Here is a 521,975-nt window from a genome sequence, read left to right on the forward strand (position 1 = left end):
TGAGGTTGTGCTGGCGTGCGATGGCTGCGAGGGGGCTCATGTAGACGTTGAAGAGTGTTGGGTTGAGCGAGGAGCCTTGAGGAACGCCGCAGATGACTTCGGTGGCCTCCGATCTGAACGGGGGGAGGCGGACTCTCTGTGTCCTTCCGGCGAGGAAGGAGATGATCCACTCCAGTGCCTTCTCCTGGATTCCGACGTTGCTGAGGCGCTGTACTAGGGTACGGTGGCAGACAGTGTCGAAGGCCGCGGAGAGGTCCAGGAGGATGAGGGCCGCTGTTTCTCCGTTGTCGAGCAGGGCTCGGATGTCATCGGTAGCTGCGATCAGGGCGGTCTTGGTGCTGTGGTTGGCCCGGAAGCCAGACTGCGAGAGGTCGAGGGAACCGTTCGTCTCGAGGAAGGCGGCCAGTTGCTTGTTGACGGTCTTCTCGATGACTTTTGCCGGGAATGGGAGCAGCGAGATGGGGCGGTAGTTCTTGAGGTCGGTGGGGTCGGCTGATGGTTTCTTGAGTAGAGCGCTGAGTTCGGCGTGCTTCCAGCTCTCCGGGAAGGTGGCGATGTCGAAGGAGGTGTTGATGATGTCCCGCAGGTGGGGTGCGATGACAGTGTCGGCCTTGTTGAAGACGTGGTGAGGGCAGGGGTCTGTCGGAGATCCGGAGTGGATGGAGTTCATCGTGCGGATGGTGTCTTCGGTGCTGATCGGGGTCCAGGCGCGGAGGGTGGTGGTGGGGGGCGGTGGTTCGGTCGTGGTGTGGGTCGGTTGAGTGCTGAAGCTGTTGTGGATGTCCGCGATCTTGTTGTGGAAGTAGGAGGCGAGGGAGTTGCAGAGGTCTTGCGAAGGGGTGATGTCGTTGTTACCGGCGTTGGGGTTGGAGAGCTCTTTCACGATGTTGAAGAGTTCCTTGCTGTTGTGTGCGTTGTTGTCCAGTCGTTCCTTGAATGCGGTTTTCTTGGTGGCGTGGATCAGTTGGTGGTGTTTTCGGGTGGCGAGCTTGAGGGCAGTCATGTTGTCCGGTGTTGGGTCTCTGCGCCAGGTTTTCTCGAGTGCTCTGCAGTTCTTCTTGGAGCTCTTGAGTTCGTCGTTAAACCATGGGGCTTTCTTGCTGCCGGGTCTGCCCGGCGGGGTCTTCAGAGGGGCGAGGTCGTCTGCGCAGTCGCTGATCCATTTCGTGAGGTTGGTGGCCGCTTGGCTGGGGTTCGTTGTGCTGGTGGGAGGGTTCTTGCTCAGGGAAGTAGCGAGCTGGTCTGCAGTGATCTTGTTCCAGCTTCTGAGGGGAACCTGTTGCTGGTGATGGTGGAGCGTGGTCCTTCTGAAGCTGAAGTGGACGCAGCTGTGGTCCGTCCAGTGGAGTCTCGTGGCGTGGCTGAAGGCGATGTCCTTGCTGGAAGAGAAAACCAGGTCGAGTGTGTGTCCGGCGTAGTGGGTGGGGGAGGTCACCAGTTGCTTGAGTCCGAGGTTGGCGAGGTTGTCCAGCAGGGTGGTGGTGTTGCGGTCGTTGTTGTTCTCCAGGTGGAAGTTGAGGTCCCCGAGGAGGATGTAGTCAGCGGAGAGGAGGGCGTGCAGGCTGATGAAGTCGGCGATGTCCTCGCTGAATTGTGTGCGTGGTCCCGGGGGTCTGTAGATGAGGGTGCCTCTGAGGGTGGTCTTGGGGTTGATGTGGATCTGGCAGTGCAGGTGTTCGGTGGGTGCGAGGGTGTCGTCGGCGTTGGTCGTGATGCGGATGGTGTTCCTGTGGATGATGGCGATGCCTCCTCCTGTCTGGTTGACGCGGTCCCTCCGGATGATCTTGTAGCCGTCCGAATGGCGATGGCGATGTCGGGCGCTGAGGAGGCGTTCATCCAGGTTTCCGTGAGGAAGGCGACGTCTGGGGCTGTGGTGTCGCGCAGGTTCCAGAGCTCGACGGCGTGTCTGTGGACGGAGCGGGTGTTGAGCAGGATGCACTTCAGGTGGGTGCTGTTGGTGTTCGGCTTGGTGGGTCCGGCTGCTGGTGTGGCGTGGGTCCGGTTGCAGGTGAACTTGCAGGAGTGGCAGCTGAAGGGTCCGTGGGTGCGTCTCGGTGTGGCTCGGTAGCAACCCGGGGTACGGCCGGTGTTGAGTGCGTTGAGTTCGGCGGCGTCGTAGGTCCGTCGGGTCGGCTTTCGTTGGTGGGGGCCAGGGGTCCTGGCACTGGGCGCGGGCCAGGCGCGGACGGGCGCAGACGGGCTTACCTTTGGCACACCTTCGGCGCTCAATCGGTGCTCCCGCTGCGCGCGCCCGCTGCGCGGTCGCTCTGGGGGCGTCATAAATCTGGAGCCGGGAGGGCGGGTCAGCTGGGAGGCGGGAGCGGGGCGTCCTATGGGCTGGTGGTGGGCGGGGCCGCAGGGAGGCAGCGGCGGGAAATCGGCTCAGCGGCGGCTGGGTCGCTCGGTACAGCGGCAGCAGGCAGGAAGGTGACGGCAGCAGGAGGGGTGACCCAGCCTAGTTAAAGGCACAGTGGTCACTCATTACATCGTGCACTGCTGTATTCTGAAACAAGAAGGTGCGACGGGACACATTATGCTTAGTTTCACTTGCAACATGCACTGGCAAGCCATAGGCATGCTGCAGCTCCCGATTTATGTAACTGCTGCTTTCAAGCTTGTGAACAGAAGCTGCTCGGTTGCAAGTTAAATGATAATCCAACCCCACACACACACAACCCTCCCCCCCACACACAACCCCTCCTACACACACAATTCCACACACACCACCCCACCACCCCCCCACACCCCACACACACCCCACACATACACAACCCCGCACACACAACCCCGCACACACAACCCCCCCACAGACACACCACACACACACCCCCCCACCCCACACACCCCCCCACACCCCACACACACACCCCACACATACACAACCCCCCCACGCACAACCCCCCCACACACAACCCCACCACACACAACCCCCCCCACACACACAACCACACAAACAACCCCACACCCACACTCTCTATTGCCCTCACTCTCTCTATCGCCCTCACTCTCTATCGCCCTCACTCTCTCGCTCGCCCTCACTGTCTCGCTCGCCCTCACTCTCTCTATCGCCCTCACTCTCCCTATCGCCCTCACTCTCCCTATCGCCCTCACTCTCTCTATCGCCCTCACTCCCTCTATCGCCCTCACTCTCTCTATCGCCCTCACTCTCTCTATCGCCCTCACTCTCTCTATCGCCCTCACTCTCTCTATCGCCCCTCACTCTCTCTATCGCCCCTCACTCTCTCTATCGCCCCTCACTCTCTCTATCGCCCCTCACTCTCTCTATCGCCCCTCACTCTCTCTATCGCCCCTCACTCTCTCTATCGCCCCTCACTCTCTCGACCGACCCTCACTCTATCGACCGACCCTCACTCTCTCTATCGACCGACCCTCACTCTCTCTATCGATCGACCCTCACTCTCTCTATCGATCGACCCTCACTCTCTCAATCTATCGACCACTCTATCGACCCTCACTCTATTACTCTCACAGCATCACTCTGTGCAACCATTCAACAACTGGTTCAAATATGTTCTCTCAATGTTTCAAGCTTTATTACAAATGTCACAAAAATAAGTTAATATTTCACCTCTGTTCTTGGATTTTCGTCACAATAAAATACACTGAACATATTCTTCACAAAAGTTATTTACAATAGTTTAAGCTATTGCTATTATAAATTACAAGAACTTTTATTTAAGTATTAATTATTTAAAAAAATTAAAAGCCATTTGTATTAGTAATATGAATGCATCTAAGTCACGTACATACAAAACATGTTGCATTACAAATGCTATAGGTGTCACATTTGCAAAAGTTACAAGTATTGGCATTGTAAATGACAAAGCTATTAATTTTGCTATTTTCAAGACCAACACATTAAAAAATGTGTCATTTACAAAGCCAATAGCTCCAACTTTTCTAATGCGAGACCTATTGCATTTCCAATGCTTGTGGTATTAAGCAATGAATTTACCGTGGATATGATTCCTTAATTAAAAATATGTCCACCAATCATACATGTGATTTCTTTTATAGAGGATTTGAGCAGGGGGGGGGTATTTGTTAAGGCTGCAAGGGTCTTTGTGGAAATGGTCCTATAACTTATAAACTTCTGAAATTTCATTTAATCCTGAATTTCACTACAAGTAAGTTCAACTTCAAGTTCAAGTTCAGTAATTTGTATAGCGCACTACTCACCCAGAGGGTCTCAAGGCGCTTGAGGGAGGGTGGGTGCATTACTTATCGAATAGCCAGGTTTTTAGCTGCTTTCTGAAGGAGAGGTGGTTCTGTGTAAGGCGGAGGTGAGTGGGGAGAGAATTCCAGGTCTTGGCCGCTAAGTAGGAGAAAGATCTTCTTCCCATGGTGGATCTATTGATGCGCGGAATTGCGGCGAGGGCTTGATTGGATGAACATAGTTGGCGGGTGGGTGTGTAGAAGGACAGTCGTTTGTTGAGGCATTCGGGTCCTAGGTCGTAGAGGGCCTTGTGTGCGTGGGTGAGGAGACGGAACGTTATTCTCTTGTTGACGGGAAGCCAGTGGAGATCTGTCAGGTGACCGGAGATGTGAGCTTGACGGGGGATGTCCAGTATGAGTCTGGCTGAGGCGTTTTGGATGCGTTGGAGTTTTTTCTGTAGTTTGGCTGTGGTTCCGGCGTAAAGGGTGTTTCCATAGTCTAGTCGGCTAGTGACTAGTGCGTGGGTGACTGTCTTTCTTGTTTCGGTGAGGAGCCAGCGGAAGATTTTTTTGAGCATGCGTAGGATGTTGAAGCATGATGATGAGACGGCGTTGACTTGTCTGGTCATCGAGAGGGAGGAGCCTAGGATGAAGCCCAGGTTACATGCGTGATCTGTAGGTGTGGGTGCTGTGCCCAGAGCCGGTGGCCACCATGAGTCGTCCCATGCAGAGGGGGATGATCCTAAGATGAGGACTTTCGTTTTGTCCGAGTTTAGTTTTAAACGGCTGTTCTTCATCCATTCGGCTACTTCTTTCATTCCTTCGTGTAGATTGGTTTTGGCGGTGTTAGGGTCTTTGGTGAGGGAGAGGATTAGCTGGGTGTCGTCCGCGTAGGAGATGATGTTGAGGTTGTGTTGTCGCGCGATGGATGCGAGGGGACTCATGTACACGTTGAAGAGGGTGGGACTGAGTGATGATCCTTGTGGTACGCCGCAGATGACTTTGGTGGCCTCTGATTTGAATGGGGGGAGGCGGACTCTCTGGGTTCTTCCGGCAAGGAACGATATGATCCAGTCCAACGCTTTTCCTTGTATTCCGACGTTGCTGTGGCGTTGTATGAGGGTGCTGTGACAGACTGTGTCGAAGGCTGCGGAGAGGTCAAGTACGATGAGGGCAACCGTTTCTCCGTTGTCCAGTAGTGTTCGAATGTCGTCTGTTGCAGCGATGAGGGCGGTTTCGGTGCTGTGTTTGGCTCGGAAGCCGGACTGTGAGGGGTCGAGGGAGTTGTTGGATTCAAGGAAGGCGGCGAGCTGACTATTGACAGCTTTCTCAATGACTTTGGCAGGAAATGGGGTTTCTTCAGAAGGGCGCTGAGTTCGGCATGTTTCCAACTTTCTGGGAAGGTAGCGGAGTTGAAGGAGCAGTTGATGACATCGCAGAGATGGGGTGCGATGATGGAGTCTGCTTTGTTGAAGATGTGGTGGGGGCATGGGTCAGTTGGTGAACCTGAGTGGATGGAGTTCATCAGACGGATGGTGTCTTCAGTAGTGATTGGGTTCCAGACGCAAAGGTTGTGAGAGTGCTGTTTTGGTTCGGAGGTGGATGGAGTGGGTTGTTCTTCGGACAGGTTTTCAAAGCTGTTATGAATGTCGCAGAGGTCTTGGGAGGGAGTGATGTCGTTGGTGCCGGCGGTGGGGTTGGTAAATTCTTTGACGATGTTGAATAGTTCCTTGCTGTTGTTGGCGTTATTGTCGAGTCGATCCTTGAATGCTGATTTCTTGGTGGATCGGATCAATTGGTGGTGTTTGCGGGTGGCGTCCTTGAAGGTGGTCAGGTTGTAAGTGGTTGGGTTTTTTCTCCAGGTTTTCTCGAGGGTACGACACAACTTCTTGGATTTCTTAAGGTCATCGTTGAACCAGGGGGCCTTTTTGCTACCTTGTTTGATCTGGTGATTTTTCAAGGGTGCTAATTCGTCAGCGCTGTGGGTGAGCCATTGTGTGAGTTTGGTGGCAGCTTGGTTTGGGTCCGATGATATGGCGGGGGGGTTTTGGTTGTGCGATGTGAAGAGTTGGTCGGTGGTGATATTGTTCCACTTTCTTTGAGGAATAGGTTGTGGTGGGATGTGGGTCGTGGTCTTTTTGTAGCTGAAGTGAACGCAGTTGTGGTCCGTCCAATGGAGAGCTGAGGTGTGATCGAAGGAGATGTGTTTGCTGGAGGTGAAGATAAGTTCGAGCGTGTGACCGGCTAGGTGGGTGGGGGTGTCGACAAGTTGTTTGAGTCCGAGATTGGCCAGGTTGTCCAGAGGGTGGTGGTGTTGTTGTCGTTATTTTTTTCCAGGTGGAAGTTGAGGTCTCCCAGTAGAATGTAGTTCTCGGAGGTGAGGGCATGTGGGCTGATGAAGTCAGTGATGTCTTCGTTGAATTGTGTGCGGGTTCCTGGTGGTCTGTAGATGAGGGTGCCTCTAAGTGTGGTCCTGGGGTCGGTGTGGATCTGGAAGTGAAGGTGTTCGGCGGTCGCAAGGTTATCGTCGGAGCTGGTCGTGATTCGGATGGTGTTCTTATGGACGATGGCGATGCCTCCTCCTGTTTGGTTGGTGCGGTCTTTTCGGATGATCTTGTAAGCGTCCGGGATGGCTATGGCGATGTCGGGCGCTGATGAGGCGTTCATCCAAGTTTCTGTAAGGAAGGCGACGTCCGGCGATGTAGTGTCGAGTAGGTCCCAGAGTTCAGTGGCGTGTTTGTGGACCGAGCGGGTGTTCAGCAGGATGCACTTCAGGTGGTTGGAGTCGGAGCTGTGTTTGGAGGAGGAGGATTTGGTGTGGGTCCTGATGCAGGCGAACTTGCAGGAGTGGCAGGCGAAGGGTCCATGGGTGTGTCCTGGGGCAGCTTCGCAGCATTTTGGAATGCGTCCGGGGTTAAGGGCAAGGAGGGTAGCGGCGTTATACGTTATGCGGGTGGAGTGGGTTTTGCGAGGACCAGGGGGTCTGGCGCTGGGCGCGGTCCAGGCGTAGACGGGCTTACCTTTGGCGCGCCTTTGGCGCGCATGGGGCGTGAACGCTGCGCGCAAATGCATCTGACATAAGTGGATAGTGGAGGGGCGAGGGAGGGTCAGCTGGGAGGCGGGAGCGGGGTGGAGGGGCGGGCTGGAAGGCACAACAACAACAAGATGGCAGCAATAACGAAAGGAGACCGGACGAGGTTGGGGTGGGCAGAGGCGCAGGCACAATCAGGCACAGTCAAATCAGAGGGACACAATGCGACCTGTAAAAGCGCTACGCTGGCACACAAGCGCTACAATATGCAAAGACAATAGCGTTACGCTATAATTAGGCAATGCAGCAATTTTAGATGGTCAGGTCGGAGCGCAGTCAAAATTAAAAGCACCAGTCAATGTTTAGAAATGAAGCGCTACGATACCAGCACCAGTCAATGCTAGAGATGAAGCGCTACGATATCAGCAGGAGCCGGGGAGCGAGGGGAGCGACCGCTACTGACGGAGTCAGGACGGTCACAACGCTGTGGTCAACGAGATCGACCTAACCTTTCCTGTGGGAGGGAGGGTCAGCTGGGAGGCGGGAGCGGGGTGGAGGGGCGGGCTGGAAGGCACAACAACAACAAGATGGCAGCAATAACGAAAGGAGACCGGACGAGGTTGGGGTGGGCAGAGGCGCAGGCACAATCAGGCACAGTCAAATCAGAGGGACACAATGCGACCTGTAAAAGCGCTACGCTGGCACACAAGCGCTACAATATGCAAAGACAATAGCGTTACGCTATAATTAGGCAATGCAGCAATTTTAGATGGTCAGGTCGGAGCGCAGTCAAAATTAAAAGCACCAGTCAATGTTTAGAAATGAAGCGCTACGATACCAGCACCAGTCAATGCTAGAGATGAAGCGCTACGATATCAGCAGGAGCCGGGGAGCGAGGGGAGCGACCGCTACTGACGGAGTCAGGACGGTCACAACGCTGTGGTCAACGAGATCGACCTAACCTTTCCTGTGGGAGGGAGGGTCAGCTGGGAGGCGGGAGCGGGGTGGAGGGGCGGGCTGGAAGGCACAACAACAACAAGATGGCAGCAATAACGAATGGAGACCAGACGAGGTTGGGGTGGGCAGAGGCGCAGGCACAACCAGGCACAGTCAAATCAGAGGGACACAATGCGACCTGTAAAAGCGCTACGCTGGCACACAAGCGCTACAATATGCAAAGACAATAGCGTTACGCTATAATTAGGCAATGCGCCAATTTTAGATGGTCAGGTCGGAGCGCAGTCAAAATTAAAAGCACCAGTCAATGTTTAGAAATGAAGCGCTACGATACCAGCACCAGTCAATGTTAGAGATGAAGCGCTACGATATCAGCAGGAGCCAGGGAGCGAGGGGAGCGAGGGGAGCGACCGCTACTGACGGAGTCAGTTTCTGTTCCCTATCACCTCCACGGGGATCAATCTCCACATTTGAAATTACTGTCCACCGTAGGTCTTTTTCCGTGTGTAATTTGCTGATCCAATGATTTACAAGAGGTGCTGTTTCCACTTTTTTTCTAATACGTGATTTGTGTTGACTTATCCTCTGGCGTATTTCTTGGCTTGTTTTTCCAATATATAGCAACCCACAGGGGCAGGTTATCCCATATATCACAAATTTTGTTTTGCAATTGGAAAAGGTTTCATGCTTCCAGTGTATTCCTCTGTGAGTGAATAATGCGCTTTCAACTGTTGTCGCACAGCAAATACATGTGCCACATTTATGGTGGCCCTTAACCGGTTCCAATCTCATAAGTTGTCTTAATGTAGGTTTTGGTTCCCTTTTCAATGCCGCCCTTACAATGTAGTTTGAAATACTACTCTCTTTTTTGAAGGCAAATAAAGGGGTTGTCTTAAAATCATCATCCAGTTTTTAGAGAAGGTGCCAGTTTTGGCTGATTACTTTTTCATTCTATTAGAATATGGGCAAAAAGTGGTTACACAAACTTGACTTTGTGTTGATGGCTTCCTTTTTCTTTCTAGGAGCGTCTCCCGTGGAGTCCACCAAGCACACTTCATGGCTGCTTTTACCAGTTTTCTTGGATATCCACGTTCTTTCAGTTTGTTCACCAAATTGTTGGCATGTAGTATATACTCGTCTTTATGAGAACAATTGCGGCGGATCCTTAAAAATTGCCCATAAGGCAAATTTTGACATAGGCTCCTGGCATGATTGCTCGTATATAGAAGGGCTTTATTTCTATCTGTTGGCTTTTTGAAAAGGGTAGTCGCTAGACCTTCTCTGTCTATGTATACTTCTACATCAACAAAAGCTATTCTGTGAGCTGATTGAGATATACTAAATTGTATATCATGCGTCCTAGAATTCAGCCAATTGTGGAAACTGCACATTGTTCTTCTCCTCCGGTCCAGACCATAAAAATATCGTCGATGAACCGGAGCCAAGTGGTCACATATTCTGCAAATGGGTTGTTATTATGTATAAATGTCTCCTCGTACATGGACATAAAGAGCACCGCTAACTCCGGTGCAAAGGGGCAGCCCATTGCCACGCCTTTTGTTTGATAAAAGAAATCGTTTCCAAATGAAAAATAATTCCTTTTTAATGCAAATGAAGCCAGGTCAACAATAAATTGTGTTGGTACTCTAAAAGGTCTTTCTCTTCCATCCAAGATTTGGGTAAGCACTGCCACTGCTTCATCTTGGGGAATCTGCGTGCTCAAAATTAAGGTCTATAGATCAGATAGAACCTCGGCCTGAATGTGAGCCTGATAGCGATAGCGATAGCGATAGCAATATAATAGCTATTGATGTAAGTCCTGTCACAGCCACTAGTCTGCCTTTGTCCCCTGTTGCTGCAATCTTAACTACAGACCCTATGCATCTGAATGAGGCTCAAGAACGAATAAGTGAGGCTCAAGAACGGCCATCAGATTCAGAACGTGTTACCTCCCCTTTTGACCTTATCATAAAGACTCTAAGGGATCATCGACAGGGGGCACTCCAGCACTTTCTGCAGCTGAGGAAGGATAATAACACATTGCAGAATTCTTTATTGGATGTGTCCAGTAAATTAGGGGGGTCACTCAAGAGATTGAAGAACTACAGGAAAGAGTGGTTGATGTAGAAGAACTGACTGCACGTACGGAGAGTCTCACTAATCAACACAATGTGCAGATAATGAATCTTGAAGCGAAGCTGGAGGACATGGAAAATCGCCAGAGGAGGCAAAACCTCTGACTTTTCGGCATACCCGAAGGAGCAGAAGGGGCAGATCCAAGGACATACGTTGTCAAACTGTTCCAGAAGGCTTTCCTAGATCTCTCAAACTGGGACTAGGACTTGCAACTTCAAAGAGTTCATAGACTACCCACAACACAAAGAAACAAAGAAAGCAAGTTCCCACGCCCCCTTTTGATCTATTTTGGAATTGTTTTACTGAGACAAGCAGTTTCATTAAAAGCTAGACCCAATACCCCGGTCACAATAGAAAATGTAACCTTTTTTGTTAGATCCGATTTAAGTAAAGCCACAATGGAGAAGCGATGGAAATTGCGTCAGCTGATAGATCCCTTTAAATCTTTGGGTGGGGAGGCCTACTTACAGGAACCGGCGTGCCTTAAAGTTATTAAGGGTGGCCATACGTATTTTTTTACTGAAATAAAAGAGGCAGAGCTGGCACTTTCTAAGTTTAATACATGAATACTAATGCAGACTCGTTGGTATTGGTGTTAGCGGGCAGAATGTGTAGGTCCTCCCTAGCATTATTAGTATAGGACTAAAAAGTGTATAATGAAGGAATTATATAGAGAGGCTATTAGAATAGCTTACTGATAATTAGGGGATATTAGGGGGTACTTAATAACTAGTACTTTCATGTGAAATTCACTGCTATAAGGGTTTTTTTTCTCTCAGAACTAAATAAACTTAATGATGATAATCATGAGGGTGATTTTTTCTGCAGTTCTACTCTTTCTTTGTATTTCCTCTTTAACTCTATTTTTGCCATTTTTGCCACTTTTTTACCATTCCTTTTATAATAGTTCATCTTCTCCCTTTTTCTTTTCTTTTTTTTTAGTTCCTATTTCTCCTTTTCTTTTCTTTATTTTTGTGGCAGGGCTTGTCGGATATAGCCTCCTTCCTGCTGCTCTGCAGGGCTGCCTTACCAGCGGCAGCAGGGTATAGAGGGGTGTTCTCCCCTATGGGACTAAGTGGAAGAGGGAGGGGGAAGGGGTCGGAGGGTACGGGGGGAAAAAATGAAAAAAAGGTTCATCGCAAGATCTAGAATGGTTAAAAAAGATTACGACAGATTATTCTTAACATGGCATTTAACAATACAGAGAAAAAGAATCTATTCAAGAAATGTATTGTTTCAGATGTCTTGCTTGGAATGTCGCTGGTCTTAACAGCAAGAACAAGAAGAACTTAATATGTATAAACCCCATACGGCTATACTTTCAGAAACACATATCGGTTACCAAGATAGGAAACTTTTAAGACAACTGGGGTACGATTTAGTAGTTTGTTCTACTTTAAGCGCTTCTTTTAGGGGGGTTGCTATACTGAAACAGAAACAACTAAGTATTGAAATCACTCGAACAACAACTGACAAAGGAGGGAGGTGGGCAATAGCCCAAATAGAGTTTGAACAATGCAAATATGTATTTTGTGTGGTATACGGTCCTAATATCGATGATCCATCCATGTATGATCGGTTAAATATTGAACTACTGGATTGGGAAGGGGAGCTGGTAATAATGGGCGACTTTAATTGCGTAATGAATTACGATTTGGATTCCACTAGGCAGGGGGCATTCCAACGATTGCGTAAAACTCGTGCGGCTATACTAGAATTAAGCCGCTTGCATAACTTAAAAGATGTCTGGCGCTCAGTACATCCTAATTTGGCTGGATTCACTTACTATTCTGCACCTCATAAATTATGTTCACGAATAGATATGGTCTGGGCTACAGACAGAATTCTGGACTGTTGTACTATAGAACTATGTCCAAGGGTTACATCCGGCCACAATCCTATTTTCTTAGAATTCAATATCACTACGAAAAAAACAAGATTTCAGGCCATTCACGTATCTTTTCTCCAAAGCAGATTTTATTTTGCAGATTAAAGAACACATCAATGAATTTATTGAGTTTATCTTGCATTCCACAACAGTTATAACATCAATTAAGGCTATTAAAGGGATGAACAACATTACTTATAACCAGCCAGAACAGATATTACACCAATTTGTCAATTATTATAGCAGATTATATACCCCTGAAAATGTTCCTACTAAACACCAAATATCTTCATATATTAATATTAATATGACAAACTTACGAGATAGATAAATGTCTGAAAATATTACTCCTTCAGAGATTAGAGTAGCATCTGCCTCCCTCCCCTCCGGCAAAGCTGCCGGGGAAGACTCGTTACCTATTGAACTCTATAAAATATGTATCCAGGAATTGCTCCCTCTTATTAGTTTAGTTATAAATTCGATCGGGAAAAGGGGTATCGCTCCTACCTCTTGGAAAACGGCCAAGATTGTATTTTTTCTTTAAAAGCGCAAACCCGCTGACGACTGCGGGTCATACAGACCCATTTCGTTAATTAGCGCGGACGTCAAGGCGTTTGCAAACATTTTTGCTACCCAACTCGCTCCTCTCATGCCGGAGTTAGTCAACATACAACAACACGGATTTTTTATGGGGAGAGACACCACCGCCCATGTAAATATGGCAATAACGGCCTTTGATGTAGCAGCTATCAGCTCCACCCCACTCGGAATGGTTATGCTAGACGCTGAGAAAGTATTTGACCGAGTGGGGTGGGACTATCTTTGGGCGGTGATGACGGCATTTGGATTTCAGGGTCAATATTTAAGGTGGACACGGTCGCTATATGACCACCCCATTGCCAAAATAAGTTACGCAGGTATGAGCTCTCTGGATGTTCCAATAGCTAGGGACACTCGGCAGGGGTGCCCTCTTTCACCCTTGCAGTTTGCTCTTTCCTTGGAACCATTCTTAAATGCGCTGCAGGCCCAATCTGATATTATTCCCATCCAACATGGCATAAATACCTTAAAAATAACCGCATACGCGGACGACATTGCGAATTTTACTACTGATGTGACTAAAGCATTACCGGGGATAATACAAGCAGCAAATAGCTTTGGGATATTTTCTGGATACAAACTAAATTTAAATAAAGCCCAGGTTATAGTAATTTATACACCATTGGTACGGGTCCAGGGTACATGTAAACCCGCCACATATTTAGGAGTAAAACTTTCTTCAAATATTAATAAACTGATTGCGCTCAATTATGACTCTTTATTAAAGGAAGTAGGACTCTCACTGAAAAAATGGCACAAAATCCCACTTAGCTTAGCAGGACGGATTAATCTAATTAAAATGAAAATACTACCAAAATGTCTTTATTTATTCAGATCAATCCCGCTACGCCTCAACAACTCTTTTTTTAAAAAATTGGATGGGATATGTAGCAGCTTCATATGGGGCTACAAAAAAGCTCGTAGATCAATCGCTTTGCTGAAATTACCAACCGAAAAAGGAGGATTAAACTTCCCTCATTTTAAATTATATTTTTTCGCAACTTTCTTTGGCCGTCTCCGGGGTTTGCTTAAAAATGAAAAATCGCTATATTTTATCAGTTTATGTTGGGCATTGATTGTAACCAATTCCAGAGTCCATGACCCTAATTACTTCAAACGGGTCAAGTTTAAGACTGCCAGGGAGATTGTAAGTATATGGAATTTGATCTTGATTTTTAGTAAAACTACTTTTTTTCACTCAAAATTACAGATATGGGGCAACCCAGGGCTCCCCGGAATTTTTAGCGACGGTGCAGGGAATATTTGGTCCAGCTATGGTATTAATACTTTAGGAGATTTTTATGGTCCAGATGGACTACTAGATTTTGCATCGCTTAAACTTTTTTATGAATGATGTATTTTAATACATGCAAATTCGGGACTTCTTAATACGTAAAATGAAAATTAATGAAGTCTCTGACTCAGACATCTGGACCTGTCTTTACTCTAACAAGACAAAGGCATTAACTAGTGATGGTTATAAATGTCTAAATCAGATGAAAGCTGATGACTGTATAAAGCAAGCGGCAAAGTGGACCAATAGAATTGGTATTAATATAACACCAAATCAGATTTCCACTATATTTAGCCATATTAACCGGGTGGTGCAGTCTTCTAGTTTGAGACTTCAGCTTTATAGAACTGTATGCGATCTGTATTATACCCCACAAAGAATCTCAAAATGGTCACCAAACAGCTTATATAATGACCGATCCAAATGCCCCAAATGTGACCTTGCTGCAGCTGACCTGGAGCACATGCTTTTTTCTTGCCCTGCTCTAACGTATTTTTGGACTGAAATGGAAGGAGTTTTACAACAGAAACAAATTCTTTTTTCTCCACTATCAGTAGAAATGGTTTTGTTAGATATGCAGGAATTAAATAGCCCACATAAAGATGTAAACACTATTTTATTTGCATGTGCAAGATTGACCATTGGAAGGGCATGGATATCTCGGAAACTTTCACATGTTATGGAATGGTGGACACTTGTTAACCACATCGCTGCGGTAGCTATTCCGCCGCAGCGCTAAGGGGGCGAGGGGGCCACGCGGCGGGCCCATGCTGGTGACGAAACCGCTCCGTCACCAGCCGCGGTTGAGCTGTGCTCATGACGGAGCGGTTCCGCCATGGCCCCGCCCGCTTAACAGAACGCGCCGCTCAGGCGCGTCGGGCGGGCCATGACGGAACCGCTCCGTCATCAGCACAGCGCCACCGCGGCTCATGACGGAGCGGTTCTGTCATCAGCACGGAAAGAGTTAATGAAATTTATACTATGGAACTAGCACTAGCTAAAATAAGGGGACTTCGGTCAATGAGGAAATGGGATAGAATCCGGGGAAGGTTCATATGATTCAGAGCATAGAACTTCCTTTGTATATAACGGATAATAAGGTTAAAAATACTGTTAAGACCTTAAATATAATGCATTTATTAGATCTCTTTTTTTTTTACATCATATGAATTCTTTGATATGATTTATTTCTCTGTATTGACAACTTATATTAATTTGTTGGATTGTATGTTTAAACTGAATGATTTTTGTTTGCCTTTGTCTATGTTTCTTGCGATGTCAATAAAGATGTATAAAAAAAAGATACACCACCCCTTCACTCAGCCCTACCCCTCACGCCCCCCTCATTCTTGCGATAACGTTTTTGAAACACTGACTTCAAAACATTTTATGTTCTTGGGTTGAGAGCAAAAATGTTTGAAAACGTCTGTCCTAGACCATGTTTTCAAACTTGTTTTACCAGTCAGCTGCAATACACAAATACTGACAGCGAGTGGTGCTGCTGTCTTTCTGATTACCCACATGCCATGTGTCCCTTCCTGCGCCGTAGTGACGCCATCCGCTCATTACTGGCAACATTTGTGACGCTTTCTGGGTAACAAATTCTGACCTGTCCGGGGGTGCTGCGATGATCGGTTGGTAAGGGGGGTGGGGGAGGGGGCTCAAATCACAGCACCAGAAGCCCCTCTTTTTGGGGAGCAACGTTAGAAGCGTCTATTCCTAAAATCTGGGATTCAGGAATTTGTGCAGTTAGGAGTTGCAATGGTTCGAGCTATTGAAAATGGGTTTAACAGGACATGTGCATGAAAACTGACCCAGTCACCTGCAAAGGAAACAGTGAGGCAGCAGCTGGACCCCTGCTTCATTTCGGTCTCCGTTGTGCTGGTAAGAACTGAAACTGCTATTCGGAATTTTGGTAACATGGAGAGGGGCGATGGCATCTCTGCTGCAGAGGAGCAGCAGCAGCTCGAGGACAGGCTTCTGTGCAGCACCTCCATGGAATCCGGGAACCCCTGGAACTTCATCCACAGCGACATGGAAGGGGTCGACATGCACTCTCTGCCCAGCGCCACCATCGCCTGCAACCTGAACGGGAGGCTCTTCCTGGACAGTCGCTGCAGGGTGAGCACTGCAGGGGCTTCTCTCTGCCTTTCTTTCAGGGTTGGGACGGGCGGGGATTGTTGTTTTCAGGCGAGGGTCATTTGCATTTTGGTCGCTGTGTGGAGTTAACATTTATTTCCACAGTTTGTAATGCAGGTTTGATATTCAAAATCTCACCCACTTTTGTTTTCCCCTGTTGTCTCCTAAAAGCACACAACCCTATTTGGCAGGTAGGCTTGCTACAATGCACCTACATGTACTGTACCTTCTAATGACAGGCCTGCCTGCAGAAGACACAGTCGTGTCCATTTAGAAAACCCTGTGATTATCTAATCTAGTTGTTTTCCTCAATGAGGGACAGTGTTTTAAATTCCAACCACGTCCGTATACGGTGTACCAGGCTACTCATGAATACAAGCGCTTCAGCGACACCCATACGGGTAGTAAACGCTATATTGAATGTTGCAATGCAATAGACAACCCGGTCTGCAGGTTAAAGCTCTCTGAACGATTATGACGACGCGTAACTGCGTCTTTGTGCTCCATTCTGCAGTGTTTTATGCACAGAGGCGTCAGAGCAGAATGACACTGCAGCATTACGCTGTGCCCCTCTTTTGACTGGCAGTTTGGTGTTGGGTATTACTTAGGTCTTCTAGCAAAGCTTTGTAGCAGTTGCTTTCAAGGTAAAGTGCGCATGTGCAGACCGTGGAGGCGAGTCTGAGATTTTTAAACGTCATTGGCTTGATATTGATATAGAAAAGGGACAACAGAGTTATTCCTCGGCAGCTTGAGTGGGTCCACGTTCACCATATCGTTGAATCGAGTGGTATAGTTTAGAGTTGTAGTCCAGTATTTTATGTAGTGACACATGATGAAAAAAGGGGCACTACAAAATATTGAACATGTCGGTTTCTTGCTTATTTTATTTTTTACTTTTGGTACACAGCATTGACTTTTTCTTAGTAAGCTGGTATTTCTTTACAGATGTGTAACATGCTAATTGTACTCCGGAATGAAAAAAACATTTTCGTTTCTTTCCAGTAATGTTTTTTGATGAAAAGTACTGTTTTAAAACTCGTCCAGGTAAAGATCCAGGTAAAATTCCCACTTCAAGATGGCAGCTGTGTTAGTGCTCTTCTGATTTATTTTTTCGTGTGAGCGCGACAGGGCTAGACCGACAACTGCCTCTTTACAGACGTCAGCCGTGGCGCGATTGTAGTGTAATAATCAGATCAAGTGACGCATTTAGGATGAGGGGACTCCTAAAGCTTTTCAGAGCCAATAGGACGCAGAGTGCTGTTTCGAGGGCGTTTTGTTTACTTTAAAGGCTGTCGCATTTCTGATTGCTCGTGAACATTCTGTACCAGGCTTCATATTTCATAATGTGGGTGGGTGGTGTCCGATAACTGCCCAATTACGACCATCAAGCACCCTTTGTTAAAAGAATACGGTGCAGGGTAATGCCATTGTTGTCCATTCAGATTTAAAAGCCAGCACTAGGTAGGGGCCCTTCTACGTTCGAAGACTGAATCACTCATGATTTCTCATTTCTTTTGATCTTTTGAGCCTGTTTCGCCCATCCACGCATTTGTACTTTTTGGGGAAAGGGGGGTAGCTACAGGGTTAGGACAAATGATACCTGGTATGTGACACCGTATTTTATTTATGCGTTTTTATATAGCGCGGACTTTACCCGAAGGCGTCAGAGCGCTTCACAATAGGAACATGCAATTACAAATGAACACAATTACAAAAGCAGATGATAAGTTACATGAGGTAAAAGTGACAATTGTGAGCAAACAAAATACATGAGGTAGCAAACAGTGTAATACAGGAGGAAATAGTGACAAGTGTGCAAGTTACAAGAGAAAACCAAGTACAATTAGAGGTATAATACTGCAATATATGCTAGACACTGGGACACAAGAACAAACGTTACGTAGGCAATGGTGGCACTTGTGCAAGTATCAAAAGCAAACAAACTGTGAGAGGTAGCAAACAGTGTGTTACAAGAGAAAAGTGACGAGTGCAAGTTACAGAAGGTACAAGGATAATACTGCAATAAATCGTAAACACTCAAACTACCAGAACACACTGGGAAGGCACTTCCATAGTCATGGAGAATAGTTTTCAGTAATGGGAGGTCTTCCTTCAAATAATAGAGAGGGCATGAATTACATTTAGAAGTGTCTTTGAAGGAGGAGAACTTTGAGGTCCCTTTTGAATGCCTGGAGGAGGCGGTGGTCCGGAGCTGAGGCGGAAGTGAGTTCCAGATTCTCACTGCGTTGCCTGAAAAGGATTGGGCCATCGATCTTTCCTTTTTGAAAGTGGGACGTTCAAGCAGTAGATTTTCCGCATTACGTGATGGTCTCGAGCCTCCAGAGAGTTTCAGCTTGTACGCCAGGTAGCGAGGAGAGGAGGAGTGCAAGGCTTTGTGAGTAATACAGGCAGTCTTGTAGATAGCTCTAGCCTCGATGGGAAGCCAGCGGAGGGTGGATAACATCGGTGTGATGTGGTCGCTTCCTTTGGCCCCATAGATGAAACGAGCTGCTGAATGGAGAACCGATCTAAGGTGGGACAAGTGGGATTTGGGGAGGCCAGTAAGAAGAGAATTGTAGTAGTCCAGTCTAGAGAGGACCAGCGATTGCACCAGGGTTTTAAGGTCCTGCTCCGGGAAAAGCGTCAAATTCCCCAAAGAAGGCGCAATTGGTATCGAGCAGACTTTGCAATGGAATTGATATGGGAGATTAGATTGAGTTTTTTGTCGAGTATGACACCAAGGGATTTTGCGCTGTCGACAATGATGGGTTTATTGTTAAGTAGATTCATCTGATCCATCCAAGATTGAACCGGGGGAGGAGAGAGTGAGGAGGAGAGGAGGAGGAATTCAGTTTTGGAGGGATTCAGAATCAGTTGATGAGTTGAAATCCAGTTTTGAATGGAATCAAGAGTGGAGCTTAGGATGGAGAGATCATGAGTGGAGGCGACCTTGAGGTAGATTTAGTGTCATCTGCATAGAGATGATAGTGGATCTCGGATTTACTTAGGAGATTTCCCAGTGGTTCTAGATAGATATTGAACAAGGTGGGTGCACCGTACAATTTTTGGCTTCAAATTGTTTTTATTAATTAGCTATTCTAAAACACAAAGGGCCGAATCCGTGCTTTTAAGGGCAAAGCCGGTTTCCGAGTACCTTTACGTCTTTAATTTGCAATAGGAAGTAGTGACTACTTCCTATTGCAAATCTCTTATACAGTTTCAGTTTAAAATGCTTTATTCGGTTTATAAGACATAACCATATAAGCAAAACAAGTACATAAACATTTCAATGAATTAAAATATTAAATATCATCAGTTAGCCTAAAATGGATATTTCATTTATAAATCCTTTTAACACGACAATTCATGAGCATAATTTTCTTCTGATAATCAATACAAAAACAATATTTATATCGCGTTAAAACCCTGGAATACATTAGAAATTGTGTCATACAAATGTAATGCTTCTTCTCATAAAAAGTCCCAAAAATTACCAGAGAATATACCCTAAATCAAAGTATACATACAATTTAGAATGTACAAACAGGTCAAATTTCTTATAACACAGTCAAATAATATCAGATGACTATGGATTTCCTGGCAGCTGTACATTTCAATATATATGTCACAACAAAAAAGCAAATATCTGGGCTTTCCAAAGAACATAACAGGTTCATGGAACGAATGTGGAACATGTGGAACGAACATGCTTTTTTAAGAAGATAGGTTTTAGATAAAATTTCCTGTATGAAGAGTAAAATTTACAAAATAATAAAAAGTGGCAGCAACTCTGTCTTGAAATGTTATCACATGGGCATACAGAGTCTGATCGGGATTTCATTTTAGGAAAAGCTACTAGATGGTGTGCGATACCCAATCTTAAGCGCTTTAAAACAAAGCGGTGAGAATTTCGAGTCACAATGGAGAGATAAGATTGAAAACCAATATTCAATTGTAGGTCCCGGTAAAAGGCCACACTCAATAACTTTCCAGACATCTTTTCACGGTTCTCCTTTTTATATGTGAGAAACCTTGATTTTATTTATTTTTTGGAGAATAGAACTACATTCTCCGGTTCAAGAAAAATATTACAGTTAAACAGGAGATTATACCAGTAGTAAATATATTTGAGCCAAGAAATACGGGATACATGATCAAGCCTCAGGCAGTCGCGAATAATCTCTTTTGTAAACTGAGTTTCTGTTTTGGCCCAGATGGAGCGCCATAGCATCAGGGGGCGTAGTGCAGCTATGTCAGAGATATATTCGATTCCTACCTCCTTATGTACTAATTCAGTGTATGCCGAGGTAGGTACACAGAGTAGCTTTTTAAGAAATGTATTTTCATCTCCCTGAAGAATCGGATTGTGTTAGTGCCCCCATACACCAGCACCATATAAAGCCGATGAGGTGCATCGTACGTTATAGATTGCCATCATGTCTTTTATACTTCTGACCCCCAGTTTTGAGGAAAATCTAAAAATATTACTGGTATTCCTGCTCATCTTTAAACTTATATTATCGAACTCATGTTGCCATTTGCCATCCCCTGAGAATGTAATCCCAAGATAACAAAAAGTTTTAACTTGTTGCATTTTAGCCTTGTCAATAAAGAAACTCGAGCTTGCTGACTTGGCCTTATTCCCACATGTCATCACAAAAGTCTTAGTTTTGTTCACCTTGAGTCTCCTACTTTCAATAAATATCATGAAATTGTCAATAAGTCGTTGTAGACCAATCTGTGTACGTGATATTAAAACAGCGTCGTCCGCATATAATGATATAGGGACCGCCTTCCCTCCTATGTGTGGTGCAACCGCAGGGATCCGACTCAAAGTGAGTCGACCTGATTAATAAATAATGAAAATAAAAAAGGAGCTAAAACACAACCCTGTCGAATGCCTCTTGAGACTTTAAGGGAGGGGGTACATTCACCAAAGGGTCCATAACGTACTTTACATGATAGTTTCTCATAGAGCCTAGCTAAAAAGTGTATAATTTCATTGGGTGCACCTAAGTCGATTAAAATGTGCCATAATATAGAATGGTCCACGAGATCAAAGGCACTGCTCAGATCCGCAAAGCAGAGAAACAGTGAACCATCCTTAGCAGTGGTATATTTGTTAATAAGGAGATGTTATGTTATGTTATGTTATGCACTTTTATTAGGCGCACAGCTGCTCCAGCGAAGGAGCGTCCTGGCGCCGCGACAAGGTAGCAGCACAACACAACAAATAAAAACAGTAGTGGAAGTGGACTAAGGGAACAGGAAAGTTTTCACAGCTCGGCGGAAGGAGAGCAAGTCCCTAGAGGCACGAATCGCCGGGGGGAGAGAGTTCCACAACATAGCAGCGCGGACTTGAAAAGAACGTCCGCCGGCTCTGCTGCGCTTAACACGGGGGACAACCGCGAGTTCCAAATCAGCGGATCTTAAAGCTCGAGCAGGGGTGTAATGAACCAGAAGCTTGGATAGGATCCTGGCCGGGGATCCCTTAAGTATTTTGTAGGCGACACAGAGGACCTTAAGTTGGATCCGCTGAGCCACCGGTAGCCAATGCAACGATCGCAGGGTGCTAGAGGTAGGACAAGATCTAGGTAGTCCTACTACCGCTCTCGCAGCGGCATTCTGAATCCGATGCAAACGACCAATTTCTGCTTGGTTTAAGCCAGCGAATAAAGAACTCGCGTAATCCAGCCTAGAGATGACAGTGGCTTGGATCACGAGTTGCCGGGTGGCGGCATAAAAAAACTTAAGCACTGGGCGAAGGCCTCGTAGGATGCTGAAACAACAGGCCGCCGTACGTTTAGTATGACATACAAACGTAAGGGAGGGATCCAACCATACTCCGAGGTTTTTAAGCTCTGAGACTGGGATAGGTGTAGGACCCAAATCCCCTGGCCACCATCTGCTACCCCAAAGTTCCGGTTGCTTCCCAAAAATCATGACCTCGGTCTTACTGGCGTTCAGCTGGAGACAGTTGGACGTCATCCAGCCAGCGACCGCCCTCAGTCCTTGTTGGAATCTAGGTGCATCCAGATTAACACACTGCTCTAATGTCCCCAAGCCTTTTCTAAAACCATATTGTACTTTAGTTAAAATTACATTTTCAGCGGCCCAGGTTTCTAGCCTTTTTCAACATTATCCTACTCATGGTTTTGATTGATGCATCTAAAAGGGAGATCGGGCGGTAGTTACACGCTTCAGATTTTGATCCCTTCTTAAAAAGGGGTATGACTACCGACTGACTCCATGAGGATGGTAGGCTTCCTTCCGCTGCCGCATTAAAAAGCCTTACTAAAAGTGGTGCCCAGAGGTTTATTTCGATTTTAAACAAGTCTACCGGGACCCCATCTGGGCCCGGCGCTTTCCCTCCTTTGCTATCAATTAAACCCTCATATACCTCCTCAAGGCTTATTCCAAGGGACATGGGCTGCCATGCAGGATCCTCCTGAAGAACTGTTTCTAGAATAATCCTATCTGGATTAAAAATGTTGGTAAAATGTTCGATCCACGCATTGCAATCGACAAATGATGGTATTTCTGGTATATTATCTTTCTTTAAAAAGGGACTATTTATAATCTTCCAATAAAGTTTGCTATTCTTCGTTTCGGAAGCTAAATTAAGGTTTTGCCATGCCTCTTCTTGGAGCTCCTTTTTCCTTTTGATCAAGGATATTTTGTACTTATTACGTAGCATTTGAATATTTATGTTATTCCGGGGCTTTGTGCTCAATGCTTGTTTTAACTCATGTAGTGCCCTTGTACAACTTTTGTCAAACCAGCCCCTCCTAACATCTCTTTTCCCCCTATTTTTTTTAGTGAAAATGCCCTCTATAGTTTCATGGATCCTGAGGAAATTTGAAAGCAAAATTTCTGGGTTAACTTCGTCGCAAAGGCAATACTCTATCTCAGTTCTACATTTGTCCACTACCTCTTTGTGTATTTTGGAAGGATCAATGCCAGCCCATTTGATCCTCATACCATTTGGTCTTGAGGCTACTATATCCTTAGAGCAGACATTAGTATCAAGGGGTTTATAACCCCAACAAAGTAATAGTATAGATATGCTATTATGATCACTCAAAGCTTCTTCATTAACCCCTTCCACGCTCATGACGAGCTGGGCTCGTCATGCAGTAGCCTGCTCACACGCTCATGACGAGCCCAGCTCGTCATGAATAATGGGTTTTTGAAAATCCCAGCGCATGGTTGTAAATCTGCGAGCATCGATGCGGTTAACCCATAAATTAGAATATTCACTATTACAGGAGATTAGGATGTGGTCTATATTAGTGTGCGCATTCCTGCCTGTGAACCTAGGGCAACCGATGTTATTCTTATTCCTATTACAGGCTAGTAGTTCCAGATCAAACTTAACTATCAATTTATTTCATGATGAACCATAGTTACAATGGGGGAAGTGTAGATGGTCTAAACCTTCCCCATCGTAATTATCCATTTCTTTCCTAAATCCACATGGGTTCCCCAGTGCCAGTGGGCATGGTTGAATATTAAAACCTCCTACCTATTATTATTATTATTATTATTATTATTATTAATATTATTATTATTATATTTACGTTTATAGAGCGCACAGCTACCCAGAGGTTTCCCGGCGCTAGGGACCAGATGAAGGGAGTGTGCCAGCTGAGGAAGAATCCGAAGAAGCGATTATTGGTTAAATAACCAAGTTTTAACCTCTCTGCGAAACTTGAGATAGCAAGGTTCAGTACGCAAGGATAAGGGAAGAGAGTTCCAAGGGGAGGGGGCCAGACAGGAGAAGGAGCGACCACCCATTCTGGCTCTTTTGAACCTAGGAACCTGGAACCTATGCTGGTTGGATGAACGAAGGGTGCGGGGTGGACAGTACTGGTGAACTAAAGTGCTAAGATAGAGTGGAGCCCGACCTGCATTCATTCTGTGCATAAAGCAGAGGGCCTTAAATTTAGTGCGGCTTTCAATACGGAGCCAATGCAGGCTACGTAGAGAAGTAGAAGTGGAGGATTTATTAGGGAGTTTACAGAGCAGTCGGACCACCATGTTCTGGACTGTCTGTAGTTTGCGAGTCACCTCCTTGCATGCCCCCAGGAGAAGAACATTGCCGTAGTCCAGTCTAGAAGTAATTAAGGCCTGGACTACGATTTTCTGTGTCTCCTGAGGAAGCATCCAAATTATCTTTCTAAGCCACTTAATGATAGTGATGCAAGTAGAGGAGGTTTTGACCACGTGTTGCCATAAAAGAGTAATGAGCCTATTGGGTACTGGCAAAACTCTTTCAATTTCCTTCTCTAAAGGTAACAGAATTTTTTCCCTATACAAAATAAAATTAAGCATGCATTGATACAAACTAATATAAATTATACTGGGCTGTTGCCCGGATGGTACCATGTAAACTCAATAAAATATAATAAAAAAAACAAGTGTCACCCCTAGAAATACATTTTTTATCAGATGCATCCCCTTCAACAACACTTTTAGAAATAATTTGTGGAATTTTGCTGTCTAACTCCCAAGTACTACAGTCACGAACATCAACATATTTTTTTTTCTTTTCATTTATTTATTTCTGATATGGTTTAATACCAACAATAGTGCACTTATTCCACCACCCACGATTTTTCAATAAAACAGCGATGCGTTACTCTCACAATTTGTGCCGGTCTTGAAAAATTGAATTCACCTTTATTTGCCTTTTTGTGCTTTTTAACAAGAGTCAAGCCTCCAGTTGCAAAATCTTTTTTTGGTCATAACTGGTGTATCCACTGCACTTTTATACCTGCGTCCAAAGATCTCTCCAACACAATCAACCACTTTCCTATGGTTCTGCAAACCTCTCTCCACTGAATGTAGAATGTTTGACTTATCAAAACATGGCTTCAGAACTGTTTTCACATCCCTACCTTTCAATAAATAAAAGGGGAAAAACCAGTGATCGAATGAGGAGCATTAAGGTATCCCCACACTTTCCCCCCCTAATGCTTACGTACATCCAAATGGAATGCCAATGCTGTCTGTATTCCTTACTTAAAAAACGTATTGGACCTTTCTACTAAGCCATTGGCAGCAAGAAGATACAATGATATTTTCTCATGCTTACTTAAAATTCCACCATTTTCTTTGAATTGAAATGTGTTCTATTGTCAGACACAATAATGGCCTCCAAGAGGGCGAACTCAGCAAGGAGCTGTCTTCACTGGCTCCCTGTGCCAGACTTTCATCTGGCTCTCCTTCTGGACCTCTCCTCTCCTTGAGCAAAAGCCCAGGCTTCCTCTCATTGGTCCTGGACTCCCTTAGAGGCACAGTCCAGAGTCCTGGGGCAGTCAGGGGGTTCCTCCTTCCAACTGCCCATGGCACCAGTCTCGAGCACGAGTCTTCCTAAGTAAGACCATGCCCCAGAGACCTCCTTTTCCTCTGCAAAACTTTTAAAGAGAAAATGGAGGCGGCTGGCAGGAAGGCACTTCTGCCCTATCTTGCAGATCACCTCTCTGTCCCTGATCCCTCCTTCCTGCACAGGCCGGCCTCTGGGATACTTCAAGATGGTGTCATCCAGGGGACTCATGCCACATGGTCTCTGAAAAGCCCCCTTCCCCCACTTGCTTACAACATGGCCGGGGGCATGCCTGGTACCTGGCACCCGTTGACAGCTCCTGATTGATGCCCTGCCGCTTGACCCCATCTCTCCCTCTTGAAGAAAACACCTCTGCCCTGGGGAATGCTTTTAGTGAAGGACTAGGCCTCTGATGCTACAGCTTGGGGAGGAAGGTAATTAATCCAACCTGACAGGATCACACCAGGCCTGGGCTCTGGTTCTGAGCTGAGTCAGAGTAATATGACATTTGTGGATAACCCATAAGCAGTACAGACATGGCTTTAGACATAGCAGGATGGTTCTTTTCACACAGCGTACAGTGTACTTTGGTGTGTGTCTGGAGTTTGTAAGCTGCAGGGAACTGAAAGTACCCCATGTGGTCTCCTTCTCCATAGGAGTATAATAGAGTGTTCCTACAGTGAAACAGTAAAGCACACTGACTATCCCTTACACGTGTCTCCCCACATTAAAAGGCCTATTTCATGTCACCACCCCACTTTGCATAGTCCCTTCCACACCATTCTATATGTACCCAGCTCCTGGGCTGCGCACTCCAGAAATCTCCACTGCACAGCCCTTGCATGGGTGCACACACATGTCCACATGTAACCAGTCCAGTGCCCCTTACCTTGGCTGCAGCACAGAGGCCTTATCTCACAAGGCGGACACCGGTGGAACCCCCATGCATTCCATTTTATCATAAGTTTACTGTTGATGAGTCCCAGATTACAAGGCTCTCCCACAGTTAAAGCTAAAAAATCAGGTGTTCAAAAAGTGAAAAATCCGGGTCAGAACCACCTTCTCAGACAGACATACCTGGATGTCCGTTATGTGTTGATTTCACAAGTTTCTCAATTAATGTACATGGTACAAAAAATTGTATTGTTGCACATACCACAACTTACAGTGAGGTCTGAGCCAGCCAACTTCTTTCCATTGGTTTACTTTCTTCTCAGTCACTTTCATTTGCTTGCTTATTCAATGGCTTTCCGTCCTCTTCGTGAGTTTGTTCCTCCCATTGAGCACAGCTTCTTTACCATCCTTTGTATGGATGACTTGTATCATTTAACTTCTCGTATTCAGTGTAGTACTTTTTTCTTTCAGCACTTCATAAGAATGCATGTGTTTGCTTGCTCTCTCATGTGCTGTTTCCCATCATGCTCTTTCTATTTGCCTATTCTATTTCTATAGAAAGCCTTTAACTCCTCCACATTGTACAGCAACAGGTCTTCGAGATCAATGGTTGACCGTATTTTGGCTAGGTAACTGTACTACTGATGCAAATATGAAAAGACCCAGGTGTAGATGAAGCAGGAGTAAGTTAAAAAAATGACAAATGGGAAAGAAGAGGAGAAAAACACACAATAGCCTTGGTGCAGAGTTGTAGTGAAACAGTGAGTTACTATGGTAGTGCACAAATGCAAGTCCTATCCTCACCGCTTATCACCAATGTTACAAATGGGGTGTCCAGTTGGCTAAGGTAGACACCCCAGCCTGGCAGAACCCACCACTCTAGTGAGGGGAAGTCAGATAACACACCAAGATAACCTGTGCTCACCCTCTGGTAACTTGGCACAGAGCAGGCGGATTTATTTACAGAGGCATTGTGTAAAGTATTTACTAACCTTTTATTTACTTGCTGAAGCCCTGACGGAAGGAGACGCGCTGGATTCTGCTGTCCTGAAACACGAGCAAACGCCTGAACGTAACGAACATCCGGCAAAGCGCAATTGGTATTTCGGCGGGTACTCTGTACCGCGATAAAATACAGGAAAGCAGATAAGGAGAAAAACGCCCCCGTCTCCGTTTTCTACCAATCGGATTGAACCCGACAGAATGGCTTTAGGAGATTATAGCAAACAGCAGTTTTAATTTTGACCACGACTAATCATACGGAGCTGAACCTCGCCCCCTAAGATCACAGCCTTTGATGGATACTGAGCCTTCAGACACACACTATCCGAGTTAAAAGAATTATATCTAAAGAACAAGGAACTTTCCCACTGGTAACGAAAAAGTGGATGGTCCCTTTGCCCACATTTTAAAAAAATCGACTCTTGGAGATCTTTTTGCTGAAGACTAATGAGAAGCTAACAGAGGGGGAGTGAGAAGTTTGCAGTGAATACTGTTTTATCAGATATCACATACCGACCATACCTTATATAGAGGAGGTGCCTCACTCCTAACTCCTGTTTTCTGAATAGCTGCAACAAAACATGAAGAAAAAAGTGGCTGCATATACTAATAAGTCCTGATGAAGACAAGAAATTGTCGAAACGCGTTGACACAGCCCGAGTCTACCAAAAAAATTTTGACGAAATAACCTTGAAACTGAGTTTTATTTATTTCCATTCTGTTCTAATTTTATCAGTATATTATGGAATTGTCATTCATGATCAATGTATCAGATTCATAAATATATGCACTATATATAATCAAGGGATATTCACCAACCCTTTATTTTATAATGTTTTAAAAGAGATTGAAATTAAAAGTATATTTTTTGATATCATTACAGTCTATTGTTCTATTTGTTCTTGTTGTGTATTTATCAAAATGTGTTTTACACTAACATGTTGGGATTTAGCCAGTTCTTTGTAGCCTAAGTCTGCCTGGGTGTGTACTTTTTTCAAAATTGTTGTTTCCCTGACCCAGGAGTCGATCCTTAACAGGGGGTCCCTGATATTTACCTAAGTAAAGTATTTGTGCAACACACTTGCACAGTAACACAATGAATACACTACAAAAGAGACTCCATGCAGGGTTATGTAAAAATAGATTTCTATATTGTGCATAAAAACAAGAAGACCAAAACGATATGTAACAAATACTTTGTAAGTGATGCAGGTTGTTAGGGTAAATAACGTTAATTGCAGTGAAATTGTGCCTGCTACATCAGGAAACCTTAGGGCACAGGAGCACCTGCATTCCTATTATCTTCTTTAAAGTCACTTCAGTGTAATCCTAATGATAGAATCCACATAAGACAGTTTTAGTTTCTGGAGACGGTCCCATGCCTCTTTCCTGGTCCTCCACCGAGGTGTCACCCCTCAAATGCGGAATAACCAATCTGGCAGGTCTGGGGCCACTCGAATCAGAACTCCTCTACCACAAAACAGAGCAGCGAGCAAAGGAGCGCTGGGTGGCTACTGCAGGCATTAGGCAAGCCAACAATCCCTTGGAGAGCACTGGTGGGCACAAAGAAGGTAGCAGGCAGCAGGCCAGCACACCCAGACAAGTTGCAAAAGGGGTTGTCCCTCCTGCAGCCCAGCAGGCAGCCAGCCAACAAAGCAATGCAGTCATCAAAATGGAAATTCCTCCTGGCAGCACAGCAGTCCTCTTGCAATGTGCACATTTAGAGCCGCCAGCATCAGGTTACATGGTTAAAAGTCCCACACAGAGTCTAAAGGGTCTAAAGGTATGGGGTCAGAGCCCCAGTAGTTGTATTCAAAAATGCTTCGGATGTAGGGGGTGACTTCAAAAGAACCCTTAGAAGTGCACAAGGATCCCTTACAGTCCCGGCCTGTCTCCAGATGATCAGTAAGGGGCAATTCAGCACTTTGTGTGAGGGCAGAACACGACCTATTCAAATGTAAGTGCGAACCACTTGTCCCTCTCTCTGCCCAGGAAGGCTATCAGTATGCAGAATAATGCTGATGTATCCCCTGTCCCACTAAGTCCTTCCTGTGTTTTTGCTATCTAGAGGGAATGTACAATGTGTAGCTGTCACCCAAACCAGGCGTGCATTGGAGACAGGCTGCAAAGCAAAAAGAGCTATAAGCACAGAGAAATGCCAACTTTCTAAAAGTGGAATTTCTAAAACAGTAATGTAAAATCCAACTTCACCAGTAAGTAGGTTTATCACTGCCATTCTAAACGTACCAAACATGGCAACACCAATCCTTTCTGATCAGGAATTACACTTATAAGAAAGGGAATTCCCAATGCTAGCCTATGAGAGGAGTAGGCATCACAGTAGTAAAAAATTAAAAAGGCTGTTTCTCACTACCAGGACATGCAAAACATAAAGGTACATGCCCTACCTTTTATGTACACAGCACCCTGCCCAAAGGGCTACCTAGGGCCTACCTTAGGGGCGACCTCTGTGCATTAGGATGTAGCGGATATACCCTTACGGCTAGAGCGGATGACCTCGAAGTTAGGGAACCGGGTCCGAGTCTTTGCAACAACGCTAAACATCCTGTGATTCTAGGTAAATCACTTAATCTTCCTGTGCCTAACAAAAATGAATGTGTCCTTCTGTAATGAAACTGGTGCTCATGTAAAGTGCTCTGATACCCAATTTCTCGGGTCCAGTTCGCACTATATTAAAAAAAAAGGGAGTTTACGGCGTGGCCAGTAGTTATAAATGCCAAGTGAAAGTGACAGTAAACTGTGTACACAGACCCTGTGATGTCAGGCCTGAGACAGGTTTGAAAGGCTACTTCTGTGGGTGGCACAGTCAGTGTTGATGGCCCACTGGTAGCATTTAACTTACAATCTCTGGCTATATGGTATACCACTTTACAGAGGACTTAAAAGTAAATCAGATATGGCACACAGGTGTAAACCAATTATACCATGTTTAGAGGAAAGAGCACATGCACTTTAGCTCTGGTTAGCAGTGGTAAAGTGCCCAGAGTGCTAAAGTGAGCAAAAACGAGGTCAGAAAAAGTACATAGCGGATAGCAACAAGTTTGGGGTATCCCTGCAAAAGGGCCATTTCCAACAATCACCCTCTGCCTTGCCATGCTTTTTAAATGGATGCTTTTACCAATCTTGGTCAGTTATCTTAAATGGTTTGGCCTGAAAAAGCTGTGCTAGTTTAATCACTACCATATTCTAGTTATGTGTGGCACTTTCGTTCATTTCTTTGCTTAAACATACCATTCATATTTTCTTTTCACTTCAGTTAGTAAATCTCTCTCCTATTTCAGCAGGTAGATGGCGCAATGGTATTTATTGTTAGTACTTCTTTTTTAACTGGCAATCAAGGCCAAAGAACAGGGTTTTCCATTTTTCTTGCTATCATCACATTTTAAATTTTTTTTGCGAATCCACATTTTTCCCGATTATACTTGACAACAATTTTAATATTTTTATATTGGACCCTTATTCTAGGTTGATTCTACCTTTTTATGTCTCTCTCGACAGGAAAGCAGTCACCTGACTTTATGTGATCTACAAAATAAGAGCTTTTAGTACTATTGAGATTCGGGCATAGGCTCCATTTTGTTCCCATCAGTGCAGGAGTTGATATGGGCCAGGTTGTGTGCTTCCACTAAAAAGAATGCTTTTTGGCTTGTGTGAAAGCTTATAGTCAATACAGCAGGACTGATTTAGTTACAGTGGCAAAGCGGTGGTCATTGCTACAGGTCTGGTCTGTTTATTGGAAAATGTTACGATAAATGTAGCTTTTATTGTGAAAAGCATGTGTTAACATTGATCCATTAAGGGTGGATTGTTATTATGTGTAATGACAGCCTGCGGAGAAGCATTTTGTAACATAGAATCTCGCAGATTACTGTAGTATTGAAGTGGTTTGATGTGACCACCCATAATACAAACCCTGGGGGGTTTCACTGTGATGATTTGTGTTAATCCCTTTAAAAAATGTTTTTTAGGGAGAGCTTTATATAGCGCAAACTAGACCTGAAGATATAGGGTATCAGAGCGCTTTACATAGCACAGGTTTCGTTACACTTTTGATATTTATAGTAAGCTCTATAGCTTCATTATAATCTATTCCTGTAGGCATGATGGTTACCAGTTTGTGGGCGCTTGAATGGGCCTGTGTTGGTTAGTGTATTAAGCCAATGATAAAGGCCCTAGACCTTATTGCTTGAAGGAGAAATGTTATGCCAGATTTGATATGCTATTATTTAATGTTATGACAAAGCAAGTAGGCCTGACTAACTTGATTGTGAAAAGCCTGTGTTAACGACAGTAAGGCTTTGAGGACAGATTATTATTACACTGTTAAAGCTTGTAGGCAGGTATTTTGTCATATGGAATCTCACAGGTTGCCATAGCAGGCAAGGGGTTTGATTTTAGTGACCCACCTAAACAAGCCGTGGGGATAGAAGGTGTACAGTGATCCTGATGAGGGATTTTATATTGGTTAGACCACTGTGATTTTTGTATATATTTGTAATTAAATTGAGGTCGATCTGATGGTTGACTTGTAGAAATCTTATGCCCCTAACACAATAGGTCTGAGTTGGTTATGGTGATAAACCCTTGATAAAATCTTTAGACTTGATCTGTTTATTATGAAAAGTTGTGTGAAAGCTTATCCTAAAATCTGAGGGCCTGAGTTGCTTGTGGTTACAAGCTGTTGATCATGTTAGTGCCCTGATAAATGTTATGTCCGATGCTATAGGTATGATCTGCTTAATATGGAAAGTTACGACAAAGGCAGCAGGCCTGACTAACGTATAGTGAAAATCATGCCTTAAAGGTAGTAGGCTTGTAGGTGTAGATTGTTATACTAAACCCTGTAGGCAGTACAGTAGTAAGCAAGGATTTTGTTATTAGTTAACTCGTCTGACAAATTGTGGGTGTTGGAAATTGGGTTACATGTTGAGGGGGGCGAAACCCTACTCAAGCAGCAACCACAATTCTGGTCAGGGTGAAACACAAGTAAACCCCAAATTAACCTGTGCTTAACCCTCTGGTAGCTTGGCACAAAAGCAGTCTGGCTTAACTTAGAGGCAATGTGTTAAGTATTTATGCAGCACTTCAATCAGTAATACAGTTAAAACACAACACAAGAAAAATCCCTCACCAATTTAGAACAGTAGATTAAAATTTAATAAATTATTTGAGACCAAAACAACAAAAATCCGTTTTGTAGAACCGGAGATATGCAATTTTAAAGATTTAAGTGAAAACAGTGCATAGAAGTACAAAGCGCCAACTGTGGTAATCTGGGCATGCCGATCCGGGACAAAGACCCAAGAAGTCAGTTTATATATTAACTACTTTGTTACAATGGAGATGGCTATATTTGTCATTGGGATGCACTGCCAGCAAACCAACCTTTACGCTTTCAAGTGTGGGGCATTTTACTCCACTTTAATTGGTACTGGTCAAAGATAAGTATTCTTTAAGGCAATTTTCGTTCAGTTACCTTAGCAGCCCTACAGTGTTTATATTTTATCTTTAATTAATCTTTATATAAGTAACTGTTCATTTGAACTGCTATCCAAATAAAATAACCAACCTTCCTTTTGCTCTCCCTCTTCTTGACTGGGATGCTAGTGTGTTGACATCTTCAGAACTTTCCATTAATAGTTCTTTTGTCATGTTTCTTTAGGAAAAGCAAATCCTGGTCATCAAACTTTATGGCTCATTGTTTTCAGACTTTAAAGCTACCCCTATTGCTTTCCTCTGTCCACATGGGCACAGAGCCTTACTTGGACTGCATGGGATTAAAAGATTACACTCATCTTTTCCCTCCTGTTATGGTTCTTGTCCTCTTGTAGCTCAAACATTCTGTGTCTTCAGACCTGCTGTTATGTAGGTAAAGACTTTGTCTTGGCAAGTATAGAATATTTCCTCTATTAAGTATCAATACATCCTCAACATTACGTAAATGATTACCAGATATATACAGGAAAGTAATACTTCGGTCCTTAGTGCAGTTTATCCATCTACTCTGGTCATTTAGATACTTTAGATCCGTCCACTTTCTCAGATGGCTAATGGGCCCAGTCCACCTTCTGAGGCCCACTATTTGCATTCAATTTTGTGAGTAGCTCAGGAACTTTAATGTATCTCAGTCTCCCCCAACCATGTACCAATTCTTGCATATCCAGGCTTCAGGAAATCTACTCGCCCACTCGCCATGGCCAGTCAGATGTCTTCAGCGCAAGCTGTTTTTACGGACAACTGGCCTGGTCTGGTAGAGACTCCAGCTGTCAAAGAACAGGTGTTCTTACAATTAGGAAATTAAAAGAACGATAAAGGTGCCTTTACATTTTGTTCCATTGGCTTTGTGTTGAAAGACAGAGGTCAGATGTCAGTTTATGCCTTCTTACAGGTTGTTTCTTATTTCATCATGAAGATCGTGTTTAAAATATCCTTTAACTTTTTAGTCAGAAAAAGAAAAGTAAAGTGAACTGTCTGACAATCATGCTGTGTACAATGAAAGGCTCTATATTGTCAGTATCCTTAAAAAAAACATTTAAATACCTTTTAAATAAACTGTACAAATATTTTAAAATATATTTCCGTAGTTAGGAAAGCACTGTTTTAAAATAGTGATGTGTGATGGGAACAAACATTTTAATAGGACCAAAACAAATCAGAACACTTTACTTGGTGATGAGTCAATTAAAAATATTTGCTGAAACCCAATTTCCCCATTAGCATTTGTGCGCTGTATAGTTTGTCAGTAAAACTGCATGTTAGTGGGAAAGTTTGTGGTCATTTCAATGGAAATGTGCTGTCTATAATTGCATCATCATGCTTTAGTAATGTAAATGTGAGAGTTTTTATACATTAATTCAGAAACATTCCTGCCTGAGGCCTGATGCCAATGCTGTTGATGAACAAAGAGGCGAGGATTTCATGTGTACCTTTTACGTGGGCTAGATTTTTGTTATACATGGTGCAAAAGTTAAGTCTATTAAATCAAACATACAAGTTTTTGTAAAGGAGACATTCTGACCTCATGTATTTGAAGGTGCTCTCATATTTAATAATGAAGAAAAAGGCGCCTCGATGAAATAAAATATTTGCCCAAGATCATACAATGTGAACCAGTTCATGGGTCAAGTGCATTACATTTAGGTCGAATAGATTATTCAAGTCACTAGACCTGCACGTCTCATAACATTTTTATGATTTTTCAAGGCCTGATCAGTGGAAGGACGTGCCTATTTTTGGGATTCTATGTCTGTTTAGTAGGTTTTCCCTTGCCATTATAGCTTCTACTTGATTCACATCCTTCGTTTTCATGATCCTCTTAGATAAAATGTTGCTTGCAATTTGTTTGTCCAGAGAGTACTCTGGCCTTTCCTTGGGCAGTCCTTATTCATGTGTTCTTTCTGGTTGCTACTGAAACAAGCATTTGCAATCAGTGGCGGCTCCTCTATAGGGGGTAATAACTACCATTTGTTTCTGCCTTCTCGCACTGCGAGAAAGCAGAAGTGCCTTGTTGGGGGTGGGCGGTCCTGCTCGAGGGCAGGGGGGAGTGGCTTGCCCACTGTTGTTCATACTGACTGTTTGGGCAGCCTGAGGCCGCCCAAACAGTCAGTATGAACAACAGTGGACAAGCCACTCCCCCCCTGCCCTCGAACCACACCGCCCACACTCCCTGTTCTCTATACACAGAGAAAATGACCCGGGTGGGGCGTGGCCTCACCAATCACAACGCTGCGGTGGAGGGGAGGGAGGCTGACTGCAGCCTTCCTGATGACGAGCCCAGAGGAATTCAAAACGCAGGACGACGGGAGTCGGGAGTCTCGGGACTTAACTAAAAGCGGGACGGTAAGTTTTACTTTTATTTTTATTTTTTCCTTAAACCCCTCCCGCCTCTCCCCTCCATCCCCTCTGCGGCGCGACAACCCCAATTTCACCCTCCCTCCCCCACCCGCCCGTAATGCCGGCCGCGACTGCAAACGATTATAGTATATCACTCCTAAAAGCCGTTCCACAGCACCTTCTGGGCGCCAGCCTTTGCTATGATGTGCCAAAGATACACGAAACACACATGCACTGATAAACCCCTCCTGCATCCCCCTGCGACGACCCCATTTCCACCCCTTACCCCCCCTGTCATGCCGGCTGTGACTGTCTCTCAGTGAAATAGAATCTCACCCATTGTCAATGTATAACTTTAAGTCTACTATTCCTTGCCTTATTCATCAACCAAATTGACTATTATAAGGCCACAAAGCTGTGAGCCACACACCTCTCCTTCCAACTTAAATACCTAATCAGACAGCATCAATAGGCTGAGGTGTCCTTGTTTTGAGGCAAAATTTGTTAAATAAGCAGCCTTTCCAAATAGGTAGTCGATTTTTGTTAGAAGCAAGTAATATAATATTACATCTAGCCATTACTTGTATTGCTGAGAGAGGGACGGCCACGAATTAGTGGTTATGTGTAGAAGGGCAAAACTTTTTTCTTTTCACATTTGAATCCTGTCTCATAATGGCTCAAACTCTTTAGAGCATGACATGCCTGACTGCCCAAAAATAAAATTTCAAAAAATTCTTCCTAACACAGTGTTTTATAAAATCACAACCTCTTGCTCATATCTGGCTCATAGTATTCTGATATTATTGTTGTGGTTAGTTGTTTCTTGTGACCTAGAGAGTGTGGCTGTAGCAACTCAATTCTGGAAGAAACTTGGTAAAGCGGCATCTAGGATCTATAAAGGCGGGTTCCGTCCACGTGTTCTACAAATACCTAATCAAATAAGATAATAAGAATGTTTTTATCTGTATTGTCTTAATTAGGCAATATCATCTCCTTACTTTAAATGTGACTTTATGCTGGGGAATGCAGAATCCCTCTCAAGTACTCTGGAAAAGAATCATTCATAGCCTTAAGCTGCAATTGGTTTTATATCAGTATCGCGTCTAGTTCTAGTTGCTCTATTGTGTCAGTCAGTTGCCTGTATGCGTAAAGCATCTCTCCATTCATGCACAGTGATCAGACACAGACCAGGGCCTGAATAAAATAATTGTGCCAGTTTTCTTTCCCAGTTCCTTCTTAAGAGAAGATCCCTGTGAGTGGGTAACATAGGAGCACATTGAGGATTGAATTGCATATTATTTGCTGTGTCACTGGCGGTGGCAGGACCTCGCCTGACACCCGATGGCTTTGTTGTGTAATCCTCCTGGGTTGTTCCTTCGCCTGCGGTGAATGAAATGGAAGAACAGGAGCAATGGAAAAAGCCTAGCCGACGGCTAACCTTTGCAAAGGCATGGCAGGTGTAGGCGAGTCTCTGAGGGAGTCTGATGTCATTGCCAGAGTCTGCTACAGACACAGTTTGTTTCATTGCAGTGTTGTCAGTGACTGAGTGTGTACCAGAGAGGGAGTTCTCCAGCCAGGCATACATGTGATCATGTCATTCTGCAATGCTTGCCCTAGTGTGCCATCAGCAGCCACATAAAAGTGATGTTGTCACTACATTTCATCACAAATTGATCGCAAATTATTAGTAATCTAATCACATGCTTCATGTGCTACTGAAAGGCAATTATGTATTTAAATTAAGTTTGCAATGTATTTATGATTAAATCAGTAGTGAGAAAAAAGACTCAAAATTAACGTGGGCAACATTTGTATCGAAACAACTAAAAACTTGGAAACAAGCTAAAGTTTTTTGGGAAACCTTATGATTTGAACCTTGTACTTTGAAAGTTGTCTTGGTGCATTTCATGTCCCCTGCACTTGGTCATTGTGGGCACCAGAGGGTGTCACGGTCTCCCCTGTGCTGCTGCACATGCGCACTGCCCTGTTGCTGGCTCGACCCTCTACTTCGGTCCTGTCAGTGTTCTGAGTGCACAAATATTTACAGAATAAGTGGCCCTCAAATGATAGGAAGTGTACAAGGCTATACAGTGAACAATTATGCTAAACAAATTTAGTAGTAGAACCAGGCCCCTGGCTAAGCATAGTAAGTAATGTTTGTGAGAATGTAATGAAGTAAATGGTGATAAAATCCTGCAACCAAACGCACAATACAACTACAATGCAGTTATGAGCATTAGTACAGTTAAGCATTGTTCAACAACTGTAAAATAATTGTGTCCATTAGCTGAGCACAACCAGTCCACTACAAACTGGACATTATAGTCACCACTCCAAAATGAAGTATCGAGTTGGGAACGTTTACTGTCCATGAACCAAGACTTCACAAAACCTAAAGGGATACAGACACAAAGCTAAAGCAATAACAAATGACAGTCAGTGTACCTAATAACCTGCAAAGCAAAGGGTACAGTGTCTTGGAGCTTAGAAAAGGCATTCACAGGGCCCAGTGCAGCTAGCCTACCACCTGGAAGGCTCTCTGTCTGGCTAGCTGGCAAGTCAACCAGTTATAGGACCACTGCAACAACAACGGTGTCGAGTGGAGAACAGAAAATAAAAGATGGTGTAGTGAGGAGAATGCTCATTAGGCAGTCGCTCACTACTCGGCTCACCTGCACTTGTGGCAGTAGTTTTCTTGGGCACTCTGTAGTCTCTGGTGAGTGGTAGTGAGGGCTTCAAGATGACCTCTGGACTCCTTAGGCTGACTGGGGACTTCCATACAAGCAAAGTCCCCCGCAGAGCTTCAGCAGGGGCCCTCACTATTTTTCTCAACCAGGGGGGGGAGGAGGAACAGGCTGCACTCGGCTCCAGATTTTGAAAGTACCATTGGTAGGATGCATACGGGAAAAACCAGGTACAACGAATGTATTAGTTCGCGCTGCAATCGCAACGTATCATCATACATCCAAAAAAGAGCTACACGGGCTGGGCCTACATGCACCAACATACGGCTGATGCACAATCATAAATAGAAATAGCAGTGGAACAGGATGTCTAAATCCTGGTGAATGGGTTAGGAAGAACCCAAAAGTGGTTTGTCCAACCACTTATTACAACTAAATTCTTAGAAAATAGAATTCCTGTACGCTTTGCCCAGTTTGAACAAGACACAGGCACAACTCTGGATTGTAAATGTCAGTCCACTCAGATTAGTGGATCAAGCAAAATTGTTATTATACAACACTTACTACCCCGACGAGGCATTGAAGCGCCTTTTTGTCGAGTAGCTCTCATGCAAGACATGGCGATGATATTGTAGGAGGTGTTTGCCCACCGTTTAAAGGGCCCTCCACAAGAAAATGTGTGAGTTTCTTATCACGTGTGTGGAGGTGAAATCCAGATATTTTTTTGGAAAATATTTTTGAATGGGGTATCTGGAGCAGATGAGAAGTGAATTGTAAGTGTTTCTATAAATGACACTGTTGAGTGTAGAGATTATATGTTCAAATGCAGGTGAGGGTTGTGCTTTATTAATAATTAGTCTCTGCTCTCCTTGGCCTGTTCCTCACTCTTTTAGGATGGATCGGTTTTTCACCCACGTGTACAGTCAGAATGGTGTTTGTTTTGGGTAACAAAAGTTTTCTATTGTAAATAAACCTTCTGTGTGGTGCTTTGTGATGGTCACGTACTCCTTAGTGGTATCTATCTTCCAACATGCGTTGGTTCTTAATCATTAAAGTTATAATTATTTTTTAGTTAATGGAGTGGTTGTCTATTGGTGGGTGAAGTTTGTGTAGACGGAGTTGTGAGTATCTGAATGACAGTTTTGACTGTGCTAATCAACAGCTTTATGCATGGGATTTCTAGAGTAATGCCATAAGTAGGTGCTGGTCGGAGGTGTAGTGATTTGCTAGTTTTAGTGGGTTGTTAGTGCCATTGAGGTGAGTTTGTATGAAGTTTAATGGATGGGTGTGGAGGTGGATTCGTATCTGGAGGAGAGGAGTTGAGTGGGTGCTAAGCAGACAAGCATGTCTGAGTTGTGAGTAGTAGTGTGAGGTAGGTGTGAGTGCATATGGAGACTGAATTTTGGCCTAGCGGTTTCATGAGCAGCTGTGTGTGAAGGCCTTGTTCATTGAGTCAGTGGAGTTGGGAGAGGTTGTGAGTGGAGTTTTGAAAATGAGGCCACAATGGAATTGGTCAGGTTTCACCCCAGAGGCTAGACGTGATAATTGTGTCCCTGAGCACAGCTCTTTGTGTGGGCTTAGGTTTACAATTGTAATACAGTAATAAACCAAAAGATGGCCTTCTACCCTAGTGATGGGTGATCTTTCTGAAAGTGGTCGTCTGTTGCTCTAGTCTTCAATATGAGTTGCTAGTTCCATTTAAGAAAAGAAAGCTTTTAAAGCCTCACAGCAGACCTTTGTTCTGCACATTTATATAGGATTCTGTTAAAAAGAGCGTGCTGTATATTGCCATTTTCCAGAGGTGGCATTATTCTTAGAATGGAATCTGTATTCGACTAGTATGTGCTGAGCCATGTTACTAATGCTGAGAGGAAATGCCTGCATTCGGAGCCCTCCCCCTCTTTGTCTCAGGCACACATGAGACTCAAATATAGAACACGCTAATGTAAAAGTTACTCTGCCGCTCTTCTCATGGTCGCAGCCATTTCGAATTTTGTCTCTTTCCTGTTCCCTGTCTACCCCTGCCAAGCCCCAAGTTTATTTTAAGGAAGAATATTTTTTTTAAACTTTCCTGCAGGTGTTTGGCAGGAACCTTTTAGAGTTCTATTTAAAGGTCTGCTGGCCTGCCCTCCATTTGGGGGCCTCTCAAGGATAGATTCACAGCTCACTTGGGGGTCGCATTCCACACTTTGAGTGCTTTAGATAATGGAGAGACAGTGCATCTGTTTCCAGACAAACGAAGACACAACACAAGCAATCTTTTCAAGTTCACAGTGACCTCTTAGGTAGGCAGCAGAGTGGCTGAACCGGTCTTTTTCCCATGCTGGGCCTCCAGCACACTTCCTATAACTCGGTTTCACATTGACAATGAATGTGCCTATGGCTGTTCTGTGTCTGTGAATACGGTTTACATATTCATAGACTATGGGCCATCATTTTTTGCCACTTGCAAATTATTACCCTGTGCCACACTACCAGTGCACCCACAGAGAATCTATGTGTAAGTTTAAGATCAGAGGTTCGAGTCCCTTTGACTTTAATTTCAGCCTTTTATTCTACTTTGTCCTGGCGCCGGGAAACCCTTTTTGGGTAGCTGAGCGCCTTATAAACGTAATAATAAAATAAAAAATAAATCATTACGTTTTATAACAGCAACATCTGCTATTGTTATGCTTTAAGCAAAAGACACACAATTGATAGACGGGATGCAGAACAAATCAAAATATTCACCCCCAGTCAAGATATCTGGGTTAAATCCATCATTCTTTTGCTCACCATGCCACCCCAGATTAGACCTGGCTATATGCAAATCAGTCTTGACCCTGTGCCTCATAGGAACAGTCCAGCCCGAACTGCCAAGCCAGGTCCTCCCTGGACCAGAAACAGGCATCCTAAGACCGGTTTTGGGGTTTCACCCCTCATCAGCCAGGATAGCTTGAATCTAGTGGCACAGTGAGCCCGGGTGATGTCTAAAAAGTTTCAGCAGGGGTGAGTGTCTGAAAAGTTTCAGCAAGGGTGAGTGTCAGAAAAGTTTCAGCGCTCCGTTCATCATCTCCTTGTGTTTGCATTGTTATGCGTTTAGGCTTAGGTAATACAGTACAATGTAACACAAGCTATTAGCATTAATGTTTTTATTTTTATATCACTTTTTTTCAGTTGCTGAAACACTAAATTTTGTGGGAATTAAGGATGCATGATTAGAACAGCCCTGCTGTTCAGATAGGTGGGACTAGATCGGTTCCATTCACACAAAAGCAAGTGAAATGGTGGTTGAGTCAAGCCTCATTTATTCTAGCTGTCTGGCTGTCGGACTGTCCTTGTGTTTCTACCAGCAGTTTGTGAAGTTTCTAAGTCTTGGACAAAGTCACATCAATGCTAAAAGTCGTGAGTTCTGAAGGAACTTCGTATTTTTCTGGATAGCCGCTGCCTGCAGAGGAGGTATGATGAGCGGTGCAAATATTGAAACATCAAAGTTTTAAATAATAGTGCACTACTTTGATTCAGGGATAAGAGCTTTGTTGTGAGCTTCAACAAGAAGGGGTTCCAGTAGCGGCTACCTGTTAAAAAATATAATGGGGCGTGATGGCGCCAAACTCACCATAAATGCTGCCCTTCCATGAGCCGGAATTAAAGGACTTCCTTCCTGTTCAGTGGAACACAAATCCAACAAATGGCACGAGAGCAGCTCCAAGATTGGTGGGAGCAGGCTAACCCAGCGCTCGTTTTGAGGTTGGGGGCCTGTACCAGCAATTCCCCAGCTGTTTCACAGCAGAGGGATTGCTGTGTCTACAGTGCGCATGACGGGCTGGCGGTGGGTAGCCAGTCGGCCAATCTGACAAGCTCTCTGAAAGGGGCAACAGTAATCCTACAATAGCAGGATTCAGCCCCTCCCCCTGCTTCATAACAGGTGGCAAAATAAAATGGCATTATTATGGCATTTTATGCATGTGTGTTTGCCTGCTGCGCTCGCAGCAGGCGGGCTGATGCTCCTTGTGGAGGAGCCAACGCTGAGGGGTTCTGATAGGAAATTTGACGTTCAAGATGAAATGATAAATATTTGAAGCAAGAAGTTCATGTTAGAGAGGTCACTTTTTTCTTTTAAATTGGAGGTTTATGGTGGGAACCTTAAGCCCCCACAGGCCCTGCCAGCACCCCAGCCAGCAGTGGGGGATGGCAGGAACTGGCTTTTTTTATTTTTAAGTCGGTGCCCACCCGGACAACCACGACAGCCCAAATCGTTAGGGGCTGTGGCGGGAGCTCCAATGCCTCCGTTTCCCTAGCCGACTCCCCAACCAGCACCCTTATTGGATGCCAGTGTGAGCTGGCTCAGTTCCTTTGCTCCCGCTGGGCGGGAGCAGGTTTTTTCTTTGCTCTCCTCACTTGGGCTGGAGCAAAGTCATGTTCCCTGCTTGAGAGAGTGCAGCAGGGATTAAAGTTGATTTTTCCTGCCCGCACTCTGCCGGACAGAGTACACAGCAGTGTCTCAGGTCCTCATGACACTGCACCTATCAGACCCCAGGGGTCGATCGTTGGCTCGGGAAGTGAGGGGGGAATCACACCCCCCAAACTTTAAACCTGGTGCCTGTGCGAGAGGGCCCCAGAACCTCAATGAGGATAGTGGAGAGGGTGGTTGCATGCCCCCATCACCTAAAAAAACGATCAGTCCTTAGGGATGTGAGCTCTACGCCTAAATAGGTCTCTGGGTGAGGGAGGGCAATGCACCTGCTCCACATTTAATGAAAAATGGTCCGAGGGGAGGGGGTCAGAGGACCTAAATAATGGCTCTGGGATCACACACCTCACTCTCCGAAACGTTTTTATGAGCCGAGCCCTTGGACCCTGGATTTAAAAAGGAAGGATCTGCCGAGCCAATTATTATTATTATTATTATTATATTTGGGTTTGTATAGCGCACAGATACCCAGGGGTTTCCCGGCGCTGATAGAGGAACAAGAAGCAGGGAGACACAAGATGGAAGAAGATCAAACAGAGAAAAGCCAAGTTTTCAGGCCTTTCCTGAATTTCAGGTGGCAAGTTTCAAAACGCAAAGAGATGGGGAGTGTGTTCCAGAGTGATGGCGCCAGATTGGAGAAGGAGCGACCACCAACTCTGGTGCGTTTGAAACGGGGCACGGAGAAGGTGCCGAGAGAGGAGGATCTAAGGGTGCGCACTTGACAGTACGGTTGAACCAGAGTGGAGAGATAGGAGGGGGAATTGCCTGTTTTAATCCGATGCATATAACAAAGGGCTTTGAATTTTGCTCTTGATTCAATGCGCAGCCAATGAAGGCTGCGCAGGGAAGCGCTGACAGAGGCAGTTCTGGGCAGATTACAGAGCAGACGAGCTGCCATATTTTGCACCACCTGTAATTTACGTGTTACCTCCTTGCTAGCCCCAAGGAGGAGCACGTTACCGTAGTCCAACCTGGAGGTTATTAAAGCCTGGACCACAGTTTTTTGGGTGTCTGGCGGAAGCATCCATGCAATTTTTCTCAGCCACCGCAAGATATTGGTGCAGGTGGCTGAGACTTTCACAACATGCTGTTTCATGGACAGTTGGTTATCAAATGTAACTCCCAGGTTGCGAGCCTTGGTGGATGGAACTGGCAGAGGACCCATTTGCTGAGGCCAGTGCTTAGGGCCCCAGAGAGAGGTGTCAGGACCGAATAGAAGAAGTTCGGTTTTATCGCCGTTTAATTTTAATTTATTGGTCTGCATCCAATTGGCGATATTAGTGAGTCCAGATTGGAGAGATGAGTTGGGGTCGTGTTTATTAGAGGAGAGAGAAAAAATGATTTGGGTGTCGTCCGCATATGAAAATATAGAAAGACCAGATTGTTCTGCCAGAGAGGCGAGAGGGCTAACATAGATATTAAAGAAAAGGGGACTTAAGATAGAACCTTGGGGTACACCGTGTGGGGACGGAAGGGCAGTGGAGGCAGAAGTGGAGGAAAAAACCTGAAAAGTGCGTGCGGACAGAAAGCTAGCGATCCAGGCTAGAGCAGTGCCATGGATACCAGCGGCCTTTAGGGTGGAGAGGAGGATGTCATGGGAGACGGTATCGAACGCAGCGCTTAAGTCCAGCAGGATAAGCGCCACCGTCTCCCCTCTGTCCACCTGCTGTCTGATAGCCTCTGTGACACCTAAAAAAAAAGACAAATTACTTTTTTGTCCCCATAGAGGGTCTCTCTAGTGTGAGGTATGGTTACAGTAGAGCACGAGTTATAGCTACTTGAGATAACTATACCTGATAAATTTCACTGGTTCTGTTTGTTTAAAACAGACATATCTATGTTCGTGTGCTCCCCTTACTTCTGTTACATTGCACAGTTTATCTATTTTTAGTATTGTTTACTGATACTGAGTCAATTCAATTCAGTTAATCTTTATTTCGGTTTGAAAAACCATAAAAGATATACAGTCACATCACAATAAAAACATATCCTATAATAATAACCTTTGAAAAGGTACCGCTAGACCAATGCATACTTATTAGGAATCATAATCCCACTACAATACGTTTCTTAGCCGTTAATAAAATATAAATATGATTTAAGATTACAAGATTTAACATTTTTAAAAGACATTGAGGAGTTACATCAAATCTCTTTGTAGATTACCAAGACTAAGATTTCATTTCCGGCATCCGTAATGTTAACTTCCCGGTTTACAACTCTAAAAATCAATCAATCAATCAGAGTACTGGTAAAGCGCACTACTTACCCGTGAGGGTCTCAAGGCACTGAGGGGAGGGGGTGCCGCTACTGCTCGAAGAGCCAGGTCTTGAGGAGTCTTCTGAACGCGAGTAGATCTTGGGTCTGCTGTAGGTGGGTAGGGAGGGTGTTCCACGTCTTGGCGGTGAGGTAGGAGAAGGATCTGCCGCTGGAGGTTGTTCGTTGGATGTGGGGGACAGCGGCGAGGGCGAGGCTGGCGGAGGTGAGCTGGCGTGTTGGGGTGGTAGAAGCTGAGTCTGCTTTACAGGTAGGCTGGAGTGCTTTGTGTGCGTGGGTGAGGAGCTTGAAGGTGATCCTCTTGTCGACGGGGAGCCAGTGTAGATCTCTCAGGTGGGGGGGTGATGTGGCTGTGGCAGGGGATGTTGACGATCAGTCGGGCAGAGGCGTTTTGGATGCGTTGTAGTCGTCGTAGGTGTTTGGCTGGGATTCCTGCTTAGAGTGCGTTGCCGTAGTCCAGTCTGCTGCTGACGAGCCCCTGTGTCACCGTTCTTCTAGTTTCGGTTGGGATCCACTTGTAGATCCTCCGGAGAATGCGGAGGGTGTTGTAGCAGGAGGAGGAGACGCCGTTGACCTGTTTAGACATAGAGAGGGAGGAGTCGAGGATGAATCCTAGCTTGTGTGCATGGTCGGTGGGTGTCGGTGCTGTTTCCAGTGTGGCCGGCCACCAGGAGTCGTCCCAGGCTGAAGGGGTGGGTCTGAGGATGAGGACCTCGATCTTGTCCGAGTTCAGTTTCAGGCAACTGGTCTGTATCCAGTCGGCGATGGCCTTATTTCCCTCGTGGAGGTTGGTTTTGGCGGTGTGCGGGTCCTTGGTGAGGGAGAGGATGAGCTGGGTGCCGTCGGCGTAGGAGATGATGTTGAGGTCGTGTTTGGCGGGCCACTTGTGCGAGGGGTGCCATGTAGACGTCAAACAGCGTCGGGCTGAGGGATGAGCCCTGGGGGACGCCGCAGATCATGTCTGTGGCCTTGGATCAGAAGGGCAGGAGGTGGACGCTCTGGGTTCTGCCGGAGAGGAAGGACGTGGTCCAGCCAAGGGCCTTCTCTTGGATTCTGGCTTCTAGAAGGTGTGTCTTTAGAGTGCGATGGCAGACCGTGTAAAAGGCAGCTGACAGGTCCAGGAGGATGAGGGCTGATGTTTCGCCGTAGTCTAGTTGGCGCCTGATGTCGTCTGTGGCGGCGATGAGGGCTGTCTCGGTGCTGTGGTTTTGTCTGAACCCGGACTGGGACGGGTCGAAGATGTTGTTGTCTTCCAGGTGGCGGGCCAGTTGCATGTTGACGATTTTCTCGATGACCTTCGCCGGGAACGGGGGCAGGGAGATGGGTCGGAAGTTCCTGAGGTACTTGGGGTCCGTCTTGGGCTTCTTGAGGAGGGCGTTGATTTCGGCGTGTTTCCAGCTTTCAGGGAATGTCGCTGTTTCGAAGGAGATGTTGATGACCTTCCGTAGTTGGGTTGCGATGGCAGCGTCTGCTTTGTTGAATACGTGGTGTGGGCACGGGTCTGACGGAGATCCTGAGTGGATGGAGATCATGACCTTGCATGTCTCGTCGTCGTTGACGTTGGACCAGGAGGTCAGGCGGTTGGCGCTGGTGATGTTCACAGGGGGGTGGGGTCTGGTGTAGTCGGGGCGGTCATGATGTTGAAGCTGTCATGGATGTCAGCGATCTTGCGGTGGAAGAAGATGGCTAGTGAGTTGCACAGTTCTTGTGAGGGCGTTATGTCGTTGGCGTTGACGCTGGGGTTGGAGAGTTCCTTTACGATGCTGAAGAGCGCTTTGTTGTTGTGTGCATTGTTATCCAGGCGGTCTTTGAAGGAGGATCTCTTGGCTAATCTGATGAGGTGGTGATGTCTGCGAGTGGCGTGCTTGTGGGCTGCGTGGTTGTCCGGAGTGTGTCCGTGGAGCCATCTCTTCTCCAGTTTCTGGCAGGCACGTTTGGAGGTCTGCAGCTCGCCGGTGAACCAGGTGGCTCTCTTGTTGGCGTGGTTGTTGGAGGGTTTCTTGAGTGGGGTGAGGGTGTTGGCGCAGTCGTCGATCCACTGTCTGAGATTGCGGCGTCTGGTTTGGTGGGGTCGGTGGGTGGGTTCTGGGTGAGGGTGGTGGTTAGCTGGTCTTCGGTGACTTTGCTCCAGCAGCGGCGAGGCAGCTGTTGGGTGCAGTGGTGCGTGGTTGGTTTGTTGAAGGTGAAATGGATGCAGCGATGGTCGGTCCAGTGGAGTTCGGTGGTGTGGTCGAAGGCGACGTGGGTGCCTGTGGAGAAGATGGGGTCCAGTGAGTGGCCAGCGGCGTGGATGGGTACGGTGACGAGTTGTCTGAGGCCGAGGTTGGCGAGGTTGTCGATCAGGGTGGCTGCGTTGGCATCATTGTTGTTGTCAAGGTGGAAATTCAGGTCCCCGAGGAGGATGTAGTCCGTAGAGGCGAGTGCGTGGGTGCTGGCAAGGTCGGCGATGGAGTCACTGAATTGAGTCCGGAGGGTCTGTAGATGAGCGTTCCTCTGAGGGTGTTGTTGGGGTCGGTGTGGATCCGGAAGTGCAGGTGTTCGGCGGTGTTGAGGGTGTTGTCTGCGTTTTAAAAAAGGATTTTAAAATAGTCATAATACAAGATATAACAAGGTACAATATACAGAAGGAAACACATTTTCTTTAGTACAATACAGGACTAATATGGTATTAATAATAGGTTCCATAAGTACCAAAATAAAGTGCAAATGCAAAAACCGGTATACTTCAAATGTACTACGCTAAAATTCCAAGCCTTACTTTTTTCTTATTAAACTTACACCAAACAGGTACCTACCAACACTGAAAACCACTGCTAGAGATGTATCTGTTCTCAGTATTCTTTCTGCCTCATAGCAGGATCTTATACCATTTTGTTAATGTACCTATAGCTGAGCTATGGGACAAACTATCTTGAATGTAAGCCCAAAAAGTTAGCTTTAATATCTTTTTTGAAGCCATAGACACTTCAGCAGGGTCCTCCCAAAAGTGCTTAGTTGCTTAAGTCCTAATTTATGGAACCAACCATAGACATGTTTCAACCACGGCAAACCTATACCATTTTTGAACCTTAGGATTTCCTCTAATCCTTCTTTATAGTGGACGAGTTCAGCTATGGACTAAAGACGCACCCAGAACAACAGTGGTCGTAAAATTGCCTGGTAGACTGTACGGCATATATTTAGGTCCATTACAATAGGTATTAGCGGTGTGCGCATTGGAAGGCTTAATAACTTTCTAAAAAACGTATTTTCACCCACCATAAAAGTATTATTGCATGAGGGTCCCCACAATTCTACACCATATAAGGATGCCGATTGTGCCCCGTATTTGTATACCTCAAGGGCAGCGGATACCGCTTTAGACATACTACTCTCATATTTTTTTACTATTGGTAGAGAGTTTTGTTGTAAAATAGTCTTACTTTTCTCCAATTGCGGTTTCCAAGTCATTTTGGTATCCAAAGTAATACGTAAATAGTTTAAATTATGGACATATTCTAGCTTCTGATTTTTGACAGTTACATTCTTTAAAAAAATTTATGTGGATTAACTGCCATGTATTTTGTTTTGCTAGAATTTATTTCCAGACCCTTAACCTCGCAATATACCCCGAAAGTATCTATTAAGCTTTGTAAGCATTTAGGGGTTTGGGATATTAAGATGGTGTCGTCTGCAAATAAAAGCAACGGTACTGCCCCCCCCCCCCCTAGTTTGGGAGAATCATGTTTGCAACCCAAAAAATATTCAGGGATGTCATTTACATATAATGAAAATATGGTGGGTGCCAGCACACATCCCTGCCTTATGCCCCTGTTTACCTTAATAGGTTTACTAAGCTCACCCCCCGGATCCCGTCTAACCCTTGCAAAGTTATCCTCATGCAAGAGTATTTACTGAGTCATTTAGATGCCTACTTAGAAAGTACCTTAAATGGAAAATGCCCCTTTTACTCTGAATATGGTAGTTTTTAGTGAACAATTAAGCATGTGTGTGTTTTTTTTAATTACAGTATTTGACTTGGTAATACTTGGGTTTTTATTACATTTTGTGATTTCCGTTTGAACATCATAAAGATACAATGTTCTTTCCAAGGTTAGGAGCTAAAATTATCTCACTAAGTAGTGAAATGTATCTCACAAGTGGCCGAAAAAACTGCATACGCATATCTAAGACCCAGAAATCTATGCAGAGAGCATGTTTTCTAGATTACGGGGCTTTTTGACATGTTATTGTTATTGTGAAAGAAACAATGATGTGCAGACACAGAGAGTCTCAAGAATTTATCTGTGTTCAAGGTGGGAGTTAACATGTTTGAGATGAATGACAAATAATGAGTGACAATGCATGTTGATTATTGGTTTTAGGAAGGTTTCTTGATAATTTTTTACGAGTGTAGAGTATTTTATGTTTTTAAAACATGTTAAATTGTTCTATGTAAAATTTATTTGAATTCTTCTAAGGCTGATAGCAGACTAACTTGACATGTATATACAATTATAATCCGGAATAAGAAAATGCATAGGGTATAATAAGAGAAGAGCTTCCTCCTAATTATTGTTTTTGAACACACTCCACTCAACCCAGCCCATGCAATGGTTTATTTTAACGCCTCTATTTTAAGACTCGCCTCAACTTTCCATTTGAAGCTTCGAGACAGTATTATAAACTCTAGACTTTCCGTAAGAGGTGTTACAAAATTAGGGTTTCGTAATATACGACTAGAACAAATTTGTTTACGAACAAGGCTTTTGGTGAGGGTGAAGTTATGAAATATCAGTTAAGAACTAATACGGATATCCATGAGAATACAGACAGATACTGGCAAAAGATATGCTCTCAAGTGATGAGAAAATAGGTTTTCAGCAAAAACTGATGTTCAAAAAGGATTGACAAAATCTAGTTGCATGTTGTTTAATTTCACCAATTTGTTGGCATTTACAATCTCTGTTCATGTAATGTTCTACTGATAGAAGAATCTTTATGTTTCAACATCAGATCCAAATATCCTTAGCCAGAAAAATAGACCCTTTTGTTGCCTCTTACTTCTTTGCTGTACCATGCAAATGAGCTATTATCCATTCTCAAGATGACACTTAAATATAGCTTTATTAGACAAGGAGCTCCAATTCATTTGCAATGCTTTCTCTTGGTATAACCACATAATCCTCGTATCTCTTTCATTCACATCTTCCTCTAGCCATTTAGCAACTGCCTCTGTAAATGTGGCTGACAGTGAGTTTTGCTCTTACAACCCACATATTATACGGCCACCATGCAATATCGCCTCTGATATCTGGGAAAGTGGTAGCAAATTGACAAGTTCCTCAAAAGAATGGTTTGTAATAAAAAAAATGTCCGATTTAAAATTCCCAACACATATTTACGTAATGGGCATAAAATAAATGAGTTTAAATGCATTCAAAAGTTGGAATTGAACCTGACAATGGGAAATAAAAGAAGTCAATCTACATTGAGAGAATTTGTAAAGTCTTGTTGACTTTTTCCTCAAATTGTCTCATTGGATTGATAAGCTCCCGTAGGCTCCCCATTCTTTCTGGTGTTAGCTCCTCCCTAGAGTGTGAACCAAGTACATGCGCACTTCCTCGTCTTTTTATGTATGGTAATTTCACCATATCTGCTTTCTCTATGATGCTTTAGTTACTTACACCCACTACTCTACACAATTCCATTCTATGGTATGGTACGGTACTCCATTCAATGCCACTCCACTCTGTACCAATCTACTCTATACCACTCTAGTCTACACCACTCAAAGCCACGCTCCTCCACTCACTCTATACAATGGCACTTTACACCACTCCACGCTGCGTCACTCTACTCTACGCCACTCCACTCTACACCATTACATTGAACTCTAAGCCCCTGCACTCTACTACACACCACTCAACTCTACGCCACTCCATTCTACGCCACTCCACTCTACACCACTCCACTCTATGCTATGCTACTCTATGGCTATGCCACACCACACCGCGTCACTCTCCTTTATGCTACACTACACTACACTATGCCACACCACTAACTTTGAGCTATTTGTGGTCAAAGACCTATTCTGAACAATGTTAATACTTAAAGTCGGCTTTAGTCTAGCCCGTAGCTCAACATTGGTTGGCATTCTTGCCAGCCTCATTTGCTTGCTTCTTAGTCAGTGGCTTTCCTCCCTTCTCTTGTGTTTTTCCCTCCCTTGTGGCATAGTTTCTTTACCATCCTTTTGATTCAATTACTTGTATCCGAACAATGCTTACATTCAGGGAATAACTCTCTTCCTTTTAGGACTCCATAGGAGTACATGTACTTTCTTGTTCTTTCTACAGTGTGCTACTCTCAAATCCCACCCCCCAAATACTCAAGCCCCTGCACGCTTTGTGTTTCTGTCTCCTTGCCCTGTCCCTAGCTTGCCTGTTACTTCCCCTAACCCTCCCTGACTTCTTTATCCATTTTGTTCGATGCAGACATAACCCGTGCATATTGCGACTTCTACGCTAAACTTTACACAGCGCAACACCTCACGGATCAGGCTTCCCTAAACTATCTGCAAGGGATAACTCACTCTAAATTGACTCCGGAACAGGCGTCGAGTCTGGACAGCCCAATCCATATCGAGTAAGTGATCTCGGCCATTGCTCGACTTAAACATCTTAAATCCCCCGGTCAAGACAGGTTCTCCACTATTTTCTACAAAACCTTTTGCACAATACTAGCGCTCATTTTAACCAGACTTTTCAACACAATAGGCGTCACCTCTGAAATCCCCCCTACAATGCTCCTGGCATCGGTTGTCTTACTCCCAAAACCAGGCAAGGATGGCGGATTCTGTGCTTCTTATAGACCGATATCCCTCCTGAACATTGACCTAATGCTTTTTACGGGGATCCAGGCAGCTACACTTGTGCCAATGATGCCGGGCCTGGTGGATCAAGATCAGTTGGGGTTTGTGGCTACAGGGCAATGCAGTGACAACACGCGGAGACCACTCCATCTCATTAGCAAGGCTCAACGTCAAGGGGTGGAGTGGGTAGTGTTGTCGGTCGCCGCTGAAAAAGCATTCTACCGGCTGCATTGGATCGTACCTGGAGGCCACACTTGCACAAATCAGAATTGTGTCTCGCTTACGCAAATGGATATTCAGCAGTTACAGTCGCACCACTGCCACGATATGGGTGAACTGGCACACCTAGGATCCCTTCCCCATTGTTCACTGCACGAGACAGGGATGCCCGCTCTCCCCGCTGCTATTCGCTCTGTATATGGAGCCCATGGCCCAGAGAGTGCGGGAGAACCCACTGATCTCAGGGGTACGGTGGGAGGGGGAGCGCCACACCATAATCCTTTACTCGGATGACGTCGTCGCCACTCAGGAGGACCCCTGGACCTCCATCCTGGTGTTTTTTGCCGAGCTCTGGAGCTTCTCAGAAGCCACATGCTTCCAGGTCAACGTTTCCAAGTCACAAGCCCTTGGGATTTCCCTCCAGCCATCCACCAAGGAAGCCCTTAGACAGCTATGCCCGATTCAATGGGAGATGGAATCGATCCCATACCTTGGCATTAGATTGGCAACATCAACCCGAGCCACTGTCACTCTAAATTATAATCACCTCCTTTCCCAAACTCGACGAGACCTGCATTGCTGGCGGCCATTCGGCCTCTCATGGCTGGGTCGCATCTCAGCACTTAAAATGAACATGCTCCCGAAAATACTGTACCTCTTCCAGACACTCCCATGGAACTCCCCCTTCTGCCCCCCCAGTATCCTGAATTCGCTCAAGCAGGAAATCTTCTCCTTTGTCTGGGCAGACAAGAAACCTAGGGTGAATACGGACCTGAGCTACAGGCCCCCAGGGGAGGGTGGCCTGAGAATCCCTAATATAAGCCGTTACTACCAGGCTGCCCAGCTTCGGGTCTTGAGGGAATGGTCCCGTAGTGAATCGGAATAGCACTGGCTTTTCATGGAGAGAGCCATTTCCGGCCAGTCTCTATGGAGGAACCCCTTCCTCCATAAAACCCTATTCCCTGCAGAGCTATATAGATCGCCGGTCACTCACGCATCACTAAAGACCTGGGACTCAACTGCTATGCGATGTGGCCTCACCTCCTTCCCATCACCCCATACACCTATAGTTAACAATCCAGATTTTACCCCGGGTCTCGACCTGGAGGCCTTCAAACACTGGGACAAAGGGGGGTGCAGATCAGTGGTCATCTCTTTGACGTGGAGGGCCCTTTTACTTTTGAAGATCTTCGCTCTGATTTTGCGCTGCCAGAGACCGAGCGCTACCACTTTCAGCAGGTACGCCACTGAGTCATGCACCCCTTGATACGCCCGGGGGCTCAAAGACCCCTTAGCCCATACGAAAAGAGCTTACACACCAAATCAACGAACTCTACCACCTCCTGCGCCCTCCAGAACAGATGGTCAAACCCGCAGGGCAGAGGTGCTGGGAGGTAGAATTGGGGCGCACACTATCGCAGAAGGAATGGGGCGACACCTTCTATCGGGCACGCCACACAGCACAAAAGGTCTCTAGCATAGAAACAGCTACCAAAATCGCTACATATTGGTATCTCACACCTCCTAGACTACACCCGCAAATCAGACTGCTGGAGAAACTGTAGGTCTGAAGGCATGCTGACAATTTTGCTATGGGAGTGCCCCATGCTTGCCTCATAATGGGAACAGATCCTAGACTATATAGACAAACACTTTGACACACAGATTTTGCGCTTTCCGGCATGTGTCGTCCTAAGCCTGCCCAACGCTCTTACATTTCCCCTCAGATTGCGCAAAGGCAGACAAATGGGGATAGCTCTAGGCGCGGTCATGCAAAATATACTATCTCACTGGGGCATAGCCTGGTCCACTACATTTCAGGGGTGGCTACATAGACTGTGGCACGTACTGGGTATGGAGCGTATATCCCTCTTGTTCCAGGGAGATTGTGCCTCCTTCGCAGACTTGTGCCACCCATTCCTTGCCCTGCTGAGCTCCGAAATACAGGAGCTTACCTGTCCCAAAAACCTACGCCTTTTGCGCCTTACAACACCTCCACAAGATATGGCTTAATCTGCACTACTAGGCAACACACCTCTGGAGCCCTGATTCTATCTTATTGACCACATCAAGCGGGCCCAGGGAGGGATTGAGATGGGGGTTGGGTGGGGGCCCGGGGAGGGAAAAAAGCGGAAGGCAAATTGGGGTTTTGTTTTCGTTATGTGCCCTGTTGTACTTGTATGATCTACTTGCCTAATTTCTGATAGCACTGTTTTGATGCATAAACTAAACATATCAATAAAAAAGATTTAAACCGAAAAAGCATTGTCAAAGCCACACGGTCTATATTTGCAGCCAAAAAGAGAGACATATTGACTTTGCTTTGCGTTGCTATTGCCTGTTAAAATGAAGTCAAGAATTTGACAGGATGTTTTTGAAAATCCAATTCTACCTTGGTTTTGAGTAAATAAGACATGCTCTCCTGAATCATAATGTCACAACAAGCCTGTCAAACGTGGTTATTATCCAAATATTGACTATTGAAAAAGGAAGAACCACAACATTGAATTGTCTTGAGACACTTAAATAATGGGTGTTATTATTTTACATCCCTGTAGGCCATGCTGTTATTCAAACTTGTGATTTGCAGGTCTCTGGTGAGCACTCAGTCCATTGAGCTATTTTATTAGGGAGATGAGCTCAATCAGTGTGGAAGGCGATGAAGCAAATATTGATAATCCACAGACGTGTTATTGGGAGGGAGAGAGGGAGGCAAGCACGGACCAACTACCATTTTGTGTGTGTAAAAGGCCGCTTTATTGAAACAGGTGCACATCACATTTTTTACCAACTGGCTAACCGCCTTACAAAACTAAACCTCTCTAAACATCGAGTTACCTGACCCCCTTTTTTGTCTTTCTCCCTCCACCCCTACGATCCCACATTATAATATCCCTCCACCCCGCAACATAACAATATATAAACAGCATTGTATCCCATGAATAACCACATTTCTCCCCTACGTCTTAAATCCAATGCCTCTTAATACCTACATTCCTATTTGTCCTATTGCAACTGTAACCAAACTACCCTCTAATGTAACCCCCAACTGTTTACCCCTTTCCCCGCTCCCATTCCCCAAGTCCCCAAACTTAACACCAAAATACCGACCTCCAGCCAAACTTGGCCAACATTCCAACCAAACTCCACATGCACCTGCTTCCAGCGACGACATACAACTTAACCTTGCCCTGAGAACCTGTCCCAATGCCACGGCCTTCATCAACTTAATCACCTGCCCTTAAAAAGGAAAGAGGAGACCCCAAAAAGGTAAAAAACCACCCCATAAAAACCATTGAAACAGGGAGGGAGGGTGGGACAAAAAACCTCGCTCCGCACCCAGCCACCAGGTTTCAATACCTAAAATGGTGGCTGGGAAACGCGGGAAGCCCCTTTTATCGTTGGGCTGGAAATCGTACTTTTGGGCTGCCTTTGGGCTCTAACCAAAAGCATCCCAAAACGGCAAAATGGCCGCGCCCATTGCTCGCTCCCTCCCCCTCCCAAAACAGCCCGGGGGGCAGACCTCGTGGCTCGGCTGCCCCCCAAATCCCTCTTGACAGCAAAAAAGACAAGCAGACTATTCTAGTCTGCCGATTTCTTTTCTTCCAGCTGTTGTACTTTCATGCTACTATTACTTCTGTGTGTCTGTGACTGGTCCATTTGAACTCATCCAGTTTAATTGTTAAGGAAAAGTAGGAAAATCTTAGAATGAAAACTGGCCATAAGAGTTATTAAACAGGAGTATGTCAGAAAGATTGCTTCATTGCAGACCTTGTGTAAACAATGAACTCTTTAAAGGTTTGGGGATTGTCAACTGGTTGAGTGTCTTCGTACATAGTTGATTAAAATGAACCCATTTAGAAATCATTTGAATGGAGAAATCTTGATCAAGCATATATTGTTCATTGGAGTTAGGGCATGAAGTTTCTAATATCCAGTGACATTGGGCTTTTCTGATAAGCCAATCTTTGCTCCTCGTTTGAACAGAAAGTTCAGCGGTTAGCGGAAACAAGGGGTTTGGGTAATCTGCAATAACCCTTTGAGGCTGTAAACTGCAAAAACAAGTTGTTTGTGTCCAAGTTACCTTAATCTGGAAGAAGCCCCCTGTGAAAGCCATGTTTATCCGCCTGACTGTCCCTTTAAAGCACAAGCTCACTTCCCTTACTTTCCTTATTGAAGATTAGTTAGTGGTATTTCCCCTATTGATGCAACTGTAACACAATATATGTACCATCCTGCTACCATAGATGTGGAGCGCAGTACACTAATTTTGTAACATTCATTGTGGAAAATCTCGAAGCTTCAAATGAGAAAATTGACGCGAGTCTTGAAATAAAGGTCTTAAAATAAATCATTGCATGAACTGGGTTGAGCGGAATGTGCTCAGAGCAATTAGCAGGATACACCCATCTTGTTAGACGGTACACCCATTAAGATAATAGGGAAATCGCCTAGTCCTTGACTTTATAAGGATAAAAAACCCAGTGACCTGCTGCCAAATGATTGCTTTTAGATAGATAAAGTGACATTAAATGTAGTTATCATATTTTAGTTCGTAAATGTAGCAATTTTTTAGGAAATTCGATTAGTAAAATCTATCTATTTCACAATTTATTGATTTGAGGACCATTGATCGGCTTTTTACTGAAGCCTTTGCCACAATCCATGCCAATTGTATCTTTGAAGTGGGATTAGTGATGAGCAGGAGACTGCAGGACACTGATTTTGCAATGTTTGGTGTTTTTATTGTGGCTTGGGGAAAGGGGGGTTCTTTTAGTTATTAGAAGGCAACAGTAGAACTGAAACTGAGGCAGAGTTTGTTTTATGTTTTTTAAGTAAACGTGATAGCGATATTTGTGTCCCATGGACCTAAGGGATTTGCTTTTTAGAAACAAATGGATGTGTCACAAGCAACTGTGCTTCTTGTGGAATTTATTTTTGTTGACATATTTCCAACCTTAGGGGAGGGTTGGAATTACAGTTTTGTGAGCCGATGACTCCCCAGAGGCAGGTCGGATGGAATTCCAGCAAGGCAGACCTAGCCGTTCATCCTTCAGACTTTGCCCACCATTTATTTGGTAAGTTACACCTATCCAGTGAATGCCTAAAGACAATAAAGTTTTTGGTGTGTGCAATATAAACAGTCAAAATTATCATCGTGAAATAAGCTGCACAAGCATTAGAATATGTGGCCTTCTGTACGGGAATATGTGCAGAAATGTGAAAAATTCCCATGATAAAAAAGTTCCCATCCTCTAATGTGGAGCTAGAAGTTTTGTGCAATGTGGGCATTTCAACATTTGTGTAAAGGTGGTGTGGCAGCAGCATATTGTCGCATCCACTATCCTATTAGAGGCAGGTTAGAGTTCTTCAAGTCTGCTGAAAAGATTTTCCATTTGTAAATTATGTTTTATAGGCAGTGTAAAAATACCAAAGATTACTTTCAACTAGGGAATAATTGGGGTAGCAGACCTTTCTCTCTCCATTCTGTAACAGACAAAGTTCCAGGACCTAACCTTAAATCAAAGGTGGCCCTGGCAAAAACAGTGTAGCAAATAAGATCCACTCAGAGGGTGTAGAGGGGTTTTGAATTAGAAGAAAAATGGAAACCGAAGTTTGCATTTTAGAGCACAATCATCCAAATTCATGCGCTAGAATGTCATAGGTTTAAATGTATTGATTTCTGCCCTCCAGTACCTAGGACCTCTATTTCTCTGAGTACTTAATACAAAACACCGATACACAGCAGGCAAATCTATCCGTGGCATAGGAGGAGAAGTGTCTGTCTTCTATACTGTCCCGGACTTTAAAAAAGTAGCAGTCGAAAATCCCAAAGCAGCACTTTACCTTGCCAGGGTGTTCAGCCCTCCACATTTGCATTTAATAGCTCACCAAATGTTGTCAGAAAATAAAATCATCAGAATTTAGGCCATTTTATACCAGGGTGTTGCCATCATATTTCTAAGTCTATCCTACTTCAAGAATAGCAAAATCCATGTCAATGTCTACCCTTCATGTTACCTGTCAATGTTCCCCACTGTGGATGCATTGAATGCTATCCTTCAGGTATCCCATCACTGTTCCCTACTGTGGATGCACTGAGCGCTATCCTTCAGGTATCCCATCAATGTTCGGTACTGCGGATACATTGAGCTCTATACTTCAGATATCCCATCACTGTTCCCCACTGCGGATGCATTGAGTGCTATCCTTCAGTTATCCCGTCACTGTTTCTCGATGTGAATGCATTGATCGCTTCCCTACACGTATCCCATCACTGTTCCCCGCTGTGGATGAATTGTGATATACCCGTCAGGTATCCAATCACTGTTCCCCACTGCGGATGCATTGAGTGCTATCCTTCAGTTATCCCGTCACTGTTTCTCGATGTGAATGCATTGATCGCTTCCCTACACGTATCCCATCACTGTTCCCCGCTGTGGATGAATTGTGATATACCCGTCAGGTATCCAATCACTGTTCCCTACTGTGGATGCATTGAGTGCTATCCTTCAGTTATCAATCACTTTTCACTGTGGATGCATTTAGTACTATTCTTCTAGTAACCCTTCACTGTTCCCCGCTGTGGATGCATTGAGCGCTACACTTCAGGTAGTCCATTACTGTTCCCCTATGTGGATGCATTGAACTCTTCCCTTCAAGTTTGCTCTCTCTGTTCCACGTTGTGGATGCATTGAGTACTATTCTTCAGGTATCCCATCACTGTTCCCGACTGTGGATGCACTGAGCGCTGTCCTCCAGGTATCCCGTCACTGTTCCCCACTGTGGATGGATTGAGAGCTACCTTTCAGGTATGCTGTGTCTATTCCCTGTTGCTCAAATTACTTCATATTTTTTTACTATACTAATTTTCAACAGTAATCCTTTATGGGTTCCGGAGTGGCGTGTTACTCGCCAGAAAAGCGATTCAACACCCAACAGGGGTAACAAGTGCTATATGAATGCAAATCTTTATTCCCCTTTTATCCCTCCGCTATCATTCTCACTCCAAGTAACTGACTAATATCCACCACGGAAATAACTTCATATTTCACCATATTAATTAACCACTAATCCTTTGTAGGCTTCCTGAATAGCGTGCGTTAACTAGCGCTATATAAATACAAACCTTTGTCCTCCTCTATCCTTCTGCTATCATTCCAAATCCAAATACCTGAGTAACCTATCCACCACTTAAAATGTACTTGCATGTTTCACTATACTAATTCAACACTATTCCTCTATCGGTCCCGGAGTAGCATGCTACTCGACGAAAAAGCGCTTTGACGCCTCGTCAGGGGTAGTAAGCGCTATATAAATACAATACAATACAATTTACGTATCCTGTTGCTGTTCCCCACTGTGCATGCTTTGAGAGCTACCTCTCTGGTATCCAGTCACTGTTTACTACTGCGGATGCATTGAGCGCTATCCTTAAGGTATACCGTCACTGTTCCCTGCTGTGGATGCATTAGTGATATACCCGTCAGGTATCCAATCACTGTTCCCTGCGGTGGATGCATTGAGTGCTCGCCCTTTACATATCCTGTTGCTGTTCCCCACTGTGCATGCTTTGAGAGCTACCTCTCAGGTATCAAGTCACTGTTCACTACTGTTGGTGCATTTAGAGCTACCCTTCAAGTATCCAGTCAACTACCCTACACGTATGCCATCACTGTTCCCCACTGCGAATGCATTGAGTGCTATCCTTCAGTTATCCCATCACTTTTCACTGTGGATGCATCCGGTACCATTCTTCAAGTAGCCCTTCACTGTTCCCCACTGTGGATGCATTGAGCGCTACCCTTCGGGAAGTCCATTACTGTTCCCCCATGTGGATGCATTGAGCTCTTCCCTTCAAGTATGCTCTCACTGTTCCACGTTATGGATGCATTGAGTACTATCCTCAGGTATCAAATCACTGTTCTCCCCTGAGGATGTATTGAGTGCTATCCTCCAGGTATCCCATCACTGTTCTCCCCTGAGGATGTATTGAGTGCTATCCTCCAGGTATCCCATCACTGTTCCCCTCTGTGGATGCATTGAGAGCTACCTTTCAGGTATGCTGTGTCTATTCCCCGTTGTGGATGCAGCACTACCTTCCAGGTATCTAGTCAGTGCTCTGTGGATGTTTTGAGAGCTTCCCTTCAAGTATCCTGTCACTGTTCCTCACTCTGGATGCATTGAGTGCTCGCCCTTTACGTATCCTGTTGCTGTTCCCCACTGGGCATGCTTTGAGAGCTACCTCTCAGGTATCGCGTCACTGTTCACTACTGTGGGTGCATTGAGAGCTACCCTTCAAGTATCCAGTCAATATTCACTACTGTGGGTGCATTGAGAGCTACCCTTCAAGTATCCAGTCAATATTCACTACTGTGGGTGCATTGAGAGCTACCCTTCAAGTATCCTGTCACTGTTCACTACTGTGGGTGCATCGAGAGTTACTCTTCAAGTATCCAGCCACTGTTCACTACTCTGGGTGTATTGAGAGCTACCCTTCAAGTGTCCTGTCAATGTTCACTACCGTGGGTGCATTGAGAGTTACCCTTCAAGTATCCAGCCACTGTTCACTACTGTGGTTTCCTTGAGAGCTACCTCTCAGGTATCCAGTCACTGTTCAATACTGTGGGTGCATTAAGAGCTACCTTTCAACAATCACATCACTGTTCCCCACTATGGATGCGTTGAGAGACAGAACTCTTAACACAATGTGTGGATACAAATGCAACTTAAAGATAGATAGATACATATCTTTATTCAGTTTAAAACCATACAAGCAAACAGTACAGTACATCATATACAGCATTAGAGATCAATTTCCCAAAAATAATTACATCCAAAACACATCTGTATATTAAAAAGATCAATTAGCCAACCCATATTCGGGTTCCACGTACATTACAAACATATGGGCAGGAACAAGCACGTTCTTTTATGGGTATTGCCAAGACCCAGAGTAACGGGACAATAGCAGCAGAAGTGTAAAGTGCAAATAAATATAGTACAATTATTGACTCCGGCTGTACATTGCTGTGGCAGTCGCTTCGGGCCTATGCCCTATGTCATACAGTAACTATCAGTTCATCGGTCCTATACGAAATCCACAGGGTTTGCAATCTTTTTGAATCAGGCATGGGTACTTTTAGAGCCTGGCAGAATAAAGGTAATAAGAATAGCAGCAGGAAATAAGATGCTATAGTTACGGTACAGTTGGCATCTGTCCCTAATAAAGGAGAATAAAACCTATCTATGCATATAGATCAAATCAGAGCTCAGGTTTAGGTTCCGCTGCATGTATAATCAATTATGCGGCAATGATAAACATTCTTTAATAAACACTGCCAGGAACCTAGGATGTCGCAAGTGACACACTGGCAGCAGTGAAATAAAGTGCATCAGTGCATCAGTTCACAGCAGTCACAAACATTTGCGAGCCAAACGTAACATACTTTGGTTTCAAAAACGCCATCAAGGGCCCGGCACGATTAAAGAATCAGGATAGCAGCAGTGGTATAGAGAGCAGTTGTTACAATACAATTATTTCCCCACCACTTTGCACAGTCTTACAGAAGCTGCTATGAACCTATATACTATGTGACATACTATTTCTGTTTGTAATAATTGAAGATAGTATAAAACAGGTCTACAGGCTCTGATTTTGAGAGTTCTAAGCAGCAGAACCAAAAGGTTTTTCCAGGGGCCCATTATAAACGTAAAAGAAAGCAAAGTGCAGGTGTGAGTGGATAGATTTTGAGGTACTTGGGCAAGCTGCAAGTCTTTATCGCAGTATGCCTGTGATGGATATGAGACCAACAGATGGGCCATGTTAAGTCGAAATCCTACCAAGTAATATCTCTGTGTACTGGGTTTGATAAGTAAATATGGGTCCATGCAGTTAGTCGTTATCAATGGTGCATACACCCCACCCATCCTTTCACCGTGCTACAACAATCTCTTTTACTTGACATGAGGGTCAAAAGTTCACTTTTCAAGTACTTTGGTGTGCCTTTCTAAGTTTTGCTGGCGATCAAAATATTTGTGATGACCAATTGTATACAGTTGGGTCTTCATGTACTGTAGCTTCTGAATATTACACGCTTTTCTAGCTTCAAGCAGTCTAAAATCACTTCATGTTTAAGTGTTGGGTTGCACGATGGTACGACGCTGGTAAATACATTGCATGCCTTTGCCTTGCATTTTTTAGCTCGCATGTTTTTACCACCATTATGCATTTGCATTGCATGCCAATACCACGCATTGTTTTTAGATTAAAAAAATTTATTTGTGTGGGGGAGACCCCCCACTTCTCCTAACTTACCTTAAATACATGGTATTGGCATGCGTTGTAAATGCATATTCACTGTAAAAATATGCACGCTATGAAATGCGAGGCAAAGGCATGCGATGCATTGTAAAGGCTGTTTCCCAAGTGTTGCCTCTGGCTGTCTCCAAACTGATATAAATAACCGTGCCAGGGCTATCTTAATAGTGTCCCCCAGATGTCTTAAACCTAGCTCATCATTGCATATGGTGTTGGGTACACTCCCAGGTAATCGGAGGATTTTGCTCAAAAACTGTTTTCACCAATCTGTAACTTTGCCAGATCGCAAGGGCCTGCTCCATATGATAAGGCCAAAATACAATCAACTTTATATATGTTAGATATTGCTTCAAGAATGGTGGATCCCAGTTTCTTAGCAAACTTGAATATGGATGTCCTATTCTGATGGAAGAGTGTACACCTCACTTTAATCAGGTGTTTTCAAGTGCTCCCGTTGTCAGATGGTATCCCTAGGTATGTGAAGGTTAGGGCAGTATGCAGTTTAGTGCCACTTATCTGAAATGTTCTCACCTTGCTCTTGGGTCACCCACATATCATTGTGAAGGATTTGGACTTGTTCGTTTGTAGCCTCCAAGCTGTCCATATACTCCACACATCTGTCCAACAATTTCTCTAAACCAACCTGTTCTGGACATGAGTACACAGTCATCAGCATACATGAGGACTAACAAATATCATTCTTGCTAGAAGTGGAGACTAATCCACTTAATCCATTTAGGGGATTAGTCTCCACTTCTAGCAAGAATGTCTCTAGATCATTGATATAGAGGCTAAACAAGAATGGGGCAAGTACACAGCCTTGTCTTACGCTCCTCTCGGTGTTAATAGACACTGTGTACTCTCCTTTGGACCGGTATCTAACTCTTCCCACTACATCCTCATGTAGTTTAGAGAGAAGGTGTACAAACCCTAGATTGGCGCCCATAGTCAGTAACTTGGTCCATAATCAGCCTTTATTAATGTTGTCAAATGCTGAGCTAAGTTCCATAATGGCAAGGTAAAAAAAAAAACATCCTTGGTCTGAACATACTTGCTAATCATGAGGTGGAGATTCTGGCACTCGTCTATATCCATATTGTGCTGGTGTTAAGATGTCGTCCTCAGCCTTAACATCTTAAGGGACCGATCACAGTGTCTGCAGTGATTGTTGAAGGACCAGATGCCCTATGTCTCATCACAGGTTCCTTATTTTCACTGACTTCAAAGGAGCCGAGCAGTAAGAAATAGAGACATTACAGAATTCTTTCGGACCAGCTCTTCTGTTTTTTATATTTTTGCATTATCTTAGTAGTGTACACCTCACATTGTTAGCCAACAGAAAATCTGCCTTAATAGAGGTAGGAGTTGGAGGTGAACACAATAAAATACATTTGCATGGTGGATTTGCCTTCTATTTATTTTTGGCAACGCATTCCTTGGAAGATGAAAGACATATAATTTGAGTACTCCTTGCCTATTAAGGCGGGGTTATGGTATGTACAAAATATAAGTGTTGTAGCTGGTCAAATATTCCATGGTGCTTAGAGGGCTATTTTAGGGTTCTGCTAAATTGTTCCAGGGTGTTGATAATAATATGATGCTTAATGTGTCAGCCTGCCGAGGGTGCTGTTGAAATACAGCCGTCGCAGAGTTATGCTGCATGTCAAAGCCTCTCAATGTATGACAGGCCAAGCCGTCTAACTATGTCAATATGCCAGGGGTCTGCCATCTGTGCAGAGATGAGGGGGGGCGTGTTCGAGATGCACAATGTTTGCTCAGGGTGCAATGGCAGATTTCGAAGGACGATGCAGAGGGAACATTAAATTAATAATTAATTTCCCTAGGCTTGTACCTCGAAATCCCCCCATGCGGCCCCTCCGCGCCACTGTTGTTACCTGCATGGACCACGGCTGTGATCATTACCCCCTGTAGGGGTTGTTTCTGCATTCCTTGTAAAGCGCTTTGATGCCCTCGGGCCAAGTTTGCGCTGTATAAAACTTGAAAAATAAATATATAAATATTTATAATTGGCTAGTTTTGACTCTTCTCTGAAATTCTCAGCATAGATATGTTTAAACTGAGTGCCAGAACGTCTCAGCAGAGATGATCTATTTATAGTGTGATACTTCTCTGGTGAGCTTTTAAACTTTCAGGAGTGCAGTTAGTGCATCACTGATAGTTATTTGTTGTCTGTTAAATGATGCCAGTGTTTGAATGGGCATTGAGTCTGAACACAGATTGAAAAGATGTGGTGCAGGCAAAAGCAGAACAGGCACACCATGGGTGGCAGCCCCACAAACGATTCCATCCTGTCCTAATGGCTTCTTTGCGTATCGGCACTTACTGTATTATTTTTGCCATTCCAAGTATAATAATTATTCAGTATAAAAAGCCAAATATATTGACTAGAGCTCTAGCATTGCATTGAGGAGGAACACAAAGTCTCCACGTTCGCCCGGGCTCTCTTTCACTGCATGCTTCTCACGGTTGGACTCCGGCAGCATGGGCCTGACATGTGGTGCATTACATGGACACAAATGTGGGATAGCTCTGCAGTCTGCGACAACAGGGCTAGCTAGCATTGCAGTCTGAAGCATGCTCGGGATAGCTTTGCTAGCTGCTCTGAGTGAGTTATCTTCCAGCAGAGCGAGAAGCAGACCTGCCAAAGGTGAGAGGTCCCTCAGCTGTCTTTGAGAGAAAGCTGTGTTGGCTGGCATGTTTCGGGGCAGTTCTGCTATGTGTGACAGGTGAGCGATAGATGTGTTGTGTGAGGTGTCAGTTAGCTGAGGAAGTTAGGGCTCTGCTGTTAGTGGTAGCTGGACAGGTGTGCTACTTCACCCATCTTTGGATATGTGGCAGTCCACTCACTGCCCTGGTGGTGATGTGTGCCCAGCCCTCTCTGCTCAGGACTCGGAGACAGAGCAGCCTAAGGAGGCTCCCTCACACTAACCGATCCATTTACCTGCAGGCATTGTCAGGCCTCTTTCTTCCCTCCCACTAATCAATACATTTACCTGCGGGCATTGACAGGCCTCCCTGCTCCCTTCCTCTAATCGATACATTTACCTGCGGGCATCGGCAGGCCTCCCTGCTCCCTTCCTCTAATCGATACATTTACCTGCGGGCATCAGCAGGCCTCCTTGCTCCCTTCCTCTAATCGATACATTTCCCTGCGGGCATCGGCAGGCCTCCCTGCTCCCTTCCTCTAATCGATACATTTACCTGCGGGCATTGACAGGCCTCCCTGCTCCCTTCCTCTAATCGATACATTTACCTGCGGGCATCGGCAGGCCTCCCTGCTCCCTTCCTCTAATCGATACATTTACCTGCGGGCATTGACAGGCCTCCCTGCTCCCTTCCTCTAATCGATAAATGTACTTGCGGGCATCGGCAGGCCTCCCTGCCTCTAATTGATACATTTACCTTCGGGCATCAGCAGACCTCCCTCCCACTAATCAATACATTTACCTGCTGGCATCTGCTGGCCTCCCTCCCAGTAACAATACATTTACCAGCGGACATCGACAATTCTCCCTGCTCTTGCACTAATCAATTAATTTACCATTGGGCATCGGCAGACCTCCCTCCCACTACTCAATACATTTACCTGGGGGCATCAGCAGGCCTTCCTCCCAGTAATCGATACATGTACCTGCGGGCATCGGCAGGCCTCCCTCTTCTCTCCCATTAATCATATATTTCTACCTGCGGGCATCAGCTGGTCTCACTGCTCTTTCACTGATCAATTCCTTTACCTGCAGGCATTGGCAGGCCTCTTTCCTCCCTCCCACTAATCAATGCATTTACCTGCGGGCATGGGCAGGCCTACCTCCCACTAATTGATACATTTACCTGGAGGCATTGGCAAGCTTCCCTCCGCCCTCCTACTGATTGATACATTTATCTACAGCATTGGCAGGCCTCTTTCCTCCCTCCAACTAGTCAAAACATTTACCTGCGTGCATGGACAGGCCTCCCTCCCACTAATTGATACATTTACCTGCAGGCATTGGCAGGCCTCTTTCCTTCCTCCCACTAATCAATACATTTACCTGTGGGCTTCAACAGGCCTCCCTTCCAGTAATCGATACATTTACCTGCGGGCATCATCAGGTCTCCCTGCTCTTTCCCTGATCAATACATTTACCTGCGAGCAGCGGCAGGCCTACCTCCTCCCTCCTGCTAATCGATACCTTTACCTCTGGGTATCGGTAGGTCTCCCTGCGCTTTCACTGATCAATTGATTTTCCTGCGGGCATCGCCAGGCTTCCCTCCTGCCTCCCGCTGATTGATTATATGTACCTGCAGGCATTCGCAGGCTTATTTCCTCCGTCCCACTAATCGATACATTAACCTGCGAGTATCGTCAGGCCTCCATCCTCCCTCCCACTAATCGATATGTTTACCTGCAGGCCTCCCTGCTCTTTTTCACTAATCGAGGCATTTATTGGCTGAGCTCGGAGTTGCAGAGAAAGTTGAAGGGTGTCTGAACCAGGAGAGAGATCTTACTTCTGGAAAGAGAGTGATGCCAGGGTTTGAGGCAAGGAATGTCATTGAGATGTTAAGAGAGCAGTCATGCCACTCTCTGATACCCGGGCAGGATGCCGTAGGATATCCAATAACGATACCTTATTATTTAGCAGTTTACCAAGCTGGGCGTCAGAAACCTTTTCCCTTTTAGTAACTGCCAATGGTTAGGTTGAAATCAAAATGGAAATAAGACCCAATAAAATATAATTTGAAACTCATGCTGTATCTTTTCCACTCATACAGTGATTTAGGAATGTAAGTGGCACATGAGCAGTGCTCATCAGGAGACTTAGATAGCATATATGTGGAACGCTACTGTTAAGAAGTTTCCAGCGCTTTCACAATTGGAATTTCCAAAGCTTTGTTTCAGGGACTGTTCTTTTTCTGGAAATCTGTGTCCCTTTTTTTCAGACCTATGAACTCATTTGTGTCAAATGTTCAGCAAGGATTTCCTGCCTTATTTGCAAGATTTCCGTTGACTCAGAGTTGTTTTCCTGCTGTGTCAGAGAATAGGCAGGTCAGCTGTCTCTTGTGGTTTGGGTGTCCATGCGGGTACTCTTTAAACCCTTTGCAGCACATGGAGCTCAGCTTAGCTATTTTAACCCTTTTCCAATGGCCTTTTTTAATACTGTGAAAAATACACAGGTGCAAAATACAGTTCAAGAAATATTCAAACTCTTTTTCCTGAATTTGTACAAGCTCAGTTGCACCAAGAATGCTCACACGTTGCCACACGACGACAACCCTGTGAGCACATAATGCATAAACATGGCTGTGCAGGAGAGGGGACAGATGGAAAGTGTTCTTGACGTGATTTTGTATAAGGGCTTCAATTCTGGTCCATCAAACCTGTTGTGCTCCCTCCTTGTCAATCATGATCCTTTACAGGTCATTGGTTAAGAGTGAATGCCCTCTTTCATTTGGATAGAGAACATTATACAAGTTTGCCCCTCAGTAGGCAGGCAATGTCAATATATCTAGTCCTGACTCTTCTCTCCTGATTTAAAAATATGACCTCCATCTCTGTGACTACTCCAGTTTAACTTACTGTGAAGGTCCCCTGGAGCTGTGATGAATTCGAGATATGCGGTGATCCTTCAGCAGCTTGGGGGCGTGGGGTGTGGGGGGGAGGGCTCCCAGTATTTCTTTCTTAACGGACACCTCCTGCCATTATTATTTAGGGCAGTAACATTGTACTATAGAAAACATACACAGAAGCTTGTGGGGGCTTCTTTACCTTCTTGACTCTTCATCCTTTAAGCACCTCTGTTTGCACAAGCCCCAGTATTGTCTTCCAAGATGAATTGCGTCAAAAGCAATATTTAGCTAAGTACTTACTCTTTCTTCACAACACTTCCAAACCTAACAGTCATTAAAATAGAGAGGTTGTTCTTTCCAGCGGAAATGAATTGAGCACGCTGAGGTTTTTAAACAGAACAGTGGTGCATGTAAATAAATTTTTGTATTGCAAAAATGAAAATGTATTTGAAATATGTGTCCTGCTTTCAATTTAAAATAGTTACCACAATACTTCGACAGGTTCACTTAAGATAGTTCAGATACAAATGAATACACATTTACATAACTTCTTCCGAATTGAGTGGAAAAGATTTAGCAATTACATGTCGATATAGACATAAGTGTTTTCTATCAATACATAATTCCAATTTACAACCAAGCCATAATGCTTAATACATTCGCAAAACAACCATCGACCGATAAAATGCATTTAATAGTTTCTACCATACTCTGTTAATCTTTTATAAACTTCCTATTCTAGACTTCTTTTATCGTGGCCCATTAAATCCTGGACTCATTCTACCAACCATTTCCTTCGTGTTATCAATCAGTTCACCGACTCTAGCATACACTGTTCATTAATACCCAATTGCCATATCCACTACATTCCTTATTCCTGTTATGTCCCAGTAAATGATATTAATGGTAAAATCTGTTGTCTATGAAAAAATCCTCACTCCTATCGCTTGCATCCCACATCAGGTCAGCCTGTGTTATGGATAGCTACAAAATATGTTTTTCACGTTAATGAACAATGTGTGTGTAAGGGTAGATTTTGATTCTTCTTTATTGGTAAATCAGTGAATCAATGCAGGTTGGCTTAGTGAATCAAAGCCTCACTGCTCACAAATGCTGTGGTCTGACCTATCATCCTCCGAGAGTTAGTACATTGACAATCCAAAATTAAGTAACAGTAATATCTGTCACTTGACAGAATTCCAGTATGAAGTGCCTAATATATAGCAGTTGTGCTAATATTATTATCATACACATTTCTTAAAATAGATCTAGCACTCCAACGCCCTTTAACATGCTCCATATCTAATCTGATTTCACTAATCTTGCAGCCACTTTTTACCTATGATTTACTTATTTGTAATCACCCGCTTAACATGAGACTGAATGTCTTAGAAATGATAAAGAATAGGCTTTTTTTTAACCTTTTTCTGCTCTGTATGTGGGACATTCTCCAGTTTTCTAGATGTTTACTAATATTCCATACTCTGTTAACCGTAGGCCATATATTGGTCACCCTGATTTCTTTATAAAGCAAACACAACAGTTCTTATTAAAGAGAAACTTTTTTAAAGGGGAAGTTTATTGTCCTTGTTAAATGCCTTTTTCTGTGGTGTTCTGTTCTCTTCCTAGGCATGCTAATCACCATCTCAGGGCAAAGCACACCTTTTGCTTCATATACAGTGCATTCAGATTTATTTGCTAACACGTGAAACTAGACTTTAACATCAGTCTTACTAAAAAAATCAATCTTGCACTAGATCTCCATTCTCTAGAGACCACACCTTAGAGAGTAGCAGCCTTCTTGTGGTTGTCTGTTGGAGTAACAAAGTGTAAAGATAATCTGTTTCTAGGACTGTTGCTTTACATCCCGCTACATCTTTCCTTTACGTTTCCATTGATCCACTGCCACTTTCCAGGGTATGGCTCTAAAGTCCAAGTTGTGCTCAATCTTCGAAATAGGATGTCACATGCTGTCTGCATATGTAAAGGAAGCTACACCTATTGACGACACCTTAACCCCTTCAGTGCTGCGCGAATTCCACTGTGGTGCTGAAGGTTCTAAAGAACCTATGGACCCATGACGGAACGGTTCCGTCATGAGCACAGGCCAACCGACGCTCATGACGGAACAGTTCCGTCATGAGCACCGAAGGGGTTAATAGAGACCTGGTTTCCAGTTCCATGCTAGAATGGTTTCTACCCTTAAATCTTGGAGCAAATCTTGATCTGCTGATAGCATACAGTACTGGAATAATTAATTCCTCCAGCACTTCCATCGAAAAGTCCAAGAAAATAGCACACAACTGTTCCTTGGGCTCCACTGAAACCAAGTGAAATAGGATGCAGGATAGCTTGAGGTGGGGAAAGTCAGTCCAGAGATCCTGCCTTATTCTGTTGAAATGATATGTTTGGCTCAAAAATGATTGCATACCCTGACTTTTAGCTCTGCAACACATCTTTACTCACACATACTACTATGCAGCTGGGGATTACAGTAAGAGATAAGAGCCATCCAGTTTTAATGATCTCAACTAGGTAATCATTTTTTCAAAGTTTGTTCATGTAACCAAGGATATTTTATTTGTTTATCTGTCCAGTCTTTGCATACACAAAATATTGAGTAAACAAATGTATGGAGAAGGATTGTAGAATAAGGAGGCACTGGAAACAGGTAGTGGGAGAAATTGTGAGGGGAGCAGGCGTGGGAAGAAAATACAAAGGGTTGGAAATTTGTTTAATATCCTATTTATTTATCTTTTATTTGTGGTTGAGTTGTGGGTGAGAAAGCAGGTGGTGGCAGCTCCTGTTCCTCACTGGGGGCACAGCAATAGCGTGAGGCTGTAGTGACTACTATTACAGTTTCAAACGGACGTTAAGCGGTGTTCCTGCATGATTTGGATGCGGGCACCGAACTTTTCCTTTTCTTTTAATTCACTGCCAATTTGTTTATTTTAACTTCGTTTTTAAAAATCATTGCACTGTGCACTTCCTACCTCGTGTGTGGCCTCCCCGCCCCGGTCCATCACGGCTCTTCGTGCCGATTGTGTGGAGGGCGGGCGCCATTTTGGGTGTCGCCTGAAGGCTGCCTAGACCGCAGTTAGCGGTCCAGTTGCTCGGGGGTGATCTGCATAAATTGACAAGATTCTCAGGGCTCGCTGTGAGAAAGCAGGTGGTGGCAGCTCCTATTCCTCGCTGGGGGCACAGCAATAGCGTGAGGCTGTAGTGACTACTATTACAGTTTTAAACGGACGTTAAGCGGTGTTCCTGCATGATTTGGATGCGGGCACCCAACTTTTCCTTTTCTTTTAATTCACTGCCAATTTGTTTATTTTAACTTCGTTTTTAAAAATCATTGCACTGTGCACTTCCTACCTCGTGTGTGGCCTCCCCGCCCCGGTCCATCACGGCTCTTCGTGCCGATTGTGTGGAGGGCCGGCGCCATTTTGGGTGTAGCCTGAAGGCTGCCTAGACCGCAGTTAGCGGTCCAGTTGCTCGGGGGTGATCTGCATAAATTGACAAGATTCTCAGGGCTCGCTGTGAGAAAGCAGGTGGTGGCAGCTCCTATTCCTCGCTGGGGGCACAGCAATAGCGTGAGGCTGTAGTGACTACTATTACAGTTTTAAACGGACGTTAAGCGGTGTTCCTGCATGATTTGGATGCGGACACCCAACTTTTCCTTTTCTTTTAATTCACTGCCAATTTGTTTATTTTAACTTCGTTTTTAAAAATCATTGCACTGTGCACTTCCTACCTCGTGTGTGGCCTCCCCGCCCCGGTCCATCACGGCTCTTCGTGCCGATTGTGTGGAGGGCGGGCGCCATTTTGGGTGTAGCCTGAAGGCTGCCTAGACCGCAGTTAGCGGTCCAGTTGCTCGGGGGTGATCTGCATAAATTGCGATGTGTCCCAGTGCGCGCAGCGGACGAGCGCCGCGGGCGCGACGAATGCGCGCCGAAGTCGCACCTAAGTCAAGCCCGTCTGCGCCCGTCCGCGGCCGGACGGGGCTAGGGGCATGTCCTTATGCCCCTTCCATCTCCTACTCCTCTGAGGTTCTGAAATCTCTACAGGGTAATTGGCCGCTACCGAACTCCACCCACGGTATCATATCCTCCCTCGGGCTCGCACCCTCATTACCCTTGTTCCCCCCTCCCCCACAGGCACCCTTGTTGCTGCCTCCCTCTGGCGCCAGCTCTTCTTCCTCTTCCCCTTCCCTGTCTATTATTTTGCTCAACACCAGGTCAGCGGTAAAACACCATCAAGAACTGTTTGTGTTACTGGATTCCCATAAGCCCGACATACTATGCCTAACCGAAACCTGGTTCTGTGAGTCCTCTCTACCTCTCCTTTTGGCTGCCCTTCCCCCTGCTTATGTGGCCCTTCGTGCCGACCGCCCGGCTGGTAAGATAGGGGGTGGTGTGGTGCTAATTGCCCGGTCTGTGTACAATTTCCAACTTCTCCCTTCCCCCCCATGGCCTCCGCCGAGCATTTAGTGGTGCGCTCATCTACCTTCTCACCCCCGCTTACTTGCTTGTTAATGTATCGCCCGCCTCAGTATACTCCATTGTTTTTACCAGCCTTTCAGGACATATTGGCCACGCTAGCGGTCAACCATGCCTCAGTCTTAGTCTTAGGCGATTTTAACTATTGGCCCACTGATCCCCATGAATGCACATCCTCCAAGCAGTTCACAGAGTCACTTCAATCCTTGAACTTTATCCCTCACATTCAAGTCCCAACACACAGACACGGACATGTGTTAGACCAAGTTTGGTCTCTTAATTATTCCATTTCATCCATATCTGTGTCTCCATGCCCATGGTCTGACCATGCTCTTATCTCTTTTTGTCTTCACCTTAACCCTGTCACTAAGGTTCCGCTTGCAAAAAACATCTGGGCACGGAACTGGAATCGTGTTGACCTCCCCTCATTATCTTCTTCTCTCCTGAATTCTTCACCTAACCTGGGGGGCTTATCTTCTTCACTGCAAGCCACTGCCATCGATACCTGGCTCGCCGGAGGTTGTGATTTAGTAGCTCCTCTACGTCGGATCTCAACCAAAAGACCTAAGGAGTCTAATCGGTGGTTCAGCGAAGACTTAAAGGATAAAAAGCTGATCCTCCGGCGAGCCGAGAGGCAATGGAGAAGGGACTATTGTACCCTATTGAAAACCCAGTACCTTTCACTATTACAGGACTATAAAAAAGCTATTCTAGGAGCCAAAACGGCCTATTTTTCATTAAAAATCCTGGCGGCAGAGAACAAATCTAGGGAGATTTTTACCATCGTACATGATTTAGCCTTCTCTGAGAGGACCACCCCCAAACTCCCTCCTACCCAGCCCTTATGCGACTTACTGAATTATTATTTTCTGAAAAAAATCACCAATATTAAGACTAATATCCCTCCCCCTTCTTCTACTTTTATCGATCCCTCTCCTCCCATAGTCCAGAGTCACCTGTCCTCAATCCCCCCCTCACTGAAGAAGCATTCTTGGAAATTCTTCCTAAAGTAAAGTCAGGCTCCCCGGCCGATATCTGCCCAGCCCTCATTCTCCAACAGATTTATTCTGTTTGCACTCAGCCCCCGATTACTTTTCTTAATAGCTCCCTTGCGCAAGGGGTTGTGATTCCAGTTTTTAAAGCGGCTACAATAGTGCCTATCCTGAAGAAGCCAGGCGCAGATCCATCCGCCCCAGTCAATTATCGCCCCATCTCCCTGTTGCCCTACTTGGGTAAAGTGCTCGAGCGCCATGTTGCTTCGATACTCAGTGCCCACGTGGAAGCAGCGGGGGGCCTGGCGTCCTGTCAAGCGGGCTTCCGGCCTAGGCACTCTACTGAGTCCGTAGTGGTGTCGGTCCTGGACAACCTCAGGGAGGGCATGGACCAAAACAATCACCAGGCCCTGGTGCTCCTCGATCTCTCCGCCGCTTTTGATACGGTGGACCACTCCATCCTCCTCTCACGTATCAGAGCGGCGGGAATCGGGGGCACAGCCCTGGTTTGGCTATCGTCCTTCCTGAGGGATCGCACCCGGGCTGTCAGGTTGGGGGATTTTACGGCAACTCCACTTAAGATTACTTGCGGTGTTCCCCAGGGCTCCTCTCTTTCCCCTCTTTTGTTCAATCTTTATATCTATCCTCTGATTTTCGCACTCCAGCAGCTGGAGGTCACCGTATACAATTACGCGGATGACCTCCAGCTTGTCTTTAACCTTTCTTCTTCTCCCCATTCTATTTCCAACTTTCAGACTATTATGATTTTCATCAGCGACTGGATGAGCCACAACCATCTGAAGTTGAACCCGGATAAAACCGAGTTGGTTCTCACTGGTGGCTCTTCCAGTCCCTGGAACTCTTCATTTTGGCCTTTTTCTTTGGGTTCCCCTCCCACCCCCTCCCTTACAGTTAAGACTTTAGGCATCAAAATGAATAATCACCTCACCCTTCACTCACAAATTAGTTCTGTTGTTTCTTCTTGCTTCTTTTCTCTTCGTACTATTCGCACAGTTTCCCGCTTTTTTTCCCCCCTGGCACTTAAGTTGATTATGTCTGCCTTAGTGATCTCCCGGCTGGATTATGCCAATGCCCTATACAACGGCATTCCAGCCTACAGTTTACGTAAGCTCCAGCTGGTGCAAAACCAGGCAGCCCGGCTAGTGTACGGCCTCCCCCGATCCCACCACTCAACTCCGCTATTGAAGGCGCTCCACTGGTTGCCTGTCAGGGAACGTTCCCTTTTTAAAACTGGCTGCATGGCGTTTCAGGCACGCCAGGGAACAGCCCCTGCCTTTATCATCTCTTTGTAAAAGGAATATGTTCCTGCTAGAGAGCTTCGCTCTTCTTCTCAATCCCTGTTATAGGTACCACGCTATAAGCGGAAAAAGTGGGGAGGGGCCAATTTTTCTTTTTTGGCACCCACCTTCTGGAATTCCCTCCCCGACCACCTGCGGTCGACCGAACACTACTCCCTCTTCCGTAAAGGCTTGAAAACTCTCTTGTTCAATCAGGCCTTCCCGCACTAATCCACTCTATGCTTCGCTCCTGCCTACTCGCTCCTGTTTACTGTGCCTCTAAAGCGCCAAGAAACCGTCTGGTGAACGCTGCGCTCTATAAATATTTTAAATTCAAATTCTAAATTCAAATTCAAATTGAGTTCACCTGTGGATTTCACCAGTCTCATTCCAATGCCAGCTGATTTTTCTCTTGTTTTCAGTAGAATGCAATTTTGTATTGCCTTTTCAAAATGAATGGTCTCATAGAAAGAAGACATTGATCGTTCCTTAATTTTTTTAGAATTGATTTTATTGGTTTATATGTCTTCATAAAGCATCAGGTCAAATAACATTGCCACATATCTTATAAACAGTACATATTCATGTGCGACCTCACCTTGATCTCATTCACAACTTCCCCAAACTCCCTCCACCCACCCGGAGTGGCACTCTCACTTCAATATAAAAAGTCTGTTCTTCCCAGAAACAAATGTTTAATGTAGCAAGGTATAGGAAGGGGCTCGGCAATAGGAAATGCCAGGAAGCCATGTGTGTGGGGCATCGTTCAGTGTGCAGGCCCTGAGGTATAGCAGCTGCTCCCAATTGGGGCTCGGAGCTCTCAAGTCACCGGGGAATGCCGCCTGGGACAGTGTCCGTGTCCTTCAAACAATCTACCAGCACCTCCCAGGCCTTGGCCACATACAATGGACCTTGCCCTCTCCTGGCCTCTCCAAGCAGGACCTCGCCCTCGTATCCCACCAACCTCTCAAGCTCTCCACGCCACATCATGACCGAGGTTCCCTAGCAGCCTTCCAATTCTTCATAAATTTCCTCTATGAAAGAAAAGTCCTGGAACCTACTAGTGACCTTAGTCTCAGCGGTATGTGGGATCCAACTTAATTTGCAGTGCCCTGGGGACTGGGGAACCCTTTTCTGTGTAATGTCCATGACCATGGGTGTAACTCCCTCCTAGGAGGGCTCTAGCTGTGAGCATTCCCAGAACATATGAAAAAATGTCACTCCTACCAACCCTTATTGCGGACATGTTGCTGCAGCCGTGTTAAAATACTTATTCACTCTTCCTGGGGTAAGGTACGATCTATGGAGAATATACTTGATTAGCTAAAAGCGGGTGTTTCTCGATTATCTTGGGTACCTGGCCCAGTAAAGTCACCCAGTTGCCCTCAGGTAGCAGAAACCGCAGGGCCTCCTCCCAGCAAGTGTGTAATGTTTCCAATGGTTTCAGGATGTCGTTCCTTATCACCCTATACAAACAGGTGACATCTTTAAAAGTGCACGAGGACGTGACTATGTATTGGCAGCACCTAAGGTTGAGGGTTCCTTCATTACTCTGTTCTTAGATTTTACCTGTGAGCTGTTGTGGCTTTTACAGAAGTACACAATATGTTTCATTTGTTTGCTTGTTTTAACAATCCTTTTTATTATGACTTTATGTGTTAGTTTCCTGTTTTCTCTTGATCATAACAATATTTTCATAAACCTGCCATGAAAGCGGGGTGGTGCCATGATTAGTATTAACAGGTAATCTAAGGTACAGTTTTGAAAAAGTGTAATGATTTAAGCAAAACTCTTGTTAGCTAAAAGAAGAATTAATGGTACAAGCATCTCATTAAAGTTGTGACTTTTATTGTGTGAAGGAGACATCGGAAGCACTCTTCCCCTTACTCAAAACGACTTTGCATGCAAGTGTGAGCATGAGGTCCAGAAGGTGTCTGTCATGATCCCTAGCTATTTTCGGGTCAATCGCCCCCAGCAGGATATATGTGAAGTCTCTGGGCGGTCGAAAGTGGAAGGCACGTTGGATATAGTTAAAAATCTTATCCCAAAACGTTTGAAGTAGCGGGCAGTGAAAGAGCATATGTGCCATGTCACCCACGTGGGATTTGCAGCTCCAGCAAAGGGGGTTATCAAGGAGTTTGAGCTTGAATAGTTTTTCTGGCATCCAGTACGATCTGTTTATCAGCATAAATTTGGTCTGAGAGAGAATCGGGGATATTTTATTGTAGAAAGGAGTGAGGTGGATCTTATCCCAACCAAAAACCAGATTAGAGGAGCACCGTAAACTTTTTAAAATCCTTTTACATTTTACCCTCAGATGGATGTGTTTACGACAGGTATTTTAAGGGAGTTTAAATTTAGACCCGAAATATATTTAATTTTGGTAATATTTCGTAGCAAGAGCATTGTAGATGTTTTGTATTCCATGTCATGTCTGCGTTCATTTGAATTTAAATAGCATTTTCCGTTTTCTGAAAATGTAATGGATTTTATTGCTGATGGTTATGACATGTGGCTTGATAGTTAAATGCAAGTGCTCTGAGTAAAAGTCGAAGGGCACATTAATGTTTGCCCTTATGTAACATCACTGGCTTTTGGTTCTGTTATTCCTGGTCTGTGGCAGTGATTCTTAACCTGTGGTCCGGGAACCCCTGTGTGAACCTGAATCCTACTCGGGGAGTCCACGACTGCTTAGAAAATGAAATACTAATATAGTAAATGTAAAATGTCCTGTAAATGTTGAAGAATTTGAAATTGGAGTCTAACAATTAAGGTTGTTTCCTCAGATTGATTTGTGGGAGCAGTGCCAGTGTATCAAACTGAATATAGTATGGATAATGAGTGGCCTCAATTGAATTTAGAAATGCTCCAGCATTCCCATTAAAATTACAATTTGGATTTTTTTTATATATTCTTGAATTAAATAAAATATTTCATAATGTGTATTTTTTTACAAGAAGAGCAGGGCTTGGTCTGGTGGCTTAGTGGACTAATGTGTCCACTGTAGGGGCCTGTGTTGACCTCATAGTCACAGGTTCAAATTCGGGTGGGTCCACTCAGACTTTCATTCTTCTGAGGTCAATAACATGAGTACCATTGAGTTGGGTAACAATAAACATGTTATTCAGCGCCAAAAGGCCCTTCTGGGTCATCGTGCACTTTACAGATACATGTTATGTTATGTTACTTGATGAATGCTTGTTCTGTATTGTTTTTGTATTTTTGCAGTTAAAACTATCAAAAATGACTAGGCCGGCGTCCACAGCTTCCAGTAATGAATCAGTGAGGTCCGTATCTGAATTCCAATAAAGATTCAATGGGGTCCCCAGGTTCCAATAATGATTAATAGGGGTTTATATGAAGTGATAAGGTTAAGAAACACTGGTCTATGGACTATACCTGCAACCAGCAGTGTATAATCTTTTGGGGATCCTTTCCATCCCTTGAAGTCATCGAGTGGTTAGCAAATTTACAATTCTCACTGTGGTTGTCAAAAACTATCAATTGTCTGTGAAAGTTTGGCCAAGATCAAGCTAAATAGTAAAATAAATGTATCTTTAAATAAGTGTGTTTCAAAATAGCAGTTGTTTTTTTAAAGATGGGACTTAAGCATCAGACCCAAATGTGACTTTCTCACCGCGCTGATCATTTACTATTTAATAGTTGTTATGGTCTCCCTTTGTTTATAATTAGAGAGTGGCCTAATGTTCCCTTTAAAATTAGAATGGAAAATCTGAGGCACAGTTTATGATTACACCTTCCTCTGTTCATTCCCTGAGGAGGAGGTGAATGATATGCATGTTGACTGAATCACAAAATAGGTACACCTTGACGTGGCTGCACGAGAGTCGTCTTATTAAGATCGGGTGTGGATAGGCTGGTTGCTTTGTGTGAATTTTAGAAACCATTTGTTTTCTTGAACATTTTTTAGATGTTGATTTTTGCAATCCTTATTTATGTCCATTTGTTAGTCATGTGTCCTACTTGAAGACAAAAATAGTATGTTCTGTGCAAATCCCATGGGACACCCGTTCAAATCGCATACGAATCTAGGCACATCACTTGTGCATCACAGCAGATCACTTCACCGCCAGGTGCCTGAATTTGTAAATATGTGTACTTGTGTGATGTAAAATGATGTATAATGTAAAATATTAAACTGTGTGCTGTCTAGTCATGTTCTCACCCCAGTCTCCACCACATATTGTTTGCTGCATTTTACTGTCCGCCTGACCCCAAATAACAAATTGCAGTGTTTGAAGTTAATAATACACTTCGAGCCCTCAGCATCTTTTTTTGAAGTTAGACTCCCTGCTTTACTTCACTAGGTAGCCCTGCAGGCTCTAGTCTTATTCTTTTACTACAGCTCCCTGGAGGTGTATATACTACTTCACCTTTTCTGTGATTTTGTGGCTTTGTGCTGCTGACCAACTCCTGCATTACTTTTTGGATCATTGTGTAGGGGGAGGAGTTGCTGAAAGTGTTAAGCAGCCGGTATCCCAAGCTCTGTCAAGACACTGCCTGGGAGCTTCAAAATAGAAGGACCCAAAATTGATCATCTGTCCATTTTCCAACCTCCTAATATCCGTCATTAGAATCTTCATCTAAGCACATCCAGCTGCTTTTGTGATGGCCTCCCTGCCCCACAGACCGTCAACCTACTCTCCAATACTTCCAGAACAAGTAGACCAGCATGGCTGAGGCTTTGGACTGCATGTATGAGTGGGAGCAGAACAACTGTTGTTGAGGGTATGCAGAGCCTGGGCAGTCTCGGAGCCCAATTTTTGGTAGGGGCATATGAGAGGTTCCTCAATGTCGATATGGTCTTCTAGAAATATAGGCACCAAACCCCCACTGGTGTAAGACCAAAAGAGCTTAATTAATCTGAATTTGCAGAATAAACTGTATGTATTACATTTTTCCATAGAGAGCTCCCTATTTTTTTTAAATAGGGGGCCACCCTGATTATATTAAATAAAAATATATTATTTCATACCTGTTTCATACTGTGGAGGTTTGCAGTCTAGTAATTTAAACGGACTGCTGATGCCCACTTGGTGTGACTAGCAAGCCTGCCCATTACTCCTGTGCAGGTGTTCTCAGATCCAGTTGCTTTACGCAAAGGTAAAGTTCTATATTTGCTACTCAATTGGATTGCATTGTGCTATGTTAAATGTCTGCTCCTCACAAGATTAAGAAAAAGTTTTAGGCCCATGTTATTCATGTTAAACTTCTCCTCAGCATTGAACCCCAATCCAAGGACGTTAATTACGGGGAGCCAGGTGTCGCTTCCTGTTTGATAGCTCTGAATCTGCCTTTTCTAACCCATATCTTAGTGGTCATGAAAGAATCGTCTGGAAGTAAAAGTAAATAAGGATGTAAGGACTTTCTAGTTTTTTTTTCACTCTTTGCTTTTCTCTTGCAGTCCCTCAGGAGCAAATGGGACACTGTTGAGAGACTAAGGATGGGTCAATGAGTTGACCCAGTGATATCATGGAAAGACATCAACACATGCATTCTTTCCACGGGAACACCCTCCTCCTTCACTCTTTATTATCTCTAATTATGTCAACAGGAGTAGAAACGCCTTCAAGCTATAATTGAGTGCTTAGTAAGACACAGAAATAGGTGGTTTTCCAAACATGTTTTATAAACATTGAAGGTTACGATGGCCTGGCTGTCTCTCTAATGCTTGCAGTCGGACCGCCCTTTCATATTACATAAGGCATTCATTTTAAAGTCAGGAAATGTTCCATTAGCCTTAAAAAATCCTAGGATTATGCCTAAAGTAAAGACCACTTTACAGGCAAAAGTACATTTCTAGGCGAGGTCGCCATGCAATGATGTTTGTTATCCTCACTGCATGTGCCTCTTTATATGCCATGCAATTACAAGGTCGAGAGTTGGATGGGCATTTTATCATTTGTGCCCAGGCCATTGAATCATGCTAGCTTCAGTTAACCCTGACAGTTCTCCCATGCCTCAGCTCTGGGAATGAATTGATGAGTGGAGTCAGCATCACAAAATACTTGAGCCCTGTATACTACTGGATGCATGAAAACAAAATAAACGTTCTGTTTGGCATGACATTGAGGAGCAGATCCCTTTTCGCATGGCGGCCAACCAACCACGTGAAAAGCTCCAGCTGCTGTGGTGGAACCTGAGCATCAGCTTCAACGCCGACCCACCTTCTCCACTAAAATATATTCTGTGTGTCAAGGACAACAGCATCAGTGAAACAAGCTCATATAGATCTTTTCTTTTGCACAAATCCACCAATGGGTGGAATTTATGAGAAACCTGGTTATCTCTTATATTGTTTTTGGAGTACTGGGCCGAAATGTACACTGGTCTTCCAAAATATACTGCAGCGAGGATAAAAATTCATCAACCGGACTATTCTTTTGCCTTAGAAGCACAAATATATGAAACGTACATTGAAAGCATTCCATTGGCTCCTGGTAGTGAGTTTTCATAAATATCTTACATGCACCATGGAATAGTTATTTTACAACACAGGTGGAGATAAACTAGAGCACTGATCTGATCTATGTAATATACTCTCGTTATGTAATCCTTCCAGATGCAGTGTTACTTATTTATTAGTCTCATATCTCAGCAAATATCATCAAGATACAAACTCCACTTACTTTAAGTAACCAGGTTCTTTTTGAGTACTGTTCCTCATTTTACTATGTACAGTACAACTAACAGTACCGCTGAACAACGAAATACAGGTGCACTGATCAGGAATACCCAATGGTCAACATGCATATAACCTGACAACCAGTGTTCAGGTGGTAAAAACATAGGCGCAGGCCTGCTGGAGTACAAGGAACTAGGCACTGGAATGCACCCAGTCAACCCCTGAGCAGAAGTAAACAACGCTGAATACTGAAGTGTTCGAGCCTGTCTTTCTCTAAAGAGTGGAATAACTGGACCGTGAGGCGAAGTAATGGAAAATGCCCATGCAGTCCCATAAAAACCAACCTAGGAAACATGATGGAAAAACCATCTTTTCAAGTCTGTCGGAAAAAATACAGTGCGAGTTTACCAAAAATCAAGGCGTTTAGATTTTAAGAGAAAACCCTATACTGGAAATAATGTCCATGTATGTTTTGCTATACTTCTCATTTAAGAGAATCAGCAGAACTAATGCACGTATTTTTCTGAAATCACAGGAACTCTTTTTTAATGTGGCATTACTAAATACAGATACATGCATACTTTTAACAATTGTTTGAGTGCACATTTTTTGAGTGGACGTATAAAAATACACTCAAAAGAGTGTGATAAAGGTTTTATGCATTTTTCCAGATGTGGATAGTATTTTACCAATTACCTTAATTGTTGTCATGTTTCCAGGTGTTTTTTGCTTTTTGTTTTTGGTTCTTTTTAATGTCTTTTTCGGATTTCATAACTGCACAAGCCCTATTCCTGTCTTGTCTGTATCTTTGTCTTTCCGATTAGCATCTTGTGACGATGAAGGCGGAACATATGTGAAGTATTAAACTGTGGCCCTGGCATTTTAGTTGTGCTGTCATTACCCTTCATTTGGATCATTTCAATTAAAAGGAAAGGTCAAAATTGGCTAGTTAAAATTGTTTACTGCTCCTTCACCCAAGAAACAAGTAACACTCTCTCACTGAACTATCCCCGAGACCGTTGCCATTTAACCATAGAGCGTATCGTAATCAAGCTGCTCTTGCTCTCTAACCATAGAGCGCATCGTAACCAAGCCGCGCTTGCTCTCTAACCATAGAGCGTGTCGTAACCAAGCTGCTTTTGCTCTCTAACCATAGCACGTGTCGTAACCAAGCTGCGCTTGCTCTCTAGCCATAGAGCGTGTCGTAACCAAGCTGCTCTTGCTCTCTAACCATAGAGCGTGTCGTAACCAAGCTGCTATTGCTTTTGCTCTCTAACCATAGAGCGTATCGCAACCAAGCTGCTCTTGCTCTCTAACCCTAGAGTGTATTGCAAACAAGCTGCTCTTGCTCTCTAACCATAGAGCGTATCGTAACCAAGCCGCGCTTGCTCTCTAACCATAGAGCGTGTCGTAACCAAGCTGCTCTTGCTCTCTAACCATAGAGCGTGTCGTAACCAAGCTGCTATTGCTTTTGCTCTCTAACCATAGAGCGTATCGCAACCAAGCTGCTCTTGCTCTCTAACCCTAGAGTGTATTGCAAACAAGCTGCTCTTGCTCTCTAACCATAGAGTGTGTTGTAACCAAGCCGCTCTTGCTCTCTAACCATAGAGCGTATCACTACTAACCTGCACTTGCTCTCTAACCATAGAGGGCGTAACCAAGCTGCTCTTGCTCTCTTTAGTAAATAACAACTTGAAGAGTTCTGTTGAGGAATATTTCAAAGAAATGTGAGAAGAAAGAACGAACCTCCGGACGGCTTTTCGTGGCTCTTCGCATTTCTATCTTCAATACTTATTACTTCTAATTTCAGTTTATTTAAAAATGATAACACAATGATACTGACCCATTGTTTACCCATGCAAGAGCTAACCGTGCCTACAAGACCCTGCAACTGTATTGCAGTTACTTATGCCTATTACCTGGCTAACAGTCTCATTTACTCACATATCAAGTGGAAAATACGCATTATTACAAACCCATGAATTAACCGTGATAATAATAGGTATCTAATTTGGAGAATATATCCTTAGAACAAATGTACACAGAAAACCATATAGAGCATTATACATATTCTGATTAGTTGTTTCTTGTGGCTAAAAGTTCACCTTATGGTATGTTGTTTATCTGGTAAACATGGTGTGTGTTAGTAGCCAGTATAAAGGCTTCAGCTCAATATTCTTAAAGCAGGTGAAGCACGCATGCATGTGTCACTACGCATGCATGTGCATGTCATGACACATCAGCCTTTTTGATTTTCAAATTTACTGCTGATGGTGGATCACATGTTGAGCATTCCTCTGCCATTTGGCTGTGTTCGTGTATAGAAATACCACATACATACATGCATACATTTGGCAACATATAGCTAAAGCTGTCTGTAGGCGAGATCTTAAAATAGGCCTTTGGAAAGGGGAAGAAAGAATACGAGTAAGAATGGGGAAAGAAAAAAACACCATTCAGAACATTAGAACCGCCTACTAAATGAGGCTTTAAAACTAGATCTTTTGTGCCCACTCTTGTAAGCCTGTGCCTCAACCGCTAGGCTTCATCTGCTCCCAGAGAAACATTTATAAACACAGTGAGGGAGTCAAGAATGCTATAATTCACTACTTCTATTTTCCATCTTTTATATGATATGTCTGTAACATTCCAGGCGGGTGATCTTTTTTGGGACCATTAAAAGGTCCCCTCTGGTTGCTGTTGAGTAGTGAACTATTTTCTCATTGACTCTAAACATCCCCCTGTTATAATCCACTGTAGCTTTGAAAGTCTCTGCTGTGTAACTATTGCCAGATGCCAGCGTTGTGGTTACTTTGGTCAAATTGCTCTGCTGCTCATTCTTGCTATTTCCAAATATTCCAAGCGTTGCATGCTGGTGTTTTCTTAAGTTCTGTTTTCTCTGTGGGGCACTTTTTCTGAAACCGGACAATTATTTTCACATTTTAACTTTATCATGCAGTTCACAATCTATACCATGTTGAATGACAAAGTTCAATTTATTCACTCATTAAACAACCTCTTCTCCTGCACACATATCCCGAGAATGGCCTAACACCTATGCCTACTTCCGGGTCTGGCACGCGTGCTGACCACTTCACTCTCCCTACCCCTTGTCATTCTCTCCTCCACTTATATCTACCCCTCCGCTGTGTTGCACCCTTTGTTTGTCTCCCTCCTAGCCCTCCAGCAATGATCCTATGTTGCTTCCTGCCCTTCCAGTTTGTATCACTCCTGCAGATGTACAGCACTCTGTTGCTCTGCGGCTATATATGCGGCTTACGTCTCCACACATGCAAACATCCATTCCAGGGTATGATTAGATGTACCGTACATTCACAAAAGCAAGCAAAGCCACGTTCCTTGCTCTCTAATGGATTTTAAAATGTTTAGCAAACAAGCACTTTGTGTGTCTCTCTTTCTTCAGTAATAACCAGTAGAGTGCATTGCAGGTCAGCAGAGAACCTAGTATTGTTACGGTCTCTTGTAGAAATCATCATTCCTTGCACGTCAAACTAGAGTCACCCTTTACAACCTCTCATAAAATTGGAGAAAGCTGTATTTTAAAGGTGACTCATAGAATCATGTGTAGCAGTTTCTTTGCTGTAGAAATCATGTATAGAAATCATCAATATAGTGCAAGTTATAAGAGAATATTTTGATGCAATCTATAGTTCTCAAAAGAGCACAGCAGTTCAAGTTATAGAAAACATTGATGGAGTGCAGATCAACGGAGACCAAGTTTTGTTCAAGAAGATAGGGCCTGATTCACAGAATCAATTGTGAGTATAGGAAGCAGCCATCCTGTAGTACCTTTTACTTACTCCTACATGCCTTTTGGAACCTGCTTAAGATGTTTTGAGCCAATTCTCAAAGACATGCAAGAGTATCTCAAAATATTATAAATGAGCTCTTTTTACGTATGTATTTTAAAGTTTTCTATAGCGCGAACCAGACCCAATGTAGGGTAACAGAGCGCTTTACAAGGTGAGCAAGGAATGAAAAGCACATTTGATACCAATAAAACAAACAGAAACAACGCAAATAAGGCATCAAAAACATCATAAAGTTCGGGGGATAAAGGTAGGGTAGAGAACAGCTCCGCGATAAGCGGGTCAATTGGAGTTTGTGCAAGTCTTATCTTCGAGATATCATAGGAGGAAGAGTATAGACGAGTTAGAAGTTGAAGCTGGCATGGTGTTTATGCGGATTTTACGGGAGGAATTTGCTCATCAGGCATGCTTTTGCTTCCTTTTTGAAGAAGGGCGTTGAGGCGATTTTTCTGATGAATTGCGGAAGAGAGTTCCAAATTCTTGGCGCCGGTCCCGAAAATGCTCTGTAGGAGGTTTTATTCTTGTTGAACCTTGCGGGTTTCAGGAGTAGATTATCTGTGCTCCTAGAATGTCTCTGTTATCTCCAGATAGTGTAAATGTGTGGGCTAGGAACTGCGGGGTGTTGTGGTGTAGCTCCTTGTGAGTAATGCAAGCAATCTTTAAGTGAATACGAGCTTAATAGGGTAACCAGTTGAGTGCCTTCAGGTGTGGCGATATGTGGTCAAATTTCCTTGATCCTGTAATGAGTCTTGCTGCGGCGTTGAGACAGGCTTTTAGGGGTGCGGTAGAGATTTTGGGAAGCCCTGAGAGGGTGGAACAACCGTACTCCAGCCTTGAAATGACCAAGGCCTGAACTGCAGATTTGAGGTCAGGAATCTCGATAAATGGCTTAATTTTTCTGAGATAGTTGAGGTGAAAGTGGGCAATTTTAGCCATCAAGTTAATGTGAGCTTGCATGTTAAGGGTCTTATCCAGTGTGATTCCAAGTGATATTGTGGAATCTACCAACGTTGGCATGCAAGTCATAGCAGTGATCATTTTGGTCCATTCCTTTATTTCTTGTGAGTTATTGGGGGGGGGTATTAAAAGAAATTCAGTTGTTTGTGAATTTAGCTTGAGGAAGTTGGTCGTTAGCCATTGTACGATTTTTTCGAGAGCTAGATTCATTAACTTTATCTCTTCAATGGAGGTGATTTTAATGTAAAGTTGGGTGTCGTCCGCGTACATGTGGTAGGAGATGCTCGATCAGTGAGTGGTCCGACATATAAGTTGAATAGTGTGGGTGACAAGGTAGAACCTTGTGGTACTCCTAGTAGGTTAGGTGAAGAAAGAGTAAGGATCTTGTCGGTCATGAATGAGTATGATCTGTAAGAGTTCAGTGAAGTGTGTGTGGTCCTGGGATGTCATATTGTTGTGTTGCTGCAAAAGTGGCACTGCTGATATTTGTACTCATTGCTAAAGGTAATCTGAAAAGAGATGGGTCATGATTCATGCACCTTCATTTTACCTGGTTGTAGTTGAGTTCTTATCTGTGAGATGTACTATCTTGTTTTGCATTGTGGCTAACTATGTTTTTAGGTCAAGTTTAGACAGCGATTGTGCTGTCTCTTTTAGACATGTTGTATATACTTTGTAGGCTTACAATCTGCCATTGCTTTTCATTTGTTTCCAAATGGTTGATCTTTCCTATTTGTCCCTTCTTTTCATCGGTTGTTCACTCCCATGGAGCAGCGCCTCAGTACTGAAGCCTTCCACTTGTCCCATTTTAGCAACTGTAAAAGTGATTACTTTTTCCTTTGTCCAAGATCACTGCACATGTGTGGTCGATCTTTTCAGTCACTCAGAGCTCTAACTTTTGTTTCTCTAAACAGGGGTGTCATTTTTGTTTCTCTTTTAATTTTTTTTTTTTTAAAGAAATCGTGCTTGCATTATATTTCACAAATGTGCTTAAAGGAGTGCATGTATGCACTTTGAAGAGAGGTGAGCTACCCGACAAGAAGCATTTTCTGTTGAAAAATGGTGCTGGTGTAGTATTCTCTACCAAATTTAAATGAATACGCCAGTCCTGGATCACACCCCTTTAAGTTAAACATGCCTTTTCACATTTAAGCATGCACAGAACTCTGAGGAATTCCCTATTTTGTCAGGAAAACCCCTAGCTGACAGAGGCTGTGTAGAGTAGAGCATCAAAATGGAGAGCGCCTGGATTTAGGGTGCTCTCTCAGGGCATGGCAGCTAGCAGCTGAGGTGGAATGCGCAGCTTGTGGAGCGGGCAGTCTGCGTCATACACTGTACAGACACTCTGAAAGTTAAAGCCACCAGAAGCTGCATTTGTCATGGCTGAACCACAAAGGGGCACTAGGTAAGAAAGGTTACCTCTGTAATGTTATGTGAGTGGTATTGCACAGGTCACAGTCCTCGGCCTTGGCCACCTTTCCATGAGGATTTGAAGTTTTCTGCCACTAATGGAATGGTCACAGTTTAATTCCGTCTTCGGTGTGAGCTCATCGTTGGACGACGGAGGCCTCCTCTCCTGTTCATTTACATCACCCTGACAAGTGATGGGAAAGACAAACAAAATTGCTGGGAATCCACAAATTTAGTTCTGGTGAGCGTGATACACTGGGTGGCATCAGAACGGGGCAGAGTCAGTGAAAGCCATCCAATCGCAACTGCTAAACATGAATACTTTTTGTTGGGTTTTCAGATAAGACAATGTAGACTTAAAATCTTGACCACAAAAGAACATTTGGATTTTTTAAAATACATTTTAGCCGCAGGGACTCTGTAGGAGAGATGAGTCTGTAAACATAGAGACTCGGTGTATTATAGTTACTGGTAAGAAACTTGCAGTGATTAATGCACCTGCTGCAAAGATCTGCATACTATTGTTCTGTTGGCTTACATCACCACAAAATACTTTTCAGAAGTGCTTTAAATGTGCAGGTGCTGTCCGGAACTGAGAAGCAGCACTTCTTGAATTTGAAAGTATCCGCGCTTCTTTATTTCCATTGAAATCACTGCCCTACAGTTTTAAATGCCTCTCGCTGAGTGTAACCTGGTTACAAATTTCTTTTAATTACAAAAAGTTAGCTCAGTAGGTTCATGGGGTTGCTGTGGGGACCCCTGTGTTGTAGTGTAGTTCCTATATTCCCAATAGACTCTGCGCATTGGAATAATATATCCTATAGATTAGACGTAGGACTGATGTCTACTAGGTCTCTATCGAATATACTAGACTTAATTGTGAGTGCCAGCTAGCTCAGAGGTCACTAGAAACTTTCTCGAATACACAAGAAGGGATTAGTTTCTGACAGCCGCATAAATATGACAACTTTTTTTCCCAAGATAAAACTGATCTTCAGAGTCGTGGAAACAATAGATAAATATTTCACACAGTCAATCGTGCATGCTTCGTTTCACCAGAGTGCCGAGAAAGTAGATAGACGGGCGTTTTCAATAAAAAGATTTATTGAACAGTCTACTTTCTCAGGCATAAGAAATGAACTGTTACAATCGTTAAACTGGTAGCAAAATATAATGCATACAGTAGAAAGAGTAGAGTAAAATAATACTGTAAGAGCATGGTATGGTTCCTAAACCATAAATCAATACATAAATAACAAAGGCTAAAAGTACTCAACTGGTGCTTCTAAAATACGCCTACCCCGATGTACCTAACCTAAGCCTAGTACGAGGGAAGAAGTAAGTGAGGTGTAGCATAAATGTACTATTCTTTTGCCAAGAATCTGTCCAAGATTTCTCTTAGGGTCTAATCAGCTCCGTACCTTGGTTAGAATGAAGAAGGTCAGGCTCAGGACTCGATTTCCCAACAACCCGCAAGGGTAGCTTGGAAACACTGGAGCTGGATTTCTTGGCAAGAGAAAAGACAGCGTCTTTCTCAGTGTGTCTGCTGGAGGGTCGGCTTCCTTCGGCACTTGCTGCAGCGAGATGTGTCGGGCAAGTAGATAGTCGAACTGCTCCAAACCACCGTGTGTTCGCTAAAGTCCCTAGCTGGTGAAGCCGAATTTTCCAAGCAATCGTTGTAGATTTTTGGAACTAGTGGAAGTATCCCTGCCGTATTTGGACTTCATGAGCTAAGGCCAAATATGGTTATGATTTCTATGCCTATATAAGGATATGGTGTTTTATACATATATAAGGGCATGAATCGGGAAAATTACAATAGGGTCCCAAAATGGTACACAACAGTGTACTCTGCAGGCTTCAAGTGTCAATACAGGTATTATAGGTGGGGGATTATGTGTTTAATGAAAACACCTGCAAGTAATTTGCAGAGCCACTCTGATGTTTGAACCTTTTCTGGTTTAAGTCAATCTTTCTTTTTTACAAGGTTGATAGATTGCTTACCATTAAGTAGAGTAGTAATTAACACCCATTATTATGAATCAAAAATAATTCTGATTAAATTGTGTGCTATGTAAGTGGTTATTATCAGTGAAGTTTCTCTTTGACCTGCATTCTGTGCATTAATTAAAAGTACTCATAGACGTAAATACCGTGCATACATTGAGCATATTAAAGTAAATTCTACTCATGTAAGGTGGCAAGCCAGCTTAGTGAGTGAGAAATGTTAAAGGTGATGGGGCACAGTCTAGACAGTCAGCCAGGCCTTATATATACCAGAACGATCTAACAGTTACATATTGAGCATGACCAGAGAGGAAAGAGGAGCACTGATCAAGGGCTATATTGTTGTCAATAGCTTTATGCTCCTGTCAAGAGCTTCACACCCTTGAAGTCTCTTATGCCCTCCAGGGTCTGTATTACAAATAGGGCACTCTACCCCGGTCTGTGCCCAACCCTTCTTTAAATGGCTACAACAGACGAAGATTGGATAATGTGCCCTATGTACACTGATTGTGCTTTCCCCAGTTCAGGCACATGAAAGAATATAGGAGAATGAATATATATGTTTTGTTCTGTTATAACTCATACATTTTTAGCTTGATGCCTACAAGACAGCACAGCTGTCTGGTTTGATAACGACATCTTGGGGACATTCGGAAAGCTTCCATGGGAATGCATTTGCCTGTTGTTTTACCATTGGTTTTGTGGTTTGTAACTCGCAGTTACTTGCTTTCTATTTACTGGCTGTATTTATTTCAGGCTCTCAAGCTCGAGTTTGTCCCTTCCCAAGCCCAACCCTATTTACTATATTCGTCCACCAGTGCTTGATTTCTGTAAACAAGCCTTTAAATTGTGTTCTTATCTAATCACATTTGCTGTGCATTCAAATACAGAGGTCAAATGTCAGGCTGTATCTTCCTGGGAGCTTAGTGTTTACTATTCTTTTTCCGACGTCAAAGTGAGAGGATTTATATGACAATCATGCTGGCTCCGGGGGAGTGCTTGAGGAAGGCTGTACAATGTTATTTTTTTTCTAGCACACATTGAAATTCAAATGTCTGTAAATTAACTGTGCAGATTTTCAGAATTGGTAAACCCAAATGAAGGACGTTTTTTGGTTTGCATTGTCTGTCTTCTAAATGGAGCAATATTGTGGAATATTTGCTGCTTTTTAGGTCGATTACATGTGCCTATTTTCTTACAAGGCCAAACTTAAACGTGGGTTGAGATCACTTTAAGTTTCATAGGCTGGATGAAAGCTAGAAGAAAGTTTTTGGGGAGAAATCTTGAAGGTCGTTTTAGGCATAAGGATTGGCAGTATAATGTAGTGGTAATCGTAACGCGCATGTCCAGCTCAACAAGATGGTATACATCAAATATGGTTTTAAGATTTAAATTGCACTATATGTTATAATTACATCACCTACTTACAGTTTTTGGCACAGTGATGTAAAATGATTTGCCACAATTTCACGCTTTTAATTCAAATGCCAAACCATAATTTGAACCCTGGATCGGAGTGGCCAAAGTCATCAGGTGAGTGCATGACCGCACTCTTCCATAGAATCCATCAATCAATCAGGGGTGTGTAAAGCGTGCTACTCACCCGTGAGGGTCTCAAGGCGCTGGGGGAGGGGGGTGCGGGGGGGGGGGAGTGGCTCCGGATCAGTCGAAGAGCCAGGTCTTGATGTCCTTCCTGAACATGTGCAGGGTCGGGGAGCATCTAATGTTCACCGGGAGACTATTCCAGGTCTTGGCAGCGATGTAGGAGAAAGCTCTTCCACCGGTTTTGGTTCTGCGGATGCGGGGGACATCGGCCAGGGTGAGGTCGGCAGAGCGGAGGTTCCTCTTGGGTAGGTGGAAGGAAACTCGTTGAGGTATTTGGGTCCGATGTTGTTAAGGGATTTGTAGGCGTGGGTGAGGAGTTTGAAGGTGACCCTCTTCTCGACGGGAAGCCAGTGGAATGGCTTATGTGCTTGTGACGAGGAGTCCCGAGGACAAGTCTGGCTGCAGCATTCTGGATGGTTTGTAGTTTGTGTAGGAGAATTCTGCTGATTCCGTCGTAGAGGGCATTGCCATAGTACAGTCTGCTGGGTATGAGTGCATGGGAGACTGTCTTTCTGCAGTCAGGGGGGACCCATTTGAAGGTCTTACGGAGGCAGTTGAAGCTACTGGAAGCGACGGCGTTGATCTGGCGGTTCATGGAGAGGGAGGAGTCAAGGATGATGCCGAGGTTCCGAGCGTGGTCTGTCGGGGTGGGTGGGTTCCCGAGTGCGGAGGGCCACCAGGTGCAGTCCCAGGCGGAGGTGCGGGGTCCGAGCATGAGGACCTCAGTATTCTCTGAGTTGAGCTTCAAACAGCTGTATTGCATCCATGCTGCCACGTTTTTCATTCCTTCCTGGAAGCAGAATCTGGTACCTTCGGGATTCTTCATGAGTGAGAGGATGAGCTGGGTGTTGTCGGCATAGGATACGATGCTGATCCCATGCTGTCTGACAATGGCGGTGAGGGGGGCCATGTAGATGTTGAAGAGCATGGGGCTGAGTGATGATCCCTGGGGTACTCCGCAGTTGATTTCAATGAGTTCGGTGAGGAAGGGAGGGAGTCGAATCCTCTGGGTTCTGCTGGAGAGTAAGGATTGGATAGAAGGCCTTTATGATTCTGTAGATTTCTTTTAAAAGACATTCATTAGTGTTATTCAAATTAATGCCATTTCCATTTTGTATGGTGGGTGTGGCGTGGAGTAAAATTCCTAAAATTGAAGGAGTTTGCAGACGTTCTAATGTGTTACTTTAATTGCCTTTTTATAGCTCTGATCACCTTTGTTATGGCACTTTTTAGGGTGGACCTACCAGATAGCGCAAGATGTCTGGTTGCAAAAGACCTATTGTGAACTCACAGCCTGCCCAATGCTTACCATTGGTTGATTTTATTGTCACTCTCATTTGCTTGCTTCTTATTCGATGACTTGCCTTCCTCGTCTTGTGTTTATTCCCCACTTGGAGCAGAGTCCCTGGGCTACTACAGATGGCCGAATAACTGATGCCTGTGGAAAGTAAATTAGGCCTTGGCAGTATTTCCATTTACATTCCTACACTGCCTTATCCTTTATACATTCTGCTCAGAGATTCCCGAGTAAAAAGTATTTGAAAAGTAAACCATGCAATTTATAAATTCAATGTAGTTTAGAACCATAAGATATGTGTTTAAATTTCCTCCATTATTTTTAATGTTTTTTTTGTTTTTTTAAACAATACTTTACGGACAAACCCAAGCAAAGCCAACAGCTCACTCACATTATAAGGAAGACCTAAAGACTTTGCCAATGCTTTTTTTGGGTACAGGTTGAATTTATATCAGGGACACATTTATGTTGGGTCGAGAATTTGTTAGTCTGTGTTTTGGAATATGTTTATGCAAAGGATGTTTCTTGCTGTTTGTTTGAAATGCTATCTTGGAAGAGGGTGGTGCAACTTAGGGGGTTTCATCTTAGTTGCTTTCCCTCTAATGCTATTCCCCAGTTTTAAATTCAAATAATTGATAAGCAATCGTTAGTTAGTGAAATGGAAGTATGCCCACACCAACATAGGTAGAATTTCTTTGACCTAGTAAGAAAAGCATGAGACTTAATCTCATAATTTGAAAGATAATATTGCAATAAAGAAATTGAAATCATAATGGAGTAGCTAAAATCATGTTTTGTGTATCTCACAAGTAATCAAGGGTCATTATGTAAATTATACTAATAAGAATAGACAGGTTTGAGCACTGTCATGAGCCAATGACATAGTGGGATTGAAGGAACACAATAGAGTGATTGAGTTCTAGTATGCAGACTTTCTTTTGTTAAATGTGCGTTGATATATGTGTTGGGGCAAGGATTTAGGAAGGGACCAGAGCTTTCTGTATATTTGACCACAAAGGCCATCATGAAACGGCAAGGCTCCATGTAAGACTTCATGAGGTTTGCCAGAATGTGTTTTTTTTTTTTTAAGATTTCAAGATTTTTATTTTTGGTGATCGGTCTTTTTAAAAACAAAAACCATTACACCAAATAACAGTTTCTAAATAATACTACTACATATATACACATAGAATAGCTTGCCGAATCATACAAAAATAATCAATAAGTTACTTTTATGCATCTAATGTTTAAAATTTCATTTTTAGAGAATCTTTTTTTCTCTCTTTGTAGTTTCAACCGATTTCCTTTAAATACACGTTTAAAAATGTCACCCCTCTACATGCTAGTGGGATTGAGGTTCCGCTTAGCCAAGTGATTACCGCTTCTCTGCATGGTCGTATAATCAAATTGTTCAGTGGAGATTTTAAAAGTGCTTTCCGTTCTTTTAGTAAGACAGGGCATACACAAAAAATGTGTTGAATGGATTCATCTTTGTAACAGCATAGTCTGCAGTCTCGATTTTCCCTTTTATCCTTCCATGCTGGGATTAAGTCTTTTGTTTCCCACATGCCCAGCCGCAACCTCATAAATTGATGTTTTAGAGTACGTGAGAAATATGCTGATAAATATTCCTGGGGATTCTTTTTCCCATATGAGTTAATGACTGTCCAGGCATGCCGTCTCTGTAGTAGGGTGTTCTCGTCCTTTGAATGAGACAAACATTTTATTGTGATGTTAATTAGTTTGTTGCCAGAATGTGTTCTTCATGGTCACATAAAATCTCATCCATACTAGGTCATTTCCTCTACAAGGCAGGCTTTCTCCTCTTTCCGTTCCTTCGCCCCATACTTTCTTCCTTCATGTTTGGTATTCGTGTTGATCCTTTCTGTTCAGCATGTTGTTGACCATATTAATTTGCCACTCATGCCTTTTTTCCAGCACAGGTGAGTAATGCACAAATCTGTCTCCATTAAGTTACGATGGAAGGATGGATGAATGGAACACAGTGATAATAGCATTTATATGGCTCTGTGAATCATTTCTCCAGGATCCATTCTAGGCTTTTTTTCCATACAACTGACCCGGTTTTATGAGTGATAATTCTCAATGTGTAGGGAATGTATTGTGCATGTTAATAATCGCCTATTACAAGCTTTGCCCTTAAAATGTAACATAACCTGTACATTTTGGTGCTTAGGCACCAAAACTCACAAATTCTCGTATTTACTTGACATTTTTGTCCCCCAATCAACTACAACAGTTTTACCACCTTAATGTATCCAGAGGATGCAATTTTTATTGCACACAGTATGTACCAGAAGTCATAATTCCGATATGTGTGGTAACAAAAGTTACTTCACGTATCGGAAGCTATAAAGCCACTAGTAATGCGGGCATTGGGCTATATTGTTTTTGAGAGCGCAGCGAAGTGGCTGTTAGAACACAGCACTACAAGAATTTGAAGCAAAAATACAGAAACATATACATACAGGAACTCCACACATACAGTTAAATTAGATACTAGCTCCTAGTTACAGTTCTTAGAAATAACAATAACCTGTACTATTAAGTACCATAAGCAAATGTTTTTTTTATACATAGTTTTGATACATTGACATAAGTAGATCAGACGAAATCGGTTGTAAGTTGTAGAGATCCTTGTACTTATATTACAAGGTTGTCAATTTGACAATTGTATAGTTATTATTTGAGGTGCATCCTGACTTCTGCTTTTTTTCTGGTTGAATATATCAATGTAATTCTGCAGTATGTTCCAAGTGTAACCATGCTCTCTGAGGCAGTCCTTGCTCTCCCTCTCACACAGCATGCATGGTCGCTTCACCTCAGTTCATCTCTTAGAAAAATGTGCTACTCTTCAGTACGGACTGGGCTGGGCAGGGAAGGAGGGGATGAATGAGTTTAGAAATGGAAAGCATGACTGTTGCGAGTTTCTTAAGATGTTCCATTAATTTTGGCCATGTTCACAGCTGTTTGATTTATTCCATGTTTCCTGGTCTTCTCTGCTCATGTCAGCATTTTCCACATATTTTCCCCTTACTACATTTTTATTTTTGGCGCTCACTGGAAAACTTAAGCTGGTGGGAGGAATCAATTATATGAATCTGCCACAGAGTATTCTGTTATTGCATTTCTACATTGATGTGGTTATTGGGATTGTCACTGGACTGTGGCTCAGCCTGCTGTCTGCACAGCTGTACATCAACTAAATAAGGAACTGAGAGAAAGCACTTGTTAACCACTTCTCCCCATACTGAGTGTCTTTTGTATCAATATGTCCACTTCTTTTTGGGGGGAAACCTTTACTGAAATTTTACAAAAATGAACAGAAATGTACAATTCTTTTAAAATACTTCTTTAAAAGTGTAAATCTGTATATAAGTCTACCTTAAATATCCTGTTTTAAATGCTTTTCTTACACATGAAATAACATCTACTCTGTAATCCAGTGCAGAAGGCAGGAGAGAGGCAAATAAGTCTACAATTTTCCCAGAATACATTTTTTCTACGTGCTTTTTTCTGACTGTAAGGTGGCGGGGGGTTCAGAAGTAATATTAAGCCAAACTAATCTCTGTATTGCTGCATCCACTTTATGCCTAAGAATGAAACATTGTTCATGTAGCTTATATTTACCTTCTCCAGCTAATTTAGCTAGGACTGCTATGCTGCTTGTAATCAAACCACAGAATAACATCATTTTTTAAAGTATATTGATTGTGTTGTCCAAACCTCACCGAAGCAACGTATCACGTTTCCATTTTTTTGGGAAACATGTTTTCCATTTGGTCTCAAAAGGAATTTAGACTTTCAGACAACCATCCCAGTCCTTGTCCACCCCATCTTGTCAGATCCAGTGCTGTACTTCCAAGTCTATGCAAGGCATCCCTACCCCACCTAAAGCAGTCCGCCAGAGGGCAGTGCAAGTCCGACCATGCTATCTCCATCCTGGTGGCTAGATTGGGCTTTGTCAAAATCTTACTGGGGCAAATACAAACAGCAGAGACTGGGAAGCTTGCCTGTGTCACTAAGAAGCTGGCACTCGTTACAAGGCCTGCTCCACCGAAGCATCTAAAGATAAGCTGTAGCCAAGCTGGGTATCCAAAGTTGCTGGAAGGGAATACTCAGAAACAAGCTTCTTTTATTTACATTCCCAGGCTGTGGAAATACATCCCACTCAACCCAAGCTAACTCTTTTCAGTTCAGGGAGGAACTAAAGATCACTTCTTTAAGAAATGTTTATACCCTTGTATCAGACTTACCCACCCTGAATGTTAATGACCCTCCAGCTACCTACTTTTGTAGACAGTCTTCGGATCATACACAAGGTTGTGGAATTTTATAAAATATTGACTCACCTAAGAGACTAGGTGCTTCAAATATCTCCTTGTCCTGTAAACAATCCAGTTCTCCCATTTGCTGTCAATTGAGCACAAGTCACCTGGTGAGCTCGATTTTATAAGTGATAATGCACCATGAACGTCCTAAGGCGAAGAGGGGACAAATTGATGCCAGTTACAAGCAGTAGGTGTTTGTAGTATGGAAGATTTTCGTCTAGGAAAACGCACTTCCAGGGTCTTGATCTCAGTATATTGCCTCTGAGTTTGCCCCAGATTGCCTGTGACAGAGCTCTATTGACTGTTCAGCAAGCATGGAGAGTGACATTTATAACAGATGTAAATACATTCTGCAGAATTTATTTCGTTTGCTGAATTTAAGAGCATAGGAATTCTTATTCTGCTTTGAATAGTTTCTTTTTTCAGACCCTTAGCTGGGATTTGTAGATGTTCTTTTGACAATAGTGGTGATTTCATTTATTTTCTGTTTGGTGAAATTTAAGCTGACAGTTTTTTTTTTTTTTTTTTTTTTTGTAACCCCCCTCCCCCAAACTGAAGAGAAACACCCCCCACCCTGCACCCCTGCAAAAAGCTAAAGAGCCACCCCAACCTGCAGTGTGCCTGTCGCCCAAGAACCCCTATTCTACACAAAGACCCCGGAGGAGGAAAGGTCTCCGTTCCACCCTCCCCCCGACCTCAGCAAGAACAAAAATAACAAACGAAAGACAAAATAATCACAATGTAGAGGGACGTCGGCCAACACTCCTGATAGTGTATTCAAAGTAAGACATAAGAGCCGAACAGTTAGATCTCCGCACCACCTTCGGCACCACCCGGGTGAGCGGCGGAGTCAGTCTCAGGAGGACGATCGGGCAATGAGTCCAGCCAGTCATTAACAGCATCTGGCCGATCAAAGAAAAGGGTACGTTCATTGTATTCGACCCGAAGTCTGGTGGGAAAGAGCATGGCGTAACGTAGGCCCCGATCCCGAAGACGTTTCTTGGCACCACGAAACTCCATACGTTGTCTCTGAACCTGTTGAGAAAAGTCCGGGTAAAAGTTCACCATAGCATTCTCAAAGGCCACCGGGCCCTTCACCCGCGAGGCCTGCAGGATAGCGTCCCGGTCTCTATAATGAAAAAGCTTTGCTACAATGGGTCTCGGCGGGGCTCCCGGCTTGACTTTGCCCCCTGGAACACGATGTGCGCGTTCCACCGTGAAAAATTTTGTAAGACCAGATGGGGCCAGATGGTTCAAGACCAGATCCTCAACCAGGAGATCCACCGAGTGGGGTTCAGGGTTCTCCGGTACACCAACCAGGCGAACATTGCAGCGACGCGCCCTATTTTCAAAATCCTCCAGGCGACGGGTCATGAAGTCGTTCCCCCGACGGAGATTTCCGATCTCTGTCTGGAGCTCTGAGACGTCATTCGTAAGGCTAGATGATTTAATATCCAATGATTGTACCCTCTCGTTCGTCTTGCCGAGATCAGCACGAATTAGATTCACCTCAATAGCCACGGTGTCAAGTTTATGGGCCAAGGCCTCGTACTGTAGGCCGATGGATTCCCTCACACCCGAGATGGCGCCCATGATATCCTGTAGGGAGGGCTCCGCCGACTCTTCCAAAACTCGTTCGGTCGCTATACTGGAACCAGGCAGGGCAGCTCCGGGGGACCCCTTAGAATGGGTATAACGGTCCATGACATTCGATTGAACTGGAGCCCCGCGCAGAGGTGTTTTCGTCTTGCGCGTCTCTCTGTCCCCTCTGCCCGCCATTTTGAAGATGCGTCACAGGACAAGCCACCAGAGTCGACGGACCCGACACCCAAAGTACAGGATCAAAAGTACACTGAAGAGGGGGCACAACTCGGGCAGAGGTCGCCAGGCCAGCAAATAGGTCGCATGAAAGCCCAACAGCCGATGTGCCTCCAAGTCTCAGCAGCAACACGACATCCACACCCGTGGCCCAAGTCGGAGCAGAATCGAAACCGAAACTTAGGAAGGGGGGACCCACAAGGCCAGATCTCCTGCCGTTGTTGTTCAATTGCAGGACGGCTACAGAACCGCACCCCGTCCCGGGCGCACCTCAAGGGCGGAGCCCAAAAGTTCAGAGCATCATATCTCAGGATTACGAGATCCAAATCAATTTCCGAAAAGTGCCAGGGTAATCAGCCAAACGTCCCCCACACGAATTCTTGCAAGAAATCAGGATTCAGCCAGGATAATATGCCGGGAGCAGCGAGGGTCCGGAGAGCGCTGTGCTCACGCGGCCATCTCGGATGCCCGCCAAGCTCCTCCCCAAGCTGACAGTTTTTAAAGACTTCCATGAATCACGGGTGCCAAGGCTTACGAAATGTTTGCCAAGCTGGCCTTTATGGGCAATCTTGTCCAAGTATAATTCTGACCATACAGTGTGCCAATTCCCCGGCTCCCTCCATTGTCCTCAGTTCACCCGCATGCTACATTTGGCTCTTGAAATCCTAGAATGTCGGTGAAGTCTGCTTAAAACTGAGAACATATTCTTCCATTAGTCAGTCCTGTCAGGCTCATTTAAGTTGACTTTGCATATTCCTTCTATAATGTTTATGTAATCCCATTCCTTCATGGTCGTGTGCATACATGTCCAACTATAACAGATTTTATTGAGTTTTTGCAAAGAATATTAAACAAGACACACATACAGCATATCAAAGAAACTATAACAGTCTATGGCCACATTCAATTGCGCGAAATCACGGCACAAGTCAGCACCAGCACGTCAATCTCCCAGCGCGACCCTAGGGTAGTTGGTCAAGCCATTTTCCACACACTTGATCATATTATAGGCGATAATCCCTGGCTTCATATACCGGTTTCTCTTGTTGTGCACATCAGTCCACCCCCTGTCACCATTGCGAGAGGGTAGGCGTTGCAGGATTCTTCCAATGAGTGGCAATGTCCTGTTTAGCGTTCATAAGAACCGTACCCAAGAACGCACAATCAGCTCTGGTTCCCCAGAGCCCTCAAGAACCCTTAACAAGAGCAGCAAGGGGGAAAGGGGGAACTTAGATGTGTTTTATCACTATTCTCTCATTTACACATTTCCACTCGACTTATCTTCCTTCTTCATGGTGCTGTGTTTACTTGTGTTCTCTTTTCTTTCTTTTGATCCCCACTTAATCTCCTTCACCAATGTTATCACTGGTGCACTGTTTCCTTTTCTGCAGTTATCTCCATAGTTTTATCTTTCTGGCTTTATTGCTTATCACTCCCATTCTTCCCACAGCCTTGCTGCTGCTTTATGCCCTTATTGCTTCCAGCATCCCATATACACTATCATTCACTCCTCCAAAAGATTTAGTGTATTCAGCTTCTTACCTCTTTTCCTGGTGACTTTGAGGTGCTATAGCCCATTCTACCAGTGTTTCCATTGCACCCTTTCAACATGTTCATGTTATCAGCTTGATGTCTCCTGATGTCTTCTTCACCCATAAAGTCTCATAATGGTGAATTTACAGTGTCCCTCCTATCAGCAAAGCAATGAAAGCTAGAAGCTTATTTCCCTTCACCCTGAATAGCTTTTACTTGCCCACACCCATAGTGACCTATTACCACTTCCTATCAGTTTTCCCACACACCCCTTTCCCGTACATGCTACTTCTTTTCCGCTCTCCGGACTTAGAGCTTTAATCTTGGCTGGATCCATGCTCTCCTTGCCAAGCCATTGCTCCTTCTGTTTCATAGCCAGGTCTATGGTTCCTTTATTTCCATCTAACGCTTGACTTCCTGAAAAATGTTTTTCAACTTTCCAATATTTCAAGTACATCTGGAGCAGCTATTTTCCTTGGAATAATCCCTACCCCTTTTTAATGACACATTTTGTGAGACGATCCCTATATTTCCCAATTTTGCATTTCATGCCTTATTGCCAACTCCCTTCCCACTCTGGCTCATCCATATTTGATTCCTTTTTCTCTCTTTCTCATAAGGTCTGGCTTGACACCACTGTTGTTTGTAAACGTATTGTTACAAATTGTTCAAAATATACATCGAATGACCTTTGGCCCCACCCAAAGGAGTATTACCATGCTGGAAGTGTTTCTATTTGAAAGGGTCTATTTTACAGCAGAAAAGTACATACAGTCATCACACTGTTCGTCATGTTTAACCCCTTCGACGCTCATGACGAGCTGGGCTCGTCATGAGGTAGCCTCCTCGCACGCTCATGACGAGCCCAGCTCGTCATGTAAAGTGCGATATGAAAAATCTCAGCACAGGAGCGGAAATCATGCCGCACGCATGCGCTTAATTACTTAATTCCTGTAGCATTCTATACAGGTCATCTTTTTCTCCTGCTTTCCTCGGCACTGACAAAGCCAATAGGTCAGACTTTAATGTGATTAATAGCATTTGTGAATGTATTTAAATGCGTGGCCACGCTGTTGGCTTTGCCGAACCGTATACGTGAAGAGTTTCCCAGTCTCTACTTTTTCTCATGCACCTGCTTTTTCAGTCTTAATACTCTAAAATATAGATCTTCCTTTGATACATTTCCTCTCCATATTTGTCAAACCTTGTTGTATTATATTCCTTCCTCTTAAGTATTCTTTGTTTCTCACTCTTCCATGATCATCGTTCTGCTAATGTTTCCCATCATTTCTTCTGGGCTGTTTTTGCATCCTCCATACTCAAACAGTGCTTTGCTTTTTTTGGTGCTTCTCATCCATCCACCCACTGGAACCCATATGCAGGCTCACAGCCAACATTTTTTGACCTGCCCCCCTCTGAAACTACTTAATTATCACATTATCTAAAGCAAGGAACTCTATCATTCATTAACCTTCTTTAGCAAAATGGAAAGTTAGGTAGTTCCTAGTCTCACATTTCAGAGAAATCCATGCTTAATGATGATTTACATCAAAGGGGTTTTCTTTTATGAAGAACAAAAGATGAACCTTACACAATATTATGTTTTGCGTCTGTTTTGGAACCACAGATGGATACATAAAGGCTGGCCCTAAATGCCTTAAATGTGTTCTTTTCTTTAAGTTCCTGCCCTAGTGAATTTGAAGCCTTGTATGTATTAGAATTTAGGTACCGCAGGCGTTTTCTTTGAGATCAGAAGAGAACTTCAGTGTGGTTTTTGGAGATGATCCTCGTATAGCACGTTGGGTTTCCCACGTTTGCACGATACATTTTCAGTTCGTGGGACAGGAAGATCAGGGTCCCCATTTAGTTTGGTGGCTACTAAAAACTCTCCAATTTTTGGTCTCGCCTAGCGATGCAGCGCATGCGTTGCTTGCTTGGCGAGATCTATTGTCGTCGATTTTTCTTCCACAGGGGGACAGGAGATGTGCATGTGTACGGACAGGAGATGTGCACGCGTGCGGGACTCGACCCTTGTCCCTTCCTCTCGCACTCACTGACAGACACTGAAAAACTCCCACTACCTTCACACCAAGTTTACAGGTCTCAAGTGCTCCCTGTCATAAACACTCCCCTCCTCCACCCCACCAAACTTGAATTCACTTAGAGGTGACTAAGTCTAAAGTATGAACAATATAAGTGTCATATGAAAAAAACTACAGAAAGCAAGGATTGCATGGTTGATATGGCATATCGTAAGGGTTTTTACAGTCGTTGTAAAATCAATCAGTGTTTTAGTCAGTAACATCAAAGACAAAAAAATAGAGCACCAAAAGTTAGCTTAGTTACTCGGCCAGGCCCGTCCCCTTGAAAGTCCTACTTGCGGCACAAATATGTGTACTTGTGCACAGTGCTTGTTTTCCTGTTCAGAGGGAGCGTGGCATGGCGTTTCATGCCAGGCTGTTCTTATTTGCAGGAGAACTAAGGCTAATTTATAACAAGCATTTGCAATTCAATAGGTCTTGCAGTTACACGAGTTTAAGCTATTGACATTGTAAATGACAATGTCTCTTATTTATGTTTTTAAAACGAAAACAAAAATAAAAGGCATTGTTATTTTCAACGCCAATAGCTCGAACTCACGTAAATGCAAGACCTATTGCATTGCAAATGCTTGTTTAGGAAATATTAAATAAGGAGTAGACTCCATCATTATTTTTCCCACAGTACTTACTACCCCAATGACAGGAAAAGTTCAGCAGGTAGATCATTTTCCTAATATGGCATTTTCTCCAAAAACATAAATATTTTTAGTGACCACCTAAACCAGGCCCTAAGTGATTTGGCCAGAATCGCGACTTTTATCAAGTCCTAAAGCCAACATTAAAACCCAGGGCTGAGGGTTCTTAGGGCAAGAGTTTAGATGCAAGACCGCATATCCTGTGCTTGATTTGCATTAGAATGAGTACCGTGCCCAAACCTCTGCTCAGAAACAGATGGCCGGTACTGTTAAGTGCCGGCGCACTGAATACCAAGGCTGCGTAGTCTTATATACTCCCTGTTCCTTTATCTCACTTGAGCAGGTCCTTGCTTTCTCCCTTTGCGACGGTTTTCCATCTTTCTCTTCCCGCTTGTGTGTTTGTCAATGTCTGATGACCAGAAATGAGTGGCGGTGTGCCCCTCTGGCTCAAATTAAGCACTACGGATATCCTCCCAGCAGGAAATACACAGAGCCAAGAGAAAATGCTTGTGGAATCTTGGCATTATGGTAAACGGTGCAACCAAAAAGTTAGATTCAGAAATGTAAGTGTTGGACCCGGTCCTTTGGGCAGGTTCACCCCGTGACTTTTTGCTTTTTCCTAGCCTGTTTTTGGAACCTGGATTGGTGATTTTAGGCCTCTGCGCACTTTTTCACTGTGGTACAGTGTAAAGTGCGTGTGCTCTCTGTGTATATGTGGTGAGCGACCTGCCCTCCCATAGGAATGAATGGGGAATATGTATGCCCATGGTAGATTCCTGATGCGTGGGGAGTGCAGGGTTGAGTTTGATATGTGTGAACTCGTGAGAGTGAATGCTGCATAATGGTATATGCGGCATGGCTGTGTCTAGTCCAGAAGCGCCACTTTTAGAAGTTGGCATATTTGTGTCGTGAGTCTGCTGGCACGTGATTGGCTGATGGGCCTGGCCCAGGAATGCCTGGGTCTGCTGGTGGATGGACTGTCTGGTGAGTAGGACGGGGTCTGCAGGGCCTTGGAGGAGGGGGTCTGAGTCAGCCGTAGATGAAAGGCCCCCATCTGCTGTTAGGGAGGGGAGGAAAGAGCGTCTGGTGGAACCAGGCTGTGCCTGTCGGCCCACCCCTGATGGCTCTCCCTCCTGATAACCCACTGTCACCTCTGACCTGAGGCTGACAGGAGAGGGAAACCAGATACACCCAGGGCTTAGGGCTCGTTTACACAAAGACTTCAAAAGACTTCAAAGCCTTTTCTGTGTATAAGAAGGGGCTGTGTTCCCTTCCAATTTGATCTTGTTTTCAACTTGAATCTGCCAGGGGCTGCTGCTTCTTGGGCTCAGGGGAATCCCTGGGCTCTGCCCAGCCCCTGGGCACCTGATGGACCTTTCCCTGGGTCTTAGGAGCTGCTTGCTCCATCTCTGGATGATCCTGGACTTTGAGAGGGGCTTTAGCGCTGGGGAGCGCTTATTCTGGCCATTAGCGCTGGGAGCGCTTTATTTGCCCTAGCGAGTGCCCACCTCGCTTATTTCTTTTAGTTTTACTTAACTTCGGCTGCTCACGCCGTGATTGCCGCGACCCGGGGCTTGCATCTGCCTGGGAAATCACCGCCGCAGCTCCAAAGCCACGAAGATTGCACCGAAGGGACTGCCTGCTGATTGGCGGCTGATCCGGGAAAGCCGCGCACGGATTGGGCCTTAGCGGAGGGCTCGACGAGGAAGTCGCGTCCTGATTGGACCAGGAAGCGCTGACGTCAGCGGAGGCGCCGCAGGGCCGTGCTGGGATTGGCCCAGCCCCCGAAGCAAGGGTCCGCTCCTGAGAAGCCGTGGCGGGAGCTGGGAGGCATCTGACCGTGCCCCGGTGAGTGGAGGAGCCGCCGAGAGCCGTGATGGAGGTGCACCTCGGCAGGGAGCCCCGGGAGAAGTGAGGAGGACGTCGTTCTCGCCTCCCCCGGCTGGGGGGAAGCCATGGTGGGCCCGTCCGGTCTCCCGTGAGGAGAGGGAGACCGGAGCTGCTGCGCTTGGAAGGCGGGCCGAGGAATGGCTGCTGGGGCTCCCGTGTGCTGAGGGAGCCCCGAGTGAGCAGGGCGGAGGGGGCGCGAGGCACATGGTCGGTGCTGGCCCCCACCGCAGGCGGCGAGAGTGAGCCGCCGCCCAGCAGAGAAGCCGCCGCCCGGAGGAGCCCGCCCAAGAGAGCCCGGTGAGTCGGAAGGGCTGGGGAGGGCTCCGTGCAGCTGCTGTTGGTGCCGGAGAGCGGCACCTGGGCGGGAGTGGAGGTAGGGCGGCCCCAGCTGACAGTGGGCCGCCCCCAGGTTTCAACGGAGCCTGAGGCTCCAAAGCCCATATTTATTTTGAGCGCCCCGGGAGGCGCAGGGGGCATGTCGTAATCCTGAGTCCCCCGAGTGGGACTCCAACGGAGTGGGTGATGCCCCTACGAGCCCTGAGAGGCTCCAACGCAGGCCATATTTGTTTAAGGAGTCTAGATGGCTCCTGGGACACCTCGGGGCATAATGTCGATGCCCGTCCCCTCCTGGGCTTGTGTAGTTCTGGTGCCAGTGAAAGCACCATGGTTGTTTAAGAGCCCCAGAAGGCTCCCGCGTTCGGCGCAGCGTGGTGGCAGAGCCTGGGTGGCTCCAACGTTGCGCAGTGGCATGCCAGAGCCTGGGTGGCTCCAACGTGGACCTAGCTGGTTGTAGAGCCTGTGAGAGCTCCAGCGTGGCGCAGTTTGCGCCTGAGGGCCAGTGAGGGCCCTGGCGCAGTGTTGATGATTCTCCAGCTGCCCAGCAATTAGTGGGCAGCTGCACCGTTTAGGCGCAATTTCAGGAGAGAGTCCCTGTGTGGGACAGCGAGGGCACAGTGGTGCCCGGCCTTCCCAGCTGCGCAGCACTTAGTGCCAGCTGCAGCGTTTAGGCCCTTGTGAGTGTTCCCAGGGGCCCAGCAAGTAGTGGGCCCCTGCATCGTTTAGGCCCCTGACATTGAGACTCAGGGCGTTCTAGCCCCAACAAGGCCAGTTGGCCTAGGGACTGCCACAGGTGGTGGCGTATGTAGGTTTTGCGCAATTGTATGGTTCTTGCACCTCTGAATGTGATTTCTTGCATCATGTCTTATTCCTGCACCTCTGAATGTTTTTAGACATCATGTGACTATTGCGCTACTGTATTATTCTGGTACCTCTGAATGTAATTTTATTGCATCATGGGCTTTATTCTTAACACCGCTGAATGTGTAGGTTTATACATTATGTGTTTCTCTTTACTACTCCTCTGAATGTATATTTATGCATCATGGGTAATGTGTTCTTTCTTAGACCCCTAAATGCTGTGTGATACTTAGGTGGAACTTTTTAGTACAGGTGGTCCTAGTGTGGTCCTGGTCCCCTGCGTGACAGTCTCCTAAGGGGTTTAGGGTTGCGTAGGAGGTACTTACCTGTTCCCAGTAGTTACTGGGCGTGATCTATAACTGTTACTTTGTGTTACAGTGATTTTATATACTTTTATTCTAATTTCTGACAAGTACTTCTATATCTACAAAGTGTTGATTCCGACAGTGGCCCATGTGGCCCTGTCTTGTAAATAATCCCTTGTGAATATTGCCGTGCCAGTTGGCACAATGTACATGTGTGATTTCTATCTGATATGTTTTGACAATACAAAAGTTATTTTAATATAACCTTGTGTGGAGTCTCTTTTGTGGTGTACCTAGTATGTTGTTGCTGTTGTGCGCTGGCGCAAATGCTTTACACATCGCCTCCGAGTTTAGCCTAGACTGCTCGTGCCAAGCTACCTAGAGGGTGAGCAGGGGTTATCTTGGCGTGTGACTTCCTTGCCCTGACTGGAATGGTGGTTTCTGCCTGGCTTTGGCATCAGCCTTAGCCTACCAGAAATAGCCGGTTCCAACAGTAAGAATATGAAAATCTGACACTTCTAAAATACAAAAGATGTCAGCTTCTTTCTTTTCAAAGTTCCAGTAGTGACAGGCACTAGCTGCAAAGTGTTTGCTCACACTGCACTCTCTGCTCAGATTGCATCCACACTGCCCTACTCTGCTGTTTTTATGCTTACTGTATACGCTGTACTGCCGAGAAAGATCTAACTCTTTTGAGTTGCTCTGATTGGTCACCTAAAACTAAGCTTACTCTAACGGGCCTAACTCTGGACTGCAGTGACCCCGTTACGCTGTCCAGAGTGGTCGCTGTGTGTGTGTTGCAATGAGACTGGCACTAATACTACACTTGCACAGCAGGGCACACCTGACAGTCAGATTGAATGTTCAAACTTTAATCACACTTCATGCATCTACTGCACTCACGACAACTTCTCACACAGTAGGGGTAACACAGCATGTCTCAAAGTGCACTCTGGCTGTTCTCTTACTGACTTTCTGACGGACACAGACTGCTCGTGCTAGCCCAGTACCACCCTTTATGTGCTGCACTCACTGCAACACTTGCTCTGCTCACCCACCCCCCTAGTCACAATGCGACTGTCACCACACAGATCACATTGCAGTTTTCGCACAGCACTCTCACAGCAATGCACACACCGCGCTTAATATCAGGTCAGTCTATATAATCTTTATTGCTTGATTAATTAATCTCATTACAATCTTACAACTCCAAGAAAAACGCATTTACATTACAAGCAAAACATCTTCTCATCACGTACTAATAAAAAAAACTGTCCGATAAATACAATTTAGAAACTTATCAATAAACCCAAATCGAACCACTTTACATCCTTAAATACAGGATATTATTGCACATTTTACATTTTAAAGTTACAGCGTGCCATGTATACTTTTTCCATATACATGACAGAAAAATATTCTAACAAATAACCATTCATTTCCACTATGAAACACTACACATGTTATATTTCAAAGTGCTAATGGTAAAGTGCAGAAGTGACTAAAGCGGAGACGTTTCTATTATGCATTTCTTGCACAAATTACCTTTCAAAGTGCTAATGTGCAATAATTGCAAAGACCATCATATCAAAACAATAAAAGTGCATCAATTTACTGTGATGGTAACCCAGCTATTGTTACATTTCAAATTAACACCCTTGCAACAAAAGTTATTAGGTGATAACATTTATGAGCAGATTGAAACTGTTAGTCACCTAAGCCATAAAAATAGAGGAGATCTGCCTAATTGTGTTAAACATTTTTCAACTGCCATAACATTTTTACCAGTTGACATAATAATGAAACCGATTCACCAGACAATAACATGATTAAGGCCTGTCGAGCAGATCTCACGGCACTCATCAAAATGTAAGGTCTCAAAAGTAAACGTCTAAGATTAATCAGCTTGTGGCCATCCACAAAATCTATAGTTAGAATCTGGCCACTGCTTGATCCAAGATTGAGTGCCCTTTTTTGTTGGGTGTATTCCCAAATGTAACCTTAAAAACTTTTTTTTAAACTTCGCAGAAAAGAAAACATTCCGCTACGGCTGAACACGCAGGGATTGGTATGAATTAATCACATACCATGCATAATTTTTCTCAGCTAATGCATTTTTATCCAATTTAAACGATTCAACTTTGATATGCTTTTTTAAAATGTACTTATTATCAATTGGGCATTTTCAAATCTCGCAGTGCACTTTGCAGGCCGATATCTTGTAGGGAAGTTAAATTATAAGATCTCCATTTAGCCGCATAGACAAACTTGTCTATTTCTTGCCAGCAAATATTCCCTAAAAAGGCAGGGGCTGTTATTGACAATGCAACCATACATTTAAAAAAAGCTCCCTTTGATACCAGACTCTGTCTCTGGAGACCAAATTCCATTCTTATTGCTGCTTGTCACACTGACCTGGCAATCCCAAAAGTTGCTTTGAAGACCTTGACAATGAATAGGTCAAGCACCTTCACATCTTTCCCTCTAGTATGGGGGAACCATAAATGAGGGTTGGTTGTAATTTGGCTTTGATTACTTTAAGAATAAACTCATATGATTTGACAGTTCAGTGATTTTTTAAAACATTTAAAAGCATGGATCAAGGTCATAGGCTTGGTCCTTAAATCCTTAAAGTGAAATTTAAAAGACAAGCGGGTGTCAAACATCACCCCTAAGTATCTATACGTTTTAACAATATCAATTGTACCTGCTCTGGCTTTCCAGGGATTAAACTTCTGTTTAACCATACCAATTTTCATCACTTTGTTTTTTTAAAGATTCAGTTCAAGGCCATTCTGTTGTGTATAGTCATCAAAGACAGCAATAAGTCTTTGTAGGCCGAAAGGAGTATGACTCGCAAGGATTGTGTCATCGGCATACTGGAGGTACCTAATTTGCACCCCCACCATCCTAGGAACATGCCCATTATTAACATCCAAATGCCTAGAAATATCTGATAAGAATAAATTAAATTAGCAGGGGGCAAGGACTCAACCCTGCTTTAGTCCAATATATGTTCTAATCTTCATTGATAAGGAAATACCCTTCCCCAGCTTAACTTGAACTCAAGTGTCGGTATACAGAAGAATAAGAGCTTTCAACAATTTCTTTGATATGCCCTGATCTGACAGTTTTTCCATAACAGGTTTCGTGGCACAGAGTCGAAGGCTGCCTTAAGGTCCATAAAAGCAATATATACATTTTGTTTATTCAAGACAGCCCTCTCCGCAAGTAAGGTTAGAGCAAACAAATTTGTAGTAGGGATTGTCCTTTCCTGAAACCAGTCTTATTAAATGGAATTACACCCTCCAATCTTCCAATTCTATCACAAGAGTAGCAGCAAACACCTTTGCATCGACATCAGTCAACGAGATTAGTCGATAATTAGCAGGATTTGCCACCAGGCCGCTTTTATAAATAGGTTGAACTATGCTGCCTTGCCATAATTCTGGGACAACCCCCAGTGTCAAAACTTCCCTAAATAAATTGTGCATAATGCCGGCCCACATGTCACTATTAGCATGAAACAGGGCATTAGGTAGCCCATTAGGTCCAGGGGCTCCAATTGCTCGAAGCCCACGTTATAAGGTCAATAGTTGATTACAACTTGGAATTTCTAAGTCAAAATTTGAATCAAAACAAGTCAATAACAGGATTTAAGGAATTCAGTTCCCGACACTCACCATTCCCCACATTGGTAATTGATATATTATTTACCTCACATACAACAAACATGTCTGGTTGATTTCCCATCTGAACCGGTATACCATACAAATTGGCTATAAACGTTACCCAACTGGAATCAGATATATGTACAGAAAAATCTCTACAGACTCCCCTTTCAAGCTTATTAACAACTGCCCAAAATGTTATTTTGCATTATTTTGCTTAGAGGCGGATAATAAACTATTCCATAGCCCAGTCTGATGTTTTAGCTTGGCTTCCCATAATTCTTGTTTGTAGGTCTCTTAAGTTCCTTCAGATTTTCTTTATACACTAAATGGGTCCGACAAAATCTACGGGCCATGGCCACTGTCCCCTTGTCCTCCTGTATAGCACATACCAGGTCACTGGACTACCCTGGCTGAATACACCCTACATGTGCCTTATTACGGTGAGGAAATTTCTGAATTGTGCTAGGTAGCTGTGAGAGAGATCTTGACTGTCCTGTGGTTCTCAGGTTTAAAATACACCATGTATTTAACGGTGGTAATCGGCATAAAATTCACATTTTTTCTGGTCCTTTTTTTACTACCAGTGCAATCACTAAAACCACTTTGTGTTATCACCACGACATTTTAAATAAATCTTTCAGTCTTTTTGATGCAACCCCTTCTCAGCTGCAGCCAGCTGTCAGTCCCCTTTGTTGGTACTTTATTGCTGTGCTTTGTTATCCTGCAGGATTTTTGCTGTGTGCAGTGATGAACAAATGCTCTTCATAGCATTTGGACTGAGGACCACATGTACAAGATTGCAATTACGTGAAATCTACTGAAAAGGAAATTCTCCTTATGCACCTTCAGCGGTCAAGATATTAGGACTTCCATAAGGTATGCACCATTGGTGGAGCCTGCTCTCGCTGCTGTCTACATCATCAAGGTTCAGAGGTAGCGTGACCGTGAATGGTTGAGAATCAGCCACTTCATCTAAAGATTTCACTAAGTTAGCAGGTGATACCCAAGTCAGTGGATCCAGTATCCTGATGTAGTTGAACTTCAGTTGTTAGAAGATGGATTTGGATTCCTATTAGAAGTTTTGAATAGTAAATGTTAATCCTTATTTGGAGTATCTGGATATTGTTGTGTAGTGTTCTGTGTTTAGGTCTGAGCCCACATGTATTGCATCCTCTATGTCAAATAGTGCCGAGGGTTATATTAAGACAGTGAACAAAGTGTATCATTCAGTTAGGATCTAATTAAAAAAACAACAAGCATTGGCAGTGCCAGTAGGTCTGGCTTAAAACCGTAGGTGCCTCTTTAGTCAATGGTGAGTTTTGGCACACAATATCTAATCAGACATGCACTCGGTCACTCATCCTTGCAGTCGTGCATCCATTCATCCACCCACTAACTCATTATTACATTTAACCACTCACCCATCCACGGTAAAACATGAACATTTACTCAACAATCATATTCAAAATAAATAAAAAGAATGAAAGTAGATACAAAATATATATGTATATTGCACACAATGCTGGCAGGCATAAGTTTGCAATAAATAATAAGAAAAAAAATTAAACCCAGCACTGTCCAGCCAACTTGGAAATGTATTCATTGCTGTACTGGTCCAAGATGGCTGACATTTTGGTTATGAACATGGTGCCCACCTTTGAATGGTAAAATAAATGATGCACAATAAAAAATACCAATCCAAGATAGCTGCCTGGTTTAAAAGCAGTAGCTGTGAGGAATGCAGTGGACTGCAGATAAACTGAGCTGCAAGTGAGTGGCCCACTAGTACTGCCTCACAAGTTGCCAGAAGCTGAAAAAAAGAGAGAGAAAGAAAACAAGAGGACCTATAAAAAGGGAAAAGCGAAAATGAAAGGAATGACACAGATCCTGGCACTGAAGCACTTTCAATGTCAGATGGCTGTGCACGTGATCAGGAAGAATGCAGTCACTCAAAGGACAATAGAGCCAAAGACTAAAGTGGACTCACCCATTTTTCCATGGGTGGAAACAGAATGTGAATGACACTCGGAGAGACCAAGCGTGAATAGGGCTGACTTGCAACCTTTTATTGTATATATGTGTATATATATATATATATATATATATATATATATGTGTGTGTGTGTGTGTGTGTGTATATATATATATATATATATATATATATATATGGTAATAAAACAAGCATAAAAATACACACATACCTTTTGTATATATGTGTGTGTGTGTGTGTGTGTGTGTGTGTGTATATATATATATATATACACACACACGCACACACACACACACACACACACACACATATATACAAAAGGTATGTGTGTATTTTTATGCTTGTTTTATTACCAAGAATACCATAGAGCAAATCTACTACACCCAGGTTTTGTTTGTCAGGGGGTAACCAACAGCAAAGGCCTTGCTTGCTACAGTAATCTATGAAAGCCATTGTGTCTTTGTTGTACCTTTTTGTAATAAACAGATCAGACATGTGACACCTGGCATAACCTCCTCCATGCAACAAATCAGGTCTTTGATTGTCACCATAACCAACTGAGGTGTAACACAGTCTCTGCCACATTAAACCCAGTCCTCCTGTCGTTGCCAGTGCTTGTCTTGTGTAGAGAGCAGCCCACAATCCAATTAAAAGTTTCACTCCCAGTCCATCTACGTCAGGTTCTCCTTTGAAATGCATAAGACACAATATGAAGTACATAAAATGTCCCTATGTAGTTGTGAAAGGATGCTTTACCTCAAAGACGGGGTTATTTGAGAGGCAGGATGTTTTCCACTCTTTGAATTCTCACAACAGTCCCATGCATTAGCAAGTTGTATGTAGTGCGTGCAAGAGCCTGAAAGATCTTTTAATTCAACCACAGTGCAACAACACGACTTCTCATATTTTGAAAAGATCATTTCTTTGCTTCTGGAGTATTTACAAAAACGTGTCAGAACCTCATCAGGGGTGTCACCACAAAGGCGAGTTGCCCTAGTTATGAATAACAAATTAAAAACATGTTGGAGCATGCCTGTTCAAAACACATCAATACACAGTGGTGATAGGCGGACCGGCTACTGAGCTCCCGTACATTTGTTTCTACTTATTTCAAAGTAATCTGGCAGGATGTCTCAGGGCCAGATGTAGGGTGGCGTTTACCGGGTGGAAACGGCCGAATTCGGCCGTTACCGACCGGTAAAAGCAATTTGACATGTAGGTCCCTGTATTTTACAGACTCGGTAAATTTACCGATAGGTAAATTTACCGAGTATGTAAAATACCGAGTTGGTATCATTACGGATTCCGGAAAATTGGTATGTAGGTGGGACTCTTCTGAGTCCCACAAGCATTACAAAATCGGTATTTTACCATCAAATACTATTTGATGGTAAAATACCGGTTCTGGTGTGCATGCACATGTGTGCATGCACACCTATGCCATATGACAGGCAGACCTGCCCTTAGGGCAGGTATGCCTGCCACATGGCACCCGAGCCTCTTTTGGGGGTGCCAGAGGGTGTCAAAGTGACACCCCCTGCACCCTTGTGACAGTCGGTATTTTCCGATGCGGTAAATACCGACCGGTAAATGCTCAATCAATCCTATGGGCTTCAAAGCCCATAGGAATGAATGGGCATTAACTGGTCGGTATTTACCGCATCGGAAAATACCGACAGTTTCCGATTCGGTAATTGCACATCTGCATTTACCTACATCTCGGTACTTTTATTTTACCACCTCTGAAATACCGAGTCGGTATGATGCGGTATTTAAGAGGTGGTAAAATAAAATTTACCTACATCTGGCCCTCAGTGAGTTAAACGCAGATATGCAGAGATATTTTAACTTGAATCTCAGCAGGGCAGACTCAACTGTGCGTCCATCTTAGACTGATAAATTGATTACCTTGAACATGGGTAATAAGCACACCAGCTATTTAAATCGGTTTGAAACGTGTGCTGTATAAATAACTCATTATTTTTTCTCACATACCATTAGTCCTGATTTTATATATTTCTCAAGGATGGACTACAGAGAAGATCTTGTTTGTGTGACACTTTGCTTCTATCTGGAATTTCACTACTGTAGAACTGTCATTTAGCAAGTTGTGTTCTTTTTGTCTCAAAAAACAGGCACAGGCTTGTCATTATCTTGACTGCTCTATTGACTACCTGTGTGCAAGTTTATTGCAGACATAATCCATCATTAAGTATAACTTATGGAATTTTCTGCCTGTACTTTATCTAGCTGAGGCCAAAATTATGTCTCTCTACCGTGTAATTTGCTGGAGACCATAATTGATGTTAAATTTAAAATGATTATATTTAGGTGAACCTTAGAAAATGTTAATTCTACTTGAGTCGGTAAAAGACGTTTAGAAAATGTTAATTCTACTTGAGTCGGTAAAAGACATGCAGCGGATAGGAACTCCCGCTATGCTTACCCTATGTTACTGTGCCTGGTTCTACAGTGATGCGGTTATTGATGTTACCTTGTGCACTGTGTCTGTGTCTTTCCTAATGACGTAGCATTGTGATAAGAGATGTAGATTTTATTATGGAGACTGAATGCCAATGTGTTAGGCAAATTTAGCATTTTTTATTTGCATAGCAGTTTTGTATTTTTTACTTGCATGGCACTGCTAATACACACATTACGTCTGATGGCATTTTGATAAGAGATTATGTTACAGACGACAAGAGGGTTCAATGAGTCATGAGACATTCAATATCCCTTTAGCACACACAGTGACTCAGCTCGATGCTTTGTTCTTTGCAGGCATGTTCTTTTCAGGTCTTGATAGTGCTCTTACTTACAGAATAAAATAGCAGCACAAGTGGTAGTAATACAAATGTTACAGCAAAGAAAGGGCAGGGTCTCCTGGTTTTGCAGGAGAATTGATTAACTGGTCTTTGGACAGCGTATCTGGTGCCATTATCTAGTGTGTGATCTGCGGATCCAGATTTCAGTGCCAGAAGGTTGAATCAGCCTTCAAATATTTCCATAGTCAAATCCATTTCTGAGCACCCCAACTTATCTGCCCTCAATAAACGCCTCCCATTTTCGGTCCGGGCTGACGTTTCTCAAATCTCTCTGGCTGAAGACCCGGCTGACAAATGTGTTTCCACCGTCACCCACATCACCAACTATGCCCTTTACTGTTTGTGTGCGGTGATGTCTCCATAGCTATCAAAATTACCATATTATCACTGTCCTTGATTATCTCTTTACTCGGTAGCACCAGAGTGTGTTGCCTTTTTGTCTGATACATGATATGCCTGTGGTCCTGCAGCTCTAAAAATTACTTAAAGTCAACAACAACTTGATTCCCTTATAGCTCGCCCATCTCTCCAAAGCACTGAAATGGCACAGGTTCTACCTGCTACAAAGCTTATCCCTCAAGGATGTAGGATCTTTCACATCCTCCCAGACTTGCCAGTCATTGAACACCTTCACCAAGTTTCGTTGGCCATCCTGCTCAAGCCACAGGTACCATCTTAGATTGCTTAATCTTTTTCCTTAATAACAGAGAGTTCCAGTTTTGTTTTACTCCTTACTCTGACTTTCTACTGACCTATATTTCATCCAGTGGTCCTACTTTCCCAGTTTTTTTTCAACTTCCACAGTGCTCTCACATATGTTCCTTTGAAGATATTTCAGTCTTACTTAGACAACACCCAGACCTAACTCTGTTGGGGTCTTCAAACACCTTCAGTCAGCTATAGAAAAATCTTAATTTCCCTGAGGAATGGATGAAAAGTGAACTAAAACCCAGTGGCTCCAAAACCATGTACACAACACCTCTGTGTGTGTGAATGTAGAACGCAAAGAAGGAGGCTGTAAACCCCCATTCTTTGATTCCTTCACTGGCTTTCACCTCTTTGCCAACATTTAAATAAAACTATTCTGACTGTCCGCTAAGTCTCAGAGTGGTGTAGCCCCTCACTACCTGCAGGAAATCACTGCCGCCTCCATCCTTTTCAAGGATACAAGAGGTTGCATTTGGCTGCTGTAAGATTTTACAATATGAAACAATTAAACAAATGTTATTGGAAATAATCCTTTAAAAGAACGATACATTTAAAGTCATTTGAACCTATAGTACAATTGAGCTTTGGGGAAATGCATTGTTTAAGCTCTTACCAACACCCACAAGCGCTAGCTGGCACCACAGTTTGAGATACAATAATAGCGTACAAACAACTTGGAGGCGCAGTTTTGGAGTTTTTTGGGAGAGATGTATCTTTCTGCCCCCTCAAGTACTTGCACTGAATGACATGATGGACTGTCTTGCACTATAACTCTATCTGTCGCCGTTCTGCTGGCTTCATCTGTGTGTCTTGCCATAATGTGCCAACACTGCATTAAACCCAGACCAATTGGCTTTGCCAGTGCTTGTTATATTTTGTAGTGGAATGAAAATTGCTTCCTATCCATTTATAGTTCACATAGTGAAATAAGTAAGTAGTACCTGGTTTTGTGACTAGGTTATTTGTGCTTTATGGTATGTACGGCATCAGATTACTTGATTTCTTAGGCTTGTACAATGCAGGCAGTCTTAATAATTTAGGTGAGCCCTCATTTGAATATTAATTGAGCTGCACAACCCCAGGCAAGACGTGTTCAGACTTTCCACTGGCTGCAACAGCTGCTGTTTTAAGTGTCACCCTTGAGCTGCAACAAAACGCGAACCCATATGTAATCACTGTTTCCATTCGAAATGACCCACTCGCTATCTCACTGAAACGACATGGTCTACATGCCAGGAAGTCCTAAGTGGACAAAATAAAATATGAGAACGTGCTGCATGCATGCTTCGTATCTGAACACACTTGAGGCTGAGATTAGATTGTCGAAAGACTCTGAGTATCTGCACGTCAGACAAGTATAAGGTCTCTGAGATCATCTTGTGCACTCAGAAAGGCTGAAAATAATATAGTGAAGTGAAACTATTCCTTTGCTTTCTACCCCGCTATTTAAGGTAAGCGGGGCTCAGTTGAAATTTATTACAAAGATGATTTGCTTGATTGTGGAATACCGGTTTTTGTATATTGGCATGTTTGTCCATTTTTGTTAGAAAAACACTAAGAGTTGTTTTTAATTAATCTGAGTCCAATAAAAGTAGTATCGAGAGAAATGAGGGAGACGAGGAAAATAATCTAGTACATTTAATTTACATAGGTCATGGACAGATCATTGTCTGTTTAAAATAAACACGCCTTCACTAACTGTGTATGGTTCCTCATACAACATGTGCCTCTCACACGCCAGGGTGGTATAAGTTAATTTTATGCACTCGGGGACAGATTTACAAGCCCCTTGCGCCTCTTTTACGCCGCCATTGCGTCACTTTTGTGAGGCAGTGGCAGCGCAAAAGAGGCACCATGGTGCGGGGTATTTACAACTTGACGCATCTGGGAGATATGTCACGTTGTAAAGCCCTGCACCAGAAGTATGCGTTCCGGCGCAGGGGGGAGCGTTCCGGCGCAGGAACACCTCCTAAAAGTGGCTGAGTGAAATCTGAAAGATTTCACTCAGTCACTTTTGAGCCCACGCTGCGTCAAAACCCTGAGCCTGCTTGAAGCAGGCGTAAGGATTGACGCAGCATTGCAAAGATAGAGCCCCCCAGAACATTGCTGGAGTTGCATCGCGCTTGCAACGCAACTCCAGCAATGCGCCGCCTTTACGACACAGATGCGTCACGTATCTATGCCGTTTTTGCCCCATGGTGCGCCGCATTTACAATGCGGCGCATCCATTGTGGCGGAGCTGTGGCGCACAATAACTGGCGCATCCCTGCTGATATGCAGGGATGCGCCAGTTATTGTAAATCTGCCCCACAGAGTTTAACTTTGGTGGATATATAGTTCTGACACCACCAAATAAGCAGCCAGAATTGGCTCTATTCGTTAATAAATCATAAGAAGGCCAACAGAGTGTTCATATGTTTGTGGAATTGCATATGAATTTTACCCTCACTTTCCAAGGCTTCTGCATTGTCTTTCACCAGTTCAAATATCGAAGATATAATCCATTGCATTTACTCGGTTATCATTAATCTTCAACATGTGGTATGTGTGAATCCTCATGCATTGTCTAGTTCTGCATTTAATCCAGTCAGTTTGCTCACCTCTTTCACACTTACCTTGTCTTCCCAGTCTTTGTTTTTCTTTCTCTCCCTTCCCTTTATCAGCGCATATTGCACACACTCTGATCCTGCTGATCAAATATATTTTACCTACAGCCCCCTGCCAAAAGATGGATGTCACAATTCCAATAGTTTTATGTGGATAACATTTCTATTATAATTTCCATCCAGTTACGCCTACAAAACTCTGTCTCAAATTATGGGATGAGCAATAGAAAAATCTTATTTGACATAAGCAAACCAGACATATTTGAGTATAAAATCGAAGTGAGAGTTACTCAGTGAGTGGAGCCCATTTTTTTGTTGTTTATTTAGCTTGAGCATTACTGCTGTGTCAGAGCGCACACCCTCCAGGTGGATATTGTAAGGATAAACGTTTGTATCTCGATGATTGTCCTACCGGAAGTCAGTTCAGTTTAAAAAGCTTTATTCGGTTTGTATTACACAACCATATAAGCTGAACAATATAAAAGAAAATACAAGGTTTAAAATGTTATTACTCCTCTTTCTAGATAATCGTCATGAACACAAGTGTATTATGCTCCTCATCCTATACAATTGTTAGAAAATTAGTTCACAGACCGAACTTCATGGTAACATAGTACTAAAATAAAAACATACTGTTAAAAATTCAACTAATTGGTACTTCAAAAATAAACAATTTTGACAAAAATTCAATAGTAACCTAAATGAACCATACTAATACTTTATATTAAAGTGCGCTGTGCTAAAATTTATCATGTGCTAAAGTCCAGATGTGCAAAATCACTATCGCTATATCATACTTCCCTTATACAATACTCAAAGGACTATGCAGATTTTCTTTAAAGTGACGTATGCATGAATGCAAAATTACCGTTTAAATTAAAATGACACAATACTATCTGTTATCTAGCTGCTCTGTATTTCATTATAGTTTTTACAGCATGATAAATAGTAGACTTTACAGTACATAAGGGTGCCCATTCTACTATAAAGTGACATATGCATAAGTGCAAATAGGCCATATAAAAAGAGAGTTTCACAGTATTATTGATTTCCTAGCAGCTCTGCATTTCATTATAAAATGTGCAACATAAAAACAGATATCGGGGCTCTCAAATGAACATATTAATTTCATTGCAGTTACTGTTGATCAAATTTTATATTTTAAAAGGATGGGCTTTAAATAAGGTTTTCTTAAAAATACATAAAATTTACAAAATAGTAAAAAATGGCAACAGCTCTGTTAAGAAATATTATCACAAGGGCACTTCTCGGTAGTGCTTTCCCCCATTACGGTGAAGGCTACGAGATGGTGGGCAATTCCCAACCTAAGGTGTGTTAATACAAATCGATGTGAAGATCTTGACACATCTTCCAAGTATGCCTGGAGCCCACTTCTAAGTTCAAGTTACCTATAAAAGACAAATGTCTTTTGAGTCCTAATTATTTTGACTCGCTCCTCCCTCTTGTAAAACAGAAACAAATCTTTTATCTCTTTTTTAGAAAAAGGTATTATATTTTCAGACTCCTTGGAAATATTAAAATCAAATAATAAGCTATACCAACAAATAATATAACTTAGCCATGGTATGCGGGAACAGTAATCCAGCTTTAAGCAATCTCTAATTATGGACTGTGTGAACTCAGTTTCGCTCTTAGACCAAATGGAGCGCCATAAAAGTAGGGGACGTAAAGCAGCCAAATCTGATATATAATTGAGACCAGTTTCTTGATGAATTAAATCAGTGGAAGCTGAGGCCGGAGCACTCAGCAGCCGTTTAAGGAAGCTGTTTTCATCTGTTTGAAGTTGGACTGCTGAGGAGTGGCCCCATAGTCCAGCTCCATAGAGAGCTGGGAAACACATCTTGCATTGTATATGGTCACCATGTCCTTTATTCTACGGTCCCCCAATTTGGCAGCAAAACGAAATATACCATTAGTGTTCCTGGTCACCTTATATCTAATATTTTCTTGCTCACCAGTCCATTTGCCATTTCCTTCAAAGGTGATACCTAAATAACAGAAGGTTTTAACAGCTTGTATTTTAGAGCCATCCAGGAAAAAGGGCCTTAATGACTTCGTTTTCTTCCCGCATATCATGGAATATGTTTTAGATTTATTAATTAAAAGTTTCCTGCCCTTAATAAAATCAGTAAATTCATCAATGAGCCGTTGAAGGCCTAACGGGGTACGGGAAATTAAAAACAGTGTCGTCGGCATATAACAATACCGACACAACCTTATTATCCTTTACTGGTGCATCTGCAGGAATAATATTTAATACCGTGGCTATTTGGTTGATAAAAAGGGAAAATAAAAGAGGGGCCAAAACGCACCCTTGCCTAATACCTCTTCTCACAGCAAAAAAGGGGGTTCGTTCGCCAGTTGGCCCATATCGAACACTGCAGGATAGTCTCTCATATACCCGTGCTAGAAAGAACACTATCTCTTTTGGGGCCCCAAATTCAAGCAGTACTGTCCAGAGAAGAGAGTGATCCACCAGATCAAACGCGCTGCTCAAATCGGCGAAACATAAAAACAAGTTACCCCCTTTCGCTACTGTGTATTTATTAATGAGTAGATCCAAATTCACACATTGTTCGAGGGTGCCGAGGCCCTTCCTAAATCCATACTGGACTGGAGTTAAAATGTTATAGTCTGAGGCCCATGTTTCCAATCTTTTTAGAAGCACCCTGCTCATCACCTTTATGGATGAGTCCAATAGCGATATTGGTCGGTAATTATGGGCTTCGGAACGAGAACCCTTTTTATAAAGTGGGACAATTATTGATTGGGCCCATGAAGTTGGGAAATTCCCCAAGGCTGCAATATTAAAAATCCTTGTAAGAATCGGGCCCATAAATCCATTGCATCCTTGTATAAATCAATTGGGACACCCTCCGGTCCCGGTGCCTTGCCCCCTTTGCTATTTACTAACCCTTCCTGCACCTCTTCAACATCAATTAACATTGGTAATGTGGGCCATGTAAAATCATCATTTAAAAACGAAGTTAAAAACACCCTATCCGGATAAAAAATATTAGAAAAGTGTTCGATTCTTTCTGTACAGTTTACATAGGACGTCAGTTCAGGAGTACAATTATATTTAAAAAAAGGACTATTGGAGGAGGAGCCTAGCCAGCAACCGTGATGGCCGCCTGAGCCCTCGGCTCCGCCGACCCTTCCGCTTCCCTCCCGTACCGCTTCTTCTCCTGCGTGCTATCTTGTTACTGTGGTGCGGTATCGGGTTTGGGAAGTGACGCTGTTTCCAACGAAATGCTCCCCGTTGGTTTCCCTGCGATGGAAGTGATAGGACGCCCTTCTATCCTGCTGGTGTTCGAAGAAGGGGACCGGTCCTTTGTTCTCGGCTGCGCCCGGCCGGACAACAACAACGTCGGCCATTGAAGGCGGGGCGGCATCGGCTGGCGAGACACGGCGGCGGTCCTGGGTCTTTTGCTGCGGCGCAACAATATTCCCTTTGGTTTCCGCGCTCTCAAGGCTCCTTCGCTGGCGCTGCAACACTTGTATCCCTCTCCCCTGATGGTTCCGTGAATCTTCTTGTTTTTGAGCGGAGTGGTGGGGGCCATTTTGGGCGGAGTGATTAGCGCCGGCATTGCCGAACTGGTCTTTGCCGTGGATGCCTGCTACAACTGACATTGTATTGCCATCATACGCGGGCTGAAATGGAAGGTGCTGCCCTGGTCCCCACGCCCTGGCTGTGCTTGTCGGGGAGCCGAATTGATGACCGACGGCTGGGAGGTTGCGCCGGCGATCGAGACCGGGGGTTGCCACGCGTCTGTGAGCCCCATGTGCAGGGGGCTGTAGTATCATCCTTTTTCGAGGCGCCCTTGAATATCGGCGATGTTCTGAGTGCTCTGGCAGACTTGCGCGATGCCCTGTGTTATAACGCCCGTGATCTGAAGGGCCGACTGCGTGACATTTTGCCCCCACTCTCCTCGCCTGACCGAGCTGGCGCTCGCGTGCGGAGCGTTTTGCCACATCCTGGGCTCGACTGTTGCGAGCCGCCTCTTCAGAGACGCGTGGAGATTCTGAGGTTGAGGGAGCCAAACGACATCGCGACTCTGCCGGTCACAGCAATGGTGGATGGTTCGCGCCCCGCGCTTTTACGGATGCTGGGGGATCGCCGTTGGAAGCCATGTCTGATGCCTCCTTCGAGATCTATTGGCGAGACTGACACTCTTCTTCTGGACATGTTGCCTGCGCCTGGGTTGACTCGCTTTGGTGGACTGCTGCTGTGTGCTGGCCCGTGCTGTGCCTTTATGGATCGCATTGCCCGGAGTCGGATGGATATAGGTGGATGGTGCCTTGTCTTGCTGTGGTCATTCTGGCTGCCCCCCTTGTTCCGTAGGGCTACTTCGCTACTGTACTTCATTGGCACACTGTATCGCAAGGGACAAGGTTGACTCTGTTTTTCCCCTTCTTACTTACCGATGATGGATAGACAGGGGAGCTGGACGTTGGCTATGTTTTGATTAGGGGTCGGGGGTGGGGTGGCCGATAGTATTCCTGCTGGCTGTTCTGGGTGCACGTGAATGGCCCTCCTCCGGTAATACATGTTTCCTTTTTCTTTCTTCTCTTTTCTTTCTTCTTCATTTCGGGTACTCTTTTGGGGCGACAGGCACACTGCGAGGGTGGGGTAGGCCGTAGCCTCTGCATGCGTGTAGGGTGGGGGGATGTTATTTTGTCCTTTTTGGTTTCTATGGGCCTTTATTTCTCTTTATTTTATATTCCTTTTTCTCTCCCCTTTTTCTTGGGTCACTGGTGTTAGTTATCAGTGGGTGGGTAGCAACTGGCACACAACGTGTTCTGCGATTGTCTATCCTTATGTACTGTTTTAGTGCCGCCATTTTGATGATGTCTCCATGCTTGCTGGATTTCTTGCTGTGCGTTGCCCACTTCCATTTTGTTTGATATGTTCGGTCTTTGATCCTTTCTAGTCTTTTCCAGCTTAATATTCTTCATTTATAGCATTAAAAAAGAAAAACCTTTAACAATGACTCTTCTCCTGCTCCCCAGTAGTGCGTATCTTTCCAGTGTAACTCGAATCGACTATATTTTGTTTGAAGTACTACTGCGATGCCGTATTGTTTGCTGATGTGCTCCAAAATGTTGTTGAGGCCGGCCGGATGGTTGTAGGCCCGTATTTGTTTCATGATATTGCGCAATAAAGGTTTAAAAAAAAAAAAAAAAAAGACTATTTACAGTTTCCCAAAAAAGTTTGCTATTGTTAGTATTGGCTGCCATACTTAGTTTGTCCCAGGCATCTACTCGCAACTCATTTTTGTATGCCAATACTGCTTGCTTATAATCAATTTGCAGCTCGTGGACATGCAATTGGTTACGGGGCTTAGCCCCCAGTGCCAATTTTAACTTATGCAATGCCCGGGTACATTTAGAATCAAACCACCTCGTACCAGCCTTTTGCTGCCCTTTGGTATTTCTGGTTATTACACTCTTAATTATACTATTTATGTCAGAAAATGTAGTTAGCAGGGTGTCGGGAAGGACCTCTTCGCTAAGGCAGTAGTCAATAGCTTTTCTACATTTAATGACCACTTCCATTTGAACCTTTGGTGGGTCTACTCCATCCCATTTAATTCTCATCCCTTTGGGCCTGACAGGCAGGATATCGGAAATACGGTCCTCGGTATTAGTTAATTTGGTACCCCATTCTAATAGTACTATGGAGATACTATTGTGGTAGCTGACCACCTGTTCGATATCCAAAGGTCAGTATAGAAACTGTTTTTTGAAATTAAAATATGATCTATATTACTGTTCCCATTTCTCCCAGTAAAAGTTGGACATTTAATATGACCCTTTTTCATGGAACAGTCTAACAAGTCAAGATCAAACTTTGCCATTAACCTATTTAGGGTCATACTGTATCTACAATGTGGAAAGTGTAACAAATCATCATCATTCCCAACTGTAATGTTGTGGGCCTTCAAAAATCCGCATGAATTGGATTGTATGGCTGGACAAACTTGAATATTAAAATCCCCAGCCCACAAAATAATGGCGAGTTTACTGGAGAGTGTCAGTGCCCTATCTATCTCCTTTTCCAGTGGATCTAATAGTGCTCCCCTGTCATTGGTGAAATTATTGTTGTAATGATTGATTAAAACCAAATCCTTGCCCTTTGGGAGCTCAAGTCTCAGCACTTGGCTATGGCTGCCAATAGATGAGTAACTAATAATGTTTAATTTGTTTGATATGAGCAGCAGCAGTCAACCCTTAGCTCTTCCTAGTAGGGAGGGTATAGCATTTAAACAATGGGATGTATAACCTTCCACTAAAACATGGTCTATGCTCCAGGTTTCTTGTATACAAATAATATCGTTGCCACAAATGATAAAATCCTGCTAAAATGGCGTATCTAATTTTTTACCAAGACCTGCAATATTCCATGTTGTAAGTGTATACCCCTCCTGTATTACAGTTTGTATACTTTGGCTAGCATTTAATTTGTAGTCACAGCCACATTCTCTGAAAACTCGGCAGGATTTATGATGATATGATTTCCACTCCCACTATTATCAATACATATATGCTCCATATTGGGATCTATATATAAGGGTTGAGTACTACTTGTTTCATTTCCCCTTCTAGTTAGTCTATGAGTTAACCTCTGCCCGGGCTCATCTTCGGGGGGTATCCCTTTGAATTTTTATGTCAATCATTATCCTCCATCCGGCTCAGAGACTGAAATCTGTTATACAATGGAATAGAGAATCGCACGGGGCGGGCCACTGATGGGGGCAACGGGTTAATATTAGAATGATAGGCCATGTGGTTAGAGCCCAAATCATTTACCAACAAATGTCTATAGAAATAGCCCAATGGCAATAATGTTGTATTAAAATCCCAACATGAGGGGGGGGGGGGCATTTAATAAAGTTTTGTGTGCCCAGCTTGGCGACCTAAAATTAATTATTACACAGTCGCCATCAAATATTTTTGGAGTAGGGCCTATCCATCCCACTCTATGTGCGAGTATTATCTGTTCTGCACCTAGTATAGGGAAACCACAATTTTTTGTTAACCAATAAAGGGTTTTATTTTCGAGGGTTTCGTATGTTTCTAATTGAACTTCCCGCAGTTTAGGTATATTGCAAAGAACTGCGACATATGCTCCACATTCTGGCGGTAAGTTTATAACTGGTGGTTTATCATTACCCAAAGGGTTTTCTGAAATAAGTGGACCTTTCATCTGCTCAGTGGAAATCTCCCTTGGTTTCCCATTGCCTATCGATGGAGTTACACTATTCTTCTTTAGTGATTTTTCTTGTCTTTCCAAACTTTCACCATCGATATAACAGCTAGTATTACCATTTATGTTAATTTGATTATTTAAGGCTGTTTGGTCTGCTTGGCTAATTGCAGCATTACCCCCCGAGCGTATAGGTTCTGGTTTGTCCTTGGCCCCCCTAGTTTTATATTGTACAGGGTTGGTCACAACCCCACTTAAGGTGGGTACAGACGTAGGCGCCAGTTTCTTAGCGTAAGTTGTCTGAATCGGATAGGTGATTTTAGTCATCTGTTCCTCAATAATGCCAACCCTAGTTTCAATGTTAGTAATTTTCTGACAGATAGGCCCCAGTAATGTTGATAACAGAGTCTCCATTCTTCCCCAGAAACCCTCGTCACCAACCTCAATCTTACCCGCACTAGGCTGGGCATCAACAACAATTGTCTGGCCCTCACCCTTTTTCTCCTTTCGACCGTTTAAATTTGGTACCCCTGTGTGATGGATACGGCTACCCTTCCCCCTATATTTATTTGCAGATGGGGGGGCTCTGCACTTACATTCGGCGGCAGCATTGTGGGTGTTAAAGAAAGTCTGCTAGGCAAGGGTGAAGTTTCAGGAAGCAAATTATGCTGTATGGAGGAAATCTCATGATTCTTGGCACCTGGAAGCCCGGTATACGATGTCATAAGCACTGAATCAAGAGAATTTGCCAAAGCTGAAGATGTATTTACCGATTGTAAGGGTGGGGGCATACCAATAGGGAGAGAGAGACGCCGCTCTGTGTTTTCTATAGCTGTAACAACGACCTCTATGGTCTTCTGCAACATTTTATCTATGGCGGTCAAACTTGGAAGAGGTGTAGTTGTAGCTACTTTCTGCCTGGTACTGGCACATGACTGCGCAGGGATATTTTTACCCATATTTCTCAATACGGAGGTCAATTACCAAGATATTCAATTTAACTTGAACGTGCCCACAATAGTAAAGAGTAAAAAGTGCGATTAGTGTCAAAAACAATGTATCACTATACACCGGGAAGCAGGTATCCAAGCAGGGAGTCACTTGAACGGCATCCTCAGGGCCCAGAGAAATTACCACGTATTCAGAACTCTCAATTGTCAAAGTCCCAGCATCCAGCCAAGGGGGGTGGCCCTGCCCTGCCTCCTCCTGCCCCGGACGGCCACACACGGCCCGCCCTTTGCCCGGGCTTAGCCCGCGCGCGGTCCAGCGACGCGGGGACTCTGCTCAGCTTTTAGCGCCTCCGGGCGTGGGATGGGCGGTGGCGGCTTCCTGCCGCAAGGAATCCCGGTTAGTGTAGCCCCCCCCCCTCTCTGCGGCCGCGCTACGGTGAAGGAGAGCTGCGGCGGCGGGAGGGGGACCCACACTAGACCAGGAGCTGTGAAGGTGAGAATGGGAGCAGCACGAAACAGGTAGGGCAGTAGCTCCAGCAGCATGAGTTTTAATAATAATGCCCCCAAGAGTAGAAGGAGCACCCCTACCGGAAGTCATTCTGCCAATACAGTGAGTAACATAATGTTCTCCATTTGAGGGGAGTTGTTTCTCGAGCAGTTGCTCTTGCTTTGGTCAGGTAGGTGATGAAGGCTGTTCGAGTGCTCCCTTATATGGAAAAGCTAGAAGGTTTTAGAAACAGGCTAATGTAAAGTGATATATGAAAACCCAATTATCTCATAAAGCAGCTCTCCGTTGGAGACCCGGAGATCAAATGGCGATGTTGGAATTGAAATTGGGTGGGTCTGAAAGGAATCCGACCCTAACATTTAATTAGAAACCTTATTTTGACAGTAAGGGAAAATGGAAACCACAGCAAGTTTAGACCTCAGGAAGAAAGATTTTTGGAGGTCAGAAGGAGGGGAGAGGAGCCAGTTCAGCACAAAAATTGCCTGCAAAGTCTGTGAAGTATGGTGATATCACTCACATGATAAGCAGAACTTAACAGTAGCCAAATGAAAACGAAATATCTTTTAATACTGTTTAGTCAGTAAGCAAGCGATTTTTTCAGTAAACAAGCAACATTGACATAGAGCCATTCTAATGCAAATCTCTGTTATGTGCATTATATAATTTATGAAGGAGACATTCAATTAAAATGATGCTGTCAGGAAATGGATGTGTTCTGATTAGAGCAAAAAAAATGTTTTTAATCTGTGACAGGTTAAAAGATTGTGTGCTGACATCCCTTATCTTCCTAGCCGCCTGAAGCAAGTTCTTGTGTAGGCACTCAATACAAAATATATTTGTGCTCGTACCAAAGTCAACTTCGCATGTATACCGTAAGCTGCACATGTGTGTGTAAGCAGTGACCATATTTGAGTGAGGGTGAACAGCACACAGGCTCGTGATTCTCTCATTCTTAAAGGGATGGGTTCTGTCCCTTCCCGCACTCTGATCTTCCCTTCCCATGCCAAATGTTTCTGTGTTGTGCAATGGCTAAGGTGGGCCGACCCGTTGTTCCATGCTGTATGCTGTGGTGGGTGGAAGCAAAATGTGAATGACCATCCTGATTCAGAAAACAAAAAACCTACAAACGCTCCTTTTCAGGATCGTCTCCAAGAATATGGAATTCCCAACCACCCAAGATTCGGTCAACCATATCAACACTCGTTTTCAAAAGAGAGGTGAACAGGATCCTAATGAATAGATTCCTCACACAAAGTCTTAATTAGCCTGTTTCCATGGGTGCCTCAACAACACTAATACTAATACAGAGCAGAAGCACATCTGTCCCAGTAGAACTGCACAAAACACTATTGTCCCTGTTCCTGAATCTGAACCAATGCAGGACCCAGAATGACATCTTGAAGAATTTATCCCATAGCTTCATAACTGAATGGCGGATGTTTAATGATAGTGCTGATGTTACATACCATATCGTGCTCTAGTTTTAAGTGTTTTGTTCTGTTTTATGTTAGGAGTTCATTTTTAACTTTCAGGTCTTTGATTTTGTTTCCATATGTTTGTACAGCACTCTGATACTCTTGGTTAATGTTCGCGCTTTATAAAACACTTTAAATAAATAACATTTAACAGACCAATTGATAAAGCCTACTGACCAAAAGGCTCTATATGTATTTATGTCCTGTATGATTTAAAACAATTTGAAAAAGCGGTCTCAACCGATATAAAGCAACAGGAAGCCTTGATGCTTTCCATGGCCTCATTTCCTTCAAAACTTCCACCGGAGGTCTTTTCTTGTGCGTTTTATTGCAGAGACTTCCTTTCAGACACTTCCTCGGACCAGAGAAATTGGAAAAAAGATTATGCCATTGCGTCACGCAAACCGATTTTGGTACTTCATTAGATTATTATATTTGTTATTGTCCTTGTAATTAATATGATCACTGTTAAAACATCCTTGATGCAGTCATCGTTCTGAGTGAACTTACTAGGCTCATGTTCCTATTTTTAATATAAATCAGAATAATAACAATACTCCTGAATGCTTTCTTGTGGAAATATATTCTATGGCTCATTTAAAACATTGTACGTACCTTTTAAAGGGGTGATACTCACACAAGGTAAAACAGGCAGTGAACTAAATTACTGTACATACATTGTTTGATTCTTCTGGATCTATATAGTATTTTTCATCCTCACTGTTAGTACATGTTTAAAAAGCATATCAGTGATGACACCTATACTGATAATCAGAGTGAACGCATGGCTCTTGAGCGTTTTGTAGACCGACCTGCCAATGGACACGTTTCGTTTGTCTTTAACGTTTTCTATTTTTTTTTTTATGAATGTTGATTTGTTCTCTTTGATTGTTTAGGGACAATGTTTCAGCGAAAATGGCAGTTTGGGGACCCAAGTGGAAGTCTGAATGGACTTCAGCTCCTGCGAGTGAAATCATTTAGTTTACAATCTTTTTCCATTCCGAATGTTCTTGTCCAAATAGTTGTCATGGGGACGTCATACAGACTCGGCTTCTGCCCTTTTGGGTTGCTTGTGTTGGGCTTAAAAGCAGGTGCTTTCATCATTTTACGAAGCGATGTTCCTGCTTTTGCTCCCACCCAGTGCTCCATTTCTCTTGGGCCTGACCAGACATGAAGTTGATGAACTAAGAATCTTTTTTCCAAATATCCATACTGGTTCTTTTACAGCTGAATTGAAGGGATCTGTACATTTACTTTTGTTTTGAACAGAACTCAATATTTGTATCCTCCTCTGTAACAACGTAGTGTCAGTGCACATCTTTAGTTTAGACTTAAATTAGCAAGTGCTCAGGGATCTGAAGCCTAGACAGAATTCCCTGGCAGAAATAATCATTATAAATTCAAGTGTTCACACTGAAAAAACTAGGGAAACACATAGGATCTTCTGAATTAGTGTCAGTATAATTAGTTGAATGATATTGCCTCATGATTAAAAGAAGCCCTTTAATCGTAAGAGTGGAGGCTTTTAAGAGTGGATGGCTTTCTAATGAAGGACTTCTTAAGGATGATTATAGTTTAACATTGTACCCGGTTTAAGGATCATATTTGATTTAATTTTTTTGTGTATTGACTTCATGACTTTCTCTATCATGGGTTTTCTCATTTGACACAATTATTTAATTTGTAATATTGTATTCTATGTTTTTAAAAACAAAGTGGAATTCCCAGTGCAGAGCAATACAGAAATCGTTGTTGCTTTAGATTAAGAGAGACAGAATTTCACTAATACCATGGGTGGAATATGGCTGACAGATGGTAATTTCAATCTTTGGTCAAAAGAGCTGTCCATTTTCTTTATAGTGAGTTGCTTTTGAACTTAGTACAACGCATCTGGACAATTACCTTTTTCACAGATGTGAGCAAATAAAGTGATATTGAGAACGGCTAGAACACGGGAAAGTAATTTTTAGGCTTTGCCTGCACAGCACTTGCACTGTGCGTGCAAATTCTCTTGTAAACAAAACAAAGCTTAAAACAGGCCTTTTACTTACCATTGGTTGCCTCTGACGTCACACACGCTTCTGTGCTTCTTGTTGGTCATCGCTCCCTACTTGCCTCAGCTTCCTCCTGGGGCTTTTCGGTGGGTCCCTGCCATGGAGCATGGACCAAGTACAGTTTCCTGTCTGCGACCAGTGTCCTTCCACTGGCCACAGGTTCCTGCAAGTACTTTTTTTCATTCTTACACATACACTCTTAAATAGTGCATGTGCCTGCAGTTCCTATCCCCTATCCAGCCCTCCTCCCACTGTCTGTTGTTTCCCCACCCCTACACCCTCCTTCCGCTGTCCATTGTTTCACCATGCTGCCTTCCCGCTGTCCGTTGTTTCACCACCGCTCGCCGCCCTCCCGCTGTCTGTTTTTTGTTGTCGCCCAACCCCATGTCCATTGTCCCCCACCCGGTCCTCCTCCCTCCGTCCGTTGCCTTACCCCCTCCCCACCTTCTCCCTTGTGTTGCTTAGGCCCCTCCCAACCTCCCCACGCTGTTGGGTTGTTTTTTAGGCAAAACCTGTTGGCTTTGCCAATGCTTGTTTGTCATATTTCCCCCTTCTGGCATTTGACTTTTAACCTTTGTCGTGTATCCTATCTAGACAGGCCCAGCTGCAAAATAGGGGAGGTGGAGTGAAAGAAATATGTTCTGTCCTGCTCCTGGACTGAAGGACATGTTCCTACTTCGTAAAATCTGTTTACTCTTTAAATCTGTAATTGCCACAAACCCACATTCTGAGTTTACACTTCTACTGGGGCAGAAAGTTCCAGTCTTGAGGTTGAATTCTTTTTATCTATTTCCTTTATACAAACTTGTTAATATGAAAAATATTTTATCTGGATTCAACTGATGTACATTATAAAAAGCATAAATATTTCTGTAAATGGTCACACCGTAGCCATGCCTTTTCTGACTTCTGCTTGCCATTTTCGAATTACAGAACTAGCCACACAATAGTCTGGGTGGCAGAGAGAACGTCCCTGTAGCCTGACGGATACACCTTCCATGTTTGAAAGGGTTTTGATAGATGGATCCATTCCATAAATTGAAAAGATGCTAACATCATTGGAGCTGGGCACTGCAGCAGGCCTCAGCCAAGTGTTGACTCAAAGGTGAAGAGTTGAATGAGGTAAGGAACCGCCATCTTGGGTTTGCGTGCATGGAGCTCTTGGATAGTTTTATTCCACAAAGCATGTTCTGAACTTCCTGTGAACAAATATTCATTGCTTTGATAAAAATATAGGATTGAGAAGCCTGAAATATTTATTAGGATTGGCTAGTGCATGATAATGAATAGCTGACTGACTAAACGACCCATCCCACGGAAAGGACCTGCTTGTAGCTGAAGAAGGAAAAAAAAAAAGACGTTCCTGCTTGCTGCCTAGAAGAATTCCTGACTGCCTACTTCGGTAGTGGGGATAGTTGTTTCTAGCTCAGTTTTTGCCTTTAGCTTTCATCATCGGAAATGAGAATGTCAATTAAAAAGAAGGCGGCCTTTAGTCCCATCTTGAGAGAAAAGCTGTCTGTTGGATGAACTTGTTCGAAGAAGCCTGGATGCTGAGGAGCTAAGAAGAGGCTGCCTGTACGAGTTTGGGCTTCCTTCTTGCGTGGGAGGAACTTGAGGATCCTGAGTAGTGAAGGGGCGCAGATGCGCATGTTCCTAGAGCACACTGCTCAGAAAGCCTGCTAAATATAGCAATGTTCACTGGAACTAGCCCCGTAGAACCCTTTATTCATACAGAATGTATGTAAGTTACCTTGAGGAATTCAAAGTTTGGTGCCAAAGAAAAACACTGTTCCATTCATTCACATTGAGACTTCTAAACTATATTGCCTAGATTCCCTGAGTCTTTAAGCTACCTACACCTGCTTTGATCCAGCCTCGATCAGACCTCCCTATCAAGAACGCCTCTCTGGAGCGTCACTAAAGAGCAACCTCTTCAAGTTGGGATGCTGGATAGTCATTCATTGCCTTCATAGTCACATTCCGCTCAAGCAGTTTGGTTCATTTGAACCTCCATTTGACTTCTTCTAGTCAGATGTGTGACTGCATTTTGCATCTTCAAGTTGTAACTTAAGCACTCTTGCATCTCATCAGACATCTTGGTGTAGTCCATCGACTGATATGATCTGTCGTTTTGAGCACCTATACATTAAGTTTAAATTACATTAACATAGACTGTTTTTGGTCCCAAATGTACTTACAATATCCCTTATGCATAATGTTTATCTATTTTCCGTAGTGTGTGATTTGACCTCTTTTAATTACATTTTTATATTTGTATCCAACTTGTCTTCGTACTTTAAGCTCTTCATTTATTACCTGTATGCTTGTTTGACCAGTTCCTGCTCTCAAACCACACACTTTCCCTCACAAAAGCCTAGCTGCTCAAGCCAAGCGATCATGTGTGAAATCGGGCATGAAGTCCTTGCAGAAACAGGTTCACTCGGTAGGTCAGATTGTTTTGGGCTTGTAGGAGCTTTGCCACAGCACACATCACGTATGTACATGGTCAGCGACTAGCTGCCGCCTCCCCCCCAATCCGGCACCCAACACCCAGGAACGTGGACACGAGACGTCTTTACTTTTTGGAAGGCGGGCGCTAGTCGCCCGGCCGTATTTATTAAAGTATGAAATTAAAAAGGTTTTAATTGCATAATCAACAATGAATACAAAATCAGCAGGACATTTAGTTACACAATTCTTATCAACAAGTTTGAGAGCCTGACCTTAACAAAACTCTAATACATGTTGTTTCCTAGCTTAGACTAAACATCCTAATCTTGATTTTTGTACATTTCTGGCCATATGGCAGGGTCACTACCGGTGTCAGGTCCTACAAGCTGCGCCTCCCCCATAGATGTGCGCATGCGCAGTGTTACCCCGGGAATTGCCCGGTCTACGCCCTAAACTCCATTTACCCACTAAAGGAGGGCCCTTACTCTGCGCCGGTGGCGTCATGAGTCCACGCGCGCGGGGTGGCTACCAGCCTAAGGAAAGCGTGAACTACTCCTACCCGCGCTCCTTTGCCTATTACCTTGCCCCTGGAGTTCTGGGAGTGGCCCGCAGGCCCCTCCCCCTGGGCGGGAACCTCCATAGGATGATGCCCGCCCCCTCAGACCTCAAATATGTGCTCACCGATAATGACCTTACCGCATGCCCCATACCTAATAAATACGACGACCTATGGGAAAAAATTCTAAAGGACAGCTACACTGGCTAATAAATAACAGTATCAACGTATCGCTACAAAGGGAAAAAGGGCCTAAAGACACATGGCATCAAATACAATTCACTTCACACATGTTTTGCTAAAAAGGGGAAAAAATTCCTAAACAAAAGCATCACAAAATATACCAACAGATCCATCTCTACTACCCTGGGAGACCTGTGGACCGTACCTTCAAAACTTACCATTCAACCAGACATAAGAACTGCTACAAGACTTTTGTTCCAAGGGATGGTGGGTGGGAAAACTAAGAAGCCCCGAACGCGGGGCACAACGTTCAGCGAGGGAGCGTCCAGGGACAAGGGGGTCTCCTGGGCGCTCCCCACCTCTTATTCCCGAGGGGCCGGGCGGCCCCTCCTATCGCCCGCCCCCCCTGACCCGGACCCACTACCTTGGATCCGGGTCAGGAAGGCCGCCGGCCAATCGGCGGTGGGCCGCGCCCCCAGGGCACGCCCCCACCGCCGAATGACAACAAAGGGGAAAGGGGGGGCGACGGTCGCCGCGCCGCCATGCATGCGGGGGGGCCGAGGGCCCCCCCTTTTCACATGGTCAGCGACTAGCTGCCGCCTCCCCCCCAATCCGGCACCCAACACCCAGGAACGTGGACACGAGACGTCTTTACTTTTTGGAAGGCGGGCGCTAGTCGCCCGGCCGTATTTATTAAAGTATGAAATTTAAAAGGTTTTAATTGCATAATCAACAATGAATACAAAATCAGCAGGACATTTAGTTACACAATTCTTATCAACAAGTTTGAGAGCCTGACCTTAACAAAACTCTAATACATGTTGTTTCCTAGCTTAGACTAAACATCCTAATCTTGATTTTTGTACATTTCTGGCCATATGGCAGGGTCACTACCGGTGTCAGGTCCTACAAGCTGCGCCTCCCCCATAGATGTGCGCATGCGCAGTGTTACCCCGGGAATTGCCCGGTCTACGCCCTAAACTCCATTTACCCACTAAAGGAGGGCCTTTACTCTGCGCCGGTGGCGTCATGAGTCCACGCGCGCGGGGTGGCTACCAGCCTAAGGAAAGCGTGAACTACTCCTACCCGCGCTCCTTTGCCTATTACCTTGCCCCTGGAGTTCTGGGAGTGGCCCGCAGGCCCCTCCCCCTGGGCGGGAACCTCCATAGGATGATGCCCGCCCCCTCAGACCTCAAATATGTGCTCACCGATAATGACCTTACCGCCACAGGCCAGCATTGTTAACCGACGATCTGGCCTCCCCCCTCTAGCCCCTACCTAAGGACACCCTCCTACTTTCAAAACCCTCTAGCCAGGCCCAGATATTGTCAGACCATAAGACATTACCCTCCTCTGTTAAATGAACTCCGTCCTTCAAGTAATACTTGTCGCCCCAGATGCACCCATGAGGTATTGACTGTAACAAGGGGGCTCGAAACAACCTATCCAACCGTGTGTTGATCCTCTTTACCGAGTGATTCAACGCCCTGACCGAATGTCCCCCCCGCCACTGTAGTCGAGGTATGAGTTGTGACCATACTAGTGTGCAACCGGGGCAGGTCCTAGCCATCCAACCCGCCGTTGAGATAATCTCCTCAATCAGAATGCGCCTACCCAGTGATGCCAGATCATTCTCCCCAAGGTGAAGTATCACCACTGACGGTGGAGATTGCCGGCGTGCTAAAAGCCCCTGGAAGAATCCCCTAAACTCGTGCAGACACAACCCCCCTCTGCCAAAGAACGTGATGTCCAACCCTAGTTGTGCCGCCCTTTTCCTCCTGTCACCTGACATAAAGACACATTCTGCTCGTTTTACATATGAGTGACCCACAATCCAAACACTGGTCTTCATCGTTTCCTGGGTGCCGCTCCGTGCTGATGTATGTTGCCGGTGCCCGACGACAAATTCCTCCCCTGCGTAACAGGTCTGAGAAACTGTAAGAGAGCGGAAACAAACCAAGCGTGAGCGACATGTAATCATAGCATGTCAATCCGTACATAACGTTTGTAGCATTCTGAAGACCATCTCCCAATTGTCTTCACTCTCTCCACTGGGAGGCCCCCCGCCTCCGCCTCAGTTGCTGCCCCAATCCTAAAGGAATGAGAGCCAAACTCTTTAGGGTCAAGACCTGCTTTCCTAACCCCCATCTCTAATACCTTCCTGAATTGATATCTGGTCAAGGGGCTCCCATCGGCGTGACAGAGCAATGGCCTGCCCGCTGAGCCCACCAGCAGTCCGTGCAATAATTCCACGTGCCTCACTGGGCAGCAAGGGTTGGCGGGGGCCCGTTGGAGAACTATGGTGTGGCCCCTAGACTCCTGGTCGGTCTTTGACTTTGGAATAGTTACCCACATGGTGTCCTCCCTTATCGTCACACTAGCCCTTTGCAAGCCGCCCAGTAGGTCTGACTTAGAGCCTGCCACAAGTTCGCTAATTCTCAGCGCCCCATAGAATGCCAAAGAGAATGCTGCCCTAAAAAGAAACACCTCCCACTCCGAGCTACAAACAGTGTCCAGCGTGGCCAGTAGAGCTGTCAGCCGGGCTAATCCTATGGGCTTTCTCTTATCCTTATGATGGCCCTGTATACGGCGCCATCCCCTCAAAGCCTTACGTACCATAAAGGTATTAGTGGGATCCCGGAAGCCCCTAGCCTGAGCGAAGAATGACACCGCTGCCCTATGTCTGTTTGCCGCTGCCACCGAGCGTCCTTCCTTATGCATCCATTCTAAATAGGCTGCAAAGCCATCCTCCTGTGCCCAAAGTACTTCCCATTGTTGTCCCAAAAAAGAACGATAAGACAAAAACGCCCCTTCGTAAGCCGTCTTGGTCCTGGGGGCTAGGCTAGCGACCACGAGGTCCTGTAATCTGGGGCACCAATCTGCCAAAGTACTGCTGGGAAGTGCGCTGGCGAGGGGTCTGCTGTAGGAAGATGCTCCCTGAAAACCTGCATTTTGAAGCGAGAGAGGGAGTCAGCTGCATTGTTCAGAACACCTGGGACATGTTTGGCCTTAAAGTTGACATTCAATTTAAGGCACTGCAACACAATTTCTTTGATCAGACGAAGTATGAAAGGACACCGTGCCCCCTGCTGGTTGATACATTCCACCACCGTCATGTTGTCTGACCAAAACACCACTGATTGATTACATAGGTGTTCGGGCCAGACCATCAGTGCCACCCATATTGGGAAGAGTTCCAGGAAGCCAATGTTGCTGGTCAGGCCCCATGTCCCCCATATTCCCGGCCACTGTTGAGCGACCCATCTGTTTCCTAGAATGGCGCCGAAGCCCACACTCCCGGCAGCGTCCGTCCACAGGCCCAACTCTGCTGATGTTGTCAGCGGGCCGGGCCAGACTACCCTGCCGTTAAAATCCTCTAGGAATGCCATCCATATAAGCATATCCTGGCGAATTTCAACCGACAGTCGAGTGCGGTGGTGCTTCTCCCTCAGCCCCTTCATTGCCTGCGCAATAGAGCGAGAGAATGGGCGAGCCATGGGGATGATCCTCAGTGCAAAGTTCAATTGCCCTACCACCTCCTGTAATTGCTGCAAAGTGACCTTCTCCTTCCGGAGGCATAACTGTAGCGCTGTCTTGAATTTGTCCACCTTGTCCCTAGGTAATCTAAAACATCCCTCCATTGAGTCAATCTCAATGCCAAGGAATTCTAGGCAGGTGGTCGGGCCAACCGTCTTCCCGGGCGCAAGAGGGACTCCAAAAGCCCGCATGAGCACGCAAAATTCCTGCAATGCCAATGCACACTCCTGAGATCCCGCTGTACCCAGGAAGAGGAAATCATCTAAATAATGCATGACCCGCTGATGGCCCGTCACCTGTCTCATGGCCCATTCAAGAAAGGAGCTAAACATCTCAAAGTAAGCGCAAGATATAGAACAACCCATAGGCATGCATTTGTCCATGTAGAACATATCCCCAAAAGTGAAACCTAAAAGATGCTGAACCGCTGGGTGGACCGGGAGGAGGCGAAAGGCTGATTCTATGTCTGATTTCGCCATCAGCGCCCCGGGTCCCGTGGCCTGTAATAAGTGAACAGCCTGGTCAAAAGAGGCGTATTTAACACTACAGATACCCTCGTCAATGGCATCATTCAGTGACGTCCCCTTAGGTGCTGACAGGTTATGGATCAATCTGAATTGCCCTTTCTCTTTTTTGGGGACAACTCCTAGTGGGGAACACACAAAATTGGGTACTGGCACTTCAGAAAAAGGGCCAGCTATCCTGCCTAACGATAGCTCTTTGTCAATTTTGGCGGCCACCACAGCCGGATTGTGCTTGACTGACAATTGGTTTCTACAGTGCGCGCTACCTGCGTATCCCGCGGCCGGGATCCTAAAGCCTTTAGAAAAACCTTCCTGGAGTAGGGTGGCCGATGTGTGGTCCGGGTATCTGTTCAACCATGGAATCATTGCCACCACATCCACTGGAGTGGGGGGGCCTAACCTGTCTATCTTATAGTGGCTTTCCCCTACCCCTCTGACCTGTGTTTCCCTGCTTGGACCTACAGGCAGTTTCTGGATGAGAGGGGTGCCCACAGGAGGAACATGCATGTCTAAACTTACACGCGGCCCTTGTGCAGGTGCGCCTATTAAAATCCCAACACACCCCTTTTTTCTCTGGCCCACTGGCCCTAAACTTCCCAGGCACCTCACTCGTTTGGGGGGGCCGAAAGGGCTGTTGAGGTCTAGAGAACACTTTGACCGAACCGAACTGGGGGGGGGGTGCAGTATCTGAGAACTGTTTGTGCCAAGCCATGGAATCTACCGTGTCCCATGCCAATGTTCTGTTAAATTCCAATGCCTTCCTGAAATTGACATCATACCCTTTCCATGCCTCCCCAGAATACTGTTCACTCCACCCCACAATCCTGCTCGAGTAGCATGCCAATGCTGCCTGTAAGTCTGGAGGACGCTCAGCTTTAATAGCAGTGAATACAGCCCATGCTTTCATCCAGTTGTTGAGAGTTTCCTCAACCCTAAATCTAGCACACTGCACCCTCCATTCGCTTGGGAGCATCCACTCTTTCAGTGTTTTTACCTGCTCCATTTCCCTATTATCTAACAACAAAGAATAAATATAAACGTATTTGTCCGCCCAAATCATCTCTTTCACAGCTAATGACACATGCTGAGCCAAATTCTCGCCCCTGGAAGGTAGAACCCCATCCCCCAAGAGCGGCAATGCCACTTCCTTACCAATTGCGGGCACCGTGGGCGGCTGCCCTCTAACTCCGTCCGGCTGTGGAACACTTGTACCTGCAAGGGGAGAAGATACTGGCAGTGCAACACTGTCGGCGACAGTCGCCGATCTGATTTTTTCCACAAACCTCGCCGCCTCTGCTGCATGGTCTGCAGAATTCGGGAAAGCACCCCCTTTTTGGAGCCATGGCATCAAGGCCGTTATCTGGGATACCAATTCAGGGGGCATTGAATCCAGATTACCCCCCGGGACAACCGGTACCACTGGGGTTATGCCCTGTGGTACTGGCGCAGCTGGCAGGGCGGGAGCCGGGTGTGGCACGCCTGTACCCGGGATTGTGGGCACCGGTGGGGGAGCAGGCCCAGCGTCTACTGGTTGACCTACAGGCACCGGCACCACGGGGGCAAGGGGTGTAGGCATAGGTACATGCGGGGGTGGGACGACCGCCGGCGGCACGGCAGGTACCGGCTCTACCGGCCCTGGGGTAGGGGGAGCATCCCTGGGTCTCTTAGACTTAGACTTCCCAGGTGGGGTGACAAAATCCCCCCTTGGCACTGGTGCCACCCTCTTGCGGATAGGCCTACCCGATGGGCCAGGGGCATCATCCTGCCTTGCATTAATACGTGCTTCCAGCTCATCTACCTTTCCTAGCTGCTGTTTAATTTCACACATGTCACGCATCATGGCCCGCATCATAGCCTCCATATTGGACCCTCCTTTACCACCCCGCGGTCTTGGCATGACAATAACCCAACCACCAGCTGCCTACTCTCCTAATATCTCCACAGGCCAACCTATGTACCTTGCAGATGGAGGGTCACCAGGGGGCTTTCGGCACCATGCAACGGCGACCGCAACACTAGCGGCTTGTCCGCTTATGTAAGGGGTGAGTAAACCTAATGTAGACACACCCGGCGGCCACCAGGAGCGATGAATGCCAGCCCCCCGTACCCCTCGTACCGACCAGTCCTGCGTCCTCGCCGGCGATAATGATCAGCGGTCCTGGTCCACACCACGTTGCGTGCTGAATGCCCTTTGGTCCTTTCCGCTAAAGAATCGCACCAAAAATGTCGTTGAATTGCCTGCAATTGAGACTTGTATTAGCACAATGTAATGAAACAGGGACGGATTTAGGGAAACCAAGTTTGGATACAATTGAACCCCCCTGTCCACCTCCCTGGTGCTGTGCACCACAAAACAAGTAATATCAGCTCACTTCCCCACAATATTCCTCATAAACAAGACCAGGCAAACAATGCACCCCGTAACCGCACTGTACTGAACACTTGTGTAATGATTATGAGCAACAGGGTCACTCAATTACTAACACCCCCTTTTCCTGTACAATTGTACTTTGTTTCTAATCATGAACCTCTATTATTTGTTCATAAATACAGGGCAGCCGTGTAAATCGTAATTGTTCCTACCAATTGTGCAATATTCACCTAGGGACTCGCATCCAGGCGCTGCCCTGGTGGACCCTGCTTAACTTCCTTTTAGGCGCGAGTGAGAATGCGCGCCAAAACAACTGCCTATTCAAAATTACCCCGCTGTCTCTCCACTACATGGACGGCCACAGAATGCGCGCGAATGCCAAACAATTAAGAAAGGGGGCGTCCGAGTACTTTGTTAAACCATCCCGCTTTCTAAATCAACAGAGCCACAGAATGCATCCGCAATTCCCCGCTCTTTATCTCTCCTTTCCGAACAGCGCGCTCACCGCTTGTGCAGTCCGCGCCCCTACCCCCTGTCCCCACACGATACCTCTTCCGCCTCCGCAACGGGCCGCACCGCTTGTGGAGTCCGCGCCTCTACCCCCTGTCCCCACACGATACCTCTCCGACCTCTGTAACGGGCCGCACCACGCCTCGTCAGCCCGCGGCTTGGATTCCTCGATGAGTCGCCGCCTCCGCAACCCGCGATGCGATGTTCCTCGCCTCGCCCTAGCTCCACAACGCTGAAAATAAACGGAAATAATTAAAACAGACAGCCCGCTCCTCTATGACCCCGAACGCGGGGCACAACGTTCAGCGAGGGAGCGTCCAGGGACAAGGGGGTCTCCTGGGCGCTCCCCACCTCTTATTCCCGAGGGGCCGGGCGGCCCCTCCTATCGCCCGCCCCCCCTGACCCGGACCCACTACCTTGGATCCGGGTCAGGAAGGCCGCCGGCCAATCGGCGGTGGGCCGCGCCCCCAGGGCACGCCCCCACCGCCGAATGACAACAAAGGGGAAAGGGGGGGCGACGGTCGCCGCGCCGCCATGCGTGCGGGGGGGCCGAGGGCCCCCCCTTTTCAGTCTCTCTCTACTGTAGTGCAATATGCTGGTTTTTCACGGTAGCTCACTTTTTTCCAAACCTTTCAGCAAGTCTCTCTCTTTGCTTGCACTATATTTCATTTATTTCAGAGACTTCCTGTTACAGCAGAGACCTTTTCCCCTCTCGGGAGAAAATATGTCTTTGCCTTGCATAAGCCAATGCGGGTTTTACATTATGATAATTATTTTTGTTACTACTATTATCCCCGCTATAATATTGTAGTTTAATACTAATACTAATATCATTGTTAAATTATCATTGCTTCTGTCATGATTTTTAACATTACTGTATTAACCGCTACCGCGTTTTCCCGCTGTGCGCTGGAATTTGAAAAATGCGCGGTTTGTGACAAAGCCAGCTCGTCATCCGCGTAGCAGGGGTAACGCCCATGACGAGCTGGCTTTGTCATCAGCGCTGAAGGGGTTAATATTCTCATTTTATACTGATAACAGTAACAGTTCTGCTTAAATCTTGTGGAAATATGATGAAAGATCACAGCGTACAGTTCATGGGGATGTTGGCACACTGGCAGTGATCTAAGTAAAAAACACATATTGCGTAACCCTTCTGGAACTGTAGAGTCATACTTTCCATTCTCAGGTGTGGCATAGTCTTAAACACATAACTCTTTTATGATAAGAAGTGCACAAACACATTTCTGGGCATCATCAGGACAGACCAGTAAGGTTGCTTCATATATATTTGTTTTCCTACGGTGGATTTTTTTTTAATCGTGTACCATGCTCATAGTGACTTCAAAACGTCACTCTTGGGGCCTTACTTCGGTCTTAACTTCAGTCCCACAATACTGACCACCCTCAGCAGGGGCATAAGCTTGATTCTGATCTCTTCAGTGTCTTCTCCAATAGGCTCTTAGGAACTCTTCTTCCTTAGAAAACACTTCCGGACTCACTTAAGAATAGGATCTCTACCCTGGATGCAATCTTCATCACCCATTTGGGCCCACTAATTCAACATTCATGAGCTTTCTGTCTGATGTAGCTGCAAGTTAAAATGTTTTGCATTGTATAAAACATCATTAATACAAAATGATCTTCCCAGCATCAAAAAGGCCTGAGCCGAAGGCTAGGGCTTTTAACAAGGGAGCAGGCCTTTAATGGATGGTAGAGCTCGCTATGCAGGGCTCCAAGGCTATTAGAACATTTCTAATTTGTAAAACAAAGTCCTAAAGGAGACCGAGGGGGTTGAAATCCTCTTGGGCTCCGTGAGGTCTTTGTTCACAGCAAACATTGAATTGTTGCTGCTCTGGGCTTCTACTATTGCCTTATAGCCCGCATATAGGGCTATACCGGCTATTAAAGGCCCTCTCCAGCGTTAAAGGCCCAGAGCACTCCATTGTTTTCAATGGAGCTCCCAACTTACCAGGGTTCTAATACCGTTTAAAGACAGTAACCTGAAAACTAAAGTATAGATGGCTTTTTGAAAATGATTTGCTCGAAATCTAAAATTTCATTCACGTCCTACAAATTATGTTATGTTTACTGTTTGTTTTGGGCTTTATACCACACTATAGTTTTCTCGAGTGTTTGCATGGTAACAGGACAGAAGGGCTAGGTGCTAGTTATTATAGAGCAAGCTAAGTAGGAAAAAGTAAGGGACATGGTGAATGATTGTTCTTCCCAAGAACACTATTGTCTTGCTGGACAGAAAAATACGGATATCAAATACAGGGGAGTGATTCATTTGAGGAAGTCAGAGGCCGGAATCAAAATCAAGTAGTTATATCAAAAGTTTTACCTCTGACACCATAGATCAAACAAGATTGTTTTTAAGTCCGAAGTCCTTTTAATTGACTCTGTAAATCTTATTGCTTTTTTTCTATTTTTTGTTTACTTTTTTATGAAAGGGTTAGTTGTGCTCACAATCTATACAGAGTGATTTCTCAAATTTTCATGCATCCATTATTGCACGGTATATACAACAAATAATATTTACAAAATGTGAAATCAAATTAATCCAGTGAACTCATCAATAGTGCATCAAAACATTTACAAAACACATTTATATATACATTTATGTACTTCAAATCAAGTCCTACTCGTTTGCTAGAATAGTGTTATTCTTTTCTTAGCACTTCTTGTTAGTTGGTCCTATTAGAGTTCTGAGTCTATTATTTGAAACAATATACTGGAGAGCTCATACAGTCCGGCTCCTATGAATTACTATAGATATTATCTTCCTAGTGTATTGTGCTCTGATCCTCTATGAAGAAAAATACAGAAATACAGATACAGAAATACAGAAAAATACAGCGTTGTTAGAAGCTGGCCTTAAGTGTCTGACTGGCAGGTGAGGGTACAGGAAGCAAGAAAATAGATGAAAAGTACCGTAAAGTGATGAAATGGACCGTGAAATGTGGGAGGTGGAGATGCTCGGATACAACAGGTTAGATGTGGAGTTAGCGGTCTTTTTTAAATTCTATTTTACTTGCTTGATCATTACTTTCAAGTGCATGGAAGTCATATTTTGTGATGCACTCACACTAACATTGATTTTTCTTGGCGTCAAGGCGGCACAGCAGCGAAAGTCGACAAACAGGTGGCGGACAGGCTGCCCTCTCCCATCTGGATGCAAGTGGCACCAGTTGATTTGGTTGCAGCACCTTGGGCACGCGCTCACCTCCAACGTCCTCTTTTGTGGCAATTAATTTCACTTTCAGACAAAAAACAGGGGTTCTCAAGTAAACTTTTTCTTTTCTGGTGTTCCACACATTCTCTTTCTGAATTGATGACCAAACTTTAGTGTTGTTATCTCGATGTTTTTTCATCAGGTTCTTCCATCTCACACTCTGCTGCCACCCTCTCTTACACAAGTACATATGTATGTTTTCATTTGGTACGTGTATATTGCAAACCTAGCTAATAAGGCCGCAGAGTGCTGTACAAGGGCTGAGGCAAGCATAGTCAACGACTGTTAGGAGAAAGGATGTAGTGTTCTTTAAAGAAGTGTGTCTTCACCTCTTTCCTAAACTTGAGTAGTGTTAGGCAGTCCTGGTGGATACGGGGATTTTGTTCCAGATCTGACCCCTCAACTATGAATATTGTGTTGCAGGCACTGCTTGTACAAGAATGGGCCACAGGGCTTTTTCATTGTACCAGCCCAGCCACCTGGGCAAAATACTATCAGGGTCTGCAAGACAAATTTACAGGACCCACTAAGTTAGCAAAACATTTAGCAGGCCACCGGCTGACATTTAACTGGCAAAGTGCAAATCGATGTAAATCGCCATCATGCCCCAAAACACACACCTGCTCCCCTCCGCTGTATTTACACTCAAATACAGCTTGCGCTATGCACTTCCAATAATCTTCCTGTACAATGCCACTGTTTGATGTGGGTCGTTTTTTGTCGCCAAACAGGAGGGTATTGTAGCATGGCATAGAAAAAAGTCGAGGAAGTCCGACCTGGATTGCGCTTTTCCTACTGGTATTAATAAGAATGTGTCGGCTGGTAGCCAACTCGCTTCATAAAGCGCTTCATTTTACTGCTCTGAGAGTGGAATGGAGTTACTGACGGTAGAAGGATAAAGGTCGCCTTTGAATTTGAAGAGTTCTGTTTGTGTAAGACACTCCTACCTGCATTTCTCAAATCACCAAGGACACCCTTTAGAAATGTGGGATTTTACCGACACCACTGTGATTTGGTCTGTGGTGTAAATATTCCATTGTACTTTGCTCATGCAGCAATGAGTCGCTTATTGTTTGCTTTACCGAATAAACACTTTGTCATTGGGAAACTTTTCCATCCGGCTTCGTTGTTTGGAAAGCAGTTAGTGAACTAACGTTGTCATTCTGTCACTGGTCTTTGTGGGATTAGTGAATTGCTCCTTTGTTCTTGCAGTGGAACGGAACCTGTCCATGGTGTTGTCATGCGCTTTTTGTGTTAAGTCATATATTTTTTCCAGTTAGCCAGTATATTTAATAGCAGCAAACTACATCTTATTTTTTATTGTGAAGGTTTGTGGAAGTTAACATTCTGATTGGTAGTCCTTTAACGCCACTTCCCCTTCTCTTACGGAGTGCAGAGGTGTTTTTTGTGCTAGGTTTCCATAATGTTTAGGTTATTTTTGTCCATGGCCCTGCCAATTGTATTTAAAATATTTTTATTGCAGAATTTTCAAATATAAATACAAGAGGAGATTCACCAATAAAAGTGTAACAAAAAAAAGATCATCCCTATAGCAGATACAATCAAATGGTCATAATGCCAGATAAGCTCATAGAGTTGTATCAGATATTTTAGCAAAATTACACAGTGTGCAAAAAAGAAGCCACTCTCCCATCGTATCTCACACAGTTCGATTCAACATAATATAACATCTCTCCTTCCACCATATCGTGGTGGAGAATCCAAATGACATCAAAGCACTATATCCCAGCTTGTTTACAGTTGCTTCATGAATATGACCGAAGCCATGATAATCCAATAGGAACATAGCAACACCCTTCAGCAAATAGAGTGCAGTAACAGTGCATTACAACTCAGAGCAAATAAATTCGACAAAACAAACCGTGATATAATTCAAATTTAATCTGAGAGGTATCCACAGATACATGCCCAGCAGGATCATACCATGCTGGTCACTACTAACCACAATAATTCATTCAATACACCTAAGCAGTCACCCTTAATAACTAAACTAAGCTAATCTGAGTGACCTGTCTGCAGGTCCCCTTTTCACAGCTGAATTGGTGCCCAAATACAGTTTCCCATTTTCCTAGCTCTCCGTCCTTAACACGCAAAAATTGCATTTTGAAGATTAAGGGCCAGATGTAGGTGGGCCAATACCGGTCGGTAACGGCCGAAAATCGGTCATTTCGGCTGTTACCGACCGGTATACATGAAATGAGATGTAGGAGCCCAATTTTCACCGAATCGGAAAACATGAGTCGGTATAATACCGACTCGGTAAATATGAGTCGGTATAATTCCGACTCGGTAAATATGAGTCATTTTTTTACCGAAGCGGAATTTTCCGAATTCATATTTACCGAATTCTTATTTACCGATTCGGTGAATAAGAAACGGTAAAACAATGGGCTTGGAGATGTAGGAAACCCGAAAAATACCGAATTTCGGTATTTATGAGTCGGTATTTACCATGGATTGAATGCAGGTGGTAACCAGGTGAAGGCCACAAAATGAGTCCCAAAATGCAACAGTGTGAGCAGAATGGCGGTTTTCTACGTCATTGCAAGGCGGCAAAGACTACAGGCAGCAGGAGAGAGGGAATGGCTAAGGGAGGAACAAGTGTACAGGCAGAGGATAACACTTTTCCAACTGACAGAGCCAGAAATACTGCAGAGGTACAAGCTACATCCCCAAACCATCCAGGACCTGATCAGGGACCTACACCCACTCCTGGAGCACCCAACACCCAGGGCCCACGCCATCCCACCCCATGTGCAGGTGCTGTGTAGCTTACACCTGCTTGCCTCTGGGAGCTACCAGAGTGTGATAGCTGCAGTGGGTGGTGTGTCCCAGAGCTGCCTGTCCCGCTTCTTCAGGAGGTTTCTTGACGCCATGATGCAGAGGATGGAGCATTATATTTCATTCCCTGACACACCTGCGGAACTTGCAAAGACCAAGACTGATTTCTATCAACTGGCACACTTCCCACACGTGATAGGCTGCATAGATGGCACCCACGTACCACTCTGTCCACCTGCAGCCACAGAACACATATACAGGAACCGGAAGTCAACGCACTCCATCAATGTACAGGTCATATGCAACGCTGGCAACATCATCACAGACATCGTTGCAAAATTCCCAGGAAGTACCCATGATTCGTACATATTTCAGAATAGTGGGATATACACACGTCTAGTTGCCGGAGAATTTGGAAACGGATACCTGCTAGGTAAAGGACATTGACACACCCTGACACTCACAGTAGATAAATGTATCATGTACATGCAACTAATGTCAATCTTACTCCCCCCTAGGCGACAGTGCATATGCCCTGCGGTCCTTTGTGCTCACCCCCTACCTCAACCCATCCAACAGGAGTGAAAGGCGGTACAATGTGGCTCACAGATCTACATGCAACGTTGTGGAGCGCACATTTGGACTCCTCAAGAGCAGGTTTTGCTGCCTCCACAAGAGTGGAGGGGCACGCCAGTACACTCCAATCCTGTGCTGCAAAATCATTGCAACCTGTGCCATGTTACACAATCTCGCCACCAAGGAAGGCACAGAGGTGGAGATCACACATCATGAGGACATTGCTGATGACACAGAACAGGCAGAGCCCCATGCTACAGTAGCAGCACCAGCTACAGATGGGAGACTGAGAAGGGCAGAGATCACACAGCAATATTTCTGAGTAAGTAATGAGACACAGACAGGCTGTGATTATGATGTACGTAGTTTTATTTTCACTACGCAAGTGCAATGATACCACGCAATGGTTAGACGAAATAGCAATGTCCATGACTGGGTAGTCACAGTTAACACCACTGTGACCTGTCCTTTGGGTGGAGGGCATAGTCAATGTTTACATCCACGGATTACAGGGTGGGACTGATGTGGCTGTGTGTCATGGCCTTCGGTGTGGCCTGTCTCTGTTGAATGACGCCTGCCGCTCCTGCGTATTTCTGGGACAGGAGTGCTTGCGCCACTCCTGCTGGTGGATTCCTCACTGTCAGCCACACATGTGTCGCCTCGGGTGGCTGTCTGTTGTGCGAGCATGAGCTCCATGGCAGAGGTCACTCTGGCCATCCCCACAGATAGATTGGTGCAGCACTGAACAATAGCATCCTGCATCGCCACTGACCGTCTGCACAGCAGGGAGGTTGCAGTGGCAAATCTGTTTAAGGCTTTTGTCTGCTGCCGCACATCCACACGAGCCTTGCGCCTCTCCAAGTGGTCCCTGTCCAACTTGTCGCACAGGACAGTCATGCACTGTGTCATGTCTGTAATGCCAGATGCCAGCGACTGCATGCTCTCAGAAATGTCTCCTATGCCCTTGCCTATGTCATCCAGGTTGTTGTTGGTGCTGCGTGCCTGCCTCTGAACACCCATCATTGCCCTTGCCTGCAGGCGCTGGACCTTGACCATGGTGGCCTCCAGACCGCAGAAGACACCCTGACCGTGATGCCCTTCAGCTGCCTCCCGTGACCTTCGTCCTCGGACACTGGCCCGCACAGCTCTAGGAGTGGGCTGCTGTTCAGCGTTGGCTGACTCTAGTGGATTGATGGCCATGTCACCCTCATCCTCTTCCTCCTCAGATGTTTCCAGTATGCGGGGAGGGGTCACATCAAGCCGACTTGCCCTTTCCAGCACAGGGGACGGAGTTGTCGGGGTGGGGGACTGTGTAGCTGCTCCTGACTCCTGACTCCCAAACAAAAGAGGAGACTGAGGCTGTGGTGTGGTTGTCTCCTCAGATGACTTTGCTGCCTGCTCTGCGTCCTTCCCTCCTTGTACAGTGCTGGGACCAGCTTCATCTCTCCTTTTCTCCCTATCCTTTTCTGTGCTGCGCGATGACTCTCCTGTGGACAGACATGGACATTGTGTCAGTGGAGTAGTTCACCTGTATCTCTTGATTAAATCACACTACTATCACACATTTGCCTGTCCCTCATTTGCTTATGCTAGTAGTGTGTCGCATCCCTTGCTGTATGGTATGCTAACTGCATAGAGGTATCTACCTATGACTACGTCTCCCATTATGCATTGCTGGGCATTAGTAATACCTGTTCTGGAATATGATGTAGGCACACAGAGTGTGGAGGGGGAATAGGTAAATGGGTTCATGACAATGCACATGCATCTTACCTTGTTTCTTTGCAGCTCTTGCGGAGCTGTCAGCATCCCCAATGCCATGGATGGATTCAGGCTCAAGGGTGGATTCCACCAGCTCCTCAATGTCGGTGAGTCGTGGTGCTCGGTTTCTGCCTCCCCCTGTTGCTGCAGCTTCTTTTCGGTGTGCAGCTAGTTTCCTTTTTGGTAATGATGCGAAGGTCATACCACCTTTTTTTTAAATCGTCTATTTCACGGTGGGTGACACCAATGGCATTTACCTTTGCTTGAATGTCAATCCAGGTAGTGCGCTTGATGGACTCCGCAACATGCAGTGATTGTTTTCCAAATATCTTGCTGTAATGTTTGACAACCTCTGCAACAAGCACCTGCAGTTCTTCAGGGCTGAATTTCAATTTTCTTCTGCGCTCTGCAGCATCCCTCTGTCCATCCTGACTCTCCATGGTGCTGTACAGGTAAGCTCAGGGAAGCCTGCTCCTCAGTCTGTCCTCCTGCTCTCCTGACTGTTGGTTTCTGCACCTGCATGGGTGTGGCCACTCCCAGGTACTGGGGAGGGGTGCTTGATTCTGATTGGTTGATTCCACTGTACCTTTGGTTTTGTGTGTGATTGTACCTTTGGTTTTGGGTGTGGTTGGTGTTCCTGATTGGTTCACAGGCTCACATGTTTGTCAGTTTCAAATTTCCAAATCGGTATTTACCGAATCGGTATTTTCCGATTCGGTAAATTCCGATTCGGTAAAACACATTCATTCCTATGGGCCATGAGGCCCATTGGAATGTATGGGTTTTACCGATTCGGAATTTACCGAGTCGGAGAATACCGATTCGGTATATACCGATTTCAGATTCCGAGTGAATCCGAATCGGTAATTTTTACTGATTTTTTTTAATCTACATCTCATTTTCCGATTCAGAAATACCGATTCGGTATGAGTCGGTATTTTAGAATCGGTAAAATAAATTTACCTACATCTGGCCCTAAATATTGATAATAGCCGAACAAGCCATTGCTGAAATGAGTGGGCAAGCTGGTCAAGCCAGACGGATGAGATACAAATTCGAGCCACTACCATGGCCACAACCAAAAAACTAATTATCAAATCTAATAGTTGCCACTCTTTGAACACCCAGCAACATTCGCTATGGCGTCAACGCAACCTTTATATTCAGCGATATCTCTATTAACTTTGTGATAGCCCTCTCAAGAATATATAAAACTGGTCAAGAACAAACCATATGAATGATGTCAGCTTCCTGGCTTTGAGTGCGAGCACAGCGGGCACCCACAGTGCCCCACCACATACCAATTTTTTCCCGTGCGTAGTAGAGATCAAAAATTGTTTTATACTGTTATGCATGCAAGCCAGCCGAGCACAACAGAGTACGACCTAGCTATAGAGATTCGTAAAAGCCACCATTGGCTACACCAACCTTCTTCTACCACTCATCACTATGTTTCTCAAGATTATCTTGCGATACAAAATCCAAGCCCCTATATATATCTGACTGATTGAACATGCCTCCTTACTCATGACAACCTCCATGAGAGCATTTTAGGAAAAACCTCTTGGCCCCCCCGACTTTCTTATAGAGAACATCACATATCTGTACATATTACAATTCCTTCTAGTTAATCCCGTAATTCTCTTGTAGATCCACAAATGAAATGGTAGTCTCCCCTTCATAGAAAATCCCCCAGCCTTATTAATCCTAAACCCTCCCAGAACGACAATAGTGAGTCATGAAAAATTCCAGGAAGCACTAGGTTCCTCTGTAGCAGGGTATAATAATTAAGCCTCTCCATTCCAATCTTTTCCTCAAAGAGGACTGGATCCCATACGTCGCCCGAAGAGTCTTCAAACTAACCTTCTTATAATAAATCGGTACAATATGCCTAAGAAAGCAATTTTTGGCCTCTTCCCAAAGTAAGAGCTTGTAAATGGAGGGAAGACACATATTGAAGCTCTGCGGCCCATTGATAAAGTTTCAAATTTGAGACAGCCCACCCCTCTCTATCCCTCGGAAGCCTCATAAATTTCAGTGCTCTTCTTGTTTTGGCATATGCCCAGATAAACCTACGGATCATATCATCCATCGCTTTAAACCAGCTGTTATCAAATTCCAGGGAAATCGATCTAAAAAGTATAAAACTTTGGGCAAAAGCATCATTTTAACTATATTAAAGCGGCCAACAATAGATAAATGCCGCTTATCCTTCTTTCTGAAATCTTATTTATTTATTTATTTATTCAAAGTTTTATATAGCGCGAACAGGATCCTTACAGATATCAGAGCGCTTCACAAAGACAGGGTAGGGGCAGTAGGAGTCAACAGAGATAATAGGAACAGTATAATAGTCAATAACATGGTAATAACATGGATAATAAAAACATACATAAAACCAATCCATATACAATCAGGTAAGGAAGTAATATAGGACAGCACAAGTCATTGATCCCACTACAGAGGTGTTCAGGTGGATCAGTAAACCAACGTGTATCATATCTTGGTCGGTAGTAAGAGAGTAGCGTAGTAGTGCCCCCAACGAGTATAGTGCCAAGGGATAGGGTGAGCAGTGATACAAAGCAATGCAGAGTCTCTGAACCAACATCTATAACGATCAGGAGATCTTGGCCAGAAGGATTGTTTTCACCTCTTTCTTGAAGAGTGCAGTGGAGGAGATCAGCCTGGTTTCAGGAGGGAGCGCATTCCAGATCCTGGGTGCCATTCCTGAGAAGGAGCGCTTGTAAGTTTTCACTTTCCGGAATCTACGAGGTTTCAGGAGTAGATTTTTTGTACTCCTATTGGATCTCGAACCTCCTGATATAGACAGCTTTTGAGCGAGGTAGTTGGGTGCCTTGTGGTGCACGGCCGCGTGTGTCATAACTGCAATTTTTAGCTGTATTCTGGCTTCAAAAGGCAGCCATTTTAGAGACTTTAAGTCTGGGGATATGTGCGAATGCTTTCTAGAGCCAGTAATGAGTCTCGCGGCAGCGTTCAGGGAGGCTCTTAAGGGTGCTGTTGTGGATAGCGGGAGACCGCTGAGGGCCGCAATTCCGTAGTCTATTCGAGGGATGACTAAAGCTTGTACAGCAGTTTGGAAGTCTTTGGCCGGGAGGAAGGGTTTAATTTTCCTCAGCGTGTTAGTTTGGAAATTAGCTGCTTTTGTGGCTTTGCTGACGTGCTGCTGCATGTTGAGCTTGGCGTCGAGTGTGATGCCTAGGGATTTCGCCGAGTCCACGATGGTAGGTTGGACATTGAGTGCTGTTAGGTTGTTGAGCCAGGTTTGGGTGGTGGAGATTTTCGCCGGGGGTGTGATGAGTAGGAACTCAGTTTTCAGAGCATTTAGTTTGAGGTGATTATCGGCCAGCCAAGATTGGGTGTTAATAAGCGTGGAATTCAGATGTTTGATATCTTCCGGGGATTGTAACTTTAGATAGAGTTGTGTGTCATCGGCGTACATATGGAATTGAACATTGGATGCTTGAAGCAAGGTGGCGAGCGGTTCCATAACGAGGTTGAACAGTGTAGGGGAGAGGGTGGATCCTTGTGGGACACCTAGATCTGCAGGCACAGGTGTAGATAGCACATTGTCGATCTTGAACCTCTGAGACCGATTGTGAAGGAAGGACGAAAACCACTTGAGAACAGTTCCCGATAGCCCCATTCTAGTGCTTAGCAGCTCCAGCAAGTTCTCATGTTTGACCGTGTCAAATGCTGACGAGAGGTCAAGAAGGATGAGGAGGCAGGACTCATTGCGATCCAGAATTTGGAGGGCGTCATCAATTATGTGTGTCATAGCTGTTTCCGTGCTATGTTTCGCTCTGAAGCCTGATTGATGAGGGTTGAGGAGGTCAAATTGATCGATGTGTTTTGTTAGTTGGAGTTGGACACATTTCTCCAGCAGTTTGGCCAGGGTGGGGATATTGGTGATGGGCCGATAGTTGTTTAGGTCAGACGGATCAGCTGTAGGTTTCTTGAGTATAGGCGTGACTTGCCCCACCTTAAGGGAGTCTGGAATGTGGCCTTGTTGCAAAGAGCTGTTGATGATCTTGGTCCAGAGAGGGAGGAGCAAGGGGATAAAGTCTTTTACAGCATTAGCAGGTAGAGGGTCTGTGAGGTGATTAGAGGGCTTCAAGGTGCAGAGCAGTTTGTGTATTGCTTCTTCCGAATAGGTATCGAAGTACTGCCAGGATGCCTTGTTTTTAGGTTGAGTGTCTGCCATTCTGGTGTGGTTGGGGTATCGGCTTACATCCATGATGAGGTCATTTCTTATGTTGTCAGTCTTTAGTTTAAAGAAAGCAGAGAAGGCTTCACAGTGTGGGGTGTCGTTTGTTGTGCTGTTTGATTGTGTGGGTTGTGCCTTTGTTTGGGTCTTGATTAGCTCGAACAGCTTTCTTGGCCTGTTCTTCGCTTGGTCCAACTGGCGGCTGAAGAAGTCCGACTTTGTGCGCTTTATTTTCCTAAAGTAGGCATTTCTCTTGTTCTTAAGCTTTTTGAGATGCAGTGCTGAAGGGTCCGATCTCCAGGTGCGCTCTGCCATTCGCATATTATGCCTTTCGTCATTGAGTCTGTCATCATACCAGGGGTTAGAGATTTTGGTGGAGACTCTCTTCAGTTGCAGAGGGGCGACTTCATTGACTATTGTATTCATAGAGTCAAGGTAGTGGTCAGTCAGTGATTCAACATCTGAGGCCCCTGAAGGGGGAAGGAGGAGGTTGCCGATGTGGGGAGGTAGGGTAGAGGGGTTGAGATTCTTCAAATCCCTTTTCCATGTTTTGGTTTTGATTGGTTGAGTAGGGTTAGGTTTAACTTTTTCGTTGATAAAGAAGGTGATAATGTGGTGATCTGACCAATCGCAGGGTAGAATCGCCTCCAGTTGAATAGCGTTCTCTTTGGCAATGATGAGATCGAGTATCGCGCCTTTGTCGTGTGTTGGTTTATCGCATAATTGGGTGAGGTCAAGCGCATTGAGGAAAGTTTTGAGACTATTCACCACGGTGTCTTTCTGATCGTTCCAGTGGATCGTTCCATCTTGTCTTGCTTTCTGAATAACTGGGGCCAGATTGTTTTCCACAGTTTGGTCCACATCTGCTTCAATATTCACTCCCAAATATACAGCCAAATCCACTACTCGTATGTCAACTAGCTGTACCGGTCTGTTAACTACTACTTGTGTTTTATACCTATTTAAAGAATAGCCGGAGAATTTCCCAAATACCAGGGATTCCTTTTCGATCTCACCTAAGGCCAAGCCCGGATTGGGATCGGGGCTTACAACTGCTAGGTCGTCCGCAGGCCCTGCCAAGTCTAGTGAGCATGTGAGGGTTTTGTTTGCTTGCGCATTCAGCTGGCATGGTTTAGACTCAGTGTTTGACAAGACTACACCAAGGACACACGAAAATAAACTTTCCCCGTGCATTTGAAGACTGCAGTTAGAAAAGTACATTTTCCTGCCCTTGAATATTTGGGCAAATTTCCTGAGGGGATATATGGTCATACAGCTGCTGGAAATATGGGAAAGCTGAAACAGCTGACAGCAGAATATGCTGGCCTTCCTCTTTTTATGTGAAAGGGTCACATGAAGTTCTTTCTCGGGCTCAGGGAGAGAGGGGGCCCAGTTCGCAGAAAGTCAAGAGAGGTTCAGGTCACACACACTTCTACTCAGTGACAGCCACAGATTCTCACTACCACCTAGCAGGTTGGGCTGGGTCCAGTGGGCATGTAAATGGGGCAGTGCAGGTAAATATCTGTGTTTCTATAGCATGTATTTGGCCTCTAGTGATGCAGATGGTCGTCCAGTTCAGGTGTGCTGCAGATCCTTTTAGGTTCCGGATTGGTTCCCTCCTAGAATCATCTTCCACACAGGTAAAATAGAGCAACACAGTCTATGACGGGTCAGTAGATACTTTCTATACACTTTGGGTGCACCCCCAGTCGAGCAGAGCCTTGTGTTCAGTCCAGAAGTAAAGTAGACGTAATGCACCTCCAGTAGGCTTGGAAAGTAAGACCACTGGAGGAAATGCCCGATCAGGCAGAAAACCTCACAGAGGGTCAGGCTTGTACCCTTTTCCATACAGCGCGGGGGTGCTGCCTCGCACTCAACAGCAACTGTTTTAAATTGTTCAGATTAGCAGATAAACATGTAATTATAGAGGCCCCGCATGGATACGTTATTGGCAAGCACTATTATTAATGGAAGGCATCTGACAGAATCAAAACATGTAATTTACCTGGCTGCTATGGTACCCAACGCACCAGCTTCTTTCCATGCCTGCACATTCGTTGGTGAGTGGGCACGTGCACAGTAAGAAGTGATGCTTAAGATGTTTGGTACAGCCTTCTGGTGTCACTAAAGACACGGTACTTGCACTCAAATCCTGTTAAAGCTGCAACAGAGGTACAGTCCCAATCACTAGACTCACTGCACATCTCCACAAGTTAAATCACACACCGTTCTACAGTGGAAACCTCGAAAATGTTTGGCTAGCCAGTGGATGTAGAACATAGACACTATAATTCTGCAGTAGGGGGAAGGGGGTAGACCGGGACAACCTTGATACATTCGTGCCAACACATCCCATCTTGCATGTTATCTTGCTACTCAAACCCTCAAGTCCCTATAAACACACATAGAAATGTGCCAAATAGTACTAGTTTCCAGAATAGATTTAAATGTCTTCCCTGACTGAGAAGGTGTTGCTGGGGAAAGCTAATACTACCTGGCATCTAAGATGATATTCCTAGGCATCAAGAGGGCGTTAGGGGAGGAAAGTCACTAGGAGGATGCCCCTTAACAACGAAAAGACACTGGAAAAGACCCCACACTGTAAGAGATTTCAATCACCAAGAAGGTATTGCTGGAGCAAACCGACAATACCTTGGATCAAAAACTCCAATGAGACAGCACTTCTAGATGAAGTTTTCACAATTGGGATCCTAGCAATACTAAGAAGATATCGCTGGAAAAAGCTCAAATTGCGTGATTTCTCGAGGGCTGAGTAGCCGCTGCTGGGTAAATGTCTCACACTGATGAGGTCCTCTAGTAATGAGAAGATACTGTTGCACTTACCACAGAGTTTTGCTTTCACCCTCTAAGCTGCTGTGGATGAGCTGATACCGTAGCTGTGTGTCATACAGGTTCAGGATTCTGCTAGCTCAGATCATCCCCTAGGTTTTTGGGGGGAACTCTGCAGGGCCCTTTCAGTGCTTCCTGATGCTGTTGGGTCTGGCGGAGGAAGTGGAAGAGCTGCCGACTTTGGAACTGGGGAAGCCAGGTTTGAGTTCCGGTATCAGCTCGAAATTCTGTGATTCTGGGAAAATCACTTAATCTTCCTTTGCCTACAAAAATCATTAAAAATAATGACTGACCATGTGTATTGTAATTTGGCACTCATGTAAGCGCTCCATGCTTTTTAGCCAAGTTTCCACTATATGACGCTGCCAAAATAATTACATAAAACACACTCCATTCTCTAGAGGATCACAATGCTGTAACCTAAGTGTGTCTCGCACTGTTGAATGCCTGGTTTGCTACTGTTGTGGCTCGCCAACCTGATTCTTTACCATAGAACACTGTTGCTAGACTGGTGACCTTACATCCGATGTATCGTATCACAAGGTATGTATCGTAGGCAGTGCCATTCCGTTTTTCACAGCTTAAAGTGATGCTTTGATTAATAATACCACCTCCCACGGTTGTCACACGAACACTGCTAACAAATAGCAAGTTGCTGTCAGGTGTTAGTTTTTGTCTTTCATCCTGTTTCCTCCTACAAAGCCCTGTTCCCTCAAACGTTGTACCAATATAAACCATCCACTGCCAACAAATTCTTGCGTCACTTCTGACCAAGATGCAAACTATTAGTATTAACCAGTGTGAAATTGAATTGATGTGAACTGCACAATTTCTCTGAACGTGCAATACTGCCACCGCTGAAATCGGTCTTATTTTCTTGAGGGTTCGATTTACTTTGCTGACAACCAATAATCCTTTGGTATATTTCCCACTTTTGTTCTTTCATGCAATTATTGCGCCACGGCGCTTCAAGGTCATTTAAATGGCAATATAGCACTTTACAAATGTCTGTTAACATAAAAGGTAGTCTGTGAAAGTGATGACTCTTGGCCCGGTTCCTTGACTGTCCCAGGTAAGGACGATTCCTTTGTGAAGCTATAAAGCATTTCCAGTATTGTTAAACGTATGAAGCACAGTTGTCCTTAGGAAGGGTTGCAGTGTACTGTAGTAAAATCGGGGGCACAAACACCTCCAGGACAGTGGATGAAGTCTGAGATTCCTGGAGATGGAAAAAGAAAGAAGACAGCTGAGGGGAAACTTAAGGAGAGGAAGAGTTCTGGACTGCAAGCTGCATCCAACGAAGACTCTAGAAGGGTAAAAATCGAGACAAAAATAGATTCGAAGGGGGCATAAAACTGGCTGAATATGCTATGGTTCATTTGCGACATTGAGAATAGATGCTGCTCTAAAATAGTAGAGAGACTGGTAAAGGAAATGACAGAAATCATAACATGACTGCTGCCATGTTTGATTGTAAAAAAAGAAAAAAGAAAAGAGAATACTCCCTTATGCTGCAATTAGTAACGAGAGAAATTAAAGCCCTGGACTGGAATTAATCCTAGAAACCTTTTAAAAGATTCCAACAAGCTCTTAGACAAGAGATAACCCTCCAGTTCCAGGAAGTCCATTAGGTTGCTGCTCTGTCTCTGCCCTGCCCCTCCAGTACCCAGCAGCCCTGCCAAGTACCATGTATCAGGCGTTAGACTAATGCATTTCAGTGTGGTGGTCCGCGTCACCACACTGAAATGGAAAGGCACGCATTATAGCGCCTCTCACAGCTGTCAAGCAGAGCGCATACAATGTATGCACCATGCTGAAAGCTGTTAGAGTGGTGCGCAATGCTCCTGGCATGCTTAGGGGCTGGCTGGGATCATCTGCGCTTGTGCTAGTAACTGTGCTACAATCTAACACAACCCGACACTACAGCGGCACAATAATGTCAGGAGTCGCTGTCAGTGCACCCAATGGCTATTGTGGAGACAGAGTGTGAGTCTCTTACAGTTGTTAGGCTCATTTTAATAGGTGCGCCGCCCTGCTGCCTGCGTAGCGGGTGGCATTTACAAGTTTATCAACCTGCAGCACTCTGCAATAGCTTCTGCGGTCGGAACACTCTCCTCGGTGTCATGAGGGGGTAAGCAAGGTAGAGAGAAGAGAATCCGCGCAGGCTGCGGCCTTGATAGACCCTGCCTGGTGAGTGCGCTGGGTGGTTGAAGCTAGACGTGGCCAGGACTGCCAGCCCTTGCGGGCTTCCCGGAGACCCCCTGAAGACCACAACACGAATAGAGACGCATGGGGACCAGTCATCAGCGAAATATGGGTACCCCTATTATTATTGTGACTTAGCAAAATAGTTGCACTTCTATTTATGTAAATGTGCAACTCAGCATATGGGGAATGGATTAGTATTTGGTACATGTAACAGAGTGGGGTCAATTAATAGTTGGGTATATTGATGAATATTATATGTGTGCAACTGCACAAACATTGTACCTACGTGTATTTTGTCTACAAGGAAAAGTGTAACGTGTGTTCAGTGTGTGTGTTGAGTGTTTGTGAATGTGACGATGCTATATGGGTGCGCATTTAGGTCTGCATTACTGCGAATTGTGTTGGATTTAGTGAGGGCTTTGCATGTACTGGCTTCTAAATCTCTTATGAATGTGTAATATTTGAGTAGAGTTTGTGATGGGTGCCCACTCCGCCCATTTGTTTATATATATACATGTGTATGTACGCTAAATAGGGCTGATGGAACATCCACCATTGTATGCAATAATGCCCCGGCTGCCCTTTTTATATCGTATACACTTTAACCAAGGTGGACAGGAGACATCCGACAAACTCTAAACAACCCCTTCAGGGTCTGATTACGCGTGTCCCAGAAGAATAGTTGGAATTTATCCCACCCAATAAAATTAAAATTTGTCAAGTTATTTCGTATATTATAAGTTACAATAATTACACTATTCCATTGTGTGTGGGGGGGGGGGGGTGGAAGACGTGAGGATTTTGGTGCTTGATGCACCAGAATCTACATGTCCCAGTTAATACCGGCCCTTTGTCTCTTGTCATAGTCTGGCAGATATAACTTGCCAAAATTTTACAGAAGACACAAACATTATCTCACCCGGTAATTACTGCGTGCGATAAACATTGCACCACTTATAATTGTGATTCTTGCGCAAACAGATGTTTGTACAGAGATCGCAGTTTTACTGGCCAGTTGTAATCACTCCCTAAATATGCTTGTTGTAGGTCCTGCAGTTGGACTGGTGTGCTGCTTTGTACCAGAAGTGCATTGTTCGGTTCATGGGATTTGATTAATATACATATAAGATCAAATTTCCACAAACTGATAATTCGTTTAATGGGTTCTAATAATCCTAAAAAGATGTTAACTATATTTAATACATTTCCGTCAAGTGCCTGATAAAAAGTGTTTTTCCTTTATTTTCTCAGTTTCACATTTTTTTTGGGGGGTAAGACAGTCATTTAATTTACGCATCCACCTTATCTCTTGTGGATAGTCTGAGGAGAAAAAACATTGCTATCGGTTGAAGGTCATAGAAGGTGCAGAAACAATATTTTGGTATTTTACCTTCTGCAAATATTTTAGCAGAAGTAAAATACAATTCGAGGTTTTGATTCCTGCAGTCTTAACTAATAATTGTGTCAGATGTAAGGATACTTTTTAACACTCTTTCTCCAGAAGGCACGCAAAGCCCCACCTTTTTCACTTCTTCTTGCATCAACTTCCTACATCCTTCATATAATCTGCAAACAAATGGTTTTAATCCTGTTAGTTGTACACTTCACTCCTCTCATGCGTAATCAATTTTAATTTGAGTCTTTTGTTCTATGTTAATTTATCTAAAAATATGAGTTATAGTTAAAGTGGCCAAAGCTGCTTGAGTGCTATAAAAGAAAGTTGAAGAAATAAAAATAAATTACATGGATACTTCATCTTTCCAGACACATGTTGACGAAAATCTGTTGGGAGAGGTATGTTTATTTTATTTTTATAAAGGTACCAGAAATGTTCACGATCTGGATCATGATCTTAAACAAATACAGGTTGCCTCATCTGGCAGGGTCCTGGGTTCTACTCTGTTAGGTAAGTGCTGACAAGTTTTCAAAGGATTTTGAGTATCTGTCATGAAATGCCATAGACAGCCGAGTGGCATGTAGGGATTGTACAGATTTGATGCTTTAGTAGTAAATGCACTGCTCCAAAAACACAGAATCCTCTGCAGGCTTAGCTCTAATATGCTTTACTGCACCTTGTAGCTTTGGGGACAATTGTCTCAACGTATCTCAACATGAGCAAGTTAATGACTGGATGTTCATTGGTTTGTGTTGATGGCAAACGCTTTGTTAGCTGAAGGGAGGTATCTTTTGAAAAGTTGTCCTACTGTCTCAGTATTTGATGTTATAGATCTTGTTGAGGTTGCTGCCATTACCTGTGGGGTTCTGAACCGAGTTTGGTACTGAGCCAGGGCATGTTGTTGCTGTGGGATTGTAGACAAGATGGAGTGGTTGGGTCAATTAAATCACTACCAGGATCTTGGTGCTTGCATTGTGCAGCAGCTCATCCCACCTCTGTTGGATAATTTACATTTCACTGCCACTCCTAATTTAACCTGTCCAACACCGTGGACTGATATTTATATGTGGACAATGCAAAAGAAAAACAATGTATGAGAGATTGGCATGCTACCTCTGCTCTTCATCCAAATAGTCTCAATCTTTAACTGAAACTTCTGAAAGATTTTCCTTAACTGAAGCGTCTGAAAGATTTTCATAAGTGGCATGCATGATACAAATGTGGGTGATTGCCAATTGGTTAGCGCCTCATGTAAAATGCTTCTTTGCAAATAGATATATCACCCACATTTTCTTCATCTACCAGCAGAGGTGTTTGACCTACAGCAAGTTATTGTCTGCAAGTTAGACCATGCAATGACAGAACTGAACACCATGCCCGAGTAGGGGGCCAGGTAGGATTCACTTCCACAGAACATTACTCACATTACTAACATCTTTCACTCTTTGGTTGTCCAAGCTCAATTTTCACAAGGTTAATGTTGTTGCATGATTACATAAATTCTGTTCTGTGGAATGATAGTGCTATGTCATCGCCATGTGAGTAGTGGGTGGCCTCTGCACTATGGTGAAATTGAATGTAAGTGTAGTAGAGTCAAATTAGCAGCCACTGCATCCTGTCTGCATTATGAAGTGCTATCGAGTGTGTTGCTATAAATTCCACTGTACTACAGGGCATCTAAGTTAATGAGTGACTTGTAAAAACAGCAAATTGATCTAGCGAAGCCGCTCTTTTGTTTGTAATCCTGCCTTGTTGCTATGGAATTAGTGAGCTCCTTCGGGCATTTGCTGGCTGTCCACGTTACTGGGTGCTGCTGCACTTTGTCCCTAATATTTCAGTACTTTTATGCTATATTGTACGTAGACGTTTTCACTTTAAGTGGTTGTAAAATAGCATCACTGGAAAACAGGTCTACTTTAGAGACGGGCATTCGATTAGAAAACCAGTCGTTTGAGTTCCAGCAGCTCAGATCCATCCTTTCTGGTTTTCGAGGTCGATAACATGAGTACTGATTACTTCGATAATTCCAATAACCATTGGGTTTAAATACCAGCGTATTAAAAGAAAGAAGTCTGCGGTTGGAGTGGAAAAAATGATGATCAAACTGTTTCCTCTCCTTATTCCAGCATTTTATTCCAAGGCACCTGAAATGCTCGAGAAGTTGAAATGAAATGAAAAATTATATTTACATAGCTCATACATACCCGGAGGCCTCGCAGCGCTTGTGTAAGCTCATTTAATATGGTTATGCGGCTATCAGACATCTCTTTTGGTTTGGTTGCCATTTGTCTGTCCTTTGCTTCTCATTTTGGATTCATAAACTATTGCTTTTTTTATCTCTTTCTGTTGCCAGGTAGTGTGTATTGTTGAACACTGTTATGGTATGTGCAGGTGTGTGTTAGAGGGAGCAAGGGTTCAAGAGTAAAAGGAGACGAAATAACGTGGAGAAAGGGTCGAGGTAAGTCATAGCTCAAGAGGAGGCAATACAGCACACTGTTGTCACTACATAAGGGAGGGTAGCAAGGCGCTGCAGAAGCTGTCAATGTAAGAGCAGCACTTGATGATTTGGAAGGTAGGAAAATGTGGTGGGGCTCCTGGAAAGCCAAATGGAAATTAACTGGTTGGTGTCTAGATGTGTGCAGGTTTACATTAACTAATTTGCTATACAGATACAAAGCATTCTTGAATTAGTGGTGTGTTACTTTGGACCCTGAGGCCCCCAGGAGAGCCACGGCTTTCTGCAAGCAACACAAGTGAGTCATACGAAACCAATATATCTTCACCTCTTGGACAGACACACAGTGTGGAGTTTAGAGTCAATATCTGATTTTAAAAACATCATGGACGTAAGGGCACATGCACTGGCTTACCAGTGGTGCGAGTGGAAGTGTTGCTTATATGTGCCTGCACTTCCACTGAGGCACTGCCCCTCTGACAGCTGGTGGGACTGGTAAAGTCTAGGTGAGCACTACTATGTTGGCCTCATTTGCACCACTCACAAAGCCCCTGGGTTTCCTGGTTGTACAATCTTTAGGTCTCAGCAGGACAGAAGTAAATGAATATCATGTACAGGGGTCACTTGTATACATTGTACAGTGATTGTTATTTTCTTCCTTTTCCTTGCTGTTTATGAACGAGGGTGTGATTGCTGTCCTGTCTGTTTTCGTATGCCTTGAGACACGGACCGGAGTGTGCAATGGTTGTGTCTGATGTAAAATATAGTTGGGGAGATCCAGAGAGGGGGGTGGGAGGGGCTGGTTGAGATTTACTGCTTAGTTTCTGCACGTCGAGTGTATAAATTAACCCCTTCGATGCTCATGACGAGCTCAGCTCATCATGTAACGTGGCTTTTAGAAAAACGCAAAAGATGTTTAATGCCGTGATAGATATCACATAATAATTTACAAGAACGTGTGTGACATGAACTCCATTTGTGAAAGGGGGAGAACCTATTTTGTTTCTTAGATGTGTTTATTTAATGGGGGCTGTGCTTTGCATAGAACTTCAAAAACATACAGCGATACCTGGTCTGTAGTGGTATTTGTCAAGGTTCATATGGCTCAGGAGGGGCACCTGTATTACGAGGTAGTTACAGCAGTGGGAGGTACGGGGGGTGGGGGTGTTGAAGGTGATGAGCCAGGGCATCAGAAGTGAGGGTGGTTGGTTGGCAGAGGCCAGGTCAAAGTCAACCTGCTGACATCAGATATCAGGTGAGGCGGTAGATATTAAGTTTGTTTCTTAATTTTACTATAGAAAGGTCGGTGGTCTGACAGTAGTTGAGTTTATTCCTGGACCTTGTTACTTAAAATGAATAAAACCACGAGTTTGGTTTAATGCATCATAAGTTTTTAGATTTTCGCGTTGTTCCTTTTACTTAACTTAATTTCCTATTTGCTTAATTTCGTCACTTTTCTTATTGCGAACAGGTGGGTCAGGAGTGGGCAGGATTCGGTATCGTTTTGACTTGGCCCTCCCTGTTTGTTGCTGGCACATTTACCCTCATGGCTATAGATGATTTTAGGACACACCCCCAAGCACATGGTAGACGTTTTGGGCAGAGATGCTGTGCATCCTCTTGGGACCGGTTTAACGCAACAAACCTATTCTGGTCTTTGCTTTTTAGTGGATTGTGGATATTAGAGTTCTGACAGTGAATATTTATTGCTATTGTGGACAATGTGGAGGTGTCTGACTCCATTAGCACCTCTACTATGTCCCGCTATTGTAACGAATACAGGACCACACACTCCTTTGAAGACCATTAGAGGCACATGAGCATTTCAAGGATCAATACAGCTGAGCACTCTTTCGAGATTCGTATAAGAGTACTAGGCTGTAACCGTGATGCATAAATGTTACCATTAAAGTCCTTTGGATACAACTCTTTAAAAGAGTCAGACTACAAATACAGTTATCATTGAAGAATGCCAATGTGTAAGATTTCTGCTAATATGAGCATCAGAATTGTGTTATACCTGCAGGAAGTGGTAAGCGGGCGTACATTTACTGTAAATGTGTCGCCCCAATCAAAACACTCCATCAGAGACTGACAGAAATTTTAAATTCAAGGCTTGGTGTGATTTTTTGTTTCTTTTCCAACACAAAAATAAAATAAATGGAAATAAGCTGTTAGCAGTGGTAATTTCATGCCAATGCAGACTCTCGTATCTCCTAAAATGGAAACGGCACCCTTCATGAACTGCAGATAATTGCTACTTCTGTATGTGGCTGTGTGACACTACAGTGAGGGTTGTACACTACCACCATTGAATTATGGACTATTAAATCATCTCGTATGGGAAACTCCGACCCCTCCCCTTTGCTAAATGTATTAAGCTACATTTATGGTTAATAATTTATGATTAACACCTTATATTACTATTAACAATGTAAAGGCTCATGATATAGTAGTGGTGATGCAATGAATTTGAATTAGGGTGGGTATACCTTGTGTATTTAAGGGATTTGATAGAGCAGCTAATACAATTTTCTGTCATAAATGGTGCTTTATGCTGAATTTTAGGGCCTTGTTACATATTGCAGTTATCAAAGGTAGTACCATCCAGAATGTTGATAAAAATGTATTTGGTATCACAGGCGGGACTCTAGCTGATGTAAATCCCTCGCCTACATGTTGAAATATAGATGTTGCCACACTTCGAAAGGAGGTGAGGAATCATTCCCTAGATCAACATGTCCTTTTACAGGAAATGCAGTCAGAGTGTCAGAGAGTGAAGGTCTCCTCTGTGGTCTATATCTTAGAACCTATCCAGAGAGCCTTTGCTGTGGGTCAAGGACAAGTGGTTCCGTTGGGTAAGTACCTCGGGGTACTGGTTCAGAACCTGATTATTTCTTTCACAATCAATAGTGATTTTGTACTAGACTTTTATAAATGTACCACACCTCAGTAAGTTTTTATCAAAAATATATATATTGATTAAATGATTTGTTTTGTTTCTCTATTTTTCTTACCGATTTTGTAAACAATGTTATACAAATAGGGGTCACGACCCCCCAGTATTTCAATTTGAAAGGCCATCCATTTGCACTATATATCACTACAGTCACTCGTTGAATTGTCTGTGTAATTGTTATTGTGTTTTGTCAGACCGCCCCCATTGGTATTAATTATCTGTTTGTATAAAATTCTTTACACAATTGGCAAGAAAAGTAGAGAAACAAAATAAATAATTTAATAAATATATATATTTTTGATAAAAACTTACTGAGGTGTGGTACATTTATAAAAGTCTGGTACAAAATCACGATTGATAGTCATTATACCTGGCAAAAGCAGCGAATACCTCCTGCCAAATGTCAATTATCAGTGTGTTCAGAAAGGGAATGTATCAGGAATGTTGGCTTCAGGTCACACAGTCCTGCTAGTGCTATTAGCTCAGTGAAATGCTGAAGTCATTCGCTTATCCTGTTGGTAAAGCTACATAATGGAATGAATTAGTCAGGAGACTCTGCAGTGCCCATGCAGTTAAGCCTTTTGGTTCCAGGAAGCTGTTTGCCTTTCCATGAGTTCAGCGACTGTGGGACAGTGCACGTTCACGTTCAGAGAGAGGCCTGAAAGGGAACTGGCTCAGGGTCATATGGGTGCACAGGCTGAGAGGATACAAATCAGCTTACCGTAGTACAGTATTGCACATGTAAAGAGTAACCCCGGTCGCCCAGGCAGCCTGCAGTGCGTAGCCCTCTTGTATTGTAATAGTCACCCTGGTATTTTCAGAAATACGCAGGCAGCTTATCTGACGGGAAGCCATGCTGCCAGCAGTGATTCAAGATGGCGTCACACTGCGCATCACAGCGTTTCGTGCGTGAGCACGTAGCTGTGACACACCGCACCGCGTCCACGTGGATTTCTGCTCTGTTAGCCTTATCGCCATAAATACACAGAGCCACCATGAAAATAAACATAAAAACACCACCGAAGAACGTACATAAAAGGCTCAAAAGAGAGTCGAATTTACCCGCACACCTACCACCTAAAATTAGTACTACACATAAACACAAGACAACCAAGCATGCATTTCACAACCCTCCAAAAATAGAAGTTCAGTTTTTCTGAGACAGTTTTTGAGGTTTATTGGTTATGGGTTAATTGGTAATGGGGTTAGAGATAAAGCCTTCTGAAAGAGTTTCCCAAGGATTTTTTCTCACTTGCATTAAGGATCCATAGCAGCTATTTTGTGCTTATACTTATTGTGCAATTTCCTGTCCTAATGTCCTACTGTCCAACCGTCAAAAGGTACTTTGTTGTGTTCCTGTGCTTTTTTGGGCCAGATCCAGTATGTGATCCTATAAGAGACCAATTGCATAACAAAAAAATTGCATTTTTTATTTTTGATGAGCTGTGATGAACATTGTAACAAAAATAGTCTCACATAATTGTTGAAACAATTGATCACCTTGAGATGAGTTCTGCAAACACTTTACTTCCACCCTCGCATGTGCTTTGTGGTAGCGCAGTGGCTGCCTGTCTCAATACTCTTGCCTTCACAGGACTGCTGCCTGGGCTTTAGACAGACTTCGACACATGCTGTTCTCTTCTGCTGCTAAATTTGTGTGCATTGGCCATGTATAAATGTACTTAAAAATAAATGCCGTGAGTCACTTCAGCTCTTTGTATTTTTGTGAAATCCATAACACGATTTGAGCCGCTTAGCTTAACCTTTATTTACATTAACTATACATCAGCTGCAAAAAGCTGCACATTAGCACCCTGGAACCAAGGAACAATAAGGACGAAACAGAACATTCGGTTCAAGGAAATATAAGTATGCACGAAAAACCGCCACAATGTTTGTAATTCCGAATGAAATGTCATGCAGTCCGAACATTGTGCCTTAGTGACAGAAAAAGACTTTGTTTTAGTGATAGAAGAAGACTCAGCCTTATTGACAGAACAGTACTGTGCCTTATCGACAGTCTACTGCGCTATTTGCAGAAAATACCGTACCTTATCAACAGAAGAATACTGTGCCTTATTGAAGGAACAATACTGAGTATTATCAATAGAAGAATATTGTACTTTACCGACAGAAGAATACTGTGCCTTGTTGACAGAAGTTGTGCACCATATAGTTGTTCCGCGTGGCTCATTGGGCATAATGATCAGCCCTTCTTCTGTGTTGAGTTGTTTTATGACAAAAAGAGACCTGCACAGTTTATAACAGATAGCTGCTCAAAACTAACATTGAATGTACTGTGCTCCCCAAATACGAACAAATAAGTGAGTAAATAAATGTATTAGTTGCTTATCGGTGATTTTCATTACCCTTAGGAAGTCCTCTTCGTCATAGCTGTGAATGTTCGTGAACTGGTACGTGGAGGTTTGTGTCCTGTAACTCCAGAGTCATGAGAAAGTCCCTCTGAGATACTAGAGGAATAATCCTCAGCAGAGTCACAATCTTGAATGTACGTTTCCTCACATATATTTTGAGAGACTTCAGATCTAGAACTGGATGGAAACTTCTGTCTGTCTCTGGAACCAAAATGAGACGGAATAAAATCTAGTTCCCCTTTCTGATTCGGGAACTGGCTGAATCACTCCCTTCTGAAGAAGCGATTGGACATCCAAAATCAAAGTCTGCCTCCTCACATGATCCTTGGGCATCGAAGTTTGTAGAACAAAATGAATCTGCTGGCTAAGAAAGAAACTCTATCCCTGATCCACCACTGACTTCACCCACCTGTTGGACACTACACTTCGCCAGTGATCGAAAATGAGGCTTATTCTTCCTCACACTATAAGCAAGTAATTATCATTGCGTTGACTGTGATTGTTGAGGGCTCTGTGCCTGTTGCGGCTGGGATTTTCCAGCAGCTGCAGCTCCCAGACCTCGAGCTCGGCCCGAAAGAGCTTGATTAAAACGTTTGTTCACCAAAGGTTTAAAAGGCTGAAGCATTTTTTACTCCTCCGCTGCTTTTTTTACCAGGTCATCTAGTTGGGGAGAAAAAAGCTTGTTCCCTGAACATGGAAGTTTCCAAAGGAGAGGTTTTTTAGCTTGCTCCAACTTCCACATCTTCAGACGCCGAGCTGCAATAGATGCCATTGCCGACGTTGAAGATGACCAAAGGAAAGCAAATGAAACATCAGGAATTACTTTGCACATAGGAAGATTATCAGACGGAGAGGCAGTATATTGAGCAACAAACTCTACTTGAGAAAAATAGCACTTTGGGCTCAAAACCCAACATTTCTCTGACGTGTTTCAATAATTCTGAAATTGTGTCCCTTGTATATATCTGCCCTTGGAAGCAGAATCTGCCTTCTCATCATCCTCAGGCAGTCTTTTGTTTTTTGGAAGCAGACTGAGCAATTGCAGTTGCACTGCCTTGCCAATCACTGCTTGGAGGTCCAACCTGGAGGCTGTCAAATTCTCCTCACCAGATAACAGAGCTGTGGCCAGCATCATGCTAGAAACAGGGTCCATATTAGAAATTAGATTGCGCTACAAGCTGCAGCCTAAAATATATAGAGTGCCTTGTTTCAGACAATTAGTTAATTAATCAACCCTGATTGGTGGCTCTTTAAAAACTTCACTGGTCAGCCTGTGCATGCCTTTCTGAACCGTGCACAAGGCTGGCTTTATGGTGGAGCTACTGGTGGGGTAGCACCGGCCGCTGTTCTGCATGGGAGGCACTGACCTTAAAGAGGGGGCGCTGTGTTTAGCAATAACTTACTATTTAAAAACACCTGCTGTAGAGTTCCTTGTGGTCCAGCTTCCAGGCAGCTATAAAAAAGTGAAGATAACTCGTGAATAATGTTTCTGCTAGAGAGAGAGAGATCAAAGTTTTCCATAAAGTAGCACAGAGGGTTAATATGCCTGCTGCAGATAACAGATCTGTATTTAATGTAGATAGCTGAGTAGATTAGTAAAGCCAGGCTTTACCAGTGCTTTAAAACCAATGACATTTTTGTGAGAGAGGGGCTATGGAGATATGATGGCCACTTTTGCTGGGTCGTAGTGAGGGAATCCGAAGGAGGAGGTAAAGACGGGGTGGGTGGGTGCCATAAATGATTGTTGCACCAGGCACCACCAGTGCTAAAGCCATCCCTGACCGCAAGCTCACATGAGTGACAACAGAACAGCAAGCTATGTGAACCTTGCAAGCTCCTTGGCGCGACCCAGACCGTAAACATTCCTCCCCACTCCAGCTTCTGCTGAAGCACGAAACGAGTCGCAAGCACATATAAGAGGACCGATACTGCAGGTCCCACAAGTAAGTCACCTTCCCCACCTCCACCTACCTGTAGTCCAGCGGCGAACCGTCTCATCCAGCTGACAGAAACAGTAATATCATCAGGAATATCAGTCACCAGTGACCTACTTGAAATCTGGGAAACTGAAGGGGCTGGGTACGTGGTGCCACATGAAACCAATATCAATGTGTCAATTGGAGGGCAAACTATAACTCAACTTCCAGTCACCACACCTTTCAAGCCAGTGTCTACGTTTAACCCCATCATGCCTCGGGACACAGTAGATGTATTCCATGACAACGTAACGCATCAATTGAAACAGCTTCAGAGAAAGGTACAAAACCAAAAGCGAAAGTACAATAAACAAACTCAACAATACGAAGCCCTTATCACGAAATTAAGTCAAAAGGAGGACCTGATAATAAGGGCAAGTGACAAAGGAGGAAACATCGTATTCCTTACACGATCTGATTATGACAAGGAGGCATACTCCCAATTGAATGATAGACATTGTTATGAGCGTACCTCTGCAACTAACATGAAGTTGGCACATAAAGAGTTTCATTCCAAGTTAGCAAAATGGTGTTCTAGAAAAATGCCCACGGAGAATGAGTTCAAGTACCTCAAAAATGAGAATCCGATAACTCCCACAATATATTTTATTCCCAAAGTGCATAAGAACAAGGATATGCCACCTGGCAGGCCCATTATATCAGCAAGGGGAGGGAATTTTAGAAAGGACATCAATATATATTTACTATTTTTTGCAACCACATATCAAAGCATTGGAATCCTATGTTCAGGACACAGTAGACTTTCTTTGGAAAATACAACAGGTTACATGGGAAGACGGTCTTTGCATGTTAACGTTAGATGTCTCTGCACTTTATACAAGTATTAAACATGAGGACGGTTTGAAGGCAGTAAGACATTACCTCTCACAGAGTTCTGAACAACACATGGAACACAATGAAATGATTATCCAAATGTTGGAACATTGCTTAACCATCAACTTTTTCATGTACAACAATTTACTATATCGCCAACTACAGGGTGTGGCAATGGGGGCCAGTTTTTCGCCAAGCTACGCCTGCCTTCACATGGGTAGCCGGGAAGAACTGGTCCTCAAAGTCAAGTACAAGAAAATTTAGGATGAAAATATTGTGAAATGGTTACGATACATCGATGACCTGTTTGTTGTGTGGAGGGGGACAAGGGAACAAGCTGAGACCTTTATGAAAGATATTAACAACAATGAGGTCAACTTACAATTTACTGTTAACATGAGCCAATCAGCATCCCGTTCCTTGATACAGAGGTTTACACCAGTAATGACAAGATAGATACAAGGTTGTATCGTTAAAGTACTGTGGGCAACACGATTCTTCATGCCACCAGTGCACACCCAGCCCATTTAATAGCTAGCATCCCCTATGGGGAGATGCTTCGTTTGAGGAGGGTGTGCAGCAATCTGAATGATCTTAAGACAGCACAGAGTGAAAGCAAATTCAGATTTCTGGAGAGAGGATATTCAGAAAAAACTAAAGATAATGCCATCACTAAATCTATGCGGTACAAAAGGGGGTGGTGATGGACGGAGCATCTGAACCAATCAAACACTCGCACCCAGTCAACAGATCTGGGTTGTTATGTTATGTTATTTACTTCTTCTATAGCGCATGACTCACCCAGGGGCATCTCAGCGCTGTACCAATAGAAATCCGGCAGACAAGAACAGAACGCGTTATATCATGACCTAATTAAAATAAAAATGTTTTTAATTGTTTCCTGAAGATCAAGTAGGTACTAGATTGCCGCAAAGCAATCGGTAAAGAATTCCAAAATTTAGGGGCAATATAGGAAAAGGCTCTGCCGCCTGTACGGGTTAGCCTAATCCGTGGAATCTTCAGGAGAACTAGATCATTAGATCTTTGGTTTCGTTCATGAACTTGTTTAAAACGTTTATTATGGAGGTATGCTGGTCCCTCTCCTCTGAATGCTTTAAAGGCAAGACAGCATATCTTAAAGACAGATCTTTTTTGGCCAGGGAACCAATGTAACTGCCTGAGCAGGGGGAGGGAAGGGGATCCAGGCGGCGCATTCAGAACGATTCTGGCAGCGGTATTCTGTATAACCTGCAGTTTAGCTAAAGTGGTAGTACCTATTCCTGCCAGCAAGGCATTGCCGTAGTCTAACCTGCTCCCTACCATGGCCTGAACCACGGTACGGCGATGATCTAGAGGAAGATAGGGAATGATTCTACGTAACAGGCGTAGGTTATAGTAGCACGTCCCTGCTATATGTTTAACATTATTTTTCATGTTTAGTGAATTATCCAGCTGAATTCCCAAACTTTTCACTGAGGTGGCGGGAGTAGGCGCTTCTCCTAACTCTGGGGGCCACCATTCCGACGTCCAGGATCGAGCATCCTTCCCTAAAAGCATAAGCTCTGTGTTCCCAGGGTTCAGTTGTAGGCACCGATCATTCATCCAATTAGCAACCGCTAGCATGCCAGCCGAGAAACGCAGTTTTTCGTCCCTGATGTTTTTTCCTATGGGAAATAGTAGCTGCGTGTCATCGGCATACGAGATTATCTCGAAGCCGAAAGATTGGACAATTTTTGCTAATGGGGCTACATATATATTGAAGAGGGTTGGGTTCAAGCAAGAGCCCTGTGGAACCCCCTTGTCCAATAAGAATTTGCCTTTAGACACAAATGCTGCAAGTGAGGTGGTCTGCCGTCTATCTACTAAGAAGTTGGTCAGCCACTGAAAAGCTTTACCCTCAATGCCACATTCAGCCAGTCTCTCCGCTAAGCGTTGATGAGATATCGTATCAAACGCAGCGGAGAGATCTAAAAGAATCAGGACCGCGGAACCTCCAGCATCGAGGGTGCACCTCAATGAGTCAGTAACCGCTAGGATAGCTGTTTCTGTACTGAAACCAGTACCGAATCCTGATTGGGAGGGATCCAATATGTTATTGGTCTCGGGATATTGACTAAGCTGGGTGTTGATTGAGGATTCCAGTAGTTTTCCTAAAAGAGGCAGCAGAGATATTGGTCTGTAATTATTCAACTCATTAGGATCTGCTGATTGTTTTTTCAGAATGGGGCGGACAGTGGCTTCCTTCCAGGCAGTTGGAATAAGGCCTGTAGCAATGGAGGAATTAAAAATCTTTTGGATGATGGGGGCACAAATTGGAGCTAAGAGAGCCATAACTCTCGGAGGACAAATGTCCCTTGGTGAACCCGATTTTGCAGTTAGCAGTAGGTTGTCTATTTCTTCAAGGGAAATGGGCTTGAACTGGTTTAAAGTAGCCTTGGTGGGGATGGGGGGGTTTACCCCGTTCAGGTTTAAGCAGGAGAAGTTAGAGTGACTAGTGGGGAAATTATCATATATTTTGGCAATTTTATCGTGAAAAAAAAAAGCTATGGAATCACATAATGATTGGGATTCAAGTGGCGCTTGTTTACATGCTAGAGGGGAGGAGAAATCTTTAACAATGTCGAACAGAGCCTTGGTGGAGTTCCTGGATTGTTCGATTTGTAAGTGAAGGTATGCACAACGAGCTGTTTTTATTGCTTTATGATAATGGGCTAAGGAAGCCTTATAGGTTTCCCTATCTTCAGATCGCTTGTCCTTCCTCCACATTCTTTCCTGTACTTTACACTTAGATTTCAGGGTTTTTAATTCACCCGAATACCACGGTGTTGTAAGCCGTCTGTGTGGAAGATGTTCCCTTTTTAATGGAATCACTGTGTCAAATGTTCCTGTTAGTGCCGCATTAAAGCTGGCCAGCATGGCTGCGGGATCTTGATCATTCAACTTAATATTAGATGGGAAAGTTTCCTTGAACCTATCCAGAGTGAGATTGTGCCATGGCCGTTTGATTTTGCCAATTTTAGATTTAGGATTAGGCCTATGCTCGAGTTCTAATTGCATTAGGATGGAAAATTGGATCATATGGTGATCCGACCAGACAAGAGGAAGTGGCTGTAAAACTTCCAACTGTTCTGCACTAGTAAAAATAAGATCAAGAGTGTGGCCGGCCCTATGCGTCGGTCCAGAGACCCTCTGTTTGAGCCCAATATCGCTCAAGTTGGAGAAAAGCCTCATTACATCAGGATTTTCCACTTCCTCTCCGTGGAAATGAAAATCTCCTAGGAGAGTAAAGTTATTGGAGGTTACTGCCTGCATGGCAATATACTCCATGAAAGTGGTAACAAAGTTAAGTTTAGAGTTAGGCCCCGGTGGTCTGTAGAGCAGGGCCCCGTCCCAGGAAGTTGTTGGGGACACAGATGCTTTAAAGATACCCAGCTCCATTGCGTCATTGCTGATAGAGGAGGTCCATGATACAGTGATGTGGGCTTTAAAGGCTATTCCAATGCCTCCTCCCAGCTTCCCTTGCCTGTCAAGTTGTATAAACTTATACTCTGAGGGTATAGCAAGGTTAATGGCTGTGATATTAGTAGTATTAAGCCAAGTCTCGGTTAAAAAGCATATATCTGGGGAGAGGGTAGAAATCATATCCCAGATTTCAATGGAATGTTTCACCAAGGAGCGTACATTACATAAGATGAGTTTAAGTGGCAAATGCTTTTGATTGGGCTTGGTAGGTGCATTACTTGTAGCAGGAACCTCCTGAAGGTTTGAAATTTACAGATAATACAAGATACCGGCCCATCCAAAATGGCTGGGTAAATGTGTTTACACTGACCTCCTGCGTAGGATCTGCTAGATGTGCTAAGTTCTATGTCCCGCAGTTCCAGACCAGAATAGATGTAAGTCTTAGCGGGTAGAGCATTAGTAATAGATTGGTCTGTATTTTCAGCCTCCTGTTGCGAACTGGCGCGGACGGGCGCAGACGGGCTCGCCTTTGGCGCACCCGCTGCGCGCGTCCGCTGCGCGACCGCATGGGTAGGCTCATCATATAGGGAAGTTGTAGGTCAGGTGGTGCTCCCACAACTAGCCCGCCGACCCTTCTCCCACCCAAGATGGCGGCTCCAAAAGTACCTGGTCCATCCCCACGTTCCAGCAGCCCAAATCGGCTGTGTGGAGGATCGGGAGGGTCGGGAGTGGAGGCAAACACAGTGGGGCTTCTAGCAGTGCAAAATCAACCAGGAAGATTATCAGACGGAGAGGCAGTATATTGAGCAACAAACTATACTTGAGAAAAATAGCACTTTGGGCTCAAAACCCAACATTTCTCTGACGTGTTTCAATAATTCTGAAATTGTGTCCCTTGTATATATCTGCCCTTGGAAGCAGAATCTGCCTTCTCATCATCCTCAGGCAGTCTTTTGTTTTTTGGAAGCAGACTGAGCAATTGCAGTTGCACTGCCTTGCCAATCACTGCTTGGAGGTCCAACCTGGAGGCTGTCAAATTCTCCTCACCAGATAACAGAGCTGTAGCCAGCATCATGCTAGAAACAGGGTCCATATTAGAAATTAGATTGCGCTACAAGCTGCAGCCTAAAATATATAGAGTGCCTTGTTTCAGACAATTAGTTAATTAATCAACCCTGATTGGTGGCTCTTTAAAAACTTCACTGGTCAGCCTGTGCATGCCTTTCTGAACCGTGCACAAGGCTGGCTTTATGGTGGAGCTACTGGTGGGGTAGCACCGGCCGCTGTTCTGCATGGGAGGCACTGACCTTAAAGAGGGGGCGCTGTGTTTAGCAATAACTTACTATTTAAAAACACCTGCTGTAGAGTTCCTTGTGGTCCAGCTTCCAGGCAGCTATAAAAAAGTGAAGATAACTCGTGAATAATGTTTCTGCTAGAGAGAGAGAGATCAAAGTTTTCCATAAAGTAGCACAGAGGGTTAATATGCCTGCTGCAGATAACAGATCTGTATTTAATGTGGATAGCTGAGTAGATTAGTAAAGCCAGGCTTTACCAGTGCTTTAAAACCAATGACATTTTTGTGAGAGAGGGGCTATGGAGATATGATGGCCACTTTTGCTGGGTCGTAGTGAGGGAATCCGAAGGAGGAGGTAAAGACGGGGTGGGTGGGTGCCATAAATGATTGTTGCACCAGGCACCACCAGTGCTAAAGCCATCCCTGACCGCAAGCTCACATGAGTGACAACAGAACAGCAAGCTATGTGAACCTTGCAAGCTCCTTGGCGCGACCCAGACCGTAAACATTCCTCCCCACTCCAGCTTCTGCTGAAGCACGAAACGAGTCGCAAGCACATATAAGAGGACCGATACTGCAGGTCCCACAAGTAAGTCACCTTCCCCACCTCCACCTACCTGTAGTCCAGCGGCGAACCGTCTCATCCAGCTGACAGAAACAGTAATATCATCAGGAATATCAGTCACCAGTGACCTACTTGAAATCTGGGAAACTGAAGGGGCTGGGTACGTGGTGCCACATGAAACCAATATCAATGTGTCAATTGGAGGGCAAACTATAACTCAACTTCCAGTCACCACACCTTTCAAGCCAGTGTCTACGTTTAACCCCATCATGCCTCGGGACACAGTAGATGTATTCCATGACAACGTAACGCATCAATTGAAACAGCTTCAGAGAAAGGTACAAAACCAAAAGCGAAAGTACAATAAACAAATTCAACAATACGAAGCCCTTATCACGAAATTAAGTCAAAAGGAGGACCTGATAATAAGGGCAAGTGACAAAGGAGGAAACATCGTATTCCTTACACGATCTGATTATGACAAGGAGGCATACTCCCAATTGAATGATAGACATTGTTATGAGCGTACCTCTGCAACTAACATGAAGTTGGCACATAAAGAGTTTCATTCCAAGTTAGCAAAATGGTGTTCTAGAAAAATGCCCACGGAGAATGAGTTCAAGTACCTCAAAAATGAGAATCCGATAACTCCCACAATATATTTTATTCCCAAAGTGCATAAGAACAAGGATATGCCACCTGGCAGGCCCATTATATCAGCCAGGGGAGGGAATTTTAGAAAGGACATCAATATATATTTACTATTTTTTGCAACCACATATCAAAGCATTGGAATCCTATGTTCAGGACACAGTAGACTTTCTTTGGAAAATACAACAGGTTACATGGGAAGACGGTCTTTGCATGTTAACGTTAGATGTCTCTGCACTTTATACAAGTATTAAACATGAGGACGGTTTGAAGGCAGTAAGACATTACCTCTCACAGAGTTCTGAACAACACATGGAACACAATGAAATGATTAGCCAAATGTTGGAACATTGCTTAACCATCAACTTTTTCATGTACAACAATTTACTATATCGCCAACTACAGGGTGTGGCAATGGGGGCCAGTTTTTCGCCAAGCTACGCCTGCCTTCACATGGGTAGCCGGGAAGAACTGGTCCTCAAAGTCAAGTACAAGAAAATTTGGGATGAAAATATTGTGAAATGGTTACGATACATCGATGACCTGTTTGTTGTGTGGAGGGGGACAAGGGAACAAGCTGAGACCTTTATGAAAGATATTAACAACAATGAGGTCAACTTACAATTTACTGTTAACATGAGCCAATCAGCATCCCGTTCCTTGATACAGAGGTTTACACCAGTAATGACAAGATAGATACAAGGTTGTATCGTTAAAGTACTGTGGGCAACACGATTCTTCATGCCACCAGTGCACACCCAGCCCATTTAATAGCTAGCATCCCCTATGGAGAGATGCTTCGTTTGAGGAGGGTGTGCAGCAATCTGAATGATCTTAAGACAGCACAGAGTGAAAGCAAATTCAGATTTCTGGAGAGAGGATATTCAGAAAAAACTAAAGATAATGCCATCACTAAATCTATGCGGTACAAAAGGGGGTGGTGATGGACGGAGCATCTGAACCAATCAAACACTCGCACCCAGTCAACAGATCTGGGTTGTTATGTTATGTTATTTACTTCTTCTATAGCGCATGACTCACCCAGGGGCATCTCAGCGCTGTACCAATAGAAATCCGGCAGACAAGAACAGAACGCGTTATATCATGACCTAATTAAAATAAAAATGTTTTTAATTGTTTCCTGAAGATCAAGTAGGTACTAGATTGCCGCAAAGCAATCGGTAAAGAATTCCAAAATTTAGGGGCAATATAGGAAAAGGCTCTGCCGCCTGTACGGGTTAGCCTAATCCGTGGAATCTTCAGGAGAACTAGATCATTAGATCTTTGGTTTCGTTCATGAACTTGTTTAAAAAGTTTATTATGGAGGTATGCTGGTCCCTCTCCTCTGAATGCTTTAAAGGCAAGACAGCATATCTTAAAGACAGATCTTTTTTGGCCAGGGAACCAATGTAACTGCCTGAGCAGGGGGAGGGAGGGGGATCCAGGCGGCGCATTCAGAACCATTCTGGCAGCGGTATTCTGTATAACCTGCAGTTTAGCTAAAGTGGTAGTACCTATTCCTGCCAGCAAGGCATTGCCGTAGTCTAACCTGCTCCCTACCATGGCCTGAACCACGGTACGGCGATGATCTAGAGGAAGATAGGGAATGATTCTACATAACAGGCGTAGGTTATAGTAGCACGTCCCTGCTATATGTTTAACATTATTTTTCATGTTTAGTGAATTATCCAGCTGAATTCCCAAACTTTTCACTGAGGTGGCGGGAGTAGGCGCTTCTCCTAACTCTGGGGGCCACCATTCCGACGTCCAGGATCGAGCATCCTTCCCTAAAAGCATAAGCTCTGTGTTCCCAGGGTTCAGTTGTAGGCACCGATCATTCATCCAATTAGCAACCGCTAGCATGCCAGCCGAGAAACGCAGTTTTTCATCCCTGATGTTTTTTCCTATGGGAAATAGTAGCTGCGTGTCATCGGCATACGAGATTATCTCGAAGCCGAAAGATTGGACAATTTTTGCTAATGGGGCTACATATATATTGAAGAGGGTTGGGTTCAAGCAAGAGCCCTGTGGAACCCCCTTGTCCAATAAGAATTTGCCTTTAGACACAAATGCTGCAAGTGAGGTGGTCTGCCGTCTATCTACTAAGAAGTTGGTCAGCCACTGAAAAGCTTTACCCTCAATGCCACATTCAGCCAGTCTCTCCGCTAAGCGTTGATGAGATATCGTATCAAACGCAGCGGAGAGATCTAAAAGAATCAGGACCGCGGAACCTCCAGCATCGAGGGTGCACCTCAATGAGTCAGTAACCGCTAGGATAGCTGTTTCTGTACTGAAACCAGTACCGAATCCTGATTGGGAGGGATCCAATATGTTATTGGTCTCGGGATATTGACTAAGCTGGGTGTTGATTGAGGATTCCAGTAGTTTTCCTAAAAGAGGCAGCAGAGATATTGGTCTGTAATTATTCAACTCATTAGGATCTGCTGATTGTTTTTTCAGAATGGGGCGGACAGTGGCTTCCTTCCAGGCAGTTGGAATAAGGCCTGTAGCAATGGAGGAATTAAAAATCTTTTGGATGATGGGGGCACAAATTGGAGCTAAGAGAGCCATAACTCTCGGAGGACAAATGTCCCTTGGTGAACCCGATTTTGCAGTTAGCAGTAGGTTGTCTATTTCTTCAAGGGAAATGGGCTTGAACTGGTTTAAAGTAGCCTTGGTGGGGATGGGGGGGTTTACCCCGTTCAGGTTTAAGCAGGAGAAGTTAGAGTGACTAGTGGGGAAATTATCATATATTTTGGCAATTTTATCGTGAAAAAAAAAAGCTATGGAATCACATAATGATTGGGATTCAAGTGGCGCTTGTTTACATGCTAGAGGGGAGGAGAAATCTTTAACAATGTCGAACAGAGCCTTGGTGGAGTTCCTGGATTGTTCGATTTGTAAGTGAAGGTATGCACAACGAGCTGTTTTTATCGCTTTATGATAATGGGCTAAGGAAGCCTTATAGGTTTCCCTATCTTCAGATCGCTTGTCCTTCCTCCACCTTCTTTCCTGTACTTTACACTTAGATTTCAGGGTTTTTAATTCACCCGAATACCACGGTGTTGTAAGCCGTCTGTGTGGAAGATGTCCACTTTTTAATGGAATCACTGTGTCAAATGTTCCTGTTAGTGCCGCATTAAAGCTGGCCAGCATGGCTGCGGGATCTTGATCATTCAACTTAATATTAGATGGGAAAGTTTCCTTGAACCTATCCAGAGTGAGATTGTGCCATGGCCGTTTGATTTTGCCAATTTTAGATTTAGGATTAGGCCTATGCTCGAGTTCTAATTGCATTAGGATGGAAAATTGGATCATATGGTGATCCGACCAGACAAGAGGAAGTGGCTGTAAAACTTCCAACTGTTCTGCACTAGTAAAAATAAGATCAAGAGTGTGGCCGGCCCTATGCGTCGGTCCAGAGACCCTCTGTTTGAGCCCAATATCGCTCAAGTTGGAGAAAAGCCTCATTACATCAGGATTTTCCACTTCCTCTCCGTGGAAATGAAAATCTCCTAGGAGAGTAAAGTTATTGGAGGTTACTGCCTGCATGGCAATATACTCCATGAAAGTGGTAACAAAGTTAAGTTTAGAGTTAGGCCCAGGTGGTCTGTAGAGCAGGGCCCCGTCCCAGGAAGTTGTTGGGGACACAGATGCTTTAAAGATACCCAGCTCCATTGCGTCATTGCTGATAGAGGAGGTCCATGATACAGTGATGTGGGCTTTAAAGGCTATTCCAATGCCTCCTCCCAGCTTCCCTTGCCTGTCAAGTTGTATAAACTTATACTCTGAGGGTATAGCAAGGTTAATGGCTGGGATATTAGTAGTATTAAGCCAAGTCTCGGTTAAAAAGCATATATCTGGGGAGAGGGTAGAAATCATATCCCAGATTTCAATGGAATGTTTCACCAAGGAGCGTACATTACATAAGATGAGTTTAAGTGGCAAATGCTTTTGATTGGGCTTGGTAGGTGCATTACTTGTAGCAGGAACCTCCTGAAGGCTTTGAAATTTACAGATAATACAAGATACCGGCCCATCCAAAATGGCTGGGTAAATGTGTTTACACTGACCTCCTGCGTAGGATCTGCTAGATGTGCTAAGTTCTATGTCCCGCAGTTCCAGACCAGAATAGATGTAAGTCTTAGCGGGTAGAGCATTAGTAATAGATTGGTCTGTATTTTCAGCCTCCTGTTGCGAACTGGCGCGGACGGGCGCAGACGGGCTCGCCTTTGGCGCACCCGCTGCGCGCGTCCGCTGCGCGACCGCATGGGTAGGCTCATCATATAGGGAAGTTGTAGGTCAGGTGGTGCTCCCACAACTAGCCCGCCGACCCTTCTCCCACCCAAGATGGCGGCTCCAAAAGTACCTGGTCCATCCCCACGTTCCAGCAGCCCAAATCGGCTGTGTGGAGGATCGGGAGGGTCGGGAGTGGAGGCAAACACAGTGGGGCTTCTAGCAGTGCAAAATCAATTTAAAAACAATTTATGAACAGTTAAAACAGATTGCGGGCAAAGAACGTATCTTAAAAGATAAAGGTCAGTAATTACTGTGTAGTTGGACTAGGTCCCGGCTTTCCGCCTCAGGACTTTCAAAGGTGCTGGCGAGTGCGGCGACGCTCTATTTATGCCCTTCCAGCTCAAATGGTGCTCCCACAACTAGCCCGCCGACCCTGCACCCACCCAAGATGGCGGCTCCAAAAGTACCCGGTCCTTCCCCACGTTCCAGCAGCCCAAATCGGCTGTGTGGAGGATCGGGAGGGTCGGGAGTGGAGGCAAACACAGTGGGGCTTCTAGCAGTGCAAAAGCAATTTAAAAACAATTTATAAACAATTAAAACAGATTGCGGGCAAAGAACGTTTTTTAAAAGATAAAGGTCAGTAATTACAGTGTAGTTGGACTAGGTCCCGGCTTTCCGCCTCAGGACTTTCAAAGGTGCTGGCGAGTGCGGCGACGCTCTATTCATGCCCTTCCAGCTCAGATGGTGCTCCCACAACTAGCCCGCCGACCCTGCACCCACCCAAGATGGCGGCTCCAAAAGTACCCGGTCCTTCCCCACGTTCCAGCAGCCCAAATCGGCTGTGTGGAGGATCGGGAGGGTCGGGAGTGGAGGCAAACACAGTGGGGCTTCTAGCAGTGCAAAAGCAATTTAAAAACAATTTATAAACAATTAAAACAGATTGCGGGAAAAGAACGTTTTTTAAAAGATAAAGGTCAGTAATTACAGTGTAGTTGGACTAGGTCCGGCTTTCCGCCTCAGGACTTTCAAAGGGTTTAATCCATCACTGTTCTTTAGCCCACTCTGCCACCCCAGTTCAGACATGGCCATATGCAAATCAGTCTGACCCTGTGCCTCATGGGAACAGTCCAGCCCGAACTGCAAAGCCATGCCTTCCCTGGACCGGAAACAAGCTTCCTAGGACCGGTTTCTGGCGTTTCAGCCGTCTTCAGCCAGGCTTGCTTGAATCCAGTGGCAAAGTGAGAAAGGGACTCACGTCTGAGCGTCTGAGCATACCCTGCCAACTTATGGCGAACAAAGCGGTACAAAAGGGGGTGGTGATGGACAGAGCATCTGAACCAATCAAACACTCACACCCAGTCAAAAGATCTAGGTTTAATCCATCACCGTTCTTTAGCCCACTCTGCCACCCCAGTTCAGAAATGGCCATATGCAAATCAGTCTGACCCTGTGCCTCATGGGAACAGTCCAGCCCGAACTGCAAAGCCATGCCTTCCCTGGACCGGAAACAAGCTTCCTAGGACCGGTTTCTGGCATTTCAGCCGTCTTCAGCCAGGCTTGCTTGAATCCAGTGGCAATGTGAGCAAGGGACTCACGTCTGAGCATACCCTGCCACTAAATCTATAACATCTGATAGACACAAGCTCCTCAGCAAATACAGTCATGAAGAAGAGAGGGTCAGTGACAATGAGGTGACATTAGCCAATCCAATTAAGATACAACCAGGTCCTTTTAGGTTTATCACTGGTTATAACAAACAGCATTCTGACCTCTACAGGATCATAAATCGCAACTGGTCGATAGTCCTGAATGACCCTGTAATATGTCCCACATTGCCCCGCACAGCATCGCTTACCTATAGCTGAGCACCGTCTATGAAAGACCGCTTAGTTAACACTAGCCCTGAGCTCATCGAGAAAACTTCCTGGTTGCACACAAACAGGGGTTTTTATAGATGCAAGACATGCAAATCCTGCACTCATGGCATTAACATCAGAACGTACAAAGATGCATCCAGCAACAAGGAACATCAGATTAACAAAGTGCTGACATGTAAAACTGAATTTGCTGTGTATATTCTTATTTGTCCATGTGGATTGAAATACGTAGACAGCACCAAATTAGCAGTGCACAAACGCATACTCCAACATCTCAGGGCCATAGCGAACCACGACAACACGTATCCTGTGGCGAGACATTTTAAAGAAAAGCACAACAACGACAATTCAGATTTGAAATACTTTGTTATTGATGCAGTCAGTGCCAGTAGAAAGGGCGGGGACAGGTAGTCCCATCTACGGAAACTGCAAACAAGATATTTCCTCCAGCTGGACGCTAAAAGCCCCGGAGGCCTAAACATCACAGAGGATTTGCACACATGTCTAATATAATCTCAGCAAATTACAATGTGTTGCAGTATAGTATTCCCCTATTTTTAAGATATCACAGCAACCCTGAAAGTATAACCACATAGGAGGTTGCCTTCCCTTTACAGTCAGAAGAGTAATACCGCTGTATCATCCTTCACCTATGAAATTTCCTTAATTGTACGTTATACAGAAGAAATTCATAAAAACATAGTGTTAAAAAATATACATAGAACTATACCCAAAAAGCTACAGGAGACCCTATTGCACAATCCTATATAGATTATTACATCAACTGAATCAAATTCAATACTCAATACTCAAAAGGAACAACTGGTAGAATATCCTATGTTCTTTCCAGAAATTCTAGTGAATGAATTCAGAAACATTAAGGCGTCAACGCTTTTCGGTGGTTGCTGTTACTGTTTAAATGACCACCTTCTTCAGGACTTATAATCAGGGATTTATTCCTACCCCAAGTATTTTATTAAAACTATATATCAAAAAGATTAACATATAGGCTTATCTCTAGCAGCTCTGATAATCTTGCTTTTACAAGATAGCCTCATACATGTGGATTATTCAATTACCACAATGGTGTGTTTAAATTTGTGCATACAGTCTGGGCCACCTGATTCTTTTAAACTAAAAGCGTGAAGTCAATAGGATCTCCTGTAGCTTTTTGTGTATAGTTCTATGTATATTTTTTAACACTGTATGTTTTTATGAATTTCTTCTGTTTAACGTAGAAGGATGTACTGTGTATGAACTGCTACAAATGATGTTTGAATAGTACATTGGATTTTAAATTGTTTTTTAATAAACTTTTATGAATTATACGTAAGAAATAAATCACTCTTTAAATGGTACATCTTGACTTTGGGGTACATGTATGCCACCCTGTGTGGGGACGGTTTTGATTGAGCTACTGTTTGAGAGCGGTTGTGTGACTGGTATGAAAGAGTTTTGAATTAAAGTTCCATTTAGATTTAACCAAGGGGAGCCTTTATACTCGACTAAGGTGATGTAACACTAGAACTTGTTTCCGTCTGCTAGTCTAGCTCTGGTGGCCTAGACGCTTTTAAGTGGTGGATTTGTGTATTGAATAAATAGGCTGATGGACATTTTACCCCTTTGGCAGTAAAGGCAAGTGCCTGGCAGAGCAGGATTAATAAACAGAATTCCTTTCAATCAGCATGAAAGAGCAGTGTTTTGTTCTTCCCATAGAAAGGGCGCAATTTTCCTCTTAAGCAGCTCCCTTAACCCTCAATGACTCCTCATGTGATAAACTTCGTAAACTTGCTAGTGTGCTCAAACAAAGGGACATATTTCCCTCTCCCAGCTAGTGAAAATTATATTCCAACATCATTGATTTCAGACGGTGGTGCTTGAGAACCGTGGGTGAGTTAGGAACCCAGGAGTGTCGCCTCCTGGTGGTATTAACTGCTTTGTTCCTACCATATCTCAATGGTGCTAAATTACAGGCACTCTGGGTCTACTTACTTTTTGTCTGCAGATTTTGATTGACAGCACAGATGTATTGTATTTGTGGCAGGGTCAACATTAGCTGCTCTAGCCCAACACTGTCCTCATGGAGCCTGGTCTTGCATGTCCCTCTAATCATAAACTAAGCTTCTCTGGCAGTGGTTCTGGTATTTGAGGCGCACCACTGGTTCACATTCCCACCTTCTTTATTGTTAGGAACGACTTGGTTCCGTAGACCACAGACATTATCATTAAAAGACTAGTTAGTTGGAGAAATCAGGTTTGTTATGGTTGAGGTGAAATCCTGGTATAAGCTGTACTGCACTTTAATGTCAGGGTTGATACCTCGTTCTGTATCAGAAGGGGGCCGAATTGCCAGTCCTGGGCTTTCTTTTGACTACCTAAAGCATTCATTTCCATTCAAGCGATTGACACGGATTTGTAACAGAAAACCCCAGGACTTGACATATTGTGCCATGTTCTGCTGATATGGAATGTGGAGGTAACCTTACCTGTACAGGGTTTCCAGATCTTTCACATGTTGACATTTACTAAGCCAACATATTTGCCACCTAGCCAGTATTCTATGACTGGTATTTTTATCTCAAAGCAAGAAAAAAACAGTTGGGAAAATGAACAAAATCAGTATTTTTCGCCATTTGAAATATAAACTTAAAAGAATAGGTAGAAGAAAAAATCACTGAAAGAGTTTTTCATTACAATATTTGAAACAAATCGCATTCGAAGTGGCATGTTAAAAATAAGACTACAGATGATTTTACACACATTCCTATTCAAGTACCATTTACTGGCCCTTCCGGTAGGTAACTCAAAACATGAACAAATGGCATCTGAGAAGGATAGAAAACCTGTAAAACAAAAGATGGCTCTCATGACGGGTTAGTTGCATGTAATTCTAATTTCCATGTACTCTATCGGAAATGTAAACAAATTGTGGTTACTCTGACATTCATTGCACTAATACTTGTTTTAAGAAAAAACCTGCTCGTAAAATGCTGAATGTTTACCTTAGTAGTTTATTCTACTCAAAAGCTGGATTTTTGAGTTTCCCTTCTTACCAGCATTTTTAGCCATGCCTTATCATTGTTAAAGATTTGATTGCAAGCATTCTCAATTTCAAGGAAAGAAAAACAGTGAGTAACGAGAATGTCTTAATACTTACCGGTAATCTTCATTACCCCGAACCTGAGTCCTCCTTATCCCAGTCCACAGAAGTCAGGACTGGGACAAGGAGGATGGAGGTGAGGGGGGAATGTCCTATTACTTACCGGTAATCTTCATGACCCCCGAACTGGAGTCCTCTTCATCCAAGTCATGACTTATGTGGACTGGGAACGAGGAGGATGGAGGTGGGGGGGGGGGGTGGGGGGGGGGGTAATGTAGATGTTATAACATCTCTCTGATAGCAGTGTCCTTCTGTATAACTGGTTCTGTGCAATCATTGTTTGCTTTTCAGTATGTTCTTACCTAGTCACAAACAAGGCTGTACGTGCAGTTTAGTGCTGGCTCAGACTGATTTGTATGTAGAGTTAAAACCCGATGGAATAATATCGTCTAAAACTCCTTTTTTTTTTTTTACTTCCAATCATAATGCTTAGCTGCAGTACTGCTGTATTGTATTGTATTGTAATTGCATTTATATAGCGCTTACTACCCCTGACGAGGCGTCGAAGCGCTTTTTCGGCGGGTAGCACGCTACTCCGGGACCCACAGAGGATTAGTGTTGAATTAGTATAGTGAAACATGCAAGTACATTTTAAGTGGTGGATAAGTTAATCAGTTATTTGGATTTGGAATGATAGCAGAAGGATAGAGTAGGACAAAGGTTCGTATTTATCTATCGCTCTCTTGTTGACGCATGCTATTCAGGGAGCCTATAGAGGATTAGTGGTGAATTAATATGGTGAAATATGAGGTAATTTCAGTGGTGGATATTAGTCTGTTACTTGGAGTGAGAAGGATAGCGGATGGATAAAAGGGGAAGAAAGATTTGCATTCATATAGCACTTGTTACCCCTGATGGGCGTTGAAGCGCTTTTCTGGCGAGTAGCACGCCACTCCGGAACCCATAAAGGATTAGTGTTGAAAATTAGTATAGTATAAATATGAAGTAATTTGAGTAGTAGATATGTTATTCAGTTATTTAGGCAGTATATTAGTATAGTTGAATATGGAATTTGAGAAGTGAAACATGTTAGTCTGTTAATTTTTATTGAAAAAAGGATAGTGGAGGGATAAAAGAGTAAAAGATTTTTTTTTTATATATATATTAGTAGTAGGAAGAGGCTTTTGGATGAGTAAAAAGGAGTTTTGGAGGGAAGGAGTCAGAGGGGAGAGTTTAGAAATGTTTGTTTTAGGGGATCGGTGTAGTAAAAAGGTGTCAGATGATGCATGGAGGGGTAGAGCAGGAGAGAGTCTAGAAAAGGTTATTTTGGCGATCATAGTAGTGGTATGGGGTTTGGGATAAATGAGAGAGTGGATGTAGAGGATATATTGATAGATCTATAGGATGCGAGATAGGGTAGTGCATTAGAAGGAGTAGTAGAAAGAAGTTTGAGAGGAGTCTGAAGGTTGGGCTAGAAGATATATTGAGTGAAGTATAGGCTGAGAAATAGGCTAGTGCATTGGAAATGCTAAATTAGAAGAAAGAGATAAGTATATAGATCCATAAGTACATTAAAAATATATAGATACATAAAAAAGTAAGTATATTTAGATTAAATATATTGATAGAGGCACAGGATGAGAGATAGGGTAGTGCATTGGATATGCTTTTTTTCAGGAGAAAAGTAACAGACACACAGATCCAAGTACATGGATGGTACATAGATGTACAATGGAAGTATGTACATGTAGACCAAAAATGATTTTTATTTATTGATGATTATTATTATTATTTTTTTTCTTCTCTTAACAACATAATTGTTTTACATGTTTTATAAAGTAATACACAAAGATAGATACATATCTATAGTGAAAACAAATGCTTATATACAGAGGGATATGCTGTAAATTTCTATTTCCGTATGGTACCTATGTGGGGAAGAGCCAGATCTTGAGTAGTTTTCTGAAGATAAGGTGGTTGTCGGTGGATCTTATGTTGGGGGGTAAAGAGTTCCATAGTTTGGCTGCTTGAACAGAGAAGGATGTGCCACCCATTGTTTTTTTCTTGTATGGTGGGATTTTGAGGCGAGATGCTCCTTTAGAGCGTAGGTTCCTTTGTTGAATGTGTTTGGTGATTTTATTCCTGATGAAGAGTGGTCCTACTCCATGTATTGCTTTGTGGGTAATACAAAGCAGCTTGAACGTGGATCTTCTGGCAACCGGTAACCAATGCAGGGCTTTCAAGGCAGGGGAGATGTGGTCTCGTGGTTTGATATGCAGGAGTAGTCTGGCAGCCGAGTTCTGAATCCGTTGTAGTCTTTTCATGGTCGTTAAAGGTGATCCGTGGTAGAGACTATTGGCGTAATCGAGTTTGGATAGAACAAGGGAGATGGTAGCTTGGACCTTGTGTGGAAATCCCAAATGAGGGAAAATTCGTCGCAGCGTTTTTATAGTAGCAAAGCTTGATCTTGCTAGTTTATTTACTTGGACATTCATCGACAGCTTGGAGTCCATGGTCATTCCGAGGTTTCTTACTTCCTTCGATACTTTAGGCAGTGATCCCAGTTCATCAGGCCATGCGGCAAGCGGGTTGTAATTTTTCCAATCGCCACACGTGAGTATTTCAGTTTTTGAAGCATTCAATTTGAGATGGCTCCAAGTCATCCACTGATCCACGGCTCTGAGACAGCTGAAAATTGGTGATTTTCCAATGTCTTTGGGGCATTCCAGTTGAAGGAGTATTTGCGTGTCATCTGCATAGTTGTAGCACGTGAGGTGAAATTTATTGATCAGTACTGGTAAATACTTCATGTAGATGTTGAAAAGCATGGGCGAGATGATAGAACCTTGAGGGACCCCTGCTTTTGTGGAGTACGGTTTGGACGAGAAAGGTGGGGTGTGGATGACATTAGTTCTGTTTCGAAGGTAGGACGCGATCCAGTCTAGAGCAGTTCCCTCTATGCCGGCTTCATAAAGTCTTTGTTTCAGAGTGTCATGGTCAACCGTGTCAAAGGCTGCTGAGAGGTCCAAGAGGAGTAGCGCAGCAACCCCGTTGCGGTCAACTGTATAACTTGAAGAAAAAAATAGCGGCCTTCCAATAGCTTTCCTATGTGAGACCTAGTGGCTTTGCCAATGCTTGTTTGGGCATGGAACACAGTCCCAGCACACTACTAAAAATAATGTAGGAATGTCGGTGTTGTGAGTCCTTTAGTCCTCCATGCTGTATTCCAGCTGCGGCAGAAAATGCAATCTGCCCTCTGAATATTGATGGATCAGACAAGTTCAGCCACTTCTAAATGCCCCTTGTCTCTGTGGTGGGTTAGTACTTTCAGCACAGTGCTGAGCCCTGGCAGCGCGCAGCAACCAGGCCAGCTAGAATATCTGGCCCCGTATACAGTTTGTGGTTGAGGTATAGTTGCAAGCTTTTTCAGAAAAAAATGACCGGCTTTGTTTACGTTTTGCTGTTCTGTTAGGCAGGGCCGACCTGGAAATGTAATCTGACCGGCCGCTGGTAATTGGAACATCATTTGTGCACATGTTTTAGTAGACTTTAGTAAGATTGCAATTGTCCCACTGTTTGCCCCTACTACAATCATTCACACATTATTTAGACAGTTTCACTCATTTTTTAAGTGATTTCTTCAGCTGTTTGTTGTTGTAGACATAAATTACAGGGGAAAATACCGAACGTCACAGCTTTTTTGCAATAATTGTACTTGCATGCTCATGATAATACAGGCAGGCCCAGTAACCCTGGGTTGAGTGGATGTGCAAAAGCCTCGTCGCCATCAATAAAGATAGACCGGGGAACCCCCTGGATTTCCCACGCAGCATGTCACCTTAGGAGTAAGCGGAGCAGTTCCGCGTGCATGATGTGGGGACAGGAGTACAAGGAAGTGGACGGGCAGCACGTGCCGAAAACAAAAGCTTGATTGTCTCGAGCCACGAGCTTGGGCCCGTTTCTGGCGTCCTCGAGCCTCGTTTGACCTCTTGCCTCTCAGGTGGATTATTTCCGCTCCTGCCCCTCCTTGCTCACTAGTTAAATTAGACCATTTCCGTAATGGCGACCTTTTAACCTCGCGGCAGGTACAGTCCGCGCGTGGCTGAAAGAGGGGAAGGGCAGCCTCCTCAGATGGTCGATAAGTGAGGCATTTGCTAGCGCTGCGTCAATTAAAAAACTCATTTGCTGCCTCGATGCGCACCATTGGGCTTGGCCTCAAAGCTAGAGTAGATGTAGATTAGAATGAAAAACCAAAGCATGTTTGCAGTGCTTATTTACGTCAAAAGCCTGAAGTAAAGTGGCTCAATCCAGTCTGGCCTCCCGGGAAGCCGTAAAAAAACATTTCCTAAGAAATTAGCTCAGATTTAGTTGAGCAGCAAAAACTGCCCCGACTCTACATTATGACATTGTTAAAATTTGGAATATACAATTCATTATTATTTTTTCCAAGTCAGCTGTTAGAAGTGTTCAGGCGAGCAAAGAGCCCACCTTCTGCCTGATTGTTTTTCAGCAAATGGATGGCATCCTTTTCAGTTGTGTTTTAAAAAATGAAATGTATGCTGAGATGGGTAATAGCAAACGTTCAAGTAGAAATGCAGCAGTAGACTTGTAGCTAACCTTAAGAATTCGTGGTGGCATAACGGAGTCCCCATGATAGCACTTGACATGCTGTCCATTTCCAGTCTCTCTCCACATTCATGTTAAGAGCTAGGTGTTCTTGTTGAAAGTAATGTCACACAAGAACCCCCTCCATCCTAAAACCAGCATTTGCTATTGATTAAGCTGCAATGCCTTTTATTTATCTGTTTTGATAATGAAAACATAAATAAAAGGCATTGTCATTTACAATGCCAATAGCTCAAACTCTTGTAAATGCGAGACCTCTTTCATTTCAAAGAAGCGGCTGCCATTGTCCCGGACTGCTTGGAAAGTGAAGTGCGCATGGTGCACTGAATGTTGCAGGAAAGCGTGTCCTGCCTGCTGAAGGAGAAACTCATAAACGAAAATAGTGCTTACAGTCTTAATTAAGACATACCGTGTACCAAATGAAGTAAAAGGGCCAAGGCGGTACTAAAGAAGGACTAACAAGCCTATTAACGAATCAGAAGCCAGCCTTTACAAGTCAATGAAAAATGTGGGCGGAGAGTGGGCGGAGCTTCAAGTCCATACTCAAATACAGCATGCCTTGCAGAGCAGTGCATGCGCTGTCCAAGCTCGAACTAAAAAGAAGACTTTGACCCATTCTGGGTAGCGTTTCAGGAAAGCAGGTTTCTTTTTCTTTTCCTAGCGGTGAGTGAGGTTTGGGACAATGAACAGTTTTTAGGCCTCTCCTCCAGACAACTTTTAGCTGTCTGATGTTGAATACTATTTGTAGACAGTACTAATATTTACAGCGGTCTTTGGACCAGCCCATTGCTTTCCATTGCTTGACCTTCTTGTCATTTGCTTGCTTCTTATTTGATGGCTCTTATTCTTCTTGTTTGTCCCTCTTCTGGAGCATAGCTTCTTTACAATCCTTTTGATTGGATGACTTTTGTACTTCCCTTGCCTACATTCAGGTATATGCTTTTTACTTTTTCTTTGAGCATCCATCGGTAGTGTTTGTTTTCTTGGTCTCCCCATTGTGAGCATTTTCCTCCCTGAAATATCCACCCTCCCCACACGCTCCATGTTGCATCCTTCCTTTCCAGCTTGTCTGTTGCTCCCACCACCCATACCTTCCTGCTTAAAAAATAATATATATATCCTCCCCCTCCGCCTTAAGATCTTTCTTTGCCCCTCCCACCCTGACCCTCACTCTCCGTTACACAAAAAACAAAAAATAAGTTTCTAAACATGCGCTTAGGCAACATACCCACGTCATCTGGCACCATGGAAAAGGCCAAATCCATCAAACGCCTGTCGCCTTTGTCAATCTGCAAAGAGGATCTTATACACATCATCACATCAAGGGAGAGGAGTTGGCCTAACGGCTAAGGCGCTCGACCTCGGACCTGGGGATCTGGGTTCGAGTCTCGGTAACGACGCCAAAAAACCTCCTGTGATTCTGGGCAAATCACTTAATCTCCCCGTGCCTAAAATGTAACGTAACTGGTGCTATGTAAAGCGCTCTGATACCTGATTCGGTTCGGGTATAGTTCGCGCTATATAAAACTCTGCAAAAAAATTGTATCTGCAAAGCACTTATGGGTATAAGGCACTCCTTGCTACGGCCTTTATGGAACCAGAAGGGCGTAAAAACCTGCAGGCAAGCAGTGATGCTCTGCTTCAACCCCAAAGAGACACAGTTGAACTGTAGAACAATCAAATATTTTGATCTAGTGGCCAAAAAACTAAATGAAATTACACTTGGGCGGGATAACCCTACCGCACCAGGAGAACAGTAGACTTCGTTAATGGCCTTGAAACTATAAAGATCCATAAGTAACTAAACTACAGCAATCAGAACAAAATACGAAATGACACACAACATTAACAGAAAAGACAGTTGGGTGAAAATACGGCCTTACAACCAAAAGAACAACAATTATTAAGGCCAAGACTAATAGGAAAGACTTATTAATTTACTATGGACCACCTGTGATTTTATCAATGTGCAACACCTCTTTGTAAAACCCTTTTTTAAACAGTCAAATGACTTTTTACCTATTGTGTATCAATTGTGAGTTTTAATTAACTGTACAATAAACAAATTCAAATTCAAACACTCTCCGTTACAAAAAATATTTTGATGGAAAAAAATTGGAGGACCTGGCAGCTGCCAGGCCACTTGTTTTTCAAAACTTTGATTTCACATTCCTGTAAATTATTTTTTTATTTACTGCTCCAGGAGTGGCTTTGGCTGTCTTGGAATTATAACTTAAAAAAATGAGTCATGCCATGTGCGGGTGCACACACATATGAGCAGTGTTGCATGCACAGGAGCATATATGTCATTGTGCTTTTTTTGCCAGTGATAAAGAGTGTCACCAAAAAACCTTTTTTAATTTTTGCCGAAGGTGAACATCGTTGGCGATATCAAAAGGTCTGATTAGACAAGACCTGTTGAGCTTTGACAATGCTTTTAAAAAAAATAGTCTACTGTAATGCTTTAGTGACTGGTGGGCGTGCTTCACAAATAAGTGTAGGTCTATAAATACTATATGGTGGAAGTTAATTAGATACCACTGACACCCGTTTGCAAGGTAAAAAATAATTGTCTGGTTTCAGTTTCTCAAAGAGATTTCTTCTTTCAACTCCTGGCTCTAGAAACCTAATCTAAGAGTCAAAGGGTTTCAGAATATGTGTTGCCTTAGAAACCACAAGCATTATTCATTTTTAAAAGGTTCCATCTTTTTTTACCGCGGGCATCGACGAACTTAAAAAAGAAAAGACAGAAAAGGAAATATTCTATTGCTGCTCCTTCTATTTCTAGCAGATCTTTCTCATATTTGAGTTTCAATGTGACTAATTCTGATGTAAAATCCAACCTAATTCAGATATAAAATCTGCTGTGCTAAATTTTAACGGTTCATTTGCTGGTCTATTAACCCCTTCCGCGCTCATGACGAGCTCAGCTCGTCATGAGAGACGACGCTCGTACGCTCATGACGAGCTGAGCTCGTCATATAACGCGGCTTTTGAAAAACCGCAGCGCGCAGCGGGGAAACCGCTAGCGCGCATGCGGTTAATGTTCTCTTTTTTGAGCTTGAAACCACACCGCAGGTAGGGTGCGTCTCAGGACTAGTTTTTGAGTTTGAGTTGTAATGGCAACCCATCTAATTTCTGGAGAAAATGCTAAGTTTGGAGAAATGTCTTCATTCGAATTTCTTTTTATGATCTATCACTGTAGTGGAGAAGATTCTTCTGGCGGAGTCACTTCTGATTTTAGCATGTCCCCTGCAAATTGTAGAATTCTCTAACAATGCCAACTAAAAATCAAGCTGGGTGATTTCAAGTATACCCCTTGGGAACCCAAAGCAGTTTCTGGACAGTTGCATTTAGTGCAAATGTTTTTTACAGGTGTCTTACAATGTGAGTTCGGCATTTTCACTTCTGGACTGTTTTTTGTTTGAGGGTTTTTACCATTTATAATCCTTTTATGAATATAGTGTTCATAGCACAAGGCCTTATTTATCTTCACTTATCCACAAAACGCCCTCACTGTAATCTTTAAAGGGAAACAATGAAAACCTACTATGTTAACCAATATGGGCATGAGGAATTGACTCAAAGACAGAAGATGGGCAACCTATAAATTAGGCTGTAGTTCCATAACAAATAGTACTGTATACAGTAGGGCATGGCAGCTCCCTGGACTAGTTCATGAGGTACATGCTGTACATGTCTAGAGTTTACATTTTTTTCTCTTCATAAAGCTCAGTTTTATCAGTTTTTCTTCTTCTTCTGGACTTCAAACTTTTTGTCAAATTTTTCAAAGTCAAATTTCCAACTTTGACATACTAGGTATGGTCGCACATCCAGGACTGAGCCCCATGTTTAAATAATAAACAATTACTTTCCTTTAAGGCTAATGATAAAACAAACAGTCTTTCAGCCTTTGCAGTGCTTGAGCTCGTCTCACCAAAGTACGAGCATATTATCTAATGGGGATTACTATAATCAGTGGGACTTCTGGGCTTACCGCCTTCTGGACACCTACCTAACTCCTTATACCATCTTAAATTAAAAATGCGGCCCTTCTTGGCAGACAGTATTTTTTACTGATGATGACAACAAATGGTAGAGAGGGATCACTGAACTAAATCTCATTCTGACACAAATGGTATTAAAAAAGGTACAGTATCAAATGTATTCTGAAAGAGGTTATCCGAGTGGTGCCCCACCTTTTTGAGGAGTGCTCTTTAAAACCTCTTTTGGAGTGGTAATCATACACTATTTCCCCTCATTTCCTAGGGGGTCTCTGGTGCACAATGGTGCAATATTTCCCATTATAAAATTAGCAAAAAGCAAGTCTTATCTTGGAAAGAGGGTATTAGAACCAGATGAAAGTAATAGAGGGACTAGGGTGTGGGAAGGAGTACAACTGGGCCTGTGTATGGAAATAGGTGTGTAGTGGCAGGGGTAGCATCTTTGGTAAAGAAAACATGTAGTTAAGGAGGGAAAAATATGAAACATTGAAGAAGGAAGGAAGGGGAGTGAAGAGTGGGTTCCTCCCTACAATGAATGTATGTATGTGATCCTGAAAAAACACAGAGGAGGGACTATTTTTCAACATAAATGGCTTTCACCAGAATGAAATCGGCATCACGGGAATGCCATTCATAAAAAAACATAGAAGAAGCAGGTTCTTGGAGAAAGAGTCCCCAGTACAGGTTTCCTTAAGTCTGTTTTTCTTCAGAATCGCTTACAACTCCTTGTGGAAGAAAGCATTGCTTTTTGATACGGAAGATGTTGATTCACATTGTTAGTGTATGCTCACAAGTTAGGATTAGCACTATTCAACATGCAGAGTAGGTTTCAGCACTACAGGCAAATATAAACCTGTGTTCCTCAACTACCTCTGCCTAATTAAAAGTGCTACCTCACTACTACCTCTCATTTTAGCGATGTATGAAAAAGATAGGTGAAGATTCCAACAGGAATGAATCAGACAACAAGTCACAGGAATCCAAAAATGCTGAAACTGAAGTATCCATACCCAGTCGACATAGCAGAAGCAGAAAAACAGCTAAGAAAGGAATTATCAAGCCACTGGGCCATCCAGGTTGGATCCAGCATTTATAGACTGTAGCCCAAGCTGTCTGAAATTTCATTCACTTCCAGGTTTTTATTTTACCTTTATTTAGTTCCTTAGTAAAGTATGGTTCATGGCTTGCATTAGTAGTCCCATCTGAATGTAAACATTGAAGTGGCCATCTTAGTTTTCTCGCAGCAGAATGAGTCGCGGGACAGGAAATCATGACCATGAGTAGCACGTCCCTTCCTGTTATGTTATGTTATGTTACATGGGTATTTGTATAGCGCACGTACACCAACAGGTTTCTTGGCGCTGTCACAATGGCGAGAGGGTATTTAGAGGAGCCGTCTCACGGCCTCCCACTCTTTGCCAGGCCATCGCGATGTCAAGGCCAGGAAGCAGTTCTTTAGCATTTACCCACCTCCCACCCCTTGCCTGGTGAGGAAGCAGCACTGACTCCTCACAAGGATAGAACATATTTCTACAACAAAATACCTCCAAAGACAGAAGTGAGAGGATGAACAGCATTCCTTAGGTCTGCGAGGGACATCCAGACAGGCTTAGTCTCATGATTGCCAATGCAGAGCAATGGGCTTTAGCCCCTGTTCTCATAGTTTGCCCATTTTGACAACTTGCGGTGTGAGTGGAGCAAGCCCATGGCTGGAGGTCCGGAGCGCATAGGTTGGGACCGTTTCCCAAGGATATAGGTGGTTTCACCTGTCTGGGCCCAATCAAGCATGCAGAAGGTTGGGATATTCAGCCCTTAGTGCTGTGACACCTCTGGATATGGCAGATGGATCAATCATTACTTGTTGTTTTAACTTTATCTTAGAAGTGTCATTTGTGTTAATTGCACATTTTTCTTGTATGCTTGTATCCTTATTATTCTGAGAATCGTTTGCATTTCTGTTCATAGTATATGAACGTCATATTTGTGTGAATTGTGAATAAACATGATCTTTTTACCCGTGGTGAGTGTAGTGTCGTCACTTATTCGGTTGAGTTGGAGGGGGGCATGGTCCAACCTGTGAGTCTCTGGTCACTATGATCAGAGTGCACACCTGTAAGTGTGTGTGGCAATAGTGTGCTAGACACCCATGGAGCTTCGCTCCTCCCCGGCTGTCTCTGCACAGTGACCCAAGGCAGAAGAGGATCCATGGGTGGTCATAGAGCTACTTCATGTCCCTTGGCTCGCAAGTCGTGGTACAGGAAATCAAGAGAGCCATAGCGCATCACTTCCTGGTCGGTGCGTCGCAATCTAAAGGTGTATTTAAAGGGGCCATCTCACGGCCACTCCCTCTTTGCTTGGCTATTGTGATGCCGGGACCAGGAAGCGGTTCTTCAGTTTTTACAGACAGAATGTGGCGGAAGCAACATCAACTCCTCACAGGGTTAGAACGTTTTTCTACATCAAAGTAACTCTTAGGACAGCACTGAGGGGATGGACAGCAATCCTTGCATCTGCGAGGGTCATCCACACTGGCTTGCGGGCATAGTCTTATGGTCGCCAATGCAGGACAAGGGGCTTTAGCCTCTGTTCTCATAGTCTGACCATTTTGGCAGCTTGGTGTGTGGACAGAGCGAGACCATGGCAGGTGGTCCAAAGGGCAAGGGGTTGGGACAGTTTCCCAGAGATATAAGTGGTTTCACTTCAGTGGTCCAGGCAAGCGTACAGAAGGTCAGGATATTCAGCCCTTAGTGCTGTAGCAACTCTGGAAATGGCTCATTAATAAGCAGTTGTATCAATCATTGCTGTTTGTACATATTTGTCACCAAAGTGTTATGTTGTTTTTTAAAACTCTTTATTGAGGCTTTTTTACACTTTTACATACCCAAGTGGAAAACCACTTTCAAGAAATAGGTACATCACATTGGATCTCGATATTCGCTTGACATACTGGTACATGACTGGTGTCACGTCCAAACAGCAAAAATGGTGAGACAAAATTAGTACATGGTTGCAATGTGTTTTGTGTTACCTGTCTGGGCTGAGACTGGGCCGATACTTAAATGGAACCAGGTTGCTAGGTTAATAAGGATGTGAACCTCCAAGAGCTGTGAGGGAGGGGTTCAACTAAACATCAGCATGGCCAAAGTCAGTAATAATAAATACAGGGGGACAGTTTACTAGTGAAAGGCAACAAGGGCTGGAATCGGTAGCGGCTTACACTCAACTCACTAGGCCTGCAATATGTTTGGCAATTTCTAACAGTGGTAATAGGAGTTGATGACTGGCAGCAGGGTCCCTGCCAGGGTTGGGGGCCAAGGCTAGGAGGTCTGTCTGAGGTCCGACGTCATAGTGGGCGTGTGCGGAGGACGGCCAGGGGCTGTCCGAAACACGCCCACTCATTAATTCCCCCCACACCGCGGCGGAATTCGCGCCATGGTCAACGGGTTAACACCCACTAGCATGCAGATTGGAACTTTGTGAGCTGACCAGCTTATTAGAATTTTATGTTGTGTATGCTATGTTGTATGCATTTGTATAGCGCACAGCTCACCCAAGAGGGTATCCTGGCTCTGAAGCAGGACCTGTATGGGCCTAGTCAGTCTGAGGGCTAGGTGAAGATCCAGGTCTTCAGTTTCTTGCAGAAATGCTTCCTCTGCTGGCTATAACTACCATCCACACAGGCCATGGCTACCTGTCCCTCCTGAGCATAGCAGGAGGAGGAGCTGTAACTTACACCATCTTGAATAATGTATTTTCATGGGACCCCGCAGCACTGCTCAGCCTGCCCTTGTTTATACTCATGTAATCACGGTAAGGCTCACCCTCCCCTTACCACATTAGGCAGAAAGCCTAAACAGCCACATAAAAGTTAGAGAGAAAAAAGCTGCCATATTTGTTTCTGTTTTTTCTTACTGGTCGGTGGCGTTTGGGCTCAGATTCTCCTTCAGTGGGCATGCCTAGCAGTGGGTTGTGAGCTGCACTAAAAAACAGCAAGGCAGGCCAAGGAGTGCTGCAGGAGCCCTTTTAAGATAATGGCAGAAAAGTGTCGTGGGGCTATAGATAGTTTTTCAAGACCTCATGGTAGGTTTCTACTCTTAATCCTGCTTCACTCTTCTTTTTTAAGATGTGGGGTAGGTGCTAATTGCCTTATTGACCTTACCCAACGGGCCGTAACAACTGTTAATTACTCCCCGCCACTCATTATGCCCTCTCACATACGGCTCGGGCCCATAATTGTGTGGAGGGTAGTCAACAGCTGTTATTGATTGCACGTGTGGGCAATAAAGCTTAATTAGCACAGTAGCAGGCCTGCAAAGATGCAGTAGCCAATTAGTGAAGAATATATATGCAGTTTTCAAAAAGCAAGATGAGTTGCAAATGATGATCTGCATAGGAACATTAGATAGACGGGGCAAGTCAGCTTCTTTGAGACGCCATCACAGTGTGGTGCCAAACTGAAGGCAAAAAAATGGCATTGCGTGCACGGGGAGTGCCCAAACAGCCAAATGTTGCCTGAAATGACAAACATCCTTGATCTTTCTTGTAGGGAGTCCATATTATTAAGAACAGGTCACAACATTAGAAAATTAGAACCATGGATCTAGGTAAAATGCAGAAAAGAACTGCATTGATTACCTAAAGATGCCACCTGCAAAAATCAAACAAACTGGGATTTTTAAGTGATTAACAAATACAATAGATTGCTGTCATAGTTCTACTCCATAGCAGAGTGCAATGTGTCTCCAGTCTAGTAGAAGAATTAAGTCATAGGCTTATTGTCAGAAATGACTATGGGCCAGATGTACGATGTATTTTTGCATGCGCAAACAGGTTTGCAAACCCATTTACACATGGAAAAACAGCATGGGGCATGTACAACCCCAATTTTTGGCGACTCGCAAAATAGGGTTTTGCGAGTAGCTTTTAGTAAGGGGCGTTCCCTTCCTAATAGCGAGTGCAACCCAATGAAAGAATGTTTTGTGTCCGAAATTGCGGGAGCAAAACACTCGATAATGGGGTCGCAAATGGTAAGTTGTCCCCAGGGGACCCATCCCCCTTTGCAAACGCAGGGGAAAACCTTTATTAAGGGCAGCCAGTAGTCCCAGAAGCCACTGCCTGCCCTTAAAAAATTAAACGAAAAAGTTTTTTTTTCCAATGCATCCCGTTTTCCTTTAAGAAAAACGGGCTGCATTAAAAAAATGCTTTGTTTAAATGCGGTCCCAGACATGGTAGCCTGCTGAGCCCAGCAGGTCACCATACCTGGGAGGGCCCGCCAATCCCAATGAGGTCGCAAATTGCGAGAGGCTCGTTAATATTCATGAGCCTCTCTATTTGCGACCCCATTCGGAATCGCCAACAGTGGTTACACACTGTTGTGCATCATAAATAGCACCTCGCAAATTGCGAGTTGCAAAAGACTCGCAATTTGCGAGGCGCTAGTTTGGCCGTCGTACATCTGGCCCTATATTTACTAGTCATAGGCTTAGGCTATATTTTTGAACAATCATTGACAAAGCCAATTGCTCTAGGTTGCATTTTGAGTTCTAATTAAACATTAAGAAAGGCTGGTGCTCTGAAAAAACAATGCAGTGAATGACTAAACAATAGAATGCATCTATCGGATAACTAATTTAATGTCTGAGTACATCTGACTTGTACATTAGACTCTCACGCAATGAAAAGCAAGCACTAGGTGGATAATATTTTTGTATGTGGCTAAATTCATTTATTATCTTTAATGGTTTGGGGAGATTTTGTAGACCAGATTTGCACAGTGACCCGTGCCAATTTGTGGTCTAAAACATGCAAATTGGGTCGAAAAATCATTGACAAGGGGGCAAATACTCACAGTTACGACAGTGTGAGTGCTTGCCTTTTTTCTCAATGCTATTTCCATATACCTGCCTTAGGAACACCCATTTATCATCCTTAACACTAAAGCTATGACACTGGAAAATGGGTCAAATTGTAGATTTTCCAGCGAGATAAATCTGACCCCGAATCTGTGAATCCATATATGCCAATGCTGGCAGGGCGCCTTATCGAGCTGAACTTCGCTACTGGAACATGTGAGGAGCTTCAGGTTTTAAGTTTGAATCCCTGCAAGGCCGACTCAGTCTCCCTGCCTTCGCTGGTCTGTAAATTGAGAACCATAAAATTGACAAAACATAATTCTTCATCGCCCCATCCTAGGTGTTTTTTGGAAGGCTAGCATAACTAATTCATACATTTAAAAATGAGCATTCTTGTGAAAAATATTGTCAACATTTTCCATAGACTGGTACCATTTTAACAACTTTTGTCTGATGCAATTGCTATTAAAGACACCTACTAGAATAAATGACTTGGGGGTGCAGGTAATTCGATTCCGACTCCCAGGTCGAACCTTCAAGGTTAAATAAGGCTGTTCTGGGGCCTGATATTTTTCTTGCATCGAAGGGGAGAGAATTGCACCGCTGGACCTGACAGTGTGGGGATAGAGGCCGGACCCCAACAGCGAGTCCTGTGAAGAGGCGGGTCCCATCTGCCCTGAGGGGCGTAGGGCGGTGGGTGCGGGCCACCCCACGTGTCATCACTGAGGGGGGTGACAAAATGGAAAAAATATATGTTGTAAACACATATTTTTGCCATTTTGGCAAGCCGGCTTGACAAGAAATTTTCCGCACTGGGTACCACCTAACCTTACTACGCCACTGCCTGCCCTGCCCAGAACCCCAGGAGCAGTGGTTCTTTTGGACCTAGTGTGATTGCAGCTATGGCGAGGAGAGAGGCGTCCTTCTGCTGTCCTGGGCCGGTTGGCTCCAGACGGGTTAATCCTGGAACACTGAGGAAGTGAGCCAGTGAGAGCTGAGACATGTAGGCCTGGCGGGTAGCCCAGCGACAAAGTACACTGAATATTGCGGTGACCTTTGGGACTGGGCGGTGGCGGCCCCTGGGAACATTAGTGTAGGCTGCATCGAGTGGAAGGAGACACAGCCTCCATTTTCAAGACAAGGTGCAGCAGCCACGACCACTCAGTGAGAGGGGAGCCCTGCGGCCACTAAAAACACTGTGATTGATCCTCGGGCGGTGGGCTACTGGATGTCGAGGAACCCACTCTAGAGCACCTGGTCGGACGACCTCTGGGACACCGGGGGCCCAAGCTGGGTGGGCAGGCTGCTTGCGAACGGCTTGATCTGGCTTGGCCCCGGGAAAAGGAAGTCGCTCACCCCAAGCCATATGACATGTGCCTTGTGCCCAGGTTTCCTGGACATTGAATGCGGCTGTGAAGTAGGGGGAGACTGTGTTTGATGCAATGTGCTGAACATCCGAAGCACACAATCTGTTGCCGTAACATAACTCTGACCATACCAGAGTGTCCCTCAACGATCTTCATAACAGACCCCAAACTAACGCCATATAAGTGTAAGAATGCAGGAGCCAACGAATTCCAAGAGCCCAAAACTGACTTGGACCTCTCATCTCCAAACCCAAGCACCCTTTACAGGGCCACATCCAATGCACGATACCTGGGCCCCAACATCACGAGGCATCTTGATGGATGAAATCTATTTATTTATTTATTCAAAGTTTTATATAGCGCGAACAAGATCCTTACAGATATCAGAGCACTTCACAGAGACAGGGGTAGGGGCAACAGGAATGAACAAGATAATGAGAGCAGCATAATAATCACTCACATAGTAGGATAACAATAATGTACAGAAACATATCCAAATACAATCAGGTAAACAAGTAATATAAGACGGCACAAGTCATTGCTCCACTACAGAAGGGTTGAGGTAAAGCCTTGGATGTGTGGATGGCTTATACCAATTTCTTAGGATAGAGAAAGCACTGGGTGGGGGCATCGGGAGGGTGAGACCATACACCAATGTGTAACATATATTGGTCGGTAGTAAGAGAGTAGCGTAGCAGTGTCACCATAAAGTAGGAGTATAGTGCCAAAGAACAAGGTGATCAGTGATACAGAGCGATGCAGAGTCTCAGATCCAGTATCTATAAGGTTCAGGAGATCTTGGCCAGAAGGATTGTTTTCACCTCTTTCTTGAAGAGTGCAGTGGAGGAGATAAGCCTGGTTTCCGGAGGGAGCGCATTCCAGATCCTGGGTGCCATTCCTGAGAAGGAGCGCTTGTATGTTTTTTCTTTCCGGAATCTACGAGTGTTCAGGAGTAGATTTTTTGTACTACGATTGGATCTCGACCCTCCAGATATAGACAGCTTTTGCACAAGGTAGTTGGGTGCCTTGTGGTGCACGGCCGAGTGTGTCATTACTGCAATTTTTAGCTGTATTCTGGCTTCAAAAGGCAGCCATTTTAGAGATTTTAAGTCTGGGGATATATGCGAGTGTTTTCTTGAGCCAGTAATGAGTCTCGCGGCAGCGTTCAGGGAGGCTCTTAGGGGTGCTGTTGTGGATAGCGGGAGTCCACTGAGGGCCACAATTCCGTAGTCTATGCGAGGGATGACTAAAGCTTGTACAGCAGTTTGGAAGTCTTTGGCAGGGAGGAAGGGTTTAAGTTTCCTCAGTGTGTTGATTTGAAGATTAGCCCCTTTTGTGGCTTTGCTAACGTGCTGTTGCATGTTGAGCTTGGCGTCGACTGTGATGCCTAGGGATTTCCCTGAGTCCACGAAAGTAGGTTGGACATTGAGTGCTGTTAGGTTATTGAGCCAAGTTTGGGTGGTGGACGTTTTCGCCGGGGTGAGATGAGTAGGAACTCAGTTTTCAGCGCATTTAGTTTGAGGTGATTATCAGCCAACCAAGATTGAGTGTTGCTAAGTGTGGAATTCAGAAGTTTGATATCTTCCGGGGATTGTAGTTTTAGGTAAAGTTGTGTGTCATCGGCATACATATGGAATTGAACATTGGATGCTTGGAGCAAGGTGGCGAGCGGTTCCATGACGAGGTTGAACAGTGTGGGGGAGAGGGAAGATCCTTGTGGAACACCTAGATCTGCAGGCACCGGTTTAGACAACACATTGTCGATCTTGAACTTCTGCGACCGGTTATGAAGGAAGGAAGAAAACCATTTGAGAACAGTTCCCGATAGACCCATTCTAGTGCTTAGCAGCTCCAATAAGTTCTCATGTTCGACCGTATCAAATGCTGAAGAGAGGTCAAGTAGGATGAGGAGGCAGGACTCATTGCGGTCAAGGATTTGGAGGGCGTCATCAATTATGTGTGTCATAGCTGTTTCCGTGCTATGTTTCGCTCGGAAGCCTGATTGGTGAGGGTTGAGGAGGTCAAATTGGTCAATGTGTTTTGTTAGTTGGAGTTGGACACATTTCTCCAGCAGTTTGGCCAGGGTGGGGATATTGGTGATAGGCCGGTAATTGTTCAGGTCAGACGGGTCAGCTGTGGGTTTCTTGAGTATAGGTGTGACTTGCCCCACCTTGAGGGAGTCAGGGATGAGACCTTGTTGAAGGGAGCTGTTGATGATTTTGGTCCAAAGAGGGAGGAGCAAGGGGATGAAGTCTTTTACTGCATTAGCAGGTAGGGGGTCTGTGAGGTGATTAGAGGGCTTCAAGGTGCAGAGTAGTTTGTGTATTGCTTCTTCCGAGTAGGTGTGGAAGTACAGCCAGGATGCCTTGTTTTTAGGTTGAATGTTGGACATTCTGGTGTGGTTGGGGAATCGGCTTAAATCCATGACGAGGTCATTTCTTATGTTGTCGGTCTTTAGCTTAAAGAAAGCAGAGAAGGCTTCACAGTGTGGGGTGTCACTTGTTGCGTTGTTTGATTGTAAGGGTTGTGTCTTTGTTTGAGTCTTGATTAGTTCGAACAGTTTTCTTGGCCTGTTTTTTGCTTGGTCCAGCTGGCGGCTAAAGAAGTCCGACTTTGTGCGCTTTATTTTCCTAAAGTAGGCATTTCTCTTGTTTTTAAGCATTTTTAGGTGTAGTGATGAGGGGTCAGATCTCCAGGTACGCTCTGCCATTCGCATAGTACGCCTGTCGTCATTGAGTCTGCCATCATACCAGGGGTTAGAAATTTTGTTGGAGACTCTCTTCAGTTGCAATGGAGCGACTTCATTGACTATTGATTTCATAGAGTCAAGGTAGTGGTCGGTCAGTGATTGAACATCCGAGACACCTGAAGGGGGAAGGAGGAGAATGCCAGTGTGGGGAGGCAGGGTAGTGGGGTTAAGATTCTTCATGTCCCTTTTCCAGGTTTTGTATTTGGTGGGTTGAACCGGGTTAGGTTTAACTTTTTCGTTAATAAAGAAGGTGATAATGTGGTGATCTGACCAGTCGCAGGGTTGGATCGCCTCCAGTTGGGTAGAGTCCTCTTTGGCGATGATGAGATCGAGTATCGAGCCTTTGTCGTGTGTTGGACTATCGCATATTTGGGTGAGGTCAAGCGCATTAAGGAAAGTTTTGAGACTATTCACCTCTGTGTCTTTCTGATCATTCCAGTGGAGGTTAAAGTCACCCAGGTAGACTTGGGTGATCTGCCGACCGGCATTGGATGTGATCGTGTCCATGAGTTGTTGGGTGAATATGAGAATGTCACCAGGCGGGTGATAGATGAGATGTAAAGCACAAACTTGTTTGCCCTCGCTGGTGATATCGAGGCAGAGGAGTTCACAGGAGGTAAGGGAGGGGGAGGTGGCTTTAGTAACGGAGAGGTTGCTCCTAAAAATGCATGCAATTCCCCCGCCCGTCTTGACAGGCCTGCCAGTCTAATGATGTGATAATTGGGGGGGACTAATATGTCCATTATCGGGGTAGAGGCTTCAGTAAGCCACGTTTCAGTCAGAATGGCTAGGTCCAGATCCATTGCTGAGACGAGATCAGCGATGTCGGAGGAGTGTCTCTGGGCCGATCTGCAGTTGAGTAGGATGCATTTGAGTTTGGGAGTGAGAAGGGTGGTCGAGCCTTCTAGAGAGAGGGGGACTTTTCTGAGGTTGTTAGGGATGGAACCTATGTTGCTATGGGTTGGGAGCCTCAGGGGATTTGAGAGAATTGTGGGTATGGGGATGTGTGTGTTGGATATGTGTTTTACCGGACCTGGGCCATAGGAGCGTAGGAGAGAGCATAGGTCGCGGTCAGGCAGTGAGTTGAGGACACGGCGGGGGCGGTGGGAGTTATTGCGAACGGGGATAGTCGGCCATCTCGGGGGTCGTTGAAGGCGAGGATATGTAGGGAGGGTGCGTTGTTTGTAGGGTAGTGGGATGGTGGGAGGTAGACTGGGCTGTGAGAAGAGAAGGTCTTTGATATCGTGGACATCTTTTTTGACTTGTAGGAGATCCTCTTTGAATTGTTGGAGGGTAGATAAAGTCAGGTCAAGAGGAGGATTTGGACCGATTACGGCAGAAGTATCCTGAAAGAGAAGAGGAGATTGATGTACTTATCATGACTAGGACATATTCATGTCATTACAATGAATATCCTCTTTCTCATTTTTTAGCTTTTCCAATCCCCTTCTACTCCTATTCCCCAGGTGGATATTATCCAATTTCAATCCAAACTGGGATCCTTTTATTTGGGGTGGTACAAAACATGCATATCTAATAAGATAATGATTCTTTCCTAGAGAGTAGGTCGATCTAGCATTCTTAAACCTATCAGAGTGCTACTAGGAATCTAGGTTGTCAATCAGAATGTGTGATTAGGGAGAGTGAAAAGCATCGCTAGACCAAAAAGTTGCCCTCGAGATTTGGGTTCGAATTGCTGTCAAATGGGGGCCTACAACCTTCTCTTCCCCAAACACTCCTTTCGCAAGGAATCCTGATTTTCCCGCACCCTAGACCGACAGTTCTTCCCTAAATAGACTGGAGAAGATTGCAGATATTTTTTAAGGATACAGAATTCAGACTTTCGGAGAAATCCCATCTCCAATACTGACAGCTTATGCACTGGGCAATATACCATGTGAATATCGCAGCCGCAACCTGAAAGCGCTTTGAAAAGTTTTTTTGTATGTTAACCTGCACAAAACGACTGATCTCACGAATGTATCAACTCCTAATCAGCTCCAAAGCAAACACCCTACACCTATTTCAAAATTGATGGGAGGGAGACTTAATTGGGAAATAATAAGAAAGACCTGGGAACAACGGTGGCAAGATATCCCCTAGGCACTTAAAGGCATTCCTCCAAGGACATCTGTGTACAAAGTGATGTACCAGTGGCACATGACCCAAGTGAGGCTAAATCGAAAATTTCACTCTATAGCGGCTACTTGCTGGAGATGCAATCAATAACCTAGTACTTTCCTACATATATGATGGGGCACTAATAAACATCTTAGAAGGAAATACTGCGTCACATCTAGGGGACAATTGGCTACCCTCAGGGCACCAGTCCTGAAAAAAGAAGTGGGGGGACTCACCTAGTTAATCAGTATGCAAGTGGCATCGCAGCGTGTGACATCATGGCGCGTGACATCACAGGAACTGGCTTCACAAGAAGGGATATCAGATCTTAAGCCCTCACATATATGTTTACCAGGTGTATCATGAGTTCATTTGAGCACATTTCGAGTATACTTGCAAACCCTCCTGATTTAGGCAGAAGATTCACACTTGTGTACGCTACATATAAAATAATGTTACCTTTTGTCAGCGTTAAGCTTTCTATAGCCATAGTGCTTTAAAAGAAATAGTTACATTTAAATTATTACTCACCTCCTCAAGGGTAATAAGCGTATATAAATGCAATTTATTTTGTGCAAATACTGGGAAAGATCAACACATCTAACGTTCTAACATTGCATGCAAATCTCCTAAACAGAGCCTGAACAAAGTGAAAAGCTGCCTCTTCTAAGTATGTGTGAGGTGCTAACAAGGTGCAAGCCTTCCTTTCCCCTCTGCTGCATTTGCATCAGGTGTGAGGCTCCTGACTGCTGCCAGCCAGGAAACTCCAACAAAAGGAGGCTTGTAGACCCCTGAGACTTGGCCTTTGTTATAGCAGAGTATCCCAGCAGGATTCAGAAATAAAAGAGTCCTGTCCCCGCCTGCACGTTGTTGTGATCGAAAGCAGACAACAACGTGCAGGATGTGTCTCGGTGTTTGGCAATTACACAGGGACGAATTCAGCATCTTTTTTAGTGGGGCCCAACTTCTTGGCAGGGCGGCGGCATACACCCCGTGAAAGAAGTGGGGGGACGCCGTCCACCCGCGTGGACCCCCGACTCGTGCCCTGGCTACCCTAAACCTGCCGTCCTTGGAATCCCGATTCTGTGAATTAAACCCTCAGATGCAAGGCTTGGCCGGTGGTGATTGGCTACTCATATGACAGGGATGGCTAAACAACATATCACCCTATATTTGAGAATGCATAATCGCTCCTGTCCCTCAGGCTGAGTGGTCGCTCCCCAGTGTCCCCTCGTGACACTCGGTATAGTTGTGCTGCCTTAGCCCTGATTTCTGCTCAATTGCATTTGCCTGCCTGCCGAGTTGCTCATTTGGTTATTTAATTAGTTATACGTGCCGCTTTCACTGTACTCGGTATCGTTGTACCGCTTTTGCCCTGATTTCTGCCTAATTGCATTTGCCTGCTGTGTGCCTGCCTGCCGAGTTGTTCTTTCTGTTATTTAATTAATTATAAGTGCCGCTTTCACTATATTTGCGCGTTCTGACTAGCGCGACGCTGTGCTCCCCCCTCCGTCTCCATTTTGTTGTTGTTGTGATCCCTGGAGCCCGCCCCGCCTCCCAGCTGAGCCGCCCTCCCACTGACCTGATCAGCGCTGCAGAACCTTAGAGCGCCGTGACTCGCTCCTGTCCCTCAGGCTGAGTGGTCGCTCCCCAGTGTCCCCTCGTGACACTCGGTATCGTTGTGCTGCTTTAGCCCTGATTTCTGCTCAATTGCATTTGCCTGCTGTGTGCCTGCCTGCCGAGTTGCTCATTTGGTTATTTAATTAGTTATACGTGCCGCTTTCACTGTACTCGGTATCGTTGTACCGCTTTTGCCCTGATTTCTGCCTAATTGCATTTGCCTGCTGTGTGCCTGCCTGCCGAGTTGTTCTTTCTGTTATTTAATTAATTATAAGTGCCGCTTTCACTATATTTGCGCGTTCTGACTAGCGCGACGCTGTGCTCCCCCCTCCGCCTCCATTTTGTTGTTGTTGTGATCCCTGGAGCCCGCCCCGCCTCCCAGCTGAGCCGCCCTCCCACTGACCTGATCAGCGCTGCAGAACCTTAGAGCGCCGTGACTCGCTCCTGTCCCTCAGGCTGAGTGGTCTCTCCCCAGTGTCCCCTCGTGACACTCGGTATCATTGTGCTGCTTTAGCCCTGATTTCTGCTCAATTGCATTTGCCTGCTGTGTGCCTGCCTGCCGAGTTGCTCATTTGGTTATTTAATTAGTTATACGTGCCGCTTTCACTGTACTCGGTATCGTTGTACCGCTTTTGCCCTGATTTCTGCCTAATTGCATTTGCCTGCTGTGTGCCTGCCTGCCGAGTTGTTCTTTCTGTTATTTAATTAATTATAAGTGCCGCTTTCACTATATTTGCGCGTTCTGACTAGCGCGACGCTGTGCTCCCCCCTCCGCCTCCATTTTGTTGTTGTGATCCCTGGAGCCCGCCCCGCCTCCCAGCTGAGCCGCCCTCGCCCCTCCCCCTCCACCTTCCATATATGACAGTTACTCCCGCGCGCAGCGTTCACGCGCAGCGACCGCGCCCAATCCGCGCCGAAGGTGCGCCAAAGGTAAGCCCGTCTACGCCCGTCCGCGCCTGGACCGCGCCCAGCGCCAGACCCCCTGCCCCTCGCGCTGCCCAGCCCCCCCGCATTACCTACGATGCCGCCACCCTCCTAGCCCTTAACCCCGGTCGCGGTCCCAACTGCGTCCAAGCCGCTCCTGGACACACCCATGGACCTTTCTCCTGCTACTCCTGCAAATTCTGCGGCACCGACAACATCTCCGCTACGACTACACCACAGATTCCCGACCCCAACCACCTACAATGCATCCTTCTCAACACCCGATCGGTGCACAGGCACGCCATTGACCTATGGAACCTACTAGACACCTTCTCTCCAGACGTCGCCTTCCTTACGGAAACATGGATGAATGCTTCCTCCGCACCAGACATCACCATTGCCATCCCTGAAGACTATAAGATCACTCGCAAAGACCGTACCAGCCACACAGGAGGAGGAATCGCTATCGTCCATAAGAAATCTATCCGCATCTCAACCAGCTCTGACGCCAACCTCGCCAACTCCGAACACCTTCACTTCCAGATCCACATCGACCCCAAAACCACACTCAGAGGCACTCTCCTCTACAGACCACCAGGACCCCGCGCAAAATTCAGTGAAGACATCACAGACTTCATCTCTCCACACGCGCTCCCCTCCAAAGACTATATTCTTCTGGGAGACCTCAACTTTCACCTTGAAAATATCAACGACCGCAACACCGCCACCCTCGTGGACAACCTCGCCAACCTCGGACTTAAACAACTAGTCACTTCCCCCACCCACATCGCAGGTCACACACTCGACCCCATCTTCACTTCCAGCAATCATGTCTCCTTCAGCCACACTACGGATCTCCTATGGACCGACCACAGCTGCGTTCACTTCACCTACAACAAGCCGAAACCCATCAACCACTCCCAACCTACCCTGCAAAGAAACTGGAACAAAATCACCACGGACCAAATCTCCGCATCGCTCCTTCGAAACTCCCCAGCCCTCTCTTCTAACGCCAACGAAGCCGCCGCCAACCTCACCCTATGGTTATCCAACACCGCCGACACCTTAGCACCACTGAAAAAACGTCAAAACAAACCTGGCAGCAAGAAGGCCTCATGGTTCAACGATGATCTTAAGAAATCCAAGAAACTCTGCCGCTCCCTTGAAAAGGCCTGGAAAAAAGACCCAACCACCAGCACCAAGGACGCCTTCAAAAGCGCCACCCGCACTCACCACCAACTGATCCGAAAAGCCAAGAAAACAGCATTCAAGGATCGACTTGACAACAACGCCCACAACAGCAAGGAACTTTTCAACATCGTCAAGGAATTTTCCAACCCCTCGGCCAACTCCAACGACATCACCCCCTCTCAAACCCTCTGCGACTCCCTAGCCTCTTTCTTCCACAACAAGATTGCAAACATCCACAACAGCTTTGACAACCAACCCGGAAACCAACCCACCCCACCATCTGCTGACCATCTTCCCCCCGTAAACACCCTTAACGCCTGGAACCCAATCTCCACTGAGGAAACCATCCGCCTGATGAATTCCATCCACTCTGGATCCCCCACAGACCCATGCCCTCACCACATCTTCAACAAAGCAGACTCCGTCATAGCACCGCACCTCCGAGACGTCATCAACTGCTCCTTCAACTCCGCTACCTTCCCAGAAGACTGGAAACACGCTGAACTCACCGCCCTTCTGAAAAAACCAACAGCGGACCCCACCGAACTCAAAAATTACCGCCCCATCTCGCTTCTTCCATTCCCGGCCAAAGTCATCGAGAAAGCCGTCAACAACCAGCTCGCCGCCTTCCTCGAAGCCAACAAATCCCTCGACCCCTCACAATCTGGCTTCCGAGCAAAACACAGCACTGAGACCGCCCTCATCGCAGCAACAGACGACATTCGAACTCTACTGGACAATGGAGACACAGTCGCCCTCATCCTCCTCGACCTCTCTGCAGCATTCGACACGGTCTGCCACAACACCCTTCTACAACGCCTCAATAACATCGGAATCCAAGGAAAAGCACTTGAATGGATCACCTCGTTCCTCACCGGAAGAACCCAGAGAGTCCGCCTTCCTCCATTCAAGTCCGAGGCCTCTGAAGTCATCTGCGGCGTACCTCAAGGATCCTCACTCAGTCCCACCCTCTTCAACGTATACATGAGCCCCCTCGCGGCCATCGCCCGCCAACACAACCTCAACATCATCTCTTACGCGGATGACACTCAACTGATCCTTTCTCTCACCAATGACCCCAGCACCGCCAAAACCAACCTACACGAAGGAATGAAAGAAGTCGCAGAATGGATGAAACAAAGCCGTCTGAAACTGAACTCAGACAAAACAGAAGTCCTCATCTTAGGTACATCCCCCTCTGCTTGGGACGACTCCTGGTGGCCGGAAGCCCTCGGAAAAGCACCCATCCCGACAGACCACGCACGGAACCTTGGCGTCATCCTGGATTCTTCACTCTCAATGAACAGACAAGTCAGCGCCGTATCCTCTTCCTGCTTCAACATTCTTCGCATGCTCAGAAAAACATTTCGCTGGATCCCCTCCGAAACAAGGAAAACAGTCACCCACGCTCTGGTCACGAGCCGACTGGACTACGGAAACACCCTCTACGCAGGTACCACCGCTAAACTCCAGAAGAAACTCCAACGAATCCAAAACGCCTCAGCCAGGCTCATATTAGACATCCCACGCAACGAACACATCTCTGGTCACCTTAAAGACCTCCACTGGCTACCCGTCAATAAGAGGATCACTTTCCGACTGCTTACCCACGCACACAAATCACTCTACGACATCGGACCAGATTGCCTCAACTCTCGACTGTCCTTCTACACCCCCTCCCGCCAACTACGTTCTTCCAGCCAAGCCTTCGCCACTGTACCTCGCATCAACAAGACCACCATGGGAGGCAGATCCTTTTCATATCTGGCTGCTAAAACATGGAACTCACTCCCCGCTTACCTTCGCCTCACCCAGAACCACCTAGCGTTCAGAAAGCAGCTTAAAACGTGGATATTTGACAAATAATCCTCCTCCCCTTCCTAAGCGCCTTGAAACCCTCTGGGTATGTAGTGCGCTATACAAATTTTATGACTTGACTTGACTTGACTCTTGCTCCTGCCCCACCCCCAAGTGATTGTTGGTTTAATAGGTTATGGCAAACCATATCAATGGAACAAATTACACATAAAATTAATAATTCTTCTAAAAGAGTTTTGGGCGGGTGGCAACCAATTATAGATTCCATGTCACACCCAAAATATGTTTGTTTACCCCACAATACGTTCAGGCACCACAACCATGGGAATAGCTTGGTCAGTAAGATTTGAACTTCAAGATTTGGCAACAATCATGCTGGCATATTATGTTAAAATAATCTATATGCGAAGCACAAGATGAAAGAGGCTTAAGGGGCAGTGAAAAGGGAGAGGAGTGGGGAATGTTGGAGTTACTTAAAACATAATATTTTGTAAAATAATCAACATGTTTTAAGATGTTCAAAACAGGGGGGGAGGGGGAGAGAGAGTGTATATTTTCTGTGGGTATATGTAAAAATCTCATGTGAAATCAGATAGGCACCTCACAATACCTGACTGAAAGCACCTGCACCCGGCTATTTATTAGATAATACATTTATTAAGGGGGTTTAACTTCCCAAACGTTCCACAGAAACTACGCCCTTAACTACAACTATTTAGCTGAAGGGGATACAAAGGATACTCCTGCATCTTTCAGAAATCGAGGTCGCTACACCACCCTCCAAACCTAGCAAACGTTATCCATGAGCCCACCCGTGCGCATCATCTAAAGACCAATGAAAAATCTCTCTGACAGTGGTATTGTAGATATGGCCCTACTCAATATGATCCCAGCACTTTCCCCTTTGGAGATGCTCACGAAATGAATTGGTGGGGGTGGTGGGCTTTTTAGCTCCTTCAGCGCACCACATCACTTACACCTTTCCATTTCCTGTCCCACCTTCTTCTCTGTCCTCTCTGTTTGCGTGTAGTTCTGTTTTATTTTATTTCAACATAGTTTATTAAATTTTACAGACAGGTAATCGCACTTTACCATTACAGGGTATCAGCCCAAACTGGCTGTCTTTGCCATGGTTATAGACAGGTGGTATACATGTTTGGCTGCCCCCCTTTCCAATGTCTTGCTAAGAGATTAAGAGTAGTTGAAAGGGAAAAGAAAGAGAATATAAGAGAGAAGGGAGTTTTTACTCATAGGATGAAGGGGAGGAGGGCGATCTCTCTGTTAAGAGCTTGCTTGATAACTGCCCAGAGGACTGTGTGTAAATATCTGTAGATATGTAACGCAACTCGAACGGATTGTTGTGAAATAGTTATGCTATACCATTTTTCCTTGAAAAAAAATTCAAGAAAAAAAGTGGGTGTTGATGGGGTCATAAGACTTACACTGGAAAATGCCAGTGCTTAATTTGAGCTGGTGGTTGCAGGTTGGGCTCACCAGCTCCTTATTAAAGGAGAAAAGGAGGAAAGAAAAGGCAGTGAAACAGTGACAAAAAAGAAAGCGGGATGAAAAAGAACCTCAAAGAATGAGAGAAAGGGGCAGGAAATGACTGGTATGGATAAAAGAGACATGAGATAGGATCAACACTATGCACCCTTGGTATTCGACAACCCTGACATGACATTCAGTAGCACAGGTGTGGGCTTCCGAGCAAATTTTAGGGCACCATCCCTTTTTTGTTTACAAATTAAGCACTGACATGGTCCATTTGCACCATAAGGCAACAACACATGCAGCGTACTGAAATATTTTGCAAGTGAACCTGCTGCATCAGCTGGACAGATGCAGTTAGAACACATTACACTTTAGCCTACAGATATAGCGGAATTTGTAATGAAAGTGAGGACATAGCATGTTTTCCGTATTTTAGATCCTACACACTCTCCCAATTTTTCTTAATATTTATTAGGATATTGGCTTGAGCTCCAGGATGACAACAATGGGCTTGTTTTGTTCACCCATTGGGCCCTCTACTTCTAGTGTAGGGATGCCTTTTGGTGTAGTGATTAGAGACTTCAATTTGGGGGTCTTGGCTCCCCAACAGCTCCCTGTGTTATCCTGTGATATCCACTGCATCTCCATATGAGTGGGTTAGGTATTCTTGGCAGGTAGCCTTTTCTTTGAAGTGATTGTCGTTACCTCTTAACTCGTGATGTCCAGAAAGAAGCATTGATGTTCTCCTGCCATATCTAATAAATTTTCGAGGTCACCCACAACTATTGTTATGGTAAATGTCTCTTTTAAAGTGCATGATTTGCCTTCAGGGGCTTCTTGATGGTCACAAGAACTCCAGAGACAACATCCTATTCCACCTGTTGCAACACTGCACTGGGTCTTCAGGTCTCTGCTGAAGCCAGTCGGCTCTCCATCAATCGGCGGTCCTTGGGAAAGGCACTTTGGCGAGATGCACTCTGTTCAGCCAGACCCGGTTGTCAACACCATCTGCCCCATGCGTGGTGGAGCTGGTAGTTTCACTCCTCCAGAACAGGATCAAGAGTCTTCCCTAGTCCTGGCTGAAGGTCGCCCTCCTGACGTGTGGGCAGTTTACAGCTCTGCTGTTGTATGACCAGAGTCCCTCTGCAGTAGGGTGACCAGATCTTGACAACCAAAAACCGGGATATTTTGCAAAAATAGAAGAAGGACTACAATTTTATATCAACGGTTCTGCGCAGAGTGACAACTCCTATCAACATAGGGACACAGAAGCACTAAGAAAATAAAGAAAATGTAATTTTCAAAACCAGCATCATACCTGTCAATTAAATTGCTTGCTCATAACAGCTGCTAACTAGCACGGCTTTAGAACACCCAATAAGTGCCTCTTGACCCCCTCTAAACCCGGGACATGAGCCAAAATTGCCGAAATCTGCCTGGACAGCTGGTGAAAAACTGGTCACCCTACTCTGGAGGGTATTTCCAGTTGGAACTATTCCCAAAGATTTTTCTCTTAATAGGCGTGACATGCTCCTCACTTTCCAGCTGTAAGTCACATTTACTCGTGGAAGGAGGCCTTAAGTGCTTTCTGCAAATCCCAAACCTTCAAGGCGCTGGGATCCGGCCTCCCAGCAGATTTTTCCGGTCCATCCCCTCTCCACGGCTTTTCCAGTGTAATATGAATAGAAATGCCTTTATAGCTCCACAGGGCATGAGTCACTCGGCCTCTGAAAAGATCCCATTGTTTTAGGGTTGGGAAATTAAAGTGCTTCAGTCGGGTCCTCTCCGTGGGAAAGGCGCGACAGTTTTCCGTTGGGTTCAAACCAGTCACTAAATCGTTCAAGCGAGACAAAGCGCGTCATTTACAGCCATGCATTTTCCGCTGTGCCGTCATTCATAACAAAAGACTACACATCATTTTCATTGGTGGCTTCAATGAACTGGACGCGGTTTGTCTTTCTTCTGAAACTCTTTTTAAAAATGATGTTCTTTTTTTTTCTGACGACATCGCTGATGTAGCAGGAACAGCAATTCCCCTTTCAGCTTGATAACAAAAGTTGAGTTAACTCAGAAGACATATTTTATTAATAAAAAATGAACAACAATATAGCGGGTCCTGGAGTTGCTTGCTGGTATGATAAATATATCTGGAAATTAGAAGTGGGAAGGGCACAGTGACATACTCAGTATATTGGGTATTGCCAAGACGTAGCTGCCTTTTAGTTCAACTTGGACAGTTTAATTGGGGACAGGAAGGAAGATGGGGCTGGGAGAGAGCACCGTGCAAGGTAACCATATAATTTCTGCATAAGCACTAAAACTGTTCTTTAACCTATGTCCTCACTTTTCTGACTCTAGGTACAGCCAATAGACCCTACAGACTAGACTGCAAGATGCCAGATGGGACACATGGTATGAGCTTGTTCCTCAGAAAGTGAGGTCTTGATGCAAATTCTACACTAAGTATTGGGTATAGATAGACTGGAGCTAGAACGGTGATCGTGAAAACTGTTCTGATCTTATTATGTAGTTGTTTTCTGTAAGATTTCATGTTGCCGGTGTGTTTTCCTCTACTGACCCAAGAGACTGTTTGACTTTGATGCCAAGAGGCCCTTTTTCTAACGTATTACCTTCATTTCAGGCCATCTACAGTGATTAATTTGTAAAAGAATAAATGCCAGGACCAAATGTTTTGCTCAGAAGCCCACTGCTGGCTTTATCGAAGAGCTATCGAAGGATGGGTGCTGAATACCAAGGTTGTGTCTCAAACATGCAAAAGGTGATGGGAGGAATGCTTGCAATTAGGCCTGGGTGGAGTTTGCGGAGTTCCGCTACGCAAACTCCACCCAGAACTCAGCGAAGTGACCAAAAAACTCCACTGCACTATGCGTAGTTCGTAAGAGGCAGAGTGCGTTTGGTCATGCCGTTCATGTTGATTTTCAGGTGTTTGTCCCATGCAGTAAAATCAGTGCGAATGGCACCATGCGCATTTCAAGAGGGTGCTGCTTCTTTTCTTACCCCTCATGTAGATTTTCTACGCGAACGACCGCTTTCTCGATGCGAACAGAAGGTTTCTCAACGCGAGCGGTCGCGACCATCCGGGCTTAAAGGGCGGATATTGAATAGCCTTCAGAACCAACAATAATTCCGAAGAAGGTGATGGACATCTTATTTTCGGCCTCCCAAGTGCAACATTTTTGAACAATCTGATGATCAAGGGCTCAATCTCCTGTAAATGGGAATGTCCAAATGCCCTTTTAGATGCTCGCTGGGCTCTAAGAGTTAAAGTTTGCAACCCCAATACAGAACCGTCCCTGAGGAAATCCTAATCCTCACAGGCTTCACAGAATTGGGAAAACTGTTTCTTTCTGTAGACCACTTGGTAAAATTGTCACAATGGCGAGAGTATGCTTACAAGGTAGATGGACCTCTGGAATGCTGGATCTTCTGAACTACCTCCGAAGAACACCCCTTTGTTAACATGCTCACCCTTTCAACAGCCATGCCTGAAGATTAACCCCCAGATGCATCAAAGTTATGTTTTTGCGAGTCCTTAATAGCGAATTTTAAGGATTCGCTATTAAAGACTCGCAAAACGGGATGCATGTAGGAATTGCAATATTATTTGCGATTTCTACTGAGTCCTTTTTTGCAATTCGTTAATTGCGAATCGCAAATAAGGAATGGCTTTCCCATTCATTCAATGGGGAGTCATTCCTTATTTGCGATTAGCAATTAGCGAATCGCAAATGTGCCGCAATTTCAAGGGTGCCAGGGTGTCCAAAGGACACCCTGTTGCAACCCTGAAATGGTAATGTTCACTGGTGTTGCGCACACACATGTCCCAAGGACATTTGTGTGTGTAACATACAACTGAGAAAAATGCACTAAAGTGCATATTTCTAAGTTTTTGCTATTTACCACGTAGTTTGACTTCACGGTAAATAGCGGCCCCAGATTGCGAATTCGCAATCTTGGAATGGTTTATGCATTGCATTTAAGGAATCGCAAATTGCGATTCCTTAAATGCAATCGCAATTTGAGAACTCGCAATTATTTGCGAATTCTTAAATTGCGAGTGCATCAACCCTTGATGCATCTCAAATGCCATTTTTGCGGGCGCAAACGGCCGAATTTTTGCGATTCGCACCGTTTGCACTCGCAAAAATGCTTCATGCATCTACCTGTATGACACTACAACACTGCCACCTAAAGGGAGGATGTGTGAGGGGATATGGGTCCTATAGAATTATCCACAGAGATCGAACTGACAGTTGCAACAACAGAGAGTACCGTGTCCGTCTCTGCCACCTCGGAACCACCAATAGCACCGATGACTTGCCCTGCTCCATTTTGTGAAGGACCCTGTCTATCATAGGAATCGAAGGGAAGGCATACAGAAGTTCCACTGGCTACCTGAAAGACATGTTTATCCTCCATGCCTCTGCACAGAGAACAATCATGCAAAAATAAGGAAGGAGCGTTTTCTCCCATAAGGCAAAGAGATCCACTGTTGGCTATTGAACCCCCCTCTGCAATTTTTGGAATACTTCCCTCTTCAAGGATAAGGAACTCATTGGCGGAAATGCCCTGCTTAATCTGTCTGCCACCCAATTCTCTTTTCCTGGTAAATAGATGGCTGAGAGTGACTTGAAGTTGGATTCACCCCAACTGGCAATCTCCTGAGCTAGAATGGAAAGATTGAGAACCGTGCAGCCTCCCTGATGGTTCTCATAGGTCCTGACCACCCGGTTGTCTGTTCTGATCTGAACATGGTGATTTGCCAACTGTGGCGCAAACTGCACTAAGGTGAAATGTACCTGACTTGTTTGGAGTCAACGCTCGCAGAAACTAAACAACAGGAAGTTAGGAGGACCGGCTTCCGGTTTACAGCAGGGTAAAGGAAGTGGAAGTCTGCCATGATGGAGGGATGGGAAACGAGAATGCACATATGCTTTTGCTTGAAGTGTTCTGCCAGCAGGAGCTAAGCTCATTAGTGAAGACTGTGGCAAGGAAGACGTGCGAGGAGGTAATGTATCACTTATGAGGTGGTTTGAAAAGGGGTTCTAGTTTGAATTCTCTTCTTTTGAGTTCAAGGTCGTGCTTTACCAACCCATAGAGTTCTCTTGTTCTTCAAGTGACAACCGATCCACCCTCCTTTCAAGAAGCTCCTGAGCCCACGTTCTTTTAGGGCTTGACCAGAAAGTATTTTTTGCTGTGGTCATTCTTTATAAGATGTGTGATTCCCCCTCTGGTATCTGCCAGAAATGTTAGGATAGGAGTAGGGATGTGCACATTTTTTCCCACGAACTTCGGGTATTTCTATCAAAAAGTATGAATAGTATGCTGATGTTGTGAAATTTCACACCAGTTGTGCGTTGTGTGAAAACATAGAACTTGCACCAGAATTTTATCTGTGAGTGTAATTCGTGTTGAGTCATTTACAAGAACATGCTTGGAAAGGGATGCACGTGCCCTGTTAGAAATGGGGGTCTCTAGTTGTCAATGGTTTTCACCTTTCTCCAAATAGTCAGGATAAGGGGGATACACTACTGAAATAACCCCTGCTCACCCCCTTGATAGCTTGACACAAGCAGTCAGGTTTATCTCAGAAGCAGTGTATAAAGCATTTGCACATAACCAACAGCAATACAGTGAGAACACTACAAAAGGACATCTCACCAGTTTTTTAGATAAATAACCAATATTTATCTGTGCGAACAAGACCAAAACAATAAATGACCCACAGACAGTAATAAAAAATATGCACATTGCAAGAATGACTTTAAAATGCAGTTCCTTAAGGGCCGGTAGCTCTGTCCAGGGCTACATCGGTGCTGAAAACAACAGATTCCAACATTACGTCCAACTGCAGAGGTGCAGACTGGGGTTAGTGTCAGCAGACTCCTAAACAGTACCTCCAGTTCTGGCCAAACGCGTCAGTGTGGGCTGGTCGTGGCAGCCGCCGCGGTTGCCATGTGAAGCGTAGAGGTGCTGCATGCGATACCCTCAAGGCGTGGTGCAGGCAACGACTCGGTGACGGTCGTCAAGCGGCGTCAGTGAGACCATGGCTGTGGTGCGGAGTGAGGCAGTGCTCGTTGCGGTGCTTACTGGCACGGTGCAAGCGACAGTGCCGGCTGGCGTTGGTCGGCCCAGACTGCGGTGTGGGATGGGTAGGTGCGTGGTATGACTTATGAGCGGTGTCCCTAAACCACAGTGCGGTTATGGGTGTCGAGGTCAGAATGCAGCGATGTCGGTGAGACCCGAATACCGGAGTGAAGTGAGGCTGTGCAGAGTGCAGTGCCCACATATCGCGGTGCAAGCAGCGGCTCAGTGGCTGCAGCGGTCATCGTAGTCGGTGAGTCCAGGGTTGCGGTGCAAAGTGTGGCGGTGGCTTCTGCGGCGCCTTCAGGACACGGAGGCAGCAGCGGTGTCGGTGACGGTGTTGGCTGCTTTCCCCCTCTATGGCAACTGAAATCCAAGGTTCCAGAGGCTGTACCCAGAGGTAAGTGACGTCTTTGCTGTCTCAGAGTCTTTGTGAACGGGAGACAAGCTCCATTTCCAGCCCTTGAAAATACTCTGCAACAAGTGAGAAAGTTCACTCCAGTCCTTTCACTACCCAAGGCAGAAGCAGCAACTGCAGACCAACCCAACAAAGCAACAACACATCAAAGGGGCAGTACTCCTCCTGGCAGCTCTTCTTCTTGGCAGGTTCCTTGATCCATGTGAGTTCTAAAGTTCTGGAGTCCTGGGCCTTAATATTTATACTCAGTCCAAACAGTTTGTTCCTCTCTGGCCCAGCTTTCTCGCTGGAGGTAGAGACAGCATTGTCCAAGGCAGACCAGGCCCATTCAGGTGCAAGGAAACTCTTCCTACTACTCTAAATGTGGCCCAAGTCTATTCAGCCCTGCCCTGATTCATCATGGAAAGGTAGGACACACCTTACCTCCCCAGGTGGCTTTCTGAAGAGAATGCACATCCCCAGCCCACTCCAAAGCCAGACAGTCAATCCACAACCCAGCAGAGGCACACAGGATGGCTAAGCAAGAAAATACCTACTTTCTAAAAGTGGTATTTTCAAACACCGAACATAAAAATCATATTTACTAAAAGAGGCATTTCTATATCCTGAGCTCAGGCATACTAAACTCCATTTCAATATTTTGTCCCAATGGCAAGATATACTCTTAAAATGTTTACAAAGTATTCCCCATTCATCCTATGGGACAGATAGCCTTTCAACAGTGAAAAACGAAATATACTGTATTTCACTATAAGGAGATGTCACACTCACCAGTACATGTCCTACCTTTCAATTACACTGTACCCTGCCCATAGGGGTACCTTTGGCCTACCTTAGGGGTGACTCACATGTAATTAAAGGGAAGGTTAGGGCTTATCAAGTGGGTGCACTTGCCAAGTCGACATGGCAGTAAAAACTGTGTGAAGACACTGCAATGGCAGGTCTTAGAACCTTTTGAAAGGCTGCCCGTTTGGGTGGCACAATCAGTGCTGCAGGCCCACTAGCAGCATTAGATTAACAGGCCCTGGCACTCTCAGTGCACTTTACTAGGGACTTACCAGTAAATCAAATATGCCAATCATGGAGACACCAATCCATAATCCAATTTACAATATCACTTACACTTTAACACTGAACAGCAGTGATAAAGTGCGCAGAGACACTAAACCAGCCAAAACAGAGTAAAAACCAGGAGGTCAGAAAGCAAAAAGACCGGGGTAACACGCCAAAACATGCCAGGGCTAACATGCCTACAAAATGGTGGCGAGTTACCGGCTTGTTACAGTTTCAAGGGTTTCAGAGTATTTGCGTGTAAATGCTAAACAAGGTATACTACGCTTGATGCAAGATGATTGTGAGAAACAAGCTCCAAGTATCACTTGTGCGCGCAAAGGTGAAAGAAAAACAGAAACTCCACAAACCTGGGGGCAGGCCAATAATCGAGAACTTTGTGAGCCTACCACAATGTAATAAAACTTAACACAACTCTAGATAAATATGTTTAAAAAACACAACGTCTTACATTTGTTATGTTGGGACACACCTGAACTTAAAAGGTCTAATTAGTGAACCGTTGCAGTCTGGCTGTGCTTACAAAGTTCCGCTCAGATTTATTTTTTGTTTTTAGTGCCTCTAGTTTATAGAGTTTATTATACTTTGCTAGAAGTTTTTAGCCAGATGTTACATTCTTCTGGTTGGCAAAAATGTACAGATGCAGATTTTCATTTTGATTTCGAGCACTTGTGCAAAACCGTGTCAGGCAAAGTCAGTCAACGGTGAGTGAACACTTTGCACGAAAGAAGCACCCAAGAACTTGGGCTGGTTCCTAGACTGACATTTTTAGGTACAGTTTTAATTGCAGAACAGGTATAACTCGTATTAATTGTCGAAATCTCCATCAAAGATGCATTTATGTTTCTTGGTCATGTCATTTAAGGTTGCACCCTAATGGAAAATAACTGATGTATGCTGTTTAGACTGGCAAACACATTCCGTTGAATATAAACTGGAATAACTTATTCAGTGAGACAAGCTCACATGGCTCAAGGAGGCTGCACCGAGCTCTGGGATGGCGCCTGAATAATAAGTTATGTTTAAGAAATAATATTAGAAATGTATTTCAGGTTTAAAGATAACTTGTTTTTTACTCTTAAGGTTGTGTTTTTTATTCTCCTAATGTCTGGCTAATTAAGTATTCTTTTAGGTCACGGAAAGGAGCCAGTAACCTTCCATTTAGTGTTTAGTCATAACATGACCCATCAGTGCTAGAGAAAGGGCTGATTATGCGTGTTTTAGTTCATGTTTTAGAACACTCCTTTTAGAACTTCTTTCAAACATGGAAACTATATGAAACATATAATTGTCGGCTTGCTTTTTAAGTCTGAAAAACACACAAGATGATGGATGGAATGTTGCACAATGGCAAAACATTCACCCCCAGTCACAGATCTAGGTTTAATCCATCGTTATTTTGCTCACCAAGCCACCCCAGTTCAGACATGGCTATTTAAGTCTGGCCTGACATCGCATCTCTCTGTGTTACCTATTGTTGTCAATTCTTTTAAATATACGCAGTTTTGGGCGGTGTCAGGGAAAAGTGGTGTGGCAGCACAGGGAGGGGGGAATGGGACAGCAGCAACAACGCAAAAAACAACAACAACAAAAAACCCAAAGAATTTGCAGCTCTTCTGCTCCTCTGACTTCATTGCAGCCCCTTGTATGTCGTTATAACGCATTCCGTTGCAACGCATGCCTTTACCACGCATGCGTTACAATGGAAGGCTTTTTCCACGCATAACATTTACCACGAATATTCCTTTACCATGCATAGATTTACAACGATTTTTGTTATAAATGTATGCATGGTAAGGGCATACTCTTGGTAAAGGTTATACCCCACCCCTTTACCCTTACATGACCCCCCCAGCCCCCACTCCTTATAACGACCCCTGCCCTTAACCCTTATTTTTATTTTTTTTTTAAACTAAAATTCCCCTTACCGTTTCACGTCGTCTCCTCTCCATCTTCCTTGGTGACGTCGTAAAGAGGAAGAGGAGAGGAAGTTTCTCTCCATTTCCTCTCAAACGACGCCGATTGCCTCTGCTTCATCACTTCAGGTACTTTTTGGGGAGGGGGGAGACCCCCCCAATCCCCCTTTTTATTCCCACTTTTTTTTGGGGGGAGGGGGGAGGAGATCCCCCCCAAGGCCCCTTTTTCTTTTTTTTAGCCTTTACCATACATGCCTTTACTATGTATCTCATAGTAAAGGTATGCGTGGTAAAGGCTGTCGTGGTAACCACGCATGCGTTGTAATGCATGCGTGGTAAAGGCTTTTGTGGAAACGGCCGCGTTGTAGTGGCCGTTTCCCCTGCAGCATAGGCTGAGGCTCACAGACTCCCCTATGGCCAATCCAGATGCTGCTCTCATGCTGCTGGCAGCATGAGAGAAGCGCCGGGATTAGCCGGAGTGGCTTGAATATGCGCTCCCAGAGAGACTGGGAGCCTGTGCCTGCTGTCACTAACCCAGCAACGCAGCTCAGGTTGGAGACATCTTAGTTCGCATGTCGGTTTGGTCCATCCTAAGCTGGCCGGCCAAACCCACAAGCACACTTGCACCAGTGCCCACCACTCCTCCTCCCTGGCTGTCATCACATGGCTCCACCCCCAAGACTCGGCCCTGTGAAGAAAAATAAAATAATAATAAACCTGTTTTATTATCATTTTTCAAGTTTTGTATCTGCTGGCAGGGGGGAGATGCTCCTCCGCCACAACAGAGGAGCTGACGCTTAATATACGAAGAGTAGACTTTGGCTCCTCTCAGAGGAGTAGTTTCCTCTCAGCTCGTGCTGTTCGCCAGGGCTTTAAGTGGGATGAAAAAACTGGGGGGGGGGGTGTCTCTCAAAGGGGCGTGGTCAATGTAATTAAGGGCGTGGCTTAAAACATGTAAGCTAAAAATCTGTGCTTAGCATAATGTGCTGTCCAACTTGTATTTTGCTGATTCTGTCATTGCATCTAGATATATGATACAACAAGTAACATCATACCTACAACAAGTCAGGACTATTGGCTTTGTCAATGGTTGTTAGTTGCATAAGATAAATAAGCAGCAACTATGCTTATTTATAATATAAAAAGCTTCCAATTAAAGCCCCGGTGACACCACAACAATATTGCTGCTCCTGAGTCTCAAAAAGAAAAGGAAAATCCAGAAAGAAAATTAATCTTTAAAGGCTTTCCCTTCCCCTACAACGCTCACCTGGCATGACATCATGCCTTAACTTCTCCACTAGTAAGGAGTGTGAGTGAGCTGGCGCACATCGATGTGCCTGCTGTCCCGGTAGTCCGGAAAAAAACGGATCGTCTGTGCCAGGGCACAAAACAGAGCCCGTTAGCGACCCGTTTCAAGGCCCCCTTTAAAATACTGCCGGTGCTCAGCACAGGTGAGACCCGGCCCACTTAAAGCCCTGTTGTATGCTGTTTTGTACATCATTCCACCTCCTACAGTGTTTGCTTTGCACTGCATGGGAGACTGACTATCATACATCTTAAAAATACACTGAATCATTACACTTGGAATTCTTTATTTTATACATGCATGATATAGTGCAAGCAATCTTTTTTTCCCACCCTAGGTGAATTTTTAAATATTTGAATCAGGATTCAAAAAGCAAGCCCGATCTATCAGCTTTGCCATGCTTGTTATTTGATTGCGTTGTGTTGTAGTGTGTACTCACATTTAACTTATGTTGAAGCCCAGGAGATTTCTGACAATAAGAATTCAACTTTAGCAGAGTAATCAGTTGCTGAAACACAGGAAAGGTGATGGGAGAAATGCTGGAGGGATGTATGACGGTACAACGCGTGGTATTACCACGCGTACCTCTACAACGCAGGTTTTACAACGCAAGTCGTTACAACGACTTGCGTTGGGGGGGCGCTGGATAGTGAATAGTTTAATTTACTATTCCAACTCCAGTCCCCGTGGATAGTAGGGAATGTGTTGGATAGTAAATTAAACTATCCCCTATCTTAGAGCGCCCTCCAGCGAAAGTCGTTGTAACGACTTTCGTTGTAAAACCTGCGTGGTAATGGTACCACGTTGTAAAAGTTTCGTGGTAAAGGATGTTCCCCATGCTGGAGATTATAGAGGTTTGTCGCAGTAATTCAAGCTCGATTCGTGTGTTCTGGGTGAGATGGAGTCAGCTCTTAGCCTTACTTTTAGTGTCTCTTAGCTACCGGTACCCAGCACAGATGCATTTAGATACAAAAATGCATGTTAACCTAATTTACATAACCAGTGGTTATTTAAAAAGTCTGGAATGACTGCCGTCCTTGTACCAACGTGGGACACCGCTATGTGGAGAAGCGTGGCTCAGTGGTTAGAGGCGGCAGACCCGGAAGCTGAGATCGGCCGTGGACCAGGGTTCGATTCCCCGCCTCGGCAGGACTCGGGCTCAAAAATTCCACGGACTCGACAATTCTCGCTCCGGTGCCTACTCGACTCACGGGGTCACACTCTGCGACTCTGGGCAATAGCTTGCTTAATCTCCACTACGGCCCCTCGCGGCGGGATGCCTGGCTTTCACCTTGTGAATTCCCTGCCGGGGTATCTCACAGGGGAATACCAGGACGGGTTCCCTAAGCAAGCGCCTTGAGACCCCTGGGTGATTAGTGCGCTATATAAAATCGAAATACAATACCGCTATGATAAACATCTGTGCTGAATAAAATGGTGCTCTTCTATTACAAATGCTTGCAAATATAGCCAGATCCCAGAATACTGTTTGACAAGAGTTGAAGCATTCCTGAACAAACACACAGAAAAGCAGGCATTGGCCTTGCCAGTCAGCCTCACCTTTATTAGGCTTCAGCCCGCCATTTGGCTTTGGCAGTGCTTGCTGCTGATGCTGTTCATCGGTAAAAAAAAAAAAAGGTTGTTGCCAATGCTGAACAGCAGTGGCAAAAACAATGAAGAAAAAAAAGAAAAAACTGGTTCAGCATGTTGATGCACGATCACGTTTGCATTTAAGCCTCATGGACCTGCAGCAACCAATTATTTTTACTTTATTACCGGACCACAGCATGATGACTTATAAGCATATGCGTGATCATGCATGCGCACATAAGTGTCTTGGCGATGCGAAGGCCATTTTGTGTTTTAAATACTTATAATTTACTGTTTGTAGATGGTGGACAGCCATCTTAGAGCAGTACATTAAAAAACATTAATGCATGAAAGGAGTAAATGAACAATGTAATGTACTGTCAATTGCCAGTCCTTTAGGTGAATCCACCAGGCAACTTGGATTTGAATTTGAATTCACATGTGACATGTATTTAGAACACAAATGACTAATCAAAGAGAGAATACAAGGGTAGTACAGTAAAGACATGCCCCCAGATTCATCAAGAACACATTTTGCTATTCCTTAACCGCATGCGTGCGGGCGGAATTCCGCCCGCACGCTGGGAATCCGTAAAGTGCACTTTACATGACGAGCTGGGCTCGTCATGAGCGTGCGAGGAGGCTACCTCATGACGAGCCCAGCTCGTCATGAGCGTCGAAGGGGTTAATAGCGAAAAATACCGAATCGCTATTAAGGAATAGCAAAATGCTATTCATCATGAAATCACTTACAAAATAGCGATTTCTAATAGTTCCTTAATTGCGACTCGCAAATCAGGAATATCTCCCCATTCATCCCTATGGGCCGAGAGGCCCATAGGAATGAATGGGAAGACAATCTCGATTTGCTAATCGCAATTAGCGATTCGCAAATTGAGATTGCGATTTCAAGGGTGCAGGGGTGTCCAGAGGTCACCCTGTTACACCCCTGAAATTGATGTGTGCACATATGTTGCGCACACACATGCCCTTAAGGCATGTGTGTGCGCAACACGAAACTTTGAAAAATGCACTTTAGTGCATTTTTCAAAATGTTTGCTATTTACCACGTAGTTAGACTTCGCGGTAAATAGCGGCCCCAGATTGCGAATTCGCAATTTTAAAATGGTTCATGAATTGCATTTAAGGAATCTCAAATTGAGATTCCTTAAATGCAATTAATCGCAATAAACGATTTCTAGAATTGCGATTTTTGCATTTGGGATGATGAAACCCAAATGCCAAAATAGCGCTCGCAAAGGGCCAGATTCTCAGAATCTGGCCCTTTGCGAGCCGATTTTAGTTTGATGAATCTGGCTGATGGTTTAGTATCAGAAACTAATCGCAATAATCAATAATAAAACTACAGGTCTACTATAGTGGTTGCACAGGAGCCTACTCACAAAGGCATTTTGGAGAAAGCAGTACGTCGGTAGTGCTTTTTAAAGTACTCTTACATGCATATGACTTCGCCTCAACAGAGCTTAAAAAGGAATAATACAGGGATATTCAGGAAATAGTCTCATAGAGTTGAACAAATAGAAAGGACTGTGTCCTCCTTGCAGTTTTACTAATAGGAAGTTTTAGGATTGAGTCTTAAAGGTTTTAAGAGTAAATAAAAGACTACTCCTGTAGTACTACTTCTCATACTCCTAAATGCTTTTGTTAATTGCCTCCTTAGAGTCCTAATGTGCTGGGTGAGTCAACGAAAATGCAAAAATAACTAATAAGAGATTGCTAGGCTAACACAGTGTTTACATAGAGATCTAAGAGGGTTCAATGTAGTAAATTCGGAAAGGACTGAATGTATTATTGTCTAAGAACCAGCAGTAGACAAACAGCCCTTACCAGTTGTCACCAAAGTGAAAACTTGCACGATGCCTTATGAAAACACCTCTTTCACTTGCAGGGCTTGCATTATTATTGAAGCAGCAGAAAGAGCAGGGTGTGAAACTACACCAGCTACATACCGTTGCAAAATGCCCCTCTCAGAAGGGTCACACCAAACTATTCGCCTTCTTCCTCCTCTTTTTCTGGCCTCGCTTTTGTTGGCTTTAGGACTCTGAGCACTTTGCCACTGCTAACCAGGGCTGATGTGCATGTGCTCTTTCCCTAAACGTGATAAGATTAGCTCATACCCAATTGGTATATTTAATTTACTTATAAGTCCCTAGTAAAGTGCAGTACATGTGCCCAGGGCCTGTACATTAAATGCTGCTAGTGGGCCTGCAGAACTAATTGTGTTACCTACTTAAGTAGCCCCTTAACCATGTCTCAGACCTGCCACTTCAGAGCCTGTAGGTGCAGTTTTAAACTGCCATGTCTACCTGACAAGGTAAACCTCTTACAAGGCCTAAACCTTCCTTATTAATACATATGTCACCCCTAAGGAAGGCCCTGGACTACCCAAGGGCAGGGTGCAATGTATTTAAAAAGTAGGACATGTACTTTCAAGTTTTACGTGTCCTGGTTATGAAAAACGTACATTCGTTTTCACTACTGCAAGGTCTATCTCTGCCATAGGACTACATTGGGATTACATTATTACAATTTATAAGCGTAATTTCCAATTAGGAAGAGAAAAGAACTCCAAGTCTGGTGTCTCTAGAATCACAATTTAAGTTCTCTAATTATGGTGAAATCAGATTTTAAAATGCTATTCTGGAAATGCCACTTTTCAGTAAGTTCACAATTTTCCTGCTCAGGTGTGATTTGATGGGTCTTCCTGGGAGTCTTGGAGGGAGAAGTCGGGCACAGCCTCACACTTGCATTTGAATAGGCTATGTCCTGTCCACACACAAAGGGCTGCCTACAACCTTTAGTGAGTGTGGAGCCAGGGCAGGAAGTGAGGACCTCTGTGTGCACTTCACAGATCCTTCTTTGAAGTCTCCGCCAATTCAAAGGCACAACTGGGTATACGTACTGGATCTCTGACACCACTAACTTAGTACACATCTGGACCTGAAACCACTCTGCCAGGGAGAAGAACTGCCATGCTCAAGTACTATCACTCTGCTGGACTGCTGCTCTGGAAGAACTGCTGCCTTGATGTGCTGCTTGCTGCCTGCTGCTCTCTCTGCCAGGGTAAGGACTAGGCCTCCATCACTTGAGCCCACAGTGACTCCAAGGGCTATTTGACTGGCCTCCTGATCTGAAGACTCAGGGACATAACAGACTTCCAGTTGCCCTGCTCCTGGACAATTGGAAGTGGGCCTCATGTGCTTTCTTGAGTGAAATTGACGCATCCTCTACTATGAGAGCAGAATCGCAGCATTAATGCTGTTGCCAGACCATGACTGGCGAAATGCACTCAGAACCAGTGCATCGCACTCTGAACCAGCGAATTGCCCTCTGAACCAGCGCATTGCCACCACTTCAGTGAGACAGTCGACGCATCACCTTGACTACGACTCGACTTGAGAAATACAGCGCTTCAGCTTTGGAACCATCATATCTTGGAATAGGTACATTGTCTTCGGAACTGGCACATCACCATCGTTGCGTGGAGATAATCGGAGCATCACTGCAACTGCGGGATCAACACTGTTCCAGTCCAGCGCAACCAGATATCCCAAATAGGCAGGTATTTCTTTTGGTCTTGTATTTATTCATTTAACCACTTGCGTGCTCGCCGTCTTACGTCACGCTGGGCGCCCGAACGCCGCCGATTCCCCAGTGTGGCGCGAATTCCGTGTCTGTGCTGGAGAATTAATCAGTGGGCGGAGTACGGACAGCCACGGGCCATACTGCGCACACGCCCAGCGTGACGTAGGGCGGCCGGGGGCCGTCCTGAGCACGCAAGAGGTTATGCTTCCTAATTACTTCCCCGCACCGTGGAGAAATTATCACCGCAGGGAAGGGGTTAAGAGCTGTTTTGCTAACTTGGTGGGGAATCTCTTTGTGTGGTGTTTTCACAGTTTTATTGTCTAATGTATTGCACAAATACTTCACATTGCCTCTTGAGTTAAAGTTTACTGTTCTAGGCCAAGGTACCTGAAGGTGAGCACAAGTTAATTTAGGGTGTGCCTGTGACTTAACCTGACTAGGATTGGCTCACACCCCAGTCAACCACCAACCCATATTTCGAACACATACTACGAGCACTGAAAGTAACTGAACACCTGGACGTCAGCCGGCAGGATAGCCCGCTGAGTTAAATGTTCACCACCCTAAATTACTGCACGTACTGTCTTTGGAAGTTAGGAGACACCATAGAGTTATTGCACTCCTTTCTTTAAAACTCAGGAGACACCCAAAGCTATTGCACCTTCTTCTTTGGAAGCCATGCATCACAACAAAGCTATACCACCGCTTTAGAAACATAGAAATATAAACAAAGCTATTAAACATACTGTCCTTAGAAGCCAGGAAACACTTCATAGCCTCTTTCTTTGGCACCCTTGAGATCCCCCAAAGCTATTGCGCCCATTTCTTTCGAAGCCTGGAGACAAAGTGCAAAACAACTGCACCTCTAATTTGGAAGCCCAGAGACTCTCCAGGTCTATTGTACTGTTTTCTTTCAAAGCCCAGACGCACCTCAAAGCTATTGCACAAACTGTCTTTGCAAGCTAGGAGACACCCTAGTTATTACGCCCCTTTCTTTAAACGCCAAAAAGGCATCCAAAGCTATTACACCAGTTTCTTTGGAAGCCAGGAGACACCCCAAAGTTGTTGACCCCTTTTGAAACCCGGGGACACCACAACGACATTTCATCCCTTTCTTAAGAAGCCCAGATACCCCAACCCATTAGCAGCCCAGAGACACTTCAGGAGGCATCTTATAGCTAATGCATCTCTTTAAGTGGTAGCCCAGAAAACTTTTGCACCTCTTTTTTCGGAAGCCTGGAGAAACCCTAAAGCCGTTGCACCCTTTTCTTTGGAAGGCCAGAGGCACTGTAAAGATGTTTCTCTCCCTGCTTCGGAGAAGAGAACGGAGGAGAGGTGGCAGATGGCGGTATTCAGGTAAGTGCTTATATTTAAAAAATGTTATCCCCTCTCTACTTCCCTCACACCCGCCCACCTCCCCTGTTCTGTAGCAGCCGCTACTGGCCATGAAACACGCCAAACCTATTCCACTACTTTCTTCAGAAGCCAGGAGAAACCCCAAAGTTATTGTGCTTCTTTGGATTCCATGAGACACCTTTAACTATTGCAGCTCTTACTAGGGAAGCCCAAAGACAACACAAACGCGATTACACATTTTTTCTCAGAAGAAGCCAAGACACATCAGAAAGCTATGGCATTCTGCTTTCTGATGTGTCTTGGCTTCTTCTGAGAAAAAATGTGTAATCGCGTTTGTGTTGTCAGAAAGCTATGGCAAGGGTAGCCACTCAAGGGCGAGGAGGTCACGCCCACGAGGAACATGGCGGCGGGCTGAGAGCCGGTCGCGGCAGCACCGAGGTGTTCTCCGTTGACTCAGACGAATGATATGCTATAGCGAGAGGTCGCGAGCTTCCCTCTGACAGGTAAGCGGTAGATGCGTTCTCCCCCTTCACTGTCCAGCGCTAAGCTAAGCCGGCACCTCTGTCTGTTTTCCTTCCGAGGTCGCTGGCTGGCCGGCCGCCCGAGAGGAGGATGCAGTAAGCGGCGCTAGGACCACGCATAGCCGGACCAGCTGGAGGGGAAACACTCTGAAACACTCCGATCAAGAGATGCCGGCAGAGTCTATGGGTCAGACTGTACTCGGACGCATTCAACCCTGTTTTTAGACCGGCGAGCGGGGGAGAAAAACGCACTTACACTGGCTTGGCCTGCCTGCAGGTAAAAATTGTTTAAAAAAAAAAAAAATAACGGCGCTAGGACCTCTACGGACCGGTACTTACCTGTTTTTCCACACTGGATGAACGCCGACGCCGCCTATGGAGCAGATTTCGCTCCGTGCTATTTAAACTGAAACTCGGAGGTTTGGCATCATATATTCCCGAGCAGCAATCCCGCAAAACGGAGTCTGAAAGAAAGAAGTTTTACTTTTTCGCTGTGAGGTGTGGGGAGAAAGGGATTAAAGCACCAGAGACCCACGGAGCTATCACTGGGAGGTCGGGTTGTTGCATGGATCAAACGCAGATCGATTTTTCTACCTACAAAGATAGTTATGCTGTCCTAGGGAAAGTCCCAGCACAAGAGCCAGCATTTTTGAAAGGTACTAAGTCAGTTGGACTAAAGTTAAAGGAAGTTGCGATATCTGGGAAAGCCGAGTCTGTTAACGTGGAGGCAAGCTTAAATCCTGTAATAAAAGGAAATATCCCCCCAATAAGAAGAAACAGGTACCAGTTGAGATCGAGGGTTGAATTAAAGGAGAAAGGGGCTTTAGAATTTGAATTCGAAGAGAGGGAGCGGCCCATGCCGCTAACTCCTTGTAAAAGCAGAAAGAAAAAGTCTACCTTAGTTAAAAAACTTAAAGGAGCACCCCTTGAGAGCCAGGTGGTCAAAAGCACCCCATCCCTCAAATCTTTCTTCAAGGTCTTAGAGCAGGCTAGGCGTTCTTCTGTGCAGTCGGAGGTTAACACTGCCATCGTACCCTTAAAAAACCGCTACGGGGCTCTAGAAAATCTGGAAAATATGGAAAATGCTGAGGAGGGAACAGATATGTTGAGTTTAGTGAGCTTAGGACAGCTAAATCCTCCTGAGACTGAGACCGAAAGAGTAACGGCACCAGGTACTCCGGCTAACGCAAATATAGTAAACTCAGTAGACGAAGTTCAAGGACAGCAGGACACGAACCTCAAGAGTCAGTCTGGAGTAGTAAAACCTACACAAAGTAGTACTAAGGAGTTAGAAGCCGGGGCAAGGAGATAGGAAGTAAGTAAAGATCATCAATCTGATTCTGTTCAAAAGATTTCTGGAATAAGGAGAAGCTCTGAGGACTTATGTGAGCGGGAGAGTGACAGGTTAGGGGACCTTTTTCGATCTCTGATATGATGTCGAAATTTGAGATATCAGAAACTAACCAAAAAACTATACAAGATAGATTTGACGCGCTAGAATCTAAGCTGGAGGAGGTCACTCTTCGTACAGGGAGTCTTGAAATAGACACAGCTGCTTTGAACAAAACAGTACATGGAAACCAAAAGGATATAGAGCACTTAAAAGTCCAGAACAGATCATTGGCTATGGATATTGAGCGGTTGGAGACTCAAGCACGCAGGAACAACTTAAGGATTTTGAAAATACCGGAAGGGGAGGAGTTGGAGGACATAAAGGGATTTGTCTGTAAACTCCTGAGAGAAGGTGTCCTAAAAGATCGCCCGGACATAGATTTGGAGGCAGAAATTCAAAGGGTGCACAGAGACCCTTATAAGAGACGTACAGATAGGAAAGCACCTAGAAAAATACTAGTAAACTTCCAAACATACCCTGTCAAGGAGCTTATTTTGAGGAGATCTCTTTTAAAAACAGATCTCCTTTACAAGTCCAGTCCTTATTTTATCAGGTCGGATATTGGAGCAAGAACCGCACAACGACAATGGGAGCTGGGCACCAGAATGCCGGATCTGAGGTCACTGGGAGCCCAGGTGCAAATGAGATTCCCGGCTATGCTCAGGATTATGTGGAAGAATAAGACTTACAGTTTCACACAGCCAGAAGAGGTTGATAATCTTTTAGACCGAATGAGAAGCGAGCAGGTGGAATAGTATTGGAAAGACTGGCGATCACTTTAAGGAGGGGAGAAAACGTAAAAAAAAAAAAAAATGGTGGGGGGAATTTGAGAAAGCAAATCATTGCATAAAAATGTTGTACGATAAAATAGGAGATATGATTTATTTGTGATTTAGTTTGTCTCGCTAAAACTTAGTTTATCGGTCACGGTCACCACCCGGTTGCTCCGAAAGGCGAAGTCATCGCCAGGTATGCAGGGGGGGTTCCTCAGGGGGAGGGGCACTTTGGGTGGGGGGGGCTTGGGGGAAAAATAAAAAATAAATCCTCATATATAAACAATGTATTCTGTACAGAGGCATGGATGGGTATGAGTGGATACTAGGCTCATGATTAACTCATATAAGTTGAAGGTCCTGTCCTGGAATATTAACGGTCTAGGGGAAAAAATAAAACAGAATAGAATTCGTGAATTCTTAAAAAACTCTGACGCTCAAATCATAATGTTGCAAGAAACACACTTAGAGGCCGCATCATGTAATTCTCTCTTTAAAAAGTCACGGTGGGTTCAAGAAATAATTAGCTCCAGGCAAGTAGGTGTCACAAGGGGAGTTTCTATCATAATTCGAGCAAACAGAGGGATAACTTTAAGAAGTTTTGAGACAGACCAATCGGGAAGATGGTTAGCTGCTGAAATATATATTCAAAATATCCCTTACTCAATTGCAGTGTATTATGGTCCAAATGAGGATAATCCGGGCCCTCTGTCCAAACTTGAAATAGCACTACTTGCGACAACTGGCCCTTTAATTTTAGGCGGGGATTTTAATCTGGTCTTTGACCAAAAATTGGATAGAACCTCTAAAGCCAAATATCATGCTCCCTTAAAATCACTTGCCATTCTGGATGTCTTAATGAAAGATTTTACTTTAGTAGATGTCTGGAGAAAAAAGTATAGAACTCAATTAGGCTTCACCTTTTATAGTAAGAAGTATAAGAATTATTCAAGAATTGATCACTTTCTAGTCGATCAACACCTTCTCAAAGATATCAATTACCTTTCCTTTACGCCCACAGGGTTATCGGACCACGCTGTTTTGGAAATGGTAATTGAACTGAATACAACTCCTCTCAAATTTAGGTGGACACTGGAGAGACCACTTTTATTAGATGAACAAATAAAAGCAGAAGTTAAAGACAAAACATTAGAATTCTTCTTAATAAACTCAGGAACTTCCTCCCCGCAAGTTGTTTGGGAAACTTATAAGGCCTATCTGAGGGGAATCCTAAGTTCATTAATAAATCATAAGAGAAAGAGCAGGAAAATAAGAAGAAAGGAAGACTTGGTAGCAATAACAAGTAAGGATCTTGAACTACAAAATGCAATTTTAACAAACTCCAGTAGAGCACATTTGCTAGAGAAGGAACTTACAGACTTACAACTTCGGTTAAAAATTTCGGACGAGAGAATTCTTAAAGAAAAATGGGAGTCTAGTAGATTAAAAAATGTTGAATACGGAGAAAAGTGTGGAGCCCTCCTAGCCTGGAAAGCTAGAGAAGAGAGAACGAGAAACAACATTAAAGCCCTAGTACAACGGCAGACAGGGGATTTGATGGAAACAGATGCAGAGATTAGAGAAGAAGGAAGGTCTTTTATGAGTAGTCTTTATACGGAAGACAAAGATCCTAAGGGTGAGGATTTAGAATCCTGCTGGCAACAAAACATTTGCCGCAGATGTCTGAAACGGATAAAGCTTATTTGGAAAGTGAGATCACAGAAGGGGAAATTCTAGGACAATTGAAGAAAATGAAAAGAGGGAAAGCTGCAGGTTCAGACGGGCTACCAGTGGAGATTTATCTAGATAATAATGATCAATTAATACCTCCGCTGAGGGACCTTTTTAACTTATTATTAATCCATGGCTACTCCACACCCCCCTCATGGGCAGAAGCCATTATAACGCTCATACTAAAACCAAACAAAGATTCAAAAAGAATAGAGTCTTATAGACCCATTTCACTGCTAAATACTGATATGAAGATCTACTCTGGAATTCTAGCCACTAGACTATCGAAGATCATAAAATCTATAATTCACCCTGACCAGAGAGGCTTCGTACCAGGGAGACAGTTAAATGAATTAACATTTCAAGCAATAGGAGCCATGGATTACGCCAGCGTTAAAAATCTTCCGCTTGCCCTGATCGCCATAGACGCGGCTAAGGCCTTCGATCAGGTCAATTGGAAGTATTTATGGGCCACAATGGAGGCATTTGGGTTCCCTCTTATTTTTATAGAGGCGATTAGATCATTATATCATAATCCAAAGGCGAAGGTTTTAATTAATGGAATCCTATCTGAGTGGTTTGATATATCTCGTGGTACCAGGCAGGGCTGTCCCCTATCTCCCCTCTTGTTCGATGTGTATATGGAGCCTTTTGTTTGTGGAATCAGAGAGGACAACATAATTCAACCATTCCAGCTCGGTAATTTGTCTCTGAAAGTGGCTTTGTACGCAGACGACCTTCTCTTATACACCTCTGATCCTTCAGTAGCAATACCAAGGTTGTTTCTCTTATCGGAAGAATTTGGGAAACTGTCAGGCTACCAGATAAATAAGGAGAAAACGGAGATCATGGGATGGAACAACAACACACACATATCGGGTGCAAAACAGACAATGAGGTACCTGGGAATTCACCTAACCCAATCTGTAAAAGACATTACATCACTTAGTTGGCAAATGGTGGCTAAAGACATTAATAAAACCTTAATAAGATGGCGGAGCCTGCCTTTGAATATATATGGTCGTGTTAACCTCATTAAGATGACAATACTTCCAAAATTAACCTTCTTATTTAACTGTATCCCTCTATCATTTTCACATAAAGACATTAATACTTTACAGGGCTAAATTGGATCATTTATATGGGCCTGCAAGTCAACTAGAATTGCATGGAAGAAGTTGAGAAGGGGCCTAAAAATAGGAGGGTTAGCCCTCCCGGATTTAATGTTATACTGTCATGCATTCCACTTTAAAAATTTTCGGCTCCTTGCAAATAAGTTGGATGCATCATCACAGGGCCGCCTGTTTCAAGCTTTACTAAATGATTTACCTTATGACCACGATTTCTTTATATTTAAGTTCGGAGACCAGAAATTTTTTTAAAAATTCGCCTCAGAATTCTACTGACTGCTTTAAGAAATTGGGGGTTTATCAGGAAGACATTCGATATCCCTTATTATCATACACACACTCCAATATGGGATTCTCCTGGTACACCTCAATGTCTTCAGGATCAACTGTCACAACCTTTGAAAACAGCCGGGTTAAAAAAATGGGGAGATCTCTGGGGAGATTCAGGCTTAGTGAATTGGAATTCTTTAGTACAATTAACTAACGGACAGTTGACTAGGTTCAAATACTATCAACTATCGGCCTGGTGGTCTAGTCAAAATATGCAAAGGGAGAAAGATACTGACATTCTTGATGCAATTGGCAGAGAGGGGAAATGGTTAAAAGAACTCTCATTTTGGTACAATCTGATGATTAAAGAAGAGGATAGTACTTTGCACTTGGAGGTGAAAAAACTATGGGGTAACTGCATACCTGATTCTCCTGAAGAAATCTGCAAAGTTTGGTCAGATTCGTTTACTCTTTCACAGAGGCTAATTAAACCAGCCAATTTAAGACGTAATCACCTGTTTACGGCTTATAGAGTCTATTGGACTCCGGACAAATTGCATAAGATCACTCGTAATAATTATTATTGTCCCCGATGTAACCATTGTACGGCTGATGATGTTCATATTTTTTTGGAATGTCCAGCTATTCAAGATTATTGGAAAGCGATAATGGATTTTTTGAGTGATGTACTCTCTTTAACTATTACTTGCTCTCGCAGACTTGTATTTTTTGGCTTATTGAATGATTATAATATTAATAGTTTGGACACTAAGTTTATTTTCTATATAATAGTCATCGCAAGGAGACAAATTTGCATGGAGTGGAAGTCAGCGTCTCCTCCGAGATTTGCAGTATGTCTGAAGCATATAATGGAAGTATGTAAAATGGACTTGGCAGGTCGTAGCGAGAGTATTGAAAATGTTTGGTCTAAACTTGTGGTCTGGATAAATAGGTGAGCGGTCCTGTGATTATGCCAGAGGTTGTGTCGGTCCTGTCCTCCACTAGGCCTAGGGCGCCCAAAATATTCTTTGTGGAGTGGGATAAGGAAAGCAGCCTACCTCTGGGACATCCCTGTCTGCTATGATACTGTTTCCAGGGCGGACACGAAAATAACAGTATAAGAGGCAACAGTGAGACCCATCTAGAGCACAAGAATTCTGGTGGTATATATGAGGACAAAAAAAAAAGACAAAAAAAAAAAAAAAAAGAAAGCTATGGCATATGCTTTTTTTGAGAATCCAGGGGCCACCTCCAGAGTACAACTATTCAGTAAGTTAAGCTTTAAAGCTGGTCGTTATATGGATGACTGTTGACTCCTCTCAAGAGTGGACTGGTTAGTTCATGCTCATCAGTGATGGAGACCTGCAATCCAAAAGGACCTTGTACATACTCAAAACATTGAACTGCCTGTTTGTTGGTGCAGACAGTCTCATTCTTTGCTTTGTCCAGTGCTTACCTTTTCAGAGATGATGTTTACAAAAGGCTCACACCTTTATCCTGCACGCATCTGATTTAAAACTTTTCTTTGTGGTAAATCCTGCTATTTTAAGCTCAGAGACATGAATCAATGTTATTGCATGCCGTCGTAAGAGTTTGCAGGAAGTTCAGTAAAAGGTCACAAAGTGGAAACATATATATTTTGAGGATGTGCATAGAACCAGGTTTAGGTTGCTGGTAAAACAGAGGCTTTGCATTAAAAAGCTGATTTTCACTATTGTGTAAACAAAGACGTGGCACGCCTTGATCAAACATAGCTCGGAGGGTCTACACACACCACGGTTAGCCTCAGTACCTGGTGGCTGTTTCCATTGTTGAGCTGGAGGTTGGGTTTGTAATTCGAGTTCTTAGAATTTCAGTCTCTTGCTTGTCACTGCTGTGTAACACTCAGGATTAAGGCAGCCTGGCAGTGAATTATTGATGAACCCCTGTATTGTTCAGTTTTGTTTTAGGGTGATTTTATGCAACTATATGCCTGACATTTTCACGCCACAGTACTTTAGTGGGAAATATTTTTCACGATCAGACTTACTGGATTTTGAACAGACCTGTGGTTTTTGGGGTCATGTTTAAAGTGAAAACTGCACCCCAAGGTTGTCCAATGGAAACCTAGCTTTGGTTGAGCCTTGTAACGCGGTCAGCGGGCCACATCTCTTGCCTAGGTACATACATGAACTTAAAGGTTCTAGAATTACGGGTCTACATTGAGGGTCATGAACAAGTTTTAGTCAGCTCAAAGTAAATTAGAGCTGAGGGTTGACTTTTGAGAAAGGACTGAAAGACAGCGGTGATATTAAAATTAAAAAAATAACTGTAGCTGGAATGTAAATCACACGATGTTAGAATATGTGACACACTTAAGATAAATATAGCGTATGGAAAACGAGCATAAAAATTAACAGCTTTAGCAAAGCAAGTAGGTCTGGGCTATATCTGCGAATGAATGCAAGGTTAGCACATTAGAGTGAGTCACGCAGGAGGCAGTCAGCAGGAGCTGGCAGAGAGGGTTATAATTGCAATGTAGTCCCACAATAAAACCAGTTGACTAGAGGTGGAAAGATACACTCAAGCAGCCAATACTGTTTGATTAGAGATCAATACTCCACTGGGTAGAGCCAAGGTGTGGTTGACAAAGCCTTATGCTAACGGTGGTCAAAGACAACCAATGGCTGAAAAGGGTAGACTATCGCTGCACTGGCAAAACCCAAACCGACAAATGTACTTTTAACATCAGGTGATTCAGCTCAATGAGATGAGCGTCAGATGTTGAGATCTGTCTATCAACACCGAGTACCGGGTTTGAGTCCCGTTATGGTCCGCACAGCCTCTGGCATTTCCATAGTTAATACATTGTGTGCCATTAACTGGGCCGGACTGGCTACCGGGCATTTTGGTGTGTTGCCGAGCTGGGGGCTGATTTTGTTGATGGGGACCTGCGTGTGCTGAACAACATTCGTTTTGATTTGTTTATTTCGAAGCACACGCAGGTCCCCATCAACAAAATCAGCCCCCACCGCAGTGCAATCAGCCCCTAGCTCGGCAGCACACAAAAACGCCCAGTAGCCAGTCCAGCCCTGGCCATTAAGCTGGTGATAACAGTACATACTTTCCAGATGATGTTGTGCCTGTTGTGCCAAATTTGATTTAGGAAATAAACCTCTTGCTGTGTGTTCAATGGGGCAAGTCAGAATATATCTGCGGGCACTGTGAGTGATGCATTTTTGGGTCTCCAATCCATAACTTATACTTTAGAAAAAGGCATGCTAGTCAGCCCATGTTGAAAGTTGGATGGGTTGTCTATCTCAGTTTTCTGCTCTTCATTCAATGACTTTACGTCCTATTCTTGATTGGTCCAGCCAGGACATTTTGGTCTCACAGTTTTCTGACTGGATGAGCTGTATTTTTCCGCTGCCTACTTGAGGGGACACTTTTTTTTAAAAGTATGTTTTATTGAGCGTTTTATTTGAAGTTCCCTTGTTTCCTTGATATCTCCCATTTTCCTCTTTCCCCATGTGCGCTCTTTTCACTCCCCCTCCCAGATGCTCTCAAATCCTTTCCGGGTATTAAATGGATTTCGTTTTTATGAGGCCTGACAGCTGCCAGGCTGCTTTCTTACTTTTTTTGTTGTTTGCACGCACTTTTTTGTGTTTTAAAAAAAAAACATTTTAATTTACCACTCCACCATGGCTGCTTACCATGTTAGAAACATACATTTAAAAAATAGCCACCATTCATCACGTTACATGTGCACATGCCTCACATTGCATGCTGGTGTATCAGTGGCCATCTTGGAATGAGTAATGGCCTTGTGTGAATTACCGACCATGTTTTCGCATGCGTTGTGATGTATGCGCACACATGCGTTTAGCAATGAGCATGGAAAAGGCCAATAGCTCATCCATTTATATCCTATTCCTATTGGCTTTGCCAGTACTTGTTAGGTAGGGAGGGCTGTTATAAATTACATTTTCCTTTACCTCGTAATTCCATGTTGCTCTGACTGAATGAAAAAGTAGAGTGTTCCTTAGACCCATCACTGTTCAATAAATGAAGGGGAAAGAGTATTAAACCAAATAAATCTGCACGTATCAGTTGTTTGGTTCTGTTCCAAATATCTTGTATGTCAATGCAAAAGCAGATGCAGCTAGCATGCAGTGGTCCTGGTTTTTAATTTTGGCCCCAGCCTCATGCATATCCAGTGTGTGGAAGAAGATCCAGGCCCGTCCCTTGACGTGGGTGTTGTCCTAGACCTCTCTTAGTCCTGGTGGGGCGCACGAAGCGTGCTCGTATTTGTCTAACAGTGTACTGCTCTCCCAATCATGTGTTTAGCATTTAGAGCAGTTGTAGCAGCGTATTGTGAACTAGTAATTGTGACCAGGGGCCCGATGTAGGTAATTCCGATTTACCTACTCTTAAATACCGAATCATACCGATTCGGTATTTAAGAGTAGGTAAATATGAAGTAGGCAGATGTAGGTAAATCTTCTTTTTAAATTACCGAATCTGTATGATTCGGTATTTACCGATTCGGTAAATACCGAATCAGTATTTGCCATTGATTCCTATGGGCCTTGAAGCCCATAGGAATCAATGGCAAATGCCGACTCGGTAATTACCGAATCGGTAAATACAGAATCCTGCCAGGGGGAACGGGGTGTCACTTTGACACCCTGTAGCACCCCAATGTCAGGCTTGTGTGCCATGTGGCACACAGACATGCCCTAAGGGCATGTCTGTGTGTCACATGGCATAGGTGTACATGCACAGATGTGCATGTACACCTGAATTCGTTATTTACCATGCAGTAGTATTACATGGTAAATAACAAATTCTGAGGGTCCTGTGGCACTGTTTAAAGCGCCACCTACATCTGCATTTACAGATTCTGTATTTTTACCGAGTCTGTATTTACCAATTCGGTAATTTTACCGATTCGGTAAATACAGATTCGGTAAAAATACCGAATCTGTAAATACATGCCCCCTACGTTGGAAAAGGCATTTACCGGTCGGTAACGGCCGAATTCGGCCGTTACTGACCGGTAAATGCCTACCTACATCGGGCCCCAGATCTTTTTACCTGTGTCGCCGGAGGGGAGGCCTGAAGGCTCACTCACATAAAGTTCTGTTTCTGTGCAGTAATCCAGATCCTAATGCTAACATCCTGAATGAATCGTACGCCTGTGAGTGTATGTGGCCTCAGCACTTGCTATATGAGTGCACCAGATTAATCTAGGCCTGGGGGTTCCATTTTGGAAGCCCCTGGCCTGTTCTGGTGTACAAAATGGAGGTGACGCTGTTTCCGGTACAGTGAAAGTGTATTGTTGATATTATTTTGCTGGAGGGAGGAGACCTAGACACTGAAGTGGGGAATGAGAAGACATGTTTCCTTTAGAAATTCAATTCGGCATATTGCTAAGAGGAGCTGTTGATTAGTCTCTGAGAAGCACTGCCATTTGATAGACGGTGGGGGTGAAGGTGAGAGTGCCGTCTCTGTTTTTAAGATGAATGGGACAGTCTTTTGTATCTTCCCTGATCACTGTTCAGTGCTGCTGTTGAGAACCAGGTGCAGAAAGGTCATACCTCTTTGTGCCTATGATTTAGTACTCTATGCTGAAGACTATCTTGCTAAGAAGAGCATCACTGTACACAAAGGCTGGGTCTGGAGGACAGCCTGGAGAGGACACTTGAAGGAAGAACCACCCCAAACTTGTTTTGAAAGTGCGGAGAATTCATATCTCCCTACTGCTTTAACTGTATAAAAGTGGGAGCCACTGACCCACTTGCTGTTCAGTTCCATGTTCTCTTTGACCAAGGAAGGGAGTGTACTCTGATCACTACTGTGCAATTTGAGCTGGTGTCTGCCTGACAACCGGCTTCCCAGAGTTGAGTGGACATCACCTAGTCTTACTTAGAAGAAAGAAGATGTTCCCTGTCCTTAAATGCATAGAAGCCAACCTTCCTGCTGAGATAGAAGGGGTTGGTCAACCCTGCAGGAGATGCGACTGACCACGGAAAGCCAGAAGTAGCCTGACTCCAGACACATGAGGGTCCGTCCACACCGGAGGACTGAGGAGAGTAATCTGCGTGCTCTAGGTAACATGATCATGGTCTCTGCAGACAGTACCAGTCGGGGACAGCAGTATGTATGAACGGTGCCTCTACAGACTGTGCCTAAGTAGACTTGCGCTGCAACAATGAACTGTGCTGACGGACTACGCTGCTTCAATTAGAAATGGTAGAGGAGCGGCCTTGTTGCTTTGACAACAAACTGTGCCCTTCTGAACTGTGCCACTACATCATTGAATGGTGCCATGGTGGGGTTGTGCTTCCCTAAGAACACTGCAATGAGGTGGCTGTGTGACCCTTGCCCCCTGTGGTCCAAGATCCCATCTCATCCAAAGCCCAGAAGCTGGCTTGTCACCACCTGGAGACTGGTGACGCCTCTGGAGCTGTGCATGCCAGTACACACTGTGGGTGGCAGCCTCCACCACTACCTGCTGGGGTTGCAGTTTGCACACCTGAGCATCTTCCGCTGGCATGTCTCCTCTCAGAAGAGGGAATGTAGTTGTCCATCACGAATGAAACATTTGTAACTGTTGCCCGTCTATTCTAGCATTGAGTTTTCTGCTTGTACTAAAGTACTTCTCTTTTAATAAGTAAAGCACTGGATTGGACAATCCAGTATTGTACTTCCGGTTGATTGTTGAGTTCTGAGCTTGAAGCACCCACGCACACCATCCCTGAGAAGCCTGACTGCTCGCCATCGCTGCCACTGACAGCCCAGGGCTGAAGGGGTTATAGTTTGTCCAGTTTTGCAGAGCTATAGTTGGGCGGACCGACTATAGCAAAAGCAAACAGCCTAGCCCCCAGGGCTGGGTTCCAGCAGCCCTTGCCTGCCTCCATGGCTGGGTTCCAGTAGCCCCTCCCTGCCCCGTGGCCCCACCATCAGGGTCTGACAGCTTGCATTTCATCCACTGAGTGGAATCCATCATGGCCAAGGGTAGGCGTGCATCATTCAGCCTTATCTCCGCAGCCTGCGTAAGGAGCCTGATAGTGGCGCTGGTCTCAGAAATAGCAAACATTCCTGCACGTCCTGCCATGTTAGTTAGGGTTATGTAGTGCCTGCTCACAGCACAAGCTACAGGCATATTGTTGCTTATTTGCTAAGTTTGTAATCCTGTGAATAAGATCCCACAATAATGTAAGATTTCATTGATTTGTCATATCTTTGAGAATAATATGGCCGGTGGCCAGCGTTGCAGTATTATTACCTTCCCTATTCAATCAGTCAATCAATCAATCAATCAATCAATCAGAGTCTTATAAAGCGCAACTACTCACCCGTGAGGGTCTCAGTGCCTTATTGGCTTATCTCCTCCAGATGACACAGAAGTCATTTGCCTGTGGGCATGATATTTCATGTGATTGCAAAGCTAAATTTATGAAATGTCTCTGTCTGGTGGAACACTGAAAAAATATAGCGGATGACTTTTCACTGATGTAAATCTTGTTACCTAGTGGCGTTGTGAGTTTAGTTGTAGCAATGGTGTTGATTGCGTTGCTTTATGATAGCTTGCTGCTGTAGAAGCATAGATAAAGAGAAATGGAAGTGGGAAAGCATGTGTGGAGAAAGTAGAAATATAGCAGAGGCACAGCAGGATTGTACTTCAGGTATGCATTTTTCATTTCATTTCATTTCAAATAACTTTATTTCGATTCCACAAAGGAGTCATAAAAGTATACACTAATATAAAATACATAGATTGTCATAAAATCCACGATACATATTTACATATTTAGCATTTACAAGACATTAAAAATAACCTTGATCATATATATGGACAGGACATAAAGTGCTAGGTTGGTTTCATCAACAGGCCAACAGGAGAAACATTTATGGAAATTTCCACCCACAGCTTATTTCAGTATCGATTTCTAATAGCAGAGACCGATCTAATAAAACTAAGTACAGCATTACAAATGTTTGAAGTTGACAAGGACAATAAATGTTCATAGCCCTCTTTGTAATAGCGTGATCCAAAGGATAGTAAGACAGGTCTAATGAATGTGTTTCTTGGGACCTTATACAAAGCACAGAAAAGGATAAGGTGCAAAGTACTTTGCGAAACCCTATCATTACAGGGGCAAGGAGGTAGTCTCTCACACCACCCCCCTTGCTTTGGAAAGGCAAAAAGGAAGTGTAGAGTACTAAGGCGAAACCTAGTCAAATAAAAACGCCATTGCGTATTGATGATATATGATAAATAAAAAGGCCGCTGCAATTTGCCCCTAACATACAGTGCATGCTCACTATTCATTAAGGTACCCAGATTAGAACAGTAGGCATTTTAAATAGTTAACTTACAATCCTTACTAATCATATCAGGGTTTTCAAACATATTACCTAACCCAATCTTATAAATGGTATCCCTAACATATAAGAGCCATGGAATCTCCCTATAGTGGTCAAGTTTAAGGCAATCTTGTAAAATATCCTTTGTCAGTTTCAATTCTTCAGATTGCCAAACTTTGGACCATAGCAGTAGTGGAGCTGCATGTATAATGTCACTTACAAACTCCATACCCACCTCCCCATGGCAAAAACTGTTCGACGTGCCAGATGGGACAGATAAGAGACGCTTTATAAATTTATTTTCCATAATCTGTATCTTTTCACAATTTTGTGACCCCCATACTCCAGCGCCGAAAGTTACAACGGAGACACACTTGGCTTTATACAGGGATATTATTTCTGCTATTCGCTTTTAACCTAGTTTACTGGCAAAACGAAAAAGGGCTTCAGTTGATTGTGTAACCTTTTGGACCCGAGCTGATATCAAAGGGGCCCAATTCAGTTTCTTATTAAATAGGTTACCCAGATAATTAAAATTATCAACTTTCACTATAATTGAGTCCTTCACCATATACCTGCGGGTTTTTACGCTTTTCGGACCGCAAGTCATGGCAAAGGATTTAGTGAAATTGACCCTAAGATCTAAACTTTCCATAAATGTATCAAAAGCATTCAGACAAATCTGCATGCTATTGGAAGTGAGGGTCATTAAAACAGTGTCGTCTGCGTATGACAACATTGGTATCCTTTTGCCATTAGCCTGTGGAAAGTCAGCGCCAGATTCTAACAAAAAACTTTCTAATCCATTGGTATAGACCAAAAATAAAAAGGGAGCTAAAATACATCCCTGGCGGACACCTTCAGTGGATAATATGGGTCTAGTCTTCTCCCCACCAGGGCCATATCTTATTCTCACTGCTGTGGCGGCATGGAGCCTGCGAAGCAAGGTAACCAAAGGTTCCTCAAACCCCATGGACTCCATCATCCGCCACAACTTACCCCTACATACAGTGTCAAAGGCACTGGACAAGTCCATGAATGCCAAGTGGATGGAACTGTTCTTGGCACCCATGTACTTGCCCATAATTAGTGCCAAATTGAGACACTGCTTGGTGGTTCCTTTACCTCTTCTGAACCCATATTGGGAGTCCACAATAATGCCTGCTGACTCCGCCCATGTTTCAAGGCGTGCCAGTATCACTCTGCCCATTAGTTTGCAGGACGCGTCTATTAGTGATATTGGCCTGTAGCAACACGGGTCAGACCTGTCACCCTTTTTGAATATGGGTACCACAACCGCCTCTTTCCAGGAAATCGGAATAGACCCCACCACTATTGCCTTAAAAACATTTAATAGTAGTGGTGACCAGACCTCTAGGTTATGTTTAAAAAGATCCAAGGGTACTGCATCAGGCCCCGGGGCCTTTAATGCAGCACCCTTACTCAGGGCGATCTTTACCTCTAGAAGCTTTATTGAGTCACTAAGTAATTTTGCTGACTCCATATTGAAGTCGTCAACTCCCACAGTAGTAGTCAGCAATACCTCATTTGGATTGAAGATTTTACTATAGTGAGCTACCCAAGAGTCTTCTGGTATGTGTGCTTGGATAGTACCTTCTTCTCCAGTTTTTAAAAAAGGTCGGTTTATTACCTCCCAAAAAAGCCTGGTGTCCCTCAGTTCGGCCGCTTTTTCCAGATCTTCCCAAGCCTTAATCCTTAACTCATTTTTCCGTCTACTGAGTGCGTCTCTATACCTTTTCCTAGCTGATCTAACCAGATCTCTATCACGTGGTACTTGGCGTAAAGCCTTTGTTAAACTTGTTTGAGCAGCAGAACATTCTTCGTCAAACCATTTGGGTCCCCTACCTTGTTTCCTCCCCCCTGTTTTTACAAGGTGTGAAGCCACGTTTCCCAGTAGTGATTCAAAATTCTTGATTATAAAATCTGGGTCGGATATAGGCGTCAGACAAATTTCTATCCCATCCTTGTTTTTCTTGAAGATGTCCGCCTCCAATTGCCTCACATCTATCTTGTCCCACCTTAAGGTGACCCCCTGATTTTGACTATATTTTATCGGTTGTTCCGCAGTCTGGGTTTTCTCAAGGACAGAGTTAAAACTCAAAATTAGGGGATTATGGTCGCTGGCGGGATTCGCCTCAATCTTAAAATCCTTTACAAGATGAGCAAAACCCTTAGAAGTCAATTGTACTCACTCGGCCCCCTGTACCCTGGAAGGTGGGTATACTCAATAAGCCTGAAAAGCTAGGCATATCCAGGATACATAAATCATTATTCATAACAATACTATTCAAAGCCTCCCCCTGTTTCGAATGAGTAAAATGAACCATAGGCTGGTCACTTGAGTCCACCAATCCACATACTCTAGACCCACTAAATTTGCATAACACACAATTAATATCGCCTAACCATACAATAAAAAGAGGGAAAACCCTGTTTGTGACCTTAACGATTTCCTCCTGTAATTTTTCAATAACTGTGGTTGCATGGGGATCAAATATATTATAATACCAATTTATAAGAAGAAGGGTTACTGGGAATAAGTCCTTGATCATAAGTAATTGGTACCAAGGAGATTCCACCACTCGAACCACGTGTGTTAAGTTATACTTTACAGAAATAGCTGTCACAAGCCCACCTTTAGCTCTCCCTGCTTGTGAAGGCTCAGCAAAAACATTAAACATTTGGTAACCATCCAAGCTATGGTCCATAGTACTCCATGTCTCCTGAAGGCAGACAATGTCAAAAGATTCAATGCATTTTAGCCAGGCAGGATCCTCTAGCCTCCGCCAAAGGCCAGCTATATTCCAGGAAATTAAACGAAAGCAGCTGTCCTCTACCCGATTACCCTCTTCACCCCATGATGATTTTCCATTAAGGTGAACTATATCACTCCCACCCACTCTTGTTTCTATAACATTATTTATTGCATCAGTATAGGGGGAGTTTGTGCTTCTAATATTATTATAGGGGGTTATCTCTACTCCGCTGATCTAAGACAGAGTTAAGATTTACTTTGCCTGCAGATCCCATATTCATGTGTATAACATCATCTTTATCTCCACTATGGGCTGCAGGATTAGTATTTTGTTCATCAAGGGTTCGAGTTATATTACTAACCCGAGGACCCACTACTTCATAGTGTCTTTTCTCCAAAACATCCCACTGATTAAGTTCATAATAAGTCACCGGTACAGGCATACCCTTCTCCACCGAAAAAGGAGATATTGACAAGTTTTCACGGACAGATCTCTCTTGTAGGGGAGTTGGATTCAGTCAATCATTTACGTCCATGCCAGTTAAGGGATGAAACATGTTATATAAGGGAATGTTATTAACAGTTGGAATTGGGTACCTGTTGGGATAATTGGGCGGGAAAAAAGGGATAGCATTTCTATTATAATGAGTAGGGATGACAGAGTTAGTAATTTGTTTTAAATGGTAAGGGACGTCAAAACCGTGCCCCCTTAGAGGTTTATGGGGGGGCAACATCATAGTTTCCGGGTAAAAGTAAGTCAAATTTCGGGATGATACTCCTCCATTACTTCTACCCGGGAACCAGTCACTAATATAAGTGACCACCCTATGGTCCCGAAAGTTTACAATGATCAAGTCGCCATCTATATCTTTTGGGCGAAAGCCCACCCAGTGGCACCTTCTCACTGAGACAATGTCTCCATTCAGGTGTAAAGGTAACGGTCTATTTATGCGTAACCAGTGGATAACTTTGTTTTTCAAACTAATGTTTGATTCCACATTTCCCTCTGGTACAACAGGAACACCTGTTAGGATAATGACAAAATTGGACGACTCCGGAGGCAGGTCTACTACGTATTTGGAGTTAAGTTTTCCTCTAGTCGAGAAACTTGTTTTAGTGGGGGGTAAACTGCTGGTGTGGACAGGTTTTAGTACTGCTGATTGATTCTTTTCTCTGCTTGTGGCCTTTATAACTGTAGTGTCTAATGTGCCTACTGATTTGGTGGAATTTCTATCAGCAGACATATTATTAGATCTTACAATAGGAGTATGTTGCCTACTTTGGTTATTAGTAGGTTGTTTAGTTATGGGTCGGGTTTCAGTTGGGATAGATGGGATAATTAAATTGGAATTCTCTGACGGAGTAAACTCCGGCAGAAGTCAATCCAATTTTTCATCTAGCCTTTTGAGCCTCTCAGTGAGTGGAAGTATGAGCCTTTAAAAGACTTTCAACTGTCTCAAAAAGCCCTTCGTTAGAAAAAGATTTACAATCTGAAGTAGATTGCCCTGTTTTTCCCTCCTTCCCCACTACATCTGGTGGAATTTGTTTAGGATCTGCTACATGCGGAGCCTTCCATGGGTTTCCAACCCCATTTTTTAGCCCTCCCTTCCTCCTTCTTTTCCTTACTGGGGAGCGTACTGCTCCTCTATTCCCTTTACTTGTCGGATTGTCACGTGCTCTGCTAATTTTAGCAGTAGGTTGAGAATCCAGCGACGTGACTACCTCAGTTTGGATCTTCGGGACTGAAGGTAAGATGTTGCTAATAGGGTGGGGGGCTGAATCTGAGAGTAAAGGGGTATTAAGATCTATAAGATTATTGGATGCAGCTGTGGACGCATTGCTGTCGCCGTCCATGATTACTTCCAAGTCTTCTAGTAGTGGCGGGATATCTTGAAAGATTAAAGGAATGTTTTCTGTATTAAACAGTTCCGCATCGGTATCAGAGTGCGTGGTGTCAAGTGCTGATATGCTCATAGCGACCTTCTCGAGATTGAGAGGAGCCTGTCCCTTAAGAAGCTCAATAGAGAGGCGGGGCTCGGCCCGCCTCTCTGCTAGGGCTATCTCCCTATCAATATCTTTGGTGGCTCTGACAAAGTATTTGTCAAGTGGGCCAAGTATGGATACGCCTACACAATTAGGAAGAGAGTTTAAGACAGGACTAGACATCCTTAGTTAAAATGCAATAGTTAAAAAGGCCAAACAATGGGGTAATAATACAAAAGAGAGCCGAGTTAAACACACAATAAACAGTTAATAATAATTTATCATGGCTTACTCGCAGAATTGATCATGATAGCGTGGACAACGGACCCATACAAGAAGATAAATAAGTTAAAAAACAAAAATAATTAGAGGGGTGGCCCAGCCCAGCCACCTTCGGCCACTGACGGCCACAGACGGTCCCGCCCTTGTCCCGGGCTTCTCCCGGGCGCACTCCCGCGCGCTCCCGCGCAGCGGAAGTGCCTTCTTGAAGATAAAGGGATTTAGGCGAAATTAGAGGGCGGAGCTAGCAGGGAGAGTGGCCCAGGTGCCGGTGATGAGGGCTGGCGGGTGCTCCTGGGATTTGAAGTCCAGGGCCCGCTGGTCACTCGCAGCCCTGCCTACTCACACCCTCTATCAAAGTCCTGGGGGTGCCTCCAAGATTAATTCCAGTTCCAGGCGTGCAGTTTGGATTCCTCACAGATCGAAGCGGGACCCGCGAAGCGTGGAGTGGTGAGGCGAAGTCAGAAAGCGCCGCCGAGTCCAAGCAAAGTCAAATTAAACAAACACAGCGTCCCAGGTTGTGTCCAAAGACTGGGCTTTTTACACGCACTCAGAGGGCGGAGCTAGCAGGGAGAGTGGCCCAGGTGCCGGTGGTGAGGGCTGGCGGGTGCTCCTGGGATTTGAAGTCCAGGGCCCGCTGGTCACTCGCAGCCCTGCCTACTCTTGCAACACACCCTCTATCAAAGTCCTGTGGGCGCCTCCAAGATTAATTCCAGTTCCAGGCGTGCAGTTTGGATTCCTCACAGATCGAAGCGGGTACCGCGAGGCGTGGAGTGGTGAGGCGAAGTCAGAAAGCGCCGCCGAGTCCCAGCAAAGTCAAATTAAACAAACACAGCGTTCAGGTATGCATTATAAGGTAATTAAAAGCACAATTACCACTTTGGCTGCTAGTCAAAGTTACATCTTCTCATCAAGTGTCAAGCTTCTCTACATCTACAGGTGAACCAAAATAACAAATTGAAATAAATTGTTCACCATTCAATTATATGTATATTCATGTCTTTCACATGTATGCCGTATTTTGTTTTAGCCAAAAAGAAAAGCAAGCAAACTCATTTCATATGTTTAATTTCTTCATATGTTGAGTACATATAGTCTTCAGAATACTCTTGTTACATTACTAATGTTTCCGGTCACCAGGCATCTGCTATTACCCAGCATGAGATTCACTCTATGTATTTTCTCAAGACTATATTGTATAATAGAATAGTTAATCATGGCAAATGTGGATGTTACTTTGTCTGTAAATAGGCTGGCCTTCAAAAAGAATATTCAAAATAATGCTTCAACGTTTAGCTTATCAGAGTAAATGAGTTAATATTGTTTGGCTATAGGTTATAAACTCCAATGTCTTCGTGTAGGATAAGGAATGGTTTCCTAAAGTACAGGTGGCAGGAGTAAGTGCTCGTTCACATGGAGTTAGCATTTGCACAGACTGTTAAAGCTTATCTGGAGGTTTCTGCCCAAAAGTACTTTGAGAGGTTTCATAATCCCTTAAATTTTCTTTCTGATGTTAACATAGTGCTGGTGTGAGATGTCGGCCATCTTTGACCTGACCTCCAAATGGAGTTGAGAGTCATTCACTGTCCTGAAGACTGTGGCAGAGACACAGAGGGTAATGCAATGGGAGAAGGGGAATTAGATGTGGCCGGATTGCATACCACATGCCAGGTGTCAGTCCTGTAGTGCAGAGCAGGATACTGCCCCAGCATTATTCATGCTTTTGGGGTGTTATGTAATGTAGTTTAATCCATGGAGGGCAGGTATGCTCAAATGGTCACATGTTGCTGCATATGACAGGTTTGTGGTGGCTTGTGGACTACAGTAAGAGGGGCTGTCACTAGAGCTTGACATCGAAGGTTCCAGTTCGTCATCAGTGGTAAATAAATGATCTTAATGAAACTATCAAGAACTTCTAGAGTAACGTGTTTGCCGCCCCCCAAGCGCCCTCGGCTGGTTCTGGTATCCTCTGGATTAGCTGGTGCTGGTATCGGCTGGTATAGCTGGTACTGGTATCGGCTGGTGCCGGTATCCTCTGGAATAGCTGGCGCTGGTATCATCTGGAATAGCTGGTGCTGGTATCCCCTGGAATAGCTGGTACCTTCTGGAATAGCTGTGAAGAACCGGATTAACCCACTTACAGGGTCTCGGCGGCCGGGGAACCGCCCAAATCTTCCATACCCTTCATACGTAGTAAAAGGAGACACAGGAGCCTTCGTCTGCAGGAGGAACCCAGATTTATTTCAATAGCCCGGGCTATGGAACAGAGTCCAAAGCCAGTCAAAGACAAGACAGAGGAGGCTGCTACTTTACTCTGTAGCTTACAAGCCTTTTATACATTTCTCATACCATTCTTTTGGCTGCCAGTCCATTGTCCAATCAATCAATCAATCAATCAATCAATCAATTAAGGCATTTATATAGCGTACTACTCACCCGGAGGGTCTCAAGGCGCTAGGGGAGGGGGGGTCCGCTACTGCTTGAACAGGCAGGTCTTGAGCTGCTTCCTGAAGGCGAGGTGTTCCTGGGTCAGGCGGAGGTGGGTCGGGAGGGAGTTCCAAGTCTTGGCGGCCAGGTAGGAGAAGGACCTTCCTCCTGTTGTGGCTCTTCAGATGCGGGGGACGGTGGCGAGGGCGTGGCCGGTCGATCAAAGCTGGCGTGTGGGAGCGTAGAAATTGAGGCGGCTGTTGAGGTATCCTGGGCCTTGGTTGTGCAGGGCTTTGTGTGCGTGGGTGAGGAGACGGAAGGTGATTCTCTTGTTGACCGGGAGCCAGTGCAGGTCTCTCAGGTGTCCGGAGATGTGGCTGCGACGGGAGATGTCCAGGATGAGTCGTGCTGAGGCGTTCTGGATCCGCTGGAGTCTCTTCTGGAGTTTGGCGGTGGTACCGGCGTAGAGGGAGTTGCCGTAGTCCAGACGGCTGGTGACGAGGGCCTGGGTGACCGTCTTCCTGGTCTCGGTGGGGATCCACCGGAAGATCTTACGTAGCATGCGCAGGATGTTGAAGCACGACGAGGAGACGGCGTTGATTTGTCTGGTCATGGAGAGGGAGGAATCCAGGATGAAGCCCAAGTTGCGTGCGTGGTCTGTTGGTTTGGGTGCGCTGCCCAGGGCGGGGGGCCACCAGGAGTCGTCCCAGGCGGAAGGTGAGGATCCCAGGATGAGGACTTCCGTCTTGTCCGAGTTCAGTTTCAGGCGGCTGTTCCTCATCCACTTGGCTACGTCTGTCATCCCTTCGTGTAGGTTGGCTCTGGCGGCGGTGGGGTCGATGGTGAGGGAGAGGATCAGCTGGGTGTCGTCGGCGTAGGAGATGATGTTGAGGTTGTGTTGGCGTGCGATGGCTGCGAGGGGGCTCATGTAGACGTTGAAGAGGGTTGGGCTGAGCGAGGAGCCTTGAGGAACGCCGCAGATGACTTCGGTGGCTTCTGACCTGAACGGGGGGAGGCGGACTCTCTGTGTCCTTCCGGCGAGGAAGGAGATGATCCACTCCAGTGCCTTCTCCTGGATTCCGACGTTGCTGAGGCGCTGCACTAGGGTGCGGTGGCAGACAGTGTCGAAGGCCGCGGAGAGGTCTAGGAGGATGAGGGCCGCTGTTTCTCCGTTGTCGAGCAGGGCTCGGATGTCATCGGTGGCTGTGATCAGGGCAGTCTCGGTGCTGTGGTTGGCTCGGAATCCAGACTGCGAGAGGTCGAGGGATCCGTTCGTCTCGAGGAAGGCGGTCAGCTGCTTTTTGACGGTCTTCTCGATGACTTTTGCAGGAAACGGGAGCAGCGAGATGGGGCGGTAGTTCTTGAGGTCGGTGGGGTCGGCTGATGGCTTCTTAAGTAGAGCGCTGAGTTCGGCGTGCTTCCAGCTCTCCGGGAAGGTAGCGGTGTCGAAGGAGGTGTTGATGATGTCCCGCAGGTGGGGTGCGATGACAGCGTCGGCCTTGTTGAAGACGTGGTGAGGGCAGGGGTCGGTTGGAGAACCGGAGTGGATGGAGTTCATCGTGCGGACAGTATCTTCGGTGCTGATCGGGGTCCAGGCGCGGAGGGTGGTGGTGGGGGGGCGGTGGTTCGGTCGTGGCGTGCGTCGGTTGAGTGCTGAAGCTGTTGTGTATGTCCGCGATCTTGTTGTAGAAGTAGGAGGCGAGGGAGTTGCAGAGGTCCTGTGAAGGGGTGATGTCGTTGTTTCCGGCGTGGGGTTGGAGAGCTCTTTAACGATGTTGAAGAGTTCCTTGCTGTTGTGTGCGTTGTTGTCCAGTCGTTCCTTGAAAGCAGTTTTCTTGGTGGCGTGAATCAGTTGGTGGTGTTTTCGGGTGGCGAGCTTGAGGGCAGTCATGTTGTCCGGTGTTGGGTCTCTGCGCCAGGCTTTCTCAAGGGCTCGGCAGTTCCTCTTGGAGCTCTTGAGTTCGTCGGTGAACTATGGGGCTTTCTTGCTGCCGGGTCTGCTAGGCGGGGTCCTCAGAGGGGCGAGGTCGTCTGCGCAGTTGCTGATCCACTTTGTTAGGTTGGTGGCCGCCTGGCTGGGGTTCGTTGCGCCGGCGGGAGGGTTTTTGCTCAGGGAAGTCGCGAGCTGGTCGGCTGTGATCTTGTTCCAGCTTCTTCGTGCAACCTGTTGCTGGTGGTGGTGGATCGTGGTCCTTCTGAAGCTGAAGTGGACGCAGCTGTGGTCCGTCCAGTGGAGTCCGGTGGCGTGGCTGAAGGTGATGTCCTTGCTGGATGAGAACACGGGGTCGAGTGTGTGTCCGGCGTAGTGGGTGGGGGTGGTCACCAGCTGCTTGAGTCAGAGGTTTGCGAGGTTGTCCAGCAGGGTGGTGGTGTTGCGGTCGTTGTTGTTCTCCAGGTGGAAGTTGAGGTCCCCGAGGAGGATGTAGTCAGCAGAGGGGAGGGCGTGCGGGCTGATGGAGTCGGCGATGTCTTCGCTGAATTGTGTGCGTGGTCCCAGGGGTCTGTAGATGAGGGTGCCTCTGAGGGTGGTCTTGGGGTTGATGTGGATCTGGAAGTGCAGGTGTTCGGCGGGTGCGAGGGTATCGTTGGTGTTGGTCGTGATGCGGATGGTGTTCCTGTGGATGATGGCGATGCCTCCTCCTGTCTGGTTGACGCGGTCCCTCCGGATGATCTTGTAGCCGTCCAGCAGCAGGAGGGGGGAAAATGCAGAAGGCAGCAGCGAGGCGGCGGAGCAAGGCTCAGGCAGGCGGCAGAGAGCAGCAAGGCTCAGGCCGGTGGCAGGCAGGAGCAGCGGGTTGGGGGCGACCTTGCCTTGGAGAAGGCTCAGCGGCAGTGTGTGTAGTTGATAGCTTGATCAAGGCGATGCTGGTAGTTGGTGACCTGGTCAAGGTTTGGTACACAGAGCATTATACACTCTATGCTTGTAGTTGGTGACCTGGTCAAGGGCTTGGTACACAGAGCATTGTCCACTCTGCTTTGATCAGGGCTCTTTCTTTCAGGTCATTGTTCAATTGCCTGATCAAAGCCTGGTCTTTCAAGTCATTTGTTTATTTACCCTGATTAGAGTCCAGCAGTCAGACCGTTGTCTAGATAACCTGATCACTGTGTCAAGGATGTTTTATCAGGCTGGGAGCAGGAGAGGAAAAATTAATCATTCACTCGGGGGGGGGCCATGTGGCTTTCTGAAGAACTGAAGAGAACAGGGCGTTGGGCGGGTGACTGTTCCTGGGCACAAATGAAGTCCTGCAATAATGGATTTTTGTCATGCTGATAGAATTTTCCTCGTACATCAGGAAAAACGACCAGGTGAGTTCTGTAAAAGTGTTTGCCATGAGATGGCAATGCAAAAACCAATGCAGTCCTGTTAAAATGATTGTTGATCGAAAAATTCTTTTCCTCAGACCCTCCTTTTGCCATAGAGTGGGAAATACTTTAGGAAATGTCAATGTTCATAAGGCCATCTGTTTCTTGCTGGATCATTACCATCATATTAATGTTGTGAATGTTTGATGGCGGAGGCTTGATGGTCTGCACACACATTGTACAGAGTACTGGCAGGCACTGAAAACACAAACAGCAGGAGACCAGGACAGCTACTCCTAATGCAAGGAAGATGAGGACCTTCCAACCCCACTGGGTTCTGCAGGAGTCGGGGTAGGAGTCGGTGATGTTACAGGATGGAAGATCAGTAAGAGCCAACCAAGGATAGTTAGGAGGAGGGAGACAAACAGCCATGAAGCATCTGCTATGTCAGGGACTGGCATCTTGTTTCTGGATACGGGTGTTTAGGAAGGCGGCCATTGTGCTAAGCCAGGGACCCCTAGTGGCTGTCTGTGATTGGTGGTTGTTTCACTGGATGCAGGGGCCGAGGGCCCTTATGGTTTACCTCAGTCTTACAAACAGCACTACTCTCAGCCTAGGAGGATCACAGCCCTACAGCCTATTGGCACTTGGCGTAGTCAAGGGCAAGCCTTCCCTCTGGAGTGTAAGTTGTATCTGTCGGAAGCAGGGACAGTATGGACGGGAAACAATTGTTCTTGATGCTGAGCAGTGTTAAGGGAGGGTTCCACCCTTCCTCTTAGTATGCTGTCACTCTCCGCTTCCGTAGATGTAGAATGCAGTCTGGCATCGCTGAATGGGACAAACGTCAGGACTGTTTCTGTAAAGAGTACAAAAGGTCTTAGTTAGACTGTACAGACAATCAGTTTTTATACCCAATGCTGTACAGACATATTAGTAGTTTGGGACTGAATATCAATCACACTCTATACTGTGTTTTCAACCATGCCCTCGTCTGCCACCCACCTAGCGGGACATACATTCCTTCCCTTTTTCTAAGAATAGTGTGGAATTATCAGTGAGTTCCAAGGAACGTCATTGTGGGCGGTATTGTTTTACCTTACCGGCTGTTCGCCAGAGCCACATCCTGTTATCAGCTGTCTGCGGGTCTCTGGTATTGGTAATAAATCATTTACAAAAACTTCCCTTCGTGTACGTTTTTCTCTACACCTTTGAGATTTAAGTAATCATACTATTGCACATAAAGTAATACATTAAATGTACCTTAAAACATAACATACAAACATACTAGAATCTCAACTGCTATGCCCTTCTTTGTGGACAGCAATATGTGAGGTTGTTGTTCTAAATGCTTCGGGTCGCTACTCCAGAGTTTTGACACAGCATCAGAGAAGGATTGGCTGAGCAATATATTTATATATATGTTATTTCATTTAATTTCCAGTTAGAAATCGGATTATGTAATTGCTTGTAAGCAAACTTGAACACACGTTTATCTCCCTGAAATCTGTGTCCATAATAATGCGGGTTAGGTATTTAAAGTCCCTACAGGGCCATTCATCCTATCGAAGTCGATACAACGAACACCATTCAGATGAGTAGTAGTGGTAACTCCTATTTGCCTGCAGTTCCACAATATGACCCTTTCGCAGCGCTCGGCGGCTCCGACATTGTGGAAAGGAAAAGCGCCACTTACTCATGCTTCCGATCACATTTATTCAGTCAGGAAAAATGAGATAGATATATTTATTCTACATGTGTATATGGACGTTGCTTGAGGTATTTACAACAGTGGTATGATAGTTCAGCGAATTACTGCACCGTTCCCTCTTTGCAGAAAAAGGGTGCATGAGAAATCTGCCGGAGGGAAATGCAGGTGATTTGGCCAAGATGTTTTTCCCGTGACAGCCGCTGGTTTTATCGGATGTCTGTCCATGGCGCGGGGGCGGGGTAAGACATATTAGGCGGGCGACACGAGCCCCGCAGGACATTATCGGAGAAAGAATGCAGCTTCAAGGAAGGCAGTAAAAATGCGAGATAACTTGTATAATTTCCCCATTATCTATTTACAAGAATGGAGTCAATGAATTGTTGAAACTCTAAAGTAATTTGCGCAGCGATACAAGCGCCCAGATGCAATTACCCCCGCCACGGAGCGCCTCGTAGATTAACTTAGCGCCAGTGTAAGAATGCAGACATTCTCGCCTCTGCCCGGGAAGGGCCTGCTGTCCGTGGATTGGATGGCATAGAGCAGCCACTGGGCACCACAGAAGCCCGACCTGGGCCCCTTCCCCTGGGAGAACCGTATAGTAGCATCACAGCACGCCGCAGGCAGTAACAAGCCGCCAGCCTTTCGGTGCCACCATCACCCTAGTAAATGCACAGGTATGTATAATTTACAAGTTAGCATTAGCAACATTCAGAGAGGTCCTTTACCAGGCGCATGAAACCAGTGGAAACCCCTCATATATGTTCCCATTGACTATGACTAACTCACACCAGCAAAGCAATACTTTACTAAAACCCTAATCTGTGATTTTAAAAACACAGGATTCACACACATATGGACTGTAGAACTTCGAGTGCTTCGTTACCCAGTCTGTATTTGTATATTGCACGTTTTTAGGAATTTATTTGCACTGCAGCATGCATTTTGTGGCACCCACCCGAAAGTACAAATATAATCCACACAGATATATCATGTAAAAGTGCACATTCCTGCAGCCTCGTTGCCGGTCTGCAGTCTTTCACATAGTTTCACAGCTCAGCGAAACCCCGCCCACGCCCCGCCCCCAAATACTGTAGGATTTTGAAAACTTCGACGTAGAGGAGGGGGAGAAGGGGGTTGTGCAGTCGGGATCTTGTAAGGAATTAGTGCCGCCTTGTTCCTCAATTTGCTGCCCGTATGACCCCCTAATTTTCTGGAGTCAGGAACTATCTTGTGACCAAGGAAAAAGTGGGTGGCGGAAATTAATTGCACTTTTAATGCTGCGCTTTCAATGGACAAAACATATTTGGGTCAGCGGCTGGGATTGTAAAAACTACCTTGTTTTATGTGTGTGAGGGGGGGCACCTAATTGTGCCTTAATGTGCAGACGCCGAAAGCAAACCCGCGGCCTGCGCGAGAAACCTCATTATCACCCGAAGCATTGTTTTACTTTTCGATAAACCCCAAAAGTATTTACATTGTAATGTGTACTTCTGACGTGTTCTCTTGACCAACCACGTTGGTTGTACTGAAGTTGCCAAAGCCTAATTAAAGATGTTCCCCCTTTTTTATTACCCAACTCCTACGTCAGTAATTGGAAAGAGAATAAACAGTTAGGGTAGCCTATTTCCAGCCCAGCGAAGTTCCAAATCATTACCGTCAGGTGAGTCAGCCCAATTGGTTTGCCGGAAATAACCAGTGAATTAAATCCCAGAACGCACAAGTTTGTTCAACGACTACCCAGTGGTGCACTTACCCTCAAAGATACAGTAGTAAGCATGCTTTGGTTTTGTTCAACCACCCATGTCTATAATTCTAGTCCAGAAAAGGTCCAATGGGGTAGATAATTCCAGATCACACGGATGGGCAACCCCAGACATAAGCATGCCCGGTACAATGTGCATCAAGGGGGCACTAACACTGTGGGTTTAAAGTATTTCTGCGCATTAAATGCTCCCCTCTTTCACCACTGTCCCTCCTATCTGGAAGCGCAAGAGCATCTCCTGCACGCAGGGCCTGAAACATATATATGGAATGCACAGGTGAACTGATGGTTGGGGGGCTTCTGGTGCACTCTGCTCCCGCTAATAGGGTGTCCACTTAACCCTATTTTACCTGCCTACTGGTATTTTAATGCAAATTGAGTAAACACATTTAATGAAAATGATCAAATGCTGGCATTCCCCGCCCCTTTGAAATAAAAATTGAGAAACAGAAAATACTAGAGTGTGGACGTTAGAATTCAGGGTCTCGCTACAAGTGTCTGGAGCCATTCAAGTAGGAGGTATGAGCCTGTTTAATCATCTAAGGCCCTTAGGTTACAGGTTGCAGGTAGGAAACAGGATGGGCTCTGAGAAGCCCTCACTGTAGTGGCATTTACCCGAGGAACCTAACTGCTCTAGCTGTAACCTAAGGCCTAATATGTGTAATCTTCTAGCATTTTCAGAACCTCAAAATAGGTACTTATGGCCAGTATTTGTCTCTGAGAAAAGGAGCCATAAAGTGTCCACTGTAACTCCGCGTAACTTTTCTTGGTGTATTTCACCCAAAATGAGGAAAACATTATGGCAGAAGGGCCATATTTAACATACATGGTATGGCCAAGGGTCCCTTCTGGAGGGAGCGGACACGCCGCCTCCAGCTGGAAGTCCTGTGTACACATACAACAACATAATAAGTTTTTCAAAACTCACCTCGCTTGCTTGATTCTTTGCAAAAAATCAATATTCACACAGGACCATACAGAAAAGACACCAGCGGGTTTTAAAATTTACCTCGCTTGCTTGGCTTTGGCAAAAGTCAATATACATACACCAGCGGGTTTTTTAAATTTACCTCGCTTGCTTGGCTTTTGCGAAAGTCAATAACAGAATCATACAGACTTGGTGGATGATCAGTCTACCCTTACCTTACAGGGGTAGTGTTCTTCTGCAGACGTAGGGCTGTGTCCTGCTCCAGAAATTATTTGCTAGGGGACTCCAGCGAGAAGGCGGTCAAGTGGCCCAGACCGGGTGGGGAGGAACAACGGGTGAGTCGTTCGGTCTACCGGAATATAACAAGAATCCTTGGGTAGGGCGCCTCCGTCGGAGTCTCTCCGTGCACCTCCTCACGTCCACCGGGCCTGACCTCCATACTCGTGGAGTCCCTATTCTGGCCGCCATTTGAAGAACCGGATTAACCCACTTACAGGGTCTCAGCGGCAGGGGAACCGCCCAAATCTTCCATACCCTTCATACGTAGTAAAAGGAGACACAGGAGCCTTCGTCTGCAGGAGGAACCCAGATTTATTTCAATAGCCCGGTCTATGGAACAAAGTCCAAAGCCAGTCAAAGACAAGACAGAGGAGGCTGCTACTTTACTCTGTAGCTTACAAGCCTTTTATACATTTCTCATACCATTCTTTTGGCTGTCAGTCCATTGTCCAATCAGGGCAGTGTTTGTAGTTGATAGCTTCATCAAGGCGATGCTTGTAGTTGGTGACCTGGTCATGGTTTGGTACACAGAGCATTGTCCACTCTATGCTTGTACTTAGTGGCCTGGTCAAGGGCTTGGTACACAGAGCATTGTCCACTCGGCTTTGATCAGGGCTCTTTCTTTCAGGTCATTGTTCAATTGCCTGATCAAAGCCTGGTCTTTCAAGTCATTTGTTTATTTACCCTGATTAGAGTCCAGCAGTCAGACCATTGTCTAGATAACCTGATCACTGTGAAGGATGTTTTATCAGGCTGGGAGCAGGAGAGGAAAAATGAATCATTCACTCGGGGTGAGGGCCATGTGGCTTTCTGATGAACTGAAGCGAACAGGGGGTTGGGCGGGTGACAGTTCCTGGGCAGAAATGCAGGCCTGCAAAAATGGATTTTTGTCGTGCTGATAGAATTTTCCTCATACATCAGGAAAAACGAAAGTGTTTGCCACGAGATGGCAATGCAAAAACCAATGGAGTCCTGTTAAAATGATTGTTGATCGAAAAATTATTTTCCTCAGCTGGTATCCTCTAGAATAGCTGGTGCTGGTATCCTCTGGAATAGCTGGTGCTGGTATCGGCTGGTATAGCTGGTGCTGGTATCCTCTGGAATAGCTGGTATCCTCTGGAATAGCTGGTCCTGGTATCCTCTGGAATAGCTGTTGCTGGTATCCTCTGGAATCGCTGTTGCTGGTATCCTCTGGAACAGCTGGTGCTGGTATCGGATGGTGGTGGTAACCTCTGGAATAGCTGTTGCTGGTATCCTCTGGAATAGATGGTGCTGTTATCCTCTGGAATAGCTGGTGCTTATATCCTGTGGAATAGCTTGCGCTGGTATCCTCTGGAACAGCTGGTGCTGGTATCCTCTGGAACAGCTGTTGCTGGTATCCTCTGGAACAGCTGGTGCTGGTATCGGCTGGTGCTGGTATCCTCTGGAATAGCTGGTGCTGGTATCCTCTGGAACAGCTGGTGCTGGTATCGGCTGGTGCTGGTATCCTCTGGAATAGCTGGTCCTGATATCCTCTGGAATAGCTGGTGCTGTTATCCTCTCGGATAGCTGGTGCTGTTATCCTCTCGGATAGCTGGTGCTGGTATCCTCTGGAATTGCTGGTGCTGGTATCCTCTGGAATAGCTGGTGTTGGTATCCTCTGGAATAGCTGGTGCTGGTATCGGCTGGTGCTGGTATCCTCTGGAATAGCAGGTGCTTTATCGGCTGGTGCTAGTATTGGCTGGGATAGCTGGCGCTGGTATCCTCTGGAATAGCTGGTGCTGGTATCGGCTGGTGCTGGTAACCTCTGGAATAGCTGGCGCTGGTTTCATCTGGAATAGCTGGTGCTGGTATCTTCTGGGATAGCTGGTGCTGGTATCTGCTTTTGCTGGTATCCTCTGGAATAGCTGGTGGGCTGGTATCCTCTGGAATAGCTGGTGCTGGTATCCTCTGGGATAGCTGGTATGGGTATCCTCTGGAATAGCTGGTGCTGGTGTCCTTTGGGATCTCGCTGTATTTCATCATGCTGGTTTTCTAGCATATTTTGAAGGGCACTTACCTGGAGAGGATCAAACGGAAGCAGAACATTCCTCACTCTGGGCCACTAGTTATGCATGATGTTGGCGGTGCCCTCTCGCCCCCTTTACCGTGCCAGGTACCTGTCACCAGTGAGTGATTCGAGTTTGCTCACACAGTAGACAATGGTACTATACGTGCAAACTTTGACAGAACACTTAGTACATCGTTATATTGTGTTTTTGTGTGTGTATTTTTACTAGTTGATAACCCTCACAGTAAGTCTACTTCAAAATAAATAAACCCGGCACATGTTAAATTGAACAAACGGTATGGTCGATATTCTGTGTGTGCCAAGCATCACACACATGATGACTGTTTTGGGTGTGGGTCTTGAATCTATAAACTCAAACCTCCAGTATTTATTTCGATTTTTTATTTATTTAGAGAGTTTTATAAAGCACAAACATGATCCAAAGGTAGCTGAGTGCTGTACTGAGAGGAACCATAACCTGTTACCTAACACATAGAATCCTGCAGCGGAAAACAAAACATTTGATGTGTCTCCCATGATCGCTCTACTAGAGGTACCACTAATCAATAGCTGTGTCTCGGGAGGAGGATCTCTTGGGTGTCGCAGTCCTGAGGTCAACCCTGGTTCACATCATTCCATTAGGAATCTTTTTAGTAAAGTCCTTTATACCAGTGGTGCTTAAAATGTGGTCTGGGGACCTCTGGGGCTCAGCGGCTGCTTAGAAATTTAAATCATATAAAAAGATTCATAAAGTGTATGTGAATGTGATAGAATTTAGAATTGGAGGGTAAAAATTAAGTTGGTACACTCAGATTGATTAGTGGGAGCAGTGCAAGTGCATCAAACATAAAATAGAATGGATGATGGGTTGCCTCAATTAAAATTCCAAAAGTGCTAACCTTCCCGTTAAAATGTAAAAAAAAGTTTTGTGAAATACCTAAATATTTTGTTATTTGTATGTTTAATGCTTATTGTTTTTTTTTTATTGTTTTGTGGTTCCAATCATTTAAATTGCTTAAGCTAAGGTCCCCGGGTTACAATAATGACTCAGAGGTGGTCCCCGGATTCCAGTAATGAATAAGTGGGGGTCCATAGAAGTCCAAAAATTGATAACAGCGGCTTTAGACCTCTTTATTGAAATCAATGATTGATGAGTTTGGCTGAATTATCTGCCACAAGATATCCTCTGGGCAGATTCAGAGAAGGCATGGGTTTAGCTCTTCTCTTTTTTGAATCTGCAGGAGCCAGCTAGCACTCCGTAGGGAGCGTCTGCCTCCTGAGATCGTGAGCTTTTGTGCTAGGTACACGGGTACATCATAGTGCAGGGCTTGGTCAGGCAAGCTCTCTTCAGATGGACCCTTGCTTTGAACGCGAGCCAGTGGAGGAACTTGAAAGAGGGTGTGATATGGTCTTGTTCCTGTTCTCAGTCTCGCTGCGGCATTGAGGGTCCCCTTGAGCGGGGCCTTTCGTGATTTTCGTTAAGCGATAAAGTCACACTACGATAGTCTTTTCCAGATATGACAAGGACTTGAACTGCGATCTTGAAGTATGGTGTCAGGATGAGGGCAGTTTCACCCTCTTGAGGAGGTTTAGTTGCAGAAGCGCACAGTGTATGGATGAACTCATGTGTGCTTGCATGCTGAGGTTTTTATCCAGGGTCATGACAAGTGATTTTGATGATTCGATGATGAAAGGTTTGCAAGGGAGGATGTCTAGGTTGTTGATTCAGTCTTGAATGAGGGGCAAGTTGTGAGGTGAGTAGATGAGTGGGATTCCTCTTTTCAGGGAATTCAGTTTGTGGTGGTATTGTGACAGGGATAACCCACAATCTCAGCCTATTCCCCCCCAAACCAATGTGGTTCAAGAACAAGATCTCCCAGTCGAGAACTTGAGCTGGACGAATCGCAAACGCAGAACGATGTCTGCACAAAGTGCCAAGTGGCTATGTAATTGGCAAATGCTGTACTATTCAAATGCTCAGTACCTTGACATAACATAAACAAGCATTGCCAAATCTATTGTGTCCGGTCTTGGAAACCTGGGAGGATGGCTAATTGTTTAAAATGTGTATGGGAAGCATATGCCACAAAATTAAAATGACAGACTCGGTGCAATGTGGATTAAAAAGCAGAGGAGGCACTATCACAGCAATAGCTGATGCATCCCAGGCATGTCAAAAATACTGAAGGCCTTGCAGTGTAGTCATACAAAATAGAAGAGGTGTACTGCAAAATGGCATCAGGGCGCCCTGAGTATGGGTGAAAAAACAGCCTAGAAGCCAGATGAATTTATTTGTAGGTTTATGTAGTGCTGACTAGACCCAAATGAGTGTCATTGGACTTTGCAAAAGAACAGAAGCAATGAGCAGGCACTTTTAGGTTTGTTATTCTACATTTTCTGAGGATTATGCGGACGATGAAGCAAAAAACAGGCAGTCCACTGTTCAAGATTATACAGCAAACCTGAAGGCCAAAGCTGTGTGATTCAGAAATCCAGACAATATAGCCTGCCTCTTCACTAAGCGGGAACTGTCCTAACACTTCGGTGCACTTGGCTGTCTGCAGGCTCACTTTCCATTCATGCTGCTAGGGAAGAGGAAATCCGTAAATGGGTCCAGCGGAGCCTCCGCCCCGAAGCTCAACAGTTTCAGGCCCGCCTATGCTCTATATTGATGGAAGGTAGAAGATATTCAGCCTTCCTTGTTGATCCAGAGATTGTGGAAGGCACCAAATCAAGATTGGAGGAGAGGCAAGTGTATACAAAGGCCAATGATAATCTGAGGATAGTTAAGTGCAATAGCTAGAGGAGGAAAGCTTGTTTGAATGGTTAGTCAGATAGTTAGTTTATGTTAGCTGGCAGCCATTTTTCCTTTCAACATGGCCACCACACTTTCAGGTATTCCAGAGTCAGACGAATTCAACCATAGTTTGGTAGTCTAGTCATTGGCGTTATCCAAAGCAGGACATGGCAACCTCCATGGAATTCAGGTGACCCAAGAAACTATGTTGCTCTGTCCCTATCTCAACCGGCGGCATTGTACTAAACGCAACCATCCACTGCTCATGAGTCGCAAGGCTGACGCACAAAGAGGCAGCATCTTGAGCAGCATCCGTTGCCCCACAGACTGATTACTAGGACCACTCCACATCCAGAAACATTGTGAAATGTGGTAGCAGAGTGCCACAGAAGCCATTAGTAACCAGGAGCTTTTGGACCACATATACTGCGAGCAAAGGCATACAAGCATTGCATGCCTGCCGTATCCGGGAACCTCCACTGGACGACCGGCATACCTTTACGCCTCCATCCCACACCGAACCTCAATGTCTCTCTGAGTTCCAAAAAAGGTACTTGTGTGTCAGCATGGAGCCCCCGTCGTCCAATTGCCAGCTGCTAGATGACGGGGGCTGCAGGGGCATGTTCGACTCTATACTGGGAATACATCAAGATCTAAAACCTCATAAAAGATCATATCTAGAAGGAAGCAGAATTTCTGATGTGCAGCTTATGGGGCAAGAAGGGTAAAAGTGCAGAGTAGCAGTGTCACGCGGCCTGGCATGAGCACTCACATTCATGAGGCTATTTATTTAGGCCTTTTAATGTTTTAGCATTGTTTCACTTTTGCACCTCTGTGCAAAATAAATTACAGTGGAACTATAAAGGATAGGTAGGGCAAACCTGTCAAGGTACCTTCACTGATTATTTTAAGGCAAAAACAATGCTCATAGCAATGGTTCTTGTTTCAGTGTGCATTGAAAGCATGGTTTACTTATGCCCTTTGATAAAAATGAATGCATCGCCTTGTTGCAACATGAGGCATAATCCCTCTCCCGCTCCCTGAACTACAGATTCTGTTTGAACAAGGCTTTGATAGAGAGGCTGCTACAGGGCCTGAGAGAACATCCATGACAACTCTCTTACCACAATGTCCCTGTGTGTGTGCCATGCTGAAAGAAAGTAATATTTTAAAACAGGTTCCACAGAGAAGCATTGCTGTCAGTGGTGAGGCATGGTCCCTCAAATTTTATATTATAAACCTTACCACTACTACAAGAACAGGCACATAAAAGATTTCCCGGCATCTCTTTGATTGCCACGGGGTGGATCTCTGACTTTTCCTTGCAATGGCGCTGCCTGTGCTGCACTTGTACAATGTGTATTAGTGCAGTGTAGTAAAACTTTTCCTCTCTTTAGGAGCTAGAAAAATTAGCTTTGTTAGTGGTTACTACTACGGGTGGTTGGAACTAGCGGAGTTTCACTCCGTAGAATTCTGTGGAGTTACATGAAAAATCCATGAGAATCCACGGCGTTCCGCGAATGGGTGCAAATAGGCACGTTGTGCGTGCTGATTTTTAGCCCTGGGAGCTCGTTCCGTGCTGAAAAATCAGCACAAACGGTACCTAGTTACGTAACAGAGGGCGCAGCTTCTCAAGTTGATTTTGCTGCCGCTCGAGTGGCAGCTTTCCAAATGCAAACAGTTGCAACTATCCACTTTGGGAAATTCATGCCGGGTGCCCTCCTAGGGACCAAAAATCGTGCTAGGGGATGCCAAATCTCGCTCGCCAACTTACCGTTAGCGAGCCTTGCGCGAGAAAACACTCTGCCATGTGAGAGTTGGCGGAATTTGACCGGAACTCTGCATTACATGTGTAACGTTCTTCCTTGTCTTCTCGCTGTGTCTCCTTCCTCATCCTCCCTCGGACGAATCACTGTAACATTGTTTTTATTTCCATGTGTCTTACTATGATCTTGTAACCAATGTAATTTGTAACTTGTAACTCAATTATCCTCAGGTAAAGCGCTCTGATACCTCCAGGTCTAGCCACTGCTATATAAAACTCTTCAAATAAATAAAAATAAGTAACGCGGAATGGCCAAAACTCTGCCAACGGAACGGAATTTATTGCCCACCCCTAGTTACTACAGACGATTCGGCCATTCCTCCACCTAAGTGAAAACATTTAAGAAGAGAGTACCAGTTTCTCTATTTATGAGTTCTGTTGAATTCTAAACAGGTCACCTAATTGATGGGGGGTGGAGTGCGATTGAAAATAATGACAGACTAGGATTTATCTACTGATAGCGATACAGCCACTATGAGCATTTGATCTTGCAGATTGCCAGTCGTGGCATCGCTGTCCCCCATCTTGACGCACAAGAGGAGATTGGTGCCCCTGTTTGGGAGTGCGTTGAATGGTGGAGCCCACAAGCTGGGGGCAGAGCCTTCACAGGGATATGATCCTTCTATAAAGCACAGGCTGCCTAGGTATTGCCTGTACAGGGTGAACGTCTGCACTGAAAAATGGGGGCACCCCTCAAGGCTTGTTGAGGGTTTACAGCTCCAAGCTGAACCCTAACGAATTTAGCCACCCATTCACAAAGGCATTTTGGAGAATGTAAAATAGTGCTCCTGCACTAGCCTTTTATGCACTCTTATGTGCCACTGTGATTTGGCCCAAACACATTTATATTCTGAAGTAAATGGGAATATTCAGAGACTGTTCTTATACAATTCGTATAAATCGCTAAGCGTGTTTACTAATTACGCCTTGGACATTTTATGACTTAACTCACAATGGTATGTAAGAGTACGCAAAAGAGAACTCATGTAGCACAACTTGTCGTAAATGATCGTGTGAATCAGTCCCATAAGCACGCAACTAGTGAGTCTGTGCTTCTTGTCGAGAATCATTTCACAGCGTGTGGAATATGGAGTTAGGGAATTAGACGTTTTGTGTCCGAGTCACAAAGGCATCTAACAGTACGTAAAAGAGTACTGCTGTAGTACTACAGCTGGTACTCATAACTGATTTTTTTAATTGGCTCCATAAGCATTCAACCAGTGGGTCTGTGGTCTTGCCCTTCTTACGGTTTGTTTTGCAGCATGCGTATTAGGGATTTGGACATTTCTTGGCTGAGTCATAAAGGCCTCTAAGAGTATATAAAAGAGTACTGCTGTAGTACTACTTCCAGTACTCGTAATTGATTTTTTTAAATTGGTTCCATAAGCACGCAACCCGTGGGTCTGTGCTTCTGTCCTTCTTGCAACAATTCATTTTGCAGTGTGGCGTTAGGGAGTTCGAAATTTTGTGGCCAAGTCAGAAAGTCGTGCAAGGAAGGGTACATAAAAGAGTACTCCTGTGGTACTACTTAGTTCCCTTAATCATACTACTTTTGTGAAACGGTCCATAAACAGACAACCAGTGGGCCTTTGGTTTCGTACTTCTCGCTGCAATTCGTTCTGTAACGTGTGCATTAGGGAGTTGGACATTTTCGTGGGTGAGTCTCAAAGGCCTCTTTCAGCCAGATGTATAAAAATTGGATTTTGCGAGTATATAATAGCGAATTTTACAGATCCGCTATTATAGACTCGCAAAATGCAATGTATGTAGGTTTCAGCACATTTTTTACAATTCCTACACATTCCTTATTTGCGACTCGCAAATAAGGAATGGCTTCCCATTCACTTCTATGGGCCTAGAGGCCCATAGGAATGAATGGAAATAGGATGCCTAATTTGCAAGTACCCAATATGTACTCACAAATTGCGCATGCAATTTCAATGGTGCAAGGGGCCATAAGACCCCCCTGATGCACCCCTGAAATATGCATGTGTGCACATGTGGTGCACATACATGCCTAAGGGCATGTATGTGCCACATGGCACTTAGAAAAATGCTAAATTTTGCCTTTTTCTAAGGATTTGCAATTTACCACCAACTTGAAGTTGGTTGTAAATTGCGATTCCTTAAAGCAGGGTCGCAATTTAAAACGCGCTTCCTGCATTGCATTTAGAGAAAAAGCATTCGCAAAATAGATAATTGCAAAAATTGTGATTCCCTACTTTGCAATTTCCTTTTGGGATGATACATCCCAAAAGGCTTTTTCCCGTTCGCAAACGGGACGATTCTGCGAATTGGCCCGTTTGCGAACGGGAAAACGCTTTATACATCTGGCCCTAAGAGTGTATAAAAGAGTACTCCTGTAGCGCTACTTGCAGTACTCACAATTGATTTTGTGATTGGTTCCATGAGCACGCAACCAGTGGGTCGGGGGTCCTGTCCCTGCAAGGATTCGTTTTGCAAGGCGTGCATTAGGGAGTAGGACATTTTGAGGCCGAGTTACAAAGGCATCTAGGAGAGCATCTAAGAATGCTGCTGTAGTACTATTTCCTGTGCTCAACTGATTTTGTGAATCGATCCACATCTATCCCTTCACTATCCTTTTAAAGCCTAATACCAGCCACACATTTCCACCCCTCAAATGAATTTCATATTTCCCTTTAGCAATTCACCACTAATCCTGTGAATTAGGATCGTGCTACTTGCCGAAAAGCGCTTCGACGCCTCGTCCGTGGTAATAGTAGGCGCTATATAAATATAATTTTACTATTACAAATAACAGGCAGCCAGCGGGTCTGCGGTCTCCTGCCGCGAATCCTTTTGCAGCCTGTGCATTATTGCAAGCAAACAACGTAATTTACTGTGGCAAACACTGGAAAGTTTAAGCGGTGGAGAGACAGGTTCGACGCCGCTCTTTGTACCCATATGAATGCCTTGTTTTCTCTCCCCCCAAGTTAATGGGTCGCCAGTTGTTCGGCAGGGGTGTGGACGGGTATCCGTCTCAGTTTCCAGCGTCTCGCAATGACCCCGACGGCTAATGAGTGTTTATTGCGCCAGGCCCGGTCCTTGGGCACTCACATTTTCCATCTCAAGGAAGGAGGGCCGGCCCGGCCGGCGGGGCGCGGAGCTGCCGCCCCACGCTGAGTGGAATTACTCGCGATGGAAACTATGCGGCCAGGGGAGTTGATAAAGCAGCTGCGATGCAGACCTCAGCTGTTTTTCCATCCTCCAAAGCAAAAAAAAGGCAAAGTTAATTAGCATAGGGAAACTGACTAACGTGCTGACGTCACCGCTTTCCAGCCGGAGCTTAGAGTCTGTCCCCGGCTGCCTGCGCGCGAGCTGGGTTTGTTTAGGAATCCGCTGTCCCTTGCTCTGGCACCGGGAGGTTTTTTTTGTGCTCGTTTCGGTGGCTGTTTTTGGGAGGGGTCAGCTCGCCTCCTTTATAAGCTCAGTTTGCACAAAGCGCTGCTCCCGGACCTCTGCACCCACCGCTGTCTGTGGATCGCCCTATCTGTCCGTGGATCGCCCTGTCTGTCCATCTGAGGCTGCCGCCAGGATGCATTTCAGAAACTTTCACTACAGCTTCGGCTCGCTGATCGCCTGCGTGTCGGGCGCCGACCTCTTCAGCCACAACGAGAACCGGGTGAGCGCCTGGCTGCTGTTCACTGGACCCTGGTGGGCTTTAAAGTGCAGACTGTGGTGAAGTATTTTGCACAAGTGTAGCTGAAGTGTGGGAAGCAGTCGTATGACTTTTCAGGCTATACGATTGTTTGCATTGTTGCGTGGGTGAATGCACCTGCTGCTACAGAGAGGACTTTACCTTCATGTTGATTTGCTGGGTGCCCTGCTTTGTTATTTAAGCGGTCGCTCCTGAGGTCTTTGTTTTCAACCTTCATCTCACAGGTTCAACTGTCGGCAGGGCTGCTCCCGCTGTTCATCCTTCTGAAGTTATTTCAATTGTTGAGCCCCAGTGCCTTGGGGGATTATAACCGCTTTTATTTACATCACGTTACCACTAGCAAGATTTTTTTAACATGTGTGAGCCCCGGCGGGGCTGTCTCGGCGTTTCATCATACGGAAGAGTACTGTAGCACTTTTATTACAACAACTTAATACTGAATGGTTTTAGTGTTACGTAAAAAGGGCACGATCCTTTAGAATTATTATTATTTTTTTATTACGTGCGGTTTGTGAAAGCAAATTGGGCACCCGTTTTCTTAGTAAGTTCTTGTTACGTGGAACATGTTCATAAGAGTGTCACAGCGGAATTATATGGCGTCGATGACTTCAGGAAAGCGATGGGGATAGCGTGCCAGCTTGGCATGTAAAACATTTTCCGGTGATGGAATAACGCCGCAGCCGGCTGCGAACAGCTGTTGACAGACTGTGCCCGCCAGTTTCCCTATGGCACACCAAGCTGCTGCACGTACATACAAATTATTAACACCAGGCAGATTACCCTTCCACGGAGCATCTATCTACTACCCGTGAACGCCTCGCAGGGTGAATGAACTCCTGGTTCACGGTCAAGCGCCTGGAATCAGTCGTGCACGACCCGAGGCGCGCTGGCGGCGCCGGCGTTAGAAGGCTGCACGGTGAACCTGCAGCGCCGGTTCTTGTTTGTGTGTGATGGCTCCGGCCCAGGTATCACTGTCAGTAGATGAGTAACAGCCCAGTGGAAAAAAGGTAACTCTATCCTGTACAGTAGGGGCGGATGGCCGGAACTGGAGTGTCACGCGAGTAGAGGCTTCATGGAGGGGAAATACACCTTCAAACCTTGTTTTTTGTTGTTGTTGTTGTTGGTAGACGGCGTTCGGGATTTTATATTGGTAGAATATTTGGTATGAGCTTACGGTCTGTAGGAAAGACAGAACTATCAAATTACCCACCTGATGGGCACAAAGATATGTTTAATCATTAAGTGCGGGTCTAAAGATGTGTGCACGTATGGAAATCGATTTCTCAAATTAACTGGTATTTTGGTGTTTTAGTGACGACAATCTTTTTAGAAGAAGGAGTTGGAACCACCCAAATGCTTCAGTTTTTCGAGCTGCGGAAGAAAGGTGGCACTGACTTGCAGTTTGCATTATTCTGAACCTTGGTTAGGACTTTGTGATGATAAAAGTGAATACATTTTAGTGGTATCTAGAAGACGACTAGCATGTCGGTGAATCGGACAGCCTGGTGCCTTGGAAAAGCCAGTTTGGCTGGAGAAGAGTCAGCCACGTGTTTGGCATGTAACATATTTTTAGCATTACATGCCTTGCAGTCGCACACATTGGCCCGTGTACTTATTTTCCCATAGGCCTCTGCGCTTCTGGTGATGCTGTGCTCACTCACATATTATTTTGCTTGTGGCTTGGGTTTGCTGTGAGAACCTTTCACAAGTGTACAGGCATGCTTTGTTGTGTATAGTCAGACGGGCAGTCTGGGGCTAGTTTTCCACAGACTGGAGTAATTTGGTTAATTTTTAAGAGACTGGAGTGAGATATGGAGTTACTAAATGTTTCACGCCAAAAATATTTGTGATCATAAATGGATGAGGCTAACAATTCTTTTTATTTGAGTTGCACATTCATAGAGTGAATGCTATGTTAGTGTTGTTGAAGACTTGTAAACATGGTTCTTTCCACAAACATGGCACAGTGAGTGAAAGAAGTGCATGGAACCCACAATGTCTGGACCTAAAGAACAAACTCCAGACCACAGATGTGAAAAGACTCACAAGGGGCAAATTTGGCCCCATACTTGAAATTCCAAAAACAAAGAAAGCAAGACCATAGACCAGGCCTTTGCTTGCTTGGCCCCCAGGCCTTGTAACCAGATCCCTCACGCCAAAAGATCTATCTTTCTGAAAAATCGTTAAGACTCACTGGTTTAGCTGCATGTACCTGACTAAATACTGCCTCCGCTGCTCTTCCCGCCTCCATCCATTGTATGCTGTACCCTTACAATGTTGCGCCACTCTGACCTACCTTTCTTATGGTATATGCAAAGCACTCCGCTACACTGCTGGCTCGGTCTGCATTTCATAAACATCAACGTTAAAAAGAAAACTTAATTATTATTGACCTCCAGAGCTCCCCATCTGGAAAACCAATTTCAGTGATTTCTAGTAAGAACAAGGCACTACTCAATTTGTAGAATTGGTTCAGCTCAGAATACATTTTTCATTCTCATCGTGCGTATGGGTTGTCAGGGAAACGTGGGTACATGGTAGCCATGTCACATATATTTAGATCTATCTTATCAGTGTCAGGTAGATTTAGGGTGAAGAATAGGGAGCTAAGACAAACTCAGAACTGACGCTATTTCAAAGTCTTGTGGTGTCGTCACCAAGTACAAGTGATTGAACGTCTCAGTGCTGGTCACGACTGTTACCAACAAGCCAGGTCTGTTGTCTGCCTCCGTGTGTATGTGGAAACCTAGAAACATATTACAGACTTGTTTTGTGAAATTACCACCATTTCCACTGTGCAGAAAACCCCATCTATTTTCCACTGAAAGAGGAAATAGATGGCTAGCCTCATTTAACTGACACTAAATTGAGAGACTGTGGTTTCCTGTGTCTTTCATTTCTTGAATGTAGTTCCTAATATATTTTAAATCAAATTAGAGCCTCTATACTTTAATTTATATCCATAAGATGCTATCTGCCAGTAGCTTTTGGTGCACGTTCTTTATGCTGTGTAGACAAATTACTCTTTTGTGCGCCTTGGGAAAATTTCCCTCAAGCACCAGCTTATAGCTGCATTTTGCTTTTCATCTTGTATCAATCAATCAATCAGGATTTGTAAAGTGCGGCTAATCACCCGATAGGCTATCCAGGATTTGAGTGATGTTCTTGGCATTGGCAAATTCTCTGAAGAACAACATTTAATGGAGTGGATTTTTTTTTGTAAACCCCCAACTAATGTTCTCAGCTATTGGGAAAATCAGATTGACTAGTTCCTTTTTGTATGGGTTCTGCATGTTCAAACCAAATGGTCTGAATTGACCTTAGAAAATCCTTTGCTTTCAGTCCAGATTAGGCAAAAAGTGCCTGGACCACTTGATTTTGATAGAATGGACCGAGGAGTCCAAATCTAACGGGCTGATAAAAATGATCCCATTGTAAAAGGAAGGGATGAAATAAAACCTACATCTTTCTAAACAACAAGATGTTGAGTAATTTCTGTCTTACATTTGTAGATCTCCCATTCTAAGTTTACTCCCCAAATCTTGAATGTGTACTTTTCATGTCTCCAGTTGCCATGCACATCATGTTCGTCTAATAATTCGAAATCTCTGCAAGTCGATCTGATTTCACATATTGTAGATAGTGTCTATCCAGTATCTTTATTCAGAGGAGAGGTCAGCAATAGTTGCCATAAGCCTATGATAAAAACCTATCTTGAAATAGGCCCTAGTCTGTGGCACATACTTTTGACAGCCCTGCATTTCGAATCTGCGTCTAAAACAACAGTAGGATGTTTTAGATTTGGAAAATATTTAATATTTCTCACAAATGCAGTAGACTTTTATAAAATCTAGATGTATGGCAATGTTTTTACTTCCTTTTGCTTTTATGTACATCTTGGGGCGGTATCTGCTGAAGGGACTGTTGTCCTCCCTTTCCACAAGGATCTGTTATATCCTTTTAAAAGTAGACCTTGCACTGGCCTTTATGATGCCAATAGACGTGGCGGTGCCTCAATATGTGCTAACCCTGCCACAAAGGTTGTTCCAGTTTGACCAATCATTTGACTTCTCATACAGAGATACAGGAAGTTGGCTACATTTAGGATATCAAACAATAATGCAAAAAATTAGGATGGTATTCTACTTGTAACATACAGGTATGGATTCAGCACAATGTTGGGCATATCTTTTATTCTAATGATTATAACATAAGAAAACTGCAAATCTGTAGACTGCAAATATATTACCTGCTAGGGATTTTAACTTTCATACCTATTTTGACAGTAAAAGGCTAGAGCTGCTTCTTAATTTTGATCTTTTTTTTCTCTCCAGGCCAAATTTGAATCTCTGTTTCGAATGTTTGATGAAGACGCCACCTTCCAGTATTTCAAGAGCTTCAAGCGTGTCCGCATCAATTTCAGCAACCCGCTCTCCGCCGCCGAGGCCCGAATCCAGCTGCACAAAACCGAATTTCTAGGCAAGGAAATGAAACTGTATTTTGCTCAGGTGGGTTTTTGCAGAATTGTGCTTTGCCGCGTGTTGTTGTTTCTTTCTTTAGTGATTTGTTACTTTTCTGGTAATCTTGTTTGACTGCCTGTAATGCCTAAGGTACAAGTTATAGGCGCAAACCCCATGCTCGGGTGTGGAGGCCATGCTTCAGAAAAGCCATTGACTCTCTTGGAAAGATCTACCCTCAGCAATTCAATATGATGTGTCTTGCACATAAGGAACCCTGTGAATGGAGGCCTAAGGACATTGGGCAGTGTATAGGATGGAAACCAGGGGAAGAATAGACCATTTAAAAGAGGCATTCAGATGCCTTTACGTTACTTGGACACAGTGGCAGCTGGCAGGGAACAGTCGCAGGGTTGTTGGAAGATGAGGGGGGAGGGGAACAAATAAAAAAAAGAAAATAAACTTACCTTGTGGTTGCCGTCGCCCACTCTACCCCAGAAGGAACCAGGAAGCACACAGCCTCCCAGAATCGCATGAACAACCACAATGCTGCCCTACAGCAGTGTTGTGATTGGTTTGTCGCTCAGAGAGGGACTTGGCGGCTAGGCACGTTCTCAGTCTAGTCTGTAAAATACAGCCTGTGGAGAACATGCAAAGTGCGCATTATGGTTTGGCCGGCCCTCTCATAAGCACTTAAGGTGCAGCCACCACTCCTCCTCCCTCAACATCAGGGAGCCCGGCCTGCCCTAACTGTGAGAAGTTGGCCTGGTATATGCTGACCACTAGTTATAGTGGGCACCTTGTACCATTTCAAACAACCCTTACTGATGATTAGGTTAAATACCACCTTTATTGAAAGCTATCCTAGTGGTAGCTGTGGAGAGCAGCATTCAGGCTAAGTCTCGAAGGAATGTAAAGCAGCTTGTTTTAACAGTCTATAACCTCCTGAATTACCAAATGAAAGGAGAACCACACAAGGTATATATAAAATATATGTATTTATTACTAAATACTCTCTACTAACCTCTTTGTGAGATTAGAGAACAAAGCACACAATGTTAAATTGCTAGAATGACAGTAAATAGCACAATACACAGTGGGCCTCAGGGGGAGACCAAACCATATACTAAGAAAATGGTATAACAACCACGACTTGATTAGACACAGTGCCACAAGCGCGTAGAATCAATGGGACCCCCATGGAACCACCCAAGGTAGTGACACAGTGTGAGAACACAGCTGCGAGCTCCGTACAACTCTATGGGAATGTTGCGGTTGGAATTTTAAGGTTTAAGGACACTTAGGAGAGGACTTTGAGCCAACCCTTTCAAACTTAGAAGGTTCTACGGCCAGCACTCATGTGAGCACCGGAGTACTCGTGTTACCTAACCCAGGGAAGCCAGGTGCATAGGTGTCAAATGGTGTCAGGAATCTTCGTAGTTTTCAATGGCGTGATGCTACTGCCGTGAAGAGGAAAAGTGTCCGGTGTGATCCAAGTCTGGATCGAAGCTGAGAAGAACCTGAAAGCAGAGGTGACAGAGTCTGTGTCACTTGCCAGTGACCACAGGCTCGGTAGACGAATGCCCACCGATGTCGGGCGCTTCAGGTAAGAAGAGGTGAAGCATGATTCTGCAGCCACTGGGACCAGGAGACGTCGAGGATGACCAAAGTCCACAGGCGAGCTGTCCCACGAAGGATGTCGAGTGCTGGGGGGGTGAGTGTCCGGATTGAACACCAACAAGCCTTGGCAACTGCAACCCACGAGGTCAGAGAAAAGATGCTTTGGGGAGTACCAGCAAGGTCCTGGGGACTCCCCAAGCGAAGGAGAGTCAGGGCACATCTGGAGCAACCAGGTAAGCCCACTGAAAGTTAAAGTTGCCTTCACAGGGACCAACAGACCAGGGATTGTGAAGGGACCTCGAGAGGAATCACAAAATGCCAGCCCACGGAACACTCGTGGAGTGTAGGCCAGTAATCTTCAGTGGGATCACTGCTCGGGGTCTGGACTACAAGTAGCTCAAAGCACAGCTTCAGGGGTCGAAGGAAAGCAGATGCTTTTGCATATGGACAGGATGCCCAGTGGTGCAGGTTGCACAGTCCCCGCGAGGGATACGGGTCTCAGGTTTGCTGAGCACATTAGTCGACCTCGGGGACACTTGGAAACCCACCTCCTGTATTGCAAAAGTCTTCAGATTCCTCAGGAACTTCGGAGTTGCAAACTGGTCAGATGCATCTTTGGTGCCTACTTAGCAGGGGAGTAACTCCTTTACTCCAAGGGAAACGGAGATTCTTCAGTCATCCAACGCAGTGTAGATAGTCAAAGTACTTGGTTTCTTTAGCAGAGTTTCATCCAGGTAAATCTAAAGTCCTGTAGCCAGGAGTTCCTACTTTATGCCCAAGGAAGGAGTGGGACAAACTCTGGGGACCCACCTATGGGAGGGTCAGGACAGAGGGGTGGCCACACCCATGTCTTTTGTCCAGTTTCAAGCCAGAGCAGGACCAAATGGCTCCTGCAACCAGTTGGAGCTGGACTAGGCACAGGGACACCAAATGTGCCCCAGTGCAGACATCAAAGCACTCTCAGAGTGCACCCACCCAGCCCCAATACACTAACGCCTGTCTGGGAGGTGGTTACACCTCCCTGTGACAGGAAACCTATTGTCCAGCCTTCCCCTGTCTGAATTTCGTCCAGCAGCTGGAGGGCAGACTCGTGTCTGTGGCTGGCAGCATCCATCTTGTGATGCCAGGGTCGAGAAAGGTGATACCGGGTGTACTGGTGTTGTCATTTTCTCCATCTAGGAGGGTGGAATCATATGTCTGATTCCAAGGTGTTTGACACCAAACACGACAGATTTCTGTGCAGCCGTTTTAAAGTTGGCATTTACTGCAAGGTTATAATGCACGTAAGAGTATATGGTATGGCTGCATCACAGAACCACCCCGGAGAATAGATTCCGATGGCTGCAGAGGGGCTCTGCTCATGCATGGGCACCCTCTCACATAAAACCCAGCACCCTGCCTTCATGATTGATAAGGCCTGCCATAGGGGTGATTGATAGGTTTATATGTACAGTGATAAGGTAGATATAGTGGACCTATATCTAAGTAAGGGGTGCATGCACCACTTTACACAGGTTGCAATAGCAGACCTGTGGTATCAATTTGAGTGGCCTCTCGGGTGGCATAATGCATGCTGCAGCCCCTGGGAGGCCTCTGGGGTACCTATGCCCTAGGTACATAGTATACCATATACTAGGGACTTATAAGGGTACCCCAGAATTCAATCTGGAGTTTACTTAAAGTACATGCAATCCGTTTATAAGAGAAAGCAGCTAGGCTGGGGTCCTGAATAGCAGGATCGCAGCCAGACTAAGTTGAAAACAGTGAAACATCAGTAAGAAGCGGGGGTAACTATAAGAAGCAGATCCTACTCTCCTACACTAACAACCTGGCTGCAGTGGCTGCAATGCATTCCTCAAAATAAAGTGATAATAGTGTTCCGTTATTATCAATTTATTTTTCCTTTTCACTGCTTTAAAGCAGCGAGCTGACACTCCTCCGCCTTAGCGAAGGAGCCGCCCCTGGTAGGACACATACTGCCCAGCACCGCTCTGGGGCATGGATGAACGTCACAGGTCCAAGTAGGAAAAATCATTCAGCGATCCACATAGGGTATACAATGAATCGAAATGAGACTCCTTTACGTTGTCTCAGATTAGCCTAAGCATCTGGCGTGCATTCAGCCTTTGCAGACCTACATTCGGCATCCACTCTAGAGCAAGGTTTCAACTTCTGAGGTGTTTTTCCTTGAGAACAGATCAGGGTGTGTGTTTGTAAGAAAGGACATGAGAGAGATTGGACGTAGATCCACGAAATAACGCATAGCTAAGTATCAGCATAATTATGTTTCCACCGCTGCAGAGTTGAATGATACAGTCAATCCAAGACTGGCTGTTGTTGTCTGTAATGATACTCTGGAATCCCTCCCTCTTGTTGAATATTAATTAGGTACAGTTCTACATATGCATGCTGCCCCAGATAGGGACCTACTAACGTATGAGAAGTCCTGCCAGTATTGTTCTTCTGAATATCAATATCGTGGCATACTAACATCGAGGACAAAATATTGAGGGACAAAATATTGAAAGGTGCGTGCATATAGAGAAGTATAGATTTACTATTCCTAACTCTACGTCTGCGTACCTGAAGATATACGTACTGCGTCGGTGCATATATGTGGAGTTAGGAAGAGAAAATGTGGAATTACTTAACTGTAAATATTTTATTTTTGATATTCTGTCCTCGATATTCTGTCACATAGATTTTTCTTTTTTTAACCGATGTTCAGTGGTACACCTCAGCCAGGCCACACAATCTATCCTCGTTCCTGTCTGCAGCAACAAAAGAAGGCCCAGTTTGCAAAAAAAACAGCAGAGAAAAGGCATAAATGTACCTTCTAGCTGTACTCCTACACATACATTTTTTTTCCCCACAATGAAAATATTTTGTCCTACGAACAACCCTCTTCTAGACCCCCAGTTCATAAACTCCCTGGAAAGTGTTTGCAATTACATCAAAACGTTTGGCTGTTCACTGGATCGCGCAGGGCCATTCTGTCTTATCTATTTGCAATTGTGAGAAATTGACGGTTTTCGTTGGAAGCGCTGTTTATAATCTAAAAACGAAACAAAATGTAATTGTGTTAAAAAGAATATCAACATTATTATCATTCATTCTTTTTATGGCACACGTGTGTTTTACTAAGGAGCACAGAAAAAGTTTGTGAATCAGGCGCAGAGTTAACTTACCCTATAACTTTATTTTTGCTCTTGTACTATGGTTGAGGCCCCAATTGTATATTTGTCTCTGCCTTTGCTCCTGCACTGTGGGTTCTGCCCCAGATGTATGTTATGGTTTTCCGCCTTTTTGTGTTCAGCATGTATGTTTGTTAGATACAAAATATCAGACGGAGCTTGGTTAAGAACATATTTATTAATTCAGTGATTGTGGTTTATATCTTGCTATCCATAATCCCAGAATCTCTAAAGTGCACTCTTTACATTTGGAGAACTGGATACATTTTCTACGATGGTAGTTTTAAAACTGGAACAAACACAATGTGCACCAGTACTAGTGCAGAGAAAGAGTTGAGCACAAATTATGCTCATTCTTGTTTGCAGGCTGTAAAGGGTGTGCAAAAACTCACCGAATTCTTGCACAATGCTACTAGCGCCAGGGTGTTTTTACTCTTCATAATTACACGCGAGTCCCAGTGACCCCATTTGGTAATGCCAGACCTTCCAGGGCTTGTCGGCCTTGACTTCAACATTTTGTGACAGAGAAAGGAAAGCATTACGCGCAAAACTGTAATTATGGTGGTAATTATGGTTACTTAAAATAAGTGTACATAGCTATTACCATTACAGTGCAAATGGCCTCACCGTGCTCGCCTGGCTGAAAACAAGTTCCTACAAGGCGGAGAGAGCTTCATCTAAATCTGGACTGCGCCAGGGAGGCACTTAGGCTGTACCCGTCATATGCCCGCAGTCGCCATTGGCAAATACGTCAGACATAAAGCGAGGACATGGAGTTAAAAATACATCCTTAGAACCTTTTAGTCACATTTTTGTAAACATTGGTGGGGCATTTGATAATGTTTAATTTTGATGTTTGTTGCTGCCACAAACTGTTATGGTTGGTGGGCGCAGCAGGTTATGAGAGGAAGGTACTGATTCCAGGTCTGCGTAATGGAAGACTAGATTCAATCAGCAGAGGTTGTTGATGGACACAGAGGCGTTATGTTTGGAATAGATAACTTGATCTTTCACAGGACATGATTTGTCACGTGACACCGTGTAGGGAACTGCTTACTGCGTGTGGGCCGTGGTGGTCCTGTGTCCAGACATGATATACTTGGGTGGTATCATTTGCTATTTGAATAACTGTCAATGTGGGTTGTTCTTTTGCGAATTCCTCTCCATTGTCACTGTTGAGTGTTATGTCAATCAAAAGAGCTTAAATATAAACAAGCATTGGCAAAGCAAATAGGCCTGGCCTTGGCAAGCATGTAAAAGAATGCATTTATTTGCAAACATATACAAATATAATTTGGCAGACTTATACATATGAAGTAGTGGAAAAGCAGCCCTGGCTCTAAAGTGTGCTCCTTTACAGACGGTTGTGACATGATCAGTGCAAGACACATAGACTATGTGGGCAGACCCATTGCCCCATGCTGTATGTTGCAGTAGGCAGCAGCAGGATGTGAATGGCTCTTGAACAGACTAGTGGATGAGAGGACTGCCCCAATGTATACATCCGATTACATTTTTGAGAAAACAGACTCGCTGAACAGCTAGCACTGCCTAGGCCAGACCTGAAAAGTCAAATACATTCACTATCTTTAAGTTTGCTCGGATAGTAAAACCTTTCCGTCCCTTCTAGCAATACATTCCATTTGGCCAATTATTTATAACCGATTTCTTCTGGATCCAGTTAGGGTATGGTAGTCGGCGTTTACCCACCATGGGCTAATCCGTGCCACGTTTCTGAATACTATGTAAGCGACTCAGTTTTAGATTACAGTATCTATATTTAGCTCATGTGGATATCCACAAAATCTGGCATGGATCTGCTGCTAGTGCACCAACACTGGACAACCCAGAGTTAGAACATGTGGATTTAGAACAATGAAATATATGTTTATCTTGCAATAAAAATAAGGAAAGTTGTTTTGTGCCCTCCCATTTGCAAATTGTGCCTACTATGTTTAGTTATAGCATGTTTTTTGACGATGGCCTGTATCTTTCCAGAAATATTTGCAGGAAATTGTATTAGCTGAAAACTATTTAAACTGATAAATAGACTCGAATGACCAGTCCCAGTATGCAATTTTTATATCCAAATCGCACGTGCTACCGACGAGTGCCCACCGAAGCCTTTTGTAATTGGTCCTGCAACTATATTAATTAGCTTTAACTAAGGATCCTCTTCTGAGTGTTTTTCTTTACACTTATTGACTGTATTTTTGCGGTGATTTTTTTTCTTTTTTCCAAACCATGCCTAATTTTCACGCGGCTTTTTCAACTCTCCAGCTCACTGTTGCTAGGATTACCATGAAACATATTTCAAAATGGCGGATACTTGCATTTAATTTTTTTTTGTTTACAGATTACTTTAGGCTATAGGACATTGTCTGCGATTAGTAAAACGAAGTGAGGTGTAATTCTTTACTCATTGTCACGTTCCTTTAAATAACTGAGAAGTTCACCCCAGTTTCTTGTGAGCGCCGTACCGAGAACATATTGGGTTAACTTCTAAGCAACAATAATGCGATTAGGAAAAAAAAGAACATATTCTTGCTCTTGGTATATACTGCCACCTTGTGTCAGATTTCTGTAGTTGTATATTTTCTAACCCAAAGTTTAACGTGCATTTTAAAAATAATAATCCACATTGTTTTTTTCCTGGCAGACGCTGCACATAGGAAGTTCCCGACTGGCTCCACCCAATCCAGAGAAGCAGTTTTTGATCTCACCTCCCGCCTCGCCACCTGTGGGATGGAAACAAGCCGAAGACGCCACGCCAGTGGTGAACTATGACCTTTTGTACGCCATATCAAAGATGGGGCCTGGTAAACTAGATTCTCATTACTACCTACCTTTAGCCATGTTTACCATTTTGTGACTGGTGTTTTCGTCTGTTAGTTCTCTAACTGGAGCCTGTAGGATGTATTTTGATGTGGGGAGTAGTGGGTGGGTGCATGAGTGTGCAGGAGATTTTCCCAAGGCAATTGTAGACGTGGTGTTGGGTCCCCAGCACGCGGGCACCTGTGCTACCCGCTTGCTTGAAGTTTTTGCCCAAAATGAGACCTGCCGCCCCTCGCGAGGTCATCAGACACTGCCCTCCATGATGTGTAAAGGCCATTTATTGGGACAGGATTGCATGCACTACACTACAACATTTTATCAGAATATCAAAACATCTTTAAACGTAAACCCTTTCTTCCCACTATTCTCTCTACAACCCCAGCTTTCACCTCAGCCACCCCATCTTGCTTCACCCCTCCTTTCACCTTTCTCTCAATAACCTCCTTCCTTTCCCCCTCTCTTTCTCACTTCTTTTACCCAAGCATCCTCCAATGAAGCCTCCTTGTCCTGTCCCAGGCATCCCGCACACCGTCTTCCTTCGCATATGCTCCCTTCCTCCCCTCCCGCCGGAAGGGTGGATACGCCCGCATCTGACTCTCCACCTCCCCAACTACCGCCACCCAGGAAAACACCGGAGGCAGTTTTACTGCCCCACCCCAAACATACCACAAAACAATGACCTTGCATTCCGTTATCACCAAACTTCTCATTAAAATCTCCCATTAGGTCCCTCACCTGAGCATTGTCCCAGATCAGAGAGGTGTACCCCACTGTAACAAAATAATCCCATTTTCTCCTCTGCGACGCCCCTAGAGCCGGCCACCTTAATATCCCTGGCCAGACCAAAAACTCTCAATGCTCAATAGATCATCCTCATGGCCTCAATGGGAACATCAGTGTGCAAGTGAATGTTCATTTGTATACTGGATGCACAGCTTGTTAATACATTAATTCACCTATTCCACAATGATTAATCAAAATTACACAAATTGATCATGAACAAAATTGAAACACTTGTGATTCATTAATTGAACATCGACATGTTTGCCCTTATTCGGCTATATATACACATGTTCTCAACGAAATCCACCTTGATTCGTTGTTAGACAGAAAACCAAAAGATACACATAGAAACATATTAATAGTGTTCAAATCAACATCAGTTTCCAATCTTCTTCGGAAGTTATGCCGGGACTTAAAACATCCTTTCTTCAGGGTCAAGTGTGAAAAAATACAAACAAATTTTAAGAGCTGATGTACACAAAAATATGTAAATCTTGTAATAAACAATGTACAGAGAAGGCAAGTCACGTAACTCCTAATGTGCTGCCAAATGGCAATAGGAAGAAGTGCGTTAGTGGAAGTAGTACAGAATCCGATTAATAGCCCAATTAAAAGAAAAAACAGAAGAGAAACCAAGCCACCGCGGACCATGATGTGCATCAACTAAAGAATGATGAGGCCAAAGGAGTGCTAGAAATTACTCAAAAGTTTGATCAAAGACCCAATGACATAAGAAGTGCAATTAACTGCAAACTTACATGAAGAAATAATCAAGTTCCTCTCTGAATAGAATTCAGGACACTATCGCGACCTGAGCTGTAACACAGAAGTAACTATGTTATTAAAATGCAAGACATTCTCTGACCAATGCCTCGATCACGTTTCACATGTCTCTAGTTACCTTTATGAATGTCTACACCAAGCATGGTGCTCAGTGGGTCTTGTCATAGTCGATAAACCAGATGTCCAATGTATAGTGGTCTGAACTGTTGACACCCTGTACAGAAATCAAACTGCTAGACAACCTGTAACTACTGACACTACCTCTCTCTAATGCCATACTGTACTGCATAATGTAATCGAATACCTGCACTCGAGTGGAATCGATCCTAAGCAGTCGGAGTGTGAAGATATACACCAGTGAGTTTCTTTCGGTAAAGCAATAGACTATGGAGGCAAAAAACCTGTATTAATTCTCCAACCGAGAACCCCAAAGATAGATAGTAGTAAACCAGTGCGTATTATTGACTCACCGAACTGGTAGGAGGGCGTTGCACCACCATGAAGCTCTCGTCACCGAACGTGTAATACGTTTCGAGCGCGGAGTTTAAAAACTGAAGCAGCGTACTGGCAATAGACAATGGACTAAATCAACTGTTTGTGGTCTTACTTCTGTGTGTATGGGCGTCATCTTAGAGTAGCTAAACAATTTTTACCAATACGCAAAATTATAATTAACCATCTCTGCATAACAGAAAAAATGACGCTAAATGTTGTTTAATAAAGAATCTTTCTTACCAATGAACTATATAAACATGTAGCCCTCCACGAGTGTGTATTTAGATGTGCTTATGAGAATATGAATCTTATGCGTGTACATTGCGCTGCCGGAACAATGTGTTCACATATCATGCTGCCATCACCCCCGTCCACCTCAGCAAAGGCACAGATTCAGACCATCCCAAGCGAGTCCCCGCCAGGTTCCATCTGAAGAACACCACATCACTCATCCATGAATTGCAATAGCGTTTCCCCTGAGAGCTGGCCTAAATCATTCATCCCCCAGATGTATAACATACATGTCGGGACATCTCCTTTTATGCACCATGGTCGTACAAACTGGCAAAAACAAACTCCATTTCCACCCACTCATTCCCCACCAGAGCACCTCATGTCCGGTGCTTGGCATTCCCAAGTTCTGTCCAGCGATCTGCTGTTCCGTTCTTAGTAGCCCAGAGAAAAACAGCTATCCCCACCATCTAAGTCACCATTCCATGGTTCACGATGCTGCTCACACACCCTACGAAGAGAGAAAAAAAAATAGCGTGAGCTATGAACCCTATTTCTCCTCCCCCACCCAGCGGAGCCCTGACCCTCTCTGTCCTCATGTCTCCCTTGCAACACTTCACCTTCCACCAGTCTATCCTGTGGATCCATGATCAACTCCATCCCAAACACCCAGCTGCTGGCACAATCCTGAAGGAGACAGTCCCCAATTACTGCAACTCCATGCGGAGTACTGCCAAACACTGGCGGAACAGGAATGAAAGGTCCCATCCGTAATAGGAATGCACTTGCTGTATGCATCAAGGCCATTGTTTTCTTCAAGGCCATCCACTGCATCCACAACTCCGAATTAACACCCCCCCCTCCCAAATTTGTATGTGGTCACACATACCCTGACTCCACATTCCCCACCACACCTGAGCCAAGCGTAGCCCCTGAAATGTAGGCTTGTTGCATCATTATACCTGCCCCTCGCTGGGTGGGCACAGGTGTGAATCGGAGACCAGCTCCCTCCCATTCATGCAGGCGCTGTTGCTGCCCATAACTGGAAAGAACAGAATCCCAGAAGTGGCATAATTCTGCCTACTCACTATGGCGAGTCAGAGTTCATCAGGTCAAGCTATATTGAGGCCTACCCACCCATTCAGGCGAGATGAACAAGATCAAACAATCTTGAGACCCATTTACGGATTAAGTACATTAATTCAGGTTGCATAGATTACCCAAGTGACTCACCCTGCGGGTCCAGTAACTTTCATATGATTTTCCCATGGGCTGTACTTGTTGGGCGGGACAGGGTTGAAAAGTCTTACTGAAATCGGAAGTCACTCACCGCATGGATTGAGGCCGTATATTGTTTCGAGCCTCGAAACAATATACGGCCTCAATCCATGCGGCAGAGTCGGATTGGGAAGGTGGGCACTCATTGGCCGATGGGCCGGTGCTCCAGGGGCACTTGTGGGCCGTTTTTTTTGGGCGTCTGCAAACTGGCCCAAGAGACTTACAGTCTTCCCTAATCCCAGCCAGGCCATGGCACTCTAATGAGGCGCCAGCATCGCGCTCTCTCCTGACCTGCTGCAATTAGAGACTGGAGGCCTGGTGTTACTCTGGCCTTTAGGGCATTCTCGCCTTGGTCCCCTGCCTCGTGGGGCCTGCCTGTCCAGAAGCAGTGTTATCCCCTGCTGGGCCATGATCTTCATGTCGTGGGGGCAATGGGGAGGGTGCGAATATGTGCAGGGGGGGGGTAATTTGTAGCCTTTGTGCCATCCTCACATCCGGCTTTGGTGGGCTGGAAGAGGGGTAAGAGAAGCTGCCTTCCTAGCAGCCAGGTGTTGTCACCTCAGTGTCTTTTAGGCCTTGTTGGGGGGGTGCGGGGCTTAAAGACTGGATATGGCATTAAGGTCAGTAATAAAATGTGTGTCTATAAAAGTACAGAAAGCACTGAGTGGAACAATGTCAGTGCTGTAAACGAACATTTACAAGAGTTAAATGAACAATGCAGTACAGGAAGATGTCAGCGAAACATAAAGCAAGTGCACACATGTGGCAAAACCAGATGGGCCCCTGATTATAGGTAACTGAGTAAAGCTGAATAGAGTTTTATATCATGAACTGAGCATCACCTGTAAACTATGAGCTCCTGTAAGACAAGCTTCCTAAATTTCATTATCAGAGACTTCTCTGCTGTCAGACAGAAAGGGTGTTATGCAGCCATAGAAAGGGCTTACAGAACCAGTGTGTTTTTAGAAGATATTTGATGCAAACAAACAAGGGGTATTCCTGACTTTGTGATTTGCTTGTGAAAGGTCTGTGCAATTTGCACTTCTTCAAAAGTGGGGTACAGGTTTTTTTTAATGTATTATTTTTTTAGGATTTCAGGTGTCAGGAACGTTCAGGCATGGATAACACCAGAGAATGGTAACTGGGAATGTTGAGGTGTATCCAGATTTCTCAGTGTTTAGTCACAACGCACATTTGTGGCGACATCGAGGCATTGAGAAGGTCAAGGGGTGGCGCTGTATAAAACAAATACATAACACATCAGCCCTTTGCATTTATAAAGAAGACATTGGGGCACAGAGGTGGGCTTCCCCAGCACATTTTCAGATTCTTTTTTCTGCAGCCTTGAGCAGTCCAGAGATATTGCTACACCAGAAATATGAGTGCCCCAGCAGTACTCACTTATAGCCCTGTTACCGGTGGGGAAACATGAAAGAAAGTTGTCAGTGGACTTCTTTCCACTGTTTGAGAATAACACTATTACCGAGCTTGCGTATGTTTTCAAGTCCAGAGCTGCAACTGAAACTTAAAAACCTCTCTCCGCCCTGGACCATGTTAAAAATGTGAAAAGCAAGAAAAAAGTGCAAAATCTCCACTACGGCCCCTCGCGGCAGGATGCCTGGCTTTCACCTTGTGAATACCCTGCCGGGGTATCTCACAGGGGAATACCAGGACGGGTTCCCTAAGCAAGCGTCTTGAGACCCCTGGGTGATTTGTGCGCTATATAAAATCGAAATACATACAAAAGATATGGAGGGATCAGCAAGCAGGGGAAGTAGGAGGGGGGAGAAATAGTATCCCAATCAGTCGTGAGCAGCAGATGGGCAAAGATTAACTTGAATAAATCTGTACCTCTGTCCATACTCCACAGAAATGACCAGCAATTATGTTTGGCCTGGTCTGGCCAATTAGGGAGCCTGTAAAGAAGAGTGAGATCAAACACACAAATAGTAAGCAATGCCCGGGCTCCAAGCCCTTTTTGTAAACAATAGCTAGGGCATACTCTCACAGGATCGACCCTAAAAATGAATGTAATCTTGTATAATGTATTAGCATAATCTTGTATAATGTAACTGGTGGTCATGGAAATTGCTTTAACCGCATGCGTGCGGGCGGAATTCCGCCCGTACGCTGGGTTTTGCGGAAACGCATGTTACGTGACGAGCTGGGCTCGTCATGAGCGTGCGAGGAGGCTACGCCATGACGAGCCCAGCTCGTCATGAGCGTCGAAGGGGTTAATGACTCCAGGCCGAGGAGTTCACACTATATGAAACTACAAAAAAAATAATAACAAGAAATAAACAGACATATTCTGCAAATGCTGGACAATGATAATTAAAGAGAACTCTTGATATTAAAAAAAAGTCCCTATTCCATTGTAACATTTTTTTCAGCTTTTCTTTTTTAGTTTAACTATCAGTCACAGAGTATTAAGCCAGCTTTAGAACACATTTAAAGTGCTTTTGTCTTACATTCACTACTTAAAGTACATACCTGCCAGATAAAAAAATACCGGCTTTGGGTGATTTTCTTCTATTTGGTCCCATCCAGGTGACAACCCTAGCCAGATCAAGTGTTGTGGCCCTAGGCTATTATATTTCTCTGCACCAGAATGCAGAGCTTCTAGTTATGCCAATCTCAATGGTTCTAGAAGCATTAAAATATTAAATTTACCAAACATTTCTCAAAAAAATTAGTCTAAGGAGACTAACCAGATGGTGATCCATGAAAGGGACGATCTGGGAAAGTGGGCCACTTTTTTTTGGGAGTGCCCAGGCCGAACTGGGATACCAATCCGACCCTGTTTCGAGGCCATAACTCCACACTGGCCCCCATGTGGGTCTCTGAGCCATAATGGTCTAATCCTGTACCCCAGCTCACTTGGGGTCCCAGCGGTCCTTGTGACCCCCACTCCCCCAGTCTGAATGAAAGCCCTCACTGGAGCCGTGCATCCCTCACATGCTCGTATCTGGCAGGCCATTATCCGGCTCTGCAGTTCTTCCCAGGCCCGCCTTGGTGGCGAAGAGCCAAAGGCATCCCCTGAAACAGGGGCCCGCTTGCACTAGGCGGCCCCTACAGCCTCTACCAGCACTGGGCGCTCACCATACTCAGGCCCCGCCCCCTCAAACACTTTCGACACCGGGCAACCGCTTTAGGATGTGGCTTGCCGAGGCACAGAAACCAGACCCAGGTGTCAGGAGAGCACTGTAATCATAGAGCTAAGTGTACATGGCTCAAACTAGCCAACACAATAATTCCTTGTAAAAGCAGCAATAAGAACACACTGTTTATAGTTTCCTAAAGATAAGAACTGCAATAACCAAAGCAAACTTGAAAAAACACAGTCCGTCAATAATACCTTACATGACAAGGATCAATAGAATAGGGCACCAGGTGTCGCACATATATAAATTGCTATGCCCCGCAACCACCAAAATCCATGACCAACCAGCAGAATACTGGAAAAAACACCACGGCACCATACTGAATGAGCATGAGCTACAAACCCTCTGGGCCTCCCCCTCAAGGAACAAGATAACCCCAGTGCTAGCACAGACGAAATTCTGGCTAGTACACAAAACATACTGGACCCCGGCTCGACTAGCGACACTAGGCCTCAGGGAACATGACCTGTGTTGGAACTGCGAGAGGGAGAAGGGGGATCTAGCCCACCTCCTCTTCCACTGCCCTAAAGTCAAAAAATTCTAGGAAGGAGATCTTCATGTTTATAGACAAAATGCTGGGTCGCACACTACAGCCAGAGTTCGCCGCCCTCACCACGGCGTTCATAACCGCAGATTTAGATTCTAAACAAGACAGGGACCTGCTGGACCTCCTGTTGAGCGCGGCACTCAAGATGGTGGTCTCCAAATGGAAGGAAACACACAAGGCAACATTTAAGGGGTGGCTCAACTGGATCACACACCTGAGAGGAGCAGACAGTATAGCACTACGGAACTCACCCTGGAGACCAGCAACCAGGGGCATGTGGGCAACACTCGACGAGTACTTGGGCCACTTAGAACCCCCATGACGAGAACCAAAAGAAGGGCGCAGCCCATAAGGCATGCTCCTGCTGGATAAGATAGAACCGCAGACAACAGCTCTCCATGTGGAATTATCGTTTCTTCACTAATTTCCTTTTCTGCTCTTTCTTTCACCACTCCACTCTCTATCATAGTAGGACAGGCTAAAAGGGGTCATCCGACCATGTAGACAACTTACCGGTATAATCGCATGTAAGCCTAGAGTGTGATGACACCCAGCGAAGTGTAAGCAATGCTAAAAGTATATGTAAAAAATGTCTTTAATAAAATACTTTGAAGTAAAAAATAAAAAAAAGCCAATAATCCTTGTTATTTTAAGACTATCGAAAATATATAACCACTCTGAACAGTAACGTTAAACGATTAAATAAACAAGAGTTTAGCATTGCTCCACGAGTGCCTACATTATGCCAATAAATGCCCACCTACATTATGCCAAGACATACCCATATTATACCAGCACAAGCATTACGGAGGAATGCCCACTGTTCAGAAACACTCGCAAACATATCCACTGGCATAATGTATTATGCGTCAGGTAGAAATAAACTATTGTTTATTATCCAAGCACTATAAAGTGCGCATAAAACAGCAATATTTAAATGTGATCCTTTTAAAGATTCTGACTCTGACTCAGACCCATGTAGCTCTCCCCGCCGCAGCGTAAGTGGTTTCGAGACAATGGCAAACACGTCATTGACTCTTCACATTTCTAACCGCTTATGGAGCCATCAATAGAAAGATGTATTGCAGATATAATCGTTTGCCTGAGCAGTGATGTGAGGCAAAAACCAACAGGGGGGACGTTTTAAAGCGCCAACACAAGCAGACAGCGTTTGCGGGGGCCCCTGAGTAATATGCTAGTGCAACACGAAAGCCGATTCAAATACGTGAATTATATCGGTTTAGTCCAAATTTCAAAGAGGCCTACATTAGTGGTACTGGAATCTAACCAAGTGGCTAACCTGATTTAAGGCTGCACGTAGCTTGAGGAAGAAAAGCTGTTACGAACTCAAAGAAATAATGTGAAGAACATAGTTAACCATAACAAAAACACTGTAGTTGTGGTCGACTTTCAATCAAGCAGCGCCACCTAGTGGCAGACTATCATATGAACCAGTGCTGACAAGCAGGGCCAATGACGTGCACTGGTAAAACACACCAGCTCAAACAAACTGGATGAAGTCCTTCAATGCCGCCCTGATTCCGATTTCAGAGGTTAGGACTCTGCCGATCTGCCCTCAGAGGGTAGTGCCTGCTCCCCATGGCCCGCAAGACTGGACCACTGCCGTGCCCCACCGGGGAGAGTAACATTCTGTTACATCCTGGTAAGGAATTCCAGAAGACTTGGATAGGTTACAGATGATACGTTTATTCTTCTTAGATGGTTAGATACGTTTTCCAGTATATAAGTAATCAAAGCCCCACCAGGAGCATCCTCTCTGCTGCTCAGCCCAGGATCCAACTGACAGTCCACTCACAGCTTACCAAACATTCCAATGACATCACATTCACACTAACATTCCACTCACAGTGGCTGAACAGCAGAGGCAGAGAAACAGGGAAGATGTAAGGTAAAAACCTTAGATATAACACATTCTCATGTCGGAGGCCTCAACCCAAAACCCATATTTAATCATACCCCGGAGCGCAGCGAAGAACTGACAATAAATCAAAGCCCTTGCCACAGGGCTCCAGACTGACCGCGGGCTGCCGCGCCAGCCTACTGAGGCCGACACCTAAAATAGGAAAAATTATCACTCAAACTAAAAAACCCCGGCAGCCGTGCCCACTGGCCGGAAGAGACGCACCGAGGCGCCACTTACGGTAGGGACCAACTGTCATGGGTGCAAATTCAGGACGGTGAGTGTAAAAATTCAGGACCAAAGGTCAAAATTCAGGACAAAAGTTTCGGACAGGAGGTTAAAACTCCGGACAAAAGTTACATTTTACAGACACATCAGAAGAGGTTGCGCAATAGTATAGAAGTAAGTAAATAGACAACCACTTAAGTACTAGTGAAAATAAGTTTATTTATAGTTTGAGATAATTGTTCACTTCATGGTTTTTGAGTATGCCCATAGCTTTGAGCAAATATGCAGGTCTTTTTGCGGTAACAACCCCCCCTTCCCCCACACATCTTTCCAGCCTCCCAGGGAAAAACCCGTGCCCGGTCCGGCCAGTCCGGCATTGCTACCACCCTCCAATGGTGACCCTCCTCTTCACATAGACCCTCTCTCATGTATATTTAATTTATTTTATAGTGCTACTCATCCCAAGTAAGATAGACAGGGTGTCGGAGTGAGTTACATCACACCCTATTATATAGAGACAATGACTCATATAAATGTGAAAGTCAATCTATAGGAAACGTACTTAAGATGATGGGGGTTACAAAGGGTAATCCTTCTATCATCCATCATTACGTCTTTCACCATTCATTCTGTCCTTCCATCTGTGTGCCCATCCATATCAATATTCAACCATTTGCAAACCTATCCATCATCCATCCATCCATCATTCCACTCGTCCATCCCTCCATCCACTCATCCATCTGTGTACTCATCCATCCATCCACTCTTCCACTCATCCATCCATTCACCCATCCATCCAGTCATCTACCCTTCTCACCCATCCAGCCATCCTTTCACTTACTCATTCATCCACCTTGTCACTCATCCTTCCACCCATTCACCCTTTCAGTCATCCATCCATCCTCCCTTTCTCTCTCCATCCCTCTTTCATTTAGCCATCCATCCTTCCATCACCACGGGGCCCTGAAAATCACAGGCCTGGGGCATAATGCCTCAACTGCCCTCCCATTGTGATGGCCCTTCACATTAGTAACATGGACAGGGCTTTAATCTGCCACAAGGGAGATCCCACACACGGCTTCTCTTTCTTATCCATTGACAGGGAAACAGCTCTTCAGAAGCCTCCACCCTCCCTATACCTATCCTTTGCTCCCAGTAGGGGCACCTGTGAGAGGCAGGGGTCTTTGCATAACCAGGTTCAAATATGGGAAGGCACGAGGCAGGGAGTGTGGGGTTTAAAAGCCTGGAGGCCGTATAGCAAGCCCTCTGGGTCTACTCTGTTTGTCCTCCTCCTTTGTCTGCACATAGTGGCAATTTCCCAAACGCCAAACCCCTTAAATTAGGGAATGTCAAAGGTGCAGTCAGAAAAGACTGAAATATCAAATATGACGGACAAACATATAGCATCTTTGGTCAATTTAAAACTCCTGAAAAGGACTCTGAGGTGGGTTTCGGCTGGACTGAAATGAAGGGTGGCTTACTGGTAGCCTTTCTGTTTTAGCTCTGCTCCTGGGTTGGTCACATCATGTTGTCATTTGCTGGAAGGCTTGTCATCAAGCTCGATCACGGTTCGGTCTACCTGGTATCAGGCATCAGTATTTCAATTCCCCGCACATGACCTTTATTAGTTGTACAAGGATGTTGCAATGTAAAGAAATTGATCGCACTGTATGTGATGTTACCCGTCGCTCTGAACTGTAGTGCAGTTGGCTCCATGGGTACCACAGCTGCCAGGAAGGCCCATGCAAGTGTGACTCGTTTATCTTTTTTGTTTCCAGCCAATAGCACTCTATGCTGGGATTTTGATGCCCATATTTACAATTTGCTTTTGGCTGTTAGGCCAGAACTGTTTTAGTGTTTCATACATGGCACAGAACCTTTCAACAGCTTTGGCTGAGTCACATCATAAGTTCTTCTTTTTAAAAGCCCCGCCCTCCGTACACTGTCACTCTGCAGCCATACACTCACCACTGACCTCAGAGCCCTACACTTTGCGGTTCAAGAGCCAGATTCCATGGGCCTGTCCCCCCAACACACAGAGGCATGCCCCTCAGAGTCCTGTGCTGTCTTTGCCCTTTACAGCCCACTGCAGTCATGCAGATGCTTCGTATCGTGGTCCCTGGGAGCACTGTTCTTCAAAGCCATGGCCCTGCAGGCCTGCTCTTCCCAACACTGCCACTCACAGGCCTATTCGTGTCCGTAATGTTCAGTCACTCTTCTCCTCACACCACCTGCAGAGGACACATCCAAATACAGCATCAACAGTTAAACAGCCAAGCCTTATCTGTCAGTCGCAATCAGAGGCGCACCTAGAGCCAAATGTCAGGGGGGTGGGGGGAGGCTACTACAAATTTCGGAGGCGTGGTGGTGGGGGGGGGGCTAATTCTTCCAGGAATAGGCCTTGTGGAGACGAAGGGGCAGAAAAAACAACTAAGCCTCGTTAACACGTAAATGGTCAAGTACTCAGGTGGAGCTGCTCTTGTGCTCAGAGGCGAGGCGGCCCCATCAGAGAGCTGAGGCTTCTGGCAGGGGAACAGTGATGTTCCCCAAGCAAATGCCCAAAATTACGGACAAAAGGCATCCGTAAAAGGGATTGTCATGGACAACGGATGTGAGATCCAAATTATGGACAGTGTGAAATTTACGGACGGTTAGTCACCCTACTTAACCGGACGACACCAGCCTGCTCTTGTTCAGGCATTGCTGACAGCAGAAAACAGATCCCTTTCCCTGCCCCCAAACTTGCCTCGGCAGGGCCCTCGCCTTACAAAATTATCCAAACCTTTTGCCCCTGGTAGTGCGAGGAGTCAGAAAGAAGCTGAAACCCCCTCTTCCGATTTCTTATATTGAGAACCATCTAACTCCACCCCTGCCCACAACCCACCTATCCTGTCCTGTCATCAATCCCCGCGAAGTATCCTGAGGTAAGACTAGGCTGCGCCTCTGCTTCCCTCAGGACCCTCAATGCCATCATGCAAGAAACACAAAGGCCATTAAAATCCTCTTGCTGGTGACCATTCAGATGGAAACTATTGGACATTTTGTGCTGAACGAACTCTTAAGTAAATAGATCCGTGAGATAAACACACAATGACTATGTGGGCAGATGTTTTTAACAGTAGTTAAGCTGAAATGCTACTGAAAATGACCAGCTCTGCAAAAGCATGTGCCTAATAAGCAACCATGTATGAACTTCTTAGTTGTGACTTAAACAAACCTATCTAACTACTGAATTTTTATTTTACCTTGGGTTATCTTTTGTGATATCGAATTACTTAATTCGTTAGATTAATTTACCAAAGGAAACACGTGCAGCTTAATTTTTTCAAAGTTTCCAGAATGTTGTCCTATACAGGCACCGATATTAAATGAAACATATTTCAGTGTGTAATTAACATGCATTGTAGCAAGTAACCTGCAGAAGATCAATGTATAGAGTAAAAAGGAAGGATCACAAGAGAGTCGCAACAGGGAATAATGTTTCGTGGCCGTTTATCCCCTTTAACAAGTATTGTAAGCAGGCCAGAACAGAAGGTAACATTAAAAGGGATGCCATCTTTCATGGGTTCACTCAGGAGGATTGCTACATATGCTGAGGGGAGGAGCATGTCTTGGCGTAGGCTGATGCAGGAGGGCCCGGTGACAGCTTGGCTTCCTCAGAAGTTCAGATGGGGGACAGGCAAAAATGCTCCCTGTTGTGTAAGATGACATGGGGTTTTCTGTGTCCCTTCCACTGATTGCTGGAACTTAAGGTCTGCAAAAAAGTTGGAGGCTCTTAACTAATCTGCTTCCACGAGCGCCGAAGTAGGTCACTGTTCTGTCCCTCAGGCTCAAGACATTCCCTGGCTGCAGAAGCCAGATAGGATATTGAAAAGGAGACCATGGCAGATTTGCCGTAGGAAGGCAATAAGTGCTGCATAACCTCTTGTCCTGCTTTCATCATTTCCCTGTCATCTTCCCTGTCTTGTTGGCACCATTGAAGTATGATAGTAAGGGTTTAACACTATAGCATGTGTCGGGGCCATCTGGTGAGCAAGGAGGACCATGCGTTAGTCATGGGCTACGTGAGAGAATGTCCCCCACAAGAGTAGTGCTCATGTTAGAAATGGGGGTCTCTAGTTGGCAAAGGCAAGTACCTTTGTCCAAATAGGGGCCCTTGCTTCTAGTCGGAGTAAGGGGGATACACTCTTCAAATAACCCCTGCTCACCCCCTTGTTAGCTTGGCACGAGCAGACAGGCTTGACAGTGTATAAAGCATTTGTGAACACATACAGTAACACAGTGAAAACACTACAAATGTACACCACACCAGCTTAGAAAAATAAGTCACTTTATCTAAACAAAACCAAACATCAAAAATCCACACTACAGTATTAAAAATAAGACGTTCAAATGGTAGAAATAGTTCAGTTCAATGCAAGTTGTAAATACAACACTTTTCCTACAAAGTACCTGATGCATCACGCAAAACAAACAAAAGGGTTGCAGGGAAGGTGATGCATCTGTTTCTTGCTTCGGGGGAGGTGATGCGTCGGTTCCTTACTGCAGCGCAGGGGTGGTGATGCGTCGGTTTCTTACCGGAGAGAAGGTTATGCGTTGGTTTCTTAGTGAATTCTGGTTACGATGCGACAAGATGGCGACTCAATGCGATGCGACGATCCGGTGCGATGCAACACAATGTCGGCTTGATGTGATGCGACGATCCGGTCCCAAGTGTGTACGTTTGCAGCCGCACGGCAGGTGCTGCGATGGTCTTCTCGGAGAGGCGTCGGAACCAAGTGCGGATGTGACAAACTTCTTCCCCGTTGCGTTGATCTTCCAGCTCCCCGCAACAAACAGTCTCTAGGGGTCCTAGACAGCAGCAGGCACCTCTTTGCAGGATAGAATTCCCAGTATGTAAACTCAGGGGAGCTGGTGGTGAAGTCTTTGTGTCCCTGAGACTTCAGACAGGAGGCAAGCTCAGTTTCAAGCCCTTGGAAATCTTTTCTTCAAGCAGGTGACAAAGCAAACATCAAAGCCCTTCTTCTCCTTTCCTTGGCAGCAAGCAGCCACTGTAGGCCAACCCCAAACAGCACAGGAGCAGTATTCCTCCTTCAGCTTATCCGGCTCTTCTCCTTGGCAAAGATTCCTCTTGATTTCCCATAAGTGATTTAAAGTCTGGGGTCTGGGCCCCTCTTTTTATACACCAAAATCCTTTGTTCTCTGAAGACAGAGAGTGTCTGTACCAGCCAAAAACAGTTATGTCCTCACTGGTGCAGCATCCTAGCAGGAGGTGGAGACAGCATTGTTGAAGGCAGACCCGGTCCAGGCAGGTGAAAGGAAATCTCCTCCCCTACTTTAAATTCAACCCAGGTCCCATTCAGCCCAGTCCTGACTCATCAGACTGCTGGAGCTGCAGCCCTCTCCCCAGCTCCTGTCACTCAAAAGCCAGAAATGCAATTCACAAACCTAGCAGAGGCATACTGGATGGTTAGGCAAGAAAATATCCACTTTCTAAAAGTGGTATTTTCAACCACAGAATGAAAAAAATCACCCTTACTAAAATATGCACTTTAACATTCTGAGTTCAGGCATACTAAACTTTATTTTCCCATCTTTTTCCTAGGGCCAGTTATGTTTATAAGATGTTATAAACTAACTGCCCATTCTGCGTATGGGAACAGATAGCCTTGCATTAGTGAAACACGAAATTGGCAGTATTTCACTATCAGGAAATGCCACACACATGAGGGCATGTCCTACCTTTCACATACAATGCACCCTGCCCACAGGGGTACCTTGGGCCTACTTTAGGGGTGACTAACATGTAGAAAAGGGAAGGTTTTAGGGACTGGCAAGTGTGTGCACTTGCCAAGTCAACATAGCAGTCCCAGACTGCACACAAGCTCTGCAATGGCAGGCCTGAGCCACATTTTACAGCTGCTTCTCTGGGTGGCACAATCAGTGCTGCAAACCCACTAGCAGCATTTAATCTACAGGCCCTGGGCATACATGGTGCACTGTACTAGAGTCTGACAAGTAAATCCAATCAGCCAATCATGGAATCACTAATCCATTACAGCAATTTACAAAGCGAGCCCTGAACAGCAGTGGCAAAGTGTCCAAAGCATCTAGACCAGCAAAAGCACAGGAGGCAACAGCAAAAAATAGAAGGGAGACCCACGCCAGTGGTGCCAGGTCTAACAGTTCAGAATTCCAAACTTTTCAAACTTGTTGCAGGTTCCAATCGATGGCGGTTCCATTCAAAGTACAGGGATGATTGCTGGGCCGTCGGTCCTCTCTAAATTTGGCAGACGTAGTACCATTGGGACAACAGAGGTAATGTTTTCCGTCATCCTGATGGACACTACTTCATCTGCTAGAGTCTAAATCAGGCCCTAAGTCTGAAGCAGAAGACCCCTCTAAGGACAACTGCAGCTGGGCTTGCTTTATTCCTAACTAAATCCTGTTGTGATGCTTACAGCCCTACTCAGAGTGGAGGTGAGAAAGAAGAGGCCAGGATGTCATTGTGCTATGTAAAACAGTGCCAGTTGTTTTAAATTATTAATTTAAATTAAGCAGAACTTTTGCTAGATAGGTTTTGATGCCCTGAGAACTTAGCTTATCCAGTTCTGCTAGACAACATAGACAAATGGGGCATATTAAGGATGTGCCCTGGGACGCACCTGGGTTTTGCACCCAGTTTTCACACAAGAGTCTGCAGTCACTTTAATACCTTTATGCGAGGCACATTTGGCACCTGGCAATGTCGTTGACATGGAGGTCCCAGGGACTCCCCAGACCTCTCTCTAAAGTCACACAGTACATCCACCTGTGGAAGAATCCATGCCCCTTGGGTCCATCCGCACTGAAAGCCAAACACGCAGTTTGAAATAATCAGTCTGTATTTCACCAACGCGCTGCCTCGAGTGCAAATTTGTACCTGCTCTGGGGACTGCGTAATCGGGGGCACAGTCTCAGACTGCAGCTGGCGCAGCCAACATTGACCCTCCTTGGTGAACACTGTTGCTGTGTGCCTGATAACATTATAGGGTTCATGGAATGAGCTGAAACACGCTGGGCAATTGTTAGGAAGAAATTCCAAATGTTTCCCACGAAGAGATGTGTCTTCTGAGTTCACAGTTTACATTTTTCAGTTTGTACTGGGACACAAGCAGGTTCCCTGGTTAGGGGCAAAGGGACAGGAATTGAGGCCAAAATACTCTTTGTTTCTATGAGCCAAATACAGTAATGCAGGCAGTTTACAAGTTAAGTAAATTACTGACTTAACTCACAGAAATGTAATTTAATACACAAAAATAGTAAATTGAATTTGCATGTTATGCATGTATTAGGTCAGATGCTTATACTTCCATAAATCATTGTGAATCCGTTTCCCATAGTATTTTCTACAAGTATCAGTACATGGTTGAAATAGTCATTAAACATTGTGGAGTGCCCTGTTGCAGTGAAATGTTTAAAATGTGCTTTTGACAAGACTACTTTTGTATTAAGAACAGTGTTTTGAACCAGGTCTTTTCTGTTACTTGATTTCTAGGAGGAAAGTATGAGTTGCATGCAGCAACCGACACCACGCCTAGTGTGGTCGTCCACGTATGCGAGAGCGAAACTGAAAACGAAGTAGAACATGAAGAGGAAGACGGCACAAAGAAGCCCAAGCCAAAGATCATCCAAACACGGAGACCCGAGTACACCCCGATTCATCTGAGTTGAGCTGGGATTGACTTCCAAGCATTTTGAGTCATGGTTCTCAAGGAAATTTTTACTGTGGGAACGGCAGATCACCACTGTGGTGGCAGATGTGGAAGTGGCAGAATTTACCGAGAACGTCAGGCGGCAGAGTAAATTGACAGGAGGTGACCTGTTTGTTTTTGCGCGCTGCTCGCCGGAGGACAGCTTGGGACCCAAAGTGGCCTTGCCTGGATGACACACTTAACATGATAACTGGACAAGGACATTGGGGAACAAATAGATGAGATCATTACAGAATTTTGTTTTCTTTGCTTGCTTTCTTTTCCCAGTACCGTAGGATATTTGTTAGAAAGGAGATCAAGGACAACTTGTCGCTATACAATAGATGCAGTATTTCTGTCTGGTGTCATCTGTGTTCATGCGTTTATCTGCTGTATCTGCACGCGTAGCGGAAGAAGGTTGGTTTGATGTTCACCATGTTCAAGTGCATTGCAGGTGCAATGAAGAAATAGTGAACGAGGGACATGGAAACTGAATTAGCAGTTTTACTTTTGTTAACATTGTTTTTGCATGCAGATTGAAGTTCACAAGTACTTTTGCAACATACTGTGTATCGGGTGATATGCTTTCGAACTATGGGACTATTGGAATAACATAGTAGCTTCTGCATGGACACCAATGATAGGGTACCGAGTTGGGACAAGAAGTACCTTATTCGGTGATCTGTAATGTGCCATGCTTTCTCTCTTTACTATCTGATCCAATAAGCCCATTGGCAAATTTACAAATGGATCCACTCCTGTATTTAAGCTTTATTAGCATAATGAATGTATTATTTTGCTCTTCTCACATGAGTTGTAATATATCTAAAGGACAATTTTTTTGCTCGGGTAAAGGTAGTAATTGAAGAGAAGGATGAAGATGAGGCAGAGTTCGCATGCACACGACATTGTATGGTTTCAAGTGATCAGCACACTGTGTTCTACACTCAGAAGGAGGGGTATCGCCTGCATGGCCACAACTATGTGCGTTTTCAGTGGTCAGTATATCATATTTTACGCGCAGACCCATGTGTTATAGCTGTTACGGTTAAATATTTTACGATATCGAAAAAAATGTGAAATGGGTGATATGTGGTATAGTATATTTCGAGCTGATGCAGTGCCTTTTCCCCATTGATTTCTGATGGGACTCTTGCAGTATCTGAATCTGTGTGTTTGTGTTTTTAAATACCCGTGTCTACAGTATGTTTGCTCTGTTTGTATTCCATTTGAGCTTTCTTAAACTTACACCAGGGCATGATGTTCGAAGCCACAGACGCCAAGCACCGGTGCATGCTCTGCGAATATGAGGGTTGTGTGTTTTCTAACTGATAACAAGCTTTACGTACTTCACTGTTTGGGTATTGTTTTTGCAAAGACAATGGTGAAATGCTGTGCTCCTCCCCCTTTCTACCATGTTTACAGATCAAACAATGGCGAGATTACATACAGTAACACTTGAAATGTTTCTAGACATCCATTTGAAACTGGAGTTTCTAACATTAATTTAGGTTGTTTTCTAACATATCAAAGTAAATATTCAATTAAACATGTTTATGCGTCTGCTCGTTATTATGAATGAGTCTGTTGCAGAAGGATTGCATGTAAATTTGACAGGTGTTCACTGCAGTATAAGTTGGATATTTGTGGCTACAAAAATTTCAGGTGAACACTTTACCCTAATTAGCAAGTTCTAAAATCAGAGAACTAATTACTACTTCGTTAGAAGTACATTTGCAGTTTGTCAAGTAATTCTGTCCCAAGGAACTGACTCTGAAACTTAGACGTCCTGAAGTGAAAGACACCAAACATGACACTTTTCTGTGGTTTGGGTATCACTCGTAATCGAGTAAAATACTGAGGCGGAGCTGTATATTTGGAATGGTAAAAAGCAAAATAATGTCCTCTATTTAGAAGAAAAACTACTTGCTTCGTTGGCACACAACACTAGATGGTAGGACCCAGGAGTGCAAAATAGGGGAGCCTACAGCACTACAAGCTGCAAGCAGATTTTTATATGTCATTTATATTTTAGATGTATTTTATGAGATTTGCAGTGACAGAGAAGGGGGCATGGTGCCACAAGTGGGAGCACCCAGTGCCACACAAACACATTCCCTAATGTGTCTACATTTCCATAAACCATGTCATCATTTAAAAAAATTACGAGAGAATGGTCATGCATATATATTTTTTTAGTTTATGCAGTGTTTCTGCCATTATGGTTCACCCTGTACCAGCTCGATCATCTGTGGTAATGGTCACTAATGCAGTCGTCGCTCGCATGACTCGCGGGTGAGGGGATTGCGCTGGTGTTCGCACGGGTGGGGAGGGAGTGATTTTAAAATTAAATAATAAAAACTTCACTTACAGTGCCTGTGCCGCCTCTGCTCCTAGCTGGATGCCACGTCAGAAAGCCGGCATCCTCCCGCCCCTCCCATCCCCAAAGCCAATCACAATTCTGCAATGGCAGCATTGTGATTGTTGCGGACGGCGCCCAGCCGGGCGCCTGTAGGGAGGACATTTTCTCTATGAAGGCTGCATGCAGCCTACACAGAGAAAATCCAGAGTGCGCATGACTGATTTGGTCGGCCCCAGAGGGTTGACCAGAACGGCCCATAACATTGGGCATGCCACTCCTCCCCGACCCGCCCGTCCCCAACCAGGCATACCGTTCTGATTTCTCACAGCACAAGCAGCAGAAACAAAATGGAATTTAAAATAGCATTTTATGTTTCTGCTTCTCGCACTGCAAGAAAGCAGTGGGGCGACGCTCCTCCGCCCTAATGGAGGAGCCGCCCCTGTAAACTAATGTGCATCTCTTGTGGGATTGAAATTCACCCTTATTGCTAACAGTGGTATTGGTTTATAACATTAACCAGGAGGCATTGTCCCAAAATAATCACCAGCTGTAGGGCCAGTCACAATTGCCTGTTGGGATACATCTTTTAAAGTAAGATTTATGCTTTGGATGTCTTCTATAACGGTTTATTTGGGTGTAGATCCAGTAGATTAATTGATCAGGTTATCTGTTATCTATCTTTATGATCATCCCTAAAGAAAGTTTTGATACAGCCTTATTTTCATGTTGCTTATTGCACACTTGGGAATGTTTTGCCACAGCTGAAGGGATGAAACTCATCTTCAACATTTAAGAAGGCTGGTGATTGAGTGTCCATACATTTCCAGACAAGGATGGATTGTTTTAAGTTGATGGGTTCAAAGATTTATAAGTTATGAAGGAACTTTGTACACCAGCTAGCATATCCCATGCACTGACCCCTTCGGCTGATAATTGTGAGAAAGTTAGCAACTTTTTCTTCGTAAAAAATTTCCCAAATCTACTTTGCATTCAAAATCCAAACTACATTAGAGGATACAGATTGGAAAACTTTAGATCCCCACTCCGAAGCACGTTCACACTTAGGAAACTTTGTTCCTTTTACACAAGAGGAAGTAGCAAAGGCAATCAGAGAGGTCAAATCAGGATCATTGCTTGACCCGTCCCCCATTTATTTTTTCTCGTCTAACACTGGTCCTATGGCCCTATGTAACTCAAATTCTTAATCAATCGCTAGACTCTGCTGTGTTCCCGGACTCATGAAAATAAGCCGTTGTATTCCCACTTATTAAAAAAAAAAAGCAGGCCCGGAAGTCTCTAATCTTGCGAACTACCGACCAATTTCTCAACTTCCTTATCTATCTAAAGTTTTGGGGAGGTGGGTCAACAAACAATTACTCTAATTCAGAAGGAGCGTTGATATTTAATAAAAATTATCACAATTTAATATGAAAGTCCAAAAGAAGATCCTCCAGATGTATGATGTTAAGTTCTTTTCTTTATTCAGTCAAATCATCAATTTCAGCTAGCTTGAAAAACAGTTAATACTTTTGACAGCCAACGAGTTTCGTCCCCTTCCGGGACATCATCAGGGCTTCAGCCACTATAATCCATTGGTCTTTGTCTAATCTTGCATCGTATATCTTGTGTTGTACTGCGACCACATGATCAGAAAATATAATTTATCTTTTAGTCAATTGTTATTCGCATCCAAAAACTCTTCCGGCTCGATAAATCCGGATTTATCGAGCCGGAAGAGGGACGCCTGGCGATGTTTGGGCCTGAATGATAAGAGACATACAGTGATTTTGAGAATCTGGGAGCCTAGAAGCATTACCATTCAAACGTGCGCTGTGAGATGTGAAAACTGATATATTAAAGAGTTTGATTTAGACAAACGCTGAAGATTGACTGCAGTATTTTGTGCTTAGAAGGAATCCGACCATCTGGGCAACGATTTAGTTTTTGGATGCGAGTAACAATTGAATAAAAGATAAATTATGTTTTCTGATCATGTGGTCGCAGTAGAACACAAGATATACGATGCAAGATTTGACAAAGACCAATGGATTTATTGTGGCTGAAGTCCTGATGATGTCCCGGAAGGGGACGAAACGCGCTGTCTGTCAAAAGTATTAACTGTTTTTCAAGATTGCTGAAATTGATGATTTGACTGAATAAAGAAAAGGTCTTAATATCATACATCTGGAGGATCTTCTTTTGGACTTTCATATTAAATTGTGATAATTTTTTTAAAATATCAACGCTCCTTCTGAATTAGAGTAATAGTAGGATTAGTGGTTGGTGACGGTGAACCACAAGAAGTAAAGCGTACCGATGGTGAACGAATAGGTTGTAGATAATTTAATAAATAGCTTTCCAGTGCACACAGGTTGTCCCCCGTCGTCTTGCCTAGTTTTGATTCAACAGACTTTCTAGAGACTAACAAGGTCCTGGATCCCTTACAGACAGGTTTTAGAGCTATGAACAGCAAGGAGGCTACCTTACTAGCCGCAGTAGATAACATCATACTTCTGGTGGACCAGGGTAAAGCTGCAGCTCTGATCCTTTTGAAGTTGTCGGTGGCTTTTGATACCGTATCTCATGGCCGCCTGTTGAACATTCTACATGAAAACGGACTACACTCTAAATATCTTCAATGGTTTACTTCCTTTTTTATATAATAGAACCGAAAGAGTGCAAATGGCCTCCTTTTCTTCCAACCCAAGAACAATCAACTGTTGTGTCCGCAAGGAACCTCTTTGAGTCCAACTCTTTTTAATGCTTATGTTTCTTTTCGGGACAAGATTGATAAGAAATGGGGTTTTAATATCTGCTCCTATGCGGATGACACGCAGCTGCTGATAGACATTGAAGAAAGATATGAGGACACTAGGAGCAACCTGATTAACTGCCTCTCAGAAACGTCAAATTGAATAACAGCTCCCTGTCTGAAATTAAATGCAGAGAATTCAGAGATACTGCTTTTCGTAGAAGAACACCTAGTCTGGGAGGCAACCTTGTGGCCCAAGTCATTAAATACCGCTCCCGAGCCAAAACGGGTTGTAAAAAAGTTGGGTTTCCCTGGTGGACAATGCACTAAACATGCAAAATCAAGTCTGAGTACTGTGTGGGAAATGTTTCATGCTAAAACTACTATGGATACTTTTTATATGGATCCTTTTGTACTGGAGAAAAACAATTACCCAGGCCTTGACCAGCGAACGGATCTATAGGAAAGTGCTCTATGTTGGCATGGCCGACTACTTTTTCCCTTGACTGCAGGTAACTCAGAATGCTGTAGCAAAGCTGGTTTGGAACAAAAATAAGTACAGCTCAGCGGCAGAGTCCTTAAAGGAGCTTCATTGGCTGCTTATGCTCCAAAAAGCCAAGTTTAAATTACTGTGCTATGCGCATAGAGCCTTACATAAATTTGGACCCAGAATCCTGCAGGACAAAGTCAGTTTTGATGTTCCCTCACAACTTGAGGTCCTGCAACCACGCTCGCTCTGGCTAAAACCAGATGCATAAAGGCCAGAGCGGGGGGGTTTGCTCCTTCTCATATTTGGCGGCTGCTCATTGGAATGATCTTCCTTTAGATCTACCCCTCACTGACGACCATTTGAGGTTTATGAAGAAGCTGAAAACATGGATATTTTTAGGACTTAATTGCTGTCGACTTGCGAATTGCAGTTTAGGATCCATTTGCTGATGTCTCTGGTAACCAAACATCTTTAAAACAGGTTTTGAGCTCTCCTAGAGCCGTACTATCCCCTGGGATGATTGTTGCACTCTACAAGTACAATAACATTAAATTAAATTATTTTTCGATGGGGTCATTATCAATTGATTGCATCCCAAAGTAATCAGAATTATGATGTTTATAATTTCATGAGGATGAGAGGACCTGACTGCACACATAATTCTGGCACACTTAAGCGAAACAAATCTAATGACTGGCCAGCAACAGAAACGAAAAATGAACTTGACAGGATTCATTCTAAGCCTTATCTGGCATAATATCTTGGGAACATAATAGAAGAATGAACCTAGTTTGATTTGCTTTAAGTTGGTTTGAGCCAGTTTGCAGCACGTGCTGCTTTAGGTCACATGCTGTGCAGACTCCTGCCATCTTGTGTCAGGCTCAGGAGCTGCGAATTGTATTCCCCTGACGTGATCCCTTACTGAAACAAACCATGCACAAAGACTCCACCTTAGATTGGGAAATATCCTTTACCACGCAGGCTTTACCACTATCTGCCTTCACAATACAGTCACTATCCGACTGCGATGTTACCACCCGTTCCTTTACCCCACAAGTCGTTAACTACTTGCTTTAGAGGGCGCGTTGTTTGACCGGTGTTGGTTTTTATGTAAGGAATTGTAAGTTATACTATTCCAAAGTCCAGAGGCCCGCTAAGACAAGTCGTTGTTCCAACTTGCGTGCTAACGTCACAGTTGGGGTAGAGACTGAATTGTAAAGGCATGCATGGTAAATGCATGTGGGGTTCCGTCATTCATTCCCTTGGATAGTGAATCTTTCCAACATCAGCCTCAGGCATGCTCTTCCGAGCTCCGTCACCGTTCAGTCACAGAAGACAAGTCTTTGACTCCAGGGACTGGAGTCATCTTCTACGGGACAAGCGGAAATGCACTTCCATCGACCACTTTAGAAAGGACCCAAACGGGAGGTTTTCAGTCCTTGTCGTATGTGAATGACTCAAGGAGAGATAGGTGAAGAACATGCCCTTCCATTTTCGCCCTAAATGTAACCGCAAGGTCCTGTGGCTAGACCAACCTAGTCAGTGCTTAATTTGTTAAAAAGATAAGTACAAGGGACCTTTTCAGGAGGCAACTGCAACTTGCGATACCTATTGCCCATGACAGTGCTCTCTATTGCAGTACCAACACAGCTACTAACATCCCACAAGTGTGACTATTCAAATTATTTCATTGGCTCCATGCTATAAGAATAGCTTGGGCGGCAGGTATCAGTCATTTTTACTGTATATTGAATGAATAAACAACTGTTGTTGACTTCATCTCTAAATTAGATATACAATGCCACCATGTAGCAGACTGTCATAAGTCCCGGTCTTGACAGTTAAGTGCTTGTGTCCAGCACCGGAAACCACCAGCTCAAGTTAAGCACTAAACTTAAAAAATTGGAAAACCATCCATTACAGGTGGGATCTTCGATGGGCAAACTAAAGAATGCCACTCTCTATAGTACCCCTCATAAAAGAAGAGCGGAGACCCAGGGTCAGTTTAACTCCCTTTATTCCTTATCATTTTAGATCCGCTATCCCTTTTCCTTATCACTGTCCTGGCCCTCCAGACGCGACTCCTCCTACCTCTGATGGACTGCCTGTTCTTCTGTCCCGAGGCAGAGGAGTCGTCTCTCCAGGACCCTAATGCCAACCCCAAACTTCACCCAGGTTAATTACCATGTTAGTCTTATGTATCAATATCTAATCTATTCAGTAAATCTGTTCGGGCAACCTATTTAATGTCCCGATCTTGAAACATTCACAGGTGGTCGTGCAGATTATTTTTCTTCTCTTCTGACTTGTTTCCCACTGGTGGGCTCAAAGGTATTCCAGGTTGAATCACAGTCTCTAGATGGTGTCTCTGATGGCTGCCGCACCCACTTGATTTGCGACACATAACGTGTGATTGTTTTGCCCGGTCTTATGTTAGTGGCCATGGTTCCTTTCCTCTCCTCTGTTATTTGCAGAGCCTCAATGTCAAAAGGAGGGTCGGCATTTCGTCGCTGTCTTTGTCTGACCACCACCTAGTCTCCTACTACCATTGGGTCACTGTGTGCTTTTCTATTGGCATCTGAATAGGTATTTCTATTCTTCTTCTTTTCAGTATCAGCCCGGGTTTCCTCAGGCCTGTATGGCAGCTGTGTGTGGACCATTCAGCTTGAACAATTATCATACCTTCGGCTTGGGCCCCCTGGACAGTTCTTTGGAGCGGGCCCATGAAGCGCTCTACTGCTAGAAAGCCCATGATCTCTTTCCCATTGAATAGTGTGCCATTGTCCGATTTGTGAATTTTTGGCATTCACCAGTTAGCAAATATGTTAAAATGCTTTAATTACTTAGCCCTGTAGATGAGATGTTCTTGACGATGGAAAAGTGCGTGTGCTAGTCCATGAGAATTAGTAAGTATTTGCCATTTGTGAGTGGTCCAAAAAAGTCAATGTCTAGGTGCTCCCACACATCATCTTGGAGGTCCAACATCGTTATCGGGTGTTGGTTTGTTGTTGGCGATAGGCAGACGAAGACCTGCTTGGCTTTTCGTTCGTTTCCCACTTGCTCATCTAGTCACAGTAATCACACACTTTCTTGTAGGGCACGTTTTGGGGCTACAATACAGTGGTGTCCTTCCTGTGCTAGTTTGATGGCTTTCCTCCTGAGACAAGCAGTACTATTCTTGAACATATTGGAATGATTCCTTTATTGGTTACAGTTAATTCTTCTTGTATGTTGTGGAACTTTTTGACGTCCTCAGAAATCAAAGGGAGTGTCTCCCTTTGATTTCTTTGTTTTGTCAGACCATTCTTGCGTCTCTCTGATGTGTTTGACTATGCTCTTCCTGGGTGGCAGGGGCAATCTGGGTGATTAAGAGTGCCGGTGATGTACTCATGTGGAGAATAAAGTTGAGGTACCCTCCAGCTATCGATTTCGATGACTAGGTCCCTTGTAGCGGGGTTCTCTAGAAGTAGTCCACAGGGTTGTGGTCCGGTTTGTGGATGATATCATAGTCTCATTCCTGGAGTCTCAACCCCCATCGTTCGATGCTTGGGGGCATCTTAGCTTTGGAGTTGCCAAAGATGGTGAGTAGAGCCTGATGATCCATGACAATGGTGAATTGTTTCCCATAGAGGAAGATGTGGAAGTGTTCGCACACCCAAACACCAGCTAGGCTTCCCTTTTCAGGTTGTGAGTAGGCTTTTTCCGTGTCCATGAGGCTCCTACCTGCATGGGCAACAACGCAACTCTAAGCATCTGGCCAAACACTGTGTTGTGCCAGTATGGCACCCAACCCCACAGGGCTGGCGTCAATAGTTAGTTCCGCATGGAGTGAGAGGTCGAAGTAAGCCATCACAGTGGTGGTTTTGATCGCTGTTTTGATTGCCCAGAAGCTGCTATTGCACTCAGGAGACCATTGAAAATCCGCCTGCTGCTTTGTACCGTTACGCAGCGTTGCGCTGAGAGTGGCAGAGTCCTGGATGTACCTGGCACAGTAACTGACCATCCCGAGGAAGGATCGCAACATGCTGACATCTCTTGGGGGTTTGGACACTCAGGGGGCCTTCACTTTCTAAGGGTCTGGAGTCATGCCGTCTGCCGAGAAGATATGGGCAAAGAATTGAATGTACCTTTTAAGAAATTCACACATGGTGGTGTTGAGCGCTGGACCAGCCTCTGAGAGGAGCTGGCAAATGTGGCGAAGTGCTTTGTCACTGTCTCGCTTCATGATGCTAAAGACAAGAATGTCATCGCTGTCATTGATGGCATTGGGGACTTGCTGTATGTTTCAACAAATTACGTCTTGAACGATTTTGGTAGCTGACAAGATTCTGAAGTTGAGCCTTTTGTATAGAAAAGAGTTTTATGTGTGTAGAAAATGTTGTAATATATCTGCAGTTTTCTTAAACCTCTAGCTGATGATAGCCTTTGTTCAGTTCTAATTTCGAGATTAGAGTGGTGCCATTCATTTGAGCTATCATGTTGGCAATGTGGTGTCTCAGGTGTCTCTCTCTTTCACTTGCTCTGTTGGGCTGTGTTAGACCCGGCTTCCTGGGCACCAGGGCACTCAGGGGTAACTGCGCTCCAATCGCATCAACTGGATTGTTCCCTCACTGATGTCCTGGGGCCTCAGTACTAAGGGACCCAAAACTGGATAACCAAGTACTCCTCTCCAGCACTTGACTCTCTCAGGGTAGCGAGACAGAGCAGTCCAAGGCTTACTCAGGGAGGTGAGGTGGGGTTAGACATTCAGAATACAGTGTAAACCGTACCACCATCTGATAAACTTAATGTCCAGTCAGTGCTTTACTTTTTATAAAAGAAAAGTACTTTAATACACATAAGATAATTATTCTACACATAAAACTAGGATAAACAGTGAAAACCAGAAGTCTCTACAACCCTCTGGGACAGAGTTCTGACCTCAAACAGTATTATAGCGCCTAGACGCCAAGCACTATAAAAACACAGTTAACATGAAAACACACAGTAAGCATTGCATATTACAGATCATGTTACACAGGGCTGTTCTCATTCACTAGAGCCTTGATACCAAACTTTGTATTGAAAGGATATAGTTTCAGCATATGATGTTAAGTCAAATGTTCATGATCAGCCCCATAACCCCCCACCCAAAGCAACAGAAGTGCCCTCCCATTGTGAGTGAGGACACCGCTCTAGTGGTGTCAGGGATATGATCAAGGTGCCGGATGTCTTGGCACAGTTTACTGGAGTCCCACTAGTCCAGTAGCCACTGGCTAGCTGTTGGAGAGTAGTGGCTGGGCAGAGTGCCAGTTCACCCTGATACCCTCAGAGTTCACAAAAAGAAAGGTGGGGGCCTGCTTCACTGGCCTCTATTCCCAGTTACTGCTTGTACAGGCTCCCACAGCGCACGGGAGGAGCCTAGAGGGGATTTGATCTCACCTTCAAAGACTAGAATCCTCTCTGGCTCTCGTCATGTGCTGCAAGCTTCTTTCCACCAGCCTCTGTGATGTGCTGTAAGCTTCTTTCCACCAGCCTCTGTGATGTGCTGTAAGCTTCCTTCCCACTCCTTTGGTGATGTGCCGCAAGCTTCCTTCCCACACCTTGGGCAGCTGTCTGTAATTTCCTTGGTCCAAAGCGAACGCTCATCCAAGCCTCACAAACAGCTGGTCCTTAATGATGCCTTCCTTCCAGACCGCAGTGTATTGTATTGGGAACTTATATAGCGCTCGGCTGCCCCAGCAAAGGGGCGTCCCGGCGCTGCGAGCGAAACTAAAAACAGAAGGGGAATACCCGAAGAGAAAAGATACAGTTACTGAAAAAGATGGGTTTTTATGGCTTTTCTAAAAGCCAACAGATCCTGAATGCCACGAATATTTTCCGGAAGGCTGTTCCAGAGCTTGGCAGCGAGCAAGCTGAAGGAACGACCGCCCATTCTGGCTAGATTGGTACGGGGAATGACCACCAGATGTTGTCCTGCTGAGCGCAGTCGCCTCCCAGGGATATACTTCGTCAGGAGGGGGCACAGCATCGGGGGGAGGCGGTTTTAAGGATTTTGAAGGCGAGACAAAGTGCCTTAAACTGAATCCTTTTTCCCGTGCAGTTTTTTCCGAACTCCCGCCACTGAAGAGTGGCGGGGAAGACCTACCAACGCTCTGGCGGCAGCATTCTGCACTCTCTGAAGTCTAACAACTTCCGCCTGATTAGCGCCCAGTAAAAGGGAGCTGGCATAATCCAGCCTAGAGAGGATAATAGCTTGGACAATAACCTGGCGGGTGTGACAGTTGAAGAACTTCAGCTTAGGTCTTATGTTGCGCAGGATGCCAAAGCAGATAGCTGTAACTTTTTTTGTATGATGAGTAAATTTCAATGCAGAGTCGACCCAGACTCCCAGATTTTTTACACAGTCCTTAGGCTTAGGCGGTTGGCCTAGACTGTCAGGCCACCAGTTACCGCCCCAGGCTGCGGTGTTTTTCCCAAGAGCAGTATTTCCGTTTTCCCAGCATTGAGCTGGAGGAAATTCGCCGTCATCCAGTTGGTGATGTCAGTAAGGGTCTGCTTGAAGTGATGGGCCTCCAGACCGTTGTTACCATTGAGAGCCACCACCAACTGGGTGTCGTCTGCGTACGATACTAACGTCAGACCACTCTGTTTGGCCACTTCTGCCAGTGGTCGGACGTAAACATTGAACAGGGTGGGGCTCAGAGATGACCCCTGAGGCACCCCCTGTCCAATGTTGTGCTCTTCTGAGATGTAAGGGGGGGTAGACACTTTAAAGGATCTGTTGGCAAGGACGTCTTTAAACCATCCCAGGGCCGTACCTATGATTCCAGCTTCCTCCAATCTCATTAAGAGGACCTCGTGTGACACCGTATCGAAGGCAGCACTGAGATCCAACAGGATCAGTGCTGCCGTTCCGCCGGTGTCAAGAATGGTACGGAGGTCCTCTGTAACACTAAGCAAGGCTGTCTCGGTGCTGTGACCCGCTCTAAACCCATGTTGGGAGTCATCCAGAATGTTATTGGTTAGGAGGAAGTTGGTGAGGATGGTGTTGACATGTGCTTCCATGATTTTAGCTGGCCAAGGAAGAAGGGAGATGGGCCGAAAATTTTCAGGAAGGGTAGGATCCAGAGTGGGCTTTTTCAAAATGGGAGATACCCATGCCTGCTTCCATTTAGAAGGAATTTTGGCCATAGAAAGAGACTGATTGATAATATTTCGTATTGGTTCCGTGATAAGCTCATTGGCTACACAGAAGGTCTCAGGTTTTAAAGGGTCGGCCGGGGAGCCAGATTTTATTTTTTTACAGATTTTATCAAAACTCACACGTTCTAGTGCGGGAAGGGGGTACAGACAAGGTCTGCTAGGGTCTAACGTAACGGAAGGCTGAGGGGAATGGGGGAAGGTCTCGTAAATTTTCTTTATTTTGTCCGTAAAAAAATTGGCCATGTTGTTACATAGGTCTGGATAGGTGACAGCAGAAATGGTGGTTTTCTTTGCAGTAAGATCTTTTACAATTTTGAAAACAGTTTTAGAGACATTAGTGCTATTATTGATTTCAGTGGCGTAATAAGCCGCCCTCGTTCTACAGACCTGGCGATGATAAGTTTTCTGCAATTGAGCATAGGCATGCTTGAGGTTGGCATCGTAATTTTTTCTCCATCCTCTTTCCGCTTTTTTACATTCCTTTTTCAGCGTGGCTAGGTCTAAATTATACCAGGGGTTAGCCCCGTGGGCATGAGCTTTAACCCACTTAGCTGGGACCAAGGAGTCCAAAGCTTGAATTATCCATTGGCAAAACTGATCGTATCCTAGGTCACTGTCGTCACTCAGAAGAGGAGGATTAATCTTTAAGAGCTCATAAAGCTCCTCCAGGCGGAGTTTTCTCCACGGACGCTTCTGGACTTGAGGGGTGCGTGCCAATGCAGGGGCGGATTTACAAGGGACTGTCATGATCACCAAATGGTGGTCAGTCCACACCATAGGGATAGGTGCATCGACGATCCCATTCTCAATGTTAGAGAAGATGGGATCAAGGAGGTGTCCTGCTCTATGGGTGGGGCCACTCACGAGTTGATTAAGCTGGAGAGCGGAAAGATCCGCCAAGAAGGTGGAAATTTTAGGTTCAGTGTCCCGGTCGAAATGTAGGTTAAGGTCGCCTATGATCGTAAAATTGGAAGATTTAGTGATGTTAGTGCCCAGGTGATGTAGGAGCGAGTTGGTGAAAGGAGTATCCGCGCCAGGGGGTCTATAAATCAAGAGGCCAGTAACGCAAAATTGAGGGTTGGCTTTAATGGAGAACCAAGCACTTTCGCTGCCCCTAATGTCAGCTTTGGTTAATTGACAGGCGAGGTGCGCTTTAGCTATAAGTGCAAGTCCGCCCCCTCTAGAATTTCTGTTAACGGTATATGTAGTGAACCCAATAGGGGTGGCCAGGTTGATGACCGAGTCCATGTCATCATGGAGCCACGTCTCGGTCATGAACAAGGCGTCAAGGGAATAATCCGCTAGAAGGTCATGTATGTCAAGATGATGCTTCTGCATCGATCTGACATTGAGGTGACCCATCCTAAGGGTAGTATATGTGGATTGAGGTGGTTTTAGGTTTGATTTAGTAAATATACATAACTTGGAAGGGTGGGGCAATGGGTGCAAGATGTGAGCAGGGTTCCGCCTGGTACAGGTGCACGTCTGATGTTGTAGATTCCATAACTCTTGCTTAGAGTAGCGCATCTTACCTTGCAGATTTGCAGCCCCAGATTAGCAGGGGGTCTGGCGCCTGGCGCGGCCTTCGCGCGGACGGGCGCAGACGGGCTGACTCTGGCCAGACTCCGGCGCTGGGGACGGTGCTCCCGCAAACGCGACCGCTAGCGCGGGAGACTGCTGTTTCCTTTTATGGGGACACTAGAGCGCTCCCACCGCTCTTGCCCTCACAAAGATGGCCGCCGTGAAAGTAACTTCCTAGCCCTTAAAAAGCCCCAAAACGGCCGATAGAGCCGTGCAAATGCGGCGAAAATGAGTGCGGGTAGGCTGAGAGAATGCTGTCTGCAACACAGTATGAAAAAATGCAATTTTTAAAATCACAGTAAAAACGAGCAAAGTGACTCGTAAATAGCACACAACACACTAGTACACATCAGTGCATTGCAGGTCGCGTTTTTAGAATGCTACTCGCCAAGGATCTCGCGAGCACGGTCAAAGGGCTCCTTTTATGGGGACACTAGAGCGCTCCCACCGCTCTTGCCCTCACAAAGATGGCCGCCGTGAAAGTAACTTCCTAGCCCTTAAAAAGCCCCAAAACGGCCGATAGAGTCGTGCAAATGCGGCGAAAATGAGTGCAGGTAGGCTGAGAGAATGCTGTCTGCAACACAGTATGAAAAAATGCAATTTTTCAAATCACAGTAAAAACGAGCAAAGTGACTTGTAAATAGCACACAACACACTAGTACACATCAGTGCATTGCAGGTCGCGTTTTTAGAATGCTACTCGCCAAGGATCAGTGAACAGTCTTATCTTCTGTCTTCACACCGCGGGGTCGCGGCTGGTTACTGTCCGAGGGCTCTGGTGTGGCCACTCGTCAGTCATAGACCAGTCTTGAACAACAGCTGACCACTCAGGCCAGACTTTTATCACCTCTGCTTGATAGGCTCATCCAATCAGAGGGTCTGCCGCTTCCTGCATTCTGAATACACCTCCAATCACAGACCATTCCCCACGTGTTCAATGCATGGGTAAAGTATGTAGCAGGTCCTGTTCTGGTATCAGGCTGCGCAACCCTCTAGAAGAGGAATTTTAATTAACTCCAGCCCAGGGGGCCCTGACCAGTGGGGGAGGATTCTCTCCACAAAGTTAGTGCAGCTAAACCCAGATAAGAGCAGAGTGTCTACCCCAGCCCACCAGGCCTTTCTAAGGAAATAGGGAGGGGAACGGGGGGAGTTGGGATGTCCAGCAGAACAGCTCGCATTCCTCACACTGGCTCAAATCACCATTCTTCCCCTGTACACCCACGGGCTCTCAAACACACATCAGTCAGACAAAGGCAACAGGCCCACGGCATGGCAAACTGCACAGACTTGGTCAGGAGTGGCCTAGGGACTCACCCCTCCTGACTATAGATTTATTGCTGCCACCACTGTCAGTCTACCACAGCCTTAATAGAGAGGGCAGTAGCCACTCTCTGAAAAATAGGGGTGCACTAGGCATGCCCCCTCGACCTCAGAGCCAAGCTCTAGGGTCTCAATCCATGTAAACAGGGAGACCCTCAGTGGACATGTACGATTGTCATGCTCACTGAGGTAGGGATCTAGAAACTATACAGTAGCTTTGGAGCGACTTGCCTGGAGATTAGCATAAGGCAGGGGAAGCACTCTCTCCAGAGACATGCAGGAGACTTCCCGTCCCAACAGGCTGCCTCATGTCTACGCATATATAGACATCATCTTGGTCATCTTTTTCGATACAACTACTATGGGTGAGGTCCATGGAGTGGGACCTTTCGACTGGTGGTAATTGATGGAGATGAGTCCCAACTCCGCAGGTGTTTCGAAGCTGAGGTGGCAGACTCCTGACGCTTTTCCCCGTAGCACATGAATGGTATATCCACTCACTTCTTTCAGTGTTGTACTTTAGCTATAAATGATTTGGGCTAATACAACAAAAAGAGCTGGGAGTGCAATATTTATGTCAGAAACAATTTAAGTATTTAATGAAAAACATATAAATCAATTAATGCGAAAATACAGTCAAAATTCTTCTTTTTCTTGTTTTTCCGCAGCCGACGCGTTTCGTCCTAGAGGCAGGACGTCATCAGGGCTGCAATAATAAACACACAATACAAATACATCATTATATGTATACAATATCACTCAATAGCCTTAGTAACCTGTGAAATGAAACAACATGTCCACAGGTAACATATTCAATCCAATACAGCTCCTGGTGCCGAATGATACTGTCTGAACATTAATTAATATAACAGTTCTGCTGATAAGCGGGAATACATTCCTCAAATTTATACAATTGGTTCGATCCAGTGCAGATTTCTCAACATATTGTTGTTCCTGAATTTACACACTAACATGTTCAATCTACATCCTGTAATGAAGTGCTAGCAAACTGTTGTACAAGTGTTGAAAAATAATCATTCATGGATAGTAGACCGCTCACCTAATATTTGTTGAAATGTGAATCTTCTTTTGTTATGGCTCCTAATTTTAAACCAGTGGTCTAGGTAACAGTTACTTCAAGAGGCCGATTCTTCATGTGCACTCTAGTAATATTATCAAACTGAGGTGAGGCAGAAAAACGGAAAAACCAATGAGTAACCCAGTCAGTTTCTGAATATCCACCCAATTAACCTTCAAGTTTTCTTATCATCCTGTACTGCCTCCATATGCCAAACCATGATAGTATCCATACCTTTTCAAACTCAACGTTTCGTCTTCTCTCTATATCGATTCAACCATATTTTAAATCGAGAGTCTCTTAAAAACGATCCACCCGTGGCTTCTCGCACCTACAAAACATCCAGAACACACTAATATCATCTAGAATTCTATATTAATCCTCTTTGATGTCAGCCCAGGGTGTTGCCCTATTCACTCACCGCTTTCCAATATAGTGCAGCCAAGCGGGAAAACAACTTCTAAGTCTGCCGTCACAATGTCCATATAATCATCAACAGCTTCCCGCACCTACAAAACATCCAGAACACACTAATATCATCTAGAATTCTATATTCATCCTCTTTGATGTAAGCCCAGGGTGTTACCCTATTCAGTTCTTTCTTGTATTCCTCACTACCTCAGTATCTCGCTTACCTTCGTAAACTCGCCTCGTGAAGCCTATGACCACGCCAACCGGGTGAACTTCCAGTATAAGATATGCCTAATTTACAGCATCTGTCCTTTTTTGTCATCAATATTTTTTAGAATAAGCAGTTGATGAATATATGGACATTGTGACGGCAGACTTAGAAGTTGTTTTCCCGCTTGGCTGCACTATATTGGAAAGCGGTGAGTGAATAGGGTAACACCCTGGGCTTACATCAAAGAGGATGAATATAGAATTCTAGATGATATTAGTGTGTTCTGGATGTTTTGTAGGTGCGGGAAGCTGTTGATGATTATATGGACATTGTGACGGCAGACTTAGAAGTTGTTTTCCCGCTTGGCTGCACTATATTGGAAAGCGGTGAGTGAATAGGGCAACACCCTGGGCTGACATCAAAGAGGATTAATATAGAATTCTAGATGATATTAGTGTGTTCTGGATGTTTTGTAGGTGCGAGAAGCCACGGGTGGATCGTTTTTAAGAGACTCTCGATTTAAAATATGGTTGAATCGATATAGAGAGAAGACGAAACGTTGAGTTTGAAAAGGTATGGATACTATCATGGTTTGGCATATGGAGGCAGTACAGGATGATAAGAAAACTTGAAGGTTAATTGGGTGGATATTCAGAAACTGACTGGGTTACTCATTGGTTTTTCCGTTTTTCTGCCTCACCTCAGTTTGATAATATTACTAGAGTGCACATGAAGAATCGGCCTCTTGAAGTAACTGTTACCTAGACCACTGGTTTAAAATTAGGAGCCATAACAAAAGAAGATTCACATTTCAACAAATATTAGGTGAGCGGTCTACTATCCATGAATGATTATTTTTCAACACTTGTACAACAGTTTGCTAGCACTTCATTACAGGATGTAGATTGAACATGTTAGTGTGTAAATTCAGGAACAACAATATGTTGAGAAATCTGCACTGGATCGAACCAATTGTATAAATTTGAGGAATGTATTCCCGCTTATCAGCAGAACTGTTATATTAATTAATGTTCAGACAGTATCATTCGGCACCAGGAGCTGTATTGGATTGAATATGTTACCTGTGGACATGTTGTTTCATTTCACAGGTTACTAAGGCTATTGAGTGATATTGTATACATATAATGATGTATTTGTATTGTGTGTTTATTATTGCAGCCCTGATGACGTCCTGCCTCTAGGACGAAACGCGTCGGCTGCGGAAAAACAAGAAAAAGAAGAATTTTGACTGTATTTTCGCATTAATTGATTTATATGTTTTTCATTAAATACTTAAATTGTTTCTGACATAAATATTGCACTCCCAGCTCTTTTTGTTGTATTAGCTCAGTTTCATCCGGGGTGGGACGGTGCCCCGGTAGTTGGTAGAGTGTCCACAAGTGTGATTTTTTGTGTACTATCCCTAGTGCACCATAGTAAACCCAACGTCGTCCCAAAATCTTGTTTATAAAATTATAAATGATTTGGAGCTGTCAAGTGGTTTGGATGCAGCCAAGGTATAGACTCGCACATCTGATTGAGTCAGGAAGGGTGGCGGCTGGAGTTCTCGTAAGTGGTCCAGTGGTATGATATTGACAGATGCTGCACTGTCAATGAGAAATGTTAGGGGGTAGTTATTCACTTTTAGATGCGCCATTGGGCATTTTCTTTCAGCACCATCTGATGTGACTTGCATCATCGCTTCCTCTTTGTTGTGAACGGTGGCTATCCCTAGCTGTATAGCTGTCTCTAGCAGACGATGTGGCCTGATAGGTGGCCTTCTATGATGTGGATGTGTGTTTCCTTTCCTTTATAGTGGAGGAGGTACCAGAATCTTCTGGTGCAAGTCAGTGGGTGTCTTCCTGCTCATCTGTGGATCTGCTTTCCTACGACATTTGTATTTTCTGTTTAGGGTGGAGATGGGCCAGGTCTCGCTGTCCCATTACGTTTACTGAGACCCCACTGTTTACAATGAAATCGAGAGTTTGATCACCTAGATGTACTTGTAGAGGAACCATGTGCGTGCCGGCTTGTCGATAGACATCATGAGTAGGTAATCATCTCCTTCGCTGTCGCTCGTCAAGGACACTGGTGATGAGTCACTGGGTGACGATGGTGATGACTTCTGGCTTCTGGTGGAGTGAATGCGGAGTACATGGCATTTCTTGTGGGTGTCATCTGACCTTTGGTGGTGGTGCCTTGTGTCATCCTTCTGATCTTGTTGTGTTTGGTGGTCGAACTTCTTTTTCTTGTCTTACAAGTGACAGACAGCCTTGAAGTGATTGTCCTTACCACAACCCTTGTTTGGCCAAGTGGGGACACTTGCCTTTGTGTGGAAAGGAGAGGTCGCACTGGTAACAGGACTTTGTACCTTGCTTGGACGTAGAGTTGCACCTGTCAGGGTTAGGCTTGTGACTACTTCTGATAGCCATTGCCGTCTTAATGCATGTAGAGCCAGCCTACACGGCAGTTGATTACTGTTCCACCCTCTCTATGGCTCTGGCGGCCGTTAGCATCTTGTCTAGGCTGTGAGTTTACTTAACCCAGAGAAAAAAGGGAAGATAGATTGAGCCTTCCCTCGTTCTCCCATAAACTATACTACTCCCTTCTCGGGAAGGACTCGTAACTAAAGGCAATAATTCAGGAACACTTTTTCTATGTATATTACCCTCTAGGACGTGGGCCAACCGGTCCCCTCCTATTCCAAAAAGTCTTTTTTTTTTATAAAAAATTTTGAAACACCATGCTTCACCTACACAAACAAGAGAAGTAAAAGCTGAAAATAAATGACCGAATTTGGGAAACCCAAAAAGGTGTAAATACTGCCCTCACCCTCTCAATGAGTGGCATGCTGCATCATAGGGCTGCTGCGACTCCCTGGTGCAGGCCAACCAGGCAGAGGCGCTGGAAAAAAACAGAATATAGGAAAGAAAGAAATCATACAGTAGGGATCCTTCATGCAGAGAAAAAATATTAAAACTGTCTAAGCGGGTATCGCCTATCTTTATAATGGATTCCACTTGGCAGGATTAAAAAAGTTACAAATCAGGGTATATGGGCAAGCAACCACACCATTACCCTATTTGCTGTATCCGGTTGGCCTACGTCCTAGAGGGTAATATACATAGAAAAATTGTTCTTGTGTTATTAACTGTAGCTATGGTTCCTTCTCTAACAGTGAGTAGTGGGCTGTGAGTTTCCCTGATCATTCGTCTCTGGAATGAGTCTGACAGGGAGCGGTCAAATAGTCTAAGGCGCATGGCTTCTTCGTCATTGAAGTGGCAGTGTTTGATGAGGGATTCTAGTTTCTCTACGAATTTGTCCATGGTCTCTCCCATCTGTTGGCACCCCTTGTGGATGAGTTACCGTTCATAGTCGATGTTTGGTGTTAGGTCAGATTTCTTGGCAAAGGCTTCCTTGACCTTTTGGTAGGACTCGGCATCTGTGTCAGGGAGTTTCTTAAGGGCTTACTTGACTCCTCCGCCCGCCAAATGTTTTATGTATTTGATGATCTTGGCATCATCATTCTCCCCCCGGTCATCGGTCATCAATGAAGTCGTCAAGCTGTACAATCTATGTGGGCCACTGAGCCCCAATCTGTGTTTTCTTGGCAGTGTCGAAGGGGGAATCGGTTTCAGGAAAGCAGCGGAGTTGTATTTGGCACCTTCGTCCTGTGCCATGATCAGATGAGAGTGCTGGAGGGCGGGACACAGGTGAGATCAGTGGTATGGAGGCCACAGGGGTATCCAAAAGGTTGGGAGTCGCAGGGGGGGAGGCAGTGCAATATGCAGTGGCGATACTCGTCACTGGAACAGCAGCAAGGGCGCCGAAGGGTACCTGATCTGATGAGACATCTTGGAGAAGGAGGGTGATAATGATGGCCTCACTTTGCAGCTGGGATGGATGATGGGTGATACGTGTCTCTTGTACCCTGGCCGGCCATGTGGACACTCCAGAACTGCAGCGGAACTGGGTGAGCTTTTCTGTAAGGAGGTAGTACCTGCAGGGAAGCAGAAACAAACATTTTCAATGCAATAGGTCTCGCATTACTGATAGTTTGAGGTATTGGAATTGCAAATAATAATGCAGCGACAATAGCTCATACTTTCAGTAATGCTAGACTTAGTGCAATGCAAATTATTGCGCAGTGAGCCAGGAACCAGCATTGTATTTCTTGGCGCAGTACCGCAAGCTGCTCCTAGAAGTCCCTAGTGAGCAAGGCAACTGCAATGCATGTCTTGGTGCAGTACCGCAAACATTAGTGTGTACTGTGCAGCGCGAGACACAAGTGTGCACCAAAATCTGTGCCTGAAAACCAGGCGTGGAAAACCAGCAATTAGAGTGTGATGTGCAGCAGGTGACATGAGTTTGTACCAGAATCCTTGTACGAAAACCTGCCACTTAGGAAGCCTGCACGAGAATATGTGCGGTGAGTCACCACTGTGCACCAGTATCCATGCACGAACAAAGGAAGTAAGGGAACTAGTGCCAGAATGTGTGCTGTGCAGCCTGAGACATGGGCGTGCACCACTATCTGCTTTCAAAAAACAGCTATGTGAGAAACGAACATCAGAATGTGCACCAGCAGCCATGTATTACAAGCATTTGCAATGCAATAGCCGTCACATTTGCGAGAGTTTAAGTTATTGGCATTGTAAATCACAATGCCTTTTATTTATCTGTTTTGCAAATTAACACATGTATAACAGGCATTATCATTTACAATGCCAATAGCTCAAACTCTTGTAAACGTGAGACCTAGTCAAAGAAGCGGTTGCCATATTCCCGGGCTGCCCGGATGGTGAAAGCATGCCTGGCGCTCTGAATGTTGCAGGAAAGCATGTTGTGCCTGCAATAGGAGAAACTCATTAAAGAAAGTACTGCTTACAGACTAAAAAAGATGTACCGTATATCAACCGAAGTAAAACGGCCAGTCCTCATGGGAGGTTACAAATGAAGATAGGGCAGGACTAACAAGCCTATTAACGAATCAGAAGTCACCATTTACGAAGGACAATGACACAAGCCAATGACAAATATGGGCGGAGAGTGGGCATGGCTTCTATTCCATACTCCAGTACAGCATGCCGCGGAGTAGCGCATGCGCTGCTCAGGCTCGTCCTAAAAAGTTTGGTGATCCTGACTTAAACATTGCATGCACGCCTGTTTCTTCTGCCTTAATAATCGCGTAAGACAGTGCAGGAGGTTAACGCGTTTACTGCAGAGAACTGTAAATTTTAGGCTAAAGGTTTGAAGACTGGTAGCTGATTTTTTTAACCAAACATAAGTTATCCATCTTTTCATCCACGCTAAGTTGTTATGGGTATCAATAAGTTATGGAATACTACTGCCAACATGAGAACAATAATAATAAGATACACAAAGTAATGTCATGTCCATTCTCATGCGAAATATCTGCATAATTGGGTGAAGGGGCGGGTAAATATTAGTCAATTGTGCCTACTGCCTAGAAATAAAGAATTTGGGTTTTTGAAATGTGACCGTCGTATGGTCGCATAACTTTTGTAAAATGCAGCACCCTTCTTTTGAAAGCCCCCCTCCCAATCCCGGGCAGTTCTGTACATCACGTGGACTGGAGAATCTCTGGTACAGGTGGGGTACTTTCAGCTCTGGTGTAAGAATGTATGGTGCTAGGTAAACAGGTGCATTTATAACTGCATGTAATGTGCACTATTTTTAAATCATACACAATAAAATGTAATATTATCACTCCATCCACAAAGCAAAACCCTTTGTAAAAGAACCAAGTGGGAAAAAGTTCCTAGTTTAGGTAAATCGGAAGTGTGCACGAGCCAGGAAGACAAAGGGGATGATTTACCCCTGCTCGGGCAGTGGTGCTCCCGAGATTTAATATTCACTGTCCTGTGTCAACGGCTCACCTTTAGTGAAAACTGGTACCAGGGCCAGACTGGGACCCAAAACTGGCCCTGACAAAGTGCCTGGCCAGCCCCCCATGGGTTTGGGGGTGCGGCCGAGCTGTTTACCAGGGCTGGTTTCTGCCGATTTCGTTACAGCTGCTGATATTGCAGCTATGCTGCAAAAACTGCCCTGTAACAAAATCGGCCCCCAGGGACCCAAAATCGGCCCCCAACCCTGGCAGCCCACCAGGGAAATGCCCGGTGCCCGCTATGGCCAGTCCGGCCCTGGCTGGTACCGAGGCCTATCAGAGGAGCTGCACTTGCTCTACTATTAAAGGGAAAATACTCAATCAGTGGGTGGAACGAATTGTTTCTAAAGAACAAGAGAGCAAAAAAGAGATCAAGATCGTGCTTGAGAGATTAAAGGCACGGGGATATCCCCCACCAATCCTTGATTTGGCTGTGGATTGAAGTGAGAAAATAACGAGGAGAGAACTTCTCCAGTTTAAACCGAAAAAACATACAGACCGCATGGTGGTGGTCTCGAAATATTCGGTGATTTCCAACCAATTTCAACGTATCATTCGTAAACATTGGCCCATCTTGTCCATGGAACCAGACTTTCAGGGCCTTTTCAGCCAACCTCCTATGTTTGCTTTCACCAGAGGTAGAAACTTAAAAGAAATTTTGACAAAACCTAATGCAACAGACACTCATACTATGTATAAAGGTTTAAAACCCTGTTACAACTGTAGTAACTGTAATAACTGTATTCCAGGTAATACGATTAACCATCCCATGAAAGGTTATCCAATTAAACTACGAGTCAATGCCACTTGCAACAGTAGCAATGTCATTTATCTATTAAAATGCCCCTGTGGGAAATGTTACATAGGCCACACTGAGAGAAAGATCCGTGTCAGGATCCTTGAACACAAGAGTAACATTAGAACTCAGAACTTGAAATCCACAGTGGCTACACATTTTCATGAGAACCGACACAGTGTGGCTCAGTTGAAATTTCAAGTGTTGGAACAAGTCAAGGTTACTATGAACAACAAGAACACGTTACTAAAAAGGGAAAATTTCTGGGTCCGATTTATGTCCACCATGGTTTAAATGACCGTATGGAATTCCTATGTTACTTGTGACATTCTCTATGTTTATATGTTATCATTATTTTGTGCTTTATGCCGATGAGTCAGATTGTTTGAATGTATATTTTTACTATGCTTTCATTAGATACTGAGGAGATTTGCACGTTCCATCATGGCCCCCATAGTAACGTTCCCTATCCCAGTCCTTTTTTAGGGCTCGCCTGCTGGGCGCATGCGCCTAGCTGGCAAAGCTCTATTGGGGCTTAAACAGACTTTTAAACAGACTTTACCGAACTTGGCGATTTGGTGCTGTGCCCGTGGCTTTTAGGTCAATGCGCTTGCGCATTGACCTAAAATGCGCGTGCACATCACCAAATCGCCGTCTGTTCCCTCAGCCGCACTCCCCCCACACCTTTGAAGTGAAGCTTAGCCTCACTTCAAAGGTATCCGCTCCCCCCCGCCCCCTGCTTCACACGTCTCACGGCCGGCAGGCCGTCTCGTATTTCTCCTCCCTCCCTCGCCTCCCTCCCTCAGCACGGGTACAGTCGGGACCACTCTGTGCGCTTGCTTTTGGATTTCGCAGCACTTTCCCAGTTGCCTTATTAGCCACCCGGGGTGTCACCAAAGTGCCTTGATTAATGTGGCAGTGGAGAGGGGTGCCCCTGCTGTCACAAAGTGAATCACATTTTTCAACTTCTCGCCCCAATAGTTCCGCTCCCCAGCCTCTCTCCTGCCCGTCACTTTCCACCCTCGTTGCACTAAAAGCGAAAGTAAGTAAAAGCGCCTCGTTTAACAAAGCCCTTTACTTCCTGACCAAGAGAATGCCCGAAAATACAGGTATTTCAATGCAGGCTAGTCATGTCTTGCTCCCAGCACACAGTGTGCTCCTAAACATACATCTCTTCTTTGCTGCTCCTAAGTGTCTATCAGCGTCTATACCCTATGTCTTTGCACCCCTCCCTCCCCTGCACACCATCCCACATGGTCCCCAACTACCCCCAAAACATTTTAACCTCAGTCTGCCACACTTCCTCTCTCTCTGAGCCTGTCTCTTCTGCTATCCCAGAACTCGCGAACAGGCTCCTCTCCCCATGAGTCTTTCCCACTGCCCTCCCTACTTGAGGCCCTCAGTTCATCTCTTCCTCTCCTCCTGCAAAACTTTCAGGTGAGTTGTATCTCCCCCTGCCATTTGCTCTGGCCCCTCCCACCTGTCCATCAACCTTCCGGTGCCCTGGTGCTGCAGTCATAGCTAACTCTTGCATCGGCTCTTGCTGGCTGTCGGCTTATTGCTAAATTAGCCACCTCTTTCTTCATTCAACCCTCAATTCTGTCGTGATGTGGACCTGTTTCACCCTCACACAATCTGCCCTCTCTTGCCCTCGGTGCCTTTACGTTACTCTCAATGTCCCAGTCATTTAACTCCTTAACACATACGAAAAAATAATTGCCATTTATAACGCCAATAGCGCCAACAAATACAGACCTACGGCATAAGTAAAACACATTGACCTTTACAATGTAAATAGCTCCAACTCCAACAAATGCGAGACCTATTGCATTTCCAAAGTTGTGCCAGTGTGGGCTGTTGGCAGCTCTAGATGAAGTGTACTATTTTACAAACATTCGTGCACTTAGTCCCAGCATCTTTATCAAAGTCTAACCATTATCGCAGCTACAAGTTAGTAATAATTGTTAGTGTGGTAGCGGTTGGCTACTTGCATTAAATTAGGCATACACGTTTCATTGTCGGTCTTTTAAATTCAGTGTTTTACTGTATGCACAGCCACTGAAAATGAATTTGCATTATTTCTGCAAGTGTTTTTTTTATGCCGTTAGGAAATATTTATTTATATTTACGTTTCCAGGCCGTAGTTGGGTATAAGTTCCAGGAACCGAGCAGATACTAACTTTTAGTATTAACTTTCGATAAAGTACATCTGCTGCTTTGAAGTTTTTTTTTGTTTTTTTTTTTTACCTGAGTCCAGTATTTTTTTTAAGCTTTCTGGTCGTGTCTCATATCCTGAAGAATACCACATTTTTCCAGTTGGTAATTTTTATTTAATGCGGTGTGATGGGAAGAATCATTTGTCTCTTTAATGAGTAAAGAGTGCCAGACCCATTTAAAGAAGTTATTGCCGAGTAGATATATTAATCAATTGGCTGTGAGCCTACAAAAACATGACATCCACCGCATCCACCACCACCGCATCCACCACCACCACCACACCCACCACCACCACCACACCCACCACCACTACATCCACCACCGCATCCACCACATCCACCACATCCACCACCACATCCACCACCACATCCACCACCACATCCACCACCACATCCACCACCACATCCACCACCACATCCACCACCACATCCACCACCACATCCACCATCACATCCACCACCACCACCACATCCACCACCACATCCACCATCACCTCCACATCCACCATGACATCCACCGCCACATCCACCACCGCATCCACCACCACCACATCCACCGCCACCGCATCCACCACCGCATCCACCACCGCATCCACCACCGCATCCACTACCGCATCCACCACCGCATCCACCACCGCATCCACCACCGCATCCACCACCGCATCCACCACCTCATCCACCACCGCATCCACCACCACCACATACACCATCACTTCCACCACCACATCCACCACCACTTTCACCACATCCACAACCACCGCATCCACAACCACCGCATCCACCACCACCGCATCCACCACCACCACATCCACCACCACCACATCCACCACCACCACATCCACCACCACCACATCCACCACCACCACATCCACCACATCACCACCACATCCACCACATCACCACCACATCACCACCACATCCACCACATCACCACCACCTCCACCACCTCCACCACCCCCACATCCACCCCCACATCCACCACCATCACCACCACATCCACCATCACCACATCCACCATCACCACCACATCCACCACCACCACATCCACCACCACCATATCCCCCAGATCCACCACCACCACATCTATATGTGTGTGGCTCTGTGTGTGTGTAGGTGCAAATGCAATGTTCTTGGATTTTCGTCACAATAAAATACACTGAACATAATCTTCACAAAAGTTATTTACAAACGTTTAAGCTATTGCCATCATAAATTACAATAACTTTTATTTAAGTATTAATTATTTACAAAATTAAAAGCCATTGTTATTTGTAATATCAATACATCTAAGTCACGTAAATACAACACACATTGCATTACAAATGCTATAGGTGTCACATTTGCAAAAGTTAAAACTATTGACATTGTAACTGACAAAGCTATTAATTTTGCTACTTTCAAAACCAACACATAAATAAAAAAAGTGTCATTTACAATACCAATAGCTCAAACTTTCCTAATGCGAGACCTATTGCATTTCCAATGCTTGTCTATGTTGCTTCCCCTTTGCTGTTTTACTCTGCTGTGTACCGCGAGTTTGGTTGACTGTTTTCCACACGGAACTCCGTGGAGTTCTAGCGTAGTTACGACTCTGTAAGTACCCTCCTAGGGACCTTGACTATTGTTTATATGTTACTAAGTTAGCTGATCCCCGTTTCTGGATCGGTATACCTTGTCTGTTATTTCTATGCGTCTTACGCAAACTTGCACATTGCTATCTTGATTTATGCTGTTATTGACCTGGGGTTAATAAGGGAAGCTTAGCGGTCAATGTTTGCTCGGTGATCCCAACCGGAGCTCTTGTGTTTATCTTCATATTTTATTATTATTTTTTTGTTGCACCTAGCCTGATTTTGTCTAGTGATGTTTTTCTCTCACACAGTGAATTTTAGTAGTTATTCTTTCTTTGAACTTGTCTGTTTGAGAATGTCTAGCTGATTCCACATATTTCTGTTTTTTGCTTGTAGAGTAATCCCCTGAGGAAGGGCGTGGCCCGAAATGCATCGGGATTTGCTATCATGTGTAACAATGCTTCGTTGATTAAGATATCTTGAATACCAACCATCCAGTGATTTATGTTAAACCCACAACGAATGGAGAGTTTAATAAACTGTGAATGTTGGACTAACACCATGATGTGTTGAAAAGAACTTTTTTCTATAACACAACACCTCCAGGTCCCCCCGCAGTAGTGCTCGAAGGTGCTCTCTCCCAAGTGGGAGAGCTATGCATTAGTTCTACTATTAAAGGGCCCGCACCCGGGTTTAGGAGGCTGCAAACACTGCGAGCTCTTGCGCTTTCTTCCCCATGGCCACCACTGTAGCACTGGCATCTTTTCAGTCCCCTGCTGTAGCCGTCTGGACATCGCCACCAGTGCTAGGAAGGTGCATGCATGCCATCTCGGCATTGTTCTGCTATGCTGTTTTATGTTATTGTAGAGGTTGTTTGTATAGCACCTCTGGCAGCCATTGCCTGCTTCTAAGCGGTGAAACCAGGTGGAATCGCCAGGTGCGCACCAGAGTGAAGCAGCTGCAGTGTTCTTCTAGGATAAGTGCGTAACATCAGGAACACGAGCACAGTAAATATAAAGCGTGGCTGCTATTCAAGGAGGGATTTCCTTTCAAATCAAATTAATTAGTTGTCGGAGGAAGTGACTGGAGAGTACAGGAACTTCTGAGGGGCAAGCAGGTACTCTGTGACACTAAGTTGCTGCACTTTTTCTATCAAGGAGACAAAGAGCATTTATAAAAAAAAAAAATGAAAACCAAAGAACGTATCAATAAAGAACAAGAAAGCACCCGTAGACAATCTGTTCTCTTATGTTGATCAGTGGCAGGTGGTTAGGTAACATTCAACGCTCAATGCTAAATTAAAATAGTGGGGATTAAAAGCACAAGAAGGTAGTGGAGACCACTTGTGCGTCACACAGAACACCCGCATCACCCCTCCGTGGGGAACAGTCAACCAGTCCTAATCACGCAGAGCACACGGATCACCCCTCTGCAGGGAACAGTCAACCAGGTCTAATCACGCAGAGCACCCGGATCACCCCTCTGCAGGGAACAGTCAACCAGTCCTAATCACGCAGAGCACCGGATCACCCCTCTGCAGGGAACAGTCAACCAGTCCTAATCACACAGAGCACCCGGATCACCCCTCTGCAGGGAACAGTCAACCAGTCCTAATCATGCAGAGCACCCGGATCACCCCTCCGCGGGGAACAGTCAACCAGTCCTAATCACGCAGAGCACCCGGATCACCCCTCCGCAGGGAACAGTCAACCAGTCCTAATCACGCAGAGCACCCGGACCACATCTCGGCGGGAACAGTCAACCAGTCCTAATCACGCAGAGCACCCGGATCACCCCTCTGCGGGGAACAGTCAACCAGTCCTAATCACGCAGAGCACCCGGATCACCCCTCGGCAGGGAACAGTCAACCAGTCCCAATCACGCAGAGCACCCGGATCACCCCTCCGCGGGGAACAGTCAACCAGTCCTAATCACGCAGAGCACCCGGATCACCCCTCCACGGGGAACAGTCAACCAGTCCTAATTATGCAGAGCACCCGGATCACCCCTCCACAGGGAACAGTCAACCAGTCCTAATCACGCAGAGCACCCGGATCACCCCTCCGTGTGGAACAGTCAACCAGTCCTAATCACGCAGAGCACCCGGATCACCCCTCCGCAGGGAACAGTCAACCAGTCCTAATCACGCAGAGCACCCGGATCACCCCTCCGCGGGGAACAGTCACCCAGTCCTAATTTTGTGTCTCAGGCTGCCGCGTCTGACGTCTTGGTGCCTTTGTCCAGGGCCAGCGCTAGGCATGGGCAGTGTGGGCAGCTGCCCAGGGCCTCGCATTAAGCTAAAACACAGGGGGCCCGCTTCACTGTGAAAGGCCACACTTTCAGTTAACCCACCTGCTCCTTTGAGGCGCCCTGACCCACGCGATCATATTACAAATACAAGGTGCCTTGATATTGCTGGTGAGGTAGTGGTGGCATTCCAGGGGGTGCAGTGGGGGAAGAGACAAACATAATGGGAAAGGGCCAGCAATTATGTTAACTCACAGTGCAGGGGCGGGCCAGCGCCTCTGTTAAGTACCGGCTATTCTAGGCGCCCTTTCTGCATTTTGTTTCTAGGCGACAGAAGGCCCCTTTGTTTAGGAGAGGTGGGTGAGGGGAGGAGGGAGCAGCCAGATCAACTGGCTTTTGTTAACCTTTTCATCATCAATACAGAAGATTTTTTTTTAATGGAAATGTGCATTTAAAATGTCTGTAGAACAGCCCTGGTAGGGCAGTGTTTTCCAAATTGCCTCGTTATTGCTTTGAGGTTCAGGGGAGAGGGGCTCCCCTTCCCTAGACTTCAAAGCACTGGAGTAAACTGTAATGTCCAGGTGTGGGGGCCCCCCTTCCCTGGGACTTGTAACTATTTTGTAGTGCTGCGATGCTAAGCGCAGGTGAGCCCAGGCATGTCAAGATGGCCTATATATTTTCTTAGAAATGTTTTGACTGTCTTTAGGTCTCATGTCTAGAGCCTTGGGGGCATGCCCCAACTTCTTTAATTTAATATATTTAGTTCCCCTACTTTTTCATTTTAAACACGCCTCTCAGGAGGGCAGAAATAGCCAAAGCCTATAGATAAGGCTTGGCTTTTCGGGGCAGGGCCGTTAGAGACGGAAAAGGACTCTGTCTTTTCCTTCTTGCCCAGAGAGGACAAGGACAGTGTCCACTTTTGCTCTGCCGCTGGCAGCTGCCCCCCCTTCTTACTTCCTCTTTTTCTGTGTTGCTCTCTTGCACTTACTGAAAACCGTAACTTCAAGAATGGGTATTACTCCCTCTTTTATCTCTTTTCCTTTATTTGTTCCTCCGTGAAATGAATCCAAAACGAAAAACACCTTTGCTGGAAATGTCACCTTTTTTCTTAAATTTTTCTATTCCAAAGTGCAGTCTCGGGACGGAGAGATATAAAAGTTTAAAAATGGGAAATATAACAAAATAAAGCAAGACACAGTCGCAAAGTGGCCAGATTGATTTTATTCAAATCCAAATACATTAGCGCCACTTTACAGAGTTTGCCAGTGAAGCGCTACTTTTGTTTTCTCGTCTATCTTTGAACAACATTGTTTTCCCCGGTAGAGAGGTGCACCATTCCTGAATGTACAGAAATACCTGCTTGATGGGCAGATTGGAAAACAAAATGTGTACAGCGGGTCGGTGTTCACGGATGTGGTCTTTTTAAACCATACTGCTTACATTTTGTAGGGATATAAATAATAGACATTAAAAATGGCTCTTCTGGAACTTGTAGTCACGTCCTTAACTTGTCAGGCAAAAGCACTCACTGATTTCTGAATAATATGTGCAAAAGTGTTAAGGTAACTAACTATGTAGTTCCTTCTTACATTTCACATGTTACTTAGTCTTGCTTTCCCTTGAGTGTTTGCTTTCTCCAGGATGTTGTTACTTGTATTTTTTCAGGCAGCATATTACTCTTCTAGTGCATAATTTCAATTGAGTCACAACCAGGTGTTTATAGCAGGCACAATTGGGTTGTAGCTGGAGACAGTCCATGTTTCTCTCAGTGGGGCTGTATGGTGTTCAGTAGGGGAAAGGATGTGGCACTATGGCCAGAGCTGCTGAATTTGTAACTGGGGTACCAGGTTCAGCCTTCATGACCTGTCCCCTAGACAACTCTCCTAAGGGAGCACATTCCCATGCTAGACTGTCGAAGGCCCTGCAAGACCTTAGAAGCCCTAGTGTCTTAGCACCAGCAGGTGGACCCTAGCCGTGGCAAGTGTTGGTTACCCTTGAAGGTCTGTCCACCACAATCCACACTGAAGTTCACCTCCAGTTTTGTGCGGAGGCCTAAGAAGCAGCACACCCTAGTGCAACTATAACACTGTTACTGAGGTCACAGGACCCTTGAGCAAGGAGGCTCTAGGGTGGTGCGACCGGTACAATCGCACCGGGCGCTGACTTCGGGTGGGGCATCATGTTTGCAAGTATATTATGTTTTTAACCGCTTGCCGCCGTGGTGCGGTGGTTTTATTGAGTGGGCGGGGCCTCGTCAGACAACGGACGTGCGCAGCACTAATGAGGTAGTGCTCGCTGACGGCCGTTGGCCGATGGGCGTATCGCAGGGGTTAAAAGCAATTAATGCCTCCTCCTGGCCTCCAGCAATTTTCGGCAACAATAAAAATGTCTTGATAACTCAGTGATTCATATTCTTCCTAGACAGATATGGAGTTTTGTCAAGTGGAAGTTTTGACTCGTAGAAAGGTAGCACAGAGTGTTAATGTGCCTGCTGCAAAGAACACGTACAATGCAGAACACCAAGCACACATAATATAAATATGTCAGTCGGTTACTGCTTTTGTCAGAGAGAGCCTTTTGTTTCTTGCAGTTTATAAGTCAAAATCCTAACATAGAACAGTGAGCTGTTAACTGTCATCTTAGAGCTGGATGCAAACTGCAAGGTATAAATTAGAGCATTATGTTTTTTCCCCAGTCTGTGATTATCCTAATGTTGCAAAAAGAGGTCTTTTAGGCAGAAATCAATTCTGGTTATTAAGGAGAACCCTCAACCATGGTGTTACTTTCTTAATTCGTAGTTTGTGTTTTTCCCGACCAATCACTATTAAACTATACTTCCAACTAGTATGGTTGTCATGTGACTCCTACACCTTATAGTCCTTTGCCTTATGTAACATTTCCTATACAGTGATTAACACACCTATGATCGATTGTCTCTGTGTAATGTGTGATGTAAAGTGCTCTGACACCCTACACTGGTATCATTGGCACTGTAAATCAAATTAAGTGCATCTGAGCGAGCGTGTGGTTATGGAGACTTGAGAGGCACTACTAAAGGGTGTTAGTGAGGGAATCTGTAATGGAGGGCGTCATTGGAGGGCACCAACAAACCTTGTCGTACAGGGCTTCACCAGCGCTAAAACCGGCCATTACCACTTCCTACAGTTTTAATACCAAATCAAAAACATTGATTTGAAAACCCCTTGAATCTACAGCATACCTTCACTTTAATCACACCCAGATACTAGACCTTCCCTAATGAATCAATGCCAGGGAGCCACTCAACAAGAATAATCCGAAATGTTGGAGTTACTCTCTCTTCATTGTTTGATTACAATATTTCCTTTTATCTGCTTTTTATAAGAAATGTATATTTGCTCACCTGTTTCCCATCCTCTCATTCCCTCAAGCTTTGTCAGCAAAAGTGAATAATTCTGTACTCTAAATCCAAAAGCACTGGTTCTTGGTTCTCAGCTGCCCTTTTGTGTTCTGGTCAGTGAGTTACATAGCTTTCAAAGTAAATTGAAAAATACGTATATCTGAACTCAAATTCATCTTGCTATATATTCCCTTTTGCATAATTTTTCCCATTGATGCCATTCAATTTATTTTCTACAATGCTGTGGTATTTTTATCATGCGCTCATCTGGAGACAATCATTTAACTTGGAGTAAAAAATATCCATCCTTGTGAGCCCTGCACCTAGCTGTTCCATCCAATGTGACAAATGTAATCCATTTTATACAGTTTTAAAATATATGGACTTATTTAATTTGTATATTTATCTTTTTGTCCATGTTACTGATGTCCACATTAGGTCTCTTCAGTGACGCCAAATAAGATCAATAGTCCTGCGATGTCACTTTCTGTGATGTTAATTCTTTTGATGTTACATGCAAAATAGAGGGGCCTTACATCCTCCCTTTCGCCTGGGGCCCCAGAAGTCCTAGGACCAGCCTTGTATGTTTCCTATCCTTAAGAGAACCATTGTGCCATGTAAAACAGGGGAACTGGAGCACACAATGCTAAGCTGTAGAAAACTGAACAAGCTTTGGCAAGGTCGGCAAATCATGAGGGCTCCTGCTGAAATTTTCCAGCATGGAGACCATGTTGCTGCTAATGCTTAAAAGTTCAGCGTGAGCCCGAGGGGCAGGACGGCAATGAGGAGCAAGCTGCAATGCTGGCAAACAAAACAAACAAGCATTTGCAATGCAATAGGTCTTGCATTACTGAAAGTTTGAGCTAACGCCATAGCATTATTATTAGCAATGTCAATAGCTCAAACTTTCAGTAATGCAAGACCTATTGCATTGCAAATGCTTTTATATTACTTACAACCATGTTGCACAGTGGGCGCGCTGCTATGGAATATGGCAAAAAAACGCTGACAAAGCCAATAGATCTCGTAGAGGCGAGACCAATTGGCTCTGCCAATGCTTGTATTTGCATACTGTTGCCTGGATCGCTATGCAGCTCTTTCTCGCAGTAATAAAGAAGACCATTAAGAAAGCACAGACCACAAACTGAATTATTTCTTCACGCTGTGCTTAACTCGATGAGAAAAACTTGAACGTGAGAAAAACCAAGAACAACTGAATGGACATAAAAGAATAAAAGCCAATGATGGAAACAATACCCTGACATCTCTGCAGCAAGCATATAAACCCACAGAGCTATCTTGTCATTTTAGACCACTATTACACCAATATTAAGTTATATCACATAAATAGCAAACATTCTGAACTAAACCGTCTTTCATTAATGTCTTTACCCGATTCGATGTGTTGATTAACAACCTGTGAAAGAATGTGAAGTTAAGCAGTACAACAAAAAACAGATCAATGTGCTGCATGTCACACACAAATCACTGTAGCAATCATATTAACCTGCTGGACTATCCTACAGGCTCTTCTTTTACCTCTGATACACCATTGCTGTCGGAGTCTTTCTTGCCGAGTTACTAACGGTCTGAAATTATGCACATCTGGCTTCCTCTATGGGGAAATCCTTCATGTGCATACCAGAAACCACTAAATCTTGTACATTTTGGGACCACCAGTGATATTTATAGCATGGCGATGCTGTGGGCCTCTGGAAGAAGGCACTGTATATAAACTAAATTAGTTATCAACATTACTTATGGAATGAAGGCTGTTATCTAGCACTGGATGAGAATGTAAAGGGTAGGGTTGGGGAGGGGCATGCTGCTCCTGCAGGTGGGTGGGTTAGTTCTGAAGCCTCAGGTAGTTCTGTAGGCCCAGAAGCAGAGACTGCACTCACAGCAGCCCAGGCGCGCAACACCCATTGGAATCTAAGGGCTTCAGCCCCCCCGTCGTGTGTGGCAGCCCGGGCTCAGACAGCTCCCGGGCACACACACAGCCGCACCCGCGCACTTCACAGGTCTTTAAAAGACCATGTGCATGTTAAAGAGGCTTTGTTGATGTTTCACCCCTTCTAAGAGCCCCTGCAGCGCCACTCTACCTACTGCTTAAAGTTTCAGCCCCCCCAAATTTTTTCTTAGCCCCCCGCCCCGGAAATGTGGCTCTAGTTGTGCCTCTGCAGCAGCCACATCGCATAATTTAGGTAATAACTAAGCTTCCCATACGAAACACTGCGGAGCTGTGGACACTGACATCTGGACACGTAGCTCCTTTGTGAATGAGGTTGTATGCACCCAGCAATGAAAACAGCACTCTGGTAAAAGACACCGCTTCGCCCAAAAATACAGACGGGGAAAAGAATTTGTGAAGCTTTGGTAAACAGAGAAGGCACGGACAGTGGGAGTGCAGGCGGGTGGGGGGGCGGGGCGTGCGAGAAGGCACGAACAACGGGAGGGCAGGAAGGGGGGAGAAGGCACGGGCAATGGGAGTACGGGTGGGAGGGGGTGAGAAGGCATGACAACTGGAGTGCGGGTGGGGGAGTGGGAGAAGGCAAGGACAACGGGAGTGCTGGCGGGGGCGGAGAAAAATAGTGCTCTAAGTACCAGAAAATGTAACACTCTAAGTAAAGGGGCCAATAGCTAAACACACACTGAGGGTAGAGGCTATAGCAATCTGCACCCGACAATGTAATATCTGAGTAATTGGTGTCAGTGCAAAGAACCAAGGAGCACTTCCCTCTATACTCCTTAATAAGGAACTAAATCCTATATACACGTCAAAGCAATTGATTCAGCACTCAAAAATGTACCATCAAAGAAAGTTCACAATAGTAAGCACATAAAAAAGATTCCTGGATTCCAAATATTTTCTTTTTGTTCCAATTGATCCTTTATTCAATGTCCATTAAAGTTCAAAGGACCATAGCCAACGCATTTCGTCTGGGAAAGAGACTTCTTCAGGGCTCATAAGAATCAGAGTATGTTTTCACAGTTGGTAATCATTTCGTCAGTCCAACGTCCAAAAGAGGAATCTCGTATAATATTTGTTTCCATGGTTACGACTTGGTGGCCGGCAACGTGTACGAGCATCTGTTTCAAGGTCAAGTATATGGTGCCTGCAGTAGGAGAAAATCGTTAAAGAAAATAGTGCTTACAGTCTAAAGAACACGTACGGTGTAACAACTGAAGTATAAGGGCCAGTCCTCATGGGTGGTTGCAAATTAAGTCAAGGCGGTACCAAGGAGGGACTAACAAGCCCAATAAAATATCAGAAGCCAGCATTTACGAGGGACAATGACATAAGCAAATTACAAATATGGGTGGGGAGTGGGTGGGGCTTCCAGTGCACACTCCAATGCAGCATGCCTCGCAGAGTGAGCAGTGTAGGCGCGCTGCCGCTAGGCGTGACCTCAAAACGAGGTGTGGAACTGCTTCCCAAGGTAGCACATGCAAGGACTTGTCAGTGAGGTAGGCCTCGGTTGGTGCGGTGCCGTTGGGGCAGAGGGCGGTCAAGGCACCACAGATGAGCAACGGGTAGAAAACGTGCGATGCACGGGCGGATCATCTCTCCACTCATCGTCAGTTGTAGTATCCCTCATAAAAGAAAAGCGGAGACCCAGACTCTGTTTAATTTCCTTTATTCTTTTATATTTTAGAACAGTTACCCCTTTTCCTTGTCGGTGTCTTGGCCCTCGAGACACGACTCCTACTTCTGATGGACTTCCTTTTTTTCCTTCCGGAGGTAGAGGAGTCTCATCCTCAGGGTCCTAGTACCGACCTCAATCTCTCCAGAGGAACTGCCTGAGCCTGGTATCAAAGACATAGAGGGAACATGCTCTGACTAAGAGAAAGAAAGGCCCAACCGAGATACCGGTAGCCTGCGTTATCAGAGTCCAGAATATGTGTTCTCACAAACTGCCTTAAACTGCCCATACCATCTGAGGATCCTCCCTCCAGGGTCCAACCATGAATGGAGTTTCGTCTCTCGGGCAAGCATCAGAAAAACTGGGCTTCCAGTTCAGGCAGTGTCAAGAAGGTGTTGACAGTCAGCACCAACCTCAGTCGCACAGCCTGCTCAGCCCCAAAAATACAATTCAGCACCAGAGAAACCCATTCAGCAGCCGGCAGAGCCTCTATGCCAATAAACTCTTCAGCACCGAGATCCTTAGACACCTGCTTAGGACAAGAGATTGACATAGAATTCTGCTTCGTAACAGGCCTCAAAACTAGAATCCACAACAGGAGCAGCTTGATGTCAGATAAAGAAGGACCTGCATCAATACTTTTTCAGGACCTCTTCTTGCACATATCCCATATCAGATGCCGGCAGGAAAAAAGCATTCAGAGAAAAGAAAGCTTACTTTTGAGGAGGCGATGTCTGAGTAACTCAGAGCATTTCCCCTTAAGCAACATATGCTTAGGTGTAGAGTTCCTAGTCCACCACCACCCCCTCCGTCATCAGTGTATTTTCACTTAATGCAGATTTACTGCATATGGATTCGAACACCGAGTATGTCATACTCCTTCCTAACCCCTTTTAGGAACTTGTCCTGATGAATGATGCAAATGATCCATTGCATGACTATATCTTTGACCCACAGTGGGAGCCACGTGTCCCCTCCAGCTGACACCAATGCATACCAGGTGGTCATTCAAAGATAAATACATGTGGTGGAGAAGGAAGCTGACTTCCTGTTGCAGACACTGTCAACAATTGAGCTATAAGGCCCAGTGCATCCCCATGCTGAAAATCATTATAGTGTGCAGCAGAAAGACCTCGAGGATCCTTGAAAAACAAGGGTAGTTACACTGAGAGTAAGAAAAAAAAGTAGAAGGAGGCCTCCTACCACCGAACTCCCTGCTTGTTCATAAGGCTATGAAGAGGGATTTCACCAGAGCAATGAGGATGCACCATCAGCGGAAAAGTATAGAAGAACATTAATGCAATAATGAAAAACAACGCAACTATCAAGTGTAAGCACATCTACACAACAGTGCACCACCAATTCAGTGAGCCTATTGCCCAGATATGACAGGTGCCACTGGGAGGAGATGAAACAGCTGGTTACACACCTGCCGGAGACCTACTGGAAAAGATGCAGGATGATGGCTCAAGAGGGGAAGATTATCTTCAATGCAAAGAACTGATGTGCGTTGAATGTGGCTGACACTAGTAGAGCCGCACTTGCTAAATGTCTGCTTCGACGAAGAACATTTATTTGGAACACAGATGGACTCAATGCTGGAAAAGCTGAAAAAAAAGACACAGCTAAAGCAGGTCTGGTTTTTAGCACCACAAGGCGAGAGGAGAAGCAAAAGCTGCAGCCACATCTCAACAACCTTCTTTTCAACAGCAGCCGGCCTTTCAAGAAGGGCAAAGTTTAAAGCCCTACCAGAAACCCGGATTCCAGGATATAGAGGAGCCCACAGCAAGGGATTATTTGCTTCAAAACAATGGCTTACCCTCCATTCACCCTATCTTGCAGCACTCGCAATGTCCGTGCTCAATCCTAGATGTGGAAGTGTGCAAAGCATGTGAATCTACAGCACTTCACGCTGCAACCTAGATGGGGGAGTGTGCAAAGCATGTGAATCTACAGCACTTCACGCTGCAACCTAGATGGGGGAGTGTGCAAAGCATGTGAATCTACAGCACTTCACGCTGCAACCTAGATGGGGGAGTGTGCAAAGCATGTGAATCTACAGCACTTCACGCTGCAACCTAGATGGGGGAGTGTGCAAAGCATTTGAATCTATAGCACTTCACGCTGCAAACAGTTGTTACAAGTAATTAACATTTTCCCTTATTATTGACATAGCTCCCAAAGGGGAGCTAACCATGCAGAGCAAACCATGTTTGATTACAAGGTAAAACAGCTCAAAAAAGGTTACCACAGACTGACAAATGTACCAACAACTTGCAACAAAATAAATAAATAGAAACAAACTAGTATTTTGGAGGGGGTGGCAGAGCTACACCACACAACATCACAGTAGGGCGGGACTCTTCCTATGATTGTTACTTAGATCACAATCCGACACACCTCTCAATATTTCGAAGGTAAGGTCTTGCTAGCTACAAATGTCCCGGGTCGCCTGAGCCCGCAATGAAACAGCATTTCATCAGGAGCCCACAGACGCTGCTTCCGTCTTGGGCTTTGAGATTGTCTGATGGGTACATAAGTTTGGTAGTGTGGTCATCTTACTTCTGCCTTTGGTAGCAGACTCTTATCTGATGACTGCCATCTCAAACTCAAACAAGCACATCTTGCATGAAGGAGCTGAAAGGCAATACACAAAATGCATTGTATATTGCCATTTGCATCAGGTGCAGAGCCAACTTTTTATTCTTGATGCAAGCGCTAGAAGCAGCATTTTAGGGCTAAAGCATCTCGTCGTCCTTATCGGGCCCGCCCATGGGTTTGTTGTAGTCAAGCATGTTGTGTTAGACTTCTGGACTTCACACATCTGACCATGCAGGGTGGCTGAGGATGATGTCTGGTCATGTATGGTGGTCAAAAGATAGAATCCATGCTCGCAGTCATGTGTGAGGGCCAGAATTTGCTCTCGACACCTGTTACAACAACTGCTAATGTCACCTTTTAAGCATGCCATCTCTGTTCTGCTTGCACTGGCTAATTACTGCTCTAATAAAGCATGGCTGCAGTAAGGACACAGACTGTTGCTTCACCTGCAACACCAATGAAAATAACAGAGCTCAAATCAGCATGTTCTTTTGCAAAATGCCATACTTCAGGAATGACAGTGCCAATCAATCTTCCTGTGGCCAGTGAATGTGGCCTTATCAATATGTGAATGTCTTATGCAGCATGGCTTGCAGATTGTATACGTTTCATGAGTTAGCTAATGCTGTCTCCAGGCGGACCCAAAAGTGGAATTTTCCAGGAGTACCGGCAAAGTGTTCCCAAGTTTTTTATATATTTTTAATTTTGTGATTTTATTGTTGTTTTAAGTACTAATAAACTGTGTATATTGAATTTACCGTTTTTTTTACATAATCCTGTTTCCTATATTGCTCTTTGAAATGTGTGTGAATGCTCACTGTTGAATCTAGTTTTAGGTATTGATTTGTAGTAAATGCGCCCAAAGGGAATTTATTGTTGACATAACGTCTTATACTGGTACCCTATCCCTTTGGTATTTGGGTCCCTCTCTCTTTTATTAGAGAGTACCGGCAAAGTGAGCCACTTATGGATACTTTGTGACAGCCCTGCCTATCAAAGCCTATGCTTGGTACAATGGTGCAATGGTGGAAGGGTTTGGGTGGGTGAAGGTAGTGTGAAGAGTATTAGAAGCTGAGTGATCATTGGTGCCCTGGAAAGGAACGGGAAGAAAAAGTAGTTCTCTGCCAGCTTGTTTGCAGAGACTGCTTCGTAGGCAGTTCTAAGTGACCCTTAGTGCCTTGGTGCCCAGGGCAGCAGTCCAGCTAGCCTTAGCCAAGGGCCAGCCGTGTATAGGCCCCTTGTAGTTAGTCCTAAGTGGCATAGGGTCCATAAAGCAGGATGCCCAGAGGAGAGAGCCATTCATGATGGCTGATTAAAATTGTTCAGAACCCTTCACTCAGCTGATTTTTATGCTTGCTGCCCAGTGTTCAGGATGCAAATAGTTTGGCTTTATCAGGAGAACTGTAGCGTATATGTCCAGTACATATCAGTGATGTGGGAAGTAAAAGTCTTTGACAAAACTACAACACTGCTCAGGGCAGACTGGAACATGAAACTGGCCCTGGAACCAGATTTAAAGTGCCCCTATTAGGTAATCAGACTGCTAAAAAAAGAGGTCCGCATTTGCAAATCAGGGCAGTTTAAAACTTGTAAAGACACGAGCTATACGCGTATTGTACGATATGAAAGACTACATGCAGGTGCGTTTGTCTTTGCCAGAGTCAATGTTTGTGGAAATATCACATACATCAACTGTAAAAACCGGCTCATCACACTATAAAATAGGCCAACAAACTGCACATAACAGCCCATACACTGATCTGTGAGGCCAGCCCTTTGGGTTCTTCCAGATTGCCCTATGGATACAACTTTGCGGTTCACGATTACAGGCGTGCGCTAATGTTGACCACTTGACTTGTAATTTATGCTGATAACTTTTCGAGGAAATCTCTCCCAAACATTTTGAAGCCTTAAACGACCTCACCAAATTCACGTTTTTTTAAATCAAATTGCGTAAATATTACTTTAAGAAGCCAATCAACTCTAACTGCGGTCTTTTTCACAAACGGTTATTCTTTGAGGTGACCAGGAGAGGGAGCCAAACAGCTATTTTTATTAACGCATGTAACAACCGGATCACAAAGCTTAGAGATGTTCAGCTAGTACGAAGCAGTGTACACTCCTCGATAAGATATTGTTACAGTTGACTATTACGATTCATTTGCCGTCCTGTTTTAAAATACCAAAGAGTTTTGAAAAGACACTAAACGTAAGTTATGTAAAATCAAAACAGAAATATTTAACTAATCAGTGCTCAGTAAAGACAACAACATAAGAATTGTGTTGTATTGTAGGTAGCAGTGCCTCATTTGTAAGAAAAAATACGTCCCAAGGCCCTCTATAGGAGGCCACTACAGCTTTCAGCACCCATTTCCCCTGCCATCGGTACAGATGACAGTACCAAAACCACTACTAACCATCATATTCCTAAAAGTTTGACAGTTCAGACTATTTCAGCCTCTAAAGCGATAGGAATGGATTTGGTAGCAGGCATTAGTCAGTTTAAATGTACATAGAATTCATTTTAAAAAAAAGTGGTTGTGCTCCTTTCGAAATGCTACAAACATCGCCACCATGTGGCATCTGTCATAAGTGCCTGTATTTATTATTAGGTCTCGGCCTGCCACTGCGCTTGCGCATTGCTGACGGAGATTATAGTAAGGGCAAAAGAACAGTCTACCAAGGCGGATTTGCCACAGTTCATGTGTCTATGCGCGAGCACAAACCACCTACGTCACAAACCACCATTTGTCTGTGCCTCATCACACTTCAAAGGCTGCCGCTCCCTGCCCCCCGCGTGTATATCGCACTCTCCTACTTCCCCTCCCACCTCCCACGGCCCCTCCTACCATTCACGTGCTCTGCAGGTCACCATTTGCCAGCATGCGGCCGCTAGCGCTTTCATCCTTATCACTCCCCCCTCTCCTGCTTCCCCTCCCACCTCCCAAACAGCATCGAGCCGCGAAGACTTGTTTTTTTTTCCGTTTTGTTTACAGACACAACTTGGATCACTAAACAAAGAGAAAAAAAGCACTTGCTTCATTTAGTCGGCAAAATGACCCAATAATCCTCAGTGCAAAGCTTCAGGGATGCGTGCAGTATGGCTTGAAACCATTGTCAAAGCCAGTCGGTCCCCGAGGAATGACATTGGTTTTATCGGTGTTTTGTTTGTATCACTAATGATGCCGGCTGCAAAAGGGCGTTGTTCGGAGGCCCCCCTACGCTGCTTCCAGGCTTCTCCCACGCGAAGGAGACTTATGTAGGTCACGCGGGTGAAAGTCCAGGACACTTTTCATCCTGCAATGTTGATCATTGCTCAGAAGTGCTGCACAGTTCACGGGCGAAAGACGGGTGTGTGTCGACCTAACACGATTGCTCATTTAAACGAGGCGCACAGTTTTACTCCTACTCTTGTATTTCCGCGATCTTGAAACTATTGGTAGTGTCCTACATTCGAACGGTCTTGTTTTAAACCCTCGTATGTAATCCTTTCTTTTCTTATAATGGTGCAACAACTCGAACATCTCTGGGATTTACTTTTAATTATGCGTGAAGCAAGCAGGATTTAAGTCATTTCTTTATACACAACCTTCATGACGCAGCTACTCCCAGGCTTGGTTTGCATGGAGTGCAGTTGTAAACAGCTTGGACTTGGGCACAGGAGCCGATGTTATTCTATCACTTTGAACTGCGCATCACTGAAATGTTGTAGCGCTTTCTTAAAATAGGTTCAGGGCGGGGTCCGTAGACCATTGACTACTATAGATTGAAAAGTGATCTGCCCGCTTCAGTGACATAATCCAGGCGTTCACGCCTCGAAGGGTGTTCGTTTGCTGAAGGTTAGCATGTTCTAAAGTAGGCTGCCTTACTGTGTGCAAGAATGCATCACTCAACAACACCACAGGATCACTCAGCAACACCACAGGGTTCACTCTGCACTACCACAGCATCACTCTGCACCACCACAGCATCACTCTGCACCACCACAGCAGCAGTGTGAGTAATGCAGCAGTGTGAGGCATGCAGCAGTGTGTGGTGTGCAGCAGTGTGTGGCGTGCAGCTGTGTTAGGCGTGCAGCAGTGTGTGGCATGCAGTAATGTGAGGCGTGCAGCAGTGTGAGGCGTGCAGCAGTGTGAGGCGTGCAGCCGTGTGAGGCGTGCAGCAGTGTGAGGCGTGCAGTGTGCAGCAGTGTGTGGCGTGCAGCAGTGTGAGGCGTGTGAGCAGTGTGAGGCATGCAGCAGTGTGTGGCATGCAGCAGTGTGTGGCGTGCAGCAGTGTGAGGCGTGCAGCAGTGTGAGGCGTGCAGCAGTATGAGGCATGCAGCAGTGTGTGGCATGCAGGGATGTATGTCGTTACAACGCATGCTTTTTTCACGCATGCCTTTACAACGCAGGTTTTACAACGCAAGTCGTCACAACGAATTGCGTTGGGGGCGCTGGATAGTGAATAGTTTAATTTACTATTCCAACTCCAGTCCCCGTGGATAGTAGGGAAGGTGTTGGATAGTAAATTAAACTATTACCTATCCTACAGCGCCCCCCAGCGCAATTCGTTGTAACGAATTGCGTTGTAAAAGTTGCGTGGTAAAGGTAGTGCGTGGTAAAAGTTGCGTTGTAAACGCTGTTTACCGGCATGCAGCAGTGTGTGGCGTGCAGCAGTGTGTGGCGTGCAGCAGTGTGAGCCATGCAGCAGTGTGTGACATGCAGCAGTGTGTGGCGTGCAGCAGTGTGTGGCGTGCAGCAGTGTGTGGCGTGCAGCAGTGTGAGGCGTGCAGCAGTGTGAGGCATGCAGCAGTGTGTGGTGTGCAGTAGTGTTAGGAGTGCAGCGTGAGGCGTGCAGCAGTGTGTGGCGTGCAGCAGTGTGAGGCGTGCAGCAGTGAGAGGCGTGCAGCAGTGTGTGGCGTGCAGCAGTGTGGCATGCAGCAGTGTGTGGCATGCAGCAGTGTGAGGCATGCAGCAGTGTGAGGCGTGCAGCATGCAGCAGTGTGAGGCATGCAGCAGTGTGTGGCGTGCAGCAGTGTGTGGCGTGCAGCAGTGTGAGGTGTGCAGCAGTGTGAGGCTAGCAGTAGTGTGAGGCGTGCAGCAGTGTGAGGCTAGCAGCAGTGTGGGGCGGGCAGCCGTGCGTGGCACGCAGCAGTGTGTGGCGTGCAGCAGTGTGTGGCGTGCAGCAGTGTGTAGCGTGCAGAAGTGTGAGGCGTGCAGCAGTGTGTGGCGTGCAGCAGTGTGTGGTGTGCAGCAGTGTGAGGTGTGCAGCAGTGTGTGGCGTGCAGCAGTGTGAGGCATGCAGCGTGCAGCAGTGTGAGGCTTGCAGCAGTGGGAGGCGTGCAGCAGTGTGAGGCGTGCAGCAGTGTGAGGCATGCTGCAGTGTGTGGCGTGCAGCAGTGTGAGGCGTGCAGCACTGTGTGGTGTGCAGCAGTGTGTGGCGTGCAGCAGTGTGTGGCATGCAGCAGTGTGAGGCGTGCAGCAGTGTGTGGCGGGCAGCAGTGTGTGGCATGCAGCAGTGTGAGGCGTGCAGCAGTGTGTGGCGTGCAGCAGTGTGAGGCGTGCAGCAGTATGTGTCATGAAGAATAATGCGGGCTAACAAATGCGGGGAAGCTAGACTAAAACAAAACCCAAAACATCGCCTCACGCCGGAAGCAAATCTGTTACTGCGGGGGGGAGGGGTGAGGGGGCTGTAGACTAAATAAAGGTGACTTCGTACATTATGGGAATGCTTGCATGTTGATTAAAGCCCAGGCCATGGTTGAAGAAGCAGCACAGACGTGCTACGTTTATAGGAGGAGTGGTTCTGCCTTTTGTTTATTTTGAAATGTATGTAAAACCAAAGCTAAATCAGTGTTAGCAAATAGAAGGGGGCTGTAAGAATACGCGTAGTGATGGTGAAAGGGCGTGCCTAGCTGTAGCTTGAAAGCGCATGGATGGCGCCGTTGGTAAGAATGACTCTACTTGTGACTGTGTGAAGGTGGCAAAAAGTCATTAGACTGAATCTTCCACTTGTGCGTGTACGAAAACAGCAAGAGGCAAACTGATGGCAGACCGATAATGCCATTGATAAGAAGGCTGCTTCCCTGCTTTGTAAAGTACTTGTAAAAAACACGCAGCATATGTCGCCCGGAGCTAAAAAGAAAACAAGCTCTCAGCATTGCATGGCAGGGGGGAGGGGGAGCAGGGGAGCGGCGTTCCTTTGAAGTCGGAAGGGTGGGAGGGAACGAGCATATGGGGTGTGAGCGATAACGAAAGTAAGAGGGGGAGCATGAAGTGAGGCCGAGCGCGCGCTGGCAAACCTTCGCGCTTGAATGCCTCAAATGCACTGGCCATAATCCGCATTCCAAAGCCCTCTTGGTAGGATTTGCTGGTGCCCCTCTATATCTCTCGCCAGCAATGCGCAAGCGCATTGGCAGGCTAGACCTAAAAAATCGAAGGCATGCAGGAACGGAGCTCAGGCACTTATTTAAATTACCCGACGTTTCTTTAATATTCGAGTCAATGCTGCTCAAAAAGAGACAGGAAGGAAACGTGAGTAGCACAAAGAAACAAGCATTTGCAATGGAATAAGTCTCGCATTTAAGTGAGTTTAAGCTATTGGCATTGTAAATGACAATGCCTTTAATTTCTGTTTTAAAAAGCAAAACAAAAAAAAGGCATTGTCGTTTACAAGGCCAATAGCTCAAACTTGCGTAATTACGATACCTATTGCATTGCAAATGCTTGTTTTACTAACATTTGAACTGTCTAAGCTTGAAACAACGTTTTTTTTTTTTTACCATCTGCAGATGGTGAGTAATGTGACACTTGTGGCAAATCTATACTTAGGCGAAAATCGCCGCAGCCACAAAATCACATAATTCCAGGGTCTCTGGTCATAGATAAGGCCCAATTCAGGGCAACATTTATAAGGTGATTGAGTTCAATGAGAGAACTAAAATGTGTAATGCTTGATTGATTATGATGTACCCTAGATGGGTTACACTGATGCCCGGGTCGATTTCGTTCTTAGTAACATTATTACATTGATGACGTCGCAATTTGAAACTGACTGCATGGTCAGTTGGTGCAACATTTTGTGTCTGCACTTGTCAAGTGATGCAAAGGTCAGTGAAAAATGACGTCAGTGAAGTATAATTAAACAAACCGTCTTGAGTTCATTTACATTTAATTATTTTGTGCTGTTCTAAGTAAAGCACAGCTATGGGAACCCCGGTGGCTGCAGAGGAGTGACAGTGGATGTGATTGAAATAGTTCCTGATGCCCCGCCAGCCACAGTAACATAAGCTTTCGGATGCACATTTTGAGCAATGCACAAGGCGTCTTGACTCTGACACTGTTTAACAAGACGCACGCGAGGCTGGCATATGAAAAACATCCAGAGAAAGATTCAATTTTACGCAATTTAACTGACAAAAAGAGGCGCGCGATCTGTGCACTCGACTAGCCCTCCCAAGCGAGTTATTTGCTGTGTGCGTCACTTAGCGGGTTAGCTCTATTCACAAGTTTATTGTTTAAACAGATTGCATGTGGTGCCAAGTTATGGACTCTTTACCCACAAAGCAATGTATTTGCTCAAAGTAGCAATTGTGACGCCACACGCTCATGATACACATGCATGTGGTTGGCATGCTGCACCTTGTGGACCCTCTTGGCTTGTGTTATTTGATTATAAATGGTCTCCAAATACCAGTACATGTTAAAGAGACTTTGCCCTTCACTGCACTTGTTAGGAAATATGCTTCTTCCAGCGCTCAGGTGCCAGCTGCCCTCCAGCCACTTAGTGTCCTGGCCTAAAGCGCCTAGCATGCTAGTATTTGTAGTCCCGCGTTTATTATGGCAAAGGCAAAACTACAATCCAGCATCCAAAGTGCTATTGGTTAGAAAGCTCAGATTATCTAATATTGACCTGAATGGCACAAAGCCAGTTAGTAGTTACATTATTCAGCGCCAGTGCATCTTTACCTTTAAAAAAATCATTTTAGGCACACCCTGTAGTTGGGCGTTCCTGCAGTCTTTCATAAAAGGGCACTCTGTGCTGACCCTCCCCCCTTACAGTGGAGTTATTGGGGCGAATTATCTGCATAGTTGAGCTAGGAAGATGCTTTACACGCTTCAGACTAGTGAGTGCCTTAATGAATAGTTCAGAAGGAGAGTGTGCCTGGTGTATGGTGACACTGATGGCAGTCTTCAGCCCCCTCAGTGCTATAATCAAGCTCCTTGTCTTGCCTATTGAAGATATTTAGGAAGGCGCTGCAGTTCAATCCCCCAGCTGGGGAGAGGGCCTGTCCTCCAGGCCTGGGCAAGGAGTGAGATCGCACTAGGAAGAGTGTCTGCTCAGACAGTTCTGCCTTTTTACCCTTTTAGCATAATAAATACTTGTACCATCCCCAAAAGCAGATTTTAAAACAAATACTAAATTCTGGAAAAACAATTAATTTTCTCCATACTTAAGTTTAACAGTAAAAGAAAAAATCGTCTATTAAATGTAAGAAACTGATTTATGGTGACTGGAGAGAGCAAAGAGAAGGATGTTGGCAGATTGCTCCAGTGAGTTACTTGCAGTGAGACAGCTGCATCCGAGGCATGTCTCGCGCTTGAACTCTGAAGACACAGGCAATGGACTCATTATGCACACTAATTTTTAGAAATGAGATGAAATCTTAGCCCTCTTGAGCACCATTGGTACTTGCATGTATTGGAATAATGTCTCAAGGCTGAAATAAAGTACTGCCCTTTCTCAACACACACAGAATGTCTTCGAATTGAAAGGGTGATTCTGAAACCGCCTGTAAAAAGGTCCTATACGGGGTTAGAACACTGCATGCTGCCCGGGGTCCACGACGGGGACCCTCCTAAGAGGGAGGCCGCCTTAGTGCCACATGAGGGCACACGAGGCAGCCGCCCCGTGTTAGGGACCCCCTAGGGGTCTGCACGCCAGCGTCTCATCCGGGCATGAGTGGGCGGGGGTTGAGGTACAAATACCTCTCCCGCCCACCTGGCATCCTCTTTGCCCACAAACCTGTTTGGTTTGTCCTGGTGACGCAGGCTTATCCTTGGTCTGGTGTCGGTTTTGTTCCAGTGATTGTAAGGTCATGGCCGCCCCCCCTTAGGTCTTTTCCCTTCGGCTTAGTTGCACGGGTCGTGCTGGGCGAGCCCTTTAGGCCTGGTGAGGTATGGTGTTGCGGGTCAGCATGGGCCAGGGCCTGCGGCCTGGTGCAGGCATGGCTTTCTGGCGTGGCTAATGGTGGGGGGGGGGTTGGTCGCGGAACGAGAGTGATATTGGGCGGCGTGGTGGTGCTCTCTCCTCCCTTACATTCTCATGTGTTCCCTGCGGCTCGTCTGGACAGTTGCGGCTCAGGAGTTCCAAGCTGTGCTAATGGGCAGCCCAACACGACTTTTGTAAAGGATGAGCCGAGTGTGCGTCGGCACCAGGGCTCTGGCTCCAGCCCGCGTAGGACTGAGTTTGCGGGTGGGGGGTGGGCGGCAGCAGCTGCTTGCTCTCTTCCCCCTTCCGATAAGGCGCTTCTTGGGAGACATAAATACAAAAGGTTTGCTGACTACTGTTTCCGAACACGGATGGAGGAGCAGACGTTGCCGTAAACCTTATCAGAGGTACTACGGCGGTGCTTCACACTGCCCTCGGCGAATCGAATTAACGCTATCTGGTATCCAGCCAATACTTACCCATAGGAACTGTCAGCGCAAAGGATATAACACCCCCCTTTGGGGGCAGAAACTGCCATTCGCTCTCTTTGCGAACATTATTATTCCCCAGACACGGAGGAACGCTTTTGGATTTACTTCCGGGAAACTATCCTAAACTAAGGTACTGGACAGTTGGATACTTGACAATACATTCAATCTGCGCCTGCGGTGTACGTCCAGCTCTTTTCTTGAATTATGGGATCGAGATGATGATACTTTTGCCCTGACGAAATTCCCAAGGCACGAAAGGGAATGAAACGCGTTGGCTGTGCCTCTGTATTTTATAAAGAAATCAATAAAGAAATCAATAAAGAAGGAACAGAAGATCCATAAGTCATATGAACTTTTTTTGCTAACTATATTACTGAGTGCACCTCTCAAACTTTCTGTAAATCATAAATACAAAAGAGGTATGCAGTTCCTGACTGTCAAAAACAGGTTGTGAAAAAAAGTGAAATCCAGTAAGGGGAGGGAATTCCTCTTATCAGAATTAGGACCCTCACACACCCAGCCCACTAGATGTCATGCTTCATTATTGGGTCTGCTCCTCATTGGGTCTGCACTGCAATACCCAACGGGCACCCAGGAAGAGGCTCTTTAGCGGAGATTTTTTGTCCCTTTCCGTAGGGTGCAGTTTGTGTGAGGGGTCTGGTGAGTGTAGATGTATAAGAGAGTGAGGTTAAAATAGGAGGTAGGAGTCCAGCCAGAACAATTTTAATGAGTGTGTGCCTCTCCTAGTTAAAAATAAGTGTGGCGCGCCCCTGAAATAATGTTACAGGGTAAGTTGGTCTCTTCTTGGGAGACAGCATGCCCACGGGGATCTGTTGTGGCAGTGAGTGCCGCGGGGCTCCCTCCCCAGTTCAGCCAGGCCTCCCCATATCAGGTAGGGTTGGGGCAGCGAGCGTCGTGTGGCTCCTCCTCTCCCCCTTCACGGTTGGCATTCCTCTGGGCCCTTTGGTGCCCGGCACCATTGGGAGAAACTATACAAATTGGTCTTTCATTTGTGAGAGTTAGAGGTATTGGTGCTGTAATTGACAATGTATTTTTCGCTTGTGTTTTGGATTGGCGTGGAGTGGATATATGTGGTGTGGAGTGGAATTATGTCGGTTGGGTTGGAATTGTGTGGTGTACAGTGGATTTGTGGAGTGTAATTAAGTGGAATGTTGCGCAGTTGAAATATGTGTATAGTAATTGTGTGGTATTGATTGTACTGGAATTATGTGGAGTGTAATTGTGTCACAGAGTGTAGTTATGTGGAATGACATTTTGTGTTGTGGAGTTGAATGTTGTGAATTTTAATAATGTGGTGTTCAGTTGAATTTTGTGGCATGATGTGGAATTCTGTGGTGTGGTTTGGATATATGTAGTGTGTTGTGTAATTTTGTTGGGAGGAAATATGTGGCTTGTTGTTGAAATATGTGGTGGTGAATGAAAATGTGTAGAGTTTAATTGTGTGGTGTGGAAGTGACTGGTGTTGAGTGTTCAGTTCAGTTCAAAATGCTTTATTCGGTTTGCGAAGCACAACCATATAAGCAATCACAAATAAACATGTTAAAATCATCATAGGTACATGACAAATAACTCTTGCGACCTGGACTATGTATTGTCGCTCGACAAATATCTATCAACTAATGGGTATACAGCCTTTACAATGAAACTTTTACAACGAACTACCATTACAACGCAACTTTTACAACGCAAACTATTACAACGCATAGCGCTGGGGGCGCTCTAGGATAGGGAATAGGTTAATTTACTATCCATTAACCTTCCCTACTATCCACGGGGACTGGAGTTGGAATAGTAAATTAAACTATTCACTATCCAGCACCCCAAAGCGCTATGCGTTGTAATGGTATGCGTTGTAAAACTTGCGATGTAAAGGTAGGCGTTTAAAAGTATGCGTTGTAACGTCACACATCCTACATATGCTATAACAGTCAAATTGCAATAAGTAACAAATACTCTTGACAAAGAACGCCATGTGCAAATAACGCAATTACGGTGCATATAAATTCTCTAGGATCTTCAATGTGCAAATAACGCTGGGACATGTCATCTAAAACCATTAAAATATTAAAATACAAAACGAATAATGTGCAAATTTTGGAGATGATGTGCAAAGTATACAAATTACATACTAAGGTACCCTAGATGTTAAACGATCTGCAGTATGCTAATTTCCCTAAGTGCTGTCTAGCACGTGCATTGGAATGCATATCAATCTTCCAACATAGCACATAGCTGAACAGTATGCGCAGTTATAGCGTTAGAACATAATATTCCAATGGGTTCAACAAGATAACAAATGCTCTTGACAGGGGACATCATGTGCAAATAACGCAGTAAAGTGCATTTATCTACTCTAGGATCCTCAATGTGCAAATAACGCCAATACATGCCTTTTAAAACCATTAATATATTAAAGTACAAAGGAGTAGTGTGCAAATATTGATGATAATGTACAAAGTACGCTACTTGCAGAATAAAGTGCCCTGAATGTTCTGTCATCAGCAGTGTACTAATTTCCTTATATGCTATCTAACACAAGCATTTAAAATGCATATCAGTCTCCCAACATAACAAAAAGGCTGAGTAATATACACAATTGTTGTGTTAGGACATAATATTCCAATAAATTGAAGTGTTTTTGTAGGGGGAAAAAAAAGAAAAAAGTGACAAGGGCATTCCTGACAAAATAAATTCAGCCACAAAGATTTTAAAGTGCATCGTTCTCTAATCTGGGTCGATACAACACGGTTAAAATTTATATTATTATGGATTTTCTGGCAGCTATACATTTTAGGATATAAATTGCTACATGGAAACAGATATACGACCTTCCTAGTGAACATATTAGTTTCATAGCCTCTGCAGTGGATCGTATGTTATTTTTTAAAAGGATAGGCTTCAAATAAAATTTTCTTAAATGAAGATAAAATTTACAAAAAAGTAAAAAGTGACAGCTTTGCTTAGAAATGTTGTCACATGGACTTTCCGTTTTAGAATTTTTTTCATAATTGGAAAGGCCACAAGATGGTGGGTGATCCCGAGCCTAAGACATGTTAAAACAAAGCGATGAGAGCGTCTTGTCACACCTGTCAAGTAGGCCTGAAAACCGTCTCTTAAATCCAATTGTTGATAAAACATGAGAGTAGATTGATCTCCAGTCCATATACTACGTGTCTCCTTTTTGTGGGCCAAAAAGGTACCTTTTATCTCCCTTTTTGGTATCTGCGCTACATAGTCTGGTTCTGTATAAACATCACAATTAAATAGGAAACTAAACCAATGAGCTATGTAGCTTATCCGGGGGATACGGTGACAGTGGTCCAATTTTAGGCAGTCAATAATGATGGATTGTGAAAATACAGTTTCGCTTTTGGACCAAATAGAACGCCATAGCAATAGGGGTCGCAGGGCAGCTAGATCAGATATATAATTAATGCCAACTTCCCTGTGAATTAATTCAGTGGATGCTGACAGGGGGAAACTCAACAGCCGTTTAAGAAAGTTGTTTTCATCTTGCTGAAGTGATTTATCACAGCTGTGCCCCACACACCAGCCCCATACAGGGCAGAAGAAACACACCTGGCATTATATATCGGTACCATCTCTTTTAGTCTATGATCCCAAAGTTTTGCAGCAAATTTAAATATGCTGTTGGTGTTCCTAGTCATCTTATGGCGTATATTCTCATATTCAGCTAGCCACTTCCCATTTGCGGCAAATGTTAGGCCTAGATAACAAAATGATTTTATCATTTGCACCTTTGTATTATCCAAGTAAAAGGACCTTGTTAAATTGGTTTTCTTACCTCAAATCATGGTAAAAGTTTTAAATATATTAATTAAAAGTTTTCTGCCATTAATAAATTCCTTAAAATTATCAATTAACCGCTGAAGACCTACGGGGATAAGTGAAATTAAAACAGCATCGTCAGCATATAGCGAATTGGGACTGGCTTCTTGTCAATCATTGGGGCATCGGCCGGTATTTGACTTAGAATAGCAGCAATATGATTAATAAATAATGAAAATAAAAGAGGGGCTAACACGCAGCCCTGCCGGATGCCCCTCCTTACATCAAAAAAGGGAGTTCGTTCTCCTGTAGGCCCATAGCGTACACTACACGATAACCTCTCGTAAACCCTGGCCAAGAAAAACACAATCTCTCTGGGGGCCCCAGACTCGAGCAGGGTGGGCCACAAAAGTGAGTGATCCACGAGATCGAAAGCACTGCTCAGGTCTGCGAAACATAAAAACAAGTTGCCCCCCTTCACTAGTGTGTATTTACTAATAAGCAAGTCAAGATTGACACATTGTTCTAAAGTTCCTAGGTCCTTCCTAAATCCATATTGCACTGGGGATAGAATCTTATTATCTGAGGCACAGGTCTCCAACCTTTTCAATAAAATCCTGCTCATTACTTTTATGGATGAATCTAGCAAGGATATTGGGCGGTAATTGCAAGCTTCAGAACGAGAGCCCTTTTTAAACAGAGGAATAATCAATGACTGACCCAAGACGAAGGGAAGTCTCCAGTTGCTGCGGCATTTAAAATCCTGACTAACAGCGGGGCCCAGAGGTCCAATTCAGCTTTATATAAATCGATAGGGACCCCGTCAGGGCCTGGGGCTTTCCCTCCCTTGCAGTTTATTAACCCCTCATGTACTTAACTAATAAGCAACGGTAAAGTAGGCCATGTAAAATCATTAGTTAAAGTTAAAATTGAAGCCTCCCTATCCGGATTAAAAATGTTAGAAAAGTGCTCGATCCATGCACTACAATTTACATGTGAGGTAAGTTCAGGCATGCAATCATTTTGTAGAAAGGAACTGTTTACAGTCTCCCAAACCAACTTACTGTTGTTTGTGTCTGCAGCCAGATTTAGTTTTTCCCACGCTTCATTTTGAAGCTCCTTTCTCCGTGCCTTAATAGCTAGCCTATATGTCAAGCGGAGGTCATGAATAAGTGTTTGATTGCGCGGTTTAGTACCTAAGGCAGATTTCAGATTATGTAAAGCCTTGGAGCATTTTTTATCAAACCAACCTGCATTAATCTTTTTATTACTTTTAATCCTCCTGGTAAAAATATTGTTAATTGTATTGTTTATCTTAGAGAAGATGGTAAGTAATGTGTGTGGATGAACCTCAATGCTTAAGCAACAATCAATTTCTTCCCAGCATTTCATTATCACCTCCCTTTGGATCTTAGCAGGATCTACTCCACCCCATTTAATCCTCATACCATTAGGTCTTATTGGGATAATGTTGGAGGTACATTCATCGGTGTTAGTTGATTTGTTTCCCCAACATAAAAGGGAGATGGAAATGCTATTGTGGTCACTTACCACCTGTTCGGTGATCTACAAATTTGCATATGACCCATTGCAGGAAATTAAAATATGATCAATGTTACTGTCGGCTTTTCGGCCTGTGAAGGTTGGGCATTTGATGTTACCCCTTCTCTTGGAGCAGTCAAGTAGTTCAAGATCAAATTTTGCCATCATAGTATTTAAGGTTGAGCCATAGTCTCCATGGGGAAAGTGTAAATGATTGGTGTTAGTATCATCCACACTATACTGTCCATTCAGGAATCCACATGTTTTAGACTGTGCCAACGGGCACGCTTTAAAATTGAAATCACCTGCCCATACAATGATGGCCAATTTGCTAGACAATCCCAGTACCCTATCTATCTCTTTTTCTAAGGCCTGCAGTACAACCCCCCTATTTCTTGTAAAAATATAATTATAATAATTAATCAAAATAAGGTCTTTACCCCTGTGAAACTCAATCCGCATTACCTGGCTATGCGTATCTATCATGGAGCAGCCTTTAATTTTACACCCAGTTAGCTTTGTTGAGACAAGTAGCAGAAGGCCACCCTTGGCTCTTCCCGATTTTGGGGTGTCTGCGCTTAGCCAATGTGATGTATAACCCTCAACATAAGTTGGTTCTTTACTCCATGTTTCCTGCAGACAAATAATATCATCGCCTGAGTTTATAAATTCGCTCCAGAATGGTGTTTCTAACTTCTTTTCTAATCCTGCTACATTCCAGGTTACAAGCGTATATCCATCATGGGTGGCAACCTCAGTCGATGGATTTCATGTTTATAGAGTTATTGCTGTTGGAAATCAATGACTTATGAAGATCAGGATTATTGCTATTGATAATCGGGGGTGTCAGCTCCATTGTTACTACTGAACCTATAATCTGTTCCTTCCCAAGGGGTTTCCTATATTGTTTTGGTGTAGTCCCCTTGCACTCTGAAAGTCAATCGTTATCTTCCAGAGGGCTGAGTCCCTGGAATCTATTATGTAGGGGTACTGTAAAGCAGGGGGGTAATATTGACGGTATAGCCCTCTGGTTGAAGTTACAGAAGTTTGTGTTAGGGGTACCGATATTGAAACTCTCCATCAAGTGTTTATAAAAATATCCCAAAGGCAAAAGGGTTGTATTAAAGTCCCAACATGAGGGTCGAGGGGCACTTAATAAGGTATTCTGAGCCCAAATGGGGGACCTAAAATTTATTATTATACAATCACCCTCACACCTTCTGGTGAGAGGGCCGATCCACCCTACTCTTTGGGTCAATATTATCTGTCCAGCCCTTTCCACGGGGAAACCAAAATTTTTAGATAGCCAATGTAGTGTTTTGTTTTTAAGTGTTTCGTGGGTTTCTTGCGGATCTTCTGGAAGTTTAGGCACATTTGTAAGAACAGCCACATAAGCCCCACATTCAGGTGGTAGGTTGATTGATGCGAGGTGCTTATTTGTACTACGTGCCAATAAATCCACAGATCTTGTATTATTAGTCTCATCTATTGGCAGTTTCCTAGCTCCCATTGGTTGTTCATCTCTTGGATTCGGTTTATGAATTACCTTAGTGGGAGGTGGTATCTTTACTAACGGAGGAATTTCCGTCAGGGCTCTTCCAAGGGGTAGATCATAGCCAGGGGCCTTCCCATTGCCATTTTCCCTTATCACATTTGGTACAAGTAACGGCCTGCTTCCATAAGTGGCAGGATTAGGCACTTCATTGGGCTTGTTTATGGTAGTGGATACCCTTGGGCTGGCTAATTGGCCTCTCAAACTGCATTTGTCAAATTGCCCACTCAGCTTATGCACTTCCCTAGCTAGATTATCTATCTTCTCATGTAGTGGCCTAAAGAGCTCCGTAAACTTCCCAAACATTGCTTCTATACTTAGGTCACCTATAACGTTGTTAGAGCCTGATTTACTGTTTAACATAGCTGATGCCCCCCGTGTAATAATTTTCTTATCCTTTTTGGCCCCGTTTTACCTTGCCCTGCGGTTTTCTTTTTATGCCCTTTTGATAATATAGGGGGGGCAGGTGATGGCTCCAAGATAGATAAATTAGGTTGTAATGAAAAACGTGAGAGCTCTACATCAGTATGGACTTCACCATCTAGTGCATCTATTGTAGCAGATGGGGTTGTAACCATTGAAGGGGTGGTTGGTCTATCCTTACTAACTATCAGGGGATCATCACTTATACTGATCTGTTCACTAAACATTAAGCTAGATCTCCTGGATAAACGTCTTTCCGTGCGATCAATTTCTTCAGCTAAAACATTAACTGCTTATGTCAGATAAGTGTCAATAGTTGAACGGGTTTTCTCTAGCAAGTGTTTTGTTCGCCGTTTTGCCATTGTTCTTAGAGAAGGTGTAATCAGTTCCGGAAACAGTACCTTTTAGTGCCCACTCCTGGTCCAGTCAAAGGCGGATGGCCCAGCCCAGCCTCAATCGGCCTCTGACGGCCACAGACGGCCCCGCCCTTGTCCCGGGCTTCTCCCGGCGCTGCCCGCGCGCGTCCCGCGTTGCGTGGGGTGGGAGTGCTTTGAAGGCTGTTGGCCGGCGCTGCAGTGACGTGGCTTCCCCTGCGACCCTGGAGGGGCTGCTGGAAGATGTAGGTCATTACCCTCAGGGCACGGCGTGGTAATTCAGGAAGCAGTTCCCCTCACGGCAAAGCGGAGCCCAAAATCGGCCGTTCCCCTCACGGCAATCAAGTAGGTGCAAAAGCGCGTGGTGTTGAGTGAAATTATGATGATTGGAATTATTTTGCATGGCATGGAGTTTATTTGTGTGGATTGTCTTACAACGTTTTAAAATTATGACACATAGGAGGAGCTTGGCGGGCATCCGAGATGGCCGCGTGAGCACAGCGCTCCCCGGACCCCCGCCACTCCCGGCATGATATCCTGAACATATCCTGACTCTTTACGAGGATTTGTGTAGAGGACGCTGAGCTGATTGCCCTGGAACTTTTGAAATTTGATTTGGACCCGGGGTGCCGGAGTTACGGTGATTCGAACTTTCGGGCTCCGCCCTCGAGGTACGCCCGGGACTGGGTGAGGCTCTGTGGCCGTCTTGGAGTTGAACAACAGCAGCAGGGGGATTCGACTTGTGGGTCCCCCTCTTAAGTTTCGGTTTCGTTTCTGCCTCAGACTGAGACATCTGGCAGGGGAGCCTGGCCTGGGCTGGATCCGGGGCACGAGACGGCTGTCGGGCCTTTGGCTGGTCTATTCTCCTATCTGCTGGCCCTCTACTAGTGGTACCCTAGCAGCGGCTCTTTGGTCCCGAAGCCCTACTTTCCTGTGGCCATTCCATCGAGCCTGGTAAATCTCCTGGTGACGCAGTTCTAGCATGGCAGGCAGAGGGGACCGAGAGACTCGTAAGACCAAGACGCCCCTGCGTGGGGGCCCGGTCCAGTCTAACGTTATGGACCGTTACACCCATTCGAGCCGTCCTTGCAGGACATCATGGGCGCCATTTCTGGCATGAAGGAGACGATAGGCCAACAATATGAAGCTTTGGCCCACAAAATCGACACCGTGGCCATTGATGTGAACTTGATTCGAGCCGACCTGTCGAAAACCAATGAGAAGGTGAAGTCATTGGATCTCAAGTCATCCAGCCTCACGGCAGACGTCTCGGAGATACAGACGGAGATCGGCAACCTTCGTAGGGTGAACGATTTCATGACCCGGCGCTTGGAGGACTTTGAAAACAGGGCATGTCGCTGTAATGTGCGCGTGGTCGGAGTTCCGGAGAATCCAGAACCTCACTCTGTTGATCTCCTTGTTGAGGACTTGATCCAGAACTACCTCTCTCCGTCTGGTCTGAGTAAATTTTTCGCAGTGGAGCGTGCCCATCGTGTTCCGGGGGGCCAGGGTAAGCCAGGTGCCCCGCCGAGGCCTATTGTTGCGAAACTCTTCCATTATAGGGATCGGGACGCTATCCTGCAAGCATCACGTGTGAAGGGCCCGGTGGCCTTTGAGAACGCCACGGTGAACTTTTATCCGGACTTTTCTCAACAGGTCCAGAAACAGCGTATGGGCTTCCGTGGTGTCAAGAAACGTCTCCGAGACATGGGGTTACGCTACGCTATGCTTTTTCCGACCAGGCTGCGCGTTGAGTACAATGACCGAACCTTCTTCTTTGATCGGCCTGATTCTGTGAATGACTGGCTGGACTCTCTGCCTGACCGACCTCCTGCGACTGAGTCCGCCGCCCACCCGGGTGGTGCTGAGCGTGGTGTGGAGAGCTGAACAATTCGTCTACGCCTGGGCCCTCGTATAGAGTAAACTCTCAGGGATTCTATGCCTCAGTGCCTCTACTGTTTGTGTGTTTTCCTCATTATTTGTCTTGCTCGGGGTGGCGGGTGGGCCAGAGCCTTTCCTCCATTTTTGTAGAATGGGGGTTCTTGGGCGACAGGCACACTGCATGTTGGGGTGGCTTTTTAGCATTTTGCAGGGGTGCAGGGTGGGGGGTGTTTTCTTGATTGTTGGGGGGTGGGTGGTTGGGACGTTCGATGTTTGTGTGTTATGTTCTCAAGGCGACTCAATCATGCTTCTGATGTTTTTTATGTCATGCTCATTGCAGAGGGGTTTCGGCGTTGCTATGTGGGATGGGGGTAGCGGGTTGAGGTTTGTTTCGTGGAATGTTAATGGTCTGGGAGATCGCATTAAGCGGAGTGTGGTGTTAAAATGTCTACGCCGTTTATCTCCAGATATTGTTTTTCTACAGGAGACTCATTTGGTGGGCAATGCTTGTCGTGCGATGAATAGGTGGGGATATCGCCTTGCCGCACATTCGGGGTTTACCACGGGTTCCAGGGGGGTGGGTATCCTTGTTCGGGCTTCCCTCCCCCTAGCTATTGATGATGTGATCCTTGATGATCGGGGGCGTTATGCTGTCCTCGTGGGTCGTTATGAGGGTCGTACCCTCTCCTTGTTTACTGTTTATGTGCCCCCCGGCCTGCAGACTTCTACCTTTTCCGATTTGGGCCGTGTGTCGTTGGACCTCCCTGATAGTACTCTCTTTATTGCAGGTGACTTTAATTCTGTGATCTCCGGTCTACACGATCGTTACCCCCCTAGGGATACTACTTCGGCCCAACAGTGGCTGGGTGGGTTTTTGGACACGTTTGGCTTGGTGGATTGCTGGAGGCTTCTGCATCCTACCCAGCTTCAATACACTTCCAATTCGGGGGCCCATGGGAGTCTGTCTAGACTGGATTATTTCCTGCTGCCCGCGGCGCAGACACCGGCGGTGCGTGAGATCAGACACCTCCCCCGGGGCATCTCCGATCATTCTCCGCTCTGGCTTTGTTTTGAGATTGGGGTGGAAGCGGCAGGCCGAGTGGCTCCTATTAACCCCTGGTACCTTACCTCCCCTGAGACCCGCAACCTTTTGACTAAGTCTTTGGATGCCTATTTTTTAGACAACGAGGGGTCCGTTTCCTCTGCGGTATCCCTGTGGGAGGCCTTTAAGACAGTGATTCGTGGGCAGGCCCTTTCCCTTATTGCTGAATCCAAGAAGGCTGGGAATCGGGAGGTGGTGGACCTTGAGAGAGAGATTTCGGAGAGGGAGGCCGACTTAGAGTCGGATGTTACCTCTGATAAACTCCACGCCCTGGGTCTGAAACAATTTGCTTATAAGTCCTTGGTCACGGATGCGGCTAAACTGATGTTTCGGGAACAGCAGGGTCGTCTGTATGATGTGGGGGACAAAGCGGGTAAATTGTTGGCGTGGTTGGATAAGAAAGAGAGGGCGAATCGTGTGGTGCCTGTGATTCAGTCGTCGAATGGTGTCGAAGTGACGGACCCGGTTGGAATAGTTGAATGTTTTGCGGAGTATTTTCGTGTGGTTTACACCCCTGTGTCTGGACGGGATGTGGCTGACTCTCGCCTTTTGTTGCGCGATATAGCTTTGCCCAGTGTTTCCGATCTAGACCGTGTCTTGTTGGAGTCCCCTTTTACTACGGATGAGATAGCGACTGCCATTCGCTCTCTCCGTTCGGGCAAGGCCTTGGGCCCGAATGGGTTGCCAATTGAGCTGTACAAGCTACGCCCTGACAGGGTAGCGCCCTATCTTCGTGCCATGTTTTTGGAGTCCCGGGAACGGGGTGTTCTCCCGTATGACCAGCGTTTGGCTACGATAGTCGTGATTCCCAAGGACGGGAAACCGCGGGACCTTTGTTCGTCTTATAGGCCCATTTCCCTGTTAAATGTTGAGCCTAAGGTCCTGGCTAAGCTCCTGGCGACCCGCCTACTGACGGTCATTAGTGGCTTGGTTCATCCGGATCAATCCGGATTTATCCCACATCGCAACACGGCTCTTAACCTACGTCGTCTCCACGGTGCTGTTGCGAGGGCGGGGCTTCTGACGGAGCCGGCCATTTTGGCCTCGTTAGACGCCTCGATGGCCTTTGACACTGTAGAGTGGCCCTATCTTTGGGCAGCTCTCGAAAAATTTGGTTTTGGACCTGAGTTTATTGGTTGGGTGAAGTTGTTGTACGTTGAACCCTTAGCGCAGGTAGTGGTGAACGGTAGAGTTTCTGTCCCCTTCTGCCTTGGTAGGGGGACCCGTCAGGGTTGCCCCTTGTCTCCATTACTTTTCGCGCTTGCCTTGGAACCGTTAGCTGCGTGGCTTCGATGGGAGCCTTCACTCAAAGGGATCCGTTGGTCACCGGACTTTGAGGACCGCGTCTCTCTTTACGCGGACGACATTCTTCTATATCTTACCTCCCCGCGTAAATCTCTAAATGTCTTATTTGATGTTCTTACTTCGTTCGGTGCTAACTCGGGCCTTGTTATTAATTGGGCTAAGTCCTGTGTGTATGTTCTTTCGGGTGTTTTGCCCTCTTTGCCGGACAGATTTCCTATCCAGGTAGTCCAGTCTGGCTTCAAGTATTTGGGGATTTTTATTACCCTGGACCCCTCACTCCGGTTTGAGCGTAATCTCCTCCCCCCGCTTCTTAGACTGCGACTGGATCTGGCCCGTTGGCGTAAGCTACCCCTATCTCCTCTGGGTAGGGCAGCTCTTTTTAAAATGATGTCCTTGCCGCGGTTCCTCTACGCACTTCAAAATTCCTATGACGACATTCCCGCTACCTATTTCCGAGAGATCGAGAGTCTGCAAAGACAACTGATTTGGGACGGGCGTCCACGTATAGCCCTTGCGAAACTTACCATCCCTTGGTACGACGGGGGCATGGCGCTCCCCGACATCAAGAGATATTACTGGGCCGCCGAGCTATCTGCCATTAACCACGCGATGTATTCGCCGGGTCGCGATCCGGCCTTTGAGATGGATAGGTTCCAGCTGCCGGGAGGGGACTTTAATAGAGCGCTTTATTCTAGACCGGCCGGGCGCCATCTTACGGGCCCGTCCAGGACCGCAGTCAACGTGTGGCGCGCCGCGAATGTGAGTTTGGGATGGGATAATCGACTGACGCTGGCGACTCCGCTTTATGCTTCTGAACGTTTGGGGTGTCTCTGGTCTACTAAGGGCTTTGAACGCTGGGATATGATTGGGATTTGTAAGGTGGGTGATGTCTGTGTGCAGGGTAGCGTGAAGTCATTCCAGGCCCTTAAGGCAGAATACGACTTGAGTGATAGAGAGTTTTTCCGGTATCTGCAGGTCCGGCATGCCCTGGCCTCTGTTCTGACTCCTGATGTGGCCCTGCCCGAGTCCTCCCCCCTTGAAGATCGTATACTAGATGGACACCTGCCCGACAGCACTATCTCCCTTATTTACAAAAAATTGATTCATAATCGCGCTGATTTGTTGGTCCGACTCAGGAAGATGTGGGTCGGTGACGGATTGGAATTAGATGACGAGGATTGGCAGTCGGCACTCTCCTCTCCGAAAGAGGTCGCCATTCCCACCCGTCTTCGTTTGGTGCAACTTAAGATCCTCCACCGGGTATATGTGACTGGTCCGCGTCTGGTTGTAATGGGTTTTTCCCCGGATGGCTTATGTAAGCGTGGCTGTGGGATGAGCGCTACCTTTATGCATATACTTTGGGAGTGCCCTGTGGTGGCAGCCTACTGGGTGGATGTACTTGCGGTAATGGCTGTTGTGACTGGTGTTACCCTGCGGCCTGAGGCCCGACGATGCCTGCTGAACGTGTGGGAACCCTCCGATTACTCTGTGGCCCAGACTAGATGGGCGACCTTGGGTTACATGGTCGCGAAGCGTGACATTGCGCAACTCTGGGGCGCATCCCGACCTCCAGACGTTTCGGTGTGGGAGGATAACATGGACTGGTCCATGTTCCGAGAGAAGACCGTCTATGTGGCTAGGGGCAGACCCAGGGCGTGGACGAAAATTTGGGGTCAATGGAATGCATATCGTGGAGAAATTTGTACCCCTCCCTTGGTTGACACCTCTGATGTTACCCTGTCTCCCTAGGCTGACGTTCCCGAAATTTTTCATTCTGTTTTAGGGTTTTCCTGTCCTCCCTGCTCCCCCCCCCCCCCCCCGGCCTTGCCGAGTCTCATTGATTTACCTTTGTTTTCCTGATTAGTGGCCCTCCCCTCTGCCATCCGGGCTGACTTGATTGCTGCATTCGCCTTGTTTGGTGTTCGTTATTTTAATGTTTAATATAGAAAATTGTTGTGTCCTGTCCTATGTCTGGAGCAATATTTACTCTATGATTTCGGCCTGGCCACGGAAATGATTGTTTACTTCATATGTCGTGCTTTGCGAATTAGCGGCCAGCCCGTGTGGTTGTAGGCCCATCTCTGTACTTTTTATCTGATTGCTCAATAAAAGTTTTTAACCAAAAAAAAAAAAAAAAAAAAAAACCAATTATGACACATAATTAGAAAGAAAAGCGACCTTTCATTGCACACAAATTTACAAAACCTTATAATATGCAAAGACTTGGCCAAATATCTCAAATAAAACATGCAAATTGAATCCCCAGAGACACTTGTGTTAGTGAATTTTAGGAAGGGCTTGAACTATGTGGAGTGCTGTTTTGATTGCTAATGGTGCTAGGGCGCTGCACATCTGTGGCGGGGGAATGTTCACCTAAACTCAGCCTTGCACATTTGTGATGGGAATTCTGATTTCGGGTGTCCAAACAAAGCACCCATAGATGTGTATGTGATTCATGGGATTTTAAATTAATTCACTTCTCAACAGGCAGTGTGTGGGTTGCTTGTGAAACTGTAAACATATTAAATGCCTCAGCATTAGATAACTATTGAGTGAGGTAAAAAAACAAGCATGAACATTTATGTCACATTAAAGAGTGAAGACACATGCATCATTGCTTCTGGCCATGCAGAGTAGGGTTACTGTTAATACTGACCTTTTCCTTGCTGCACTCTCAATCTGTAATCGCCTTGTTTAACTTTTGAGATGTGAGATGGGGGGTTGGATCTTACTGGGGGCAGTCTTGTTTCTTGCTTCGTGTGTTTATGGCTGGTGTGTTTGGGATGGTCGACTGCCAAAAACAATAAATTACACTTTCTTCCAGAGGACTTGGAAGACTTGTAATTTTATTATTACTGTACTTCCTGAGAAATGTTCTTATTCAAGTGGGATTCTAGTCTTTCTGCACAATGAACCCTAGTTAGCATGTCTGCTCAGTAGGTTACATGTCCCCTCCTGATATTACTGTGTGGCCTGCAGGTTGAATTCGAGCAGGACCAGTTCAGCCTTGCAGCCATCCAGCATAGATAAAATGAGTACTATTACATTTAGTAACACTTTATATTACAGCTTGCACGAGCAGACTGGCTTAACCCAAAGGCAATGTTTAAAGTATTTGTACCCAAACTCACAGTAGCACATTGAAACCACCAGAAATGGACACCACACCTATTTAGAAAAAATAAAGTACCTTCATCTAAACCAAACAAGAGCAAAACTACAAAAATCCAACCTACACCTATTAAAATATGACTTTGAAATAAACAGTTATCGCAAAAATAGAACTTGTAGAAAACAAATGGCTTCACCTGGGTGTAGGCGGGGCAGTGCATCGTGCACTTCATGGGCGGTGCCCGGGGCCTCGCTGCTGGTCACGGCGGCTCTGACAGTGCTGGAATTGGTTTTCTTTGTGTTGCAGGACCAACCACACAATTCTCAGGGCCCAAGAACTGGAATTTGTGCTCTTTCTAATGCAGGAGTCTACACAGGATTCCAGGTCCTGGTTAGTGAGTTGCAGGTGAAATCTTTGTGCCCCTGAGACTTCAGAACGGGAGGCTAGCACATACAAGCCCTTGGAGATTCTTCTTCAAGCAGGTTTCAGCAAAGTTCACGTTTTTTTCCTTGGCAGATGCAGCAACTGCAGGCCAACCCAGCAAAGGGGCAGTACTCGTCCAAGAGTGATCTAATTCTCTGGGGTGTAAGGTCCACTACTTAAACCCCATTTTGTCTTTGTGACAAGGGCCTCTGAGCCCAGACTAAACCAGTTCTGTACTCTCTGGTGCAACAGTACCACCGGGGGGGAGACAGTATTGTGCAAAGGAGACACTGTCTATTTAGGTGCAAGGCAAACTCTTTCCACCACTCTAAAGGCCGCCAAGGTGTATTCAGCCCAGCAATGAGTCTCCCAGGAAAAGGCAGGACACACCTCCTGGTGGCTGTCTACAGTGAATGCACATCCCTAGCCCCTGTTAACCCAAACCAGACAGTCAATACACAAACCAGTAGTGGGACACAGAATGGTTAAACAAGAAAATGCCTACTTTCTAAAAGTGCAAAAACTGGGGTGGCGAAGTGAGCTAAAGAAAGATAATCAATTTAACCCAGCTCTGTGACTGGGGGTGAGTGTTTTCAAAGTTTCAGCGCTCCGTCCATCATCTTTTTTTGCTTGCTTTGTTCGTCCTAAGTTGGCAGGGTATGCCCAGACGTTGGTTGCTTACTCACTTTGCCACTAGATTCAAGCTAACCTGGCTGATGAGGGGTGTTACCCTGAAACCAGTCCCAGGGTGCTTGTTTCCGGTCCAGGGAAGACCTGGTTTGGCAGTTCAGTCAGGACTGTTTTCATGAGGAACAGGGTCGAGACTGATTTGCATATGGCTGGGTCTGAACTGGGGTGGCAAAGTGAGCTAAAGAACGATGATGAATTCAACCCAGATCCAAGACTAGGGTGAGTTTCTGAAACGTTTCAGTGCTCTGTCCATCATCTTTTTGTGCTTGTTTTGTTCGCCCTAATGTGGCTGGGTAGGCCCAGACGTGGTTCCCTTGATCACTTTACCACTGGATTTAAATTAGCCTGGCTGATGAGAGGTGTTACCCCAAAACTGGTCCAAGGATGCTTGTTTCCCATCCAGGGAAGACCTGGCTTGGCAGTTCGGGCTGGACTGATCCCATGAAAGACAGGGTCAAGACTGATTTGCATATGGCTGGGTCTGAGCTGGGGTGGCGAAGTGAACTAAAGACCGATGATGAATTCAACTCTGATCTGTGACTTGGGTGAGTTTCTAAAAAGTTTCAGCTCTCTGCCCACATTTTTGTGTTTGCGCCAATTTCTTAAAGTGGCATTTTCAAACACACAATTTAAAAAACATATTTACTAAAGATGTGTTATTAAATTCTGAGTTTCGAGAATCTAAACTCCATTTCTCTACCTTGTTCCAATGGTAAGTTATGCTTGAGATGCTATATAGCAACTCCTATGTTAGCCTATGTGGCAGCTAGCCTCTCAATAGTGAAATAGTGAAAAACTAAATGTGCAGTATTTCACTATCAGGATATATAAAACACAGCAGTACATGTCCTACCTTTCACATACACTGCACCCTGCCCATGGGGTACCCTGGGCCTACCAGAAGAGTAAGAAAAGGGAGGCTTAGGGCCTGGCAAGTGGTTTTTCTTGCCAGGTCGACATGGCAGGTTCAAATTGTGCACAGGCACTGTAGTGGAGGTCTGAGATACTTTTACAGGGCTACTCATGTGGGTGGCACAATCAGTGCTGCAGGCCCACTGGTAGCTTTTGATTTACAGGCCCTGGGCTTACACAGTGCACTGTACTAGAGACTTACCAGTAAATCAAACATACCAATCAGGAGTAACCAATTGCAATAACAATTTATACAGGGAGCACATGCACTTTGACACTGATCAGCGGCAAAGTTGCCAAAGGTTCTATGCCATCAAAAACTAAGTCCAGCACAGCATAAAAAAATACAGGAGATAGAAGTAAAATATCAAGGAATACCATGCCAAGGATGCCAAGTCTAACAACCACATTGTCAAATTTCTTACCACGTGACTCAATCGTCGTCTGTGAAAAAAGTAAGAAAGTTTAACCTGCAATATCGCTCGCTTGAGCAGAAACATTCCTAATACACAGAGAAACACGCAGCGGTCAAGATGTCTGTCTGTTTGAAGCATGCAGTTTATAGTGCAGATGCGTCCATGCTTAAAGTTAAAGCTCAACGTGCCGTGCAGAAGAATACATAAAGTGTTGCGTGCCGCACTGATCAACGGGAAAAGAGCAGAGGAAGCGCACATTGCGATGGGCGACCAGGAGGAACCATGAACACGTGTTGGCCTATCCAAAGGAATAATGAGTGAAATCGCCTAAGCGTGAACCAAGCATGCATAGGAGTGAAAATTACAAGCAATGCACCAATAAAAAGGCAGCATTTCTGAAATATCGAAAAAGAATGTAAGGCAATCGATGGGCTTGGTTAAAGCTCATATTGTAGATACATTGTGCCTCGCAGAGCAGCTCATGCTCGTAGACTCTAGGCTCGATTTAAAAAGGAGATATGATATGGTCTTAACTCTTATTTTTATTGCTGGCGGGGTAGAAGGAAAGGCAGGGGGCACAAGTAGGGAGTGAAGGGATGGGTATGAGGGTAAGATGGACAATGGAAGGTGTGAGGAATAAAAACAATTTGGAGGTACCGCTCTGCCTAGTATTATGCATCATGGTAAGACTAATGCAGTTTAGTGTGGTTTTCCTCATCACACACTAAAATGTGTAGTCATGCATTTTTAGCACCTCCGAACACAACGGCACTATGAGGTACAGGAAACTGAAAATTGGAACAGGCCATTGCAAAAGCGCGAGCAGCAGGCTGCCTGCTGGCAGTAGTGTGCATACTGTGCAGGCAGTGAGCCTGCATTATACAGTGCTGCCCTCAAGGTTGAGTTTCTTCACTCACAATAAAGAACACAATTTGTCATCACATGGCGCAGTGCCAGCCTCAGACACAGGCAACAGTGCACCATAAAGCTTGGCCTCCAGAACTCGTCCACGAGACATGCCATGGCTCAAGCTCTCAAACAGACTCTGACAATTACATCATCTCTTGCTAGTGATAATCACCCTGAGACCACCCAGCAGTGCACCACCCCATGCCCAGGCTGAGACTGAGAGTGATGATCCATCCAGGGGGCGGTGACTAGCCTTGTTGTATTCCGAAAATTGGCGCCACCTGCAAATCACCGTTAGTGCCCTTTAACTCAAGTCCACAAATAAGTCAGTGATTGGATGATGATTGGCAAGTGACCTGACAACTGGTGGGCAAAACGATGTTTTTGTGTTACAGCATGCCATATGCTCCCCCGCTAGTATAGAGTGATTAGGGGTGCCTGTACCTCTCAGACCATGCCGCGCTACAGACCCTCAGACTAATTTGGCAGTGCTGTACTTGGACTACCTTATGCGCTAGTGTGTTGGCACACTGATAGACTTGCACCAGAATGGTTTTTCAAAATCCCTCTGCCAGCCTCGAGGAAGGCAGCGCTGCCAGTGGATAGGGCCTACAGGGCTCACCTTTCTGCAGGAGAAAAACAACAATTGACTTGTGTCACACATACTGCTCTGGACAAGCATTCAAAATAGGGAGGGCACAGGATGGCTGTCTGCTTGTGACCGGTCATTGTAATGACGTGCCAAGCTGCCATGTTTTAAAAAACTGTTGCGGCTGCAAAGAGTGGCGGACTTTCAATGAGCAGGGAGTTTGTCCCCGTGTATACCCATGAAAGAGAGCGCAAGGTCTCCATCTACTCTTACTCCAAATCGGCACTGAGCAGTAGAGCATGATGGCAGACAAGAGAGCAGCATCTCTGCACTGGTTGAATGTCAAAAGACAGCCAGTATGAGTCCAAACACAGATATAGCATGAGCATCAGTCCACAGAGGGCCAGCAGAGAAAGTGGGTAAGTTGCAGGCAGGGTAACTATTAAGAGAAAGACAAAGTGACCTGCCTGTCACTGTGATGTTTGGAGTGATCATGCTTGTATGTCATATTGTGGTTCTCTAAATCAATGATTAATTCAGATTTAAGATCCAAATTCTATGTTGTGATAAAAGATGTGTTTATGCAGGAAAGTTACATAATGGCCAGGGAAGTCTACACTTTCTGGAGACCGTAATGCCATAATTTGTCCATGGTGCTGGAAGAGTCAAGGCACCCCTGGTAAGGAGTGGTCGTACAGGATTTTCTCATGTTTTTATAGTGAAGAGTAGTTGTGATAGTAACCTTCCATTTGAGGTACTTAGCAGCTGTTTCAAGATTGTTGTAGAGCTCTTCACTGCTCAAAATCTAATTTTTGGTTGTTGAATGTCACTCATAAGTACACTTAAACCATGGAAATGTCACACACAAGCCACACATAAGCTGCTATGGATGCAACATGGGTGAGTGACTGAATTAGGCGGGCACCATATACACTGGATGATGGAAGGGAGGTGATCACAGCAAGCACATGGATAAAGCATGGTTGGTGCATGCAAACACTGGCAACAACACGACAACAACAGGAGGGAGGTTGGTATAAGGTATAGAATAATACAGGCAACAACTGAGATGGGTAAGTGGGGAAAGCAACAGCATAAGAAAAATGGAAGGAGCAAGGGGGGTGGGGTTACCAGCAACAAGACAAGCAACAACAGAAGAAGTTAGTATAGGTGGAAGCAAACAACAACACAGGCAGCAAATGAATGTGGCTAGGCGTTGAAAGCAACTTCACCGGAAAAAACTGAAGAAATGAGAGTTGGTGGGGGAAATCAACATTAAGTGGTGCAACAATGGAAGTAGGGAGGGGGATGGAAGCAAGGAACATCATAGCCAACAATAGAATGAGGATGGAGTTTGGATGTTGCAAGCAACTCGTGCACCAATGGAAGCATGGTGGACAGGTAGAAACAAGCATTAACGTGGACAACATTGGAATGAGGGTGTGTGTGGGCAAGCAAGCAACAACACTGGCAACATTAGAAGGAAGAAAGGAGTATGGGTGGAGGAAGCAACAACATGGGCAACAACGGAAGGAGGTATGGTGGGTGTTGCAAGCAAAAACACAGACAATAACAAAAGGAAGTTGAATAGTTGGGGCAAGCAACAACATGGACCAAGGGAAGGAAGGACTGTGGTTACGCAACATGGATGAGGGAGGAACCCTGAGGTGGAGAAGTACATGAGGGAGCCAGCTAAACAATATGCACTCTGGTATAGTGTTTAAAGGTAAAAAAAGTAATGCTTTACAAAACATTAGCAGTGGAAGGATACAAGTAATGTACCGATGCTCAAGTGGAGGGACAAACACTCACAAAATAAGGAAGCCTACGGCATTTTACCAGTAAAAAGCAAACAAATGACAATGACAATGAGGCCAAAAAATGGTAAGCAATGAGCGGGCTCTAAGCCCACTCTTAGAAAACAAAAGATCACAAATGCACAACGCTTTTCTGCCTAGGCAAGACCAACAAAGTAAATGCATACAATTATGTATGTTGTCTTTTGGAATATAAACCTAAAACAGCAAGTATCCAAATACATCATTCAAAAGCACCTAATTTTTCAATACTTATTAAAGGAAACAGAGGCCTTATTGTTCCCAATGAGCGCTAAGCATTTTGCACACATTTGTTTTAACCTACCAGGTCTTGCCTGTTCCAAAATATCAAACATAAGCAAACAATATTTTTTTTCTAGTGTAACACGATTATCAAGTAGCTGTATGTCATGTGAGATAGCATCTTTCACTTCTTAATTTACATCATGTTGTATTCTGGGATGGGAAAAGTTTCTCTTTTTTAGTACAGCTAAAAAAATGATAGCACATAGAGTACTGATATGGATAAATGAGAAGGACACTAAATATGTTGTGTGGGCATCAACAGTACAATAGTCAACAATTTGAAGAGAATCAGTACTTCCTGCCACTTGCAGCGCAAGCCTCAGTCAAACAGAGAATTGCTACAGTCAGGTACACTAGTACACCTTCGGATTGTTACATGCACCGATGTACTAGATGACTTCTTAAAGAGCCAAGAGAAGTGCATACAAAATTGAGGAAAATATTTTCAGATAAAAACAAATTCAATTCGAAAAAAACCTTAGTCTAGATCTTTTGTTGGGCTTTGGAGTTGGATGCACTGTCGATTTGGTTTGCTTATAGTGTTGTGTTAGTGTATGGCAGCAAATTTGGTTTGCCACAGGTTATTGCACACACCTGCTCTGCACTATAGCAGTGTGTATTTGACATTTTGCAAAAATTACAAATTGGTAAATAACACAACATGGACATATTAGCTAAGTAAACAGTGTACCAAAAATAATGTGCCATACTGGCTAAATATGGTAGCCCTACGTACCGAGTGTTAACATTTTCCGTCATATTTTTGGCATGATCTTCACTTGTTGGCTAATTGAGCACAGTATTTCTCTATCACATCACATCCTTCCTAGTAATTTCCACTCTTTTTTATCGGAATACCAAATATTATGGATTATACATTGCTATGGTATCTCATATTCCCTTCTAGTCAAGGGTTACCTTTTAGCCATTGACTATTTGAAAATTCATTTTATTTGGCAGGAGATTACAGTAGGTCAATCTACATTTGAAATTTGTAATGCACCCTCACATTTAGTTCATGTGGAGGATACATGTACCTGTATTCTTCTATAATATTTCGTATCACCTACATTTCAAGAGTTAGCACTTACCTTGATAAGATTTGAAACAGTTTTATGATGGCCTGCTGACTACAGTATTTTCCCCCCAAGTCAGACCCTTCTTTGTGTTTTCCAACATCTTCTTCTACTGGGACGCCAAATATCATGGCTCAGTTATTGCTGTATCTTGTATCCCATACATTTCAAGGCTTACCTTTTAGTTATTTACCAGCTGAAATGGCTTTTTATTCAATAGGAGATTACAGTATCTTTTAGCACTTTTGATACTATTCCACAAGCTTTCACTTCTGGTTCCATTAGGGGATACCAAATATAATGACCCATGAAGGCTAAAATATTTAGTATCCAATGTTACTTGGGTTACAATGTACCAGGATACAATTTGACATGGTCTTATAATGTTGTGTGAAACACAATGCTTTTCTGACACATCGGGCGCACACTTGTTTATGTTTTCCACTCTCTCTTTAAATGGGGAACTATATATTATGGAACATGCAGTTTTGTAATATCTGCTGTCCTCTAGTTTCGAAAGCTGATTTTACCATTGACAAGTTAAAATTGCCTTTTATTTGACAGCAGATTACAGTATCTTTAAGCACTTCTAATTACACCCCACAAGCTTTAAAATCTGGTCTGCTTCCTTTGGGGATAACACATAGAATGGCCAACACAGACTAGAAATACTTGCTTTTCCAGATGTTATTAGAGTTAAAGCTTACCAGGACATGATTTGACATGTCCTTGGTGAACAGAGTGTTTTTGTGCCATATCGCAGCATTTTCACGTGTATTCCAGAGTCTCTTTCGATGTGGATACCATGCGGCTCATTTTTGCTATAATATGATGTATCTCCTACTTTTCATGGTTTACCTTTTAACAATTGACACGTTGAAATCGTCTTTTATTTGACACCAAATTACAGTATCTTTTAGTACTTTCGAATGTATTTCACAAGCTTTCATAACAAGTTAATTTTGGGGATACCAAATATAATTGTTCATACAGACTATAATATTTAGTATCACCTAGGATTTTAGGGTTAAAACATACCAGAATTACATTGGACATGGTCTTATGTTGGATTGGTAACCACTGTATATGTGGTCAACTGGCACCCTTCCTTGAGATTTCTAACATCTCTTACTATGGGAATGCAAAATATCATGGTTCATGCATTGTTGTAATATCTCGTATCTCCAATGTTTCATGGGTCATCTTTTAGCCATTGACCAGTTGAAGTTGCCTTTTATTTGATAGCAGACTACATTAGGTTTTCACACTTTATACATCATTCGACAAGATTTTACAACCGGTTCCCTTAGGGGATACCATATATTATGGGCTATGCCAGCTAAAATATTTGGTATCTCCTGTGTTTCTCTGGTTAGAATGTACCAGGATTCAATTTGACATGGTCTTATGCTGGATGGGTAAGCACAGCATTTCTATGCAAAAATTCACCTTTCCTTTTGCTTTCCAACATCGGTTACTATGGGGATACCAAATATTATGGCTCACACATTGCTGTAATACCTTGTGCCACTACATTTCATGGGCTACCCTTCAGCCATTGACCAGTTAAAGTAGCCATTTACTTGACACTTTACTACAGTATCTTTTCAAATTATATACATAAGTCCACAACATTTTACATCAGGTTTCCTTAGGAGATACGACATGTGATGGATTATACCGGCTATAATATTTGGTATCCCCTGTGTATCTCTGGTTAGAACTTACCAGTATTCAATTCAACATTGTTTTATGTTGGATGGGCGAGCACAGTATTTCTATGCCAAATAGCACCCTTCCTATTTCTTTCCAACATTGTTTACCAAGGGAATACCAAATATTAAGGCTCACGTGTTGCTGTAATATATTGTATCCCCTGCATTTCAAAGGCTACCCTTTAGACATATATCAGTTGAAGTTGCAGTTTATTTGTTAGCAGACTACATTAGCTTTCCAAATTTTTTACAACATTCCACAAGATTGTACAAAAGGTTCCCTTACGGGATTACCAAATACAATGGTAGGATCGGTTACTATGGGGATACCAAATATCATGGCTCACGCATTGCTGTAATATCTCGTATCCCTACATTTCATGGGCTACCTGTCAGCCATTGACCAGTTGAGGTGGTCATTTATTTGATAGCAGACTACAGTAGCTTTTCACATTTTAGACATCATTACACAATATTTTACAACCAGTTCCTTTAGGGAATACCATATAATATGGGCGATAGCAGCTATAATATTTGGGATCCTCTGTGTTTCTCTGGTTTGAACTTAACAGGATTTAATTAGGCATAGTCTTATGTTTGATGGGAGAGCACAGTATTTCTATGTCAAATAGTACCCTTCCTTTTGCTTTCCAACATAGTTTACTATGGGGATACCAAATATTATGGCTCGCACATTGTTGTAATATCTCTTATGCAGTACATTTTACCCTTTAGCCATTGAACACTTGAAGTGGCTTTTCACTTGATAGCATACTACAGTAACTTTCCACATTTTTTACAACATTTCACAAGATTGTACGTCCAGTTCCCTTAGGGGATACAATATATAATGGCCTGTATCAGTTATAATATCTGCTATCCCCTGTGTATCTGGGATTAGAAATTACCAGTTTTCAATTTAACATGGTTTTATGTTGGGTGGATGAGCACAGTATCTTAATGGCAAATAACACCCTTCCTTTTGCTTTCCAACATCATTTAAAATGGGGATACCACATATCATGGCTCATGCGTTGCTGTAATATTTCGTATACCTGACGTTTCATGGGTTACCCTTTAGCCACTGACCACTTGAAGTTGTCTCTTATTTGATAGCAGACTACAGTATCTTTTCACATTTTCTACATCATTACACAACATTTTACAACCAGTTCCTTTAGGGGATACCATATAATATGGGCTATACCAGCTATAATATTTGGTAACCCCTGTGTTTCTCTGGTTAGAACTTAACAGGATTTAATTAGGCATAGTCTTATGTTTGATGGGGAAGCACAGAATTTCTATGCCCAATAGCACCCTTTCTTTTGCTTTCCAACATCAGTTACTACCGAGATACCAAATATTATGGCTCACTTATTGCTGTAATATCTCACATCACCTAGGTTTCATAGGTTACCCTTTAACCATTGACCACTTAAAGTTGTCTTTTATGTGAAAGCAAACTACAATATCTTTTCAAATGTTTTACATCATTCCACAAGGTTGTATGCCTGTTCCCTGAAGGGATATCATATATAATGGCCTATACCTGCTATAATATTTGGTATCCCCTATGTTTCTTGGGTTAGAAATTACCAGGATTCAATTTGACATGGTCTTATGTTGGATGGGTGAGCACGGTATTTCTATGCTAAATAGCGCCCTTTCTTTTGCTTTCCAACATCGTTTACTATGGGGATACCAAATATTATGGCTCACACATTGCTGTAATATCTCGCATCACCTAGGTGTGACGATGGGGACCCGGATGCGGGCCCCCCTGGCTTACCTAGTAATGTGTCTCCTCTTTCTTCTCAGCATACGGAGGCATGGAAAACCCCTGACGTCATCAGCAGCCGGCCGGAGGAGTCCACACTGCGACCCTGCACCTTTAACTGGGCGGCACCTGTCCTGGGACACACCCCCTACACCGCGGTAAAACCCGTCCCTGAAAGCACACAGGTGTGCGAGACACCCGGAGGAGGCGAAGGAGACTGGTGGCGAGAGTGGAGCGAGAGCGAAGAGGAGTGGAGTTCGAGGGAGCAGGAAGAAGAGCGGAGGACGGAGGAAGATCAGCGGAGGACGGAGGAAGATCGGAGGAGGACGGAGGAAGAGGACAAACAAGAGGAGTGGAGAGCAGCGGAAAAGTATTCGGAGGAGGAGCAGAGGTCCGAGGATCCGAGGGCGGAGACACCGAGGCCAGCGAAGGCGGGAGACAGAGACGGCGGCAACATCAACAAGCCGGGAGGCCAACGGGACAACGCATCGCCCAGCCACGCTTCCCGCGAAGTGTGGCTTGACCAGGTACGGTCAAGATTCAGCGGGTGGGCGGGCACTAGACGGAACAAGCCGTCCTGAGCACACACACACCCTAACCCCTCCTCAGCACTAAAAGCCCCCCCCTCACTGAAACCCCAACACTTGACAGGGGTAGTTGTGCGCACGTGTGTATCCTCACCCCTTTTCCCCTGTACCAAGTCCGAGAGTGAGGACAGTCTGCCTGACACTTGTTTTATTTCATTTGCCGGTACCGAGAGTCATCGAGACGGCGGAGAGACGGCCTACAACCCCCAGGAGGCAGTGGGAACGGCGGTCCGGAGCGGGAGCCACCACGTCGGAGAAAGCTGAAACCCCGCTCCCATTCTACAGAGTGCCTGTACAGAAGCGGAGATTGTGTACAAAAATAAAAGCCTCCTTACCACGAGCCCCCGTGTCTGTCAACCTTTTCGATACACCACTGGAATCCCCACACTAGGATTCATAGTTTACCCTTTAGCTACTCACCAGTTGAATTTGCCTTTTATTTCATTGCAGGCTACGGTATCTTTTCAGATTTTTTACATCATTACACAAGATTTTCCATCCTGTTCCCTTAGGGGATACCATATATAATGGCCTATACTGGCTATAATATCTGGTATCCCCTGTGTTTCTAGGGTTAGAACTTACCAGTATTCAATTTGACATGGCCTTAGGTTGGATGGATGAGCACAGTATTTTAATGCAAATAACACCCTTCCTTTTGCTTTCCAACATCATTTAAAATGGGGATACCACATATTATGGCTCATGCTTTGCTGTAATATCTCGTATCCCCGACGTTTCATGGGTTACCCTTTAGCCACTGACCACTTGAAGTTGTCTCTTATTTGATAGCAGACTACAGTACCTTTTCACATTTTTGACACCATTCCACAAGATTGTACGTCTGGTTCCCTTAGGGGATACCATACATAATGGCCTATACCAGCTATAATATTTGGTATCGCCTATGTTTCTTGTGTTAGAACTTACCAGGATTAAATTTGATGTGGTCTTATGTTGGATTGGTGATCACACTATTCCTATGCTAAATAGCACCCTTCCTTTTGCTTTCCAACATAGTTTACTATGGGGATACTAAATATTATGGCTCACGCATTGCTGTAATATCTCACATCAACTAAGTTTCATAGGTTACCAGTTGAAGTTTGCTTTTATTTTATAGCAGGCTACAGTATATTTTCAGATTTTTTACATGATTCCACAAGATTTTACATCCGGTTCCCCCTGGATGGATGAGCACAGTATTTCTATGGCAAAAAGCACCCTTCCTTTTGCTTTCCAACATCGTTGGTAATGGGGATAACAAATAATATGGCTTACGCATTGCTGTAATATCATGTATCCCTTACCTTTCATGGGTTACCCTTTATCCATTGACCACTTGAAGTTGCCTTTTATTTGATAGCAGACTACAGTAATTTTTCACATTTTATACATCATTACACAAGATTTTACATCCGGTTCACTTAAGGGATACCAAATATAATGGCCTATACCGGCTATAATATCTGGTATTTAGGTGTTTAGGATTCAATTAGACATGGTGTTATGTTGGATGGGTGAGCACAGTATTTCTATGCAAAATAGCACCCTTCCTTTTGCTTTCCAGCATCGTTTACTATGGGGATGCCAAATATTATGGCTCACGCATTGCTGTAATATATCATGTCCCTGACGTTTCATGGGTGACCATTTAGCCATTGACCACTTGAAATTGTCTTTATTTGATAGCAGACTAGACCACATTTTCACATTTGTGATTTCATTCTGCAAGCTTTTACATCTGGTTCCTTTACGGTATACAAAATATATTGCCTCATAAGAGCTATACCATTTGGTATCCCCTTCGTTCCTCGGGTTAGAGCTTACCAGGTTTCAGTTTGATATGGCCTTCTGTTGGCTGGGTGAACACAGTACTTTCCTGCCAAATAGCACCCTACCCTATGTTTTCCAACATATTTTACTATGGTGATACCACATATTACGGCTCCGACATTGCTGTAATGTCTGGTATCCCCTACTTTCCAACAGTCACCTATTAGCAGCTGACCAATTCAAGTTGCATTTTTATAGCAGATTACAATATTTTTCACACTTTTTATTTCACAAGCTTTCAGAGCTGGTTCCTTTAGTGGATACCAAATTTAATGCCTCATAGAAGTATAATATTTTCCATCGCCTATTTTTCTAAGGGTTAAAACTAGCCTGGCCACAATTTGTCATGGACTAATGTTGGCAAGTTGATGACACTGCTTTTCTGTTACTATGCACCCTTTCATTTGTTTTTCATTCTCTGCTTCTATGGGGATACCAACTATTATGGCTCAAGCATTGCTGTTATATTTTGTATACCCTCTTTTTCAAGGGTTACCATTTCACCACTGACAAGTTCAAATTGACTTTTATTTGACAGATTACAGTATAGTTTAGCACTTTTAATATCATTCCACAAGCTTTCACATCTGGTTCCTTTAGGTGATATCAAATAAAATGTCACCAATGAGCTGTAATATTTGTTATCCCCTATGTTTCTTTGATTAATATTAACAAGGACATAATTTTATATGGGTTCACGCTGGTGGGATGACACATTGTATCATTCTCAGACTACTGTGGAGAGGCAGCCTTTGTGTAGGATGATGTTTCTCATTATAGGAAACACTGGAGGTGACTCTGAGCTTCAACACCCACACCGTGGACAAAATGTGGTTTGGGATCTTCCTGATGCAGTGATTTGGGACAGGCTGTCAACAGGTCTGTCCTATAAGCTAAAACTTTTTGGTAAAGCCGAGGTTGGTGTCCCAACCCTTGTCACAGCCATCCACTAGGCGACTTTGCTCGGGAGTATTCTGCAACTCCTTGATAAACAAAAAGCCTTTTGTAATTTCTAAATGTAGCCTGATCTCTTCTTTCTCACCTCAGTGTCTGAGTATCCTCCCTCCAGCTATCTGAATGCAGGTAATACACTTCCACTCTCCTGGAAGCTATCCTCATCTTGTACAATTACAAACCAGGGGCATTCAAATTGACCTCACTTTGCTTTGCAAGGGTAAGCATCAGAATACATCAGTTATAGCATTCAGGGAATCTCTTTTCAATGTTTGGATTATTATCTTGCATATTCTTTTGTGTTGCTTTTATCATGAAGTAACTGATTCATTCATGTGCAGCCGAAAGTACTTGATATTTTCTTTTAAATGCATCCAGCCATTACTTTGCGGATCCAACCCCTGAGCTGATCAGCGTTCTTTGCTCTAGCGATGGTCTAGCAGTAGCCTGGTAGTGATCACCTGTTTATAGGGCCCATCAAAAAGGACTTCATAGAGAACAATCCCACATGCAAGCAATGTTTTGAGTCCTTAATGGATTGAGCATCATAGCTTCTGATCAGCGGCTTAACCAGCATCAACCCAGCTCACCACATATTGATGCCAAGAATTGGCCCAGCTCGATGCATCTCGACTCAGCGTGACACATCTCAACGCAAGTACTCGCACCACTAGCGGCTTCATTGACCTCGATGTAAAGCACTCGTTGCCCGCATCACAGCTCTGTTTGGTGGCTTCAACAGAACTGACACAACGGAACACAGCGCTTCTTGATGCAGTATCTCAAGTGCTCGTCGACTTCTCCTTGTCAGGCACAACACACAGGCCAATGCAAGGACTTGTCATCTCTATGCCCAGGACATAAGATTCTTTATAACTAATGATTGGACTCAGTCCTGTATCTGACTCACGCTTCATCGTAATCGACCTTTGTGACTTGGATCCCATCCTACATGACTGGTTAAACGCAATTAGTGCTTCTTCCTTATAAGAGCTACTTTTCTTCAAAACCGTTAAAATTGCAAATTTCTGGTTTTACTTATCTGATTTTTGTTGTTTTTCCTAAAGTTTAATCTAGTTCTTGAGATTGGTGTGGAATTCTTCTTGTGTTTTGTTTTCACTTCTTTACTGTTTGAAGTGCGGCATAAATAGTGTAATAATATTCTGTGTGCTTATTTTACATTTGCTAGGCAACAGATTGAACCTGTTGAAATAAACCCTTTTTTAATCAAAATAGGGATTTAGACAGAATGTTGGAAATAAAATTACATTGGGACAAAATATTGTGTCAAGAATCTTCATAGAAAATCCTGGTATGACATGTGCACGTATACATGAAGCACGGAATCCCTGAGGCACTAGGAACCTAGAGCCTGTGAATTGAAAAAACAGGTCCTATTGGCATAAGAAAGGGCTATATTTCTCCAGTGAGGAACTGTATATCTCTGCAGCCTTACAGCTCAACTAGGTGGGCAATCTATCAAGAAAGTAAGCAATTGGGCCCACTTGTGAAGCCATGGATCCTTTCATTAAGATTTGGGCTTAACCCAAGAGATTGGATGCAAATGACAATTGAGCCAATTGAACACGAAAAACTCTCACTTTCATTTGGTGTATTTTAATATTGTGTACTCATGTATGGGAGATATTGTGTGGTCCTTAAGAAGGTGGTCAAAGTCTGTGTTAAGCACCAAAACACGTTGATGCTTAGGTTATGCTAAATCTGATGAACACATGGATAAAATAGATGATGATCTTTTGAACAATCGGGTGTCCCATTCTTCGATTCGCACAAATTAGCATGATACAAAGACAGATATAATAGTCTTGTGCGTGCTCCCTCTTTTTGAAAAAATCTTTCTATTGTGTATGAATTATGGTCATTTCTTATGTAATATATTTGTTTTTTAATTGATGATTTCAAGTGATTTGGTTCACTTTTATATAGCTTTTGTAGCTTTTATTTGTTACCCTAAATGTAATGTGTAAATATTTGGAATTAAAGATCTGAACAATCTGGCACTTTTTGTTGTATTTGACTTGATCAGTGTTGGGGTCATTAAGGAATTATGTCTGAGTCCATAGCGGTGAATGTTTGAACAAACGTTTGTAGAAACTTAGTTGTGGTTGATTGAAGTCCCAAAAGGAGATTTCTTTTACTTTTTAGTCTTACACAGTTCCCTCTCTATTTACCTTCCTATCAAGAATATTAAGGGCAAAAATATTGTGACGGAAGGTTTCTATAGGTAAGCAAAGTTTAACTGAATATAACTCTACATATATGTATCTTTACAATACCATATGTCATCAAAGTACGTAGACATGGAGTTAAGAATAGTAATTATATACTTATCTATTTCCATTTACCTGCTCAATAGTTTGGTCCTTCATATTTTTGAACTGAGATTCTGTCCACACAATATTTTTTTCCAATATTCTGTTAGTGATCCCATAAAAGCATTTTTCTTAGTGCAGTGATTGTGTTTGATATTGGAAACAACAACAATGGGCTCTCAAATTACTACTGCGTCTCTGAATCCCTGTTTGGGGACTGTTGGCAGTGGCGGCTCCTCTGTAATAGTGGAGGACAATCGCCCCACTGCAGAATAAAAAATGAAACAATTTTTTTTATTATCATTTTAGTTTTCACTGGGAGCCAATGCTGCGGAGTCTAGGGCATGCCCAGGCAATCCTTTCTTGACAGCACAGGGATTGGGAGGAGTGGAGGGCACTTGTAAGTTTCATGTCAGTTTTGGCCTACCATGTTAGGCCAGCCAAACAGACTTAAACACATAGATTTCTCCAACCCAGCTGTATTGTACAGCATGGTTATGAAATAACACAGGCTCCCAGTCTAGTGAGCACCTAACCTGGCCACTCAGACCAATCCAGGCACTTCTCTCACAACATGAATGCAGCTTCTGGATTGGGTGGAGAGTCTGGGAGCCTGTGCTGGCCTGAGGACTTCCGGAAGGGAGGAGCACCGAGGCGCAGGTAGTGGGAGCTGCAGCTGAAGTAGCAGATGAGTGTTTTTTTTATTGTTTGCCCCACGCTGCCACACCGCTGTATGTTGGCACCAGCTGCTGCTGACTGTTAGAAACCCCAAAACACAGACACCACTTCAACTATGTATTGGGTTGTGGAGGGCTACAACCTGTCTTTCACATTCAAGCACTGGTGCATTGAACTAAGTTTACTTGCTGCATCTGTTATGATGAAAACAAACCTTGTACATCTAAACCAGAGCCTTAGTTTACACAATATCATGACATGCAGATTACCCAAAGGACCGTTCAATAGCCTTGATAAACAAACAACCTCAACCTCAAATGTGCTTCAAGACACATCAAATGGAATTTAGCACGCAATTGGAAGACCTAAGTATTCACCATCTCAGGCCCCTATTTGAGGGTCATTGGGCCACATCCCTGTAAGTTGGGTTCGATGACACATTATTGTGGTAAACAATATTGTTAACAAAAATATTGTTTTAAAAAATATTGTTTGCCACAATATTGTGTTCCTATACTAATGAAGATTGCAAAAATATCAACAAAATTTTTAGACATTAACCCCTTCGGTGCTCAACACGAGCTGAGCTCGTCATGAGGCACGGTGCTCGTGTGCTCATGACGAGCTGAGCTCGTGATGACCACACCCATTTTCATTACGGTCCAGCACTGCAGAAGAATTTCCCATCAGCCAAGGTGTTAATGTAATCCAAATATTGACACTTCTCCTCAAGGTTATGACCAGATGTGGTGGGGCTGGTCCTTATGTATGTTGTTTGTGCAAAGAAAATAATAAAAAGATTTAAAAAAAAATAATATATATATATATATAATCCAAAAATATCAATATTGTAATATATATACAGTTTAAAGTAGTACATTATATAATGTATAAAATTAATATATTGTACAGTAAATAAATTACGCGAATTATTTAACACTATATATAAATTTATTTGTATATAAAAACACACATACATATGTGTGGATGGTAAAGAAATAGACTGGATTACACTAGTGTACAGTGGAATGCTATAGAGTGGAGTTATGTATGGTAGAGTGAAGGGCACAGAGTGTTGTTCAGTGGAGTAGAGTGTCATAGCGAGGAGAAGTGTGAAGTGGCGAACAGTACACTGTAGAGTGTAGTAGAGTGTGGTAGAGTGGAGTTATATAGAGTGGAGTAGATTGCAGTGGCATACAGTAGAGTAGAGTGAAGTGGAGTAGATGGGAGTAGTGTGTCATAGTGAAATGAAGTAGTGTGTCATTGGGGAGAGTGGAGTAAAGTGGGGTGGAGTGACCTAGAGGGAGTTGCGTAGTGTATCTTAGAGTTTTGTAGATTGGCATAGAGTTGAGTGTCGTACAGTGGAACAGAGTGGAGTAGTTGGTTGTACAGCGGTGCGCAGGGGTATACAATGTAGTATAGTGTTGTACACTGTCATAGAATGTAGTAGAGTGTTGTAGAGTGGAGTTTTATAGAGTAGGGTAAAGCATTGTAGAAGCAGCATTGAGCGGAGTGTCCTACAGTAGCACTGAATGGGGTAAATTGTTGTACACTGGAGTCTAGCGGAGAGGCATAGCGTAGAGTGTCATAGAGTTGAGTGCCATGACGTACAGTACAGTGCCATCGAGTACAGTGGAGTGACATAGCATAGAGTGGAGTAAAGTGTCATAGAGTGGAGTGATGTGGCATGTCATATAGTCTAGGAAACTGTCATAGGGAGGAGTGGCATGGAGTATAGTACAGTCTTGTAGAGTAAAGTGATGTTGAGTAAAGTACAGTGAGGCGGAGTGTGGTACAGTGGCGTTCCATAAAATGTCTTAGAGATGAGTGGTGTAGAATGGAATGTAGTGGCATAGAGGTGAGTAGCTGAGTACAGTGGAGCAGTGTGTCATAGAGAATCAAGGAATACATTGGGGCGGAGTGGTCTAGAGGGAGTGAAGCAGAGTGGAGTATAGTGCGATAGAGTGGCATACAGTGGACTACAGTGCTCTACAATGACATACACTGTAGTAAAGGGTTGTACAGTGGAGTAGCATATAGTGGAGTAATCTTTGGTAGAGTGGAGGGGCATAGAGTGTCAGAGTGGGGTACAGTGGCATAGAGTAAACTACTGTGGTATACAATGGTATAGACTGGAGGATAGTGCTGTTCAGTGGAATGGCACAGAGTTGAGTTGAGTTTGTACATTGGGTGGCAGATTCACACATCCTTTTTTTCAATTTTTTATTTAGCATTTCAAATTAACATCAACAATGTATGCACATCACACTTGTCAAATGATAGCTGAAAACATAAAGTTCGACCATCCTATTTGAACATGTAACATTCCATTTGCAAATGTAACATTTTATCTACAAATATTTCACAGTATTAACTATGCTTCAGCCAGATGGCACTAGTCAGTGGGATACTCTAGGCATCAGATAGCGCAGAGACATGTATAAAGGGACGTGAATGCTGAGCTGTATTTCATTCCGCTCTATAGATGACAGGTAGGCCAGGAAAGGGGCCCGAAGTTTTTGGAATGTGATATCAGGGGTTGCATCTGTGCATAATCATCCCCTACTTTCTAACAATGACACATAATCTCCAGCCATCCCGAAGCTGTGGGGGATCAAGCACTACCCCACCGCAGTGCTACCTCTCTTTTAGCCAGTAGCAGCGCCATGGACACCAACCTGTCAGTGGGGCAAAATTGTCAGGAGGGAGTGGATAGGAAGGGTGGAGCAATCGTAACTTGTTGCGCAGACTCCTGAAAATAAATTGGTATATGTATGGAATATCCCTATCCCATGGTCCCTCCAAAAGGGGAGTAACATGCCCATCAGGGAACAGGTCCCCCATTGTGTGGAGGTCATACCTATGAAGGGTGCCTTGGACTACTTTCTCCCTAGCGAAAGGGAGCCAAGGGTTGTCATGCAATGGGATGGCGTTGGAATAGAGGGGGCCACCTCCCAATGTGCCGCTCATACGCGCCATGCCCAATAGCTAAAGGACTGCGTTTGTATGTCCATATCGTCGAGTCGGATTCCCTTGGGTAGAATCTGGGTGTGCCTGATTCTTTCAAGAACCACTCTTTCAGGGCATCAATAGGGTATTCGAGTGTCAGGATGGTATGAACGGTGTGTGTAATGGCATTGAGCTGCCACATAATATAAATGCAGGTCAGGGACACATAGGCCTCCGCGCTCATAAGGGAGTTTAAGTGTATCCCAACGAATACGGGAACAGGTTCCCGCTCATATTAATCGCAAAAGGGTTCCTCTAAGTGTGTTGAAAAAGTACTGTATTAAGGGAATGGGGATGTTAGTGAAGAGCTATAGAAAGCGAGGCAAGATGAACATTATTATAATTGCAACTCGCCCAGCTATTGACAAAGGGTGTTTTATCCAACGCTCCACCTGTGCACTGAGATCTGATAGAGCTGGCCCATAATTTCGTTGTAGTACCTGCTCCTTTTCTCTGTGGATGTGGATGACCGAGTATTTAGTTCCATCAGGGGCCCATTTAAAGAGGAGCGGGGTAGGAGCCGTTGCGTCCGGTAACGGGGACAGCTCTGATTTGGCCCAATTTATACGGGGCCTGAGAAGACACTGAATCTGACTATCTCCTGCTTAAGAAGGAGGAGATTGAGGTGGTGGTTGCAGATGAACAGTAAAATGCCGTCTGCATACAGTGATATTAGTAAATGCCCTTGGGTGAGTTGGAACCCGCGATGCAAGTGGCGCTCCTGCATCACCTCGACCAGAGGATCTATTGCCGTTATAAATAAAAGGGGGATAATGAGCACCATTGCCGAGTACAATGCAGAATCAGGAACGCATCTGATATAGCACCGTTCACTCTAATGCGGGCCGTCAGATTGGAATATAGTAGCATAATTAGTGATATGAACTGGAGGTAATTAAGAAGGTAAAGCCCAGTTTGCCTAGCACAGCCCTTAGAAAAGGACGCTCGAGGGAGTTGAAGGCCTTTTTTGCATCGAGAAATGCCACTACAGCGGGCATACCGGGAGAAATTTTATTCAGCATAGCAAAATCAGTACGGAGAATCAAGGAGGTGGACGGGTGTGGAACAAACCCATACTGTGCCAAGGAGATGAGCTTCTCCATTAACAAGGCTAATCGGGTTGCTAGCACCTTGGCCAAAATGTTATTATTTAACTTTACAGAGATAGTGGGCGATGTGACATACAATTAACAGGATCTTTACCGGGTTTCAGCAGCAAGGTGAGGACTACGCATTGGGGCGTGGGGGGTTAAGTGCCAACCTGCATGGCCTCGTTGTATAATGCTAACAATCTTGGTGCAAGTTGTTGCTTAAACACTTTATAAAATGCCCCCCCCCCGTTAGTCTGTCGAGCCGAGGCACTTTTGATCCATCTAGAGTGCCAATAGCTTGGGTTACCACCTCTAGGGTGAGTGGCTCATTGAGGAATTGTCTCTGGCCATCCTCAAGCCATACCATAGCAGCATCCACTAGGTATGCTGATAGTGTCTCAGGGTCAATAGTTAGTTACCTGAGAAGAGTACAATTTTTGGTAGTAAGTACAGAGCGAGGCCATGATACGTTCTGTGCTCGTAATGGCCCCTCCATTCTATGCTCTGAGTTCTGCGACATAATTAACGATCTGTTGGGGCGTAAAATGCAACCAATGCTTGGAGATACACATCCCTCTGCTGAAGCCCTTCAAAGCCTCCCACAAGGTCGCCATTGAGGGTACAGTTCCTGCATTGTGCTAAAAATATTAAAGAATGGACTTATGAATCTCACTACGGAACAATTGGTCCCAGGGAGAATCGCAGTTGAAACACCAGCTGAACTCAAGGCCACTTCCATATGTAATCCGAAGTTTCAATAATACTGGACTGTGATCTGAGAGTGTTCTAGGGAGAACTGTTACCTCAGATATCCACTAGTGAGATGTGGCCGACAATAGCCAATAGCCTAATCGAGTCCAGACCGAATGGGGCGCTGAACAGAAGGTGTTTCTTGATTGCATAGGGTGATCGGTACGCCATGCATCATGCAGCATATAAGTATCGGGGCCTAGGTTAGTCAAACAGGAGGGTGCTAGCGGAATCGGTGTGCAAACAAAGTGGTAAATTAAGATCCCACCAATAATAAAATGGTACACCACAAATCTGTTCTGTCTGGAAAAGAGGTTTAAAAAAAATCAGGGTCATCAGTGTTAGGGGCATATATATTGACTAATAATGTACTTTTGTCTCCCAGCATTAAATGTACTAGCAGACATCGGCCTGCCATGTCTGAGTAGTGGGAGTGATAAAGAAAAGGTACAGTTTTATGAATTAAGATACAGGTACCCGCGAGTAGGAACTGTAACATGAGAAATATGAATGTGTGCCCAACTTCCTAGCAAACCTATGATCAGCACATGGGGAGAAATAGGTCTCCTGAAGAAAAACAATTTTATCAGAATATCTATTAAGATATGTCAGTACCTGTTTCCCTTTGCGGGATTCTTAATACCGCGTAGATTCCAGGTAACTACACCTTGGTCGATGGACGGGACCATGTTGTGGAGTTAGTTTGAAGTGATCATACATAAGACCAAGGGCCTTTTGCCATACAGCAGTGTAGGTGGTGAATGCTAAGATGTGATGTGCAACATCAAAAAACATTTCAACTCTAGTAAAAGAGTTCCACAGTAGAGTACCACCCTCCACCCACACTAGATCCAACATTATCCTGTGAATCCCATTTAGTCCCTCAAGATAGAAAGAAAAACATAAACCTCAACAATCTAAAATGGTGTTCACCATGGGGGCATGGGAGCAACTCGGTCTCCGGCAGTCCCTACAAAGTAAATAGTCAAAGCTGGAATGTGGTGCTTGCCAACATGAATTTGGATATGCAAACGAGGAGATACTCAATATGAGTCATTTGCTGATGTATATACAAGCAAGGAGGCAAGGGTATCAGACATCAGATCCAGTAGTCAACCCCCCCCCCAATCTCATTTCGAGATGTGGTGGGTGGGCTCCTGTGTCCCCGTGCCCCATTAGCATCCGGGGATGCATGGTCATTCTATGGAGATCCCGCATGGATAGTTTTGTAGTAGGCCTTGGCGTCTAAAGGGGTATTTAGGCCGAGCTTCCTGTACTATTGGGTTGAAATCCGGGAAGATGGGGATATTTGAACCTTGGTATTGAAGGGGAACATTTTCCTGGGCCAACCGCAGCGTTGTGTCTTAGTTCCTATAATTGAGCAGACAGGCTATAAGAAATCGTGGTGCAGCGCACTCCGGAGGTCGGGGGCCAAATGAGCAGTGTGCACATTGGATTGCAGATGTATTGGAGAAACTAGGGCGGTCAAAGAGGACCAGTAGCAATTGTTCAACAAAGTTCTCAGGACACCCCATATAGTTATTTTCTACAATTCCCGAGATACAAATGTTATTCCTATGAGATCTGGTATCGAGGTCCTCGTTCTTGATTGCCACTCGTTTTAAAAGGTTCTCCATTTTATCTATGCGCTTCTGCGTTGTCACAGAGTTATCCTCCAGGCTGGAGATCCTTTCTTCAGCACCGTCAATCCGGGCACACTGTCTGTCTATCCGCTCGTACAGACTGTCCATGTTGCCAATTAGTGTATAGAAGCATGCCTCCATGGCTCTGAAGCCCGCCTTGAGTTTGACCATCACAGCAGAGATGTCACATGGGGGGGCTGCGGCCCACCTCGTCCCGAGGGCTCTTCTGAAAATGACCGGTAACCGCGGTGACCAGTGCGGTCCGAACGACTCATGGCATGTCTTCAGTAAGCGAACACCCCCCAGCTAGGCCTGCTCCACAATTGTTGTACAGACTTTAGTCAACATCGTGGAGTTTCTGGATACATGGGGAGCTACCATCCAGGGTGGGGGAATCTCCAAGATCTAGCAAGGCGGGTTGCATGAAGTGTCACATGTGGGGCCCCCATCGTTGTGTCTATGTGCGTAGAGATGTCCATGGCTCACAACTGCTGTCACGCAGTGTGTCAGTAGGAAGGCATCCTATCCCCAGCTCCCTAATTCTGGGTGTAAGCAGGCAGTGCGGCAGATCAGCCCCCAGAATCCGCTCCCATAAGACCAGAGGATCAATATGCAACCAGTGGGGAGTCCGGCCAGTGGGGGGCAATGTACTCAGTATTCCATGTCTCTTCATAGCCCCATACCGGCCAGTGTCCAGACAATGGTCTATATCTCAAGCACCCCCTGCTATGGAGCAGATGATTTAGGCTACTGTCTCTGGGGGGCTGCCAAATAGACGAGAGAGTGCAGCACCTACCTTTAGCACAGCTCCACATGTGCCAGGAGTTCGGCTTCGTTAAACAAGGTCAAAGCTCACAGACTGGACTCACCGTTCTTCACCTGCAGAAGCCTATTAGGGCATTGCAGGGCACCAGCCACAAGGTGCAGGCAGCCGCCAGGGGGAGGCGCAGCCTGCGGCACTCTGACAGCTGCCCAGGCTGCTCTTCACCCACACTCCGGACTCGCAGCAGCCCGCTGTCTCACAGCTCCGGGATCAGGAGCAGGGCCGCGGGCCAAGTCTGAAGGAGCCAACAGCCCTATAGTCCATACATGGAGGAGGATGGAGGGGGCGTGTCGGCAACCGACAAGATCAAGCGATCTCAGCCTGTTGCAGCAGGGCATCCGAGGCAATGTCGGTGGCACTGCACCACTCTTGATTCCCCTTAGCTTCAGGTAACAGTGGAGCGTGAGGGCATCGCCCCTGCGTCTCCTCGAGCCACAATACTCCCAGTATGCAGTGGGGACACCAGTGTAAGTATAACGCAGTGGCGAGCAGCATATCCAAGACCGCTGGAACCTGAGCCTCACTAAGATGCAGCTATCATGTTGGTGGTCTTTGCCATGCCCCCAGACTCACACATCCATAAGGCCACTCAAATGAATAGCATGATAACCTGGGTTGGTGAATATATGGCTTTAGCAGTTTCAGACTCCATGTACCACTACAGCAGCGATGATGTCTCTCATAGGATGTACCACAAATTCAGCAGCCCCTGGACAAGCACCTCAGGCACGCTGCAAGAGTGCTGGATAGCACACTGTTGGCTGCCTTGTAGTTTCTTGATGTGATTTCACACATTAATCGCACAGGGAAACTGTTGACATCACACAACTTCAGAAAGTACAGGCTTGGCTTCCAGAGTCATTCGACCTCTTTTGGACACTCTACATCTGGGAACATAGCTGGTCTTCTCCTCCTGGACAGCCTCTCCTCCAGTATGTCTAGGCCTAGGCTCTCTCCTTCCCTCCCTGAGCAGTCATATAGTCACCACAGCTTCTCCAGCTAATTTTAAAGGCTTTGGGTGATATAAACTCACCTCTGTGAGACTTGCTGCAGATACCAGCCCTGCATCACAGTACCTCTGTGAGTACCCTGCAAAACATTCTCTTTCATGGTCAAGAGGAACTGGAAATTGCATAAACGTTATTTGGACACATCCATTATACTCATTTTCCAGCCAGGACGTGGATGTACTACCTAAGATCCTGGCACTGGTTTGAGGTGTTCCTTTTTTGATGTCTTCTTCGGCTCTAGTGCAGGCAAAAATGCAGATACCACATGGTCAAGCCTTTCTTGAAGGTAATATTTCTTACAACACGTAGTTATGGCCATCATCCACTTTTATGACATAGCATTAAGGACATACAAAAAGGCAGGCCATGCCTTAAAACATCCTCACCTTTAACAATAGAATCTCCGGGCAGACTTCTCCTTCCCTACTAACTATCAAATAGTCGTGTCCAGGAAGAGCAACCCCTTGGTAAAAGGTTCTCCTAAAATTTCCAAGGGTATCCCAGTCTCCATCCTCCCATGTTACATTGTGTGGGTCTGTACCATCCAGGCTCAGGAATGCAGGAAATACACTCAAGCCATTAAAATTGTGCCCCAAACTTTTCTGTAAACTCCCCTTCCGTTACTCTGTGCCCTATAACCTGGACGTGCAACTAACTAGTTACCATGAATAAGTGCCCAATTAGATACACGTCCTATACAGGCGTTGAATACTGGTCTGCAGATTATTGGACCAGGTTTCAGGAGAAACATGGCCCACATGACAGGTCAGGAAAACAATGCCTCACCAGCTTACTTCATATCCAAAACAACTGTTTCATTTCATCTTCCTCCATACATTCTCAAACATGAAAAGCTGTGTCATGCAATCATTTTTAAGCTGTATTCTGACAATATAATTTCCAGTTATGTTATACAGTTTGCATGTCATACACTACATTTTTCCTTTATCATTTATAGACATTTTCTTGACAAGACTCTGATAAATCGGATTCAATACTATTTAAATTGAAATTCTGTAAAATATGCTTACACCTTATGCACCCAGAGTTGCCACGTGTGCCAAGGGCCATATTATACAAAGTGCCCTGGGAGAGCAATGTGTGTTTGCGCCAGGGCACTTTTGTATTACAGAAGGGGCAGCAGACAAGTGTACCGCCCCTTCTGTACTACATATAGCGCTGGCGCACATATAGTGCCAGCGCTATCATCAGAGGGTGTTCTCTCATTTGCAATTTTGCGGGCATCCCCAAAGGGGAGGAAGGGTCTAACCCGGTGCTATTTTGTGAAACATGATTGGGGCAAGCATGGTTACCCATGAAACTATAAACTCAATACCTTGTGGCAAATGTAAAAAGAACAATTGATGGACGGAATGCAGAACAATGTCATACATTCACCCTAGTACAGAGATCTGGGCCTAAATCCATCTGGACATACCCTTCCTACTCGGGGTGACAAATGCAAAAATAACAATTGATGGACAGAGTGCAGAACAATGTCATACATTCACCCCAGTACAGAGATCTGGGCCTGTTGGAGCACCCTCATAGAGTGCCGGCACGGCGACTGCCACCATGAGCTGCTCCCAGGCCAGTGGTGGCCAGTCTTAAGAACTACAGGGATAAAAAGGCCATTCCAGGAGCAGTAGGAACACGGAGCCAATACTTTATGACAATGTGTGTATATTCTTATTCCCAGATTACACTCTGGCCATATAGTGACGTAGGGCCTCCTTCCTGGGAGTAAAGAAAAGTTTGAGGCAGGCAGAACTGACTTACTTGCTACTCTCCCCAGCAAAATTGAAGATAATGATGAACACTACCAGCTATTTCTTCACTGAGACAGCCGATGCCTGGGACTGGGTGAGCAGATTCTTATATTCCTGACTATCACTAAACTGCAATGGGTCAGTGACCCACCTTGATGGGGAATTGATTTTCGGGCTTACTGTATCTGATGATGGTATGCCAACCGCCCCACAGACCCTCTCCTTAGGCGTAGTTTTGTATCAAAATATGCCTCTGGGATATTCCCACCTGTGGGTCAGTTCGTTGATTGTTTGGACAATTGGCGTTTTCTTGACCTCCCTGCGTTGGGAGTTAGTGGTTCTAGTTTACTTGTTTGCAAGGTCACATAATATCCATTTGCCCAGCCCTGAGTATTGCCTGTCTCACATGCTACCACCCACCAGAATTATGAGGGGCCCCTCCCTCCACTGGTGGGTGTCTTCCCTCCCTTGCTTACACATTGTGTTATGGCCAGGCTGCAAATCTTAACTTGGAATGTCCAAGGTATGGGGACAGCAAACAAGTGTCACACAGTACAAAAATATATTGGAAGGCGTGAAGCCCAGATAGCCTTTCTCCAAGAAACCCATAATGCAGGAGGGGAAGACGCGCGTGGCCAGGAACATTGGTGTGGTCAATGTTACAGCACTACAAATTCAGGCTTTATATGGGTTAGGCCTGCATTTCCCTTTCGATGCATGGCCATGGAAATAGACCCTGAAGTGCAAAATGTTCTGGTGGAGTGACAATTAGATGGCAGGCCCCTTTTATTAGCCCTAAGTATGCGCCGAATGTAGCACAGCAAGCCTTCTTGGCTCATCTCACCGTCATCCTTACCAGATTTGCGCATATCCCTTTAATTATTAAAGGGAATTTTAACTGTGTCTTAAACTTGCAATTAAATCGCTCCAAACAAGACAAAAGTGTAATTCCTTAGTTATAACTGCATACCAAATAATGCGCTGGAAAATTGGAAGTTGATGGACAACCACTGGGGCGGCATTCCATAGCTCGTCGTAGCTTCTGAGACTCCTTTGCTTAGCGTGTTAAGTTTCATACACTGTGTACATGAAAGGTGAGAATGCCGTCCAGTTTTAAACACAATGGACATGAGGGATTAAAAGCTTTTGGGTAAAAATAATGCCCTATGTGAATATCTAAATGGATCACGCTATGGGCTTTAGGTCTCATGAAATTATGAGCAAGTGCAGTAGGCAGACGCCACCGGACATGTCAGCATGAATTAGGAGTTGCCATTTCTTCATACTACAAGATTGATAAATGTTTAATTTGCATTTATAGTATCTATTGTGATATGTCACTTAAAATGATACTGCATTTATTTTCTAATCGAATCGCAATGGGCAGCTTGCATTCTTTTCATTATGTTATGGCTTTGATCACTCTTATGTGGAAATGGTGCCCATGCTTGCGGACTCTCTCTAATGTATTATGAGCACTATTTGTGAATTGCAAATCAGTGAAAGGAATAAGTGACAAGCATAGTTTCTGCTTCCTGACCTGTGAGCAAGGAGACTGATGTCTCTGAAACATGTTGGAATATTCGTGTATATCCTGAATAAACTATTGAACAGTAGAGGAAACAAACTTGTGGATTATTGTTGATTGATGCAGCACTAAGGCCTGGTTTAATATATATATATATATATATATATATATATATATATATATATATATATATATATATATATATATATATATATATATATATCCTACTGGCGGTCGCCAGTAGGTAGTTATAGTTAGGACCTAGCTACCATAGGAAATCCGCAACATTCTATTGGGAATAACTTTGGTGCCGGTTGAGGAATTTACGTGTAATTTTCCAAAATTTAGGCCAGCTCCGCTCTGCTCCTTCCCTGAAAGTTTCAGGGGGATTTGTGAAGTGGGGGCCGAGAAAAAAGGGGGGTCCCAAAACGTGTTTTCCCCATGTAAATTTCCATAGGACGAATAGACAAGGCTACAGCCCGAACCGCTGAACGGAATTACACCAAACTTTGCAAAATTGTAGGGACTGGTACACAGAAGTGCCTTTTCTATATTTGGAGAAAATTGCTCCAGTGGTTTTTTCGAAAATGAACTAACACATATATATCTATAGGCGCGCTCCGAGCGCTCACCGGTACGCGTACCGGGGAACGCACCCGGCGCGCCACGGAAGTGCGCGAGCGGTAAGCTGATTGGCTCTCGGGTGTCTGACAACATTCTAAACCGTCCGGAGAGTCCGCCATCTTGTGTCTCGGTAAAATCGAGACACAAGAGGTGAAAAAAAAGGGGGAAATGATTAAAAGGGGGCAGGCTAGACACCCCCTGACCCCTAGGGGTGCGTTCCCATGTACGCTTCGCGGTACGCGCACCCTGAGCGCACCATGGGGAAAAACAGTGTAAAATATTCGAGTAAAAAAATAATTTTGAGTGCTTAGAGGTAGGGTAGCTCTGAAAAGAGCTGTTGTGTTATGTGGGTGTTTTTTGTACCTACAAGTAGGTACCAATGCAGAGTCTCAAATTCAAGAGGAAGACTCTATTCCCCTCATCTGTAAAATGTACACCATCTCTCCTACAGATGCCTTGAAATGAAATGAAATGAAATGAAAAAGACTCTTATATAGCGCATGGCTACTCGGGAGCATCCCAGCGCTTAGGAGTGACCAGAAGGGAAAGGGCAGAGTGCTGAGAGCCCAGGCAAGCCTGGGGATCTAGGCCCTAGGGAAGAGCCAGGTTTTTAGCTTTCGTCGAAATGCGAGGAGATTGGGCTCCTGGCGAAAGGACGGGGGCAGGGAGTTCCACAGTTTTGCCGCATTATATTAAAAAAGACGGCCGCCAGAACGGGCCCTATTGATTCTAGGGATCTCTGCAAGGTTCAGGTCGTTAGAGCGCAGAGTTCTGGGTGCTTTGTATGGTCTGATCATCTTGTCTAGAATGGGGGGCCCTCTGCCATGGAGAGTTTTATGCACCATACAGAGTGTCTTGAAATGGATCCGTTCCTTCACCGGAAGCCAATGGAGAGCATTCAATGCGGGTTTTGCTGAGGAGCGAGGACTGGTGCCCATTAACAGTCTCGCCGCCAAACTCTGGACGACCTAAAGTTGCCGGATCACCGATGTTGGTGCTCCTAGGTAGATTGCATTACCGTAATCTAACCTAGATTGGATTAGGGCCTGGACTAGGATTTTCTTGGCTTTTTCTGGCAATTGAGGAAGGATTTTACGGATCGTCTTCAGTATCCCAAAGCAAGCGCCTGCTTTTTTTCTTGCTTGAGGTTTAAGCGAAAGGTCCACATCGAGCCAAATGCCCAAGCTCTTGATCTCAGTTTTGGGCATGGGGCCGGGGCCGGGGCCCATACAGGGAGGCCACAGTATGGAGGTGTCAAATGTGGCCTGCCTTCCTAGTAGCATCAGCTCGGTCTTTCCATCATTTAATTTGAGGTGAGACTGGTCCATCCATTTAGCTACTGATTCCAGGCAGCTGCACAGATTCGTGGGGGGGCTCTGCCTGGTTCAAAGAGACCACCAACTGGGTGTCATCAGCGTAGCTTACTAGTTGAATCCCGAAAGGGGCCACTATCTCCGCTAAGGGAGCCATGTACACGATAACCAGTGTGGGGCTGAGGGAGGAGCCCTGCGGCACCCCACACTGCAACGGTACCGGGGAGGAGCAGCTGTTGTCCGCAAACACCTTAAAAAACCTGTCCCTAAGGAAAGATTCGAGCCACGCAAGGGCTTTGCCCGTGACTCCGATGTTATTAAAGCGAGATAGGAGGATACGGTGATTAACCGTATCAAAGGCGGCGCTGAGGTCCAGGAGGATGATGGCCACGCTGCCACCTGCGTCCAAGATCCTCCTGGACTCCTCAACCACTCTCAGCAGAGCTGTTTCCGTTCCCTGCCCTTTGCGGAACCCTGTTTGGGATGAGTGAAGCAGATTAGATGTTTCTAAAAATGAGGCAAGTTGACTGTTTACAAACTTTTCAGTCAACTTGCTGATGCCAGGGAGAAAGGAAATAGGGCGATAATTGGAAAGGTCGCCAGGGTCAAGGTTAGGTTTCTTTATCAAGGCCTTAACCATGGCCATTTTCCAATCTCGTGGGACCGTGCCTGACTCAATCGAGGAGTTGACCAGACTGACAATGGGCTTACTAATGTGGGGCAGGGCTGAGTTTAGGATATTCATCGGCGCAGGATCAAGCGGGGAACCGCTCTTTATGGCATTCAGAAGAAGGGGTAGGAGGTCCACACTAAGCGGAGAAAAGAAAGAAAGCCGGGGAAGCGCCGATTGAGTATTAGGAAGTGGGGGAGGTTCAACAGAGGATATGGGAGAAAGGGTAAGGAAGATCTTTTGGATTTTTGTAGCGAAGAAATTCGCCAGTTCTTCACAGCGGGCACCTGTTTCATCTGGGATGGACGGCGGGTCAGGGGCTTTTAGCAAAGTTTTAACAATTCTGAACATCTCTCTTGGGGCATTAGAGGAGGCCTCAATTTTATCTGCGTAGAAGATGGATTTGGCGGAATTTAGGGCAGATTTATAGTTCTTTATGGAGGCTCTATATTTACTTTTCTTCTCAGGGTTGAAGTCTTTCCGCCACTGTCTCTCCTCCCGTTTACACTCTTGTTTAAGAGTCCTAAGTTCCGTGCTAAACCACGGTTGATTAGTGGGGCCCTTCTTTTTAATTATAGATTTGTTTGGGAGCACGATGTCAAGTGACTGCTCTATCCAATGATTGAATTCACTGTTTGCTATATCTATATCAGAATTGGTGGAGGGTTCAGTCGTCCTCAGAATTTCTACCCAATCGTGGATCTCAAGTTTGGGCCAATGTCTAGCTAATGCTCTATGAAAAGGTTTAGTTGGGCCGGGGCAGGGAACCTTCCAGATAAAAGGGATTACCATGTGGTCCGACCACGGGATCGGATACGGTTCCTCAGTTGTTAGGCCTGGGATGTTCGAAAATATTGGGTCCAGGAGATTACCTTTAGAGTGGGTAGGACACCGAACTTTTAGGCTCAAATCACAAGACCCCAGATCTTTGGTCAGATCTATGACTGTGGAGTCTAGTGGATCGTTAAAGTGAAGGTTCATGTCCGCCAGCACCGTGAAATTGGATTCTGTGCTAGCCAGGTCCATTACTGCTTCAACTAGTCCCTCGTAAAATTGACCTGGGGGTCCAGGTGGGCGATATATCAGGAATCCTGAGAAGGAGGTTTCTGGGGATAAAGTGATGGAGAAATGTACATTTTCACAATCCGGGATAGGGCTGCCTAGTAGACGACATACTAGATGATCTTTATAGAGGATGGCAATCCCTCCTCAGACCTTGGATACTCTGTCAGTATGTTGGATCAGGTATCCTGGTGGTAGGGCCTGGACAATATTGGGGCCAGAGTTGGGTCCCAACCAAGTTTCGGTGATAAAAAGTATGTCGAGTGCCAGACTGTGCAGTAGGAGGGAAATTTCAGTGGCATGCTTAGGTAGTGATCAGCAGTTTAATAATGCCATATTTAGTTTCACCTCCGGTTTCCCTCTAGTTTCATCGGGGCTCCTCACTTTGAAGGGGCAGTACTGGCATGAGAATTGACGGTACGCAAAGTCTATAGAGTGGCTGCATGGGAATGGGGTTTCAACTTTTAGTTGAAGGAGTGTAGAACAAGAGTAAGTAAGTTGGGAATTAGTTGCCGGGGCATAGGTCCTGGTCCCTGGGCCCGACCGTGCACGAACGGGCGCAAACGGGCTTACCTCTGGCTGCGCGCCAGTGTTTCCAGTTCTAGTTATTGAGGGTAAAAACCCGTCCCAACCACTAGAGCGCCTCCCCACCTATGGCGGCCACTGATGGAAAGGCCTGCCTCACTCAGCCAAGATGGAGCGGCCGTGTGAAGGGAGTGAGTGTTCCCGCTCAAGCGGCGGGTGCCCAGTAATGATTTTAAAGTGCGGGTAAGTGGGGGTACAAGTCAGGTTAAAAAGCGGCGATTATTTTTAAAAGATTTCAGGCTGATGCTCTTCGCGCTCCACAGAAGTAGTAATCACTTCTGGAATCCTTGAAGACGCGCGAGCAGTTCTCCCTTGCATGTTGTAACGCAAGTTGTTGTGGTATATGGAACCCATACCATAGTCTCTAAGGAAAGCAGAAACAGATTTATTCACATGTTTCCTTGCTTTCTCAATCTGTGGACAAAATTGGTTGGACCAGTTCCATTTTTGCCTTTGGCATATATTAGAAAATACCAAGGCAGTTTTTGGAAAAAGTGACATCAATTGCCCAAAGATGTCCTTTAAAAGCATTTCCAGACCTACCCCAGTCAAAGTGCCCAGGTCATTACCACCATAGTGCACAATTATGAGGTCAGGGTGTGGTAGATGCATAAAGGATTTTACCAATGGTCTTTACTCACCCTTACTGCCCTTCTCTCCCTCTCCTTCAGCCCCGTTCCTTCACTCCCCTTCCCCTCTCTCCCCTCCAACACTTACCAGCTCTCAGTCACTCTACTTCACTCCCCTTCCCCTTCTTTCCTTCCTTTGCTCCCTCAGTAATTCCCCTTTCCTCCGTCACCTTACTCAACTTTACTCACTCCTTCTCTCACTCCCTCTGTCCTCTCACATCCTCAATCCCCTTCCCTCACTCTCTCACTGTTACTCTCACTCCCTCCATCCCCTCACTTTGTCACTCCCCTTTCTTCACACTCACTCCCTTTAACTCACGAACACTCCCTTATTTATCTTTCTATGCTCCCTTACTTAGTCTTCTTCACTCACTCCTTCCTTTACTACCTCTATGTCCTCACTCCCTCACTCCCCTTGTCTTACGCTCACTCACCTTTATCCACCCTCTATCACTCTTCTTTCTTCAACGTCACTGCTCTTCTCTCACCCTCCCTCACCCCCGTTGCCTTACTGCACTTCCCTCACTTATCGTCATTCCCCATGTTCACTCCTATTCCCCTCCCTCCACTCCCACACTCACTTTCTTTCAGTCCCCCTTCTTTACTTCCTTTCCCCTCTCTTCCCTTCCTTTGCTCATTCACTCATTCCCCTTCCCTTACTCACCTTACTCCACTTCACTCACTCCTTCTCACATTCCCTCTGTCCTCTCACTTCTTCACTGCTCTCCTCTCACTCCGTCAGTCTTACCCTCACTCCCTCTGTCCCCTCATTCTCACTTCCCTTCAATCACCCTCACTCATCTTCAAACCCTCACTGTCATCAACTCACTCTCACTCACTCCACCTTCCTTCTTCCTCACTCCACTAGCCTTACTCGCACTCCCATTACTTTATCCTCCCTCACCCTCTTTCCCTCAATATCAATCCCCTTTTTTCACCTTGACTCATTTCTTTCCGTCACTCCCTGTCACTCTCCTTCGGTCACTCCACTTCAACTCACTCTTGTTTACAACTCACCTTGTCTCACTCCTCTTCTGACACTTGTTCGCTCTGTCACTTTCTCCCCTTCATTCACTCATTTCATTCATTCATTTATTCAGTACACATTCTCAGAAAAAAAGAATGAAAATCTGTAAAGAATATAGCTCTTTTTGGAGAATTGGAGTTAGTTCTTAAAAGAACTTTTTTTCTTCTTTTCTTTTTATATTTTTTTTTAAACTTTTTCATAACGATTTTATATTTTTTTTGTATTTTTTTCAGGGGAAAAACAAAACCAGGGATTCCAAAACTGCTCAACAGGAGCAAAAAAAAGGTGAAAAATTAGGGATGGGGAGGGCAGTGGTGTTCCTCTCTCTTCCGAGCAATCAGTTCAATACTCTGCTCCCCATAACAGAGCAGTTTATCGCAGTCCATGCATAGAATTTTGATGCGTGCAAACACCGGCTGCACGTTCAGGATCATTCTTCCACCTTCTCTTCCAGAAGCTGTTGCACCACCAGTCGAGGCGCTGGCCCCATCTCTCGGTGCATTCCGTGCCAGGTCCCTGACACTCTCCCGGGCATAGTTCTGGGGGTGCCTTCTTTGCACATGTCTAATCATGGTGGAGTTCCCAAAACTGTATTTTTTTCTGGGGTCACCACGTGAAAGAATTGTGTGGCATATCTTGCATTCCACCTTTGGAGCATTTACTTTCTTCTCATCTTCTGGAATGCTGAAAAACTTCCAGATGAAGTGCTCCTTATTTTTTGGTTGAGGATGGTCCTCATGAAGAAACTCATAAGAGTCACTGCTGCTTGGTGCTCTTGCAGCCATTCTTTCCAAAGAATTGAAGAGGAGAAAAAGGGAACAGGTCTTGCTCTCTCCAAAGTGAAAGAGGTAGTGAAGGAAATGGGTGGGGTTTTTTATTAGTTTAAAAAAAACTGTTAACAACCAATGAAAAGTGTTATTTTAAGGTCACATGACTTGACGCGCTTACGCTACGCGCTCCGGAGCGCTTCCGGGGCCGCTTACGCGGCACGTACGTAGGCGCTTCCGGGGGCTCTTACGCGGAGCGCCTGCATGACATTTTGTTCGATTTTCGGAAATGCGTTTAAAGTTAAAATACGGTTATTTAAAATCAAAAATACTACTTATATAAGTATGCCACTGAATGTCTTGCATTATTATTTACTTTAAATACATACTTATATTTTTTTTCGCACGCGGGTATAGCGCTCTCGCTACGTGTACGGGTGCGTTTACGGGTGCGCGTACCCTGAGCGCTCCGAGGTAAAATGATAAAAAAAAAAAAACACAGGAAAATACATTGAAAAATTAATTTTAGAAAAAAAAGAATAATAATAATTTTAGAAAAAATATAATAATAGTTATAAAAAACAGCTATTAAAAAAACGTAATAATTCACTTTAAAAATCGTAGGTTACAAACTCGTTATAGTAAGGAATTAGCTTTTAAAAAACCTTTGAAATTCACTGAAAAAACCATAGGTTTCAAACTCGTTATAGTTAGGAATTAGCATTTAAAAAACCTTTGAAATTCACTGAAAAAACCATAGGTTTCACACCAGTTATAGTTAGCTGAACATTTTACTCATACAAAACCATTGAAATTCCCACGTTATAGTTAGTTGGACTCACTATAACTCGCGCGCCCGCAATCCACTGCTGATGATGTCACATATTACATCATTCATGACATGGTCAGTGACATCACTGATGACATCACTGATGGCATCTCAAATGACATCACTGATGACATCACTGATGACATCTCAAATGACATCACTGATGACATCCATGTGATAATACGATGCACCTGCTCACACTCTAATCTAACCTTTGATACACCAAGTGTTAAATACAAACTACCATTCCTGAAATTATTGACACACCAATACCAGTAACTACATACGCTCTCACTGATTCCTAGGTCTACACACATATCCAATCATTCACACATACAATCACTCATACATACAGACACTCATCAATACAACACTATCATGTGCACTCATACACCTATACAGACACTCACACACTGCCATTCATCCATGGAGTTACTCACACACCTAATCAATCATGCAAAGAATCAATCACACTCCCATTTCCTCATCTATACAGTTATACAGACAACACCTCAAATATACAAACATATACTAACACATACTTACTCTCTTATACCATTCACTGATACAAGTACACATTGATCCATACAGCCACTCACACAATCACTGGCTCTCATGTATAGTCAATTATATATGCCAACTCTCACATGCACTGTGTTTTACATATCTACTTACTTGGAAATGTAGCACTGAGATATCCATTCAGTCACCAAAACACCCATGCACACAGTCAACCGCCCATACAGCTGTTTCCACATGCACTCTTGAACCCATACACCAGGTGAATCAACTGCTTACACATCTATGCACATCGTCACACACCTCCCAGCCACCCACACACACACACTCAGCCTCACATACAAATACTTGGGCAACCAATCAATAACCCATATAGCCACTCATATAACTACTGATCAACACATGCAGCAGCTTACACAACAACAGACATACTGATGCACACATTCAGACAGTTTAGTCACTTACCAATGCATTCAGTAAGACACATTTAATCACTCACTCATACAGTCAGTCACGCGCCTACTAAATCCTTCATCCAGACACTTATACACCCACTCATTCTTCAATATGTAAAACATATTTAAACTTTACAGAAACACACAGTCACTGGATGATGTCATCAGTGATGTCATTTGAGATGTCATCAGTGATGTCATCAGTGATGTCATTTGAGATGTCATCAGTGATGTCATCAGGGATGTCACTGACCATGTCATGAATGATGTAATATGTGGCATCATCAGCAGTGGATTGCGGGCGCGCGATTTATAGTGAGTCCAACTAACTATAACGTGGGAATTTCAATGGTTTTGTGTGAGTAAAATGTTCAGCTAACTATAACTGGTGTGAAACCTATGTTTTTTCAGTGAATTTCAAAGGTTTTTTAAATGCTAATTCCTAACTATAACGAGTGTGAAACCTGTGGTTTTTTCAGTGAATACACATATATATATATATATATATATATATATATATATATATATATATATATATATATATATATATATATATATATATGCTACAAGGATGCTCAGCACTCACGGAACTTTTTCACGGAAATGATTTATTGTAAGCAAATGCATTTCGGCGTTCCTGCCTTCTTCAGTGCTCATTAGCCCAGACACAAGCATCGCGCATGTTTAAATACCATCAAGGTGATTTCACTGGTTGAGCGCAGGGTCATTGCCAACAACAAAGGACTACCAGGATTGTAGTTCCAATTATCATGGCTGCCATCTCTGCGTGTACTTTCTCTGTTACAGTTCTTATGGTGAGTATGTTGTTTTTCCTTACGTTTTCGAAGTTTTTCATAAACAGGAAAACACAGATGTCAGATACACCTTACATGCAGCACAAATCCGTGTGGATCTTCCTAAATGGCAATGGTCCCTGCGCCTCCTTTCCAGGGTGCAATGCAGGTCGTCAAGTGTTCCTCGCCACTGCTGTGACCACAAACAAAGTACATTTTCACAGGTCTCAGTCTGAATGACTTCTCCTTCAATTAAATAATTGACAGCCTCTTTAGGTCGGTAAAATTATGTCCCGTCCATTGTCACAGTGGTTCTGGCAGTTCATTCACATAACAGCTCCGAGTCTCACCCACACTGCTGAACTCAGGACGGGTGCCTTTTCTCGCTGACATGAGGGTGAATTCATGTAAAAAATGCGCATCCTTGTAGCTTTCATTTTTTACATGAATTCTATGTCAGGACAGGAGGCTCCGATTATGCTTTCTCATTTCTTTATTAGAACTGCTCAACAGCCAATCAGAAAACAGTAGATAAAAAACAAACTACAGTACCCATGAACACCAGAGACATGACCAACCATAGAGACCTCAGTATAAAAGGTCATGTAGAGAGTAACACATCCTCTTTCTTTGCTGCACCACAGCCAGTTAAGTACTTCTATACTATGCTTACTTGCTATTACTGGTTAATTGTTGCTTGCTTTATCTTGGCCTCTTGTTGGCCAAGACAAAGCTCACGCTTTTTCATTCGCATCTTGGTATTGCGCTGCTTTGCGGGTATCGGCTGTGCCTTTGTGTTTCGTTTTCGCCGCTTCTGCGCGCGTGATGTGGGGGGTGTTGTCACCCCCCCCTCCTGTGTCCGGGCGCTTTGCGCCCGCGTCCTTGCTTGTTCCGTGGAGCGGGAGACCGGGGCTTGAGAGCTTGCGCGCTGTGCTCTGTGCGCGTGAGCTCCTCTCTCTGATTACGGTGGCGGCCGTTACCGCGCATGCGCGGCGGACATTTTTGACGCTTAGTTCTGTGTTTACACGGAGCTTTGAGGAAAACGGTCATTTTTAAACGCCGACTGCCCACAGCCTCGTAATTTCAGCCCCATATTACGCCTTTTGCTCCAAATAAGCATTGGGCTGCATAATTAAGCATAGGCTCTGCCTAGAGTGTGTATTTTGCAGCAAGCCCTCCCTCCATATTCTATTGTTTGCAGTGTGTGCAGGTTCTGCCTGTGCTGCTGGCTTGCTGTAGGGTTATCCACTCCCCCTGCATTGTGCCTTTGGCCATTATTGATATTGTGTCATCTTGTGGGCATTACTGTAACACTTTTGTGTCACTATGGAAGAATACTTTGATGAAGATGACTATTCTTATGAGGATGACGCCTCTGGCTCTATGGAGCAGGATTTGGTGGAGGCTTTAGACCAGGGTGTGCAACACTCTGTTAATAAGGCACTTGTTCGTGCTATAAATCCCTTAAAGCGTCATTTGTCTCAATACGCGCCGTTCTCACGGTCCTCTAAGTCACCAGTTAATCCTCATAGAGCGGATTTTCAGAAGTTGGCCAAGTCTCTAGCCTCTGACAGATCTTCCACTAAGGCCTCGGTGGGCGTTGCAGCATCCACCAATCCACCTATGGATACGGATGATACTCATTCCTCAACTTCCTCTGATCAGGATGACCCTCCACCGCGAAAGAAGTTGTGTAAAGAGCATTATGTTGATGCTCCTACACATCCTCCTGTACTTACTTTCGATCCTTCAGACATTCTTCATCCGCATTCCACTTCCTGGCTTCCCTCCCCCGCTGTGGCGGAGTATGTTCAAACTCACATTCGACAACCCTTTGAAAAAGACGTCAGTGCCCGCCTTCGCTCCGAATGTCCTCGCCCGGATCTTGCCGATCATTTAGCTGACACTCCAGAGGTTGATCCCATGATGGTCACCTATCTCAAAAAGTATGCCAAAGATCCGAAGAAGAGTCTTGACAGATCTTGGCACTCCTGTCAGGACAAGCTCCTGGATTTGTTGGGTCCTCTCATGAAAATTTTAGATCTTGGATTTCTAGCCAAAGAGTCTTCGGCCCTTGTTGACCCGGATGAACTTATCGAATGGGCTCAGAGGGCTATTTGTCAGTTGGGTAATGCCAACTGCTCAATTTCATGTGAGCGACGTTGTTCTATTCTCCTTAAATTGGACCCTAAGTTGGCGGAGCTCTCCTCTTCTGAATCCGATCCCGTTGCTCAGGGTCTGTTATTTGGCCAGCCATTTTTGAAAGAACTTACGAAGTTTGCGGCAACTTTCAGCGGCCTTGACAAGGCCCAAGCTTCGCTGCGGTGAGCATTTCGTCCGGTTTTTGCCAAGGCCGGACGACACAGGGGACGCTCGTTCGGCCGTGGCTCTCAACAAAATTCCCAGAGGGGATTCCAGTCCCAGAGAGGAGGTGGACAAGACTCAGGCTACAACATCCGTTCCAACTTCTATCCCTCTCGCAAGGGGAGAGGACAGTATAAAAAGGGACTTTCCGGCGGCAATCAAGGTGGCTTCCAGGATTCCAACACTTCAGGTGAGCTTGACTCCAGCTTGCGATGTGGTTCTGGGGGGCAGGATACAATTATTTCTACACAATTGGCGTCTAATCTCCAAAGATGCTTGGGTGCTGGAAACCGTTCAAGGTTACAAAATAGAGTTTTATCAGCCCCAACATCAACCCCTCCCTCCCTCTCCTCTGTGTTTCTCCCTTCAGGAACAAGAGTTCATTTCTGCAGAAATCAACTCTCTTCTTCAAAAGGGAGCGATAGTTCCAACTGTACGCCATCCCAACGGGTTCGTCAGCACGGTTTTTCTGGTTCAGAAAAAAGGAGGCGGATCCCGCCTGGTTCTCAATCTGAAGGAGTTCAACAGAGGAGTCGTTTACAGGCATTTCAAGATGGAGGGAATCCATCTGTTGCGAGATCTTCTTCGAGAAGGGGATTGGATGGTTCGTCTCGATCTCAAAGATGCGTACTTGTCGATTCCGATCTTCGAGCCACATCGTCGGTTCCTGCAATTTCAATGGCAGGGGACTTGGTTCGAGTACAAGGTTCTCCCCTTCGGCCTCTCGTCAGCACCTTGGTGCTTCACGAAACTATTGAGGCCCGTCGTGGAATGTTTGCGCGCTCAGGGTTGTAACAAAGTTAGCAGTCCAGTAGTTGGGGTGGGCGGGGTTAGGTGGGCAGAGGGGAAGAGGAGGGGACAGGACAGGAAGGGGGCAGTCAGAGTAGGGACAGGGACGAGGGCAGATGTACAAGAATAAAGCTCCATTGATAGTTACACACAGTGTCTGTGATCATTGTAGCTGGACGCTACAGCTGGCGACGAGGATGGGATCCGCCTGAACCCCACTCACAGAACCTCACAAGGGAGCCGAGGCACCCAGTGTTTGGACGCTCGAAGGAGAAGAGACTTTTCGCGCTAAAACGCGACCTGTGCAGGAAACGCACAGTGACCAGTTAGTGCTGCACAAGCAGAAGCCAGGAGCCTACCCTGACCCTGCCAGGCCCAAGAGAGAAGAGAAAGTGCCCCTGTGTGGAGGACGGCGCCCCACGGAGACTGCCTGCTGTGCTGTGCTGAACGAGCGCTGTTCGCGCCAAAAAAACGGAAGAAAAGCTCACCCCCGATGCGTGAGACATCGCCGGCCGGCCACGCAGTGAACCGGGAGTTCGCCTGGACCGCGTCTGACCGCTCCGGTGTCCGAGGAGCGTCTGGAGAGGTGCGGAGGGTGAGCTGCCTGAAGGAACTGGCTGCCGGTGAGTGCCGAATGAAGAATGGAGTTCTGAGTGAGATCGTGAGAGACACGAGATTCCCATAGCGGCGGCCATCTTTAAGTCAGGCGACTTTTGGGACATCCTCCCTGGGCAAAATTGAGGCGGCCATTTTGGAGTCAGGCATCCAGAAAAGAGACAGAGACAGCAAACATTGACAAGGGAACAAGCATTGGAACACAAATAAGCATTGATAGCTGCAAGTGAGAAACAAGCATTGCTAGCCAATAAGCATTGATAGCTGCAAGTGAGAAACAAGCATTGCTAGCCACAAGAGAACGAACCTTGGAAACATATTCCAGTTGTTGACGCAAAAAGTGGGCGCGAGCGCCAGAACTCATCGCCAAGATGTCCAACCCTCCCGCGCAGAAAGATGTCAAGGGAGGCACCCACCTGCGAGCCCCGGAGCCACTGTCAGTCACCACAGGAAGCAGCATGGGACTAAAATGGCAAGAATGGCTAGAAGACTTTGAGGACTATATTGAGGGGTCCAAAATTGAACCTGACAAGGATAAGATCATAGCTCTTCGCAATCTAGGGGGGCGTGAAATAAGCAAGATTGTACGTGAAATCCCGGCTAACGATGGTGACACCTACGATAAAGTAAGAACCATTCTAAACAACCGTTTTCTGCACAAGAGAAATGTCGACTATGAGAGACACAAGTTCCACCAGCAGCGCCAGGCAAAGGATGAACCGCTGAGTTCCTTCATACATCGACTGCGACGGCAGTCCCAACATTGCGACTTCACCAACTTCTCGCCAGACGCAGCCATCAAATCTCAGATAATCACAGGATGTCACTCAGAGTCACTGAGACGGCGACTGCTGAGAAAACCTCAGGAACTAGCAGAAATCGAAGAAAATTCCCGACTGTACGACCAGGCTGAAGAAAACGCAGCGGAAATTGAAACAGGGCCCAGTACCAGCCGTGAGCATGCCAACCGTGTCACTGAGAGACGGCAAGGACGACAGGATCGGCGCGACAGTGGAAGACGTCACCCGCGAGTCAGATCGCGGCGCTCCAAGTACTCGCCCAGACGACGCCCAGACTACAGGAAGACGGTATCCGCAAGGAGAGATCGCCGGCCTGAACGCTCAAGGCGTTGCTTCAGGTGTGGGTACGACTACCCTCACATCGACTCCTGCCCCGCTATGGGCCAGCGGTGCAGAAAATGTGGACGGTCCAACCACTTTGAGGCCATGTGCGGGGATTACCACAAAGAAAAACGCAATGATGGTGACAGACAGTATGGGTCGCAGCGTCCCTCACGACCGGATGTCAAGCGTCATCACATCAGGGCTGTTCAGGAAGATCCTCCTAGATCTCCCACGTCCTCACACTCCAGTCGTGACTCTCGGCGCTCCCGGTGGGACCGTCGCTCTCCATCGAGGGACTCCAGATCGTCGTCATCCAGACATTCCTCCTACACCACTGAATATGTCAACTTTGCTGACCACGATCAGTTCAAACGCTATCCACGCCTCAACATCAAAGTGGGCAACCATGCCGCCAAATTCATGATGGACAGCGGAGCATCGCTCAACTACATATCAGTTGCCGAACACGACCGGATGGACCCCAAACCTCGTCTACATTTCGCGCCCGTCCGCGTCTACACCTGGATGGCGAAGAAACCTCTGCAGTGCTTGGGCAAGTTTGACACCACTCTCACGCATGGCAAACTCTCCATCCCAGCAGTGATCCACGTAATCAAGGGACCTGAGGCTGACTGCCTGCTGAGTCTCCCCACGGCGGAACGTCTTCAGCTGGTGCACATCCTCTTCAATGTCCACGACATCTCGGACTGCGCTGGAAAATTCCCTTCCCTCTTCCGAGGTTTGGGGAAACTGAAGGGTCGCCAAATCCACCTGCATGTCAACGAACAAGTCAAACCAGTGGCTCAACACCCGCGTAGAGTGCCATTTCATCTGCAATCCGCGGTCGAAAGTGAGTTGCAGGAACTTCTGGACGCCGACATCATTGAGCGCACTGCGGGCCCCACTCCATGGGTGTCCCCGGTGGTCATCGTCCCCAAGAAAGGTTCCCAAAACAAAGTCCGTCTCTGTGTGGACATGCGTCTGCCGAACACAGCTATCGAGAGGGAGAGACACCCAGGCCCACTCCTGAGCGACATGATCACGGCCCTCAATGGGGCGACTGTGTTCTCCAAACTGGACCTGAACAAGGGCTACCACCAGCTCGAGCTAGACGACAGCTCTCGCCCCATCACGACGTTTGCCACACATCTCGGCCTCTTTCGCTACAAACGTCTCAGTTTTGGTGTCTCGTCCGCAGCCGAGATCTTCCAGGAGGCCATTCGTCTTGTCATCCACCACATCCCCAACGCACTTAATTACAGTGACGACATCCTGGTCTACGGCTCAAACACGCAAGAGCATGACACCGCCCTTGATCGTGTCTGCCTCGCTCTGATGGAAGCTGGATTGACCCTTAACAAGGAAAAATGTGAATTTCATCAGTCAACCCTGAAATTCTTCGGGCACATCTTCTCAGCGAGTGGCATGAAACCTGACCCGGACAAGATTGCCACGCTTAACAACACTAAGAGTCCGGCGGACGTCAACGACCTGCGTTCCTTTCTGGGGATGGCCAGTTACTGCGCCCGCTATATTCGTGACTACGCTACCCTGAGTCACCCCCTGAGGCTCCTCACGAAGGCTGGCGCTCAATTTGCATGGACTCCGGAGTGTGAGCGTGCCTTCAAGGACATTAAACATGCCGTGGAGTCGGCCAACTGTCTCTCCTATTTCAATCCCAAGAGGAAGACGGAAATCACCGTGGATGCAAGCCCCGTGGGCTTAGGAGCCATCCTGGCACAGTACGACCATGAGTCGGATCAGAGGAGGATCATCGCCTATGCCAGCCGGAGCCTGACAGACCCTGAGAAACGGTACTCCCAGCCAGAGAAGGAGAGCCTGGCCGTCGTGTGGGCGTGCGAGCATTTCCACATCTTCATCTACGGGAAACACTTCACCCTCATTACCGACCATCAGGCACTTGTCACGATCTATGGAAACCCCAAGTGCAAGATGCCCCCCAGGATCGAGAGATGGGGCCTACGGCTGCAAGAATACACGTTCTCGATCATTCACAAACCGGGGAAGGATGAAAATCCAGCTGATTATATGTCTCGCCACCCCCGAGACTCAACAGAGACTGCGCCCTCCATTGCGGAAGAATACATCCACTTTGTGGCCACTCACGCTCATCCACCAGCTATCCCTATGCACGCCATTCGGGATGCGACCAACAAAGACAATATTCTACAAACGGCGATATTGCGCACCCGAACCAACAGATGGAGATACCACCCGCAGGAAGAAGAGGAAAGCCCTGCCGTCAAGAAAGAACTCCAAGCCTTCCGGCACGTCTCCAATGAACTCTCTGTAACTGGTGACAACCTCCTCCTCAGAGATCACAGACTAGTCATACCAGCGACACTGAGACAAGGAGTCATTGACTTGGCCCATGAAGGCCATCGAGGAGTCGTCTCCACCAAAAGAGCACTGAGAGAACGTGTCTGGTTCCCAGCTCTCGACCAGATGGTCGAGGACACCTTGAAAGACTGCCACCCATGTCAACTGGCCAGCCACAGTAATCCACCTGCTCCTCTACAGATGACCCCGTTGCCTGATGGGGTATGGCAAGAAGTTGCCATGGACTTTTATGGCCCCCTGCAATCTGGGAAGTATGTCGTTGTCATCCTGGATGAATACTCCAGATTCCCAGTGGCCCAGTTCATATCATCAACCAATGCCACATGCACCCTCAAGGTACTTGAAGAAGTCTTCGCGACTTGGGGGCGTCCCCAGGGTCATCAAGACGGACAATGGGCCCCCATTCAACGGTCATGAGTTCAGCGACTTCGCGAAACACATGGACTTTCAACATCGCAAAGTCACGCCACTCTGGCCTCAGGCCAACGGCACTGTGGAAAGATTCATGTCCACCATCAAGAGAACATTCCAACAAGCCACAGCTGAAAGGAAAGATCTTCAGTCAGCCTTGAACGAGGTCCTTAGTGCCTACCGGACCACCCCCCACTCTACGACGGGCCAATGCCCTGCGACTCTCATGCTTGGGAGGACAATGAGAAATCGGATCCCCACATGGGACGGAGCCTTGAGAAAACCTCTGTCGGATCAACAACACCGAGACATGGCCATAACGGATCGCCACCGCAAGGACAAGATGAAGGAGTATGCGGACCGCAAGCGAAGGGCCCGGTCCCCCTCCCTGAAAGAAGGTGACAGAGTTGTTGTCAAGCAGGAGCAACGCCAAAAGACTGATTGTCGCTTCAAAGATGAGCCACTAACGATTACCCAACAAAAGGGCACCATGGTGACAGCAGAATCAGAAACACGAAGAGTCACCCGCAACGCTTCTCATTTCAAGAAGTGCTCTCCTGAAACCCATGAAAGTATACCTGTGGTCCCCACACTTGAAAACAGAGACAACCCTGAGACTGTCGCACCTGACACCGGACCTTCATCTGCAGAAGAGCCCTCATCTGAAGCTGTCGTGTCCACACCAGCGAGACCCCGCCGTCACGTGCGGCCTCCCAAGAGACTGATTGCAGAGATGGACTAATCTCTATTTCTTCACTTGTTGTTTTATTAAGAAAGGGGGAGATGTAACAAAGTTAGCAGTCCAGTAGTTGGGGTGGGCGGAGTTAGGTGGGCAGAGGGGAAGAGGAGGGGACAGGACAGGAAGGGGGCAGTCAGAGTAGGGACAGGGACGAGGGCAGATGTACAAGAATAAAGCTCCATTGATAGTTACACACAGTGTCTGTGATCATTGTAGCTGGACGCTACAAGGGTGTTCGATTGATACTATACTTGGACGACATTATGATCATGGCAGACTGTCCCCTCACACTCCTGACGCATCTGGAGTGGTCTATCGACCTCTAACAGTCTCTGGGATTTATGGTGAATCCTCAGAAATCGGTTTTGATTCCATCACAGGTGATAGATTTTCTGGGCTTCCAGGTCAACTCTCTTTAATGTCAACTTCTCTTGCCCAATCAAAAGATTCGGTACATCAAGTGGGAATTGACTTCGGTTATTTCCAGACAGAATGTGTCATTGAGATCGTTAGCACGAGTTGTAGGTCTGTTGGCGTCCTCCATTCAGGCGATCTTCCCAGGCCCTCTGCATTACAGAGCACTTCAGCGTTTGAAGATCTGTCATCTCCAAAAAGGCCTTCGCTATTCCGATCTAATTCCTCTTTCAGAGGAAGCGAGGTGGGAGATGCAGTGGTGGTTAGACCACATGGAAGCCTGGAATGGGCGAGCACTGTTCGGATCATCTCCGGAACTGGTGATAGAGTCCGATGCCAGTCTGTGGGTTTGGGGAGCCCGGTGCGGTCCCGTCTCGATGGGGGGTCGGTGGTCCTCCCAGGAGTTGTCTCTCCACATAAACTGCCTGGAACTCCTAGCAGGGTCATTTGCGATCCGTTGCTTCACTCCTCTTCAGTCCAATTGCTGCATACTTCTCCTCATGGACAACATTTCGGCGGTTCGGTGTGTCAACAGGTTGGGTGGAACGAAATCTAAAATATTGGCGGAGATCACCAAGGATTTTTGGCATTTTTGTCTGCAACAGAAGTTCACTGTTATTGCCGAGTATCTTCCCGGTCGCAACAATCAGATTGCGGACTGGAATTCGCGTCACCTTCGGGACTTCAGCGATTGGAGGCTTCATCCTCGCATATTCCGGTCTCTCCTCCGGATCTGGGGCCAGTGTCAGATCGACCTATTCGCCTCTCGCCTCAACACTCAGCTCCCTCGGTTTTTCAGCTGGAGGCCGGATCCGGAAGCCCTGGCCACGGATGCATTTCTGGAGCCTTGTCCGGCAGTTCTTTGCTATGCCTTTCCCCCGTTCATGATGATTCCCAGGGTCTTGGCTTGCACAAAGCGTTTATCAGTCAGACTTGATTCTGATCGCTCCTCTGTGGAGGGCTCAGGCGTGGTTCCCGGTTCTCCTAGAGATGTGTTGTGCGGTGCCGCTCCTTCTTCCCCAGAAGTGGAATCTCTTGCTGGATCCTCTCGGCAATCCGCATCCCCATATTCTATCAGGCAATCTCCTCCCGCTAGCATGGCAAATTTCGGGGATCGCTGGACGGTCCCAGGCCTTTCACGAGACGCTTCCAAGTTTATCAGTGAAGCCTGGTCACCCAATACTCATAAACGCTACAGAGGATCCTGGAAGCGATGGTGTGACTGGTGTGTTCAACGGGAGGTTGATCCCACTTCAGCGGATGTCTCCCTGATCATCAATTTTCTAGCCTCTCTTGCTTTCTCCGGTTTGGCTTATCGCACTGTTAATAACTTCCGTTCCGCCTTTTCGGCGGGCCATCTTCATATTGCTGGTAAACCTGCGGGTGAACATCCTCTGATTGCCAAATTACTTAAGGGTATTCGTTTGGCGAAACCTCCATGTCCTAAGTATGTCTCTTTATGGGATGTTTCCATTGTTTTGAAATTTTTGGAGGCCTGGCCTTCCAATTCACTGCTATCCCGTAAACAATTGTCAGCCAAACTGACTATGTTATTATGCCTTATTTCCTGCAAACGGGTGTCTGATGTCCATGCTTTGGACTTGGCGGGTCGCAGTTTTATTCCTGAAGGTGTCACTTTTCTTCTTTCCAGACGTACCAAAACAAATATTACTTCGGTTACTTATCCTTCCTTTCCTCATCATCCCAACCTTTGCGTTGTTCAATGTGTCAAGGATTATGAGGTAAGTACTGCTCCTTTCCGTTTAGATATGCAGGGTCAACTGTTGATTGCTTTGCAGAAGCCTTTTCGCCCTGTAACCCTAGCTACATTAGCCCTCTAGGTTAGAGGGCTCATGTCTGAAGCTGGCATTGATGTTTCAATTTTTCGTGCTCATTCGGCATGTGGGGCTATGGCTTCTAAGGCTGTTTCAATGGGTGTTACTTTATTTGACATCATGAAGGCCGCAGATTGGTCTTCTGATTCAGTGTTCAAACCCTTCTATTACAAACCAAATGATCATATTGCTTCTGTGGTGGTGGATCAGCTTTAAACAAGCATAATCGGAGCCTCCTTTCCTGACATAGAATTCAAAATTTGCGAACATACGTGACAAGAATTTTCAATTCTATTAAGGACAAGGAGGCAAGGATTATCCCACCCATTGTTATTGTCTTTTCTGCACATGTTATATAATTATACTGTTGCTCTTTGCATATGGATTGTGTTTATTGCACTTCCTTGTTTTTTCTACCCCCCCTATTTATTACTTCATTCTTTATACTGGATGTGTATTAGGGCTATATGTCTCTTTTCAGGTTCTGACCCGAAGTAGAGCTCTTCTGTTCCATCTGGCTTATCCTGCCTTTCGATGGCTTTTTCTGCTTCTGGTGCTCTTCGTCTACACGACTCCTGTGTTCTTCAGTGTGGATTGCTGCTGCTGCTGATGGCTTCATGTTCGTGATGTTCAACGTTTCTTTTGGACTTCCTGTTTTAATTTGATCTGTTTTTCCTCACCAAAGAAAGAAGATGTGTTACTCTCTACATGACCTTTTATACTGAGGTCTCTATGGTTGGTCATGTGATACCCTGGTGTTCATGGGTACTGTAGTTTGTTTGTTATCAACTGTTTTCTGATTGGCTGCTGAGCATTTCTAATAAAGAAATGAGAAAGCATAATCCTCGCCTCCTTGTCCTTAATAGAATTGAAAATTCTTGTCACGTATGTTCGCAAATTTTGAATTCACCCTCATGTCAGCGAGAAAAGGCACCCGTCCTAAATTCAGCAGTGTGGGTGAGACTCGAGCTGTTATGTGACTGGACTGCCAGAACCACTGTGACAATGGACGTTTGTATTTATTATCTTTAAAACCCCTTTTATTATGCATTTTTGCAATGTTACTACCCATTTATAACTTTATATCAACATTGGCCCATTTTTTAGGCTTATAGAGCCACAAAAAATAAAAAAGAATATGTGAGTGCTTTGAAGCCTGCCAGGCATGTGCTACAGTACGTACTAAAGCAACTGGCTCTCATCCAGCACGAGCACCGAAAAGAGCCTTTACAGCATGTCCATTAAAGCAACATTTTGTCATGCAACTGGCAAGCTCAAGATGCTGCTAACCACTCTCAGTAGATCATGCCTGCATAGGATGTGTCTTCAAGTCATGAGGAACTTTAATGAGGTCATCCAGGTGTCCCTTTTCATGCAGTACAGTAATTCTCCCAACCAACCTCCCCCTCCTGGCCAAATCATGGAAAAATATATACTGGCTCAATTCAAAAACCACTTTGAAAAATACAACCTGCACAACACCTTCCAATCAGTGTTCATGAAAGGCTGCAGCACAGAGACTGCAATACTGAATATTGTAGATGACGTACACAGATTTCTGGACGAAGGCCAGGCCTGCCTCTTAGTCCAAGTCCTCCTGGACCTCTTAGCGGCCTTTGACACTGTCAATCATGACATCCTCCTTAACATACTCGCACTACGTGCAGGTATCAGGTCCGCAAGGGTCAACCACTATAAGAAACCCCTTGTAATGATCCTGAAACAAGCCAGAATTGCCTATCATATGACACTCAAATCTACATAAAAATGTCATCAGCTAAAAATATTTAAACAGCACTCTCTCCATGGTTCCATCCTGGCTGTCCAACAACCATCATTGCAAAACCGAACTCCTATTCATCCAACCAAAAAAAAGTCCTTCCCTGTTGATATCTGTCTTGACGGCCTCACTGCATTAAACTGCAATTTCAAATTATCCATCTCTAACTCTGCAAAATCTCTGAGGATTACACTTGACAAAAACCTGGCTATGGAAGAGTATATTAATGCTTCAGCTAAACGTACCTTCTACATGTTAAAACACCTTAAAAAAATAAAAAACAATAATCCCCATCGAAGACCTAAAGACAGTGGTAGAAGTCTTCGTCCTCTCCAAACTGGACTACGGTAACACAATGATCACGGGCCCCTTAAATACACACTTAGCCCCTTTGAAATCTACACTCCTGTTGGAAAAGAGCCGCTTCGACCACATCACTCCCACTCTCAGTACCTCAACAGGCTACCAATCTAGTCAAGATGTATATTTAAAAGTGCTTGAATAACACTCAAAGCACTCTACATGAGAAAAGCAGTTTACCTTGCAAACAATCAATGAAAAGCCAGCCAAAAGAGACCTCTTTGAAGCTCCAAGAGTCTACTCCTGATTCCGCCATAATTCAAGAAAAAAAAAAGGACACCAGCTCCTTCTCTGGGAACGCTCTCAGAATCTGGAACTCGTTGCCTCAGGATTTACATGACAATCACTGATTCCCTCACTTCAAGAAGAAACTTAAACTTCTTCTTATTAATAAATATCTAAACCCTCCCCACCAAATGACCAGATTGGCCTAATGCTCCTACCCCACAACCTCCATTGAAACGTCAGTAACATTGCCCTTGGCAAAAACTGTTTCTCGAAACTCACCATCTTCGCAACACCCAACCGTAACCACCTCAGAACGATATAATTTGCATATCTTCTGTCTAGTATATACTTCTTTTTTATACGGTTACTAGGTACTTCTACTTACAATTTTTATGTCCTTCGTGTAATTGCTGATATATCATTCACATATCCTGCTGTCTATCGTATGCTACTTTTTATGCGGTTACTATGTACTTTCATTTGTCCTTTATGTAACTCGTGTAATTGCTGTTGTGCTAACGCTTTAAAGCGTTCTGATGCTTCCATGTCTAGTTCGTGCTATACAAAACTCAATAGATAAATAATACATTCTAAAGTTGGACTCAGAGTATTTATCATCCATTTTAGCGCTATACCATCAAAGTCCCTACTGTGAATGAAGTGCCATGAAGCCACCAGAGCAAGAATTGTTTAGAGCAGCTGGTTCTGGCCAGGGTAAAGGACACGCTCTAAGTAGTTGGCAATTGAGTGAGGATGTGCAACAATGAATGAGTGTGTGCACAGTATCAAACTGTTTAGTAAAGTGAAAAGTCAAACACAGATATAGCTTAACCCGGGCATATAAATGTTGTTCCATTGAGATATTTTTTTACAAACGTTTAGTCCCAAAACTCAGGAGACTCATTGAAATACAACCACACAGCCACTACCAACACACAGCTCAGCTGCCCCATGGGAATAGGTTTCAGGTTCTATCTAGCTTGGAAGATAACAATTGACATCTGACGGGGAAGTGTGACCTGGCTACAGTTCAGATTAGCGGGGGCTTCGTACGACAATCTTGGACTCCCCCTAGATTTCCCCTGTCTCAAGTCCCCCAGCAAGTATTAATAATATAGGGCTACCCCAAGAAGTGCTGAATCTTTCACCTACAGTCGACCTGTTCAGAGGCTCTCAAGTGTCATGATACACTTTTGGGCCCCTGCTCACCCATGTTTAGTTTGGATACTCAGTGTGATGGTTTTTCACGCCCAGATACCATCTATACTAACTGGGTCAGCTTGAATACTCATGACTTATCTACCCACTCCCAAATTTACAATGTTGGCATACCTTGGTTATTGTGTACTGGTAAGGATTCTCCAGTTCTTGAAGTCTCAAATAGCACACTAACTGAATCCGAAGGCACTTTGTCCCCTCCTCAAGTGATCCATTACAAATCATGATTTACCATTGATCTTTGTGGTTTCTTGTAATGTGGCTGGCCTCAAAGCCAGGATGATGCAGCCACCATGGGGTGAATTTATCGACAAGCATGACATATGCCACTTCCAGAAACTTGGTCAATAGAATCTTTACATAAAGTGGGGTACTTGTGAAGGAAGGTAGGATCCTTCTGCATGTGTACCCCCACTTTGTGCCTGGTGCTAAGCTGGTTTTCGACTAGTCTCACTGGGATCCTGCCAATCAGGACCCCAGTCTATCTGCTTTCTCCCTAAACTGTTATGTTATGTACTTCGGTACACTCCAGATTGGATACTGGTGTACCGTTTTCAATCCCTAGTATATGGTACCCATGTATCTCAGAGGCCTCCCATTAAGCATGTATTATGCCACCCATGAGAGGCTATGCAAAATGGAACTACAGGTCTGCCACTGCAGCCTGTGTAAGTCGGTGCATGCACCACTTACTTCAGACATAGGTTTACTATATCTAAGGGTCACTGCACTTAAATCCTATCAGTCACCCCTATAGCAGGCCTTTACAATCCTGAAGGCAGGGTGCTTGGCTCTAAGTGAGAGGGTGCCACTGCATGAGCAGGACACCCCTGCAGCCTACGGAGTCCATTTTCCCGAGTTGTCAGTGAAGCAGCCATATGCGATATATAGAGGGGCATTACGCGACTGCGTGATGACCAACTCTAAAATGGCTGTAACTAACCCTATTGTGTTTGGTATCTAACATGTTGGAATCATACCCCCACACTGGTAACCGGTATGGGAGGTATGATTCCACCCCTCAGAAGCGAGCTTCGTGGGGTCCCTGGTGTTCCCGGTACCTGCCTTTTAGTCCTGGACAGCACAAAATGGTTGCTGTCGACCAGAGACCCATTTCTGCCCTTCTGCTGCTGAGCCAAGCTTGAGCAGAGGAAGGCAGAACAATAGGCTTTCTGTCACTGGGAGGTGTGACCACCTTCCAGACACGATTTAGTGTATTAGGGCTGGGTGGGTGCGCTTGCCAGTGACTGAAAGTCTGCATGAGGGGCACATTTGGTGTCCCTGTGCATAGTCCAGTTCAAACCAGTCCTGGGAGTTGTTGCCTCCCGCTCTGGCACAAAGCTGGACAAAGGACATGGGAGTAACCTCCCCACTGTCCAGACCATCCCCTCGGAGGGTCCCCTGAATCTTGCCAACCCTCTTCCATGGGTACATAAGGGCTTACCTGGCTGTAGGACCTTTGATTCGATGTGGACAAGATTCTCAACCAAAAGCCACTGAACTTTGACTGTCTGGACACTCTGGACTTTTCTGGACTTTGTTTAGGATGCCTGTGTCTCCCACTCAGTCTGCTGGATCGTCTGTGCCCGTGCACCATACAGGATACATGCCGGACCTGTGGAGCATCAAGGACAACCAAAAACATCTACCTTGGAGTGAAGGAGTCACTCCCCTGCATTCACAGTCACCTCATCACTGCTGACCAGTCTGCTGATCCCAATCTCCTTTGTACTCTGAAGGGTCCAGCAACACAGGAGGTGGGTTTCTATGTCCCTCAAGGCCCAAGCTGCCCTCTTACTAATTTTGAAGCTAGTATCTCTCATGGGGACTGCAATACCTAAACCCCTGTGTACTATGTTCATTTGCAAGTGGACGTACTTGTTGGCATTCCTTTAACAATCACATTGGGCTCCAAGTAGTCCCAACTGCTGGCAACATTTCCTACCAAAAGCTTTGACCTCCTCACACCGAAAGCTCTGTGGGATGTTGTTTGGTGAAACGCTCGAGATCCTCTCGCCACTCCTGCGCCTCCGGCCTGTGGGTCCACTTGAGGGTCAACTTTTCTTTTCTTGGGGTCCCCTGGTTGCTCCAGGCCTGCTAGGACTCCTCTTGCTGTGGTGAGTCTCCTGGATCTTGCTGGTCTGAGCCGTACCCATCCTTGACCTTCTGCGTGGGTTGCCGTTGCCAAGGCTTGTTGGTGCTCCTACCAGACACCGACCCCTCACATCCTTCATGGGACAGCTCGTATCCAGCTTCTGGTTGGCCTTGACATCTCATGGTCCCCGTAGCTACAGAGTCAAGGACTCCATCCACTCACCTGAAGCACCCGACATCGGTGAGCATTCGTCTACCAAGCCCCTGGTCACTCACTAATGACCCAGACTCTGTCCCCTCTGCTTTCATGTACTTCTCAACAAGAGTTCACCTTTGGATTCCAACTGACATTTTTCTTCCTTCCAGCAGCAGCTCTTCTTCCAAGTCCTCCATTGGGTTTGACTGCGGTTTCCGACACCACTTCAGACCTATGCATCCGGCTTCCCTGGGATAGGTAACTTGGGTATCTCAGTATCCACGGGTGGGGTGGCTCTCCAACCTTCTGTCTTCCACTGGGTTTCTTCGAAGTCCACTGGGATGGGTCCTTAAACTCTAAAACTTCAATCGCGACTTTCACGTAGAATTGTGAAGAGTTTCCACACTGCACTCGTCCTCAGTGGGGTCCCTATCTACTCACCTTGAGTGGTTCCTTTGGGTCCCAGCGATTCTACGTCCTCTTGACAATGTCTTGACTCAAGTTGTGGTTCTTATACCACTCACTTAGTATATGGTTAAGTCCCCCACTGGGGCCCACTGTGCATTAGTGCTATTTACTGTCATTTATGTGCTTAAGTAGTGTGTGCTTTGTGATTATCTCCATGTAGGAGATACTGTGTCATACTAGATAGTGTTATATTAATAAATACATATTTGTATAACTACTGTGTGGTTCTCCTTTCCTTTAACCAATACTATAAGATTGCATTCTGGTAAAATAAGCTGCTTAAGATTCCTTCAAGACTAATCCTGAAGGCTACTCTCCACAGTTACTACTTGGAAAGCTTTATAAGGTCATCTTTGACCTCCTAAATCACCATAAAGGTTGTTTGGACTAGTGCAAGTTGCCCACTTTAATTAGTGGACAGCATATACCAGGCCAACTTCTCACAACGTGTCTTTTCAATTTTCCGGCTAAGCCTAATAAGTTTGTAAGACCTATTGGTGGTCTAACAATATAGGTGAATTCCTTCCCAAATTGTAAGATTTTCCGATTAACAATTGATTGTACTGACATACTAGGCATTGGAGTAAGTAGGGCGAGGGACCATAGTGTGATGATCTTCAACATATATGGACATGTTGTTAAGGGTAGACACACTTCGGTGACAATTCAAGCCCTAGAGGCTCATCTGGCTAAGTCTTGTTCAAGTTATATATGACCATTGCAGGGGACTTAAGTCTTCATTTGAGCCCCTAGTCATGGATGATATTGAAATCACTGCTGAGGAGGAAGAATCTTGGGCTATCCCCCAGCTGGAGCCTCATTCAATCAAAAGATGGCCCCAAGCCATCCTTCAGTTGATAGTGCTCCCCATTGAATTGGGAGTCGGGCTACTAATGGTCGTACTAATTCTGATACCAAGGGAGCATCCACTTTAAACAACCATTTGTCCAAAATCCGAATTGATTACATCCTCATCGACTTAAGATCGTGGTCCAGAGTGGGTGACATGGTAGTACAGGTAGTAGGAAAGAGTGGAGAGAGACTATGACCCTCTATGTCTTGAACAGCAAAACCATGTTCCACCCTCAGAATAGGTTAATCATTTTGCTGCCCTGTACTGTGAGAAGGTAGTCCCTGTCACCAAAGTTACTCTGTTGTAAAGTAGCCTCCAGAATGTTACCTCTTCCTCCTTTCACTAGAGAGGAAGTTCTAGACTCACTGTCTACATTTGCGAGGAGAAGAGCTCCAGGCCCAGTTGGCATTCCTCTTTATTTGTTTGCTCATAATGCTGATGCCTGGGCTGACTATATAGTAGCTCTATCAAATGTGATTGCTCTGGGAAACATCTATTCAGGAATCTTGGCTGGGTGCCTTAAGTTATACCAATATATATGAAGAGTGACGTTATACCAGTATATATGAACATCTATTCCAGAATCTTGGCAGGATGCCAAAGTTATATCAGTATATATGAATTATAGGTTCATTAGTCTTATTTTTGTGTTCAAAAAGTCTATTCTCGTTTGGTTCTGGTATGAAATCAAACGTGGATATCAGATTGGGATATTATAAGCCCACTTCAAGTGGGATTCAGAGCCAAAACCTTTACGATAGAGCAGGAATTTAGGTTTGTCCTAATTGTTTTGGAAAATTGATCTGATCAGCAAGGGCAACTTATATGTTGCTTCTGTCAATCTAAAAACTGTCTTTGACCTGGTTCCATGCTTGAGACTGTGGCAGGTTTTGAAGGCGATCGGTATGCCTCACAATATTCCGTCAATACTGATTAAGCTACATGAGAATAACTTCGCTTGTGTCAGATGGGGATAACAGGGCCAACTGATCGACAAGATCCCACTGCTGAAAGGTATTCTGCTAGGGTGTGTACTAGTTCCCACTCTCTTCACTTTGTATCTAAATGGATTGGGTGACTATCTTTCTGACTGTCCAGTGGATGTCCCTGTTATAGCTAACACCAAGATCCCTATATTTGACACTCTTTTAATATCGAAAACTCGGAGTGGCCTGAAAATTCTTCTTAACAAATTTGTTGCCTTTTGTCAAGTTTGTGGCTTAGACATCAACACAGACAAAACAAAATGTATGCTGTTTAGCAACCATAAAAAAGTTAAGGAAAAGCTGATGCCAGGAGATTAGGCCCTAGAGAGGGTTGATGTGTTTAATTACCTAGGGATCAAATTGTCAGCCAAAATGTCATGGTGTCCACATATCAATAGGGCTTGCTTGAAGCACAGACAGACTATTGGTGCCGTCCTGAAAGAACACCAGGCTTCTTTCACTAAGCCAATAGTGCCAGCTCCACAGGTGTATGAGCCCAAGGCCCTTGGCTCAGCACTATATGGTGCTGAGCTGTGGGGCTTTGGTGACGTCTCGGTTTTGGAGCATTTGGAGAAAAATTTTTAAGATCACTGATCTCCCTTCCACAAAGTACACCATTGCACCTTCTATTATTGGAAATGGGAGATAAAAAGGTAGCCCGTTGCCACCTACGACCTCTTCGGGACCTGCTGGCGCTGCCGCGGTCTGACCCCTCCGAACACCGAGCTCGAGGATTGTGAGCTACCACCATTACACCTCAGTACCTGTGGGTACCAAGACTGTCCCGCTACCCCCTTCCCCTACTAGAGACTAGAATTGAGAGGATCATCGTGTCCTGATCGCCTTGTATCGTACCACCCTACTCCAAGAATTGCCTATAAAAGGTGTTGCCCTGATCTTCGTGTGGTGTCCATCTGTGGGGGGGGAAGTTACCTGTCTGTGCGATCGTTAGAGACGGTCCTCACTGGAGGCCTCTCCCTTGTGCTCGGCCGACCCTCCAGGTCCCCGTCTAACATTGGTGGCCAGCGGCGCGATCCGAACCAACGCGTACCGTACAGACAGGAACTCACCCTACGACTAAAACCACAATGACGACCAAAGAGAGCGGATCGGCAGAGAAGTTCCAGATGGAAAGGCTGGAAGAATACAACCACCGAGAGCTCAAACAATTTTGCATGGACTTAGGCATTGCTACCACCGGGCTAAGCACAAAAGAAGACTTCAAAAGCGCCCTAGAGGCCTGGACAGAGACGAATACCGCAACCCCCCGGGACCCCGTAGCCCCGGAAGTCAACACCACCCTGACGGAAGAACGGAGAACAGGCCCCTCCCGAGAAGAGATCCAGGAGCGGGAAAAAAATAGATTACACGAGTTAGACTTGGCACGACTCAAATTAGACGGAGAATTGAAGCTGGCGGAACAAAAAATAAACTTAGAACACTTACGGCTCAGAGAAGAGCGAGAGGAAAAACAGAGACAGAGGGATCTCGAAGAAAAAAGACTGGCATACGAGCACGAGTGCAAACTAGCGGAGATAGAAATACGCAAACTGAACAAAAACCTAGGGGTGCCCGAGCCACCGCGCTCCCCGGGTACTACCGAGCAGAAGGTCCACATCCCCAAGGATGTGGTCCGAGAATATCACCGAAACTACGACATACAGCAGTGGTTCAAGGCCTATGAGATCGCCATGACTGCCCACCGGGTCGCTCGAAGTGACTGGGGAGCCGGTCTATGGGGGAGATTCGTCAATGAGGGCCGTGATGCCCTGCTGCAGCTTCCGGACCATCAAATGACGTCCTATGACCACATGAAGGCCGCCCTCCTCAGTCGATATGGGCTTACGCCCGAAATGTACCGCCAGAGGTTCCGCAACTGCACCCGGATCCCAGGTACAACGTGGTTGGAATACGTGAACTATTTCAGCCGGGCCTTCGAGGGATGGATCAAGGGTAACAACGTAACCACTTACGAACAACTCTTCAATCTCATTGTGTGGGAGCACCTCTCCAACAACTGCTTCGTCGAGCTCAGGCAGCACCTCCTCGACAGTAAATTGACTGACCCACGGCAGCTCGCCACCGAGGCTGACCGGTGGGAGAGCACCCGAGTGGCCCGGAGTGGGCCGAACGAGCAGAACAGAACCAACCAAGGTCATCATCGCCCCCGGGGAGGAGGTGGAGGACAGGGCCGGGGCAGAGACGCGGTCCCAGCCGCTCCCGCTAACGCCACCCCGCCCCCCAGCGGGCCGGGGAAACCCCCCGATGCGCCCGGGGTTCCGAGCCAACGTGACGTGTCATCGATGCCAGCGAGTCGGCCACTATGCCAGTGACCCGACCTGCCCGAAGAACCAGGTTCCCGGGCCCCGCCAGGTGGCGGCTGCCGCCCTAGGAGAAGAACAAGTCTCCGAAGACTCTGAGGCCTACGAGTCGGAGCAGTGCGAGTGGGAACCCGCCGCCATGACCCTGGCATGCCTAGGAGGAAGAGACATGGTCCCGCGGACTCCCCTGCCCGCCAACACTCGGAAGTACAGCCAATGGGTGAGCATAAACGGGAGCAAGGCCGAGGCCCTGCGTGACACCGGGGCCAGTGTGACGGCCGTCCGTTGTCACCTGGTGACCCCAGAACAAATCCTGCCAAACGTGCTTTGCCCCGTCCGATCGGCAGATAACTCGGAGAGCCTGTGTCGGATGGCCTGCGTCCCCTTCGAATGGGGAGGAGTGTCCGGCATGCTGAAAGTAACTGTCCGCGACGATGCCCCCGTGGACTGCCTCCTGGGGAACGATCTTGAGAGCTCCCCGTGGGCAGCTGTTGAAAGAAGAGAGCATCTGGGGATGTTGGGTCTCCCGGACTGGGCGTGCGTGACCACCCGGTCCATGGCCACCCGCACCATCCCTGGACCAGAAGAACCCGAAGGGGCAGCACCTCCTCCCTCGATCGCTCCAGAAGAGGACTTCCTCCAGACCGACCACCCGGACCCCACCACAGAGGGGTCCACACAGCCCCCCGAGCTTCCCGACCTGGCTCAGTGGCGTCAAGAAGGGGGGCCCACCCAAGAACAATTCCGGCGGGAGCAAAAGACCTGCCCCTCCCTCGAGGGATTGCGACAGCAAGCGCTCGCCCAGGGCCAAGGAGACACCACCGGGGCCCACTGGGTTTATTGGGACAATGATCTCTTGTACAGCGAGCAGAGAATCGCAGAACTGGGGGCCGGGCGAGTGCTGGTGGTGCCCCTCCACTTCAGAGACTTCCTGTTGAACCTGGCCCATGATGTCCCCCTGGCTGGGCACCTGGGGCAAGACAAGACCTACCACCGCCTGGTGACTCACTTTTTTTGGCCCAAAATGAGAAATGACGTCTCCAACCACTGCCGGTCCTGCCCGACCTGCCAGGCCAGCGGGAAGAGCGGCCGCAAACTCAAGGCACCCCTGCAACCCTTCCTCGTGGTGACCACCCCGTTCGAAAGGGTGGGAATAGACATTGTGGGGCCCCTGGACCCCCGAACAGCACAGGGGCATCGCTTCATCCTGGTCCTGGTGGACCACGCTACCCGCTATCCTGAGGCGGTCCCCCTTCGTACTATAACAGCCCCAGTAGTGGGTCGAGCCTTAATGGGGATCTTCTCTCGAGTGGGCTTCCCCCGGGAAGTCGTCAGCGACAGGGGTACGAACTTTATTTCAAAGTATATGAAATCCCTCTGGCAGCAGTGCGGGGTCACTTACCGATTCACAACACCCTATCACCCCCAGGGGAACGGACTGGTCGAGCGGTTCAACCGCACTCTCAAGGGGATGATTATGGGGCTGGAAGAACCCCTACGCCGCCAGTGGGACGTGCTGCTACCGTGCCTCCTCTTCGCCTACCGAGAAGTCCCCCAGAAGTCCCTCGGCTTCAGCCCCTTCGAACTCCTGTACGGACACCCCGTTCGCGGGCCTCTCAGCCTAGTGAAGGAGGAATGGGAAATGGCCCCCCTAAAAACCCCTCCAGACGTCTACAAATACCTCCTGACCCTCCGCAATCAGACCCGGAAATTCCGGGAGATCGCTAAAGCCAATCTGGAGGCCAGTCAAGAGGACATGAAGAAGTGGTACGACCAACATGCCTCCTCCATCGAGTTTGAACCGGGTCAGCAGGTATGGGTGATGTCCCCCATCGAACCGTGTGCCTTGCAGGACAAATGGACGGGGCCCTTCAAGGTGATCGAGCGCAAGAGTCCCGTCACCTATCTCATCGACCTGGAGTCCCCCCGGAACCCCCTCCGGGTCCTCCACGCCAACAGACTCAAACCCCACTTCGTGCGCTCAGAGCTCAGCCTGCTGATGGCTACCGACAGTGGCGCAGAAGGAGACTCCGAGCCCCTCCCTGACCTACTGAGGACCCGGGAAACAGATGGTTCGGTGGACGGGGTCCGACTCTCCGAGGCCCTGACCCCAGAGCAGCGTCAAGATTGCCGGGCCCTCCTGCTGCCGTTCGCAAACCTGTTCTCCCTCGCACCCGGAGTCACCTCCTGGTGACTGCACGACGTGGACACGGGGGACAGTCCTCCTGTTCGACACCGGGCGTACCGAGTACCGGATCGGGTACGTACATGCATCCAAGAAGAAGTCTCCAAGATGCTCGCCCTCGGAGTCATCGAACCTTCGGACAGTCCCTGGGCCAGCCCGGTCGTCCTGGTCCCCAAGGCCGCGGCCCCGGGTACCACACCTGAACTCCGGTTCTGCATTGACTATCGGGGTCTGAACGCGGTCACCCGAACCGACGCTCACCCTATCCCCCGAGCAGATGAACTAGTCGACCGCATGGGGGCAGCCCGCTACCTAAGCATCTTCGACCTGACAGCGGGCTACTGGCAGATCGGCCTCACCCCCAGAGCCCAAGAACGTTCCGCTTTCTCCACCCCGGATGGGCACTACCATTTCAGAGTGATGCCCTTCGGCATGAAGAACGCTCCAGCCACTTTTGAAATACTGGTGAACCAGGTATTGGCGGGCCTTGAAGAATTCAGCGCCGCCTACCTGGACGACATCGCGGTATACAGCCGCCACTGGACAGACCACCTCCACCACCTCAGAGAGGTCCTGCAGGCCCTCCAACAAGCCGGCCTCACCATAAAGGCCAGCAAGTGCCAAATCGGCCAGGGGTCCGTGACCTACCTCGGACACCAAGTGGGGAGCGGTCTGGTGGCTTCCCTCCAACTCAAGGTAGCTGCCATTCAGTCCTGGCAACCCCCCGAAACCCAAACCGAGGTCCGAGCCTTCCTGGGGCTCACCGGATACTACCGGCGGTTTGTAAGGGACTATGGCAGCATTGTGGGGCCCCTCACGGAACTCACGTCTAAGAACCACCCAAAAAGAGTCAACTGGACTCCCGACTGTCAAGCAGCCTTCGAGACGCTGAAGGCCGCCATGTGCACCGCTCCTGTGCTCCAGGCCCCCGACTACAGCCGCGAGTTCATCGTGCAGAACGATGCCTCCGACCATGGTATTGGGGCCGTCCTCTCCCAACTGAACCCCGAAGGAGTGGACCAACCAGTGGCCTTCATCAGCAGACGCCTACTGCCCCGAGAACAGCGCTGGAGCACCATTGAGCGAGAGGCCTTCGCAGTGGTATGGGCCCTCAAGAAGCTCCGGCCGTACCTCTTCGGAACCCATTTCCGGGTACAGACAGATCATCGGCCCCTGCAATGGCTCATGCAGATGCGGGGGGAGAACCCCAAACTATTGCGATGGTCCATCTCCCTGCAGGGGATGGACTTCACTGTGGAGCATCGCCCTGGTCAAGACCACGCCAACGCGGACGGCCTGTCCCGCTTTTTCCGCCTCGACGAGGAAAGTCCCCAAGAAGATGGGTGACTCTCCCCGCCTTCAGCTGGGGGGGACGCATGTTGGACAGGCCCCATGAAGGGCTCGCTCCCTCCCCGCAGGACAGGGCCCGGGTCCCGGCCTTCCAGGTACTACCCACAGAACAAACCCGCAACCCGTCCCCCATGGGACGCCTGCTCCCGGATGTCCCTGTGTCACGGGCCCGGGCCACCGTCAGCACCATTGCCCGGCCCAGCCGCCATCTTGGACACGACCCCACGCGGCCACGCGGCCTCAGCCCGACCCCGACCCTGGGCCTGGCCAGGCCCCGACATCCCGGCACCACCATCCACCCAGGAGGTGAACGGACCACTTGGCAGGTCAATGGGAGTAAGAAGTGTCGATGGCTCTCCCCCGCCAGGTGCCGAGCACCCCCAGCCTCCTCGGGCGCTGGCTCCACCCCCCTGCTGGGTGTCTGGACTCCCTCATCCCAGACCTCCCGACCTCCAAGAGCGAGGGTCCGGACATCAAAGGGCGCCAGACCTATAACTGAGGCCGCCCCAGGACAGGAAGGCAGTTGTATCCTGGAGTCGAGAGACACCGCGACGAACTCATCCTTGACGGACTGCTGGCGCTGCCACAGCCCTGCCTTGTGAACTATTGTCCTGCCTGCTGGCGCTGCCGCGGCCTTCTGCAACCTTCATCCTCGTGGGACCTGCTGGCGCTGCCGCGGCCCGTCGTAACCTTCATCCTCGTTGGGACCTGCCGGTGCTGCCGCGGCCCGTTGCCACCTACGACCTCTTCGGGACCTGCTGGCGCTGCCACGGCCCTCTGCAACCTTCCTCCTCGTGGGACCTGCTGGCGCTGCCGCGGCCCGACGTAACCTTCATCCTCGTTGGGACCTGCTGGCGCTGCCGCGGCCCGTTGCCACCTACGACCTCTTCGGGACCTGCTGGCGCTGCCGCGGTCTGACCCCTCCGAACACCGAGCTCGAGGATTGTGAGCTACCACCATTACACCTCAGTACCTGTGGGTACCAAGACTGTCCCGCTACCCCCTTCCCCTACTAGAGACTAGAATTGAGAGGATCATCGTGTCCTGATCGCCTTGTATCGTACCACCCTACTCCAAGAATTGCCTATAAAAGGTGTTGCCCTGATCTTCGTGTGGTGTCCATCTGTGGGGGGGGAAGTTACCTGTCTGTGCGATCGTTAGAGACGGTCCTCACTGGAGGCCTCTCCCTTGTGCTCGGCCGACCCTCCAGGTCCCCGTCTAACAAGGTTCTAAACTACAATATGGGCAGTTTTACCAGCAGCACTTCTTGGTTGATGGGAGATGGACCATGCAGGACCATGCAGCACCCTGATATCTTTAGTGAGTCTACTGCTTGCATAAGGTGACTAGTTATAATACTAAGGAAAGAACTACTAGAGGACTTGGTGAATCTATTTTCTCAAATGCCTGGTGAGCACAAATGAAAGTTGCAATAATGTATATTGTAGGTGGTACCAATTACACATTGCAACTCGGAAAAGAAAAGACAATTAAACATAGTGAAAGCTGTTTAATATTTAACAGTTTGAAGACTCTCTCTTTTAATATTTCGGGATGAGAAAGCGAAGGGCAGGGAAAGCGTGGTGTATGGCCCTGTGTGAGAGTCAGGCCCTGACTGAGTTCCAGTCTGTCCCAAGCAATGCCTGCTTCCTCAGCCATCCACTCTCCCCAGCAGTGGTTGCTCTCACTCTTCATATTCCCTTCCGGCATGGACATTCTTTCCTCAGTAGTCATTGCTCTCCCTCATCCTCCAAAAATTCTCACCTACAAATCTCCTGCTCTAATGCGTTTCCTCCGTTGGCACCCTCTCTGCGCAGCAGTGCATGCTCTTTCACTGTCCTCCCCCCTTCCTGCTCTGTTCTCGGTATTGCCTTCTCTTATTCCCTCACTCTCCTTGGCCACTCTCCTCTCAACAGTGCCTTCTTTCTATCCTGTCCCTTCTCCGTGCATACAGTATGCAACGAGTCTGGCAATGAGTTCTCAGATGACACAGCCATAACGCAAGCATTTCATGATTTTAATGGGAAACTATACACAGCCCAACACCTTTCAGAACAAGATTATCTCACATACACACATGGGGCAATGCTCCCCAGACTAACACCGGATCAGGCAGCCAGCATGAAGAGCCCTATTTGCATAGAGGAGGTGACAACAGCTATAGCCTCTTAAGTCCGCCAAGACCTTTTGCACAACCTTGACGCCAATTCTCACCAAGCTTTTCAATGAGGTAGGCGATACCTCGGACATTCCCCCACCATGCTAGTGGCCTCGGTCAAAGTGATTCCAAAACCTGGCAAGGATGTTCGACTCTGTGCCTCTTACAGACCGATATCCCTTTTAACCACTGTTTTAAAGCTCTTTACAGGGATATTGGCAGGCTAGGTCCAATGATAACGGAGTTGCTGGATCCCGACCAGTCCGGCTTTGTGACCACCAGGCAGTGTAGTGACAATACACGGAGGCTACTTCACCTTCTCAACAAGGCTCAACACCAGAAAGAGGAATGTGTGGTGCTATCGGTCGATGCTGAAAAAGCATTCGACCTAGTACATTATAAATTTCTGTAGACAACCCGCGCGCAGTTTGGGATGGACGACCATTTTTGTAAATGGATATTCAGCGGCTGTAGCCACCCCACGGCCACAGTGCGGGTGAATGGCCGCTCCTCCGACTCTTTCACGATCGCCCGTGGCACGAGGCAGGAGTGTCCACTCTGTCCCCCGCTCCTCGCTCTTTACAGGGAGCCCGTGGCCCAGAGGGTGCAGGAGAACCCCCTGTTCACTGAGGTTAGAATCAGGGGGGACCTTCACACTATCAGTCTTTAAGCAGACGACGCGGAAGCTACACTGGAGAAACCCCAGATTTCCATCCCCGTGCTTTTCGCTTAACTCGAGAGCTTTGCGGAGGGCTCTGGGTTCAAGGTCAACGTGACAAAATCGCGAGTCCTTGGGATTTCCCTACGACCTTCGACCCGGGAGACCCTTGCGCGTTCTGTACCACTTCAGTGGGAGGCAGAATCGATTCCATATTTCGGGATCATGCTGACGCTGTCCACGTGTGCTACGCCTACCCTGAACTATAAGCATTTTCTCTCCCAGGTTCGTAAAGATCTGTGCCTCTTGAAGCCATTCAGCCTTTCCTTGCTTAGCCGAGTGGCAGCACTCATGATGAACGTGTTACCCAAGATGTTATACATCTTTCAAATGCTCCGAGTGAAGCTTCCCCCTGGTATAAATAAATCGCTTTCGCTGGAATACTGTTCGTTCGTGTGGGCTGACAAAAAAACCTAGAATGAGCAAGGAATTGAGCTATAGGCCCTCCCGAGAGGGAGGACTGGAAGTCCCCAATATAGCTTGTTACTACCAAGCTACCCACCCACCCATCCTGCCAGTGAGGGAAACTACTAGGCACACCACAGCTCTCTAGTGTGTGTGCTTGTCTAGGAGGAACATACAAAGCCCATCTGTCAGCTACACCCAATCATGTGACCAAGAGAAATGTTACAGGCACTAAATGGCTACGTCAGGAAAATACCATCTTTCCAAAAGAGTTATTTTCAAAATTGTAACCTAAAATCTGACTTCATCATAAGTTAGGCTTTTTCAATACAATTCTAAAGCCACCAAACATGAACTGGTTACCTGCTCCCATTTAGAAATCACAGCTTATTAAAAGTAATACATTAAAAGCAATGCTATCCTGTGGAAGCGGTATGCCTTGCAGTAAAGAAAAATTAATTTAAGGGCTTTTGACCACCAGGACATGTAAACACTGCACCCTGCCCTCAGGTCTGTCCAAGGTCTACCCTGAGGGTGTCTTATATGTATTAAACAGGAAGGTTTGGACCTAGATAAAAGGTTTATTTTGCCAGGTTAAAATGGAAGTTGAAATGAGCTTACACATTCTGTGATGACAGGCCTTAGAAATGTTCAGAGGGCTACTTCAGTGGGTGTCACAATCAGTGATGTAGTCCTATGGTTTGCTTCCTTCCTTTCGGAGCGGCAGCAGGAAATCTGGTCTCCGTCTTTTTCAGTTACTGTTACCCACAATGCATGTGGGGATCCCGCAGGGCTCTATTTTGAGTTCCACCCTTTTTAATATATATATATGGCCCCTCTTGCTCAGTTGGCAGAGCGACATGGATCAAAGATTATCTCCAATGCCGACGATACGCAACTCCTGTTCACTTGCGATAAAGGAACGAGTTGTCGCGATTGGGAGATAAAGGAATGTTTAACTGAGGTCTTTGCTTGGCTGCGTCTGAACCAGCTGAACTGTAACTCAGAAAAATTCGAAATAATTTTCTTCGGCTGCACCCCTAATGCGGACTAGAATAAATGGTGGCCCAGCAATATGTCCCCTCCTTCGGCCCCAGTCAGCATGGTTAAAAATGTATGAGTCAAACTTGACTCAAGTCTTCCGATGAATGTCTTCCGCTTCTCCCGATGGAATTCCGTAAGATTGTTGTGCAAGCCTTAATTACATCTAAATTGCAAAAAACACAGTTGATGGACAGAATGTAGAACAATGTCATACATTCACCCCAGTACAAGGATCTGGGCCTAAATCCATCGTTTTTTTGCACTCCACACCACCCTAGGTTAGACACTGGCTATATGCAAATCAGCTCTGACCCTGTGCCTCATGGGAACAGTCCAGTCCGAACTACCAAGCCATGTCTTTCCCAGACCGGAATCAAGCATCCAAGGACCGGTTTCTGGCTATCAGCCTTCATTCAGCCTGGATAGCTTGACTCCAGTGGTGTGGAGAGCCGGGGACTCACGTCTGAGCATACCCAGCCCACTCGGGGTGAAAATTGCAAAAAACACAGTTGATGGACAGAATGTAGAACAATGTCATACATTCACCCCAGTACAAGGATCTGGGCCTAAATCCATCGGTTTTTTTGCACTCCACACCACCCTGGGTTAGACACTGGCTATATGCAAATCAGCTCTGACCCTGTGCCTCATGGGAACAGTCCAGTCCGAACTACCAAGCCATGTCTTTCCCAGACCGGAATCAAGCATCCAAGGACCGGTTTCTGGCTATCAGCCTTCATTCAGCCTGGATAGCTTGACTCCAGTGGTGTGGAGAGCCTGGGACTCACGTCTGAGCATACCCAGCCCACTCGGGGTGAAAATTGCAAAAAACACAGTTGATGGACAGAATGTAGAACAATGTCATACATTCACCCCAGTACAAGGATCTGGGCCTAAATCCATCGTGTTTTTGCACTCCACACCACCCTGGGTTAGACACTGGCTATATGCAAATCAGCTCTGACCCTGTGCCTCATGGGAACAGTCCAGTCCGAACTACCAAGCCATGTCTTTCCCAGACCGGAATCAAGCATCCAAGGACCGGTTTCTGGCTATCAGCCTTCATTCAGCCTGGATAGCTTGACTCCAGTGGTGTGGAGAGCCTGGGACTCACGTCTGAGCATACCCAGCCCACTCGGGGTGAAAATTGCAAAAAACACAGTTGATGGACAGAATGTAGAACAATGTCATACATTCTCCCCAGTACAAGGATCTGGGCCTAAATCCATCTTTTTTTTGCACTCCACACCACCCTGGGTTAGACACTGGCTATATGCAAATCAGCTCTGACCCTGTGCCTCATGGGAACAGTCCAGTCCGAACTACCAAGCCATGTCTTTCCCAGACCGGAATCAAGCATTCAAGGACCGGTTTCTGGCTATCAGCCTTCATTCAGCCTGGATAGCTTGACTCCAGTGGTGTGGAGAGCCTGGGACTCACGTCTGAGCATACCCAGCCCACTCGGGGTGAAAATTGCAAAAAACACAGTTGATGGACAGAATGTAGAACAATGTCATACATTCACCCCAGTGCACGGATCTGGGCCTAAATCCATCGTTTTTTTGCACTCCACACCACCCTGGGTTAGACACCGGCTATATGCAAATCAGCTCTGACCCTGTGCCTCATGGGAACAGTCCAGTCCGAACTACCAAGCCATGTCTTTCCCAGACCGGAATCAAGCATCCAAGGACCGGTTTCAGGCTATCAGCCTTCATTCAGCCAGGATAGCTTGACTCCAGTGGTGTGGAGAGCCTGGGACTCACGTCTGAGCATACCCAGCCCACTCGGGGTGAAAATTGCAAAAAACACAGTTGATGGACAGAATGTAGAACAATGTCATACATTCACCCCAGTACAAGGATCTGGGCCTAAATCCATCGTTTTTTTGCACTCCACACCACCCTGGGTTAGACACTGGCTATATGCAAATCAGCTCTGACCCTGTGCCTCATGGGAACAGTCCAGTCCGAACTACCAAGCCATGTCTTTCCCAGACCGGAATCAAGCATCCAAGGACCGGTTTCTGGCTATCAGCCTTCATTCAGCCTGGATAGCTTGACTCCAGTGGTGTGGAGAGCCTGGGACTCACGTCTGAGCATACCCAGCCCACTCGGGGTGAAAATTGCAAAAACCACAGTTGATGGACAGAATGTAGAACAATGTCATACATTCACCCCAGTACAAGGATCTGGGCCTAAATCCATCGTTTTTTTGCACTCCACACCACCCTGGGTTAGACACTGGCTATATGCAAATCAGCTCTGACCCTGTGCCTCATGGGAACAGTCCAGTCCGAACTACCAAGTCAATTACATCTAGGCTGGACTACGTGAACATCCTATATCTGGGGCTGCCTGAATACTTGCTCAACCGGCTGCAGGTTGTGCAGAACGCTGTGGCCAGAGCTATTCTTATGGTAAACACCAGAACACGTATGTCACCTCACCTGAAGGCTTTGCAATGGTTCCCGGTGAGAAAGAGGGTTCAGTTTAAGGCCTTAGTGCTTGCTTATCGTGCCATCCAGAATACGGGTGCTGTATACCTGAGAAATAGGATCCAACGTTACCAGCCCCAACGGGTCCTTAGATCCTCCAAGCAATCACTCATGGTGATTCCCAAGGTTGAGAAATCTTGGATTGGAGTAAGGTCATTCCAGGTTCAAGCGGCTCGTTTGTGGAATGGATTACCTCTTCATCTTAGACAGGCTAAAACGTGGATGTTCCAACAATAACTAATGGTGCGGTTTTTCGACATGAGGCTTCAGTTTCGAGTTTAGCGCCGGGACACTCCTTGTGAGTATCCGCGCGCTTTATAAATATTTAATTTATTTTAATTTAATTTCATGAGTAGTATTTAATTTACAGACCCTGAGCAAAGTAGTACCACTTTACTAGGGACTTAAAGGATATTAAATATGGCATTGGGGATAAGCCAACGTGACCATGTTTAAAGGATTGAGCACATGCACTTTAGCACTGGTTAGCAGAGGTAAAGTGCGCAGAATCCATGGAGGAGGAAAGCCAAATGTTTGGGGGAATTCCACCCGATGGCTGGCAGATCTATCAGAGCTTGTCACTTCATAAGTACTCAAGAGGTAATCTAGGGTAGATGTTTCATGGTGGAGGGGGAAGATGTTTAACCCATCCATCATTTGGTGTGATGTTTAATATTTCCAAACTAAGACATATGTAAGATTTATTAGAATTACAGATGCATCTTTCTGAGTCATTATTAGGATGCATTTACTAATACAAGGATCACCACACAAAAAAGTAATAACCCACTGAAATGGCTACTTAAAACACAAAGCTATCACACAAGAATACATACTTGCATGTTACACACTGTGCTTTGCAACAGGCATATTAACCCTTCATGAGATTTAAAAAAAATCTTATATTGTGTATTTAAAATGAAAAATACAACGAAGCATTTGGGTCACAATTCGGTACACAATGCAGTATACTTATCAAGATGTAAACAGCTTGGGGGTGGGGGGCATGCCCTCTACTGGTAGTGTTGGAGCAAGATCTGGGGAGAAGTCTCTGATAGATGATAAATGAAACCTGTAACTAGACTATACACAGATCTGTTCAGCAAGGAAATTAACCTTCATAGATATCTCATCAATGTTATACCTAGGAATTTGCTTACACAGTGAATCTCAACAGCAAGTGCCTTATTGAGAGGTAATAGAAAATGTAGACTATTTTTGACTGAAAAGCACACATTTACCGTCAATTTCTTTGGATCTTTTACACATATATATATATATATATATATATGAAACAAGTGAACTCCTTCGCCAAAAAAAGAGTACAGAAGCCACAACGGGGGAGTTTCCAGGGAGCCGCTTTAATTTTCAAAATGTACAGCTGGCAAATGCATTTCGGCCGTGAGGCCTTCTTCAGTGCCCAGTACTAATGCAGTAGGCGTGCCCCATCCCTGTTCTGCTATGTATGTCCCGCTCAGTTCTGATTGGTCCAAACCCACTCCCTCCCACTCTCGTTAGAGTGGGACGCCCAACAAGCTGTCCACGAAAGTTCAACGGACATCAAGCCCCAGAATGCAATGTTCCGGTGAAGGGGATCCGTAGGGCAGGAAAGAACCACAAATGATTATTTTCTGGCAGGTAAGTCAGGGAAAGGAATATAACGGAATCCCACTGTGTTCATAAAAACAAAAGCACTCCCTATATATATATGTGAAACGGAGCCGCGCTGTGTAATCAACGTAGGGATTGAGAGCGGACACAGCCTGTTGTGGCCCATCCAGTGGCTCGAAACTGTGACAGAAATAAGTGCCACCATTGAGGAGAAATCAGTCGGGACCACATCTCCCAGAATGCTCTGTGTGTGTGTGTGTGCGTGTGGGTGTGTGTGTGTTTGTGTGTCTTCTAACCCCTGCACCTCTTATGTCTGCCATTTTTAACTAGCATTGCTGCCAAGTTTCCCTGATCAATGCATGATGTGCTGTTCTAGCCAAGTTTTTTCTTTGAATTCTCAGATTTGTAGTTCAGTTTTGTAATGGAATAAACCAAATTTTTAAAACAAATCTGGACTGGAGACATGGGAAATTTGGCAGGGCTCCTCCAGTCCATTCATCTACCACGTCAGCCCCAATTTATGGGATCCTTTAGCCATTTTTACCCCATCCAGCACTGGCTAAAAGAAAAGTCTTCAAGTGCCACGATGCAACTTGTAGCAGGTTGAATTAACAAGTTAAAGAAATACACTTCTTTGAATTTTGATCAGACTTTATCATATTTTACACAATGTTTGTTGGATGATTTTCATTAGCTCTTTCAATAGGGAGCCAGAGTCATATGAGATATCATCACAGGGCACGTCTACATGCAAAAATGGAAGGCCTTTGTAGATCTGTCCCTGCAGCATCTTTAAAGATTTGAAAATGTTTTATTATTAAAAAGCCAAAAGGTTTTCTTTCTCCATGTTCCTCTCATGCTTTCTCTTTCAGTCTTTTGAATGCTGTAAATACCTGTTGTTTCCTTCTTGTTTTTGCAAATTATTTTTGCTTTTTCTATTACTGTAATGGTTCCCTGTAGTGTCCTGCTGGACACAGTCTAGTTCTAGTGCTGCTTTACACTGTGCACCCACCCACCACAGACGTCACTGGTCAGGTGACGCTGATGCAATAAAAGTGGCCGAGCGCACGTGCTCTGGGCCAGTACCCACTCCCACTAAGTGTGTCTCCGTCATGCTTACTTAGCTATGTGGGCCTAGCGCCCACCATCACCACATTGGCGACGAGGGCGGATGCTAGCCATGCGTGACGCAGCTGAACAATTCCAGGAAAAAGAGGAGGGAACTGCCCGTGGGAAGGGCACCCACGACCATCCTGTGAGGAGAGGCCCGCGGGGCGTGTGCTGAGCCCCGGGCCGACATGTCAAGGAGAGGGTGACCGGGAGCCCACCCCGCACCTCTCCAGCCCTGCAGAAGGCCGCCCTGCTAAATGAGAGGCCCAGGAGGAAAAGCGGACTGACCGGCGCCCACCCGCGTCGGCCGCCACTGACCCCCGCCACGGAGAGGCCATGCAGAGCTCATCCGCGCTGATGAAAAGGCCCATAGGCCGGAGGTGAGCCCGGACGCTAGGAAATGCCTGGGGGGCCGCGCAAGCCCCAGGCATACATATGACTGTATTTTAAGCGGAGCCCACCCGCATGGCCATGGCGCCCTGCCGAGCGCAATGGGGCCGACAATAAACATTATATGATGAAGCAAGGCTAGCGGAGCCCACCCGTGGCCTGCCTGCAGCGTCCCCTGTCCCCCGCCGCGCAGCGTGTGTGATGTGAGGCTGCGGCGGCGGGGTAAATGAACTTCAAAGGGGAGCGCCCGCAGCATGTGGAGAGCTGCCGGGTGCTGAGCACTGAAAGCGGAGCCCACCCGCATCGAAGCGCCTCAACAAGGAATAGCCGGCAGGTGCCAACCCCACATGGCTACACATGGCCCCAGCCCCGCCTACCCGCGAGCGGAGTGAATGAGGCTGCCGCGGGCAGGGAGCGGGAAAAGAGACCACCAACGCTGCCCGGAGAAGGAGTGGCCGGCGGGTGCCTACCCCGCATGGTGAAGTTATGCCCTAGCCCCCCCTGCCGGCGCAAGAAGCAGGAAAAGCTGCACGGGCAGGGAGCGGAGGAACTGACAACCAACGCTGCCAAGATATGAAGGAACCGGCGGCTGCCTACCCCGCACGTCGGAACATGGCCCAAAGCCCTCCCCGGTAGAGGAGCAAGATAGAGACTACGTGATGCCCCCGGAGTCAGCCCCCCCACCCCCCAGCAGCTCAGAGAGAGAAGCGGTGTCCCGCGAGGGGCGGGAGTCTGGGGAAATAAACGGCAGACTGACGTGTTTTAGGCGCCATTCTTTCCCCCGCAAGGCCACAATCAAAGGAGGGCGAAGAAAATGCATATGTTGACCGCCGCAAGGAAAACAATGTGCCCCCACCTCCTGGGTCCCAGGCAAAAGAAGGGCAAAGCCTACAAGCGGCCAGCGCCGCTAACACTGGAAGATAACTGCAAATGCAGCGATGCAAGCTGCCTACTAACTCCAAGTTTAAGAAGGGAAAGATGAAACTTACCTGAATAGAGGTGTCGTCCTGCTCCTGATGTCTGGGGTCAGCAGTGGCTCCAGGCCCCCATCCTGCATAGCCCACGAGGGTCAGGTCCTGCAAGAAGAAAAGACACCCGGCAGGAAGAAAGTCAAGTGGCAAAGGAGGCTGCTGCTGAAGTACAGCCTAATCCTATACTACCATCTAGTGGACACCGGGTGGTACTGCATCCAAAGAAAAGAACAAACCTTGAACAAACCAATCCAAGAATGCATCCCAAAGCAAGCCTGCAGCAACGCAAGCCAAGGACTGTATCCACAATTGTCACTGCACAGTGACATAAGGAATCACAGACCTTTGAGCACACGGAGAGACGCTAACGAATGAGAGCGCTGGGACGCGCTAGGAGTGCAAGAACTCCGACCCACACACCAGGACCGTGCAGCACTGCACCGGAACGTGCCAGGAGCGCCAGAACTCCATGCACACGGACAGTCAGTGATAGAGTGACACAAGGTCACTAAACAGACAGAGTGACGCTGCACAGCGACACGCCAACGCCACAGGACGGCGCACAAAGGTGCCAGAGCGAGGCAGCGACGTCTCACAGTAACCAGAACGCCATCATCAGCACGTATGACGGTATGCCCAAGAGAAGGTCCAAGGAGCGGTGACGTAACCCTCCGCAGCCAGCAAAACACAGGAAGAGCGCAGACGAAGTGCACCAATGCTAAAACACCGTAACGGTGTGAAAGCGATCACACAGAAGACAGCAAAGCAGGAAGACTCACGCAGAAGGTAAAGCCGACCACCCAGTCTGGTCACAAAGAAGAAAGTGAAGCCGACCACCCAGTCTGGTCGCAAAGAAGAAGGGGAAGCTGACCAACCAGTCTGGTCGCAAAGAAGGAGGTAAAGCCGACCACCCAGTCTGGTCGCCAAAAGAAGAAGCAACACAGAAGATCGCGACGACCGGTCCAATCACAGAAGAGAAGAACATAGTGTCCGAGAGCCATGACCAGACCAGAGGGAGACAGGCGGAGTGCACGCTGTCTGGAGAAGACTGGTCAGGAAGACAAAGACAGCAAGATGACCAGACCGCGTCGCGAAAAGGAACATGGAGAAGAAGGGCGCGACGCCACAAAGAAAGGGAAGAAGACAAGAAGACAATTCGCCATAGAATTGCAGAAGAACAACTGAAGAAGGAACCGTAGAGCCAAACAAACCCGACAAGGAAGGAGAGTCATGACGAGAATGGGTTTCCTGATTAAAAGCAAAATAAATGATCAAGTAAAAGGAAGATACGACGACAGGTCCAGTCACCAACCCAAGTGAAGACAGTGTCCCACCGCATGGACAAGACCAGGGGGAAAACATGCAGAGGGCCCGCTACATGGAGAAGCCTGGTTAGAGTGAGCAAGCAAGAGAGAAGACTGGACCGCGTCGAGAAAGAGCACGAAGAGAAAGAAGGAGTAACACAACATCACTCCACAAAGGAAGATAAAGAACCACGTTCAGCATACAGGAACATCGATGATGTCAAAGGAGCATCGCACCATCCGTGTGGATCCCAGCAATCCAGACAACCTACATTTGAGGAGGCTGACCACCGCAGAACCGTCTGTGCGCCTCGTGAACCTGAAGCCTGCCGAAGCAGAGCATACCCGTGCATTAGACGATCCACCCTTGGGGACTACACAAGACTCGACTGTGGCCCTGTCCGAAGTTCCACAGCGACCCCCACAGCCCACACGGTCACGGAATTCCTGTGACAGAGGAATCCGTATTGGAGAGGTGCAGTAGTGGCAGCTCCATGACAGGCAACGGGAAGCACGGAGGCCCCAGGTGATCACCTGTCACAGAGAAACAGTCTGAAGAAGGCACTGAACCGAAGTCCTAACGGCGAGACCATCCAGGCTGACAACACCAAAATCCCCGCGGCAACAGGAGAGACTAGGCGGTGAGTCCGTTGGCAGTTCCTCAGCGACACCTTAGCGCGGCTCGTGCGAAGCCCCGCATGGCTAACCTGGTCCCATCACGCCCACCAAGAGGGTCCTTCCAGAGACTCCAGTGAGAGAGGAGTCAACGCAGCAGAGGCCGGTCTTCGAGGCTCCAGTGAGAGAGGAGTCAGGCAAGAAAGGCAATTCAGAAGGTACTTGGCCGGCAGGAGGTGTGAAAGCATCAAGATCAGCGAATCCAAGTAAAGACCTCTCGTGCCGCAGTCATCTCCAACAACTAACAAGCGTTGTCATCCACCGGACTCGGAACACCTGCGAGACCCCTCAAGGGTCACTCCTACTATGCTCCAGATACCCGAGTGTTGAACACGGTACATAAAAGCCAATGCAGTGAGACCAGGACGATCTGAACTACACCGCTGAGGTGAATCTCGTTTGATTGACCTTGTGGTCAAGAACTTTAACATCTCCCAGCCGATCGCCTGAAGAGACTCCGTTGGGGCTGTACATTTTTGTTGTTTTGTTTTCTTGCAGGTTGGACATTCGTTTTCCTTTCATTAAATTTTGGGAGGGATGTAGTGTCCTGCTGGACACAGTCTCGTTGTTCTAGTGTTGCTTTACACTGTGCACCCACCCACCACAGACTTCACTGGTCAGGTGACGCTGATGCAATAAAAGTGGCCAAGCGCACCTGCTCTGGGCCAGTACCCTTCCCATTAAGTGTGTCTGCTCATGCTTATTTAGCAATCTGGCTATCTGGGCCTAGCGCCCACCATCACTACATTCCCCTCCCTTATTATTATCTTTCCCTCATGTTAATTTCGTTTCACTTCCTTAAACTAATCTTTTCATTTAGCATTCAAGATCTACGTTTATTTTCTCCTTTGTTTTACATGTAGCGCAGTTTAGTTCAAACAGTCAAAGGTCAAGGTAAGATAAACAAACAGTTTAACACTTTAATGGGACCCTTTCTTAGTGTCCCCGTAAACAGAGCCAATAGGGCAACAGCTTTGCTTGAAGAGCTGCTGCTTCTGCCTGCTAAAGCCGAGGTTCGCCTCTCCTGAGGTGGGCGGGGCTTCTGTGGGCCAGTCCGAGATGTCCAATAGGCAGGACCTCGAAGTCTCCCGAAGAGCAGGGGATACACGATCCCAAGAGGATACTAAATATTACACAGCACCTGTTCGTTTCTGCTGGTGCACCGTTATCTCTGAGTCAGAGACGTGTTTGCTGTCAGTACATTGAGGTGCCAGTGTCATGTAGCAGAATGACTGTGATCCTGCAACAGTTCAGTCACCAAAAGATGCCTGGGCCATCAAACCCCTCCCCCGTTCCCAAAAGAGATGCCATTGAGTTTTTTCCGGATCACAGTAGCCAGTGTGCACGCCTCAAGCACAGATTGCGGCTGAGGTGATCACAGAGTCACCAGATACACTTGCAACACATTCAGTGTACTAGCAATCATCAGTGTGCTTACAACTGCCAGACTATCTGCATGAGAGGTGACTGGCCTAGTCAGCATGCTTTCCTTCCGAGCAGGATATAGAACGCATCAGAGTGCTGGCACGAGGGGCTTAATTGGCATCTTATCCTTCCGAGCTGGATATAGTACACATCAGAGTGCCCGCAAGAAGGGCCTGATCAGCATCTTATCCTTCCAAGCTGGATATAGTATGCATCAGAGTGCTGGCACGAGGGGCCTTGTTAGCATCTTATCCTTTGGAGCTGGATATAGTACGCATCAGAGTGCCCGCAAGAAGGGCCTGATCAGCATCTTATCCTTCCAAGCTGGCTACAGTATGCATCAGAGTGCTGGCACGAGGGGCCTTGTTAGCATCTTATCCTTTGGAGCTGGATATAGTACGCATCAGAGTGCCCGCAAGAAGGGCCTGATCAGCATCTTATCCTTCCAAGCTGGCTACAGTATGCATCAGAGTGCTGGCACAAGGGGCCTTGTTAGCATCTTATCCTTCCGAGCTGGATATAGTATACCTCAGAGTGCTGGCACGAGGTGCCTAGTCAGCATCTTATCTTTCTGAGCTCAATAGAGTGTGCCTCAGAGTGCTGGCATGAGGGGCCAAGTCAGCATCTTATCCTTCTGAGCTGGATATAGTACGCATCAGAGTGCTGTCATGATGGGCTTAGTCAGCCCTTTGTCCTTCCAAGGTTGATACAGTTTGCATCAGATTGCTGGCACAAGGGGCCTACTCAGCATCTTATCTTCTCAAGCTGGATACAGTAAGCATCAGAGTGCTGGCACAAAGGGGCCTAATCAGCATCTTATCCTTCTGAGATGGTTATAGTATGCATCATAGTGCTGGCACGAGGTGCCTGATCAGCATCTTATTCTTCCGTGCTGGATATAGTACGCATCAGAGTGCTGACACAAGGAGACTAATCAGGATCTTATCCTTCCAAGCTGAATAAAGCATGTTAAAGAGTGCTGGCTCGAAGTGCCTAATCAGCATCTTATCCTTCTGAGCTCAATGGACTGAGCACCTGATAGCTGACACGAGGGGACTAGTCAGCATCTTACCCTTCCTAGCTGGATATAGTATGCATCAGGGTGCTGGCACTATGGACCTAGTCAGCCTTCCGCCCTTCCAAGGTTGATACAGTTTGCATCAGAGTGGTGGCACGAGGGACTTGGTCAGCATTTTATCCTTCCGAGCTGGATATAGTACGCATTAGAGTGCTGGTACGAGGGGCCTAGTCAACATCTTATCCTTACAAGCTGGATATAGTATGCATCAGAGTACTGGCATGAGGTGTAATGAGCATCTTACCCTTCCAAGCTGGATAGTGTATGCATAGGAGTGCTGGCAAGAGGGACCTACTCAGCAACTTATCCTTTTGAGCTCAATAGAGTGTGCATCATAGTGCTGGCACTAGTCAGCATCTTATACTTCTGAGCTCGATAGAGTGTGCATCAGAGTGGTGGTACAAGGGGCCTAGTCAGCCTCGTATCATTCTGAGCTTGATAGAGTGTGCACTAGGGTGCTGGCACGGCAGGCCTAGTCAGCCCTCCGTCCTTCCAAGGTTGATAGAGTATGCATCAGAGTGCTGGCACAACGGGCCTAGTCAGCATCTTAACATTCCGAGCTCTATAGAATGTGCATCAGTGTGCTGGCACAAGGGCTAGTCAGACCACCTTCATTCCGAGGTACAGCGTGTATGGGAGTTCTGGAAATCTCCAGAAGGGATAGCAGGACTAGCTAGCATCCCACCCTTCCGAGCTTGATACATTGTGCATCAAAGTACCGGCATGATGGGCATGGTGAGCCTCCCATCCTTCCGAGCTCGATACAGTGTTTTGTGCCGGGATGACTAGAAAGACAGACAGACAGACAGACAGATAGATAGATAGATAGATAGATAGATAGAAAGATAGATAGATAGATAGATAGATAGATAGATAGATAGATAGATAGATAGATAGATAGATAGATAGATAGATAGATAGATAGATAGATAGATAGATAGATAGATAGACAGATAGATAGATAGATACACACTGCGCACCTTAGACACACCACCGCAGTTTTTACTTTACTTTGTAAAGGAAAATGGTTTTAAAGTACTGGCAGCATTTTGACTTGCTGTCTTCAAATAAACATCAGGGACTTGATTTTTCATGGCTTTGGAATGTTATATTCCATGAGAATCCCTTACTGCATAGTCTACCTGCGTCTCATGAAGGTGCTCGGCTTTAGGACCGCTTATTTTATACATGCCAAGCGCGCAGCGCCCATAGGGCTGAAATGGCTTCAGCCCCTCGCGTTGTGTGTCCCAGCCCGTGCCGCTGCAGCTCGAGCTTCTGTGGGGTAGGCTAGGCAGTGTCTGGAGTGTCTGGCACGCCCAAGTTTTTCACAGGTCTTTAAAGACCATTTGCATATTTACATACCTTTGTAAACTGGTCACCGAGGCTTAGTTTTTTTTCTGGTTCCAGTACCCCCTATGCCCCCTTACATTTGTATTTTACATTTACTGTCGTAGTGTAAGAATGCATTTAGTGAAAAGGAATGCAGTGTAGGGTTGCCGAAAGAAAAATGCGAGCCATATGTTGTTAAAGAGCCTGCAAAGACCTTGTCTTGGCCCTAAATAGGGTTATAAATAACAAAAAGTATGTATTCATTTGTAATGTCACTACTCTGTCTTTGTTCCCTTTAATTATCAGTCATGGATCATTCAGGCAACCCTAGAACACAATTAAATGTGCTTTCTATATATATTTGCTGTTTGAAGTATGCACAGATAAATGCTGAAAATACAGCTTTATGTGACTGTTCATTTTTGTACCGTCTGGGACATCAAAATAATGAGCTGGCAACCCTAATCATAAGACTGGAAGTTTGTTGCAGGATGAGCACATTAGGTATTTCCACCTCCCTTTATCCCTGATTAATGCCATAATAGCAGGGCTTTAAGACGGCCAGGTCCTGTCAGTGCTCAGCACTGCAGTTCTTAAAAGCAGGTGCCAAGACGGATGTCTATAGGGCTCTACATTTACACCTTCATACTCAGAATGGAAAAAAATCTTAACTCTGCAGCAGTTCACTGTTTTGATGTAACTTTCATTTTTTTGCTGTTCTGCATTGCCAAACTCAAAGTGCTTTACATCAACAGCAACAAGGACGTCTTCATTTATTTTTTGGTAGGCACGGATGATTAAGTGATTTGCCCTTGTAACACAGGATGTTGAGCCGACGCTGAGACTCACCCTGCTTACTCAGCACCAAAGTTGGCAGCTCTAGCCCCCTCCGAAAAGAAATACGCCACAACCGCTTGCGCAAGAACTAATTATTAAGGCAACAGTGGTCCCTTACAAATAATAATGCTTAATCAATAAATATAGACAAAGTCGTTGCTATATTTGAAAGCGACATGCCCAGCCGGGCAGAGGTCTTGATATTTACTTTTCAGTCAATGTAAAACATGAATAACACACAAAATACAAGACAGGGCACAAGCCTGTACCCAGTCAATCACACAAGAAATATCAGGACAGGGAACAATTAAATGGAACAAACAAAAGGGCTTAGGCAAGAGCTTAACGTTCTGTAAACTTGTTAACCGCACAGTTTTGATATTAAAATAGAACAATATTGACACCTTCACACTTTTAAAGGGCAAATAAATCATTCCATGTGCGTAAGGTGCTCATAGTTGTCGACGGTGTTTCGATCCGTTTAACACATTCTACGGATCTCATCAGGACATTTAATGTATGCCTAATAGTAAAGCAGCCTCATTTGCCTAAAGGGAGGAAGGGAAGGAAAATACCAAAAGACATCCGTAAGGACAATTCGGAAAGGACGCATGTATACATAGCGTGAATTTTGTGGGCATGCACTCTGTGGGAGGAAGATTCGAGTGCGACAGGCTGATATCAGGTACTGAACAAAGGATACATAAACACATGCAAGAAAACGAAATTGAGGTCGGTGCATGTGCATGATATGAAAATTACATTCGGCGCTAGGAGTGAAATAAATAAATTCGGTGCAAGTGCTGAGGCTTGTTAAAAAGGTTAAAAAAGGGGGGGAAAAGGGGAGGGTGACGACGCGTTCATCCATGCTAGTGAAGATGACATTGGAGAGAGTCAATATCTACAGGAGAAGGCTAAAGCTCACCAAGAGGGAAGCCAAGGGGTTCAAGGCTTATTGCGTACCCGATCACAGAGATTTCCTGCAAAAAACAACGAGTAGGTTACAGTACGTTCCGGGTGAGGTGTCAGATAAGGTGGTGGGTGGGACGGGAAAAGGGAGGCTTACCGGGCAGGCTGTTGCTGTGACCTGTTGGGGTCAGCTTGGATTTGATTACGGTAACAAAGTGCTTGCGTAAGACTGAAGAAGGGCCTGAAAGAACGAATAGGAGTGTCAAAGTGAGACAAGCAGTGAACTAGGATCAGGGGTGACACAGGAGAATTGTCGCAATGGTGCTTACCAAGGTTTGGTCAGTCAAAGAACGTCAGGCGGACCACAATCGGGAATATAGGGACGTTCAAGATAGTCCGGTACGATAACCTGGGTGGGGAAGCAAAGGGTTGGCGGGAATTAGATGGTAGACCCGGCAGCCCCAGGGGGGAACCAGCATAGAGCGTGGTGGTCGGGCAAAACTTCTTGGTAAGGACTTACCGGTAGTAAGGATGCAGTACTGCTCTATCGCGGGTGCTGGTAGGAGTGGCGAGTCATGCATGGAGTTTATATGTGGGAGGAGAGTGCATTTGATTGGGCAGACGCTCCGATGTGATTATTAGACATAGAAGAGGTGACAAGAGGTAGTGTCGACTGTGTCGGCCATTTTGATTGGGCAGACACTACCATGTGATTATTAGACATGGAAGAGGTGACAAGAGGTAGTGTCGACTGTGTCGGCCATTTTGAAGGGGTGAATATAGATAGGAGAGAAGGGGAGAAGGAGGGCCACATTTTAGAACAATTTACAATTTAGCAGATAAGTTAATTAGAACAAAACATTTGTAGAAGGCAAACTATCCTACTGCAGAAAATAGACAGCCGTTTGTAACCAGAGAAAGGACATGGAGGAATGCATGGAACTCGGGCTAAATGTTCATATCAAGGTGTTCCAGTCCTCCTGTAGGTTTAATCCTGTGTTGAGACTATCAGTCTTTAAAATCCATTTCAACTCCTCCTTATTGAGGATGCGTGTGAGATCCCCTCCTCTCGGGGGAAGTTTCACAGTGGTGATAACTGTCCACTGAATGTCATTTTCTGTGTGTCCCTTCTCAAGAAAGTGATCCACTAGCGGCGCATTCGCTGTCTTGCATCGAATTCTGCTGCGATGTTGCGAGATGCGTAGCCGGATCTTTTGCTTTGTTTGGATACAAAATCCTTCAAAAAGAAATTTACATAGTGGCCTAGTGGCTCGAGAATCGAGCCACAGCCTGACGCAATCGGGCGGCCAAGTTGACTTTCTAATACTGATCACTATCTCAGACTCCCGACTAACCCTACCAAAGAGCTACAGTCGCTTATCCGACAGGTTACTACGGAAGGTCTTGATGAGGGTTTCCTGAGTAAGCACGAATTCAGCTTCTTCAATGTCACCATCCCGCGTACCCCTGTCATTTATACACTACCTAGGGTCCATAAAAGACTTATGGATCCCCCTGGCCGCCCGATTGTGTCAGGCTGTGGCTCGATTCTCGAGCCACTAGGCCACTATGTAAATTTATTTTTGAAGGATTTTGTACCAATCACTGAGTGTTACATCAAAGACAGCATGACCATGATTAATTTAATTGAAAACCACCCATTTGATCCCACCACCGAGACTTTATGCACATTGGACTTAGAATCTCTCTACACTAATATCCCACAGAGAGACTCACTCATTGTCATGGAATCCATACTCAACAAAAGACCATGTCCCCATACAGTCCCCACACTCTTTATTTTACAATTACTTGAGATATGCCTAACAAGGAATTTTTTCACATTCACATTCACCAGTTTTATCAGCAGGTCCGGGGGACATCAATGGGGGCTATTTTTGCCCCTACGCTAGCCATTCTCTATATGGACTGGCTTGAATGCAACAGTATTCGTCCCTCTAGCAACCCGTTCCACACATGCATTATAGAATGGAAACGACATATAGACGATATCTTCCTGATCTGGTCAGGAGACCTAGAAAGTCTTAATGGCTTCCTTCACTGGCTTAATGAAAACTGCAATGGTCTCACATTCCCCTTGACACACAACAAAGACAGTATTCCGTTCCTCAATCTCACTATCCAGCATCAAGATGGTACTCTCTTCACATCGCTTTTTCGCAAACCAACTGAGCGCAACACTCTGCTCAGCTATAAAAGATGTCACCCCGGGACCTGAGGGACAGTCTACCTTATTCGCAGTTCCTCAGAATAAGGAGAAACTGCTCACACAAAACTGACTATTTTTCTGAAGCACAAACACTTTCCACCAAACTCATTACCCGAGGCTATCCCCGACGCCTAGTGCATAACGCATCAACGAGAGCGTGGTACTGCCCCCGAGACACTTTACTCGAACCCAAACCCAAACCAGTGGCAGAACGCCTTGTCTACGTCACAACATTCTCGGCAGTTTCTAGCATAGTTCGCAAAACCATCATGAAGAATTGGCCAATTCTCAATGCGGGCTCACTCAACATAGACCCACCTATGTTCGCATTTAAAAGAAGTAAGAATGTGAAAGACCACCTGGTTCGAGCTGCATTGCCCTCCAACCCCACACTGAATGACCTTTGGTCCTTAGCCCCCCGAAAGGACATATTAAATGTGGTAATTGTATAGTGTGCGAGTTTACCATAGAGACAAAGGAGTTTGTTTTTAAGGATGTGAAAAATTTCTTAAAATCCCTGAGTAATTGTAATACTTGCAACGTGATATATGCCATTTTTTGTCCTTGTGAAATGATTTATGTGGGCCAAACAAAGCAAAAGATCCGGCTACGCATCTCGCAACATCGCAGCAGAATTCGATGCAAGACAGCGAATGCGCCACTCGTGGATCACTTTCTTGAGAAGGGACACACAGAAAATGACATTCGGTTGACAGTTATCACCACTGTGAAACTTCCCCCGGGAGGAGTGGATCTCACACGCATCCTCAATAAGGAGGAGTTGAAATGGATTTTAATGACTGATAGTCTCAACACAGGATTAAACCTACAGGAGGACTGGAACACCTTGATATGAATATTTTAGCCTGAGTTCCATGCATTCCTCCATGTCCTTTCTCTGGTTACAAACGGCTGTCTATTTTCCGCAGTAGGATAGTTTTCCTTCTACAAATGTTTTGTTCTAATTAACTTATCTGCTAAATTGTAAATTGTTCTAAAATGTGGCCCTCCTTCTCCCCTTCTCTCCTATCTATATTCACCCCTTCAAAATGGCCGACACAGTCAACACTACCTCTTGTCACCTCTTCCATGTCCAATAATCACATGTTAGCGTCTGCCCAATCAAAATGGCCGACACAGTTGACACCACCTCTTGTCACCTCTTCTATGTCTAATAATCACAAGGGAGCGTCTGCCCAATCAAATGCACTCTCCTCCCACATATAAACTCCATGCATGACTCGCCACTCCTACCGGCACCCGCAATTGAGCAGTACTGCATCCTTACTACCGGTAAGTCCTTACCAAGAAGTTTTGCCCGACCACCACGCTCTATGCTGGTTCCCCCCTGGGGCTGCCGGGTCTACCATCTAATTCCCGCCAACTCTTTGCTTCCCCACCCAGGTTATCGTACCGGACTATCTTGAACGTCCCTATATTCCCGATTGTGGTCCGCCTGACGTTCTTTGACTGACCAAACCTTGGTAAGCGACATTGCGACAATTCTCCTGTGTCGCCCCTGATCCTAGTTCACTGCTGGTCTCACTTTGACACTCCTATTTGTTCTTTCAGGCCCTTCTTCAGTCTTACACAAGCACATTGTTACCAGAATCAAATCCAAGCTGACCCCAACAGGTCACAGCAACAGCCCGCCCGGTAAGTCTCCCTTTTCCCGTCCCACCCACCACCTTATCTGACACCTCACTCGCAACGTACTGTAACCTACTCACTGTTTTTTGCAGGAAATTCCTGTGATCGGTTACACAATAAGCCTTGAACCCCTTGGCTTCCCTCTTTGAGAGCTGTAGCCTTCTCCTGTAGATATTGACTCTCTCCAATGTCATCTTCACTAGCATGGATGAACGTGTCGTCACCCCTCTTTCCCCCCCCCCCTTTTTGAACCTTTTTACCCAGCCTTAGCACTTGCCCCTGAAATGTAGCTCTAGTTGCGCCTCTGGTTGTGCCCCTGGTACATGTCCACACCCAAAGCACAGTGGGGCAGGGATCTTGTGTCTAGTAGCGCTTTACCAATGCCCTTATTATTAAAAGAAACAAAAAAAAAACATCATTCTACATATGACAATATACAACATAGCACTGTGCTTACACAGATGTAAACCCCTCAATTATTTAAAAAACGAATGTCTGCCAGAGAGTTTCAAAATTGGAGCAAGGTACACGCATTTCACAGTACTAATGTGACATTTCCTCTGTTGCTTTTTAAATGAGTGAAAGCGTGTCCTAAATTCAAGTTAGAGGGAAAATAACTGGTACAACAAGCGCTCATAGTAAAATAATACGAACAAAGAAGACATGCCACCAAGCCTTTCACTGTTTTTTAATCATCCTGTTTACGCACTGCCACTTCCAATCATACGATTTTTTATCATTTGTAAACTGGTGATTGACAATTGCCATGAGGAAATCGACATACAGCGTTTTAACCCTGTATGAATGAGATGGCCCCTCGGCTTTAGAGCAGAAAGGTGCATTCCAACAGCAGCTTGGCTCGGCGCGCTGCTGCTTCTGCCTGCTAAAGCCGAGGCTCGCTTCTCCAGCGGTGGGCGGGGCTTCCGTGGGCTCGTCCGAGGTGTCCAATAGACAGGACATCCGGAGGTTGCCGAAGGCCGGGGGATACACGATCCCAAGGGGATACCTGATATTACACAACACCGGTGCTGACCATTAAGTGCTGGTGCTGAGCACTGGAAACCAGGCGGGGTGAAACGTAGCCCTGGTTAGCACTTGTATAGAGCTTACTACTCCTTTGTGAGGTCTTGAAGCACTTGTCTATGCAGGTAGTGCGCTATGCAGTGTGGGAATGTAGCTTGAAGGGGGCTGTCTTTGCTTTGAGCCTTAGTGGTAAATGTTTCTAGGTCATGTGCGAGGACCACTGAGATGCAGTTATCATATTATGGAACACAGAGCTTAGAGGTGTCATTGATGATGAATTGTGAGATACACACATGCATTTTTAGGTCGAGCCTACAGCCAGCGCGCATGCACTGCTCTGCAAGACTTGTTGTGGTGGAGTAGCGAATAGAAGCCCCGCCCACTCCCCGCCCACATTTGCCATTGGCTTGTGTCATTGTCTGTCGTAAATGCTGTCTTCTGATTCTTAAATAGTCTTGTTAGTCCCTCCTTAGTATCTCGTCCTTTTCATTTGTCACCTCCCATGGCGACTGGCCCCTTTACTTCGGTATGTGTTATTCAGACTGAGAGCACTATTTTCTTTATTCAATTTCTCTTACTGCAGGCACAACGTGCTTTGGGGCCCTCTTTACCCTCCCTCCCATTGTCTTGCCTTGTTTACCCCCTTTTCTCTCTCCTGTTGTCTGTGCCTTCTCCCTCCCCACACCCCCACCCCCGCCCGCCCGCTGTCCGTGCCTGCTCTGTGTCCAGTCTGGTGCCTAGGGTTAGTCTACAGCTGAGGAATCTGCTCTTTGATTTTCTGCTGCTCGGGGGAGGTGCTCATACACATATGCAGCCTTGATGCAGTTAGCAGTGCCATGACCTTGTCTATACATTGTCACTGGTGTGTACATTTCTTATGAAGGCTGAGGGACCTGTCATTCCAGTTAACATCATGGCAACAGTGTGCTTTTTTTACTTCCGTAATTTTTTATTGAAAATATTCGCAGGGTAATCAAGATAGAAACTTGAGAGACATTTGCAGGTCCAGTACTTGACACATTTAGCATCTTCTTTAGTTGAGACTGCTACCCCTAATTCACTTCATTGAAAGCAATTTTTCAAACATTGTTATAGTTCACCCAATGCACCACATTTATTCAATACTTGTGTTAACCCAGCTATTCTAGACCTAGAGGGTAACCCTTTAAATTACTCCCATCAAAAAGGAGATGAGGTCAAAGTATTTGACATAATTGTTATAGTTATGTCAGTGATATTGAACACCGTTGACCACTGTATATGACATCTGGTGGGGCTGAGGCTCACGGTGAAGTCTCTACAATGGATCATCACCACCTTGTCAGGATGGTGCTAGAAAGATTTTGCTTATCACCTGCAGCCTAACAAGTGGAGTGTCTCTGTAATCTTGTCTTAGTCATGTCTGTTTGATGTGTATGTATGTATGTCCATTGACTAGATTAATCTACAGCTTTGTGTTGCATATTCTTATTTATTTATTTATCTTGAGTTTTATATAGCGCTGGCTAGATCCGTAGGTATCTGAGCACTTTACATAAGGAACAGCGAGTTGCAAGTTACACATTTTACATAGGTTACACTAATAGGATCAGAGTTACAGGCTAACATGTTACATTTGTTAAAAGCAATCCAAACTTAGTAACCAAAGAAAAAGGGCAGAGTTACAGAAAGATTTGTCATGGAGGGGGAGGGAAGGGAGAAACAGGGCGACGGGGAGAAACTGTGCCCAATGTCCGGGTGGGTAGGTGATGGCTGAAATGATGAACCAGGGCCGATCTCCTCCATAGCTGAACCAAGCAGCTCCACCGGGCGTCGGACATAATGCTCAGACTCTGCTGTCAGGATAGTAAACAGGTGTACTCAGAGAGTGTCACAGTAGCGCAGGATGGAGGGTTGGGAGGGGGGGGTAGGAACAGAACCATGGAACAGGAACACAAGGAACACAAGGAACAGCGAAGTTGCAATGTACAAAAATTACACATTAGTTGTGCAATGATTACACAGTAAACAAGCATTGGCATAGGCAATAGGTCTCGCTTTTGGGACCTTCTAAGTATTCAGTTATGCAGCACAATATCCTTGGTGCAACAGCATTAACTGTTGCATGGTTAAACACTTATAAGGTCCCAAAAGCGAGACCTATTGGCTATGCCAAAGCTTGTTTTGCGTGCTGCCGACTGCAACTTTATGCGCTGCTGTTGATTCTGCCGACTTATTGTGCAACTGAAATGGTGGGCATAAAGGGATGCTGACGAGATCAGGCCTTTCTTGAGGGGGGCTTTGAGTGCTGTTGAAAGTGGAGGTTGTGTGGGTTGTTGACTTAGGTTACTCTATGCTGCCCCTGCCAAGGTGCTTGCTGCTGATCTGAAAACCGCTTTCAGAGCGGGCCATCTGTGCTGCTACTGGAAGACATCTTTCAGTACTACTAGCATGATCTTCTTTATTTAGGAATAAAATCTAATGTGCGTATAAGCGATGTTGGTGCATTGCAGACAGTGAGGTTTTTGAGCTACTGCTGGCACTAGGCTTTCTACACCGTTGCAGGCACGAGGACTCTCAGGGCTGCCGCTGACAGGGTGCTTTCCGTACTAAGGCGTACAGAGTGACTTCCTAACAGACTGCAGTCCAGTAGCTGCTGCCTGGGGGTCTCCCTGAGTCATCACTGAAAGGGAGGGAGGAGTGGGGTCTCCTTCGGCCAAGGGCTCTTCCCGGCAGGGTCTGTGCTAAGTACCTTCCTGGCCGGCAAAGCGGCACAACTGTCAGTCATTGGGGACGGCAGTTCCTTGTTCCTCCTGGGAAGCAGGAATTGATGCTGAAGGGGAAGCTCCTGTGCAAATTCTGCATGTCTCTACAGGCCGGCCATGGCTGCTGCCGCCCCGCTGCCTGCCCCCACGTCGCTGCACTTGCAGCTTGGACCCAGCCAGGTGCTGAAGTGCTTCCCATTGTAATTAAAGGGCTGAGGGAGCACAAGCAGGAAGGCGGGTCTCGCCGGCATACACATCCTGTGCTCTTGCCCATTGGTTCTGAAAACAATAGTCTGCGCCATTGGTTGAACCTTGAAGTGGTACGTCTTTGGCTAACGCTCTCTCAGAAGCCGGAAGCTAGTGTGAGACAGGAGGCTTCATTGGACAAGAAGCTCAAGCATTTTGGTGGCTGATTGACAGACTGTAATTAAGTAAATAACGTCCATTCATTGTAAAGAGTTTATAAAACACTGTTCTAATAGTTATTTGTAAAATGGCAAATCCCGTGATAGGCTCTGAGTGTCAAGCTTCATAGTAAAGGTCGGTCAGCTGTCATTATCCGGGGAACAGTCCTCTTGACGGTTGGGTACTACAAATGCAGTTCAGGAAGCTTAGTCAGGATAGGCATGATGTCTGCTGGTTATTATGCTGCTTTGCTGATTCACCGTTCCACAAACAGCTCCGCCAGTTCACTTCCCAGGACACATGTCCACTTCCGCGTTTGTTGGGGAAGGGGTGGAGGAGGCGAGAACGAGGAGAGGAGGAGGCAGCAGGGGGAGGGGAGAGAGAAGGGGGCCTGCGCCTGTTTCCCTTGTGGGAGCAAGCTTTGGCACCATCTGTTTGCAAGTTAATTACAAACAGATGTCGCCAAAGCTTGCTCCCGCCAAACATGCACGCGTTGCCATTGAAAGCAATGCAATGCGGGCAAGTTTTTGGCCTAAAAAGCGAATCGATTCCAAAAGGTGTCCTCCTATGCAGTGCATGCACGCTGCGTAGGCGAGACCTAAAAACAAGTGTTACTAGTGAATACCTGACACCCAGATCTTTTTTCACCTTGTTGCCTTCAGTCCTGCACTCACAACAGCCCTAAAATCTTCTCAGATGATATTTTGCGCTGGTTGCAACTATACGTAATATGTTGCTCTGAGCCAAGGATTTTTTGGCTTGAAGAACTAGAAGGTTACTTTATGTCACCAGCCTGAGAGAGGAACATTGGTGTTTTAATCAACAACGGGCTGTCCTGTCATTAAATGGGCATCCTCTCTAAAAATGCCAATTTCTAGCTTTGTTTCCAGGAGAAGGGGCAGAAACCTATCTGTATTTAGCACCACCATAGTACCTAGGGAAGAGAAGGCAACGCCTGCATAATGCATCAGCTCTGCTATGGGAAAACCGACCACCACCAACTTAACCACACTGCTCTCATTTCCCTCTGCTTGGCACCATTTCATGATTAGATTGTCTTTCTGCTTTTGCTCAGTTCACACACTAGAGCTATCACTTTTGAGGATTTCTTCCCTCTCAGTTCCCATCGTCTGTCCTAGCCCTTTCACTTTGGAGGTTCTGCCTTGTTTTAAAAAAAATGTTATTTGACTGCCTTCTCATTGGCTGCTGTGCTGGGGATGCCAGCACTTTGGTCTCTTAGGGACCAGTTCCAGTATCCTGGTCTAGGTCTGATCTCGTGACCCCAAACACAGCACTGGATCAGGGTAAGCTACTATCCCTAAATGTGGGTCTCTCTATTTAGCACCAGTTCTTATTTGTTGATCCATATGCACTGACCTGTTGGCGTGAATTGTAGCTTTTCCAATTTCCCTCCCTCTACCACCTGAGGTCACAGCCGAAGATCAGACACTCCCAGATACCAGTCCACGGCAGGTATTCTGTACAACGCAGAGGACTAGCAAGTGCTCGAACCTTTCTCTTTTCCTGAAATGTTTCCCCTATTACTCTTGAAAGGCAGTCAAACTCTCTATGCCTTCAGAGATGACCGGGGACTTCTAGGATTCTCACCAAAGCTCCATGCTCAGCTGAGCGCGACAGAACCCTTCACTGAGGGTTCTGATGGGCTCCACTGCAAGGGTTCCCGTTCCCGTTCCCGTTCCCATTCCCATTCCTCCTTCTTCGCATCACATCGTGAGTGCTAGGAGCGGGACATGATGGAGCCCAGCCAGTGACGTGGCGTCACAATAGCCCCCGCAGCTCCCGCGATGCAGGGGGGGCCCGAGCTCCAGGGGGCTCCCTCTGGCACTGTGTACGGATGGCTGTCCCGAGGCCTCCTGTCTGGGTCCAGAGCATGGGGGGGCCTCCATGATCTTTGCAGGGGGGCCCGTTAAGATTCATTGAGCAACTCAAGCCAGTCGAATGCTGCTTTGAAGTGACAGACTAACTTGTAGTAACCATGGCAATGAAGAAAGAGGCCAAGAAGGCCCTGGCGGAGGGGACGGGAGTTTAAAAAGGAGTCCCCTGAACCACTGCTGGTGCACCTTACAGAAACTTGCTCAAGGCAGAGAGAAGCGGAGGTCCTTCGTTGCAGCCCTACATGCCAGGCAGCAAACAATAAGTAAGTAAGTACCTAGTGAATGAAGAGGGGCACCATGAGGCTAAAGGGCAGACCAGAAGAAGAATTTGGAGCGCCAAAGAGGACAATAAGGACCTGGCAGCAGAAGCGGACCAAGGGGAGACAGAGGTTCAGGATCAGGAGGACCAAGAAATGACCACCAGGAGGAGCAGGACTAGAAGACCTATGCAGTTTAAGATGCCTAACTCATCAAACCTTTGACTTACTGAAAATATGACAGCACATCAAGGAGCCCACAATTTGCTGCCAGGAGGTGGGCACCTTGTGATGTGAGGAGTCATATTTATATTGTTTATTGCATACTGCATTGCTTTCAGATTATTGTCTCCCTGCCTTCTGGGGTCTCCCCTGCCCCTGTCCATACAAACAAGGCCTTAAATACCAAGCACAGGTAGTATAGTTTCTGCTTTCTTTTGAGCTCACCAGTTTTCCCACACATTTTCTTCTAGTTAAAAAAAAACCTTTTTTTAAATCTTGTAGTCAGTTTTGATAGTTATAGACTAATGTTTCTGAAAGGAACACGTTGTTTTACACTGTAAAGAACCCAACATTGACATTGTTGTTTTAACTGTGAACAATCCTAACTGTGAACAATCCGACGTTGGACAATTTCCGTGTCATGCCCTCTATTTTCATTTTATGACATTCTTTGTTGGAATTGGACTTGCATTTGTTTTCTTTAATTTGATGGCACTTGTACTGCCACGAGCTTCACAAATATACTTTTTCATTGTTTCTGTGCAGTCGAAATTTAAATTCCGCAGGCAAAGTTGTGCCAAGTTTTGAAGTTTTGAACTTTGTGAAAAACGTTCCCCCCCATCCGTGGGAACATATTTATCTCAAATTCATTCAAGTGTATTCCCCAGCAAAAGTTTTTCTGCCTGAAGTTTCGCCACAAAAATGAGATTTTGTGGCATTTTCTCCTACAAAAACAGTTTTTAGCTGGGTTTAGCTGCCGTGGGGTTTAACATAAAGAGTTTGTTATTTACGAATTTTCAAAAGATTAAAAACAAAAGGCTCGAAGTGAACCTAGGTGACGTGCACAACTTCAGTCGCCCCTGTGGTTCACAAGAGTGTTGTTATAAGTCATGCAGACAAAGGAATACGCCCCAGAAAATAGTGAGTGGACTAATTAGAATATGCATTGCTCGATGACATCATATGTAGTGATCATCATTAACACTTGGCGAGAGAGAGAGGGTAGAGTGGACCTCGCGTCTGCTTCTAGTACTATATCACAACTCACAGAGAGCGGTAGTTGGCTAGAAAGGTACAGTTCCATTTTGCTGGTACCTTCTCTGAGAAATTCTATGTCGACCTATGCTATCTACCTATGCTATATGAAATATGAGCAATTCCAAGAATTGGATGAGGTGGACTCACTCACATAATGTAACAAGATTCATAATATGCCACCTCATCCCACCCTGGTCAGATCATACTACCAGAGCGGACTCAACGTCAAAGTGGTCTGTCTTGCCTCCATTTAGTTTAGGGTGTCACATTTTGAAAAGACAGTAGATAGTTTATTTTATCTACCTGAAAGAATATAAGGAATAAAGTACCCCGGGCACAGGGACATAACTCAAGCCTCTAGAGCCCCTGCAGAGCAGATGGGTCCCATCCTGCAGGAGGCCCCTATTCAGCCTATATCTATCATGCACACAAGGGCCGAAATCTCTCAACACATTTTGCTGGAGGGCAACATCATTTTGTGTTACTCCATGGCCCCAACACTATGTGATAAGAATATTGCAAGCAATCAAGCAGTACATGACAGAATAAAGAGAATCAAGATCAGAGATCAGCAAATGACTTGAAATATCCTCTCTAACACCCTCTTGGGGTATTTAACTACCAATAAAGTCATTGCTGCTTTGTGGCCTCATTTTTTATGTGGCACCTTCTGCCACCTTTAGGTATTAGGGAGTAGCACTTTGCATTCTGGGACGAGTATACTGTCCAAATAATTTTAGTATCATCATCACCATCATCTTCCTGTCCAAATAGAAAAACTACATATCCCAGAATGTTGGAATCAAGGGCGTGAATCTTTGAAGGTGGCACGGGTTACACAAATACAACTTTTTTCTCTCACATATTTTGTAAATTTTTTGTGAGTTGTCATGGCGTTCTGAAACGCCCCTGCGCCAAGTGAAATGGCACTGCAGTGAGTGGGAGTTGAGTGGATCAGTGCAGAGATACTCCCAGAAGGTCCCTCTCAGCACCTGATTCTGGTCTTGTCTTTGATGATGCAATGTGGTGTCTGACTCTGAAAGGGAGAGGACCGGAACCTTCCTGCTCTGAAGGGGTCCCCTTGGGCTGTAAGGGGTACCCAACCATCCTCGTGCCACTGCAATATCTCAGCAGGCCAGAGAGGCAGGCAAGAGGCCTGAAGCTTAGGTTTTGCATTCCACAAAGGTCTACCCAGCTGTGTATCACTATAACATCCTGCGAGTCATTGTGAAGCAAAAATGTTGGGGCCGATTCACAAAAGCATTTATGAGTACGAGTAGTGCCGCAGGAGTACTCTTTTCCATACTCTTACATGCCTTTTGAATCGTCCCCAAAACGTTCAACTCCATATTAGTAAAGTACAAAGAGTATGCAGTCCAAAGTACAGGGTATGTAGCCCTTCTTATCTGTACCAATTGTATTTGAAAATCCCTTATATATTTCCACTTTATTTCCATTTTGCATGTGTACGTCCCAATTCACGAAGGCATGTATGAGTACTTAAAGAGTCCAACATGAATACTACGTCACATAGTCCCAAAAACATTTTATTTAGGCCCTGATGGCTTCTGTCTGGTTAATGCTGGCCCAGCCAGTTCTTACTGATTCATGTGCTTCACACTGTAACATTTCAGGTCACCTGTAATAGGTTATTAGTTGTAAGTTGTGGCATTTTTATTATTTTCGGTGGGTTTTAACTTCAGAATGCGCTGCTTAGGAGAGAATGGTTGACGGTCTATTGTAGAGAGATTTAAGCTTTCAACGAGGAATGATCCCAAAGGTGAGTTCCTTTATAAGGTAACGGAACTGAAGTGACTTGTAATATTCTTATCGTATATGGCAGGGAGCACATTATTCCTTATAATACATGGTCACACAATCACCTTTCCGACAACCCACGTAAATTCATGGTGCGTAGGTCTTTCATATGAAAGAGAGCTTGTTTGCAAACTTAAAGAATAAAAATAAAAATAGAATCTCTAGTGCAACATTAAACACATCAAAAACGTTATTTTCTGTTGCAAAACGATATTAGTACCAGTTTAATACAAGTTAGTCTTTTTTTAAATGGTGCAGGAGAAAATACAGAAAGAATATGTTAGAAATGGGGGTCTCTAGTTGGCACTGCTGGCACCACTGTCCAAATAGGGGCCCTTCTTCCTAAGTCAGGGCAAATGGGTCACCCTATTTGACAAACCCCTGCTCAACCCTGTGGTAACGTAGCACGGGCAGTTAGGCCTATCTCAGAGGCAGTGTGTGAAGCGTTTATGACCACATACAATAAAACAGCAAAGACACCACAAAAGGACACAACTCTGGTAGGTATAGAAAAATAATATCTTTATCTAACAGTTTGACTCAAAACTCTCAAAGCGTTTCAACAACTACAATTCACGACAAACTGTAGGGCCTCAAAAAGACAATGGCGTATTCACTAAAGCATCACACTGACTGAGTTCAGGGCCGTGGCCTAAGCGACCCGTGCACACCAGATACCTGTCGTTGAGAGGGGGCACAGCTTCTCGAAGAAGCGGAGACGGTGACAGGCGGACTCCCAGTGACCACAAGTCTCGGAGGCTGAGATCCGCAGTGTGCACCTACAATGATTTGGGCACTCGGGGACAGGCGGGCGCACAACGCCAGCAACACGCAGCTGCGGCGGCCCGGTCTGGTGAAGGCGATGACTCTCGTCATGCAGCTCCGTGGTGGGTTCACAGCCGCAGCAGCTCCTGCTTAGCTGCGGTGGCCCACAGAACGATAGTGACATTCCTCAACAAGGGTGACAAGATGCGGGCGCCCAGCAGCAGCAGTTCTCCCTCAGCTGCGGCGGCCCACAGGACAATTCACGATGATGCGAAGTAGCAAAGGGTGCAGACACTCAACAGCTACAGCTCCCTCTTGGCTGCGGTGGCCCATGGGACAATTCACTATGATGCAAAATAGCAAAGGGTGCGGGCACTCAACTGCTACAGCTCTCTCTTGGCTGTGGCGGCCCACGGGATGATTCACGATGATGCTAAGTAGCAAAGGGTGTGGGTACTCAACGGCTACAGCTCTCTCTTGGCTGCGGCGGCCCACGGGACAATTCACGATGATGCAAAGTAGCAAAGAGTGCGGGCACTCAATGGCTACAGCTCTCTCTTGGCTCCGGCGGCCCACGGGACAATTCAGTGGTGGACACTTAGCAGCTGCAGCTCTCCTTTAGTTGCAGCGGTCCCCTCAGGTTCAGCAAAGGACTCAAAGGTGCGGATTCCGGTGGGCTCTCAGCGGCAGCAAATCTCTCTTTGCTGCAGTAGCCCACACAGGTTTAGCAGAAGGTTCAAAGGTTCACAGCTAAGCGAGCTCTCAGCGGCAGCAACTCACACTGAGCTGCAGTGACCCGCACAGGTTTAAAAAATAAATCAAAGGCTCAGCGTTAGGCAGGCTCTCAGTGGCGGCAACTTCTTTTACCTGCAGCAGCCCGCACAGGTTTGCAAAGGGTTCCAAGGTTCAGCAGTGGTCGGGCTCTCAACGGCGGCAACTATCTTTTAGCAGCAGCGGCCCACACAGGTTTAGCGACGGATTCAAAGGGGCCCAGTCCGCAGTCCTCGCAGTAGGACTAGAGGCTCTGTGTTACTCGACAAGGCCTCACCTGCAAGTTGAATTCCTTGCACAGGAATTCCGACGGCTGACGGGGTGAAGTCTAATGTCCCTGAGACTTCTGCAGGAGGCTCTCACTATTTAGGCCCTCGGGTAGTTTCTTCCGCAAACTTGGTGAAAGTTTCAAAGTCCTCTACTCTGTTCACTCGTACAGAGTCTCGTCTTGATATCCAGAAGGAACTCACTTGGCCCAAGTTCCAGTGCAGCATTTCATACCTAAAAAGTCTTTGTTCTCTCAGGTCGCAAATCACTGACTCCAGTCAGAACCAGTTTGGTGGGGTCAGGAAGCACTTGGTTTATGAGCTGACATCCTGCCCTTTCGGAATGAGGGGGGCCTGCTATCAGACGCGCAGTGGGAGGTGGAGCCATCTTTCACCTTGCCAGGCACTGCCCTCCTTGAATCAAAGAGTCACCACTCCCTACGCTCTAAATACCAATCTCTCTTTCCAGCCAGGTCTGACCCAGCTGGCCCTGCTTCTCCGAAACCAGATGACCAATACACATACTTGCAACAGCCTGCGGCCAAGCTTTAGGCAGGAAACTACCGCGTTTCCAAGAAAGGCATTTCCCAAAATGTGATACCAAAACGCTCCTTACTAAAAGGTGGCCCTCACTGGCCTGAGCATAAACATACCAAACTCGAAGTTCCTATTGCGTTCCTAGGGCCGGATATGGGGATAGAAAGTAATCCCTAACAAACAGGCTACACAAATGTAAGCATTAGAATTATCCTTTCACACAGTCATTTATATACAGGGAGCATTCGCGCTATGGCACTGATTAGCAGTGGCATGGTGCCCAGAACATCCACATCCAGCCAACATACAAGACAGGAAGAGTAAAAGGGGAAGGGAGATCCGCGCCAATGATGCCAGGTCTAACAGAATATAACTTCTTTATAAGTACCTTAGGAGTGGCAAAAAAAACATCCTGCCAAAAATGTACCCATTTTGCTTGTCACGGACAGGTAGAAAAAAAGAGCAGAATAAAAGCAAGGTTGCATTTTCCATTTTTTAAACTGCTGCTTTAATTATGCTCTTTAATCTGACCTGCCTTTCCCCACGCTGCTGGCTCTGTTAGCAGGCATTGTGACATCAGGAGTCAACTAATATAATCTATTACTCTAGAGGTCTGATGTCATCTCTTTATAATTGGTGTCTGGGTGCACCACAAGTCGCTGATTAAAAAGAAATTGGAGCCAGGTTTAAATACAAGGATTGCAGAATTCAATGTAATATATATGGGATAAACTACCCTGTGCCATACATTACAAGGATATTGCAAGTCACCGAGAACTTCCATAACCATATAGAGGAATGAGCCGAAGGCTGAGTTCCTTTGTAAGGTTATGGAACCCTTATAGAGGAACGAGCCGAAGGCTGAGTTCCTGTGTAAGGTTATGGAACTCTAAGGTGACATGCAATATCCTTATCATGTGTGCCAGGAGGGATTTTATCCCATATAATACATGGTCACAGCATCACCTTTCCCACAAACCACTTAAATCCATGTTGCGTAGGTCTTTCATATGAAAGAGAGCTTGTTTGCAAACATAAAGAATAACAATAGAATCTCTAGTGCAACATTAAACATATCACAAAAGTTGTTTTCTGTTGCAAAACAATATTAGAACCAGTGTAATACAAGTCAGTCTTTTTTTTTTAAATGGTTCAGGAGAAAAATACAGAAAGAATATAACTTTTTTATAAGTGGCTTAGGAGTTTAAAAAAATCATCCTGCCAAAAATGTCCGCTTAGTGCTTGTCATGCTACAGGTAGAAAAACAGAGCAGAATAAAAGCAAGGTTGCATTTTCCAATTTTTAAACTGCTGCTTTAATTATGCTCTTTGACCTGACCTGCCTTTCTCCTTACTGCTGACTCTGTTAGCAGGCATTGTGACATCAGAGGTCAACTATAATAATCTATTACACTTGAGGTCTGATGTCATTTCTTTATAATTGGTGTCTGGGTGCGCCACAAGTCGCTGATTATAAAGAAATTGAAGCCAGGTTTAAATACAGGGATTGAAGAATTCCATGTTTATATATGGGTACCCTGTGCCATTCATTATAAGGACATTACAAGTCACTGAGAAGTTCCATAACCATATAGAGGAACGAGCTGAAGGCTGAATTCCTTTGTAAGGTTATGGAACTCTAAGGTGACATGCAGTATCCTTATCATGCACGCCAGGAGATACTTTATCCCATATAATACAAGGTCACACCATCACCTTTCCCACAAACCACTTAAAAGCAAGGAACAGAGCTCTCTCATATGAAAGAGCAAGCAGGTTTGCAAACATGAAGAATACAAATAAAATATCTAGTGCAAAATTGAGCACACCAAAAACCTGTTGGATATTTGTTGTAGCCCACACTGTGTACCTTGCGGTCGCAGTGTACAAGAGGAAACCCAATGATGAAGCATGTCACCTTTAGGTGAGTGAGGGTTCTTGTCTTTACAATAACAATTGTCCCCATTTTTACAATCAATATTTAGGGAGAGTCGGTAGACCATCCGGTTTCTTGTTGTGAGTACTATAGATATTTGTTGCTAACAGATATTAGAAACAGTCAATACAAGGGAATTTAAAAAAAGCTGTAATAGCTCGGAATGTGTAGAAACAGGCAGAAAGATTCTAGCTTTTCTCTAACTATCTAAGGAGTGCAAAAAACAACAGGTTCTCGGTGCTTGTCATTTTAAACTAGAAAAATAGAGCAGATGAAAGCAAAGCAACATTTCTGCCTTTGTTGCTTTCAACAGCTGCTTCAGTTATGCTGTGTTGCCTGGCCTGCCTTTCACCTTGGCTGCTGGCTCTGGCAGCAGTCATTTTGATGTAAGAACTCTCCTTAATAACTTATAATAGTCCAGTTCTGAGATCTTATCTTTATAGTGGGAGACGGGGTGCATCACAAGTCGCCAGTTATAAAGAAATTTGAGACTGGAGTTTATGCAGGGATTACAGAATCCCATGCCTTATATATTCAGAAGGAAGTCTCATGAGCTGCTTGCATCATGTGGCTGATTGTGGTATCAGTGCTTAAGTTTCCAACTATAATAGAGACACTTAGATGGTTTAGAAAGGAATTTCCAGTATGGAATACATCTTTGGCTGTCTAACAAGGATACCAAGTATTTAGTTTGGGAAGGAAGTGGCCAGTGATCATTGTTACTTATGGCAGAAAAACAGGTACGTGGATGAGAACTAGTTTGGCAGAACAATATTGTGAACATGCTGCTAGAGCTGCACATTAGATTTCAAATAAAGTGTTGAAATTAGTTGTATGGTTGAAATGCAAGCTCATTTTCGTTATAATACTTTTATTGGCGTTTTGTGAAGACAAACAAAACCATTTAGTTCAGTTCATATTTCACCAATATGCGCCAGGACACTCCTTGGAGTAGCAGTGCGCAATATAAATAGTATATCATATCATGTCGTATGGTACGGGACAGTTCTCTGAACATTCACTAAGTTATATAAAATAGCCTCACATTTGCACAATCGCCTTTGATATAGGAGAGAGGCGCAAATGCCACAAGGTTAGACTTAAAACCCTGTCTCTTCCTTATATGAGAGGTTGCCTTTTAGAGAGTCTGAATAATTCATATATTAATCTGCAGATCGCCTCTTGATCCTGTAAGCTGCATGGCACTCCTTTATAACAAGCCATTTTCATATTTCGCAGAGCCAGTCCAATGTTTATGACATTTGCCAGAGTCTAGATGAGTATAATCGTTCTGTTGCTACGCCCAGAGACAGCCATATGTTCCTGAATTTGCCTACACCCTATGCCTATTTAAAGTACATTAGTAAACACGCTTCTGGTGTCATGGATTATACGTGTGTAAGGAAATGCCTCTTTTTGTATGGCCGCTCCCAAAGTTTCCAACTGATGCTGCTGGTTTTTTTTTACTCTGTGCACTGAGAAAACCAGACCTCGGTGCCAGTGCTTGGACCATTAAATGTGTAATATTCGATTGGCTTATTCCCAATTGTCATAGTTTAGCTTACTTTTAAGTCCTTAGTATATGGTACCAAGGTGACCCATGGCCTGTAAATTAAGTTGTTCCTCATGGTTGCAGCACTTAATGTGCCACCATGTACATAAAAAAGTAAAAGGTCTCCAAGCCTGCCACTATAGACTGGTAGAGCAGTTTTAAACTGCTAACTTAACATTGCCACTTAAACTAATGACGAGGCCCAGCTCTACCCTTTTAATATATATATATATATATATATATATATATATATATATATATATATATATATATATATATATATATATTCACTGAAAAAACCATAGGTTATAGACCATATATAGTTAGGAATTAGCATTTAAAAAACCTTATTTTACTCACACAAAACCATTGAAATTCCATATATAGTTAGTTGCACTAACTATATATCGCGCACCCGCAATCCACTGCTGATCATGTCACATATTACATCATTCATGACATGGTCAGTGACATCACTGATGACATCACTGATGACATCTCAAATGACATCACTGATGACATCATCTAGTGTCTGTGTGTTTTTGTAAAGTTTAAATATGTTTTACATATTGAAGAATGAGTGGATGTATAAGTGTCTGGATGAAGGATTTAGTAGGTGCGTGACTGACTGTATGAGTGAGTGATTAAATGTGTCTCACTGAATGCATGGGTTAGTGACTAAACTGTCTTAATTTGTGCATCATTATGTCTGTTGTTCTGTAAACTGCTGCATGTGTTGATCATTAGCTATACGAGAGGCTATATGTGTTATTAATTGGTTGCCCAAGTATTTCTATGGGAGATTGAGTTTGTGTAGGGGTGGCTGGAAGGTGTGTGACTCTATGCATAGATGTGTGAGCAGTTTATTCACTAGGTGTATGAGTTCAAGAGTGCATGTGGAAACAGCTACATGGGCAGTTGACTGTGTGCATGAGTGTATTGATGAGTGAATGGATATCTCAATGCTACATGTCATAGTAAGTACATATGTAAAACACAGTACATGTGAGAGTTGGCATATATAAATAACTGTGCATGAGAGCCACTGAATGAGTGAGTAGTTGTATCGATCATTGTGAACTTGTATCAGGGATTGTATAAGAGAGTAAATATGTGTTAGTATATATTTCAATAAGTAAGGTGTGTTTAACTGTATAGTTGAAGAAATGGAGGTGAGATTGTTTCTTTGCATGACTGACTGGGTGTGTGAGTAACTCCATGGATGAGTGGCAGTGTGTGAGTGTCTGTATACACTGAGTGTATCTAAGGTTATATTAGAGTCTGAAGAGGTTTATCGTATTAGCACAAGAATGATGTCAAATGAGATGTCATCAGTGATGTCATCAGTGATGTCATTTGAGATGTCATCAGTGATGTCATCAGTGATGTCACTGACCATGTCATGAATGATGTAATATGTGACATGATCAGCAGTGGATTGCGGGTGCGCGATATATAGTTAGTGCAACTAACTATATATGGAATTTCAATGGTTTTGTGTGAGTAAAATAAGGTTTTTTAAATGCTAATTCCTAACTATATATGGTCTATAACCTATGGTTTTTTCAGTGAATTTTCAAGGTTTTGTAAATGCTAATTCCTAACTATATATGGTCTATAACCTATGGTTTTTTCAGTGAATTTCAATGGTTTTTTAATAGCAAATATCATAAGCTGTCGAATGTCAAGTACGTGGTAAGTGAAAACATTTTCGTGTTTATGCACACTGATCTGCTTTGAATGGTGCCCCCCCCCCTCATTTCTATTAGGAGTACTCTCTCTTTGCAGATAGTGAAAGGTAGTTAACGCAGGCCTTTGCCCCCATTGTAATCCGTCGTGCCTGCTTCTCTCTCCATTTGATTGATTGTTATCCAAGTATTTACTGTTTTAGAATTAGTTCTCTTTGGTTCATTCTCTATTTACAAACAAACACAGAGTCGCAATACTCTGTTTAGTCTTTGCAGATAACGAAAAATCGTGTAAAAAAAAAGAAAAGGAATCGAGCAAAATCAGTAGGCCACTAATGGGATCTCTTTTTGACCTCGCTAAAATAGAAACATTAGGAACAACCCCTCATGACAAATACAAAACTAGTGAGATGAACTGAACTCCACACAATGATGGCTGCAAAACAGCTCGGCTCCGCCACCCACCCCGCCCAAAATAACGATAAAGAACGGCTGCCATGATTGGTTGCGGAATGACCACGACGGAGCTACGAAATGGTGCTGCTCTCATGCTAACCCCAGCTTCAGTCTGAAACATCCAGAAACACTGTAGACTACCAATTCGATCAGTTCCGGTAGCGCCCCAATGTAACCCGGTAGAGAAGAACTAGCCCTCCCCTCTTTGACTGATGGTTCTTGTTGCCTGTCCCTTCTGTTGTCATTTAACAGAACTATTTAGCCTGCTGAAAGGGGTTGTGTTCCGACCGCTGGTTGGTGGAGACATTTTGACTATATTCTGTACCTGCGTTGTCGCGTAATGCGTCATATGACGCGCCGCGTTAGCGCATCCGGAAGTCATCCGGGGCGCGCAGCGCGTAACGTAAGCATAACAAGTCATGTGACTTGTTAATAAAACTTTTCATTGGTTCATTTTACTTTTCTTATTGTAATGATGAAAGGCTTGGTCATATGACCTAAAAATTACGCTTTTCATTACTTCCGAACATTATTTTTTCTTAAATATATGTTATAATGTTCCAGGCTAATGTACTTTCCCGGAAATTTTACAACTGTCCTGCAAGTAAAATATATTCTTTTTTCGAGAAAAAGAGCGTTTCTTCGTCCCATGACGGAGCCGTTGAGCAAAAGAGGGTCGACCTGCTGTCTTAGTCGCCGATACGCCTGAATATGAGATTCTTATCGATCACTTTATGTTGCAGGAATAGAAAACACAACAGCCCTTGACCATTTATCTTTACTGCGTTCCTTCGTATTATACCTTTTACCCTTCATGTAATTGGTCTGCTTTATTTCACTTGCCTTTTAATGATTCTAAAACAGTCACTATTATTAAAAACTTTACCAATGTATATACTACTACCATGTTTTCTTTTAAAAACCTTTATTGTGAAAATTTCATTATACAAATACGAGCCTATAACCACGTGGGCCTGCCACAGAGCAAACTGTAATCGTATATGATGAATAGACATTTACACTGTAGAGGAACGTAACGGGCGGGCCATTAGGTTGCAAGAACTAAGGTGTCTAACAGTTACGGAATCGGTGGACGTACATTTTATAATTAAAATACGACATGGCCAGTTACAATAAAATTATCTAGATATACATTTGCGGGCAAGTACCATGGGTGACGTTAATTCGAACTTTCAACAGTACAGTAATCAATAACACATCAGAACTTAATATCAATAGGGATGTCGAAATATTCAATCAATTCTCGTCCCCGCCCGCCATGTGCTTCAAAACTGCATACGTATCTCGTGATTTCAAGGTTCTGCAACCAGTACACAACAAGGAGTTACGAGTCCCATTTATTCCGGCGCCATTTTGGGCGAGGACGGGCAGGTCCAGGATATAGTCAAAATGTCTCTACCAACCATCGACTATGATGATGTTCATATGCTGTATTTATTAGAGTAACACTCATCTGTCCACATGAAATTAATTTGCCACAATCTAAACATGTCATTTTAATCTTTCCAAAGTTCTTCTAAATATTTGGGACCGTTTCCCTTGCCTCTGAAGCTCTCAGTGCCACTTCTTTGATGAATGTACTAGCAGGTCAGGGGTTCTCCTCCAAATCTCTCTTTTATGCAGCACTATAATTAATTGGTGCCACCTCTCCATATGACGATGCATGGTATAGTTACCACAACTATATTTTTTTTCGGTTCCTCTGGAGAGTTCATCGTGGCAGATGAAGCGTGTAACGTACCGGGCATTTACCTTTTTTTGCATGTACAGGAAAGGAAAAAAAAATCGAGCGTCCGAGTTCTAAGGTGTCCCAGGGCCATTTTAGTGGACCAGGCCCAAATCCAAAGAACAGGCCGCCATTTTGAGAGTCCTCTTGCAGCCGCCTGTCGCTGTAGCATCAAGAGCAGCCGAAACTCAGCTGAATGGCAACTGAAACGGTAAAGGGGCGCCCCACTACAGCAGACGAGCCTCCACCTAGGAAGGCCCATTCACGCCGGCTCCCCCCCCTTCGGGCACCCCACGCCGTTATTCGGAGCAGTATTGTAGGATGGCCACACCAGTGCGGCAACTTGCTAGACATCACCTCGGTGGTAACCGAATCTCAACGCCTTGTGGTGTCTCCTATTCAGAAAACATTGTTATGCTGCCTTCGACCTATTCGCCGCAAGTGCGCACACAACTCAACTGCATAGCTTGCTAGACACCACCTCGGTGCCATCCGGATCTTGGAATGTCAGCACCTTTTGGTGTCTTCTCTTCAGAAAATATTGTTGCGCTGCCTTTGGCCCCATTCGCACATCGGTCCGCTACTGACGCCATCTCACAGGCTAATGGGGCGCCCCACGCCGAGTTTCAGCATTGTAGAATAACCACACCAGTACAGCAACTTGCTAGACATCACCTCGGTGCCATCCGGATCTCGGCGCTCCACTGCAGATGAAGTGCCTCTCAACTATGAAACCACCACGGTGACATCCGGATCTTGGCGCGTTGTGCTGCCTTCGGCCTATTCGCACATCGGTCCGCTACTGACGCCATCTCACAGGCTAATGGGGCGACCCACGCCGAGTTTCAGCATTGTAGGATGACCACACCAGTACAGCAACTTGCTAGACATCACCCCGGTGCCATCCGGATCTCGGCGCCCCACTGCAGATGAAGTGCCTCTCAACTATGCAACCACCACGGTGACATCCGGATCTTGGCGCGTTGTGCTGCCTTCGGCCTATTCGCACATCGGTCCGCTACTGACGCCATCTCACAGGCTAATGGGGCGACCCACGCCGAGTTTCAGCATTGTAGGATGACCACACCAGTACAGCAACTTGCTAGACATCACCTCAGTGCCATCCGAATCTTGGCATCTCAACGCCTAGTGGTATCTTCCATACAAAAAATATTGTTACGCTGCCTTTGGCCCCATTCGCACATCAGTCCGCAACTTAGACATCACCTCGGTGCCATCCGGATCTTGGCATCTCAGCGCCTTGTGGTGTCAGTCAGAAAATATTGTTGCGCTGCCTTTGGCCCCATTCGCACATCGGTCCGCTACTGACGCCATCTCACAGGCCAACGGGGCGCCCCACGCCGACTTTCAACATTGTAGGATGGCCACAGAAGTGCGACAACTTACTAGACACCACCTCGGTGCCATCCGGATCTTGGCGCGTTGTGCTGCCTTCGGCCTATTCGCACATCGGTCCGCTACTGACGCAAACTCACAGGCCAACGGGGCGCCCCACGCCGACTTTCAGCATTGTAGGATGGCCACACCAGTGCTGCAACTTGCTGGACACCACCTCGGTGCCATCCGGATCTTGGCGCGTTGTATTGCCTTCGGCCTATTCGCACATCGGTCCGCTACTGACGCCGCCTCACGTGCCAACGTATTTTCTCCGCATTTTATACCCTATGCCGCATAACAGGTCATGGGACTTGTTTATAAAACTTTTCATTGGTTCATTTTACTTTTGGTTTCCTAATGATGGAAGGCTTGATCATATGACCTAAAAACAACACTTTTCATTGGATGAAAACTTTTTTTTCCCCCCAAACGATGAAAGCCCCACCTTGTTTCTGGATGTTTCAGACTAAACTGGCGTCAGCATGAGAGCACCACCATCTCGTAGCTCCGTCGTGGTCATTCCGCGAGCAATCATGGCAGCCGCTCCCCACCAGAAGCCTGCAGGAGTCGGGGCCCCCAAAACTTTTGATGAATTCTCAAGGCGGAGGGGACGCTTTCGAGAATGGGGTCCAAGACCTAGCAGACAAGCGTCCGATTTCCAAGGTGTCCCAGGGCCATTTCAGTGGACCACGCCCAAAAAGGAAAGAGCCTGCCGCCATTTTGAGAGTCCTGTGGCAGCCGCCTATCGCTGCACCGCAAGAGTGGGCGCAACTCAGCTGAATGGCGGATTTTGACACAGTGGACCAAAAGCGGACGGAATGGCAACTGAAACGGTAAAGGGGCGCCCCACTAAAACAGATGAGACTCCACCTGGAGAGGCCCGTTCACGCCGCCTCCCCCGGGGCGCCCCACGCCGTTATTCGGAGCAGCATTGTAGGATACCAAAACCAGTGCGGCAACTTACTGGACATCACCTTGGTGCCATCGTTCTGCTGCCTTGGAACTATTCGCACAACAGTTTGCTACTGATGACCCACCCCCCGCGACGCCCCACGCCGTTATTTGCTGGGTGGCAACTTACTAGACATCACTTTCGTGTCATCTAGATTTCGGCGCGTTCTGCTGCCTTGGAACTATTCGCACAACAGTTTGCTACTGATGACCCACCCCCCGCGACGCCCCACGCCGGAAATCTGGACGTTGTGCTGCGTTGGGACTATTCGCACAGCCGACCGCTACTTCGTTGTTTTTCCCTAAAAATGTTTATATGTTATTACTATTTTTGTTTTCTTGTATATATTTATAAATTATTAAAGTTTTATAATCTTACTACTTTGTCGGAGTGCTATATATTTTTAATGTGACACATAATTGTAAAAACTTTGATGTACAAAGAGTCATCCCTGGAATCTTCCGCTTCACGCTCGGTCCCCTCCCCAATCACAATACAGGATGGTTTTCAGATAATAGCAACGCTTCTGCTGTGACGGATCTCATCGAGTGTGGGCCTTGATCTACTATAACTCCTTTGAAGAGGGGTGATTCTTTACAGCTGTGGCCATAAACTACATCTGCAGGGCTAGCTGATAGCCTAGGACCGGCCTGGACAATCGGACACAGAGGAAAAGGAGTGTCAGAGGGTGCGGTAGTGAATAGGGCGAAAGGGAGGTGTCGGGCGGGCACAGGGTGTGATTCTCAGGGAAGAGCAGCGCAGATGGGGGGAGGTTTATTACCCATGCATAAGACAGAGAGCGGGGGTGACCACTGCCTGGGTGAGATGCTTGCGAGGGTGGGGAGCCATGCTAAGGATCGACAGCGTGCACAGAGTGGGTCTGGTCAAGGCATCTAAAATGGCTGCCGTGCACGACAAAAGTGTGGCATTTGAAAAAAGACAAGATGGCGCACACAATGTTTTTCAACAATTCCTGATTTCCTTCGAATCGAACGTTAACAGACGTTGGGGCATATTACCAAAGTTAAGCGATATTTATCCCTAACGATGCATTGCAAAGATTTTTTTACCGTCAGAAATTATCGCAGATAAACCTTGCTATTATCAAGGTTTATCGCAAATACGATAAAAAACGACCGCAATGCAATATTATCGCTGAAAACTCAGCGATATTCATGCATTACCGAGCTAATGCTCTTAGCCATGTTATCCACCTCCCATTGGATAACATGGCTAAGAACTGCTCAGGGCAGCTGTTACTTTTTGGAGATATTCGCGCTTATCTCGAATATTTCCAAAAGTTGATAATAGGAGATAGCGATGTTAGCGACTGTTTCCAGTCGCTAACATCTTGGCATGCCCACTTTGCATGTCATTAGTGATAAATATCACTCACATGCAAAGTGGGACCCAAGATGGTCGCTATCTCCTACTAGCCGTCGCTAACTGGTGTTAGCAACAGCTAGGTAATACAGATATAATTTTATCTCCGCGAAGCGGAGCGCTGTTACAGATATATATCTTGTTTTTGAACGTTAATTTCTCAAAATGCACTGAAGCACATATATTGAGACATAGCAAAGGCACATCGGGCTACCAGTCCCTAGGAGATAGCGATGTTAGCGACTGTTTCCAGTCGCTAACATCTTGGCATGCCCACTTTGCATGTCATTAGTGATAAATATCACTCACATGCAAAGTGGGACCCAAGATGGTCGCTATCTCCTACTAGCCGTCGCTAACTGGTGTTAGCAACAGCTAGGTAATACAGATATAATTTTATCTCCGCGAAGCGGAGCGCTGTTACAGATATATATCTTGTTTTTGAACGTTAATTTCTCAAAATGCACTGAAGCACATATATTGAGACATAGCAAAGGCACATCGGGCTACCAGTCCCTAATATTTTACCAAGTTTCGTGCAAATCCATTCAGCCGTTCGATTATTATTATTATTATTTTTTTTTGCCCCGCGGGGCCCTTTTAAAACCTCCACATCAAACCTAGGGGGTCAGCGAGGATCTACTATGCCCCCATATGGTCATTTGCCCCTTCGCTTTGGCCTCCTCTTGTCTCTCGATCCTACCGAGAGACAAGATGGCGGCCGCTACGTACTGTTTGGAATGTTTACAGACACCGGAGAGCCAATCAGCTTCGCTTCGCAAAGCTCCGTAACGCGAAAAGTACGCGAAGCGGTGCGCTGTTACAGATATATATCTTTTTTTGAACGTTAATTTCTCAAAATCCACTGAAGCACATATATTGAGACCTAGCAAAGGCACATCGGGCTACCAGTCCCTACAATTTTGCCAAGTTTCGTGCAAATCCATTCAGCCGTTCGATTATTATTATTATTATTTTTTTTTGCCCCGCGGGGCCCTTTTAAAACCTCCACATCAAACCTAGGGGGTCAGCGAGGATCTACTATTCCCCCTTATGGTCATTTGCCCCTTCGCTTTGGCCTCCTCTTGTCTCTCGATCCTACCGAGAGACAAGATGGCGGCCGCTACGGACTGTTTGGAATGTTGACAGACGCCAGAGAACCAATCAGCTTCGCTTCACAAAGCTCCGTTGCGCGAAAAGTACGCGTCCTGGGCCGCTGCCCGGTCCGCTGTTACAGATATATATCTTTTTTTAAACGTTAATTTCTCAAAATCCACTGGAGCACATATATTGAGACCTACAAAAGGCACATCGGGCTACCAGTCCCTACAATTTTGCCAAGTTTCGTGCAAATCCATTCAGCCGTTCGGGCTAAAAGTGAGGCCAACCGCCCTATGGAAAACTCAATGTTAAAAACACGTTTTGGGACCCCCCTTTTTTCTCGGCCCCCACTGGACGAACCCCCCCCAAATTTTCAAGGGCTGCTCAGAAACAAAATGTGCCATTTTCTTGAAAATGTCAGCCAATTCCGTCCACAAACGCCAAAGTTATTAGACATAGAATTTTCAAAAAACCCATAGAGTAAAAATCCTAACTATATATACCTACTGGCGACCGCCAGTAGGTAATATATATATATATATATATATATATATATATATATATATATATATATATATATATATATATATATATATATATATATATATATATATATATTCACGAGCAAATGTCCCAAGCGGGGGGAGCTGCTGAGAGCCGGTGCTGGCGGCGAGAATTGGGACAGACTCGCAGTAATTTGCTGAAGCAAGATTTCTTCATCAAAGAAGACGCCGCACACCACTTTTGGTTACGCTGTTTGTTTTATTATCCTGTAGGTTTCCCCAATGGTGGGGAAACCTACAGGATAATAAAACAAACAGCGTAACCAAAAGTGGTGTGCGGCATCTTCTTTGATGAAGAAATCTTGCTTCAGTATATATATATATATTACCTACTGGCGGTCGCCAGTAGGTATATATAGTTAGGATTTTTTCCCTATGGGATTTTTGAAAATTCTATGTCTAATAACTTTGGCGTTTGTGGACGGAATTGGCTGAAATTTTCAGGAAAATTGAACATTTTGTTTCTGAGCAGCCCCTGAAAATTTGGGGGGGGTTTGTCAAGGGGGGGCCGAGAAAAAAGGGGTGTCCCAAAACGCGTTTTTCCCATGTTAATTTCCATAGGGCGGTTGGCCTCACTTTTAGCCCGAACGGCTGAATAGATTTGCACGAAACTTGGCAAAATTGTAGGGACTGTTAGCCCGATGTGCCTTTGCTAGGTCTCAATATATGTGCTCCAGTGGATTTTGAGAAATTAACGTTCAAAAAAAGATATATATCTGTAACAGCGCACCGGGCAGCGCTCCGCTTCGCGTACTTTTCGCGTTACGGAGCTTTGCGAAGCGAAGCTGATTGGTTCTCCGGCATCTGTAAACATTCCAAACAGTCCGTAGCGGCCGCCATCTTGTCTCTCGGTAGGATCGAGAGACAAGAGGAGGCCAAAGCAAAGGGGCAAATGAACATAAGGGGGCATAGTAGATGCTCCCTGACCCCCTAGGTTTGATGTGGAGGTTTTAAAAGGGCCCCGCGGGGCAAAAAAAAAGAAATCGAACGGGTGAATGGATTTGCATGAAACTTGGCAAAATTGTAGGGACCGGTAGCCCGATGTGCCTTTGCTGGGTCTCAATATATGTGCTGCAGTGGATTTTGAGAAAATAACGTTAAAAAAAAGATATATATCTGTGACAGTGTCCCGGGTAGCGTTCCGTTTCGCGTACTTTTCGCGTTACGGAGCTTTGCGAAGCGAAGCTGATTGGCTCTCCGGTGTCTGTAAACATTCCAAACAGTACGGAGCGGCCGCCATCTTGTCTCTCGGTAGGATTGAGAGACAAGAGGAGGCCAAAGCGAAGGGGCAAATGACCATAAGGGGGCATAGTAGATCCTTCCTGACCCCATAGGTTTGATGTGGAGGCTTTAAAAGGGCTCCGTGGGGCAAAAAAAAAAAAAAAAAAATAGTTTTTTTTGGTGGGGTGCGCCCGGTTAGCGTAACGGGAAGCGGACTGGGAAGCGTACTACAAGGAAACAAGAATGATTGACTTTTAACTTATTGTATGTTTATAGACTTTTTTTTTCTTTTTTTTATGCTGAGTGACGTCTCGGCCTATCTCCACGGGATGCAGTCCCTACCATCTCGGCGTTTAAGCCCAGGGGGACCGGTAGTGTGGGAGAGATAACGTCTGTTAACGTTCGATTCGAAAGAAATCAGGAAGTGTTGAAAAACATTGTCTGCGCCATCTTGCCTTTTTTCAAATGCCACACTTTTGTCGTGCACGGCAGCCATTTTAGATGCCTTGACCAGACCCACTCTCTGCACGCTGTCGATCCTTAGCATGGCTCCCCACCCTCGCAAGCATCTCCCCCAGGCACTGGTCACCCCCGCTCTCTGTCTTATGCATGGGCAATAAACCTCCCCCCATCTGCGCTGTTCTTCCCTGAGAATCACACCCTGTGCCCGCTCCCGACACCTCCCTTTCGCCCTATTCACTACCGCACCCTCTGACACTCCTCTTCCTCTGTGTCCGATTGTCCAGGCCGGTCCCAGGCTATCAGGTAGCCCTGCAGATGTAGTTTATGGCCCCAGCTGTAAAGAATCACCCCTCTTCAAAGGAGTTATAGTAGATCAAGGCCCACACCCGATGAGATCCGTCACACCACACGCGTTCCTACTATCTGAAAACCATCCTGTATTGTGATTGGGGAGGGTACCAAGCCTGAAGCGGAAGATTCCAGGGATGCCTCTTTGTACATGAAAGTTTTTACAATTATGTGTCACATTAAAAATATATAGCACTCCAACAAAGTAGTAGGATTATAAAACTTTAATAACTTATAAATATATACAACGCAACAAAAACAGTAAAAACATTTAAACATTTTTAGGAAAAAAGAAGGAACAATGGTCAGTAGCGGTCGGTTGTGCGAATAGTCCCAAGGCAGCACAACGTCCTGAGTTCTGGATGGCACCCAGGTGATGTTGCCTGGGTGCCGCACTGGTTTTGGGTATCCTACAATGCTGCTCCGAATAACGGCGTGGGGCGTCCCGGGGGGTGGGTCGTCAGTAGCGGTCTGTTGTGCGAATAGTCCCAAGGCAGCAGAACGCGCTGAGATGTGGATGGCACCCAGGTGATGTCCAGTAAGTTGCCGCACTGGTTTTGGTATCCTACAATGCTGCTCCGAATAACGGCGTGGGGCGCCCCGGGGGGTGGGGGGTTGGGGGGTGAGGCGGCGTGAACGGGCCTCCCCAGGTGGAGGCTCGTCTGCTGTAGTGGGGCGCCCCTTTACCGTTTCAGTTGCCATTCCGTCCGCTTTTGGTACACTGTGTCAAAATCCGCCGTTCAGCTGAGTTGCGCCCACTCTTGCGGTGCAGCGATAGGCGGCTGCCACAGGACTCTCAAAATGGCGGCAGGCTCTTTCCTTTTTGGGCCTGGTCCACTGAAATGGCCCTGGGACACCTTGGAAATCGGACGCTTGTCTGCTAGGTCTTGGACCCCATTCTCGAAAGCGTCCCCTCAGCCTTGAGGATTCTACAAAAGTCTTGGGGGCCCCCGACTCCTGCAGGCTTCCGGTGGGGAGCGGCTGCCATGATTGCTCGCGGAATGATCACAACGGAGCCACGAGATGGTGGTGCTCTCATGCTGACGCCAGCTTCAGTCTGAAACATCCAGAAACAAGGTGGGGCTTTCATCGTTTGGGAAAAAAAAAAGTTTTCATCCAATGAAAAGTGTTATTTTTAGGTCATATGATCAAGCCTTCCATCATTAGGAAACCAAAAGTAAAATGAACCAATGAAAAGTTTTATAAACAAGTCACATGACCTGTTATGCGGCATAGGGTATAAAAAGCGTAGAAAATCCGTTGGCACGTGAGGCGGCGTCAGTAGCAGACCGATGTGCGAATAGGCCGAAGGCAGCACAACGCGCCAAGATCCGGATGGCACCGAGGTGGTGTCTAGCAAGTTGCCGCACTGGTGTGGCCATCCTACAATGCTGAAAGTCGGCGTGGGGCGCCCCGTTGGCCTGTGAGTTCGCGTCAGTAGCGGACCGATGTGCGAATAGGCCGAAGGCAGCAGAACGCGCCAAGATCCGGATGGCACAGAGGTGGTGTCTAGCAAGTTGCCGCACTGGTGTGGCCATCCTACAATGCTGAAAGTCGGCGTGGGGCGCTCCGTTGGCCTGTGAGTTCGCGTCAGTAGCGGACCGATGTGCGAATAGGCCGAAGGCAGCACAACGCGCCAAGATCCGGATGGCACCGAGGTGGTGTCTAGCAAGTTGCCGCACTGGTGTGGCCATCCTACAATGCTGAAAGTCGGCGTGGGGCGCCCCGTTGGCCTGTGAGGTGGCGTCAGTAGCGGACCGATGTGCGAATAGGGCCAAAGGCAGCGCAACGCGCCAAGATCCGGATGGCACCGAGGTGGTGTCTAGCAAGTTGCCGCCCTGGTGTGGCCATCCTACAATGCTGCGCCGAAAGTCGGCGTGGGGCGCTCCGTTGGCCTGTGAGTTCGCGTCAGTCAGTGGGGGTTGTTTGAGGATCTGACTGCATTGGAAAGCAATGTGATGCTGTGCGTCGCCCCCAAGATGAAGGTTCCTCGGCTGCAGTGGGGCGCCCCTTGGTGTTTCACTCGCTATGCAGCTGAGTTGCGTGCGCACTTGCGGCGAATAGGTCGAAGGCAGCACAACAATATTTTCTGAATAGAAGACACCACAAGGCGCTGAGATTCGGTTGGCACCGAGGTGGTGTCTAGCAAGTTGCCGCACTGGTGTGGCCATCCTACAATCCTGCTCCGAATAACGGCGTGGCGTGCCCGAAGGGGGGGGGGGAGGAGGCGGCGTGAACGGGCCTTCCCAGGTGGAGGCTCGTCTGCTGTAGTGGGGCGCCCCTTTACCGTTTCAGTTGCCATTCAGCTGAGTTTCGGCCGCTCTTGATGCTACAGCGACAGGCGGCTGCAACAGGACTCCTAAAATGGCGGCCTGTTCTTTGGATTTGGGCCTGGTCCACTAAAATGGCCCTGGGACACCTTAGAACTCGGACGCTCTAATTTTTTTTCCTTTCCTCTACATGCAAAAAAGGTAAATGCCCGGTACGTTACACGCCTCATCTGCCACGATGTACTCTCCAGAGGAACCGAAAAAAAATATAGTTATGGTAACTATACCATGCATCGTCATATGGAGAGGTGGCACCGATTAATTATAGTGCTGCATAAAAGAGAGATTTGGAGGAGAACCCCCAACCTGCCAGTACATTCACCAAAGAAGTGGCACTGACAGCATCAGAGGCAAGGGAAACGGTCCCAAATATTTAGAAGAACTTTGGAAAGATTAAAATGACATGTTTAGATTGTGGCAAATTAATTTCATGTGGACAGATGAGTGTTACTCTAATAAATACAGCATATGAACATCATCATAGTCGATGGTTGGTAGAGACATTTTGACTATATCCTGGACCTGCCCGTCCTCGCCCAAAATGGCGCCGGAATAAATGGGACTCGTAACTCCTTGTTGTGTACTGGTTGCAGAACCTTGAAATCACGAGATACGTATGCAGTTTTGAAGCACATGGCGGGCGGGGACGAGAATCGATTGAATATTTCGACATCCCTATTGATATTAAGTTCTGATGTGTTATTGATTACTGTACTATTGAAAGTTCGAATTAACGTCACCCATGGTACTTGCCCGCAAATGTATATCTAGATAATTTTATTGTAACTGGCTCTGTCGTATTTTAATTATAAAATGTACGTCCACCGATTCCGCAACTGTTAGACACCGTAGTTCTTGCAACCTAATGGCCCGCCCGTTACGTTCCTCTACAGTGTAAATGTCTACTCATCATATACGATTACAGTTTGCTCCGTGGCCGGCCCACGTGGTTATAGGCCCGTATTTGTATACTGACGTTTTCACAATAAAGGTTTTTAAAAGAAAACATGGTAGTAGTTTTTACATTGGTAAAGTTTTTAATAATAGTCACTGTTTTAGAATCAGTAAAAGGCAAGTGAAATAAAGCAGTCCAATTACATGAAGGGTAAAAGGTATAATACGCAGGAACGCAGTAAAGATAAATGGTCAAGGGCTGTTGTGTTTTCTACTCCTGCAACATAAAGTGATCGATAAGAATCTGATATTCAGGCGTATCGGCGACTAAGACAGCAGGCCGAGCCTCTTTTGCTCAACGGCTCCGTCATGGGACGAAGAAACGCCCTTTTTCTCGAAAAAGGAATATATTTTAATTGCAGGACAGTTGTAAATTTTCCGGGAAAGTACATTAGGCTGGAACATTATAACATATGTTTAAGAAAAAATAATGTTCGAAAGTAATAAAAAGCGTAATTTTTAGGTCATATGACCAAGCCTTTCATCATTAGAATAAGAAAAGTAAAATGAACCAATGAAAAGTTTTATTAACAAGTCACATGACCTGTTATGCTTACGTTACGTGTTGCGCGCCGCGCCCCGGATCGCTTCCGGGAAGCTGCGCTTCGCGCACCGGAGCACTTCCGGGTGCGCTAACGCGGCGCGTCATATGACGCATTACGCGACAACGCAGGTCCAGAATATAGTCAAAATGTCTCCACCAACCAGCGGTCGGAACACAACCCCTTTCAGCAGGCTAAATAGTTCTGTTAAATGACAACAGAAGGGACAGGCAACAAGAACCATCAGTCAAAGAGGGGAGGGCAAGTTCTTCTCTACCGGGTCACGTTGGGGCGCTACCGGAACTGATCGAATTGGTAGTCTACAGTGTTTCTGGATGTTTCAGACTGAAGCTGGCGTTAGCATGAGGGCACCACCATTTCGTAGCTCCGTCGTGGCCATTCCACGAGCAATCATGCTAGGCGCTCCCCACCAGAAGCCTGCGGGAGTCGGGGGCCCCCAAGACTTTTGTAGAATCTTCAAGGCTGAGGGGACGCTTTCGAGAATGGAGCCCAAGCTCTAGCAGACAAGCGTCCGAGTTCCAAGGTGTCGCAGGCCCATTTTAGTGGACCACGCCCAAATCTGAAGAGCCGGCCGCCATTTTGAGAGTCCTGTGGCAGCCGCCTATCGCTGCACCGCAAGAGCGGGAGCAACTCAAGTACATGGTGAGCGAGACGCTGTAGTCGAAAGAGCGGGCGGTAAACAGCTGAATAGCGGAAGAGGCACAGTGTAGCAAAAGCGGGCTGAATGGCAACTGAAACGGAAAAGGGGCGCCCCACTACAGCGTGTCTTTAGGTGAAACGGATTGTGGGACAAGGTGAAGAATGGAAGAGTCACCAAAAGGCAAAAAGTTCCGCTTGACCCCGGGAGCCGGCCACCTATGTCGGGGGCGATCTCAGGCCACACCAGGGCAACACGACTTGGGGAGGGGGCCGGAGCCAAGCGCCCCCTCCGAGTCCGCGCCATGACACCGTCCCTCGGGGGCCTCCGTCAAGCGGTTCAGGGTGGCACCGCATCACATTGTTTTCAAATGCAGTCACGTCCTCAAACAGACCCCACTTACATTAAGAATAGTGAAGCTGAAGCAAGTGCAAATAGGCTTCAGACAGTGTTACAAGCACTCCTCAAAACTTTGAACCATCAGAGTGCATGAGTTTCATGCTCGATCGATTGAGCTAGCCGGATCGGGCAACAAAAAGTATAAAATAGTTATGTAAATAGTTATTTAATAAAATGTTTTACCCTGTTACTTTGCTGGTGTGTTGTATATATTTGTAATATTTGCATAGAGTTTATCGTTATTTTGGGCGGGGTGGGTGGCGGAGCCGAGCTGTCTTGCATACATCATGGTGTGGAGTTCAGTTCATCTCACTAGTTTCGTATTTCTCATGAGGGGTTGTTCCTAATGTTTCTATTTTAGCGAGGTCAAAAAGAGATCCCATTAGTGGCCTACTGATTTTGCTCGATTCCTTTTGTTTTTTTACACGATTTTTCGCTATCTGCAAAGACTAAACAGGGTATTGCGACTCTGTGCTTGTTTGTAAATAGAGAATGAACCAAAGAGAACCAATTCTAAAATAGTAAATGCTTGGATAACAATCAATCAAATGGAGAGAGAAGCAGGCACGACGGATTACAACGGGGGCAAAGGCCTGCGTTAACTACCCTTCACTATCTGCAAAGAGAGAGTACTCCTAATAGAAATGAGGGGGGGGCAGCATTCAAAGCAGATCAGTGTGCATAAACACGAAAATGTTTTTTCTTACCACGTACTTGACATTCGACAGCTTATGATATTTGCTATTAAAAAACCATTGAAATTCACTGAAAAAACCATAGGTTATAGACCATATATAGTTAGGAATTAGCATTTACAAAACCTTGAAAATTCCCTGAAAAAAACATAGGTTATAGACCATATATAGTTAGGAATTAGCATTTAAAAAAACCTTTTTTTACTCACACAAAACCATTGAAATTCCATATATAGTTAGTAGTACTAACTATATATCGCGCACCCGCAATCCACTGCTGATCATGTCACATATTACATCATTCATGACATGGTCAGTGACATCACTGATGACATCACTGATGCCATCTCAAATGACATCACTGATGACATCACTGATGACATCTCAAATGACATCACTGATGACATCACTGATGACATCTCAAATGACATCACTGATGACATCACTGATGGCATCTCATTTGACATTACTGATCACATCACTGATGACATCATTCATGTGATAATACGATGAACCTCTTCAGACTCTAATGTAACCTTAGATACACTCAGTGTAAACAGACACTCACAGACTGTCACTCATCCATGGAGTTACTTATACACCTAGTCAGTCATGCAAAGAATCAATCACACTTCCATTTCCTCAACTATACAGTTATACACACCTTACTTATTCAAACATATACTAACACATATTTACTCTCTTTTACAATCCCTGATACAAGTTCACAATCATCCATACAGCCACTCACACATTCACTGGCTCTTATGCACAGTTATTTATATATGCCAACTCTCACATGTACTGTGTTTTACATATGTACTTACTTTGACATGTAGCACTGAGATATCCATTCACTCACCAATACACTGATGCACACAGTCAACCACCCATACAGCTGTTTCCACGTGCACTTTTGAACCCATACATCTAGTGAATCAACTGCTCACACATCTATGCACAGAGTCATACACCTCCCAGCCACCCACACACACACTCAGTCTCCCATACAAATACTTGAGCAACCAATCAATAACCCATATACTTACTCATATAGCTACTGATCAACACATGCAGCAGTTTACAGTACAACAAACATAATGATGCACAAATTAACACAGTTCAGTCACTAACCCATGCACTCAGTGAGACACATTTAACCACTCACTCATACAGTCAGTCATGCACCTACTAAATCCTTCATCCAGACACTTCTACATCCACTCATTCTTCAATATGTAAGACATATTTTAACTTTACAGAAATACACAGTCACTGGATGTTGTCATCAGTGATGTCATAAGTGATGTCATTTGAGATGTCATCAGTGATGTCATCAGTGATGTCATTTGAGATGTCATCAGTGATGTCATCAGTGATGTCACTGACCATGTCATGAATGATGTACTATGTGACATGATCAGCAGTGGATTGCGGGTGCGCGATATATAGTTAGTACTACTAACTATATATGGAATTTCAATGGTTTTGTGTGAGTAAAAAAAGGTTTTTTAAATGCTAATTCCTAACTATATATGGTCTATAACCTATGGTTTTTTCAGTGAATATATATATTACCTACTGGCGGTCGCCAGTAGGTGTATATAGTTAGGATTTTTTCTCTATGGGATTTTTGAAAATTCTATGTCTAATAACTTTGGCGTTTGTGGACGGAATTGGCTGAAATTTTCAGGAAAATGGCACATTTTGTTTCTGAGCAACCCTTGAAAATTTGGGGGGGGTTCGTCAAGGGGGGGCCGAGAAAAAAGGGGGGTCCCAAAACGTGTTTTTAACATTGAGTTTTCCATAGGGCGGTTGGCCTCACTTTTAGCCCGAACGGCTGAATGGATTTGCACGAAACTTGGCAAAATTGTAGGGACTGGTAGCCCGATGTGCCTTTTGTAGGTCTCAATATATGTGCTCCAGTGGATTTTGAGAAATTAACGTTTAAAAAAAGATATATATCTGTAACAGCGGACCTGGCAGCGTCCCAGGACGCGTACTTTGCTCGCAACAGAGCTTTGTGAAGCGAAGCTGATTGGTTCTCCGGCGTCTGTCAACATTCCAAAAAGTCCGTAGCGGCCGCCATCTTGTCTCTCGGTAGGATCGAGAGACAAGAGGAGGTCAAAACAAAGGGGGAAATAACTATAAGGGGGCATAGTAGATCCTCGCTGACCCCCTAGGTTTGATGTGGAGGTTTTAAAAGGGCCCCGCGGGGCAAAAAAAAATAATAATAATAATAATCGAACGGCTGAATGGATTTGCACGAAACTTGGCAAAATATTAGGGACTGGTAGCCCGATGTGCCTTTGCTAGGTCTCAATATATGTGCTCCAGTGGATTTTGAGAAATTAACGTTCAAAAAAAGATATATATCTGTAACAGCGCTCCGCTTCGCGTAACGGAGGTTTGCGAAGCTGATTGGTCATTCTGTCACTGGGCTATAGTTGGGCTACATCTGGCTGATATTTGGGCTACATTTGTTTTTTTGTGTGTCTGGCGGCCATCTTTGGGCTACATTGGGCTACATTGGGCTTCATTGGGCTACATTGGGCTACATTTGGGCTCCAACATATATATAGGCCAATGTAGCCCAATATATATTTTTCAAAGTTAATTTTCGTAAAAACCACTGGAGCATATATCTTGAGACATAGCAAAGGCACATCGGGCTACCAGTCCCTACAATTTTGCCAAGTTTCGTGGAAATCCATTCAGCCGTTCGAGCTAAAAGTGAGTCCAACCGCCCTATGGAAATGAAGGAAATGAATGGGTAATTTGTAATTAGCAAATAGCTAATCGCAAACTAGGAATGGTAAAGAATCGCTATTTATTCCTTAAAGTTCGCTATTTAGGAAATGCAAAAAACTTTGATGATACATATGGCGGTTCATCTCTAACACGATAAGAAGCATAGGGATACATTTATGATGACTGGCGCATCACCAGGGATGTGTTAGTCATTCTGTGCCGCTGTTCCGTCACCTATGGTGTGCTGCATTTACAATGCGGCGCATCATGGGGCAAAAACAGCACAGATGCGTGATGTATCTGTGCCGTAAAGGTGGCGCATTGCTGGAGTTGTATCGCAAGTGTGATGAAGCTCCAGCAAGGGTCGGGGGTGCCCCTGTCGCAGGGTTTCTGTTCTCACACAGAACTGTGGACAGAGGATTGGAACCTCGGCGAATTAGGGTGTCCCAAAACTCACGTTAGTAATCAAAAACTCCTTAGCAAGCTAGGTACAGTGTCACATTGGATATAACAAACTCTCAATGTTTAGACAATCCAGAATATGAACTTATAGTACCTCAGGATACGTGGAACTCATGAACAGTCGGTCGTTATATATTTCTTAGAAACCAGAACATGGAGTTAAGAAGAACACATGTGTATTTGAAATGTTTATTTACTAATGCCGTCTTCTCAGGCGTAGTATCTTAGATAATACAAGTACACATATTATCAGTAGCAAAATTACCAGCATAGTTACTAGTACATAAAAAGCGAATGGTGATAGTATGTTAACATGCTGTAAATGAATAAGAGTTAGCAACACTTATAAGCAGCCGCGGGCCGTGGAGGGAGTTACGGTGAGGCAGGGAGGCGGGGAGGGGGAGAAGCAGGGTGGAGAATACAAGTACACATATTATCAGTAGCAAAATTACCAGCATAGTTACTAGTACATAAAAAGCGAATGGTGACAGTATGTTAACATGCTGTAAATGAATAAGAGTTAGCAACACTTATAAGCAGCCGTGGGCCGTGGAGGGAGTTACGGTGGGGCAGGGAGGCGGGGAGGGGGAGGGGCAAGGTAGAGAGGGCTCCACCCTGCTTCTCCCCCTCCCCGCCTCCCTGCCTCACCGTAACTCCCTCCACGGCCCGCGGCTGCTTATATCTCACCCTCCCTAATACACATATTATATTATTTGCTAAGAAGGTCTCTTTGTGTTGGTTTAGGGCGTGCCACTTTAGTGTCTTAGATTTGAAGGAATCACATCAGCATACACCAGCTCTCTCTTCATGTGAACCGCATCAACTGTTGTGTATGTGTGTTAGGCAAAGCAATATAAAACCCGCCTCATGCCCAGAATTGGCAGAAGTTGCACTTATGTTATGAGTATGAAGTCGTGGAGATCAGACCTCATAACAATTCTGTATCGTGTTGTTCTTGAAACTTTAGCACTCGCTGTACAGATATAGTTTAACAAGCAAAGCAGATAGTAGAGCAATAACATATTATTCTCATGTAAACCACGATGAACTACTAGGTGGAAAGCTAAAGCAACAACTAAGTGTCGTGTGCAGAAGTTGCAAAAAAGGAAAAATGGCGTTTAAACCGGTAATGAGCCCATGCTAACTTAACACGGTGTAAAGATATCCAGGACCTAGATGACACCTCCCCATGATCCGGAAACGAACTGAATAAGATAATAGAAGTGCCATCTCATGAGAGCAGATTGCAAGTTTATATGTGGACGGTCCGCAAGGTAAAGCATTAAAAACTAGGAAAATTTAATGCTAAAGAAAAATAAAACAGCCAAGTACTTTATCGAGTCTTAAGCCAATAGGCAAGGTAAATAATAAAAACTTGACAAATAAGTCAATGAATTGTCAATGAAATGCTAGTACTCAGCATATCAAACATGAAAAAGGTCTATGACATAACTGTGTATGCAAAATAAGCTGCAACAGCCTCCAATAGGAAGTCACCGTCTTCATCCGAAAACAGTTCAGCCATCCAATTTAAAAGCGGAAAAGAACATACGTGCTCTCCCAGCACCGGATCCTCTATCACCATCAGAGGACAGCTCGGTGGGTTTTCAAGAAAGCTCTGTTCCAAGAAAGACTGTGCTGCCGCCAGTAAATTCCATGGGACCAAGTAGTCCATGCATCAATGCCACAGCCATAATCCTTTCGCCAGGACAAACCAACTCGTGAGTAATGATAGGAGTCATCAGCTGATTAAAGTCGACGTCAGGAGAAACCGGTCCGCAGAGACACAAATCAATGGCCCAATCGAAATCACAGGTCAGGCAGTGAAATACAGGCTGGACACAGGTGAAGTAGGAGAATCGAAAAGATAATCCATATGCCGTGCTTAATATCGCCAACGGCATTGTGCCATAATATTCTAGCATGCGATTGCGGAACAGTGTCAGCAGCTGCAGGGTGGGAGGTTGCATAGGAGGGACATCCATATTTAAAAATGTAAAAAAGCACAAGAGCGTCCGCTGGTAATGCAAGTAAAAATGCCAATCCACGAACCAGAGTGGAGAAAATAGAATGAAAGGAAGCAGGGATGACTCCAAAGATTTTCTCAAATGAAGTCACGAGACCACTGGTAACAACTTTAAAAAAGTGCGCCAGGGTCTTTGTGGAGGATGCGTTAAAGATAGTCGGAACCATCTTGCTGAAATTGAAAGGCAAATCTGAATTGAAAAGGGTCTGCACCTCTGTACGGGTGTTCGCTATGTGAAGCACGAAAGTTTCACGGGCCGAACTCAAGGCCACCTCTCTCTGAGACAAAAGAGCTCTTATTCTTGCCATGCCGTTGAAATCTGTCCCAAGGTTGGTATTTGTGGCCAGATTGAAAACTCCCTATGTTCATGTGTGGGAGGAAATAGAACATTTCTGCAGCAAATAACCCGTTCACTTACTGTTACGATAAAAGGAATACTTTTAATTAACTCAGAACAATCTTCATTATTGAGCATCAAATAACTACCATTTTCCAACAACTTGAACGTGGGGATGATAGCAGGAACTGGCGTGCCTTGCAACACGCAAGCCATATTTGGTCGGTGTTTGTTGCATGAACCGTGTAACTGTATGTGCCTACACATTAGTGAATGATCTGGCGTCTCAGTGCATTCCTCTCCATTCAGATAAACTTCTTGATCATCTTTGAAACATCTGTATGTGTATGGAAGCGACCAGACCTCATGAAGAAAAGCACTACCTAAAGGTTCATAACGACCTATTGGTATATATTTCATACAATTTGAAAACTTATATAAAGCAAAAGGCAGCGTTATTAAACCGTGGATAAGGCACGTTGCCAAAAAACCCGCAATCCTCTGCTGATGATGTCACTGAGCATGTCATGAATGATGTAATATGTGACATCATCAGCAGTGGATTACGGGTAATAGTATCTCTAGTTTACTCCCCTATAGCTGTCTTTCTTTTAACATAAGTGTCTGTTTCCTTCCCTTATACTTACTGTTTTTGGTTCGCTTCTGGTTCGCGTACCGGCGAGCGAACTGGGAAGCGAACTAAGAGAAATAGAGGTTGGCACAGTTCCAAATATTGTACCAATTTTTTAATAACGGGGAGGTAGTTCTGAAAAGAACTTTTTTTTTTATTGTTTTTGTTGTTTTATATTTTTTTTATTATTTTTCGGAACATTTTTTTACTTTTTTTGAATTTTTCTGAACAGTTTTATATTTTTTTGGGTTTTTCTTGGAGGGGGCAATGAAAACGATTCATTGTAAAGGGCTCAACAGGAGCAACAAAACAAAAAAAGAAGTATTTATTATTTTGGGCGTTTCGTACAAACTTGCATATGATAGTCAATAGCTCTGTTGATCAGAGTGATGCTTCTTTCTCCGTAGCAAATGAATCCATCGCAAAATACGCAGATGTGTTTTACTTCACCAAATCTCATTTGTATATTTGGCACCATCTCCCTGCCCTCTGGTCCCGTTACTTCCGGTACAACAGATCTTCTGGCCATAATAGGGAGATTATCTAGGTCGTTCCGAAACTGTGCAGCACTGTAGTTGTTAGGATGCCACCTAGTCATATGGCGATGCATTGTGTAGTTTCCGAAGCTGTATTTTTTGTCGGTCCCTCTGGACAGTCTATCTTGACATATAAGGCAAGTTACGTATCTTGCATTTACTTTTTTCTGACCTTTGGGAATTTTAAAAAATTGCCAAATGAAGTTTTCTTTCCGGTGAGACGTCCTGGGCTCCTCAGGCAAAAACTGCCTCTCTTCCTGCTCTTCCTCCTCTTCCTGTTCTTCCTCTTCTTGCTGAATTATAACTTCAGCAGGTGGTCCACTCTTCCTTGGATGTGGTGGAGGTGGTGGGGAAGCACCAGCTGAAGCTACTAAAGAAGCCATTGCTCAGTGATCACAAAGGGTCTTTCTCTCACAATGATGAAAGTCAGAGTGAGGAAAGAAGGAGGGATTTTCATCATTTGGGAAAAACAAGAGTTCTCAACCAATCAAAAGTGTTCATTTTAGATTATATGACCTAGTCTTACATCATTAGGAAACCAAAAGTGAAATGAACCAATGAAAAGTGTTATTACCAAGTCACATGACTTGCTGTGTTTACGTTAAGCGCTTTGCAGGGCCTCCCGGTTTGCTTCCAGAAACCTGCGCTTTGCGACTCGCTTCGCGTACCAGTTCGCTAACGTAGCACGTCATATGACGTATCACGCGAGAACGTGAAACGTCATGCGGACGGGAGGCGTCACGATGTTGTTTTCTAACGCGGCACTTGCGGTAAAGAAACGTTTACCGGCTCGCGGTCTATTTCGCGGCATCAAGGTCAGCTAACGGGAAGCTTCCCGATTCGCGAAGCGGGAACGAAGAAAAAAAAATATTTAAAAAAAAAATTATTCATAAACATATAAAATATATTTTTGGATTTAAAGAAGAATACATTTTACAGCTACAGATATTAGCTGTTAAAAAACCAATGAAATTCACAGAAAAAACCATAGGTTATAGACCATATATAGTTAGGAATTAGCATTTACAAAACCTTGAAAATTCACTGAAAAAACCATAGGTTATAGACCATATATAGTTAGGAATTAGCATTTAGAAAACCTTATTTTACTCACACAAAACCATTGAAATTCCATATATAGTTAGTTGCACTAACTATATATCGCGCACCCGCAATCCACTGCTGATGATGTCACATATTACATCATTCATGACATGGTCAGTGACATCACTGATGACATCACTGATGACATCTCAAATGACATCACTGATGACATCTCATTTGACATCAATGACCACATCACTGATGATATCATTCATGTGACAATACAATGCATCTCCTCACATTTTAATATAACCTCTGTTTCACCCAGTGTTAAATACAGAGTATAATTTTTGAAACCATTGACACACCAATACTAGTTACTACATACGCACTCACTGATTCCTATGTCTACACACACATTCACTCATTCACTCATACAATCATTCATACATACAATCACTCATCTTTACAACACTATCATATGCACTCATACACCTATACAGACACTCACAGTCTGCCACTCATCCATGGAGTTACTCACACACCTAGTCAGTCCTGTAAAGAATCAATGACACTTCCATTTTCTTGTCTATACAGTTAAACATAGAGCACCTTACATTTTCAAACATATACTAACACATACTTACCTTCTTATACAATCATTGATACAAGTACACATTGATCTGCACAGAGTCACACACCTCCCAGCCAGCCACACACACACTCAGTCTCCCATACAAATACTTGGACAATCAATCAGTAACCCATATAGTTAATCATATAGCTACTGATCAACACATGCAGCAGTTTACAGAACAACAGACATAATGATGCACAAATTAAGACAGTTTAGTCACTAACCCATGCACTCAGTGAGACACATTTAATCACTCACTCATACATTCAGTCATGCACCTACTAAATCCTTTGTCCAGACACTTATACTTCCACTCATTTTTCAATATGTAAGACACATTTTAACTTTACAGAAACATACAGTCACTGTATGTTGTCATCAGTGATGTCATCAGTGATGTCATCAGTGATGTCATTTGAGATGTCATCAGTGATGTCATCAGTGATGTCACTGACCATGTCATGAATGATGTAATATGTGACATCATCAGCAGTGGATTGCGGGTGCGCGATATATAGTTAGTGCAACTAACTATATATGGAATTTCAATGGTTTTGTGTGAGTAAAATAAGGTTTTCTAAATGCTAATTCCTAACTATATATGGTCTATAACCTATGTTTTTTTCAGTGAATTTTCAAGGTTTTGTAAATGCTAATTCCTAACTATATATGGTCTATAACCTATGGTTTTTTCTGTGAATATATATATAGGCAGGTTGTTGTTTATTAAAAAGTAGGACATATACTTGTATATGTCTTATCAGTGAAAACCCCAAAATGTAATTTTACTTTGAAAGGGCTAGTAGCTCCATTGGCGAGTACAGGGTTACACGCTGACAATTCCTGAAAGGGCTAGTAGCTCCATTGGCGAGTACAGGGTTACACGCTGACAATTCCTGATTGACACTACTAAAGTTGGTATTTCAATTAATTAAAAATATTAGTTACATTAAACCTGACTTGATGCCCAAGTCAAATTCAATGAAACATTTTAGTATTACTCAACCTTCGAAAGTTGACACTCTGTTGTCCAAGTTTTCCAGTGGCCATTCGCAGATGCTGGCCACAAGACAGCCTTCTGTCCTCCTGGGGAGAAGTGTGAACAATTCCCAGAAAAGGAAAAAAATAGAGGCCTGCACTGAAAGAGGTGTCACCTCTACCTGGCTGGAAGCCACACAGGGTGTGAGCCAGAAAGTTGAGCGTCAAGGAGCAAGCCACCTCTGACGGGAAAATGGTGGACAGACAGGACAGGGACAGAGAGGGAAGAACAGTTGCCAAACTGGTTCTCTCATGGGCATGTAGCCCTCAGGTAGCCATAGCTCTAGGGCGGGCTACCAACCTCTACTCACTGAGACAGGGGTACTGCCAGCTTTGGAGTGGGCAGAATGTTGCACTATGGTATAGCAAGATGCACACTTCTCAGGAAGCCGTCATCAGACAGGAATGGGTCCGGTAGCTCATTGGTAGTGACCACTGAATCCCCCGAGGGCAATTTCTGGCCATAAATTTGGCACCCCCAGCAACCAGACCTCAAATCAGATCTGCACTGGCAAGAAAACCAAAGAAGGACTGCCCTGCAGTTACCTGGACCCGGCAAGAGAGGCTGCACCAGCTGAGCCTTGGGCTAGCAAAGAGAGGACTTTGTGGTTCCTAGCTCATGAGAATCATCCCCGAGGTGGTATAAAAGGTGTGGTGATGGACGGAGCATCTGAACCAATCAAACACTCACACCCAGTCAACAGATCTGGGTTTAATCCATCACCATTCTTTAGCCCACTCTGCCACCCCAGTTCAGACATGGCCATATGCAAATCAGTCTGACCCTATTCCTCATGCGAACAGTCCAGCCCGAACTGCCAAGCCATGCCTTCCCTGGACCAGAAACAAGCTTCCGAGGACCGGTTTCTGGCATTTCAGCCGTCTTCAGCCCAGCTTGCTTCAATCCAGTGGCAAAGTGAGCAAGGGACTCACGTCTGAGCATACCCTGCCAACTTATGGCGAACAAAGTGGTACAAGTCATCCCCGAGACCCAGACAAAAGAGGTGAACTCTAAGAATCAGGTACCGGAAACAGGTAGTTAGTCCCTGAGCCACAAAAGCTGAAGTAGGCAACCTTGGCAAGTCAGTAGCCACAATTGCTTGAGAGCCACTTACCGCAGACATACAGCCTGGGAGACCAAGTCCTAAAACTTGCACTTGAGTCTGTTGGGCCTGGGAGAGTGGTCGGAGTGCAGTTTAGTTGCCCAAGTATCCATCAAAGGGAACTGCTGGCTTCAATGTGACCAGGCACCAGTAGACCAGTGACAACTGGGCTTTTACGGTCCCAAAGTCGCTTCACCAAGACCATGGACCTGTCCCAGTCAATGGATACCCATCGACTGGACAGCATCCTCAACATCCTACATCATCTTCAGCATCCTGTATTCCTTGCACCAGTCCACTCCATTGAAGTCTATGGTGGTTCGTTCATAGAGCCTGGAACTGGACTAGACACTGCTTTGGTGACACAGTAACTGTCCTACAACTACTTACTGCCCTCTTGACCTACTCCCTGCTGAAGTTGGTCAAAACGGAGCCATGACTTAGGCAATAGAAGACAATTCATGCACACCGGAGTCATGACTAAGGCAATTCTAGGAAACTCATGAGAACCGGAGCCATGACTGAGGCAATACTAGGCAATTCATGCACACAAGCACCATGACTGAGGCAATACAAGGCAACACATGCAAACAAGAGTTATGACTGAGGCAATACAAGGCAACTTATGCAAGCAAGAGCCATGCCTGAGGCAACAGGAGGCATCTCATGCAAACCGTAGCCTTGACTGAGGCAAAACTAGGCAACTCATGCACAAAACCAACATGACTAAGGACATACTAGGCAACACATGCAAACAGGAGCCAAGACTGAGGCAATACTAGGCAATTCATGCACACAAGCACCATGATTGAGGTACTACTAGGCAACTCATGCAAACCGGAGCCATGACTGAGGCAATACAAGGCATCTTATGCAAACAAGAGCCATGCCTGATGCAATACTAGGCAACTCATGCAAACCGGAGCCATGACTGAGGAAATACTAGGCAACTCATGAAAAACTGAGCCATGACTGAGGCAATACTAGGCAACTCATGCACACAAGCACCATGATTGAGGTGCCCGGACCCGCTCTCCACACAGCGGCCGCACTTGGGATGACAGAGTGTGCGGCGGCGGGAGGCAGGCTAGCACAAAGGGTCCGGCGTCCAAGCTACAGGTCTACTGCCACACGTAAGTTCCAGGTGCTACCGTATAGTTTCCCCGCTCCACCGGGAGACGCGCTGCTCTTTATGCGCCTCCTGGCGCGGTTTGCTAATGCGCGGCTTCCGGCCGCGAAGGGTGCTGGGAACTGAAGTCCCCCGAGGTGCCCGGACCCGCTCTCCACACAGCGGTCGCACTCGGGATGACAGAGTGTGTGACGGCGGGAGGCAGGCTAGCACAAAGGGTCCGGCGTCCAAGCTACAGGTCCATTGCCACACGTAAGTTCCAGGTGCTACCGTATAGTTTCCCCACTTCAAACAAACAAGAGCCATGACTGAAGCAATACAAGGCAACTCATGCAAACCAGAGCCATGCCTGATGCAATACTAGGCAACTCATGCAAACCGGAGCCATGACTGAGGAAATACTAGGCAACTCATGAAAAACTGAGCCATGACTGAGGCAATACTAGACAACTCATGCACACAAGCACCATGACTGAGGCAATATTAGGCAACTCATGCCAACCGGAGCCATGACTGAGGCAATACTAGGTAACTTGTGCAAACAAGAGCCATGGCTGATGCAAAACTGGGCAACTCATGCAAACGATAGCCATGCTATAGGCAACACTAGGCAACTCATGAAAAAATGAGCATGACTGAGGCAATAGAAGGCAATTCATTCAAACAGGAGCCATGACTGAGGCAATAATAGGCAACTCATGCAAACCGGAGGCATGACTGAAGCAATACTAGGTGACTCATGCAAACCAGAGCTATGATTGAGGCAATACGAGGCAGCTCATGAAAACCGGAGCCATGACTGAGGCAATACTAGGCAATTCATGCACACAAGCACCATGACTGAGGCAATACTAGGCAACACATGCAAACAAGAGCTATGACTGAGGCAGTACACGGCAACTCATGCAAACCGGAGCCATGACTGATGCAATACTAGGCAACTCATGCAAACTGGAGTCATGACTGAGGCAATACAAGGCAACTCATGCAAACCGGAGCCATGACTGATGCAATTCTAGGCAACTCATGCAAACTGGGGTCATGACTGAGGCAATACAGGGCAATTTATGCAAACAAGAGCCATGCCTGAGGCAACACAAGGCAACTCATGCAAACTGGAGCCATGACTGAGGCAAAACTAGGTAACTTATGAACACAAGCAACATGACTGAGGCAATACTAGGCAACTCGTGCAAACAAGAGCCATGACTGAGGCAATACAAGGCAACTCATGCAAACCAGAGCTATGACTGAATACTAGTCAACTCATGCTAACTGGAGCCATGACTGAGGCAATACTAGGCAACTCATGAAAAACTGAGCCATGACTGAGGCAATACTAGGCAACTCATGCAAACTGGAGCCATGACTGACGCAATACAAGGCAACTTATGAAAACAAGAGCCTGAGTTGTCTCGTGTTTCTTGAGGCAACACGAGGCAACTCATGCAAACTGGAGCCATGACTGAGGCAAAGCTAGGCAACTCATGCACACAAGCAACAAGACTGAGGCAATACTAGGCAAATCATACAAACAAGAGCCATGACTCAGGCAATACTAGGCAAATCATACAAACAAGCACCATGACTGAGGCAATATTAGGCAACTCATGCCAACCGGAGCCATGACTGAGGCAATACTAGGTAACTTGTGCAAACAAGAGCCATGGCTGATGCAAAACTGGGCAACTCATGCAAACGATAGCCATGCTACAGGCAACACTAGGCAACTCATGAAAAAATGAGCATGACTGAGGCAATAGAAGGCAATTCATTCAAACAGGAGCCATGACTGAGGCAATAATAGGCAACTCATGCAAACCGGAGGCATGACTGAAGCAATACTAGGTGACTCATGCAAACCAGAGCTATGATTGAGGCAATACGAGGCAGCTCATGAAAACCGGAGCCATGACTGAGGCAATACTAGGCAATTCATGCACACAAGCACCATGACTGAGGCAATACTAGGCAACACATGCAAACAAGAGCTATGACTGAGGCAGTACACGGCAACTCATGCAAACCGGAGCCATGACTGATGCAATACTAGGCAACTCATGCAAACTGGAGTCATGACTGAGGCAATACAAGGCAACTCATGCAAACCGGAGCCATGACTGATGCAATTCTAGGCAACTCATGCAAACTGGGGTCATGACTGAGGCAATACAGGGCAATTTATGCAAACAAGAGCCATGCCTGAGGCAACACAAGGCAACTCATGCAAACTGGAGCCATGACTGAGGCAAAACTAGGTAACTTATGAACACAAGCAACATGACTGAGGCAATACTAGCCAACTCGTGCAAACAAGAGCCATGACTGAGGCAATACAAGGCAACTCATGCAAACCAGAGCTATGACTGAATACTAGTCAACTCATGCTAACTGGAGCCATGACTGAGGCAATACTAGGCAACTCATGAAAAACTGAGCCATGACTGAGGCAATACTAGGCAACTCATGCAAACTGGAGCCATGACTGACGCAATACAAGGCAACTTATGAAAACAAGAGCCTGAGTTGTCTCGTGTTTCTTGAGGCAACACGAGGCAACTCATGCAAACTGGAGCCATGACTGAGGCAAAGCTAGGCAACTCATGCACACAAGCAACAAGACTGAGGCAATACTAGGCAAATCATACAAACAAGAGCCATGACTGAGGCAATACTAGGCAAATCATACAAACAAGAGCCATGACTGAGGCAATACATGGCAACTCATTCAAACCGGAGCCATGACTTATGCAATACTAGGTAACTCATGCAAATCGGAGCCATGACTGAGGCAATACTAGGCAACACATGAAAAACTGAGCCATGACTGAGGCAATACTAGGCAACTCATGAAAAACGGAGCCATGACTGAGGCAATACTAGGCAACTCATGCAAACCGGAGCCATGACTGAGGCAATACTAGGCAACTCATGCAAAATGGAGCCATGACTTAGGCAATACAAGGCAACTCATGCAAAATGGAGCCATGACTGAGGCAATACTAGGCAACACATGAAAAACTGAGCCATGACTGAGGCAATACTAGGCAACTCATGAAAAACGGAGCCATGACTGAGGCAATACTAGGCAACTCATGCAAACCGGAGCCATGACTGAGGCAATACTAGGCAACTCATGCAAAATGGAGCCATGACTGAGGCAATACAAGGCAACTCATGCAAACCGGAGCCATGACTAAGCTGAGGGAATACTAGTCAACTCATGCTAATCAGAGCCATGACCGAGGCAATAGGAGGCAACTCACGAAACGAAGGGCATGACACTGAACTGAAGTAGGAGTTCCAAGAAATGAAGAATCTAAAAGTAGAGACATCAACGTCAACTGAAGCCGAAGTGCCAACAGAGCTATGTATTCAGCCCTGGGTTGTTAAGTGTATGGGGGCCGAGGTTAATGCTGTGACAGTCTGTCAGCGCGCTCACCCAGCCTCAGTGCAATAGTCCACAATGAGACAGAGGTGGAAACAGTCTCCATTCCTAGCAGCGCCAGTTCAGTTGCCCTGCGAGGTCCCCTTCCAAGTGAGGGATAAGTCAAGTCATATTGTCTGTTTTTCGTTTAATTGAGAAATGACTAACATAATTCATTTATTACAGTAACCAGTGGCACAAAATCCAATTATGGGGCCCCTGAAGAATGTGAAAAGGGCCCCCCCCACGCCTACTATATATATCATATTCATTGGCCTTAAGTTCCAACGGGTTGGGGCCCTCAGAAGGTTTGGGGCCCCTGAAGGGCTGGAGACCCCTGCGCCCCAGAGGTCTGCATGAGGCTCCTACGCTCCTGACAGTAGCGTTAACCTGCGAGGTTGGGTAAAATGTTTTCTCCGGTGAATGAATGTTGCAGAGATTGGAATGAACGTGGACTAAAACCTGTTCACTTCTGTTAGATAATTCCCAGCGGGTGCCTTGTCTCGTCTCGAGAGTCTAAGGTCATCGGGTTGTCTGACTGCGGAGCATTGGAGGTCTTTCATTAGGCGCGTGGTGATGGGCCTTATTAACTGCGCGGTACAAGATACCACGATACGAGTCACGTGACTCCCGACACAATAGGCTGGCTGTACTTACAGAGAGAGATAATGACACGTTAAAATATGATGTCCTTCACCCTGATCCGGCCCTATGTCGGAGAGCCCCTTGTTACTCAGGGTGCCCTTGAATATTTTCTATAAATGATCATGAACATCAATTCACTAAAATGTCAGAGGAAGCGGAAATGGCGTCACTCACATCTTGACTTCACAGGGTTGACCTCTTCGCCCTCCTTAGCCCCCTCGAACCATCTAATATGCTGCCTAATGGCTATGCGGAGGGAGAGTAAAGTAGAGAAAGCCAACGTGAGCATTAAAGCTTATTTCATTTTTATTATTGAGGGTGGGAACTTCCATTTACCCTTTCACCCATCCAGCCACCCTTTCACTTACTCATCCATCCACCCAGTCACTCACCCTTAGACACATTCACCCGTTCAGTCATCCACACATCCATCCTCACTTTTTCTCTCCATCCACCCTTTCACCCAATCCATCTCTTCACTCATCCATCTAGCCATTTGCCCTCTCACCCATCCAGCCATCCTTTCACTTTCTTATCCATCCACCCAGTCACTCATCCTTCCACCTATTCACCCTTTCAGCCATCCATTCTCCCTTTCTCTCTCCATCGACCCTTTCACTTAGCCATCCATCCTTCCTTCCATCCACCCAACTATCCATCTACTCATCCACTCATGCATCCATCCATTGACCCTATCACTCATCCATCCTTTCAATCATCCATCCATCTTTTCTCTCATCCATCCTCTCACTCCTTCACTCATCTATCCAATCTTTTGCCCATGTACCCTCCCTTTCACTCACTCATCCATCCTTACGGCCACCCTTTCACACATCTGTTCATCCATTCACACTTTCACTTATCAATTAATCAATCCATCCATCATTTCACTCATCCATCCACCCATTCTCTCTCATCATCCATCCATTCACCCTTTCATTCATCCATTCATCCATTCACTGATCCATCCAGCCATCCCTTCACTTACTCTCTCACCCACCTTTTCACAATAATTGTGAGCTGAGCCTTTGTACGCAGAGTTGCAGACAGAAGAGACTCATCAGGAACTCACCCCTCGCTGTAGTTCCTAAAGCAAAGGGAGGCGTTCAAGATGCCCCTGCACATAGTCATTCTGAAACCTTGGAAGTCATGAGTCATGCATGATGCACAGTGCCAGGCCCTGAGGTGTCTGTGACATGGTGTTGTTTCCAGGGCTTTAAGTGGGATGACAAAACTGAGGGGTCTCTCCAAAGGGGTGTTCAATGTAATTATGGGCGTAGCTTAAAACACCTAAGCTACAAATCTGTGCTTAGCATAGTGTGCCGCCCGACTGGTATTTTGCTGCTTCTGTCATTGCGTTCAGATATATAATACAGCAAGTAATGTTACACCTACAACAAGCCAGAACTATAGGTTTTGTCAATGGTTGTTAGTTGCATAAAATAGAAAAGCTGCAAACATGACTTCTTTGAATGTAATATTGAAAATGCATCAGTTCTAAAATGATGACACAGAGAAAGAACTATAACCCTTTTTTTTTTAAACTTCTTGCGGAGGGGGGGGGGGGGCCTAAGGTGAAGATTGTGCGCTTTCAAAACATCACCTGGCCCCCACAGCCAGACCCATTCTTCCTCACCCACTGTGCCCTGAATGTGAGGGGCTGTGGGCGAGGTGTTAAGACTATCACTGTTTCCGCGGCGTGGGCCCCAGGGGGGCCATGGTGAAAATGGCTCAAAAGGCCTGAGAAACACCTGGCCCCCAGGGAGGCCGATTCTTGTGAACAATCACCCCCTCCCCAGCCACCCTCAGCGTGATTGCTTTGCAGGGCAGGGGGTGCAGTAGAGGCCACAGCTGATAATCGCTGTATGGCCTGCACAGTGAAGCGCTTTCATTTCTGTCTCTGTCTCCGTGCTTTGGGCCGTTTTTAGGTCTCGCCTGTCGATGCGCATACGCATCGAGCTTGCGAGACTATGGGGGCTTAAACAGTCTTTAACCAACTTGCAAGGAATCGTGGCGATTCCTTGCAGTGCCCGTGAAATTCAAGCTCAATGCGCATGCGCTTAAAAGCGCGTGCACATGCCCCCAGCCGCCTGCCTGCCCCTGCTGCTTTCACACCCTCTCCCCGCTCCGCCCTCTCCCCTGCCCGCCGTGTCGCATTTCTCCTCCCCCCTCCCCTTCTCTGCCTTCCCTCCGTCTTGTCTCTTTTGGGCCCCCTCCTCCTCCTACTCTCCTCCCCCCTCCTCCTCCTACTCTCCTCCCCACTCTCTCTCTCACAGCCTCCCCCAGCTCCGCCCCCTCACTTCTTGGTTGCACAGCCGCTAGGCCGTGCCTCCCCTACTCTCCTCCCCCCTCCTCCTCCTCCTACTCTCCTCCCCCCTCCTAGTGCGTTAAAAAACAAAAGAACACTGCCATCACCTTAGCAACCGCACCGGGGCAATTTCTCATTGCATTCTCCTCGTGTCAGATCCTCGCAGCCATTGCACGCTGGATCTCTTACATAGTAAATTGTAATTGTATTTATGTAGTGCTTACTACCCCTAGTGAGGCGTCGAGGCACTTTACGCTGGCCAGCACGCAGCTCCAGAACCCAAGGTTAGTCCAGTGTTATGGGTTACTGTTAGTTATTGAACGTAGTCTTGTGCGCTCAAAGCAAAACATTCCATGTCGTCATTTCCGTTTCTGTGCAATGCTCTTTGTTTCACAGACGTCCTCACACGCAACTCGGCCAGCTCGGGTCACACTTCTGTCGCACAGTCCTTCCACGCCCCCTCATGCCACTGATCCGTCGTGCACACGGCGAGAACTGGCACGGATCCCAGGCACGCCCCGTGCCAGCCGTCGGTTACCAAGCGGCGCCCGGTGTTTAAATCAGGAAGATGAGATTATCTTAATTGCTGTTTACTGAGCTGCGCGGCAGGTGGTGGGGGGTTAATTACAGCCCTTGGAAGGGGAGAATGCGTGCTTTACTCCTGCCCAGGAGGCGTGGGCATGCTTACCTCATTTTACACTGAGTGTTCCATTATTTCACTGCTGCTGGCTGTGTTTTTTTTCTTGACGTGTTTTGGCCACCCCCTCTTACAAAAGCGCACCAAACGCACGCCTACACCACCCTCAAGCTACAGATTTTGAAGGGGCCACTAATTAAGCTGAACAGGTCACGCAGGCATCCTTACCGCCATCTCTGCTTTAATTGGATGTATTTTATTGTGAATAGCGCAGTAAGGCACAGAGTTGGTGTGATCTTGCGTCACACATATAACCCAGCAAAGGACCTTGGGAAACATAACTTAGAATGACATTGTTATGATATAACAACGAATGCAATATGGGGGACAGAAAGGTGTTATCGATGCATAGGGTCAGAGGTCAAACCAGTTTTGGGCTACCTCTCAGCGAGTTATATTTGCGTTCAATAACACATCACACAAAAACAAGCATACACTTCATTTAAAATAAAAAAATAAAAGCCCGCCGTGTCGCATTTCTCCTCCCCCCTCCCCTTCTCTGACTTCCCTCCGTCTTGTCTCTTTTGGGCCCCCTCCTCCTCCTACTCTCCTCCCCCCTCCTCCTCCTACTCTCCTCCCCACTCTCTCTCTCACAGCCTCCCCCAGCTCCGCCCCTCACTTCTTGGTTGCACTCTCCTCCCCCCTCCTAGTGCGTTAAAAAACAAAAGAACACTGCCATCACCTTAGCAACTGCACCGGGGCAATTTCTTACAATTCTAGGTTTCCTTAAAATTAAAAGTGAAATTCTACCGGTGCTATGCCCATAACCTCACAGCAGGGCAACCCGTGCCAATATCAGAAAGGCTGACTGAAGCACAAACAACAAATATATATAGAATGAGCGAGTCTGCATGATTCAGACTGTTCTACTGTGTCCTTTCCTCCGTTCTACTCTCAACATTTTAAAAGTTTCCGAATGAAGCTCTGGTTGGAAATTCTTAGTACGAACCCTTCAGGTGGGCTGAAAAATGTGTGTGAGGGTTGCTCTGAAAAAGGTGCGACCCACAAATTGTAACTAGTAATGACGTAAGTAATTATATGTTTGGCTTACACGTGACCTAAAATACTGTGCATTATATGCTGTGCCACACGACCAGTTTTGGGCTACCTCTCAGCGAGTTATATTTTGGGTTCAATAACACAACACATCACACACAAACAAGCATACACTTCATTTAAAAAAAAAAAAAAAAAAAAGACAAACCTTTTGGAATGTTTATGGCTTTTTTTATTTGTAATTCTTTACCATTGGCTACAGGAAACAAAAATGCTAAAGATTTACAACAAAAACCCATAAACAATTCTAAAAGCACTAACTCTAATGATGCGAGACCTATTGCATTTCCAATGCTTGTTTTTCTCCCATTTCCCAGTCGACAGAGAGCAGACAGCAGAGAGCACTCTCTGTGGACTGGGAAAGGGGAGAAAAAAAACGGCCCACAGAGGGCACTGAAACAGTGGCCCTTCGGCCGATTCCCGAATGCCCGCAGTGCCAATCCGCCCCTGGTGGGAAGGTAAGTCAAGAGTAGGAAAGGCGAGCCAGAAATATCAGCTGCAGCCCTGTCTAGGCCGAGGCGCCGCCCTCAACAAGTGCATATCTAGTTGCATTTAGCAAACTACAACAGTCCAACAGTGAGTTTGCCACTATGTGTGTGACAATTCTTTTCTTCTGAACCTTTATCTTTAAACAAAAAGTGCAAACTTATTAAACTACACATGTTCATTAACTAAAGAAAGAAAACTAGCATCCTTTGCTTGTGCAAAGCACAGCACTGAACAAGATTCTAATTTGATCTACTTAAAAAAAAAGTTTTTTTGATTGGCCACCAGAAAAATCTATTTTAATTCTCCAGTAAATGAACTAACAGAAAGTTTGTAATATTCATGAACCCTGCATGCTCGTTTTTTAAAATTTGATCTTGATAATGTATATTGTTGAGGGTGTTTTACTCAACCTTTCATGCTGGATGTGACAAGGTAACTCACATATGCCTGCTCTTCTTTCTACTGGTAGTATCCACAAAAAGAGACAGACATATATACATATGTTTTGTTGAAGACCGTATTAGGCCTTGCCAGTGAAGTATTGCTTGGATCCCTGTGGCTCAGTGAACAAGTGACCCTTGTCAGGTTTGCTGGGGCCTCGCCTGGCTATTTGGGATAGATTGTTCCCATGAGGAGCTGGACAGGAAATGCTTTGCATAAGGCAGGCCTCTGTCTAGAGTGGGACAGTGGGCGAGAACAATTGGTTGGAATGCTAACCAGAACGGTTGCAGTGATTCAGACACTTTACAAACAAACAAGATTTTATACACCTTTAACCAGTCCTGGCTTTTAAAGTGCACAACTCTGCATGTTGTAATATTTATACCCATACCTATAATAGTGAAAATGAGAATACATTTCCTAAAATGTAAAATGCTGCCCTTCAGGAACCAGACTCGGCGATTCAGAGATCTCGCTCAGGCGAATCTGGAAGCCAGGCAGGAAGAGATGAAGCGGTGGTACGATCAGAATGCCACTCTGATTGAGCTTCAACTCTGGACAGAAAGTTTGGGTCATGGCCCCTGTAGAGCCTTGTGCGCTCCAGGACAGGTGGGCTGGTTCATTTGAGGTGGTGGAGCGCAAGAGTGATGTCACCTACGTGGTGAACTTGCGGTCTCCAAGGAATCCTTTGCGGGTCCTACATGTTAACCTAAAGCCCCACTTAGAAAGATCCGAAGTGGACATGCTCCTAGCGACGGATGATGGAATGGAGGAGGAGACCGAGCCTCTTCCTGAACTCCTGTCTGCAACAGAGCAAGATGGGTCAGTGTATGGTGTCAGCCTCTCTGCCACACTGACCCCTGATCAAAGGCAAGATTGTCGCCAACTGTTGGGACAATTCTCTGATTTGTTTTCCTTGGCTCCTGCTGTCACTGAGTGGTGCGTCCACGATGTGGACACTGGGGACAGCCTACTGTGAAGTACAAGGCTTACAGATTGACTGCCAAGGTCAGGGCTTACATCAAGGAGGAAATCTCCAAGATGTTTGCTTCAGGTGTGATTGAGTCCTCAAACAGTCCTTGGGCCAGCCCAGTGGTTTTATTCCCAAAGGTTGCCGCGCCTGGTGCCACACCTGAACTCCGGCTCTCTGTGGACTACCGAGGGCTAAATTCAGTCACCAGGACTGACGTGTACCCCATCCCCAGAGCTGATGAGCTCATTGATCGGTAAGGGCCTGCACGGTACCTCAGCACGTTTGATTTTTACGTCTGGGTACTGGCAGATCGCCTTGACTGATGGGGCCAAAGAGAGATCAGCATTCTCTACACCAGATGGGCACTACCATTTCCGGGTTATGCCCTTTGGGATGAAGAATGCCCCTGCCACCTTTCAGAGGTTGGTCAACCAGGTGTTAGCTGGACTGGAGGATTTCAGTGCCGCCTACCTGGATGACATTGTAGTGTTCAGCGCCAGTTGGGAAAAACATCTGCGTCACCTCTGTTGATGGCACTGCGAAAGGCAGGCCTCACGATCAAGGTGAGTAAGTGCCAGATCGGGCAGGGTTCCGTGGTGTACTTTGGTCACCAGGTAGGGAGCGACCAGGTGGCGCCTCTGCAACCCAAAATTGATACCATCCTGGCATGGGAACCCCAAAGACTCAGACACAGGTGACAGCCTTTTTAGGACTCACTTCAGGAGGTTTGCCAAGGGGTATGGCAACATTTTTGCACCCTTGACTGAGCTGACTTCCAGGAAGCAGCCCAAGAAAGTGAACTGGACCGACACCTGTCAGAAGGCTTTTGACGCCCTGAAGACTGCCATGTGCACAGCACCCGTGCTTCAGGCGCCCAACTTCTCAAAGGAATTCATTGTTCTAACAGATGCTTCAGAGCATGGTGTGGGGGCTGTTCTATCACAGATTAATGAAGAGGGCCTAGACCAACTTGTAGCCTTCATCAGTAGGAGGTTACTTCCACGGGAACAGAGGTGGAGTGCAATTGAGCGTGAGGCATTTGCTGTGCTCTGGGCGCTGAAGAAGTTGAGACCATACTTGTTTGGCACTCACTTCCGGGTTCAGACCGACCACAGGCCCCTCAGAGGGCTAATGCAGATATGGGGTGAGAACCCAAAGTTGTTGAGGTGGTCCATTTCCCTACGGGGTATGGACTTTACGGTGGAACACCGCCCTGGTACAGAACACGCCAACGCTGATGGTCTGTCCAAATTTTTCCACCTTAGTGAAGAGAACTCCCAAGGGGAAGGATAGTTCTCCCCACATTTCAGCTGGAGGGGACACATGTTAGACCTGGCATCATTGGCGTGAGTCTCCCTTCCATTTTGACGGATTGCCTCCTCTGTTTTTTATATGTTTTTGCTGGTTATATGCTTTGGGCACTGTGACACTGCTATTCAGTGCCACAGTGCAAGTGCTCCCTATGTTAAATTGATGTACTAATGAGTGATTCCATGATTGGGTTATTTGATTTACTTGTCAGACCCTAGTACAGTGCACCATGTGTGCCCAGGGCTTGTAAATCAAATGCAGCTGGTGGGCTTGCAGCACTGTTTGTGCCACCCACAGAAGCAGCTTGTAAAGTGTGTCTCAGGCTTACCATTGCAAGGCCTGTGTGCAGTCTGTGACTGCCATGTCGACTTCGCCAGTGCACCCACTTGCCAGTCCCTAAACCTTCCCTTTGCTTCCTATCAGAAACCCCTATGGTAGGCCCAAGGGCAGGGTGCATTGTAAGTATAAGGTAGGACAATCCCTGGTGTGCGTAGCATGTCGTAATAGAGAATTACAGCCATTTTAGTTTTTCACTATTGCAAGGCTATCTGTTCTCCATAGGCCAGAATGGGCAGTTAGATTATTACATTCTTATAATCCTAACTGACTCAGGGAACATGCTGGAAATTCAAATTTAGTATGCCTGAACTCAGAATGATAAAATACATCTTTTAGTAAAGTTGGTTTTAATATTCTGTGCTTGAAAAGACCACTTTTAGAAAGTAGGTAATTTCTTGCCTAACTATCCAAAGCCTGCATCTACTAGGTGTGTATTCCTTGTCTGGAGTTTGAGTGACAGGGCTGGGGGATTGCAAGAGACAGAATGAGTCAGCCCAGTGGTGAATAGGGAGATCTGCATCTAGATGGGAGGTAAGAGTTGCACCTGGGACCTGAATAGGACTGGGCCTTCCCTCCACAATGCTGACTCCTCCTCCTGGGGCGCGGCTGATGTCTCTGCCCTGCACTGTGAAAGAAGAGAAGGAATCATGTGAACAAAGTGATCCAGGGCTGTGCTTTCCCTCAACAATGCTAGCTCCACCTCCTGTGGGGCGTCTGATGTTTCTGCCCTGCACTGTGAAGGAAAGAAGGAGTCCTGTAAACAGAGTGCTCAAGGAACTGGTTTGGACCAGGCAGAGGCCTCTCTGCCTTCAGAGATCAAAGAGAAAAGCAGTATAAATATTGGGACTCAGACCCAAGAACTTGAGATCACTTCTGTGAACTAAACAAACCTTTGCCAAGGAGAAGAACTAAGGAAGCTGCAGGAGTTTGGACTGCCCCTCTGCCAGTGTGCTGTTTGCTGGGTTGGCCTGCAGTGGTTTATTTATTGCCAAGGAAAGGAGAAGGAACTTTTTAAGGACTTTCATCATCTTCAGAATATTCTCCAAGGGCTTGAACTTGTGCTTGCCTCCTGCTGAAATCTCAGGGACAAAAGACTGCATCTCCAGCTCCCACCTGAATTTCCTTGCTGGGAATTCCAACTGCAGAAGCCTGTGTTTTGCTGGGAGCTGGAAGCGCGACGCAACGAGAAGAAGCGCGTCGCCGCCGCAGCTGAGATCATCGCATCGCCGGAGAAGCGTGCTGCCGCCGCATCTCCCAAAAAGCGTGCTGCCGCCGCATCTCCCAGAAAGCGTGTCTCAATCAAAGCTGCCTGCTGTCGCATCACCAGAGAAGCGTGACGCCATCGAGAGAGTCGCCATCGCATTGCTGGAGAAGCGCGTCGCAGGGCCTGTCGCGCCGCCAAAGTACAGAGTTGTCGCAAGGCTGCCAGGGCAGCTTCACATCATTGTCGCATCAAGGGCGCCATCTTCTAGCATCGCACCAGGATTACCGCATCACAACCGAACCGCAAGCCGAGAACCTACGCATCACTCCAGCATCGGTAAGGATCACGACGCATCCCCTACTCTGCGCAAGCATTGAGGCACGACACATCATTTCCCCCGGAGCACGGAACCGACGCATCTCCCCTTTTGCAAGCCGTTTGTTCATTTTGCGTTACGCATCCATATACTTTGTTGAGAACTTTGTTGCATTTATCACCAACTTGAACTAAGCAACTTTTACCATCTTTTTAAGTCAACCTTAAGTACAGTATTGTGGATTTTTGTCGTTTATGGTTTTGTGTTAAGTCTATATAAAGAACACTTATTTTTATAAAACCTGTGTGGTGTCCATCTGTAGTGTTTTCACTGTATTACTGTGTATAATCACAAATGCTTAACACACTGCCTTTGAGATAAGCCTTACTGCTCATGCCAAGCTACCAAGGGGGTGAGCAGGGGTTATCTAGGAGTGCAATCCCCTTATCCTGACTTAGAAGCAAGGGTCCCTATTTGGACAAAGGTGTATTCCATTGCTAACTAGAGACCCCCAGATCTAACAGTAACCAGTATACCACATAAGCATGTTGCTTGCAGCAGGGATAGAACTAACAGTTCTAACTTAATTAAATGTTCCTAGGAGCATACCAGCCGAAAATTATGTCTATGTGCTACACTATAAGAGTATGGAGTAGCAAACTTGCCTCTAGAGTTTCTTTGGGCCAGCGTACTGCATACCTGTTCAAAGCGGATCAGCTGTGGATATCAGACTCCAGTTAGGAGAGAGGTGTTAGAGCAGGGCTTTCTGGTAAGCAAAGGTCTGCACCCTGTCCAAGCAGGAACCACCACTCTAATCAGGGTAAGCTAGATATACACTCAAATATAACCTGTGCTCACCCTCTGCTAGCTTGGCACAGAGCAGTCAGGCTTATCTAAAGAGGCAATGTGTAAATAATTTTTGCAACATGCACGCACACATGCACACATACACACACACCCTAACCCAATGAAAATACCACAAACATACAAAATACTGCTCAGAAAAATAGATTATATTTTATGAGTAAAACATGAGCAAAACAACAAAAATCCAATAAGTTGAATAAGAGTTATGAATTTTTAAAGAATAAATGAAAACCTAGTGCTTACAGTCAAATGGTGTTTAGGGGTTACTTGAGGTCTCGCTGGACTGGGGTAAATCCAAAGTTTAGGCCGACCTTGATGGAGGGCTGGCTGGCTACCGGACTCACGCAGGTCCTGCTGAAAAAGTACCTTGGATGGGTCAAGCGTTGACGTCGAAAACTCAATGCGTCGGTTCTGAAAGCTTCATCAAAGATCCCTTTTATGATGTGGGCAATGTGTCGTTTTCGAGCCTCCTGATTGCCGTCATCGAGCTGTGCAGTCCATAGAAGCAATATCATAGATCAGGTCCTGCGTCGGCGTTGAAGGGCAATGTGCCAGTTCCGATCGGTGCAAAGTCATCACTGTGTCGATTTTGATGGTTATGTACAGCAGAAATCACCTTTCAAGGGCCAGGGGCTGGATTGGCACCACTTGGCAGGGAGGACTTACAGATGGCAGAGTCCAGATGCTGTGGCAGGGTTGAAGGAAGTCTTTGATGGCCCTAAAACTTCAGAACAGGGGGCCAGCAAGCGAGCCCTTGAAGTCACTCTGGGTTCAAGTGACATGGGTTCAGTCTTTGTCCTCAGCAGGACAGAGATCAGCAGGCAGCAGGGCAGCACTGCAAAGCAGAAAAGCAGTGCTTCCAGAGCAGCAGTCAAGCAGAGTGGCAATCTTTGTAGCAGTATTTACTCCTGGCAGAGTTTTTCACAGGTCAAATTGTGTACTGTCTTGGTAGCTTCAGAGTCCCAATACTTATTTCCAGTTGTGCCTTTGAATTAAGGGTGACTTCATAGCAGGCTCTTGAGGTGCACAGGTCCCCCTTTCTTCCCAGCCCTGGCTCCAGACTTTCAGTAGTGGGTAATGTTATGTTACAAGAAACTTCTAAAGTGCACGTTCACCGAGAGGTTTGATTGTGCTGGGAGCACTAGCACCAAGGCAAAGATGTAGATTAGTCATACGCTTGTCTGAAAAGCCATGTTTTTTGAGAATCCTGAATTGATCATAAGAGGTTGCTACTCTTATGTTAGCCAGAAAAGAGTTTCAAATACTGGGACCCAACACACCAAACCGGGTTCCCCCTAGCCTCTTCCTATAGAATTTGGGAACCTCTAGCAGAATAATAATAATAAAGTATCTCATAGTGCACGCGGCTACCCCCGACGGGTGCGTCCCGGCGCTATGCGGAGACAAGGAAAAGGTCAGTTATCGAGAGGACTATGGAAGGTTAAATAGCCAAGTTTTTATTAGCTTACGGAAACTAAGTTCCGAGGGCGCTTTTCTGATTTGAAGGGGTAATGAATTCCAGAGGGTGGTAGTTTTAACTACAAAGGAACGTCCACCTATTCTGGCTTTAGAGAAACAGGGTGTGAAAAGGAGTTCCAGATGATTGGATCTAAGGTTTCTTGTCTGGCAGGATATGTAGATGCGTTTTCTCAGGTATAGGGGGCCGTTGCCTTTTATTGCTCTATAGGCAATGGTAAGAGCTTTAAATTCTGTGCACCTTTTCACTGGCAGCCAATGAAGGCTGCGTAAGTGGGGGGAAATGTGATCCCTGAGTGGGATGTTTTTTTATGAGCCTTGCTGCTGCGTTCTGGACAATTTGCAGCTTCCTGTACAAGTAGTCGGGCAGGCCCAGATATAGACTGTTGGCATAGTACAGTTGTGACGTAACCAAGGCATGTACTATTGTTTTCCTGCATTCAATGGGTAGAAGATGGAGAAATGTGCGCAGTGCTTTGAGCTTCAGGAAGCAAATGGAGGAGACATGACCAATTTGAGATTTACAAGATAGAGTATTGTCAATCTTGAAACCCAAGTTTCTAGCAGAGGAGACTGGGCAGGGGGGAGGGTCAAGTACCGAAGGCCACCAGAGATCGCATCTAGGAGGGGTGGGTTGATTACAAAATAGGACTTCGGTCTTGTCAGTATTGAGGCATAAACAGTTGGAGGTCATCCAAATGGAAATGTCTGTAAGACAATGTTTGAATTTAGAGAACGCTTCCTCTGTATGGTCTGTAAAGGAGAATATCAGCTGAGTGTCATCAGCGTATGAGATGACACCCACCTCATGTGGTTCAATGAGTGAGGCTAAGGGAGCAAGGTAAACATTAAACAGGGCGGGGCTGAGAGCCGAGCCCTCGGGGACTCCACATATCAACGGCTGCGGGGAAGAGATATATGGTTGTAGCCTGACTCTTTGGACATGTCCTTCAAGAAAGGATTGAAACCACGCAAGTACTGTTCCAGTAATCCCTAGCTGGTTAAGTCTATTGAGCAGAGTGAGATGTACCTATCTGAGATTGCGCCTTGGAGTATAGTTACTTATTCTACAAGAAACAAAAGTGGGGCTTTTACTCTGCCATATTTTGAAAATTATGTTGCCTATTTCAAACAATATTCTTTGTATAATTGGAAGCCGTTGCAGGTGGTTTAGAAAGGGCGTAGTGTGGCAGTATCTTGGCTGTTGATAGACCAATCTGGCTGCATGATTCTGGACCAGCTGCAGTATTTGGCTCAGACCCTTTGGGACGCACAGGTAAAGGGTGTTAGCATAGTCAATACGGGACATCCCAAGTGCAAGCACAATCTGGATGATGGCTTCAGTTCAGAAAAATATTTATTTTACAGAGCTGAAATAAAAAGGAGGAAGACACTGCTGCAATCTGGGGTTTCATTGACAGGTCTTCATTGACAAGTATGCCGAGGGCCTTGACTGCCCTTTTCTATCTCATGTCACCTACTGTGGATAGAATCACAGATTCTGTGGAGTGAAAGGGCCGAAAGGCTGCCTGATGTGAGTCTAGAAATGATGATCCTTCGGTGAAAGATCAGAGATGGTGAGCAATATGAGCTTCCAAGATCTTGGCTAGGTAAGGGAGAAGGCAGATTGGGCTGTAATTCTATAAAATAGAGAGGTTGTTTCTAACTTTTTCCAAAAGAGGCAGAACCACTGCTTCTTTGAAATTAATAGGGATGATGCCCTGGCTCAGCGATAGGTTAAGTATAGCCTTCGCCGATTCAGCCCTTTGTGTCGGAAACAGGACACTGCCTATTCAGGTGTAAGTGTTCACTCCGCCCCCTCTTCCTGCCCAGTAAGAGCTATCAGAATGCACATGAGTTCTCTGTCACTCCACCCTTCCTGTGTTTGTGGCTGTCTAGAAGGAATCCACAAAGTGTAGCTGTCACCCACCCCAGACGTGTATTAGAGACAGGCTGCAAGGCAAGCAGAGCAGTAAGAGCAGAGAAATGTCTACTTTCTAAAAGTGGCATTTCTAAAACAGTAATGTTAAATCAAACTTTACCAGTAAAGAGTATTTATCATTACCATTCCAAAGATATGATACATGGGACACCTACCATCTTGCTGTGTGTTGTGTTGGGCTGGGCAGCAGTTCTTGGACCCTCCTGTGGATTCCTGCTAACAGCGCTGCAGCTTGCCGCACCCGCTTCGCGGGTGCCGCTTCGTGCTCAGGGCTGTGGGCTCAGGCGGCAGGACTGTGCTGCGGATTGTGTGGGAGACTCGGAGTGTGGCAGTTGGCTCAGCGGTGGTGCGCGGCAGAGACTCCTTCTCCCAGGAGTCCCTGCACACCCAGGAAGATCGTGGACGCGCCCCCTGATAGCCACGCCCCCAGCCTGCAACGCCCCTTATTTCAACAGGCCGCCTACCGTCTCGCGGGACGCCGAGCGAAGCCCGGGCAAAGGGCGGGCCGTCTGTGGCCGTCCGGGGCAGGAGGAGGCAGGGCTGGGCCACCCCCTTACACCCACTGCAACGGGTCCAAATTCTTGGAGCTTCTCTGTGGGCCCTGATTCCAGTATGTCAACTCGCTCTGGTAAGGCCTTGAGGGGCGGCGGAGAAAGTGCCCCAGGGGGTGCAATGTTTGGCTCCATGGACAAATTCCTCACCAGGGTGGCGGCTGTTATCGACAAGGAGATCGCCATATCGGAACGGCGCCTCTCACTAGACTTCCCCCCTTCCAAATGTTCCTCTTCGGCACATGCGACGTCCACATTGATCTCCATCTCCCCTGCACCCTTGCTTGGGGACCTACCCGGGGAGTCGCATATTGCTTCATTAGAGGTTGGAACAGACGGGGTAGAAAGTCTGTTATTAGCTCCTCACCCAGCCAGTCCTTGTATTGTGGTTGTAGAATCCTGTCCCGACCCTCCCACAGTCAGCTCCCCTGGCATTCTGTCCCAATCCAGCCCCATTGTTCCCGCACCTGATCCACAACCACTGTCCCAGACTCGATCTATCCGGGTGCCAAGGAAAAGGAAAAGGGCGACTAGCATTCGGAAGGGTTGTCACTCCATGCTCAATATGCACCCCAGGTATCAGCCCCAAAGGGGCCCCACACTTCTAGTACTACCTGGGAATCCCAACGCCCCTCAAATTGTAGCTGATACAGTGCTATCCCTCCCGCTGGTCCCAGCAGCACTTGACCTAGCTAACGAGGGGTTCTCCCTGGAGCCTATCGAGAAACTGGTCAAGTCTCTTCTGGTACCACTCATCGATCAAGTTAAAAGTCTGGGGGACAGGCTTGACCGATTTGAACAGGTCACCAGGGACAATTTCTTTTCCCTGAAAACCCTGCTTAAACTGCAGCCGAAGCCTAGCGAGGATAAGATGGTTAGGAACGCTGGAAAAGAGGCTTTAGTGAGCCATCCTCCAGGAGAGCAGTCGACATTGCCGCCCAAGTCACCAGCCCCTGGGAATGCTTCTTCGGTCGCCTCCCAGGCAGGTGCGAGGCAGGCAAGGCCGAATGTCTCCACTCATGCTGCCCAAGTGCATGCCATTCCCCCCCCAGCTGCAACAACTCCTGTGCCCAATCCAGGCCAAAAGAAACATCAGAAGGGAGGGACGGGACCTAATTCACAATCCGGGGCCGCTCCACACGCCAAAATTGGCGGTACAGCCCACCACCCTTCCGCCTAAAAACCCCTCTCCAGTGGCTATTCCGCAGAAACCAACACGTAAGTGTCCCCCAGTTAACCTCCCCCCTGAGTGCCACCCGTTTGTTGTTGTCCTCATTAAAGTCCCCCCTATCAAGGATACCCAGCAGGAAAATCATCAGGCGCTAAAGAATAAGGTCATCCACTGGCTGAAAATCAACAGGCCCCTTCCTCCGGGAGTGGACGGCCTAATTTTTGGCGTACGCAGGGTGGGTTGGATTGGACACGGGAAAAAATCTTTTGAAGGGGACTGTGTGGTGGTTAATTTCCAAGACGCAAGAGTTGCCCACTCGATATGCTCTCAAGGGCGATCCGCGGCTGGAACGGGTGTTGACGCAGTCGACTTAACATTCTTCTACCCACGGACTGTCCCGACCACTCTTTCCACCCATTCTGGACAACTCCCCCCTAATAGCACTATTCAGGGCCAATTCTTCTTAGGTAATACTATAACGCAGGCGTGCACACGCCCCCTCCCACCGTTTTGGGGCGCGGGGGGGTTGTTGACTTCGTGACGCTGCCCACGAGTTTTTTGCGAATAGGAGGGCCGGAGTCGCTCCCCCTGTTTCTGCTAAAATTCATAGCCCCTTGTCAGTATTAGGAGACCAGGTTGATGACGAAACTTTAGGGGAATCTGGGGAGGTGAGGGTGCCATCCGACCCCTTAGTCGGGTTATCACTCGAGGGTGCCATAGGATCACCAGCTCCTGTCGAGACCTGCGGCATTGCGGCTGTGACGGACCCACTTATTAGGGTTCTCAGTTGGAACGTAGCAGGCCTTGAGAGAAAGTTGCCACTGCCCAACTGGGACTCGCTTGTGGAGCAACACTCCATATGCCTGTTCCAGGAAACATGGAGCAAGCAGCCTCTACACAAGGCAGGATATTCTACCCACTACTCACCAGCTGTCCTCTCGGCATCTGGTAGGGGGCACCCCTCTGGCCGGCTCCTCATCTGGGTGGCCTCTGAACTTAATTGCACGGTGGTGGTGCGGGACACCAAATGCCCGGACTTGCTTAATATTTCCCTGAAAAACCCTCAGGGTCGAGTCATTTTAAATATTTTCAATATCTATGCCCGAGGTACAAAGGGGGGCAGAGAATCCCCAGTTATAGCTTGCCTGGAAGCCCTGCTGCGTTCGTCCCCTTATAAGCATTGCACTCTGGTGGCAGGCGATTTTAACTGTACGTTTGAGCCCCTAGGCCTCGAAATTTCGGAAGACCAAGAGGCATATGACAATAGGTGGGGGATACCGCCCTTAGAACTCAGCCCCATTAAAAAGTGGACAGAGGTGGCCCTCCAGTTAAACTCCATAACCATGGAGTTTGGACTAAGGGCCGCTAATGGCAGGACAGGATCAGATAAAGCAGGAGCCCATACATACAACAGGCCTGGACACTCGTCTAAAATTGATTACTTTCTTCTTGACGTTAACCTGTGGAGCATGGTTAAAGACATGGTGATTTCACCCTCCGTAGAGAGTGATCACAATCTCCTCTCACTCACTTTGTCTGATAGATGGCTACCTGGCACTGAGAGTAGAACTCTCTGTAATTCCATCCCGGACTCGACAGCAGTTTCCAATTGCGGTCGACGACTCAAATGGGCAAAACTGTCCCTCTCAGAGGAGAAGACTAATGCCATAAGGCAACTTCTCACCACAGCTTTAGACAACCCTGTGCCTTGCGAGGCCGGATGTTTGTCGAATGTGACTACTAGGTTCTGTGCCCTAACGCAGGCTATCAGTGACCTCTTTATAGTCCCGGTTAATACCAATAGGAGGAATCCCCGTTTAAGGGCTAGACAGGGCTGGTTTAACGATAAGTGTAGGGAGGCGAAGTCGCTTCTTATCGAAGCAGTTAAATCCAAAAAGCCCATCAGGACCAGGGTGGCCAGAAGACACTATTCCCTTTGCCAAAAAAATGCAAAGAAGGAGTGGGAGGACAATTACTGGCAGGACCTTTTGGCAGCCAGTAAAAGGAGAGACGCCAAAGGCTTCTGGGACTTGGTGGGAAATAGGAGTCGTCCTGATGATACACTCAGGACCTGTAGCATTAATCCCCAGACCTGGCTCACCCATTTCCAAGCACTCTATTCAGCCATCGAAGGCCAGCTCAATGATCCCTTCATTCTCCCGCCATACACCCTAGACAGAGACCTGGCCTTGTTCTCTGTACGGGATGTTACTAACCAGATTAAAACCCTGGTGCCACTAAAAGCTGCTGGCCCGGACGGCCTCCCAGGAGATATCCTTCGAGCCTATGCAGATGAATGGGGGGTACTGATTTCGGACCTTCTCAATGCAATTATTATGGGAGGTGCTGTCCCAGACTCCTGGAAAGGGGCCGTGGTAGTACCAATTTTTAAAAAGGGGTGCAGGGACCTTCCTGGGAACTATAGGCCCATAAGCCTAATAGACTCGAGTCAGAAACTGGCGGGGAAAGCTATCTTGGGGAGAATTTTAGAATGGGTGGATGACAACCACATCTTGTCCGATATGCAAGCCGGTTTTCGGTCAGGTACCGGAACTATAGAACAAGTGTTTAGGCTTATGGTATTGTATTGGAAGGTGGTGGAGCTAGGCAAAGGCAGTCTTTATCTGGCCTTCATAGACCTAAAGACTGCCTTTGACCTGGTTCCGAGGGAGGAACTCTGGAGGGTGTTGCACGGCTTAGGGATGCCCCCGTACATACTTAACCTGCTTTTCAAATTGCATAATGCCACCTTTGCCCAGGTTAGATGGGGCCTACACGGGGAAATGACCGATAAGATCAGGGTCGAGAGGGGAGTGCGGCAGGGCTGTGTGTTGGCTCCCACCCTATTTTCCCTTTATATTAACCACTTCAGCGCTAATGACAAGGGTAACTCGTCATGGACTTTCCATTGATTTCAATGGAAAGTCAATGGAAGCTCATCAGGTGCCTTAGCAGCCAAGTGGTTAATGGGGTGGTAGAGCACCTGCTAGGCGAACCAGCAGACGCTCCCACTCTGGGAGGCGTAAAAATTCCAACACTACTGTTCGCGGACGACACCCTCCTCATCTCAAAGACGCCCCAAGGCCTTCAGAAACTCTTGGATCGCTTCCAGCACTTTTGCACCACCAGAGGCCTTGTCATTAACGTGGACAAGACTAAGTATTTAGTCATGCACCCCCCCGCAAACTGGGCCGTCCCCCTGTCCTGAACTCAACCCCCCTTGAAAGAGTGGCTGAATTTGACTACCTGGGAATCCGTCTAAGTGATTCAATGAACTGGACCGCACACATCAACAAAATGATAATTGGCCACAAAAGGGTTGGAGGGGCCCTACTCAAGGAGTACAGCAGTTCTACCAAACATTGCGTTGCCCCACTGATCGACATCTATAAAGCACGAGCTGTCTCCGCGTCACTCTACGGAGCTGAACTGTGGGGTCAAGGCAAACTGGACTCCCTGAGCAAGGCCGAGAACAAATTTATCAAAGACCTCCTTGCTATCCCGTCGAGCACTCCAACAGTTCCGGTGCTAATGGATGTAGGATGCAAAGCAATTGGGGATCAGGCACGACTTCGTCCTCTCCTGCTTTGGGCCCGCCTGTGGAGGGTTCCGGATCTAAAACCCTACGCTGACGGGTTAGCAGAGGTGATGCGCTCCACTGGTTGGCGGAAGATCAAATGGCTCAGGGCTACCAACCAACTTTTAAGGGACCTAGGCTTGGAATCCTGCTGGCTTACCCGCTCAGCCCCCCCAAAGGACTCTCTAAAAAAACTGTATTGGGAATGGGTCTCCGCGAAGCGCACCAGTAACCAGCAGCACTGCAAAGCCACTGCAGCCTTTCTGCTCATAAAAGATGTTGCTGCGCTTGAGCCTTACATGGACCTAATCACCATCGCCATGGACCGGTCCTTGTACATTAAATTCCGATTAGGAACTCTACCCCTCGCCGACCTTTGCTCCAGGTGGAACAAGTCAGAGCCTGCATCACGTTACTGTGCCCTATGCCCTGACAAACCAGAGACTGTGCCACATCTTCTATTTGAATGTCCGGATTATGGGCGCCCTAGATCACGATGGCTCAAACCAATTTGCAGAGAATTGGGCACCCGCCAGTACACAGTCGCCCTTCGGATACTTTTAACTAATACAGCCCCCAACATTGTTTGTGCTGTCTCTAAATTTTTTAAATGGGCTTGGTTGATTCGACTTAAAAGACTGGCTGTATCAATTTAATGCTGTTTTAGATAATTTATTCTACTTAACTGTGATCTTATTCTTTTTAAATCTAAATGTACAGTCTCCCTTTTTCGACATGCTGTTTTATCTTCTGTAATGCTTTTATGATATATGCATATCGAAATAAAGCAATCAACCAACCAACGATACATGGTGCAGCTGCTCCTTTCTAATCAGGAATTACAGCTTAAAAGTGTATCAAGGAATTCCTGATGCTAGCCTATGAAAGGGGTAGGCCTCACAGTAGTTAAATATGAATTTGGGTGTTTGTCACTACCACTACCAGGACATGTAAAACTTAACATTACATGGCCTACCTTTTACTTACACAGCACCCTTCTCTATGGCCTACCTAGGGCCTACCTTAGGGGTGACTTAAGTGTAATAAAAGGGGAGTTTAAGGCTGAGCAAGTAGTTTTAAATGCCAAGTTGAAGTGGCAGTAAACTGCACTCACAGGGCCTACTATTGCAAACCTGAGACAAGTTTGAAAGGCTACTTGGGTGGGAGACATAGTCAGTGCTGCAGGCCCACTAGTAGCAGAACCTGGGTACATGATACACTAATTTACAAGAGATTTACAAGTAAATGAAATATGCCTAAAAGGTATAAACCAAATGTACTGTGTTTAGAAGAGCGAGCTCATGCACTTTAGTACTGGCCAGCAGTGATAAAGTGCTCAGAGTCCGAAAGCCAACAAAAAGAAGGTCAGAATAATAGGAGGAGGGAGACAAAAAGTTTGGGGTGGCCCTTCAGAGACGGCCATTTCCCAACAATAGGATTCCCTTGAAAGAAAGACAAACGATCAACTGGGCTCACCTTCTATCATCTCTGTAGCGCCTTTGGCATAAGAGTAGATGTTACGGCAGTCTGGCAGAACGTCTTGTGATAGCCTGGTGCGAAGGCCTTTCAAATTCTTTGGTCAATTCATGGCTTTTCTATAGGGTTGACCACTGCCTCTAACCTACATTGGGGGACTTTCCAATAATCCAAGACATGACCAGTGTGAACCAGAATGATGAAAAAACGTCAGTTCAGATTACATGCTGAACTTACACATCTGCTGTCAGACCTTGAAACCAGGGCTGGCTTTAGCGCTGCTGGCACTCGGTGCTGCAATCATTTTTGGCGCCCCCACCCTCCAAAACCGCCTCCTCTGATTCTCTCACTACCACCAGGCAAAAGTGCCTCTCATTTCTCCTATCACAAGATATTGGTAAACACAGCGCCCCCCTGAGGTCAGCCCCCCCCCCACGGACTGTGTCCAGTGTGGCCGCACAAGTCGCACTGCCCTAAAGCCGACCCTGCTTGAAACATAACGTAACTTGGAGCAGACTTGTGTCCCCTTATGGAATAGTAAAGTCATTGTGCGGATGGCGTGACAAGTTCTGCAAAAGATAATGACATGCTCAGGGTGTACTAAAGGCAGACAGGCTAATTTAACATGTTCAAAATGGAGCCTAACTTTTGGATTGTAAGACATACCTTGTCAGGGTGAGCACCAAAGTCACTAAATTAACCTGAGCTGAACTTCCTGATAGGTTTGGCAGAGAACAGACATGCTTAACCTAGGGCAATGTATAAAGTATTTATGCAGTAGCAAAACAATATAAGGTTAAAACACCAAACAATAAAACCCCCAAACCAAATTAGGAAAATAGTAAACAAAATGATACTTAAGTGACAAAAATCCAATAAGGGAAACAAAGAGATATGCTTTTTTATTTTTGAAGTAGAAATAGTGCTAATAAGCTATATGTGCCAATGACAGTTTATGGAAGGGATAGATTGTGACCTGGGAGCGATTTTAGGATGACCATGATGGAGTACGGGTCGGATACACCATTCGACCCGGTGAAAGAGTTTACCTTCTGAGTTAGTCTTTTTATGGAACTCAAAATCCTCTAGCAGGGCAAGCCTGAATCTGTATCTGAAGCTGCTGTATCAAAATCGGACACCTTTGCCACAAGATTAAATTTGTTTGGGTTTGTGGAACAGCGGCTACTCTGGATCAATTCTAATGCTCCCATATGCTACAGGTTAAAGTTTATATTCTGCACATTGCCATTTTCTAAGTTTCCACTACAGTCCTGCCAGTGAAAATAGCTTTTGGGGTCTAGACACTAGAGGAACATGCAAACTTTAATTTTGCACATGCTCCACTTTTCAGCCACCCTACCTTGTGGGTAACAAGGTATACATAGGGGTGATTTATTAATATTTAAAAGTAGTGTTTCTAATAGTAAAAAGAGTTATTTTAATAAGTTTGACAGCAGGTTTTTAGGCTGCTGTAGTCAGGCTATACATTGTAGGCCTGAAGCCATGTTTTAAAGGCCCACTCTATGGATTACACAATTGGTGCTACAGTCAACCGGTGGCACTTCACTTCCAGGCCCTAGATGCATTTCCTATACTATATACTAGGGATTTTTAGGCAAGTTAATTATGACAATCATGAATAAGCCACTTTAACCATGTTCAAAAGGGGAGCACAGGCAATTTACTCTTGTTTAGTAGGGGTAAATGTGTACAAAGTTCTCAGTCCAGCAAAAATAAGGCCTAAAAAAGGTGACAAATTTGGGGTGACCGTGCAGAAAAGGCGGATTTTCAGCATACACTGATTGTACATCGGGGCTGATGCTCTGGATTTCTAACAGCAAGTCTGTGTATTCACTTAGGATTACTGAGTGATGGTGTGCAACTGAAGATGCAGAGAGGATTACCCTGTGGTGAGGCAAATCTGAACATAAATAATTATGATAAGTTCTTAGCATTTTTATAGCATTATTGCAACTAGTGTGAGGTCGCTTGAACTGTTATATTGCTGTACCCTGTTTACATCTACCATACTCACACTCAACCAAGTCAAGTCATAAGCTTTTATTCGATTTGAGAAATACAAATCATACAAGCAAAACAATTAAAAACAATTCATTGCATATATAATAATTCTAAAAATGACTCAAAATAAACTCAGGAGTAATACAAGGGAACATATACTGACATACACTGGACAACAATATAATAAAATAAAAAAATATATATATAAAACGTAGCTAAAAAGCTATAAGAGAGGTCATGTATGTACAGACAGGAATAAATATATTTATCACACCAAGTGCTTTCCTGGCAGCTGTACATTTTAAAACAAAAAATCAAATATGGCTCGGGCAAACACGGGAATGATAATTTGATATATGTAAAAAGGACCATACGTTTACATACTATGGGCATAATACAGCATAAACAAGGACATTAATGTACAGACAGGAATATATAAAGTTATAGCAGCACTATGCTCTTCCTGGCAGCTGTACATTTTAAAATAAAGGTAGCAGCAAAGAAACAAATATCCACGTTCTCTAGGGAAGATAATAGTACTAGAGCGCTCTTTGAAGATCGGATATTATATTTTAAAAAGATGGGTTTTAGATACTTTACCCTTAAAAAGTGATAAAATTTACAAAAAAGTAGAAAATGACAGCAGCTCTGTCGTGAAATGTTGTCGCACGGGCAGGGAGTTTCAGATCTTATTTTCTGGTTTGGGAATGCAACAAGGTGGTGTACAATACCCAGTCTAACTCGGGTTAGCACAAATTGATGGGAGGGACGGGACACGTTCGCAAGATAGGTTTGAAGCCCCGGGGTTAAGTTCAGTTCCTTGTAGAACTTCACGGTGGCTAACTTGCCATGCACCTTATCTCGCTCATTCTTTTTAAAGTTTAAAAATGTTTGTTTAATTTCTTTTTTGGGGATTGCAACCATTCATCCAGGCATCCATGTGGGCATATACTTATGCAAAGTTTCAACCATGTACAAAACCATTCATCAATCTATGCACTCAATTAGTTATGCCTTATCCATACATTCAGTTACTCATTCATTCATCTATGCATTCACTCAACCATTAACTCATTCTCAGATCTACCCACTCACACAATCACACACACAAACTCGCCATTCTATGAACTAGCACTGTCATAATAGGGTAGCCAGACCCATCAGCTTTGCCATTGCTTGTTTAAAATGTAGCTTAGTATTGAACCACAGCAATCACTGCTGGCATGGGTAATTCTTTTTTATTTATTTCTTACTTTTAGACTTTGTAGACTCCCTCAAGGCCAATTTAAAGGAATTCTGAAAACTCTATTTGTTCCAAAGATACAGTAACTAAATGATAAAGTCCAGTAAAAGAAGGATGGTCAAACCTTTAGCCACAGTTGCCAGGATCAAGCCTATGAAACGGATTGATATTTGCACCTTACAATAGTTTTTACAAAGTTGCTATTACAAATTTCTGCAAAATGTGACCAATTAACCCTAGATTGGCAATTAAGGTTTAGTTTAAAGCAAGGGTTAGTAAAATGAGGTGGTGTGAGTTCAATAGATTTGATTTGATCATTGAAGAACTGCAGGAATTCTTTGAATTTGGCCATGTGATCTTCAACTGTAATGGAAGTGCGAGCATTATTGGCCAGTTTCAAGACTTCCAAAAGTTGTTTAGGATGGTTGTTTAAAGTGTCAATAGCAGTGTTGGTGTGGACGGCCTTCTCGTTAAAAGGTTGATTTATAAAGTCTTCAGACCCCTCCAAGGCGTTGGAGAAGGAGGGAGAATGCCTTTATTTATTCGCTGTACCTCTCAAAAAATTTATTTTAAAAGATCCCTAGCAGATCTTGTGGAAATGGTGTAGGTTTTTTGTGATTAATCAGTAGTGCAAACTCGTAAAGAATTAACCCATTCAGTCATTACATTATACGATATCTAAATGAAAATTATTGCCGCCATAATTATTTTAGATTTGAGGGAGATTATTGGATGCCCTGAATGCAAAGTGTCTATTTCAATGCGTTTATTATGAACAAACCAGTTATCTCCTTTCTTTTACACATAGGTCTTACTATGAGTCATAGTTATTGAGAAAGGCCCCTGTGTAGGAGCACACCTGCCAGCAAGGACAGGGCAATCCAGAGAACACCAGGAGTATGCAACCCCCTTTCCTCCTGCTGTTGGACAGGGTAATCCAAATACCAGGAGTATACAACCTGCTGTTGGACATGGTAATCCAGAGGCTAGGAGTATTTAAACCTCTGTTGGATAGGGTAATCCAGAGAAGACCAGGAGTATGCAATCTGCTAACGGATAGGGTAATCCAGAGGCCAGGAGTATGCAATTTGCTGTTGGACAGGGTAATCCAGAGGCTAGAAGTATTCAATCCTCTGTTGGATAGGGTAATCCAGAGAAGACCAGGAGTATGCAATCTGCTAACAGATAGGGTAATCCAGAGGCGAGGAGTATGCAATTTGCTGTTGGATAGGGTAATCCAGAGGCTAGGAGTATTCAATATGCTGTTGGATAGGGTAATCCAGAGAAGACCAGGAGTATACAAGCTCCTCCTACTGTTGGATAGGGTCATCCAGAGGCCAGGTGTAAACAGGCTCCCCCTGCTTTTGGTTAGGGTAATCCAAAGAAGACCAGGAGTATGCAACCTGCTGTTGGATATGGTAATCCAGAGAAGGCGAGGAGTATGCAACCTGCTGTTGCATAGGTAATCCAGAGGAAACCAGGATTATGCAACCCCAGCTATTGAATAGGGTAATCCAGAGAAGGCCAGGGGTATACAGGCTCCCCCTGCTGTTGGATAGGGTAATCTAGAGTAGGCCATGAGTATACAGGCTCCCCCTACTGTTGATTAAGGTCATGTTATGTTATGTTATGTTATGGGATCTTGTATAGCGCGCGGCTGCCCCAGCAAAGGGGCGTCCCGGCGCTTGCAAAAAGGAGGGAAAGTAAGCAGCAGCAGAAGGAGATCATGGATTACACACCTAGAAGGTTTTGGCAGA

At 45.4% G+C, this 521,975-nt stretch overlaps 1 protein-coding gene across 3 annotated transcripts; it reads left to right on the forward strand.

Annotated features, from left to right (window-relative positions):
- The first annotated feature begins 15,627 nt into the window (after positions 1–15,627).
- Positions 15,628–300,935, forward strand: RCAN1 (regulator of calcineurin 1). Of its 3 annotated transcripts, none has more exons than XM_078656913.1 (4): positions 15,628–16,203; positions 274,448–274,621; positions 282,044–282,203; positions 299,187–300,935. In XM_078656913.1, the coding sequence occupies exons 1-4, from the start codon at positions 16,003–16,005 to the stop codon at positions 299,360–299,362; spliced, it is 711 nt and encodes a 236-aa protein (XP_078513039.1). In that variant the 5' UTR covers positions 15,628–16,002; the 3' UTR covers positions 299,363–300,935. The 3 variants fall into 3 exon arrangements, with proteins under 3 accessions (XP_078513039.1, XP_078513040.1, XP_078513041.1); XM_078656914.1 differs by lacking the exon at positions 15,628–16,203 and adding an exon at positions 269,501–270,077; XM_078656915.1 differs by lacking the exon at positions 15,628–16,203 and adding an exon at positions 269,663–271,120.
- Positions 300,936–521,975: the final 221,040 nt, after the last annotated feature.

This window comes from Lissotriton helveticus, chromosome 8 (assembly GCF_964261635.1).
Source record: "Lissotriton helveticus chromosome 8, aLisHel1.1, whole genome shotgun sequence".
Lineage (NCBI taxonomy): Eukaryota > Metazoa > Chordata > Amphibia > Caudata > Salamandridae > Lissotriton > Lissotriton helveticus.

What these genes read in the sequence shown, in the direction of transcription:
- RCAN1 (XM_078656913.1), top strand. Translation starts at nt 16,003, where the DNA reads ATGGAGAGGGGCGATGGCATCTCTGCTGCAGAGGAGCAGCAGCAGCTC. An exon ending in TGAAACTGTATTTTGCTCAG is followed by an intron (nt 274,622 to 282,043) that starts GTGGGTTTTTGC and finishes TTTTCCTGGCAG; the next exon opens with ACGCTGCACATAGGAAGTTC. An exon ending in CATATCAAAGATGGGGCCTG is followed by an intron (nt 282,204 to 299,186) that starts GTAAACTAGATT and finishes CTTGATTTCTAG; the next exon opens with GAGGAAAGTATGAGTTGCAT.